Genomic DNA, 525,000 nt, shown 5'->3' with positions numbered 1-525,000 from the left:
TCCTGATGACAGCTGACGGGTAAGGGTGTGTAGCTGAAGAGCTTCTCTCTGGGTCCTGCCGAGCCCCAGCAGTCCGACAGCCCACTTGAAACATGGCTCGTGGCTTACCAGCATCTTCACATGCTGCTTGTCATAGCGGTGGCTGGCAGTGTCTTCTTCCGCCTTCCTGTTCTCTCAATTCTCCTCTCTGTTAGTACCGCCTATACTTCCTGTCTGGCCACTGGCCAATCAGTGTTTTATTTATTGACCAATCAGAGCAATTTGACACACAGACCATCCCACAGCACTTCCTCTTTTCTTTCTTTCTTTCTTTCTTTCTTTCTTTCTTTCTTTCTTTCTTTCTTTCTTTCTTTCTTTCTTTCTTTCTTTTTTAAAGAGGAAGGTTTTAACTTTTACACATCTCCAAAGCCAGCTTGGTATATTTAGGAATTTGGGCATAGCTTCTCTTACTACTTCCTGCTGGAGGGGGCCACTGTATCTTATGGGGACACAAAGAAAATTTTAGGATTATGGAGTAGTCCATGAGGGTGTATCATCTGAGCCAGCTGCCTTGAAATGGTTATGGATGTTGGATCATCTGGGCCTTGGTGTCATCAGAGACCTTTCAGGAGGTCTTGGCTGGTCAAACCTGATGTATGTTAATCTGGAATAAATCCATAGCCTCTAGCTTTCTGTGGAAACAAAAGCAGAGCCTCCTTTCCAAAGCAACATATCCTTGCATCCAAATTTTGAAGTCAAGGTACCTTTAAAATATACATATTAGTTTAACTCAACATCTTTTGTAATCAAATGTTTTTCTTCAGTTACAAATATCAAAGAGAACATATTCCAGATTCTCTGTGTGATAGCCATCTTTACGTGGCTTATTTTTTATATTACCTTGAGCCTATTGCTTTAAACTGCAGCATTCTAAGACTGAAACAGTTCTGTGGCTGCTGGCTCTGCCCACTTTAGCTTCCCAACATGGTGGTGGTACATTTTCCACCAGCTCTGGGAGCCACCAACTCTCAGAAATAGTGGGTCTATGCTTCTATCAAAGCAGTGTGTAGCCCAGAAACCTTTTTTTTTTTTTTTTTTTTTTTTTGTACTAGCAAAGGCTAAATCCACCACGCAGCTTAATGTGCCACTTGCAGAGGCCTCATTCCCGCCATACTGCAGATCGAGCGCACACGCCAGGAACCTGCCATAGTAGATAGTAGCTCAAACACACAGGCTGCCGCTAGCTTGAAAGAGACAACTAGGAACTGTTTTTAGCTCCGTTTTAGAATCTTTTTACTCAGGTTTTAGGTGGAAACTCTTGCCAGCACATTGGGCACCATTTGTAGCTGGAGAGCTTCTCTCTGGGTCCCGCCGAGCCCCAGCGGTCCAACAGCCCAGGCATCTTCACATGTCATGGAGGCGGCTGGCAGTGTCTCACTCCACCTTCCTGTTCTCTCAATTCTCCTCTCTGTTAGTACCACCTATACTTCCTGCCTGGCCACTGGCCAATCAGTGTTTTATTTATTGACCAATCAGAGCAATTTGACATACAGACCATCCCACAGCAAGAGTGTTGAAAGGTGACATGATGGTCAAGATCATTGGTGGTGCTGTGACGGCTCGGGAAGGGTATGAATAAAGGGAGCGATTGGCTCCGGGTGGGGTGTTGACTAAGTGGGGTCAGTTAAGCATGCAGTTTCCCACCCCCACCCCCACACACAGGAAAAACCAGATATTATCCACTATTTATAAAACATAAAACATAAAGCTTATATTTAATTTATATGCTTTCCCATATTATGATGAATAACTCATCCTCTGACTTAATTATATCTCATTAATCTTGTGCATAGTATACTCCTTATTTAACTTTTAAAGTAGTTTCAGATCTTGACCATGACATCTTAGATTCTACAGCAAAAAGAGAAGTACATAAGCATTGAATTATAGCTTTGTTTTCCATATATTGTTCAAATGCAGTTGTTTAAAAAAACTATGTTTCAGTAACTAAATATCTTAAGAATATTTTATTTTAAAAGAAAATTACACATTGTATCTAATTACATCCCTCATGAGTAGGAAGATTTGTTTGTTATTCATTCAACAAACATTTACTGATACCCTGTGAAGGTTGGGCAAACATCAAATTCAAATACATGCTCCATATTGCATTGTACATTAAGGGCATTCTGAGTATTACTCAGGGAGGCATCTGTGAGCAAAATGATCATTGTGTGATGCTGTTTATCCTGCCATATACATTTTCTCATATAACAGCATTTAATCCCAAACAAAACAGCCTGGCTATTCATTCTAGCAAGTACAAAGAAAGTATGCTCACACTACCAGCATCTAAGAATGGACAACAGGCTGCCACGCAGTTATGTACTCTCAAGTGGAGACACATCTTCGTGTAGAAAGAGTTGACATGAAAAGCAACTACCCTAGAACATTTTCATATGAAGTAGACTTCCTGGTTTGTCTACTACAACAGACATAGTCACATTATCAAATCATTTTATTTACATTTAGACACTTATTGAAAATGTTTCAGAAAAGTGTAACAGGATATGCTATAGTATGGCGGTCTCTAAGGCTAAAAAATGAACCTCAAGTTGAGTTGTATGATATAACAAAAATGGAACTTTTTCCCCAGAGACTAGGTCTCACTGTATAACTCTGGCTGTCCTGGAACTCACTATATAGGCCAGGTTGGCCTCAAACTAAATGTGGATTTTTTTTTTTAAATACTCTTATGTGGACCCTAGCTCCAGGATGCAGATTTATTTTTATTCTGTGTTGAGACTCAAGCAGCAGTGTTTGTGTGAGTGTGTGCACATGCACCCGTGTGTGTGTGTTTGTGTATGTGTGTGTGTGCATTTAAAGGCCAGAAGTCCATACATCTAGTGTCTTCCTCCATCACTGTCTGTCTTAGGTTTTCAGGCAGGATCTCATTAAACCTGGAGCTCATTGCTTTAGCTAGTCTGACTGGCCAGTGAGCTCCAGGGATCTCCCTGTTTTCCTAGCTCTGGTGTGACAACTGTGTGCACTTGTACCTGGTTTTTACACGGGGTCCAGGGGTCTGAACTTAGATCCTCATGTTGATGCAGCAGGCATTTTACCATCTGAGCCACATTTTCAGCTCGGAGTATCAGTCGTTTAAAAATACTTTTAGTGCCTCTAATGTGCCGCTAGCGTTGAATTCTACGATATGTAGATTATAATTTAACCGAGCTAAATTTATAACTCAAATTTGAAATACTGAAATAATAATAAAGTGGTATATTATAAAGGTCCTTCAAATCTGTTCCTTTCACAAATGTTCATCTGCTCTTTAGTCTTTGTGAGGTCTCCCTCCTGCAGCATTTAGTTTGCTTCCATTGAGTCAAAACCTGTGGTCTTACGTCCGCATCCCCAGGCACACGCAGGCAAGTTGGATTTATTAACGTGGCCTTCAGTTGTGCTGTCACGTGCACTCCGCAAGATTCTCTAGACTTTTACTCTCTGCCTTGTCTGTAAACAAAGATTCCACTCAAAAGAAAACCTGTTTTGTCACTTGGTGAATTTTAAGTATATGTTAACACAATTTCATAGCATCAAATCTTTAATATATATATGTGAGAGGCACCTACTCTGCTTTAGGCTCTATGGCAACATTCTACCGCTGAAACGGCCCCCACTCTTCTGTGGGAGGTAGATAAATAGATGAGCCATACACAGTTCTGTGTGTAATATACATAACCGAGTTAAATAAATAACGTTACTGTCGGAACATCAGGAAGTATTTCTCTGTGGAAATCACATCTGATAGTCCAAGCCAAGTGCTTGATAAAGAAAGGACTGTGTAGAAACTCTCCATAGCATAAGAGGCAGGACCCATGTGACAGTGAATCAAACCATCCAGCATGGGGTTAGCAGGGACCTGGGTGGGAGACCTTCATGCCTGTCCCTGTTTGCTGCCTCACAATAGGTCTTCTGAGACATTTTATTTCATTTTGTTCTGAAAACAAACAAAGCAAGTCCACTAAAAAACAGTCAGTGAGAGGCTTGTGCATTACCATGTTGTGACTGAATCAGTCTCGTCGCTCTTAGCACAAATCTAGTATATCCACTCGGAGCTACTGGCAATCTGTGGGAGGCCTCTTCTGCTTTGGCAAAGAGCCTGTGACAGCCATTGTACTCCTTGAAACAAGTTTTTATTACCTGTAAAGCAAAGCTCAGAAGTCTAGACAGCCGACTCCTTGTCCTTTAGTGTTTCAGCTGAGGGTTTACCTATTATGTCAAGAGTTTAATCTTCTAGTGTTCTCACAATGGCCAACTGGTACACTCAAAGCACTTTAAATGTAGGAATTAGAGGTATAAATTTGAGGCTTGATGGGCTTGAGGCAATATTTAAAGCTGTGGGGTTTCCTTTTTATACATGTCTTTCATTTTTAAACTGATACCATGTTACATATTTATGGTGGACAATGTGATGACTTGAGATGCATATACACTGTGAAAATAGCTAGATGAACAAATTAGCCCACCACCCCTTTATACACTTATCATTTGTGTGGGGGCGTGATGAGAATATCTAAATTCTAGAAAAATTCGAGTATACTGGGACTATGTAGCTCAGTTAATATGAGGCTTTCCTAGCATGCACAGGGCCCTGGCATGCACACAACCCCCAATACCTCTCAAACAAGCTATGCTGGGGCACACCTGGCATCCAGGCACTTGAGAGGTGAGGCTAGAAGGGCTGGAAGTACAAGGATGTCCTTGCATATAGCAAATGTGTGAGTTTGAGTTTGAGGCCGGCTTGGGGCACATGCCACTGTCTCAGAAAAATAATAGAGAAGAGAACATTTCAAGTGTACAGGGCACTGCAGTATTGGTGCCATGCCTTTCTTGAACTTCTTCCCCATTTGACTGACATCTTGTATTCTTTGAGAACCAGCCCACCCCTCCCTGCTTGCCTGGAGCCAGTCACTAGTAACCATGATTCTACTGTCTGTTTCTATGATTTGGACTTTCAAACAACTTCCCCGATTAGTGAATTCATATGATATTTGTCTCTCTGTGCCTGACTTTTGTTCATTTTGAAAATCACTGTGGTGTGTTTGGGGTATAATTGTCATGTTGCTCCATGCCGCACACATGACAAACATTTTGGAGGCCCTTCACTCCTAAAAACGAAGGTAATTTTTAATTACAACCATCAGTTATTCCAACTGATGCATATTGAGTCCTATCCTATTCCAAGGACTGTTCTCAGAGTTACTGTATTAATATTCATTACAATTTTATGAAACCCTGGTCTGTAGTTTTTCAACAAGGAAACTGAGGCATAGCTAGGCTGAAAGACTTGCTGAGGCCTTGCAGCTGAGTCTAGAACTGGAAGCCATGCAGCCAGATGAGAGCCTGGTCTCTCAACTTTTTATTCTGTATCAGGAATGAAATCACTGGATTTGGCCACTCTGGGGAGCACCGTAGAAGGCCAATAAGCAATAAACCATAACTGTAGACTGTGAATACTATAAAGATGACTAATTCTCTACTGCTGGCCCTCTAACCCCTGACAACACATGTCACATATAATGTATGTGGCCTACATTGTTTACAGCATCTTTCTGAGGGCTTTGCTTTTAACACATTGCATGTTTATTACTTCATTGTAAAGTTTTTCTGGAAACATCACTTAGTTCATTTTAGAGACATCTTGAAGACATTAGTTTGCTTTTTCAATATGACTAATTACTAACGCCGTTACTAAAGACTTCATTTTTCACATGGGAACTAGCAGTAATGAATCTTCTCTTGTCCAACGTTCCTGGAGTCATTGGGCATTTATCTTCAGAATGGACAAAGGAGTTATCACAAAAGAGAGTAGGTTTCCAAAATGCTCATGTGGATAAGATTGGGATGCTTGGGGTCTGATAGCTTGCTGCTGCTGTAGAGTGTGGCACCTCTGTGACTCTGTTCATGTTTTGTTTGATTTTATTTTTAACTTTGTAACTAATGATTTTGTCTTTCCAGACTATCACAGAAAAACACAAGCTGAATGTTCCTGAGACGATGACGGAGGTCCTTGATGTTTCTGATGAAGAGGGTAAGTCTTCCCTGTGGTCTGTTGTGACAGCTGCCAGGTTTCTACATTAGGGAACTAAAGTGTCCTTAGAGATAAAGGTGGTAGTTCTGATGACAGCCTCCTCACATTGAAAACCCAGTCACCAACCATAGTCTACTGTATTTATTCTTGCCAGTGAAGGAGTAGGCAAGTCTGGTCTACCTACTTTTTCCCATTATTATCTTTAATCTCTGATAACTAGTAAGACTAGGGAATGAGAAAGAAACTTGAAATTATCCATGTCCTAAAAGAGCTGTCAGATATAATAGTCATTACTAACACTTATACTAATTATACCAAAACATTTCATATTCAAATGCCGTGAAAGACTTTAAAATGTTCTTCATTAGCGGTATATTAAGAATTCTCTGCTGTCTGGTTAGTAGAAATGTACAGAATATTTATCAAACCCACTAGAAAAGATCCTTAGAAAAGGCATCAAAGAACCTCAGCACAAAATAGTACAGTCCCAACGTGAGTAAGTCATTCTTTATGCCAGGAAAGATCTGTACTTTCATGATGGCTTTACAGTTGATAAAAATTATCTAGATCAGTGGTCCTCAACCTTCCTAATTCTGTGACCCTTTAATATAGTGCCTCATGTTGTGGTGACCCTCAACCATAAAATTATTTCACTGCTATTTCATAGCTATGATTTTGGTACTCTTATGAATCATAATGTAAATATGTGATATGCAGGATATCTGATACATGATTTCCCAAGGAGTTGCAACCCAAGGGTTAGGAACTGCTGATCTAGACAGTGCATTTCAAAGTCATGATAAAGACTGCTTCTCTTAAATGTGTGCTAGGAACTTCTGGGGGCAGAGGTGAGACGCCATGCTTAAAACAGAGAGGTTCTTTTTTTTTTTTTTTTTTTAGCTCCCCAGTGACTTTTCTTTGTTCCAAAAATTTTAATTTCCCTGTATTGTTTCTTCCAAATTAAAAAAGTCTACTACCCTAAGATCACAGAATTACCACATAGAGTTTGCAAGCTTCAATAGCAAAACCAGCATATGAGATTTAAAAGCCTATTGCCATGTACGTGTACATGGAAAATTCATGTATGCCTTTGTAAAATCATTGCCACAAAGGCGGTGCTGGGCTTGATAGCAATAGACTCCATAGAAAATGTTAAATATGTTTTTAGGTTCCTTGGCACGAAATCTCAAGGCCAAGCTTTACATTCTTAAGTCTTATTTGGAACCGGTTTGTTTTGTTATTGGCAATCGGCGCTGAGCTGTGTCAGTTTGCATAAGAATTATGACGAGAGTGGACAAACGTTGGATCAATGTATTATGATGAGTAATTTTAAAAGTACTGCCAAAGGCTGTCATTCTGAGTGTTTATTATAAGTCTGAGCTGTGTTCTAGTATCTACCAGCTGAGTTTGAGCATCTGTATACGCACCCCATGTTTCGGTGGGATTTTCTTGCTCATTTTCATTCATATGTCGTTCAGCTCTTAAACAGTTTGGTGACCACTTTATTGATGGGGAAACGCTTAGTGATTCAGGTACCATTCAAGGGACGCAGAGTGATGGCTTTTCTTTGCTTTTAAGTTTTCTTAACCACATAGAAGCAACTTGTTAATTCTTAAGTCTTTGTGCTTGATACTAATGTTTCTTTTGAAACAGCTTGTATAATGTGGGTAGAATTGTGCATGTGTGCTTTTGATGTGTGCATTGGATTAACTTGTAAGTTTAAAGCTGTGATTTGCTTATTCTGGTAATAATTGAACAACTATTATGAAGACCAGCTAAACAAAATTACCTTTGGGGGCACATTATAAGACTGTTTCCCCAGAGGAGTATCTATTTTTTTTAGGGTAGAGACTTTTTTGGTTTTTTTTTTGTTGTTGTTGTTTTGTTTTTTTGTTTTTCGAGATAGGGTTTCTCTGTGTAGTTTTGGTGCCTGTCCTGGATCTTGCTCTGTAGATCAGGCTGGCCTCGAACTCACAGAGATCCACCTGGCTCTACCTCCCAAGTGCTGGGATTAAAGGCATGCACCACCACCACCCGGCTAGGATAGAGATTTTAAGGAAAAGTAATTCTTTGGTAACTTAATAATAAGGTTAGCATTGCATATTAGTTACTATCTATACTTTCAACTAAGATGACTTGAGGTGAATGCTCACGTTACTCTTCTTAGATGAGGCAAAAAATATATTAAATTACACGCCAGGTATGGTAGCATGTACCTGTGGTCATGGTTGCTCAGGAGGCACAGGCTGGATGATAACTTGAAGGCAGACATTAAAGTCAGCCTGGGCTGGGTATGGTGGTACACACCTTTAGTCCCAGTAATCAGGTGGCAGAGGCATGTAGTTCTCTGTGAGTTTGAGGCCAGCCTGGTCTATGTAGTGAGTTCCAGGACAGCCAGGGCTGTGCTATGTAGAGAGGATCTGTTTTTTTTTTTTTTTTTGTTGTTGTTGTTTGTTTTGTTTTGTTTTAAAGTCAGCTTTAGGAATGCAGTGGGACCCTCTTTTAAAAACAAATATGTAATTAGGAGTCATACTGTGATTGTTATTTAAAAGATAGTCAAGAGTAGAGGTAAGTCATTATGATAAAGAAGGATCTGTAAATATCATTCGGGGAGGGGAGGGCTAGTGGTGAGGAGATTGTCCAGTGTTTAAGTGCACTTGCTCTCTTAACAAAGGACCCAAGTATACCTAGCACTCATGTCAGACTGCTCAACCACGTGTAACTCCAGCTCCAGTGCATCTTATGCCTTCTTCTGATCTCCTTGCGCAACTATATATTCTTCTCACACACATACACACACACACACACACACACACACACACATGCACACACGCACAATAAATAAATAAATAAATAAATAAATAAATAAATAAATAAATAAATATTTTTAAAAGCCACTCAGTGTAAACTTGGCATTTAGGGGGAAAATGAATGGCATAAAATATTCTATGTGATATGCAGTTTCCAGAGATGATGTGGTATCACTTCATAGCAAGTTTATTACATGAAAACCCAGTGTATAAATTAGACACATTTGATTTCAAAACAGATCACTATTTTAAAAATAATTGGTAAAATGACTTAATACTTAATGCAATTAAAGTATTTACTGTGGAATTTCTAGAAACTTCATTTGTAAGACTCTCATATCTGCCCAATATATAAAATGAGATGTAGATATATAATTTTTAAAATTAAAACTGTTAAACAGTGACATTTGTTAGTGATAAAAACTCTTGATTTGAGAGGAATATTGATTAGTGAGCAAGAACATCTGTGATAAGAGAAATGTTTTATTTTTAGAAATAACCAAAAATGTAACAGCATTTTACTGCCAGCAGGGAGGGAATTCAAGTATCATAAATTTTATATAAATGATATATTTGAGTTGTGCAAAGTCACTTTTTATGCAAAGAGTCAGTATAACATTGGTTGACCTGCACTTCTAACTCTTTAACCTTTTGTGCTGTTAAATGTTTTCATGCACCTGCTGTCATCTCCATGGACACAGTGCAGCCACGTGTTTAGAAGGTGTTAGCTAATGCCCATTCTCTATAGCATCTACTGGTGGTAACAATATACAGACACCGAAGGGTATTTAAGATGAGTTTAGATGCCTGCTCCAGCTAACTTGGTATGTGGTAAAGCAGTGGGCATTATCCTCCTGTGAATCCAAACCACAGCTGATGAATATGATATTATGATGAGGAGAGCTCTATAGTTCCCATCATGGGGGAACCCAAGGCGAACACAGGGCCTGCATATCCGAAGAGTAATTCATGAAGAGCTACAGGAGAGGGCACAATGCCATCAGTTTTCATGCCTGCTTGATGACATCTAGAGCTGGGGCCACCCACATAATCTGATGCATTTGTCAAGAAGTGAGAGCTGAATCCGAGGGTGGCCCAGACTTTAAGGAGTAGAGAAAGATGAGTGTAGGGGTCTCGATGTAGGAAAAGTGCAGCAGAGTGCCAATGAGTGGGCAAATAATTCAGTCACTCCCTCTGTTGCACAGCTATGGGGTTAGTAGTTGTGCAGCATCTGAATTCTTATCTGATTCTAGAGAATTAGAATATCATAAAGATTTCAACTGATGATTCGAGAAATCTGCTGTTATAAATATTAATCTGGGAGTGGTCCACAGGAAGAGGATGCTGTATTGGGAACCGGAAGAAGTCAAGTGTCTGGGGGTAGAGGAAGAATTTACTGAGTATGATGGCAAGTGCAAATGGCTTACCCTTGAGATCCATCCAGCATTAGTGAGCAGCTCCTGTATACTTCTCCACAACTGCCCTGGATCCACATGATCCAGCAGACAGGAGAACTTGAGAATGGCAGAGGGTTGAGAGGAAAAACGGGGAAACCAGTTACATCTCTTACGTGCTCCCCTTCATGAACACTTAGCCCCCTTCCCATTTCAGCTTGCCCCATAGTTCAGTAGCAAGGGCAAGGACAGGGGTTCAATGACAGTCCAGAGAGTCTCTTTATCTGAGCATCACAGAGGTTATCAAGACAGGTGACCCACACCATTTAACCTTAATTTATCTCCATTTTTTTTTTTTTTTTTTTTTTTATATCTATGTTCCTGGCATGGCTGATGTACCAGTCACCCTCTGTGGAGTCTTGTAGCTTCCAGATAACCAAAACCAATCTTACTTTAAAAAAACAAAACAAAACAAAACAAAAACAACAACAACAAAAAAAACAAAAACAAACAAACAAACAAAAAAAACACTGCAGTATGAGCCTGGTGGTGGTGGCACATGCCTTTAATCCCAGCACTGGGGAGCCAGAGGCAGGTGAATCTCTGTGAGTTCAAGGCCTGCCTGATCTACAAAGTGAGTTCCAGGACAGCCAGGGCTGTTACAAAAAAAACCCTGTCTCAGGATGGGGTAGGGTGGGGGAGGGAGGAACAAAAAACAAAACCAAACAAAAAACTCCAACAACAACATAAAACAAAACTACGGTATGCTGATGCCTTACAATTAGTGGGAAGGAACTGCCCCAAAAGTGTCTGGAAAATCTGGAGAATACAACAAAAAAAGTGAACTCATTAACCCGAGAGTCATTATTTTATTAAATGAATAATCTATAATTTAGGAAGACATTGTTCCAAGCACATGAAACAACAAGGAAACTCTCATTGAGTTTGTTATCTGTTGCAGGAAAATAGTTGGGTTTGACCTTTCTATACCAGGTATATTAATAAAAGAAAGTACGTCAGTATACAATTATTCTGTAACAGCTAAGTTATGTGAAATAGACCTTCTGGAGATGGAGCAATGGCTCAGAAATTAAGAGCCCTTAACCATTTACAGAGGACCTGGGTTTGATTCCCAGTACCCACATGGTGGCTCACAAACATCCATAAACCCAGTTTCAATGGATCCAGCAGCTACACATGTACATATACACGCATGAAGACAAAACATTCATACCCATTAAATAAACAAACAAACAAATAAACACATAAATATTAAAAAAGACCTTCAACTCTCCCATCTGCCTGACTAAAAGTATGGAGACAGCTGTACTACTGGCTCATAGAGAGTTTGTAGAGAAGTTTGTTGACAGGGGATTAAGTAGATAAGATGTGTTCTGTTTTCTCACATGCTAAACGTGAGGGTCTTACAGAAAACTCAGGTGCATAATTCTTAGAGGAGATTGAAATATGGATGTGGAGTTTGACAAGGATCTGAGATGGTTCCAGTTGTATGGATCCATTATATGTAGTTTATGAGATCCTTGAATTTTTAATAATGTGTGGTAAATGGGACATAGCAGAGGGCATGTAGGAATAGCATTTCAGACAAGGGAGCCTGTGAAGAAAGACTCAAAGCAATAGGAAAAAGTCCTAAAGAGATTTCTGTTGGAGATATCATAGAAGATTGTTTTTCAAAGAAGTCACCTCTTGGTCACTGTTTAAGTACTAAAATCAATTAACAATAGCAAGGGTCTGTTTAATTAGTTTATTAGAAAAGGAAGAGGAGACCAAGCATGACGTAGAAAAGGGCTAACCTTGGCTAAAGGTTAGTGCTTTACTGTGGTGAGGGAGGGTCCTTCATGGGGTTGGTGGCAGAGGAGGGTGATTATAGATAAGTGTCTAGACCAGGTTTTCAAGAAGATGGGAAGCATAAGGCTCTAGAAATGGAGGTAGATAAACATTAAATTTCTCTACTTCTGGTACATACTTCTCCACCACTCAGTGCTGATAGGTAATACTGAACGATAGTATTTTTATGTCTAAATTTAACTTGGAGAGAAATTGTGAACAGCATCAAGAAGATTTGGCCCTCCTATTAACAGTATCAGATGGGATTGTAGACAGTGTCACTATCACTAGGGACTTGAATTCTTTTGGTCATAATCATGATATCATGATCTATTCCCAAGGTTTATCACAGGTATCTCCAAAACTCTGAAACCTTGATTTTAATAAACTGAGCATAGGAGCTACTGGAGGCAGACACCATCCTCACAAAAACATCAGAAGACAGAACTGGGGAGAATATTGAGGACAGCCACTGTCTCAGGAACTTAATATGATCAGAGGCTTTCAAATGGCGCCTTGGCTCATTACCAGAGTTTTTTAAAGGATGTATTTTATTTTAAATATAATATGCAGATGGCTTGCTCTCTATTGTAACACAATTCCATAATTCTAGGAGAGGAAGGTTAGGAATGTGTTCATTCCCAGGTTCTGCGAGATCCAGCTGTGTACCCTAGTGCCTTGCTCTGTTAGACTGGAATTCTCCAGCTAGACTCTGCCTTCCCCTCTTTATGAACCTTCTTCCCTCAATCAAGATGTGACAAGAAAGAGGTTGAATATGAAAACCTAAACTGTGGCCCCTGTTTTATTAAGAAGTATAGAGAAATTTGAAGGCACAAGTAATAGAAACTTATTTTGAGTTAACTTTGTTCCCTGTGACCACCTTGGCTGCTGGGCGATTGGGATCAGAACTGGAAACAGGAGAAACAGGTTGGCATCTGAGAACTAACTGACTCAGGGTGCCCTAGTTTGGGTGGTAGTAGGGACTTAAGCCAAATTCAGTTGTGTTAGATCCTCGGGGTGAGGTAAGGGAAGAGGGGTAAGAGGAAGCATACAAGCCAACTTTTGAGTTTTAGGTGATGTTGGACTTCTCGCTCAAGGGATATAGAAGATACAGCTTTTGTTACATGATAGATCTTGCATTTAACATCACCTTTTCACACATGAAAACAGGTCACAGACTGTCCTCCCCATGTTAATAAAATTCCCTCAGAGCATGCCTAGATTTTAGTAGTCCTGTTCTTAGAATTTATTTCTACGTTAGTGCTCTTTTGCTAGTGTGTATATTCAGTCTTATAAAATATTATTATCATATTTACAACCATCAATATGGTTTAGCAGATAAGTTGTTTGCTACTAAGCCTGACAAACTGAGTTAATCCCAGGTCCCACACAGTGGAAGGAGAGACCATATTTCTCTGACCTCCTTCATATGTGTCTATATACACAAAAACAGGGGCGTGCACACACACTCACACACATGCACACAGATACACACAGACACACAAACATGACACACCAACACACACATACACATTAAAGAAATAAGTCTCTCATTTATCATAGAACAATAGACATTTTTTTAGCATATTGCCAGTGGCATGAAGAAACTGTTAATACTAGATCATGCACAGAATTATTGAAGATACTTCAAGAATTCTAGTAGTCTCCACACAGGGCTAATCTTTAAGCTAACCTATTCATCGTGCTGACACATATAAGGAATAAAGCCTGTTGAAAGGTATTCAAAGGATTACAACTCAGAGAATTATTTTTTCTCGGTGCCCTTTAGGGAAGTGGATCAAATTCTCCCTCCATTCGCTTTAGCCCTTTGTAGACATTTGCATGGACTGTGTCTCTCTGCTTGGCAGTGTTTCGCTGTCGCCCAAGCTGTCGTGTGCACGCACTTCATAACTGTGGGCATACTTTGTGGCTGGTACTAAATTTAACAAGTAACTTCCCTCACTGTCCTCTGATGAAGGTGATGACACCATGACCGGGGACGGAGGAGAATACCTTAGGCCAGAAGATCTCAAAGAACTCGGCGATGACTCCCTGCCCAGCAGTCAGTTCCTGGATGGCATGAACTACCTTCGGTACAGCCTGGAGGGAGGGAGATCTGACAGGTATTCACCACACGTACATCGAATGTCAGACAGAAGTGCGCATGACACATTTTTAAGCACCCCCCCCCCCGCCCTCCCGCTTTTCTCTGGTTTTTAGAGATAAGGTCTTACTTACTGGGTAGCCCAGAATGGCATGGAACTTTATTGGTGATGGCTACCCACTACAGAACTTTCTTAGATGAGCCTCAAACTCCTGACCCTCCTGTCCTAGCTTCCTGAGTACTGGGCATGCATAGTAGGCATGAACCACTATGCCTGGCTGACCACTTCCTTTTTTTTTTTTATGGTGATAAAAAATGTAGACATGGTTATTGAGCCCTTAATGGGCAGTTCACTGTGTTTGTCAGGTAGCAGGTAAACTCATATTTAAGTAGGAACCATTTTGAAGGACAGGAAAATAGTACGGAGATACCAAATCATACAGCACAATCATTCAACTGCTATGAAGCAGAGCAAAGATAAGCAGGAGTCCCTGACTTTCAAAGTGATGTATTTAATCAGGCAAATTCTAAGGCAGATGTGCTCAGCGTCTCCACATACTTCTAATTCTAACTTAACTATTGATGCTGTAATTTTTGTGTGAACGAAATTATGTAGAATAATAGAAAACAAGCGCAAAGGGAAACTGCCCAAGAGTTTATGTTTTCATTAAAAAAAAAAAAAGAAGACATGATCTCTGAGGTGATCTGAGCCCATAAGGACCTGACTTTATAGGCAAATCTGAGGGCCTTCCTAACATTCTGAACTGTGAGATTTAATGTTGTGTTGGCTATTTTTAACACCTAGTGCTTGTTACTCTCAACAGCAAGATGATTAAGATTATTCTGGATACTTCTTCAGAAGTATGGCTGCTAGCCTGGGTCACACATATGCCTGTCTGTGTTACTGTCATGTCTACCCATCAACAGTCACATGCTCATAGTACACAGCCAACTCCGTTGTCAGCTACATTATGAATTTCCCATGTATTTACAGCTTAAGGAAAAACTGTCAATTCTACATTGATAATCTATAATGACAACGCATTTGGGGTTTTTTCCCTTTAGCACCAGACTCCACACCTCATTTTCCCCCCTCTTGCCATTTTTTCTCACATTTTTTTTCCTTTCTTTTTTACTGTGGTAAGTTCATTCTTGAGCTGGGCATTCTGATAAGTCCTGGAGGTACCAACCTGATTAAAGTATGTCCACTAAATTCATAGCCTCAGAGAGACCCTGGAAGGCCAGGGCAGAAGAGCTCAGAGTGCCTCTGCACACTGAAGCTCAAACTTCCTGGCAGACAGACATGGGTAGAATACCGAGCAAGCAGCGATTTTGGGAAAGGCAAGGGATAGTGATGCCTTAACTGTGGGGACAGCAAAGGCTTATGTTAGTGGTGGCACACTGGTGCAGTGGACTGGGGCGGGACTGTGGAGGGAGGGAGCCTCACCTGTATTTTGTAAGAATCCCCCTTCAGAGACACTGAGGAGCATGCTAGTGGAGAGTGGCCACTGGGCTAGACCACCAGCTGCACCGTGCTATTTACTGGGTGGCTATGACATGAGGAAACGCTAACACAGGGCCAGTTGTGGAAAGACGTCAGCAGTGACACTTTTGAAACATGGGTGGTGAGATTTGATGGCGAGTTTTATGGGGCAGTTGAAAAGGAAGGAGGGCGACTTCTTGGTATTGGTGACTTAGAGAGAGGCGGTCCCTTAGGGCCAGGGTAAGGAAGGAGGAGCCCTTGGGAGGTGTGGGGAAGAGGTGACTGAACCTGTGTTCCACATATGAAATTCTTGTCCACTGACAGGGTTAGATTATAATCTGAGATTCTTAAAAGACTACGTTTCAGCATAAGAAATTCTCTACAACTTTGTATGAATTCTCAGTATTCTACACTTGCTTACACTCGACCAAAGAACAATTCATTTTCATCAGTTACTAATTATTTTTTTAAATGCCTGATTCAGTCATATTTCCTTTTTCCAAACTAAGATTGAAGAATTACAGTGTCCTTTCTACAGAGTAAGTGGATGGATGGTTTGAAACTTACCGCACGTGGAGAGGGAGGCCGCAAACAGACACTGCACGCTCTGCTCTTCCTAGGTTCCCACCTGCATCTCACGACCACCACATGTACACACAAGCCCCAAACGAAGTGTGGGCAGCATCTCATTTCCATGTTTTATTAATTACTGTTTCAGTTTTGCTTGAGCAATTCGGCACGCCACTTTCTGGGTAACCATTCTCCTTTTCCATTATTTTTTTATTTGGCATGCTTTCAATAGTACCATTCCCAGGTAGGTATGACATGGCATGAAACCATGGCCTTCCTGTGCACATCCGCATTTCCCTGCTCACTGCTCACTGCTCACTGTGTGCTCGTGCAAGCACGCATATGTGTGTGTGTGTGTGTGTGTGTGTGTGTGTGTGTGTGTGTGTGTTGGCAAGAGCTGCTTACGTTCTAGAATTATGGATTCCCCACCCCCCTTTTTGCTAAATTCAGTAACTGCCAGCGGTAGAAGAGATGGTCTGTTACTGGAATGACCCGGCCTTCTGAACCAGGCCTGACTCTGACTCCTACAGTGCCACCTTGTGGCTGACAACACACAGGGATGGCTTTCCTCCAAACAGCTTAGTTTCCTCTAAGCAGCCTGTCCATATATACTCGGAGAAGATGAAGAAAGCATTCTGGTGCCCCAAAATAAGCACAGACACAGAAGGATGAAAACACATACTACGATTTAATGCACATTGAGCAAAAACATAGTCAAATCACAGTCAGTTGGATTTTAACACATTTATTATTATTATTGCTAACAACTTAAAAATACTGTCCAAATTCAAATAGAAAACTCCAAGTAACAGAAAAACCACAGAAGCTTCTTCAACACACTAAGCATTTTGTATATTTACTTGTTCAATAGGGATTCAAACTCCAAAAGTTGAGTGTCTAATAAATTTATAGCTTACTAAGCTTGTGACTATAGATACAAGGAAGGACTCGATTCATACTTCCCCCTTTCACACAACTGACTTACCCATGAAATGAATTGTGAATTGGGCCTTTTCTTATGTCTATAGCTGCTGATCCCCCAACTGAACCAATAAAATATCATTATAATAATACAATGCATATATTATTCTCGGTGTTTGAACTGAAGGAGTCCCCACTCCCAAAGTAATTTCTTTTTAAATGGTAACCCTGTTGTAAAATATTATAACTTTTCTGTAATGTTTCCCACCAAATGTGGGCAGTTTATGATCCAGTGATTCAAATTATTCCAAAAGTTTATTGTTCTTATTATTTTATCAGAGAAAATTACATCTCTGCTGTTAGAATATCCCAGGCATATTTACTTCATTTAAGCAGATTTTTTTTTTTTATGATAACACCAGGGAAGAAAGGAACAGCCAGGAAGCATAAAGCCTGATTCACTACCCAGTCAGCATTTTAGAAGGCAAGCACCAGGGAAAGCGTCATAGATCCTCGAAGAAAGGACCCCTCAGATAGTGGCCTTGCCCCTCCCCTCCCCTCCTCACTGTCTACACATCCTCATATCTGTGCTTCTCTTTTGTAATCACCTTCTGTGGCTAAAGTTTCTTTATTCCTTGTTAGGTTTTTAGGCAAGAAAAAAATTAATAAAACCACCAGACCTCTTCTAGATCAAACCAGTTGAGACAGACCCAGGAATCAGGAACATGGCAATCACAAACTCACCTTCATTACTGATGCTAACTGAGGAATGGATGTTACACTTAGGGCAGACAGACCTGACAATCAGTCATGGTCGCTAAGAACCAGTACATTCTGTCAAAGTTTAGGTACAATACAATCCTGATAGCTTTGTTGCAGGTTTTATATGGAATGCCTTTAGTTACTACTGTTTATTCCCATCAGTATAAATTTTCATTTTAAATCGGTGTTTCTTCTCTACTGAGGGTGTATCAAAAGATCAATTTTACCTAGCAAATGGGCTGGCCTTTTGAATCAAGTGTTCTTACTTGATTCACGTCTTTTGTGGTATTAATTTACATACAACTACCATTGTTATTAGGCAAAGTTATAGTCTAAATATTTAGAGTATAAAACCATGGCTAGAGATTACGTAACTAATAAATCTGGGCCCTGTAGAAGGCACTTGATAGGAAAAGAAGATGACTGAGCCCACAGACTCTATTATTTCCTGAGGTTGGCCCTCTGCATTTGGCCAAAGTCAAAACAACATAAAAAGTAGAATTTAAGCATACTGATGTGCTGCTGGGTACCAAACACACTCAAGTGTATCGCTGCTATCTTTCTGGTTTAAGAAAGGAAGGGCAACACATCCTTCTACCAGTGGAAATACACTTTTGCTAAATTAAAAGATTATTATCCTGATGATTGAATTTCTATCTCAGCCTAAATTCAAGATCTCAGAAAGACCAATTCCACAGCTACAAAGTCAGCTGTAATCTCAGTCGCTGCCTCTTCCTAGAGCTCAAACCTCAGCTGATTAATTGCCAAGGTATCCAGGCTGCCTGTGCCCTGTGTGGAAACTCTCACTCTATCCCAGAGGCCTATAGAACTGAAGACAGCTGAATTCAAATGATATTTTTATTTCATCTCATTATAAACGTATAGATTTATGTAGGAAAGAGTTCATACGGTCAAATATCAATTTCTTTTTGCCATATCACTTGCTCTCTAAAATGTGAGGTTCTAAAAACCTACTACTGACAAAACACAGAAAAATGTTATTATAAATAATCCTTCATGTGTTAATGTCTCCAAATAGTCGCTTATCATGGACACTTCACATGTATCAGAGCACATGGCTTACACAATTTGATGCATTTGCAACATTAAATTTTCTGTTTCTACTAATCTGCATGTTAATTTTCCATTTAATTACTTTCATGTTAGTTTTCCATTCAGTCCATAATTCTACAGTGCTTCATGGACCAATATCTACTAGGTAGAAAGTAAATGAAAGTTCGCTTCTACAATTTTATGAAAGCTTGCTTATCCTTTGTTTTACCCATTTGTGGTTTTTGGCTAAGAGTTTGAATGCAAACTGTTAATTCCTGGGCTATGTATAAAATCTATATATGATACACCATTTAAATTATCAGTCTACAAGCTAAGCACGGCAGCTCAGACCTATAACCTCAGCACTTGGGAGACTCAGACAGGGCAATTAAAAAGCCAGTCTGGGCTGCATAGTGAGCTCCAGAATAGCCCGAGTGACATAGTAAGACCCTGTCTCAGGAAAACAAAAAGGATAACACCAATATAATGTCATTTGATGGTACAGATTGATTAGAATGAATAAGTTATGCAAAGGACAATTTTTTTGTCCATTGCATTTGCATCTGTAATTCTGAATAACAAAATTCAGATTTATCAAAAATCTAAAGCATTGGATAGCAAGGCCGTAATTCCATTTTGAAGTGCAACATCACTTTTGGGCAGTGTCCTTTGGCGATTTGTCCTTGTGTTGGTGTGTGTCTGTTTGGGCTGGTGCTGAGTTCCTCCTGCTCTTGCCTCTCATCCCCATGGCAACCAGCACTCTTTAGGGCTTCCTGCACTACACACAGGGCATGCAAAGGGGACACTTTTCTCCTCTGAAATAACAGCATTGTTGGACTCTCCAGAGACAAACAAGAGGAACTCTGCTTCCACAGGAAGCACACGTCTGACCAGAGTTCATTTCACTCTGTACCTTCCAGGGGAGGACGCTGACATTCAGCCATTCACCATGTGGAGCGTAAGAGAAAGAGGCAGGGAAAGAGAATGGAAAATAAAGGGGGGGGGGACCCGAAACCTGACTTTTCGTTTTGCTTTTGCTCTCTGAGCTCTGTCTACCTTCCACCAAATATTTTCCCAAGGCTGCAGGGAGGCTATTTAACACAGATTTAAGAATTATTGCCTGTATAAATTTCTCCTACTGGCAAATAAGTGGCAGTCGCTGGTTTCAAACATTTCTGGAAAGAGAACGAATCAGATTAGGAGTATCAAATTTAACTTGCGGATTCCCTGGTGCCCTGCCTTTCAATGTTAAGCCCAGTCTGAGGATGTGTTTTAGCTGTTGGGCAGAGAGGTAGGGCCACTCTGAGACCTGTGTCCCCTGGAAGTTGCACTGTTAGCTAATAGCACGCTTTCTTCACTCTCCCGCTCGGCTTATTTCATCTTCCCAACCCTCCACCGCTGCTGTTGGTTTATGATCATGACCTCCTGCCAACCTACCAGCCTCCGATCCTTCAGTTCCGACAGGTCCCACACTCTGAGCCACGCCTCGTACCTGAGGGACAGTGCCATGATTGACGACACGGTTGTGATTCCCAGCCACCAGGTACTTGACTTTCTGCTTTTATGTCCGTTTTCTGGACAACTTTTTCAAAGGTCCTAATACCACAAATATCCCGAGGGAACCGGTTGGGGGTGGGGGAGTCTAGAGGGAGAGCGAGAAAGAGAGAATGTCTGAAAACAAAATTCATTCTTAGCAACAACAACAAAAAAAATTAGGGTAAGAGATTTGAGGGTGTCCTACAATGTGGCAAATATTTACCAGATTTTTTTTCCACTGAGCATTTTTCCCCCTGAAATAATATACTGCTTCTTTCTTTAGCCGCCCTGAATTCCTCTATGGAAATTTTATGTAAAAATTTGTGTTGTGTAAATACTATATCCATTATGAGAAAAAAAATGAAGCAGGACATGTTTATATGATGAATGGTGCCTTGTAAAATACATTTTGTTTGCAGTATCTAAAGTCGCTAAGAGAAAAGGCTTAAAGTTTATTTAGGAATCTTTTCACTTTAGGTATAGCTTCCTTGCTCTTGATGGATTGGATATAGAGAAATAGACAAACAGCCGCTCTCCTCAAAGTACTCTGCTATCGTACTATAAGTCAGAAGGGAATGCACTAGAAGAGATGATCTTATGTCCTTGAATCAAAATTGTCTGGCACAGCACCTCTTGTTTTGCGCTCTTTCGGAGTCTATTCTATTAGACTTGAGTTTTGAAGCCGTGTTTTGCATTAAATCTGACGTGCTTTGTATGTAGGTGTCGGCCCTAGCCAAGGAGGCAGAAAGGAATTCTTATCGTCTGAGCTGGGGCACTGAGAACTTAGACAACGTGGCTCTTTCTTCCAGTCCTATTCATTCAGGGTGAGTGAATCAATATTATGTATCCAGATCAAGAGGTAAAAAGAGAGGAGAAAAGTCACAGCTTTGTCCAGTGGCTTCAGGGGATGGTTAGCTTACCCAGGAGGTGACCTTTGTTTCAACTTGTGAATAACACTGCTTTTCCGTGGTTCCAGCTGCACCAATGAGACAGCAAAATGGGGCTGAATTCAGCATGGACAGCTAATGTTTTCAAATACTGTGTAGCAGCCGTTTGCTAACTGACTGGAATAGAATGGCCTCCTCGCTGACTGTGTGCAGTCCTTGGAGCCGTCTTTTAAAAAGAGGCTGGGCCAGCTGCTTGTTCGAAAGTTTCAGTCCCCTAAAATTGAATGACTGGCCTTTGAAATAAATACCTTCCATCCTATATTGATGCAGCTAAAATAATGGTCCCAGCCACACACATACACAGATGGATCTATACATTTTGTTAGGGATCTAAAGCAAAAGAGTTCACATCCCAGTAGTGATTTTTCTCGGCTGTCCTTCAATGCCCTTCAGACAGTACATACAACACGGTCTGCTTGGGTCACGCTCCGAAAAGCACTCCCCAGCATTCTTCAAGTTTTAGAGATTCCTTGGGGTGTAAGAATTCAATTAAATATAGTGCACATTTCTTAAAGAATTTTAAATATATTACTTTCTGAATTATTTTTACCCTCATGTTTTAGTAATATTATAATTACACATAAATCCTCATATTTTTTTATTTAAGTGAAATTTCTACCCATGTTTTATGTAACAAAATGGAATACTTTGGCTTAAATGTTTATTCCAAACTCCTTATGTATAATCCCTATAACTGTTTTGAGCATAGGCCCTTTCTTGTTCTTAGTATTTTAAAATAAACCTCCTTCCAGGAAAGTACTCTGTGACACTGTAAACATTTTGGAATTTTTAGTCTAATAGTCTACTAAATTCTATAGAATATAAAATTAGACAGGTATTGGAAATAAGCATTCTATTTTCCTTGTTAAGTAACTGACTAGTTCTTGGTCCAGCAATACTTGCTCAGAGGAATTAAAAAGGATTAAACTCAATTCAAGTTTAATTAAGTATTTTAAATGTAAAATGAAAAAATTAAAATCTCTATATAAATTGGTCAAAAAAAAAACACAAACAAACAATAGCATTACCTTCTACTACTGAGGTCCCCACATGAAGAATAAGGGAAAAAAGAGGTCTGGACCTCAATGATTGATGACAAAAGAGAATCCGGACTCCATATCACAAAATAAAGACACTATTTTAGGTAAAATGTAACTAACTACCAAAAGCTGAATTTTTTTTTTAAAAAAAAGTAAATGTTACAGTAATAGTTTGGTTTTCAAATTAATTATTAGACTTAAAAAAAGGAATTCTTAAGCTTTTTACTGAAGGCCAGAAAAGTATGTTAGTACATCAATATCCAATCTGTTTCAGCAAACTAAGTAACATGTATGAGTTATAATGACTAGATAACGGTTTCATCGTGGTTGATTACTGATATTGAAGCCTCAGCATCCAACAGCTAAATATTAATTAGTTAAGATATGTACCTTTTTAAAAAAGATATGCACCTATAAATATTGGTCTATAGCAAACCAACTTTTCTGCCATTTTCAAACATTTGTTATACTGATCTCAGCTACTCAACACTGGCTGTATATTGAAATCTCTGTGGGGTTTTAAAGGCATTGATGTCCAAGCCACATCTCAGACCGACTATGACTGCATTTTTGTTCTCAGTCTTCTTGCATTGGTGTTTATGTGAGTCAAGGTTTGGGGAAACTTTGCTCAGTAGAGCCTCTATTATCAGAGAGAGTAGTTAGTACACACCTGGTCCTCTGGAATGTTCCTTATTTCTTCCACCCACTTGTATCTTCATTTTCCACACATATGCCAAACTCTACAAAGCACTAGATTCCCTGTCAGCTGTCAAGAAAAGCAGATGAAGAAAACCTAGTACCACCCCTTCCAGGGACACTTCTAGGGAATGTTCTATGGAGTCAAAAGGCCATGTGGCCTAGAGAAATCTGATGGGTAACACTGTGCCTTGGCATCAGACTGCTCTGAACCCAGACCTTGATATTGACTCTCTCTATGTGGCAATTGGCACATTATGGAAAAAAATCTCTGAGTTTCTGTTTATTTCTCTATATAATGAGTGTTATAAATTTATTCCATTGGGGAGTTTTAAAGAGCAAATGCTTTTAATATCATCAGACTTTACTTAGAAACAATAAGTATTCAACAGAATATAGTTTTTACCATTTCTACATTCTCCCTAGACACATTCCACATTTCTCACAAACTCCAAATCAGTTAAACAAAACGTTCCCCAAGTCTTCCAGATGACAGTATAAGTGGATTCAGTCCACAATGCCAATATGGCCTTGTTTCTACCAGACAGCATCATCTATTGGTGTCTCCACTGTAGTGGTCACACAAACATGGGGCTACAGACGACTCTAGAGAGAGGTAAAATTACCCTTGAAAAGTTAGGATCCCAAGAGCTGTGATGTTTGAAAGTGACATTCATATTAATGTATATAAGTAATGTTCATCATATCTTATGACACTGATTTCTTATTAATCCACTCATCATATATCAGGTTCCTAAGTAGTAGCTATTAGGTATTTTTCAGGGGCCTGAATTTGAATACACTTAAAATGTAAGGAAAAAGTGACTTTTAGGTAAGGGGATAGTAAAGAGTTGGTGATTGTATCTACCTTAGACTGCATGAGGACAATGCTGTCATTAAATTCATAGTTGTCTTAACTTCAACATGCACCTTCTACCACTAATCAGTACTGGTTGTTCCCTTTCCCTCTACTTCATTTTTAAAAGATGTCCTTCCTTGGCTGAGAATGACTAAGTCAGTGATTAAACTCTGCTTCCTGCATAGGTAAATTCAGTATCTGGACAAATGAGAGGCTCGACTTATTATTATTTGAGTTGCCTGACTGACTCATAGCGAATCTAAGAAACAGTTATTCTTAGAGGCTCCCAATTAAGACCATAACAGTAAAGTTTGTGCAACAATGTGAACTTCATGATTCTTTATAATTACCTGTGTGGATAATGAATTGGCTGATGTAAGTCAGTTTCTGCCAATAGTTAGTTTTGTAACTCACTTTATACATTGTCACTCTGAAAGTCTTTGTAACGTTTTAATGACAGCCAAATGCTATTAATGAAATACCAACTCATGAGATGTTAGAATATGCCACAGTAAAATAAGGAGCTAAGAATGTGATATTTTAAAACAAGCTGAAGACAATTTTATTGTGAACCTTGTACTACACACACACACACACACACACACACACACACACACACACACACACACAAGCCATGAAAGATGTGTTCAAAACTGTTTGCTCAAATAGCAGAATGTTTGAGGCAGAAGGCAGCTAAGTATCTTTTGCATGGGACAACATATCTTAAACACTTATGGAAGCACTTCCAGTGTTTAATTTAGCTGTTCATGATTCTTGAAATACCATGGGTGTTTCTTTAGATCCACAAAGGCTAATTCTTTTAGATGAAGATGATTGTTTTATAAAGTAGCAAATCAAATGATCTGGAAGACTGGATTTCTGGTTCATTGAATAAAACATACTTACTTATGTCAGGAAACATTGGAACCTTAGGAAACCCTGAGGGGATGGTGTTAAGGAACACAGACACCATGGGTAAAAGTAGTGAAGAGTAGGGCTATAATGTGGGACTAGACATTAGGTATGGGGAGGAAGAGCACAATGCTCACAGCAGACAGTGATGTTGGGGAGAAGCACTAAGATCATGTTTGCAGAGTTCTTTATTACCCACTAGTCGGTGATCAATGTTACCTACTTTGCGGTAGACTTTATGCTCTATCTGTCATAGAAGCTATCATTTAAGTTGTTCCTTTCCTGTTTGTATTTCTTCTGCTATAGCCCAACAGGGAATTAATTATCTTACCTTAAAAAAGCATTAGAAGAATTACAAGTGGACAGCAGTTGAATCAAAGTTACATCTACAGAATCCAAGACTTTATATTTGTCATTGTAATATCACTTGGTGTTTTCTAGCTTCTTGGACACTTAGTCTTTACTAAGTGTCCCCACAAGCCAATGCTAACCAAGACTTCACTTCCATATCGAGTGATTATGTGACTTCCCCAGGTTCCTAACCTGGGAGGAGACACGAAGGCCCCAAAACATGTTCTTCTCTCAGTTCGTACAGATTGTCATTTCGGTTGTATTTGCATAGAGTGATATCTTATTTGTATTTCCATCTTTTTTTCAGTGAATACTATGTGGGTATATGAATTAAATATTTCAATCAAAGTCACATCTGATTTCATTCTTTATATTTCACTTATCCGCTCTTTCTCCATGCTAAAGTATCTATTCTGTTGCAGCCGCACCTCTCCATGTCTTGAGCGTGACAACAGCAGGTGAACCTCTGCGTAATTCCTTCTCTGAACATGTCCCTGTTCTCCTCTCCTTCACCATCTCCTTCTGCATATGCCCCACCTCAGGATGCTTTAGTGCTGATGATATCTAGTGAAACATATACAGAGGCTAATGTTCTCCAAATCAAAGCCAATGCTCACTTCCCCTGCAAAGGGAAAATGGGTATATTAAATACCAGTAGGGATTAGGTTAGCTGGATCAAAATTAAATGGACTCTTGTCTTGGTCATGGTCTCCACATCTCATCTTCTTTTGTGAGGAAAAGTGCTACATCCAATGTAGCACTTTAAATCCTATGCCCCCATGATTATGCTAATTGGAAGAGCTATTTTGAGTTTTTATTAAAGGTTGCATTTTTTAGTAGCACCCAGACCTTTTCTTCTTTATTTTGCTTTTATCTTGCTATATTCTAGGTGAGCCAATGGCTAAGGGCTTATTAATAGTATATATCCTTGCTACCTCTGTTTTAAGTCCAACCTTTTGATATTTTGGAATTGTGCTGTGGAATGACTTATCTTCATTCTAAATATAGCAATCATTCTGTATTATTTAGATGAAGTTATTTTTAAAGTTCCCTTTGGGCCACTGATTATAGTATTTTTATTCTTTGGCCATCCATTATGATAATATGGGTTATCTCTCTAAAATAAGACAATTCTATATTTTCATGTTTTAATGTTCTAAACATCCTTTTATGTCTTCTCAGTCACATCTTAAATGCTGTATTTCTATTCATGAACACAGTGATTGGTAAACAATTACTGAATGGTTTGAACAAATTTGATCCACCCTTTTCGGTGTCATTTTTTTTTTATCCGTGCTTTAGTTGGTGGGATTTGGAGAACTAGGAAGGGGCTGGGGGATGGCGGATAAGGAAGCTCCTGGTGTGGCTTCAAACAACACCAAGAGTCAGAGAGGATGTCGACACTCTGCTGTGTACCTGGCATCACTGAAGCACCCTGATGAATTTTTTCTCTTGTCTTTCACCCATTGACTAACTCCAAATGCTGCAGTCTCCTCCCTGTTCCCAGCCCATGGTCCTAGATGAATTAAATGGAAATTTTAAGTATCAATAACTTTGGGGGTGAACAGTACAGTCTTTTTAAAAGTCCAAATCCTTGTTTTCTACTGTCTCCTCTGAAGCATGTATCCGTTTAGCTAATCAAATTGCATACTTATCAACAAGTTCTTTGCCTAATAAAAGTGAATTGCGTTTGCTTTTATTCCTTTTTAAATTGTGAAAACATGGTATCTCACAATTTAGAAAACTTCAGAGTTTCTATTTGCATGACTGCTGTCATTTGAAGAGTCAGATGCATCAGAGCCAATGTCCCCTGGTTATCTGTCCACCCCTGTGTAGTCTCAAGTCAGTGTCTAATGCAGTATGCCTACACATTTTCAGCAAAGTATCGATCTAACCATGGGTCAAAAATTATATTTATTGGAGTAGTAACAGTTTGCTTTCCAATTAGGAATTCCTCCAGAGCATCTAAAAATAACATATTTAGATAGGTTGTCTAATCTAGTTAGCCATTAACTGCAACAAATTTGTAATACTGGGCAGTAACTTCAGAGTTTATTCACCTATATCTCTTAATCCATGCATAATAAAACGAAAGCTAATAGAGTTGTCAAGTTACTGGACTGTGGTTACAGAAATAATTCGAAGCGGACTTAGAAAGAACATGGCACCACAGCACCCTGTGCTGTAGAGTAACAGAATCCTCACATCCTATTGAAATAATCAGTTTCATAAGGCAATTATAACTCTCCAGATAATAGTAAACGCCTTAGCACAAATGTGAGCCCACTGAGAGTTCTTGATAAGTTTTTTCACTGTTTTAGGTGATGTATGGTATACATTTTAATGATCATGACGTTAAAAAGATAGAGACAGGAAAGAGAAGATAATGGAAGCAGCCATTTCGTGCATCTATATTCTCTACCCACACATGATCGATTTCACCCTTTATCTATAAATGGTGACAGGGTCAGCACCCAAGGACCAGGAAGCTTCCATGTAACACTGCAGACAGCAGAGCTGAACTTCAGTTCACATCCCAGAGCCTTTACACAGAGCTGCCTCCTTCCTTCGGCTTCCTTCAGTTCTCATTGTCTGTAACTGTTTGCAGGGCCCGCATTGTCTCAATGAGATGAGAATTAGATTCGTCCACTCCGCAGCAGCTGCTGCATTGCAGCGTTTCCCGAGTCACTCGTTCATCCTCTCTCCTTCCCCCGCAGTTCTTACAGTGAAAAGGCTCTTGTGGAGTTAGCAGCTGCTTTAAACACTGCAGAGCGACTGGCTCCCAGTTAGTTCCCTTTGCCATCCAGGTAGTGGCACCTTTGGTGTTCTTCCCTGCTTGATGGAAATCTTCAAATGCTTCCCCAGTTTTGTACTAGAAACTATTGGGATTCACTGGTTAGCTTGCTCACTCTACAAGTCGATGTCATTGGCACCTAGATATGAAGTCCAGACAGTTTCTCCTGCTCCTTCTACACAAAGGAGAGGCTCTGGGAGTAGACAGTGAAGGACAGTCTTAATTAGTCACTTGATAATTCCATGATGAGTCAAATTTGCCTGGAATATTTTACTGCTAGACTGAGCTTCATACTCTTTGTTCTTTCTGACTAGTGACAGGTGTTTCGTGTCTTCCAGCCCTTTCTTTCCCTTGGCATCTTGCCATTTTACTTTCTCTCTCTCTCTTTTCTCTCACTTCCTAAGGAAAATACCTTCACTGGAATTTGTAATTTTCAGGTAGCCTGTGTCCTGTCTTAAGTCACTTGGTAAAATACGGAGGTTTACCCTCTCCTGAAATTTGCCATTTTCCCATGAATAATGTACATTGGGCCCTTAATTCTCCCTATTTGCTTTGTATTTGATTCGGTACTTAGGACTGGTTTCCAGATCACTAATGATACAGGAATGGTTGCTGGGCAGTGTATCTATATGCTGCTTCAGTCCTTAAGTTCTGCTATTTTGATTTCTCCTTCTTCAGTCTTTCTTCATACAATCTTATCACTTTTAAAAATATTGTTTTGTTAGATTCAAAGTCTTGTGTTTTCACAATCTCCCATTTTCTACTAATCCTCTACCCAGGGAGATAAATACACCAGATCTCCCAGTTGAGCATCAATGTATGGGGTAGACCCTTTAAAATTAGACAGAGTATTATCCAGCAGCTTTGCTACATCCAAATGTAGGGATTTGAGTGACGCTTGGTTGTAGTAACTGGCAAGACATCAAAGAATTCCCTTGCCTCGTGCCTTGCTCTCTCTGATCTCTGTAAGTACGCATAACTCGTCATAGCCTGCCTTTCCACTCTTGGACTATTCAAAAATTAGTTTTGACTCCTTACTGTGTGCTGAATCCATACTGCACCGAGTGCTGGGGGGTGGAGACTGCATCCACTATCATTACAACAGCTCTTAGATGACAGGCCTTGGTTAGCTGACAGGCCGTATCTCATTGGCCAGGGAAGTTAGCAGGCCCAAGCAAGGAAGAAAGTGTAGATTGACATCTTGGCTTAGAGTGTGAGATTCTTGGCACAGCTCCTGACATTTATGGTAGGGTAGCAGATCACACAAAAGGATCATGGAAGCAGAAATCAGGAAGGAAGTAACACAAAAAAGAGGGATTCAGTGGTGCCATGCCAGGGAAAGCAATAGAATACATTAAGGACATAGCTGCTGATTCTCTGTTTTGAGGGTAGACCACCAGAGTCTCCTACATGTTCTTTTGGGTAGAGAATTGGAATAAAACCATGGAGATATAAGGGCTTGGGCCATGAGTGCAGGAATTTTGTTACTGTCTTCAAAAGACATAGAGACTATGAGGGTTCGAAACATTAAACAGACATGTTATAATAATCCCTCCTAGTTTTAGCACCTATTTTTTTTTTTTTTTTTTTTTTTTTTTTTTGCTCTTAGTAACCTAGACTTGCCGGGCGGTGGTGGTGCAAGCCTTTAATCCCAGCATTCGGGAGGCAGAGGCAGGCGGATCTCTGTGAGTTCGAGGCCAGCCTGGGCTACCAAGTGAGTTCCAGGAAAGGCACAAAGCTACACAAGAGAAACCCTGTCTCGAAAAACCAAAAAAAAAAAAAAAAAAAAAAAAAATTATGAAATTAAAGTAATCTAGACTTGAAAAATTCACTAGGTATGATGATACGTTTATAATCACAGAACTTCAGAGGTAAAGGCAGGAGGGCAAGAGTACAAAGTTAATTTCCTAAATGTAGAAAGTTTAAGGCTAGTCTGGACTACTTGAGATCCTATCTCAAAATATTGATGAGGGAGGAAAAGTCAAAGGAAATAGTAATGTTAACTATAAACAAGTTGAAAATATTACAGTGAGTCAGGAAACACTGCTAGTTGAAACAGCAGCATTTTCCTACTTTTAAGTGGAAATCAGTATAAATGTACTAAAATAAGAATAATAAAGGAACTCGGGAGGCAGATGCAGGCAGATCTCTGTGAGTTCGAGGCCAGCCTGGGCTACAGAGTGAGTTCCAGGAAAGGCACAAAGCTTCACAGAAAAAACCCTGTCTCAGAAAACAAAACAAAACAACAACAAAAAAAAAGATTAATAAAGGAGGATCTGGAAGTATTTACAGTTCTTCTTTGGAGTGAATGTGTAGATTTAAAAGTCAGAAAGAAAAAGAAAACATTTCAGAATTCATATTAAAGAAAAGCTACAGCCTTCTTCCCATTGTGTCTTGATAACATCCAGAACATCAACAGTTAATGAAGTATGAACTGTTGCTTGTATGTAGCAGCTATTGCCCCTCCTGAAAACTCGACAGCTAGGGGAGAATGGTAGGCCTAGCCTGGCTACTGCATGTGGGGGGACTGTGGCTCCTGTGGTCTCATGCCGCATGACGTGCTTCAGAGGGTACCCTGGGCTCCTCCGCACCCATTTCTCTTACTAGTAACAGGTTTTCTGTTTAATGGCATGTCTAATGCATTCTGTGTTCTGCCGCGAAGAGGATGCTATGATACTTCACTCGCCTAAAAATAACATAAGTGTATTGTGTTTCTATCCCACAACTTACTTTGATGGAATACCTTTCAAACATTTTCAGTGTTGTCATGGAAGCAATATCTAGGTGTGTTGATCCGGCTTGGTGCAGTTAGCAGCGGATCTATGAAACACCTATATGTTGCTTTTTTGACTTGTTGTGGAAAACCTTGCAAATGAAATGAAAATGGGAGAACATTGGAGTGACTGTGGAAGAACCTGCATACTGTTTATACATGTCCTTGTGTATGTGTCCAGGTCAGCTAGATTGTTGTGTTACTTAACTTTTGCTCCTGTAGGAGGTGCGTACCCAAGGGACTTTGGTGAGTCATGACTAATGAAGTCATAAGCGTTCTAGCTAAGCTGCTTCAGGATTTGGAAGAAATTCCAGAGTTTAGATACTTTCTCTTGGCATACTCAACAACCCTAGCCACTTGAGATTACCATTCTTTCCATCACGACTGATGAGCAATAAAGAAGCGAAAGTCACCAAGATGCTTTTGCAAATTTAAATGATTTTTTTTTCACCTCCAGTTCATTATAATGTGGGGAAAATCATGCAAGTACCTCTCTATCAGTATGAGCTCAGGCTTCCCATGCTGGACTTGCAGAGCAGAGGGGACTTGATTTATTTCGACTATTCACCCTCTGTTGCAGTTAGGATGGCTTAGTGCAGAGACCTCTTAAAAGTACAAATATCACTTTAACCAGAAAATCGGTTCTATTCCAGTTTTCCCATCTTGTAACCAGCTACAAATCTGCATACTGGAATGATGATTGGTGGGCAGGACACATTGGCACAGATCTGACCTTAACAAAAGGTCTTTAAGGATTGCTTTTCACTCATGAGATTATATTAAAATGAGCTAGACAGATGTAATCTTGAAAAGTTAAGTTGAATGAACTTAAAACATATGCCATTTGGTCTTTCCTGTGTGATCTAGCCTTATATTATTTGAACACGTGAGTGACATAGGACATATAAGGAGACAGAAGGCTTGCCCACAATCTTGCAATTTCATTCCAGTTACTAACAAAAATTGGAATTATTCTTCAGTAGCATATGAAGGTTATACAGTAAAACAAAATAAATAATACACATATACATACTAGTATAAAATTAAAAAATATTTTCCCACAAGGCATTTACATTTAAAAGAGTTGTTCTGAGAAGGAATAAACAGTATAGAAAAAAAAATTAACCTCACAGAATTTGTTTATCTGTTGTATTGCTTTGAAGCATGCCTAATCTTCTCTTCCAATTTTCAGTTTCCTGGTCAGTTTTATGGTGGATGCCCGTGGTGGTGCCATGCGAGGATGCAGACACAATGGGCTCAGAATCATTATCCCACCTCGGAAATGCACGGCGCCAACTCGAGTCACCTGCCGCCTAGTGAAGCGCCATCGACTGGCAACGATGCCACCAATGGTGGAAGGAGAAGGCCTGGCCAGCCGCCTGATTGAAGTGGGACCTTCTGGAGCTCAGTTCCTTGGGTAAGGGTTTCCCATAAGCCTCCTCCTTAGTCTCCGGTGGGCTTGTGCCCTCTACCCAAGACCAATGGGATGGAACGCCAAAGGTACGTCAAGCCGTTTTGAAAAAGGATAGGCTCCTGTGACATTTTTTTAAAATTGGAAATAGTGCCTTGATGCCTGACTTTACTTCCATGCTCCCATGATAAGGCATCAGTGAGTTAAACATGCAGGTTGCTAGTGGTTTTTCTTCTTGGATGTGGGAATAGCTGCCAGATTCCCAATGGGATAACCATGTTTTTTAGGCATTGGTAAGTATCTCTGTTTCTTGTCTGACACTAAAAGGCAAAGTATAAAGGAAAAAAAATGTGCTCTGTTTGAAACATAAATTTAACACCTTGTGTGGTTATGCATCCAATCGCCACCTTCCCTTCGGACCACAATGTTGCCTTCCTGGAATGTCTAAAATGCAGTCTAAATGATTTGTGGTTTTCCTGCTACCTCCAGCTTTTAAGCCACAGTGTAAGATGAAAATACTGAGATTAACCTTTGCCGTTCTTATTTTGGCAATATTGAGCAACAATTAGTATTTCTTCTTTCTTCTGTCTGTCTGTAAGGCTACTGTCATACTAAGTGGCACCTCAGTGTGTCAAGAGGTGAAAAGTTGCCACTGAATGGTAATGAAAGATGAGACTTTGGAAGGGGGATCAAGTTTCGAATCAGTTTGAAACAAATCAATTGTACTTAAGTCTTGGTGCTTAAAACTGAGAGAAAAATCTTCCTAGATAGGACTCCTTTCGACTGCTGTCGATGTCATACTGGGGAGAGGATTTCTTGCTTTAGAACTCTGAAAATGTTCTAAAGCCTGTAATTTGGGGCAAATTGTTAACAGGTTGCTCCAAATTAGAAAGGGATGTGTTCCCAGTTGTAGAAACCACCTCTCATACGTCTTATCAGACAGAGCTTTGGAAAGAGCCTGTGAAGTTCTGGGTTGCCTCAGAAAATGCCTCTATGGTTGGATTCTTTTGACGTTCTTGATGTTCAGTTCAGAGCCTAACTCCCTCCTGCTCAGGTAGCCGTAGGCTTTTTAATAACCTTCAAATCTGTTGAGGAATATCCATGAAAACGGCTGGCTGCTGTACAGAGTTTTTATTATATTCCCAACAGTTTTGTCTTTCCCAGAGAGCAGTTTTTCCCCTCCATTTTTTTGGCTAGTGCCCTGGCAGTGAACCTAAAACAGGAACAGACTTGCCAGCCATGTGCTCCCTGGCACACAAGCACCTCCATTGTACACTCTGGGTCTCAGTTCCTGGTTCCTTGCTCTTTGTGACCAATGGAGGGGGCAGAACCAAACGCAGTGTGAAACCAAACTTCACCCTGTGATGCTGGGGTTCTGTGGACATGGTACCTGAAGCTTACTTCTGTTCTTTCTTTCACTGCTGCTTTGGATGTGCTCAGTAAACTTCACCTGCCAACGGCTCCTCCCCCACTTAATGAGGGAGAAAGTTTGGTCAGCCGCATCCTTCAGCTGGGGCCTCCTGGAACCAAATTCCTTGGGTAGGAGCGACTTAAAACAAATTGATGGCTGCTGGCCCCCATTCTTCTCCTTCTTCTGCGATATGATTTCTCTTTTCGTCATTGTGCCCATGACATGTCCCTCTCTATGATTTAAACTCTGTATAACCTATCTTTAGTGGACCGTTTCTGACCCTTGTGGTATGTGACTTTTATTTTTGAGTGACGTTTTATATCTTCTCCTTTAAAGTGCTGTGACCTTCATTTTCGTTCAAGCATGAGATTTGCCTAGTTGTACTTTGTGCTAGTCATGATGTGGTTATGATGAGTTTGGAGTCTGTCTCAAAGCAACCTGGACTCAAAAATGGAAAGCCTCTTTCTATGTTGAGGATGAATGTGACCTAAAAATCATAGGACAGTGCATGTTCTGGATCCTGAACATAATAGGCATTGGACACTATTGGACTCTAGGCTAAGTGGCCCATTGGGGTCACACTGTGTGCACATGCCTATTGTTTTCTTGAATGAAGACAGGATGAGCAAAAGCCACAAGTGCATGGCTCATGAGCACAAGTAGTCTACCTTTTTGACATCTCATTTATAACACTTTGAATTATGCAATGTATGAGCCACATTCTTTCTTAACTCATGTTGTCATTTTGCACCTCTAGAACATGTCTTAGAAGATTGGCATACATCATAGGCATGCATGTACATTTCTTTTGGTTCAATGTGCCACACCTACATTTCTCAAAGGAGAAGTTCCAGAATGCCACATGCACTCACAGAGAAATATCATTTGGCTTAAGGTAGCAGCATGTACTTGAGGACCAGTGCCCCTGAGGTGGAGTGCCACTGTGTCACTATCTGTTTGTCCCTGGGCTCTAGAGGAAGGCCTACTGTGTCCCTGTCCCCAGAATGAGCAGAAATCCAGGTCACTTTGCAACAGACGGTGTTGAGGTGCTTGTCTCGGGATGGGTTATCCTGTCTACACTGAGTGTTCTGCATTGCTATGTCAGGCCCGTGATCGTGGAGATTCCTCACTTCGCTGCCCTGCGAGGGAAGGAGAGGGAGCTGGTGGTCCTGCGCAGTGAAAATGGGGACAGCTGGAAGGAGCACTTCTGTGAATATACTGAAGATGAACTGAACGAAATCCTTAATGGCATGGATGAAGGTACCTTCGGGTTAAGGGGTCTACAAGAAATCTCAGGTGGAGACATGACAGTTATGCATTGCTTTTAGATCCTTTAGCTGTCTGAGTACTTGTGTGCACATGTGTGCTTCTTGAGGTGTTTTACTCTAGCTCATTATCCGCTGTGTTCCAACCACATTAGGTTTCAATACACAATCCATCCATTTTCTTAACTGTGTTTATGTTAAATTCAGGAGAACAAAGCCCTTTAAGGTATTAAATATCTTACTTTAACAAGTATAGCCAGTACGATTCTATCTTTTACTGAAAACTAATTGAATCTAAAACCAACAGTAGAGTGGATATTGTTTCATAACAAATAATGCTGCACAAAATTTTTAATTTACTTTTAGACTTTCTATTACTAATAAGACAGGAGCATTAAGTTCATTCAGTTATTCATATGGAGATTCTGTCTAAGTTCCTGTATTTCTCTAAGTACCTACACTAGAGCAACTTGTTGAGTCCATGGTCCCACCCTCTGCTGTTAGGCAATGCATTTGGTAAGTCACTGGCATCAGAGGAATATTGAAACCCAGACGGAAATCACTGATGTTGATTACAGACACAAACCATGTCAGGAGACAGAATACATAAACAGAAACCTTACCCATTCACCCAGAGTTTATTACTGGACTGGTCCCCCAAAACCTAAAGAACCATATGATTTCTTAAGACCACAATAACTGTTCTTTGAGCTAACTTGAAAATTTGCAAAGAAAAGGAGTTTACATGCAGTTTCCTCTTCATCATATGAACCAAGAATAGCACATGTTCATGTCCACAACACGTTTGCCCTCAAACGTCCTCATGTACACAGCACTGCACAGGCACATCTGCCCCGAGATGCACTTCTTTTACGCTGCCCTAGAAGGGCCTGGTTTCCCCCGAAGCGTACCTGCAAACCGCTGACAGCTGATGAAAGACCCCAATATTTATTTATTTGGTGTCAGGATGGCCTTGTGTTTTAACATTAACTAAAGGGGAGCTTTGCTGCTTCCCCTGATTATTATTAACTGTGCCCGTGAGTCTGCTAGAATGTTCTCAGGAGTCACTGGCTTTAAGAGGATGGATCATTTCTTGTCTCAGTGCTGGACAGTCCCGAGGACCTGGAAAAGAAACGAATCTGCCGCATCATCACTCGAGACTTCCCACAGTACTTTGCGGTGGTGTCTCGCATCAAACAGGACAGCAACCTGATTGGTCCAGAGGGCGGAGTGCTGAGCAGCACTGTGGTGTCCCAGGTGCAGGCTGTCTTCCCTGAGGGCGCACTCACCAAGCGCATCCGTGTAGGCCTGCAGGTATGTCCGTGCAAGGTGCAGGTGATACTGTGGGGTTGCGTTGCCAGGGTTACAGTTAGGTTTCCAAATGAGAGTTGAAATATCAGCTGTGTGAGCAAAGGCTAACACGAGAGACTAAAGAGTCACAAAGTTTTGAGGGTGCGGCAGGTGAGATGACTCAGCTGGAGGGGGGGCTTGCTGCCAAGTCTGACTACGGAAGTTCAATTCTGGAAACCCGCGTGATGGAAGATAAGAAATGACTTCCTGGGGTTGTCTTCTGACCTGCATATGTATGCTGCAGCATGCTTCCAGACACACACACACACACACACACACACACACACACACACACACACACACACTTCTAACACACAATAAATAAAAAAATGTATAAGTAATAAATTCTTTATTTTTAATTGTGAATGCTTTATAGCACTATAAATTTAGAACTGCCACATTTGAAATCCATTAAACTCACTTGTGAAATAAAAACAAAAAACAAAAACAAACAAACAAAAAAACCAGTGTTTGTCTGGATATGACAGCTGACATTAAGTATGGGACTATATAGTTTCTTTCTTTCTTTTTTTTTTTTTTTTTGATTATTATTATCTTGAAAGGCTCAACCTATGCACAGCGAGTTGGTGAAGAAGATCCTAGGCAACAAAGCAACCTTCAGCCCTATAGTCACTTTGGAACCCAGGAGAAGAAAATTTCACAAGCCTATTACTATGACCATTCCTGTCCCCAAAGCTTCAAGTGACGTCATGCTGAATGGTTTTGGGGGAGACGCACCAACCTTAAGGTTACTATGTAGCATAACAGGTAAGTCATAGGTGACTGTAGCATAGAAAATTCTAGAAGATATTTAAATGAAGTAAAAAAATTAAGTTGCTTTTGCCATAAGTAGCCCTGGAAGCTGAAAATGTAGGTGATGTCTGTACGCCAGTGTTTAGAAGACTGAAGCAGGTGGATTGTGGGTTCAAGTGCTGTCTGGACAACATAACAAGACCCTGTATCAGAACGCTGTGGGGTTAGATACGTTAATTCACGAAAAAGCATTTTTTAATTAACTGGATGAACAAAAGGTAAAAGAATAAGTTACTTACTAAACAATGTTTGTATATCAAACTACTATATACTGTATATGCATAGTCATTTTTAAAATCAATGTTTCTTATTTTTTTTAACCCACTAAGTTATTAGTGCTGCCCCATAAGTGCATGGTATAGGGCCACCCACCAGCGGATGGACATGTGCAATCACATCTACCAGTGATTACCCCTCAAAGAAAAGTGACCCTTTCTTTCCCCCAGCAGACATCAACTGCCAATATCTCCTCATTTATGGGTGGTACCTCGACAGCTCCTTCCTATCTCTGCAGGAATTCTCCCTGGTGACCTTGTGTAGGTAACCCAGTTCTGTGAGCTGACTGATCCAACAGTCCGGGTCCAGGAGACAGCATTTCTGGTTCTCTGAGTCTCACGAAGGGGACAGGATGACACAGATGTCCCACCTATTGTTGAGCACACATAATTTCTTATTCTCAGCGCTTTGAGAGTTATGCATCTCTTCATTAACCACTACCTGCATCAACAAGGAGCTTCTCTGACCGAGATTGACATCTATGCATACAGACATAAATACTTAGAAGGCAGTTTGACAATATGACAATTTAGCAAAAACAACACTAGTTTTCCTCCTAGGGCTTAGGGCTTCCCTGTGACCATGTTTAGGGTGCTACACATGCATTTCCTCCAGTGGAACAGCCTTAAAGCCAACCAAGAGAGCAGTTGGTTCTCCATAAACAGTCTTGCCACAATTGTACTAGTGGGCACAACCTGGCTGGCAGATCAGTCTTCTGGCATGCGGGGTCCAGCACTGGATCAAACCATTGATTTTTTTTTTCCCCTCAGCAGCCTGTATAGCAGGCCAAGGACAGAGTATGTAGTAAACAGATATTCAAATAATTTCCCTTAAATTTAGTTGATCTTAAGGTGGTGTTTGCTTTTTGTTAAGTGTCATTTCTTAGTATGTAATTTTGACAGTTTGTACTCTCATTTTGATTTAATTTAAATTTACATTTTTTTTTTTTTTGCTTGTGGTGCTGGTGATTGGACCTAGAATGTTATTTGCTAGGCAAGCATGCACTTTACTCCTGAGCTACATATCCTTAACTCTGAAAGTTGTTTTGGTTTGCTTTCTTTTTTTCTTTTCTTCTTCTTCTTCTCCTTTTTTTTTTTTTGGACAATAAGGATTGAAAATGGGGCTGTGCACACACTAGACAAATGCTCTATCACTAATCCGTATCCCAGTCCATGTTATTCTCATTGTGCCCTTTCGTGGCATGAAGGATTACACAGTTGAATAGTCAGTTTATTTAAAAATCCGTGTCTAGAATTTTGCCCAATTATCTTCCACAATCATGCTGTTTCAGGTGGAACCACGCCTGCGCAGTGGGAAGACATCACAGGAACTACGCCACTAACATTTGTCAATGAATGTGTTTCCTTTACAACGAACGTGTCTGCCAGGTATGTGTATATAGCACAGAAAAGCCCATTCACTGTATTTCTTTCTTCCTCCCCAAAATGATAATTTCTTTTGTTGTTTGATGTTGTTTCTTAATTCTTTCAAGGGGATTTTGGTTGTTGTTTAGTATTAAGTAAGACCTACATTTTCTTTGACATGAATAGTAACAATACAATAACCAAGTTCTTGGCAGTCAGATTAGAATCTATGGAAAATAAGCATTTGTCTGCTCTGGCTGCATGATTATGATTCTAGCGTTGGCAGCCATTGCTGATGTTTCCAGTCCCCAAGGAATGAGAAATTTCCTGTTATCCAAGGAAACACATGAGGAGTTGCTTTTTCAATAGAACACCACACAGTTCAGTGTAGCTTGCTCAGTGGCTAAGGAGTTACAGGGTGTTATACACACCAACACATTTGCATGGTACACATCTTTAAGAGGATGGAGGTATCTTCTGTTATTTCTTTTTCATACACTACTGCATTCTAATATTAGTTCTCATTTGTATAGTCTTTAATGGGTATGTAAACATCTTCAAGTTTCTAGTTGGTCTGATTCAGTCTCAGTGGCTGGTGAGTCCACTGGAAGATGATGCAGTGAGAGAATGATGTTGAGAGCTTCAGAAGATTAAATGAACAGGAGAGGAATCAAGGAAAATAGGGACTCGCTCAAAGAAATCTACATCATAATATCTGATACTGAGCTTTTATTGCCAAAGACTCCAAAAGCAATCAATTTGATGTCAAGAGATTGGTTATAAAGAAGAGTTTTCAAGAAGAGAAACACAGCTAGAAACATTTAAGTCCAATCTTTTTGTTTTATTTTGCCTTGAGAAGCATATAATTTCTATTCGGATGTATTCATTATGCATGGTAGTGTGTTACATAATGGCTTTTTCTTCTAGGAAAAACTATTGTACATCGAGCATATTCCCTCTTCATCATAGTCAATCTTAAAAATCTGATATATTTCTCCTTCGTGGTCCCTCCAGACTGTCTCTCAATCCTGTTGATTTCCTTGCTGTTCCCATCTTTGAGTCTCTTTGATCTGGGTCCTCTTATCATCTCTATCTCTCACTTCCTTCTTTTTCAAGAAACATTTGATGACCATACTGATCATACTGAAGGAATTGATTTTTTTTTTTTTTTCAAATGGCATACTTTAAACTTTAGGTGACTGGTTTTCTTTCTTCTTTAGGTTCTGGCTGATAGACTGTCGACAGATTCAGGAGTCTGTTTCGTTTGCATCACAAGTGTATAGAGAAATTATCTGTGTACCATATATGGCCAAATTTGTAGTGTTTGCCAAATCCCATGACCCCATTGAAGCCAGGTTGCGGTGTTTCTGTATGACAGATGATAAAGTTGACAAGACACTTGAACAACAAGAAAACTTCTCTGAGGTGGCCAGGAGCAGGGATGTGGAGGTAAGAATATAGACATGCTGCATCCTGAGCCTTCACTACCACAGATGTAGGAAGATTTGCTTAACAAAAGAAAGGTCAGTCTATGTGTCCATCAGTTGAAGGTCAAGGTCCAAATCAGAGATTTTTTTTCTAACAGTTTGGACCATAAATTGATGGTCTTTATGTATATAGAAGGATTCCTGTAAAATTTATTTGAAGAAAAACTAAGTTATTGATAAACTTGGAGAATATATGTGATTGTGAGTTTGTGATAACTATAGCAGTTTTGATGATTTTATCTTCCTGGATTTTCTTTTAAAGTACTTTTTCTGTTTAAGTGTTAGGTCAGATAAATAATTTTCTACATTGATTTTTCCTTTTTTTTGTAAAGAATTTTTCATCATTGAAGAGGTTTTGATACTGAAGTCCTGTGTTCTTATTGTGATGTCAAAGCTATCCAGTTCAAAGTTTATATTTAGGTATTAGACATATATTGGTCTTTGTGGAATCATGATACAGCATCAAAAATAAGAAAATTCAATATTACCATGCAATTGAAGATACTCAGTAGCAAGAAAGAATGGTGGTACATGCTTTGTTGTGTATATGACAGATGTCAATCATCAGTGTGAATATTTTCATATGTATATTCTAAGAACTGAAGGTTCCAAGTACACCTACTACTTGTTTGTATAAATGACATAAAAGTGATTGTAGATATCTTAACTGATGTTGGTTTTCTGTCTTATCTTAGGTATTAGAAGGAAAACCTATTTATGTTGATTGTTTTGGCAACCTGGTACCGCTAACCAAGAGTGGCCAACATCATATATTCAGTTTTTTTGCCTTCAAAGAAAACAGACTTCCTCTCTTTGTCAAGGTAATGTATACACAAAAGTAAAAATCAGTTATGCATTTATTCAAATGCAAGGGTTGTTTCAATTACTTTCATAGTAAGAATATGTGCTTTTCAAACATTTCCAGTGATTTTACAAATGTTTACCAAAAAAATACATTGTTTTAAATTTTTTAGACCAAAGTATGACCAAGTTATTAAGTAGAAACATTAAATACTGTTTTCCAGATTTGATGACAAGTTTGTGCATATTCTCTCTCTCTCTCTCTCTCTCTCTCTCTCTCTCTCTCTCTCTCTCTCTGTGTGTGTGTGTGTGTGTGTGTGTGTGTCTGGGAATTAAACTTAGGGCCTCATGCCTAGTTATTAACAGGCAGTAACTATACTAGTGACTTACACTTCCAGCCCTCTTATTTCTTCACTGCTGTTACTTTTAGATATTCATACTTAGATTTTAAAATGTATGTGACTGTCACTAATGTAGAGACCCAAAGAGCATATATAACTTCTTTAAATAATATTTCAGAAGACCTAGAATCTCACAATACAACAAGAAATTATTTTAGTTAGTGCTATAGACTTGATATACTTTCATCAATTCAACATAATAGGAAGCTTGATATTGAATGGGTCTATTTAATAAGGAATATCTAGGGAAGTACAACTTATGAAGACAGAAAGTAAAAGGGTGGGTGTCAGAGAAAAGGGTGTGGGGAAAGGGGAATTATTGCTTAGTATATGGAGACTCAGTTTGGGAAGCAATTCTGAATGCAAATGAATGGTGCCGATAGCTAAACAACAAAGTGCATGTACTTGCACCATCAAATTACACACCTAAAATGGTAAAATACACTTAAAATGATGTTTCCTGTTACAAAAACCACAGTTAAAATTCAATGAAATTCTGATATTGCAATGAACATAAAAATATCACGCTAAGTCAATAAAACACAAGGAAAATGCTATGGGAGTCCACTTGACAAAGCAGGGACCTCCATGGAGACACAAGGTAGAGTGGAGATTGTCAGGGCCAAGGAATGGAAAATGAGTGTGTACCAGGCACAGTTACTGTCTGGGTGAATAGAAAGCTCTAGAACATGGTGGTGATTGTACAACTTCATGAGTGTGCTTCATGGCACTTAAAAATAGTAGAAATGTACAGTTTCATGGCAGATATATTTTACCACAGTTTTTAAAAAGGTAAATTAATTTCAGAAACCTAATGGACAGGAAGGTAACCACAAGTCACGATTATTTTATATTTGCAATTCGCTGTGAAATCTGAAGGGATCAAGTGTCCTCGCCTCAAACAATTGGAGAGTTTCATGTGAGGCAATGCCTGTGAATTAGCATGATGGTTAGCTTCATTTCATATCATGTGCATATCAAACCATCCTGTTACCTATATTAATATATTTATAATTTTTTCAATTGTGCTTCATAAAGCAACAATGCCTGAAAGACATTTCCAAAGTGTTCTTGTAAATGATGACGCCAAAGTAGAGAAGAGCTTTGTGTCTGTGGATCTCATGTCCCTCCTTGAAGTGTCTCCCTACTGAAATTTTTTCCCTCTTTTAAACCTCATTTGATGTCAAATGGAGATGAAGCACATCTGTCTTTCTTGTTCAAGGTGCGGGATACGACTCAGGAACCCTGCGGGCGACTATCATTTATGAAGGAACCAAAATCCACAAGAGGACTAGTGCACCAGGCCATTTGCAACTTAAACATCACCCTGCCGATCTATGCGAAGGTATTGTGAACACTGCAGTGTTCTCAGGAAGCACAGAATTTGAGTTTCAACTTCTTTATTATAGACATTGAACACAAGAACACGCACAAGTCATTTTTGGTATCCTGCCCAATTAAGTGATTTTTTTCATTTCAGTAAAGAAAAAGCAATTCCCACCTTCTTTGGCGTTTAATACTCTTTGATGGAAGCTTTTATTTTTATATATTAGATAATGGCAGAGAAAAAAATGAGTTTTAATTTTAATTCTTTTTTGAGCTAAATTGTAAAGAAAAAATAACTGGCATTGTCCCTGTTCTTGTTTCTGGATGTATTCCTGAGGCCATTTGGTGCATTGCCTCCCACCAGGATGTTAGTGTGTTAGCTTCTGCTCATTACCCAACTCAGAGCTGGGTCAGCTTATAGGTTCAGAGCACCCTACTAGAATTTTACCTTTTCCTGGAGTAATTACCTGTTTATCTTACAGCTTGTCCTGTTTTAGTGATTTAAGAATTTTAAACTAGCTTTTCAATTAGTTTAACATGATCAGTATAAAAATATCTTGTCCATAGGAGGACATCTGATGTACCACTAGAAGAGGTTTGTTAATTCCCAACACAAGTCTACCTAGCATTACTTTCTATCTAACTCATTCTCTATGACGTAATACTCTGACTATTATGAATGTATCAAAGAAGGCAACTGAGTCAGTTAAGTGATGCGGGAAATCTTATTCTGAAAGCATTATTTTTTTTTCTTTAAACTGATACAGTTTTAAAAGAGCCAGCTGCAGACGGTAGTGTGCGCATAGCAGCTACAGTGTTCAGTTTGCTCTGCACTTGGTGAAGGGGTGAATAGTGGATACTGGAGGGGAAGCCGGGAAATACCTAAAACTTTCAAGGCTGAGTCTGCGAAATCAAGTATCTTCTATGTTACTTTTACCCCAGCATAGTTGCCACAGTATGTATTGGTTTAAATACTCATTCTTGGAAACAGACATCAGTTATATAGAAGAAGGCTCCCAGCATATGTTTGATGTTCTTAGTTCTTAATAATTAAAAAAAAGAAATTGGGTATCTATTTCCATATATAATATGCATGATGTCCCAATGCAACTGGACTGTAGCAATAGATAGTTCAACCAAAAAATGTGATCCGATTGCAATCCCATGGCACAAATGCACTCTGGTGTTTGTTGTAGCTCTGGAGGCAGAGTGGCAGCTGAGACTCACAGGAGAGATGCACAGGCCACCTAGAGATAATAGTGTGACTGGGCTCTGACGGGTCTCTGAGCTCTCCATGTTCTGGGAAAGAAAGCATTTACTTTATTTTATATCTTTGGAGGCCAGATGTAGCACACAGAATTATTAATGCAGAGGTGGTTTTTTTTATTTAGTAATTCAAGATGAAAAGAATAAAATGCCAAACATTGCATATTTAAGATATACTGAGAATTTAGTAGCTTTGTATTATAATAAAACTTGTATAGTGCCTGAGTTTCGACATAAACAATGGCGTTTGACATTTTCAGTCAGGATCCATAGTAACTGGGATAGTGTCACTATCATTTCTATAAATCAGTTCTACCACACAAATTAAATATTAAGCTTTGAGGCTGCTGGTAACCTTGGGTCAGGCGTTAGTATATTTAACCCTTTTTTTTTTTGTCTCTTTGAATGTGTAACTTTGATCAATCTTCTTTAACTGTTTGTCTTCTATAAACTGTTTAAGAAAACAGCCTGAGTGTACTGTGCGCCTGCCTTCATGCTTGTAGAGGGATGTATTTCCTCTTTTCTTCTAAACATTTTCTTCCTTCTCCTTTTTTCCCCCATTGTGCATGGCATCTTGGGACATGAAGGAATCGGAGTCAGATCAAGAGCAGGAGGAAGAGGTAATTTTACAACAGTGTCACTTCTTCCTGGCCATGCCACTTCTGGAGCCCTTAATAAGAGCATGTGCTTGACCTTGATTTTAGAGAGTGGCAGCTATTCTTAGCAATTAGACCAGCAGAACTTTAGTCAGCCTCCCTGGGCCTGTGTTTTTTGTTTTTGTTTTTCTTTTTTATCTTGTGAATGGCATTCAGAGAACTGCAAAGTTTCCTTCTTTATTTTAGCCCTCTATGTAATAGTATGTATTTTCCTACCAACTACTAAAGGCGAGGCCATTGTCTCAGTGACACTCAGGGCTAGACTGAGGATGTCTGAAGGTAACAGTGGTCAGACACAATGGTTTGCTTTCTAGGTCTCATAGCCTCATTAGCAGCAACGTTTTTCTGAGGGTGTGCCTGTGATGACATCAGCACTCTGGCAATTACTAGGGTGTGTGTTGGTGTATTTGTGGGGTTCCTGAATCCTCTTATCTCTGATCTGCAGTGTGCAGATTTGTTTATGTGTAGCATATATAAGTGAAAGTTAGTAACTTTTAGGAGTATACTGTGTTCCTAATACCAAGTCTGAGAATCATTAAGACTAACCAGCTTTCAGGAACACAGAGTCCATTCATTAGACTCCCAGATTATGGTATAAACATATACTAATAATGAGCATTCCTCAGAAAGTATATTTGCAAATCTCAAGTGTTCCACACACCTCATCAGCATGGATTTCTCTCACCTATCTTCTGTATGAAGTTACATACAGATATAGAAAACAAATTATCTGAGTGATATCCACTTTAATTTTTAAGGCAAATATATGTTTGTATTCTTTTCAAAATTCTGTAAACACCCAATATTATAGTGGAAATAAAAGAAATAATTGGAAAAGTCCTTAAGTTATCTATGAATATAGCAACTCCTGCTTCCTTCCAGTGTTCAACTCTTTCCAAACTAGTTATCATCATTGCATACTTTTTTAATATACCATCATTTTAAAATGTTATGCTAATGCATCTGAAATGTAAAAATACAAAGAAAAACATAATAATGTTCTGTGCCCACCAACTTGAAATGCATGGCCTTAGTTCAGAGGATTTTTCCAAATCCCTTTTCTGTCATAGGAAGCTACAGAACAGATGTGGAGCGGCAGTCGCACACCACCAGGCGTGTGACTGGTCATTTCCTTGTGTGCGTCACTGACACACTCAATACCCTACTGTGCTCAGTGATCCCATCACCTTGGCTCTTCCAGTGTGACAGCTACATCCCATCCTTAAAGAGCATAAAAGTGATGAAACCAACTTTGCTGTGTTCACAGCGGAGCCATTTCCTTTAGACGCATTGTTTTCCCTGTGAAATACTTGGAGGGAGTTTCTGCTCTCCCTAAAAGGAATCCGTGAAAAGCTTTGAAGCAGTGGCTCACTGTGGTTATGAAATGCCTTCTGCAGAATTTATCACCCAGCCTGCCTTGCCGTTCTTTGTTTGCTCATAAATTGGTACTTACTGCTTGAGACGGACTTGACCTTTTTCATGGCCTTTCCCCTAATATGCATTTCTCACATCAAACACAGCCGGGCCATCCCTTCTCGGGGTAACATATTCCTCCTGTAGTATCTAGAAATGATATGTGAATAATATGTGTTTATTTATATATACAAAACTGTAGCTGATGCCTCTGACTTTCTTCTAGCCTGTTCTGTCACTCCTATGTGCATAATTGCAAATAGGATCTTACCATGCACATGAGGGATTCCGAGCCGAGAGCTGTTGGTAACCATTGAATTTGTGTCTGTTTTTTCTTTCAGATCGGTATGACATCAGAAAAAAGTAAGATTTTTAAATAAAATTGAGTTTGTTTGAAAGCTGGCTATAATGAAAAGAAGCATGAATTAAAATGCAAGCTAGTTGCCATTACTAACCACTATAATAATTCTATGTTTATATGATTCTTATTAATCATTAATAGCTATCTGTAAAAGCGGCTTGGCCAGTTAAATCGTAACTATCCCTGATTTGTGAGCTAATTAGCGATAACTGCGATGATGATTCATCTAAGCATTCACTTTCTTTTGACACCCTGTGGCCCCTGGCATCGCTGTCGAGCTTGTTTAGAAAGCTGCCCTGCTGTTTTGTCCATATGTCAGCATAACTTTGTCACCTCATGATTTTTTTAAGCACTGACATGACAGTATTACTTTTCACACAAGGCTACAGTGACCTCTGTAGAGGGCCTTGCCCTTGGAAGGATGCCTCCAAAAGCGATACTGTCTAATGGTTCTTAGCTGAAGCTCATGCCCTTCAACCCCCATTCCTGCCCTCCTTGCACTCTTACTGTGGTGAAGCATACCTAAGGCTTTAGGTGAGCTCTAACAGAATTCTGTGAAAATTTCCAAGGAAAGGAAACAAAAAGAAAAGAAATGCAAAAATTAAAGTATACTGGACACAATTGCTGATCACAGTGTGTCCTTGTGTGGCTGTGATTAAAGAATGATTCAAAATCTCCAACAAAATCTAGTACAGTGAGGAGACCTGCATTCACCTGAGGTTTGTAATAGTCTATTAACATTTCATCTTGTGAGCCTAGTCTCTGTGACCATCTGGCTTCTTGTGTAGAAGAAATCTAAGTGGAATTTTATAGCTCGATCTCCACCTTATGCCTTAAACACTTGAGAAAAATATTCTGACTTTTAATTTCATTAAGTATTAAGATTTATTTTGATTCATCATATCCCTGGGTGGCATTCCTGAAAGCAAAGACTACACAGCCTTGTGTCATGGTTATTTAGCCCTAATTGATTGTATTAGTCACTTTTCTGTTGTTGTGATAAAATACCATGACCAAAGCAACTTACCCAAGAAAGTGTTTTATTTTGGGCTTACAGTTCCTGAGGGTTAGAGTCCATGATGGCAGAGCAGAGGTAGTAGGAGGCAGGCTGTTGGAATCTGGAAATTACAAACAGGCAGAGAGAACACTCCGGAAACCTCAAAACCTGTCTGGCCCTAGTGATACTTCCCCCCAGCAAGGCCATACCTCCTAAGCCTCACAAAACAGTTGAACTAGGGACCAAGTACCCCAGACTAATGGCAGATCTTATTTAAAACACCACACTGGCGACCTATAGGCCTGTTCTTCTGAAGTCTTAGCACTTGTAATTTACTGCTGTCCTATTGGAATGGCTTTAATGGGAGGCTTATCCTTATGTTCATCCTTAATCAAGATGAAAATATCTGAGATTCTGATGTCTTCAATAATTTATATAACTAAACAAATCAGCATTACCACAAATTTATTTTAATATATTTTGTATTATGTGTATTCACATGTGTTAGCCTCTAAACAAATACAAATTCTCTCCAGAGAAGGCAGCTTTGTTTACGCCACACATTATTATTGCCTTCATTGATTTTTAAAAGTGTTTTTATTTTCTCTCCCTTTCTTCTTTAAGGCTATTGTATTGACTTAAATAGTTCCTTTCTTTACTCCTATGTACAAGCTATTTAGGAATTAAAAATTATTGGTCTGGGCCAGTTAAAAAAGGATACACATGTTCCCATGTTGCTATAATGCCATGGATTCTCTTGAATGATACCTCGATAATTTGATAATATCTTCCAGATTTCAAATGTAGATACATGTTCGGTTTTGTTTTAGCTTAAAGACAACCCTTACATCATTTTCATATAGTTATAAAATAACATCCAAAGACAGGCTCTCTCATAAGGCCTTTACTGAAGTCTCTATGTAAGCCACCCCTGGGGGTTTCTTGCATTTGCAGTGATTAAAATAACCCTCACCCCCTGTGACTCCAGTGTACTGCACAGACCACCTGATGCATGGACCAGCAGGGAGCTAAATGTGCTTCACCACAGTAACACTTTGCGTTTTTGTTCTACCTTCTTATCACCCTCCTGCCTGCCCTCTTCTGCAAAGCTGCCCCTGCCCAGCAGTTTTATTCCACCTTTGCTTTGCATGGAAATAACTTGGCTTACATCAACTGTGTGTGTGTCCTGTGTGACTGTCTCTAATTTGGGTTGCCATGCATCACGTTTTAACTCTGGACTCACGCTCACGTTCAGTCACAACTGTCGTTTCCATCGTGTGTCTTTCCTTTCCTTTATCCTCCTCCTTGGTCTGTCTATGACGTCTCTGAACAAGGAGGTTCCTCCTAGGAAAGGACCATGCCTCTCAGCACGAGATGTGTGTCATCGTTAGGTGTGGATTTCCCTCAGATGAAATGCCAGTCTGCAGCTGATTCTGATGTGTTTTCTGCCTTGGCCGGATGGTGGCCGGGCCATGTGGACCAAATTCCAGACCTGTGGGATTTAAAATTGTATGAACATAGTTGGGTGCGATTCTGAATTTGCTCCACCTGGCTTTCTCAGGGAGGAAATCGAGTTTCTGCAATTTCTAATGCTTTTTTTCTTATTGTTTTTCCCCATGGTTTTTTGTTATGTTTTATTTTCTGACATTGATCTGTAACATCTGGACAATCTTGAGATACCTCTGTGTAATTTCACTGCGCTCTTCCTTTTGATTTGTGACGTTTTTATGTATGTCTTGAGTATTTGTGATAGCTTTGTTGTATGTATGAATGTGCTACAAGTGAGAAAATTAAGCAAGTTATTTCCTGCTCATTTTCCTTTTCAGTTATTTTTTTTTCCGTTAGCCTTGCTTTGCTCTTGTTCCTTGAGACCTTGTGGATCCACCATCCCCATTCTGTTGCCCCCTCCACCACCAGGAAAAGACGCTGTGTTGTTTTGGTCCTGATTACATTTGCCAATATCTTTTTTGATTTCCATTTTACTTTCAATGTTTTTCATTCACATCGAAGATGATGGGACAGAGTCATCAGAAACATCTGTCCTGAAAAGCCACCTGGTTAATGAAGTTCCTGTCTTAGCAAGTCCGGACTTGCTCTCTGAAGTTTCTGAGATGAAACAAGACTTGATCAAAATGACTGCCATCTTGACCACAGATGTGTCTGATAAGGCAGGTTCTATCAAAGTGAAGGAGCTGGCCAAGGCCGCTGAAGAAGAACCAGGTGAACCGTTCGAAATTGTTGAGAGAGTTAAGGAGGACTTAGAGAAAGTGAATGCAATCCTGAGAAGTGGAACCTGCGTGAGAGACGAAGGCAGAGTACAGAGTTCTCAGTCTGAGCAGGAGCTAGAAGAGGAATGGGTCCTAGTCAGTGATGAGGAAATCGAAGAGGCCAAGCAACATGCACCTGTAGAAATCACTGAGCAGCCATGTATAGAAGTCAGAGTAGACAGGGAGACCAAGGTCAAATCAGCCAAGGACTCCACTGAGTTAGTGAACTACCTTACAGATGACCTCAATTCATACACTTCTCCTCACGAAAAGAAGCCACAAGCAGTTCGAGAGAAGTCAGGGGAGACAAGTCAGGCTTCAGCTGTTGGCAAGAGTTCTGAGAGCAATAAAGGGAAGGCTGTGTCAGCAGAGGAGAAGCAGAGTGCCCAGAAGCAGCCCAAACCCAGCCTGGTGATAAAAAAGCCAGTTCGGAGGAAACTCAAAGACAAGCAGAAACAGAAAGAGGAGAGTTCCCAAGGCAGCGAAGAAACAACTGAACTCAGGAAAGGTAGTTCAGAGGAGTCGGTGGATGAAGAGCGAGGCCTCGCCCCCGAACCCCTTCCCACGGCCAAGGCCACCTCTCCTCTGATAGAAGAAACTCCTATCGGTTCCATAAAGGACAAAGTAAAGGCTCTTCAGAAGCGAGTAGAAGACGAGCAGAAAGGTCGAAGCAAGCTGCCGGTCAGAGTCAAAGGCAAAGAGGATGTGCCTAAAAAGACCACGCCCAGGACACACCCGGCTGTGTCACCCTCTTCAAAGTCCTCTCCTTCCTCTAAAACTGAACGACACTCTACCCTTTCTTCCTCTGCAAAAACGGAAAGACACTCACCAGTGTCACCATCAAGCAAAACCGAGAAACACTCACCAGTGTCGCCCTCGGCAAAAACCGAACGACATTCGCCAGTATCATCAGGTAAAGCTGAGAAGCAGTCACCTGGATCCCCCTCAACAAAAAATGAAAGGCATTCCCCTGTGTCATCTCTAAAAACGGACCGACACACACCTGTGTCACCTGCAGGCAAAACAGACAAGCGTCCACCAGCACCATCATCTGGAAGGACAGAGAAACACCCTCCAGTGTCCCCTGGAAGGACGGAAAAACGCTTGCCAGTTTCACCTTCTGCGAGAACCTCAGAGAAGCAGGCACCTGTGTCGACTGCAGGGAAAAATGAGAAGCACCTGCCTGTGTCACCCGGGAAGGCAGAAAAGCAGCCCCCTGTCTCTCCCACCTCCAAAACAGAACGAATCGAGGAGACAATGTCTGTCCGGGAGCTGATGAAAGCTTTCCAGTCAGGCCAGGACCCATCTAAACACAAAACAGGACTCTTTGAGCACAAAGCAGCAAAGCAAAAACAGTCCCAAGACAAAAGTAAGACTCGAGTCGAGAAAGAAAAGGGGCACACAGTAACCCAGAGAGTAGAAAATCAGACAACCAAGCGTGGCCAGAGATTTCCAGTGGCAGCAGCCTCCGAATCCAGACGATTCCGTTCCTCCACCATCACTGTTGGGCTCAGGACAGAAGATCCGGTCAGAGAAAAGTTTGAGAAAGCCCCCATTATTAAAACCCCTGAGCCGGTTCCGTCCGTGGTAGCAGAAGAAAGCCGTCGGGGCAGTGAGACCCTTCAAGACAAGATGGCAGATGAGCAAGGAGACATGGACCTTCAGATCAGCCCCGACAGGAAAACCTCCACTGACTTTTCTGACATCATCAAGCAAGAGTTAGAAGACAATGACAAATACCAGGAATTCCGCCTCACTGAGGAGACAGAAAAGGCTCAGGTTCACTTAGACCAAGTCATCACGAGTCCTTTCAACACAACGTTCCCACTCGATTACATGAAAGATGAGTTCCTTCCAGCTCTGTCTTTGCAGAGCGGCGCTATGGGTGGCAGTTCTGAAAGCCTGAAACAGGAAGTGGTAGCAGGCTCGCCCTGTGGCAGCCTGATGGAAGGCACCCCCCAGATCAGTTCGGAAGAGAGCTACAAGCATGAGGGCCTAGCGGAAACGCCCGAGACAAGTCCAGAGAGTCTGTCTTTCTCACCAAAGAAAAGTGAGGAACAAATTGGAGAGATCAAGGAAGCCAAGGCAGAAACACCCGCCGAAATTCCTTCAGAAAAAGAGCTTCCTATCACGGAAGACATTGCCGATAGTTCTGAAACACAAGGTGCTGTGGTCACGGGGGGTTCAGAGCCTTCTACTGAGCATTTTCAGAAGGAGGTCACCCAAGACCCTTCCCAAGATGCATGCTCCAAACAAGATGGTTGCCCGAGCAGCCACAGTGTACCATTAGCAAATGAAACGTGCCAGGCATTTACTCAGAAAGGGTCCTGTGATGAAAGTCAGCTCCCCCTTGTTAGTTCAGGTTCTAGGCCAGAACCAGAGAGTGACACTCAGGAATCCACTACTCCCTCCGAGGTGACAAAGGCTTTCCCACCATCTGATGCTTCTGTGAAGACAGGTGAGGGCACAGAACCAAAGCCCCAGGGAGCCATTAGAAGTCCCCAAGGGTTAGAACTTCCACTCCCTAGCCGGGATAGTGAGGTCCTCAGCCCAGTGGCTGATGAATCATTAGCAGTGAGCCACAAAGACTCTTTAGAAGCCAGCCCTGTGCTGGAAGATAACTCCTCACATAAAACTCCCGATTCTCTCGAACCAAGTCCTCTAAAAGAGTCTCCTTGCAGGGACTCCCTTGAAAGCAGCCCAGTTGAGCCTAAAATGAAAGCAGGAATTCTCCCAAGTCACTTTCCTCTCCCTGCAGCTATTGCCAAAACAGATCTTGTTGCTGAAGTGGCTTCCATGCGTTCTCGGCTGCTCCGAGACCCTGATGGCAGTGCTGAGGATGATAGTCTTGAACAGACATCACTCATGGAGAGCTCAGGGAAAAGCCCCCTCTCCCCTGACACTCCCAGCTCTGAAGAAGTTAGCTATGAGGTCACACCCAAGGCTTCAGATTCAAGTACACCCAAACCAGCTGTGATTCATGAATGTGCAGAGGAGGAGGACTCTGAAAATGGGGAGAAAAAGAGGTTCACACCAGAAGAGGAAATGTTCAAAATGGTAACCAAAATTAAAACATTTGATGAACTTGAGCAAGAAGCAAAGCAGAAAAGGGATTACAAAAAAGAACCCAGGCAAGATGGATCCTCTTCGGCCTCGGATCCTGATGCTGACTGTTCGGTAGAAATGGATGAACAGAAACAGACGGAGAGCATGGATGATGAGAGTGCAGTCCCTGTTGTGGTGACTTCGGAGAGCAGAAAAGCGTCTTCCTCCTCTGAAAGTGAACCTGAGCTGACCCAGCTGAGTAAAGGTGCTGACTCAGGACTTCTGACAGAGCCAGTTATTCGAGTGCAACCTCCATCTCCCCTCCCATCCAGCATAGACTCTAATTCCAGCCCCGAAGAATCACAGTTCCAGCCTATAGTTTCCAAACAGTACACTTTCAAGATGAATGAGGAGACTCAAGAAGAGCCGGGTAACTCAGAAGAAGACAAAGATTGCGAATCTCATTTAGCTGAAGACAGTCAGGCTCGTTCTACTGATGGTGTTGATAGGTCTTCTGATGATCTGGACAGAGAGACTCATCAGTCAGATACCTGTGATGGCCACGGTTGTGAGGCTGTGAGTCCTAGCAACTCAGCCCCCCTTGCCTCCCTAGGGGTTCAGAGCCCAACATCTAATGATGCTGATGAGCAGCTGGCCATGGATAAAGGGTCACTGGCTCCCCAGGATACTTGTGAAAATGACCCAAAAGGAAGAGAGCTTGATCCTTCTGGGGTAGAATCTACAGGAGCAGATCTTCCCAGTGGAAGCTCTTCCTTGTCTTCTTTGTCTCATTGTGTAGTATCTGAAAGAAAGGAATCAGCTGAAGAAATACCCTCTCCATCTTCCACTGGAAAAGTAGAGGTCGCAATAACTGATCAGACTTGGGAGAGCAGGTCAAACGACTATCCCGCTCAAGACTCATCTACCACAACTCAGACAGATAGGTTTGCCATGGACGTTCCAATGTCTGATTTAGCTGAGACTGATGAAAATTCTGATCCTCAGATAACCAGCCCCTATGAAAATGTTCCTTCCTCATCGTTTTTCTCTGGGGAGGACAGCAAAATACAAACGGATACATGTCGTACCACAGTTGTTTGTTCACCTGAAATGTATTCTGTTGTCATCAGGTCCTCTGCTGAGGATGTTGTAAGGGCAGCCTCCTCTAGCAGAACCGTCTCCAGCCAAGAATCGAATTTTGAGAGCCATGACCTGGAAACTGAACCCGAGCAAAACAGTACCTTGTGGGGCATGCAGCAGTCAAATGGTCCTTCCTCCTCGGGAGCCCCCACTACACCAAATGCACCAGCCGTCATTGGCGAGCACGTGAGCAAAGTCATCATCACGAAAACTGACGTGGATTCTGACTCCTGGAGTGAAATCCGTGAAGATGACGAAGCCTTTGAAGCTCGGGTGAAAGAGGAAGAGCAGAAGATATTTGGCTTGATGGTAGACAGACAGTCACAGGGCACCACTCCCGATACCACTCCAGCTAGGACTCCCACCGAGGAGGGGACCCCAACAAGTGAACAGAACCCATTCCTCTTTCAGGAAGGAAAGTTGTTTGAGATGACCCGAAGCGGTGCCATCGACATGACCAAACGGTCCTATGCGGATGAAAGTTTGCACTTTTTCCAGATTGGTCAAGATTCCAATGAAGAGACTCTCTCCGAAGGGGCCACAGGGGCTGAGCTGCCACAGCTGGAAAACACAAACGAGTCACTGGAACTTTCAGAATCCAAAGAAGCCATGGATGATGAGGGAGAATTACTTCCTGATGATGTGAGTGAGGAAATAGAGGAGACAGCTGCCTCAGATCATAACTTTGACTCTCAAGTGATGGTTTCAGCTTCCTCGGAAATGCCCACAAGAGAGGCTGTATCCACAGCAGTCGAGGACCTCCCTACCATGCAGTTGAGTGACATGTCTTCTCTTAGCACTGTGAAGCAGAAGCCTTGCCCTGCCTCCCCTCAACCTGTTGTTCAGTTGGACTTGAACACAGTCACTAGGTCTGTTCATTCAGATCGGGATGATGAGACCCCAGACTCTTCTCCAGAGGAACAGAAGTCTGTGATTGAGATCCCTACTGCACCCATGGAAAATGTGCCTTCTGCTGAAAGCAAACCTCCAATTCCTGTAAGGACTCTCCCTACTTCAGGCCTAATCCCTCCATCGGTGGAGGATGAGAGCGCATTTTCTGATGAGTTCCCATCTGGTATAGATGAGGAAAGTAAGGACGATGAAGCAAAACCAAAGTCCAAAATCCCCATCAAAGCACCCACCCAAAGACCTGAGTGGCAGCTCTCCTATCCAGACACATCTCTCCAGAAGACAGCTGTTCCCCAGGGACAGGGCACACTAAGCAGAGCACCAGATGGTAGAAGCAAATCTGAATCAGATGCTAGTCCTTTGGATGCTAAGATGAAATGCCCAGTAAAAGCCAGAAGTTACATTGAGACAGAAACAGAGAGCAGGGAGAGGGCAGAAGGGTTTGACTCAGAATCCGAAGAGGGGGCCACAAAACCAAAGCTGTTTGCATCCCGATTGCCAGTTAAGAGCAGAAGCACCCCGCCTTCCAGCAGGACAGGCATGAGCCCCACAAAAGAGAGTAGGGAGCATTTCTTTGACCTTTATAGAAACTCCATAGAGTTCTTTGAGGAGATTAGTGATGAGGCTTCCAAATTAGTGGACAGGCTCACACAGTCCGAAAGGGAGCAGGAGCCACCTTCAGATGACGAAAGTAGTAGTGCCCTAGAAGTGTCAGTCATTGAGAATCTGCCACCTGTTGAGACTGAGCATTCAGTTCCTGAGGACATCTTTGACACAAGGCCCATTTGGGATGAGTCCATTGAGACTATGATTGAACGCATCCCTGATGAAAATGGCCATGACCGAGCTGAAGGTATTTGCCAGCCACTGGGATTCCCTGTGCTACGCATGTCATAAATTTGATAGAGATTCTTTTTTTGTAACGTTTGTTTTATTTTGTGATTTGTGTCTCATTTTCTTTAAGCTTTCTGTAGTGGTTAATGTGTTTGTGTAAGCCCTTTGTGTTTCGTGCTTTTTCTGTATACTCTTGTCTGTGAAACAATCTCAAGATTGAGTAATGAGAATGCTTATCAAAAACATAAACATAACCAAGCAACGGGGGACTTTGCCTCTCTTTAGCTGCTGCACGTAAAGCCATACAAGCTTTGAGTTTTGTTGTTCTGAAGTCCCAGGCTTAGCCTCAAGTTAAATACTCTTTGCTTTTACGCATGAGCATCTGAGGTTCATAGCACACGGACTCGGTGCTTTGATTTCTTATCTTTGTGAACTTTAAATAATTGGTGCATTCAATTCTGTCATGATCAGGGAGCCCTTTGCTCAAAAAGATTGCTCACATCCTAAAATTCTAAATATTGTGGCTCTGTTTTGTTAATTCAGAGAGGTTGCCTTTCAGATACCATGGTAACCAAATTAAGCAAACAAACCGAAGGTAAAAATCTACTTTCGATGTGTGAAGTAGATGGATGATGAAAGTGTTCAGACGAGATGCAGCAGACAACAAAATCTCAAACTTTGCACGATGTGAGGGAATGATGGCTCCTGGAATTGTATTTAAAAAAAAAAAAAGGAAACCATGGGTGGCTTTGAGAGGTAACCTGCAGGCTTCCACCATCTCTAAATGAAGACTTATTCCTAAAGGTGTGAGATATAGAATTTCCTGTAGCCGCCCATCAATCTACAGTAGTTAAAAGGGAATAGGATGAATTCTAGTTTGTGAGAGTGAGAACTGGTATGTCTTTACTTAGCAACAGGCCACCAGAAACTTCGCCTCAGAAGCAAATATCACACCAGCATGACATACAAAGTTCAAACGCCTTTATCTTGCCTTCTTCCAAGGTCATTAGAACAGTGTTGTTCCTGGCCGTGCTGGTCAGTCCGACCATGACTAAGATAATTCTCAGTGCTTTCTTTCAGACAGGACCTGGTGGTGATTGACACCTCCACAGGCATGAATAGTAGAGCCCACCCAGTTACCCTACTTTTATATCTCCTTTGTGTGATTTTTCTGGTGTTTCATGTGCAAAATGAGTATGCTCTCGTGCGCAGCTTTTTCAAAAAGGTAAAAGGAAAGCCCTGAGATGACTAGACGTTCTGTTCGGTGATTAGTCTTCATTAAAGGGATGTGGAAGCAGGTGGTTTTCATGAGTCACCACATGGGATTCATTCCCCATTCTACCCTCAGAAATCAGAAAACACACCACTTCATATGACCTGAACCATGATAGCTAATTTGCGCAACTATCAGATATTTGGTCAAGTGACTTCCTTTCTTGGATGATCAGTACTGTGGTTCCCTTACTGTCCCAGATACTCTTTGGCCATTCTGTTTTTGACCTTCTGTAGATCCCCAAGATGAGCAGGAACGGATTGAAGAAAGGCTAGCTTACATTGCTGATCATCTTGGCTTCAGCTGGACAGGTAATTAGTTTTCTACAATAACAGTCCTTTAAAAAGATTGTTTTTCCTGAGGAAGACTATAAGGAATAGTGTGAGGAAAAAAATCTATGAGTTGAAAAATCTGACTGCAATAGCTAATGGTACAGCCTGAACTTGGGGTTCTCGGCAGTTCTGGAATTTAGAACTTTAGATTTGAAGATGTTGAGAATAAGCCCATTTTTCCATCCTCTTACAGTCAGCTAAGCTGTGGGAAGATGCCCAGGTTTCACATAATTTTATGTTCAATTTTTATAATCTTTTGTTTTTGTTTTCCTGAGACAGGTTCCAGACCAACCTGGAACTCACTATATACCTTAAGCTGGCCTAAACTAATGGTAATACCCCTGCCCCAGTGCTGGGAATACAGCTGTGAGCTACCATGCCTGGCAGTTTTTATAATATTTGAGATGTCACCAGGGCTGTTTATTTTTGATGTTGGATGTTAGGTGTCTTCATAGTAAAAACATGTGCTTTGGGTGAGTGTTAAAACACACATGAATGACATGTTGAATCAATTTTTTTTGAAGTAGGGGCATTGAAACATAGAGTGTATGTTCAGTAATTTTTTAACAGAAAGCAAATTCTACTATCCATACTGTTATTTACAAATCATGATTTATAATTTTAAAATTTATTTTCATCTGCCTGTGAACTTAATATTAGGCAATGTTAGAGCCTAGCTTGCTTTCATATTTATTATTTTTAACTCTGATTAACTTTCTTAAGTATCACTTGGATATGCTTCACTGAGACAAACAGTGCAAAGTTATTATTCTTCTATCAGTTTCTTAAAGGTTGGGAAGAGAATAAGAACCCATCTATTCTCAAAGATGATTGATCATTTTGAATAAATGACTGTAAGCAGTAGGAAAAGCCATTTTCTCACATTTGGTAATTTTAGAATAATATTGAAAGACAAGATACAAGGATTTAGAGGAGAGAATGATACCAAAATATCCCTGGTTGGCATATTAGATATGTATTACTTTCCTTGAATATGTATGTATCCACACATACTATGTGTTAATTATAAAGCTGGCAAAAATGTAAACCTTATAACCAACCAGAATAAGAGCAAAGGAAAAGGAGCTACATCTCTAAAACAGAATTACTATGTCAAGGATATTTTTAATATTGAAAGATAACCAGGTAGACAGTAGAAGTCATTGCTTTTACACATAAATACATACCTATGCATTACAATAACATGCATAAGCATCAAATATTCATATAGAATGTTAATAGTAGAATAAAGAAACTTTTCGTAGGAGGTACATTTGAGGCAGGGTTTCTCTTTGTAGCTCTGACCATCCTGGAACTCACTATGTAGGCTAGACTGGCCTCAAACTCACAGAGATCCACCTGCCTCTGCCTCCTAAGTGCTGGGATTCAGGGTGTGCACCACTATGCCCAGCTTAAAATAAAATCCTTTTGACTTCTGCCCTACACCAGTTTAATGTTTCACAGACCTTTCCTTCATGGACATCAAATTAAGAAAGGAACATACTTGATCACTATAAATTAACTACAAATGTTTGTACACGTTTCCAGAAATGGGATTTGTAGAAGTTAAAAATCTATAAAAGTGTGAAATGCTCTGTTTCTCCTGTTCAGTCATTTATTTTTCATTATCTTGATTAAAAATCTAAACAAGTGATAATAATCTGATCTCCATTTACATTTTATCATCATTCTTTCACCTTTTTTATTTCTACAAGGCAGTAATGAATTCTATATCCAATTTTAAGGGGAAGAGATTGCTAGTCTTAATATATCAAAGGTGAGTATGAGTCACTTTTAATCCAGATGCTCTTAGCAGCACAAGACCATGTTATTTACACATAATGAAGCAAGGTGTGGAGACTCAAACCTGAAGTCAGTGTGTTGACAATGAAGCATTTTGTTGTTGTTATTTTAGAATTAGCAAGAGAACTGGATTTCACTGAGGAGCAAATTCACCAAATTCGAATTGAGAATCCCAACTCCCTTCAAGACCAGAGCCATGCCCTGCTGAAGTACTGGCTGGAGAGGGATGGGAAGCATGCCACAGGTAGGTGGGAAAATGCTAAGGTTGAGATGTTGGACTGAGGTGGAAGTGGACTACCCAATGATCCCATTCTTACACAATCGGTAAGGTAAATTGTCAAAAGCCATCAATTTTAAGAACCGCTGTCAGTGGAGGCGAACAAGCTGCCGTCCTTTTAAAGAATAATCTTGTCCCATGAGAAATCCTGCATGGTATGTTTGTGAACAGTGCCAAGCGTTTGGAAATGATACCAGTACCAGCTGCCAATGGAAGGTTCACCGAGACCTAACAGTTTCTAAGTATTGGTTAATGAGCACAGTTGTGTGGTTGTAACTGTTTATGGGTCGTGTACTGCCTGCAGTTCATGTTCCCATTCCTCTCTAGGAATGGAGAAAGGGAACCAAGTAGATACTCTATATGATGACTGATATGATTATTACCCTGTGGAATAAAATGGGAAATGAGAAGGACCATGGCCACCACACAGCGTCAGCCCTTCCTTTCGTGTCTCTGTGAAGCTCTGCCTTCCTATCTCTTACTGTTTGTTTTTCCCACATCTGTTTTTAGCAGCATTGACAGACTTAGCCAATAAAAACAGGAGGGTACTCGATTGAACTTAAATACAAATATCTTTTAATATAAACATATTCCACACAGTATTTGAGATATAGTTCAAGTCTTTGTTTTGACCTCGAATCCAGATTGGGCTGTGCCCTGTGTCTTACCTGGCAACTCTGCCTTCAGGGTTTGTAGTATGGATGGTCCATGCATTGCCATTTGCCTCTATTTACAAAGGACCTAGTTAGGCTTCGTCAGGTTCTGGTATAAGTACCAAGAACTTAGTAAGGCAACCGAATGAAGGAGATCCTAGAATGAGTACCTCTCACATGTAAGGATTGCTTTTGTCTAATGTCTCAGATGCTATCCTCATTGAATGCCTCACCAAGATCAACAGGATGGATATTGTACATCTCCTGGAGACCAACACAGAACCCCTCCAGGAGCGCTTGGGCCACAGCTATGCGGAAATGGAGCAGACCATTGTACTGGACAACAGTGAAGGTCAAGCAATGTTTCTTGGGGGTAGGGGATGATGGAGGAGCTGGGCCTACTGCCTAAATTTTTTAAGGCAACAGACTGTAGCCTTTGTTGATGATGTATTTACTTCCATGCCATGTGAGCTTCTCTCCTTATCCACTTGGTACTGCCTCTGCTCATTCTCCGTTGTCTTCCTACCATGGATGGCCCCTCCAGTTCCTTTTTCCTCAGTTCTTTGAAGAACACTTCTGTTATTTATATTTTTTTTTGATCTACTTTAACCACTGACTTTTATGTTTTGCAACAAGACATTATTACCAGTAGCTATATGGTTCCTAAGCACTATGGTACTTAGACATCCCAGTTCCTTCTTTATTTCTGAACTGATAATTCTTCAGACCCACTGGAGCCTTTGGCCACTGGTTCTATGACCTTCAAATGTTCATTTCTACTGAGTTCATTATCACTTGTTTTCAGTTCATCTCTCCTCCCCCATTCTTTCCCAACTCTGACTTCTACCCCTCCCCTCTGATTCCTACTTTCACTTCTTCCTTCGAATCTTCCTCAACATTTCTCTTCCCCCTATTTTTTCCTACTTGATGAGCATACTTCAGATTTCCTAGAAACATAGGATTATAAGTAAATCTCTACACCTTTTCAGCATAAAATCTACCAAAATGTGATGTCTGAGCATACATACACACTCTGCCTTTCTTCCTGCCACAATACACTAAATTCCCTCATTTGCATCTTCTTTCGTGCTGAATTTCATCCTCTATCTAATCAAGGGCTTCACTCCTACAAATAACCATTTGACTTTTATAGTTGGAACCATGGCCAATGCCATTACATTTTAAGATCCCTGTCCTTGAGAGAACAAGAAACTGAATAGCTCTTCTGAGCTGGGTAGCCCCCTCCCTGTGTCTGCTTTGTTTTTCTGTCCATTCTGTAGGAAGCCTCTTCAAGAGAGAGGCTAGAATGTCCTGCTTCTTCTTCCCTCCTCTTCTCTTGAGACCTCTGTATGCTACTCCAGTCCATCTTGTAAAATGCAGTAATTCTTTCCTCGTCACCAATTTCTCTGTGTTTAAATCCCTTCACACCTTAGTAGCATATGATGAAAATAATTCATCTTTTTTTCCCCAAACTCAATTCAGATATTTTCTTCATCTCCTTTCCATATCCTGGCTCCACTAGGTCTCTCAGTGACTCACCATTGCTCTGGACGTAGTAAAATTCCTTAGCCCCACGTAAACGCTTCCACCTAAAAGGAGTCCTGAACACAAGGTGTTACAGATTCTTCTTTCCACTTAAACTCTATGAGTTGACTGTCACAGGAGATGCCTGCTTATCCTTAGGGCTCCTTCACACACATTAGCACTAAGGAGGCATAGTTCACCAACAGGCACCTGTGGCCCCGTCACCACGTGTCTTCCCTGGTCTCATCTCAGTGGTCAGCACTAAGTCCGGCATAGCAACGTGTTCATCTCTCTAGCAAACGCTCCTACAGCAGCGTGTGGAATACCGCAGTCCTTACCAAACAGACCCCTCGTGTAAGGGAGGTTCCTAAACATGTTCAATTGTTCTTCCCTTCAGGCTTTTCAGTACTTCAGGAGGAGCTCTGTGCTGCCCGGCACAGGCAGAAAGAGGGGCAGGTGGCTTCCAAAGAAAGCGAGTCCAGCGACCACCCACCCATGGTCTCGGAAGAAGACATTTCTGTCGGTTATTCCACATTTCAGGACTGCACCCCCAAAACCGAGGGGGACAGCCCAGCAGCAGCACTCTCTCCCCAAACGCACCAGGAACCAGTTCCACAAGATTTCTCAGGGAAAATGCAAGACCAGCAGGAATACTAGTGAGTTTCAGAAGAAAGTCTGTGAAATGCAGCGACAAAGAAATGCTACTGTGACTGGGAGAGTGGTCTGACATGGGAAAGTAACAATAATCTCACAGTGACTCATGTGTCACTCACTATAAGCTGGGCTATAGAAAAACCGGAACAGTCAAGATACATAATTGTGATGGTATTGTATGGCACCATCCTACCTGGACCAGCTTCCAGTTCTGTGACCTTGAACAATTCCAAAGTGCTCCAAGTCTTCATCTCCACATCTAGATACCATAAACATTACACACATGTTACTTATTTAATAGGGTCAGGGGCCAACGATAAGACAGTGAATCACCTTTGCGGCATACTCCTTGCGAGCCATAGTCACTACTTGTAGGATTCTTGTAACTCACTGGAATGCTTCCACATGGTGCCATGGCTGCCTTGGCGTTTGACCAGTGATGGTGCAGGAATGGCAGCCTATGAGTACTTCAGCAAAGCTATGTAGTATCTAAGTATGAAAACATCAGTGTGGTATCACTCATGCAAACAGAATGCAATACCATTAGTTTGAGACAGAGTGGAGGTAGAGTAAGGATAGGGAGGGATTGCCTGCTTGAAAGAAGCCCTAGAGAGTCATTTAGCTCAGAACTTTACCAGGTAAAGGAGAGAGCTGCCTGAGTGACATGAGCTATCCAGGAAAGGAAAACAGCTCAGAAGAAGCAACCTTAGTGTGTCAAGAGCTGACAGACCAGTACTTCCATTGACATTGAGTTTCGTTCTCTTGTTCACTAGCACATGAGAAGAAAGAGATATGAAATAATTTCTTCTTCGCAGGCACCTTCTTCCTTTACCTGCCCATAGGGTCCGAGGGAGAGCATACAGAAATATAAAGAGAAGAAAGATGGAGAGAGTAAAATGTGGGAAGACCAGGACTATCAGAGAGGCATTCAGGGCATTTGTTTTCAGCGGCAGGACAGACAACTGCTGGATACAGAGCAAGGAATGGAAAAGGGAAAGGATGTTCTTATTTCCAATCTGAGGTTTTGAAAGGCTGCACAGGAGTTACTGCACACTGCCAGAAAGTGCCAGTGTCAACAGGTCCTTCCATCAAATAATAGACATACAACTATGTTCACTTATGCTTGTAATTACACTAACTACATCAACACAGGTTTATTTCATTCTGCTAAATTTTCTTGCTTTCTTCAAAAGCATTATCTATAAATATTTGTTATGTAAAACTTACTTTTTTTCACATTTATTGTGTATGTGCAGCTCTCTCTGTGTGCATGCTTGAGTACATATGGTCTTGGCTAGCACGAAGAGAAATTTCATTTTCCCTTCCAATGCTCTTGAGTTGCAAATGGACTTTTCTCTGTTCCAGCGTGACAACACCAGGAACAGAAGCAGCAGAGACTCAAAAGGCCACAGCAGTTCCTGGCTCTCTCTGTAAGACTCCTGAGGACATCAGTTCCCCTCCTGAGGAAGCAAAGACTTGTCTCCAGACCCCAGTGACCAGTGAGCGTTCTTCTCCCATTGTGCAAGAACCCGAGGAGGCTCCTGAGCCCAAAGAGGAGAGTTCTCCAAGGAAGACCAGCCTGGTGATAGTGGAGTCAGCAGATGACCAGCCACAGGTCTTGGAAAGACGCGATGATGATGATGACGTGGCCTTTCAAAAGGTCTGGCTTTTCTTCCTTGCTGTGTCCTTCCTCCCCTGTGCCGAAGTTCCAGAGCTTTCTGGCTTCTGTTTCTGTTGATGGTTCTTTTTATTTTTCTATTTTTACTTTGAAACTAAAAAGGCTTATCAGATAAGTTAAACTGGGACATGGGAAACTCCTAAGCTTTGACAGTCTGAGAACTTGGAAATCTAGAGGAACTAGTCCACAGTTCCAGTGTTATCTGTTGGACTGTAAGTCCTGATTTCATCTTGGAAAATCCTTCTGCTAAGAAAAATGACCCGTAGTAAGACAACAGTGGGGCAGAGCTTTGAGAAACTAGTAGAGTTATGTGTGATGGTGCTGATGAGCAAATCTACTGAAAGTCTGCCAATGTGATGCTGGACCAGCAGGATGTGTGCATCATCAGGAGATGAGATCTCTCTCTGGCATATCTGGGGTGGTTATGCTCACAGCCCAAACTTCCCGCAGTGCAAAACATATAACTTTCTTTAAAAAAAAATTAGTGTGTGGGGAGGAGTTGAGTTTGTGTGTGTATATACATTGTACACACCACAGTGCAAGTGTGGAAGTCAAAGCTGGTCCTTTCCTGCTCCCTTATGGAGTGTGGTGACCCAGTTCATCAGGTCTCCACAAAAGCACCTCTGCCGAATGAGCCATTATGCCAGTGTAATTTTCAAATTAAGGTTCCTCAGATTTTTTTTAAGGAATAACTTAGTAAAACAACTTTGTGCCTGAACGTGTTGACATCTTTTGTTGTCCAAATGCCTGCCTGTGGCAAGAGAGTGCATTAGAGAGTATCTTTTGTCGTAAAGTGAAGTTTGAAGGTTGTGAGCAGAGGTACAAGGCCGACTGAAGAGATGCTTTTAAACCATGGATTCTCAAAACACAGTCTAGATTGCCCATAGACCTCAGCCCCAACCTAGCTCCTCACAGCTCCCCTCTCTGAAGAAGCCAGAAGAATGGAGTGTAAGCAAATGCCTGCATTTTAACTCTCCTTCTAGCTCACTGTCATCCACAAAGGTGTGAGAGTGCTTGCCTTAAACCTAATGTGGTTTTCATTAAATTAGAAATTATTTTTCTTTTGAAAAGTAAGAGTTTCAGAAATATTTTATGTTCTAAAATGTCTTTTAAAACATTATTGTGCTGGGCGGTGGTGGTGCATGCCTTTAAACCCAGCACTTGGGAGGCAGAGTGAGTTCTAGGCCAGCCTGGTCTACAGAGTGAGATCCAGGACAGGCACCAAAACTACATGGAGAAACCCTGCCTCAAAAAAAAAAGAAAAAAAAAAAAAAAAAGAAAAAAAAAGAAATTATTGTAAAGCTTATTAGTAACTTTGTTATAGAAAAGACTTGAATTTGGAAGGAAGTAGTGCAGCATACTTTGGTCTTAAGATCTCCATCAAAAAGAATCTGAGGGTGACATCTGAGATCAGGTTTTATCTAAAACCACGCCTAAAATAAGGAGAGATCTGGGTGGGCGGGCATTGGCTCCTGGCATTTATCTTAAAGAATGCAGCCGTTCAGTGAGTGAAGTTTTATTCCATGCTTGTCTTTGCACAAAACTCTCATCTCCAGCTCTTGGCCTAATTGAATACTAGAAAAAGGCTTTGTGTATCTGTCAGGCTAAAAGTTACCAAAGTTAACTGGAAAAAAATCCATAGACATTGTGGAATACAGACTTGAAGGTCTTCTGAAGTTTCATATAATCTGGATTGTGCAGACGTGTTTTGGGGTGAGCCACTGTGCATCCTAGGTGTGCGCAGCCTCTTCTTAGCTCAGTGAATTTCTAATTGTCCCTCATATGCTTCATTAGTGAACCCCAAACATGTCATTTTAGTTACTTTTCTTGCTGACCACATTGCTAGCAGTAGGTTCCTGATTGTATAATTAATGTATAATTTGGTTTTTCATTTATATCCTTTTCTTTAGAAAAGAAGATTGTAGAGCTACATCTTGGGTGTTTTGAGACATTAAGCCTATAGGGTGTGCTCTTTCCCTTAAAAAAAAAAAAAAAGTCACGCCAAGCTGAGCATACCTGTCATCCCAGTAACTGTGAAGGCATCAATGCAGGAGGATCATAAGTTTAAAACCTGTGTGGGATACAGCATGGCTTGATTTTGTCAAAAATTAGAAGGGAAGAAGGGAGGGGAGGGGAGAAAAGTGGAATGGAGGAAGGAAATCATGTTCCATTAGGAAAAATTGACTCTGTTTATGACTCCTAAGGCTTATTTTCTGATCTAAAATTATGTTCCTAGCCTCATCTCTGGCTTTTGGTCAGACTCATAAATGAGAGTATTCTCTCAGCGTCTCTGAAAAATGAGTCTAATATTATTCAAAGTTACAATGTTTGATGCCAGGAAAATGTACTACTAACTAATAGCTACAGGAAATTTGACTTATGAGCTGTCCTGTGGATAGGAAAAGGATTCCTTGCCTCGTTGCCTAGTCTAGGCTGGTCCATGGACCACAAGTGTTTAGTGTGCTGCTTCGGTCCTGTGTTTTCACTCGGCTTTTCTTAAACGTTGTAAGTGCAGGACTCAGGTGAGAAAAGCTGTCTCTTCGGGACCAGTTTTGACAGGTGGCTCCTCCAACCACTCTCAGACCGCAGAATTTCATTATGATTCTGGTAACAAAAAGACTACCTTTTTATTGAGGCTTGAGACCACAACACATGTATTTTTTCCCCTGATGATTTTCTACCAACATTTCCCTACATAAAAATTCAGAATATAATATGGACAAATAAAGAAACAGTGGTAAAGTCACTCAACAGCAAATTAGACAAAGCGATTCAGCTAGGTGCGATGACGCACATCTGTAAGCCCAGCACTCAGGAGTTTGGGAAAGGATGATTGCAAGCTCAAGCCAGGGTGGTCTACCAAGTGAGATCCTATCTCCAAGAAAAAATTTTTGAAGTTGTTGGTGGTAGCACACGCCTTTAATTCCAGCACTTGGGAGGCAGAGGCAGGCAGATCTCTGTGAGCTTGAGGCCAGCCTGGGCTACAAAATGAGTTCCAGGACAGCGAGGGCTGTTACACAGAGAAACCCTGTCTCGAAAAGCCAAATAAAATTTTTTTTGATTAAATTTTTTAAATTAAAAATAAAGCCCAAAACAATGATTCTTACATGCTTCCACCAGGAGCTAACAGAGGAATTAGGGGAGCTGGAGGCCAGCTCTGATGAGGAGGCCATGGTAACTACCAGGGTTGTCCGGCGGAGAGTGATTATTCAGGTACCCACTTGTTAAGTTGCTGCACGTTGGGACAGTTCTGTCCTTCGCTCAGAGACACCTGGAACAACAGGCTGAGCATGCTCCGTAGGTAGTGCATGTGTGGAAAGCAGCTCCCATCCTCCTGTCTCATTTGTAAGGCAATGTAGAGCCAAGGATGTTTGCAGCCCTCCTCCAAGAGCCAGCACGCAGAAGAAAGATTTGGCTTCTAGGGTTCCACCTGCCTCTCTTCTTGCTTCTTCATTTTTGTTGTTTGATTAAATTTGACCTAACTTTGGTGAGATTCTCCTGAGCATGCTTTTTTTTTAAATATACCTGCTTAATTTTTTTTTTAATTAATCAAACTGACAGGATTTTGCATCTCAGCAATACTTCGCAACATGACCTCTGGTTTTCTAACATTCCTCACATCAAAAGCACTTGGACTTAGTTCCTCAGGACAGTGCCAGACACCTAAGTAACACTTTTCTCGCACTGTTTAGGGAGATGATATGCCTGACATACCCCCAGAAACCGTCACAGAAGAAGAATATGTTGATGAGAATGGACACACCGTGGTGAAGAAGGTACTGGCCCCTGGCTCTTGACAGGGCTGTCTTCACACTTCCTGTTAAAATGCTATCACTAGTGTGGTACCGTAACTCAAAACTCAGACACACCAATGTGTTTCAGGTTACCCGGAAAATCATCAGGCGGTACGTATCCTCTGACGGCATGGAGAAGGAGGAGATAACGATGCAGGGAACCCCACAGGAGCCAGTCAGCATCGAGGATGGGGACAGCTATTCCAAAGTGATAAAGCGTGTGGTATTGAAGAGTGACACCCAGCAGTCAGAGGTGAGGCCACCCAAAGTTCACTGTGTAGAGAAAGACAGAACATAGGCAAAAAAGTGTCGGTTCCCGCTGAATCTCAGTTTCATGTGGTCATTGTATGTTGTCTTTCTTTGGTTCTTTTCATTTCTGTGTTGGATTTCATTCAAAGATGATGACAATAGGAATCCGAAGTCAGACTGTAAGAGAAAATATCTATTTTCTGGCCAGGCATGTGTCATGGAAAGACTGTGTCCAAATGTACTGTAGTGCTTGGGCCTCATTGGCACACCAGCCTTCCAAGGGGCACTTAGATATGTGTCTGAAACTTCTGCACTCAGGGTCCTTAAAATTACAATCTGGAACTCTGTGCTTTACACAGTTTATCACTGTTTTATTTTCCTGTTTGAAGGCAAGAAACCACCACACACATTGGTTCTCTTATACAATATATAATTTGAAATCATTACTGTTCTGCATTTATTGATATCTTCAAAATCATATTATTGTAGGCACAAAGCCATCTAGTCATCTAGTTTGATTTCTCATAGCTTTTCAAGCTCTCCCTTCAAGGGCTGACTTTATCTTCATGTTGCAATGGAAATAAAATTAGCTGTGGGAAAGAGATCAAGCCCTGGTTGCTGATCTACATTGTACCTGTCAGCCTTTTAGAAATGTGACTGGTAAGGTTTTATTCAAATGTCCCATTAACTGGTTCAGTGCTGTGGTGATATACCCTTCAATAGATCAATTGATGAGAAATGTTCTGAGTTACCATTTTGTTTGTTTGTTTTGTTTTTTGGAGGGTAACATTACAACCATTTTATTTCACAGACATGTCATCATTTGTTCCGTTTTGGCCATTGGGAATTGTCTGTTGTATGTCCTTCATTCATTAGGTGACCTTGTCTGAACCCAGCATTTTGTCCAGTACCTCGCAGTTTCAGGCTGAACCAGTAGAAGGCCGTAGAGTCAGCAAAGTTGTTAAAACAACAGTGGTACATGGAGAAAGGATGGAGAAAAGCCTGGGAGACTCTAGCTTAGCCACTGACCTTCCTTCAGCCAAAGATGACTTTGAAGAGGTATAGAAGCATTTTGTGTTTGTTTTCCTTTGACGTGCATTTCATGGTTACTTTGTGTTTGAAGAGAAAAGTGTTTGTCACCGTGTCATTTCATACACAGGTTCATGGAAGGTCTTAGGATAATTCAAAAGACCAGATTTTCCTCTCGAACAATTTGTGTGGTGAAGTAATATTTCTTCAGCCCAGTGGTATTCATTCATGTCACCCAAAGGGCTCCTTAAAATGCAGGTTACTAAGATTCAATCCTGCTGGGCCAGAATCTGAGTCTCCAGAGTTGGGGCATGATTTTCTATATGTCTGTTAAAATTACAAAGCCAGGTATGGTGGCTTAGGTTTGTAACACTGGTACTGAGGTGGCTAAGGCAGAATGCCACAAGTTCAAAGCTAGCTAATGCTAAAAAATGAGTTCAGGCCAGCCCGGACTTCTTTGTGGCATCCTGTCTCAAAAAAAAAAAAAAAAAAAAAGTGTAGATAATAGTTGCAGAATTATCTTAAATGCTTAAAGTAAAATGCTATAATTTTTGCCCTCTACTGCACTTACATTAGACCTGGGGATACAGCTATAGTTTAGGGTGCCTGTGTGGCTCACGCAAAACACTGGGTTTGATTCCCCAGGTAGTAGAACAACAGCAAAACAACAACAATTATAGTATTATCAACTGTAGTTAAGCAGCATATTAATGTATCTGCATATTAAAAGAAAACTTTCTTTTAATACTTTGAGTACCGCACATTTGACTTTTGGGATGTTCAAAAGTGAATTGTCTAAGTTGTACACTGAACCCTATTTCCGGTTTGTCTTTGATCATCTCATTGTCATTCAAATCTCCACAATCAGGAGGAGTATGGCAAAACAACAACAACAAAAACAAACAAACAAAAAAAAAAGGGGGGAAAATTTAAAGTCCGTAAGCATAGATGTTAGTTTTAAGCTTTCGACAATGAGTATAAAAATATCTGGGCACAAATGGAATTTTAAAGACTTGTTAAATGAAACTCAATACCCATATGAGCTCATAGGAGTTATGTGCCCCATCGGAGACCTCTTTCTGTACCACTGGAGTTAGTAAAGCAGTAGACTAAACAGTAAAGCAGCAGATTAAACTAGTACTGCTTTACTTGAAAGTCTGTGGTCTGTGAGTCAAGTCTTCTTTTCTCTTTTTCTTACTTCAGGCTTTGGGTTACACAGGGAGCCACATGAAAGTCCATTTCCCCAGTTTAGTAGAGAATGAAATCCTGAAGGAGGATGGATCAATAATTAAGAGGTTTGGGTTAGCACTGGGTGATGATGCTTGGCCAACTAACATGATACAAGTAGTTTCTAATGCTAGAAAGGAAGGGTAGAGCCCTTCTGAGCTGCTGGCTGCCCTGTATGAGAATGCATGGGTCAGGCATGGGTGTGTCAGTGTGTTGTCCATAGTGTGTCCACTGATGCTTTGGAATTAATACTGAGACACAGTGAGGGTGAGACATTTGTTTGTGCAATTTGACTTTCTGGGTTCAATCAAATTGCCAATATAGTTGGAGCTAAGTAGGTGGGAAATACCACTGTGTCGATAGATTTGCAGACCATATGAAGAGAAATCTAATCAATGGCACAATGATTAACTTGGCAACTAACTATATCCAGCTCATTCTTGCTCTCTGTGGCTTTGGATAGTACCTGCTTTTCACTGTTAACAAGTGCCACGATGCTGCGTGGGAGTGGCAAGAAACAAGAGTCTGAGTTGGAGGTCGAGGTCCTGAATGTACCGAGTGTTGCCGAAAGCAGCACTAGTAATAGCATGTGCAAGCAGGAAGCAGCCTTTTCCTTGTGTCTCAGAGGATGTCTGCTGCAAGGCACGGTGAGCTGCCTGCCCCATAGCAAAAGTGATGTCTGAACTAGGCATTGCCTCTGTCCTCTCTCTCTGCCTTTGGTTCCCTAGCACCATGTCAGCATCAGTACTCCCACAGACCTGGTCCCCTAGTAACATTGTAGACATCAGTACTCCCACAGACCTGGTCCTCTAGCATCATTGTAGACATCAGTACTCCCTCAGACCCGGGTCCTCTAGCATCATTGTAGACATCAGTACTCCCACAGACCTGGTCCTCTGGTACCATTGTAGACATCAGTACTCCCTCAGACCCAGGTCCTCTGGTACCATTGTAGACATCAGTACTCCCTCAGACCCGGGTCCTCTAGCACCATTGTAGACACCAGTACTCCCACAGACCTGGTCCTCTAGTACCATTGTAGACATCAGTACTCCCACAGACCTGGTCCTCTGGTACCATTGTAGACATCAGTACTCCCACAGACCTGGTCCTCTAGCACCAGTGTAGACACCAGTACTCCCACAGACCTGGTCCTCTGGTACCATTGTAGACATCAGTACTCCCACAGACCTTTCAGCTCCTCAGTGAAAGATGCAATGGGAACCCAAGTTATTGTTGTGCCTCTCATCTCATTGAAAATGGGAGAAAGATGGTCATGTACAGTACTCCACCAGGCTATTTTAGGTTTCTGGAACATAATAATTAAAAGAGTAAAATTAAAGCTTCTACCACCATCCCGCCTTCTGCTCAAATGTAAAAAACAGCAGCAGCTATGAATTTAGAAGAACATAATTGGTCACCTAGAGCTTTTAAATGCCATGGGAATTGAAGATAAAACGCTTCTTCTGTTCTGAGCATTGAACTCTTTTGTCTGCTCATTCGGATGGAACTATACAGCCTCTGTAAACCTTGGCATCCTGGGATCATTGAACTAGAACAGACCTGGAGAGCAGTCTGACTCCCTGTCTCCTTGCAGTGGTGAACACCAAGCTGGAGATAGTGACAGAAACCTTGCCGTCACACTGCCAGTCAGTGTGGGACTCAGTGGTGCACAGCCTTGAGTTCATACACTACTGAAGTCATTGTATCATATACATGCATAGGCACGAACATCTGCAGAAAAATTTTAAAAAATGTCCCAGCCTGTAGGCCTGCCCCCTGACACCAGCATGATGGAACCTTCTCCTGATTCCTAATGGAAAGAGACAGATATTTGCCTACTATGGAGTAAACAAGCAGAAATGACTGGGAGCAGCCAGAAATACACAAACTGATCACAACCACAACGATCAAATTTGGACATTCCCTCAAGAGGAACAAATTTAGACACACCATCAAATGAAAACATAACTCATGTAGTATCTAAGAGAGCGAGAGACTCAGAGAAAGAGGTAGGAAGCAAGGAATCCAGAGGAAAGCTGGAATTATTTTGGCCGAAGTAAAGTTTTAGAAATTAGTGTCAGATTAAAAAGACCATGGTTAGAACTTCTGGCTTCGAAACACTGGGAATTCATGAGAAAAATGCCTGATCGTCCTCCATGTTGTTAGATTTGAAGATCCATGGCTCCCTGGTTATGGACCCAGACTCAGGAATCTTGGACCCTTAGCTAATGTTTAAAAAAAAAATTATGTGGGGGTGTCATTTAAATTCTCTAAGCTCAATTTTTCTTATTTGTTATAACTATACATAGTACATAAAATGCACTCAACACGTATTTGCAGAATGAAGCCTTATTCTCACAAGTAGACAGGATAGAGAAAGAGCAAACTGCAATATCATCTTCAAGTGGGGACTCTAAGGAAATACTAGCCTGAACTAAACTAGCAGGTTACAGCATCTTTTCTCAAGGCGCCCCAGGGGTGAGGAGGCTGTGAAGGAAGCAGCCTGCTGCCGACTGGCGCGCTGGGATGCGCAGGCGGAGTTGAGCACCTGGCGGTCCTGAGGATACACAGAAGGTGTTGGTTCTCTCCCGGGAGGCATTCTCATTTCCTTTTCCTCCCTGGCTGACTCTCAAGGAAGCTTCCGAGGCCTTCCTGTTGGAAGTCCCTTTCTCATCTATTGGTAGACTATTTCCATTGTTAAAGATCTGAGTCTCATGAAAATGTTCCAGGAAAACAAAACTGGGGCAAAATTCGGGCTGGGAAAGTGAGTGAATTTTAAGTGATTTCCTGAACTTGTCAATGGTGCTTTTGGAATCATTGTTGCAGAGTAAACAAGGATCTTTGGATCAATGCAACTTTACCAAAATCTGAGCCATGGCCTGGCTTCTCTTTGAGAAAAATGTATAAAGGCCTAGTGTCCTTTATTTGAAGTATTTCTGAAGGATTAAAAAAAAATGAGTGTCTTGTTCCAAAATATACTTTTTAAAGCTTTCTGAGTCATCTCTGACAAGAGAGCCTCCTTTATGAGAAATGTGAGAAACATACCTGTCTACCTGTGGTCATCAAGCTAATAGGAATAGAGGCAAGGGTAAGACAGGAAGTGAATGGGTATGCAGGCAAAGGCTTTAATGATCTCATCTGCTCCCTATAGGACAACAATGAATAAAGCCAGGACACAGAAGAGGGCTGTGGTGAAGGACCAGCAGGGGAAACACATCAACTTGGAGCACCTGGAGGATGTTCCCGGAGCACTAGACCAAGACGACCTCCAGAGAGATCTCCAGCAACTCCTTCGGCACTTCTGCAAGGAGAGCACAAAGCAAGAGGCCAAATGAGGAGCTGCCCAGTTCTCACCAGAAACCACACACCCACTCAATATGCAACTTCCCATTTCCTCACAGGAGTGACCTAAGTGGCCTAATTACTGGGATCCCGAGACGTTTCCACTCTCGGCAAATACACGGCATTTTCTTTTGCTTCCTTCTCCCCTTACCCTCTCTAACTATAAGCTAATTTGTGACCAAAGATAGCATCCTTTATTCTGGATGCTGTAGCCACTATTTTGAGCATCCGTGCTAACCTGGGAACTGGCACCTCCATTGTTCTTTGCTTCTGCACAAGCTCCACGAAAATCCACGAATCAGGAGAACTTCACCTGCAGACTTCTTCAAGTGACAAGAGGGGAATCCTCCCGAGGATCTCCGTGCATAATGTATATAGCTGAAATTCTCAGACGAACAGCAGAGTAAAGTTTAAACCACTGCCTGTCATAATCACACTGGGCATCAGGAGATAAAAGCCTCTCGAGATTGCTGAACAATGGTCAATTAAGACATTGCTAACACAGTTGAAGGGCAATATCATTCTACGGAAGAGACACTTCAGACCTAGACATGTCCTTAGCGCTTCCAGAGTAGCCACCGCTCCTCAAGGCAGGATCACAACCTCGAAGACTGATCCCAAGGAGCTGTCTCTAGTACTGGTCAGCCATTGCCGATGGCTCTCCGACTGCCACCCTGAGGGAGGGGAAGAAGGGCGCACAGGCGAGCAGGTGGAAACAATGAGGTATTCTGGTGCTAGAAGCCGCATGGGTGGCGTTCTAGTGCTTTCAGGTGTTTTCGATTTTGGACACGTTGGCAGGGTATTTGAAAAGCTATAACTACTGTAGTTTTCCAGTGTTCATTGCTGCTTTAGCAAACCACGCTGTCTTACTGGTGGTACGTTCTTCTGGCCACTGCACTGTAGATAATTCATGGAAACAAGATTTCTGCGCCACACACAATGTTAAATGCTGTCACCATGTTGGAGTGGTTTCTTTTTTTTTTTTTTTTTTTTAACCCCACCTCCAGATGTATCTCTTAATACCTGCATGTGGCATTAAACACACACACACACACACACACACACAGCCCTTCTTATCACACTAATGGTTTTCACTCTGGGCTTTCATTTTCTAGCTACGTCTGCTTTTCAGTTTGCAGACGAGATTGAGAAATCTTTGGAAAATTTGGTTTTGATTAATTTTTTTTTATTTATTTATTTGAGACCCAGACACCCTTGGAAACTGAAGTGCATTTGTGTAACGTTCTGTTTGTTTCAGAGAAGGGACAATGACAGTCTGAGTGATCCCCGTGCCCGACGTCTAATCCCTCTAGTGGTTGAAGCTGTGTAGCATTTTAACATATATATATATATATTCACAAATATATTCATATAAACAGTATACGTTTTGAATCAGTTATTTGTTAAAGAAAAGTATATTCAATGAAGATAAAATTTAAAAAGAAAGAAAGAAAGAAAACAGTGTACTCTCCTGAGACTGAACTTTTTCCGATCCTATCTGGCCTTTTCCTGCGTGCAGAACTGACTCATTGCTCGGAATGTCCAACACAAACAAGACAAACAATGGCACTTCATCCTTTAAAGTAGCATTGCCAAGAGAGGAATTTTCTTGGGAGAGAGGCTTCCCATCAGCCAAATCTTCCGAGCCCCCAACATTAGCACTTTCTGGAGGGGGGAGGGGTGTTGAGTAGAGACAAAGTATTCTTTGGCACCCAGAACAAGAGAGGCAGGTGGCAGCCCTTTTGGAGATAGGCCATGGCCATCTTGTCAGACCTTCACCGGAGCTCATGAAAAGCCTTTCTGTTGTGTTCTTTGCAGTGCAGAAGATGTCTGTGTAGCAACATAATGGTTATTCACCTTTTTTTCGATTTTGATTTTTTTTTTTTTGCTGTGTTATAAAAAAAAAAAACTTGAATACTGTGAGAAGAAGTGAATTTTCAGTTGATGAATCAGCATCTTGTTCCCATGGTGATAACACTAATTGAATATATCTATGAGGGCATGTATTAGTTAATGGAAAACAATACAACACTAACAATACATAGCTGCAATGTTGTACAATGGCTGATTTAACTAAATAAAATGTACAAGTGTTAAATGTGGCCGCAGTGCGCTGTCATCCTTTGTCCCCGGTCTGATTTTAGGAGAATCAGAGGCTACTAAATGAAGTAGCTGAGAAGCCACCAGAAACACACCAACTGCCTTTTCTCCTTAGTGTTTTTATTTAGTAATAAATATGCTGGGAGCCCAGATGGTGGCGTGCACTGGATTAGCGTGTCACAGTCCCAAGGAACTTTTATTCTTATTGTTACTCAATGGGGAAAGAAAAGGATATATATATATATATATATATATATATATATATATATACACACACACACACACACATATATATATATATATATATATATATATATATATATATATATATTGAGGCTATCTGATAAATGAAAGGTGGGAGCTTTTGAGGACTTGGGGGACAGGAGAACTGGAGAATTGTTGACTAGTCAACAGCACTTGTGGCAAGGCCACAGGAATTTGGTTCACTTTTGTAAAGTGATAGCGTGTGAGATAGAGACTTTGGGAACAGCAGTTAGCCCTGGGGTTTTCTTTCTTTTTTGGCAGCCAGAGAACAGGAAATTAACTGAATATATTTATATGAAGACAAGGCAGGAATATGCCAAACTGAAATCCTTCGGAGTGTTTGAGTTTAAAAAGAATAAGAAAAACAAAAAACCCCTGCTTCATCATTCATATTCTCTCTCTCTCTCTCTCTCTCTCTCTCTCTCTCTCTCTCTCTCTCTCTCTCTGTGTGTGTGTTGTGTGTGTGTATGTGTGTGTATGTGTGTGTATCTTGTGTATATGTACAGTGAAAGCAAGTGTTTAAAATTGAATGGGTTTGTTTAAGTCTTACTACAACATTAACAGGCCAATTAGATCTGTGGTATTTCTGGTTCATTGACAAGATCTTCTGGAACTAACATAACAGTTCTACCTGACAGCTTTTTTCCCCTAAGAAAACAGAGTATTGAAGTTTGCTTTTCTCTCTCTGTTTGAAAGTAGCAGTAAAGACATCCCTGTCATGTGCTTACTGTGCCGTGTTTCCTCCTTCCTGCCACACTGGGCTTGGCTTGCCTGGCGCTTGATGGAGAACATTCAGAGCAAGAGAAACACACTACTGTATTTCCTCCAGATTAATTATCTTCTGTGCAAACCCCGATGTAAAAAATGAACGCCAGTGACTCACATGGCCTTTTACTGAAATATATTTAGCAGTGGGGTGGAGAGAACCTCTAATCTGAGGGAGGATGATGCAGAGCTTGTAAATGACCAGCATTAGTCAGACAGAGGTGCGAATCACACGCAAGTGCTCAGATGCCAGCATCTATTGGAAACGAAGCTGCTTGTGGGAGTCATTCAGTTTATGTCGGCATGGAGAGAGTCCGCTCGTGGGTAAATACCAGGCATGAGCATAGGTCAGATGAAGGGAAACTACACAAATATTTAATCAAAACCCAAACCACTACCAGGTCTTCTTGAGTAATGCAATAAAGATAATCTGGCTGCTTTCGTTAGTATAAAAGCAAATCAAAGCTCTTTGTCAACTTCATCCCTGTTGAAAAGCTGTACATTCTTCCCTTCGGGTGAGCTGCTCTTTCTGTGTCTTGTCTAATCAAAACAGAACCCAGCTACACTCTTGCAATTAACCACATGACTAAATATGTAATACGACTTCATTTCAGTGTAAAAACAACACTTAAGAGAATCTTTTAAAAACCTAAGGAAGAAAGTAGACCTGCCTTCCAGTTTCTGTACACAGATTAAAGTAAAAGTTCCCTGTCACTTTTTGTTAGTGCCACAGGATGGAGCAAATAGTATATTAAGGTATACTTGTGATATAAAGGTGTACTTCAGATACAGTGGGTCTGTATGGTATACATGCACATTGGGAGTGAAGTTTCTCCTAATAGAGTGGACAGATTCAGGCATTCTGGGATATTGAATTCAGTGAGTACTTGAAAGTTCTAAGAGGCAACATGAAAAAAATAGTTAAATGTGTTGTTTTATGGTTAAATGTTGGGTTTTTATGGTTAAATGTGTGGCTTTGAGTAAGGCCTGGGTTGGAATCCAGTCAGCGATGTTGGCACTGATTGACCTTTGTGAAAGTTACCTCTTAGAAGATGATTTCCTCAGCAGGAAGAGAAGATAATTCTTGCCCCAGGGGCATCATCCTACAATGCAGGCAAGAGCTACAAGCTATGACCAGATACCACAGAAGCCAGTGTGCCACAGAATCTGTCTGTCTTTACCTGTCCACACTTGGGATGGAGCAAGCCCACAGCAAGTGTTGAAGACCTTAACACATTTGCTCTAGGTGAGAATGCTAAACCACTTCCCGACAGAATCACTGGTCCACTGTCACCCTCCTGCTACTCAGGGAGGGATTCCAAGAGTTCTCTTTCAAGCTGCACAAGAGCTCTTGTTTCTATTCCCTTTTCAAGCTGTACCCACACTCAAATTTTTATTTATGTTTTTGTCTGTCTGAAAACTGACTACAGAATTGGACCACATCCCTGCCTGAGTGGCTATGCTTTGTAAGCAATAAGCCCGGCAAAGCGGTCCCAGGGAGGAGCTGCAGGTCAGGCTAGCTGAAGGTGGATATACACTCAACAGTCCTTACAGTTATGCAGATACAACTGAAGCACAACATCAGTGCAAAATGTACCCTGTGCCCCCTTTCCCTGGGGTGTATGAAGATTCCAGACCTCATCTAGGTTGGGAGAGAGAGACAGAGACGGAGAGCATATATGTCTCTGATGTGTACGTGTAGCTGGAGTATTCCTGTGTCCACCTGGCCCTGCAGCTGCTCAGACCCAATTAAACACACAGAGACTTATATTACTTATAAACTGTATGGCCATGGCAGGCTTCTTGCTATCTAGTTCCTATATCTTAAATTAACCCATACGTTGCCATGTGTTCTGTGGCTTTACATGTTGCTCCCTGGACAGCAGATGGCATCTCCTCACTCAGCCTTCCACTTCCCAGCATTCTCTTCTCTGCTTGTCCTACCCATCCTATACTTCCTGCCTGGCTACTGGCCAATCAGCATTTTATTTATCAATCAATCAGAACAACACATTCACAGCATCACCAACATGTATGCATGTTGATACATGTGTGGTACCTTGCATGTTGTCTTTGATTGATTTCTATTTTATTTACTTAGGCTTTCTTGCTGAAGCCGGGGCGAGCTGGTTGGGTAATCTACTTTCATAGCTTAGCCTGAGGATTTCATCTTACTCTCTGGAGGCCTGGGTTTACAGGTGGGCCACCCCATCCATACAGCTTGTATACATGGGTTCGGTCGGGAGTTTGCAACTCTAGCCCTCACGATTGCAAAGCAACAGCTTTGTTCACTGAGCCACCTTCCCAGACCTTTCAGGATGGAGTTTCACATAGTGCTGTAGACCCACAACTGCTGGATAAGAAGGCTTTTATATGACCTTTTTAAGTGACTTGCAAATAGGTGGATCCTTCAAGAACCGACCCTCACGCCCCTCCCCCAGCCCAAGACAGGGGACAATTAGAGGATATGCACTTCTAACAAGACAGTTTAGACAGGGTTACCATTGCGGTTTTCATATATGTCTGAAATATGTCTATAATTAAAGTGAAGGTGTGGGTAAGATTGGGTTCCTCTGCAGCCTCCCCATGACTCGCAGCTGGCTGCCACACTGTGTCCTCTCATGCTCTTTCTTCTGTGTGCTCCCATCCCAGTGTCTCTGGTATCCAACTGACTCTTTTTTGAGGCCTCCAGGGATACTGGGTTAGGGCCTGCCTAATGCCTCATGGTTTCGTCTTAGTATTTATTTCTTTTCCAAGAAAGAAAGCCCATTTTAATATGTATCACTTCTCATATAGAAATTATACCCATAAGCACCTACTTTTCAGGCATGAAATAAAGTAAGTTTTCATACAAATTCTCTACTTATGATAATATTTTATATATTCTTTGTCACTTTAACAGATACTCAAGTTGACTACAAGGACTATAGGTCATTTCTAATGAATTGTTACATCCCATATTGCAAAAACATATCTTAAAGTAATTAGCATCTAATCATCTATAACTGCATAGATTTTAATTTTAAAGTATTATTTTGTAAAATTAATGTCTTATTTTAGTATGTACATTTTAAAAACAGCAAATAATTCAGTATTTTTTGTTAACATTGGTGATGTTTGTATTTTTACATTCCTTGAGGTAATGATTTTAAAGCAAAGACCTGTAAGAGCCACAAACAACAAAGAAATTACTAATCATCAAAATAAAATTTCTGTCATTGTAAATGACAGAAAACTTTCAGGGGTATAATTCAATTAATAACAACAATAATAAACAATGAACAATCACTAGCAATGATTTGCATTACTTCATACAAAAAATATTTAAATACAATTATGAACAAATTTGAGTTTCACCAAAGTGATAGTACTTAGAGATTTGGCATTTAATGTGTAATTAAATTTAAATTAGTCATAGTAGAGATATTGATTTTATAAGACTGGGTACTGTATAGGAAAAGGAAGAGACACCATGGTTCTAGGAAGTGTGTGTACAGAGAAAAGACTATGTGAAGATACCTGATTTGAGAGGACAGCCGCTCATTAGGGAAGGCCTGGTCTCTAAATGCTGTCACATTGTGGGGCCGTGGCTATTTGGCCTTCAATAAATGGGTGGGAGTGAATGATTCAGCCTCTAACTATTGGGATTTGCCCAAAATATAGAAGTGTCTAGCCATTTTAAGCCAGAAGGATTTAATCATGGAATTTTAAGCTTGCATAAAATGTTAGAAAATCCCGAAAAGTAAATTCAGTGAAGCTGCTCTGAGAAAGTGTACACAAGCTGCACACAGGAGTCCAGGCTGCTAGGAGGAGCAGCAGCAATGTGTGTGTGTGTGTGTGTGTGTGTGTGTGTGTGTGTGTGTGTGTCTTCAGGGAATGCCCAGTCGTGCCTTTGAAAACACTCCGTGAGTCTTCTGCCGAGGACACATGATTCCAGCTGCCTCTGAATGGTTTTTGTTTTTGTTTTTGTTTTTGTTTTTGTTTTTGTTTTTTCTTCTCTTCCCTTTTGAATCTTTGGCAAATGAAGTATCTTCCACTGGCAGAAGTGAATTCACACCAGCACTGGAAAGGAGTTCCAAACAGTTGACCTTTTGAACTGCTCAAGATTTTCCCATGGCATACAAGCGGCGGAAGGGGGGGGGCTTGAATGGAATCGCCTGGTTGGGTGGGCAGCAATTAAACAGGAACTGAGAGGGAACCACTGTGTTCCTCTCTTTAGTGATTCATGGATCTTCCTGGCCCCACCCATTGTTTTGAGTGCTCAGGTACGCAGGAACCAGGATCCTCATGGTGAGTCATACTTACTGCAAGCTTGCTACTGGAAAGTGGCCTGGAAACAGCTATTGTCACCACCACAATCTTATCAGGCAGCTACAGATGAGACGCAGGGGGCAAAGGAGTTGAATAATTTGTGTAAGATCATGGTCTATTGCTGTGAAGAAGCTCTATGACCACAACAACTCTTATAAAGGAAATCATTTCATTGAGGTGATGGCTTATAGTTTCAGAGTTTCAGTCCATTATTATCGTGGTGGGGAGCCTGGCAGCACACAGGTGCTGAGAGGTAGCTGAGTGGTCTACATCTTGTGCTGGCAACAGGAAGTGGTCTGAGACACAGTGTCTTGAGCATATATGAGACCCGAAAGTCCACCTCCACAGTGACGCTCTTCCTGCAACAGGACCATACCTACTCCAATAAGGCCACATCTCCTAATAGTGCCACTCCCTTTAGAGGCCACTATTTCAAACCACCACAGTCATGTAGCTAGAAAATGACAAAGCTGGACCAGGTACCTAGTCTTTATCTCCAACAGCACCCTCTGTCCCTGAAAGATACAGGCCCCATCTCTTCCATTTGTAATGCTGCCAAAGAATATAGCAAAGCAATCATTTCACAAATAATGAAAAGAAACTTTTCTTTAGAGGAAATAGCTTTTGTACAAGAAAACGGGCCCAGTTTAGTAGCTCTAAATTCTCTTCCGAAAAACAAAAAACAAAACAAAAACCCAGAAAAGCCAAGTAAGCCCTTTCTTGTTCTCAAACTGCCCTCCTAATTCTTGACTGCAGCATTGTCTCATTTTGCTTTTCTGTGATAAAACATTGATCAAAAACAGCTTAGGGAGAAAAGACTTCTGTCACCTCACAGTTGAGTCATCATCAAGGGACGCTGGGGCAGGAGCTGATGCAGAGGCCGGGAAGAAGCTGCTTACTGGCTTCCTCTCCATGGCTTGCTCAGCCTTTTTTTTCTTATACAACCCAGGACCAGCCCAGGGTGCCATTGACCACAGTGGGATGGGCCTTCCCTTCTCAGTCACTAATCAAGAATACACTTCACAGACTTGCCCTCAGGCAGTCTGATAGAGGCACTTTCTCAGTTGATGTTCCCTGTCCCAGATGACTCTAGATCATGCCCCACTGATGATAAGGACAAAATAAAACAACAACTAAGCAGCAGGCTCATGCTTCCAGAAGTCCTTGACTTTGTTTTATATAAAAGTAAATGTCAATGGCCATTAATTAATTCAAAGAAACAGAACCAATAAGTATATATAGTGATAAAGATATCAAGAGGATTGTTGGTTTTCTTGTTTGGGTAAAGAATTGGCTCACATGATTGTGGAGGCTGAGAAACCTCCATAATCCACAGTTAGCAAACTGGAGATCCAGGAGATCTGTTCTACCCCAAAACTGTGTTAGTGAGTGCAACAGGGAAAGCCAAAGACCATAAGGTAGGGAGAGTCTCTCTCAGTCTTTGTGTCCTATTTTGGCCCCTACTGATTGCATGGGGATGAGTCACAGTAGGGAGAGCATTTCGCCTTTCTCCTTGGACTCATTCAGTGATGAGAGCCAGGGAAATAGTCCTCCCCTATGCAACATGTACATGCATGTAACAGCAATTAATGAAAAAAGAGGCCATGTATTTGAAAGAGAACAAGGAGGGGTGCATGGAAGGGTTGGAGGGAGGAAAATGAAACAGGAGAAGTGATGGGATTATATTTTAATCTCAAAAAAATGAAAAGAATTTTGTTGGAAGAAATTTGTATTGATTTATTATTTTGAATACCCCAACTTCCCAGATTAATGAGATATTAATTGTGTTTATATTTCTGAATAAGAACAGGCGCATTAGAGAATAACAAATGCAAAAACCCTAAAAACAATAAAATGGTTTAAAATATGGGTGTGGGGGAGGGCAGTGAGAGAGGCATTCAGTTGAGAACAGGGTATAATAACAAATACGTATGGAAGTGCTGTGATAAAGCCCACTACTTTGTGTGCTTCCTATAAAGTTAATTTTAAAATATTATTAAGACTAAAAGGGAGAGGATGGGAATGTGGCTCGGCTGTTCAAGTGCTGGTTGCATAAGCATGGGGACCTGAGTTTGGATCCCCAGCACCGACATCAAAGCTGGGTAGAGCAGCTGTAACGCCAGCCCTGGGAGCTGTGAGGGGCTGGGGACAGGACGAGCCCTGGCAAGCTCAACTGGTGGTTCCAGATTCACAGAGAAATCTTCTCCCAAGAGGCAAAGAATAAAAGACAGATGGGGGCCCATCCATAAACAAGTCACTGATCCCACCCCCTCCATGGTGCAGAAAACACTGTGGAAGAGAGGGCCGGACGTATGTGAGTACCAGAAGATAGGGTGAAGGGCTGAACTCAGTATAGCCTCTAGACTCAATAGATCCACGGCAATCACTAACACACAACTGTTACTACCTTTACTCGGCCCAAACTGGTCATATTAACAATCAATCAAGAAAGCCAGGCAGGGGAAACAGCTAAGGAGGTTCTACACTTCTTTGAATTATTGGCTACTGATGGAATCTAGGGAGGTAGGATCACTGTCTTCAGTACTGTACCCACTGCTGAGCCCTCCAGCATCCAATGGCTAGCTCCAAATCTGGGGTTACACAGATGGCCTTGGTTATCTCTGTGGGTCATATAACAAAATGAATAGACATGAAGGTGACAAAGAGATTTGCGGGAAGGGTGGGCAGGGGTAGTAGAGAGACAGAGGGAGTGAAAATGGTTAGTTTGTATGTATGAAATTGTAGAAATAAAATGATGAATTATAGCAATTAAAAACAAGGAGGTAAGCAATAGAGGAAGACAGTTGATATCTACCTTTGGTCTCTAAGTCCATCCACATACACAGAAGTGAAACAAAAGAAATCATGTGAATTCATCAAGAAGACTCTGCACACTTCAAATAAAGGATGCTGTTGTCCAACCTGGCTATCATACTGGAAAATAAATGCATTTTAAGTCACTCCTTTTAAAATAGTTTAGAGTGCGGTTGCCATAGATAGCAGAGCATAAGAAAATAGAATGGGAATCCAGAAAGAGAAACTGATCAAAATCAATCGAAATTTGGTATATGGCACATATATCATCTCAATCAGAAAGAGTAGACCACTTTATAAAGCATTAGATAAAAACGGTGGATTATTTGCACAGGAAATAAAGCCAATTCGCCATTTGCTCCCCTTCACCAAAGTCATTCTAGATAACTGAATTTTAGAAACTGCTGACGTACCAAAAAAAGCTGGAACAAACTGTTATAATCTCTATCATGAAAGACTTTTGTAGACAAGAAAAAGAAAACAAAACAAAACCCTAGAAGACTGGGTAGGAGTACAATCGTTTGTTTGACCATTAAGTATTTAAATTTCTATACAGAAAAGCAATTACAAGACACATGGAAAAGTATAGATTTCCTGGCTATGTAAAAAGATCTCAAACATTAGCAACTTAAATTGAAAACAGAAGATGCACATGTCTTGTTTCCCTGGGAAAATGGGCACATTCCATCTGTAACTAAAGAAAACCTACATTAAAATGATAAGGTCATCTTCAACCTGTCAATTTGGAAATAATTATAATTTTCCTAAGTGCCAGTATGGGAGAATGGGGTGCTCCAGGGCCTTTGGGGGCACAATACAAAAACAGTGCCCTGTATATTTAAATACATATAAAACCCTTTGATTCAACAATTCCACCCTAAGAAATTCACTGATATCTACATATGAAATATACTGAAGTATTTTTAAGACCTAATAGTGTAAGAGCCCTTATGATAGTTTATAAATTTAATAGGAGGTATAATAGCTTGCAGCTTTGACTACCAAGATGTGTATTAATTAGTAAGAGCAAGAGGAGGAGGTAAACCATATCTACATCGTTTTAAAATGTAATTTACTGAGGAACTGCCAACTGGATCAGGCCCTCTGGATAGGTGAAACAGTTGACTAGCTTGAACTGTTTGGGAGGCACCCAGGCAGTGGGACCGGGTCCTGTCCTCAGTGCATGAACTGGCTGTTTGGAACCTGGGGCTTATGCAGGGACACTTGGCTCAGCCTGGGAGGAGGGGACTGGACCTTCCTGGACTGAGTCTACCAGGTTAATCTCAGTCCTCAGGGGAGGCTTTGCCTTGGAGGAGATGGGAATGGGGGGTGGTCTGGGGGGGAAGGCTGGGGGGGTGGTACGGGAGCGGGGAGGACAGGGGAATCTGGGGCTGATATATAAAATTAAATTAAATTATAAAATAATAAAAAATATTTAAAAAATGTAATTTATACTTGTAGCTAGAGTTTCCTGCCTTGCCCACAGTCAGGACAAATCTTTGTCTCCCACCAGTCCCACAGCCACTCAGACCCAACCAAGTAAACACAGAGACTTATATTTCTTACAAACTGTATCGCCGTGGCAGGCTTCTTACTAACTGTTCTTATAGCTTAAATTAATCCATTTCTACAAATCTATACCCTGCCACTCGGCTCGTGGCTTACCGGTATCTTTACATCTTCCTTGTCCTGGTGGCGGCTCCAGGCAGTGACTCCTTCTGCCTTCCTGTTCTTTTATTTCTCCTCTCTGTTAGTCCCGCCTATACTTCCTGCCTAGCCATGGCCAATCAGGTTTTATTTATTGACCAATCAGAGCAACTTGACATACAGACCATCCCCCAGCACAGCCAAGTGCAGACCATCTCAGACACCTGCACTCAGGCCCGTGGTCCTAATCATCCTCTATGCGGACCTGCTGGGTAAAGCCACGAGGAACCCGAGAACGGGCTCCCACAGGACATACAGAACATCCCACAGCATACACTTGTCACTGTGATTGGTAAATCTGCTTTCCCTTGTTCCCCATGTCTCTATGGAAAGGGGACACTCCAGGTCATGTGTATGTAACTCCTTCCTTCCTTCCTTCCTTCCTTCCTTCCTTCCTTCCTTCCTTCCTTCCTTCCTTCCTTCCTTCCTTCCTCCTCCCTCCCTCCCTCCCTCCCTCCCTCCCTCCCTCCTTCTTGTCACTTTCTCCCTCCTCCTGTTCATTCCTATCACATGCTGCATGATGGGGGAGTATATTCCAGTTACTAAATAGATGAGCAAGCCTAAGCAGATAAATACTGTTGATAAGATATTACTCATAACTAATGTTTTAGTTTTAGACCCATGTGGAGATGAGTTAAATACAGGAAAACTTTGTAAACACAAATACATGCTATATGATTTCTATGAAAAGAATGTTGGCTAATATGAATATGGATAGCTAGGAGTTATAACTTAGTTATGCAGTCTATGGAGACCACCATGACTGATGATGATGTTCCTCTGACAATGATTTTCACTGTGTAGATGAACTTATCTCTAACTCTACCACTAGAGGACAGCAGGCGACCAGGCATCTGTAGAAGGTGCGCAGTCCACACAGACTTGTGAAATGGGGCTGGACTTTTCTAGTCCACAGTTCTATCTGTGAAATGTGGAGTGGGTTGTAGATCTAGAAATTCTAATGTCTTTGCCTACCAGCTGTATTTTTAACACACGATAAACTCACATATTGACTATTAAAGTTTAACCACTGAACCAACAAAAGTTACTTTAGCTCAAAACTGTTGGGATGAGCTAGTCTCTCTTTTTAATAATAATTTAAGGGGTTGTGCGCACGCTTTAAACAGAAGAGAGCGGATCTCTGTGAGTTGAGCAGTGGGTACAAGTGATAGAAAGCGCAAAAACAAAAACCAAAAAAAAAAAAAAAAAAAAAAAAAAAAAAAAATAATAATTTAAAAAAGACTCCATTGAGATGAAGAGGGGTTAAGTAAGATTAATTGCTGCCAACTCTGACAACTGGAGTCCCATCCCCAGACCCCACTTGATGGGAGGAGGGATCCGAACTCCTCTGACCTCCACATACAACAGACACACACCAAACACACACCAAAGACACACACACACAACACACACACACACACAACACACATACAGGCACTACACACACATGCACCACACATGCACACCACATACACACACCACACATATACATACATACCAAATACACACATACCACAAACACCAAACACACATACATACACACACATACCACACACACCACACCACACATACAGGCACTATACACACATGCACCACACACACTAAACACACACATGTACTACACATACACACACAATACACACATACACACACACACCATACACACATACACACACCACATCACACCACATATACACCACACACACACACACTCACATACCACACACACACACACACACACACACACACACAAACACACATACATATACACACACCACACAACATAGTCAGGCCTGGGGGTGTCCCCGACATTCCCCTTCCCCAAGCCTTGCTTCCTCATGTCTCAGCGCAGTTCACAGGCGAGTTGCTCTGGGACATACCTCTTCTCCAGTGTCACTGTTTACAGCATCCTGATTTAATGTTGGCAGCTCAACTCATTGCTTGACTCTTAACAATATTCTGTTAGTTATCATTCCATTCATTTCTGTCCTGATCTTTTTAAATTCTTTTCACATACTGCTTTAGGTTTGGCTTGTTCTTGTTTTCTAAGAGTTCAAGTTGTGTGATTAAATTTTCTACTGGAGATCTTTAATATTTTAGTGTCAAAGATCAGAATTATAAACTTTCTACTTGGGGTTGGTTTAGTTGTGCCTCAGGGTTCTGACAAATTGTGTTTAACATTAATTAATTTTATTCCTTTTATTATTTCTTTAATGACTCACTAGTTATTCAAGAGTGTTATTTTGTTTAATCTCAAGTATTTACGTAGTTTCCATAGTTTTTTATTTCTAGTTTTAGCCAACTATGATCAAATAAGATACAAACAATTCTTTAAATTTCTCTTTGTGTTCCTTAAGGCTTGCTATGTGACCTAGAATGTGGTCTGCATTAAAGAAGGTTAGCTGGGCTGCTGAGAAGACTCTGTATTCCATATCTGCTAACTGAATGGAATATTCTATGTAAGCCTGTTAAATACACTTGACCTGTTAGGGACTCGGAAGTCTCTCTATTAACTTTTAGTTTGGAGGACTGTATAAAGATGAGTAGACCATGAAGTCACACTCTTTTTACTGTTTCCAGGACCTGTAAGACCATTTTTGTCCATTAGTGTTTATTTTATGAAAGCAGGTACCCAAGAATTCAGCAATACACCTTTACAATTCTTATATCTACTTAATGAATTGTTACTTTAATATAAATGTAGTGGCCTTCTTTCTTACTTTGACAAATTTGGGTTTGAAGTCTACTTTGTCATCTATCAGAATAGATATATCAGTTCTATTTTATTTTATTTTTACAGCTTCCATTCACTCCATAGATTGCTTCCTTCCTTTGACCCAGTCTGTGGGTATATTTGCCAGTGAGTGAATTTCTTGGAGACAAGAGATAGTTGAATCTAGTTTTTAAACCAGTCTGTATCTCTCTATTGGTGAACTGAGGCAATTCACACCTAAGGTATCACTGAGAAACATACACCAGTTCCTCTAATTTTGTTGATTGTTCACATAGATGGTTGGATGATTGCCCTTTACTTTCTCTCCAATTGGCTTTAGGAATGTGCCAGTTTACTGCGTTGGACACGATGGATTTCTAGCTTTCCCTTATCCATGTATGTTTCTCTTATTTATTCTTTATGTATTTTTCCTGTGGTTTTACGTTGAGACTCTCTCTCCTCCTCAGTGCATAGCATTCCTTTAAGTCTCTTGTCCATGCTGGCTTCATGACCATGAACTGCCTTATGCTGTGTTTGTCTTGAAACATCTGTATTTCTCCGTCTGTTTTCAGATAGCTGGGCTGGATGCAGCCATTTGACTAGCAATTATTTCCTTTCAAAGCTTGAAGGGTATCATTGAATGCTTGCCTGGGTTTTAGGGTTGCTGACTGGGGATTTGGAGTTAAGCTGGAGTGTTTGCCTTTGTAGAAGAGTAGGTGCTCTTCCCTTATAGCTCTTACTGTTTTTTCCCCTGGCTTTGTGTTTTTGTCATCCTGACTACAGTGTCATTGAGAAGTTTCTCTGGCAAGTGCCCATCATTTGTTGTGTGCCTGTCCTCTCCCTTGGGAAATCTTCTATTATAAGCTCACTGGATGGATTTTCCATGACTTTCGATTTTATCTTTTACCCCCTTGATCTTGATGACTTGGTTGCATTCAAGAGGTATTGGGTGTTGTGGTCCTACTTCCTTATTCATTTTTGTTAATGTTTACATCAGTGCTTCCTCAGCATCAGCCTCTATTCCAGATATTCTCTTATATGGTTGGTTTAGTCTCTTGGTGATGCTTTCTACTGCGTTTTTTGTTTGACTCATTGAGAGTTTTCTTTCTAATGTTTCTGTCCCCACCCCACCCCCACATCTCATTTTTATTGCTAAAATTTATTTCCAAGTTGGTTGTTTTTTCAGTCACTTGGCTAACCTTTCCTTTTAGGTTCTTAGCTTTCCTCTCGGGTCCTATATTGCAACCAGATGTTTATGATTTCTCTAAGGTTATTGATCTTTTTTACTAATAAACTTTTAAAGTCTTCATCTGCCATTTTCTAGCTTTACCTTAGGTGGCTGATGAGTTGTGGATTTTTGGAGGGATCAAGTTGCTGTGCCTCTTTGTATTGGTTTGTAGTTCTAGTTTTTGTGGGTTTTGTTGCTTTTGTTTTTGTTTCTAAACAAGGACTGAAAATTGTTTTGTGGACCAGGCTAGTCATGAAATACAGCATTTTTTTTCTGGGATTATGAATTGTACACCATCATATCTAGCTGTCTTGAGTTTCTGTATTATGATTTGCACATCTCTTTTTTAAAAGTCTTATTAGTTCTTTGAAAATTTCAAACAATGTGTTTTTATCATATTTACTCCTCCACAACTCCTTTCAGATACATACCCCCTTCCCTACCCACCCAACTTTGTGTCTCTTTTTTGTTTTTTATTTGCGTTTGTTTTTATGCCCATCAAGACCAATTTATGCTTTCTATACATTCTTGAATGTCTTGCCATCTATGAGAGTGTGGTTGACCTACAAGGGTCTACACTCTTCAAGAAAACTAATTCCCTTTCCAGCAACTATCACTTGCTCGTAGCTCCTCAGCTCAAGGTGGGAATTTTTGTCCATCATTTCCCCCATGTTGGGGTTTGGTCTGTCTTGAGCTTACACAGGTCTTATGCATGTTGTCTGTTACAACCGCTGTCATCTCCTATGTGCAGCTGCTCTGTAGTCTGGACGATGCTGTTTCCTTGTAGTCATTGACCCTGTTTGGCTCTTACATTCTTTTTGTCCCCTTTTCTTTGATGCTCCCTGAGCCTTCTGAGGAGGGAGTGCAGTAAATATGTTTCATTTACGGATAGGCATTCTATGGTCTCTTATTCTCTGCACTTTGACCAGTTGTGAGATTCTGTGTTAATCACCATCTACTGAAAATAGAAGCTTTTCTTATGAGGATTGAGAGATTCATTAATCTCTACATATAACAATAAGTCATTATGAGTTAGTTTAATACAATGTTCATTTACTAGAATAATAGTAGTAAGTTTTCCCTTAGGGCCAATGACCCATATAGATATAGCTTCTTGCCCAGATAATGGTGCCAGGTATGGGTTTCATCTTGTGGAGTAGGTCATACATACAATCAGAAAGTGATTGGTTACTCCCACGATGTTAGTACCACTATTGTACCAGAAGGAGATAATAGTTTCTCTTTGTCATTTTAAGTATTGTTCTCAGATATCAGTGAATACTGCCTACTTTATAAAAAAAAATCTCTAAGTACAACAAACAATTCTGGGAAACAGAATTATAACTTAGTTGCAGGGGTGCAGTTCTTCCTTACCATTTTCTGAACAAATGACTGATGTTAGAGTCTCCTAACACATTGTCTACTTGAATAGCTATTGGATTGGAAATATCCACTAATGCTATGACCAGATTGTTTGTCCTCATACAGTCTAAGAAGTCTGAACAGTGTGATGTCTGGGTGCTGGTTATTTAACAGCTTCTTTGGGTTTACTCTGCCAGCTTTTGTTGGTATAAAGACCAGTTGTTGGATCTTCCTGCAACTTTGGTGTTCTGTTGTGAAACATCATTTCCTAAAATCAATATCATCATCCAAGATACATGGACTTGATGCTCACACAAAGTACTTCAACCCAAATTTTCTTACTTTAAGAAATCTCTCCTGGTTTTCTGTTTTTAAACAGTAAGTTATCCTAACTCCCCTTTCTCTTTTCATCTTTCTGTAGCATGAATCTGTCTCTCTGTGACTATAAAGATATTTACATTTTTCCACACCTAAATTGACACAGTCTTGAGAAGAACCTACTAGCTCCATAAAATGTTTCCTTTTTCTCTACATTCATGTCAGAATTTCCAGCTAACATTTGTACATAATCAGGAAGAGCCTGGAGCAGTGAGAAATCATAGAAATAAAACCTAGAAGAGTGATCACTTTCCCTGGTGGGGAAAGTTAACTTAGCAGTATGATACACACAAATATGGACATATTTTTAAATTAAATAATGAGAATTATTTTTCTTATTTACTTTTTTGTTCTGTATGTTTGAATGATGTGTATTGTGTGAATCTCTCTCTCTCTCTCTCTCTCTCTCTCTCTCTCTCTCTCTCTCTGTGTGTGTGTGTGTGTGTATGTGTGTGTATGTATGTATGTTTTAGGTACATGTGTGTATGATTGTATGCACTTGTGAGAAGGCCAAAAGAAGATATCAGGTGTTTTGTGCAATTACTCTCCACTTTATTCCTTTGCTGCAGAGTATCTCACTGAAACTATAGGTAAGATTGAAGCCAGCAAGACCCAAGGATCCCCCTGTCTCTGTCCCCTATATTGATGGGATCATATGCTCCTGCATGGCCATGCTCAGCTTTTTATATGGGTGGTGGGGATTTGAATTAAGATCTTTGTGCTTTCCAGATGCAGACATCCACAGACAAGCACCAGGCCAAGCTCCAGGAATCCAGCTGAAGAGATGGAAGAGGGATTCTATGAGCAAGGAGCATCAAAATCATGATGGGGAAACCTACAGAGACAACCAAACCAAACTAGTGGGAACTCATGAACTTTAGACCAACAACTGTGGAGCCTCCATGGGACTGGATTAGGCCCTCTGCATAATCGAGACCATTGTGTAGCTTGATCTGCTGAAGGGACCCCCGATCTATCCCTGGTTCATGAGCTGGCTTTTTTGGAGCCCACTACCTATGGTGGGACACCTTACATTGTCTTGATTTTGGGGGAGGGGCTTGGACCTGCCTCTACTGAATGTACCAGGCTCTGCTGACTTCCCATAGGAGGCCATACCTTGTTGGAGGAAGGAATGGGAAGGGGGGGGGAGGTTGAAGGCATGGGAGGAGGGAAGAGAGGGGGATCTGTGGTTGGTATGTAAAATGAATAAAAAATTCCTTAATAAAATAAAGACAATAAAAAAAATCTTTGTGTTTGTACAGCAAGCACTCTTTCTGGCTAAGCCATCAACTCCCCAGGTCCCAAATCATTTGAAATCTTGAATGGTAAGCTACAGAGTTTGTATGTGATTGTCCATGTGTGTGCAGAAACCTGCTCAGCAAAGGGAGTTGAGGGGTCCAGGTAGAAATAGGAAGCTGTACTGCAGTCTAGCAGTTGATCCTCACAGACACTAGGATGAGCCAAGGCACAGAGCTGTAATTTCAGTTGCTTGGGGACTAAAGCAAGAAGATCATGAGTTAATGTCTAGCCTGGTTTTGTTGTGGTATGTTTTCATTTTCATTTAGTACAGGACACTTTGAATTGTTTTTCTTGATTTACTCTTTGACCCATTCATCATTCAGTAATGAGTTGTTTACTCTCCATGAGTTTATATATCCACTAGAAATTTGCTGGCTGTATGTTATAAGTTTTATTGCATTACTATCAGATAAGATACACATACACGGAGTTATTTCAAGCTTTCTGAGTTTGTAAAGATTTGTTTTGGGTTCCAGGATATGGTTTATTTTAGGGACTGGATGATCTCAAAAATGTGCTATTGAGTAGAATGCATATTCTTTGCTGTTAAGTGGAATATTATATATATATATATATATATATATATATATATATATATATATAATAAAGTTTCCTTCTTTATCTCTCTGAATAGTTTTCTTTTGAAGCCTATTTTGTCAGATATTAGGGTGGCAATGCCTGATTGCGGCTTTCCTAGTCCCCTAGTATTTGATTGAAGTACTTTTGTCCATCCTTTCACCCTAAGGTAGTTCCTGTCTTTAGAGTTAAGATGTGTTTCTCATATACAAACCACAGATAGTCTTTGTTTCTCGATCCATTCAGCTAGCCTGTGTCCATTGATTGGAAAGCTGAGGCCATTGATATATAAAGTTCTTAATGAAATGTGTGTAGATTGTGTGGTTGAATTTTGGCGGTGATGTTTGTGTTCTACAATCTCTTAGCAATGCTCCTTCCTCTCTTTACACCATAATATTACTTCCTGTGTCTTCTTTAAGCTTCACTTGTTGGATATAATTTGTTTAGATTATGGGAAGCTTTCCTTTCTCTTTCATCTAGACTTGGCATGCATTGACCCAAGACCTTTTGGCTTTCAAAGTTTCCATTGAGAAATCAGCTATTATTCTTTACCTGTGACTTGGAATTTTTTTTCTCTTGAAACTTTCAGTACCCTTGCTTCTTTAAACTTAGTATCATGACTATGATATGCTGTGGGAGTTTTCTTTTCTGGTTTTGTCTATTTGGTGTTCTTTGTGCTTCTTGTACTTGTGAAGTTATATCTTTCCTTAGTTTGGACAAGCTTTCTCTCATGATCTTGTTGACGATCTGGTTTATGCCATTGACCTGGGATTCTCTTCCCCATGTATACCTATGATTTGAACATTTTATCATTTCACAGTGTTCAATATTTTCTGTGTATTCCTGTCTTATGTGATTTTTAAATATTTCATATTCTTTGCTTATTTTATTTAGATCCTCTACATTATTTTCAAGTCCTGATATTCTATATTCTGCTTGATTCATTACAGTTGAGTTATCTAATTGGATTACTGGGTTTTTCAATTCCAACTTTATTTCAGCTTAAGTCCTCTTCAATGTCTCTATTTCTTTTTTTGAATACTGGAGTGTTTTGTTTGTTTCTATTGATCTTATGCTTGTGTTTTCTTGGGCATCACTCGGGCATTTGTTCTCTTTAAGTTCTTTATAAGTCCATGGAGCTATTTCTTTGTGTTTTCCTTAAATTATTTTAATTCCTTAATGAAGTTTATAATTAGTTGTTCTTCTAAATTCTGTGTTCTGGAGTTCATCTAGGTCATTCTCATTGTCAAACATTTATACAAGACTGGTAGGTCTTGTAGATGGGATAATAGCCTAATCTTTAATATTATTTCTATTTTTTTGTGATGAAATCTGGGCATGTGGACTTCTTTTATTTGTTTTGTATCAGATGTGGATAGAGTAGGTTGGGCCAGAAGAGAGGATGTGTGGGTCAATTTGGGCCTAGGGGCTGGATATGGCTTAGATGGAATGAAGTCAGATAGACACAAGGGACTAGGATGGTGTGCAGGATGTGCATTGTAGGAGACCAGCTCTGACCTGTCAAAGGGTTCTTGGGGGAGGGGAGAGGAATGAGGAAGTATTAGATAGAAATATAGGCTCAGAAGGAGAGAAAGATAGAGACACAGGATAACTTCAGGGGGGTCCTGGGTCAAAACCCAGTTGCCTTGACTTTATTTATAATGGGCTTTAGTGGTATTTGCTCCACTCATGACCTTGGGCTATACAGCCCAAAGGAAGTGGTGCTTCCTGCCATTGTACACAACCTCTTATAAGGAGTTGGGGAAGAGTCACATGTGCCTGGTCCCTGCTCCTGCCTGCGAGGTGGATTCACTCCTGGTCAGAACAGAGGACGACTTCTGCTGTCTATTCTGTTCTGTAATCGTGAGTGTATTTCCTCAATTTATATCTTAATAAATTCTGTTACCCATTTAATAGACTCACATGGATTGATCCTAATAATGGGCCTTTTATCCATCAGCAAGGGTAGGGGCAAATGACCTCCCCTTCCAAGGTCGAGGTATAAAGTACCAACAAATATAGACCCTTCAAAAAACCTGGTAACCATGCCATTTGCCAAATTATCCTATTATGTGGTCCTGCTGGGTAAAGCAAGTTCAGACTTTCTAACCTTGAGTAAGGTCTTACTAGGTAGCCTCTGTGGGCCCCCATAGTATATCTTGGTACAAATCTGGAATTTGGGGATATTTGGTGGGTTATTGACTGTACATGGAGAGTAGGATCAGGCAGACTCACTGAGGCAGACACTTGAGAAAGATGTGCAAGATCTTGCTGTCTTGGAAGGTTGGATGTGGTGTGGTCAGAGCCTGTGGGCCAGTGACAGGCATGGAAGCTCATGGTAGAAGCCTAGAAGTTGGTTGTGGCACTGACAGAGATGACCATGCTAGGCCAGGACACTAGATGTGGAACCCAGGCTAGATCTAGGGGCCATGAGCATGTGTGGAGCAGGGATCTGAAGAATTCACCCAGCTAGACCTTGGAGAAATATTTTGGGAATCTGTCTGAGTGGCCAATTTCAATGTCTCATGCTTAATTTTAAACAAATATTCCTGGGATATAAAATAAACATTCTTTTGCCAAAAATGGCAGTGGGAAAAGTGTCATTGAGCATTACACACAATGCAGATGCACACATGGAAGAATGGATGGGAGTCAATCCTTTGAACACAAGAATTAATTCTTTATGTCTTTCTGTGCTTTCTAAAAATTTTCCCTTTAAAATATGTTGCTTTTGTTTGAATCCCTGCCCCTTGCTGTCTGCTGCAGAGGAAGAGCTGGTGCCACCTGTCACCACAGGCACAGGAAAGTTAATCCAGATGTCCTGAATATAGGAGAGCTGGCTATGTCCCTCACCTAACAGGGAGCGGTCCCAGTGGCCCAGACTGATCAACTCAGCTACCACTCAGGCCCACATCCAGTGCTTTGAGTTGGCCCACTCCAACATTTACCCTATCTATGTATAACCTGCTGGAGCATGTGAAAGGATTGGTCCTGTGGAATCAGAGCTGCAGGATCTTCGTGCCTGGGACAACAGCAGGATACTCGAGTTCAGTATTGGTGGTGTACCAAAAGCCAGAGATCTTGAAACAGACCAACAATTCACTACAATGCACAATTATAGTAATATTGTGTTCCCCAATATATTGTGCACCCTAATAAACTTATCTGGGGTCATAGAACAGTACAGCCACTAAATAGACATAGAGGCCAGAAAATGGTGGCACACACACCTTTAATCCTAGCATTCTGGAGGCAGAGATTCATCCAGATCTCTGTGAGTTCAAAGCCACACTGGAAACATCCAGGCATGGTGACACATGCCTTTAATCCCAGGAAGTGATGGCAGGAAGCAGAAAGGTATTTAAGGCATGAGGACCAGGAACTAGGGCCTTTTTAAGCTTTTAGATTTTTAGCAGCAGTTCAGCTGAGATCCATTTGGGTGAGGACTCAGAAGCTTTCAGTTTGAGGAGACAAGATCAGCTGAGAAATTGGAGAGGTGAGGTTGGTTGTGGCTTGTTCTGTTTCTCTGATCCTTCATTGTTCACTCCAATACCTAGATCCAGGTTTGTTTTTATTAATAAGACCTTTTAACAATTTGTGCTACAAACAATTGCAGGTAAAGCTGTTTGAACAAAAGGGTATATTGTGTGACACACTGCAGCTCCCAATGCCACTAAGATGAATAAACATGTAATGGAGAGGTAGGAAGGATGGAGGAATGATATATATATATATATAATATATATATATATATAATATACACATATACACGTATATGCATATACATACACACACACACACACACACACACACACACACACACACACATATATATGGGATGCTGCAAGGGTGAAGGGCAGGTATGGAGGGACTGGGAAATGAGTAGGATTGGGGTGCATGATGTGAAATTCCCAAAGAATCAATAAAAAATGTGATGCTTTTATATAGAACACAGTAAGAAATATTATAAAATAAGCTGTGAGAAAAGTAAGCTGTGTATACCTCATGTTGAAATCTAATAAAACTTCTCAGAATAAGTGTATTTCCTCTTTAAATGGCCCATTAGGCTCCCTCTTAGTTATGATTTATAGTTTTAGTCTTTACCTTGTGTAAATACCATTTATATATTAAAGTCAGTGTATCTTCAAAATGATACCATGCAAGGATGTGATTTACTTTTGTTTGAAGTTCAGTTTGGAGCAATATACTGCATTCAAGGTGGTTTGGATTCATACATATTTATTTAGAAATCTGATTATTACTGAATGTTTTTCTTTTCTCTCTGAATAACCACAAAATACATTTAGAATCACAAATATATCAATAAAATATGTGACTCACACATCAACAAAATCTCCCCATCATAAGACTTGGGCTCTGGATTTAATCTTATTTGGGCCTGAGGTGTCAGCCATCTACTCTGTCACTGTGTGCAAACTACAGATGTGATCCTGAATTTGAAGAACAACAAATTCAATAGGACATTCTAAAGGATTACTGGAGTTTCTATATTCAAAATTAACTCTTCAAAGGAGATATCTTGAGGCATGGTTTCCCTTTGTAGTCTAGCCTCTAGCTCTCAAACCTTTTGCCTTGGCTTTTTGAGTGCCAGAATTAAGTCAAGTCCCACCATGCCTAGCTCAAAACATATAAACTAAATCTAAACCTGAATGTATGTATAAGGATGTTGCTATTCCTCTGCCAGCTGTATTTTTAACTTCTTATAAATGTGTGGTCTGAAGATGATGTGTGGTCTGAAGATGATCATAAATATATCCTATCCTGTGAGTTCTGATTATGTGAGCCATCTAGGGGAAAATTTTAACAGAAAAATGTTCTGAGCCAAATTTTAGTAGATATCATATTCATTGCGGTAAACAAGGCTAAGAACAGGCTTACAGGTGGATTAGGAGATAAGGCTGAATATTCTTCTACTATGTTATCCTAATCATAACAAGAGCGATCTATCTGAAAATGTGAAGATGGTAACTCTTTTAGTTACAGATTTATTGCTGGAAAGAGACACCATGACCAAGGGAAATCTCATAAAATGAAATCATTTAATTGGTGGCATGCTTTCAGTTTCAGAGTGTCCATTATCATCATAGTGGGGAGCATGACAGCAGGACAGGCAGGCATGGTGCTAGAGAGGTGGCAGAGAGCTTTACATCCCGATCTATAGGAGGCAGGCATAAAGTGACACTGGGCATGATGTGGGCTTTTGAAACCTCAAAGCTACCCCCGGTGACATAGTTCCTCCAGCAAGGCCACACCTCCTAACCCTTCTAAACCTTCTCAAACAGTTACACTCCCTAATGTCTAAGCATTCAAACATATGATCCTACGTGGACCATTTTCATTCAAACTACCACAGTAGTAAATGTCATGCTTACTGATAAGTATCCCTTACTTACTCTATAAATAAAATGAGATGGTTTGTGAGTCATGTCTCTCATGATCTGGTGGTTCTTTTGTTTTTATTTTTTAGAGACATCTTTTCACTATTCAGTCCAATGTATTCAGTCCATGTATTCCTTCTCCCCCAGCTCCCCAAGTGCCTGGATTACAGGCCTGTACCACCATGTCTGTTTGATGATGATTCTTTTAATAATACTTTACAAAAGAATTAATGTTTTCTTGATTTGGATTGAAAGGGTGCAATTAATAAGCACCAACATGAAAGGAAGAGGTCATGAGGGTTTTAAAAATAAAGACTGATTCAAAAAGCCAGCACAAATGTGTCTATTGTTCTTCCTGTTTGGCTCAGGAATTGATGAATGAAACAGACCCTTATGGTGTCATCTGTTTCCCTATTGGAGGAAGATTTGACAGCTGAGCTACCCTTGAATGAGATAAACGTTAATCCTGCAGTACAGAGACATGGATGTATAGTGACATTGTGTCTGGACTGCAATTCTCAGTAATTGTCCAAGCTTTTGTGTTGAGAGCCAGGTTTTGCTGCTTACCAAGGGTTTTCCATGAGAAGACAAGAATCTTGTCTTGAATCAAGGCCAAAGAGCTTTGGCTTTTTTGGCAAAAAGCAGATGGCTTGTCACTAATAACCTACTCCCCAAAAAATGGGAGGAGAAAAGGGCTCCTCCATTCTACCTCTCAAAAGTATTCATAGTCGCATTCATCCCTGGCTCCTGCAATAATAGAAGTCTTTCCTGTCCTTCTGAACTTGAATTTCCCTGAGTATGGTCAATCTTGATGAAGTATATGGAGACACAGTTCTTCATTTCAAGGGAAAAACAAAGAATGAAAAATAATTACTGGGAATATCTGTAGTTGGAAGTTTTCCCGTGTGCTGCCCAGTCCTGCAGCTGCCCAGTCCCAAATAAACAATTAGTCATCTATGATAATCAAACTTATAGTCATGTTAGTTAAGTTTTCAAGGTATACATAGATATATTTCAGTTAGGTAGGTAATCTTCAAACACTTCAAAAGTCTACAGAATATGACATTTAAAATGTTTTTTAAAAAAGACTTTTGCGGACAGTGAGACATGTCTGCTTCTGGCAGCACTGATTTACTTCAAAGAGGAAGATGGGCATCAAAGACACTCCCTATGGAGTTTATCTTCTTGGCAAAACTGGCCATTTGGGTAAGAAACTGCTCTTGCCTATACTGCTTGACAGTATGTTGTTTTATAGACTGGACATGCAGGACTCATGGGAAATTGACCACTGAACTTTGCAAAAACAAGGCAAGGTGGTCCTCCAGGTTCCTGCTTCATAGAAAATACTGCCAGACATTCTGCAGGACACAGAAGAAAGCAACTGACAAACTTTGCCAATAGGTGAGACAATCCGTCAAATTCCCTGCTTCACAAAAGTCTGCCAGAGACTCTAGGCCTGTAGGCTGGAGATGGATGCCCCAACATTGCAGAGGAACTTTGGGTGACTGTCCAGGCAACCAGATGTCTCTCATTATTTCTAGAATTTTAGAATTTGCTCACAGTGCACTTCTTGTTTACTTAGGTAATATTACATCCTTCTGGGGTCTTTGATGGAGTTGAAGACTAGATAATTATAGTTTTCATTAGTTATGATAAAAGGTAAATTAGATATAAAACTTCAGACTCACAAATATGGGATAGATGATAGAATATTTTCTTTAATTTTACCAAATACACAGACTAAATATTGTAACTGTAATTCTTGCTTGATAACTGTTTTGTTATATATAATTTTGCTATGTTAAAGTTAAAACCTTCATTTTTGATTAGACAGAAAAGGGGAAGTGCTGTGGAATGTCTTTCTGTATGTTGTGAATATGTGTTGCTCTCATTGGTTGATAAATAAAGCTGTTTGGCCAATGATGAAGCAGAATAAGGTTAGGTAGTACATTCAAACTGAAGACAGAGGAAGAAGTGTGGAGTCAGGCAGACACTGGAAGCTGCCACCAGGAGATTCAAGATGTGAAAGAACAGGTAATGCCACGAAGCCACGTGGCAAAACATAGAATAATAGGAATGGGTTGAGTTATGATATAAGAGATAGCTAGCAAGAAGCCTGAGCCATAGGTCGTACAGTTTGTAATTAAAATAAGCCTTTGTGTGTTTATAAGGAACCGAGTGGTGGTAGGACCAGGCGAGACACCAGAAAACTTCCCACTAAAAATACCCAGTATCTATTTTACAGATGGCAATTAACACATGCTGCCCTACTAAATTGTCTTAAAAAATAGTTGTTTGATTCTGGGGAAAAACAAACAACTGAACATGAGAATGAGTTTTGAGATTCCATCTGGACCCAGTCAAGAAGAAATGATAACAAATGTTGACATGGATATGGGGAAAGCAAAACCCTTCCACTGGGGATGGCAATGTAAGCTGTGGAAAATAGAATGTAACTTCCTCAAAAACCTAAAACCAAATTATAGGATTTCACTATATTACCCCAGAGTGTACAAGTGGAGGGAGGATTCTATGTGAGTATCCCAGAGATACTTGCATATTGCTGTACCTTTCACAATAGCCAAGAAAAGGAACTAGACAAGATATCCATCAACAGATGAACAAGAAAACACTGGGAATCCTGAGGTCTGAAAAGCAACCAAGAATACTGATCTCTCATTGTGCCTGGAATTCTCTACAAACATTTACTATGCTAAATGGAATGGAACTAAGTGATGGCCAACAATAATGCAACTAACTGGCTGGTTAATTCTGAAATGCAGCCATCTTCACACAAGGAACAATAGAGGTCATTAAACAGAATACTAACTAAAGCCAAGCCAAGCAAAAACAAAAACAAAAAAGCATTAGAAGTGTGTACTCCAGGCAGTGGCTTTAACTTAAATTTCATCACTGGAGCATGAATAAAGAGCACTGTAGAATATAAATATAGCTCTTAATGAACTTTTCAAAATGAGAATGAACATATAACCAGTATATAGTCAAGAAACAGAACCACACAGTCTCTCCCCTTCCTTACTCTCCTATGAGAGGAATGAGAGGAGCTGCCCCTCGATTGCTAACCCATAGTTTGCTGCCTGTTTGCTCGGGTAGATTTTTACGTGTGGATCTGTCTATCTTTTTTTTTGAGACATGGTTTGTCTATGCAACAACCCTAATTATCCCGGAAATTGCTTTGTACAGAAGGCTGGTTTCAAACTCATAGAGATCCACTTGCCTCTGCCTCCCAAGTGCTGGATTAAAGATGTATTCCATCCCTGCCTGGCCTTATCTATCTTCTTATCTCTCTGTCTGCATGGGATTTCATCATTGTGTGCTATTCCATCATGTTTGCCTATCCATGTACTACTGCATATGGATATTTGGGTTCCAGCTTCAGACTATTACGATCAGGGCTGCTGTGAGTATTCTTGTTTGAATCTCCTAGTGAAAACATGAACCTGTGTACCTTTTTGTCAGGTATTCAAAAGTGAAATTGTTAGCTGGGCAGTGGTGATACTCACCTTTAATCCCAGTACTCCAGAGGCAAAGACAGGTGAATATCAGAGTCTAAAGCCAACCTGGTCACAGAGCGAGTTCTAGGACAGCCAGAGCTATATGGAGAAACTCTGGCTTGAAAAACCATAATAACCATAACAACAATAATATAAAAATTTTAAAAAGAGAAAGAAATTGTGGGGTCATAGAGATGCACATGGTTATCTGATTTGAATAAACACTGGCCTACTTTTTCATGTTTCTTTGTATTTATGCCACAGCAATGCAAGGCTGGGCTTGATCATGGGACTTCTTAGGCCAATGGGACAGTAGAAAAGCAAGTATAAACAGTGTTTATACAAACACTTGCTAGGTTTGCTATCTTTCTTCCTTCTCTTTAAAAATATACCTAGCTAGGTATAAAAATATACCTGATGATTCACCCTCATCTTGGGTGAATCATCCTACTCCAATTCCAGGTAGGATGAACTATACCTAGAACACATTAGCAGAGCTGCCTTCCTGCCACATAGGCTGGCATTTTGTCACTAATTTTAGCTTGTTACACAGCAACAGCTAACTGCTACACTGTCATGCAGATTTATAAAGGGTAATGCCAACTGACACTCTACTAATTGTGTCTGAATTTCTTAGGTTCTGCATCCTTTTTGATATTTGTCATAGGCTAAAGTATATGAAACACATATGCACAAAGAAAATGTAAATATGCACATTAGATTTTTACAAAATTATGGCATTTGCATAACACTGAAAGGAACTGGAAATCGTTTTAAGTTAACCAAAATTAACTAGATTCTGAAGGATGAAAGTCACATTTTTCTTTCTTAAGTGGGATCTAGATTTAAGTGTGTGTAGAAAGTGAAAATAGAAAGGGAGGATATAGGAGGAAGAAGTTTAGTGGGGGGAGGAAAGGGGGCAATGGAAAATATGTGTCATAAAAGCTGAATGGGGGCTTTTTTTTTTTTTTTTTTTTTTTTTTTTTTGGTTTTTCAAGACAGGGTTTCTCTGTGTAGCTTTGCGCCTTTCCTGGAACTCACTTGGTAGCCCAGGCTGGCCTTGAACTCACAGAGATCCGCCTGGCTCTGCCTCCCGAGTGCTGGGATTAAAGGCGTGCACCACCACCGCCCAGCTTGAATGGGGGCTTTTTAAAGGGAGGAAAATATCCAGCAAGAGGGAGGAGAGCAACGGAGCAGTTTAAATAAGAACAAAGCATAATCTCGTAGAGTACGCAAAAGTCAAAATGGAACCCATTTGGAACTCTGTATCCTAGCCAAAAAACTTAATTTTGAAAAAGAAAAAACTTCATGGTAAACTGTATTGTAGACCAATTTCTAAATGGTCTTATTAAATAAAAAACATGGAGCCAGATATAAGGGTGAAAACCTGAGAGATCAGGGAAATAGGGAAAGCCACAGCTAACATCACTTCACCAACTCCTCAGTTTTCAAAGAGACCTACTCCTGTATACCCACACCTATATGCCTTTCTGTTCTGTTCTCTTTTTTGCTCTCTCAGCCCAGCTACATCACTTCCTCTTCCTGTCCAGCTCTGTCACTTCCTGTCTGTCTATACAGACCTCCAGACCTCTTTTGTTGGTGTTGGGATTAAAGGTGAGTATCACCATGCCTGCCTTTATTCCCCAGTGTGGCCTTGAACTCACAGAGATCCAGACAAATCCCTGCCTGCCAAGTAATAGGATTAAAGGCATGTGCTACCATAGCCTGACTTCTGCTTAATATAACGGCTAGCTTTTTCCTCTGATCTCCAGGCAAATTTTGTTGGGAGACACAGTATATTGGGGGACACAATACATCACCACACTATATCTTGGGACTACCACAGGTGCTGGACTGCTACACACAGTGAATGCAAAGCAAATCTAAGTCATGCAAGACTGGACCATGCTGCAGGACTGACCATCATACAGTGATCCAAAGCCTTTCCTTTGGGCAAGATCAGCTGGAATCCTGGTGTTTCCCTTCCAATTTTTTTCTTTTCCCTTAACAAGTGCACTGCTGACCAGCACTTGGAGCAGAAGGAGATGAAGAGGGAGATGTAGGAAAGTACACAAACTTGTTTCTGCTTTTTAGGGGATGATGAGGGGAGAGTTGCTCAGTTACACTGAAGAGGAGTTGAGACTGTGTAACCATCTATTTTTTTCTATCACATTAAAAAAAACTTTAATGCATTTTTATCAGTGTAGTGTATCTTAAGATGTAATATATTTTAAATGAAACTTTCCCACCTGGACTGACAATGCTTTTCAATAAAACCCCCGAATCAAGCTTAAGAACCCTTCTTTTGAGTTGTTTGTCAGAGCTGTCCAAGAGACTCCCAAAATATTTTGGGCTATTGCTATTGCCGTGGTTGCCCCCCAGAGGTGGAAGGTAAGTCCTTGTTGCTGGAGACACTGTACAGTTCGGACACAGGGCCCAGAGTCCTAGAACTGGATCTGACCAGAGTGCCTTCTCCCTGAGGACCAGCTTTCATGGTACCAGAAGGCACAGCGCAAGCTTCTAAAGGAAGGAAATAACCAACTATGATGCCTTTGAGCCCCAACAATGACCAGCATGGCATGATAACCTTAAGGATGCAGTAGTGGCACACAGCTTTGGTGGTAACCAACAGCTCTGTAACTGGGATTAAGACAACAAGAGAGAAATAATGTCTGCTGCTGGAAAAGCCTTGCTAACTTCCCAGGGCTTGTGAAGCCATGGATATTGGCTTAAAGAGAACTTACAACTGCCACTTTACATAGCCATCATAACCCATAACTACATTCTAAATATTTACCTTTATGCCTAGATAATTGTAGTTCTTACCTCTCATCCATTGAAACTTCTCTTTGCAATAGACTGAGACCATTACAGAAAATCACACTCAAAATACAGAGTTGTGGATCCCAGTCCTAACAGGTACATCTACAATAAAAGCCCTACACCTAAGACTCAGGCATCATTGCAGAAGACAGGTTGGGAAGACTGTAAGAGCCAGAGAAACAGGAAGTGTGCTGTGAGATTGTGTCTCCTAGAAATGTCAGAAGCTATACCCATGAAGTCTCACCAACATGGCTGCCTAAAAATGATTTGAACAAAGATGTCACCAATAGACATGATAACATGGAAAGAGAAAAATTCTCAGGACCTCAAGTACAGACAAAGAACTACAGACCACAAAGGAATGCTGAGATTGGGAGAAACAGTCTTCTCCAGAAAACAGCACACCAATTCAATACCAAATGGTCATCCCTGGAAACATACATACAAGTAACATTATTTGGAGTGAGTAACTGTATTTACTTATATATAAATACACACATATATAAATGTATATATGTATTTAAAGAAAAACAAATTGAAAGAGAAAGAGGAATATCTATGAGGGTCTGGAGGAAAGAAAGGGGGAAATGATGTAATTATATTATGAGTTCAAAATCATTTTTATAGAAGTAATTATAATTGTGAATGCATTTGTGTGGTGCATGGTATTTAAGCCTTCATGTACTTAGTTTAATTTAATCCTCACTACAACCTTCAGTAGTAAATGCTTTATCATTCTGCAATCTGGCCTTGGAATTTACTAACTCACTCACACACATATGCCTTATATGTGACTAAGGCAGTGTTCAGGGCAGAGCTGAGTGAGTCCAGAGTCTACGAGGTGGCATTCTGTTATTCAAATATCTCCTTCCATTAAGAAAAGTATGCCACATCAATGGCCATACCATCCCAAATGCCCTGGATCCCTCCTAGGAGCTATGCCAGATTCCTTTTTCTGTTTTGGTCTTTTCTGTAGATCTCCTTTACCTCTGTTTACCCTAGGCTAGGATTACAGGTATACCCTGTAGCACTTGCCTGACATACTCAAATTTTAAAGAAAGCAGAGTAGTCTTCATTTGAAAAAGTGGTGATTTTTGACATTCTTTTTCCCTCCATAGGATCAGAATGCAGTGAAATATCTAACTGGAAAGGGATCCCACTAGCATTCTATGTGGATCATTCAGCCATTGAAGCAACACACACTGCATAACCATCATCAAATACACAGACAATAAAATGTCATGGGATTTAGACACCCATAAGTCCTGGCGTATTACAAAAGGAGGAGAAATCTAAGAACAAAGGAAAGTGGAGCAGGGTAAGGGGCCATGTTCTTTCTCCACCCATCACCCTCAGTACAGAAGAGAGGTCACATGTTCCCTTGGTGACTTAGTGTGTGAGAGAAATGTCCTGAAGGGTACAACAACTGCCATCACACACTGTAATAAATCCTGCTGGTCTTCTGCAGCTCAGTTGGTCAAGGAGCACACACCAGGTTGTCATTTCACCCAGAAACACAGCCAGTTGTGCCTAAGGACAGTGTTAGAAAGCTCCATTAGGCTCCTGAATGTTCCTCTGAGCAAGTCCCGATGATATGGACTCATGACAGGAAGTACTTTACATGGTTCTTGCCACACCTCCCTTTAAGGAACCTGAAACTCTTGGTGATGGTGCCCCTCAGCTCATCAAGGGCATCTTTATTCTGTTTTCAGTTCTCAAGGCTTGGCCACTTCTGTCCTTACCAATGAAGGGACTGAAAACCCAGTCAGGAGCATGCAACACTTACTTAAAACAGTTCAAGAGTCACACACTGTATGAGGGTATAGTGTCTGATGCTGTCAGGCACGTTGAACATTGTGTCCCTCCAGAGAATTTCTGTCTTTGCCCCAGGGAATGCTTTATCCTGTTTTGTTTCCTAATGTACCGAACACATTCACAGTCACTATTCATTTTAGTACATTTGATTTCTCCTGAAGAGGTCTTTAATGATGTATTTTCCCAGAGATAAACTTAATTCCATTCAAATGAAGGGTTTTCAGAGATGGCTGCAAAGGAAACTGTGGGATATAATTCTTCCTACTTTATTCAGCAAGACTCTGTTTACCACTTAGCCTCTGCTTGGCACTTACAAATTATACAGATACAACAAAAAGAAACAACGAGTCCTTCTTCGTGGAGAGACCTTCATAAATACAATGAAGTTATACTTATAGAACAGCATATGAGACAAAGGTTCTATTCGGATGGGTTCTATTCGGGGAGCCCATAGGACCCTGAACTCGTAGGTTAAGATGCTGTTTTACACAGAGAGTGTGTAGGGCTTGGGGAGTCGGGAGCGATGTCTGGGGAGACAATTTGAGCAGATTTAGTGCTAGTGTGGTGATGCACAAGCCAGCTGATTCTGGTTCATCCTTGTGTTGTACACACTAGTTACCTAGTGACTACTCATCTTTATGATGAAAACCTGGACATTTAACTATGGTAACTGGTTTTGCAGAATGATGTATTGTGAAGACCTCTCAGGAGCTTTTGTCTGAATGGCTTTGTTTGTGTAAACAGATTTTTTTTTTTTTTTTTTTTTGCAAAGCATTGTTGCTTTGAGATAAAATCAACCCCCAAAATAGTACATTTTAACAACTACCTGATTTAATTGCATGCCATTTACGAGTCCTTATTTTTGTTGTCAGAGGAACGATACTGTGTGCAGAGAAATGTAAAGACGTGAATCTCTCAGTCAGCAAAGTATTTGGGCAAAAGTCTTTTGTCAATGGCAAATAGATACAGCTTTTTGTTTACCTCACTTTTGTTTATCAAGCTAATCAAATCTAACAATTCAAAAGAATTTCATTTTGCAACTCTGAAATGATTCATCTTTTTGATCCCTCTATTAATAAGATAATACTCTGAGTGAGTTTTAGTGTGAATAAGGAAAACTAGTCAACCCGTACTAGCTCAAAAATTCCCATGAGAAATCCCGTATAATCAGCCCCTATAGAATCATTATCCTGTTCTCAGATGAGGTAAAAGGCAGGAAGGGAACGAACTGTAATGGTAGTGCTTGTTTTCATTCACTGGTAACACTCCTCATAGCCCAGAAAGAAAAATAGTGTCCCTTGGATTTATCATAGGTCTTCCAAGTACTCTGACTTATTTGGGTTCGCCCTGGGAACGTCACACCCACAAGTCTTTTGAAAATCAGTTCATGTTCTGTATTCAGCAAGAGTTCAAGAAACTCTTTGATATAGACACAGTGATTTAATTACTTTGAACTCAAGAGTTGGCTCAATGATGTTAAGTGGACAACACAAAGAAAGCCTTGGCAATGCACAGAAAGTTCCAGATCAAACAGAGCACTTGACTCTGTATGGACCACGGAGGCTCAGCATCGACCACTCGACCACGGAGGCTCTGCATCGACCACAGCAGGGTGGGGGTGGGGGGCTCTGCTCCTGCTGGAGGAAGCATCATCCATTGAAAGCTATGGTGTCCAGAGCCACCAGACACTTTCAAACTCTCTTTGACACTGCCAAGTTCTAGCTAAGAGCTCATATTCTCTCCATCCCCCATCTAACACATTTAGCGCATGTTACTATTTGAGCAAGAGCATGGAAACAGCCTCCCTTCTTTGTAGAAACTTCATGAATCTGTCAGGATTTAAGACAGAGTTCACGCTCTTCAGCAGTGACTTCAAGATCTGGCTGTTACTGTGTTTACTTTTAATCTAAACCACACCACGTGACTTGTCGCTAATTGGGTGAGCACTGTCTAGTGTGTCCTTTAGAATTCCCTGCAGTCTCCTTTCTTTTTCTCACTCCCTGATCAACAGAGGCTGTAACAGCACAATGCTAAACAAATGAGCTTCTATTTCCAAGGGGCCATTCCTGACGCCGTTAGATTACTCTCATATTATATGAGATTGCTGCCTGGGAAGGTTTTACTTTCTGTAACAATCTCTTTGCAGTGCCTTGATTTCATAGATGATAAACCAAAATAAGCAGTTTGGGATTTTGGATAGAAAAAAGTGTTATTGAAATCCCTAGTTACCTGGCACATAATTTCCTTCCACTGTGAAGCATAGAAGAGTCTTTTGATGGGATTAATCACGGGTGCTTTAACATGAAAATTATACTAAAGAGAGCTTTATTTTGTATTCGTATTTTGTTTTTATAAATGAGTGGAATGCCATATCCTAGGGACCATTTCCACTCATTAGGTGAGCTGACAATAATATGATTTCAGCTTGCTGAAAATAATTTGACAACCCTGTTTATTTGCCTGAAAAAAAAAAACCCAAAAATGCACGGTGAATTTTAGCCAACACAGAGATATTTGGTTAGACCCTATACAATACATTTGCAGGTTAAAAATGAAGGAATACAAGCAGTTTCATGAAGTTTGACTCAAAATGGAAAACTGAAGATATTAGAGAAAATAAAAAAGAATAATAAAGCAATGGCCTAAATTACTACAAGACCTGGGCAAGCAGAAAGGAAGGGTTCTGTAAAAATAAGGTGGGAGTCAGAAAGCAGCATGGCCCAATGACACAGGCCTGATTCAATTTCTGGAGCCCACATCAAAACTGGGTGTGCTGATGCACACCTGGACCCCAGCACCCTTGTAGTGAGACGGGAGGCAGAGACAGGAGAATCACCAGGAAGCTCAGGGCCCAGCCAGCCTGGGGTGAACATCACAGCAGCAGAAACAGCAGGGGAGACTCAGGCTCTGGGTGAAAGGTGAGCACTGGCTCCTCAAAGTTGTCTTCTGTCCTCTGTGCAACTGTGCACACATGTGCACACACATACACAGACACATATCACACACACACACACACACATATACACCATGCACAAATAGCACACACACATGTCTCACACACTCACACACACAAACCACATACACATAAAAACACACATATCACACACACACACCATACATAAACACGACACAAAAACACATACTCACTGACAAACACCACACACACACACGCACGCACGCACGCACGCACGCACGCACAGAGAAATAAAATAGGAAAATGGGCATCCAGAAGCCTTGTCTATTCTGGGTCTTTTGCATTTGTTAAAATGTAATGGTATCTGACTTTGTGCAATGTTTTCAATGAACACTGTACAGACAATCTCTCTAAACAGCCTCTTGGTCTGTGTTTGTCATCTAGGGATATATGGTTCTTGCTGGCACAATCTGAGAGATATTTTCATCTGTAAGGTATTTTAATCTACATTGTCCTAAGTAAGAAAACTAAAGTTCCAAGAGCTGACTAGTTTTGTCTGACCCTAGAGGCTCTCCTTAGAATCATCAAGCCCTTTCTCAACACCGTGTATGAGAAAACCTAGCTGCTGGGGAGCGTATGGATGCTCTGGTCTGTGCTAACATCAAGAGGGACTCTATAATGACGAACACACTTCAGAAATTTTCTAAATTCTCCCAGGTTGTGCCTGTTCTTTTCCCCTTTCTGAACTAGAGCTTTAAACCACCAGGTGTCAGAGTCAGATTGGAAGAGTAATCATTTTATTTCCTGCTGTACCTATACTATTCTATTTATAGCCTCATCTTTTTTTTTTTTAACCTACCAAGTATGTATCAAAGGTATAAACTAGCTCAACTACCACAGTCATCACGTACAGGAATGGTGCATGAAGATGCTGTGGTAGTAATGTCCCCTTTGCTGCTGAAGATGGGGGCTGTAAATGTGTCCTTCAAGTGTGATGGTGCATTAAACAACTCTATGACTTGAGCATAGACGATCCAGTCCCAAGTAGTCAGCCCTAATCACATATACATGAGTAACACTAAATGAAGCCAGCAGGTTGTATTTTAATTTTTTCGTGTGTGTGTGTGTGTGTGTGTGTGTGTGTGTGTGTGTGTGTGTGTGTGTGTGTGTGTAGCAATATTAATTAAATAAGAGGTCATGCATTTTAGGAGTACAGAAGAAATAATAGGTAGGAGGAAGAATGATACAAATATGGTGCTTACGTACAAAATTCAAACAAATAGATTAAAGACTGTATCTCTTTCAACTAATTTCTCACTTCAAATCTGGTAAGGCAGATGCAATGTAGGCTGAACTACGGAGGCTACCTAGCTTTTGGATGCAGCCTTGTGTGGCTCTAATGTCATCATATGTACAAGGAGCTTCCTCAGAAGCTTGTAGGAGAGAAGAACTGGACTCTTCCAAGAGGGTTAGTTTATTGATATGTCTATTAGAATATTATTTTTTCATTGCTCATTCATGTTAAGCATTTTGCCAGGAGCAATGGAGATATGTATTGTTTGAATGAGCCCTCAGGAGAATGATGGGATCCTGACAAGTGTCAGTGACACAGTGCTCTATAGATCTATGGGGTGAATTGAATGAAAATGATCCCCATAGGTTCAGAGGGAGTGGCATTATTTAAAAGGATTAGAACATGTGGCCTTGTTTGAGTAGGTGTGGCCTTGTTGGTGGAAGTGTGTCATCGGGGGTGAGCTTTGGGATTTCAAATGCTCAAATCAGACCTAGGTTTTGTTTTTCCCTCTTCTATATGCCTGCATGCTGCCATGCTTCTTACCATGACGATAATGGATTAAACATTTGAACCTGTAAATCAGCCCCAGTTAAACGCTTTCCTTTATAAGATGTGCCATGGCCATGGTGTCTCTTCACAGCAATAGCATGCTGACTAAGACAATCTGTGACCTAGACAAAAGGAGCATAGTAGATAGCGTGCTACACCATGGAATCAGAGAAAGTCTCTGTTCACACTAGAATCTTCACTCTAGTAGGCTAGCATTCTTCAGTACACCTCGCTTCAGGGTGAATATCTACTTACCTCTGGTCCAAATGGATCAGATGTGTGTGCTGTGATTGATGAAGTAAGTGTGTCCTCAACTGACATGAAACGAACATGAAGAGAGATGACAGGCAACAGAGAGGAAGAAAGGAGTCCATCTTTATGAGTATAACCACTTCCTCATTTATATGCTGCTAATCATGGAGAAAACAGCCTTTGTTTGAAACAGACCTCTTGAAATGAGGGGGCTGAGTGCACTGAGGGAAGAGGGAGCTTCAGCAGATTGGAGAACTGATGGTCAACTACACTGCATGGGAGAGTGTCCATAGTCCTTGACACTGTTTCTCAGGGCCTAATGAACTTTATGCAACTTAAACTCAGTTTCTGTACAGCAAGAAGGGCATAAGGGGTACTTAGTATGAAATTATCAGCAGCAGCAGCAGCAGCTAATTTTTACTAAAATGGGACCATATCCATGAATAGTACACAAGTCACGTCAGTGGGAATTAGTCTGCATTCTCGTAGTTTAGTTCTTAAGTCTAGGATCAGCTGCATCAGAAGCACAGAGAGTACTTGGCACAAAGACAGCTCCTTAGGACCTGTCCAGATCTACTGATTTAGAATGTCTGTGGGGAGAGCCCTTGACTGTTCATAAAGAAAATAATAATAATAAGTGTCTCAGTGATTTCCACACCTACCCTTCTGGGAAGCACTGCTAGAGAATTTTGGTGTTGGAAAGCAGTGTGAACTGGCATGCTGACTCATGTGCACAATCTCATCACTCAGGAGGTTGAGGCAGGAGGAATTCTGTGAATTCAAAGCCTGTCTGGTCTATATGATGAGTTCCAGAACACTCTGGGCTACCCTGTAGAAAAGAAAGAAAGAGAGAGAGAGAGGGAGGGAGGAGGGAGGAGGGAGAGAGGGAGGGAGGGAGGAAGGAAGGAAGGAAGGGAAGGAGGGAGAGAAAGATTCTTGAAATAGGCAGAATATGAGGGGGCAGGAATTTAATTCATGTTCAGAATGTGAATAACAGCCCTGATATTTCTTCTTTTTTTTAATTTTTTTATTTGGGTGCTGGGAATTGAACTCAAGTTTTCTGGAAGAGCAGCCAGTGCTCTTAACCACTGAGCCATCTCTCCTGTCCCCGGCCCTAATATTTCTATTTTGAAACTCAGCTAGACTGTCCCTTGCTAAAAATCACCAACTGCAACCAACTGCAGAAATGCTAACCAATCTGGCATTTAGAAATTTTATGTAGATTGTCTTCTTCTCCCCTTGCCTCCTTTCTTCTTTCCTCTCCCTTATTAGTAGGTGGTGCTATGATTTGAATATAAAATGCCCTCTGCTGGCCCTTGTGTTAAAGTTTGGCTGGAAATGAGGAAGAGATCCTAAGGGCTCTGACCTCATCCGAGTGTTGCTCCATTGATGGAGTCATAAGTTGTTGACATTACTGGGAGAAGGGGAGGAGGGTCACTAGATGAAGGCCTTTGAAGAGTGTATCTTTTTCCTGTCCTTTGCCCTCGCCATCCCTGCTTACTGACTTCCACATTCCCACCATTACTGGATTCTTCACACACTCTAAAATGTAAATCAAAATAAACCTTTCCTTACCATAAACTGTTTTTCTGAGGCATTGTCTCAATGACAAAAATCTAAATAGTACAAGTGGTAATGGGGATGTGACTTAAAATCATGAAAATAGCATTAAAATATTTTCTGATGGGGAATATAGGGGAAGTTGGAGGGGGTGTGCTCAGCAGGTAGGATATTTCATTGTATACATATATGAGTTTCTCAAAAATTAAGAAAAATGTAAAAGAGTCTTTCAATATCTTCAACTGGATGGCTATTTTATACAACAATAGGGAGTTTTCAATGCCTTCAAGGAGGAGAATGCCCCATTTAGTGAGGTCTCCATGTTTGGGAAGATCTGTTGGATGTGGACGCAGGATACAATGGTCTCCTAATATGGATAGGAGCTTTGTATCAGAACAGAAGATCAGTGCTCACTAACTGTGCTACCACACAAATGGAATGCTTTATTTTTTATTTTTAATTTGGAAAGCTAAAACTGCCAAATGTGACCCTGACTTGGCTTACTTTTTAGGAACTGTGATATAAGAAATATGGTTTTGGGTTGGCCATCCCATTAACAAGATGAAAGGTGGGACGTGAGAGGGGAGCTGATTTAATGCAGGGCAGTAAATGTGGGCAGTAAAAGGGACAAGCATTTCTTCCTGGAGAATCGCTGGTTTGGGTACAGAAGAAAACAGCATTCTCTAGTAACTGCACATGTAAGCCCATGCAGTTGGGTCAAGGCTCTGTGTCTGGGTCAACTGGTAAGTTTCATAGTCTCTAGCAATAATTTGAAACTTCTTTTAATTAGGAAGCAGTTTTGGATTTAGAGAAGCTCTGTGAAGGATGTATAGACAGCCTGTCCACATGCAAGTTCCCCCGATTTATATTATATTATATCATGTTATATCATATCATATCATATCATATTATATTATATTATATTATATGGTTGTGTTTATTACAGTTGGTTCCACAATGTCACCAACATGGTGTTAGCTAAAATTCAGACATCATTAAGAATTTCTTCACTACCTAACGACCAGCACTGTCCCAGGATATCATATTAAATTTAGCTGCATATCTGCTCAGCCTCTTCTTGGCACTTTCTCAGACTTGACAGTGTTGAGGAGCACCACTTACATAATTTTCTTGAATTAGGATTTGTCTCATGATACTTTTTTTTCCTGATTATACTATAATATTTGCTTGGGGGACACTCCATAGGGAATGTGCTATGCCTAATCACATTGTGTTTAAGGTGCTTTGTATCACAATGGCATTATTACTGAGATGAAGTCTCCAGCCACTGCTTAAGGAAGTAAGTGACAGGTTTCTCCACTAAGTGACTTTCTCTGCCATTTATGTGGATTTTAAAAAAGGCAACCAGCACAGAGCACATGTAAGGAATAGAGAACAATGCTCTACTCCTTTGAAGGAGAGAGCTGCTTGCATTGTATGGAATTTGTGTGTATTTGTCTATTTTTCTCAGTTATCCATATCAGCATACAATCAGTAATTCTTATTTTATACCTTAGGTTATTATCCAATATGACTACTGATTTTGGCAATTAAGCTCTTCTAGCTTTGTCCCCTGAACAGTTTTCCATTTGGTTCCAGTAAACCTTTGACATTATTGTGTGTATTTTTTGGTCTTTGTTTTAAATATTTCCTTGACTTTTCAACTTGTTTATTTCCTGCCCCAATTCTGAATAATCTAATGCTCCAAGGACCCCAATTGCTTTTATTAGATGATAATACAAAAGGTAAGAGTATTGGGTTTAGTGTTTGTGTATGTGTGTGTGTACAGATATATATGGGGCTCCAGAGATGGAGTGAAAAAATGTGATGCTATTAATCTATAGGGGTCAATAGTGCCGACTTGGCAAACTCAATAAATCAACAATATCTCAGAAGACTGATGCAAACATGTGCAAATGGATAGCAGGTAGTTGAAAAGGCAGTTATACTATGGATTAGAGTTGGAGACAACAATATGAATTTATGTGTAGCTTGAATCTGATTTGGTACTAATAATAAAGACCCAGAGCCAGATATCGGGGTGAATGCTGAAAGATCAGACACAAAAGAGCAAGCCATAGCCACCTCTTACCTTGTCAACTCCTCAGCTGAATAGGGGGCCGAGCTCCTGTCTCTGCCCACCTTATATTCCTATCTCTGCCAACCTTATATTCTTATCTCTGCCCAGGCATATTACTTCCTGTTTCCTCCTCTCTAGTGCTGAGATTAAAGGCATGTGCCCCCAAGTCCTGGGATCAGAGGCATAAGATACCAGGTGCTAGGATTAAAGGTGTGTGCCACCACTGCCTGGCCTCTATGGCTAACTAGTAGCTAGCTCTGCATTCTGATCTCCAGACAAGCTTGATTTGTTAGAGCATAAACAAAATATCACCACATTTATATTTATCCTAATATAGATACACATGATCCCATGCAACACTATACATACATATACGTGTATCATAATCCATATATATATTTATACATATATATGTACAAACACACCTATTTAACAATTCCTCCCAAAGGCTCTGGAAATCATTTTTAATACCATAAATAGAATTTTATATTATGTAATAAAAAGTTGCCATGTAGAACATATACCTTCGATGACTCAATTTTTTTCCCTCAAATCACTCTATATATGTACCATAGTTTGTCTCTCCATTCCCCTTTGAATTTTATAAGTTGCTTCCAGTTGGAGAGGATTGTGAACAAAGCTACTATAAATATTTACATTTTGTAGTCTGGAGGCCAAGGCAGGAGGATTGTGAGTTGAAACTAGCCTAGGCTAAACAGTGAGTTTTAGGACAGCCTGAGCTACGTTGCAAGACCTTGCCTTGAAAATAAAGAAATAAAAACACAATTCAGACAATAAAGTTATTAAGCAAGTTTGTAATTAGAAAGAAATATTGTGTCCCAGTTCTGATACCATTAACTCTGTAGTTTTAGGCAAATTATTCAGTTCTTTTTAGAACTATCAGATATTCTGTTATATATCAAATGGGAATAACAATAGTGGATTGTAGAATGAGACAGTGAATGAGAGAAAGTTTAAATAAGTGCCCTGTACAAATGCCTAATGAATATTAATGATAATAATGATATTGACAATGGTAATGGTGATTAGCTAAGCATATTCAGAGTGGAATAGGAAATGCCATTTCCTATCTTACTTTAATGCTAGCTTTTAAAGAACCATTTCATATGCCACAAACTTGCCCCACTTTGAGTGTATAATTCAATGATTTTTATCATATCTGGCGTTAGGTGTCATCACTCCTTTAGAGTGTGTTCGCATCCCTCACAATAACGCCAAATCCACTAGCAGTAACTTGCTCTGGCACTGCAACCCCAGGCCCAGGAAACTGCCAGTCTGTTCTCTGCCTCCCTAGACATGTCTTGGATTAATGGCATCTTCTAGTGCAAGGTCTTTTACATAATCTCTTCAAGGTCACCAATGCTCCTCTATCAGGACTTCATTTTATCTCCAAATGTTCTTTCAGGGTGCAGACACAGAATATTTTATTTATCCACCCATCAGATAAGGGGCATTTGAGTTGGCCTCAATTAGTGACTGTAATGAACACTGCTTTAAATATTTACATACAAGCTTTTTTTGTGAACACATGAGTAGGAACCATATTTAAGATGAAGAGGGGGATGATGGGAGACAGAGACTGATGAATAATTTTCTGTATTCATTTCCTAGGCAAAGCATATTTTCCAAAGAAATCAGAGAAAGGTTAGCCAGCAATCTTTAGCACACACAATGAAAGGGATAATTAGTAGATCTTCAGCATCATATACTTTTAAAGACACTTTTATAGGCCCTAGAGGTTTTGACATCAATCTCACATTGTTTCTATGAGCTATGTTAACAACAGTTGGCATGCTCCTTTAGGTGAAAAATCATGTATCCATCTAAGCCAGGAAAACAAAGTTGTATTAGGGAGTGTGAAATTCAATTGACTAGTACATTTCAGACCAAGTGTGCTCACTGGCTCTTTATTTCCGGAACTTGTTTAGTATACAATTCGCAATTGAGTGTCTTTCCTTAGCAACCTGATTTGGTTAGAGGCTCTCTGGAGCCCAAAACTATTTTGTTTACTCTATTGGATTTCTTCCAGTGCTTTGTTCTGAGGAGCTAAGATGGCTATTGCTCAGAGAAACCCAGGACTCACTGATGGTCATTCATCTACAGTGCACCTATGCAGCAGCCTGAGTTGACCTCCAATTGCAAGTGCAGTTATGCCTTTCAGCTTTTGGTTCTGTCGTGGATGAAACTCTTTCCTTCAGTATTGCTATTTTATTAACAAATTGCTGTTTCTTATTTTTTTTTTACAAGACAATCATATTCATGGAAGGTATTCTTAACTCTAATAATGCCTTTTATGTGTGTGTTGTATGTTTATGTGTGCTCAAATATGCATGTGTCTAAGAGCCTTTTGTGTGTGCACTGTCTTGCTCTATAGTTCTTTAGCTTTAATTAAAACAAAACAAAACAGTGTTTCCCACTGTACCTGGAGCTCACAACAAGCATCCAGAATCAGTTTGCCTCCCTCCTTCTCCGGTGCAGCAGTTACAGAGGTGGTCACTGTATGCCCATATGTACTGGGGGTCCAACTTAGGTCCTCATGTTTAAACAGCAAGCACTTTACCAACTGAGCCATTTCCCTGGCCACAGCTCCTCAGAATTCCTAGTGACAGGTTGTTAGCCTTGCCTTCCATGCTGCTGAAGAAACATAGTGCTATCAATGCACCATATTCCAAATAGACTCTTTGGAATGAGGATTCATCAAGACTCTTCACATAAGACTGTCAGCAGACTTGCTATCTAAAGATTATGAAATTGTAGCATGTTGCTTAAAAAATGATGCTTCAAGTATTTGTACTAAAGGCCATCCATACCGGTGGGGGTTGGTGGGGGTAATCAGTTTGGAGGCTGTATGTTTCTGTTTTCTCTTTCTCTGTCTCTGTCTCTGTCTGTGTCTCTCTATCTCTGTCTCTGTCTCTCTTTCTCTCTCTCTGTATTGACTATGGGAAAATCTGATCCTGAATTCTTATTTTGACAGTCAAATGTTAGTCTTAGCATCCAGCTTAATCTCTTTGTCTTCTAGGAAAACATGTTTACAGTTTCAAAAGCCACATCGTTGCTTCAGAAGGTCCCCAAGTATTTAATTTGCTCTTTTCCACACAAAAGTAGGCACTGGGTTTTCTCCTTCTTGTCCACTCAGCCCTCTGTTTCAGCGGTGAGAGGACACATCCTCTTCTCTGGCTCCAAGGCCCTTTGAAGAGGCCACATAAAATCATCAGGAGTTTCTTTGTCCTGGAAACCCTGTCAGTTCTTTAGGACTAAGTGAAATTCTTTGTGAGTTTCTGTGCACTGCACCCTGGTGTTACCTTTCCATACCTAGAGAGTTCTGGGCTCTTAGAAAATACGTGCACATTTAAAGGGTTTAGTGTTACTTTCACTAGCTTTTTGTGGCATTTCTTACTGGGATCTTTGCTGCTTGACTGCATTATTTTAATCATCAGGTTAAATGGCTTTTGTTAGCAGACTGAAGGGCTACAGCATGTTAACGAGGCTAAAGCATTGACTCATCTGGTGTCTGGGAAAGCTGATTTTACTCTTATGGGACTGAGAGCAGAAACCTGTTTAATAACGACATCAGCCTTGTTGCCATGGTTACAGAAAGCATGTTTGCACAGGTAGTCAGAGCTGGTGGCACTTCAGCTTTCCTCTAGGGAAAGACACCACCGCCTGCATTGCCATGCTGTTCCCAAGTGGTTTCAGGAGCCAATTTTTACCCTAATTAGACAGTTCTTAATTATGAATCACAGCATTAGGTCAGTCATGTCTGGGAAGCTGCTGTTACAGCCTACACACTTAACTTGCTTTAGAAAGTTTATAATGATGCAACAGTATCATTTTTTTCTAAAAACTGACATTAATAAAAACTTCTGCTTTCATGACATTCTCAATCCAAGGAAACTAAAGGCTAATACAGTATATTAGAGTTCTGTTATTATTATTTTAATGAGTTAGTAGTTTTTATTTCATTTATTTATTGGTGATGAGAAAGCACATGTCTTAGTCACTGTTCTATTGTTGTGAAGAAGCACCATGACCAAGCCTTCTTATAAATGAATCATTTAGTTGGGGACTTGCTTACAGTTTCAGAGGGTAAGTTCATGATCATCATGGTGGTGGGGGGTTGATGGCAGGCAAACAGGCATGCTGCTAGAACAGAAGCTGAAAGCTCACATCTGATCCACAAGTTAGAGAGAGAGAGGGAGAGAGGGAGGAAAGAGAGAGACAGAGACAGAGAGACAGAGCGAGACACAGAGACACAGACACAGAGGGAGAGAGGGAGAGAGAGAGAGGGAGAGGGAGAGGGGACAGGGAGAGGGAGAGGGAGAGGAGAGAGGGAGAGGGAGAGGGAGAGGGAGAGGGAGAGACTGGGCTTGGCATGGGCTTTTGAAACCTCAAAGCCCACCCTTCCATTGACATAGTTCTTCTAACAAGGCCATACTCTCAATCCTTCCCAAACAGTTCTACTAACTAGGAACCAATCATTCAAATATATGGGCTTATGGGGGCCATTCACATTTAAACCACAACTAGACACAAATGCTATGGTGTTCCTGTAGAGGTAAAGGGACAACCTGTAGGAGTTAGTTCTCTCTTTCCACCAAGGAATGAACTCAGATATTTAGGCCTGGTTGCAAGGGCCCTTACTTGCTGAGCCATCTTGCTGGCCCTGTTATCATCATCATCATCAGCAGCAGCAGCAGCAACAGCAGCATCCTCATCCTCATTCTCATCCTTATCATCATTAAATGTGACATATCCCTTTGATCTTCTTCAGTTGTCTTATTGCCCTAGCTAAGATTTCAAATACTATGTCGAATAGATATGGAAAGAGTGGAAATTCTTTCTTGTTCCTGATTTTAGTGGAAATGCTTTGAGTTTTTCTCAAAAAATTGAGGATGATGTTGGGCTTGTTGTAAATTGTTTTTGTTATGTTGAGGTACATCCCATGTATCTCCAGTCTCTCCTGAACTTTCACCATAAAGGGATGTTGGATTTTGTCAAAGTCCTTTTCTCCATCTAATGAGGTGATCATATATTTTTTTTTTTACCTTTCAGTCTGTTTATATGATGGATTATATTTATTCCTTTATATATGTTGAACCACTCTTGTATCTCTGTGTTAAAGCCAACTTGATTATTATGGGTAATCTTCTTCATGTGTTCTTGAATTCTGTTTCTAAGTATTGAGAATGTTGCACCTATGCTCATAAGGGATATATTTCCATAATTTTCTTTTTGTGTGTGTGGGCTTCTTGTTAGGGTAGTAGTGGCTTTGTAAAAGTAACTAGGAAATATTCCTTCAGTTTCTATTTTGTGGAATAATTTGAGGACTATTGGCCTTAGTTCTTCTTTGAAGGTATGGTAGAACTCTGCATTGAATCCATCTGGTCCTGAGGTTTTTTTGGTTAGATTTTTTTCATTATTGTTTCTGTTTCATCAGAGTTAGAGGTATGTTTAAATTGTTTATTTCTTCCTGATTTAACTTTGGTAGGTCATATATGTCAAGAAATCTGTCTCTTAGGTTTTCTAGTTTGGTGGAATACTGACTTTTAAAGTGGGTCCTTAGGATGTTCTTCATTTATTTAGTGTTATATTATCTCTATTTTCATCCCTGATTTTATTAATTTTGATTTTCTTTCTCAATCTTTTTGCTAATTTGGCTAAAGTCTTGTCAATCTTGTTGATTTTTCTCAAAGAACTAACTCTTCATTTTATTGATTCTTTGTAATTTTTTCCTATTTTATTAATCTCAGCCCTGACTTTATTTTTTCCCATTTACTCCTTTTGTGTAATATTATTTCATGTTTTTCTAGAACTTTCAGGTGTGCTGTTAAGTTATTAATATGAGGTCTTTTCAGTTTTTTTATGTTGATACTTACTTAGTGCTATGAACTCACCTATGATGTGTTTTTATTTTCATTCATTAAAAAATTTTAATTTCTTTCTTGATTCCTATCTTGATCCATTTTTCAATCAGTGGTATTGTTCAGCTCTCATGACTTTTTCTATTTTCTGCCATTTCTGTTATCGTTTGTACCCAGCTTTAAATTATATCGTCAGATAGGATTCAGGGTATTATTTAAATTATTTTGTATCTGTTGAGACTTGCTTTGTGTGATCAGTTTTGGAGAAATTTCCATAGGCTGCTGAGAAAAAAGTCTATTCTTTAGTGTTTGGGTGGAACGTTTTCCAGACACCTACTTGGTCTGTTTGAGTTGTGATGTTATTTAACTCCAGCGTTTCTCTGTTTAGTTGCTGTCTGGATAGCGTGTCTGTTGGTGAGGGTGGGGTGTTAGAGTCACCCATCATCACTGTGTGAAGGTCAGTTTGTGACTTTTGCTGTATTAGTGTTTCTTTTATGAACTTGGATGCCCTTGTGTTTGGTACATAAAGTTTTAGAATTATAATATTCTCTTGGTGGGTTTTTCCTTTTATGAGTATGTGTTATCCTTCCTTATCTCTTCTGATTGTTTTTTTTTATTTTGAAGCCTTGTTTTGTCAGATATTAAAAATCTATTTTCTTGGAATATCTTTTTCTTTCCTTTTACCCTAATGTGATGTCTATCCTTGGTGGTGAGATGTATTTCTTGGATGAAACAGGTTTACAGATACTGTTTTCCAATCCTATCTCTTAGTCTATGCCTTTTTATTGGGGAATTGAGACCACTAATATTAAGTTATTAATGAGCAGTGTTTATTAATTTCTACTATATTGTTGTTATTGTATGATTTTTCTTCCCCTTTTAATTAACTGTTTTGGGATTACTTGTTCCGTGTGTCCCCTTGGGTATAGTTAAACTTCTTTTCAGACTGATGTTTTCATTCTAATACTGTTCTGTGGAATGGGATTCGTGGACAGAAATTGCTTAAATCTTGTTTTGTCCTGAATGTTTGTCTTTCTCTGTTGATTGTGGTTGATAGTTTTGCTGGTTATAGTAGTCTGGGCTGGCTTCTGTGGTCTCCTATAGCTTGTACAACATTCCTCCAGGCACTTCTGGCCTTCGAAGTTTCCAATGAAAAGTCAGGTGTTATTCCAATGGGCCTGACTTTATATGTGACTTGATCCTTTACCCTTGAAGCTTTTAATATCTTTACTTTATTCTATACATTTAGTGTTTTGGTTATTATGTTTCATGGAAGTTTCTTTTCTGGCCCTGTCTATTTGGTGCTCTGTATGTTTCTTTTACCTTTCTAAGCATCTCTTTCTTTAGAGTGAGGAAATTTTCTATGATTTTGTTAAAAATATTTTTTTGTGCCTTTGACCTTCTTCTATACCTACTATTCATAGGTTTGGCCATTTCATACTGTCCCAGATTTCCTGAATGTTTTGTTCCTGAATTTCTTTAGATTTAACATTTTCTTTGGCTGAGTTATCCACTTCTTCCACCTTTTGTTCAAATCTGAAATTCTCTTTTTCATGTTTTTTAATCCGAGGCTTACTTACTTTGCTTGACATACACAGTTTTTCATTTCAATTTTATTTCATTTTGGATTTTCCTTAGTGATTCCATTTCTTTGGTAAATTATGCTTTCATTTATTGATTTTTTTCAATATTCATTCAACTGTTTATGTTTTATGGTCTTCATTAAGGCATTTATTCATATCCTCTTCAATGTTCTTGAACATATTCATAATTGATATTTTGAAGTATTTGTCTTGTAGGTTAGTTAATTCCTAGAGTATGATATTTGAAGTGTTTCTTGGTATAGATATCTGGTATCATCCTTGTTGGGTGGATGTTCCATTCTTTGGCTGCTCTTGCCCATTCTGGGTCCTAGCCAAGTGTGTTGGTTGTGGCAGCCCTGAGTCCTAGCCAATTGTGGTGACTGTGGTGTCCCTGGTAGAAACTGTTTCTGCATTCTAGCCAAGTCTGGTGGTTATGGGGTTCCTGGTAGAGAACTGCTCTGCAGATCATCTAGGAGTCACAAAGGAATGAAAATGAGCTAAAAGGAAAGACTGAATGGGGCCTCCAGGAAGAACTAGGGGGATGGTGGGTCTGTACCAAGAGGCTGAATCCCTAGGAATTGCAGGTGGGCTGGACTACATATTCTTTATTACTCCCGTTTATATGTTTTTCTTATCAAAAATAGTGTGACTCTGTAATGTCTTTATATTGCATTTTCAGTTAATACATCAACTCTCAGCTTATATGACTAAGATATATATATATACACAGATATACATATATATTCTACTTTTCATGATATTTATCACAATAAATATAAATTTCTGCCAAGTCTCAGTGAGTTAGGCCAATAAAGATGGAATAACCAGTGTGGGTCACTGTAGTCTGTGAACCTTCACACATGGAGATGCAGGTTTTGTCCACTTGTGGTTTTGCCTTCCCTTAGAGTTACAAAATCCTCTGCTTCTCATGCTAAATTGAGAAAGCAAAAACAGAAAAATCACATCTGCTTTACAGATTCAAGGTTTAAAAGTGACCCACATTCCTTCTGTGCATATTGCTGGGAACTGTTCACAAGACTCTGCCGGCTCATGTGGGGAGTTGGGAAATGTGGTCTGCTTCTGGGAAGCTAGTCCCAGTAATAATTCTGTATAACAGAAGGGAAGCACACAGGTTGGTTATTAAATGTTTTGCTTCACAATCCATCCAACAGGGCAGTCAAGACCATGTATAAAGTACACAGAAAATATTTGCTTCCCTGTCCCTACTTCTTAGACTCTTCAGTCCTGCCCTGCGATGATGAGCACAGCTCTATCAGACATGCCAACATAGGGTTACAAAGCATCCCAACACCCACAGGAGGGAAGAGCCACACAGGGTAGTGAGAGACGAGACTGTATATGTCAAAATGACTTAGAGGAATACTGTGGACCACAAGTGTTGCTCATTTGGAAAAAACGTTTGACCAGGAAATATTTATAAGACTTGATTTACAAAGTTGTAAATCAAGAAATAATTTGTTGGCTTCCCTCGGGGAATTTCCACAGGTCACTGTTTTCATTCCCTGACAGTCTGTTCACCTGTGGAAGTAACTCACCTGCCAGTGGTGGCTCATCCACAGAGGCTTTGCATAGAAGAATACTAAACGATTCTATAATCCATTACCTATTATATCGCATACTTTGCTCTGCACAAACACTTTTCTGGCTTGAATGGCTTCATTGGAGACACTGAAACTTGGTCAACAGTCCACTTATGACCTTTTTTTTTTTTTTTGAGGCATGCTAGCTTGCATTAAGGTCATACTCTCTTTCATTGTAGTGTATCCTAAACCTTTTCATTTGAAAGTTTGGTGGCATCACCCTTGATGCGAAGAGAAAGCAGCTTTCTGATTCGAATTCTACCATTATTCTCTTGATCTTGGCTCCATGCCCTGGAGACTCTTCCTTGCCAAGTGGCTATCTCTGGAATGGCTTTGAGGGACATCCCTCAATTCTTCTGTGAGGGTTATGTGAACCTATGGAAGATGTGTTTTCAGACACTTTTGTTCAGTTTTACCAAAGTAAGTAAAGTATTGCAGAAGAGTCTGGCTTGCTTTGGGTTACCTTTATAGCCCTGATCTCCACTCGGGTGTCTGCTACTCATCCACTTTTATTTTTTCACTGAAATGCAGATTTATCAATTAACAGTGTAACCCTGGTCATTTTTTTTAATTCCCTGATTGAAGTGCTGCATGAATTTTTCTGTGACTTGAGTTTTGTGATTGTGTGGATTCTTTCCCGTACTAGTTCCCCACCATCATTTACACCTCATATTTGACCCTAATTCTTACTCTCACTTAAAGAAAGTTCTTAGGTAATCTTCCACAGAAAGATATCAGAAAGATATCAGATGAAACTTTAGACATTGTGGCCTAAAATTGGTGATGAAGAAAATGTTCTCAGTGAGAGATGGTCCAGACCTCAAACTAAAGAGGACTCTCTTAGAATATTAGACATACAATTCCCCTTTGTTGTATCATTTCAAGTAGTTTTTTTCTATTCATGGTGAAAATTCTGAATGGAGTACTGGAAAGCAAACCCAGGTTCTCTTGAAGATCAACCAGCACTCTTAACCAACGAGCTATGTCTCCAGCCCATGTTTCCAGTACTTTTATTTTATTTTATATTTGAGATAGGATCTCACTATGTAACTGTGGCTTGCCTGGAATTTGTTATGTGCACCAGACTTGCCTCAAACTCATAGAAATCTGCCTTCCTCTTCCTCCTGAGTGCTGAGATTAAAGTCATGGGCCACCATACCTGGCTGGTTTTAGATTACATTCAAATATCATAAAATTACTAATGTAAGCATTACAGCAATGTACAATCTATTAATTACTCTGGAACACTTCTAGCATCAGCTAAGAAACCTTCTATCTCCCAAATTCCTATCACATGTGAACAATGTTTTCAATGCTTTTGAGTAAATTGCCCCTCTACCACTATTACTGTCCTCTGTAGCCCACTCTCTCTCTATGGATTCGCCTAGTCTAGATATTTTATATAAACAAACTCATAGAGAATATGGTTTTTTGCCGCTGGCTTATTTTACTTAGTGTAATGTTTTCAAGGTTCATCCATAGTTTAGCACTGCCCCTGGCTAGGTTTTTGTCAACTTGACACTTGGTAAGAGTTATCTAGGAAGATAAACCTCAACTGAGGAAATGTTTCCATCAGATTGCCTACAGACAAGTTTGTGGCATTCTCTTAATTAGTGCCTGATGTAGGAGAGTACAGCCCACTGTGGATGGTGCCACCCAGGGCACACAGTCCTGGGGTTTATAAGAAAACAGGCTGAGCAAGCTATGAGGTACAAGCCAGTAAGTGGCTCTTCTCCATGGCCTCTGCTTTATTTCCTGCCTCCAGGTTCTGCCCTGATTTCCTTCCTTGACTTTGCTTCATTACAGACTACAGGCTGTTTTTAGTCATGGTGTTTTATTACAGTAATAGAAACTCTAACTAAGACAAGAGCATATTTATTCTTTTAAAACATTTTTGTGCAATTATTTTTCATTAAAATATTCCATCACTTGCCCCTTCCCTTTCCTCCTGCCACCTCCTCCCTTGTCTTCCTTGCTCCCAAGAAAATGAAGGCCCATTTTCTTTGGTCATTATTATTACATATTGTTGTATGATGAAACTTTTTCTGGGGAGACACTTCATACATGTCTGTTCACCCCAGATCAAGAGCACACAACAGCTACTAAAGTATAGGTATCACCAAAGTCCAACTTGGTGAACCAATGAGTTTTATTGAGGTGACTTACAGGAATATGAATGAGAGGCTACTCACTCAAAGACAGCTGCATCACCAATGCCCACCCCAATGTGGGTAACAGCACACAAAAGCTGGAATCTGGAGCACACTGCACAGCCTGAAGGCAGCTCAAAAGGTTGGAGAATGCCCTTACCAAGTGCCTCAGTTGGTCCAATTCTCTTCTAGGCAAGTGGGCTGGTTTCTGCTTTTTTCTAGCCAGTTGGTCTGGTCTCAGGTCTTGCTTGTCTGAGAGTGACTCTCAGCAATCTTTGTTGTTTGCTTTTGGGTGTGTGTTGCCTAGTGAATCTGGTCAGTTTCAGGGACTTCCTGAAATTATTTTGAGTTTTAACCTCTGTTTTAAAGAACTTCCCTTTCAAGATGGAATGTTTCAATCTCTGTGGAAGTTGTTGTAACACACACACACACACACACACACACACACACACACACACACACAAATTTATGAATATAACCTGCTGAATTTGTTTTTCTTGCCTGTGTGTACATGTTTCTCAGAGCTGACCACTTTGTATTGGAGAATCAACTAGGATACTTGTCCGTGAGGAAGCTAATTCTCCCTTTCTCTGGAATCAATTGCCTATAGCTATTTTGTCTAGGAATGGGACCCCATGACAATTCCCCCTTCCGTGCTAGCATGTCTATTGATATTGTCGTTGTTTAGGTGGCCATATTGTTGATGTATCATGGGCCTGGCCCCGCTGTCATTTCTAGGAAACACAATCTCACATCAGACTTCTTGGTCCTGTGGCTTTTAAAATCTCTGGTGGTTTGAATGAGACTGGCCCCTATGCCCACATATTTGAATGCTTGGTCCCAAGTTATTGGAACTGTTTGGGAAGGATTAAGAAATGTGGCCTTGTTTGAGGAGCTATGTCACTGTGGGTGAGTTTTGAGGTTTCAGAAGTCCATGCCATTCTGAAATTAGCTTTGTTTCTACTTCCTCCTTGTGAATTGGATGTAAGCTCTCAGCTGCTGCTCCAGTGCCATGTTTGCTGGCCTGCCTGCTGCCATGCTCCCCGCCATGATGGTTATAGACTCACCCTCTGAAACTGTAATTCCTGAATAAACTTTCTTCTATGAGTTGCCATGTTCATGGTGTCTCTTCACAGCAATAGTAAATGCATTCTTTCTTAAGGCTGAATAATATGTCTTTAGTTGATTGTGCTACACTTTGTGCAGTTGTTCATGATGTCAGATTCTATACTTTGTCTTCTAAAAATATCACTATTGAACAGTGATTGTAATATCACTATTATCACTTGTATATATTTTTATATGTATATATATTTTCAGTGCTTGGGGATAAATAGTTGGGTATGGAATGACTGGATAGTCTAGTCATAAAACCCCATCTTATGATTTTGAGGACCTGTAAGATTATCTTTCCTAATGGCTGGATCATTTTACATCCCCATAGTGATGCAGAGGGATTTTTCATTTCTTTGTATCCCTACAATACCTGTGACTCTCTGATAGCTTATCTGTTTGACATGTATTTCCCTAAAGATACCTTCTCATGGGCTCACTGGTCATTCAGATCTCTTCTTTGAAGCAACATACATTCAAGTTCTTTGCCACATTTAAAACTGAGTTTTTTGGTTGAGTTGTGAGAGAATATGTGTGCAGATACAAGAAAAGTCTGTGTCCTACACCTTCATAAAATTGAAAATGTTTTCTTCCACGTTATGCTTTGCCTTTTTACTTTCTTCATGTGTCCCTTTGACTAACACATTTACTACTCTTCATAAAGTCTAATTTATCTTTTTTTCTTGCTTTTACTTTTGTGTCATATGTAAGCAGCATTTATTCTTAATTTCTCCTGAATACTTCCACCCAAATCAATATTTCAGTCTCTTTTGACTCCCTCTGACTGTGTTATGCTATCTAAGCTAGCTTAACCAAAACACAGAAATTATCCATAAGGAGTTAGGTAAACTTTTGTTCCCCAAAGTAAAAGATGAAGTCAACAAAGTTTTATCACTTTCCACCCTTATGGAAGGGGTGCCTGTCAGGATGAAGTAGAGGAAAAGAAATGGCATCTCCCAGCCCTGGGAACAGAAAACTCCACATCTCAGAACAGTGTTTCTGCTCAGGCAGAGAAAGCACCACTTGTCTCTTGGCTTTGGGAGCCCCAGGGAATATATTTTCCTTTCATCTGTTTTGATTGTTTTGCCAAGGTTCCCTCATCAGCTCTCAGCCAAAGACTCAAGGAGGCCCTTGTGAAAGAGTTCCTCTCCCCCTAGAGGGGTCACAACCTACAGGTTGAGAACAGATGCCCTAGTACCTTGTCCTGTTTTACCTCCAACTGCACCTTTCCAAAGATCAATGCCTGGAGTTTGTTCCTTTTCCCATGTGACAGAAGTAAGGCTCTCTTCTGACAGTTTCCAGGGCCCTCCAGAATCTGCTTTGCCTCTCAGTGAGCGCACGCCAAGGACATGTGACATACAGTCTCTGACACCCACGACTTCAAATGTTTTATCTGCTTCTTAAATTTTTCTAGGCAAAAACGTTCAGCCCAGCCTCTGGTCCTCCACCTTGGGAACCTTCAAATGAACTTGTCTCCTTTCTTCCATCTTCTGAATGTCAAGCTCATGCAATCAATTACTGTGTTTTCCTCCCTGTTTCTTTCCAAATCTATTTTAATCCTGCTCACTGTTGGTGGCCTGTACTTTGTTCTCCTCTTACATTTAATTATCTATTTAATATCAAGTCACTATTTACAGTCTCTCATTCTGAATGTTGGGGAGGAAGGTGGAGTGCTCTTAGTCTGCCGGTTGTCAAGCCTTCACCAACACTCCGCTGGCTGTGTACCACACTTCTTCCTGACAACATCTCTCTAAGAAGGTCTTCAAATGTGACCTAAGAACATCCTGAGGGTCCCTGAAATGTAGCCAAGGGTTATGTGAAGCAAAACTCACTGTCATAACGACACTTCCACCAGTCAAGTTCTCATCATCATTATTTATTAAAAATCTGAGAAAATTAGAGAGAAATGCTTTAAATACTCACAGCTTTCAGGTTCAAGTCCTCAAGCTTTGGGCCTGTGGCATGGTGGGAGCGTGTGCTAAAGCAAAACCCTTCACCTCACTCAGAAAGCAACAAGGAGGAAGAGGCTGAGGTCCCACAGTTCCCTTTCTGGGACACATCCACAGTGTCCTAAGGAACGCTCATAACGCCTCTTCTAAATGATCCAGCTTCTCTCAATAGGAACACCCAGGGGACCAAGCCTTACCACAGAGACTGGGGGTGGGGATGGGAGGAGGGCAGCACCGAAAATGGAAAAGCAGGGCTTTTGGTGTTCTCCTGACCCCCCTTTATTTTGTCTGGATCCGTGGGGAGTTTCCCCTCTCAGTTATTCCTCTCTGAAAATGAACTCAGACATACCTAGAGGTGAGCTTCCGGTTGGCTCTTTGTTTTGTTTTGTTTCATGAGACAAGATCTCACTAGGTAGCCATGGCTAGTCTGGAACTTGCCATGTAGACCATGCTGGTTGTCATAGAGACCTGCCCGCCTCTGCCTCTTGAGTCCCCGGATTAAAGGTGTGAGTCTCCCCTTCCTGTTCTCCTGGTTGATTCTTAACCCAGTTAGCAATGAAGACTAACCATTGGAATTCCCTCAAAGTGGTCCTTGAGCTTGTGACCATGTCAAGCACGTGGCTTAAAGTGGCTATTAATGACCCAACTGTGGAGAAGACAGTGGACACAGGGCTTGAGAACACTTTGGAAACCAAGGTTTGAGATAAAGATTTACTACTGAGTGAGCTGGGGTACATAATCTAATACTTGATTAATTTCTGCTTGATAACAACTGTTTAGAGAGGCTAAACCTACAAGGATCCCTCAGTGTTTTCTCCTCTGGTAGTTTCCCCAAGGAACTAATCATGGGCCTGTGCAAAAAAACAGAGAGAATATTCATTGTACAAAGAAAACAAGAAAACATAAATGATCTTTAACAGGCAATTGAGAGCTAGACATGTGGTATACCTGTAATGCCAGCTACTCAGGAGGAGGCCTGTTTGGACTAAATAGTGAGTTCAAGGTTACCCTATGGAATTCAGCAAGAGTCTGTGTCCATATGAAAGTTGAAAAGAGGGAATGTAGCTCAGAGTTGGAGTACTTGCCATGCATGCTCAAGGTCCCAAATTCCATGTCCAGCATCACCCAAAACCAAAACCAAGATGCTAAATCCCAAAGCCAAACAAAAGAACTCCAAAAAAATAAAAATACAAACGAACACTGAATAAATGAAATATGTATATCATCTAGAAATATAGGTTAGTGTGGGAACACTGATCTTACAGAAGCAAAATTTCTTTGAACTGAAATTTATTATATAGTTGGTGAAAAAGAAAAATCCCAAAATATATGAGAATGCACATAGTATGACCTTGTGAGAGAATGCATAGAGTGATCTTGTTTTTATTACTGTTGTATACCATGAAGAGTAGAATAGTTCTCTGTCCTTTTTGATGAGGAGGAATCATACCCTAAATGATAAAATTTCTTCTGGAAAGTAAATAATAAAAGTCATATCCCAAATGTGGTTTTCTGGTAAGCTTGGAGGGAAGCAGGAAAGAATCCAGACGCACGGCAATGGGAGCAGAGCCTGGGGTTACGAGGAGCCAGAACAGTGCTTCTTCCTGTCAGCTGAAAGTGTTCAGATTTGCTCTCAGGAGGACGTGCATAGCCTTTCTTATAACAGATAATGAAATTTTGTTAGGACCTCAATGATGAGATTAATCTGATGGAGACACACTGTGGTTTCTTTCCCATGAACCTGGGGCTTTGGACCTCAATTTCTGGTTCCTCTTCTCAGTCCCTTTGCCCACTTCCTCCACAGGGAATCATGGCATCAGCAGAGCACTCATGCTATGTGAGGCTATGGATATCTCTCCCTCAACCCTTGGAATATCTCTTGCGAATGAGTAATGAATGGGTCGTGTGGTAGAGTTTGACTTCCCCTGAAGCCACTTCTTTTGGTTGAGTTTGACTCCTTAGCAGAATTTATCTACCTGTTGAGCTCTTAATGAATTCATGGCAGAAGCATGACTCTCTCTTGGACAGGACAGGACAGGCATGAGCCCATAGTAGACATTTTTGCTATAATACCTGTCAGAGAGGCTCCATCAGTGCCTCCTGTTTTGGGTCCCTACCACAAGAGACGTTTTGTTTTATGTTATCTTTCCTACTCATCATCTCTAAGTGTCAGCCAGATGCCTGTGCAGCATCCCCAAACACCCAGTTTCCCGTGGTTCCATTTCAGATTGTGTACGGCTGTATTATCAAGTTATCCTTTAGTAGCATGGATAGGTTAGCAGCGAGGGAATGCAGGAGAGTAAACTTATTGTCAGTTTTGGAGATCAGTCTTCTAAGCCTGTGCCCCACGGGGAGTTTTTGGCACAGTTTAAACAGTAGCGTGGCTGATCCTTTGTGGGAGTGGGGGAAGGGTTGGCAGGGAGGTAAAAGGCTGCTATTAGTAAGACTGAAGGGACACACGAAAGCAGAAAGTCAATTATGAGAGTGACGGTTGCTTTTCCCAGACTGTGGTGACTAAGCAACTCCTGGAGGAGCCTCTGAGTCACCTGGGATGAGCAGTGACAGTGCACAGGAAGCATTGCACAGACACCACCTCACACGCCGCTCCCTCACCGCAGCAAGCTTCTTCAGGGGTGGGGGACAGCTCTGCGGAAGAACCAAGTGTCAGCTCTTTGTGGGTTTTGAGTCTGTGGAAACAGTAGGTGGACAGTAAATGAGATCCTTGTGTTAATTGTCAATCCCCTACCTCCCACAAAAACAAAACAAACAAACAACAAACAAAAAACTCATTTGATTTAAAAAAAAAAAGAAGGAAAAAAAAGAGTAGAAAAGCAGAAGTGAAGAACATCCATCACGGAGTGTTAGTTTCAGGCACGAAATGGTCTTTGTTAAACACTTCCCTTGAAGTGACTGGAGAACACAGACACAGCAAAGGGACACAGTGTGATTAGAGACCACAGACTCTGCTTGGGATGGGAGCTGGGAATAGCTTCGAACTGAGTCAAATGCCTCAAATTCTTAGAGCAAAGTCTGTGAGATGAGTGCATTTCCTAGCAAAGGCCAGGAGAGTGGCCCAAAGCAGCAAGAAGGACACACACATCAGGGAAGGAGAGTCTGAGTTAATGATTTATTCACTCAACTTTAATTGTTTTTATAATGAAAATGGGCAATAAAAATCAGTGCTTTTTCTGACTTTTCCTATGTGCCTGTGATCATTTTCTTTCTTCTTTGCTCCTTTCTCTCTCTCTCTCTCTCTCTCTCTCTCTCTCTCTCTCTCTCTCTGGTCAACTTGATATAAATTGGAGCTATTTGGTAAGAGGAACTTTAGGTGAGAAACTAATTCCATCAGATTGCCTGGAGGCCAGTCAGTAGGGCACTTTCTTGATTATTAATTGATGTGGGAATGCCTAGCCCCTTGAGGGTGGTGCCACCCTTGGGCAGGTGATCCTATGTGGTGTAAGAAATCAGGCTGAGCAAGTCATGAGGAGCATGTAAGCCAGTAAGCAGTATTCCTTCCTGGTCTCTGCCTCAGTCCCTGCCTTGGTTTTCTTTAATGTCACTGTGACTCAGGACATAGAAGCTCAGTAAACATTTTCCTCCTCAAATTAATTTTGGCCATGGCCTTTACCACAGCAATAGAAAGAAAACTAAGTCAGCACCTAGTATAATAGATACTAGACTGTTCCTGGGTGCCTATTCTACTAGACTGTTCCTATGTACCTATTCTACTAGACTGTTCCTTGTACCTATTATTCTAGACTGTTCCTATGTACCTATTATTCTAGATTGTTCCTATGTGCCTATTCTACTAGACTGTTCTTATGTGCCTATTATACTAGACTGTTCTTATGTGCCTATCATACTAGGCTGTTTCTATGTGCCTATTCTACTAGACTGTTTCTATGTGCCTATTATACTATATTGTTTCTATGTACCTATCATAATAGACTGTTCCTATGTGCCTATTCTACTCTTCTTAACAAGGAGAAGTACACCCAGTATCTGACTATGTGACTCCTTTCCCCTATTTCTTGATCCCTGGCCCAGGGGTAGTAGCCCAGCTAGTTCATGGGAGGTCTTTATTAGTCCAAGACAAATAGGGCACAGCTTGCAACCCTGCTCTGGGCCACTGGGCTGTGAAAAACGTTTCCTCCCTCAAGGAGAAGTATGTGGAAGAAGAGCAAGAAGGCCTCTTGTAGGGCTGAGTCCTATCTGGATAAGACACTAAGAACCACGTGATCCATTCTAGACCCATGGGGATTCTTTACCTGAGGGAGAGAATTCACACTCTCTGGAAAAACGGAAACAGGTGGTGAGGTGTGCACACCTGAATCTCTGAAGGTTGAAGCAGGGATATTGCTGGGAGTTACGATGAGCATGTAATACACAGGAACCATTCCCTGCCTCAGAGAGAGGAAAACCCAAGTCCTTTTTATGTTACTGAGTCACTGAATCTCTCCTCTGGAATAATACATTCTACCTATGACTTATGATATTTCCAGGTTAGTTTTCTGTTTTTGCAGTGTTCTACATTTGCACAATAAGAGCTTCTTTCCCCCATTTATCCCAATTAACTGTGATGTAAGCAATCTGCAATCTTGATGTTACTGTGAGATAATACATATGTGCTGTGAGTCTTAGCATTTAGTATAAGACGGGGTGGGGGAGGGAGGCAAGTACTTCATCATTAAGACACATCTGTTGATCACCTCTTATATTTCAGGTATTTCTAGGAACTGAGAATGCCTGTCCTCAGTGTTGGGCGTATTTTACCCGAGAAGACACATGATAAATAAGACAAATGAGAAAATCAATATGAAAAATAGTAAATGCTCAGGAGAAAATTTTCAGGGAAAGAGGATGTGAAGTGTCCAAGGGGAGGGAGTTTGGCATCTCAGAATCATCAGTGGTACTGCCAAGAAGGTACGTTTAGTATGTAAAGGGATGAAGGAGCTACCTGCTTTGATCTCTGAGAAAGAGTATTCCATGTGCGGGGAAACTGCTGAGACTTCTGGAATGTTCATGGAAGAATGTGGTGAGATGGACAACAAGGATCCATGCCAGGTAGGGACTACTCTAAGGGATTTACTTTGAGTGAGAATGTAAACCATCATGTGGGTTTGCACGGAGCAGGAACGGGCTTTGACTTCTATTAATTAGGCCACTCTAGCTGCTGCATTGGGAATGGGGAAACTGTAAGAGCCAAAGCTGAGAGACCAGTGGGGATGATGTTCCAGGAATATAAACAAGATGATGGTGATTTGATTCTGGGATAGCAGACAGCAGATGTTAGTGCTCATATTCTGTTTATATTTGAAAGGCAATGTATTTTAAATGGAAATGATTGCAAGGTTTCTGGTCCGTTCAATAAGAACTAAGTTGCCAATTCTTGAGATAAAGAATGAGCAGTAAGAGAGGGTTTGAGCAGAATGATGGGGCTAAGTAGTAGACATGCTGAATTGAGATGTCTATTGGATCTATAATGTAGATTTCATATATGTATACGTTTGGAGTTGGGGAGATGTGATCTAAGTGAGAAGAATATGTTTGAGAATCATTAAAGTAACTTACATTCATGAAAATTAGGTGCAATTATTCTGGGAATAAGTGAAGAAATTTAAAAAAAAAAAAGAATTTTAAGAAAAAGGGCTAACCAAAGAGTGAGAAGCAGTGTCTCCATAGGCTGGTGGGAGCATCAGGCAAGTGTCATCTCCACAGGCTGGTGGAGCATCAGGTGTAAAACAGCGTGTGTCTCACAATGGAGACTGGGAGCCACTGGGTGGGATGCTGCTGAGATAGTAAATAAAAGGAGGATCAAAAATTTATCCTTGTTTTAACAACATAATGGTCACTGTGTTACTATGACTAAAAAAAGAAAAAGTGTGAGGTGGGAAGTTGGAATGTTTAAGAGAGAAAGAGTCGGGGGAGACCTGGGTGTGGGAGCTCAGGCTTATAATCCCAGCGACTGCCAGGCACAGGCAGGAAGTTTGTCACACATTTGAGGGCAGCCTGAGCTAGGCGGGACATTAGGTGTGGTCTGGACAAGCACAGGCTTTCAAGAAGTGTGGCTGACTGTGACATGTTCCGTGTTGGGAGATTTATACCGACACCGTGGGGAAAATTGCTGACTCTGTGAACTGGATGTGAGATGTGGAGGCTTCCTGAACGGAGAGAGACTGGCTGGAGGACTGACTCAGTCATAGCGAGCACTTCCTGCTCCTGCAGAGGACCTGGGTTCAGTTCCAGGCACTCAGACGGAGGCTCACTGCCACCTGTAACTCTAGTTCCAGGAGACCTGATGTCCTCTTCTGGAATTCACAGGTACCAGGCTCTCACTCGTGGTGTACAAACATACATGCAGACACTCACATATACATATGAAGTAAGTAAATCTTAAAGTCAGGTGTGGCAGCATAAGCTTGTAATACCAGTAAGAAGGGGCAGAGACACACATATCCCTGGGGCTTGCTAGCTAGCTAGCCTAGCCTGGTTGGCTGGCTCTAAGCCAGTAAAAGAGAGAGATAGAGATAGAGATAGAGATAGAGATAGAGATGAGAGAGAGAGAGAGAGAGAGAGAGAGAGAGAGAGAGAGAGAGAGAAAGAGAGAAAGGAAGAAAGAAAGAAAAGAAAGGAAAAGAAAAAAGGAAAAAAGTTGGATTGGACAAAGGGCTGTTAGTAAGGTTCTTGCTGTGCAAACATGAAAACTCGAGTTTGGGTCCCTAGCACCCATGTAAAAAGTCTGGTGTGGTGGCACAGGCTTGTGGTACTAATGCTGGGGAGGTGGAGATTGGCAAGTCCTTGGAGTTCAGCGGTCAGACAGTCTAGGTGAAGCAGCAAGTCCCAAGTGTCAGTGAGAGACTCTCTCCCCAAAAGGAAGGAAAGCAGCTCTTGAGGAACTACACCAGAGACTGACCACTAATCTCCAGGTACACATGTGTATGTGCACACATTCACATTCACTCCCCTTCCCGTGAACATGCACACACAAAGCTGACAGTTCCCAGTTCCTAAGGAACTGTCCCCGGGTCTCTACTTGCATGCACATTCAAGTGGGAGTGCGTTGCCCCGCCCCCCCCCCAACACAAAGTCAAATGCTTCCAAGCATTTAACTGCTGAGGGCTAACAGGAATCATCCAGACAAGATCTGTGGTTTGAGGATGCTTAGCAATGCCTCCTAAAACTAATCTGTCCATACCTGTTGCTGGAGCCTGAAGTGCCAACAGGAGCCAACAGGATTTTAAGAAAAGGGTTGAACCTTCCAGTGCTCAAGGAGCTGGTGGAGAGGGCCAAGAGGTGCAACAGCTGTGTGAGCGTGGGTGGGGCCGACCTTTCACTGGAACATCAGCTTCTGTGAGGATGCTAGAGCGAGCACTGATCAGTGAGCCCGAACTTTGAGACTTTTGAAATTAATTAAGGACCAAATCATGACTTCTGTATGGTATGTCCAATTTTAAAATGTTGGCAGCTCATTTACAAAAGGTTAAAAATGAGCCGGGAAACAGCTCAGTGGAGGAAGTGCTAGCTAGGTGCACAATAATGAGGACCTGTGTTCGGATCCCTAGCACGTCTGTAAAAGCCATGTACGACAGCAGGCAACTGTAACCCCAGCACTAACAAGGAGGGGCCAGAAGGATCCCTGGGGCTTGGTGACCAGTCAGTCTAGCTAAAACGGTAAGCCCCATCTTCATTGAGAGATCCTGTCTCACAAGACAAAAAAAAAAAAAAAAAAAAAAAAAAAGCAGAGATCAATAAAGAAAGCTATTAGACATTGACAGGTGAATACACACACACACACACACACACACACACACACATACACACACACACACAAACCCCCCAAAACAAAAATTCAAGTAAAATTATCATTTAAAAAAATCTAACAAAGGAGGCCACGGAAGACATGAGAAGTTCTAAGTCGGGATTTTATTTAATGAAATAACTCAAAAGTTGTGTTTTCTACATTTATCCTCACATTATATAGAATTCTTTTATTTACACAGAAATTCAAAATTGTAGCTACTCAAAGTTAACATTCTTGAAAACCACCCCAGAATGTTCCAATCAGCTCCATTTCCTCTTTCTCTCCTTCAGATAGACGGCTACCTCCCTCCATGGCTCTCATCTTCTTGCCGAGACACTGGAATACAAGTATGCCCTGTTCTACTGTTATTGTAACAACAGTAACCCTAAATTAAGAGAGCAGCCCATGGCAAGGCAAGAGTTACACCCACCTGACCGGGAACAAGGAATGCTAACAGGAGTAGGAGTGTTTAGTGAGTAGCAGGGGTTTATATGCATGCTTTGTTGAGACAGGGCCTTTCCATGTAGCCCACACTGGCCTGGCAATCTAAATCCCCCTGTCTCAGCTTTCAAAAGTGCTGAAATTACAACCATATACCACCATGCCCAATGATGTCCATTTAATACACACCAAATGGTATTTTAGGAATTTTGTATTTACTATTTCTAATCCTCAGGATATTGTATTTTAACTTTTATAATTATACTCATTTTATAATTATGGAAACTGAAGTTCAGAGGGAAGAAGCAACTTGCCTAGAATATCAAGATAATGATGACAGAGCCCAGCATCCCACCCTGGGCTGTCTGACCTCCCCTTGAGGTTGCCACCTACAGTGTGCCTCAGTTCAATGACTATTTATTAACAGGCCATCCCGTCCTTGCCCTGGTTTGGCTGGAGGGGTTCAACGATGAATGCACAGTTCCATACAGGCTTTTCTACTCCAGTGAAGACAAGGAAAAGATATGCTGTCAAAGCAATGTGGCTAGGAGGAACGGTGAATGCTGGCTACCACGCAAGTCACGACAGAGCAAACAAGAACCTAGAAGCTGCCAAGGAGATTCACTGGAGGAGGCGCAAATCTATTCTGAACCTCAGTGAGTGAGTCAGGCTCGGGTTAATTGAACAGAGGAAGAGTATTGTAGGGAAGAAAGTAAATCCCATGAGTGGATGTGAGAAATGGTATGTGGAACTTTAATGGTGCTTTTGCACGCTGCAGTTGTGAAGTGCTAGTGCCGTATGCTGGAGCTGACTGTCAGACGTGCGTTAACAGAGGGAGACATTCTCCAGTCTACTAAGAGGCAGATGGAACAGTGCTCATACAGAAGCTTTTAGGATACCAACTCCTTTCCTTTCAGCTAACAGTGCAAAGAACACACAGCTTGCCATTGTCATGGCAAGTTGTTTACAAAAGGAGACCAGGGCAGGACAGAATGTCCTCAGTAGTGGCGCACCACGCATGCATAGAGTATTTCTAAGAAATAAAGATGGACACATTTGTCAGCAGAAATCACAAATTTATTAACTCTTAAATATATCAATCGGTCATTTACCATTATGGCAAGAAATATATACAGTGTCCCATGGTAAACTGCAGTGTTTTCAAAACAATGGAAGATGATGAATGTGTGATTCCACTGTGCTGGAGAGAACAATTCACAATTTCCTCACATCTTAGTGCAGAAGACAAACTGGATCTATGGTAATACTTCAACACCACATGCTAAGTTGAAAGTGTAAAAAAAGAAAAGAAAAGAAAAAGCATTCTACCACTATTTGTGTTTTTAAATACATGTATGCCACAGAGAGCTGCTTCACAGAAATATAAAAGAAATAAAAAGGGAAAAAGTGAGGCCATTACGTTTTTCACAGATCTCATTGGCAGGTTAACACGGCTCAATACATTGACTGTATATATTCATTTTAAATATATATTGTTTTAAATCATGTAGTTATCAGAAAAGCTTCAACCCATCTACCATACATTCACTAGCAACAATATCTAAAGTGATTAGCAATCAACACCGAGAGGTGAAATGAGAAAAGAGAGGGGAGGGCGTGTCTTATTTTTGCTTTTTGCTTCTGCTTTAAAAATAGGCTTCTGAGGACTGTGAGTAGCTATGGCTGAAGTAACGCTGATGGAGAGAGAGTCCATGCACCACAGAGCATTTCAGCGCGGAGAAACAGCCTCACAGGGACTGAATCAACAAAGAAGAACTGAGAACCGCAAAGAAAACTGGGGCATTTCCTTTTCCCTCTTTGTTTGAATCCAGAAAATCCCTAGCTCCTGGCAGGGAGATGACCTTGTGACTCCGGAGAGAAGCAGAGCTGCATACTTCACACAGATCAAGTTCAAACACTGTGAGGGTGGAGAACATCCCTCACGTGACTAGCTAGTGAGAGTGAGGCAGGAAAGGCCCTCACATGCCACAAGGTCCAAACAAGTGCTGTGCATGCCACCCTGGTCAACCTCCACTTGGTCTTTAGGCAATTTCGCTACTCGGTAAAGAACCAGGACACTGTTGTAGTCTCTTCCTCCTGTTAGCACAAGTCTCAAGCAATGCAATGCTTTCAACATAGCTAGGACACCTATGCACAAGTGCTAGTCTACACTGAGTTAAAAACCTTTATTTAAAATCTTTAACAACTCCACGGGCCCTGAAGAGACAGGAAGTACTAGTTTTAGCTTCCACCAAATGACCTTGATTTTTATTTTTACCTCCATATGCAAATTTTACTGTTGTTTTTATGAACTACCAGCTACAGAAAGAAAGACAGACCAACAGAGAGAGAGAGAGACAGAGAGAGACAGAGAGAGACAGACAGAGAAGAATGGGAAAAATGAAAAGCAAACATTTAGTATAAAATGAAAACAGAACACAGATTTGAGAAGGAAAAGACAAAAATCAGTGTCAAGCGTTCACCAGAACTGTGCCTATCTGAAAGCAATCGAACTTGTAAATGATGTAAACTTTTCCAGTATACAGTTTGACCCAAATCAACATGGCTTTGATGGTAGGACACCAACTGGTTCCTGCTCCTACAATCACACAGGACTTTGCCCACATAACCATTCCACTTACACAACACCAACACTTTCAGAGAAAAGTCATCCATTTCTACAGGATCATACCAGGAACTGAAGATATAGATATATATAATTTGTCTTAAAAACAACAACAACAACAACAACAACAAAATCAAGCCCAAAATCCCAACAAAAAGCCCAAAAAGATTAATGGCAGCATCCTAAAAAGATTTACTTTTCTCTCACAAACTGTCATTCGGAGAACAATAATTTTAATTAAATCTTCTAAATCTTGGCATAAACAGAGAAACCTGATGGATCAGCTGAACTTGGAATATTGTGGAATTTTCTTGTCTGACCTCCCGCTATAGTTTGCCAACAGTAACTTAAGTTTGCATGGAGCATCCCATCCAGTAGCTGGAGTGTAAACAATGTATAGGAAGGAATATATGGTAAGATGATGCGTCACGTATGCATTACATGTAGAACCTTCACAACTCCATGCACTCAGAAACATGCATGAAGAGGAGGAGAGGACGTCCCAGGATTACCCTCCAGGTGCCTTGAGAACAGAATGCAGAAGTGGCACTGTTGACAATTAGCTGAAAAGGAGGAAGAAATAAATTATATTGTTTCCAGACTTTTTGCCATAGATGTTACTAGGGTACAATTTTATAACTTAGCTAAAGTTCAGATGGAAATACTTTGTATGAGATCTTTGCCTGTGATCCTTGAAAGATAAAATACATGTTTAACAAAGACTATTCTAGGCAATCCATAGTATCTATTTGTTCAAATAAAGCTAAGCTAAAAAAAAAAAAACTAGAAGGGGTCACAGGCCTCAATCACATTATTAAATATAAATATGTGTTTTAAGTATTCATATTTGCTGGACAAATTTAATAAATTCATATTAGTATTTGGTTGAAACAGAATCAAAATTCAACTTGACCCTGTGCTTTTTGCTCATTATGTTTAAATTCCTTGGGAAATCAAAATTAAAAGTCAGTTCAACAAGGAATACAGCCTAAAAAGTAGAGAAACAATGATTATTCTTACTCAGTTCTTTTCTTTAAAGCAATAGCTGAGAGCACCATTTGTTTTAATCAATAGCCAAGAGCATCGTTTCTTGAAGGCTCTGTTCCATCTTGGCTTGGAGAAAATATAAACAGTGGCACCCACTCATGTCTGTGCCCTACTCCCAGTTTAAGACACACATCTTTAGAAACGTGACTTTAACTGCGGTCAGCTGTCCGTTATTTGAACGACCTCCTTTGTATTTGTTTCAAGTTCAGCTTGACTTTCTATTGGGGCCAGCCTCCACCCCACCCCCTCCCCCAGGCTAGCACCATTACATTCAGTCAGACACAGTGAGCTCATGTACATATTAACCCCAGCCAAGAGACATGGCAACTTCCAAAAGACAGCAAGGCACCAAAAGATTTCAAAGCTTAATAGAAGTTGCTCTGGATAATTGAGAGTTGTCCGCATTAACCCGGATATAACTGGCTTTTGGTGTGAGAGCCCCAGGATGCGAAAGTGATGTGATCCAGCTGTTGGAAAAAGGTTCTTCTTGGTGTCTGTTACCTTTCAAACGGTGGTGACATTGCTAGAAAATGCACACTAGAACTAAGGACTCATGCAAAGCCACAATGGATTTTCCAAGACCTCATACAAGTTTCACTGAACGGACTGCTGAGCGAGTGTCCACAAGGGGAAGAACACCAGGCACACAGCTTTTCCAGCATTAGGCCCCATCGCACAGAACTGTGGGGCAGGATGCTACTTACAAGACCCAAATGTGAATGGTTTTCAGATGTTTTGCCACAAAGAGGTGCCTCCCGAGAAGTTTTCTTTCCCATTTGGAATACAGGGTGGCCTATTAAGAGAAGCCCCATTTCAGCCACCTGGCATAAAAGGAAGTTTCTTAAATAGGCTCTATCCCTTAACACTTCAGAGAACTGCAGAGAAAACTAGTCCCTGGCCTAATACAAATGTATCCATCCTATCTAGATTAGCTGGCAATTTGTGGTGTACCTCTTTGGGGTAAAAACCACAGAAACATGAACCATGAACAAACTTTATTTTTCTCTATTCCTTCCGTGTTCCTTTTGGTTACATAGCTATGATTTTTGGAATGTATTTTAACCTATTTTTTTCTAGTTATTGGGATTTATTTTTGTCTTTATTGATCCTTTTTATTTCTTTTTGTATATCCAACAGTGCTAGATAGCGACTAAAATGACAGAGAAGACCTTTGGAAATCACTGTGATTGATAATCTACCACCAAACTGAGAAGTCCAAATGACTTTGCTGGAATGTGTTGAGTGGCTGTTTGTGAGAACTAGGCTCCACACCCTACACCTTCAAAAATAGTAACAGGGCACCCTGGAAAGAGATGATCAGTGGGCCAGGCTTCACCCCATTTACTCTTCTTGCTTTTGGCTCATCCCATTTTACTGATACAAATGATTTCCCATCATTCCCCCTTACTCCAGTGAACCAGCCTATAGTGGTCTGCCTTTTTTCTAATGATTCTAAAGTTTCAACATTGTAACTTCAGGGCATTTCTCTGGTTTGGACTTTCTCTCTTGTGTGACTTTCTCCCATTTCTGTATCTCCAAATTCTATTCCTTGGGTAAGCTTTTGCTCAGAATTCAGTATCTCATACAGAGCATGGATGTTTCAGTGCATTGGCTGTTCATTGCATCCAACTTTAAAGTCAAGTAGGTAGTTTAGTTTTTCCACGGTCTCAGTGATTAATTGCCTTCCAAATCAGATTTTTATGGTTTCTATGGAAAATGCCTTTTCACCTCTCCCTGCATCTAGCACAGGAGAGGCACCTCCAAGATGTGTTGTGAGTTATCTATCTGATTATTATTATTATTATCATCATTATCTGTCTATTGGAAATTAAACATGACATCTGAGGAAGAATACTGATCTGAAAACATGCTACAACATCTGACATTTTCTTTTTAAATGTTGCTTTCTAAATTGCCTACAACCATGGGCATACTAAACAACTCTGACAGCCTGGAGATATTTACTTGATGGGTACTGTTGGTGACCCCGAACGATGAAAGTGAACGTTCTGCCACTTCCCATCACGGCGGTGCCACACGCGCGTCTCTTCTGATTGCATTGTCTTTGGCATGCCGCTGCCGTCCATGTACTGTGTGAGCCGAATGTACGCGATGCAGGCTGCATCCTCCCCCACCAGGTGCACGTGAGGGTTCAGGATGATAGTGTGGATTGGTTTGTTGCTTTTGGACAAAGCTGAAAGAGAACAATATAAAAAGAACATACATTAAGGTCTTATGCATAGTAAACTGAAATCAAGATTAACTTCAGTCGGGATAAATGAGGAATGGTATTCATTCCTGCCTTAATTCATTAACCTATTTGCACCAATTGAGTGCTGGGTGTTGCATAAAGTATAAACAATGAAACAGAAGTAGATAATCTTTATTTTCTTTGATTTCCTTGAGAGGCAGTCTGTGCTACTTTAAATATTTTGACGACTAGGCAGAAAAGCTACACAGATGCACTTATTACGCAAGGGCTAGAAACAGAAGCCACCCTACAGAGAGAGGCGGAGAAACCCTGGCCCAGGTCCACGGAGCAACTCTTGTCTTTCCGGGAAGGGCCCACTGGGGCAGTTGATGGGGTGACTTGTGGTGGTGTTTCTGTAGTCAGTATGTGGGATGAGGGAAACATCGCAAGCGACAATTTTAAAATCACTGTTTCTCTGCATGGATATGTTTCTGCATCACATCCCCGACACTTCAGTTTGGTCAGAATGTATCTGTGATCAGCTAGTCAAAATTCACAATCCATTGCTTGATCACACAACTGGTTATTAACCGATGCTCCTCACCAGGCTCTAATCTCTGGTGTTTGGATAATAGCTATTGCCATTCTAATCACGTGATCAAGAGATTTGTGGAATTTGAGCACAATTCCTATTGATGGTGCCATATGGATTAGAATAGGCCGAGTTATTCTTGCTGCTACCCAAACACGCTTCTCATTCTTAGACAATGCCTATTTAAATTGCTCGGAAAGTTAGTGACATAAAAACAATATCCTATTATGGAGAGTGCACACTTAGGGAAAATAGTAGTGCATAGTGTAGTGCTGAAATATTAATGGATTAATAAACTACTTTACTTGAAATAAAATGGTGTTGATTGACAGATTAAAGAGATAATATGAGATGCCTCCATCAAAATGCTAAACTATACAGGATATGAGACTATTTAGCCAAGCTTTATTAACACAAATTAATTTACCATTACCTATTATTGCTTGTTTGTTTACAAACAGCTAACATACAAAAAAAAAAGAGAAACATGCTAAAATCACATGCCAAGGCAGACTTGTCAAGGCTTATAATCACTAGACACAAACCCAATTACCCTAATTATCATACAATTCCTCCTTAATTCAACGGGACCTCATGGCAAAAAGACTGAATTTCTTTCACATACCATGGAAATATAACAGCAAAATTTGAGGCTGTGAGGACTAAATAAAATGCTGGACCTTTGGCTTGGGTTTCTCTGTATTGGTTTATTCTGATTTGCAGACACTGTCCGGTAAATGTGAATGTTTTCTGAAAGACGTATGTTTCCTCTGAGCCACTAAGACATTAAGACCTTTGCAATCTGAGTGGAAACACTTACTGGTTGCTCATCTTTGTTCGTATCATAATCTGAAAGGGACCACTACACTTGTCCACAGTGCTCGGCCACGGTATCATGGCTGTGGCTACTATTCCCCATATTAACCACTTTACAAAAACAAAGTAAGGTATGTTCATAACATTAGAGAGCTTATATTGTCCATTCGCCTGGTCTTAATGGGTGTTTCCATATTTTTCAAAACATAAAGGACTTTTAGGTGTGAAGTGCATATATTTCAGTTCCCAAAAAGAACAGTTTCCATAGTGGACATACTGTTGATAAAAACTCCCATTGCAGGAAAGAGCCAAAGAGTCTGGGAGGTTGGGAGAAGTTCAAGGAGAAGGTGGTAAGGAACGTAGAATAGTTACCATTTTCAAAGTAGAATCTGTGAAAGTCCATCCCTTCCACCAAGTTGCCCAAAGCTTCAGGCTCAAAGGCAGTGAGGCCTGGATCACAGATTTTCCTGCAGCAAGAAAAACAATTTATGAGTAAATGTGCTGACAGTCTTGTGATTTCATGTTAAGCATTCTTCTTTATGGTCAGTGAGGGAAAGAGATTCTAAAAACCACCTCAATAGGAAATTTCTCCCATGGACCTTAACAAGGTAATCAAAAAGCAGACTCCAAAATATCATTTTGTAGAGAACTCACAGAGGCACAAAACCAAGTTAACTGGTCCAAGCACAATCATCTCTTGCTTTCTAACTCCACAAGTTAGTTCTTTAGTTTTCTAAATTTTGACTTAAATTTCTAATGTTTGAAGTTTTCTCAAAGTCGAAGACATATTCTAAATCCTTTCAAACCATCTTTGGCTTGGGAAATAATTTTTAGAACGATGTTTAAGGGAGCTATTTTCTCCATCCTCTGTAACCATCCATATTGAAACTGACTTGAAGAGGAGGATTCAATCTGGATTTCCTGGTAATGTCCATAAGATTACACTAAGCATGTGTTTAAACCTTATTTTACTTAAAAGAAAATTAACAGGTGCTTCAAATGGGCATAGTAGTTTCCTTTTTAATCCTAAAAGCAGAATTCAGCAAAGGGGTACGCAACTCTAAAGTATTCACAAGAAATCAATGGGATTTCTTTGGAGAAATTTACTTATAAATCAAAGGACTTTGGGCTGTTTATTAATTTGCCCCAAAGGAGAAACGCAGTGGGTGGGAACCCATTTAATTCCAAATGGACGTGCTCAATACTGGAGAAAAACTTTCTTAACTGTTCCTCAGGAAAACAAATTTGCAAACCTAACTCGCTATGGTTCTTCCAAGCATGGTACAGTTCATGGAACACGGTGCTGGCAAACCAGGCATGCTGGTGCGCACGTGTTATTCAGCAGGAGTCCCAAGCCAGCCTGGGCAACATGAGTCCCCACTTCCAAAAACCTAAACTGAACACAAAGGAATGCAGAGCTGGTGGTCTGGAAGAAAGAACACCACAGCAATTACCCTTTGTGATGAAAGCAGTGGTGGGGGGGAATGGTGAACTTTGCCTCAGACTGCCTGCTGGGCATGCATTTTTAAGCTCAAGTCAAATATATATAATTTCTTCCTAAGGAGTGAAGTGGGAAGAATAGTGTTCCTATGGCAACAGAAATTTATTCTGCCAGGTGCTATTATTTCCTCTATAAAATATGGTTTAGTTGTCAGTTTGTGAACCCAAACTTCATACTACCTCACATTGGATCTGAGGTATATAATGTAATGTAATGTAATATAATATAATATAATATTAGAGTGAAGCTTTTTAACCCACCTTGCAAAGAATCAATATTGAAAGTGTTATTCTCTTTTCCTTTCTCTTCTCTATCATTCATTATCACCTATCTGTCTATCTATCTGTCTATCTATCTATCTATCTATCTATCTATCTATCTATCTATGTCTGTCTTTATCATCTATCTATCTTCTATCTACCCACCTATCTATCATCTACAGCTATCATTTGTACGCCCAGATATCTATTGTCCATTCTCTTGCCACAGGCTTTCGATCAATAAAGACTGACAGTATTCTATTCTATACTGGTTGGGGTGGTGCTGTGAGCAAAGCTCCGGGCCAGCTGCCAGCCTCACCAATACATTCTTCAACTTCAAAAGCTTTAGAAGGAAGTAATACAGGATTATCCTGGGGCCTGGAACTACAAATCCAGACCAAATGACAGGTCTCTCTAGGCAAAGATGAGGTAATGTGCTCTCAAGACACTGAGTTATTTAAATATCCTACCTAAAATTGTGTGGAAACAGGAAATACCTCATATCTACTGGCTACAATTACACCCTGTCAGTGAAACAAAAACAAGACACTACTTTTGTCTTCCACAGGAGATGGCTATCACAAAAGGAGCTTTTTAAGACTCTTCCTATTCTTTAGAAACTCACAGAGGTCTAACAAGGTTATAATGGTAAAAAGAATAAAAAAGAGCAATTTCTACAGCATGAAGTTATTATCAGCTGCAGTTTAAAGGAAAACTGTTGTCCGTGACAACAGGGATCCAAGCCCAACCCTTAGTGTTTCTTTGATCAAGTGTACATTTTTAGGCAATAGTGAAGAGCTGATGCCACACATAATGTTCAGGTATATGCTTATGTTTGTATGCATATATTCATACCTCTATAAGGATATATATATGCACCTACAAGATATTAGCTTAGTCTCCACATTTAGTGACGCTCTTACATATTTTACATTGCCTATTATGTGTGTGTTTGGATCATGAACATGCCTCTCTTACTAACTTTTGCCACAATTTCAGGAGGGAGGTGGAGATTTATTTGGGCTCATGTTTTTTGAGCGCTTCAGTTCATCACAGGCTTTGCTTGTGCACACACTTAGGTAAGGGGCATGAATATGCCTTATTCATTTTTTTTTTTGACTAATGTTCAGTTCAGATCCTTTTCCACTTTTTTTTCTTTCCAATCTGATCCACTCAGCATAAAAACTAACATTTGACACATTTTGTAAACACTTTTCTAAGTTGATGTTCTGTTTTGTTTTTGACTTTTAAAATTAGTGGTGTATACCAATTTTATCAGTTGGGAAATTAGTTTAGCTTCTCATTTATGGCCATTTTCCTGCTTTTAAACCTAGAAATATTTTTCTAACTAGAGATTAGAATCAATCCTTTTCTTTCCTTCTGTCTTTCTTTCTTTTTATTTATTTATTGATTTGTTTTAGCACTTAATACTTTCACACAGTGGGATTATGTAGTAAGGAAAAAACATGGATTTACATCCCCAAATAGCTTCACAATGATCCTTTTCATGTCTTATTTAAATAAAATATTTCATTTTTCTCAAGCAAATGATTTCCTTTACATAAAATATAATCCAGAAGTCTATAACTATTTAAGCATAAAATCCTCTTCTTGAGTCAAAACTCCTCTTAATATAAAAACACACTCAACAGATGCAGATAACGTTGAACTTCATTAATAGACAAGGGGGAGGAACGCCTGACATCATTTATTATGCTCTTCTGTCCCAATCCCTGGCAGAACTACAAAGGAACAAATTTCTTAACCCACTTCTCTGCTTTCTTTCTTTTTAAATCCTTGCCTGCATGGATTTCTCTGATGCCCTACTTTCACTGAGAACTGTGGGTGATTGCAAAGAAATATCATTCACAAAGCCATTCCCAGCTGATCAGAAGATGAGTCATCTCTCTGAAATCTCTGGAGTGCCCATTGTCATTTATATGACACAAAGCTGTTGTCAGCATGTTAAAGCAGGGGTTAAATAAACGTGCAAGACTTCAGACACCGGAGCAATACAATGGCGGAGAAAATGCACTCAAGAGCTAGAAAGCAAAGCCGGTGAGGATGAGGCTGTCTCTACTCACGTGTAAGCTTCGAAGTCCCCATTGTTGATAGCTTCAATCAGCTGCTCAGTGACTTTGATGATCTCCTGCTTTCGAGCTAAAAGCAAAGATAGAGTCGGATGAGAACCAAGGACAAAGGCTACGCAAGGTATTGGTCAACAATACAGCTACTTTGCTCAGTGAAGGCATCATGTGAACCATCTCTCCCGGAGAGAGATGGCTGTTCCTTTTGCAGTTGTTAGCTCATAATGGGAGGTCGGCAACACCTATGTCTTCTAGCAGCGCTTAGAAGCACAGATATCCAGGTCACACCCCAGACCAGAAGAATCAGAATCTGAATTCTTTTTTTTTTTTTTGAAAAAGTGTTTCTCTGTGCAGTTGTGGTGCCTGTCCTGGATCTTGCTCTGTAGCCCAGGCTGACCTCGAACTCACAGAGATCCGCCTGGCTCTGTCTCCCGAGTGCTGGGATTAAAGGCGTGTGCCACCACTGGCCGACTCAGAATCTGCATTTTAACAGGGCTCTCAGATCATAGATCTCAGTTGTCTTGGAGACACTGCGAGATCGCATTTGATCACTAACAACAGATACATGGAAGGTTGAATTCATCTTTGCTACCGTTATCACCTTGACTCTATTAAAAAATGTGTCACCAAAAAAGCTAGGTTATAAAAATACCAAAGAACAAACATCCAGCTTAAGAGTGAAGATTGGTATGTTGTTCCAAGACATACAACATTAGGTGACTACTAATTTCTTACCCTTCAGGTCAACCTGCCTGGCCCTTTCAGAAGAGGGCATCAGCACTGTGACAGGCCATTGCATTTAGGTAAATGGCCATTAGTAAACTCTCTAAATTGAGACAGAGACACACGAATAATGCAAATGTGGGCAATAAGCATATGGAAGTCCCTTGCAAAACTATCAAAGCCAACAAACATGAAACACCATTAGTGTCTTTTCCTACCCGGGATTGGTAAAATTATTAATGGTTGGTCTGGCTCAGACATCATCCTTTCAGCAAATTCCTTTCCAGTTTCACCTGGTTCAAGTGTGCCTACCTTCTTCTCGAGTACCCCTAGTTCCTGAGCCGTCCCCTCGGTATCCCTGACACCTCCTTAGGTTAGAGCCCATGGCTTGTTTGGTTGTTATTAAGCTCTGTTCACTGTGCCAGCTGTGCTCTCCTATTTAAATAGAAAGTACCTTGTGAGCAAAGACTATGCTCTTTCTTTGTGTTGCCTAAGAAACTTTTGTTCAGTAAAATAGATGTTAAATATATTTGTGAATTTGATCAAAACTACTGATAGCATTTTCTTAATTCCAGAATGTTGCTTTTTTTCACTCATGAAATTATATTTAAACATTAATATTTATTATGTTTAAATATAAATTATGTTAAAAATATTAAGTTGACTAGATTCTGTTTTAGGATCATTGTACATCACTAGAATCAAACTGGGAGCCACAAAGTTATTTTCTTTCTTTCTTTTTTATATAATTTTTTATTAAATTTTTTTTCTTTTCTTTTACAGACCAACCCCTGTCCCTCCTCCCTCCTCCTGCTCCCCCACCAACCCTATCGCTTCCTCATAGAGGGTAAGGCCTCCCTTGGATAGTCAACACAGGCTGTCATACCATGTTGGGGACAGACCTAGTCCCTCCCCATCCCCCTGCATCAAGGCTGAGTAAGGCATCACAACATAGGAAATGGGGTCTAAAAAGCCAGCTCATGTACCTGGGGTAGGTCCTGGTCTCATTCCCAGGGGCCCCACAAACATTAAGCCATGCAACTGCAACTTTCACCCACATTCAGAGGCCTAGTTCAATCCCATGTAGGCTCCCCAGCTGTCAGTCCAGAGTCCATGAGTTCCCATTAGCTTGGGTCAGCTATTTCTGTGGTTTTGATTCTGACCTTCCCTTGCTATTACAATCCTTTCTTCCTCTCTTCAACTGAACTCCAGGGTCTTGGCCAAGTGCTTGGCTGTGGGTCTCTGCATCTGCTTCCATCAGTAGGTTCTATGATGTCAATTAGGGTAGACACCCATCTGAGTGCAGGGGAAGGCTAGTTCAAGCACCCTCTCCACTGTTGCTGTGAGTCTTAGCTGGGGACAGCCTTGTGAATTCCTGGGGTTTTCCCTAGCTACAGCTTTCTCCCCATCCCCTTAATGGTACACTCTGTCAAGATACCTCTTTCGTTGCTCTCCCTCCCCATCTCTCCCTCATGTTCCCAACTCCCATCCTCTCCTATCCCCTCCCCTCTATTCCTCTCTCTCAGTTTACCCAGGAGTGGGAAGAGATCTTACCAACCAAGAAACTAGACAGCAAAATATCAAATAATCCAATTATAAAATGGGTTACAGGGCTAAACAGAGAATTCTGGACAGAAGAATCTCAAATGGCCGAAAGACATTTAAAGAAATGTTCAACATCCTTAGCCATCAGGGAAATGCAAATCAAAACAACTCTGAGATATCATCTTACACCTGTCAGAATGGCTAAGATCAAATACACAGATGACAGCTTATGTTGGAGAGGATGTGGAGAAAGGGAAACACCCCTTCACTGCTGTGGGAGTGCAATCTTGTATTGCCACTCTGGAAATCAGCATGGCAGTATCACAAAGTGATTTTCAATTTTTCTGTGTGAGGTATTATGACATTATCATTCATCATGAAGATGCTAACCTTTGCTTTTAATTATTTATTGATTACAGCACCATTTTTTTTAATGAATCTGATCTTTATGTTTTAACACAAACTTTAAGTGTGTATTCACTTTCAAAATCCAAGTTAACTAGGTGAAAGTGTTTCTTATTAAAGAATACATTTGTAAAAATTATTTTGACTCTATTAAGACTGTATGATACTATCTCATAACAAATATAGTAGTCAGGTATCTTAAAATGATTATTAGATTTGCCCCTATAATGGCTACTAACAATGTAAATGTTTATAAAAGCATCACTGTTAGATGCTTCACAGTAGTTTTTAACTTCTCTCTTGTATGTAAGAGCAGAACCTGGGCATTCCTCCTCCTCTGCACACTTACACTATTTGGTTTTTCTTTTCATTCGACTGATCCACGCGAATAACATAGCTGTCCTCAGGACATTGGATGGAGTGGTAACAGCCGAGAGTTCTGTAGCAGGAATGTTGCCAGTGGCACATTCCGTTTAGTTAGGCAACAAGTGATTCATCTGTCTGTGGCCTTGGCAGTGTGAAGCTCTGCAGAGGCTCATGACGGCTAACTTGATTCTGGAGTAGGAAGGGCATCTGTGAAGAGCTGCTCAGAATGGGAGAGTGTAAGGATGTGGCTGCCAAAACTTCCTCCTCACACAGGACCCTCATTTAAAACTAACAACCTTTTCAGTAAGTTATATGGCTGGTTGGAAAACTATAATTTGAAAACAACACCAATCCTTTAAAACTAACAGAGAAGGAAAAGATAAAGGTCCATGTGAAGTGCTGATTGTGTGCCTTCAGTAAGCTGGGCAGTTCAGAGTGTGCAAACTTCTGGAACAGTTCCCGAGGTCCTGAAAACCCCACATCCTCTCACAAGCACACGATGGAATCAGGCGCAGCAACAGTGAGCAGCCAACTTTCACCCAGAACCACTGTTGCCCAAACCCTCCCAAGCTTTCTGAAGTTTTGCGAACAGTGGCTTAAGTTTGCTTCTGCATTGTCGGAGCCAAATGGTCTTGATCGGAGCCAAACCAACTGTCTTCGATCTTAGCTCTCATTCTCGGAAACACTGGTATTCGAGCTGGCCTGGCTGAGCAACACAGGGAGAGGGCTGAAAGCAGAAGGCTTCTGTGCTGTATCACTCTGGAGGCAGCAAGAGCCTTGGCTTAGGAGGGGCCTGGACTCAGGAATCTCTGAAGTGTTCCTTTCCTCCAGGCAAAGGCGTGTGAGTGAGTCACAGTTGGGTCTGGCATATGACAGCTGACTCTTGGAAGGAAAACAGAAGGCTGGGAAATGAATCACTTGTGTACAGTGCTCTGAGGTTAGAAGTTAGAGCTGTTGCCACAAGCGCAACATCTGACCTAGGGTGTGAGGGTGGGGCAGGTGCCAGCTAGCTCTCCCCCAACAGCAGCGAGCCTAGGTCCCTGGCTAGCTGTTTTCTATGATGAGGGTCTGCTCTGCTCTCCCTTTTTCCTTAAGAAGTGGCGGTCCGAGAGGCAAAGTGAGGAATGTCACCAAGGAGGAGGAGGAGGAGGAGGAGGAGGAGGAGGAGGAGGAGGAGGAGGAGAAAGAGGAGGAGGGGGGGAGGAGGAGGAGAAGAAGGAGGAGAAGAAGGAGGAGGAGGAGAGTGCATTATGGCATTCCCTGCCTGTAAGATGCCACCAATTTAATCTCAGAGAGCAGACTGTCAGTCAGCAGGACCTAAAGTAGGTTTTGAGGGTTTCCAGCTTGGGAAAAGAGTAGAGAGGAAAGCAAGCCAGAAAGATGGTCCACATCCTCAGTGTTCTTCCATGCAGGCATACAAACACGTTGAGCATGTTACCCTACCCAAACTCACAGTTCCTTTGACATTTTTATTGATCTAGAGATCAAAAAATCTTCCACCCCTAGACTGAAGAAAGTTGATACAAGGAGTAGACTGAACACTTCAAAGTTACTTTCTTGTCTGGTGAGGACAAAGAGACTATTGGAAAAAAAGACAAAGAGATTGGTAAGCATCAGGTTACTTCAGGGTTACTTCTGTGCAAGAACGACAGCAGAGCAAATTTCATTACTGTTTGATAAAGAACCTACAGCCTGAAGGTACTGATGCTGATGCTCTAAGAGGCCAGGTACAGCAGCCTGTGAGAAATCAGGCCAGGCCCCGGGGCCATGCATATGGCCCCTAAAAAATCCCGATAGCCCTGACCGTGAGGGCTAGAGCACACCGATTCAGCGGAGGAGGACAAACCAAACCCACTCCATTGCAACTAGAGGGTAAGTCTGTGGTCCTCCAGCACCCAGCTTCCTGTCTGTGTCTCTTAGCATTCGAATCAGGTGGGGTGGAACTTTCTCTACCCCACCCAGGGAAAACCTACAGGGGTAAGGAGTTCTTTTGTTCTCTTGGTTTTCTGAGGGGAAACTGTAGTGTCTATGTCTCTTTTCTGGAGCTCAGTTGTGCTGTACCTGGGGGCTGTCTCTCCTATTCCTCTACTCTTAAGGGTTTTTTTTTTTTTTTTTTTTTTTTTTTTTTTTTAAGGGAAGGCCTTTTCTCCCCACGTTGCCTCTGGTACAATGCAATGTCTCTCCCAATGCTCCCTTAAAGATCTTGTACCCACCCCAGCGGTTGAAAGGCTGTCCTGAGTAAGAGACTTCACTCTTCTTTTGAGCTCTGTCTGTTAGGGTCTAGTGCAGAACCTCGGTCATCATCACAGGTGCACTTCCAATACTGTGATTTCTTTCACAGTTCTTTCCTTTGGCACCATAAAGCCTATTTTAAAAGCCTCACTTGAATATTTCATGCACTTCAAATCCAGCTACCTAAACTAAGCTTGTCAAGTTCCACCACCACCAATGAGAGGAGACAGGCAGGATGGACAGAGAGGCTGGTGTGTTTTTATATTATGACACCACATGTGTACTTCATATTGTGGAAAGAAACCTGTATATGCACAGAGTAAATACCTTAGCACCTACACACTGCTAATGGATTGTTTCAGTCTGAGTTACCCTCTACCCTGATGGTGCCTTTGGACAGAATGCAAGGTCTCCAGAGAGAGCGCAAACCCAAGTACACAGAGCCGCTGGTGAGGGAAAGCACATGATGGACCATGCAGGAGATATGAGATAGATGCTCCCATCCTGGGAATCTCAGAAACAAGGCCGGTCACCTGACCAGAGGAACAAGCTAGCGGTGAGCCTCTTCCTCGTTTCTCAGCTCTTCCTTCCCTGTGGAATCTGCTGGTTGGAGACGGTGGCGGGTATAGCTGTCACTGCGATACTGATCTGCTGCCTGCTCAGGCCACTGACACTGAAGAAAGCATACCTTACAGATTCCATTCTTGCCTGCTCATTGGCTTTCTGGTGGCGTGCAATAGGGCCACCATATTCTGGTTACACAGAACTAATTGGTTTTCCATGGATCTCTGTCCAAACGTATAAACAGGAAAGAGCCTGAGAACCAGAGGGAACATCCTAGCCTTCGATCAAGTCTATCAAATTCTGTTGCTTTCATCTTTTAATGTTCCACATTGGTCCACGCCTGCACCACTCTGAATCCAAGCACCCTTCCCTGCCCAGGTTCCCTAACAAGCTTCCTCACTGAGTTTCTGTGAACAATTCCGATCTTCACCTTTCTCCTTATGAGACAGTCAGATGTTTACATATGCTTATCTCTTCAGATAATGTTCCCTTTGAAGTCTTCTATCATCTTTTCATTGTGGTTAGCATTCAAAATGAGATTGAAACCTTCCACAGCCTGGATCCGGCTCATCTCACCAGACCTAGCCAAAGGCTGCTTTAATCTCATGATGCTCGCAGAAAGATTCAAAATGCCCACACTGCCTCCTACCCCAGCCCTGCACATGTGCTGTCCTGTCTTCTTAGGGAACTGTTTCCACATCCGTGTTTCTACATTTGTTTTTTTTTTTTTAAAAATATCTCAACTAGTTTTCCTTTAAAAAGACCTAAACAGCACCGACAGACACAGTAACACAGAAGGGAGAATCTCATTAGGGTCTTACCTTTAAACAAAAAAATCACAAACAACTAAGAATTGATGACAGGAAGAGAAACAGTCATCTCTAGGGATGAGTCCCCTAACTGGTTATCATATACCAAGTCGTCAGCCCTGAAATCATGCACATACAAGTAATACTAAATGAATGGAGCAGGTTGAATTGACATATTTAACTTTGTGTGTGTGTGTGTGTGTGTGTGTGTGTGTGTGTGTGTGTATACAAAACAGTAGTGAAGAGGAAAGAGCCTGAATTCGAGAGGAATCAAGGTGTGGATGTGGAAGGAGGACATGGAAAAAGGGAAACGATAAAATCATATTTTGAGTAAAAACAACAACAACAACAACAACAACACACTCCTTGGCCTTCATTTTAAGCCAGGTTCGAAGGGTATTATAAAGCTACACATGCCTTATACTTGATTTTAAAGATCAGTTGGTGCCCGGGTCTTTACAGGCTCATTCAGTTAGTCAGTTTTCCAGCTCTCTGTACAAGGTAGGCATGAACCATTGCAATGCTGGCATCTAACCTAGCTCCTGGCTTAGAGGACTGTCCAATAAGTATTTGAATAAGGAACCCAGCTTATAATTACCAGTCCACTGGTCTTCCCAATACACAATATTGCTTTATTTGGTGTTGGATAGAGCCCTGAAGCAATATAAAGTGGGATCTGAGGATGTAGCTCAGTAATGGAGCATGTGCTTAGCATGCAGGGAGGCCCCAGGTTCAATCCTCAGCACTAAAATAAATCCCCAGTATAAGAACCTAATAAAAATGAGTTCGGATGAAAGCAACCTGTTTTGTGCAATGAAAGAAGAGAATTTCCCTTCTGACTCATATGGAATGATTATGAAACCCCTTGACTTTTCCGTAGTTTCTCCTTTTTACTAATAGAACCACGATTTACCAAGACTCCCAGGTGCTTACTTCTGCAGTCTGCTGTTCCTTTGTCCTCATACACAATCATCCATGAGTCATTACTTTGCTTTGGTACTTGTGATATTTCCCAGGGCACATTCTCAACCTTCATATTTCGTGGCAATATAAAGTGAATTTTATTCACTTCTCCGGTTTTAACCACATGCTGAGGATTTCCCAATCTCCACCACTGAGTCCTCATCTTTCCAGTTTCTATGTTCCTGTTTCTTACAGCTCTCCATATTATAAATAATTCATTTATTTTTTATTCTATGCATATTGGTGTTTTGCCTACATGTATATCTGTGTGAGGGTGCCGGATCCCCTGGAACAGTTGTGAGCTGCCATGTGGGGGCTGGGAATTGAACCCAGATCCTCTGGAAAGAGCAGCTAGTACTCTTAATCTCCAAGCCATCTCTCCAGCCAACTTGTGATATTCTAAATATCCCTAGGTGTAGGGCATTTCAGACTCACTTCCCTTTCTGGCTGAACCTGCTGTCTCTGTACCTTTCACCTTGACCAGCGGCAACACAGTCTACCGAGTTGCTTCAGTCAGAAACCTTGGTGCCTCCCTTTGGATCACGAGGGTCTCCTCAAGGCTGAATCTTTCTGACGGTCCTTTCTCTCAGGGCCTTCTGTCATTCATCTGATCAAGGCTCTCACAAGTTCCCACCTCCAGGGTCTTCTGCTACATTGGCCCATTCTGCCCCTCACTACAGCAGAACTATCTGTCCCCACTCCCTTTAGGTTTTTAGGGCCTTTACTGCTCATATCAAAGATCAACCTTCTCTGTGTACTTTAGTACTTTTCCCACTTTCTGACCTACTAAGCACCCATTCTTCAGGCACCCCAGGGTCTCTGTTCTTTACAGAGTCCTTAATATCTGATGACACTGTGTCTTCTCCTTCTGCCATAAGTTCGGCCTGGATATCTTCTCCCATCCTCCGCTCATAGGTTACCTCTACATGGCTGATGTTCCTGAGAGCTGCACACCTGGCTATTTTTTTTTTTTATCTCGCTGTGAGCATACTGCATTCCCCAATGAGTATGTGACCACTTTGTGTTCGGAACACTTGGAACCCAGTCAATGTTTTTAAATGCATGTGTATTTGAAGACATACCCAGACAGTCTATATAAAATAGAGTGTGCGTTTCAAAATCATTACATAAATGTCAGATACCTGGAAGGTGCCCAGCTGCTGCTCTGACAGTAATCTGGATGTCAGAGTCAGCAGAAGGACCAAAGATCAGGCTGCAGGGTTTACATGACAGAGCCAGAGAAGACACAAGACATACAGGCACAGCAGGGAAAGCTAGGGGTTTTCCAGGCAATGTTGAAAGATGCTGCTTCATTTCAAGAAAAGAAAGAGTGTAAAGAAAACATTCCAACCATATGAGTTTGAGATTTGTATTTGTTTACATTTGTGATTAATCAGCTGATTGAGGGAATGGACCCAGGCATTTAACTGCCTGCAATGTGGCTTTTCACCCCTGGATGCTTGCAGACTGTTACATGCTGAAATGCTTTATGGGGCTGTGTCTAAAGATTAATCAGTCATCAAAAGCTGCATAGTAGGAACAGTGGTCTGATTTGTCTGGAGCTGTCTTTGTTCTTCTAGGACACTGTGCGGTTCTACTCAGTCTTTCCCATGCACATACTACAGTTTAGTGTAACTCCTGCCTCCATTTCTCAGAGGGAATTCACTCGGCCCCCAGACACTGGGAGGACAGGGAGATGGAATGACTTGCTAAGCCACCCAGCCAATTCAGGCTAGGCCAGAACTTGAGTTTTATGTGGCTCAACCCCCCTGCACCCCGCTTGCTATTCAAATCACTAACCTCTGTTTCTTTATAGCCCATGGTGCTTAATTCAATATTTTGAAATCATAAACCTAAATGAGCCACCCAAATGCCTTTGAACCTACTCTGACAAGGTGACTGACTACTTAATTACTGGGCCAGGTTTGCAATTAATTACTGTGCCAGGTTCACACATCTGGGAGCCCCATGGCTTTATTGTCTTTTTCCATGCTGCCATTAACAAAAATAACCCTTGGGAACAGTTACATTAGGCAAATATACAAATTAGGATCATTTTCACGCTGTTGGTAGTTTTATAGAAAAGGTGCCTATAAGCCCAGCTATGCTTAGCATCCTCTGTGCAATTAACAACTTGTTTCTTAGTGACTTTATTCTTACTTCAGCAATTTTGTGTTAGTTAACACTGGAGAGAATAGCTTCTACTATTTTATCACTTAAAATAACACCTATCAAAGAGCAGGGCTGGTTGGTTTAGTCATCAGCAAGATTTTATTCAAATATAAGAATAACACTCAATCACTAAATTTATATATAGGAATGTTTCCAGAAGTTACTATGCAGTTTCTACTTATAGAAGGCATGTATTTTAAAATACCCACTTCTCAGGGCTAGAGAGATGGCTCAGTGGTTAAGAGTAGTGAATGCTCTTCCAGAGGACCCAGGTTTGATTCCTAGTACTTATGCGGCAGCTCATAACCTTCTGTAACTCCAGTTTCAGGGCATCTGATACTTTTTTCTGGCCTCTGAGGGTACCAGGCATACACATGGTATATAGACATATATGTAGGCAAAATACCCATATACATTAAAAATGACGATGATGATAAATTTTAAAATTTCCTAGTGTTTCAATCGCTCTAGCCTCCCAATAATAATAAATACTCAAAATATCCTTGTATTTTTTTCTAGAATACACAGTAGTTTCAAAGGTTAGATGTTAGTTAACTAGGGAGCAAATATCAGTAGCTTATCATTCCTGTTAGCTTTTTATGGTCTAACAATCAACAAATTGCACACGTAGGAGAAGAAAGACCCAGCACTGAGATTATTTAGTGTATATGCTCACAGGCCTAGATTTTTTTAAAGTTATTGTCAAGGTAAAAATGAAATGAAATATATACTATTTTAAAAGTTAAGGGATGTGTAGCCAGGTCTGGTGGTACACACCTTTAATCCCAGCACTTGGGAAGAAGAGGCAGGTGAGTTCAAGGCCAGCCTGTTCCACACAGCAAATTCCAGGTTAGCAAAGACTACATGGTGAGACCTTATCTTGGGGAAAAACAAAGGAAAGGGGTGTATAAAATAGTGATAGAGATTCTCACAGGGAAAAAAAAAGACTTAAGTGTTTCATGGTATAAAGAAACTGTGTGGTTATTCAGAACATTCACTTATATAACAGAATTAACATGAATCACATAAAAGCAACTGGCTAACTGCTCAGCTACCTTGAGCTGACTTCAAGATCTGGGAAACAGCCTAACATTGCGTGTACCATCAAGTGCGTAGAGTATTAGGATGCTCCATGAATCAATTAGATGTAGTACCACTTTCTCTTAAGAGTTGAAGACACAGAAGGAGGAGGAGGAAGGAAGGAAGGAAGGAAGGAAGGAAGGAAGGAAGGAAGGAAGGAAGGAAGGAAGGAAAGACTCATAACATCTGCCTGGATTTAAGATGACAAATTCTAGTTTAGAACCAGATCCCTGTATAGTCAGACCTGGTTGCTTAAAGCCTTGCTCAGAGATGTTTTTGGCTTCCCGTTGGTCTCCGTCAATGGAGAGCAGCCTAACTGCTCAACATAAGAGACTGTGTGCTTAGTCCTAAAGGAGACAACTATATTTGCCACCAGGGAAGATCCTGGAAGAAGAGGTGAAAAGGATTTAAGAGCCAGAGATGGGGAGTGGTACTGTGGAATCCTACAACCCCGCCCTTCTGCTTTTCCCATTTCATAGAGGGACACATCCTACTGTCGCTCTCTAGAGCTCCTTCCCTGCCTCCCTGGTCCCCTTTTACTTTCCTTTCTGTGGTTACTCTGGTTTTATACTCACAAACAAAGATTTGGAGCTAGGAGCACAGATAAGCACAAATAATCTGCATTTGTCTTCCTGGGTGATCTCTCTCAGTATAACATTTCGAGTTGCATTCATTCACTTGCAAATTTCATTTTTCTTCACAGCTTTTTAAAAAATAAGGGGTTGGGGATTTAGCTCAGTGGTAGAGCGCTTGCCTAGCAAGCGCAAGGCCCTGGGTTCGGTCCTCAGCAAATAATTTAGGCTTACTATAGTAGGAGAACTGGAAAATGTTATTGCTTGAGATTTCTCAAGTTCCTTCTGATGTTTTTGAAGCTTTTCTTCCCATTTCCAGGTTAGCAGAAGTTCTCGGTCCTATTTCAGCATTTCTCACACCAGTACTGCCTTGATGAGGGTCAAGTCAAAGAGTCTTCACATCTAACTTTGGGTGGTTATTTCAATTTTAGGAATGTATTTGTTTAAAAGTTTTATGTAAATTGTACAACATGTGGAAATCATATGGGTTTTCAGAAAATTAGGAAAACTAAAAGCATACATTGATATAAAAAAGCTGATAATAATAAAAACATTATTATGTTCATAGCAATATTGTAATAGAAACTGAAAAGAATATCAACGAAGAAATGAAAAAATGTGGTATATACACAATAGTATAGCAAGAAAAAAATGAAATTTGCAGGCAATGGATGAACTAGAAAAATCATCCTGATGAGGTAACCCAAGACAGTTATGGTATGTACTCACTCATTGGTGGATTCTAGATATAAAATGAACAATCAGACCACAACCCATAGAACCATAAAGGCTATATATATATATAGCATGGAGGTCCTAGGACGACTGTGGCATATAATAAATTTCAGTTTTACTCAATTATTGAAAAAAATAGCCAAATGAATAGAAACACATGAACTATGAACCAAAGGCTGAGGGGCTCCCAGCTGGATCAGGCCCTCTGAATAGGTGAGACAGTTGATTGGCTTGATCAGTTTGGGAGGCATCTAGGCAGTGGGACCAAGTCCTGTGCTCAATGCATGAATTGGCTGTTTGAAACCAGGAACTTATGCAGGGACACTTGGCTTAGTCTGGGAGGAAGGGACTGGACCTCCCTGGACTGAGTCTACCAAGTTGATCACAGTCCTCGGGGAGGACTTGTCCTGGAGGAGGTGGGAATGGAGGGTGGGCTGGGGGTAAGGGAGGGCGTGGGAGGGGGGAGAATAGGGGAACCCATGGCTGATATGTAGAATGATGTATTGTAAAATAAAAAATATATATCACAAAAAAAAAAAAGTGTTTAACATTTGTTTATCCCATTTTGACATGATCTCTTGTAAGACGGTGCCAAGGTAACATAGTGGGGTGATATTATGACCAGAGAACACGTGTTGGTGTCTCCTGTCGTTCCAATTCATATTTTCTAGCTAATTCTTTGATGATGATGATGATGATGATGATGATGAAGAAGATGGTGATGATAATGATGCATTGTGCACATGCCATGGAACATATGAAGGGTTGAGAGGACAACTTAGCAGAGTCAATTCTTTCTTCACAACTTACTGTGAGTGCTGGGGGTCACACTCAGTTCTCCAGGCATGCATGGCAGTGCTTTTACCTGCCGACTCACATCATTCACTCCTTTAGTTAATTCTTATGTTTAGCAACCACGAGAACAGTGGCTTATGATTCCACACAAACTCCTTCCTTATCCTGTGTATAGCTCCCAAAGTCCACAAAGGAGAATCTGTGAGGGCAAATCAGGCCAAGTGAAGAGGAAGCAGCAAGGCTGATTCACAGAACAGGAGGTAGAACCCATCCTCTCCCCCACCGCACACTGTGTGAAATACTGGAGCAACTGCTCTCAACAATTAGAGGGGAGCTAGTGGAAAGGTTCATAGGACAAATAAGATGATGAAGGAATACGCTTTTAGGCTGTAAACTGATGAAGACATTATGGACCTTTTTGACAAGATAGTAGCATATGTCCATGGTACTGTGATCAATGGACAGGACTCAATGTGGTTAGTTCATGGGTTTATGCATCAACATTGATATTATCGGAGTTAACTGGATTAAGCAGATAAAGCAGCAATCAGCCTGAACAAAACTTAGAGTGGTCTGTCACAACTTCTAAGACTTAGGTTTAGAGGGAAATTATCTGTGTTTTTGATGTTCACTACAGGCACACCCTTACACAGACATGTGAGTTTCTATAGCTCTATGTCTCTATGCATATGAAAAACAGCAACAATAAGACTCCTTCAGACAAAAACAATTTCTTTGACTAGCTACTATAATTTTCAAAGCTTGGTTCGGAAACATGAAACTGCCCTATCAGATCCAAACGTTTTATTAACACAGTACCCACAGTGGCACAGCTTCACCAATTTAGCAGTGGGACATTTTGTTCTAAATTCAGCTTAGAAAATTAATTTACAAGTACTTATTGAAAGTGGGGCTGTTCTGCAGGCATACAATCTCAGTTACTTGGGAGACTGTAATGAGACAGGCCAGGTTGGGTTACCAAGTTCAAAGCTAGCATGGGAAACTTAGTGAGACTCTGGTCCAAACAACAGCAACAAAGCAACCAATGTAAAAAGAAGGCTGGGGATGTAGCTCAGGGGTAGAGTACTTACCTAGCACGTGTGATGCCCATGTTTAACTCTTAGTAACATATACACATTTGTAAAAATATTTATTGGAATATCTTGGCCAAATTTCACAGGCTCAATAAAGGCATTATTAGTTTAACTAATGTGACTACAATCAAAATTAAATTTGTTAATTGTGCTTCAGAGTCAACAACAGTGTGCTTATTCCCACATACTCCATGCATTATGCCCATTTTCATAACTTGTTAAAGTTCCAGAAAATGTAACATGATGGATGTATATTTGTCATTTTCCCTTTTTTTTTGTTGAATTCAGACGATGAATACAAGGGCTGGGAAGAGGGCTCAGCTGGTCAAGTTCCTTGTCACCCACCTTGCTGACCTGACCTGACCTGTGGATCCCATGTGGTAAAAGAGGAGAAGGGACTCTTGCAAATTGTCCTCTGACCTCTACGTGAGACCAGGGCGTCTGTGCCCCTCCACACTAAATGAATGAATAAGCAAATAAATGCAATAAATTAAAAAAAAAAAAAACAAATAGAATTTAAAAGGATGAGCATTCGTCAGACACCACTGCCGTTGTCTGGCAAATGGGTAAGATTCCACACAGGAAATTCCTGTCCACCTTACGCTAACTGAGAGTAAGGTAATAATAAATGACTGGACTCCCCCACGGAAAAGAACTTTGGGACAGCATACTTATTTGGAGTTTCTGACGCCTCATTCCTGCCATACTGCCGGACAAACGCACACGCCAGGAACCCGCCAGTGTTAAAACCCGCGTTTTGCGGCGTCTAGCTGCCCGTATGAGGCAAGAAGCAGGACATAGCACACTCACAACAGACACCAAAGCATATGCTTTCTTCCAAAGCAAAAGATCTTCAACTTATTATTTAAAACTGTATTTTCTAGTTTTTGCTCTTTTGGTGCATATGCTGAGATGGAACTCCGAGACTTAAGCATGCTAAGCAGGTACTCCGCCCCTGAGCTTCCTCTCAGCACTCGTTTTGTGTTTTAGCTCTAAGATTATGAGGGGTAGTGCCATGTGTACAAAAACCTATGTAAGTAAATGTTGTTAGGTGTGTTTGACAGTTTCGAAGTTCTGGATATTTTAATGGCTGCTAGGACATGATTTAATTGGTATGCAATATGCTTCCCTCCTTTATCAGTTGAGTAACTATTCTTGCTACCATCCAACACTACTCAGGTTATATAAGAACAAACAAACATCCGCTCTAAGGAAACTTACATTCTAGTATGGGGAAGAGAGACAGTAAGCCAACAATTAACCCGGTATATCTGATAATCATGCATCTTAGGAGAAAGAACAAGGGAGAAGGGGAACAGGAAGGCTGGGTTTTGGAGGGATGCACTTGTAAGCAGAGTTTCTGTGGAAGATCTCACACCCAGGGCAGCATCTGATGAGAGACTAGAAAGGGAATGTGTATCAGGACACACCAGGAAGCAAGAGCAAGTGCAAAGGGCCTAGGGCAGAAGCTTGCTTCATACACCACGAAGAGTGTCCTTGAGGCACATGGCATAGAGTAGAGGTCAGGTGGGAAGGGAGGGCTGCTGGGGTGAAGCTCTTAATGGATTCTAATGGATTGGTAAAGCACTGGAGAATTCTAAGCAGAACACAGATGTATTTTAAAAGCAGCTCTCCGAATACTGTGTCAAGAATAGACTACCGACAGAAAATGCAGAGGGGAAGCTGTGTCAATGAGCAGGCAAAAGATGCTGTTACTTTGGGCCAGAGTGATGGAGGAGGAGTCAGCAAATAAAAGCCAATTCAAGCTAACAAAACGAAAACACCACAGTATGTGTCCTGAAGGAGGAACCAGAGGTTCAGCTGAGAGACTGGATGTGGGGTATCAGCAAGACTGATGACTCAGGTATATTAAAGGACCTAGACTGTGACACAGTTATGTCAAATTTGATTTATATTTTATAGATGCATTTGGACACAGATATAGAAAAAGAGGTTGGAGACTTAGTATCTTAGAGTAATGCAATATGATCAAAGCCCTATAGAGTGCAATGAAAGCTCATAGAATGAGTGTTTTGTGGGGGTATCAATGTGTGCTGACACTTTAAAAATGTGTTATGTATGCTGTATGTGGTGTCAAATGCATCCACACAGACTATTTACTTATGTATCTACGAAAATAGTGAGAAGGCCAGGTGGTGGTGGCGGCGGCGGTGCACACCTTTAATACCGGCACTCAGGAGGCAGAGACAGGTGATCTCTGTGTTAGAGGACAGCCTGCTCTACAGAGCTAGTTCTAGGACAGCCAGGGCTACATAGAGAAACCCTGTCTTGGAAAAAGGAGAAATAAAGGGAGGGAGCGAGAGAGGGAGGAAGGAAAGAAGGAAGGAAGGAAGGAAGGAAGGAAGGAAGGAAGGAAGGAAGGAAGGAAGGAAGACAGAAAAAGAAAATAATATTGAGAACTTCGGGAATGGTCAAATTTCAGTATTGTTTTAAAAGTTTCTGATCTAATCAAAAGAGATCAAACTAGCCATTCTAAGGAACTTGCCTGTTGCTAACAGTGTCTTTTGGGTGCTACTGTAATCACATGCAGGTGATCAGAGGGACAATACAGCTCTGGCAGTGGTGTTCTTTCTACCACAGCCAAGTGACTCACAACACTCATCACTAAACCAGTCAGTCCTTCTGTGGCAGTCACAGCCAGCACCCCGCCCCCCCCATAAAACAGACCAGCAAATACTGCCCGACAATGGCTAACAGAGTATACCACATGTCACAAGAAATGAAGATGCACTGCATAACACACAAATTTTAGGAAGAAAACATTCATCTGTGCACCAGGGTGAACAGTGAATCCTTAACACTGACTAAAATATTAATGCAGAACAACATCAACAACAAGTCATTCATGAGGAACTGCAGGGCACACTGGGTGTCATCCCAGGGCAGGGCTAACCAAACAGCTCGGGCTCCTGCCTCTGCCTGCCTCTCCATTTCCCACACGTGGGGTTTCAGTAATTGAAAAAAAAAAAATGAATGAATTCAAATAGTTTAAATATAGAACCCTCTGTGGGAATTACATGTTATAAGTATCTAGAATTTTCACACATAATGGTAGCTATGTCCTTATGTGACCTTTCTTTTTCTTTTTCTTTCTTTCTTTTTTTTTCTTTTTGGCTTTTTGACACGAGACAGTTTTTATGTGTCTTCAAGATTAGCTTCCAACTCCCAATTGTCTTGTTTCTGTTTCTACATTCTGTGATTTTAGGGCTCACCACTACACCTGACTGCTTATGTTAAACTTTCAACACCTGTATCATTCCTTGTTTTAGAATTATCTCAGTATTATCCAGAAACCAAGAACTAGAAAGCAAAAGACAATCTGTAGCTATTTAAAGGGAAATTTCAGTCTGTCCCATCCCAGGATGCATCACTTTCAGAAATGAGAGAAGACCAAAGATAGTTAAGGGCAGTTATATCTTCCATGACTCTGAGCTCTAATATTAGGTTGGGTTCTTCAAGGCTAAACTTAGAAGGCAAACAGCAAAATGTCAAAACCCAAGGCAGAAATACACTAGGGAACCAAGAGAAGCAAAATTCCATAGGATTTCAAATGTCTTCTGAGAAGCTCACATCCTTTGGCATCTTGAAACACGACGGTGTGAGGTTTTCCAATCATGGAGTTCTTACTGGAGCAGGTAAGTCCTGGACCTGTGCACACGTTCTGCTCAAGCATCCCTCCTCTCCCACTCCAACCTGGAGTTAGGGTTCTAATGCAGCATTCATAAGTTGCTTCCTCCACCAGCCACAGGGTAATAAACCTGGCAGAGTTCTAATAGATAGTTTAGTATCTACACCCCAGTTCTGTTATAGACTACTCTACCAGGAATAGTTTTAATGTCTCTTTCTACCTTTAAAACTTAGATTCCTAAAGCTTGCTAGAAAACCTACCAGACACATATCTTTGCCACCATTTTCATGCAAGAGTTTCATGTATTATTCCAAATACACAGCATTATATTGGGCTCGGGGAACCTAGAAGTTCAGAACCATGAGGTTCAGGGCAGTGGCTGACAGTGTGACTGCAGCTCCGTGGCTGTGTAACTTCCCTAAGCTCCAAGGTGTCCTTCTGAAAAACTGCATCAATAAGATTTACTTTCTAGTGGCATTTTCACCAAGATAATGTCAGGTAAAGTCACTAGACACTCAGCGGTCATCTTTATGACAAGAGTGTGTTTGAGAAAAACCAATGAACCATCTTCATTTTATTTATTCCTCCCTCATAAAGGATAATCTTCATACAAGTGCAGCTCCTACTCATATTCACTTTGGAATATAGTACCTCCTTCTTTTAACAGGCTTGGCCTCAAGAACCCTTCAATACACACTTGCTGAAAGATGAGCTGAGTGAAAAACTCAAGAGAGAACAGGAAGGGCTCTCATTCTGCCTGTCTGCTCTCACCAGCCTACAAGTATGATGCAGCCTCCCTCATCCTGCAAACAAAACACGCCAGCTCTGTCTTGACTGTGTGTGCCTTTCTTCCCTTCCAACTTCTCCTCCTCCTACACATGCTGCACAGCTCCATAGTGTTCCCCCTATGGACACCAGACTACACCACTCACCCGAGGGGACCTCCCCGACAGGTCCCAGGTGCTTGGTACGTTTTCATGGGGTGTCACCTGTATTCCTTAGCATGGCCCAGTGTTCTTGTGATTACATCTTCCCTCCTCTCCAGTTCCATCTGCTATGGTTTGGGTTTGAAATTCACTCCCTGGTAATATCCTCAGCATCCCTAGTAGTTTGGACATATGGTACTCTTTTTCTATGGCTTCTGCATGGAATGTATTTCTCTCCACTTCCCTCCTCTACTGGTTAATACAATTCCTTACCCCTTAAAACTAAGCCCAGGACTCAGATCCTTAAGGAGCTCATTCAGGAAGACTGCAGTCTGAATGAGAGTTTGGGTTCTGTGTTTATATAGTACAAAGGTACTGACGGTAAGAGTATATGTCATTGGCCCCTTGTGAAGACCTTGAACATAGTGGCACTACTGCATCCAGATCTGTTCACTTGGAAACTGCTAACATAGAACCTCATGCTCAGAACTGATGCTAACTCTTCAAAATGCTGTGGTGGGCTTGTCGCTGTGAAAAAACCCTTAGATGAAGAAGACTGAGTTTTAAAGATTTCTTTTGGATATTTGTTTTTAATTCAGGTGTACAAATATTTTGCTAGCATGTATGGATGCCCATCACATGTGCTGGGTTAAAAGATAGAAAGTATATCAGATGCCCTGGAACTGGAGTTAGAGATAGCTGTACATGTCCATGCTGGTGCTGAGAACCAACCCCGGGTCCTCTTCAAGAGTAGCAAGTGCTTTTCATCTAATTCTCATCACCTTAAAATAATGCCACTGTCTCCTTTGTCAGATGGAAATTGAGCTTCGGTGAATTTAATTCTGCTCAAGTTCTTGTAGGTGATGGGGCCAAGATTAAAACTGGTAACATTTCACCAGGTCTCAGTTACTATAAACAAATGAGGAGTGAGCAATTATGAATGCCCTCAAAGGACAGTGGTTTTCTACAGACTCAATTTTCCAAAGAAAACCACACACACACACACACACACACACCACACACACACACACACACACACACACACACACACACACACACGAATCTAAGCAGTTCCTCCTTTGACTGATTCTTATCTCAGTAATACTCTTATGAAAACCTTGCATTTTAGTAACAGACTAGAAAACTCTGCAAAGGAAAACTCAAAGCCAAATAAACACAAAATCTTTGCTTCTAAAGTCATGACATCTATGTGTAAGTCACCATACCAATTTCATCCATGTACAGGAATCTTGAGACTGGATGCACACCACCTTTCACTTCTCCTCATGGACAACTTGTGCTTCCCACTACTTAACTCACTACCAAAGAATGCTCTAAAGCTTGGAGGTGTTTCGGAAAGTTGCCTTCTCTTCTAACTGCACACAACTCCATAGCCTAATTAAGTGCTTCCAATCATAACCCACTCTCCGTTGACTGACGCTAGACTATAGTCTCCAGAACTCATTCCAAATTAGCCCATTCCATTTGTAAACCTAGCCAGCCACGCGTGGATCTTAGAGGAAAAACTACCATCGCTTTCCTAAACAGTGTACTTCCTTACTGCATGCAGGTTACTAATCTTTTTTCTTTTTTTGGTATTTCGAGACAGGGTTTCTCTGTGTTTCAGCTCTGGCTGTCCTGGAACTCACTTTGTAGACCAGGCTGGCCTGGAACTCATCAAGATCCACCTGCCTCTGCCTCCCAGATTCTGGGATTAAATTACACCACCCCCACCTGGCTGGAATTATTTATCTTTATACAGTTCAGAAGTCAGATTTTCAAGGAGCTTCCTCAGAGTTAAGTGTAGCTCCCACTGCTCAGGAAAGGAGCTGGTTTTGCACTTAAGCAATGGTAAGAAGGTAAGAACACACTATGAAATGATAGAGAAGACAGAATATGATAAAACAGTCTATAATTTATACAACATTTAAATTTAGCCTCTATTAAATTGGACCATGTTTTAAATTAGGTAGTGGGAAAAACGTAACTGAATACAACTATGAAGGTTTTGCTTTTTGCAGCAGCAGGAGACCATAACTTAAAGGTACCACGAAGTAAAAATGCAGAGAACAACCAACTCAAAGTGGGCACCAAAACAAACTGAAATATCAAACAACACAACTCTGGTACCAAAGGCTCCGTGAACATCTTAGAAGAGAGGGGTGAGAGACTGAAATATCCAGAGGATCGTGAAGTCTGCAGTAAGAGTGTGTCTTTAGCTATAGCAGGGAAGAGACACTCATGACATCTTAACAACATGGCTGCCTAAACCAGACCTGAATATTCCCAATACCAGTTGACACCCTAAAATGGTTAGGGAAAGTCTTGCAGGGCTCCAAATTCTAAATGAAGAGCTACAAGCATTTAACAACTCCCAAGATTAGGAGAATTAGTCTTCCCCAGGAATGAATTTCCTGATGGGTTACCTAATACTGAGTAGTCAGCCCTAGAAACATTTACATGCTGGCAACACTGAACAGACGTGGCAGGTTGTATGTATATGTTCACTCCTTTATAAGTATGTGTAACAGCAATGGTTAAAGAAGAGAAGATTGGATTTGAAAGGGAAGTAAGGAGGCAGAAGGGATGAGTGGTGGTGGGGGAGGGAACTATGTGATTATTTTTAACTAAATTGAAAAAAAAAAGAATATTCCAGAAATTCATAGTAGTCAATATATTGGGGCTATATTACTTATAAGAAGAATCACAATATAATCATATAGTTTCACAGAACTTTCAGATATATTTATTAGCAGAACACAGTACAAACTCAGAAGGAGATGGCATTTTAAGTAACTACTTCATTATGGCAAGTAACTTAAGAATTATACAAAATTCACAGTAAGAAAATGTAAATAACTGAGATTTAATTTCTACATAAATGAATGAATTCAACTAGTGATTTTAGATAATACATTTTTAAAAAGTTGTTTTATTTATATGTTGGGTATGTGAGGTCAAAGGATGACCTCAGGCTTTGGTCCTCACTGCTCTCACTGCTCTCTTGCTTGAGACTGGTCCTCTGTGTTGTTCTTTAGCTATGTACACCAGGCTGGCTGGCCCAAGAGCTTCTGGGGATTCGCCTATCTCCAACTCCCATCTCCCCATTAATTATAGATGTTCATACTGTGTGCTTGCTTTCATGTGGGTTCTGGGAATTCAAACTTACCTTCTCACATTTATGCAATAAGCACTTTTACCCAGTAATCCAAATCTCTAGCCTTTAGATATTGCTGTCATAATTTTGCAAGGTGATAATTTTAGAAAATGAAATATGCCCCTATAAGAGTTTGTACTAGAATGTATCTAAACTACTCACTTTATAGTGCAACTGATGACATCTGTATATATGTGAGTGGGAGTTTTCTTCCAATTATAAACATATTCTGTACAATTGCATTCATTTATTGCAATCGTTTTGTGCTTTGCAGCTCAGCATTACACTTATTTCTATTATCATTTTGGGTAGCTTACATAACTAACATCTATAATATTTTATTTTATGTCTATATATCTATGATCTATTTATGATCTATCTATCCTCTCCCTCTCTTCCTCCCTCCCTCCCTCCCTCCCTTTCTCCCTCCCTCCCTCCCTCCATCAATAGGATTTTTTTTTAGACAGGTTTTCTCTGTAGTCCTGGCTGTCCTAGAACTCCCTCTGTAGACCAGGCTGGCCTCAAACTCAGAAATTCACCTGCCTCTGTCTCCTGAGTTCTGGGATTAAAAGCATGTGCCACCATAGATCTTACAACAATCTGAAAACAGTATTATTTCACAGACTTGTGGTGGAAAGGTTAAAAGCCTGTATTAGTGATTTCAGTATCTAAAAAGCCAACTGGAATTACAGAGAAGCTAAGTGACCCACTCTAAGCAAGTTTATTTAAAGGATGGCATTAGAAGGAGGCTGCAGACTCCTGATTCCAGCCAGGTTACTAATGACCTTTTATATTTCACATCACTAAAAACAGGGATAAGAATACAATATATGAACTGATGGAGGAGCCAGAATGTGATGAAGTTATAATTTATATATATAATGTAAATTTAGCTTCTATTAAACTGAACCATTTTAAAAATTAGGTAGTGAGAAAAACAAATAGGCAAATAGAACCAAAAAGTGTACTAACAACTCCAAACATCTGGAGGGCGAACTACTTGTAGTCAGGCGAACCACAGAGATTCGCCTCTTGTAAGCTGGGTAAATGCTCAAGTAACTCTTATACAACTATATTATAATTAGCTGGCTAGCTATAGAATGTTTGGTGCTATGAATTGTGAGTCTGTCCAGTTATTTATTTCTTAATAGACTGGCTCTCCTTTTGTAGCCCACAGTAGCTGAGACCTGCCTATGTGGATCAGGATGACTAGGAACTTGGTACTCTCCCACCTCTGCCTCCAGAGGGCTGGGATACAGGTGTGTGCCACGACATCTGGCATCTTTCTAAAACTCAGATAGAATACTACCCATTAATAATAAATGCCAGATTTTAAAGATTTTGAATTATTAAAATGAGTTCAAGTTCATAAGTCATAACCTAATCAAAGTTTAGGAACTGGTAGATGGAATCTTAAAACACATCTAGAGAATTCCCAGACTTCTGCAGACAATAAAATCTAAGGAGGCTCAAGGCCTCCATACAACACAGGGTAGTTTTAAATGCAACTTACCTGTACCTACAATGTACTATAAGTCCCCTCCAGATTACTTAGAATACCTAACATGATGTAAACACTTGTCCAGTTTGAGCAATTCTCCAATTCTCAACTTGTGGTTTACAATCTCTTTGGCAAACCTTTACCTCCAAAAATATTTACATTACAATTTATAATAGTAGCAAAATTATAGTTATGAAGTAGCAACAAAATAATTTTATGGTTGTGGGTCACCACATCATGAAGAACCGTGTTGGAGGGTCACAGCATTAGGAAGGTTGAAAACTACTGGTAGAGGATGATGACATCGTGCATATTCACCATGGTTTTGTCTGATTTTTCTCATCACCTTTTATTTTGGGATGGAGTCCTCCCAGCCCCAGAAATTTTGTATCATTAGTTGAATTTTTAGATAAGAACCATGTGGGTGTGGTGTCTGACCATGTATATGTTTAGAATTAATGGATCATTTTATAAAATAGTGCTATTTTATATATATATATATATATATATATATATATATATATATAATATATATATAATATATTTCTCCCAGTACTGGGGGTTGTACCTAAAGTCCCACACAGGCTAGACAAGTGCTCTACCATTGAATTAAGACCTCAGCCCCTCTACAGTTACTTTTAAAATAATTTTTATAAAATTGCAAACAAAAGCTATTTCTAGAACCTCTAAGCCCACAGTTTGATAAAATACAGAGTGGGTTTGTTTTTCTAGTATAGAAACGTAGCTCTCCCTGCCCCTCTCTTTGTCCTCACTGGGCCGGCAACAGTTGTCAGAAGGGCTGCTTCATCAAGCATGAGGTGGTCAGTTACTCATAGACTCAAGATACGAGCTTGATAGGCGGCAGCTGGTACCGAGAAAAACAGTGAGTCAACACTGTTTTAGGCAAAGCAGAAATGCGTTAAAGAAGAAAGGGCTGGAGAAAAGGAGATGCTTATCCACTGCAGGTTAGAGCCAAGTTCTACATGGATCCTAGGGTTCTGATCCTTTTTAAGAATCTAAAGATTAGCATAAACGCAGACAAATTATTTTCTTTTAAGAACATTAAAAATCAAGTTGTGGGTTAGAAATCTGAAAGAAATTATTGTGTATACCACAAGCTGTCTAAGACAGTTTTAGGCTGATAGAATGGTTCCATTACCCCGACTCCTTGAACAAGGTGTTTCCTGATTCATATGTCTTCTGGAAGTGGAAGGTTCAAGCAAGAGAAGTCCTGAGGGACAAGCAGCATGCAGGTCTGAAGAAGAGCAGCATTTGATCGTCTACCCCAATAATTCCCACACAGAAAGGAGTGTTTTCCTCAAGGCAACAGTCCACGTGGGTAGCTGAGTCTAAGTACTTGGTGATCACACTGTACACTAATACACAGATTTAGAAGACACGTACACAAAGCTCACTCCCCAAGAGATTGTTAGATTAGCTCAGGAGCCAACAAAGGGGTGTTATCAGACACCAGATCCCATGCAGGTGATAAGGGTCCAGCATCTTTGTCTTTCACAGGGCCTTCTGGAAGCATCCCATACAGCGTCTTTACCATCACCCCAGGCAACAGAGAAAGGGTTGAGCAAGGATGTAGCCCCGGCCAGTTGACCCCAGAACTAGCGACTTCTGCTTGTTGTGTTGATCTGCACTGGGCTAGACCTGCAAGGCGGATGGCATGCAGCCAGGGATCCCAGTGAGTGGCTGTGGAGTGATGAGGCGAAGTGACATGCTGGAAGCAAGATGAGTGACAGATGACAAGGATAGACAGAAGCCCAACTTCCACAGGTGACACACAACTCTGGCATGCTGGGGAAGAGCATCAGGTGGAGCAAACAGACGGGTGCTGATCAGGAAGGAGCTGGCGTTGAGCAATGATGTTGGGTGGGTTAGGAGGTGGAGAGGCATTGTGGCATACAGCGACAGGCCCTGCAAACTGTGGCCACAGCCACAAACCAAAGGACAGTCTTCACAGGCAGACAGTGTGGAAGTGCACCCTCATACCTATAGAAAGGAGCACTGTTAGATGTGCCAGCACAGCCACTAGAGAAAGGTTAATAGTGACACCGGCTGACCAAACTAGAAGTTAACATAAAGTTAGAAATGTATTCAAAATGCAAACAGCTAGTTCAACAGTCTTGGCCTAATAGTTTACATTTTGAAAACAGTTAGTTTTAGCAGGAGAAATTTTGTTTTGTATCATGGCCATGACCACTTCATGTCATGTAAGGCAATAACTGTCCTTTGTTATGAAGTCATTACCTTTCCAACTACGACTAACTCTCTATGACAGTGAAAAGCTGCTGAGCTTCCCAACACAGCATCAAAAATAATACCTGGCTTCCAAACATGAGACAATATTAATATTAGAAGGTTGTGCAAAATGTCGGCACTAGGATGTGAGCACTCTGCCTTTGGAAAGAGAGAAAAGGACCTCTGGGAGATTTTTTAAGATCACTACACAAGGGATGTCCTTGGGATGACTGCATGCTTGGGAAGGAACGGGTGGCTATAACGTAATATTTTTTGTTCAGTTTTGTGACAGGCTCTTTCTACATAGCTGAGGTTGGCCTCCAACTAGCAATCCTACAACTTCAGCCTCCTGAGTGTTTGGATTATAGGAAGATGTCACCAAACTCAGATTCTTAACTCTAGTTAATTGAAACAAAACAAAAACAAAACCTGGACAAAACAAACAAACAAAAGATTTTTGGCTCAATGACAGGGAGATCTTGAGTCTCACTTTCTCCTTGTTCCCTTACTATTTATTGAGTTGGGAGAAATGGGCCTACCTTCCAGAAAAAGAGCTTCATGTACAACATACATGAGGTTTTGGCTCTGAATCTGTGAAATCTCTTGACTATGACTAGTTTAGAGGGAGCTCAAGTGAAAAGTAGGCTGAATGAATGAAGAGACCCAGATAACTGACCCTAGGCAGTTCAAAAGTAACGTGTAGATGGGAGCCTGGAAGAACGCAAACCACTAAGGGAAACTAGCAAGCAGACCTAAATGAAAACAATCTTCTCCCAGTCCTGGTTCCCGGGGTAATTCCATATTCTCTGCCTAGAAAGCTCCATTCATCTGGTTGCTACTTCTGCTAGCTTTCTTATGGGAACAGCTGATCTGGTGTTTTATATTCCAGCTACCCGAGACCCCAGGAGGAGGAACCGTGCTATTGATGTACTTAATTTCTTTCTTTGATTAGGCCACTTTATGTGTGACCCACCCATGCTCTCTGCAGTAGAGAGAAGAGAGAAACTTTCATTTCTAAGGTAGCTGGTGAGGACCAGGCACTGGTATGGGAAGCTTGTGATATGGTAGCAAGGGGCACGTGCCACTATGAAGAAGCATACATGGAGGTGCTGCTGCCGGATGTGCTTCAGGAGAGAACAGGTGTGAGCACAGTGGACTGTGCTCTAGAAATATCTAGAGGCCAAGTGTGGGGTTTCACCTGAGTAATGTTGTATACAACCTTGCTCAGACAGCATGGACAGTAGAAGGAAGTAAAGGAATGTTCTAGATGTGATATGGTCATGCATAAAGGACATAGGGTTTGTCAAGTTATATAATGGTCTTCATAAATTCCTACATGGAAAATATCTATGTAACTTTGTCTTCTAGCAGAGCAAAACAATAAACATACTTCCCACTAAACCGCACAGAGCATGGCAAATCCTGGGGTGAACAGAGCAAAATTATCCACATGAATTAGGTATATCAGGTCTTTCTTGGCCTGATATTATTCAGTGACTTGAGAGAGGGAGAGATTCCTGCAGAAGCAGATCACCAACAAAACAAACACATTAGAAATGACGTCCAGTCTTTTATCTTCTACCTCCCTTACATCTGGAATGATGCCTGAGTGATCTTCCAAAGCACCTTCTAGTCCTAAAGGTTTCCAGAATTTGTCAACATTAAAAGGACTAGCTATCAAATGGCTGCACATGTTTTAAAGAGAAGATAGTGTGGCCTAATGGGCATATCTATGAGTCTGGCCAGCTCTACACTAGTACAATCAAGCAGAAATGTAATTTATTCATTAGGATCCAGAATATAAATGAAATCCTATGTTTAATTATCAACTAGGCATTTCTTTTAATCTTACATTATTCTTTTTAATCTTAATGTTATACTTAATTTCTTTAATATTTGGTGTGTGTGAATTCATTATAACTAAAACAATAGTGCTTCAGTTTTTGAAATCCCTGAGGGAACCTTTGGTTTGTTTGTTTTTGACTTGTTTCTTTGAGACAGGTATCACTATGTCTACTGGGGCTGGTCTAGAACTTGTTTTATATGGACATTTGGCCTTGAACTCTGTATTCTTTTGTCTCAGTCTCTTAAGCGCTGGAATTACAGATGTGTGCTACCATGCCCAACTGAGAGACTCATATTAGACATTGATATTTATATAAATCACAGTAAGTTATCCTGAGCAAGCATTTAATAGCTGCAGTCAAATTCAGATGAGAAACATTACAAGTTAAAGCCATTCTCATAATTATCAAGGTATGAAAATGTCCTAGACGGATGAACTACATATACTGAGTTGTTGGCATTCCCCTTATTATACTCAGTTATTTAAAGATTCAGTTCCTCTGGTGGATAATGGATAGGTTTTCAGACACTTGATTAAAAATTGAGGCCAAAGAGTGGGTTGGAGACTAAGATCTAGTAGGCCTCAGCAAAGGCTGAAAATGAACGTATGAGAAAAACTGCCTAGCAAAGAGGATGGCTGGAGAATACCCCTAGCTGAGTCCACCAGAACCCTGACACTGAACAGGCACACAACACTACAGAGTGTTTAAAGTGGCCTGTGGTTCGTTATAATATTAAAACACCCCTCCTCAAGTGCAGATTTTAGACACTAGCGAAACATGGAATACATGGAGTTGGATGTAGAACTGCATGCAACAGAGCATGTGTGAAACAGACCAGGCTACACAAATGAGCCAGAAAGCTCACACTATGTGACATACAAACCCCCATCTTCTGTGAAACAGGGCTATTTGAGCTCTGAGCTCTCTCTCCTTTGGTTTCCTTCCTTCAAAGTATGTTGGAAGTATACTTTCTTCTTCTTTTTTTTTTCTTCATAAACTGTTTCTACTTCAGCTGCAGCAACTTTTGCTCAATTCTTTGTTCTGGTACATAATAGCTTAGAGTCTCTCCAGGAGTCCCACCAAACACTTATATAAGCAGGTACCAAAATCATATAAAACATTTCATTTAGTTGAAGAGCTAATGAGTCTAAAACATTCACAAAAGCTAAATGGCACATCTGTTTACTTGGCTAACAAAAATGTCTTTAGCATATTCATAAGATTACTTCTGTTCAAATTTTAGGTCAGGGGCAAAAGTGGGATGAATAGACTTGATAATCTTCTTGACATTGCTATCCACTGTTGCACTCTAAGAAACAATGAGGGGCTCCTTGAGGTGGGGAAGTGCACTAGTAATATAAAGACTAAATGTTAATAATGATGTCAGTTGTTCCACAAAACCAAGAAAAAAAAAAAAGAGAGAGAGGACTGTCAACTGTAGTCTGAAGCCACTTTTATTTCCTAAACTGTCCATATTTCTCTTTGACTTGATATTTCCTGGTTCTTCATCCTACAGCACAAGCACTTTATTGTATTACTGCCACCTTAAAAATTGCAGCGTTTAGTGACATTCATAGGTAAGGTATTTCCAAGCTAAGATTTAGATGATTGATGAATCCTATCTTTCAAGTCCTCAAAATATTGCTTACCCTTTAAAAGTTCATTTTAAACATCTTTATCATTACAGTCCCTTTTCAGAATACTTTATAGTCAAGCAGACTCACTGAAAGTGAGGCTGCAAATATTGAGCTACGACAAGGACACAAAACTGCACAGGAAACTGTAACAAAAATGAACACTTTAAAACCATGCATGTGGTCAAAAGAAGTAGAGTAACTCCAAGTGCAGAGTGAGTACGTTTATTGCAGAGATTTCAATAGCTAGAAAGCTTTGGCAAACAGAACGAAACAGACGCCAAGAATCTATTAAGAAAGTCTGTGAAACCCAGGCCAGAATGCTTCCAAACATAAAGATCCACTGGCATTCCATGGAATGCCTTTCAATCAAAAGCTTAAAAAATTACTGGCATATTTCCATACCACCTCCTTTGAATGTAATCTTGAGCACAGTCTTTTATACAAATTTTAATGATATACCTAAAATGTGTTGTGTATTTTATGCTACTTTTGACTGATGTGTTTAAAATCAGTCATCCCTAGCTGTGTGTGATGTCAACAATATGCTTGCACAGATCACATGTTTAAATTTAAAACACATAAAATGTGAAAAACATCGACATATTCACAGTGGTTCATTAATTGGAATAATGTACTCATAGAACAAAAATGAAATTCTTTTGCGATAAAGTCTTCTTTGTAATCTAAGCGTTTTGGCTACTTGGAGCAAGCTTTGCTGTGTTGGACGTGGCGCTCTAAGGGCTTTCCCAGTTTGGGGCTCAAGCCTACCTTTCACATCTTCGTCCTCAATCGTGGTGTTTGAGCTCTCGGTCGACTCCTGCTCAGAAGAAAAGACAATTTTAGGCTTCCCACAACAAGGAGCTGACTCTTCTGACAAACTTGGCTGGTGGTACATACACATCATGCAAGTTTCTCCCACAGGCTGTGTGCATATGCTGACATGCAAATGGACAAATACATCAGGTGACTGTCGACAGAAACAAGATGTCATATGCTGCAAACACTTCAAAGGGAGTACTCTGGCCACCTAGTCACTGATGCAGGATAAATCCAGGTGACTTGTACAAGTAGATGAAGTGTGTAGTGTATTTAAGAATTGAGTAAGACGAGCTCATATTACAGTGCCTCACACAGTGTTTTTAGGAGGAAAAAATGGAATATTTTAGTGGAATAGACTTGAAACTTAGGATACATGGTTTTATCCCTAACAAACTAATCAGCAAAGAGTATCTTCTTCGTGCTGGGTACTGTGTCAAGCAGAGAATTTGCGGCTCTGTGTCTACCCTCCCCCTTTGTAGAGAAAAGGCATTTCCTCCATCACTGACTCAGAAGCTGGGGCTATCAAGCTGAGCTAGGCTGTGATAGCTGTCAAAACTGTTTCAGGTCTATGATTAGGACACTGGAATCATAATGAATAATTTATTTTCAAGGTCAGTTAGACACTTTTTGTCCTTTCTAACTAACTCAGAAACAGCCAGTCACTCAAAGAGAAATCTCTCCCCACAATGGAAAGACAAAGTTCTTTGTCAAACTACAAACTAAGGCAGAGTGGTAAGTACACGTGAAAGTGCACGGCTGCTGGTATAAGATACATTTCTTAGAGGAGTTTCATTAAAGTGTGCCAGTGAAATACTTCCTAGCAAAGACATGTTGCATATTCATAAGGATTCATTTTCCACTTGGAATGATTAAACGCCAGAGCTGAAAGTAATTGGGATCAAAATTCTAGTCAATAGCTCTATGTTCAGTGAAGGAAAACAGGTTTTGGAAGGTAATAATAATAATAATAATAATAATAATAATAATAATACCCATATCAGTGTTCATTTATAGATTTGGTATTTTTGGAAAGCCATCTATCTATATAAATACCATATGTAGTATTTAAACCAAAGAGATAAACTAGCTAATGTCCAGAGTCTCCACACATACAGAACCAAAGAAAAATATTCATGCACTTCTTTAATGTGATGTGGCATTCAGAGTTAAACTCAAAATGAAGGTTAAACCCATGCACTTAAAAACAAATGGATTCATGTAAGCAATAAATACCATGCAGCAACTCTTACAAATGACAGAGCTAGAATTACGGCAGTGTCCGCCCCAGCTGCCATGCCTGGCTTTTCATTTGATAGTGCCATTAATGGGATTGTTCTCATATGTGCGGGCCCTGACTACCTCAAATCTTTTTGGGGACCTAGAACATTTCCAATCTCATGACACCACTGAACATCTCAGATTAAGACACACAACACTTTGTTTTCAATAGGGGTTGACAAAATATTGAACCAGAGGTGAAATGTATTTCCCGAGCCTTCAACATTGCTGACTACAGGAAGGAAAAGACCTGTCTCTATATTCAGTACCTAAGAAAAGTCATACATTTTGCCCTCCCCTTAAATATGATAGTGTATAACAAGTTATAAGTGGACATAGACTACATTTAGAAAACATCTCCTTTAATCTCTCAGACATGTATACAAGTGGTGGTATGAACATGATATACACATAAGTTATAGTAGGTGGAACACATTAGTCTTTATTTAGCATAATACTTTAATATCTATTACTATAATTCATATAGAGGGACAACAAACACATTTAACAAGAAACAGAACTCCCAATCCTCTTCAAATTCATGGCAAACAGTAACACCACCAGTAATACCATCAATAACAGGGAATGAGAAACAAGCCAACAACAACAGCAACAACAAAACCACTGTGACAACAGAGCAGAAGACTGAAAAGCTCAAAAGCAACATTAAGTTTAAAGAAAAATAAAGCCATTATAGTTGAAGACAATGAAATGATAGCAAGAAATTCTGGAATTTCATGCTGCATGTGGTTATCACACAATGGGCAAACAGGCACAGAGAAACACAAAGACCACATGGAATTGCCTAAGACACCGTCATCTCAACAGAAAGACTTGGTTAATGTTTAACCTGACCCTTATATTTTTATTCACTACGGGATCACTGATTTCGTTCTCAGGCTGGCATCCATTTTGATGTGAAAGAAGTCTATGTATAATTCTAGACTAATTAGGCCCCCAAGAACACATGATGAAAAGAGGGCCAATTCTTTCTTTCCCATTTGAGATAATGGATTGGTTTTATACAGGGCTTTTGATGAGATGTGTAATCTTATCAAAGCAAATGGTGTTGATTCTTTCTGAATACCTTGTTTCCGTCAGGGTTGTGGATTACAGTAGTTTGGGGCTCCTGAGTGGGAACAAAATAGAGAAAGAAACAGTTCGTATTGGTAAGTATGTTCTTGCTAGTCTAGGGGACAGAGCAGAGAGAGCCAACAGACAAGGTAAACAGTGACAAGAGCTGAAGCCATGTCAAGGGCTGTCAACATCTGACAGGGTCTCTGGGGAGGCCTCCCTGGGGAGCCCATGGGATCACACACCTCCCTACCCAGAAGCAGCATGCAAGAGACCTTATTCCTGATAGATGAATGAACAGGCAGGGCTTTGCAGTTCGGAGACCTAAAGAGGCACCTGCTGCTTCACCAGGCTCTACGTCAGGCAGAGCTGTCCCTTCTTCTCTACTGAATACTCTTGCTATCCGTCTCACAAAAATTGGACAAGAACACCATAGATAGAAAGATTTGAGAAGACATGAAATTCTTTGTGAAGGTTTTTTTCAGCTATATTATCTTGGGAACTGACTCTTGATGTCATTATTATCAACACACAGTTGAATACCCTTGGAGAATCCTGAAATACTGGACCACACTTAAGAAAAAAACAAAAAACAAAGAAACAAAAAACCCTACAAAACTGTCCAAAAGAATACATTTCAAAGCTCACAAAAATTCTAAAGAGTATTTTAAAAGTTTATTTAAATGTTTTAGAACTAATCATAAAGCACTATCATTAGAAACACTGTTGATCCATCCTATACTAATCACATGGAAAGTACAATTTCTGCTTTATGAACTTCATATACAGAATAGTAAGTGTTGGGTAATATTTTTTCCATGAAGAAACTATTATTTCCACATAGCTCACATAGCTTTCTATGAGAAAATTCTTAAGTGGAAAATAGTATTCAAATACTGATGTAAAAGAAATATTGAGTGTTCACACAGCGACAGTGTGCTTGCTGCATCCATGAATGGGTACTTTAGCACCCGTGAGGAGCTGTGACCATGGCCAGCCTTCTCCACAGGAATGTTCCCGAGGGAAAGCCTGCACTGTGTACTGAGAAAAACACAACTGTCGCTTCCTTTCCTCCCTCCTGTGGCTTGGGCTGTAACGCTGGCTTTATTAGTCATAACCTGTTATCCTTTTGGCCCTTTTCTTACTCGTTTTTTTTAATTTTTAATTTTTAATTTTTCATTAATTATTTTTCCCAGCCCTATCAGTCCCCCCCCTTCAAATCCCTCCTTTCAACATTCCTTCTTCCACCCCATCTGCTCTCCTCCTTTCTCTTCAGAAAAGGGCAGGCCTCCCATGTATATCAGCCAGCCATGGCATACCAAGTTTCGTTCTTACCCATTTTTAAGAAAACATTTTTGTTTCATTATAGGGCTAAGGATTGAACCCCAGGGTTTCTTCTATGTTAAGAAAATGTTCTCCCACTAAGCTATGCTCTCAGCCCTGATAATACTCTATCTGATATGTCTTTTCCTTCAAATGTTTTTTAAATTGAATCTATTATTGGTTAACCCAAGTGACATAATGCCTAACATTTTTAAGTCAATGACAACACCAGTCTGGGGACAGCAATGAGTAAAAATAATTTTGGGAATCGTAAGTCAAATCCTGAAAACATTTGAAGAAAACCTTATCCATTCTTATGTACTAAATGACAGTATTCAGATTTTGAATTTTAACATAATACTATTCCAATGTGTAGAACTAACTGACTTAGTTGTTAATTATTTATATTTGATTGAAATGGACAAAACTGTCACTGACAGTTTATGCTTTTGTGTAATACACCCTCATTCTGGGGAAGAAAGTAAACTAGTGACAATTTAATTGGAAACACAATAAACAAAAAGCTTTGACTTATGCAGTGCCTCTTTAACTCAGAAAGTGAAGTCTTGCAAAGCCATGTTGTCTTTCAATAAGAGAAGAATGGGAACTCTGAATAAGGTCTACTTTTTATGTCATCTTGCAAGAATCCTGTTAGCTCTCCTTGATGTCAACACGGTCTTGGCAGAAAGAGAAACCATTGTTCGCACAATCAGTAGCAACCATCACCAGAAGAGCTAAGAGTAACCGAAGTGCATTCTACTGCGTTTCCAAGCCAGCATGCAAGGATTCCAACTGCGGAGAAAAGCATGATGTTCCACAATGAAATGAGAAGTCTCATGTTAGAAACACACTGCTTGGCACCTATCTCAAGAAAAGGAAAGCAAACCAAGTAAAACTGTCTTCTATTTTTGAAAAGAAAACAACAACAACACAAAACAACCTAACAACAAATTAAGCATTGATACACAGATATTGATTTAGTGGAAGCAAATGAAGGAAAGAATAGCAAACAGTGCAGAACTTAAGAAGGGTACAAGAGTCCAGGTATACCAGCGCCGGGGTAGGAATATTTTCTTTGGGGCTGGTTACCACGTTGGCTTTGTTGTTTATCTGTGGATATTCAGAAAACAGAAACATGCCTTAATCTTCTTGGTAGCTGATGTCTATAAGCAGCATGTCTACATGGAAATACAGACATGAGAATAAAAAGCCACTGGAGATGGGTGGGAAAGGCTGTACTGACTGATATGAATGGAAGAGCACCTTCAGTCTCTGAAGGTCCCTCACAGCCTGGGACCCTGTGTTGCAAGAATGAGGTCAGCTGTGGCTGATCTGGGTGTGCTGACTCATCTGAGTGGCTTCAGTGAGCTTAAACCAAGCTGCAGAGTATGAGGAGGCTGTAGCCATTTTCATACCCTTCAAGTGAGATCCTGTTTCCAAGTTTCCAATTATTCACTGCTATGAACACATTTCTTTATTATCTTTTTTTTTCTTCTCATTTTATTCTTGAGCCTGAAATCACACACAGACCATCTTTCCCTGGGGAGCTATCATTATTTTGTTTACTAGATATCCAATTAAAATCCTGGCTCTTCCGACAAAATGCAGTCATTAAAGTGTTTTATTGAAAATGGTAAGTTTGGGTCTCCTGTAGGAATACATCTTCTTTGATAAGTGGGAGAAATCAAATGCATTCTGTAGAATGAGTGTGAAAGGACTTTCCTGTTCAAAGGCCTGAGGGACAGCTCAGCAGCTTGTGATTGCTCCATTATTCTTGCCTAGTGCATCCAGTGGGACCAAACCCTTGCATCAACACAGTTGAGTTTATCCTTAAAGGAGACATGGTTACTACCATGGGAGACGTGTTTTGAAAGAAGCTCATGGAGCCAATAAATATGGCAATGGCCACAGAGCAACCTCTGTGTAGACATGCGGGAACTTGGAATTCCACTGTGTTTGGGAGTAAAGAATAAAATACTGAGAGGTAATAATCCACATTATTTGAAACCCATGCATAACATATTACATTATGGTTATCAAACAGAAACTTTCATTTTTGCATATCAATTTACATAGGCATTTGTATTGTATATTATCTTCTAAAGGGATACATCCATAGTTTTAATATGAATGTAAATATACCTATGGACTTAAAGAGGACTCCATATCAAATGGTTATTTACAAGTGATTACACAGTCATTATTTGGGCTTACTGGATAGTTTAGCCTTATGCCTACAGGCTGTTTTGGGGCTGTCACTGAGAGGAAGACAGAAAGGAACAGAAATTAACTCAGGTATATAATGTTTGGTTTTCTTTCATTCACCTTCATGTGGTTCAGTATGAGCACTATTTAATGCACTACAACACAGTGCTCTGTGATTTTCAGGGAGAGAGAAAGTGTTGAAAATTCCCTTTAAATAGATAACTTTTATAAGATTAGGATACCAACCTGCATTTTAAAAATAGTTTTGGAAATTTTTTTTCTTTAAATCAATAGAACACAAAATGTGTGCAACAGCCAAAAAGAGATGGAAGGTAATGATGTAAGGGGCCTGCTACAGAGGGATCAGAATGTGCTCCAGTTGTTACAAGCTGCACTGGACATTAGAAGGATGCTCACAGATAGTTCTTATTCAGCAGGAGTAGCTTGATGAAGCATTGTCAATTTTTGTCCAGTCAAGAGAACACTTGTGATTCAAGTGCCACATGTACTTAATGTGCTTAGGGGTTATCAGTAGATGTAAATGAGAGAGAAATTCTCTGGAATACTCTTCTTCCTGTTCTGAGAGGAGAGAGACGTTTTCCCCAGGATATAGTTGCTAAGAACTGCCGTATTTCAGTGAAAATGGGACTCATTTGTATCTAAATGCACACAAACTTATCAGCCAAAATGCATGACTACTCCCACCGCTGTCCACATTCACACATGAACAACACACACACTACCGTGTTTTGGAGATATAGATAATATTATTCTAAAATAGTGAGTTAACTTTTAAGTAAAAGCCAGAAGAATTAGCTTTCAAAGAGTCTGTTATCAAGCACCATGTTCAACCAGAGTTGTCTTTTAAATGTGCATGTGAGTTTATGTACTTCATGTTATGGAAGCAATGTATTCTTGTTTGAAACCTGAACACAATCTAATGTTTACATGACACAGTATCCCTCTCAAGAGGCACGAACGAGGTGTTGTATTTATTCCGTGAAGTTAACACATACTCCTTTCAGAGAAGCTTAGCTGTAATGGGCCCATGCTGAGACCACTTTCACATTACTCATGGCAAGTATAGTATGTTATGTCTGAATTAATTTATCAAATATGATTATCAATTAAAAAAATAACCCTACAGCATTTCTTCCTATACAAGCAAATATCCATTGTGTCCTGGCTTCTTTATTTTCAAGGAGAAAATCGGGCTCCCTTCTCAGAGATGAGGAAACTCATTACCAGTATATGGATAAGGGTTCAAGTTCTTATCCACCTGAAGAATTCTATCAGAGAAGAACAGTGTAATGTGAAAGCGGAGCAGCATGGTATGAGTGCCGATTAGCGCTGACCCATGGTGCTCTTACACTTTTTTTCACTTCCATTAACTCAGGTAAATGGGACTGTTTCATTTCTAAGTGTGTGTTTTTCCCGGTAGGAAAATCTGGCAGACACAGATCCTCACCATCATCTGAACACTCGAACTGGACTTCCTTTTCTGAATTGACCAGTCAAAGAGAAAGGAAGAGAAAACAAAAAAAAACGTGACCAAAGCATGGAATACATAATAATTCTGTTGCTGAAGAGGTGCTATAAATCGGCAGGAGGGAAACTGTTCTCAAAGTGGTTTTTTTTTTCTTTATCATGGCAGTGGTGAGAATAACTGTTGATTTGACCTGTGAGCTCTCCAGCACTGAGCAGTATAGAAAACCAAGAAGGAAACATTTGGAAATTTAAAAACACCCATTATCATCAGTGTCGCACTGTGGAAAAGACAGACATCCACTGTCATTATTGGAATCTGAAATGAGTGAAACACTCAGAAGAAAGATACAGTTAGCTTAAAGAATGGGATATGGCAACGTAGCAAGACAGGGCACAGTGACCTCAGAGCTGGGAATTCTCAAGTCACACACAAACAGGTTGTGAGGAAATGACTCCATATGAATTCAGGAACCAACTGACACATGATTTTCTATGTTACATTTTTCAATATGAACAGACCACCTGACTGGGTCTAGTTCAATGATTAGAATATTAATTAATTCCCAAGAGTGTTGACCTGTGGAGGAATGTATGCATCTGCCATTGGAAAAGAAAGAAAATGATTAACAAGACATTTAGGTGATATTCTGGAATGATAACAAAGATTATTATGCAAATAGGAGGTTATACTCTATTAAGATATCAGTGATTGGCCGGGCGGTGGTGGTGCATGCCTTTAATCCCAGCACTCGGGAGGCAGAGGCAGGTGGATCTCTGTGAGTTCGAGGCCAGCCTGGGCTACCAAGTGAGTTCCAGGAAAGGCGCAAAGCTACACAAGAGAAACCCTGTCTCGGAAAAAAAAAAAAAAAAAAAGATATCAGTGATAAGTAAGTTGTATCATATTGGTTAGAAATGCAAGAATGTAAAAATATTTTTGATATCTTTCTTGGAAGGTTTCCCTAGTATCTGTAATTTTTTTTTTTTTTTTTTTTTTTTTGATTTTTCAAGACAGAGTTTCTCCGTGTAGCTTTGCGCCTTTCCTGGATCTTGCTCTGTAGACCAGGCTGGCCTTGAACTCACAAAGATCCGCCTGCCTCTGCTTCCCAAGTGCTGGGATTAAAAGCGTGTGCCACCACTGCCTGACTACATCTCTAATTCATATGACTGAAACACAAGCAAGTTATGAGCTTTATATAAACGCCCAAATAGGGGTGCTTAATCATGATGCCTTGATTTCTCAGACCAACTGAGTTTGTTCCCAGATCCTGGTAGGCCTCAAGTGCGCATCACAATTATTTAATTATTTGGAAAAGGATTTAGTTTTTGCAGATTCTTAGGTCACCAGAGTGGCCTGGAACTGTGGAGAAGTAGAAGGGTCTTAGACATTCAGTTTCTATAGTAGGTATACCAAAAGTAATTGCTTTCCATAGCTAATATATAATCTAGTGAAAGGATTGAACATTTTTTTAACGTAAATGATAATCATGTTTGTGCATTAAGCTATCGTGCGCTTCAGCCTGCACCCTACAGAAGCTCTACAGACTTGGGATCTGCAGGTAACATTTAAACTCTGCAGTATCTGAAAGTCAGAAACCGTTTCGGACAGCCGCTTAACTTACCTTTACTCCGTCCGGTTTCTTCAACAAACTCTTGGCTGCTGTAAAATGAGAGGAAAATCGGTTCAGTGAGGTATCCCCACACCCACAGTGAGATGACAAATCAAGTCTCCTGTCAACTCTGCTGAGCTATGGCCAACATACACCAAACCACCAAGACCACACTGACGAGCAAGAGGACACTTACAGGACACTGAAAGACAGTATCACTTTTCTGGTTTTTGCCACAGCAAATTTAGAAATGAATTCTTACATAGTTCATGGCATGAAATTGAACACATTGCCACCTGTGCATTGAACTTTATGTCACTGTTGATCCCGAAAAGGATACTGGAACTTTCACTGGACCATCCTTCAGAATCCAGAAAGTTGGTTTCAGTCTCTAGACACCAGCCGACAGACCAATTACATGTTCACACCATGTCTGGTGACCATGTCAGTTCTGCCTCTGAAGCCCCTCTTTCCAGAGGTTGAAATCTCATTCACAAAAATTTGCTCTGGCTAAACAATGTCTTCCCTATATTTTTGAAATCAGACAACTTCAGTTGGATTGAAAATACAATTATCTATATCAAATCAAATGGTACCTTATTGACCAGGAGCAAATTTTTTAAATGCTTATGTAGCATATGGTAATTAAAAATGCATTCCATGTTCTTTTATACTTCAAAATTGGAATACAAAGGCTTCCTAAACAAAGGTATTTGAATTGAAAAATTAAAAAGCATTAACACCTGAAACAGGATCTAGAATTAAATGAAATCTTTAGGGTGTAGGTTTTCATAGGGAACTTCCTTTTTCCAGGGTGCTTAAGCAATTGCCTGTATGATTACCAGATTTCTTTAGTCTATTAAAACTAGAAAGCATCATTTTAAAAATGTGTACATACACAGTGAATAGCCAGTATAATGATAATTAGTACACCGGTATAGAACACTCACAGATATGGAGGACAGAGTACAAAGTTCCATTCAATGTTAATATACATTGTCATTTAAGCACACAGAGTATGATGTTTGAAATTATTCACCTAGCTGTAATGAAACTACATGGAACATTTCACTTGTTGATATTCCTTTGGTTTGTGATGCTATTTCAGTTTTCAATTTGGCAACATTTTAAATTTACTTAAAAGACAAAAAAAATATTCATTTTATCTGTTTTTTTTTTAGCAACAAAACTATTAATTTTTATCGATGGAGATTGTTATTCAATAGTTGCCTTAGTTATGGTACTGTTTGCCTGTAGTTAAAAAGAAACACTAATGAACTCTTGTGGCAGTTAATAGGCTAGAAAGCAAACAGAATAATTTGAATTGCAAGAGCAAGCAAAAAGAAGACAATGATTTCGGATAAGAAGCGGTCTGGCTTGGGAGATGCAGAGCCACCCTTTGTGAGACTACTACCTTACCTCACAAGAAATACATTCCACATTCAGGGAGAAAAGAAGAAATAAAAACAACTTTATAACCACATACTCATGGACAGGTTACTTTAAAGAGTATATTTTGGCAATGAATAGAATGAATGAAACACTCAAAACTAAAACGCAACTACAAGACTATAACTAGAAGATGTAACTGAGTCTCGTGCCATCGGTTGATTTAGAAGTCATGGGTAAAAAAAAGTCTGTTTTTCATGCAAAAACATTCAGAGACATTGCAAAATCCACATATTAGTCACCGCTTTTAGTTTACAGAATGGTGAAGAGAAACACATGAGGTAAACTATAGCATCTATAAAGGGGTATAAACATTATTAACAAAGACCCAATTTACACTTAACTTCAGCAGCATATATTATTTCATTAACAATATCTGCTATATAAATCCCTATTCCTAGAGACTCACTGAGTACTGGGCCACAGTGAAATACCTAGTTTAAGGTCATATATATTGGTTAATGCTTAATGAACTGGTATTGAGCTCACCATGTAAATGTCAATCACATTAACCAGGTAGTTACAAAACAAGTAACTTGACAGAGGCAGCAGTAGCATGGCTTATCAGACCAAACACACTGGACAGAACACACAACAGCTGGGCAGCACGGCCCCCGATGGTGTAGCACCGTGCTGGCATGGTGTGATAGGTGCTTACCAGCCTATCCCCTCAGAGGGCTGACCTGTTAACACGGGTCTAACAATAACTAGGAATTGCTGAAGAATGTTTGGCACTCATGTGATCATGGCTGCCTGATTATCACTTTCACGTCCTGGCTAGGCAAACTGAAGTCAGAACAAGTCACTGAATGCTGCACATCACTACCGAAAGGCAGAAATAGTGTTATTTTTGACAACTGTTCTACGACGAAACATACAAACTATAAGGTTGTTTTGCTGTTGTTGTTGGTTTTTGTTTGTTTGTTTGTTTTTCAAGACAGGGTTTCTCCCTGTAGTTTTGGTGCCTGTCCTGGATCTCACTTTGTAGACCAGGCTGGCCTCGAACTCACAGAGATCCGCCTGGCTCTGCCTCCCAAGTGCTAGGATTAAAGGCATGTGCCACCACCACCTGGCTTTTTTTTTTTTTTTTTTTTAAACAGGGTATTACTATGTACCCTGGTTGGCCTAGAACTCTCTATGTAGAGTAGGCTAGCCTTGAACTCACAGAGTTCCACCTTCCTCTGCCTCCTGAGTGCTGGGATTAATGAGATGCACCACCAGGTGACCTATCCCCAAATTACAAATTTATCAAATGTAGCTTAGTTGCTGTTTCATTCCATTCCATATATATCTGGCTAGCACTTACCAATACTTGACTTTTGAATGGCTACTGCTTTTAGATAATCTATCAAAGAAGGCTCCGAAATTTAAAAATAATTTTCTGGAAGTAACACACACTTTGACTCCATTCTGGAGAGTTCCTTTTAAGAAAAGAAACATCTTGGCTGAATTTAGTTCATATGTAAGTTTTTCTTCTTTTTTTCCTACTATTTTCCCCCATGAGATCATTTTGAGGAGTATTATTATTGGGTGATAGCCCCATGCGCTCATGTGGTCAGTTCTCTGTAATTTCTCATTAGACAGCTTTAGTCCTTGTAATGAGTCTTAAAGAATGTGAAGACACTACTTTAGTTCCACAAAATGCCTCATTTTAAAAGTCTTTCTTATTGCAGTTCCTTGTGGTAATCAGAAAATAAAGCATCCTTGTGGTTATTTATGAAGCATCAATCAATAATAAATTCCAGGTTTGAAATGTTCAGCTTTAAAATGAAATATACATATCATACTTGCGATCCCAGCACTTGACAAGTGGGTGTTAAGTCTGGGTGGAGTCCTACAGACAGCCACAGGAGTATAAGGTCTCTCTCTCTCTCTCTCTCTCTCTCTCTCTCTCTCTCTCTCTCTCTCTCTCTCTCTCTCTCTCTCTCCATATATATATGATGTGTGTGATAACTATTTGTAGTTACTAGACTTTCTAAATCCCCTTAAAGACACAATCACACAAAGACTAGAGAAAAGCAGAGAACAAAGAGCAGAGTTCAGATGTGTATACCTGAAAAATTTCTCGTAGCCAACATAGTTGTCAAGATGGCACCCTATCAAAGAAATAAGAGAGCAAGATCATAATTGCCTCTACACATCACTGACAAATAAGAGAACAAGATCACAATTGCCTCTACACATCTCTGACCTAAAAATCTGTAGCAGGGACTAACAAATCTCCCGGTTTTATTTTCCGATAGAGGACTTCAGATAGTTTGTCCCCGCCCCCGCCTCTTTTTTTGCTTTCCTGGGAGCCCTGGCCTGTGGCTCTCAGGATGTTGGGACAGCTCTCCCTGTCTGAGGCAGATTTAGCTCATCAAACAGCACAGCTGCTTCCTCAGAGGAGAGAAGCCACAGCACACACTGCCACATCTAGCCCTGCTTCTCATCCGGGGCTTGAGGGGGGAGCACCCTCTGTTTCCCTCAGATCCAGGAGGACTGACTATTGAGATCCCCAATAGTAAAAGCTCTGGTAAAACTTCCCCTTACAGTACTTCTCACCTCCCCAAATCAACCCCCCAGCCCCACTCCCTACAACAATGTCAAATTTCTTACCTTCAGTTTCCGTCTAGCATTAAATTTCTTCAAGCAGTCTACAGTCTCCTGCCTGTGCATCATGGAGGCAACAGTAGAGCGTTGCTAGAAGAAGAGGACAAAGAGTGACTTGAGGGTGCTTAAGGCATACCAAGGACAATAAAGAGTCTCATCCAATCTTTACTAATGGCGCCTGCATGCATAGCGTCAACTTGCAAGCATCCAACTGCCAAAGTTACCTACCAAAACCCTGACTTTCATAAAGACTATTAGTGACTGAGATCAAACACTCATGAGTGGAAGGCACAGAAAAGAAGATCATCAACTGCTCAGATCATCATTTTAGTAAGCGTTCCATCGCATTACCATGAGAATACCTCCCATTGACTTAGTATTATATCATTACCTAAACATTTGACTCTTAGTCCTAGGAATTCACAGGAGTTTTCAGATCCCCTTACAATTTCCTGTTTTTCCTTGTGGCTTCTACAAGACATCCAGACTACCGCGGCTTAAAACTACCTCTAGCTTCTAAACCTCACATGTTTCTAAAGCTGCTTGATGATAAATAATTGGACTCTGTAAAAATTTTCCTTCTAGGATGCAGTAAGCCTTGGTGTCATCTTCTTAATCCCTGTTCATGAGTTTTATCAATAATTGGCATGGGAATTACTCGGTCCTGTTACTGCAGACAATACTTATTTAGCTATTTGTACTATTTTGAGTTTGCTATTGGCAATGGCAGCTTTCAGTATTATAAAATTCATTTCTTAAATACTTTGAGTAAAAAGTGCATTAAGTTTTATCTTTTTTTTTTCAAGATTATTTGAAATCTATGAAAAGTGACTAAAAGTTTTTTGTTTCTTTTCAGTTTGGCTTCTGGGGCGTATAAGAAAGTGACTTACACAGATCCATGGGTGTTTCAGAGCCTCAGAGGCTGTGATGCGTTTGGCAGGATTGATGGTAAGCATTTTGTTGATGAGGTCTTTGGCTTCAGGAGTCACTGTGTCCCATTCTGGTGATGGAAACTTAAAAGATAGAAATTAGTAAAAAGTTTGTAAAAATAGACACGCAAACCAAGCATGTTGGTATACGTCTATAATCCCAACACTGGGGAGGTAGAGGCAGAGGGTAAGCCTCAGCTATACAGCAAGCTCAAGGATAGCCTGGTATATATGAGATCCTATCTGAAAAAACAACAGTGCGCGCGCGCGCGCGCACACACACACACACACACACACACACACACACACACACACAGTCAAACAGAGAAGAGCCAAATATATTCCTCATTTCTGTAAGCAGTGCATTGCTTCATGAAATTTTTCATTATATAAAAAATAGATTAATTCATACCAATGGCAAATGCTACAAAAAGAATAAGTGACAAGATAAAGCTGGTCATGTCTATTTTCAATTTGGCCCACTGGCTTTGACATGAGCCTGTCTGAAATATTAATGTGTAAATTTCTAAAACACTTAACTAGCAATAATGCTTGCAAGATAGCCATGACCCTAATTGGGTGCCCCATGAGCTGACTGGAGAAAGGGATTGTCTTGAGCTGTTACCATCTCTCATTCTACCCAACAGGAAACCATCTCTTATCATATGGTGATCTGAAGAAAGGTAGATTGTACATGACAACTGGCTGAAGAGTGGCTGTACTGAAAAGCAGATTCAAACATTTCCCAAAGCCAAAGGTGTACCCCAAAAAAGGCTATGGTCACTGTTTGGTCATCTAATGCTAATCAGATCCACCACAGCTTCTGGTATCCCAGGAAACCATTGCATCTGAGAAGTGTGCTCAGAAAACTGATGAGATACACCCAAAACAGCGGTGCCTACAGCTGCCAGATTCTTTATGACAACCCCCCACCACAGCACAATGTTTCAAAAGTTGAGTGAATCGGGCTATGTTTCAGGCACCTGGCCTCTCCCCAACCAACCACACAGCTTCAATCATCTAAAAAACACTTCTACAACCAACAGGATGCAGAAAATGCTTTCCAAAAATTTACTGACTCCTGAAACATGAATTTTTACACAACAGAAATAAACTTATTTCTCACTGTCAAAAATATTGATTGTGATAGCTCCTATTTTGATTAATAAAGATGGATTTGAGTTTTAGTGATAATGACTTGGAATTCATGGTCTGAAACTATAAATCTTTTATACCAACCAAATGCTTATCATAACTATTTTTGAAAATTAAACTTCCTTGCACATAAGTATATAATATTCTTCACACATTAAGAGATATTTACCTCACATTAGTTGCCAAATGACAGAACATAAAATTATTATTAAAAAAATAAGAACAATAATCCTTGTCCTTGGCAGTAAACCAACCAACCCCTATCCAAAGCCATATGAATACTTATTACATACATCATAAGCTCCAGCCTTGATTTGCTGATACAGTCTATGTTGGTCTTCATCCCAGAAGGGTGGGTACCCCACCAGCAAGATGTAGAGGATGACACCTGAAGAGATCATAACAGACAATAAGTCAAATGTGACTGACCAATATGGTATTAAGACAGATGGAAGTGTACTCGGTATGACTTCAAAGAGACACACTGTGACCTGTCCTGAGGCTTACCCCCCACTCTATATGATCACTTACTCCCTCCCATGTGTTCCACTCTGACACCTGTCAGTCCACCCCATGGAACAAAGTATTATAAAGAGGCAGGCAAGGTAACACCTGAAGATGGAATATTCTTGTCATTTTTGGAGGACCTATTTTTTTGCCTCCATGAATTCTTTTCCATATAGATTCTATATGGAATTGATGCTTAGCTTTCTATTGTCTATTCCTTATTGCCTGACATTGAGGACCTTTGCTGAATGTGCTGTCCTGGTTACAAATTCATGTGCTAAATAACCGGTGCCCCTTGGAATGCAGATAATTATAATTAATATAATATAATATAATATAATATAATATAATATAATATAATATAATATATAATGTAATATAAAGCCATCTTCTCTTCAACAATTTGAGTTTTCAATACTAAAAGACTTTTTTCTATCAAATAGCCAGACCTCACCAAAGATACATGTATTATAGGAAAGTGAAAGGGAAGAGGAGGGTGAAATTGCATGCAAAAATCCAAGGTCATAAGCAAAAGTTGTAATACAATTTGGGATTTACTGCAAAAATATGTAATTAAAGGCACTGTTGGTACACAGAGAGTACTGGTTTCAGGATTACCCCCACAGATACCAAAGTCTATGCATGCTCAGGCCCATTTAATAGAATTGTGGAAGTCACTAATCTGTGCAAGTCTGTGCATTTGAAGTAATCTATAGGTTGCTTAACCTAAAAAAGCCATACAACTAATCTGTGCAATTCTGTGCATTTGAAGTAATCTATAGGTTGCTTAACCTAAAATAGCCATACAAATGCTCTAAAAGAGTTATTGTGCTATACTGTTTAGAGTCGAGGAACACATCTGTGCACATTCAGTGATGCAATTGCATTTTCCCCCTCAAATATTTTATGTATGCTTGGTTGAGTCTGTAGATGCATAACCCACCTAATGAAGGGTAACTCACTAATTGTTAGTCAATATGTGATTCAACTTTTAAATTAAAAATATACTCATAGACTGAATTTTTCCTGAAGCCATATATGTATATAATTCTCCTAAAAACAGAACTATGGTCCCATTTACCTTTGAACATCCTTCAGTTATTTTTCACATACTCCTAACCTGCTAAGCTCTTTGTTTCTTTTGCAGCAGACTTTCTAGAGGAAGGTCTGAGGTTACTCTGCCTCACCTGTGAGCTCCACCCTGTTGCTTCCATAAACCTGGGAAGCCCAAGGGAGAAGAGTAGGGCAGGTGACCTCTGCCCAGATGCCTTCTGACATTCCTCACCTTGGGGGCTGTGGTCCCTTGGTTTCCAGAGCTCTTGCTTGGGGAAGTCTAACCCTGCTCTTGTCAATTAGACTGGAATTATTTGTACAAAAGTCACCACTGAATTAAAATGGCTTTGAAGAAACTGTTTAATCTCCTTGGACTTTCAAAGCCTTTTTCAGGAATACAGTTTGAATAGATTTTTAGTGTCTAGACTGTGGCCAGAGAATAATTCAGTGGTACAGTTATTGCCTAGCATGGTTGAATCACTGGCTGGGTCTGATCCTCAGAACTGCAAAATAAGCAAACAAAAAACCAAATCCACTCACGAAAAACTAACCAAACAACAACTCCCTACAGAGTCACATGGCAGGATGATAGTCTTTGTCTTGAAAGTCCCCAGGGGCCTGCATGTTAGAGTACTGGTCCCTGAGGAGCTATTATGAAGAGGTAAGGTGTGCAGAGATCTCCAAGTGATTGGGGTATATTGGATTCCGATTGCTTCTTCCTCTTTGGCTTTCAGGTCATTAGGTAAGTGGTTTGTTCTGCCATGTACTTTAGCTATGAGCTCACCATGTGTTTACCACAGGCAGGCCCAAATGCTTTAAGAGGCTCATGTATCAAGGACTGCAACTTGCAAAAGTTCAAGCCAAAATAAATCTGTCATCCTTATAAGCTGATTATCTGTGGCAATTTGTCTTAGTAATGGGAAGGTGACTAACACGGAATGAAATATTTTAAATAATATTCATGGTAAAAAAACTACCATGGCTTATATACCAAGACTGAAAATTTATTTTATAAATTGTACTGTTATAGACTTCATATGCATTAATTTAATTTTCATATTATTTTTATCATCTGATGGAACTGGTGACTGAACAATGATGATGGTCCCAGTGATGACCAATAACTGTACTTATTTCTCTAGGATGAGTTGAAAAGAAACCCATTTTAAGTAGTTTTGGTTCTCACCTATGGTTCAAAAAGTAAAGAAAAACATTTGCTTTGTAATGTCAACACTGTCTAGTTATCTGGGCATTTTCCTTATAAACATGGTGTTAGGTCATTATAAAATAATTAAACAGTCTCACAGCTGAGGCATTTTGCCCTCTGACTCAGGCTTTTCTTTCTGGGGACTTTTTGTATGTAACTGAGATATGACATTACTGCTCTGGGTAGTGGAAACTCAGAGAGGCCTTTTGCCCCAAGGAGAGCTGCCAATGCTTACTAGACACACACTGCGCAGAAAATTCCTCAAGACTGAAATACTCCACATTGCATGGAGGCTTGCTAAGGCTCAAGAAGTTCTATATCAAAACTTTCCATCCCAGAAAGAGGCTCTTTAAGACTCAGAAAGAAAGCAACTCACAAATCTTATCTGAGGAAGTCCCTAAAGCTTAACAGATTTCCAAGGTCCCTCTTTTGCCAAAGTTACATAAGCAGTGAGCACTGCTGTGGAGAGGACTCTCCCATTGGTCAAGCTGCCTTCACATGGTGCAGAGATCCAGGTTTGCAGCTTTTGTGAACTGGGTGGGATTTTAATGATTCAGATGCCTTTGGGCCATCCATACCCATGTCAGTATACCAGTAAACTCACTGGTTAACCAACTTGGATTTTGGTGTAATCATTTCTTTTATCTGTCACTGGTACCATATTTGGGGTGAGTAGAAATCTCCCCAGAAAACATCACACAACATCTCATGATTTAGTCATCTGATAAATGATAAAGGGTTTTCTACAGAAAGTATACTTTTGATATGGTAGTATAAATATTAGAAATAAAAAATGCTTTAGACTTGAAGGCGTTGAAAAGGAAAGAAAGTATTACTGACTAACTGAGGTAAAGTTGTTAATGCTTCCTTAAAGTATTCTGCAAGCTTCTTTGGATTTGCTCATTAGAGTCCAAGAGCTACTAAATTATGCTTCCTTATAGTTTTGTTCTCTGAAAATAAAGGAGAGCTAGCAGAGTTGTAGTGTAATGATAATGATGTATCATAAAGTTTCTTCATAAGAATTGTTTGTTACATGTGCTTAATGCATTACTCCATTTAATTCCATATAGTGGTAGATATGTTACTAATAGCAAGGAGATTAAGAGGTTGAGTTATTAGCAGGCTTATCAATAGGTAACACTTTCAAAATCCCCTACAGCTACTTTTCCTCCTTGGTAGGTCTTCCCACCTCAATTAACCTAATCAAGCTAATCCCCGACAGACATGGCTGGAGGCTTGTCTTCCAGGTGATCCCAGATATTGTCAAGTTGTCAGCATGAACCATCACCATGAAGATTTCAGGGGTGCTCATATCATCTCCAAATACCAGGTATCTCTCACAACCTAAGTGGCCTTTGCTAATCACTGCCTGGGTGTTTCACTAGTGGTATTCTAATTCTATCTCCTCTTTTTAAAATAGGAAAATCCTTTCTAATTATTACTCAGTTACCCTAAGGTACAGTCCATTTAGGAAAGGCTGCATAATGGCTCATTTCTTTTGATTTACATTAACCTGTTTTGAAATCACTCATTTACTCTTAAGTGTCACCCAAATTTCAGAACGTCTTTTAGATTTTACCAACAGAAACAAATAGATTTAAGTTTTGGGTGTGCGTATTTTAATCCAGTGTAATATTTTTCTTACCTAATCTATATTATTCCATCTCTGACAGGAGGAAATAGCTTGGCTCCAGAGTCTTGTGAACACAAACCCAGTAGCTTTTTCTTTCCTTCAGGAATGACAAGATACTCCTCTACTCTCCCTGACAAGATGTGGAATCAGCTAGTACTACAAGTGATAGGAGGGCCAACAATATACTAAGAGTAAGGGGGGCCACTTATGTGTGTTCTGTGGAGACACAAATACGTTGAAAATGAGTGGAGAGAGATACAGTGGTGGAACCTACATATCAAAAGAGATCGAAGAGGCTAAAGATAAATTAATAACAAACTTGTGAAACAGAAAATGTGAAGATAGTTATACTAGCCATTACTATGAAATTTTAGTAAGTTGCATTATTGTCACACTTACAAATGCATTCCTTTTTTTGTACAGATATATTGGCATGGCTTTTAGATTTGGAATAAAACAATCTCAGATGGGGGAATAATTGGGGGTAAGACGAAGTAACCTTAGCCATCTGTTCATTGCGCTACTCCCTCCTTTTGTATATTCGAATGTTCTTGAAATCAACAGCGGAAGAACTGTTTTAGGCACAATTGGTTCCATATAACATTGTTAGATAATGCTGCCTAGTTTTCTTTGGCTTGTGTGTTAATTTGTGCTTGGAAGATATGAGAAATGCTTGATTAATTAAAGTTTTGGGAAGCACTGATTACTGATTAGGCAGAAAGCCTACATTATCAAGAACATTCAAAACTTATTTTAATGAAAGCTAATGTTAGAAAAAATGATTAAGCCTATAATCACACAAATGATCAAACATTCTAAAGACTGCTGCTGTGGAAGAAGAAATGATGAAAAGCTGAGAAGCTGGGGAAAGTTAAGGGAAAAGTCATCCAAGATATCTACTTTGCCGTGGTAAGTGGCACACACTACACCATGCACCTACAGGAGGATCTGGAAATACAAATTAGCTAGAAGGACATTCACCCATATCTTGTGATGCTCTTAACAACAACATTGCTGTGTTGTGTACCAATCCTAAAATCCGATGCCGGAGAGGAGACTCTGGCTGGCTCGGACATGGTGTGCATCGGAATCATGTGGCAAGCTTGGAAAACGCAAGATCCTGAGATTTACCCGACAGACCCTTTCTATCACAGTTTTTTTTTTTTTTTTAAGGAAAGCATTATATTTAAAAACCGAACACTGAGTAGTAAATGAACTAGATGCACGGTTTTCAAGGGCGCAGTTCAGTGGTGTCAAGTAGAAGAGCAGCTTTCTAGGACTTTGTGAATTAGACTGCTTCAGATACTTCACCTGAACAGAATCACGCAGGGGTTGACTTTTTATGTTGTTCTTTTATTTTACTAATGCAATTCCCTTGGCATTCATCTGTATGCGCCTGTGAGAATATTTTCTTTCTTTTTAAGGTTACATACTATATTATTGTGTATGACCTTGTGCTTCATTGATAGACTTCTCAATAGACATCATCACCCTCTTGTGAAGATGTAATGTTGCTAAGAACACAGGCAGACACCGTTTCTTCAGGACTCTATTTTCAAGTCTTTTGAATGTACACCCAGGAGTGGGACTGCAGGATCATAGAACCTCAGAGAGTTCTATCCAATACTTCCAGGGCATGTCCCAGAAAGCTGAAGTATTGATAAGACTTCAAGTCATACTGAAGCATAATATGGTTCACAATTTGAAAGGCACCAAATTTGGGAAGTTACATGTACTTAATTAAGAGAGGTTTAAGAAAGCATCGTGTGTTCTGAGCAGGAGGGCACTGGTAAAGATTCTACTTGAGACCAAGGCCCCCTGGGTGGTGACTGCAGAAGATTGTGATAAACAGCTGGGTAGCCAACCTCTCCAGTGGTGGCCCAGGGTCAGGCAGCTACTGAACTACAGAACTACCAGTAGCCTGACAGTAGCAGCATACTGTCAACTGGGCTGGGATTTCAGACTAACAAAGCGCCTAGTGTTGACTTACTCCAAATAAAGCATGACAAGGCTCTGTCCCTGGAATTATGTGGCTGCAGAAACACTGTTCACTATGCAAGAGAAGGAGAAATGCCGGGCGGTGGTGGCGCACGCCTTTAATCCCAGCACTCGGGAGGCAGAGCCAGGCGGATCTCTGTGAGTTCGAGGTCAGCCTGGGCTACCAAGTGAGTTCCAGGAAAGACGCAAAGCCACACAGAGAAACCCTGTCTCGAAAAACCAAAAAAAAAAAAAAAAAAAAAAAAAAAAAAAAAAAAAAAAAAAAAAAAAGAGAGAGAGAGAGAGAGAGAGAGAGAGAGAGAGAGAGAGAGAGAGAGAGAGAGAGAGAAGGAGAAACATATTCCATAATAGTCCAAAGGTTTGGCTAAAGTCATGGTACATTCTGTGACGGTCAGTGATATACTGTTACTCATGACCATTCAGAGTGACATCTAATAAGACAGATAAAGTTGTAAGAAGCATAAATATATTCTGGGAGGCCAGCCTCTGTTTACTGGTTTGCCCTCTTCCCTCTCTCCTTTTTTTTTTTTTTTTTTTTTTTTTTTTTTCGAAATTTTTTGTGCTTTGCGCTTTCCTGGCTCACTTGGTAGCCAGCTGCTCGACTCACAGAGATCCGCTGCTCTGCCTCCGAGTGCTGGATAAGCGTCGCCACCACGCCGGCTTCTCCTTTATTTTTAAGGAACTTTTCTAGAAGGAGGTCTATTAAAAGCCAGCAATTCAGTGATATCTATAAACATTTGCTCATCCCAGTAGGGAATTACAGAAGCCACTCTATATACAAGGAAACCATTAAAACCAATTTACTATTGGTAATGGCAGAACATAGGGTTATATTCTAGCTTCCTTCATGTCTATTATTTACATTTCACTAATGGACTGGTTGCTTTCAAAGACCAGGTATCAGTCAGGCCATACTCTGAGATCTTAAAAGAAAGATAATAGTGGTGTTTGAGAATTCCCAAGTGCAGATAAGTGCACATTTCTAATATTGTACAGCCATCCTTTAGTCCCTATGCCCACATTGTGCTACACTCTGTTCTGTGTCAATAGCTAGTATGACAAAGACCCTGTTATAGCAAATGCTTATCCCTTAGTTCACATAAAATAATAGCTTAGTCTCTGGAATTGCTTTTTTTTTTTAATTGACTAGCATTATTTCTTACTACACAATGCAGTATCTATTTTTGAAAAGAAAGAATTGGCAAGAGAGAAAGAGCTGATGAATGAAACATTTACCCTCCAGTTAAGCCATAAGCTGAAAAAAAAGATAAGCAAGGAGAAAACAGCATTTTATAACTAAAGTAAATTTAATATGCCTTCATGTCACCTGAGTGAGAGGGCAATAAAATGGTGAAGCAGTGATTTGAAACCAGGAACAATGACTGAGAAATGTAGTAATAATAATAATAATAATAATAATAATAATAATAATAAATAATACTTATGCTATGCACAGTGGTGGTCATTTCCCTAAATATGTGTTATGAAAGTATCTAATTGAATTTCTAGACTAATTTCCAACTAAAGGTTGTCCATTGTCTCTTAAGAAAATGGGAGTTGACTACAGATCCATGCTTGAGCTGGAGCATTTCTTTTTGCAAAGGGATCCTGCTGTTTGCAAAACACCAGGTGAAAAAAGCAAAGGACAGCACAGAGCAGAGCAGAAGGGGACTCTGGGCACAGAAAATTAGATGTTGACACCTGTGAGATGACAAAGAGAGAAGAGAGGAGAAAAAGAAGGGGAGGAGAGGAGAGACACACAGAAATGGATATCCAGAAAATCATGAGGGTGTTATCATATTCAATCGATTATCATAATTGTTTGTAATGTTGAATTAACTACTACAATTTGTTCTTAAAATAAGGCTACATAAGTTATCTAGAAAGTTCACCTAAAAACAAAAAACAAAAGAAAAACCCAAAATAACTCCCTAGGAACAACATTACTAGTAACTAACACACACTAAGTGCGTCTTCTCACATCCTCTTGGCAGTGCTATGAGTCAAGTCCTATGTTGTCTCCATTTTTAAGAGGAGGCTGAGACAAAGAGACCAAACAGTTTATACCATCTTACAGCAAAGCAAACTGAGGAGATGGGAGTCTTCTTTTAACCATGGCACATGATACCAAATGGACAAAAGGGAAGGAGAACAAAAAAGGGAGAGATTAGAGGAAAACCAGGATGGAAGAATGCCATGGCAAGCTGGAGATGAGTGTCTACTGAAACGGGAAAAAATGCTTGATACACCTGTGCCAGCCACTGGCTGTTTTTCCTACATATCACCCACCCCTCCTTCTCTGGGCACATAAGATAAAGGAAAGCAGGATAGAAGCATCTCTTCCCTTCTGTTTTATCTATATTCTGTGCTTTGGGTCAGAGTCCTGTTTAACTCCTCATAGGCATGTTAATCATTCAAGGACTATCTATCTAAAAACCTGTAACACTCAACCCAGCTGTTCCTCATCAAGGTCAAAGACACATAAGTAAGAATCATTGTCATAAACCTCCAGATACCTTGGATTTCAGTTACAGCAAAGTCCAGTAGGACAGACCACCCCTAAAGTGAGGCAATTACATGTGAAGGTCAGGCTGCCTCCTGGAGCAGTTCATGAGAACCAGCTTGTTCCCCTAAGAATAAGAGGTCTGCAACCACTGCTGAACCAGGACTGAGACAGTAAACAAGACACACTTTGACCAAGGGTTCTTAATCGTGCATGCCTCTTGCTCCCTGCTGCTGTTCTGCTGTTTAAACTGAAGTTCATGCCAACACCCCAAGTAGACCTGGGGTCACAGACCATCTTTACTCACATTTGATTAAATCTGCTTTCTCTGCTTTTCTGTCTAGTAGTCTCTAACTAGCATTTAGAGTGGGTGGCCAAGTCTAGCTTTTTAGAACTCCTAGAACTGGGACACTGGCCCTAATACTTCAGTAACTCTCCTTTTGTTCTGGACCAGTAACTGACTACACAATCCCCACAGAGTTTAAGATCCGAGTATCATGTTCCATCTACACAACACTGTACTTCACAAAAATTGACTCTATTATATTTTAAAATATTTCAAGAATATGACTATACTCCATAAGACCTGTCATTGTCAGTCAGCCTGAGTCTTGATCCAATCTGCTGCCTGAAGGCTCATCAGCAGAAACAGATCTGGGCTCAGAGCTAATTTAGTATAAGGGAAATATCTGAGCTATTGACCTTGTTAGAATTCAGACTGGGACACGAACGGTTTGCACTAGCTCTCGCTCATAGGCACTCTGGAGTTCACTTTAGAAAACAGCTCTAGGAAGGCAGGGGAATAGAGTGCTTGGGATCTATCTAAGACCTTAGCCTTTGACTAAGTGTCACTTCTAAATCTTAAGAATGATGATGGTTGTTTTCATTTCACACTGCTTTATACACTATAAAATATCTTCCCTTAATATGTGCCTTGTCTGACCTCCCACAGCTCTGTGAGGGTATAATAGTCTTATTTTACATGGAAAAGGAAAACAAAAAGCTCAGATATTAGAGCCAGTGCAAACCAAAGACTGGCAGATAGGCATGGCAAAAATCCAGCTCCGCATAGCTGCCTTTTGGGGCACGGAGGGAACTCGGAACACACAGGATTCCATCAGTTTGCATTCATATCAAGTTGTTGTTAGTGATATAAAGCTGACAAGGAATGGAGTATGGGATAGTTTGCCATTCCAACATAGATACTTCTATTAAACTAAAACTGAACTTAAGAAGTTATTCCCAGAACCTATAAATCAATTTTTAATCAACATCTTCTGGGTTTGCCGGCAAACACGGCACTGAAACATGCCTTCAGCCCCCCACCATAGACAAACTGTAGCAGTTCACATCTGCTTTTAGACAGCAGAAAGGGGACTGTGGAACACAGAACACTAGGTTTTGTTGAGAGTCTTGGTAGAAAAACATTTCAGAATGACTGACAGCATTCCCTTATTTCAGTCTTCCATCTATTTGAAGAATATGTCAACACATAGAGATTTTATTGTTAGAAATGATGCTGTGGTTCTCCCCAGTGTGTGCTGGGTCTGCCCAGGATTTTTTTTTTTAAATTAGAGTTGGCATATTGGGGCTGGAATCAGACTTCATTCACTCATTGTTTTCAAGATTTACTCTTGTAATTCTTGCCAAGCAAATCCTAGGCAGATAGTTTCTGTTAGAAGGACTGGTTGGCTCAGGAGAGCAAGCGTGTAACATTATAAGGCTCTCTATATCTTTGTTCTCAGAGTTCCGAGATAAAGCACTGGTGTCACCAGAGAAGTTTTAGTCTGCCCACTCCAGACCTAACTAAAAACACGGAGCTCTGTTCTTTACCCACTTCTCCACAAACCTTTCAGTAGACTAAAGTTCGAGACGTTTTGAGTTCAAGTCTCACAACACTGCTTGCTACAGAGCATTTGTGCCTTCTCCTAACTTACAGGCTAAAGTCCTTGGTGCTACTGTGATGAAGTTAATAGTGAAGCCTTTGGTAGAGAAAAGGCCTCATGACTCAGATTCATGCTCTTACAAGAAAGACTCTTTTACCATGTGTGGCTTCAAAAAGAAAATGGGTATCTATGAATCCAGAAGTACACCCTCACTAGACAGCAGACCTATAGGCACCATGACCAGAGGCTATCCAGCTTCATTACAAATACTTTTTAGTTGTTTAAGCCATTAAGCCTCTGGTGTTTTACTATTGCATCCCAAACTGACAGAGACACTGCTCTATTACAAAATTTGCCTTGAAAATGTAATTTCTTACCACATGCCCACATATCCACTGGTTTTCCATAAGGATCTTTACGCAGGACTTCTGGAGAGAGATAACCAGGTGTGCCGGCAAAACCTAGGGAAAACAGATGCTCATGAGTCATGGTTGTAGTGATGACATGGAAGGAAATGGCCAACTAAGAAAAATGCTTTAGGGGGCTTCTTTAACTGAAGATGAGGTCTGTCTATCCAACCTTGTAGATTATTTGAAACACACACACACACACACACACACACACACACACACACACACACACTGGAGGTGTGGAGGTTAATCTACTATGATATTTTGACACAGGGCTACTTTTGTTCAGATGTTTTAACATCACTTATATGGAAGTTCAAGCTAAAGCTATAAAGAAATAATTAGAAAACTGAGAGCAGATTAATTATTTGCAAAAGATGATCCCTAAATGCCTCTGACAATCAGTCACCTACAAAAGAGGGGGACAGAACACCTACATTCTAAGGACAAATCCAAAGCAAACTTTCCAAAAATATTTTTTAGAACAGATATCCTTTGGGTACAGGGCCATGAGAGTGGATAGCGCTACCAGTAACTGAAAGACTCATTCTGAGAAGAAATAAGCCCAGAAAAATATCAGTTCAATGTGTACTAATAAATAACCAGGACGTATTCATAACTGGCAAGTGAAAGGAGTCTTAGGGACACTTGGATGAATCACCACTGAACACCGACCAAAGAGACCTCCAACTTGAGAAGACACAGTGAAGGGGTGATGGCAAAGGAAGCCTTGGATTATATAAACAGAGTAGAATTCGATAAGGAATGCTTAAGCAACAATAACATCTGTTACCAGACTCCAGTGGAAATATTTTCTACTCCTGAAAATGAGTTTTTCAAGTAAAGAACACTTTAAAAAATAACAAAGGTAACCATTTTCATTTGAAAGCATTCTTTTAAAAGGCAACAAATGGAAAAATGGAAAGTCTCTCTAAAAGAACACACAATCAGATGTTCCTCCAACCATAAACTAATGCCAAGTCACAGTCTTTATTTAACAGGAGGCAAAGTATCCAAGAAATGAATTATTCCTCATTTCTGCAAAGAAATTATACTTACTACATTAAAAAAGAAATATAAGAGAGAAGATATTGGATGAGTTGCTTCTTCAGCAAAATTAAATATAAGCCAAATGATTTTAATTCACCCGATATCCCTGGTCTCTTTAAATATTGGACAAAACTATGAGAATTAACATCCTATGTGGCAGATTTGATAAAAATGTAAAAAAATGAAATATCCACATACATCCTATTTCTCCTAAGGAACTGGATGCAAAAGAAATAATACTCTACAGTGACTTCATGAATACAGCATGTTGGAGCACAGTAAATAAGGTCTTCTTCATCAGGGGATTTAACTTCTAAGAATGTAAGATTGTTATGATATATGCTATCAAGGTTAATAAGAACTTGTTCTCTCCAGAGATAACATGGGTTTTACTTCAAAGAACTAATAGGGGTATCAAAACAGATAAAGGAAGAAACAGAAATATGAACTGCTGGAAATATATCTATTAGAAAATCTTCTCATTAAAAAAAAAAAAATAATCATAAGTAACATAGTTGATAATCAAAATTCGATAGAATAACATTGATTGCTTATCTAGTTAAAATTCTTGCTCATCATGTAATAAACAATGATCATAATCTACTTAATATTGTCAAAATTTTGTTAAGAATGATAGAGATATAAAACAATATTAATGAGAGCAACTAAGTAAAGTAATTCTTCCACAATGCAAGATCCTGGTAGACCCTCTGTTGCCGTAGCAACAATAAGACATTAAAAGCATATTGCAGATATCTTTTGTATCCAGTTCCTTAGGATAAATGAGATGTATGTGGATATTTTATTTTTTACAGTTTTATCAAATGTTCTACATAGGATGTTAATTCTCATAGTTTAGGCCAATATTTAAAGAGACCAGGTTATAGGGTGAAAAGTGGATAAAAGGAACAAAGTATGTAGAATTAAAATGAGAATTAAAATAAAATAAAATAGTTTTATGTTTTACATTACGTACTAGTATGTGTGTGCCAAAAACAACCTCAAGTGTAGTTGTTCAAGTACCACCAACTTGTTCGCTGAGACAGGGTCTCTCAATGGTCTGGAGCTTGCCAAGCAGGCTAGGGTGACCAGCCATTGAGTCCTAGGGATCTACTGTTTGTCTCTTTTTCCCTAGTGTGGGGCGTGTGTGTGTGTGTGTGTGTGTGTGTGTGTGTGTGTGTGTGTGTGTTATAAACATCTACCATCTCTAGATTAAGTTCTTAAAATACTATTTATTATTTCTGTGAAGAGAGTGTGCATATATCCACAACACATGTGTGAAGGTCACATTGTATATTGAAAACCTCCTATTAACTCTTAGAACAGAATCCATTTTACCACAAACTTTCTTAAAAAGGTGTATATGAACTTGTTTTGTCAATATTTTTCTCTTATTTTCTGATTATAGACCCATTTAACATCAAGTTCAATGTCTTACAATTAGTGTAGATGCTGCTAGATGACCATTGCTACCACGCTGTGGCTAGAAAGTGGTGTTAGGAACCAGGAGAACCAGGAGTTCTGGGCTGGGAGAGCACAGTCACATTAAGGAGAGTAGCCCTACTCACCAAACCACGCCTGCTGGTCGCCTTGAACTTCTATGGCTAAGCCGAAGTCTGCCAGTTTCACAGCTGCTCCTTTGGATTTGCTAGCTAAAAGCAAATTCTCAGGCTTTATTTAGAAAGAAAGAGGAGGGAGGGAAGGAGAGAGAGGAGAGAGAGAGAGAGAGAGAGAGAGAGAGAGAGAGAGAGAGAGAGAGAGAGAGAGAGAGAGAGAGAGAGAGAGAGAGACTAAAGTGAGAATCTATTTTAAGTGACTACTTAAAATGACCAACATTTGTACAAGATTAAACAGGGAGGGAGTGGTTGGGAAACAAACTCATGCACTGTTGTCTCTCCTGGAGATTTCCATTCCTAAATCCCAGGGAAGGTAGGGTTAGAAACTATAGAGGACAACCATGGGTGCAGGCTTCAGACAGATGCATTGGGCACTGCAGAGGCAACGGGGAAGGATGCAGTTAGTCGAGTTGCTGGCTTCACCTGCTCGCATGCCTCCAAGGACCACTCAAGGTGCACACTTGGCCACTGACACGGACTTAGAAGCCTAACAGAGCACAGACATTTTCAGCAGGAGGAAATCTGGCAAAATGATAACCAGAGTTGGACCAACCTACAGACATTTGGCAAATGAAACTGCAAATTAAATCCCACTTGATTTTTAAGAGTTTGGACTCAAACACAGTGATTTTGATTCCTCAATGTTTCCAAACAATTTCTGCACAAATTTTAGAGACTTACTCTGAATTATGTATTAAAATGGCTGTCTTTAAGGATCTGTTTATTCTTAAAGGCAGAAAGAGTATACTGTTTGCCAAATGTTATAGTTAGCTTTAAACAAAAATTTATAAGCCACTTTTTACTGTGTAATTTACATTCTTTTAAAGTGTGACTAAAATATTATGCAGATACTTATTCTCCCACCTAAAATCCCATGAGAAAGACACATTTGTCTTTGGTATTGATCCTTCCTCAAGGACTGACAAAGCCGTCTTGGAATGAGGCTGTGTCTACACCATTGTTTCCCAACCACACTGGAATTTATTGAGACAGAGCCTTCAGTTTCCCTGGATAGCCTCATGGAGATACTAAGAGACAGATTGGGGATATGGTTAGGAAAAGAGTGTTGAGTATTATGTACAGTGAAGCCTAGCCCACCCAGACATCTGGATTGGCATACACATGGGAAAATGGTCCAAGGTCTTCTTGCTTTGGATAAGAACCCATGAATTTGGAACTTATGTCTCCACCAAAACGGTTGGGAAACAATAGCCCTTCCAAGTACCAAAACTGTTCTCTGAACATTTGAAAACGTTATCAGCCAAATGATTTTGTTTATGTGTTGACAAATAAGAAATTTCATCGTTTTCATCAATTTGAGTACTCTCTCTTTGTTGGATTTGTCAGTTTTGTGGGTTGTTTTGGACTTGAGTAAACACAGCCTAAACCAGTATTTATAAATCAAGCCAGCCATGCAAAACAGCAAAACCCACAAGCAGAGCTTAGGAGAAATTAGGTTAAATCCATGAGAAATTAGAGAGTGAGCAAGCAAGTTTCAGTTAAATACCAGACTTCTTCAGGCGGTTGCTGCTCACTGCCATCAGATCCACTACTATCATGACCACTGGAAATGTGAAGGGACCTTGGGAGCTTTTCGGGGTTGAAGTATGGTTTTGAACTACCTCAACATCAAAGACATTTAATTTGGAGTTTGAGATTAACATGTTTCAAGAATATGAAAGCACTTAGGTTGATGTAACTTATATTATGACTTACTGTTTGAAACTGGAACCCTGGGTATTTATCAGTGTGCTAATACATTTAATCGGGCTAAGTTATTCACTTTTGACATTTTAATTTCACAACTAAAATTTATGGTCAACTAACTACCTATACATTTTCTAATTAAATCAATATAATTTTCTACGACTTGTTTATGGAATAAGTAACTTAGACCAATCACACTGAACTGTACGCAACAGCTGATTCTTCTTCTTTGAAAATTTCACATTCCAAAAGACTGAGATTTCAGAAATGCCTGCTAATATACATCCAATCTAATTTGCCAACCACAGACTCATTCAAGGAAAGAGCTCCAATCACTTTAAGTCTAATGGTATAGAAGTCACTTGAGCAAATGCAAGTGTCATTAGTGAGTAAACACTTTTAAAATTTAATGTGCTTTTACTCTTACTACTACACTGAAAAGCTTCTAGGCAGGCCTCTATGCACAATGCCCCGAAAAACCAAGTCTCTGATTGGGGCAGATGACCTAGAAGGCCTCACTCTAGGACCTGTGAGTTATCCAAGAATATAGGAATATATTTGTATGTGACTTTCACCTGAAATCCATAAGACTGTTCAGCAGCAGCTATGTACAGGAGAAAGCAGGCCTATTTCCAAGGGATGGGATTCATTTTAAAACTGAAATCACCAAGATGGCTTTGCATTATGTATATCATTTAGGAAAAGCTAGCATAGAGAATATGGAATGGAAGTTGAAAAGTTAGAAGAGTTTTTTATTTTAATAAAGGAATCTGCTTTTTAATATTTCACTTGAAAATTGCTTTAAGTGGCTTTAATAAAAACCTTTAATATATCACATGCATTTTACTTCCATAGAGTTTCTTTCTACTTTTTAGAAAGGCCAGCTAGAATAATTTTTCTATCATGGTCTGTGGGAGTGCAGAAGGCTGACTCTCTAATAATTTCTAAAGACACTTTTAGTGGGAACTGGCATATTTGTTTTGGGTTTTCTTGAATCACTCTTAACATTTAATTTGAAACTATGTTGTACTATAAAAGTCCATTGCTGAGAGTTCAAACTCTGAATGCTTAAGAAAGGAATACATCTGTTACCAGGTTACACCGAGGCAGAACAATTAGAATGTCGGTGAGTGGATGGCTGCCTCCTTAGGAAGGATTTCCACCACATTCCAGTTGTTACTAGCTCATTGTTTTGACTTCCTAGGATGAACATGACAGGCAGGATCAAAAGCAGAGACCTTCCAACACACCTGCACATGAACACTGACTCAGCAACATGAGGGAATTGGGCATAATGATGATTTAGAAAAAAAAAAAAGTGAATTCAAGATTCATGTCCTCTCACTCCAATGCTGCAGACTTGAGCAACCCATGAAGCCCTGTCATTGACTGATCACTTCCTTCATCTCTCAAATGGTATTATGAGGCTACTGAATTGTATCTCATGACAATATCTAGTGGATGTGGAACATAAGAACACCATATTTTGTAGGGACAATATACACGCTGGTGATCAAGTACTACATTCCCCATGGCAGGCCATTTCAATGTGCAGAAACAATTTCAATCTGTAATGCATGTTTAAAATTGAAGAAATGTTCATATGAATCCCTATGTTAGCATGTATAATTTGCCATGATCTCTACATGCTTACAAAATGATCACTTTTTAGGTTGGTTTTTAAATAGAGTCTCCTGACATTCTCATACATAGGTTCCTTCCCCACCCCATTGCTTCCTAATGGTGCAGAATTTTCCACGACATCTGGTCTCAGTGTCAACAACCATTTATAGCATATCAGCTGCAATGAGCAGCAACTGTGTAGAAGTTTTGTTCTGTGTTTCCATATGGATATGAAAGCAATAGCTTTCAGGAGGATGTAAAGACTTATTAAAATTATTCAAATACCTTAAAGTACTTAAGCAAGTTGTGGAACCACCTTTAGAACTAATGGAGACTTGGAAGAGAAAATAAATCTCAAGCCTCTCAGTTTATGAAGGTAGAGATGTCCAAAAAGAAGAGTCTGAGACTTGGTGCTAGATATCTTAATTGCTCCACTCTTTGGAGCACAAAAATATGTGTGTGTTGGGAGGTGGGTAATATGTGTGCATGTACCTGTGCACAAAGAGGCCAATATGAAGTATTTTGCTCTATCGTGCCCCACTTTACTTTTTGAGACAGGGTCTTTCATTGAACGTGGAATTTAGTGAGCGTCTAGGCTGGCTGGCCAGTGAGCTCCTGGGATCCTGCTATCTATGCCTCCTGGAGCTGGGACCATAGAGGTTTGGTACCAGGCTTTTATATGAGTGTTAGGGATCTGGAATCAGTTCCTCATGCTTAGGCAGCAAGCACTTTACCTACTGAGAAATCTCTTCAGCCCCATAATTATTCTTTTATAGATTTGGTACTTGTAAGTGGTTTGAATGAGAATGGCTTCCATAGGCTCATAGATTTGAATACCAGGGAGAGGCACTATTTGAAAGCATTAGAAGGTGTGGCCTTGTTGACAGAGTGTGGGCTTTGAGGTCTCAAAAAGCCCATTCCAAGCCCAGAGCCTCTCTGTTCTTGTTGCCTATTGATCTCGATGTATAACTCTCAGCTACTTCTTTGACTTCTCTACTTCTCTGACACTATGTCTGCCTGCATGCAGCCATGCTCCCCTCCATGATGATAATGAACTAAACCTCTAAACTGTAAGCAAGTCTTTGTATGAATTGCTGTAGTCACGCTGTCACTTCCCAGCAATAGAACACAGACTAAGATAGTATTGATATTCCATTCTGATGTTATAAAAATGGTTTGTTTTCATAAGATAGTCTATTTGTTAGGTATTTTGAAGTAATCAAAAATAATTGCCACCTACATCTAAATAAAATAAGGGAAAACTTTGGAAACATAAGACATGATCTTAATCTTGAGTCTTTAATTAGCAATGTCATTATTAAGGAGTTAATCTGGAGAAGGCAATGATCACATGAACATTGGTAACAGGGTTTATCTGGCATGTATATGATCATTGCCTAAATAATAAGATTCAATCATTAGAAACATACATCTCAAATAAGTGATTTACTTTTAACATTTTTATTTTTATTATAAAAATATCAAATGATTTTATTGTGACATATTGATTGTCGAATTTCCCTAGATATTATTTGTAATGAATTTTAAAAGGTATTTTAAAATTCCTTTCCTTTATTTTAAAATCTCAATACTCTAAAGAGAAGTTAACTATTCTCTGCTTTGATATGTTTTCAGTCACTCTTTCTTTTGCCAGAAAAGGTATGAGCAAAGCTCCCAGAAATCAACTAAATGGAATTTTGCCCAAGCTGAAAAGCTTGAATGCCATCTACACTTGTTTCATTTGTGCACTGGTACAGATGGTTTTAACTTTCATTTAATTTTTTTTTACAGGAGTGAATTCCTGATTTCATGTATTGAGAACAGAGGGCCTCTGGCTGATGAATGCACTTGAGTTTTCAATCAGGATGCCATACTTCTGATATCATATACAGGCAGGCAGATTCACTGGAACTATTCTGCTTCCCATTCCTGTCTCTTGGTTTACTTCTATACTCTACGTAAACCTTGCTGAATTGACTGAACGAAGCAGAGTGGACTTTCATGACTACCCGGCAGTCACTGGTTTTCTATGACCTCACACACCCTAGACACACAAAAAATGACAGAATGACCCCTTAATGTATTAGATTTTCACATACATTCCTTTTTAGATAGCTAGACAAATGCTATGTGGAAATGATTTTCCTTTAAGCTTTTATCTAAAGACAGTTCTGAGAAAAACAGAATACTCGATTTTCTAACTATTCCAAATTTAGAATTCACAATATGATCTATCTACTATCACAGATAACAAAGATTTACTGAATGCTTTGAGTTACTTCTGCTCTCTAGAAACTAATTTCTTTCTAATTCAATCATAAATATCTATAAGGTAGTTATAAACATCTCCAGAATTAAAGTTATCTATCTATCTATCTATCTATCTATCTATCTATCTATCTATCTATCTACCTATCTATCTTTCTATCTATCTATTATCTATCAATCCATCTGTCCATTTATCCTTCTATCCATCTGTTTACCTACTTACATGATGATTCTTCCATTATATGCTACTAAAAAAAATGTGGCCAATAGAAGAGCAGCACCCTCTGCTGAGGGATACACAGAGGTTCCTTTTGTGGCTAATACCTTCAGTTGTTCCCCGAAGCTTCCTACTTATCCAACAACACTATAATCATTACTGCTAGAACTTCTAATCCTACCTAGATATGAATCAATGGTTCCATTACTGGGGACATAAATACTGGGGTTCACGTGTCCACTGAAAATAGCCTGGTGGTGACTGATTTCCTCCCTCAATCTTTGAACCATCTCCTGTTTCTTTTCCTCAATTTGCCTGCTGTGCCTTAGTCTTGGTTCTGGATGCCAATAAATTTGTATCTCATAGATTCCAGAGGTTGGCAGTTAATTAAATATTCAAAATAGTGAGCGTTGTTATTTTAAGATATAATTATCCTATTTATGGATAATCTGTTATGATTGTTCTTTTAAGTGTGTGTTTATATACATTTATTCTTTTGTTTGCATTTTATCTGTTCCTGAATTGAAGAAGTATGTTGCAAGCATGTTAGGGTCCTTTGCTAGGCACTGCGGTGTCACATAGGTGTTGGTCTACCTTAAAGTGTACAACAGCCACAAGTATCTTTGATAATGATAATAAACACAGCACTGTCTATGTTTGTCCTCAATGTGATTTAGATGAACTAAACCACATGCATTCAGTATCTGAATAATTTGATGTGAACTAACATAAAAATCAGGATAAAGAAATAAAGACAGGGGGTGTAGGAACCATGAGGAAAACTTGGTTTAAAGCCTGGTGATGAATGCCTTTACACTTGACTACATTGGTAAACATGGTACTTCCAGTAGCGTATTCATCACATAGAATGTATTCATTTGGTAAAAAAGGCACAAAATGAAGTCAGGGGTTTAACACACTTACATGTACATACGATGCCTTTATTGCACAAGTTTTTAACTCTATTAGCATGACAGGAAGTGGTCTACTGACAAGCACTGGGAAGCAGACTCTGTAGGAGTCTATCCAAGTCATCAATTCGGCAAAACTAGGTCATCAGCAATTATAGAAATTACAGAAAGTGCTCTCAAAAGTGCATCTCCATCCTCTCTGAAGATCAGAGAAGCACGATGGAGAAGCCAGGGCACAAAGTGCACTACTTCTTTTGGTGATAAGCCTTGCTAGAAAGCACTTGCCCGGATTTTTGATCACCGAGTTTAGATCTTATATCAGAAAACTGTTTCTTTCACGGCCAATGTCCCAGACCCACTGCCACCACCTTTGATTCAAGTTCCAGTGTTTGAAGGTCTTGGTTGAGTCTGGAGATATAACAGCAAATCCATATCTTGATCCCATAAAACATACCATACAATTGAGGGAAGAGAATTCCTACTTTTCTATGTTTGGCTTTAGAATATACATTTGCTCACATAAATGCAGTAAAGTATTCCAAGTGGGTCTCAGAGATCTGATAAAACATCACACATAGTGTGTATATCCACATATGTCCAGTGGGAAAAAGTAAGGTCCCGTGGGTCTTGACAGCTAACACAAAGGGGTTCTGACTGCTCCCTTGGCCACTAATGAATTTTTGACACGATTGCCCAAGATAGGATTTTTCAAAGGAACATATTTTTTTTTCTTTTTCCTGATACATATATGTGGTGTTAGAAATGTGCAATATTATATTCTGACTTTTTCAAAGAAAATACCCTCTACCATAGCTTAGTTTTTTAGTTAAAATTCTCAGAATCAACTGAAGTTGAAAAAGAGTCCAGAAAACAAAGTCAATGTTTTGGTACAAATCCTACCTTTGAACATTTAGTGAAATTCATAGTTTCTTATAGACCCAGAAGTGTGTGTATGAGAATGTCCAGGTCCTTCTGCTGAACACTACATTGCCTCTGTAGTGAAGCCTGGAAATGCTGGGATTGCCAACAGACTTGAAACCATAATAAACCATGAAGCACACTGGCTACCCTTCCCCCAACTTGATGGCTTTATTTCATTTGCTATTGTAAGTTTCTCTGTTTCTCAGAAATACAAGTGAAGCTAGAATGATGACAGATGGGAATCAGAAAATTAATGGAAGAGTCCCCTAAACTATCTCATTCCAAATGATCTAAAAATTCCTTGTTCTGGGTGGTAACAGGAACTGAGTAAACTCTTACAACTATTAGTGGATCCCCATAGAAAATATATTTTTTTCTTATGCTTGATATGATATAATCTTTTTCATAGATCATAACATCTGGGCCCCTAGAAATACAAATAAAAGAAGCAAGAAGCCTACAGCCCTAGAATTCCAAGAATTACTGGTAGGGGAAAGAGTTTAGAGTGCAAAATGGCACTGAATTGCTGGAGATAAGCCTATGTTTATAATTCTGAAAATTATTTATATAATATTAGGTATATAGTATAAATGTAAAATATCATGTTTCATCAACATCTACAGAATTAGTTTACAGCAAAGGAAAAATCATAAATTTTAAAGTCATCTTAAACTATATGCTCATTCCTTGGAGTATGCAAGTTATTTATTGTTAATGTCAGCAAACTATTTCTCTCTGAAAGATAGGGATTTGTCTGTCTCAAGTATATGTTAGGAGATGAAATGAGAGGCTGTGATTAGGGGAAGCACATGGATACATGTGTTGGAATGAGTCCACATAGCTGTATTACTTGAATTTTTGCCTTTCCTGGTATAACTGCAGCTGAACAGTCTTTAGGAACTGTGTGGTTCTTCCTTCATCTTCTCCAACAGCATTACTCACCTTCAGGTCCCGATGGACTACGCCCATCTGATGGCAGTGTAGCACAGCCTCCAGGATCTGCTGAATGCAATGACTGCATGCAAACACCAGGGGGCGTGTGTTAGTTCCAAGCTTACACTCACTGTCTGTATACCCTCAGAGAGACCGGGTTAAAGAGCAAAGGGAGAGGACAACTAGTCTTGAATTTATCTCCTTCAGCCATAGTAACACATTGCCCAAGAAGAGTGACTACTACCACGGAACAATCAGGATATTGCCAGCTGTGAGCCAAGATGTGTATTAACTTGTTCTAAAAAGATCCATTTGGACAATATCTCATTTTGTTCTGGAGCTCATTTCCTGGTTATAAATTCTTCCAGGAAATGAACTGGAACACAAATATAATCTTGTAGTTGTTGTGTTCTGCTTCTATTCCACACACACACACACACAAACTCTTTCCCATTTTTACAATATTGTTCTAAAAGTTGTCCTGTTAGCACACAAGACACCATTAGGTTTAAATGAGGACACACAATGAATTTTTGACAATCGCGGCGTCTTGTGCTGAAGACTAGCTGGCAATTCTTACCCCTTGCCTAGGGTTCATCAGGCTCAAATGAGCAATGTGTGGCCAGTTGTCCTGCTTCAGCAACCCATGGTCTCAGAACAGAAGTGGTGTGTAAATCTACAGGCAGACATACATCACAGGCCAAGTTCATTCCAGGTCAATGGTGGACAGTTCAGGAAAGCCTGCCCTCAAACCAACTCTGATAATTTATTGCTTGGAAACATAGCAGGTTGTATTGGCGCTGCTCTTCCCTTCCTGCTATGATGTATATTTAGCCTGTAGATGAGCAGACTGAAGAGGCATCATGCATTGTCATCTCATTATTCGTGTCAAGAAAAAGTCGGGAAAGGCACCGGAGACACCATGTTCAATACCCCCCCACCTCTGCCCTTTCCCCGGAAAAACAAAACAGAATAAAACCAAAGAAACTTCTTTGATTCAGATTTACGGACTCCATATACTGACCTTCAGGTCCCTGTGAACTATGCCATTTAGGTGACAATGATTTACACTCTCTAGAATCTGTTGTATACAATGACTGCAAAGATACAAGGGTAGAATGGAAGGGAGAACATTTTAAAGGCACATAATCACATTGGATACAAAATAAAATGAAGGTTCAAACGAAACAAAACAAACAAATGAAATTATATTTATTCACACTTTTCTTAGCTTTACGCAGGGATTAAATAATGTTGAATAAAGCTAATTCTGATTTTTGGTAAAATGACATCCAACATATAATTTGTGACATATTCAGACAAAACAATTTAAGCTGTGTTTCTTCTTGCTAGTCTACAAATTAAGTCATCTGTTATAGATGTCAGGATCTCCATAGTCAGGAAGAAAATTTGATGTTTAGTTCCCAAAATGTCCTGGGAAGATTATCCAGAGACATAAAATTTCCATGTGTTTGTCATACACAATCTAAACTGTTTAAGATCTGAGGTCACAATTAAACATGTTGAAACAAGAGGGTAAACACAGATGAAGTGGTAGGTGAAACAGGGACTTTTCAAAAAAGGGAAGGACACATGTACCAGTGATTTAGAAGGGGTGTCTCCTGTATAACACAGGAATAAGAAAATGAATTCAAGCTCCAAGAGGGCAGGGGGATCCAGAGAAGACCCACGACATAAAATAAACCTCTTTCACCATGAGAAGGGCTAAGGAGTTTGCAAATAGGGTTAAGATCCCCTGGAGCCTGGTAATTATTAAATCTATTTCTATACCCTTTAGTGAAGGAAGCTTTACTTATTGCCATGTTAAAATGCACCATTGATGCTATCCTTATTAGAAGCTTACTGATATCAAATCAATTAAATCAGACATAAGAAATTTTTTGACTGAGAGCTGCAAGACCCCAAGAAGGTGCCACCTGGCACCCAATAACGCAGAACACACCTTCACTGAGCAGGTCAAACTCGAGCACAAACAAAAGGGCATTTGCTTAGTCAAGGAAAAAGTGCACGACCTGATTAGAACATTTTCAGTCACTTGGTGTGTAACATAATGATACTCTACAGGAACTGAAAAAAACCAAGCACTGTCTAATTTTTAACAATACATATATCAAAACACCCATGATCATTGTGATTTTTTTGGTACCAAATCTAATGATACGGCCACTAGGACAGACTCAAACTGGAGGTGCCAACTACGTGGATTGCTTGATAATTACTCCTAAGTTTTTAACTGTGTGGTTCTTTTATCACAATGTGAATTCCACAGTCTTTTGGAACATTTCTGTTTTATCTAACCACAAAAAATAGCTTATTTGGTTTATGGCCAAAATTAAGAAGCAATGATTCATGCTAAATTAATTTCACTACTCTTTATTATTAAGGATGGATTTCATGCCTGAGCTCTTGAGGGCTAGTGAGAAAGTTTAAAAATGTGAGGAGACAGATTCTTGATGCTTATTTTATATATAGGAATAGAATTATTCTTGATTTCTTGTGGGATCTCTATCCTAAAACTATTCTACAATTAATTTCCCCAACTAATGCAGGCACACATATGAAATGGCCCAACCTGTGGGTTTTGTCCTGTTAATCTGTTACTGCTTGCCAACAGTTAAAATAGTCTCGAGTACCGCACTTCAACCACAAATTTTCAAACAGAACATGTTTATCATAACTTAGAAAGGCAAAGTAGGTAAAATTTCCTTTAACAGTCTTTTCACTTTTTAGATTTACTTATTTTATGTGTATAAGTGTTTATCTGCATGTGCACATGTGTGCTTGGTGCCCATAGATGTAAGAAGAAAGCATCGAATCTCTGTAAGTGGAGTTCGGGGTGTTTGTGGGCCACTATGTGGGTTCTGGGAACAAAACCAGGGACAGACTTCTGCAAGAGCAACAGGTGCTCTTAACTGTTAAACTGTCTCTTCAGCCCCAAACTCCCTTTCTTAATTGAGATTATTGGTCCTGCTTGGCAAATAGCTATTCTAGAACTGCTCTAGGTCCATTTTCTGGTGACAAATGTGAGTTTTTGAATACACTGAGCAGCTAAGGATTTACTCGATGTAGCAAAGATCAAACAGAACTTTCTATTGACTTTGACAGCAAAACATACACTACAAATTAAAAGTATAGTCATGTACAGTCCAGAATACCATAAAAATTAGTATTAAGACAAGAAAATGTGGTGGTATAAAACCAAGAAAAATCAGAAATTGAAAGCTGAGATTTTTGAAAAATAATGTATTTATTTCTATTTTTTTTAAGGCAGTGCCTCAACTATATAGCACAGGAATATAGCTGGACTGGAATTCTTGACCTTCTGGCCTCCATCTGCAAAGGGCTGGGGTTACAGGCAGGCACCACAACTTACGTAAAAGGTGAGCTTTTACATATCATGTGCTACTTTGGAGGTATGAGGAATCTCAACATCAGCTGAGTGTCACTGAGGGTCCCTATACTGCTACAACTTTGGGAAACCTGGAAAGCAGTCCAGATGGGATAGATGGCCAATTATTTAACTTTCATCGCATCAATTATGTTATGATGAGTTAATTGCTCTTCATCAGTTTTTTCAATGTAAGTAAAAGCTATAGTATACAGAAGGAAAATTAACATCATCAAGTCTAAACAGGTCTACGGAAGTAGATTAATGCAATTTTACTCCCCAAAATGTCTTTGAGTAGTGTAGGAACTTAAAATGGGATAAAATGCTGGCCCTTTATAAAATTTCCATGAAAAATTTTGCTAATTAATAAAATCAGGAAGCTACTTGCGAACTCTCAGAAATAGAAAAATAAATGCTTTTCACATCAGCATTTCAAAGGCTTTAATGCAATGTCCAAAGTGTTACATGCTAATATTAACACTCTAGAGGGGCCACTGAGGCCTTCTGCAGTCTGTTTCCCTTTGCTGACTAGAAGTGTGTTGTACTATGGAACTTCTTGTGGTAACAGAAACACTTTGTCTTACTAGCACTCACCAGCCACTGTGGCTATCAGGCCTTCACAATATGGAAGCTCAAGGGGAGGCTGATTAAAAATAAGATTTAAAACAGACCTATACTTTTTCCTTTTTCTAAAAGTCATCCCAGAAATCTTCAGAGGAGAGAAACTTCTGTGATAAAGGTCTCATCATAAAGAGAATCCAGGGTGGTAATACGAGATTCTCATAATGGCTGGTCATGATATACTCAAATCTTTATGTACAATATAGAACAAGTGTCAGAGATGGGATGGTGAGTCTTTATCTTGCTCAGGGCAAGCCACTTACCTGGCATCAGCTTCACTATAATATTCTCTCGCCACTATGTCTTCAAACAGTTCCCCTCCAGTAACTCTGTGGAAACAAGAGAAACACATTTAAAAAAAAATAGGAAGAAAAGAATTAGGCATCAGTAAGTTTATAATGTTCATACCGATTTCTTTTCCTTGTATTATTTTTCAATAATAAGTTAAACCCAACTATTTTAAAACATTATGCCATTTAGTATCTAAGCACTCAAATTTGTGTTATCAATGGATCCTGAGGTCACACATTTTCTGTAGATATATACAGCAAAATCTTCTACATAAAATGGTTTCTAAGAAAGTCTTCATTTTAGTTTTATAGATATTGACTGAGGTCTGACAAAAATGCATGGCATACTTTAGCAACATTTTATGAACAAAAAGATATATACATGAATGCTAACTAAGTAGTTTAAAAGAAACTCTGAAGGCTGTAACTGTGTATCTCATTAGTTTTTTTTGTGTGTGTTTATCATTAACATGTATTTTTTTTCCTTTGGAAAGATACACAAAGAAATAATTTTCTAATATTTATTTCCAATATTCTAATATTTATCATATAACATTGATAAATAATTTATCATATTATGTTAAATCAGGGGCATTTATTGATATTGGAAAGAGTTTCCCTTGTTTAATACAACAAATATTATTACATTTGTGTATGTGTGCACATACATATTTGCATGTTGTAGGTTAATTCTAGAAGAAAAATTCTTACCAGTAAAAATTTTCAGGTCAAAGAGCATCCATTTAAATTGTGGGGAGAAGACAAGGCAAACTGCCTTCCAAAATGGTTTACTCCCAAATTGGGAAGATGCCCACAGGTTAAATCATTCCTAGTACTTGTTACAATTAGTGAAAACATCTAACTAGTAAAAACTGTTATATCACATCAATATGAATTCCTTTACTATTGGTGAAGTGGGTCTTCGAACTCACAGAGATCCACCTGCCTCTGCCTCCCGAGTGCTGGGATTAAAGGCGTGCGCCACCAACTGCCCGGCAGTGTTTGGGTTTTAAGAGACCGTTTCAGCTTTGGGGGTCCTTGTCATAACTAATATCTGCTGAGCTAGTGTCTTTATATAGTGTATCACTCGGTGTAAAAAGCCTTAGGCTACCTTATAAAGCTTCACAATTGAGGTAGTCAGGTTTATCCTTGATAAAATAGAAGCCAGTGACTACAGAGCATCCAGCACAGACCAGATCACATACTGCATAGCAAAGCTCTCAGCCACTGCCCAGCATAGTCTTTCCAGTAGACACTGCCAATCATAGGCCTACAACCTTTGGAAAGGCATCACCTGATGGCATAAAGTCTTGTGCATGATCTTAGACCCTAATACTCCCTTCCTTTTGTTCTCTCCATTGCCTGCTTGGCTTCTCATGTTCCAGGACATCACAGAAGGACTGTACCCTCCAGATAGCAGCACTCATACTCTACAGACTGGGCAGTAAATCTGTATGTATATCTGAACACTTGTGCAACTTTCTTTCCTTTCCACTGAATTCTGAATTCTTCAAGGTCCTGCAGTGTGAGTGCCATTTTTTCCAATCACTATTTTCACATAAAAGTATACTGAAAATGATTATGTAAATTTCTAGGTAGCTTTTTTTTCTCCTTGAGAACCATGGTACATGTAATATAATTCATTAACATACTTATTTTTCTGTCTACTAGAATGTGTAATAATGCAGTTATAAATGTGCCCTAGATAAAATTAATATAAAATGATAGGACACAAAAGCATTTCTTTTTTTTTTTCCCACAAAAGCACTTCTTGCAAATCTTTTACTATTGTAAATTAAAGCTTTGGTGAGATTTCTTCCTGCATTATGATCAAGGGTGATAGAATTATGCTTTTATTTATATATTATTTATGTCTATGCTTACAACTTGATTGTTAAAGTTGCAACAATCAACAATCTAAACACTCATTAGAAAATCTAGGAGCTGGTATTATAGCTCAGTGGTAAGACACATGCTCAGCATGTGTGGAGCCCTGGGTTCAAAAAGAAAAAGATGAAAGACAAAAAGCACAAACAAATTAAAAAGCTTGTTTCTGTTAATAAAATCTAGCCAGTATTTGTTACATTAGTACCCCGCCCCCGCCCGCGCATGGACACAAAATACCTGCTTACTTAATAACTGAACAATAGCCAAATTAACTAACTGAGATTACACTCTGTGTGCCATTTACTCTAAGTCAGGCCATTTACTCTAAGTCAGTCCTTTACATGGGCTTAGGAAATGGGGTGTGGCATCATCATACACTAAAGGTTGTCTATTTTCTGCAATGGATTTTATTTATTAAGGGATCTGTACTTAAAGGGGAATATTAAAGAGTCAGAGGAACTTACACTCTGGTCATCTTTGGTGAACTATAACAGCTTTAAGCAGTTATAGCTTTCTTAAGAACTGAAGAATGTTTTTGAGGGGTGTTGGGATACAAACTCAGTACCCTGCACATGCTACGTATGCATTCCACTATTATTCCATCCTCTGCCAGATGGTGTGCTTTTCATGTTGAGTTTAGCTTGTAGAGTTAGCTTGTCTCTGATAGCATTCTTTTTCATCTTTCCACGCTCATTCTTTATACTACTTTATAAAATAGTTTCCTGTAAATGAAACCACATCATCCTTTCAACATCATGTATGACAAATGTCTACAAAAGTAAAAAAAAGGAAGTTACAGCAAAATATACTGTCCTAACGAGAAACTGTTGTCATACTCACATTATTGTTCAATGGAGCACAAAATTAAGCTATTGCAGTTTTGAAAAATTTTAGAGAGACATGTAAAATTTCATAATGCCACAAATTAATTCTGTTTCATGAATAAACTGTTAGATTAATTAACCAATTAAACTTTTGTGAATAAAATAGTGCCAGAGTTCTGCTATGATCTGAAGCATATCAATTGTAGGTTTGAAGCATTAATTACTGTTTATAAATCTTAAAAATATTAAGACTTACAGGGAAAAAGGATAATTTACTACTCAAAACAGGAGGTTCTGAGTATAAAGTAGATAAATATTTGCTATTTTTATTATTTATAGTGATTTTGGTTCATGCTGTATTACTCTTCAGAATTAATTTTTCTTTTGCTTCTAGTCTATATATTTACCTAGAAATGATCAAAAGAGATTTCATCTTGAATGAAATATTTATAAAATTTCATGAATAATATAGCTCTGACAACGAGGTTAGACAGCTGGAGCAGTTCAAGATGGGGGTTCCACAAGATAAAGTAATGCCACAGTGACCCAAAGGGCAGACTTGGAGATCAGAACTGGTTCCCAGTGTGGTAGAGGGAAAGCCAGGAGTCTTGGGCTGGAGTTGGAAAACAGGAAGCAACATCAGGGCCCAGCTATGCACAGGGAAGAGGCACCATGTTAAAGCAAGACCAGAATCCTCACCAAGCATAAGAAGTTGTCACATTAAGTGCAAAGCTGAAGGGTGAACCCCTTGAATTTCGGCCAACAAACCTGAAATTCAAGACTGCAAACATGAATTCTCTGGGAGACAAACAATTACCACACATCAGCTTTGTTTATTGGTGTGTTTATTCCCCTTGCACTTCGGTGTCTGGTGTTGTTTCATCTAAGTGACTACTGCAGAAGTGTGAGCGTGGCAGCTGTGACTGTGACACATTCATCTGTCTGCATGACACCCAGCATACTGCTTTTCACACTGTTGAACAGTAAACGCCGACAGTCACTGGTACTTCCCTGTGCGCAGTGGATTCAATATCTTTTCCCTTGTGTATGGAGAAATCCAAATCCCTTATGTGACCACATTCATGCGTTCAGAAGGTCACCAGGGTAGAATGCTTTAAAAGGTGTTACAGAGCTCTCTCCCTCTCCCTCCTCAGCCTAAGAAGATGTAATAAGAAGTCAATCACATGCGAGATGAAAAGAGCTGGGGTCACAGTCTGTTCAGGTTAGCCCCTGATCTCATACTTTCTGTCCGCAGAAACAGCTGAGGGAAATGTTTGTTGTTCAAGCCACCCAGATACCTGGACAAAGTGCTGCCTCCGTCTCTCCAAACGGCAAAACGACTCTGTGAGGTAGGTATGAGACTGCTTATACTTCAAAAAATGAAAAAAACAAGTAATGAAGAGAAAGGCCTTTTCCAAAAACACTGCTAAAAGGGGGACTTGTTTTCTTTTGTTTGTTTCTCCCTTGGGTGGAACTTGGAGAGGAGGCTATCTCTGGAAGTGCACAGGATCCTTTGAAAGACTTGGTAGAATCTTTATGTTAAGAAGAGTACTCAATGACCTTTAACCTTCTGATTGAGGACAGCTCATTGGACTGTGAGTGAAAGTTGGAGAACAGTCACTGGTCAGACTAAGCTGATGAGAATTTATTTCATGCATTTGTCCCTAACATGGCAAAACTGTCAGCCCATTCCCCACGCCGAGTGCCAACAGTACTACAGTATCATGTGTTACATAAGTAACCAATGTGTTAATCCCACCTAATCCCAGTTACCTCAATGGGCCCCCCAGAGACTTCCAAAGAACCACTGAGCAAAGGGAGCACAGTCTATGGAGATTCAATGGGAAAGGTAAGATCTAAGATGTTGACTAAATCCAGCCAACCACTGGAATAAGAATCTTTTAGGCAGAGCATGGAAAGGAGACATTGTATGTTCAGCATTGTACATAGTGTCTGGCTAGCCTTCAGAGGTAAGTTAATAAACATTTACTGAAAGTTGCAGAATATAAAAAAAATGGACAGAAATCAGTACTTGTCTGTATCCCAAAAATGAATATGGTGAGAATGAAATCAGGAAAACATCCCATTCATGATAGCCTTACTCTCTGAAAAGAGGATTAAATCAGCAATCAACAACAAACATTCCAAACTTATCTAGAAATAAACCTAACCAAAGAGATGGAAAATTTCTATACTGAAAACTACTAAGCACTTAAGAAAGCCATTGAAGATGACACTAGAAGATGAAAAGACATCCCATGTTCGTGGGTTGGAGGAATTAACATTGTGAAAATAGTTACCTTACCCAAAGTTATCTATATATTAAATTCAATCCCCATTAGAATTTCAATAAAACTCTTCACAGCAGGAGATAAAACAATCCTAACATTCACAAGGAACCACCGAAGACCTCAAATAGAAAAAAAAATAACTGTGAGAAATATCATAATACCAGACTTCAAATTATACTACAAAGCCATAGTTACAAAACATCAGGGTACTAGCACAAATAAAAGCACGTAGTAGATCATTTGATGAAATAGAGTGCTCAGAAATAAGCCCACACAGCTGCTGTGTTCTAACTGTTGATGAAAGCACCAAGCCACACATTAGAGAAGAGAAAGCCTCTTTAGTAGATTGGAAAGGTGAAATCTTTACCTCTTAACCAGCATAAAAATCAGCTCAGACAAAATGGATCAAAGACCTTAATGTTAGACCTGAAATTTTGAATCTAGTAGGAAAAACATTTTCATATATATGAATAGGCAACAACTTTCAGAATAAGAGGTGAAAGCTCAGATAATAACAGCGAGAGTTGACAAATGAGATGGTTATCAAAATAAAAATCTTCCACACAGAAAAGAAAACAAACACTAGAGTGAACAGGTAGCCCACCAGATGGGAAAAAAACTTGTGCCAACTATTTATTTGACCAGGGATCAATATCCAGGATATGTAAAATTAAACACCTAAAACACAAGTAATCCAATCAATGAATGAACAAATGAACTGAACAGGGAGTTCTTAAAGGAAGGACAAATGGCCAATAAATGCATTAAAGAAATGCTTAATACTTTTAGTCATGAAGGAAATGCAAATAATGTTACAGGGAGGACTGGGAAGCTGGCTCAGTGGCTCAGATGATGTGGTGTTTGTCTTGCAAATGTGTGGAAAAGATTTCCATCCTAGGAACCCACTTGTGCTCTCAGAGCTTAGGAGGCAGAGACAGGTCAGTGAGAGACACTGGCCTATTTGTTGATCTCTAGGCCACCTGAGTTTGTCTTCTGGCCTCTACAATCATATAGGTCTTCATTTGAACATGGGCAAACATACACATACACACTTAGATTGAAATTTCTTCTCATTCTAGTCAGAATGGCTATCATTAAAAAAAAAAAAAAAAACATTGTATGTGGCTTCAAACCAGTTTCTACTTGAAGGCAGTTGTCACATGTCTCATGTATTATACTTTCCAAATATGCTTTTCAAAAAAAGTTTTGAAATGGAAAAAAATTTAAATTGGTCTAGCTACTGTGTTAATCAATATGGAAGTTCCTTAGAAAATGAAAAACAGAACTACCATATAATCCAGCTAGATCATTCTTGGATATCTGCTCAAAAGAGTAAAAATCACAGAGACACATCTGTGTTTAATGCTACAATATTCATAATAGATAAGACATGGAATCAGCTTAGATGTCTTTCAAGAGATGAATAATGGAGAAACATGAACACAGGCGTGTGCACATGCATACATGCGTACACACACAAATATTATTCAGACATAAATAAAAATAGAATTATGTGATTTGCAGGAAAAATGGATAGGACTGGAGATCACCTAGAGCAAAATAATCTAGGGTCAGACAAGTATTTCATATTTTCTCTCAAAGTTCATCTATGAATGTCATGTCTGACTGTAAATGCAGAATTTTTTTTATATTCAATATAGGATACATGTTTAGATTAGAGATTAAGTTGAGAAAAACATGTTCTATGATGCTGGGGGAAAATTAGCTGCTTATATTTCATTTTTTGATGAACCCATGTCTCTTGTAATATAACTCAATACAGAGAGCAAGAACTTTTATTTTCAATGACTCTTTGAAACATGGCCTATTTCGTATGTTTAGAGAATTTCAATGTTCTCAGTCAACAATCAGAATTTTCACATCTATCGAGCAATGTCACTGGCCAAGGTCAGAATCAGGTGTGCCTGCCTGTACTATACCAGCTGCAGTAGCAGGTGTGGTAGTCCCACACAAGCCAAATGGGAAGGTATTGAACACACAGGTCTAGCTTCACCACCAATACCTTTCCCAGTCAAGATCAGCTCTGTATGGAAGATATTTAATAACTGAATCCCTAGCATTCTATGATACCTCAGAATTAGTAGGTAACCTGAGGGTGTCCAGATAAGCTGCTCATCATGGATGTTAAGTATGGTGATGGAAATCAAAAGGGCCACAGAGACAAAGTGGAGACATGGCTCAGAGGTTAAGAGCACATACTACTCCAGCAGAGGACCTCAGTTCAGTTCCCAGAGCCTATGTGGCTCAATGAGTCTATGTTGGTCATTGCATGGCCAGGCCTCTGAGGGCACCTGCATTCATGTATACATGCCCCTACACAGACATACATATACATAACTAAAACTAATAAAATACACCTTTTTTTTAAAGGCCACAGGTTTTCTTTAATAGTCCAATGCCTTTTTAACTGATCTTTGTATGGGGCAATGTGCTGAGTCGTACTAAGGATTACAGTGGACATGATCTAACTAGGACACAGGCCATTGGAGTTGTTCTGTACAGTCCTGTACAAACATTCAGCTTAGACCAGGAGAGAGGTAACAAGGTGAAGGGATAGGTTGTGTGAAATTAAAATTGAAACTATATGTATGGGCATATACATATAACCCTCTTGAGGCTGCTGAATAGAGAAGTAAAGTAAAATGACAAGGGCACCTAGTACTGCTTTCTTGCCTGGTACTTGACTCTTGGACATGTACCTCTCAGCCCTGGCTGACCCGGAACTCAAGGATTCTTCTGTCACTGCTTCCCAAGTGCTGCAATCACAGGCATGCACAGCCATACCCAACCCATCCTTGTTCATTTCATTCTAATATATTTCTGATTACTTTTGTATCTTCCTTCAGTTCTAAAACCCACCCCAACTCTTAATTCTTATCTCAGCTCTTTCTTAAATGTGTAAGACCACTACCCAAGAGTTCACTTTTTTAAATTTTTTTTTCTGACTTTGTCCAATACAGAGCACAGAAGAAAAATGTGACTATTTACCACAATTAAGAGTATATGGATTAAAGCAAAAGAAAAGAGAAGAAATGTGTTACTTTTTCTATTAGTAAGACTAAGCTTTTAAGAAAGGTTTATGCAGTTGGAAGATTTCCTGTGTCCCAGCCTGGCCCGTTGTTGGGACAAATCTCTCACCCACAGTTCCACAGCCTTTTATAAAATAATCACACAGAGTCTTAATATTAATTATCACTGCTTGGCCATTTGCTTAGACTTATTACTGACTAGCTCTTATACTTAAATTAACCCATAATTCTTATCTATGTTTAGCCATGTGGCTTGGTACCTTTTCTCAGTTCTGCCTTCACATCTTGCTTCCTCTGTGTCTAACTGGCAACTCCTGACTCTGCTCTCCTCTTCCCAGAATTCTCCTTGTGTGCTTATCCCACCTATATTTCCTACCTGGCTACTGGCAAATCAGCGTTTTATTTATCAAACAATCAGAGCAACACACATATTCAGAGCATACAGAATGACATCCCCAGTTTATTTTTACTAGCTTATTTATTATGTCCATGAATCTCTGTGTGTACATGCATGTGCATGCAGGTGCTCATACCACAAAAATAAAGAGGAAGAGAGGAAGGCAGAGATGATGACTTCACTAGTTTTTAATATAGATAATCCATTAAGACAAATTTAACATTTATAGTCACAACTTCCTACTTCATCTATCCAAACTAACTGCACATACTATTCAGTTTGCTATTCTTTACATATTTATAACATGTTGTTGTACAATATACATATTTATAATATATTGTTATATATCAACATTTTTCTAATTTACTATCAAACATATACACACATACCCAAATCTTACTTGTAAAGTAGTAATTTTTACACTAATTCTATTACTGTCGAAGCTGCTAGACAGTATCTGTAAATGGGAGCTTGGTGATGCTAATGGATGAGCACCAAGAACTGAGTTATGAATTCTATTAGGAAACCTAGGGAGGCTGAGAAAAATAACAAATGCAAATGTTTCTTAGGGACATAATTTAAAGCAAAGGTCTGTTTCTGAAGTCAGAATACTTAAGGCCTAGCAAATTCCAAATTAGACATTCATCCTGCTTTTGAGGAAGTATACATAACTATAAGCAAATGTATCTCATCTAATACTCATCCTTTTAGTGCGATGAATACAGAAAATGAATACCCATGGCTCTCTCTGCATGGACAGGCTGAGGAACAACTGGTACACTGTCCTGAGGACAAGCCAGCCAGCCAGCAAGGCCCCAATTCCTGTCCCTCTTGGTCACTTACTACAGACTAGTCAGAATCCTTGTTATTCCCACCATTTTGAATGTCTCACAGAGGGTTCTAGAACATCACTTTCTCAAAGTCATACTGTACATGGAATAATCAAAAACAAACAAAAGAAACAGAGCAAAACAAACAACCTAGGGGGTGTGATAAATTCACAAAGACTAAGAGAAGAACTGAGAAACAAGGAATTATTCCATGGGTGTCTGAGTCTCTTTCAAGGAGAAAGTGTGACCCTGTTCCAGGGTGACCCACCCTGCAGACACGAAGAGCTGGCTTCACAGAAACAGCTCGGGGAGGACATGGGCAAAAGGGAACAAAATGATTGTAAATTGGAGTCTCTGAGGTCTTCCTACTAAAGAGCATTCGAGAAACTGCATTCTCCCAAATGCTTCCAGCTTCCTACTTTCTACCAACAATTTTTCTGGCATGTGCAAGTAGAAAGTTCATTTTCAGTATCATGTTTCCTCTTTGTTGTGAATAAAAGCTTAAATCGATCAAGACATTGACAGATTAATTTTCACATAGAAGTACAGAGACAATGCTTCCTGAAGGGATGCCTGGGGAGCAATTTCATTTTTAAATATCAATCAAGAGGAGCACTTGTTTTATTTCCAAGCTTTTGATTTACTCAATAACAAATTAGTGACTTAGTAGCTATTTCTAGGGTTGCCATTAATATATGTCCACATATTTCCCGTGCTGCAGCCTGAGTGTGCTCAGAAAATGGATTTGTTGTTTTCAAAGACATTTTAGTTATCTGTCTGGAAAACTACTAAATCGCATGGTCTATTGCATAGGCATTTGCACACACATTCACATGTAAGCGCGCACACACATACCTTCTTAATAAGGGTAAAAAGTCATATTTTCACAGGTAATTTCATGACTTTTACTGGTTACAGAAGGTGCAATAAACTTCAAAATAAAAAAAATAAGTATTGCAATAATGTTACATTATTTCGAAGCTAATTAGAAAAGAGAAGGTTGGTCTGAAATACGGATTTCTCTAAGATAATGGAGCATTACTTCCTTTAAATAAAGGTAATAGAGAGCTTTGTCTTCTTCAGAAATTAAAAGTTCTACCAGAGTTCCATTAAGAAATAGTTGAGTATCAGCCTGCCACATTCAAAGTCTTTCTAATTATTATCATTTGAAGAATTATTGGGTTTGCTTGTTGGCTTGGTTGGAAGGAGGGATGGAGGCAGGGAGGGAGAAGGTGGGGAGAGGGAGAGAGAGAACATTAATCTCAGTGGGTAGAGAGGTGAGGAGAATCTGGAAGGAATTGGGGGAGGGGAAACATGATACAAAATATATTGTATGAAATTTTTTTTTCAATTATAAAATTGTATGTTCCCTATAAGGGATCAGAAGTAGCTTATTATCTTAAAATTATCCAATTTTCTCAACTGAACTCCCTACACATTTGTGTGCGTGGTGTATGTGTGTGTCTGTGTATGTATTTTCTGTAGGGTATTTGTGTGTGCATGTGGAGGCCAGAGTTTGAACCAGGGTATCTTCCTCAAGCACTCTCCCCATTATTTTCTGACTCAGGGTCTGTTATTGATGCCAGAGTGGCTGGACAGAGAGCCCCAGGATCCTCTTTTCTCTGTCTGATCATGCTCATATAAACGCACTACTGTGCCCAGCTTTTTATACTCACTGGACTAAGGAACCGTCTTCCCAGGCCTCCAAGCAGATGTTCTCTTACAGTAATGAAAAAAGTAACAGATTTTATTGCTCCATTGCTACTTACGAAGATCTATGTGGCTGTAGATTTCTCTAAATTTTTATAGTTATAAAGATGTAAATGTGCTTGATTTTAACAATTAACTTGTTCATAGGTGTTTGTGTGTGTGTGTGAAAATGATTGCTGCTTACATACAAGCTTCTCTATTAGGAAATAAACGTTTTATAAAATAGACTATGTTCTTCACTTATTACACAATTTCTTCATTCACTCCGCACAGAATTAGTGGTTTTGTCACTACTCAACCATTAAAAAATAACCTTCAGCAATGAGTTCAAACATGAAATGCATTCACACTTACACAGCAAGCATAGTATTTTAGTCATCGTTACTGACAGCAGCTAATCCCTGGAATGCAGACGTTAAGTTACTACAGATCAAATCAGACGGCATGATAACAAATGGCAGTGTGAGCCCCGCATCAGTATATGCATGCTGAAGGGCCCCTGTGTGGGGTTTCACTTTGCTAAGGGCTGTTATATTCTGTCTCGCTCCTGGCTCTTCCTGTATCATTCTTTCCCTCTTCCCATGTCCAACACTATAGGGACAGGATGTAACTGAGCCTTATAAAGCAAAGCTCAGAATGTTTCAGTTCTTTGTCACATTCCACATTTAAGATGGTGAGCTGACAGATGCACAGATGATGATGGCCATCCCATACACCTTTAGTATTGGATAAGGAAAGATGAACCTATAAAGTGGGGAGGTGGCAGAACCCTACGCCACCTGATAACCTACAAGATGTGTGTGTGCAGCTGCTTTGTTCAAGTCTGGATAGAGTGTGTCTGTAGTCATCTACCATTCTATGAGGCACAATGAGAACAAACAACTCAGGCACAGTATCACGTCCACAGGAACAAGAATCATGCTCTTCATCAGGAAATTCCAACAATAGTACTTCTTGAGAAAAAAGGGGGGTGAGTTGAAAATAGTACCGATTATGACACTATTGGAGGACCCTAACATCACATCTAACAATTCCCTCAAGAATCTGTGGAACAGGATTAAATGGGACCTCACAAAGCTAAAATGCTTCTGTAGAGGACATCGTGATCCGAGCAAAGGGGCAGCCGACAGTATAGGAAAACAATCTTCATCTAATAGAGGAAGAACAGAAGTAAGCTAAACGCTCATCATTGCAAACTGATTTAGTGATTATGATACAGCACAACGAGACATTATGCTGACACTAACATGATTATGAGGATCATTTAGAACCATGAAATATGTGTTTACAATAGAAGTACAAGTATTAAAATACAAGCTAGTACATATATATCATATATGTACATCTATCCATCTATCTGTCTGTCTGTCTGTCTGTCTGTCTATCTATCTGATTGGAAATGTGAATAAGTATGAATTTTCTCATTTGTAAAACACTTTTCTCCATCCATGTCTATGCCGTTTGCCATGTTACTATTGCTAAAAGGCAAACTGACCATGCCATGATCCTGCTTAAAACATTTACATGGATACTCATTCCTAAGTCAGAGATAGTATAAGGCGTATTTGCATCTATGTGCCTCATGTGGAATTTAAAGGTATCAGTGCCTTCACCTTCAAAAGCATAAGACTTTCCTACAGTACAAATTTTACTGCAACATAATACATCTTCATGATCTAACTCATTTGCTCATCTGTTTAGACAGGGGCTGGTTTCGTTGACCAAGCTGTTCGGGAAATTGAAGCAGAACGCACATGTCAGTCACGTGCCACCATGCCCAGCCTCATGTATTTCTTTGTAATGCAATTCCCTGCTAACCATCCCGAAGCAACCTTATTATTATAAAGGATGTTATTGCACATCCTTTAAGGAAGAGCCTGGGCTATCTCCAGAAAGCCTACTTTCTTTCCCAGGTGCTCACAACCTTGTGTGTTTCTGCGACTTACACTTCACAGGACATTGAGATCATGCATGTATATACCTTTTGCCACATTTCATCTTCTAGATCAGAATAGGCCAGGGACTCATCATTTGTATCCTCCAAGGCAAACTGCCTGAGACACAGTTGCTGCTCAGTAAGCATTGGTTGAATTGAAGTGTGAAGTTCAGATGCAAATACAAAAGGAGTTAAAAGGGGAAGTGAAACTACGGGGACTTTTCAGTATTAATATTTTCCTTTAGGAGGGGATTTTAACCTTTGTGCTTATTCACAACTTTATTCTTTCAACACTCATATAGCATGACCCCTATGTTACATGAGGATGTGACAGTTTCTAACTTTAGAAATGACTAGAAAAAAACACAGTGAAATTGGATATTATAAAAAGAATATCCATTCATGTATCAAAAGATAAAGATTTACCTATTAGCTCCTGCTTTCTTCTGGTGTAGTGTGTGTGTGTGTTTCCCTTCTTTGGGATTTGCTGCTGTGGGGTCATCTGTTGCCTGTGTTTTCGGTGGTGCATCTAACTTCCTTAGGTTGCAATTTTCCTTCTAGTGCTTTCTGTAGGGTTGGATTTGTGGAGAGGTATTGTTTAAATCTGGTTTTGTCTTAGAATGTCTTGTGCAGTTTGTCTATGGTGATTGAAAGTTTTGCTGGGTGTAGTAGTCTGGGTTGGCATCCTTGGTCTCTTAGTGTCTGCATTACGTCTCTCCAGGACCTTCTGGCTTTCAGAGTCTCCATTAATAAGTCGGGTGTTATTCTGATGGGTCTGCCTTTATAAGTCACTTGGCCTTTTCCCTTTGCTGCTCTTAATATTCTGTCTTTATTCTGTATGTTCAGTGGTTTGATTGACAGTGGGAATAGGATCTATCCCTGGTGCATGAACTGGCTTTTTGGAGCCCATTACCTATGGTGGGGCACCTTGAACAGCCTTGACACAGGGGGAAGGGCTCGGACCTGCCTCAGCTGAATGTGCCAGGCTTTGCTGTATCCTTATGGGATGCCATACCTTTTCGGAGGAGGGGATGGGGGAAGGCAGGGAGCGGAAGGAGGGATGAGGGAGGGATCTATGGTTAGTATGTAGAATGAATTAAAAAATTCTTAATTAAAAAAAGATTTAGCTATTAGACAAAGGTCAGTTGAAACATCTTAAGGATAATTCAAGAATCTTCCAAGGCAGGATTAGAGGTGGCTCGTGGGTTAAGAGCACTGGTTATCTTTCCACAGGTCCAGAGTAGGATTCCCAGCACCCACATAGCCACTCACAATCTTCTGTAACTCTAATTCCAGGGCATCTGATGCCCTCTTTGGGTCTCCACAGGCACCAGGCAGACACAAGGTACACAAACACACATAATGCATATAAAATAAAATCAAAAGAGCAAAAAACAAAAGAAAAGTCTTCAAAAGCCTTACTTTTACACAGAGAATGTGGTGAATCTTCACTCAGACAGCAAGTGTGTTGCCATGAGCTCACTGCCTAGAAATAGGCTTGGCCCGCACCAGAGTGTACAGGTTTGCGAGAGTAAGCACACTGAGTACGGGATTGGAGAATGAAATCGGATTGCCGCCATTCTATAAATGTATCACAAATTTTAAAAATGCTCATTTAAAATGCTGTGCCATGCCTTTATTTTATGTTGGTCAAAATTAGGAGTGTTTTTTACTCAGAAGTTATGCCATAAAATGAATGAAGGTAAGCAGGACAAGGATGCTGGAGGATAAGAGAACCACCTTACTTCCTGGGAGTATGAGAAGACAGGGAAGAGACAAGATAGCTTCCCTGAACTCAAGAAAAGATTTTTTTTTAAGTGTCTTTTCTGAGTGCCTTCCAGCAGAATGGTGACCAGTTCATCGGAGGCTCCAAGGGGACTTTAGGAAATGTGTGTGTGTGTATCTGACACTGAAAAACCCATCAGAAATTCAACTTGTTTTTCTCACTGTCAAATATGTTTTAATTTCTCTTTGTTATTCAGAGAAGGTGTGATGTTTTTCCTTCCCATGTTATCATTAGTTCCCACCCAGAAGAGATTCAAGCTGAAGAGGGGTGGCTGATACAGCACAGGAAAGATTCAGCCTTGTTTTTTTATTTTTTCCCTTTGAGGTTTGGAAAAGTAGCTGACATTGCCCTCACTAGGGTCAGCTCTGGTAATTCTGCTCCGGGAGTGGGAAAGCCTGTTTTAAGTCCTTCTTTTCTGCCAAAGTTCTGGGTGTACAACATCCGCAGTGTCTATGTTATTCACATAGAGTTCGGGCATTTTTCTTTTAAGTCTGGTTTATATCTTTAAGCTAAAAACTAAAGTTTTGACCTTTTCTTCTCCTCTTTTCCTGTCTGAATTGCATTCATTTTTTGTTTTGTTTTGTTTTTGACTTTGGCAGTACACCGCCCCGCCCCCAACAACTCTATTTGGGGCTCCTGTAATCCCTCTGCCACACCACCACAAGAAAGCTTTGCAAAATGAAATCGGATTATTTCCTTTCCCATTTTAAAAGCCTGCCATGGCTTCCTGCAGCACACAGGATGACCTTAAACTGGCTTTCCTGGCTTCGGAGGCCTTTTGCGCTCCGGCCCACGGGCCCACGCCTACTTCACATAGTTCTATATCTTGGCTCCCGACCCCAGCCTTTCTTCTGATCCTCACTGAGCCTGTTGCTCTCCCTGGTGGAATCTTGATGGACAGATCTCAGTACTAAGGCCTGTACTCCTGATACCCCGTGGTGACCAACTCCTGGCACCCCTTTAACTCAGCCTTCGGCATCCCCTTAGCCCCTGAAACTCGCAGGTGTATTAGTCATGGTATACCCAAAACGATTTCTGTGGAATCACTTGGTTATTTTCTTATTCTTGATCCATTCTCCCTGGGCTGGGACACAGTTCCAGCCTCTCCAGCGTGGTGTATTACCGGGGCTTGCAGAGTTTCAACATTAGCAGCATCAGTGTGTGTCTCCTAGCTGATAGTGCACAACCAGAAGTACTTACATTCAAACTACGAAGAAGACAGATGAAAGCCGAGACACACATGTGAGATTGCTAGGTCTCACATCGACTATCCTGTTAGAGAGGGAAACATCTCAGATGCCCACCGAAGAGTTGCACCTGGTAACTTTATCATTCTCATAACACTTTAAAAATAGTCAATGTTTTTTTTTTTTATATGTCTGAAAACAAACTCTGAGTAAAATTTGAAATTGGTTAAAACCGGGCCAATCAGGCTCAGTGGGTAAAGGTGCTTACCATCAAACCTCAGGAGCTAAGCCCCATGCCCGGAACCCACATGGTGAAAGGAGAGAGAACTGAGTCAAATAAGTTGTCCTCTGACTGCCACGCTTATTTTGTCCCCCGACACACTCTAATGTTTTTAATGTAACCTGTGAAATGGATTAGAATGGTAATTTAAGACTAACCCACTTGGATCAGAAGAGCGGCCCTGTCACTTAACGATGTAGTGTGACTTAGGAGAATAAATGTGCCTCCCTGAGCTTCCGTGTCCACTCCTATAATGTGGCCAAAAGACAGCAAATACTGCTGATGGGAGATTCAAGTCAAAGTGGAACATAGACAGCACCAGGTCCACAACAGGTGCTCAGTGACTGTTAGTTACAGTCATCATAACCCAATGTAACAAATTGGCTTTAGTTGATAGACTCCAGCCATATAACTTGACATCATTACATGGAGGATCAGGCTTGTGCATTTCAGAAATAAAAAGGACCTATAACCACTGTTTACTTGGACATATGATTACAAGTAGAGTACATTCCATGTGAAAACAGAGCTGAAGGAAAACAGCTTGGATTTCTGTAAGAGTCTGTTCTTTACATTTCCAGAGCTTTGTAGTTGAGAGAGAGAGAGAGAGAGAGAGAGAGAGAGAGAGAGAGAGAGAGAGAGAGAGAGAGAGAGAGAGGAGGGAGGGAAGGGAGAGGGGAATGGAGTGGGGAGGGAGGGGGAGGAGGAGTGGGAGGGAGGGGAGGAAGTGGGGAGGGAGGGAGGGGGAAATAGGGGGAGGAGGGGGAAAGAGAGAGACCCTTCATAGTTTTGGGCATTTGATTACTTGGTCCCTGGTTGATGGTGCTGTTTGGGAGATTTCAGAAGTATGCCCTTGCTGGGGCAAGTACATCACTGGAGGTGGACAGAGAGTTTAAAGACTCCTGACAGTTTGTGTTAGATCTGTTTGTTTGTGGTTCAAGAAGTGAGCTCCCAGCTTGCTCCTCTAGCAGCCAGCCTTTGTGCTGCCAAGTTTCCTGCCTTGATGAGGATGGACCCCATCCCTTTGGAGTCCTGAGGGACTATATAAGCTCTCTTGGTTATGGTGTTTTACAGCTTGGTTTGTTTCACAGCAACAGAAAAGTAACTAATGCAGCGAACAAATTTTGATTAAAAACATCCAATGCCAATTTTTCCTTTAGAAATTAACTTTTAGAAAAAATGTAAAAAAATATTTTCTTCTGCACCTTACATGAAAACTAGTACACACACCAGCTATAAAAAGTAGCAAAAGAGGGTTCACAAGGGCAAGTCAGAGAATTCAGTTCCAAGTTTAGCTCAGGTTCTGAGAATCTGGGAAGTAATGAGAGCACACCGCTCCCTTCCTTTTACAAGAAAATGCAAAGCTTTGCTCAGCTGCCCAGAAGATCTGGTCCCAGGTCCTCCCTTCCTTATGGTTTCTTCCCCTTTCTGTAGCTTCCATTTCAGCCATGATGGGCACAGATACATTTTTTTTTCTCTGTTCCTAAGTCTATAAGTTCTTGGAGCGTTAGTCTGTGTCTTAATTCTAATTCAGACTGGCCAGGTAGCTGTCCCCATTTGATCCAATAAACTGTGTCGAGAGGTTGGAATCATGTGACATTCAGAGCCGCCCATTCTGTAGTGTGAATGAGATTCATTCTCCATAGTTATAGCATGAGGGTAGGAAGATGGTTTGTTGAGAAATCATAAAGTAAACAAAAGCATTTAAACCAAAGACACATGCTTCAGTCTCACATCGATTTTTCTTTAGCACATCCATCTTTTCGCCTTCATTTATTGAGGCACAATTTGCATGGTCTTCTCATGGTACATCCCTATGAATTTTGAAAAACATGTAGTTGAGCGTTCATCACAGGTGATCAAGTCAGAAAATTTGTCACTACATGTTTTTAAAGTCACATATTTTAAATATCTGTCCTTGTACTTTTAAGACAGAAACCAGTACCATCTTTAGTACATTTCCTTAAAAACAACAACAAAAATCTGGTCTGGCAAGATGGCACACCCAGGAAAGGTGCTTGCCACTAAGCATGACAATCTCAGTTCCACACCCCAACCCTGGACAACATGGTAAAGGGAAAGAAATGACTCCCACAACTTGTCCTCTGACATCCACATAGACGCACTAGTCTACTTTCAATCACCCATAAGAACCGAGGTAAATAAATAAAATGGTTCAAAATAAAAATCTTCCTTTAAGAGGCAGCATAAATATTATACACTTGAGTGATTATAAGAAACTAGATTATGTTTCTACTCATTGCCACCTTGACACTGTCATTGAAATAAATACTGAAGGGACTAGTTTAGGCAAGGACTTCATGAAACAAGTAATGTTTAAGAGGTCACTGGTGTGTGGGAATCACGATTTCTCTTACTCTTACCTCTCAGGCAACAGTCTCTTTTACTATATGTACAGTACATGCATTAGATAGTGTTATAAGCTCAGACAGTGTCTGAATTCAGACCCAACTTCTGGATTAAATGTGCACTATTTCATGGCACTCTGCCAGTGGAAATGCTTGGGTGATAATCAGAGGTCAGGGCTTTATTTAACTCCATCACACACCGAATAGGAAGAGAGGGAGAGAGAGAGGGGGGAGGAGGGAGGAAGGAGAGGGGGGGAGAGAGAGGGAGGAGGGAAAGAGAGAGAGAGAGAGAGAGAGAGAGAGAGAGAGAGAGAGAGAGAGAGAGAGAGAGAGAGATTGATATTCCTTCTGGGGCAAAGACGGAGTGTCCTCCCGTGATAGTCAGCCAGCCACTGGAGTCAGATCTTGCCTTTAAAAGGTGGGGCTCACCAAGTGGCTTCAAACAGGGCTCATCTTTCATCAAGGGCTTCTAATTTTAAATTGCAGCATGCTAAATTTTCTCTGAGGTGTCACCCTGAAGCTCCGCCCACTTTGTTCAGATGTACCCCTGGTTTTAAATAATTTCTCAGGGGCTGTAATTTCCAGTGTACACTCTGTGATATGCAGTCCACACGGGGCACAAAGCAATAAAATAAATTTATCATCTGAATAAATGCTTCCATTATCAAATTTTGATATATGTCATGTGAGAAATTAACCTAAAATATTCTAACGTAAATAATACCATTCTCTACGACAAAAACAGTACTCATTAAAAGGAAATTAAAAACAAAACCAATTATTTCTGGAATAACAAGCTAGAATTCTTCTTTAAGCACCACTGAGAACTGTACTGTAGTGGCATTATGATGGGACATGTCCACAAAAATGGGTGATCTCACATACTGTGAAATTCAACTCTTTTACAGGGCGAGGCAATAGGATTCTTCCAGATAACTTTGCCCAGATTCAACATTCTCTAGTAACTCGGCCAACAGGGAAACCCAATCTATTAATTGCTGTTTTAAGCACTTGTGTTTTGAAATGGGAACACTTGGGATAAAGAATGCAATTTTCATTTTACTTGCTACAGTTAACTTTAAATAAAACAAGCGTACAGGTAAAATATACCAACAAAAGCAGTTATTTAACTTGTTCGTAACTCCTTACTATTTTTTAGTGCACTGTGGAATTCAAAATGAAGATTCACGTCATCTTGTCAGGTCTTTTATTCCCTCCGTGGACTAACATACTAGTTGCTTCCATGTACACTAGGCAGACTGAAGTGTCTGAATCAGTCACCACCATTCTAACAGCATATGCTATACACATTTTTATAGACCTGCATATCTGAAACAAGTTTTCCCCTAAAGTGTAATCTCAGCTCTTCCCCACACTCCCTCCGCTGGCAGCAGAAGTGTGTTGTTATCTACAGAATGTGGCTCAGGAGCTTCTGTAGCTTCTCACAGCTTGGTGGAATGCACCTTCTAGATCTCATGCTTTAAGCAGTCAAGTGTTTGAAACCCGGTGGAGAACAGAATGTGAGAGAAGGTTCCTGGAGTGACTGTCACTAAAGATGGACATTTGGAAGTGAGTTCAGAGGACTCAGACATGGAGGCTGTGTGAGTTGGCCAATGAAAGCCCATAGACATTGTTCCTGGGCATCTTCCTGAGGAATGGTGATCGGGACAGAAGATTCAGTAGATACGTGTGCTTCTTTGTCAAGCCTCCTGATTCTGATGAAGAGGGAAAAGGATGTATAGCCAAAAAGGCTAGATATTCTCCAAAGAGTGCAGAGGCCGACTCTCACTGTTGAGCTGTTCATAAAAATTCCCGTATATTTCAAGACCAGTCGTGGGCCCAGCACTTTACCATGCAACGGTTGGGAAGGACTTTCCTTCTTCCAGACTCCTTGAATTCATTTAGCTTACCTCCAGTTGCTTTGTCAGATGCAACTGCATGGGCTACCAACACTTCTTCTCTGAACCACAACACTTCTTCTCTGAACCAATAGGGTATGAACGAAGTGGATACTATTCAAAACTTTCAAGTTTGTTTGTTTCCATAGAACTCAGAATTCTTAAACTGAAGTAAACACCTATTCAAGGCTTATTCCCTGTCAAATAGTTCTTTGGCAAATTTTACATCAATAGAGTTAATTTTTCTAGACAACATATATGGTATTGCTATTTTGATTAAGCAATCAACAAAACTGAGGTTCTAGGAGGTTTTGAGGAGACTGCTCAAAACTAAAATAGAAGTAATTGGCAGAAGAGGAGGGGAAATCCACACAAGTGTGCAGGCCTGTGATTCTTGCTCAACCACTACCCCCATTGATTTGATATGAACAACAATGTTAGAGGTAAAAGTCACATAAGCACAGAAAAAGAAAACAAAACAAAAGTGATAATTACCAGTGACCACACCGCCTGAGGCCTCCCCACCCTTCCTGTTGCCCTCTTAATGTTTCCTTTCCATCCTCCTCTTTTTTTTGCTTTTGCGTCTGTTTCAACTAGGAATTTGTAGCCAAAGGGAGCACGTCTGATTTAGGGAGGAAAGGAAGGAGATTCTTGACAAGGTACTGTGTGTCTCAGAGACACACACAACACAGGGAAGCTTTCTGGTCTAGGGGCAGCACAGGTGTCTCTCTCCGGGAACGCTATCATGAGTGCACTAGACACAATTTCCAGTCTCTTAGTTACTGGGCTCAGTTGCCAGGGAAGAGTATGGGGGAGCACCTCAGTTAGGTCATGTGACAACAAGGGAGGACAAGACACATATGGGGCAGAACCCCAAGCTATATACAATGGGGATAGATAGCGACTCCTAGTTAAATTGTGGTTATTTTCAGAATAGCAGAACAGAAGCTGAGCAAGAACAAAAGGTATCCATGATGCCTACTTCTATTTCTAAAAAAAGGAAAGTCCTCTAGTTCCTCATTCCTTTTGTCTAATAGTCCCCAACACCATGATGGCTTAGTGACTCTACAGAGCCCGAGGCTGGACTCAGGTGAGTCACTCTCCCTCCTGCTGTTAATCCAGGCTCCAGAGCAGATCCCTGTCCTTTCTCATCATCTCACCTCGGCCAGTTGTATAGCTAAGGTACCTCACAGCTTATTTCGAGTAACTCCTAGTTCAACATGGTATATTCAATTACGAATCAACCTGACAATTTTCCATTCAAAGGCAAAATAAAACTAAATAGTTTACTTTTTTGTTATCTACAGATAAAATAATTCCAGAACTGCTCAAATTTTAAAAATTAAAAATTGAGTGTTATATGGACATTTAATTAAAAATATTTTTATTAATTTGTTTAATTATATATTTTTTAATAAAATATATATAATTAAACAAGTGATTTTTTAGGCTTGAAGACGAACCTCTAAAGTGATTTTTTTCCTTAAACATCACTCTGTCCCACTCAGGCCTTATGCATATTCATTTGTACAAATATAATAAAATATAAAAATCACTTGTTTAATTATATATTAATAAAATATATATAATTAAACAAGTGATTTTTAGGCTTGAAGATGAACCTCTAAAGTGATTTTTTTTCCTTAAACATCACTCTGTCCCACTCAGGCCTTATGCATATTCATTTGTACAAACACACATTTACAAGCATATGCATGTTACAAAGGTACACATACATAAATGTCTATATAGACTTTGTATATGACAAAACACACACTAGTATTAATAGGGAAATTCATAAATGTTATTTAACTTCATAAATTTTTTTTATATTACTGCATGCATCTGTGGTGGTTTGCATAACAATGCCTCCAATACGCTCACATATTTGAATGCTTAGTCAGTAGGAAGTGGCACTACTTGAGAGGGACTAGGAGGTGTGGCCTTATTGGAGGAAGTGTGTCTCTGGGGGGTGGGGGCTTTGGAGTTTCAGAAGCTCAAGTCAGGCCCAGTGTTTCTCTCCTCTTCATACTGCCTGTGAGTCTGATATGGAACTCTCAATTTCTCTAGTACCATGTCTGTCTATGTGCCACCATGCTCCCCATCATGATGATAATGGACTAAACCTCTGAAGCTGTAAGCAAGCCCCAGTTACATGTTTTCCTTTATAAGAGTTGCCACAAGCTTGGTGTCTTGGACCCACACAGTAGAAGGAGAGAACCAACTCCCCCAAACAGTTCTCTAACCAGCATATGTAAGCACTTCCTCACACGCAAATAAAGAAATAAACATAATAACTTTAAGAACAACATGGAGAGGAGAATCCATGCAGCAGAAATCCATGGAATTATTTGAGTTCCTATGATAATGACTGAACTAAATATGCAAGGTTTGGCTTTGTAATATACTTGAGCATAAAGACCCTCACCCGTGAGAAGTAAAAACAATTTAAAAAAAATGGTTGTTTGGTAGCAATAACTTTTAAATATTGCTTCTTGTATTAGAACTGAAATAATTATGTTTCAAATAGGCCTGTAAGCCAATATGCACCATTCCTTGCTCTGATTCTCCAGTTTGGCAATTCCATTTTCTTTCCTTAAAGGCAGGTTTGCTCTCTGCTTGCTTCCTGGCAGCGTCTCATCTTCTGTACTGGATTCGGGCTCCTGAGTTAACTGCTCCCCATTTCCTCACAGCAAGGCCCCCCAGCCCACAGTTCTTAACATGTGTGGCCCATCCTGCTTAAGTAGCACACTTTTAGCTCCATGGGCTGATGGTTAATTCCTCTGGTCAGATTAATTGGTTCAAAGATGGGAAATGCAAGTCAGCTTTAATGACGTTTGGCACTCACTGGACACAGATTCTCTTTGCAGTGGGACTTGCTACTGTGGGTGGGGAGGATCTGGGAGGAATTGAGGGAGGGGAAACCATGATCAGAGTATAATGTATGAAAAAATGTATTTTAAAAAAGTTCTAATCACTGAACTGCTGGGGGTATGTGATTGTGAGGCTTTGCCTGTTGATAAATTAAGAAAAGCACACAAGGCCAGCCTGAACTTCAGTAGCCTTTGTCTATAGGCTACAATAGAGAACAAATATAGTTATGTATATTTCAGTTATTAGATAATAAGTTAGTTTTGCTTGAAACAATTTTGGATGACTACCTCTTGTGCTATAACCAATCCTGGAAAAGTCACCAACTTGGACTTCTCTTTGATGATAACTTTCCATCAAAACATTCCCCAAGTCCATCCACCAGGTCATTCCAAATCCCAAAGGTTTCCCGTATCTCAACAACGCAGCACAGAGTGTGAGGTTCTGCTCTCTTTGACCCAAATACCCGATTAGGGAGCGTCATTTGGATTTGTTTGAATAACCTAGTGTTTTTGTCTTCAATCAGTTATGAAACTTTCTCCAAACTAGTGACTGAGGGTCTGTAACATCCAGAAGTTAGAGAAAACTTCTTTGAACATTTGCTTGTTAAAGAAACAAAATAAGGAAACTGAAAAGAACTTCTGTTAGCTCCATTTCAGGTACATGGATCGAAGGAAGGCACATGGAGTGAGGCAGGGATATGAAAAGTGGAAAGAATTTAAAAATAATGGGTTTCAGAAAGTCACCCTGTTCACCTTTGGACCAAAAAGAAATAAAAAACCATAAAAATAAAGTCAGTTAAACTAAATGCAAGTATACAATACTGCCCATCTAAATCTTAGTCAGGAATAAACAAAAAGTAGTACTTCAATGGTCCACAGCACTATCTTTCATGTTAGGCAAACCCAATTATATCTAACCACTTGGTCTGTGACCTCAGGCATATTAAGTCACCTCTTCTGCCCCAATTGCTCCACCAGAGAAAAGAAGTACACCAACATTATGTTACAGAGTTACTATAAATAACAAAATTGGCAGTTTGCTTATAACAGTTTGGGAAAGGGTATTCTCATGGTTAGCTATTCAACAAATGTTAACTTCTGTTAAGGCCAGAAATGTTTTACAAAAACTAAATTAATTTCCAACAATACAATGTATTGATAGGGGCTGTTCAATAGCATTCACTTACACTTTCCTGTGAGCAAACATAATTTAATCCTGAGGCATCATTTGCATAGTTTAGGCTTGCAATTATCAGAGGCCAACCCTATATTACAATCCTTAAAATTCTCTTTTGCAGGTAATATTGAAAAGGCATGAACCTTTTTAAGATGTGAGGATTAGTGAAGGAAATTGGGTCACCGGCATGACACTTTGAAGGGGTCATTGGCCTCCTAGCCTCTTGCCATCTTTTTCTGTACTTCCTGATGAACTTGCAAACTGGCCTCCTACTGTGCTACCATATTATCACCCATTTCTTTCATAAATGAACTCCATCAAGTACAAAAATAGAGCAGTGGTTCTCAACCCTTTGGTGTTTAAACAACCCTTTCACACGGGTCGTCTAAGACCATTGGAAAACACAGATATTTACATTACAATTCATAACAGTAACAGAATGACAGTTATGAAGTAGCAATGAAAATAATTTTATGGTTGGGGGGTTACCACAACATGAGGAACTGTATTAAAGGGCCGCCGCATTAGGAAGGTTGAGAACCATGGCAATAGAGTCAGTTGTCCAAGGATTTGAAACCGATGAAACTCTGAGCCCAGATGCCCTTTCCTCCTTGATTATCTCCATTGGGTATGTTGTCACAGCAGCAGCAGGCTGGCTGATACACATGGCATGAGTTTAAGGGTCTGAATGATACATAGTTCCGGTACTGTATTTTCTAGTCATCACTCTACTTCTTTTATAGTTCCTATGGGTCTTATGACTGGAAAGGAGGCTCAGAAGAAGCCTATATCACAAGTAATTAAATATCAAATGTTAAAGCAGGAACCAAGCACTGATAGTAATGTTCATAACTTCTCTTTCAAGCAAGAGAAGGCAAAATACTTCCTATTGACCATGAAATGAAAATGATTCATTTGTGCCAACATTGCTGGAGAAACTTGAATAGGTTCCAAATTCCAAAATAAAAGGCTGCCAAAAATAGACAGACAAACAAACAAACAAAAACCCTTAAATGCCCTTCTTTCCATGTTTTCCAATTATAAATGCAACCAAAGAGGAAAACATACCAGGCCTCGTTCACACTGTGTGTTTCAAATATCCTGGTACTCGGTGGGGCTGACAATCAGAACAGCAAATTGCATTGCTTAAATAATTAAAGTCACCAATATCGGGCTCTCAGGGTAATTGAATATCTTGTTTAGCTTGCTCACTAAACACAGGTAATTAAAATACAGAAAAAATTCAAAATGCTTAAGCATCTTAACAATCAAGAAAAATCAATATTTGAATTTAAAGACATCATTTAATTTGTTATGAAGGAAGCATCACGCTAACTGATATAAAAATATTATGCATAAGTGAAAATGGGATGTCCTTTAGGGAAAAGATAGGTTTCTTCTTAAGTATCATTTGTTAAGATCTGATTTTCCACCTTTCCATTTAACAAGATAAAATAAACTTTATATTTCACAGTATAAAAAAATTGTGAAAACCAATAAAGGATCATGATCCAATAGAAAATCTACAGTATGGCATATGTGTGTGTGTGTGCACGTGCATGTGCATGTGCGTGTGTGTTGTGTGATGCACATATGCAGGGGACAGAATTCAGGCCATTGAGCATATTAACCAAGTGTTCTACTATTGTGCCATGCATCTCAGCCCACTAAATCTACGTCACATACAACTTTACATGAACACAGTGTTATGCTAAAATGAAACAGAAGCAAAGTTATGGTTTTTCATTAAAATTCTAGATTGAGAGCACTATTTCATTGTTCATTATTAAGTGTATAAAGTATTAGATTTCACTGTGACAGTTCGTACATGTACTTTACTTTTATAACATACTTGGATCACATTCACCTGTCATTACTTGGTCTTGTCCCACTCCCCACTCCCCGAAAGCTTTGCTTTTGAAGGCCTAGTGAAAGTCCTAAATAATGGTAGGTATCTTATTAATGGAGAATTCAAAATTTATGAAGTTCAAAACATCTATGAAAAATCAAATTAATATTTCTCTTTCTTCTTTGAAAGAAAAAGAAATATTTTAAAATAACTGATCATGCAATTGAAACATTAAACTTTAAGAATACAAACACATACCATACAGACCCATAATAGTCTCAGTCTCTCTCTCTCTCTCTCTCTCTCTCTCTCTCTCTCCCTCCCTCCCTCCCTCCCTCCCCCCTCCCTCCCTCTCTCTCTCTCTCCTCTCTCTCTCCTCTCTCTCTCTCTCTCTCTCTCTCTCTCTCTCTCTCTCTCTCACACACACACACACACACACACACACACACACACACACGGCTTGGTCTACAGCTAGAGAGACTGGTAATCAACCAAGTAAGCAAGTAGACTAAAAGACGGATACAAGTTGTTTTCTTTCAAGCATATGAAAAGGACCTAAAGGCATAAATACCATCTCATACTTACATTTTATTATTTACCAGCACTCACCACTTAGGTATTTCTGAACCAGCAGGAACCACTTTTCTTCTTTTACATATTTTGGTTCTATCTTTACACTCAAACAAACTAACAACGGTATTATTCTGATAAGTTTTGGATAGGCTACCGGGGGAAAAAACTCTGCTCAGTTAGATAGTGGGCATATCGGCATCTCACAGAATTGTCACCCATCACACTATGAGAATGCATGTGATGTAAGATATGTCTGCATTGCCGATTAATGCATACGATTTCTTAGGAAGAATTCTTTGTAACTGATTTTCTATTTTCTGACTTTTTTAAACTGTTGACTTATTTATCCGGTAGATCCTACCAAAAGCTAGGTGTGCTTTAGTGCACTTTACATTCTTGCTCTTACTGGAGTCTGACTGTTAGGAGGCACATATTTCCCTGAGATCTGTTGTCATCATCTTCTTTAAATGTGATGCTTTACTTATTATATCCACATGCACACGATTCCAAAAACACCGCTAAACCTGTTCTCAATCACAAATCCATAAATGAGTTGGTCAAAGTTCTATGACAGATAATATGTCCTTTTCTCCCATCAGAACTTTGTAACTACTTTAAGAATCGAAGGTTCTCAAGAGACAGAAGTCTTCAACGATAGAATTGGTGCCTCTGCACTTACCTGTTTCCTGTGCCTTTTCTTGGGCTTTTTTCCTTCTTTTTGTTTTGTTCTGTTCTGATTTGTTCATTCTTATTTTATCTTATTATATTTTATTATTAGCCCTTAGATGCCTGGGTTGTTTGTTTGTTTGGTTGGTTTGGTTGTTTTTGTTTTTTGGATACAGTGCTTCTCTATGTAGTCCTGGCTGTCCTGGAACTCACTCCATAGACCAGGATGGTCTTGAACTTAGAAACTTGCCTGCCTTTGCCTCCTAAGTGCTGGTATTAAAGGCCTGTGCTACTACCACCCTGTTGCCTGTTTGTTTTTTAAGGAGGGAAAGAATGGGGGGTAGATCCAGACAGGAGAGGAGGAACTAGAAGGAGCAATGGGAGGAGTAATGATTAGGATATACTGTATTAAAAAAATCTGTTTTCAATAAAAGAAAAAGAATGAATTTTAGCCCCAATTAATCATTAAATCTATTTTCTCCTACCTTACTAAAAAAAAGTTCTGTTTGCCTTCCTTCTTCTTTCATATTTTGACCTCATAATCTAGAAACTTGCATCAGATTGACAAGATCTTCCCTCACTGGAAAGTAGAATTTTTTTCCTACATATATTGCATTATTACCTTCAATTTTTTTTAAAGTCAGGATGAAATTTAGTGCAAGAAGAGGTAAATCTGATAGGAGCATTGGGAACTGGTTATAGCCTGCTTCCCCTTGAGTCTCAAAGTCTTATTGGTGCTCTCTCCTTCTACCTTCAAACTTAATGGTTTATCCACCATGACCAATTCGTTTCCAGAATCTTCCAGTCTTCTTTGGTCCTTTCCAAATGCTGCTGTTCTTAGCAGCTGTGCTGCCATGTGCTGCCCATGCATTCACCTTGCTTGGTGCTCACCACAACCTATAGCCTCCCCTTCTGGTTAGATGTAAGCTCCTCTTAGGCAGGGCTATGTCTTATTCACTGGTTTTATCTGTAGTATTTAGCAAAGTGTTTCACATGCAATTAGCACTCAGTCAGTATTCACTGAATGAATGTATTATAATATCAAATCTATTTGTGGAGAATGGCTAAAGTACCCAAGTATGAGGCTGGGGTGGGGGAGGGGGCTTAATCATGAGCCAAGAACAGAACCTGCCAAGTTTGAGTGGCTTGAGAAGAAGTGAAAAGTGCAGAGATCAGGTGGGAGCTGGGCTTCCTGCCACAGAGTCCGGGCTGAGACATGAAATGGATGAGCACATAGCAGAAAATATCCCACACTGAAGAAGCTGTCTGCTAAACTTAGTCCAACATCTTTGAAATTGTAACTTTTCCAGATCCTCTACATAGCAGCATATCACTGACAGTCCCCAGACACTGTCCTCAAAAAATGACAACTATACCCACAATAGCAATTCCACCCTATTTCAAGGTGAAACTTTGGATTTAGGAGCTGCAGTGAAATTATTTAATAAGACAGAATTAATAACCACCCATGATTTTATATTTAATTAACTTTTTGAGAACAGTGCACTTTCAAAATCTGGTTCAACCAAAGAAGGAGTAAACCTCTTTATTAAATCCGGGCTTCAAATTTCAGTGTGGGTGTGTTTTCAAATATGATTAGTTTCTGTTATTTGCCTAGAAATACAAAAGGTACCTATATACATACATACATACATACATACATACATACATATATACATACATACATATATATCAGTACTGGCTACTTTTAGTGTATGAGAAACATATAGGCTAGGCTTCTTTATCTTAAGATTTGCTGTAAAAATTCAAATTCCTGGTTTTAGTTTCTTTTTTTTTTTTTTTTTTTTTTTTTTTTTTTTTTTTTTTTTTTGGTTTTTCAAGACAGGGTTTCTCTGTGTAGCTTTGCGCCTTTTCCTGGAACTCACTTGGTAGTCCAGGCTGGCCTCGAACTCACAGAGATCCGCCTGGCTCTGCCTCCCGAGTGCTGGGATTAAAGGCGTGCGCCACCACCGCCCGGCCTGGTTTTAGTTTCTTATCTCTAGCTAGTACGTTTCATGCATTTTTGACTCAAAACAATTTATAAATTTAAAAAATATATAAAATAGAAGATTTAACTAATTACAACACTGTGAAACCTTCCACTTTCTCAGCCAGGTGTGAAGAGCTTAAAAACCATCGCTTTGCAATAACAAGCAAAGAGCTCAGCGCACTGGGAAATGAACAACTCTTTCTGTAGACATACCAAAAAGGTGAAACTACAATGTAAACCCATATTCTCTGTATGGGAAGTAAGGCAAATGGCTATTGCACATCATAGTTTTCCAGAGCAGAAGTTGACCGCAGAGCCCTTCTCAAATCTAGTGTGAATTAGGAAATCATAAGTTTTGATGAATTAGTAAAGCTTATGGTAGACAATATTAGTAGATTAAAAATTCCATGGGAACATAATCTTTAGAGTCTCTCAAACTTTGATTAGTTTAACCTTTTCCTGATCTGTTTTTCATTATCATAACAAAATTGTTGAATCTGGGTAACTTTAGAAAGGCATTCATTCATCTCACAGTTCTGTAGGTTCAGAGGCCACCTACAACAATGAGATCTAATCATAGGCCAAAGATGCTTCCTCTCCTCACACTTTTTCTTGACATCATTATATGCCTCTTTGCCACAGGTCCTTTAACCCAGCACATATGTCCCTTTCAAAATGACTGTAAGAAAACTAAAGCAAAAACCCAAACCACAGGCATGTTGGGAATGTTGGAATTGTCAGGCCAGGAGTTAAAAAAAAAAAGACAAAAAGGAAGGAAGGAAGAATGAATGAATGCATGCATGCATGAATGAATGAATGAAAGCTTTTGTAGAAAATGGACACCATGCAAGGACAATAAGTGTTATAAACAGAGAGCTGAAAATTCCAAGAAGGCAGAAAAGGAAATGGTAGCACTCATGGGCCTTGAGAGGCCACCATGAAGAGCACCCTGCACAGGCTCCTTGGGAGACCAGCCACAGCTGAGACTGATGGAGTTTGGGGATATGACAACTGCAGTTCACAAAAACTAAAGAGAGAAAACAACAGAGAAGTCAGGACACAATATCCAATAAACACAGTACAGCCAAGAAATGGATAATGACCAGATAGGGAGGAAGCAGAGGAGAGAAAAGAATGGGGCAATATTCAAAGCAACAAGGACTGAGGAGTTCCCAAAACAGCTTGTCAAACATGGCGGCTTACAAAAAAAAGAAAAGTGCCTGAAGGAAGTCCTCCCCATCCCCACCACGGTGGGCACCTTGGCTGATTGGCACAAAGGTTAAGAAGTACTCTAAGGTCTAAACAAAGCCAGAGAAGAGAATGCAAGGACGAAGTGAAAACATAAACATAAGATGCTAGAGTTCTGCACCCTGCTAGGTTAATAATGAAGAAATAATGAAGTCTTTCTAGGACAGATGAAAAGTGGGGCAGGTGTGTGTGTGTTGGGGGGGCTGGGAGTGGGGTGCAGCAGGGTCTGATAAGCTGTTGAGGATAATTCTTCAGGAAGAAAGACAAGGTACCAGCCTGAAACACAGACAGGCATAGGAAAAGGAACGGAGCCATCAGAGGGGATAGGGAAGGGTGAGAAGTGAAGATTTTCACAGTTGATCTAAAATAACAGTTTGTTCAAAATAGCAGAAAGAATTTGTCCAACTGTGTGTGCACATGTGTACATGGGTGAATGAGGTGTGGCAATCACCAAAAGCGGGGGTGGGAAGGCGCAGGGATACGTCACTGGAAAGATATTTGGTTTTCAGAGTGTAGGTAAAGGTGAGAAATTGGTTCGACTTGAAACTAGTGATTCTCAACCTGTGGGTCATGACCTCTAAACCACCGAAAACATAGATATTTACATTATGATTCATAACAGCAGCAAAGTTACGGTTATGAAGTAGCAACAAAATAATTTTATGGTTGGGCGTTACCACAACATGAGGACCTGTATTAAAGGGTCACAGCATTTGGAAGGTTGAGAACCACTGCTTTAAATAATCCATAACATAGGAAGCATAAGTAACATAAATCTTACTTGAAAGTGACCATGAATTAAATGGAAATGTATTGTTACAAACTATAAGAAACCCTTTTCAGCAAGTACAATTGATATGCTAAGAGAGTAAAAATAAAATCACATGAATTGTTCCATTAAGATAAAAAAAAAACAGTATCAAAAAGAACAATAAAGCATGGCAGATACAGGAACAAAAAGAAGACACAAACAGAATGTAGTTATGGGGCTATCCAAATTAATAACCATTTATATGCCAATGAGAGTTTTATTAAAATAAAAAATTGTCAGAGTAGACATTAAAAAAAATCTATGCATTCACATTCAATAAAATGTAACAAGAATTGCCCCCTCTTCACCATGAATATCTAACAACATGGAGCTAGGGATCTGTTAAGCCCATGTCTCCGTGTGCTTTGTGAATATTTCAGCATGATGGTCAGGTGATAAGGCAGTATAGTTCCTGAAATTGCAGAGGTGTAAGGGGGGTGAAGTTGCAGGAAAGAACCTTTAAAAAACATAGCACTCAATTCCCTTCAGCCACTTATGTACAATGCTTTGCACAAGAGATGCTTAGAACATGTTTGTTGAATGAAGAAATGTTCCCAAGGACACAAGTGTTTTCACCTCAGTGTCAGCTCCTTCCGTTGTTCTGTAACAACTCAGACTGCCTGAATGGTGGCTCTCATTCCCAGACATTCATTAAGCCTGTGCTATGGGTTTTTAAGAGTCACCTAACTGCTTTCAGAACACCATACATGCAATCTGAAAAACATGATATTTAACTAATCTTATTTTTGATATCACCAATAAAAGTATCTGTTCCATAGCTCAAGGAGTGTGACTCAAAAATTATTTTTATTATTAAAAATGAAAAGAAACATATTTTCCTAATAACTAGAAACCACACAAGATTTTTTTCTTTGGATGGCAAAAAATAAAACGGACAAGAGAGAAGCAATATATCACAGCCTCTTAAAAATTTTCCTTTCTGAAATTTTGAAAATTGAGCTTTTATTACAGATGTCCCAGGAAGGCTAAGGCATTTAATAGGCTGCCATTACATAGTGAGGAACATTTCTTATCTGGGTACACCAATAGAAACACTTTAAAACAGAGAAATAAAGAGGACTTTATGTTCCTAGAGGTGTTTTTGCCAGGGGGAAAGTGACCTTTTGTACATTAGATGTAATAACAGCACTTTCTCTAATAGTCCAGAAACTTAAGAAATGTTCTTATATTTATAAATGACACCAGGAGTCCCATTAATTGTACCACAAGCCTTAAATAATGAAACTAGCTTCCCAGCCTCCTAAATTAAAAAGGACTTGAGAGATGTCTCAAGATTCTCATTGAATCCCACCAGCACATGTTATATAAAACAGAAGGGGCTTAGAGGAACAGCAATGCTAAATGGTTCGCCATGGGCGTCTCTAAGAATGAAAATTAAAGTTTTCATTCTCGACTCTTTTTCATAAACCTATTCAATTCCCTCTCTTATTTTCTTAATTGCAAATATCTAATCCAAGTGCTATTCTCTTATACATCTACTTATGGCTTACAGTGCTTTGAGAAATCTGTATTCCAATCTATACATAGTGTATCCTTGTATGTACAACACATGTGTCTCCTGGCAGTTCCTGGTGCACATATGTCTCAAATGAAGAAGAGCAAAATATAACACCCAACACATGCCACTCTGTCATAACATTTTTTTAATTTAAAACTTTCTGAGAATTTCGTACATGTGTATGGTATCTACATCATTTCTACCCCTCCCTTCCACTCTCCTATTCCTCCTGTATTCCAATACTCCCTCTTACATTCATGACCTCTTCTTCAATTATTACTGTTACATATAGATATGTATGTGTATATACACATACAAATGCACATGCAACCTTCTAAGTCCCTTTAATGCTGCTCACATTTAGATGTTCTTTAGGCTGACCATTTGGAATCTGATAACCTAGCAGGTAACTTGTCCCTAAAGAAGACCGATTCTCCTTCTCCCAGCAGCCACTGATTGCCTATAGCTCTTCATCGAGGGGTGTGACCTGGTGAAACATCCCTCATGTACTTTAGCATATCAGTTGGTGTTATCATTATGCAGGTGTTGTTTAGGCAACCATGCTGTCGAGGTGTCATGGGTACAGATTCTCTATCATGTCTAGAAGACACTGTCTAGCGGCGGATCCTTTGGTTCTTACAACCTTCCTACCCCCTCTTCCACCATTTTCTCTGAGCCTTAGATGTAAGGCTTGGTTACAGATGTTATCAATTGGAGCTTGGTCAACATTCACTTATTCTCTATATTTTGACCATTTGTGTATATGGTGATATTTTATTTGTGCTGAAATGTGATTTTAATTGTATGTTAATAAACAAAGTTGCCTGGAGATCAGAAGTCAAAGCCAGCCATAAGCAGAGTCAGGCAGTGGTAGCACATACCCTTAATCTGATCACATGGCAGGCAGAGTCTCTGTGTAGTCAAGGACAGACAAGGGTGGTGACATGAACCTTTAATCCCAGTACCAACCATAGATACCTGGAGGTCTGTATAGACAGGTAGTGACAAGGAAGCCATGTGGTTGGGTTTAGAGCCAATGAGAAGGTAGAACAGAAAGGCAATAAAAAGACAAGTCAGACAGGAAGAAGAAGAAGCTCTTTCTCTCTGGGGAAGCTACTTCTGGTGGTAAGCTAAAGTTAGTTGTGGCTGTTGCTCTGATCTCTTTGGCTGTTTACCTCTGTATTTGGCTCTATGTTTCTTATTTACTAAGACTGTTTAGAATTACATCTACATGTGTATATCTGTCATAGTCTCAATCAGTTGCCAAGAGAAACTTCTGATGAACTTGAAATTAAGATTCTGCTGCTGAAAACACCATACACTTTAGACACAGGACTTGGAAGAATTGAGCTAGAACTGACTTGGAAGCCTCTTTCCCCAAGACTAGCTCTTATAGTATCTGAAGATGCTATGCAAGCCGCTGAAAGAGAAGAGCATTCAATAGTCCTACCTAACTGTAAAGCCTGTGGACCACATAATGATCGGCCTGACAAGACCCCAGTGATGAGGTAGTGACCTTTTTACCTTAGGGTAATCAACGGCTGTCAAATTGGACTTGAGGCTAGATCCATAAGAAAGAATTATGCCTGATATGTAAACTTAGCTAAATACCCATAGCACGAGAAGTCCTAGACCCCAAAGAACTTACTACTGCCACTTTCCTAAACAAATAGCATTTCTAACTGTATTCTAAATACTGACAATAATTCCTTTGAATTGAAGGCAACTGAGAAGAAATGTCTCTGCCTTCCCGTTGGCCTAGGAGCAGGACATAAATTTGTAAAGCTGTCCTCCTTGACGTCTCCCCCAATAACACAAGGGTTACTCCATCAGTCTCATCAGTTTGCACTCTATACATGAATAATCTACTTAACAGACCTTACTAGACTGTCCTTTATGTGCCATTAGCTCCCCAACATCTAACTTCTATAATTTGCTGCCCCTGGAAATGTTTTGTCCCTCTGTTGTGACTTCCTAAAATGTGATTATCTTGTTAAGATGTTGTATAAAACCAAACTGTATAATATAGTGTTGAGATGCTGAACAAGCCTGTTTTGGAAGAAAAGTTTACAGTTTAAGTTATTCATCCCTGAGCATGTGATATACATGTCCACAAAATTCTTTTTGCTTTTTTTCTGTCTTTAAAGTGTACGCTGTCAGTAGAATTTACAGGCCCTAACTAATGAATTAATTATGTAATTTATTATATTAATCTACCTAAATTATGTAGAGGGAAAAGAGTTCTTCCATGCCATTATGCACGTTCAGGTAGTCAAGTGGCCTCAAAAAGTGGATCAAAAGAGATGCATAAGGCATACTCCCTTTTCAGAATTTTTTTTTTTTTTTTAATGTTGGAAGCAACTGCCCAAATGGTTTCCAAAATCCCACAGGAGTTCTTGTACCTTTAAGACTATACTTTCCTTAACTACATTTAATGACAAGCATTGTTTCACGTTAGGTGTAGAAATGGAAGAACCCACCTTCTCTATCAAAGGCCATCATCTCTGCCTGCGGGTCTCTTTCTTGGGAACTCTCTTCTAGATCCATTTCTCTACTTTCTTTTCTTCCTTTAGCTGTCAGATAAATCCATGTCTATCAAGTTGGCCCTTTCTGCCTTCAGAGTTGCTAACATGTTCCTGGAACATTATGGTTGATATAGGGGTATCAAGCATGATGAAGGACAACTTTTGAAAGTCGGGGCAGATCAACAGAGCTGTGAAGTTACACTAGCTTTCAGGTTTGGGAGGGCTTTGTCGCTGATTACCTAGTCTATGTGTAAAAGAGACTACTAATGCTTTGCAGATAGAAATGTTGGTAAGATCCCTGGATTTAAAATAGCTGGAACAAAACTCCTTCCAACATTTGCCTTTTATAATGTGAGATCTTTCATTAAAAATATGAACCCACAAAGCCAGAAGTCCCTCTTAGAATCTGGAGTCTGTCATTCTAAGGAAAGCATTCACAGGAATCATACTGTCCAAACAGCACCAGAAGCTGGAAAGGAACACAAGACACATTCCTTCAATGTGAGTTCAAGAATTTATTTTATCCTGTAACTGACCATGTGTCCTCAAATTTCCCCACTGTATTTCACTAGTGAATTTAAGGTCATACTTTTCTACTATGTTGAAAATGTATACTGTTCTAAAGGTGTTCCTTTTTGCTTCTTTGCTGATTTCTATAATGACATAATTTGAAGCCATTTCATATTTTTATTTGGTTATGTTTTCTTTCTATCCAATTGAGGAATATCTATACTTTTCTACCATTCTTTTTCAGATCTCTAATACTGGGTATTTGATTGGGCTGTATTCAGATTCACTCACTAATCCTATTTACTGACAAAACATTTTGATGAAAGCTAGTGATAATTCACATCATACACTTTAATTACTAAGGAATGGTTTTAATGCAGTTGTGCTCAGAGGTTCAGTGCTCAGAGCTCAGCACGTTTCAAACTCTCATGCTCCGGACCTAAGTGACCACCCTCAAGTCTCTTCACTTTGACTTGAGGCAGCGACAACCCAGGCAAACATCTCTGCTATGAAACCAATAGTTCCCAGCCAATGAACTAAATTATACAAATGGAAAAAGGCTTCTCATGACAACAGGTAGCTGTAAATTATGTTTTCTTTTGAAGAACTGTTTTTTTATATGTTCTTTGTCAGTTATTCTTCTGAATTCTGAAAACAAATTATAAGATAATAGATTCTTATCACCTCTTTAATAAGGAAATGTGAAAGCCTATAAAATATATAGTACAGATATCAGTAACTGTATGAGTACAAAAAACCACTATGCTGTGTCTTTTATAACCAAGTTTATTGACGAATGAAGTCATCAAGAAATAGCAATACGTTTCATACTGAGGGAAGAAAAAAGAAAAATAAATGGTTTTCTCCCATTAAATACAGCCCCACCCCTGTTCCCATGCTACTGTGGCACAATCCCTGCCCAACAGCAAAGAACTAAGTCATAGGGCATCAGTGGAGGCTCAGCAGGGATCTGTAGCTGCCCACCGTTGTCAAACCCTCTTCACATTCCTGCTGGTCTGGTATTGGAGGAGGACTACTAAAAAGAATTAACTCAATACAGTTTGGTAAAAATAGGACAAAATGGGAACATAATCTCCAATTTCTCATCCTAACAAGAATCGGAAAAGCTCAGTTTGATTCAGAAAGCATCACTAGATAGCAACACCAAGACTGTGATGCTGGCAATGACAAGAGAGGAATCGTCCATCTGCCAAATAAAAGCGCTTTAGTGGCCCATCAAGAACATGCCCGGGACAAATAAGAGCATCAAGAGGCTGGAGAAAAACAAAGCGTGTGCAGAAAACCCCAAAACAAGTCATAGAACTAAAGAATAACTGCAGTTTTAAAAGACTCAATTGATAAGCTCAGCAACAGAAGAAAGGAAAACCAAACTGACAGAATGAAGATGTGGAAAATCCACACCAAATCTGACGACAGAACACAACCAATTACTCAAGTGTATGAACAGACTGAAAATAAAGCTGGCACAGGACAGAGCCTCAGAAACCAACGGGAGTATGAGAACAACCACCAAAATCCAACCATTACGCCATTGGTGCTTCAGAGCAAAGGAGAAAGGAAGCGAGATTGAGAAGTACTCAAAGAAACAATATCTGAAAATGTGCAAATCTGGCAGGTATAAACCTACATTTTCAAAAGATGAAATCAACCAGAAAGAAAAACTAAGAAACACAAGCTGAAACACATTGCAATCACATTTCTGAAAAACAAGATAAAAGGAAAATCGTGAAAACAACCAGGGAGAAATAACACTACCCTTGGGGAAATGATTATTAGAATGATGGGATTTCTCCTTAGTAATGTATAGAGTAGGAAATGGCATATCAGTGAAGAAACATGGCTGCCTAGCACAGGTGAAGTACTACACTTAATTCACAGCATAGAAGAGAGGAGGGGGGAGAAGGAATGAACGACAATCATAGAAGAAGAAACAAAGGAGAGATTGGAAAAAGAAAACTAAGAACTTCTCGCTAGCATGCTGCTCTCCAGAAGTACTGAAGGAGAAGGTGTTCTGGCCCATCTCTGTAAACCAACACTCAGGAGGCATCTCATCGAAATCAAGCAAAGAATGACTAAAGAAAATTCAGAAAGAAAACCATAAATAAGGGCTTCAGGTACACGAGGAAGCAGGGAGCCAGAAGGAAGAATTGAAAGGGCAAGAATGAAAGCTCTGAGAAGAGGCAGAGGATAAAGGACACCAAGGACGGGCTATGCCTGTGAGGACAAGCCTGCATTCTAGAGCTGTGTCTAAGCAGGCTTTGGCTACTGTTTTCTCAGATACACAGCGATCACAGTAAGACAGATGGACTTGCATGGCTGCCATCCATACTCAAGTCTTCCCTTTTATCTCGATAATAATGAATTGTGTTTCTGTGCTAGCCTATCCCATAAGATCTGGGGGGAAAGGTTAGTTCAATGGATAAAATACTTCCCACTGCATCCCTCTTCCCTTCACTTCCTTTGGAAGTCAGTCTGACAACTGACAATAAAGCAATCAGTTCTGGAGGACAGATAGAGCTTAAGATGAAGACAGACCCACAAGTCACAGAAGCCAGCCAGAAGGATGGTTTCATGATACTGCTAAAATCCAACTTAATTAAACCTATTACTAAGCTACTTTTAGATTAATATGAAATCTTTGCTGTTGTTGTGACCAACATTCATTAAATGAGTATACTATAATTGTACAGTTCTTTTTTCATGGTTGGGTCTTTAAGTTGTTCCCTCTCCTACACGCCTATAAGCATGATACTGTGAATATCTCTGGAAATAAAATTGTACTTGGATTTAGGATATAGTTTCAGTGGACTTTTTCCCAGAAGTCAAATTATCGTCAAAAGATGTAGCTATTTTTTAATCTTTTAAATAATTAGTATCAAGGTGATTACAAGTAAGTGGGGTCCTTATTCATCTCCTGCCAGTCATGCCTGTGGACTGTTTTGCTAAATGCCTGCCATGAGTCAATATTTCTCTGGATTTCTCTCTTTATAGATGATACATTTTAGAAGCTCTTAGAAAATTCAATAGAAAACCTTGTACACGTCAGCTATTTTTGTAAAACAGTCCCATGGACAGTGCAAAGCAGAACACACTCAAAACATTTCAAAAGGTGAACAATATACTGTTGTGCAGATTTCTCTCTTTTTATAAAATTAGAGTGGAAAATCACTCAAAAACATCTAAAATATTGTAGTAGTCCTTAATTTGGACTATGCAATGAGAAAAAATCATGTTGGAATCAAAATAATTTTCAATTATATGGCAAAAATGAATGAACATGGAGCATGTACTTACAAGTCAAACACCAAGTAATGGAAGCCCTCTTCCGATATACTGTCATGAAGTCTCACTGAAGAAAAGAAAGAGAAGAAAGTTTGTGTTAATCTTATTGCAATTACCTACAGAAAGCCAATCCTATGATAAGAGCTGCCCCTTATTTTAAACTTGTGATATATCAGTATCATATACAGCAAGGCATGGGTGAAGAAAGACCCAAGATCTGGGCTTTGGTTCTGATCAATATTAACTATCTGAGTTTAAGAAAATGACTTAAGTTGTAATGACATTAATATATGCACTAAAATGCTGGAGTTTAAATGAGAAAATAAAAGAAAAATAATCCATATATTGCCAGGTAAATGCTATAGAAATGTTACTGGTGATTATAAAATACATCCAACGTTTCTAGGTTCAGGAAATTTTTACACCTCCCTGTCTTCCCTCTTGATGTTGCCCTACTCCTAATCTTCATCAACCCATGCCTTGATCACCACACCAGGGACAGCAAGATGGACACTGTAAGTCTAGAAAAAGGTCTCCCTGCCTCTATCTTCCCTTTGTCCCTGAGTTCCTACATGACACTGTCTGGCCAGCCTGCCTTCTTTACTTAAGTCACCAAAGGTAGCTACAAGAGTCTCCTGGACAAATTACTGGGAAACTAATAAACTGGCTCCTTCAGTCCATGAAGATTTCCAATGGGATAGGCTTATGGGTGAAACTAGCTGAAACTAACATACGAATCCTATGAATGAATTTAAAGCACTATTTATACCAAACCACACATGTAAACTTACTGTTTTATCTATTTTTTCAAAGTCTTCCCTCTTTTCTCCACTCATCTCTCATTGGTGGTAATTCTTTCTGTTTGACTTTTATTGAGGGCAAAAGGGGACAGAGAACAACCACTGTGAAGGACACAACTGATTTTACAAAAGTTATGAGAGAAGATAAAGGTTTCTACCTTCATCCATTCACAATGGGCTGATTGATTTTTGCCACCTTGAGACACAAGCATAGATATGCCTAGGAAGAGGAAATTTTAATTGAGAATGTCTCTCTCTATAAGACTGGCCTGTAGGCAAATCTGTGGGGTATGACTTGACTAATGTCTGATATGGGAGGGCTCAGCTCACTATGGATGGTGCCACCACTAGGCAGGAGGTCCTGGATGCAATAAGAAAGCAGGCTGGGGAAGCCATTAGGAGTAATCAGTAAGCAGCATTCCTCCATGGCTTCTGCTTCAGTGCCTGCCTCCAGGTTACTGCCTTGAGTTCCTGTCCTTACTTTCCTCAGCAATGGAGTATAACTTGGTAGTATAAGTGGTAATAAACTCATTCCTCCCCAATTTGCTTTTGGTTATGGTATTTTATCACAGCAGTAGAATCCCTAACTAAGAGACTTAGCACAGGTCTTATTGACGATGGTGGCCACATGGAAAATGTACACCCAGAAGTGTTCTTAAGTAGGCTCAAACTACAACCATCTAAATACAGAGTGTATACTATGGGTGTAACTCCTAACTCACATACTTACTACAATGGCTACTCCTCTTTAGGTCTCAATGTACAACCACTGTAGCTTTCTAAAGCCCTCTCTAGAAAGCCTTGGAGGTAGAGACAGAGGAACTTGGTTTTTTCAACATTAAATTACAGATAATTACTTATAAAAATGTGGATTTTCCATAGTCATTAACATGACGATGAAGCCTAAAATGGAGGCAACAGATTTAGCTTAGGAACTCAGGGTCAGACCTCAACACGTTTCACCCTCCAGTACGTGGAAAGCTAATGGACACACTGCGGCTTCTCCCCGTCTTAGCAGTTTGTCATCACTCTTGAATTCTGGGATGCAGCTAAATCAAAGCCCATTTCCTTCTTCAGAATATAGACCCTCCTTCTCATCAGTATTACGAAGTAGGAAGCATATTCCTAAATCCCTACATCTCACCTAGAAACCCAGCATACAGTTCCCTGTCTTTCAAAAAGTTGTATCAGAATTTGGGAGGAAAAATTGCCACCAAATCTCAATGTACCTATCTGTCTAAAATAACAGGTATCAAAGTGTTAGTCCTGTGATTTTAATTGTGTGAAGAGTGTTCTATTTTCCAGCATCAAAGATGCCTGGCACCATTGTTTACATGTTCCCGGATGAAGAAAATGAAGAGATTGATTTGATACTGCATGTTCTGTTCATGACTACTGACCACAATGAAAGAGGACAGACCATGGCCAAAGACTGTGTTTTCTTAAAAGACAAAGTACCAGAGATACCTTTGAAAATGCAATAGCATTTCAGTGACTCAAAACTTGCATATGAGTAGACCACCACTATTTTCTCCCATTGTTTCAGGGAAAAGTTTCAAGTGGAGGTAAGCTCTTCAATGTTCAGATGATTGAAAGACTATTCAGAGAGTATTATTTCCAGTGTAATTTGAGAAACAATACTAGTGTCTGATCACATCAGGAAAAACATTTTCATAATATGATCCACTACTATCTTAATGGTAATCTAATTATTGTAAACGATCCTTATTCAGAAGTGACTGGTTCACACAAGTAGCTCAAAGCCTTATTATAAAATCTATGATAACAAAGCATTTAGCCAGCAAACATGATGGTGGATCAAGACAAACCATCCAAATGCAGTGTTTAGCATCACACATGTCCAAAGTACCTAGCCATTTGATATTTGGAGCTTAATGCTGATAAATGACCTTACTTTTATGGCAGGCAAATCAGCATTGTCTTTTCCTGGGATTAACTTGTGCATACAGTCCTCCTTACTTTTTTATGCCCTTCCCAATCTCCTTCCATTCTCTGTTTTTAAAATAAGAAACTAGAAAGACAGAATCATATAGATTCGTCGTAATTTTCCCTTCTAAACAGAACTCCATGATTGTTCTCACAGGTATGTTCACATGTTTACAATTATAAGGATGGGTCAGGTTTCTTCTCTAATTTTTAATTCTTGGGTTTCATGGTAGAGTTGCTCTGTCTCCACAGTCTGCAGCATGATTTTACAGTCAGACATAAACTGGTTCTCCTCAAGCTTTTGCTGTCAGCAGAGAGTATTCCTCATCTTCTATACTTAAAGGAAGAAACTTAACAGAGTCCCAAAGACTGAAAATGTGTTTACCCATATAAAATGTGACATTAATTATTCCCTATAAATAACAGTTAATTCCTTCTCAAACTAAAGGAATTACACGGCATTCTGTTCCCACAGCTGTTCGCCTGACAAGGCGGGCTCTCAAAGCAGGGTGGCGGCTGTGTGCTGAACCAGATTGTGCCACATTCTTGCCTCAACTGCTCGGTAGCTGCCATACGGGGCACATATGGGTGCACACAATTACATTAATTGCATGTTTTTAGGAGGGAAATTTTAAAGATGAGAAAAGCATTTGAGAAAACAGATTAAAATACAACACTACTTTTTGACATTTTCTCAAATGTAACATCAAGTGTAAGAATAAATAGATGAGCTTTCACAAAGCAAAACAGTATTATGATTGCCGGAAATAAAAATTTAAGCTCTGTAACATTAAGTATGGGGCTTGAGGAAAATGCTACTGCAGCTAAAATACTTTTCATGGCCTAATTTTCATTTTCCCCTCACTGCATAAAGTTGATGGTTTGCATTCAGAGTGGCATTATTCTTTCCTCTTTCTGCCCTATGTTGTTGTATAATTTCAGTACAATTCCAGCTGAGCAATAGAAGGGACCATATCAGTCCACAGCCTTGTATGAGCTGAAAAGAAAGAAATTTTAATATGATTGACATTTTTTCTACTGATTTTAATATTTAATTTTATTTAAGGAATAAAAGATAAAATATAATTATCGTTCTTACTGTATCAGGCACAATTCAAATGGTTTTCTTAAGAATTATTCTACTTAGTGTACACAAGGATCATGACTATATATGTGATGGATTTTTATAATGAATGTACACACTATTAGAAACCTTAAGGAAATATCCATTTATGGTTAGCATGTGGCCAAGCTAGGCCCAAACTCAGTATACTGTGTGGACTTCCTCAAATATACACTGATATTATAATAGAATGAGAAACGATGTGTGTAGGGGTAGAATGTGGTGTGTGTGTGTGTGTGTGTGTGTGTGTGTGTGTGTGTGTGTGTGTATGTCTGTATATATGTGGGGTGTGTGTATGCATGCACATGTATGTATATATGTATATTGCTTTCATATGTGTTTGTATATGTTAGTGTGTATGCATGTATTTTTATGTATGTGGATTATGTGTATGCATGCATTTGTGTGTACATGTATTATATACTGTGTGTACATGCATGTATTTATGTGTACATGTGCATACCTATATGTATTTAGACACGTTTTATGTATATATTAATGTGTATGTGTTTATGTCCAAAATGTATTACATTTATGTGCATATATGTGTGTGTGTATGTGTGTGTGTGTGTGTGTGTGTGTGTGTGTGTGTGTGTGCAGATGCGTGTGTTTATGTATCAGGAAACTCCTCACTATGTTGCAGCAAATTAATAGGTCAGTGTGCAATGCCATTTAAAAGAGCAGCAAAGAAGAAGAAGAAGAAGAAGAAGAAGAAGAAGAAAGAAGAAGAAGAAGAAGAAGAAGAAGAAGAAGAAGAAGAAGAAGATTTTCCACAAAAAGAGAAAGTCGAGCCGGGCGGTGGTGGCGCACGCCTTTAATCCCAGCACTTGGAAGGCAGAGCCAGGCGGATCTCTGTGAGTTCGAGCAGCTGGCTACAAGTGAGTTCCAGAAAGCGCAAAGCAACAAGAGAAACCCTGTCTCGAAAACAAAAAAAAAAAAAAAAAAAAAAAAAAAGAGAAAGTCATTTTGAGCAGTTGAAGATTTAGAGAAGACAGGTAAGACACAGGTCCAGTGCAGCTACATTTGCTTTTTGTGTATCACTCCATAATCCTTAAAACAGTGTTACTTTTATACTTCGGATTATTCCACGACTCAGATATTTTTTCTGGTAGAGAGAAAGTGGGAGAATTAAACTCTAGTCTAAACAGAAAGCATACCAAGGTTCCTTGTTAGCCACATTGTGCTAAAACACATATTTAATAGTTTTGCCAGAAGAAAGTGAACAGTAGCTTGGCAAGATGCTCAATGGCATAAACATACTGAGCATGTGCGACACTCTCGGTCGAGTCTCCTTCACTAAACCCACAAAAACACGCTACTATATTATCTTATGGAGATGCATTTTCTTTACTAAAACCTTGACAGAGTAGAAAGTCCTTTGTTAACATTTAACTGCTACTTCCTTACGCCTTCATTTCACATCCTCTATCAGATGAAATCAAGGTCATTCATTATTATGATTTTGTGAAATTACTCACGCAAGATGCTCTGGTTCAAGTTATAATGACTACAACTTATTATTATACCTCTTCTGCACAACACAAATTCCCCACTAACGTTAATTTTAGGAAATGAGCAGTCAATCACACTGGTGGACTGCCCTGAACTCAGTGTTTGTGTCTTGTGAAGAGTATCCCACACCCCTCTGAGCTCTAAATGATTAGCATGTGTGAAGCAAGCCAAGCTTTCCTAAGCTCTATATATGGCAGCTGACCTCTTGGAAACCACCTGCTGTGCTAAAAGAAAGGTGTGGTTAGACTACTGAAAGACAAGAGGCCAAGGGGAGAGATACCCTGGAGAAAGAGAGGTCACCCTGACATTCCATCCCTAGCAGAGCTCAGAGCTAAATGTAACCGCATGAGTGACCTCACCTCCAACTGAGCAGAAAAACCATCTGATGAAGCAGTCAGCTCACAGAACCATGGCAAATAGCAAGCGGATACTATTTCATACCACTGAGTCTGGGGTGCAGATGGTTAAGTAGCGACAGACAAACGCATAGGAAATATTTCATCTAAAATGTAAAACTGTCCTAAAATGATTTCTCCATATCACAAGCAATTTTGTAGTGAAAAATAATTAAGTTTGGCCTGAAAAAACAAGCATGAATTCGTACAATTTTCTGAAGTTCAGCATGGTAAGGGAGACATGCTGCCAATGTTACCACAATACTAATGAAGTATTTCCTAGCGAACAGATTGTATTGCATTCTCATAAGCACTGTTTTGTCAGCCCTGAGTCACAGTTCTGATTATAAACGAGGCCGATTTTCATTTTCAGCCTTGTTGCCGGTGCGAGCATGGAGGTAGTTGGATTCGGTTCACATACTGAGATATAAAAATGGCAGCTTGTAAGTCAAGGCCTCCTTATATCCCCCTCAGTAGTTAATTATAATTCACAGCTAGAGGCAGTCCCAGCCAAGTTAGGTCATGCAACATGCCAAGCCTTCCCCAGAAGAGCGATGCCAACACCGCGTTCATTTGTGAATTTTTAAAATTATGCTAGTACTCTAGAGGAACTGCAGCTCAGTCATTCCCACCAGATCTTCTAACAAAGCTGTTCAGTTTAGAAGAAGACTATTGAAATAGAAAACAGAAACACTGAAAAAATTTAAAGTCTAACACTTGTCAAAAAAAAAAAAAACCCTGAAAGTAGATCTGCAAATGTATCTTGTTTCACTTAATCTCTATTTTTCTATAATACAAGCAATATAAATTAACAAAATGGAATGGCGTTTTTTATATTTTTAACTAACATATTTTAATTAAATACATTTGAAAATATACATAATCTTTGACATATGGGTCCAAGGAAATGGCTTATTTTATTTTCAGTAAGTAAAATATAGCTAAGATGTAGGTGCACACACACATACACACTCACACACAAATGTTCACTGCTTTGTTCGGGCTGTGGCTTAAGGCAATAGCATCTGTACTTTGATTTCCTTTATTTCTCTTAATATCACATTTACAATTTTTTGACTGCATTGGTAAAGGTTAGGCATAAAACCCATAGTCTATGCTAAATTTGGATATCTAAACACATGAATTTCTTATTTCTTCTTCAACTTAAATTTTTTTCTTGCTTACGTGTTTTTGAGACAAGGTCTAATTATATACCCCAGGTTAGCCTAGGACTCACTATTAGGCGTCTCTTGTCTCAGTATCCAAAGTGTTGAAATTATGGATATGCATCCTCACACACAACACAAGAACACACATATTTCTAAAGCTACAAAAAATTAGCAATTTTGACAAGATATCTTGTATTATGTTATTAATAAATGCCAATAAACCATTACTCAAGAATTAAAATTACTTCTACCTCCAAAATAAAAAATATTTAATAAAATTTCATTATTCTTGTAGTAACAGGAAAAGCATATAATTGCAACTTAATATTAACCAATATTCAATTATATTTAAAAGCAATTTGGTACCTTAAGAACAAAGACTGAAAAATAATTGAGCACTTTTTGAAGTAATCAATTCAATTATTACATGAAAACTTGGTGGGAAATTTAATTCACATTAACTTACAAACTATTCTAGAAGTGTACAAAAAGGGAGGAGTTTAACATGAGTCCTGGAGGGGCCTTGTTGGGGGCTAGAGGTCCTTATATTGACAGAGAAGCACTAAGAGAACTAGGAATGCTAATTACACAAGGGTGTTTCCTCAATGGAGGAGATACAAATCAAATACCTGCATTGCATCCAGAAAGCCAAGAATGGATTCTGTTAATGACCTGGTGGCCTTTTGCTATCTGTGCAGGCAGACCTCACCCACCTTTTATTATAGAGGCAAACCTCACCCCAATTCCCCGGAATGTTTATCCCTGACTCTTCCCTCCCTAGACCATTGCCCATTCTTAGGGGAGGTGTCACATGTGCTTTATGGCCTGCTGACCTCTATGCTATCAGTAAGAGACAACACTAGATTCTAGGTCCTTTGGCTATAGAACTCACCTTCATGATCACATGTACTTTGTAAAAGACTTTCTATGTAGTCACACCTTAAGCTTTATTGTGCACCTGCAACTGGACTGATTGTTGCCTGGAAACTTTTCACAAATTGTACTGTATTTTAAATATGCTGACAATGAATCAATGGGCATTAGACTGCCTGAAGTCTGATCCAGGTTGATGAAGTCGGTCTACACAGGGCTTTCATTCTTACCTCTTCCTGTGGTTCACTTCTCTGCCTTGACAACTGCAGGACCCTCCTCAGCGCCTAACATCAACTTCTCTAAATATAGCCTTTTTTTTAGTTCCAATTTTCTACCCCATTCTTGATTCAAAGTTAATAGCCAAGTTAGACTAGCATTAGTATCAGGGATAGGTTAGTACCCTTCAGAACCAACTAGGAGCAACAGTGATGCCTTCTCATCACTCAGGTACAGACCTGATTAGTCCCTAGGACTTCTAGATGGTCAAAATATCTGTTACTAGGGAGAATTTCAAGCCAAGAAGAGGGTGGGCAGAACAGAAAGGTCATCAGTGGCTGTCTACTAAATGATTATAAGAAGACACAAATGGCCTCATATAGATTCTCAAAGATGGTTGAGGAAATAGAGTAAATAGCTAAATTATTTTAAACTTTGTTCTGCTCATTTGAAATGAATTATTAATATATATGTGTAAGAATAAATTATACACTATGTAACATCTGAAAATGCCCATTTTCTTTGAGAAATAATTTCATAGCCTTCCTGTATATTTTTATTGAGTAAATCCATTCTATTTAATATGTTTAGTTTTTGTCAACTTCATTTCTTGAAAGAAATTAGTACAAATTTCAAGATTTCTTTCTTTTTAAAAAAATGTTATCTATTCTAATTAGTAGCTCCCATTTCTCCCCTTCATTTTTTCCCTCGTCTTTTGGAGATATCATCCATTTGTACTAAGCTCATTACTAAGGGTATCCTTGGTGATAAGGGAGATTCACAGGAAGGAGACAGGCAGCTAGCCTGCTGGAGAGGCATCTCAGCTCTAAAGCACTTCCCTTGCCTGTGTGGGGCGCTGGGTATTGTCCCCACCACCAAAGCCAGCAAGACAGACACTTCCTGACCATACAAAGCGGAATACAGCCCTCAAGTGTGAGGCCTTTCTCTTCTTAACATCTCACCAGTTTTAAAACATACCTCACTTGATTTGGAGTTGCTTTTAATGACTAACTAGAGATAAAACTTACATTTATCTTGCCTGGACCTTCACCACACTAACTGAGCAGATAGAGGAGTGACATTTCTGAGGGCAGTCCCTGGTGGGCAGAGAATGGAGAAGGCATTAGCTCACTCACCCTTTCCCTGCAACTGACACTCAGGACTGCAATTCCCTGGTAATTTCAACAGACCAAGTCTTCTCATTTGTCATTTTTTTTTCTGAAATTCATTCTTCACATAAAATATTGTGTCCAAACTAGATTTTGTCTATGAATCAGAAATATGTGAATTTGAAATTCTGCTAAAATAGTAAGTGCAAAGTAAATCTGTAGCAAGTAACCATGGTATACTAAATTTTAATATATTTTTACTATGCTAACACTTTTCTCTCTATAAATATTTTTATGCCAAAAACTATTTGCAGGGTTTGGGGGTCTGTGCTTGTCCTGTCAACAAGAGGACCAGAGTTTGATCCCTAGAAACCAGGTGAAGTAAATGCTTGGAGCAGTGGCATGTGGTGGTAACCCCAGGCTGAGCAGTAAGAGCAAGTGAGGTTAGTGTGGGAGGCAGGCAAATGAGCCCAGTCAAATCGGTAAGCACCAGGTCAATCACAGAGCCTCTCTCAAAGACGATGGGCAGTTTTTCTAAAGATGATACCTAAGCCACCACATGTGTGCATAACCACACATACACACATACACATACAAATGTATACACACATACATTAACATTTTTTTGAAAAGTTAGTAATAAATTATGAATAATATACAAAAATGAAGCATACTAAAAACTTCTATAATCATAGGTTGTGGAATGAAGAAAACCATCAATGTTATTTATAAATTTACTTTTTAATTCAATGCCAATGGAGTGATAAAATCTATTGATAAACTTACATGTATGCACTGTTATACCAGTTTGCATCTACCAGAAATTTGCTAGTTAGTTATGTCCAGTCCGTGATTTTTTTCAAGTAAAAAAAAATAGTTGTACATTTATCGAGAAGCTAAACTATAATAAATATCTGGCATTCCAAACACTCTCACATTTCCTTATTTCATGGGCATCTTGAACACACAAGAATTTGTGATCTTTCCACTAAAATCTGTTCTATCCATGCTAAGTTTACATCTAATCAAAAAATAAAAAATAAATCCTCTACAAATGTTGCCTCCTTCCTGTGAAGCAATATCCAAAATCAAAGATAATCCTTCAAAATATACAGATAAAAATATTTGCAATGACTATATACATACCATGGATATGCATGTGTGTGTGTACTGTATGATACACACACACACACACACACACACACACACACACACACACACACACACATCACCTCTCTCTTCCGCTGTTGCTAGCCCAATCACTTTTCACCTCCTGTGCTGCGAGCAGCCTGGTCTTTGACATATTTCAGGAGCCTCTGATCTCATTTCTGATTTTCATCCTGTCCTCTCTTTCTCTGATTCAGAAGCCAAACAATCCTTAAGTCTGATTATTGTCTATCAGCTCAGAACCCTGCAGTGATTCCCCCTTTGTATAACAGCCCAAATCCACTCACCGACTGAACCACTGTGTCCATCTCTTACCATTTCTGCTCTGCCTACTGCTCTCCCCTCGACCAGTATGTGCGTGGTCTCCTGGGTGTCTCTGGCAAACTCCAGGGAGGCACTGGCTTCACTTCTAAACGTTCTGCTCCCTTCTGTAAATTCCTTCTTCCTGATATTTTCCCACGCTTTCTGTCTCATCTCCTTCCAGCCCACAACAAGCTTTTTAGAAGACCTACTTTGTACAGCTTCACTGGAACACTGCTGTGTCCATTTGTGTATGTTTTACATATGACTTCTTTCAAGTTAGGAGCACAATATTTGGTCTAGGCAACAAAGATGTACTTCCAGCAAGCAATCCGCTAATTATCTGACCCTTTGCATAGGAGTGTGTTGACCCCTGAAGAGAGGACAAGAACAAGACAGAGGAAGCTTGCGAGAGGCTATGGGGAGGCATGATCATCTGGGTGGCTACTTCTAACCCTAAGGATGGATGGTAGGGAGGCAGGAGAGAGTGGGGTCGCATCTCGCAATGGTTAGCACACTGACCGAGAGACAGAAGACAGGAGGTAGGAGTAGACAGTTACTATGCCATGACACAGTGAAGGGGACTTCCCCAGAGAACAGTGGGAAACTGCTATCGTAAGAAGTGTGGAGGGTGATAAACGAGTGAATGTGCCTCGAGGATGGATGTGAAGGAGGCTGAGGGAGGAGTTGCTGACAGTTACTTTCCAAAAGCAATGAAGTGCAAGGAAACAGCCGCCCACCCCTGGATGTAGGGTGGAGCTCACAGAGAAGACAGTGTCCATTGCTTAGCAATGCAGAAACAGCAGCCAGGTCAAGGCAAAAGCAATCCCAGTTAGAGGGACTGGGGAAGGGACATTCAGGGAGTCTGTAAATGTGTCCCCGAAATGTATTGCCACTTAACCTTAGTGCAACACTGGGAATGGGGGGCTAATGAGAGATGAGAAGGCCGTGAAGGTGGGGAGGATGGATTGATGCTAGTATTGTAGACAATCATTCTGCCTTTGCACATGGAGTTAAATGCCCCTGCTCTCCCACACTGTCCCTCTGCCTTTCTGTCATGTGATACTTGGACTTCCCAACAGCCATCCTTATGACCTAGTAAATTTCTGACCAATAGAAATCTCTCATATTCGTGTGTTTTATGATATCAGCACAAACGGCCTAAGTCTGAGCCTACCTTTTTATTGTATTTTGAATGTGAAGTGCACCCCAAAGGCTCATGTGTTTGAATGCTTGGTTCACAGCTGGTACTACCACTGGGGGAGGCCATGGAACTGAGAAGTAGGCTAACTGATGTAATTCATTAGAGGCAGACCTCAAAGGCTACAACCTGCCGCCCTCCCCTGGACCCAGACACTCTACTTCACATTCACCACTGGGATGTGACAGTTGCCACAGAACAGAACAAGTCTGTCCCAGCCACTGTGACTTCTTCCTGTTGGAATATACCTTCAGCTGAGGGCCAAAAGATGCCTCCTCCCTCAAGGTACTTCTGTTAGCTATTTTGCCACAGCAATAAGTAACTACTACAGTTATTAATCCAGGTTCAGTATTTCAAAAATTAAAGGGAGGTGAGAGTCGCTAAAACTTGGCAATTTCCTCAGAGTCTAGAAAAATTGCTGAAGTTTCTTTCCTAGTCCATAAACTTTCAAAATTATTTCTACTCTATAGAAGATTCACTATTAAACAAATATGTTCACTTTTAACCATCAAATCTGAATACTATGATGTTCTGTTACTTGATTACTGCAATGGCCTGAGGGATTCTAAGTCTTACTAAAGGGTTATTATGAGTTTTAAACAGTTGAGCACACATCCAGCATTCATAACACCAAATTCCTCACACAATATTCACTCAGCTTTTTCATTCTTGTTATAAAGATCCTAATGTCTTGATAATTTCTGAATGCTCATTTTAATTAGTTTTTTTTTTTTTCTGGTTCCTATTTGCCAGGAAGGAATGCATTTTCATTTGTTCTCAATAAAATACTAATATGATATTAATTCTTTCTTAGTAGATGGAAATTTGCTTTGCTTCTGGACATGGTGGCACATGCATATACTACCAGCACTCAAAGGGAGGGTCCCTGGGATAAACAGGGAAACTCTGCCCTAAAACAACAACAACAAAAGAAATTTCCATCTTTATCCTTAAAGCAAAATATTTTGTCAGTGATCCTAAAGAAACACCATTAATAAGAATATGAAACATTGTGGGCAATTATTTTACCTCTGTAGTCTTGAGAAGATTCTCCACTCAGCATCCCCAAGGCTATGAGATAAATTGTATAAGGAGCTGGACGAGTGACCATAGCTAAGATTTTAAAGAGGAAACAGTGTAGTATCCATTGGAAACAAAATTCTTGGGTGACACATTGTTTCAGTCATTCAGAAGATTTTCTTGAGGATTATGTTGTGGTATGTAATTGCCAACAAGTGAGTAGGGTCCAGCCCCGTCAGCCCCTGGGACAGACTCCCTTGATAATTTTGATTCTGTATTCTAGATTATTAGATTAGCAGCTAAATCATTTTCTAACAATTTCATTTTTTTTAAATCTTCCTAGAGCACCAGCACTGGATAGTGAGCAGTCTAAAAATGATGCAAGCTCTAACTGAATGAACTAGAAAAACCTCTTCACCTGTAGCTTCTATATCAAAAACCTTTACACAAAGATAAAGACTTTTTAACCAAATGATTTCACAGCTTTTCAATATTGTTGTGTCTGAACTAGCCTGCCGTTTAGAAAAGTTAATAAATTGCTTAATCTGAAAGACAATGGTAAGCAGGCATTTAGTGTCCTCAGTGACGTGCCTCAAATTCAGTGCATGCGGAGTAGCTGCAGTCCTCTTGAAACACGAACTGGATTCTTCACTTGCAGGTCTCACAACTCTTTCTTAGTTCCTACTGACTTAAGGCAGGGAATGAACTCCTTAACATGGCCCAGTTATGCTACAATTTATCACCCAAACTGGGACACCATGAGCGTGAAAGAGAATGACTAATTTTACCTCAGTAAAGCAGGACGGTCCCTGGGGGAGTGGCTACAGTGTCACCCAACCATGCCTGTTTCCCTCTTGTCTCAACTCATCCACTCAAGTTCCCTCCAACATCAGGCCCTCTGCACACAGGTTCTCTCAGTCGGCTTGGTCCAAAGCCACATCTCCATATCCAGTTCTCTGGCTTGGTCATCTGTCTTCTACTCAGGCTAACCTATCTATCCTTTAGACCTTGTTTTCCATGTACTGCTGATTTGGGAAAGTCTCTCTGTTCCCCTGAACCAACTCCATTGCCCTGACACCTGTCTTTTATAGAACTGGACACACTGACATCCTTTTGATCCTGTGGCCATTTAATTAACACTGTCTTCCTCACTTAACTGATTGCCTTGACAAAACTCAGGCAACCCTAGTGAATATTTTTAGACACCTCTGTTAGGAAAAAAAAATGAGGACATAATAAAATATAAATATGTAATATATTTTTTTAAATCTGTAGCAGAAGAAACATATGTTTTCAGAATGACAGAGAAACACTGTCTGACTAGATCACCCAAGGATTATTTAATTCTCTACACCAGTGGTTTCCAACTTTCCCAATGCTGCGACACTTCAATATAGTTCCTCATGTTGTGTGACCCCCAACCATAAAATTATTTTCATCTCTACTTCATCACTGTAATTTTGCTAATGTTATGAATCGTAATGGAAATATCTGATATACAACCCCTGTGGGATCTCAAACCACAGGTTGAGAAAGACTGCTCTAAAGAATCTGGTTTTAGCTGTAGTTTCACAATATGTCATCAACTAAGCTCTAATCAGGAGTCTATAACTAAGGCCTATATCCTTAGCAGCCCACTTTTGTACAACTCATGATCATAACATTTTTTTTTCATATTTAGGGAGCTGTTAAAAAAATCAGAAAACACCAGGTGGTGGTGGTGGTGGCGGCGGCGGCGGCGGCGGCGGTGGCAGAGGAGGAGGCGCACACCTTTAATCTCAGCACTCCAGAGGCAGAGACAGGCAGATCTCTGTGAGTTCGAGGCCAGCCTGGTCTACAGAGCTAGTTCCAGGACAGCTAGAGCTGTTACATAGAGAAGCCCTGTCTCGAAAAGACAAAACAAAACAAAATAAAAAATCAGGAAAAAAAGCAAAAAATAAAGGCTATACAACTGAGCTATCCATGGCCTACAAAGCCTAAAATATTTACCCTTTAAAAGAAATATCTGGATTATGATATTTTACAATTGGGAAATTAATGATAAAGCAAACAGACAATTCCCCAGGATTATAGCTCTATTGTGCATAAAGCCATGATCAGTTTAGTTTTTAGCAATCTTGCTCTAGCCTTCTTCTGGTAGAGACTGTAAACATTTCGATTCTCCTATAATTTTAAAAATAGATTTAAAATCCAGCAGCTTCCCTCAATAATCAGTTAAGTAAGTCTTATATAATAGGTAACTGTGCATCTCATATATCTCTATATCGACCTATATGCAGTTCTAGTTGAACATATTACATTAAGGATTACTATGTCATTAGCATCGCTATAAGAATTAAATGTTTAGTGCTGAGGATTCAACAGAGGACCTTGCTCATGTTACTGGCACATGTTAATTGCACAAACTATCACTGAGTTACACCCCAGACTGTTTTAGGCCTAAAATGCCTCTCTAGAACTCTACTGTTCCAGTTTGCTTTCTGTTGCTATGGCAAAACACCATGAGGAAAATAAACTTGGGGAGAAAAGGGTTTATTTTGTTTAGACACCCTGATCACAGTCCATCATGAAGGAAGTCAAGTTAAGAACTGAAGTGGTAACCTGGAGGCAGAAACTGAAGCTGAGACCCTGGAAAAATACTGCTCACTAGCTTGCTCTCCATGGCTTTCTCAGGGAACTCCTGCCCAAGGGTGGTACTCACAGTTGCCTGTGACTCCAATAATAATTGTTAATCAAGAAATGCCCCCAGAGGCTTGTCTATAGGCCATGATGGAGTCATTTTCTCAATAGAGGTTCCTCTTCCAAGATTACCCTAGCTGTGTCGAGTTCACAAAACCAATCAGCCAGCCACCTTCCTGAGACTCAATAGCCATCCCATCAAGGATCCATGGGGAGGTCTTCCCTTGTTCACTACTGTCCATCAGGCCTCTATTCAGACAAAATGAAGGAAGGAGAGTATAAAAGTTATTAAATGAAGTAAAACCATGAAATCCTGAGCACATTTAATCATCTTGTAGGTAACAAATCCTGCTGGCCTACTACATAACCAGGTTTTAAAAAATCAGAAAATGGCTACTCATGGTGGCACAAGCCTTTACTTCTAAAACTCAGGAGGCAAAGGCAGGAAGATCTCTGTGGGTTTGAGGACAGCCTGGTTTACAAAGGGAGTTCTAGGTCAGGCAGGGCTAAATGAAAGCCTATCTGAAGGGAAAAGAAAGAAAGAAAGAAAGAAAGAAAGAAAGAAAGAAAGAAAGAAAAAAAGAAAGAAAGAAAGAAAGTCAGGAAGGAAGGAAGGGAAAAACAAAAAAGAAAGAAAATTAGAAACATCAAATCCCAATTAAAAAGTACCATTAGAGTAATGAGTTGAATATTAAAATATAAACAAACAAAAAACTATAGTTGATTTTGTACATTATATATATATATATATATATATATATATATATTATAACACCCCCAAATACACAAAAGTAAACCAACAAAAAAAAAAGGAAAATAAGAATTCATTCATTTTTGTTCTTATGTGTTTTAAACAGTAAAAATGAACATTTTTGTTCACTTGGTAACAAAAAAAGCTGGCCACCTTTCCTTACTCTTATTTTTATATATAAATACACTAAGCATCTTTCTATTCTTCATTGGCCTGGTACACACAAGAGAACTCACTGAGCAATCAAGATGGTGGCACCCAAAGTCACTGAGCCCCTAAAACCTGGTACTGTTAATTCTAGTATCAATATTCTCAGTGAATAGCATATATTGACATATATAACCATTTAGGTGAATGCACCATGAAGGAAAATACTGATCTGGTATTGGTCCATTGGTGGCTTTGTTCTAGGTATCCCTTACCAAATTTTATATTGGTACAGAATCAGCTCATGCTTCTGTAGTTTCAAAACAAATGAAAACTCAACCCTGGGCCTGAAATGGTCATCACATGGGCAAGCTAAGAATTCCTGAGAAAGCATCCAAGTTCTTATAAACATTATTAATATCCTACTATCTACTGAAGTATTTCATTAAACCTTGCCTTATCTAGAAGTTTTATGTTTGCCCTTGACAGAAGCAAAGTCCTCCCTCCTGGCCAAGCAGATGGGAAAACAAGGAAGGGGACAGCTGCATGGCTTGCCAGATGTCCAGTGATCAATGAGGCAGACACAAGAGACTGTAGCAAGATCAGCCTTATCTTCTAATTCTTTGAACATATCTTCTAGAATATGGAATAAATAGTCTGGAATAATGAAGACAGTGGGCAGGAACTCAGTAATGAGCTATTGAAGATGAACTCATTAATTCTTGCAGAAAGTATTTACTGAGTCCATACATTGCGTAAAATACTATACACTGTGGGAAGCAAAATACTGTTTGACACCCTCAAGCTGATATTCAAATGGGGGAAGACCGACTAAAGTAAATATGAAGGCAGGAGCGGAAATTGCTCTGGACATCAATAACACAAGAGAAAAGAGTATGGAGAGGAGACAGACAGAAGCATTTGAAAAATACATCATTGCCAAGGTGACTTCTAAGGGGAGACAGAAGAAACTGCAGAGAACCAGCTTTGGGATAGCTCTGAGAAGACAAGACATAAACCAGATGGAAGGCACACAGAGAGGTGCAACACAAAACTGTGTATGACCCGACGGAGAAAGCGCTCTGCAGTAGAGCCACAGCAGCAGATGAGGGCAGAGGTATGCTTGCGTGAAAGGGGGTCCACAGGGCTTTTGGGGGCGGTATTATTAAGGGTTTTAGTTTCTCCCTGGAATAAATGGGAATTCAGTGTAGAGCTCTGAGGAGGAGATGATGTATTTTGCTTCTTTCAAAACAGCAACAAGAACAATAACACGACTGAGGTGTGGAAGGTTCGGAGCAGAGCCATCTGTAATTTTCAGATGAGGGTGACAGTTTTAAGAAGAGGAGTAACACTGAGTGTGGTGTCCATGTACCTTAGACCTGACCAAGTGGGTGGGGAGAGGGAATGAAGAAAGACAAACACAGACAGGAACACCTGGGGCCAGGTGGTCTGGGCTCTCAATTGGAGAAACCACAGCACCCCAGAAGTTCAGCACATTTACTACACAGAGTTGAGCAGAGAGGTGAGGTTATTGTAGACAGCTAGATAAAGAGGCAGGGTTATTACATACAGACAAATACGGAGGTATTTGTGCCCGAGAAGGCCAGAAGAGGACTCTCGACTCTTTGGAAGCGAGGTTTCAGGCCTTTGTGAGCTATCGTGTGGGTGCTGGGAACCACACCAGGTGCTCTGCCCAAAGAGCACCTGTTCGCATCTGAGCCTTTGCTCCACACTGCCATTAGTTTTCTGTCGTGGTGTCGTTTTGTTGTTTTGTTGTTTTTCTTTGGTTGTTTGTTTGTTTTGTTCTCAGAACTTTATTAGGTGGAGTTAGAAAACCCCAAAGCAGTTGCCTGCCTGGTCAGGACAACTGGTATAGACAGAGGAGCCTTTGTTTGGAGACAGGCTTTCACTGAGACAGAAGCAGACCTTTGATTTCTTTACACGGGAGCTGACTGGCTGAACATCTCTGAGACCCAGTTCAGATTCCTTTTTTAAATGGTTGGTCAAAGGCCAGCCCCTGGAGCAGGAGCGGACCAGAAGCAGAAGGTTTCGCTGTGCAGGCAGACAGGTGTGTGCTGGATAGGGTCATCTCTCCTTTTCCCAGATTCAGATTTGTTGGAAGGGGGACCATGACAAATGACTAGAGGATCAGTTTTGCAAAACCAAGTATGAAATAATTGCAGAGGAAAGAAAAAGTAATTCATGGCTCACACAAACACAAAACATAAAACATGGTTCCCAGGGAATGAGATAAAAGAAAAGTCCTGATCCTTCATTGGTACCGGACCCCAAACCCAAACCAACAGTCCTTCAATGGCACACCTAGCAGCCCGCTCAGCTGGGAGCCACGTGCAAGACCTGAGGGCAGAAGGGCTGGGGGTGGGGCTTGCTTACTGTGGCTACAGTGAGGGTGTCCAGTTTTTGTTAATCACCAGTTGTCTTTTGATATTCACTTTAAAAATAAAGGAGGTTCAGAAAAACCTTTCAAAACAATTGTGTTACTAATGAATACCTACACATTTCTATACAGAAATGTATTCACTTGAGTTCTGGGATAGGGGGCTTGCCCAGCATGCCGGAGACTCTGGCCTCTATTCCAGCAAAACACACACACACACACACAGAGAGAGAGAGAGAGAGAGAGAGAGAGAGAGAGAGAGAGAGAGAGAGAGAGAGAGAGAGGAGGGTAAGGAGAGAGAGAGAGAGAGAGAGAGAGAGAGAGAGAGAGAGAGAGAGAGAGAGAGCGCATTAGGTGGCGGGAGAAAGAAAAAAGGACTATTTCCACGAAAGTGAAGGTAAATTTGCTACTTTGGTTCAAATCCTTATTTTTCCATCACATTTAACTACAACAAATTTCAGATAGTTTAATGACTCTTCGTGCATTCAGTTGCTGTGTACAGAAATTCTACATAGTCAGTGTGAACACTGAATTAGCAATGGTAACCTACTGCTTCCTGGAAAAATATATGGTTAGCACCCTACAAGCCTGGAATCATAATTTTTTTCAACTAATCAATATATTGACTTGTTTTATTTGTGTTTCTGTACAAACACAGCTCATTTGGTACAAATTATTGACACTCTAACATTGAGCCCTGGGCCAAGAGCACCATAAGTCACACATGTGAAACTTAGCTGTCATATCTATTTTCTCCATAAGGCACTTTGAAGCCTTCTTGAACTTAGAAACATTATGGATGGAGGCCCCTTCAAATCGAAAGATACTAACAGAAATGTGTTGCATTCCACAGCTAGTGAAGAGAATATGTGTTTAAAATTTAAAGCTAAAACAAGGCAGAGGGTAAGATCTCAGTGGGAAAGAACAGACATGGATACTTAGGCACTTCATGGCTCCTGTCTGCGAATGCCCATGAGTACCTATCAAAATCCTTCACATAGTAACAGAGCTGTCGATAAGTTCAAGGCAGGTGAACCTGCAGATGTCAAATCCATAAACAGCAAGGATCAACTGTATTTTCTGATCAACTGCACATGATTATTGTTTTTAGCTCCTCATATTTCTCTGGTTTTGAACACAATGATCAACATACTATTAATTAATAAATACAGATACTTAGTTGTAGATGAGGAAATTAAACAGTTAAGTATTTGCTAATTAAAATTTTATAAATCAACTATTACATAACCTATATACTTTGTAAACTTACATTTTTATATTCAAATTTCTAAATATTTAATATTTCATGCATAATCATAAACACTATTAAAAGACTAATTTGTTAGTAAATTAAACTACAGTTTAAAAACCTACTGTAAGAGTAGTTTCTGTACAGGAAAGGGCACATAAAAATAGAATACAACATATCCTTGATAATATTAGACGGTCATCTTGAATATGAATATGAACTATCTTTAACATTCATGTGGAAATTATGTTTAAAAATGAGCAGAAAAATCTAAGGTTCAGGTGACCTTCCTTTTGGATTCCTGCCTCACATCAGTGAGGTCCAACATGGGTTTGGTAACTGTCACCCCCTCTGATCCTCTCAGAGGACTTATCTTCCCTGCTACAAAGACTCTGCATGTTCAAATCATTCGTCATCTAGTGACAGATTTAGGACTCCCTGGAAAAAGCACCTCTCCACAGATGATGCATGTAAAGACAGCAGTGGAAAAAAAAGATCCATCACATAATGAGAATGAAGGCCATGCCCTTTCCAGCAAAGGTGAATTTCTCTTTTCTCTCTTCTTTTTCTTTTTAAAGGATAATACAATCTTAGAAAATGAAATGTTAGTCCAGCACCATTTTGGGAAAAAAAATCCATTCAAAATATCTCCTAAGCAGCAAAGCTTCTGAAATAATGTGTGGCAGTCTGAGAACTTGGGTCCAGTTGCTGGGCTGGGCTTCCCCTCCAAGTTACCCTTAGTGTAGCACAATCAGTTGGAATGGCTTCCACCAGCCTAAAATGTCTTCATCTCTGCAACTGGATAAAACATATAAACAGTGAAAGAATATTTATAACCATTAAAGACCAAGGTTTTTTATGTGGAGCACGGTATTCCCCAATAGTATTGTTCGTTTTATACACACACACACACACACACACACACACACAGAGAGAGAGAGAGAGAGAGAGAGAGAGAGAGAGAGAGAGAGAGAGAGAGAGAGAGAAACAGAGACAAAGCGACAGAGACAGAGAGTGGAGAGATACACACACGATGAGTCAGAGACTGCAAGTATCAGAATGAACAGTGACACTCAATGACAAAGCCTCTGACAAACACATCAGACTCATCTGAATAAATACATTTATATCAGAAAATCCTAGAACAATTTTAAAGTAACCATTTGAGCCATATACAATTTGAAAAATAAAAGAAAATTACAACAAAAAAAAAAACAAACTCCAAACACGTTCAATAATTTAATGTTTAAAGCAAAGATGGTGGTACCTTAACAAAAGTACTTTTCAGTCATCTAACTCATACTTGCTAACTTAATTTTTTTCAATAAAAAAATGATATTAGGTTGGAAAGAAAGTTTATGGAGTATATTGATTGTTGTACAAGCATGAGAACCTGAGTCCACATAATTCTCATAAAGACAGGATCAGTAGTGTGTGTCTGTAATCTCTGGCTCCTGTGGCAAGATGGGAAGCAGAGATGGGAAATATCATCGGTGCTCCCAGGCCACCCGAGTGAACAACAAAGAATAGAAAATGAGGATAGATGCCTAAGGTTGTCATTTGACCTACACATGTGCATTTGTGGCGCCTGCACTTGAACTCATACACACACAAGGCTGTTTTTTTAAAATGACTTTCAGCACAACATATATTCTACATAATCAGTCAAAGTTTGGGCCCTCAGTCCTAGCATTATTGAATTGACTCAATAATGGAAAAAAAAAGTTATGTCTCTTAAGTTTATTAGATGACATTCATGTCAAACAAATTCTCTCTTGTCAAATAGATTATGTTCTTTTTTGAGACAGGGTTTCTCTGTGTAGTTTTGGTGCCTGTAGATCAGGCTGGCCTCGAACTTAAAGAGATGCGCCTGGCTCCGCCTCCTGAGTGCTGGAATTAAAGGTGTGCACCCGGCTAGATTATATTCTTAAAACAAACAAACAAAATGATTCAAGAGAGAGAGCAAAAAACAAATTCTCCATGCTTCCATTTTATTTTCATAGCTCTCAAACTCAGCTTTGCTCTGGAAGACTTACACTCAGGAGATGATGCGTATTTCACATCTAAAAAGCTCTTCAATAGACATTACAATGTTGACTAGTGGGAGGGACTTAATTTAGCATCATTATGAATCAGTTCTAAATTACCCAAAAGCCAGACAATGAAGACATATAATCAACACTACCATCTTCCTTCCTTGTCACATAATTTAATTACTACACTAAGTATTCATTTTGTAGGTAGCAAAATATGGTTGTTTAGTTATTTTCAGTGAAAATTCTATATGCCGTTTGGCTATAGGAAGATGGAAGACAAAGTATAAATAGAAGGTTTTAAACAGCCTTGAGAAATGAATATTTTACAACTCTATCAATAAGAGGCTCCACAAACTTATTATCCAATGTGACTTTCTAATCTGTCATTAGTTCATTCTAATTAAAATTAACAATATGCAATTTTAGAGAAAATGACTTACTTAGACATTTGTTTAGTTAGGTCTCCAGGTAACTATATTGAAAGCAAACATTTGATAATAACTCCAGCTAGTCTAACAAATTCCCTAAATTACTATCAAATATCTTCCTGCATCATTGGGCCAGCTCAGCACTAAAAGGTCCAGGAAAACTGATGAGAACATAGCTACTGGTCAACCACCATTAATACCAGTGATGAGCCCGACTACCAGTGTCACCAGAATAAATGCTACCAATGAATCCAGAGTGAGAGCTTAGAGCTCTGATGTCTCAAACCAGCTTTGTATCATCGCACTCATTGGCAGAAAAGACAATCTATGTGAAATCTTTTCCTGACACTAACTATGACTCAGATGGAATAAGGCAACTGTTAGACTGGACAGGACTTCAGACTGAAGACTTCATGCCCAACTCAGGAAAACTGATTTCTGATGCCTACCATAATAGAACAGGAGTTGCAATGCTCTACTTTAATAAATTTAGAAAGCCTACTCAGAATATAATGGGATGTGGCAATTTCCTACCACACTGGTACTTTGTGCATCATATCATAAGCACAACATATTTTCTTTTTAAAAAATCAAAAAGAAAATGTCTCAGCAAATAAAATTTGACAGGAAACTTACAAAAGAATTATAACTCATCTCTTTGCTAGATAAATGGAGTTGAGGGGAGTTGTTTATTAATTTAAACCCAAAGAATAAGTTGATGTATTCTTTTTCTTTTTTTTAATTTTAGAGTGGGGACTTTATTTATTGTGTGTGGTTGAGTGGGTATATGTACACACAGGTATGTGTACATATACAGGTACAATGAGTGCATGCACACGTGGAAGCAGAGCTGCCCTTCATGAGACATTTACCTTATTTACTGGCACAGATTCTCTCACTGGAACATAGGCCTCCCTGGCTAGGCTGACTGGCCAGTGATTCCAAGGAATCTTCATGCCTTGCTCTCCCCTCTCCCTGGTATTGGGATTAGATGCTCATGCCACCATTCCCAACTTTTGATATGGGTGCTAGGGATCAAACTTGGATCCTCATGCTTGTTCAGGAAGCACTTTGCGAACACAGATCTCTCTCCAGCATAAGTTGATATTGTAAAGCAGGTAATATCTTTATTGGGTTAGTAAAACATGAGGTTTATCATCTCCTATCACTAGTATTATTTATCATCAGAGAATAGTTCAACTGAAAAAGTACAGAACTATATCAATGGTTGTATATTTGAGGTGTGTGTGTGTGTGTGTGTGTGTGTGTGTGTGTGTGTGTGTGTGTGTGTGTACAGTATAGGGAATTATCATGAGAATCTTGCATATGCCTGGTAAGAATCTCTGAGCTATATTTCTGGCCATTTGATGATTTTAAATAGTTTCCAGAATCACTGCAGCCAATACATCCATCTGTAACTAATATTTTCTCCCCTCTGAAAATCTAGCTCTCAATTTTGTACACCATCTGTAAGTTAGCAAGCTTCTGGAATACATCTACTTATCTCTACCAACCCAAATACACAAGAATAAGCTGAATGTCCAAGAAGGATGTCTAGGCCAAAATCAATGTCCACTGAGTAAATGCTGCCTTTGCTTTTCCTTGGAGCCACATTGTCAGAGATGAGTTGTACACAGAGGGCAGTGTGAAAGTGTGGACCATGGACTTGGTGGCAGTGACCAAGAATCTGAAGAACAATTTGCAAGAGAGCTAGCAATCCCTCAACACTGAATGAGAGAACAAGCATCCTGGATGGAAGCAAGCTTTTCTATGATGATGCTGAAAACAAATTATCTTTAGAGTTCAATTTTATTTGGGTATTTTGAAGAAGAAGACAAAAGAACAAGGACCCCCATGATGGACTTGCAGACACACCACTACTTGTATGGCTGAAATAGTATTACTTGGAGTTCAGAGTGTAATCAGCAGGCCTGTTCGTAGTTTTCTGTCTGGAGCTTTGACTCATAGAAGGATTCAAAGAACAGTATTTTTTACAGAATAATAGTGATCAACCTTTTCTTTTTTTTTCCTCCACTCAGAGTTTAAATGGTGTTTTTGGCTTGTCAAGCTCAAAGGCATCCTCATCATGGGTACCACGGTGACTTAGTTCTCTTCAGAAGGCTACTTTTAAAGTCTATGATTCAAACAGTATGATACAAAAACATTGCTGATTCAGGGAGGCCAAAATCAGCAACACAGAGTACATCAATGAGCACCAAGTCCAACACAGCAGCCATGGATCCAAGCCCAATACAGCAGCCATGGATGCAAGCCCAATACAGCAGCCATATTCCAAGTCCAATACGACAGCCATGGCTCCAAGTAATGTCATTTGTAAATCAATTAAAGGCAGCATCCAGACATACCACACACTCATTCAGTTAACCAAACATAATCACATTACACTTCCAGGGGGAATTAATGTCACAGTATATTTGGCCATTACTGTAATTGTCATTTCTAATAGGACAAACAAAACAATCTCAGATTTCCTCAGCTGTCACTGAAAGCCATATTCCAAGAGTACAGAAATGAGTGTGGCTCTGACAGCAGAATGCCTGGCCTGGAATTCTTGCTTGTCTGTGTGTGGAGTACTTGAAGGCAAAGTGCTCAGTACCTCTGCCGGTTTTTTTTGTTTGTTTGTTTTTGTACCTGTACAGATGCACAACATAGAAAGTACCTGCTCAGATGGTTGTTCAGATAAGAAAAACGAAAGAAAGAATCCTATGGAGCACTCAGCATTGGCTTCATTACATTACATACATACATACATACATATGCACTCTAAACATTTTTAGAACTTGTTATTAAGTTAAAAAATTTAGGATAACAAAAACTGGAAAGAATTACTAGGCAAATGACATTAAAGGTATTGGGGGGGGGCAGGAGAAAAGGCCAATATATGTTTCAGTTTGCTTTCTATTGCTGTAGCAAAACACCGACCAAAACCAACTTGAGAGTGAAATGTTTATTTCAGCTACACTTTACAGTCTATCACTGAGGGAGGTCACAGTAGAAACTCAGGACAGGAACTGAAGCAGAGACCACAGGGGGATGCTGCTTGCAGAGTTCCTGGGGCTTGTTCCCCGACTCTCTTATACAGCCCAGGACTGCCTGCCCAGAGGTGGCACTACTCACAATGGGTTTGGCCCTTCCACCTCATTAATCAAGGAAATGCCCTACTGACTTGTCTATAGGAAATTTTATGGAGGCATTTTGTCAAATAGAGATTCTCTTCCCAAAGGACTCTAGCTTGTGTCAAGTTGACAAAAACAACAACAAAATTAAACAATTAAAAAAATCAAATTAGTCACGACAGTTGGTAAAGGTGCTTCTTTCCAAGCCTGACCACCTGAACTCGATCCCCATAACCTAAATGGTAGGAGAGAACTGACTCCTTAAGTTGTTCTCTGACCTTTGTCCTTAGGTACATGCATACCCAAGTGCAAGTCCATGCATGAGTGTATGTACACACATGTATGTACAGAGGGGGGGGGAGGAGAATATTTTTGGAGAAAAATCTTCATTATTTTATTTTATTTTATGTGTATGGGTACTTTGCCTGCATGTTTGTCTGTGTACCACATGTCTATTTGGTACCCTTAGAAGAAGAAAGTGTTGGATACCTTAGAACTGGAGTTACAAAAAGTTTGTGAGTCATCATATGGGTGCAGTAAGTAGAACCCACGTCCTCTGGAAGAGCCATCTCTCAGGCCCCGTTCACTCACTTCTAAGAAATAGGAAAATGGAAAGCACAGTCCCAGTTCTATTATTAAAGTTTGAAAGAACATTGACAGCCATTCTTCAGCTTTCCACAGTGCCATTCAGAAAAAAAGCAGGTTTCAATTTTTCAAAACTGCCTTTCCTTCTTTGAGTCTCTATGGCCGCCCACATTTTTATTGCATGCCTTTGAGAACGAAGTTTGGACTAGGGGCTCCATCCACTTCTACCTCCTGACAAATTCATTCAAGTTTGTCTGGAAAATTAAGGTCAATGCCTGTAAACAGTGACGGAGACACCTCAGAGGAAAGAACTCTTTCAAAGAAATGTGAGGTGGACAATTAGTATTGACTCATTGAAAACTAGAGAGCATGGTTTCTTCTACATTCATTTGATGTGGGGCAAAGTCGATAAGTAAAATCCATAATTTTAACAAGGAGAAAAAACGAAGAGCTATATTGAACGCAAAAGGACACCAAAACCAATAGTGTCTGTCACAGCTTCAAGGGATGTCATTTGTAAATCAATCAAGAGTGCATTCACAGAAATGAGATGGTCATGTGGTGTCTGTTTCCTGTAAAAATCTATTGACACTGTTGTATAATTAGAACCATAGTGCTTTGTTTCCATGCATCAGTTCAATGAGTGTCCTGAACATTTTCCCAGCACTATATGCTGGGAAATTTTCTAGTATGAGGGGAATAAACAGAAAGCAGAACAGCCTCGGAATAAAACCTGCTAGGATTTTATTCCCATTTACCAGGGAAGTAAGCAACCTAGGCCTTCTCCATTCTATCCAGAATGAAGAGGCATCAGTTCCCAAGAGCACCAGACCTTAAGAAGGTAGTCAAGGTTCTCCTTGCCCCAGCACACACATTTATAAAGTTTTACATAGTAATTACTTATAACCTTTACTTGTAATTATCCTCACATAACGGTACATAGGCTGGGTAATAGAAAATCATAGAAAAGAGATGGAATCTTTGTTTTGTAGGAGCATGTCAATAAAGGAGAGGGGTGTCACTCACTTGGAGAAAGTGTAGAGGGCAAGTTATAAAAAACATGTAACTGATACATCACAATAGCATGAGAAAACTCTTTTTGCTGAATTTTTCAATATGAGTTTTAAGTGAGGGTACACAAATCATCCTTTTCCTTGGTAATTACTTATGCTTCTCAGTAAATAAAAATGGACATGTGTGAAAGTTTAAGTCCAAACATGTCTGTCTGCGTACACACAGGCTGGAGTCTGAATCCAACAGACAATGTTGGATGGTGTAAGACAAGCTTTGTTTGTTTTCCTACCATTTTGTTGTTGTTTGTTTTAGTTTTTACACTGTTAGGATTGAACCCTGGGCTTCATGGATGCTAGACAAATGCTTTACCACTGAGCTACTAAACCATACCTCAGCTCTGGAATAGTTACTATTAAAAATGCAAGATGAATACCACTTTAAGCTCAAAAAGCATATGATTCAGGAAGGAGATTATTCACAGTTAGTAGGCACTTTGGTAAATCCTTTATATGTGAAACTTCGAATTCTCCTAACAATGTGAGCTAGGGTTTATACTATCTATACAGACTTGGTTGGCAAACCTAGAGAAGAAAAAGAACTTATTTCTATAAAAACAAGTAGGAAATAGAAGGCTCGGGACTCAAAGTTCTGATGATGAACTTGAAAGCTAGCAATTACAAACTGGTTCTTGGTTTTAAAAATATAAAACATTGTGTTTGAACTCTAACTAAAAACAGAACGTGAGCATAATCAGAAAGTAGAGAAAAATAATGACATGGACATAAATGTCCGCACCTCTTACCCCCTTTAAGTGAGGAATTTGCATTTGGGGTTTGGACTCCATGTGTGTAGTCTATCTGTAAGCACTGAGAGGAGACAAGTAAGAACAAAGTCCTCAGCCAATGCCAGCACGTGCTGGGCCAGTACTGCACCTACAGCGAGCTGTCCTGCCACGCCTCTTGGCAAGGTTGGCATTTGTTCTGACGAATTCACACTCAGACCCCACCATTTGTTCAGTATTTTAAGTAGCATTTCTGTCTGCACATTGCCGACTTCTGCTTTTGTATTTCCAGCTGTGCCCTTCATGAAGCTCGGACTCGGATCCAGTGCTGTTGGCATCTCAACCGGGCGGTTTGACAGTGTTTAGAGACTAAAGGACCAGTAACTAATCCTCTTCTCTCCTTCACAACCTCCCCTGGGGAAATTCCATTCTTCCAGTTTCTCGAACCTTCTCCCTGACTTCCCAGCACACACCCCACATCTGAGGACAGAGACATCTCCACTGCTGCCACTTCTGCCGGAGTCACTAACTACAGCAGATGCCTTCTGAGTCGATTTCCAGCCTCTGCTCTGGCCCTTGTCATCTCCTTATACCACGGTAGTTAGAGTCCCCTCAACCAAGAGACCAGAGCAGCTTCCTTCTCTCTTCACGATATTCAAAGCCTTCCTGGCTGTAGAAATCGGTGTGGGCAGCTGGAGAAGAGCCTGGTGGTTTAAACACCTCACACTTAGTTCTCCCACTGTCTGAAGCTGGGAAGTCTAAGGCTTGAAGGAAAGGCATCCTTCCTGGCAGGCTGCCGGTGGTTCTTGTGTCCTCGATGGAAGAAAAGGCACCCTGGTCTTTTCTTTAATCTTAGCAGGACAGCCCCACCTATGATCGCCTCATTTAGGTTCAGTCACCTGTAGGTCAGACCTCTAAAGACCATCACATTTTGAGGAGAGAGGGCTTCAACATATGAGCAGGGGTAAATATTCACTCCGTATACTATCTCATGCAGACAGAAAGGCAAGATTCTCTCCCAGAGTGCAGAGCCTCTGGCCCCTTTCTGGTACCATTACTATGCCATCTGGTCTCCTTACTCCACATCATGCCATCTGGCCAGGCTGTGTCTGCCCTCATCCAGGCCAGTGAGGCTGAACCACACCTGTCCTCCAGGGCCTGCAAAGCCTCTCCCATCCCTTCCTCAGAATATGGCTCATTATCGCAATATAACCAAGGACCGATTTTATCGTCTGTTTATTGTCAGTTTGGTTCACTGTTGTACTGAAGGTATCTGGAGGAGAGAGTTTTAAAAAGGACAAATGCATGAACAAATGAATGAATCTAATTTTGCAAGGTGACTAGAATTCTAAATCTGCAATGATTTGTCTACATTCCCATAAGCAGCGCTCTATATCCAAAACAAAGCATGGCCCCATGTTTTATTTTACTTTATAAAGTAAAAACAACAAATAATGCTTTTCATGACAGGATGTGTCCCTTTAATCTCAGCACTATGGAGGCAGAGGCAGATAGGTCTTTGTGATTAGGAGGCCAGCCTGGTCTATATAGTGAGACCCTGTCTTCACAAAAAACAAACAAACAAACAAACAAACAAACAGGTATCAAGTGAAGGTAAGAAAGTTGAGAGAGAGTAAAGTCCCAGGGAGTTATTTAAAGCACAGTTAGCTACTTTGATAAACTCGTAGGCCCTTATCTTTCTTCCCTTGGTTTCATCTGTGCTTGGTTTCACCAGTCCTCACTGAGGAAGCTAAATGCACTCTTTTGTTTCAATTTGGGCACACAATCAACAATGTCAGCAGCAAGCACATAATAATCCGACTATTCAGGAGATTGAAATCCATCATCTCGAGATTTACGAAGTCATGAACTTGGATGCCAACAAAATACCCCCTAAGGAAGAAGCCAGCTCAATCTTCCTTCACAAAACACATAAAAGCATAAGAATTGCTGGGTTTTGTTCTCTGGGTTTTGTTCCGGAGACTTTACTGAATCGGCTGTGAGAGGCTGCCTAGGCAAACCAGAGTTCAGTGCTTCTGAAGCAGCAATCAACGCTCCAATCTTGTCACAAGGACTCAAGCAGAACTGGTGTCCCAGGGCTACATGGCTAGTGTAGAGCTAGGGAAAGGATGACTAGCCTATCCTTGTCATCCACACAACCCAGACACAGTGCTGCCCTCTCCCCCTACTCCTCCTGTCTGGCACTGGTTAGTTCTGTTTTCCTTATTGTTTCCATAAAAAGAACAGTGGTGTGCATTCTCTTCTGCCATCCCCCCGCTGCACAGTTCCAGTGCCCGCCCCACTTGATACACCGAGTCTGCTGAGCAGCAGCTATGTGCAGTAATTTACACATTTGTCCAAATCTGATATGGAAAAAAAAAAAAAACAAGTGTAGATAAGAAAGGAGATGCCTGATTGGGCAGATCATGTGGAAAATTATGGATTTTGAATGAAAACACAGAAAAAGTTCTGCCTAGAACAAAAGTTCCAGTGGTGTGTGTGCGTGCGCGTGTGCCTGCATGTTTGGGGGTGGTGAGAGAATGACGGTGTGTAAGAGGGGGAATGAGCAAGGTATTTGGACCATGTGAACATGTGAATAATGAGAACCAGGCAGGAAGTTCACTGTTGTCTTTTCTGAGGTGTGACTCCCACAGAGGGGAACGCCCAAGGAGGAAGGTTAGGTGCTTACAAGATACAGAATGTGCTCTTGCTGCTGCCAGCTGCACTTTCGGGAAAACAGCTTGGAGTCAGCGGTCAAAGGCAATGGGGCTAGTGTGTGACATTTGCAAAGTGAGGTTTAGGAAAAGAGGAAGAGAATTCCACCTCGGTGAGCACTTAGCGCTTTTAGCAAGCACCCATGGAGGTTTTGTTCCTATTCTGATTTTGTGCAAGAAATTCTAAAGGAAGTACTACCCAAATGCCCTCCAAATCTGTCCCTTCTTAACTCTCTCCACCAAAAAAAAAAAATAACTTAAATATGGAGACGGAGACATTCCAAGGATACGAAACGGTGTTATGGGCTAAAGAGTGGGGAGGGCAGAACTTCCCAAGTGACTTAAAGGGCACAATTTTAATCTATCCTTTCCCCCAGACTTCTTAATGACACTCAGACATAGTGTCTGATTTGGGGCTATATTGTTGTTTCTTCCCTCCCTGTCCTTAAAGACAGACAAGTGTATAGAAAACATTCCAGACTGACACAACCCTTTACTCTTAATATTCCTAATGTAGGCACTTCCTTTACATGCTCCCACGAACTGTCCTAGCTGCCCTCACAAGAAGGAACCTCATGACATGGTTGGTACCATATTTCAGTACTTCATGCAAATGAAAAGTAATGCTGTTACATCGAGAGCTGTAAGGGGACTTGTACAGATGAGGAAGTAAACAACGGAAGGTTTGTCAGGTCGAAATGTGAACTTTGGAATCAAACAAATGTATTTGAATCTTAGTTCCACCCTCTGTAAACTAAGCAAGCTCAACCAAATTTAATTAATGTCTTTGAGACTCATAGAGTCCCCATTTATATAGGCACACAATCAGTTGCCAATGGTTAACTGAGTAAAAACAACAACAACAAACCAAGAAATAAAAATAAATAAATAAAAACAAACAAAACACACCCGAGATTCAGTCTACTAAGACTTGAAGAATTATTGGGAAAATAGCAAGATAATTATAACAAATGTTTAGAATTGCATAAGCTTCAGGATATTAGTATCTAAAAATATCCCTATCTTACTTAAAACTTTCAACTTCCAAACAGAATAAAGAACTGGAAGTTTGGAATTCTACGGAATTATATTTAAAAAGATTATCAAGAAAATAAAATACTACCCAAAACTCTAATAATTAGAATAAGGCTATAAAATAAGATGACCACTTACTGAAAATGCTACACAATCTGCCCTGGGGTAAACCATGAGCCACTCACAGTGGTCATTAAATTTTTTGGTTTGCAAAATGAACACTAGGCTCAGACTAAGATAGACCCATGAAAAAAAAGCAATACACTCCACTTTAAAATTAAGAACAAAGACAGGAGAATACCTGGACAGAACTGTAAAATAATTTAAGGCAGATTTCTCATAAAGAGAATATAGGGTATTTCTCATAAAGGGTATGTCTATGCAATATAACTCAAAGATGAGAAGCAATCCAAATGCCGAGAAATCCAGAGAAATAGAAAACATTACTTGGACATCAGTTACACTGTGTTTCTTCCATCTACATTCATCCCAGTTAGTAGTAAAAAATGTGACATTTCAACAGGAAGGGATGAATTCTGTCTTCTAGGATGTGAGACAAACAAGGCAGAAAAGTCCAGGAAGGGCAGAGGACAAAGGAACAGGGTCAGAGGTAGTTGTCACAGATCCAGGTCATCCACAGGGCTGTTCCTGGAGTCATGCTTGGAGGCTCAGGAGCCCAGCCTGCCAGTGTATGGAGTAAATTGTCTGCAGCCTCAGAAGTACACCTCCAGTATGAGCTGAGACAGCAATATCAATCACTAACAGTATGAGAGAGTCTGGAGCAGTGACAGCCTATGAGGCACAGGGACTCTGCTGCACTGCCGACACAAAGCAAGGATTGTTCCTCTTCTGGCAGCTCACTGTTCCTATCTATGCCTAAGCCAGCGAATATGAGTCAGAGTCTCTCACGCTTTGCAGGGACACCATCAGCCTTTCCTTCCACTGACCATCTTGATAACCTGCTGGCTCTGGCTCTGTGCCTTGATATGATTTGCTTATTTCCTTCATTTGGAAAATTTGTTTATACCTGGTAAGAGTGAACACATTCAGAGCTGTCTGCCTCCCATCTCTGTCTCTGTGTTTCTGTCTTTGTCTCTCTTTCTGTCTCCCTGTCTATTTGTCTCTCTGTCACTGTCTCTCTTTCTTTCTCTCTGTCTCTCTCTCTCTGTATCTCTTTCGGTCTCTCTGCAACCATACAACACGTCCTGATTAAACTGCAATGAGTTTTTAAACTGATTAAAGTCAACTTCACAAATAAAAAAAAATAGGTTGAAAGGATAATAGGAATTGATTCTTAAGAAATTTGCAAATGAAGATGAGTATGTTTTCTTCTGTACTCTCCTAGGCAGGGCTTTTATTATGTCAAGTTATTTCATTCTGGTTTATATCCATCGCTGTCGGATGGACTTCTATTACAGAAAAAGGCAAGCTCTCAACAGGGTCCATTCTGGATCAGTTCCATAAGAGGAACAACTGGAGAACTCAGCGAATTTGGGGAAAGGTGGGAAAGGATAGATTCTAAAAGAAAAAAGGAAGAGACAAGACATCATCAACAACACAATCGAAAGAAATGGGAAAATAAATAACTAAGGAAGCATCTTCTCAGTTTCTTGGCTGAGATGGGAGTGATTTCTCAAAGGGGAGACAAAGCTGGCCTCCGTTATATACAGGCCAGATGTTTAAAAATATGAGAAAAAGTCCAGAGTCAAAATGATCCTAGTGATATCATGTATGTATAAATGCAAAGATCATCCGAATCAAATCGTCGACTTACAAGAAACAAAAAGAGAGGGCTGAGCATGGTGGTATTTGCATTTAATACCCATACTTGGGAGGCAGGGGCAAGTGACCTCTGTGAGTTCAAGGTCAGCCTGGTCTACAAAGCAAGTTCCAGGACAGCTAGGGACACAGACTGAGACCCTGTCTCAAACAACAACAATAAAACATTAGCAGAGGTAAGCCTGGAGTGGTCTTAACTTAGGCTCCAAACTAAGTCCCAAAGCTATAGGTGACCCAGGTGGGTAGTTGAGTAGTGATGCTTAAGGAGATGGAAGACAGACATCAACAACTTCATCCTGGGACAGAAAAAGTAGTGTAAGGGTACCCGGAAACACAGGTAAGTGCCAATCAACCGGAAGGCACAACTAAAACTGAACAATTGAGGAAAAGCCTTTCATGTCACATGAGACCTAGACTCTGCAGCAGAACTAATGTACAAACTGGAGCCATCTTCCAGAATAGGAAGAATTTTGAATTATAAAGCTAGATAGGTTACCACTGTAACTTCTCAGAATAAGTAAAGTGGCCCAGTGCTACAGAGCTGTTTTCCAGAGTCAGGAAGGAGTCAAGAGAATTCAGCTCATAGCCCAGTTTCAAGTAACCCACACAGCAAAGTCTTCTAGACTCTGAAGCAGGGATTAGGCAATCCCAGTCCACCATCTATGCTTATGTATGTGGCCTAGCAATGATCCCATTTTTTTTCTTTTTCTTTTTTTTCTTTTTTTTTTTTTTTTTTTTTTTTTTTTTTTTGTTTTTCAAGACAGGGTTTCTCCAGTTTTGGTGCCTGTCCTGGATCTCACTCTGTAGACCAGGCTGGCCTCGAACTCATAGAGATCCTCCTGGCTCTGCCTCCTGAGTCCTGAGATTAAAGGTGTGTACCACTGCTGCCTGGTGGATCTCATATTACTGATTGTGTAAAATAAATCAAAGAATAATATTTCTAAAGATTTATTTGTTTTTATAAATATGTGTGTAGGCCTTCAAAAGTTTATATGTTCCATGTGCATGCAAGTTCCTAAGGAGCCAGAAAAGGATGTTAGAGCCCCTGGAACTGGAGTTACAGGCCACTGTATGTCACCTGGGTATTGGGAACTGAACTCAGGTTCTCTGTAAGAACAATGACTGTTCTTCATCGCTGAGCCATCTCTTCAGTCCCTGAAGAATAATATTTTATGATGTATAAAAATTAAATTCAGCTTTCAATGTCCATCAATAATTCTGCCAGGACACCATAGCTCATGCCTTCCTTTATGAAATGGTATGATTGCTTTTGAACAATAATAGTCAAGTACGTGAGACTGGAGAGCCCAGGCACCTAAGCTTGGAGTATTTAGTAAGAGTGTGCTTCCTTGGCAAACTAAGCAATCCTCATTTCACAGCAGGACTCCCAACCTCCATTAAAGGAATCACAGGCAGCAGAGCAAGCTGGTGATAACAGCAGCGAGACACACCAACACCTCTTTCTAGTGACGGGTTTTGCAATTTCATCTGGAATAGGCTTTAGCTTTAAATAACAGGGCAGTCTATTTAAGTGCTAAGCGTTTAAGAAATGTTCATCCATGCATGGTGGCACAGGCTCTAATCCCAAAAAACTGGAGGCTGGGTTCAAGGACAGTCTGGAAAGGGGGGAAAAACCATCCATAACTTTAATTTATGGTTATGCTTTCTGAGAGATCTTCTAATCATTTCCCCCGGAGGATGAGAAGGTAGCTAGAAGCTTTAGCTGTCCATCAGGTAAAAGAGACAAGGAACCACTTACTCTCCTGACAAAAGGACTCAAGTTCTCTACAGAGTGAGGGAAAAGGAAAAAGCACAAGAACCTGGCCAAGAAAGCAGCACCGAGGAATGTGAGGGTAAGTGACGGGAGGCTGTTGATGAAGGGCAGATTCATGAAAGAGGCATGCTGACAACCACCCCACGCACCCTTTCTCAAGGGCCCAACCAGATGGAGCCCAAAGCTTTGCTCTCAGGCTACAATCTTCCAGTAGGCAGGGCTCAGCCTTAGGCCACTGGCATTCACTGTAGCCAGAAGAAAGCCAGTAGGCTTTCTTGTGATTGCATGAAACAGTCATGTCATAAATCCATGCTTATGTGACTTCTTAAATTGTACTAATAGAACTGGTTATCTAGATTTGAACCTAGCAAAAATAGACACGCCTGTGAAGTGACTCTCCACCAGGGGCGCTGGAGATGATACTACACAGGCCAATTCCTCCCTCGTGGGGTTTCTGTGCTACTGGGAGGAAACCAATCAAGAAATAACTATAAGTTTCCTGGTTCAGTGTGACAGAGAAGAAGAACGGAAGCCAGACAAGTTAGTGAGGGATGCTCCGCTAGGCTAGGAGGCAAGCTGCTACTCCATGGCGAGCTAGCAGAGGCAGCTTTCCCTTCTTCACTTGAGGGTGGGTTAGCCCAGGCCTGAGGGTAAGGGGGTGATGCTGAGGTTCTGGATGAAAGTGATCTGCTCAGGAAGAGGTTCAGGCACTGCCCTACCACTGTCCTACCACAGTTATAGCTAAGGAAACACAAGTTGTTCACAGGGACTAGGGCAGAGGACCGGAGGGAAACTGGAGATGGGGAGACCAGGATGGGAAGAGGGAAGGGCAGCCATTCACTGGACTTGGCCGAGCCAGCCCTTGAGGACTCGGGCTTGTTTTGAGGGCCTTGGGAAGCTGCAAGTGAGTTTCTGAACAGAGGAGATAGTGGTTACACTTTCAGCAGCCAGGGCAATCTTTTAAAATTAAATTGGACATTGTCATTTCCCTCTACAAACTAAAATCTCTCCAAAGGAAAAGGAAGTAACTGCATTCAATTACTCTGCCTATTGGCTGTCTCAAAAAAAAATAATATTTTTTGTTTTATAGAAAAAAAATCACATAGAGACTGTGATATCTTCCTTTTTGTTTTTCTTCTTTCCTAGGCTAGCTGTTCCGCTCAGTTACATCCCAGCGGCACGCCACTGACTCAGATTAATTGAGGGGAAGGCATGTCAAAATTAGGCAGAAGTTTGAATTATTCTACTTTATTTAAATAAATGTTGTTACCCCTTGGTATGCGGCAGTGGGAATCAGGCTTGATATGGCTGTGTAAGAAGACAGTTTTGCAAAGACAGAGTTAGACTGTGTCAGCTCCTGGCTGTGCTTCCTCGGCTTCTGCTTCCACTGGACTTTCTATGCCTCAATTTAATTGGTGAATGTAAATTATTCCAAACCAGTTCACCCTCCTCACTAGACGTGCCCTTTACTTGAAAGAGATCTACGGACTGATTCTCCAGGTATGTAAGGAGGATGTATGATCCTGGAGATACACCAGTAAGACTGTCTATTTGTTGTTTTTCTCTTACTGCCGCAGTCCTTTTGAAATCCAGGTTGCACAGCCTTGGACCTGATAATTAATGATTATAATATGCTGTTCTGTGCAGTGAAGGATGCCCTACAGCATGTTCCAAAGATGCCGGCAGGGTACTCCCAGTTGTGATGCTAAAAAACACTTCCACACATTGCCAAATATCTCCAGGAGAAGGAGAAAGTGAAGGGACCAGAGTCCCTGAAGGCTGAAAAACAAACATATTTATCTAAAATTTAAAAAAAATTAGCTGCCTTAAAGTTTCCTTTAAGCATATCCAGAATGAAAAATAATCTAAGAAAAGTATTGTTATTGCTTTTTATAAAACTTCCTGTTCAATAACTAATCTTCTCATGTGACTACAGTATCTACTATAACATAATTATACTACAAGGCTGGTGGGCTCACCCACATTCACTGTCTGCGGTATGCAACGGGGATCATGAAATATAGATTCATACTCTCCATATTTCCATGCAATTTTGCCTCATAGAAATGAAACACAAATATGCAAACATACACATTTAAACAACTGAACCAGTCTGAGACACACAATCAGCAAAGGCATGGGAGAGCAGAGAGACCATTCTAAGTCACAACTGGGAGGTACTGCCTATGCATTCATTATCGACGCTGAAAATCTGACTTGACTTTCACTGACTAGCTTTCACTTTTGGCCCAGGAGGGGCAATCATAGTTATTGCCACCCATTTCGATTCTGAAGAGGAGAGCACAAAAGGTGAAAAGTTCACAGATTCTGCCAAGAGGCCAAAGATCAGAAGTTTGAACAGTATTTGGTGTGTGTGTGTGTGTGTGTGTGTGTGTGTGTGTGTGTGTGTGTGTAGTGTGTTTTCTTTTTCTTCCATGGTCCATTAAGAAGGGTATTTTTCCAGTCCTTAATAATAATAATAATAATAATAGTAATAATAATAATACAATCATGTTCTCACTCATCTAAATTTCTACTATTTCACAACTTTGTTTCTCTCCTTTGTTCTCCATTAGCAGATGAAGGGATCAGTGTCTGTAATCACCCCAATTAGAAACCTCAGGGTAACCTCCCTTCCCATATGCCACAACTTAACCACTGCCCAAGCACTCCTGAAGTTACACCTCTAAAAATACAGTGACATCTCTAGTACTTTTCCCTGGTCATCTAGCTGCCATGCTATGGTTCAGGATCCACCATGCCCCGACACCTAGGATAAATTCCAAAGGCTCTCAAATGCTCTCTCTATACCAGTTTCTCCTGATGCCAAGCACCTTTGCCTTTTACTACCAATACATTCTTCTGAGAAACTGATAATCCTTAAATCTTTAATAAATTATCTAGTTTCTACAGATTAAAGACCAAATCCCTTCCCTTCGGAGGCAGAATTTCTCTACAATTACTTCCAGTCAGTCTCCATGGCTGACAATAAAATCATTCCAATTCTCTGTACTCAGGAATGATAAGGACTTTTACAACTCATAACTTTAATATTCTTAGACTGTATTTCACGCTTCGGCGGCTCCTAATTAACAGCTTCATTACAGAATGTAACTGTGCCACACTATAGCTGCATAAGTAACTCTTGGCTCTGGGCTTGGGATCTAGGATTATGCCTCGGTCATCTTCGTGGTCTTTCAGTGCTTGAGCTGTAATAGTTAGTGATTTGGCTAACTGCCAGACTCATCAAACCTCTATTCACTGGAAACAGTTGAGAGCTTCTAAAACTATTTTTACACCGTTATTGACTGGCTTTTTGTTGCATTTGTACCATTACTCACACAGGTATCATTTTCTTTAATTCCCAAATCAAATATGTATATAAAACCCATTTAATGATATTTAATAAATTATAAACAAAATGACAAGTGTGGAAAATTGTATTTTTAAAAGCATTTAAGAGCTAATCAAAATACAATGTTGTTTCACCAGTTCAAAGTATATAAAAATAGATAAGATAAAAGCTGTTTTTTTTAAATAAAAATGCATGTAAATGGAAAAATACTGATGTTTCAAAGATAATAATTTTGGATGTGCTTACAAAGCAAATATTTATAGAACGTAAGAGTCCTCTTAGATAATTGCAAAATAAAATAACAACAAAAGGCCCATTTATTTTCTCAGAATAACAGATGAAAGACAAATACTTCAAAATAATATGCTCACAAAACTTCCATATTCTTTGGTTATTCAAGCTATTGAAAATTCCTTACTATTTTAAAAATATTTAGTGAATAAACTCAATACTAAAATCTAAAGTTTGAAAAATGAATTATAAAAAAATTTAAATGTCATTAGTATAAGCAAACCAAATATTTTTTTCTGTCAATTCACGGGAAATAAATTAAATTACTACTTAAGTAAAATACATGAAAGAATATTTCAAGAGAGGAACAGAAGTCATTCCTCTGAATTTTTCCATTTCCTTCAATGCAGGCTATTGGTCTTAAAACTAAACGCTAAAGGTAATATTATGCCAAATGAGACCCATAAGTTCATGGTAAGTTAATTCAACCTGAATCTGATTTTGTTACATGATGCACTATAAATCAAACTCAGAGGCAAAACTGTCTACCCATGGGCACTTCTAAAGAAATAAAATCTCATATTTAAATTTATTAGTAATAAATATTTAGAGCTACTTTTCCCAATGCAGAAACTTTTCTACCATAATAAATGACAGCTAACAAAATGCCCCAAAACAAATGCTATAATCACATGTTAAAGTACACTGTCTGAAACTATCTCAACACTCTAACACATCTGTAACCTCAGTACTCAGGAGATGGGTGGTCCAGGCCAATCTGAACACACAGAAAGACTTTGTAAAAGGATTTTTTAAAAATTACTAACACCTTTAAGTTAGTACATCATTATTCCTGTTGCGTTAAGTAAGTTTATTTTAAAGACATTCATCATGTGCTTGCATGATTCACGATACCACTAGTCATCACTCAGTATTCAGCATCGCATAGCAACTTAATCCTGACTTCTCCCCACACACAGTTTTTGCAATAAGTTTTTAAAATATTATACAATATCACTTCGGTTACTATTCTGTTGTTTCTTTAGCTTTCACTGCTTTCTGATAAATATTTGGTTCACTTTTTCTAATCAATGAGAAAAAGGTAAAAGACTATCTTGTACAACATATAAAATACAGAATTTATTGCAAGTCAGTTGTGGTCATCTAAATGACAGGGCAAGTTTGTCACCAAAATACTAACCTGCGTCACTGAAGAGGATTTGGTACTATAGAAATTGTTTTAATCATTAGCATTTAAATAATCTAGTGCTGATGTTTCCCTCCGGCAAAAGGGTCTAAGGATAAAGACCCAAATGAGGAATTTCTCTAGGTAAGAGAACTGGTCCAAGCAATCTTCATAAAATCTTAAGATTCTTTTCTGTACATTTGAAAGAACAGGGTGACTAACCCAGACTGCTACAGTGGGTAGCAGCAACATGGAGTATAGAAGATCTGGGTTGTGATGCTAGAATACAGATGTGGATTCCAACCCACCGTACTGGACACCAAGCAATCTCTATGGGCTTTCATTCCTATTCCTTGTCTATAACATGGAGAAAATAATGGCATGTGTTTGCTATAGAAACTAAAAGGTGGAACACACAAGAAGATTGCCCTTAGACCAGTGCCCAATAACACAATTTTATTATTAATTCTAGAGGCAAAGTTCTTTGGAATTCCAACACAACACTATTTATTTATTTTCAAATCTTAATGTGATAGCTTGTGATAGAAAAGTTTCTAATAACTGTCAATAATGCAAAAAATGTTGGTGGGGCAATGGCACAATAATATTAATATGAATAAATGATATTCAGGTTGCTTTCTACTAAAAAGTCTACATAAAAATGATGAATTTCACTTTCATTCAGGTATTATAAAGGGTATAACACTGTCATAATACCATGTGAACAAGGAGGGTGGGAGGGAGGAGAGAAGGAAGTAGGAAGGAAGAAACTAAGGGGTGGAATGAAGGAAGGAGAAAGAAGAAAGGGAGAGAGAGAGGAGGTGAAGGAGGGGAGGAAGAAGGGAAGGAGATGGAGAGGTTGGGATCCAGGCAGGATGGGCAGAGAAAGAGTGCAGATAAAAATAAATTTTGAAAAAGAATGTGTTTGTAAGGGGAAAAGTCTCCTCCTGCTGTTTTTCACATCTACTGGAAAAGACAATCAACTCTTCAGACAGTAATATATTATAGGAAATTTAGCCTTCACATCAAGTAATCAAGATAAAGAGGTGAGATTTAATCAAATAAAAGTTAACCATAAAACAAGAACGCTTTGCTTTTTATACTAAACAATATGTGTCCTTATTTTCCTGTCAGAAAGTCACTAGAGAAAGTAGCTCAGCAGTAAAAATTATTTCCCCTGTGTAAATAAAATGCTGTGAATATAAGAATAATCAATAACAGAGGAAGAATTCATATGGAAAAACTGAGAAGTGTTACTGTGGGGGATGCTGAATTTCCATCATCCAAATTTTCAGTCCTGCCTCATACGACCAGTAAGGTTTTAGCATTTTTATTCCTTTTCTTAGAGACTAATCAGTATTTACTCAAGCCTGCCTGCCTTCTCTGTGTTACTTTCTTTCAAAGGGTTCAAAGCTAGAAACACCACAGTGATGGTTATTTATTCATTTGTTGAGTGATGACAGCATTATTTCGGCTTGACAGTCACGGTGCCTGGCTGCACTAGTTCTCCACGGGACCTGAGGATGCTGGAGACAAGTGCTGGCAGAGTAGAATGGAAAACAACGGAATTTACAGGTTGGATGAAGTGATCTGCTAAAAGAGCAGAAAGACACGCGCGCGCGCGCGTGTGCACACACACACACACACACACACACACACACACATCATTGCTAATATTGTCCCGTGGGAATTTGAGGGATGGTATGTTTCGAAGACCGGGAAGGTCTAGGATGGCGGTCACAGTGTCAGTTTGCTGTGTAACCCTCACACCCACAGAGGCAGGGGAGGGAGGGAAGAACAGCACCTCTTGAGAGCCTGTGTGATGATGACCTTTGCATACGCTTTGCTACTGGGACCTTCGGTCTCTTATCTGCAGATTCTAAAGTAGGCTTAGATCATTCATTCCTAAGGAAACTCCGAGGCTTAGAGTTTAGGAAAATAAACTTATGTAGATCCTAAATATACTTAGCAATCATAGGCCTGAAAAACTTCTTCGTACGAAGCGGAGCATCTCTATGTGAGGTCAACACTTGTCAGCAAATGCAACGTCATGTGCTGTTACACGTGTCATATAATAAAACCTGGGCAGACAGAACATGTTCTGAAACAGCTCTATATTAAGATGTGTTTTTCAGTATTTGACCGATTTTACTTTATTTTATCGAGACAGTGTGTCATGTATTCCAGAAGGGCATTAAATGCACTCTATAGCTAAAGATGGACTTGAACTCCTGGTCCTCCTGCCTCAATCTTCTAAGTCCTGGGGTTACAGATGTGTTCCACCAGGCCAGCCTAGTGATTGAACTTTATCATTTACTGCCCATCCCATACATCAGAGGAACTTGGGTGAGCCAAACAACCTCAGTTTTGTTGTTGTTAAAAACAGAACAAAATTGCCTACACCTTTGCAATCATCAAGTTAGCATCTCTAAACACCAGTGCCTCTTTATCAAGGCAATTAAAGAGGTATGGTCATCAAGAATTCAGTCATTTAAGGATTATGATCTGCAGTATTATGTCAGAGATTCAAACAATATTTCCTCAATTATTAAAACAAAACATGTAGTGTATGCTACATAACCTGTGGCCTGTTATTGGAATGCTAGAGTTGTGACACACTGAACACTACTCTCTCTGACTGTGTGCACTGCACTTGGCTATAATCCGCTTTGCACACAGAAGGCAAAGCCAATCTGGCTAAAATCCTCCTACTGTCCGACTGGCCTCCCATTGCACTTAGAAGGAGAGCCAAACTCCCTCACCCAGCAAATGCAGCCCTATGGGACGAGACACCCACCCTGCCGGCTCAGTCATTCTTTCCACTCTGGCTGCTCTCTTTACTCTTCCTGACAAGGGCCCTCCAGCCTGAACTGCTCTCCTCCTGAGGGTGCTCATGAATCTTCCACAGTTGTTTACATGTCAGTTTAAATGTGACCCCCCCTGCCCCCGCCACAGTCATATTTTGCGGAACAAGCCATTTTAACGTAGTGACATACAGGCCCAACTTTGGACTCTGCTCATGACCTTCCTAGGACAGTCTGTGACTAAAGAATCCTGTCAGTCATGCTAGTATGTGACTGACAGTGCTGCTCACTTCTTTCCCATAGTGCAGTAGTCAGGGTAAAATCTGTCTTCATAGCTAACTAGCATCTGACTCTGCTTTTTTTTTTTTTTTTTTTAAACAGGAGCCACTCAGTCTCCACATATCCAATTACCCTACATCAATTACAAGCATCAGGAATCTCTATGACATTATCTGGTGGTTGGCTTGTTTACACACTCCAATGCAAGGTTTGACTTGCTGCTTCCCTGTCTTTGTGACAGCCCAGCACATCGCTAACCTAGCACTCTATTCTCCATGGTAGGTTGAGTGGGACAGTTCTTACAAAATGTGTAACACAGTAAGAAGGTACACACCGAAGAATGCTGAAAGTTAGCCATGCATAAGTTTCATTTTTAAAAAGTCAGAAACATATAAAACAAACATTACAAACTGTTTCCTCTGGTTTCTTATTTAACCATCATTATATTTTTCTGAAGTTATTTCTAAGTGTATATATTGCTTTTTCTATCAGAAAAACATGTTTTAAAAAGCACTGAAGAAAAGTTGTTTAATAAATTGTCACTTTGGGGTCCTTTAAAATGTTTCTCTTTAGGGGAAAAAAAAAACCTTTTTATTTACTGTAAGTTCTCAAGACTTGACTCTTTGGTGGTATATGCCTTTAATCCTAAAACCAAGAGGCAATAGGAGGTAGATCTCTGTAACTTCCGGGCCAGCCTGGTCTACATAGTGAGTTTCAGACCATGCAGTGAGACCCTGTCTAAGAAGAAAAAAAATGAGGAAAAGAAATGAAAAAAGGAGAATTTCACAAGGGAGAAACTGTCAAACATAGTGTCTGTTTTCTTCAAGTTTTAAAATGTAACAGATTTTTAAATGATAGATAAACAAGGCAGTAAAAAAGAGCAAATAATAAAATAGAGGTTAGGAACCTCAGCTGCTGGGCCATCCAGGCCGCTCCCGGCTTCCCTGTGCAGTCCAGGGCAGCAGTGAACATCAGCTACAGGAAGCCCTGCTCCACAGCACCGCCCTTCTGCTCTCTGCAGGGAGCTCAGGCGCTCTTTCATATTTAGTTATGTGTTGTTTTGAGGCAAGGTCTCACTATGCAGCCTGAGCTGGTCTGGAACTCAGAGAACTTCACCTGCCTCTGACTCCTGAGGGTTGGGACTAAAGGTGTGCTGGGCCATGATGCCTCTTTCAAGCTGAAGCATCCCTTGTTGGTTGGCAGCTGATTAATCCCCTGAGGATAGCTGCTAGTGCTGTTTCTAAATCGCTATTCTCCACATAAGTAAGTACAGGAGAGGGAGATTAGGTAATTTAGGGACCCAGCAATTAAAACAGTTAAGATAAAGCAAAAAACTCAAACGCTCCTATTTCCTCCAACTAGAAAACAAGCGCTGGTGGAATTCACTGGGCAAGGCTCTGCCTTGGGGTCCCCTTAGCTGCTGACTCTCTCTGTTTAGAATGACTATCTTCTAGCTCCAGCAGGCCACGTGACCAGCTCCTTCTCATGGAGTCATCTCAAGAGGAGTCTTTACTCCAATTCTCCACGCAGAATGACATGGTCCTGACCATCTCTCTGGACTGGAATCCCTCAATGGGGCAGGATAAGTCAAAGGCAACCGAGGAGATGATGGGCTGGTTCTCTCCATCACGAGCAGCCGCTGAACAATTCTTAATTACACTCACACGCAGATTCCAAATATTACCATACGTTGATTGTGTGTTTTTTTCTTTTTTCCCAATTTTTAGCTCCTTAATGGTCTTATATGAGTATACATATGTGGGGTTTTTGTTTGTTTGTTTGTTTTGTTTACTTTTATATTGTTTGTCTATGAGGAATTGCTACTTCTTGAAAAACTATAGCTACAAATTTTAACAAGTAATGCCTGTTTTTACAACTCCTTTCCTAACTGGGTAAGAGGTCATTTTTTTTTTTTTAATTTTTTTATTTCAGAAGTGTTCAGAGGAAAACTATGAGCTAACACAGCGGACTCCAAAACATGTTAAAATCAGGTGAATAAAGCATAGTCAGATGTTACTTAATTCTAAATTATTCTCAGCATGCTCATCGGCTAATGTGCAATCAATTTTCAGTACAACAGGCAATAGACAACATTTATTTCATTGTTATATTCATTTCTACGAAAGAAGGTAAAGCTAATTAATTGAAATATTTTTTTTAAATTTTCAGTCTTGCTTCACAAATTATATTAAAAGGGATGATGTAATAAAATATATATAAAAACTTATGAAAGATCAAATGTAACCATGATCAAGAGATTACAATCTATTTGTTAGTAGCTGTAAATACTCTGATTATTGAAATTAAAACTTTTACTGTAGTTTCATATAGCACATAACATATATCATTTAAGATTCGTTGAAAATATTTCCTCACCAATATTGGGGTGCTTCAAAAGACGGCAGATTCTAGCTTCCCTTTCCAGTTTCTGGTGATCTGTTGAAAAATAATAGAGAAATAAATTACAAAAAGGCCAAAAATAGTAAGTCATAATAGGCAGTATACAGATGGCATAAAGCTTATTTGTTCTTATTTATCTTTTGATTCCTTAAAAAAAAAAAAAAAAAAAAAAAAAACAGTGATCATTTGAAGTTGTATTTAGGTGAAAAGTACCTAATGCAGCAACCTGGTTTTCTGTAGTTTGGATTGTCTTGGTGTTGTATGAAGTTACAGAACACAGCAGAATTCACACTTGGAATGTTGACAGGATAAGGGCTGGCACATAACAATAATGCTCCTGTCTTTGCATTTTGTTTCTCATTTATTTTTATCGGGGGAGTTTGGAGTTGGCTGGTTTTGTGGGTGGTTGGTTCTGTACTCCAGGCTGAGTTAAAGCTCACAATCCTCCTGCCTCAGCTTTTCATGTGCTGGGATTGCCAGCATTCATGACACCTGAAATCACTCAAAATAAGCAAATTCATATAGGATGTGTATCTGGAAACGTGAATCCAAATGTCACCAGTGCTGATGAGGTCACCCTGGGAGCAAAGGGCTTCCTGTGTGGTCAAATTGTTCTCCATACAGTTGTTGGGCTAAATCACTATGTGGGTGCTGTTCCTGAGAGCAAGACTTCCAGAAATCCGTGTTGCTGCTCAGCTCCACCTTCCTCTGCCTGCCTACCATACTTTTCCGGGTACATACACTCCATTTTCTCAGGTAAATAAAATAATAATGAAAAGAGAGAATCCATTTTACATTTTTGTGAGTCCCTTCAATTCCTGTCCAACAATAAAGATCATATAGTCATGTTAGCTTTGATATTCAGTCTGCCATGCAATTTGGTTGGTGTTTTAGTGTATGAATAGCATCTGACCTTACAAGAATATACAGGACATAATTTAATGGGCTTTTCGGATAACTATGGATACTGTTCTTTAATGTTATACCCAAACTCAGCATATGGTAGTTGGTTTGGTTGTTTTTTTTTTTTTTTTTTAAAGCTTAGGTGCCATGTGAAATTTGAAACCTTACAAATCAAATTTATGATCCCTATCAAATGAGGTTATAAATGTTAATGTTTAAATCAAATGGACTTTCAACATTATATATTGTCTAATACACTTAAACTTTACTCCATCATATTAAAACCTTATTTTACACTTAGAAAGAAGTATACAATTTTATCACATGATACCATTGTCATTGGGAAATAGTGGTTCAGTAGATAATGTAGTTCTTCCTAATGCTGGCATATTTCATTATAGGCCTTCATAAAAGTACAGTCTGTTAATATCACCACGAATCACATCAGAACAACCTTTAGCTTGGGTTATCAGTCAGCTCTTGTGGGTAGATCCAATTTGCCCTAAATTCTAATTGTTTTTCTTTAAAGCTTATGATATCAGCAATAAATACTGCCTGCTGCAGTTGCTTCCCTTGAAATGAGATGCTCCCTGTTCATGTCTGTCCACATAAGTCTGAATGACCCCAGCTAACTTTTCGGTTGTTTCTTTTTTTTTTTTTTCCCCAATACCAATGATGCTGGTGAAGGGACAGCTGGTGGGGCGTCCGTTCAGGCCACCACACGGGTTCTTTGCCTGAGCAAACACCAAATGTGGGGACAGAGCAAAGGCGTTCCCTCATGCAGTGCAACCGTCATGCAGAATGTTACAAATGCATCAGCAACAGTTAAAGCTTCACAGCTTTGATTTCTTCATCACAGACAACATTAAATGAAATCAACTCCTCTTCTATTTCCCCTAGTGGGACAACAGTGCTAAAAGGACTGGTATTATGGTTTAGCACTACTTCCTTGAGACATGCAAATTCCAGCAATGCTACTGGCCGTTTTTTTTTTTTTTTTTTTTTTGCATTCATGACAACACACACACACACACACACACACAAAACTGTTAACAGCTGCTTTGCAAAAGGCAAATAAGGTCTTCGTTTCATTTAAAAATACATTTGACCTTACAAATCCACTGAGAGAAGTCCAGAATTTTCCCAGATCCATATTTTGAGAACTGTCAATCACAGCTGCACATATAAACTGTCTTCTGGAGTTTCGAAAAATAATGTGGGCACACACATGTGTCTGAGTGTGTGCATGCACACGCACACTGTGAGAAAAGCAATGTTTTCATGAAGTAGCCACACTGCATGGAGAGACCCTAAAACCACTGTCTACACTACCTAAAGCAGTGTATCTTTCAATGGAAATTCTTCAAACTGTGATGCCTTGAACAACTCCTAATTCTTAACTATACGTAAACATTATTATTTAAAAATATACAAGTAAGCACAAAAGGTTACACCAAATTTTGAAAATATACTCATTACCATTATCTTAAACAAGTAAAGTATTTGATGTGGAAGATACATGCTTACAAGAGCTATAACTTCATTATGGAGATAAGGATATATGCAAATATATGCTAATCATGTGACATATACAAATGTAAAATATGAAATATATGTAATTATATTATATAAATAAAGGAAAACAAAGAAGCAAAAACCTTTATAGACATAAGTTTTACATTGTTTTAGCTATAGAGCTGAAAATAATTACAGATTTACTTTTACTTATTTTTTTTTTTTTAATTTTTTTGGTTTTTGTTTCTATGGCTGGCTTGAACGTTGCTATGTGGAACTGGCTGACCATGGACTTCCAGTTGACCCTGGACTTCCAACAAGCCTCCTGCTTCTACCTCCTGCACACACGCGCCACTGCCCTGGTTTTTATAAAGCTGACTGTGTTGGCAGAGCTGCCGCCTTACAAATACCATAGGCTGAAGTCCGAAGCCCCAGACCTACACATGTGACTGTAGCTGTGGGTGGAATGTTTTAAACGGTAATTAAGACAAGGTCAGCGTGTGGGCTCTAATTCAATATGGCTGGCATCTGTGCAAAAGGAAGAAACCAGGACATTGACACATGTGCAAGAAAAACTGTGGAGAGGGACAAGGTTACTATCTATATACCAAGAGAGAGGTCACAGGAAAAACATGCCTCTGACACACTGGTTATAGACATCCAACTTGCAGAACCACGAGAAGAAGTAAATTCTGTCTGTTTGTTTGTTATGGTGGCCTACGCAAACTACTATACCCGTGTACTAGCTTTCTATTACTGTGTGTCAAACATCACAAGTGTAGAATCAGAACACACATGTACTTAGTATTATAGTTTTTGTGAGTCAGGATCCTGGAATTAACTATACCCTCCAATCAAGGGACCAGCCATGGCTGAGAACTCATATGCTTCCAAGTTTACAGACTGGTTGCCGCCGATCAGTTGTGCAAAAGACCACTAAGCTGTGGGCCTCAGTTCTTAGCTTGGCTGGAGCCAGCCCTCAGTTTCTGGCATGTATCACTAGATCACAACCACCACAGGATAGTCGGGGAAGCAAAGGTGACAGCCATTCTCCTATTTAGCCTGAGCATGGAAGACATGGTCCATGTCTGTCACCTGTTGGTGGGAAGTGAGGAACTGGACTGGCCCGATTGTGATACATGAGGGCACAGACAGCAGGAGGTAAGGGCGACAGGACTCTGCTCTGCTCTGTCTGTCCACCACGCTCCCTTCCCACTTTCACACCTTTCACTCTTCCAGCAGCTTCACCGACTTTTTGCTCCCACCCAGCCATCAAGCTCTAGATCTCCTGTGAATCATCAGGTATTCTGCACTCTCCCATTAGGGTGTGTTTTGACATTCCAAAAAAAATGATGATCTATCTAAATCCTAGTTTTCATTAAAATGAGAATTTTATAATAATGGATATGCATACCTCCTGGTGTGATTCAAATTCAACATCAAATTCACAATTTTACTTTTAAAAGGAGTAGGTAATTGAGGAGGAGGGATTAAGTGCCTATTCCTTCAAAAGCACGTCTGTATTTATCCTGCTGAGGAGATAAATTCATTATACACTTGAGGTTTCCTTTTCTTTTAATCCAGTCATCAACGGAACTCCTACATCCTGCCTCATTTTTTTTCCCAGCACTCACAACTACAACAGCAAGAGACAAAGATGGTTATACAAGACAGGAGACCCATGACATTGTTTAGCATTATTTGAAGAATTTGGGGGGGGGGTGTTTTGTTGTTTTTTGAGACAATGCCTCATGTAGTCCATGCTGATCTTAAATTCGCTATAAAGCTGAGGTTGATCTTGAACTTCTGATCCTCATAGCACTTCCCAATTACAGGAGTTACAAGCATGTGTAACTACATGCAGCTCACGTGGTCCTAGGGGTGGAACTCAAGGCTTTGTACATAAGAGGCAAGCACTATATGAACTGAGCTACATCCGCTGAAGCTGTTATAGCCACAGCCCTGAAGCTAATATAGAACCACCTTTCCTTGTCATTTAGTATTTATTAAAGCACACTAGCTATAACAGTTGGGCTCAGGAACTGTCATAAACAATGCTATAAAGAAAACATATTTTGATCCAGTTTTGACACGGAGTCAGTGGGGAACAGCATCACCAAGAACAGCCCTCTGGGTCGTGAAACAGTTTATGAGAATCTAGGTATATTCACCTTTTCTGGCTTAAGATGCCATAATAAGCCGGGGCGGTGGTGGCGCACCCCTTTAATCCCAGCACTCGGGAGGCAGAGCCAGGCGAATCTCTGTGAGTTCGAGGCCAGCCTGGGCTACCAAGTGAGTTCCAGGAAAGGCGCAAAGCTACACAGAGAAACCCTGTCTCGAAAAACCAAAAAAAAAAAAAAAAAAAAAAAAAAAAGATGCCATAATAAGGTAACTTATTTCAAACAAAATGAAAACTTAAAATTCAGACACAGTGAAGTAGTGACTCCTTTACATGTTCAAGAATAAAATTTTAGTATGCATGCAAAACATCTGACCATACACGTGAGTGCTAGCCCTCAATCACTTTCCCACAGCAATAGGGGCGCCGTGAAAACTATAGAAAGCAACAACCTGCTGATCTGCACTAGGAAGGGAGTTGTCATCGACGTCTTCGATTGCTAAGTGACATCATTGTAACCAACACTATCAGTTGGTTCTCATCCAGCACAGCCCCTGGGAATCCCAGGTGTGACAAGCCACAGCTTTGTCCAGTGGAGCATCTTAGCACAATGTTGAGGGACAGCCAGACGGAGGAAGAGTTTGGCCTTCTGTTGCGATCATCAGTTACTATCCATTTTTACCAGCACACGCACATACTTACATGACATAAACTATGAGCTTACATGAATGTACAGCCTCAAAAAAGGCTTGGTTTTTACCATGTCCAAAAGGGTTTAACTGCCCCAGCTTCCCCTTCACACAAAGAGAAGCACACTCTTAAATAACTGATACCAAATCTATGAAACTGTGGATGTCACACCCATCAGGTCCATGACAACAAAGAGATGAACATCTCCTCCATTCCCATTTTCTATCCACTGGCTTTTCACGGGGCAGCCCTAAGGTCTGCCTTCCTTTTGCTTGCTGCCTAGGTCCTCACCTCCTGAGGCCCTATGCTCCAGTCTGGGATATATCTCTTGAGTCTGTCAGTTTTGAGCTCAGGTTATCCATGCTCCTCTGGCTTCTGCACTTCAATGAGCCCAACTCCGATTTCATGTCACATTTGTTCAGTCTCCAAGCAATCACAGGCACAATTAAGAGGAGACACCCCTAACTCCTGTGAACTAAATGTGGCAAGTGAGTCATTCCCAGAAGAGGGGAAATTAAATGATGTGGCCTTAAACTACTTGAAATGTTGTGCTGTTGCAGGTGTTCACTGCATATCTTCCTACTTTTAAAGTTTTGCTATTTCACAGAGACCACTGCAGAAAACCACCATGAATCAAAATGCAGAGTTGTCAAGAGCCCAGTCTCAACAGATACATCTGCAAAACAACTCCTAAACCTAAGGCTAAAGGAACATTTAGGGAGAGAAATGAGAAAGAAATGTAAGAGCCAGAGGATCAAGAAATTTCCTAGGAGACTGGGTCTCCAAGTGAAAGACACTACACCCATGAAGTCTTACCAATGTGACTATGTGGACGAGATCATCAGGGACAATATAGACATGATAAAATGGAAGTGGGAGTCCATGAGGCCTCACCAAATTGTCAGCCCTGAAAACATACACAGAAGTAACATTATACACATGGGGCAAATTGCACGTGGGAATATACGCATTGAGTGTGTGTGTGTGTGTGTGTGTGTGTGTGTGTGTGTGTGTGTAGCAACAATTAATGAAAAAAAAGAGACCATGAATTTGAGAGAAAGGAGAGGTATATTGAATGGTTAGGAGGGAAGGGAAAAAAGTGAAGTGATGTAACAATAATAAAAAAGAAATAATTAAAAGTGAGTTTTGTTGTCACTCTAATTGCTGTAAATATCTTAAACATATAAGACAGTTTGAGATACATAAAATAGGCATTAAATAAATATTAGAAAATTAAAAAGAAAAAAGAAAGAAAGGAAGGAAGAGATGCTCCACTCTTGATTGGTAACTTCTGTGAGCTAAAACCAAGACAAACAAGGTTATGAAAATATAAACCTGTTAGTGGAGAAACCTGGAGAGAAGCTGTCTTAGAAACAGTTCCATCCTACAGGTCCTTACTCCTGGAGGCTCCAGAATTACATTCTGAATGTGCTTTCCTTGTTAAAAAAAAAATCTCACTAATTAAGGTAGTCCTTTGGAAAGAATATAAATGTTGCCCATTTAAATAGGTCACATTAAAAAACACATCATTGAATATGGATTTAAAGTCATCATATTCATTTAATTAAAGGTTTTAAAATCCATTAATGTTTCTCATTTTATTCTTCTATTGTGAATGTATTACAACACAAATTTAAACTTTTAACCATCTGAGCTAGATTCTTTCTGACATTAGATATCAGCAAACCCTCATTATTTCTGCTGACACCCTGACCATGTCAGAGACACTTCACAACGATAGGCATGATATTCTTCCAGCACTGAATGTTCATTTCTCCTAATTTAGGACTGAAATCTTCCTAAGGGTTTTCTCTGTGCAGGAAGCTCATGGAAACATTAAATTATGAGTTATGATGTCAATCCAGGAGCAATTCCATAGAAACTAAATAGATGTTGTTGTTCTCTTGTAGAGATGTCTCCCTTTCATTTACTTTATAATACTCGTTTCATTAAAAGAGGAAGAGGCAGCGGCATTTGTTTGATTACACCTTATTTCTGCATGTTTACCTCTGGAGGAAGGTGGGCTGACTCTAGATAAATCTAGGCCCATAGTGACCCTGATGCTGTAGAACCTTATACAGGTGGTAAACAAGGAACCCAAAGAGATGGGAAGATGGCTTCGGGCAGAGAAGACAAGAGTTGGTACCCGGTCCTAGCACTGACTGACAGCTGGATACCTCAATTACTTGTCCTAAGTTTCCACAATAGTTCTAATAGGCCTTGGTCATTTAACATATCACATGACTTACAGACTAATGAATTGTAGGATATCTCGTTTACACAAGATGATTAACTTCCAATGCTGTAAGACACAACACAACTCTAGTTGACTACAGTTTATAGAATATTCAAAATCATGAGCAGAGAAAGTTTTTAATGTTCTCAATACAGAGAAATAATAAATCTCTGAGATGACAAAAATGCAAAGCATTTTGATCTGATGATTACACATTAGATACATTATCGAAATATCACACCCAAATCTGTAAGCATGTGTTAATTAAAAATAAATAAAAGTATATTTTAAAAAAAACTTCACCTTTAAAATTGACATGACATATGTAGAACCAGGTACTGCATGCACATAGGTCAAAGCAGATTCTCTATGAACTACAGAATCATCATAAACAAGACTAAAACCCTGGGCTAGAGTTTAAAATAGACTCTTAAAAGTTGCAACTAAAATTATATTCATTCTATCAGAGATAACAAAGATTGTTCATTTTACAGTAATCCTAATCCATTATGGAAATAAAATTTCACATAACTTATACGATTATGCTACTTAAAACATTGCTACTAGAGATAGAGATAGATAGATACACTGTTATCTCCAAACAAAAAGAGGTCGAATTTCAGGCCACCCTTTAGGAGAGTGGAGTCAAACCAAAGATGGGTTAGCCAGGTGGTTGTGGTGGCGGCAGCAGCGCATGCCTTTTATCCCAGGATGAGGCAGAGACAGGAGAATTTCTGAGTTCAAGGCCAGCCTGGACTACATAGTGAGTTCCATGACAGCTAGAGCTTCACAGGGAAACCCTATCTCAAAACAACAATAAAAACAAACAAATAAGAAAAAAAACAATGACGATTCAGTGAGAGCAGGACACCCACCCCCATTAACTTTGGTGGCTTAGATATGTATAACCTCATCTCAGGGCCAGGGGGATGGACTTGAATATTCCCTGAATTTCTTTGTCCTCTTCCCAATGTGGTCACATTGAGTAAATTACCCTTTTCTGTTTTTCACTATTAAAACAAGAGAGAGAAAAAAATCAAAACATTAAAAAAATTATTCACATTTAAAGTATATTTCACCTTTTAAACAAACCCAAAACTAGGGAAATATTTAGTCTGCATGTGTTGCTTTTTAAACAAATTAAATTGACCCATGTGATATATAAGCTTGTTATGTAATTTTTATGGTTTTATTTAGCTGAAGTGGTCACATAGAATCTTATTCTGTACCCTAGGCTGGCCTTGATCAGGATGATCACCCTGCCTCAGCCTCCTCACATGCATGCCACTGTGCCTGGCTCAATCTTCTGTCGCTCATCCACATTACAGATTCAAACTGAACCAGCTCTGATCATCTGTTATATAAGATTGATAATTACTGGATAATGTCGTAGTTTATTTCTTAAGACAGTAAAGGGATAAATAAATTTGATAGCAACATCCTTATATGGTCTTCTAAGAGAATATTTTCCTTCTCCCACCATGGCAATGGTATATACTCTGGCAGACAATGTTAAAAGTCATGAAACAATGCTCTCCACAAAATTACACGAATGTAAAGCAAAATCTGTATCTCGTAAGGATCTTATTCAGTTGTGGTTCAATTGACACAGTATGTCTTAGGCTTTTTAATGTTCTAAGTACAGTGTACATTCATTTATAAGACATTTTATGACCAATTATTTAATGTCTGACTATATAGAATATAGGCACATCTATATATGAAGATGGAGATACCTGCCAGGACCTCACAAGCTTAGGAGAGCCTCCACGGAAGCCTGTCACTACTAGGTGATGGACTCTAGGTCTGAAGGAAGTTTGATCCACTAAGAACAAAGTGGAAAAACTGTCTTACAGTTAAATGCAGACACTAGGGTCCAAAGGACATTGATACTAGACTGTAGATTGCTTTATAACCAAGAGAGTGTGTGGGTGGTGTGTGTTGCTCACAGCTTGTAGCCCTGCCTGAGGTTAGCCACCCCTGCTCCTGGCCCCTTGAATGGTTTTGCGACCGTCCCTCAGTGGCTTTCTCTGTCTTCTGCTAACATGGATGCACCTCTGGCAGTTTCACCGCAGAGCACTGATTGATTAAAGTTGTCACAGACTCTGATGGGAGGAGCAAGGTGTCCTGGACAGACCCAGAGCAGGACATGGCCCTATAGGGTAAAGGGAACCAATGGAATGAAGGTCAAATCAAGGTCTGTTCAAGGTGGTGGGGGATGAAGGGTGGGGGTGGGGAATTCACCTGGACAGCATTTATGGTACAAGGTGTTCATTAGCGTGTTTACCCAGAAGACTGTATATGAAAACTATCATCTCAAGTAGTAGTCAGTATCATTTAAAAACAGGTCCTTATAAACAAGGACAGGAAGAAATGATTGGGAGCCTATTAAGATTAAAGTGGTTTCTATTTGTGTAAATATTTTAACTATGTCAACAATGTAATTCTATAAATAGTTATGCAATGAATCCTGTGTAATACTCTACCTTGCTTCCACATTTGCCATCTCCCAGAATCCCCCAGTGTAGTGTTACCGATGAGGCTGGAGGGATTTTAAGATACAACTCCATTTCCATGTTAGGCACAATGGAACTGAGCCATTTGACATAATTTGTATGAAAATCCTTTAAACTTTGACTGCCTAGAGATTAAAGGGGCCCAGAATGGACACAATACATACTAAATATAAATACGATCTATACTTTTCCATTCTTTACAGCAGCCTAGCAATTTTTACAGGCAGTTGATTAGTAACACAACAGTCTAATTCTTTGTGGAATGTGTGTGTGTGTGTGTGTGTGTGTGTGTGTGTTAAAATAAATGCATTTTGCTTTTATTAAGAATTAAATATACACAACTTATTCTAAAGGTGAAAAGCATGGGCTGTCTTTTACAGATTTCTAAGGGACAATTTTTATTGTAGTTTAATATTAACACCTTAAAATTGAGATAAGAGAATGATTTTGAATAATAATAGAGAAGAATAAAGAACTGTAAGCAATGTGAATATTTATGGTGCTTGAAGCGCCTGGAGTTATTCACTCCAGTAGTCGGTTCCCCTCAGAATAGACAGGATTGGAGGAAGCTACAGTTTCAGGGTCTCTCCTGTGCAGGGGCTCCCATAATGGCTTATGCAGTGATTTCATAGACTGGCATGCTTCCATAAAAGCTACAGCACAAGGTGTTTTACCAGCAATTAATCTTTCCCCCTTGTTCCTCTTCCCTTCCCAACACACTGAAGTTTGTGTCTATTGGCACCGGTGTGGTTGTAAAGGTCTTTGAAAGCCAAGCAAGGAGAAGCTGAGCTGAAGATCTATTTAGTAAGTAAATTTCAAAATAAATGGACCTGACTTGCAGGTCACATCTGTGCAGAGTTCTTGTAGGAATGCTTCCAGCACCATCCAGCCCCTAGCCTTCAGCAGGAGGCTGTGACATCCCGTGGGCCATCGGAGCCATCGTGGTCATGAGCCTGTGTTACAGGTTGCTCCACATGTATGGGGAGAGAGATAAAAACATCTAGTTTCACTATTTTGGGGGTGGAGGGATTTTATATATTTCATATTTGTCAGATCATTAAAACTCAGCTGAGCATAGTGGTGCATGAGGATGTAGGAGGATCAGGAGTTCAAGGTCACCCTTGGACACATGTTTGAGGCCTGCCTAGGCTACAGAGAGACCTTGTCTCAAACAACAAAAAGGGAAAATAATAAACTAAAACATGGGACTTCCTGTGCCTATTTTCATTATAATATATATTTATTTTGAATTTACTTTGTAAGCCAATGTTTGCTTACTTTTTAAAGACTCTTATAAATCACATTGGCTTCCAGCCCACCCAAACCTCGGGCTCAGGGTTTGCTACATCTATGATGGAAGGTACAAAACTACTTAAAAGATGAGATTTGCCCATTATGATATTTCACAAAAGTTATACATCTGCTTTCCTCTTTAAGTGAATAAAGTTACTTATTTTGTCAAACCAGTCACCACAAGCCTATTCATGCATTGTATCAGTCATGAGTGACCAACCACGTAGAAAAGACAGGAAAGTGAAAACTCAGAGGAAAAATGGATTCTAGCAAGGCTCTCCCAGCAATAACAGCAAAAGACAGGAAAGCTATGGATTCAAAAGAATGAAACCAAAGCCTTGTATTTATTCCTCTACATCTCATTAATATATTATCAAATTTGAGGTAACATCACTTCATTATCAATGGGGAAATAATTTCTGTCATGCATAGTACCTAAACATATTCACAACCAGTAGTTTTTGTAACCATATTATCAAACAGACCAAGGATATTGTGATGGTTAATCTTGACTTGATGAGCTTAAAATTGCAGTGAAAACCAAGCTCTGGACCTCTTTGTGAGGGACTACCTAGATTAAGATAAATAGGGCGAGAAGACACTGCCCCTCAAGTGCGGGTCTTTTGTCACAGCAACAAGACAAGTTACTAACACAGACTGATAGCTGTTTTGGAAAAATGTCTACACACTTACAAACTAGTAATAAAACCAGAAGGTAATAGTTTAAATAAAGAAGACTTGTAAGACCAGTATAAGATCACAAGCCTATAATCACAACAGTAGTCACTCTGAAGGAAGAAGATCACCGAGTGGTAAGACATCCTGGACTATGTTGCAAAGTGACACCTCATCTTAGTCATCCCCATGACACACAGACAGACACATAAACACACAGGGTGGGGGAGGGGCCTTCAGAGGAAAGTGAAATTATCACTTCTCAGACTGCATTTATTACCCATGTTCAAGCGAGAAAATTGAACTCTCACCTGTTTTATGAGCTGCAAATCTAATCAACTCATAAATGGATCAAAGGTGTTAATAAGTCCCTGAAATTCTGAAGCTATTAGGAGAAAACATCGACAAAGCACCGTAAGACGAGGCTTGGTTATAATCTCAAAAAACAAAAGAAAAAAAAAAAACACAATACACAAAATACTGTCTGGCATTCTCTAGATTATTCCCTATAGGTTATTTGGCTTTGAAAATTTTAAAGTAAAATCCTTTCTCGTGCATTAAAAAAGTAAATAAATTTAAAAAAAGATACAGTCTTAAGTAATGAAAGGGACAGGCAGGGGAAACGGAGGAGAAGGAGAGATGGGGATAAATAAAAAAAGAGTATAATGGCATACGCTTATAAAAATGGCGTGGTGAAACCCACCACTTTCTATACCTACATAAGACCATACTTGAAAAAAATGTTTACTTTCATTACTCATTGTTAGTCATACTCTATGAGTGCTTTCATTTCCTACTTGTACGAATAAAGGAAGGCTAATGCAGCCACTTAAATGTAAAAATTCCTACTGAGACAAGATATTAAAGTGAAACAATATCCATTTTAGCGGAAACCCTGAAGGGTAAAAATTAAATGGTTGTCTGGTATAGCGCACCAAAATCATGCATTCGGAACGACCAACGGGTGGTTCAAATCATCTTGCAGTCAGGAACCCCCTGCTCACTTCCAGTTCCACAAGGGTGGGTAAAGAGCCCATCAGCTGGCACCGCTCTGGAAAGAATGGTCAGGACTTCCTGCCACCCCTCCTGCTCCTGGGGGGTGGGAGTTTATTTGAGGTACAAAACTGGTGGGAAGGCATGGCTCTGAGGAGAGAGCAATTGAAAGGATGCAACAGTGTAACTCCTGCTGTTTGAGAAAAGCAAGGATAATGACTTTACCCCTGACTAACAGGCATGAAATTAAGGTAGGCTGGCTGTCTTGACACTGTAAGGCCAGGAGCCACTGCCAGGACTGAGCTATGCTTCCAGCAACAGCAAGAACAAAGTGGGTCTTTCTTAGGAAGGGGTTTCTTCTAATGAACAATGCCCAAGGACAGCCACTTTAGAAGCAAAGTAATCCTGTACTGAGTGGAATGCCAGAAACCCAGGAGCTGCATAAGCAGATAAAACTGTAAGTCAGAAGAAGTATGCCTCTGGAAATACTGTCACCAGAAGACCCTCAAAGGAATCAGTGAAAAGAATCACCAAAATGTCCCACAAGAGAGTCAGAAACCATGTATCCATCAAAGGGTCTTGTACAAATTAAATTGCATCACTGAAGTCAGATGTCCCCGGCTCCCTAGAGCTCTGGCCCGAGAGCGTGGTAAGCACCTGTTGGAGAGGAAGTGTGGGGTGTCACACCGAGCTCTGGGCCACTGAAGTTCTCAAGTCTGAAAGAGGCCTGACTTGAAAAGGAAGTCTTTGAGGTTATGGCACTGATAGAGACTTTTAAATTTATGAAGTGGGATTGTTCTTGTGATTATAATAAACTGCAAAATTCAGAGACCTATCTAATGTTTCATAGGGAATCGACCTATAAGATGGGCTTCAGGGAGCTGAGCAGTACAGTGAAAGGATTCTCCCACTGCACTACAGTAAAACCAAATAGTTATAACAGTCATGGACGATAATGTTCTCGTAACAAAGCTATAGCCATCTAGACTTTCGATTGAGTCAACTCCAGAACGTAGATCCTTCTGTAATCGATTTTCTTCGTATCTCATCACCCTGATTTCACAGTCCCACATCCACCTCCCTTTGGAAGCAGAACTACAAAGAAGAGTGGTCTAAACAGACGAGAGTGTGGCTTTCATTAGATATGCTTGTGTGCACTCTGGGCTCCTTACCTTTTTCTGTTGAATTCACACCTACAAGTGCGTCATCTTATTCTTTCTGATACTGAAGCCATGGCAGCTCTGAAAGTCAAGGTAAATTCTCCAGACTCAAAGAAACGGCATGTTTTCCTTAGATTTACTTTACTTGGTGTAAATGTGTGTTTTGCCCATGTGCATGTATACCACATGCATGTGTAGTGCCCACAGGGGTCAGAGGTGGGGTACCAGATCCCCTGGAACTATAATTACAGATGGTTGTGAACCATCTGTATCTTTGTGGGTGCTGGAAACTGAACCCAGAACCTCTGCAAGAGCAGCTATTCCTCTTAATCAATGATATGTGTTTCAGACCCCAAGAAAGTGGCATCTTCATCACTGTTCCATATATACAATACTTTACCTGACTCACTGGAGATGATGAATGAGCCATTTTTTGCCTAGGGTGCTGTGTCTCAAGTAAGTGCTGCATCAATTAGAACATGTATTTGGCATTTGTGTGGCATTACGACTGGGCCAGCTCTAAATCAAGAGCTTTTTGCAACCCTGCCTAGCTCAAGACTGCAGTTTATAAGGAGGCATAGTCAATGCCAACAAAACTGACTCTGCTTCCTTCTGTGGGATAAACCTCCAAAGAAGCAAGCATAAATCCATCCAAGAACTAGGAATCACTCCATAGAAAAGTAACAGATCCACTCTCTGCCTGCAAAGTGCATAATGACAACAAACGTGGTTCCTAATTCATGTTGATCCACACATATCATCTGAGTGCAAACAGCTTCCTCGGCATCTAGGTGGAGTCGGGGAAGACAGGCCTTCCCTGGGTTTTGTGAATCAGTCCTATTACTAGCTGACTCTGAGGAACAGAAGAAGGGAGGTGTAAGGGCGTTTGTTCCTTAGATCATGAGTCTAAAAATTCTGCCAGGTGACTTGGAAACACAAGGCTGTGACAGAAGCCACTGTGGTACATCCTGCATAAGCCTCCTGCAGTACAACCCTTACCTGCACAGCCTACCTTCCACAGCCCACCTGCCTCCCACCTGCATAGTCCATCTGCCTTCCACCTGCACAGCCCACCTTCCACAGTCAGCCTGCCTCCCACCTGCACAGTCCACCTGCCTCCCACCTGCACAGCCCACCTTCCACAGTCAGCCTGCCTTCCCACAAGATAAATCTTTTTCCTCCCTTTTCAGAGCTCAGTTCCCGAGTTTTGTCCCCATGCTGGTTGGCTGCCCCTATTATTTCTTTGAGAAGTTTGACACTTAAATAATACACTTTCATAGAAAATATGAATGCATTTCAACTAAATGAAAAAGAAATTCTCCCAAAGCTTTACTTTCTAAATAGACGGCTGTTGACAGCTTCAATGTGTACCCCGCCAGCGTCTTCCTATGCACACATACCACACTACATAGGCTTTAGTTTGTGTTTGTAAACTGTCTATATCCCCCTTGGATGATTTCTTGGTACAGAAGTCTGTAGGCTGGCCTGATGAATGAAGGAACAATTAGAAGGCAGATGAACCAAAATTGGGGCTGGGAGGAGGCAAACATATCATAACAAATCACTGCTTGCTTCCAAAGTGTAACTCCATTTACAGAATCTAATCGGCTCTGTAAAACTGGAAAACCTGGAGAGGAATCAGAATTAATTATTCTGACTAAAAGGAATATTTTTTGAAAGGAATCATAAGAAATTACTATGTTAATAATGTATAGGGGGAGGGCTCCTGTAGTGGCAGAAATAAAATTCCAGGTAAGTTTCTGAAATTTTGTTGACGTGAGCAAAAATAAAAACAATGTCATCATCTTCTCTTAAAAATAACCACACTGCTTGCTTCCTTCATAATTTATCACTATGCTACAGTCATCAGTGCCTACTGCTTGGGCAAGGCAACAAGATCTAACCTAGCGATGAAGATACAGTAACTGTCATCTTGTAATATACGAGCAAGATTGAGCGGCTCCCAGGATTCAGATTCTGATCAATCGAAATAAGAGCCCCAAAATGATGAAAAGGGGAGAAACAATACCCCTGAAAACCCAGAAGTTGTGCTGTGCGAGCCATCTGAGGCCCGGGGACTGCTTGTCTGGCACACTGAGTGGTTCTCCAGCCCCCACGGCTCACGGCTCCGTCCACTTCGGTTGTTAAAGGCCTGGCATGCAGCCAGCACTGCACTTCCCTGAAAGCGTGCTAACACCCGTGCTACTTCCACAAACACAGAACCAGCCCCACACGCGGCCGGCCTCTGGGTTCCTTGACCTCCCTGTCTCTAGTGATCTACGTTCCCACTCGGTCTCAGTCATCACTCTCGCTTCCCCTCCAGAACTAGGAAGTCAAAATTCCCAGTCTCTGGCCACCAACTGTTCACTTTCCAAATGGCTAGCAGACCCCATCTCCCTTAGGCGTGGGTGCAAATTGGTGAACTCAGCTCGATGTTAAACCATAAACTTACTTAAAACTTTAAGGAGTTTTGTTTTTGCTTTTGTTTTTGTTTTGCTGTGTGTGTGTGTGTGTGTGTGTGTGTGTGTGTTATGTGGTGTGTGAGCTTTTTACATGACAACACTGTGTTGCAGTGTCAAAAGGCCTGACTGTGTCTTTTCTCAACAAATTCATTCCTCCACTGTCCACTTCCTTAAATTCTTTTCCATGCTTAATTTCAAATTTAAATATACAATGAATATTTAAAATATATATTAGACTGAGGAAATTCCATTGGGCTAACTGTTGAAGAATCATCGAGCCAAGATTGAATCATAGACATGAGAACGATATTAATTGAGCACACTGTGGCCAGATGAGAAACAGATCCCTAATGTATCATAAGGTATCATAATAGTTGCAAAAGCACTGGGGGGGGGGGGACGGGACGGGACGACAGTCGCAAGATCATTATGATCTCCATACAGTTTCTTTAAAAAATTTGTTATTTGTGTGTGTGTGTGTGTGTGTGTGTGTGTGTGTGTGTGTGTGTGTGTAGTTAGGGGTGGGGGGAACACCCATGGAAGCCAGAAAAGGGTATCAGATCCAGTGGGACTGGAGTAGCAGATTAAGTTGGGTCCTCTGGAAGACTCGGAGGTAGTGAGCCTGTGAAGATGAATGCAGATGTGAAGACGCCATCCCTCCCGCAGCAAAAGCAACATTCATCATCTATCACTGAAGGTCAAGGACTAGCTAAAACCACTCCTGTTTGAAAGCTTCACCACAGAATCTGGAGGCTTCTTCCTAATTTACTATTCTTTGTCCAATTCAGCACCCAGGTGTGATTGACTTCTTGGACTCTTAGGGTTTTCATTTCTTTACGGGGCACTGGCACTGCGTCAGACATATCGTAAAGACGTATGTGTGCTTTCCCCACCCCCTTGTTTTTCATGTCAAGCCAACTGTCAGGCCCAGCTTAAAGAAGAAATCTAATCTAATGAACAGGAGGTGAAACTCTGCCTCGATCCTGGCACCACGAAGCAGATGTCCGCGGACCTTTGCACAGTCCCTGTTACGGGTCTGCTTCTACCTACATTAGTTCTTTCAAGACGGCATTCTTAGTGATTGTTATTCCCAATTATGAATCGCACTCACTGCCCAAATTCGACTCCTTTACAGTATTTGCTAAATATGTGACTTATTTTAATTCAAAATGGTTTCTTTTTTAAGTTTTTCTTTGTGACAGCCTCAAGGATAACCGGATATATCTTGGGTTTTTTACCTAATGTTTTGTAATCAGCATATAATTATGGGACATAGCAAATATTCAATAAATATGGACTAAACGGATTAAAAACAAATAAGGAAAAGGTGGTACAAATAAGAACATTTAAGCAAACAGTAGAAGTCACTCATGGTAGAGCTTAGATAACTCCCTTCTCCAAGGGCCACAGAAGCAAGAGCATAATCTGGCCTGTTGACCTAGAAGAGTGGTTCTCAACCTGTGGGTTGTGACCCCTTTGGAGTTGAAGAGCAGATATTTACATTACGGTTCATAACAGTAGCAAAATGGCACTCATGAAGTAATGAAATAATTTTGTAGTTGGGGCTCACCACATGAGGAACTGTATTAGGAAGGTTGAAAACCACTGCTCTAGAAGCTACTTTAAGAGTCTCTTGCCACAAGGTCATTTGATAAGAACCTTAAACCGTGAAAAAGAACAAACAAGCCTTGGCCTTGGAAAAGAACTAAGCAGGCTCTAGACCATGCAGTGGTCATAGACAAAGATGAAATACACATTCTTATACATACACCTTCTAACCAAGACCTGAACAATAACAACAATACCAGTTGACATGCCAACGTAGATGGAAGAAATCACACAAGGCCTCACCTCTAGATGACACCACAGCAGTTACTGGCTGCTGAGAGAGCAGACTCAGTCTTCTCCATGGACAACCCTCATAATTGGTTATTCAATACTAATATATCACATACATATATAAGTAACAATAATAGTTAAGGAACAAAGAAGTCATGAATTTGAGAGGCGGTGTTGGAAGGGATCAGGGGCTAAACTGGAAGGAGGAGAGGAAAGGTTGTGTAATGATATAAATACTCATATGAAATTCTTAAAAACAGTTAAGAGAGCCGGGCGGTGGTGGCGCCCGCCTTTAATCCCAGCACTCGGGAGGCAGAGCCAGGAGGATCGCTGTGAGTCCGAGGCCAGCCTGGGCTACCAAGTGAGCTCCAGGAAAGGCGCAAAACTACACAGAGAAACCCTGTGTCAAAAAAACAAAAAAAAAAAAAAAAAAACCAAAAAAAAAAAAAACAGTTAAGAATACAAAGTCTCAGTTATAGTTCTTGAATTAAAAAGATAAATCAGTCAAGATAAAAATACCCCCCCACACACACACACAGGGGAGAAAGGCTTTCGGTGGCAGCAGAGCACATGTGAACCCAGAAGCGATGTCACAGTGCTGGCACCTGGCACTCAGGAGGAGGAGGCAGGAAGAAGGCGAGTTGGAGGCCAGCCAGAGTTACATAGTGAGATCCTATCTCAAACAACAGCAAGAAGTCAGTTTTTATTTTCAATTATCTGTACAGTAATAGCTACTCATGAGAATAATTGTCACAACAGGAACAGTTTCAAGGGTTATAGTAACCACCCAAATAAGGACTATTCCACAGTTTCTTAGTTCTGGTCAACTGAAAAGGGGTTATCCCAAGGTTCAGCATCTGAGTTGCCATTATAAATCTTCAGAAGCTATGCTCAAGCAGACCCTTTCGGTGATGAGTAATTTTGTGCAAGCACTGCTCATGAGGCAGGCAGAGCCACCCAGCAGGGGCCTTGTATGTTGAGACAGGGGGATCAGGGAGCTCTTTAGCGGACCATGGGAACATGGGCCATCTACTAAACCTCTGCAACTATCCATTTGTTTAGCTGTACAACACGAAATCACAGTACCACAGTGTATCTGCTAGACTCCAAAGCCTTCAGATACCTGTTCCTCTTCAAGACACTGGAGGACTCAAGACTTTTAGCAGTTGTGCGATTCAATACTTGGTTTTGTGATTCTTAAATTGCATTTAGTTCAAGGATATTTCCCAAGTGTGGTATACTTTTAAAATATTTATTTAACACATGCCTATAATTCCAACACATAGAAAGCTGAGGCAAGATGACCATGAGTTTAAGGCCAGCCTGAGCTGCATAGCAAGTTGTAGTCTCAAAAAATCCAAGGGCAGAAGACTAAGCTCAACAGCAGAATGCTGGCTGAGCATATGCAGAGCTCTGGGTTTGATTGAAATCATTTCACACACACATAAATGCAAAAGACTGTGTGTGTGTGTGTGTGTGTGTGTGTGTGTGTGTGTGTGTAGATAGAGGGGGGAATAGAAAATTGCATATGAACTATGTATAGCGCACACTTATCTTTTACAAAACTAACATACACTCATGCAACCAATACCCAGATCAAGAAACACTGTGCACCTCAAAAGCTCCCAGCCCCACCTTCTACACCACAGCGCCCACTACTTTGAGTACTCATGGCAGAGGTGGAGCTTGTTATTGTTCTTCATGTGAAAATAATAACACAATCTGCAATCAGTCTTAGAATATGTTGGAGGTCATTTATAGCAATACCAGAAAAGAGCTACAAAATCCAAAGATGGATGGACAGAAGGAAAAAACACAGTATGAATAGCCACTAATGCTGAAGTGATAAGGCTTTGAAAGCCATGGTATAAGAAACATAATTTACTGTCTGGTCATAGACGAGAAGAATGGAGGGGGAGGTCAAAAGAATCTTAGGTTTACCACTCCTGAACACTTGTCAGAATTTAGTCTCTTCTTCTCTAATACAACTTGTTAAGAATAAACAATAAATAAATGAAAACACAGCAAAGGAAACAGAAAACAGTTAAGACATACCATTGAACCCCTGGAAATGGAAAAAGCAAATTTTTATAAAGTTATGTAACTTTATGCAGTAAAGTGCAGTAAATCTCATCTCAAAACAAAACAAAAACATGCCAAATCTTTAAATGGGAAAAAATACCAGCAAGGAAACACCAACCTTCCATTCCAATGCAAGAACTGAATCTCTTACATTCCTCATTGAATTTTCTTTATAGGTTCAACTTCATAGCATCTGTCAAACAACTTTTTCTTTTTAGGAGAAAGACAACCAAATCCAAACCATTTATAACAAAAGACATGGGCAGTGCAGAGGGAGAAAGCATCATCTAAGCTGCAATGAATGATCTGAAAAAGAACCCACATCTCTAACCCAAAGATATCTGGTGATGGTGAATGGATGATGCTTCTTTCCTTAGACTGACAAAATTCTACGAAACAAAAAGGTAAAAGATGGATTTAGGGAATAAGAAGGTGAGGAAAGGCTTAAAATCAACACTAACAGGACTAACAACCCCAACTGCCAGAGGGGTTGTGTCCTATCACACGCCCAATAGTGACTGGACTTTTCCTTGTTAAGCCTGTTTTGTTTAGTTTGGAAATACAGTTTTCAAATGAATAAGACACAAGACTTCAAAAACAATCCTCTATACTAAGGATTTACCCTCGGCTAGTTCTCTTACATTCTGTTCAAGTTCTTGTCTCCAGGTCAGATTCTGTGGAAACAGATGCTAAGATGCCATGTGTGGTGCAAGATATTTTTAGGGGAAAAAAAAAAACTCTCTAAAATTATAATGCTAGAGCTGGAGAAAGAGAGAACATAAGCCAAGCCATATAAGAAGCAAACTGAAAGCAAACCCAACAAGGCTTTGGTTTAGCAGGGAGGTTTAGAGTCGGTTTCCATCAGTGTGGCCCACAGTTGGGACCAACGTTCCCATTGCGGTCATCAGATGTGAAATGCTACAGAAAGGATATGATCTCTTGAGAACCAGTTCTTTGCAACTGCAGCTGACCCTGACCTAGAATCTGTACTAGCTACGATGGGATCTTCCTCAGAAAGGGATCTGTCTATCTGTCACAGCACTTTCCTAGGGCATGGCTTTGAAAAATTCCTTAGCAGTAGTTTAGTGGGTGGGACAGGAGAATCAAAAGGACATAGATTACATAGTGTCTGGAATAAGTTCCTCTTAATGATTACCTAGCCATGGACTGCTGCTTTTGACAGATGAGGACACTAAGGCACACAATGGGGAAATGAGCCTTGTCATATCCAACTAGAACAAATGTCCCGTCGTGGCAAGAAAATCTGCCTTTAGCCTGATGTGGGTGGCTCCCCTAGAATGTTCTAAGGGGAACATTGAATGAAGGCCCCATCTCACAAGGCCTGGAGGTAGGGTGACTTCTTAATGAATGGTCTGACATACCTTTTCCGGGTGCTAGCATGTGGCTGTCACCAGCTAATTAATCTTCACTTTTTCCTCATGAGATAGGTAGTCCCCAAAGAGCATTACCCTAACTTACAGTCAGAGATCCTCAACAATAAAAATGGTCGCATTTTTCCTACAGCCATTCATTGATTAAAGAATACTACAAGACTCAGGAATTTTCAGCTCTCTGTTGACCACTGAAGCAAATGCTCACTTTACTACTAGTGACCCATGAATTTAAGCCCCTTCTCTCCTCTGCCTTCTTTCCTGTCATGTATGATACTATAGTATACAAGGTGAAAAAATGAGGAACTGTATATTCTTTGTTTTCAGTCCAAATGCAATGAATGACATGGCCAGTCCCAAGAGAACATTCACTAACCACAGGAAAATGCAGGCTCATGACAAGGTACACATCTCATCTCAAATTATACCCTGAGTTCATTTCATGTAATAAATGGTCATAAATTGAATGGCAAAAACCATGGCTAAAGACACAGTTAAACTACCATTTAATTAAGTGATCTATTGAAATTTAAATAATTGACATGTGGATTAATATTTTACTTAATTTAAAAGGAATAAAAAACAGCTTTCTTGAATTTCACTTTATTAATTGGTCGGCTTTATAATTTCAGTATAAAAGTTACCTTAATTTAAGAAATAGCTATACTCAGAACCACAGCTCTCACTGAGTATGATGATACATACATTTAATCCCAGCACTCTGAGGCAGAAGCAGGAGGATCTCTGTGAGCATATGAGGCTGGTCTACATAGTAGTGAGTCTCGGGTCAGTGAGGGTTATATAGCAAGACCCTATCTTCAAAAAAGAAAAAAGAAAAAAAAAGATACAGGGGCACATGAATTGCATCTACCCTTTCTTTTCCTTGTTTACATGACAAAAGAAGATGTTTTACAGGATACTATGGTTTGGATATGGTTCACACTCCAAAAGGTTTCTATGCTTGGACTACAATAATAACACTAAGAGGTGTGGAATCTTTAAAAGATGGGGTCCAGCGAGAGATAATTAGTCATTTGAGAGAATGTGAAATCTCAAAGGAATGGATGGGTTACCACAAGATCAAGTGGTTATAAAGTGTGCTGAGCTCTCCCTATTGGTCTTTCTGCTTTTTCCTATGTAAGGGACTCCATTAATTGATGCTAAGCAATACCGTGTTCTTAAGCCCATAGAAATCATAATAAATATGGAACAGGAGCACACAGAGAGAGAACGTGTGTGTTTGTGTGTGTGTGTGTGTGTGTGAGAGAGAGAGAGAGAGAGAGAGACAGAGACAGAGACAGAGACAGAGACAGAGACAGAGAGACAGAGAGAGGGAGGAGAGAGAACTTTGTGCCACAGTAAACAAGCCTAAGGTTTCAGCTGCTTGGGGTTATGAGGATAAACAATATTTTGTTTCAGTGCATTTACTTTTTAAAACAATTTCTAAATAGTAGTCTAAAAAGCAAGGTATATGGGCAAAACACTATTCAAATTTTTTGAATTGATTTAAAAAGTTACATTGACTTTTTTCTAAGCTGCAAATGTTACATTTACTATTCCTATACATAGTCACAATCTGTTAAGTCTTTCAGTTCCCCAGTTTCTTTCAGGGTCCTGCAGACTTGCCCTTTTAGTCAAGAAAACCTTAGTGCAGTGAAGAACAGGCCAACTTTGCCTGCATTCCAGTCTCTCTACTCCAGCCAAGTGTCCAGCTGTCTCAAAGAATCTCGTTCTTCGCTGAAATCGCGCAAAGACCTTGATTTGGCGTCTGTTTTATTTGAAATTAGGAATCCTACCATCTTGCCCTAGTTCAGCCAACACAACTGTTCCTGTACTACTCTCATTGCGAATCAAGTTTTCATTCAAACGTCCTGCCAACCATGCTAAAGTGAGTCACCAGAGCTGCTGGATCAAAGCAGGGTTAAGAGCATGACAGTAACAAACATGACTGGATTCACTGTTTTCCTTGGAGACATAATGGCTCCCAGCTTCACCATGTCCAGTCATCTGCCAGTTGCCCTAAATACACATGAGTCAGATGATCAATAAACCCAGAAAACAGTGAATTAGTCAGCGTTCATCCAACATCCGAAAACAGCCTTTCTAAATGAGAGGAGGAGAAGTCAGAGAAAATATTCTAAGTGCAAGCAGTACTTATTTTTTTTTTTTTGCCCCATTCATGACATTTAATTGGTGATCTCAGCTCCAAGTAATTGGCTCTGTGAACTCATTTTTCCTACCCACCTCTTATCACACAGATGAGAGAAACTGTTTCAAGTGGGTGTAATGGCTTCATTTCAAGCATTTCAAAATCCTCCGCCACCTGCACAGGAAACTCTGACTGAAAACCAGACAGGTTCCTGTGAAGCGGCAGGGATGAGGGGGGCGGGCAGTGAGGCCAGGGTTATCACACAGTAGAAGGAAATCAACAAGTGGGACAGGCGATTCCTAGTGGGAGATACAGGACATGGTTACCCGGGCCCTTGCTATCTAAGGCACAGGCTGATTCACTGCTGACTATATTGGATGTGCTGTGTGAGCCAGGCAGGGGCTACAATGCTACCAGGCAGACCCTGCCTCATAGAAGCCCCAGTCGGCAGAGTGCAAGCCACAGTGAGTCAACAACAGCACATCATGTAAGTAACACCCGGCAAGGAACACACTTAACCACTGTGGGGACAAGAGAGCAAGAATAAAAGCAAGGAATAGGTGAAGGATTTAGACAGCGTGTCTGCACACACACCTAACACACACACACACACACACACACACACACACACACACACACACCCCACATTAGTAGTAAAGAGATAAATAAATTTAAAAGAAAAATTTTGACTATCATTTTACTTTAGAAAAAGGGTTGATTGTGGAGTACCCAGCAAAGGGAAAAGGAGTATAGGGAAAGACTTCAATTAGAATGCTACTGGACAAATTATACATGACAAAATTAAGTGGATTTGAGTACATTTCTCTGTATAGATAGCCATATTCATTCACCGTGTTTCATACAATTAACACAAAATCTAAAATGCATACATAAATTACTATGGATGCATTCCAGCTTTGTCCATGTATCTATAGGTCCTGTGTACCAGATAGGTCAGCTCACAAATGAAACACACGTGTTTCTTAGACATAGTCTAGAAAGCACCACGTGTATGGTGGTTTAAAATGTAGTAAGTTGTAATGAAATGACTTAAATGATGATTTTTTTTTCTTCTTTGTCTAGCAGGAAACTCTCAGGATAAGGGGCAGGGTGATGGTGTGCCCACTAAGAGACAGCATGAGTCACAGTGCCTGAAGCAGCGGCCAGCAGGAACAGGGGACACTGCTGGCGTCTCAGCTCTCCTTGCTGCTCAAGAAGTCTCAATTACTGGAAAAACTTCAGAAATCTTTACCAAAAAGCCCATTTAAAATCCTGAAGTTCTACTTCTCAACAATAAAATAAAATGAAATGACATTACTCTCCAGTCTAGAAATAACACCCAAGCCTCAAAGTGCTACACTGTCATTACTTCTAAAAATAAGCTGAACGAATCAAAGTCTTGAGGTCAGTTTCGAGTAATGTGCTGTGGCAGCCACAGGGGCAGAGGCCCCACTCTGTCCCGCTGTGGGCAGACGACTCCCTAGGACAATCTGCTTTCCCTCACTTCAGACACCATCTGCCGAGGGCCAGCTGCCTTCTCCACACAGGCCTCTGCATCGAGGCTCAAATTCCCTAGTACTCTGCCTTCTCTGCACTAAGAGGGCAACGCAGAGAGAAGTCTCCCAAACCCAGCAGTTTTTCCAGAAACTGCTCAGCGTCTCTCCCAAGACCTGCCATCTGCGGAAAGCTGAAACCACCACCATGCGCATGAATGCCACCTGATCAGATCACTGACTAGATCCATCCAGCTTATCAAATAGCAAAATAGAGAGTCAATGGAGGATAGTAAATTCCTTTAGCCAACTACCAAAACTCAGACAAAGCAATCAAAATTAGGAAACTGCAAAAAGAAACCGAGTAACCGTCGGTGAAGCAGCCCCCCGAGTCACCATTCCCTCTACTAGAGCACAGTAACCGGAATGCACCATTGTCCACGAGCTTGGGATTAACACAAGATCCCAAAGCAGGCAGCGACAAAGCGTGCTTCAGTCCAGACTGAGTTTCTATTGTGGCTGAACACGGAAACTTTTCAGTCTCTTCACTGGCATCTGCTTTATGAGAATCGAGAAGCTCAAGAATTCTTCGGCTGGCCCTGTGCCAGAGGGTATGGGCAACTTCCGACTGCTCCTGTCAGTCACAGTGGAGCAGCCAAAACCACACAGGAAGTGTCCATCCCTCCTTTGCCCCAAGACGGAAAGTTAGATCGCCAGGCTCTGCTTCCTTTGCCTGTTCTTGTTTCACTCAACATGGAGACAAGTCATTATCAGATGGTTCTGTTACAGGACCATGCACGATAGATAGGTCCAAATAATGGTGACGTTGATAAAATGAAGAACCACACTGGTGGGGGAAAGGAGCCTAATCAAATAAAACAACCATTCATCAGTCTAGGCAAAGAAGAAAATAGTTAATCTCTTGAAGGCTTAATACTGACTGAGTTCTTAACAGTGGTCTAATCTCAAACGTCTTCTAGAAGATTCTACATCTTAAGGTAGTCAAAACTACATGTGCTACAACGCTGTCTAAAAGCTCTTGTGGTGTGAAAGCAACACAAGGCAAAATAAGTGAATCTGGCCATTACATTCTGTGTGTCCTTCCCCAGCAGGGCCGAAAGTTCACAGAATTCCAACTGGGAAACAAACTCTTTCAAAGTGCAAGGCCCTGGGGATTGGGAGGGAGCGTCTTCCCTCTGACTGTGCTCATACTTAGATGGGAGTAAGATAGCTCTCTGCTGCTTTCCAATTAAATTCCAACTTGACATCACATATAACACAGTAAATTTCAAGTATTTACTCAGTTGTTATTGTTGCACATTTTTAAAATTCTGTCTGTAGCCTGACTTCTGTTCTAATTCCTGATAAACCTCATCAACCATGGCCCTGCCTTCACACAGCAGGCCTTAGGAATATCTTCAATGAACAGGATTCATCCCCTTCTGGTTTCTGAGACCAGTAAGCTTTCCTCCCCTCTTTAACCTCATGCTCCCTTCATTCATCAGCCTCCTGACCCTTTACCTTCTGTCCTTCAGCCTTTCCCACTGAAGAGAAACAACTTTCTATTAATAGTTAACACTCGGTATCCCACATCCTTCCTTTAGAAACACAAAGATATACATGAGAAAACTTCATACACACGTATAGTAATGTGTGTGTGTATATAGCATGATCTATTGTCACTTCCATTATTTATCAAATATTTAAAGATAACGTTCAGAAAAGCAAGCTGAGTCCTCCTTGTTGACCTCTTTCCAGCAGTGTGATGGATGCTGAGCTTCATCCATCCTCCCGGCCATAGAACCCATCCCCCAACTGTGGGAACAGCTGGCTCTCAGCTGAGCCTTTCCCTGGGAAGCCTCTGGGCCAGAAAGACCTGCCCCAGCAGAAGAGAACACTTTCAAGGAAGGTCACACTTGCATTTAACAGTAGTTTCTATGCCTCCATAAAGACATGTCGGTGTCCCCTTGTCTAAAAGAAGGACAATGTGGAAGGGCCACCCTAACTTTGAGTCCCTTGTAGGACAGGCCGAGGCCTGTTTTTGGACACATTACAGATTCAGGCCCTCTCTGTGTCTAGTTGTTCATATTCATTCCCTCATGATATTGATCTAGGGCGAATCTCCCCGGTAACATTTCTCTCACAAACCTCCAGCTCTGGCTCTGGTGCATGGGAAACCCAATCTAAGATAAGATTCCTACATAAGCTGGCTCTTTTCAACGTTTCTGACCTCACTGTGGTCGTCTCTTTCTCTCATGAATAGTTAAACTAGACGTGGCAGTATCCTTCCTTTTGCCCCATTCTACCCTCCTTATTCTTGTGTCTGGTCAGTACACATCTTCCTTTCTCTCCGGCTTACATGTGTCCCCTTGGCTTTTCCCATGTGTCGGCTAAGCATTCAAGACTGAACTGCTAGCAACTGTCCCTCACTGTTTGTTCTCAGGCAGCTCCAGGACCATCCTGCTAATCTGGATCATATCATCTCGGTTTCCATCAGAGCACTTCTCATGGTCTGAAATGATGACACTAATTTGACTAGTTGGGTAGAAGAAACCTGCTGCCACCTCCAACATTCTTATACTCCCACTAAAGTATGAACTACTGGATGACAGGGAACAACATGGTGTCTTGTGTGCCCGTCTTTCTCCAAAGGCTAATATAGTGCCAAGGCACATGATAGGTGCCCAATAAGCACTGGTCCAAGAATGAGGAACTTATTACAAAGGCATTAAGGGAGGAGGTCACATGGAGAAAGAGCAATCTGAGAATGACAAAATGAGGCTGAACCAAGAATAAAAACCTGAAGCAGGGGAACTTTAAAAAAAGGGGGGGGGCTGGACTTTGAAATTTTCAAATTATGATGACCAAGGAAAGCACCAGAAGATGATTGTGCAACTCGGCATGATTTATGATTCATCTCCTTTGCAGCTTTACCCCCATTCCCGAGGTCATGCTGGTGAAGGTGATGAGAAAACTATGGCAGAACAGAAGACTACAGGTCTAGAGCCCTGCCATCCTGGCCAGTGATACATCTCACCTGTTGTTCAATGGCTCTGGCAAGGAGTCTATGGGGAAAAGGTCCTGGATGTTTTAAATGGACAACCTGTGAAATAATGAAAAGGGGTCTCTAAAGTAGCAGTAGAAGGCCTGCTGGGAAGATCTACACCTAGACTGAACTGTCATCTCCTGCTCCCAAACAAGCTCACCTCAGAGAAACCATTTAATTGAAAACGCTACTATTTTATAACCAAAGTTCTATTTCTCAAAGTATTCATTCAATCCTTTTCATATTGTTAGGAATTTCCCAACACCCAACTTATCTTTTTCCCATCTACAATGGTGCAGTTTCTCCCTCCATTTAAAACAGTGGCTATTTCCTTACTCACAGTGAACAATTTCTGTTAAGTCTTAGGCAGTCTTTAATTTACATGATTTATTCAATGCTTCTTCACTTATTTCAGAGTGACCTACAAGTTGCTTGGAAACTCATTGAAGCACTGCCATTCTACATATGGATGTGAATTCCCTCAGTCTTCAACCTGTTGCCTCCTCTTTCTGAACACTTCCCTACTGGTTCTAGTCATCGACTGCCCAGGAAATATGAAAGGAGTGTAGTAAATGCCAAGAGACCCAAAACCCCTAGGCAGAAACCAGGGTTAGATCAATTTGTGGACTGAAGAACTTATTACATCAGACAGTAAGAATCACAACAGCTTCGCATTTTTAATCAGGAAGATTATGTGCTAAGGCCATCTATACTAACAACCACCCAGATGTTTTTTAAAAATTCACCATCATCACTCGCACACACAAAATGCAACTAAACAAAAAAGGCTAAAACTGAAACCGGAAGATTGAATTCCAGCATAGGTTCTTAGGTTTACATCCACACGGGGTCTACATGGCTGGTAATGAAGGGACACACTTTGTAAGGTTAAGCTGACGGTGAGACGTCGCAGTGGGTGAAGACTTCGCCCTGCAAGCTCTACAACTTAAGTGCAGTCTTGGAAAACCATGCTGGAAGGGAAGAAGTGACTCTCTTGATGTGCATGAGACACAGCTAACCCCCACCACACACACGAATACACACACACACACACACACACACACACACACACACAAACACATACACACGAACACACGAACACGAACACACATACACACAAATATACTTTAAAAACAAAACAAACACTTTTGGGGTCAGAAAGATAGCTTAGCGGATTACGACACTTGCCTCTATGATTGGAGACCTGTACTCAATTCCCAAAACCAACGTGATAGAAAAGGAGAACTAAGTCATGAAAGCTGTTCTCTGATTTCCACCCAGGGAATACACACACATACAATGCACCCACACACACCTAAACACATACACACATACATCACCCACATACACATGCACCACACACACCGTAACACACATACACACACATATACACTCCCTCCACACACATATGTACCCCCCTCCACACATACACACACACATATACAAATAAATAAGTGTTTTTTTTTTTTAAAAAAAAAAAAGAGGTTAAAGGTAACTATGCTTTGTCCAAGTTGGAAAACTATGCAGGAAGTCATCCACAGACTAACAGAAAAAAATAGGCAATGCCTTGAGGCTAAGCAGAGTTTCATGAGCTGTGCCTACATTACAAAAGATTAATAATAAATGTTCCCGGGTGACTGGGGAAGTCCCAATTATATTTGCCACACTTCTTAAATGGGTGACAAGGCAAATGCCAAATTATGTGATCCATCTTCCTGAAGCTGGGCAATAAATATAATTCTGTGCTGCGCCTTGATACCAATTTCTTCATATTCTTGAATGAAATTTTCTTCATGTTCTTGAGGAAAGACAAAGGAAAACAGCAGTGCATGAGATGAATAAAGTCAACCATGAAACAATCTCATAGACAGGAAATAAAATCCTTGTAGGAAAACCACTGGATCATTTGAGAGTTCTCTTGTGGTGTCTCAATCTTCAATCTCCTGTTCTCTAAGAAAAGATTATGCCTTGCCCTCAGGGTCCTTTCATCAAATCCTGGTGTCTTGATTCAGTTTAGAATCTTCTGTTGATCATATTTATTCCACTCAGACATTAAAACACCAATCCAACTTTATCCATTAGGGAGGAAAACAGGCATCTTTAGACCTCTTTAAATATGCAGTTCAAATATGTAACGTCAACTGGATAACATCACTACACAGAAATGTCTATAGTCTTCAGTGTTTGTGAACATTTGAATAATTGACATTTTCATGATTTACATTTACAGATTGTTAAATTTTTTGCTCTAGATATTCACAACAAACATGTACACATAAATTTGGAACTCTATATAGGTATACTGAATACAAGTCTATAAAGTTTACACTGTTATTTTTAATATTTTCTGCTTTATGAGATAGCATCTCATTATGTTCATGTTGCTTTTGAACTTGGAGATCTTCCTGCCTCATCCTTAAATGCCAGCATTACAGGAGAATGCCTCTGTGCCTGGCCAAGTGTTTCCTTAATTGCCAAACATCTAAAGTAAAGCTTTTGAAGTTCCATTTCTATAATTCACAGGACTTCTCACAACAGTTTTCAGAAAGCCACGAAGTTCACGGCAGCTTTACTTCCTTACTTAGACTAGAACCTTGAACTTACTAAAAGCAGCCTGCAGCAGCTGTCTAGATGCTGGCACTAAGCTAACTTTGAAGATAGGCATGATCCACCACACAGAGAAGTAAGAGGTTCTGAGAGAGGGGACGGGGTAAAGGAGCCAATCCTATACAAACCAAGCAGCAGCAGCAATCCTGCCCCATACAATTCCATGACCCTGGTAAACACAAGTGAGGGGTCTGGCTCAGTGGGCACATGTGCTGGCTGTCCAAATCACCAGCAGTAGCCTGTGTCCATAATCCCAGTGTTCCTACAGAGTGATGGGAGGTGGAGACAAGACAAATACTCTTGCAGTTCTCAGGCCTGCTGAGCCTAGATCATGGAGCTTTGAACAATTAAGAAATCCTGTCTCAAACAAGGTGGAAAATGAGGGCAGATACATGAGGCTGTCCTCTGACTTCCACACTATGTCACACCACAAGTGCACTCCTCCCCATACATACACAGAGAGAGAGAGAGAGAGACAGAGACAGAGACAGAGACAGAGACAGAGAGAGACTGCACTCACAAAAGATTTAAAAGAAAAAAGGTAATGAGTTTTAGAGTACTCTCTCTCACTCTCCTGGGTCCATCCCTTACCGATGCTGGAGGAACATTATCAACTAAGAGCCAGAACTCTCTCTGCTCTATGTAGACCTCTCCTATTGTTGGCCTTTAAAACCCTTGTAGGAAAATAAAAATGGACATTCATGCTCCACCAGCTGCCGAGTGCCTGTGGGAGCCAGGGGACACATCAGGAGTGTCTGCCCTGGTGTCCAGAGAATGGAAGTGCTATGTGATACCAACTGACCTCAAACTGGGAGTTTCCTGACCTCTAGACCAATGAGAATGGAGACACACTAAAAGACTTCACAAAAGGAAGATCTAATTTCTAGCCTGCGCTGAGTTATTCATGAAGCATTAATACTAACCTCCACTAATGCCTTCAGCCCTCAAAATGAAGCTGCCCTACAAGTGTGTGGGCATGCTTGTTTTGACAGTTAATAGTCAAGAAAAACATGCCTTCAGACCACTAAAATGCATTTAATTTCAAGAAAAGATGGGAATTTTTATGAATGAAACAGCCATCATCAGGGCTCCCAAAGGCTCTAACTCTGACAATGTAGGTCACACGTTTGTTAACTTCAGAGCGGCAGAGGAAGCAGGTTTGACTTCAGTGCTTCCCCATAGTGCCACACAGACCTGTGGGTACAGGACAAACAGGAAGGGCAGGTCTCCTCTGCTGCATGCTCTACCTCTTACCTATATATTGAAAATTCATCAGAGTATTGTCAAAGACACCATAAGGTTTTCCCCACATACCAAGAGACCTGAGGCACACTCCTGCAGCACCTAACATTATGCTCTGGTTGATTTAAATATGCATGGTAAGGCTCTGAACTAACCCTATCCCAGCCTGCAAATTCCTTCTGTGTAGGTTTATAGACAAAATGGTGGGAGTGGTATCATTGATGCAAAAGGAAATAATGCCCACAAAAGGAACACAGAAGTAAGTTTGCACCTTTCAATTCAGAATATAATCTAATCACAGCTTCTCCTCTACCAAGATTCTTCATTAAGAAGAAAGCATCTCAAGGGGAGGAACCAAATGATTACACCTCAAGGTGAGGCAAATGGACTGTTTCTCTACACTCCCAAGTTAGAGGATAATGGCACTGCAACTTGTCACTTTGGGATCATGGGAATGCAAGGGTGGAAAATAAAGAAAAATAAAATAGACGAACCAAGGGGGCAATGGTGTCACAAAGTTGCGAGCTTCCAAATCACTCTTTTTAATCTTGGAGTTTGAAGTGCTATGTATAAAAAGCTTGAAAACCCAAACTTTTATATCCAGTCTTCACTTACTCCTGTGTTCCAGGATGCTCCTCACTCAAGAACTTTCTGACCTCTGGTTTGGGAAGCTTTTCTCCCAGATGAACCTGTGGCTTCTCCTTTACCTCCTGCAGGACCTCTCAGGTAAACAGTATTAAGTGAAGTGTTTCCTAGCCATCTGTCTTTAAGATCGTAATCTACTACCCATTAGATACACACAGAGCCCTGAGTCCCATTTCATTGCTTCATTCTTCACAAACCTACTACCTCACATACTTACATGTTTCCTAGTATTTAAATCAAAACACGATGAGGAAATATATCATCTTTGTTTTTAACCTCTACGGTATCATTAGGTCCTAGAAATGGTGGATAACACATATCAAACAATGATTAACATTTTGATCACTTAGTGGACTCACTGAGAAGCAGGAGAGAATTGAAGTGTACAGGCTGGTATTACCCAGTGGTAGAGTCCGTAAATGGGTACAAGGTCCTGAGTTTGATTCCCAGGGTCAAATAAGTGAATTCATAAACAAGACACATGAATAAATAATAAAGCCTTCACCAGCACTTGTGGTGAATCTTTAGTCTCCCCAATTCCTCCTCAAAGCTGGAATTCACTTTACAAACTGTTCACAATAGCTATTAAGTGAATGCAATTGTAGAGGATGAAAGCACCCCTGGCATTCCCCACAAAGGAAACACAATGCACACAAATGCAACCTAGCCCATGGGCATGCTTACAAAACACCAGGCACTGTTCGAAGTGCTGTAAAAGATTATTCAATCCTCACAATAATTCTGCCATGCAAGTTCCTATTTCATTCTTCTGAAGAAAATACTGAGGTACAGGCTTAAAGAAGCATTCACAAGTTGCAATTTGAAACTGGCCCATCTTCCAGAAGCTACACTATTCTCTCCAGATGGAAAGATAATCAGAGGGTCGGAGGGTCCAGGGAAGATGATGCATTCATGTTTGGGGTAATATCAGAAGCAATACCACATGAAACAACACACAAATATTCCTAGCTATAACATCATTTTAATGTCAAAGAGGCACCAATAGAACCAACTCTCATACTGGAATTAAACTAAAAAAGGTTGTGCACAATCTGCTTTTATTCTGCTTATGTCAAGTCCTATTCTTTTTGGATACTTATAATGCCACCTCTGAAGCTGAACTGCCTCGACTCTGCCATTCCAGATGATGCTCTCCAGAAAGGCACTGACATGCTTGAGGACTGTGTAATCCTTTTACTATGATATCATGGAACAATCTGAAGACATGTGGTTCTTTTTGTTTTAACTGAGAGATTAAAGCAAATATGTTGTTCAAAAATAGGCACAAGAATGCAGCATTAAATCCCAATACTTGGAATGCAGAAGAAGATGAACCTCTTTTAGTTCCAGGACAGCCTGGTCAATATAGTGTGTTCCAGGATGTCCAGGACTACACAGTGGGACCCTGACTCACAAACAAAGAGAGTGCATGACAAACTTCTTATAGAAACATATTACTATACCTTACCCATGAAGACATTTCCTCACAAAGAGATCCATTTGAACTGCCACTATAATTTATTTACAATAATCAAAAACCGCAGAGAAATCAAATATCCACTGTCTAGTGGACTGATAAATTGTAGCACAACCACACAAAGGAATACTACTCAGCAATAAAAAGAGAACAACTCCTGACACATGCAGCAATACTGAATTTTTACAAAGCATTATTTTAGCCAAGAGACTCCATAAAAAGATAATACTGTATGGTTGCATTTATGTGAAATCTCAGAAACAGCAAAGTGGTAGTAACATCATCAGCATGCTATAGGCCAGGAAGTAGGAGAAAGGAACTGATTGCAAATGGGAACAAAGGAAATTTGGAGGTTATTAGAAATGTTTAGGATCATGATGGTGATGATTATAGAGCTGAGCGCATTACAAAACCCCCAAATTGCATGCTTAAAATGTGAACTTTACTGTATAAAATTTCTGTCATAACAAAGCTAATTTTAAAAATTAAAGAATTCACTTCTCTTGTTTTCATTCATCATATATATTATATAAAGTTTCATTCATCATGTATATAACATGTATTCATTTATATATATATCTATGTCATATATTATATATCTAAAGTATATATTATATCTTGATAAACCAAAAGCACCAACCTTTAGAAACAAGATTTATGAACAAGTGGCAGTCACTGATTCAGAAAATGACTGGGCACATTTATAATGCAAATATTCCCCAGGAAATATGATTCATATTAAAAAATCAAGTGGACTATTTGTTTATTTAATTTCAACTGCGTATGTACTGAAACCTCCTACATTTCTGCTTGCCTCTAATATCACCATCTTCCTGAATATCAATTCTTATTTTTTCATTTTGATATGGAAACAGAACCTGTAACATCCAACAGACAACTGAAACTGAATTTACCTCAGTTACTGACTAAAGCCATGGAAGGCAAGGCTACTTTTTAAAATTCTGCCTGTTATAAATAAGAAATCATTCAATTGCCTTCTAAGGTTCATTTTAATAAGCTTAAAATTTTACATTGCCTATCTTCACTTTTGTCAATGAAATTTATGTAAATTATGTTCTACCAATTTGTAATAAATGTCAAAGGAGGAAAAAGTCCTTTTATTTGAGAAAATTGGCATAAGCATGCACAGATAAAAAAATACATTCCTTTTTTCTCCTCCCCATTCTGGAGTCTGATACCCAAGTAGGGGAGGAGGTTATGTAAATTCTGTTTGCTTCTAAACCCCAGTCTTAAGCCTCATTTCCCAGCCCTGGGAACAACGGATTCTTGTTAGCTCTAAAAAGCAGTTTAATACAAGCCATTCCTTCTTCAATCCTTCAGAATAAACAATAAAATATATAACCTTGTCCCTCCAAAGCAGCTAGAACGGTGCAAATCCAGGAAGGAAATGGAGCCCCAGGTGAACTCCTACATCTGCCATGGTTCTGCTTCTCACTACGCTCCAAGATGTGGGCTACCGTTTGCCTTGTAGAAGAGGGTAACAAAGCAGTTACAGAAAACACACAAGAGTAGGTTGAGCTAAAATGTGTATAACCAGGAGTGAGTGGATGCAAGGTGGCCCTGTGGATTATCCAGAAGGCCACCGTTATTATACACTTTAGGAACAGACTACATACAGGGAACCCAAGCCAGCCTTCAGGGAAGATTCCCAAGTCCATTCCCAGAATAATCCCAAAGTCTAAAATCCCAGCTCATAGTCTTCTAGTCAAGCACTACGCTCAACCATCATTGGCTGATGATGCAGACTTAATGATACAGGTTTAAGGAAAAGGCGGAGAAACAGGCACATTCTTTAACAATTTGTTTCCTACACACATACTACAATATTCTGCCCAAGAGGTTCACCTCTTTTCCTAGGAGAAAGCTTTTTGGCAGTCTTATGGCCTATCATTCCAAAAAGAAACACTGATGGCCAGGTAATCAATCTCACTAATCCCCAACAGAGCTGTTCCTTATTCCTCCTGTCCCTCGTTTGCTTAATTCTCAAGGGGTGAGATACTGTTCACCTACGGCAGCTTGCAGTCTCCGGGCAGCTGACTCTGTGAAGGTGAAAAGTCACTCTTTACATAGCAGATGCTGCACCAGCAGGTGTCCGAAGGGGCCCATCATTCTTCTCCACAACCCGGACCATCCTTTCTGGGCCCCCTCTACCCTGCTTCTCCTTATGCCATATCTGAACAGATTCAAAATACTATCACCTCATCAAGCTACTTTAAAAAGGTTGCTTCCCTTCAGCTCTGTGCTGCTGGAGGGTAGAAACCATGAGTTCTACCCTCAAAACTTCAGAAGACGAGAAAGCAACGGTCACATAGTAAGGACCAGCCAAGAACCACAGAAGTCCTGTATAGCACATGAGGTCACTGTTGCTCATCCTTTTAAAAACAACCCTTTGGAAATGTAAAAACACTGCTTAGCTTGTTGGTCAATTAAAAACTGGCCAGAGACAGCCTATGCTTCATCATTTGTCAGTTTTTGCTAAGGATAGCACAGTCCAAAGAAAATACTGTATAAGTCACAGATGCAAACCACAGATTCAATTTTAAATTGTTTAGTAGCCATATGTTTAAAAAAACCTGAAATATAAGGAATCAATTTAATAATAATATATATAATATATATATACATATAATTTGGTTTTTCGAGACAGGGTTTCTCTGTGTAGCTTTGCGCCTTTCCTGGAGCTCACTCTAGCCCAGGCTGGCCTCGAACTCACAGCGATCCACCTGGCTCTGCCTCCCGAGTGCTGGGATTAAAGGCGTGCGCCACCACCGCCCGGCTAATAAAAAATATTTTAAAACTCACCTTTCAACATGGATTCAATATAAAAATTGACATATATATATATATGTTATATTACACTCTAAATCTTCACAACCTGAGTGTGTATTTTATATTTAAATCAAATCTCAACTCAAAATAGATACATTTTAAGTGCTACTTGGCTCCATGGGCAGCGGTTGCCATGCTGGACAGGAAGAACACAGGGATGGTGCTTTCCACACATATGAATGTGTTCTCTTCAAGGACACTCACTGGTTACTAGCTACCAAGAATACAAACTCATTTCAGCTAAATATGAGACAATAGATCCATCGCATTCAATTTTTTCTGTAGTCAACAGTATTCAAAGTGAGTACACATATATATCTAGTAACATGAGTTATTAGTGACCCACAGAAAGTGTTACACATGTTAAAAGGGTAAGCGGTCTTGAAGGGCCACTGTGATAGTTAATTAGCACTGTCAATTTAATTTTGAATCCCCTAGGAGTGTGTCTGTGTAGGTGGGAAGAAGGAATTGGCTGGAGCAGAGAATAAATGGAAGAGAAAAAGGGGGACCAGATAAGACCAGCATGACTCACTTTCTGGTTCCTGGTCCACCCAGCTGTGATCAAGCAACTGCCTCCTGCTCCTACCACCACTATGCCTTGTCTACCACAATGGGCTGTATTTCCTCAAACCGTGAGCCAAAACAAACATCTCCTCCCTTGGGTTGTGTCTTATCAGGCACTTTACCACACTGAAGAAAAAAGTAAGCAATGCAATCACTGAACTTGCGAGAACATATCCAGTAAACAGTTGACTTCTCTTCAAGATTGATGTAGGGAACAATAAGAATGAGAGAACCAACTCCTATGAGTTGTCCTCTGACTTCCACATTTACACACAAACATACACACACAAACACACACACACACAAATAAGGGAGTTAATTAACTTAAAAAACATTTAAAAGATTGAAGTAGTGCTAAAAAAATATGGTTGAATGTCCAAAAAGATAAATTATTGTGATCCAGACAGTTGTTTCTTTTATTTCTCTTATGTACTAATGAGAACGTGAGAGGCTTGCCATCTATTACATTGTGTATTTTACTGAGGAAATGTTAAATAGTACTAAGTATGATGACAAGTTTCAACCACATGCCCACACTCCAGAACACACCTCTTCCTGGGGTAGCCTCCATTTCCCACTTCTCAACCTTTTCAGTTCTAAATTCACACTGCATCTTAGAACCTTCTTCCATTTCACTTTCTCTACTTTATGTCAATAATTTCCAACATGAGATTAGAATATCAGAAAGCCTATATATAAATAACAAAATGATGGAGACAACTGTACTACCGACTGTTTAGACACAAATGGAGTTCTTTGAGGTCTCAGCATATGTGGACAACAAAGCACTTGTAACATGACTACTTTAATGGATTAAAATATTACAAAGGTTTTCATTCATCAAAATGTTTACCATACTGATTTGGCTCTTTTCTGTTCATTCTTCAAAAATGTTTCACAGTCTAACATAAAGCAAACACAGGTGAGGGCTGGATATGGGCAATAAATGTAATCTAGTAGGGAAAATACCTTGAACCAAAACAGAAGTGGATGAAATATGATAGCAGGTGACCATTCTTGGATTGGAAGGTGCAGAGGTCCTTGGAATCAACACACCTGGCATGTAATACAGTAGCCTTGTGACAGTCAAAATAAGGCTGTTACTTGTGGACACCAAGCGAGAAGCAGGAGAGGGGGACGGGAAGCACATTCCTGGGCTCATAAACATTGAACTCCTTTAGAAACGGAGCTCAGCTGCTTATTTTACTCTTCATTGCTTGGTGTATGTTAGAAACCCATGCCTAATGATCATCTTGACATCTGAAGGGGAAGGCAGAGAAATGAGAAGGGAAGCATCACAGAGGATGAGGGGGTTGCAAAAGAAGATCGGTCAAAAGGTCAGGCTGTGAAGGAAAAGCTGAGACTGTCTTTTCATGTTCCAGAATTATGTGGAGCATTTTAGTGGGAATGCTAACCAGCTATTCTCATGTCTACTTAGGACGAACTGGAAGGAGATGACTTCAACTGAAGTGATGGCAAATTTAGGTCTTAAGGGAAACTGGGGAATCTTCAAAAGTCATTTAAAACTGGTTAGACATGCAATTTATCTGTGGTGGTTACAGTACAGGGGTGAGAACTACATCACAGGGTCTTTCAAATGCTAATATCTCTATAGTTTTTATCATGATGAACATTAAAATGCATCAAGAGGCATTAGGTATTACTGAACAGAACTGACTTTTCTGAATTAAAGGAGACAGTGGAAAGAAAATTGCTTTAGACCATAATATGAGACACTAAGTAAGATCTTTAACCTCAGAGCTCTATTTTTTTTTTTAAGTTCCCTTCCATTCCCTGATGGAGCTAATGCAGAAGGATTGAAATGTTCCCTAAGCAACAGATTTATACCACAAACCTTCCTTGTATCTTCACTAACAGTATTCACAGGACTGAAAAATAGCAAGGTGCACATGTATCAATCCTCAAAAAAGTCCTCTCTCCAGTTTGAGCTCACATTTATTCCATCGCTCTCCCCTTTCCCTGTCATACTTTCTGCCTGGTGTTCACAGACAACAGCCTGACTCTGATCGTCACAAAGTTCCTGTACTACAGAGTGCAGTACTCCAGAGGGGCTCTGCATTTTCCATTACTGGGGGGTCACGGCTCACGTTTTAGGTGGTCCAAAGATTAATGCTGTAATAACCCAAAGGCTTCCCTGGTATTCTAACAGTCAGCAGACAAACTTTGGGAATGAATTCTTCCAGAATCATCTCACACTATAAATAGCTCCCAGGTCATGGCCTGCATTGCTGGAACGTCTCTTTACTCAAAGGAAAAGATGAAAGAGCAGACAACTTTTGGTGCAGGTCCAGATTTTTAGTCTATTTGTTGCCTGGGCTTAGCTCTGTCACCTAACCACCTCCCAGAGCTACAGTATTATTCCATCACATACATCATCCAGTAACTTTCACATAAAGAATAGGAGGACATTTTCTTCACAACCACATGAAGAAAATTTTGAAACTCTGCTAGCAGTCTACATCTGAATCTGCAATGTGCTCTCAAACTGAATTTGTTTTATTCCCTTCAAACTCAAACTGTTTTTCTCTCTTTCTAATGGAGTCAAACCATGTAAAACTTGAAGGACAGAATAATGTTACTATAATAAGCTCATCTGGGAATAAAAACAGAAAAGTGTTTTTCTTTCTATTTAGTTTAATAAATCCCCAGTCATATATGTAACGAACCATATTGTCTCAAAACATTATTTCTCTGAGTATTTATACCTTAGGGTTCATTTCAGAGAAATCTTAACATGAAATAAAAGAGAAATGTTATCTCAATTCATGAGAAGTTGAGATCAGCGGTCTCTGTGTTCGTGTGTTTTATGCTGTTGCAAGTGGGCTTGTGCGTTCACATGCTTGTGTATGGGTGGGGGCGGGGAGCGTACTTAAAGGAACAAACACTCTTTGTCTCACAGTCTCAGAGGTCTCAGGCTATGAATGGCTGTGGCTTTTAGTCTGTGATGAGGTAGAAACATCACAGCAGAAGGGCATAGTTACAGGTAGTGACCACATGGCAAGGAAGAAAGGAGGGTATAAGAGAAAGAGAAGTGGGGGAAAAGAGAAGAGGAAAGGGTGGATAAGAGGAAACACAGAGGGAAATGACAAGATATACTCTTAAAAGTCATGTAGACCCTCTGTGACACATTTCTTCCAACTACACCCCACTTTTTTTGCTTTAGAATTTTTTAAAGAAATTTTTTCATTCATTCATTTTACACACCAATCAAAGATCCCCCTCTTCCCTCCTCCCAACCCCCAGCCTCCCCTCCCAACCCACCCCCCACACGGCCCAACGAGAAGGCAAGGCCTCCCATGGGGAGCCACATCCAGCAGAGGCAAGTCCAAGCCCTTCCTCCTGCCTCAAGGCTGCACGAGGTGTCCCATCATAGGTAGTGGGCTCCAAAAAGCCACCTCATGCACCAGGGATTGCTCAGCATCCTTAGTCATCAGGGAGATGCAAACCAAAATGACTCTGAGATACCATCTTACATCTGGTAGAATGGCTAAGATCAAAAGCACTGCAGACAGCTTATGTTGGAGAGGATGTGGAGCAAAGGGAACACTCCTCCACTGTTGGTGGGAGTGCAAACTTGTACAGCCACTTTGGAAATCAGTGTGGTGGTTTCTCAGAAAATTGGGAATCAATCTTCCTCAAGACCCAGCTATCCCACTCTTGGGCATATACCCAAGGAATGCTTAATCATACCACAAGGATGCATGCTCAACTATGTTCATAGCAGCATTGTTTGTAAATACCCCACTTTCTAATAGCCCATTCAGCTCAACAGATTAACCCCTGATGATGTCAGCGGCCCCATGATCCATTCACCTGTCAATAATGCCACTAGCTGGGGCCAAGGAACCAAACATCCAACACAAGAGCCCTTTGAATTAAATTAACATTTCATAGCCAAATTTTAACAATTTTTTTATTTTTCATTTTTTTGTAATTACATTTACTTAGAATCTATTCCTTTGTAATTTGAGATATAAACTTTGGCTTATATATTTAAATACTTTGTGGATTATCTCAGATTCAGAGTTGAAGAAAGCAGAGAAAGTATCGGAAAATGAATGATTCTCTTGACATGTAATTATAGACACTTAGGAAGGGGAAGGTGGAGGTAGAATGATGGAGACATTTTATGGGATAATTTTTATGAATCTGGTGAGTACTGCAGCCTCTACTCCAAACACCACAGACATCTGGTTTCAAAGTATCGAACACCATAGAATAGCTACACAGACAAAGAGCAGTTCCATCTGGCCATCCTTCAAGAGGGCTTTTATACATGGAATGAAAAGTGAGAGCTATGAGACACAAGAACATAGAAAAGAGCTTTAGAATATTAAATATGCAGAAAGGAAACAAAAGTCACCCAGGTAAAAGCTCTGCTCATTTATGAGCAAGGCTGTGTGTGGTGGTGGGGCGGGAGCTGGGTAAAATGAACATTCATCCTTAATTTTGTTTCCACAGATTAACTTTAATATGAGAACTAAGCTATGAGAAGGAGTTAGTATATCTGTAAGGAAACCATCTAAAGCATCTGTCTTTTGAACCCACCAAGTCTCAGATTAAAGAGTTTACGACGGCTGTACTGCAATATATTTATAAACTAGGATACCTTTGACAAGCTTTATTCATATGTTTTTGATTAAACAAACAACAAAGGTGGTCATGGCATGACTCAAATGGGTTGCTCTTATTTACTGTAAAGCAAGATAGAAGCTGGTAAGCCATCACTGGCTGGGACGGCTGTGGAGCTCAGGGCACACATACCACATCTGGCAGACGCTGAGGTGGGGAAGTGTTCTCTGGGGCTGGAAGACCGACACCGAGGAACTGAAATTATAGATGCAAAGACATTCTATGTTCCTAGATGCCCTGCATTCCTGCCCCTTGAAGACAACAAACTTCGCTTTTTAGTCACCTAACTGGTTACTGTTACACACACACACACACCACCACCACCACCACCACCACCACCACCATCATCATCATCATCACCATCACCATCATCAGTAACAAATGACAATATTTCCTTGCCCCATTTATTCAAGAAAGAGTGAAGGTGAAGGACTAGGGCTAAAAGGTAAGGAAACATGGCTAGAGTGCACCGAGCAGACTTGTCTGTTGAGCCTTGGACAGTTCCAGTCTAGGAACCTCTGACAGGCTGCTGCTGTCTCCAGTGTTGCTGCCACTACAGCTTCAGCTGTGAGGCAAAGCAAGCAGAAGTAGAAGGGTAAGAATGTGCTGTTTCCAGAGAAAATACAGACTCAAAGGCTGATGACTTCAGATGATACCAAGTGGATTAAAAAAAAAATCCTGGAAAACGTCTTAATAAGCACTGAGGGAATCGATCAAGTGCTCCACTTGTGTGGTAAAAGATTGATCACTTGTCTGGTACATGCCATCTTTGCACGAACTCTGGAATGTGTTGGACATAATAAGTGCATCTAGCTCACACTCCTTCTTAACATTCGAATCCTATGGAACTACAAAGTTTTGTTACAGTCCTTTTAAGCTCTAACACCTACTTGAAATTTTACATGTCAATGAATCTACAGAAAAGGTAAGTATATGAATCACAATTGTAATCTATAAAGTTTCATTATACTACCGTTTTAGCATAGATATTTAAAGTTGAGTATCTATATGTATGCATTTAATACACTCTAAAATGCCTCAACATACCCTTCTCAGAACATCTAATAGATGTGGAAATTATCTCTGTTTTTATACAAACTGCCCCAAAGGAAACTAGAGTAAGCTTAAAAAGAAAGTATTCAACACAGGGATAAATCCAAAATCCATCTACTTAGCATAAGTATGAGCATATTTTTACTAAAAGGGTGTACTTGTTTGAACTAAAAAAAAAAATGTAAACAAAATTCTGACCTCAAAGCAAGAACAAAATGAAATTGAAATATATGATAGTATAGGTTTATAATGAAATGGCCATTCACCAAAGATGCAGAACAGCACAAAAAGAGCCTTCGTGTCTTTCCATGAGAATAACTGATCTAGCAACTGCCTTATACTTATCACTGCACCGAAACAGACCTCACAATAAACTTAGCAGAGTTTATCATGGGGTCCCCAAGTATTCATCACAGTACCCTCCCCTCTCACAATGCTTCATCCGGGGCACAAAGAATGTCTGAACATTAAACATGCTCAAGGCAATGGATGTGTGTGGTTTCTAACTTATCGCCAATCTGTAATTTTAAAAGGTAACTATCACTCCCACTGCATTGACTTCCCCCTTCACTTATTCTGTGAGGTAGGAAGTGCTCATTTGTCTTGAGGCAACAGATTTGTGAGGTCTTGAAGGTCCTTGTCATAACTAGCCGAAGCCTTAACTTCTGGTTTTAGAAATTCATTATTTTAATTCAAGTCCTTGAAAATTCTTAAGTTGTAAGCATCATTTGGAGATGAAAATAATCATCTATGCTCAGGCATTTATACCTTTCTGTATAAATTTTTACAGTGGATGTAGGTAGTGACCAATGCCTAGGAGACATGAATACCCAATGGTGCCCCCACTCGCTCACCACCCACACATGAAACTGATTTCTTTAAGTATGTGTCATATGTGTGTGAGCATGTGCACCTGGGAATGCAGTGACCCATGGAACCCAGAAGAGGACATCAGATCCCTTGGGAGCTGGGATTAGTAGGGGTGGTGTGCCACCTGATATGGGTGCCAGGAATGGAACTCAAATCCCCTTGCAAACAGCAGCGTGTGCTCTTAATCCATGAGCATCCCTTCAGTCACTCACCACACACACAACATTAATAGACAACTTTTGGAGAACCTCATTCATCAATTTTAATAGCATGCTTATGACTAAATTCTCAAAAAAATAAAAAAAAAAAAAGTAAGGATTTGGTGCTGCCTGAAACTGGAGTTACAGAGCTGTACTGCAACTGACCTTGTATCCTGTGACAAGCAAAAGAAAATTAAATCTTCACCTCCTAATTGAGTACTGAGGTAAAATCAAAGTCTTTTCCTAAACACTTTAAATGACTGCATTAAATCTCTACATTCTAGTTTTAAATTAGTTAGAGATGAGGAGTATGGCGTCTGTCTTCGCCAAACTTGTATTATTGGCTAAGAAACTGCTCATATGCTTAAAACTATGTTTTATTTCCTTCTTAAACAACTGGTTCTATTTAACTAATTAAACCTTTATTCTGTGGTTATGTAACTATGATAATACAGCTATGTGAAAGTGGTATTTGACGACCAGGTAAGAGTATAGTAAACCACATCACATTTACTTATACATGTGCCATATTACAGCAAGCTCCCGAGTGCATGTTAACATTTCAAAGCAAAGTTGAAAAAAGATTTAATTAGAAGATGATTCACAGTTTAAAGCACATCTAGCAGAATTGTTTGTCAAGCAAAACAGAATCAAAAGATGGATATAAACACAATGTTCGGCAAAATCCTAGTGTAAAATAGAATTACTTCTTTTTTAAGATAGTAAACAATAGTGTTAAGGACCAAGAAAAGCCAAAGGAGGTCTACATTCAAAATAAAAAAGGAACAGGTAACCATTTGAGAAAGTGATATGTCAACACTTAGCCTGAAACAAGAAATGGACTGACAGAAAAATACAGGCTATTCAAACTCAAACTGCTTCTGAACAATTAAAATGATTACACAAACTTTCACATCTGTCATCATAGAATTTCAATGCAAACTTTGCGCATTGCTTTTGTTAAGTGAAATTTGTGGGAGGCCATTGCTTTGGACTGAGTCCTACACACTAGCTCCCGACAAAACAAACTGCATCCAATGCAATTACTAATGCTAAAACCCCATGTCATGAAACAAAAACCAAGTTATTATCCAATCTTCCAAGAATCAGGAAAGGGAAATTAACAAACTCCTAAACAAGTCGGGGTCCCCAGCATGGCAGGAAAACACTTCTGCTTTAACCTTCACAAGAAAACCACCTGATGTCAACCAGTCTGTGTTCTGTATCATGCTGCTGCTTCCTTTGTCCTGCTCAATCTATCCTCTAAAAATTGGTTGTAGTTGGCTCAGTGGATAAAAGAAATGAAGCAGGTGTGGGGAGGGGGCATGTGTGTGTGTTGAGGAGGGACAGAGGGAGGGAGAGGAAAGGGGGAGGCAGCGAGAGGACAAGCACACAATGGAGTTTTATTCAGTTATAAATAAGAATGAAATTGTGCTGTTTGTAGGAAAAATGGAACTGAAGATCACCATGTTAAGTACACTAAGCCAGTTTCAAAATAAGTTTCATGTGTTTTTCTCTCACTTGAACTGAAAGTGGGGAAAAGGATGCAGAAGTAAAGGGGGATAGGGGGATATGGAAAGAAAAAAGAGGTGGAAGTTATAAGAAAGGGAAACAGAGGGGTAAATATGATCAAAGTATATTATATGCAAGCATATAACTGTCATAATGAAACTCAATACTTTATACATCTAATATATACCAACAAATAAAAATGGAAAAGGATAGTTATCCCACTACCTTAAGAACATCTCTAAATTCTTAGATGAGAGTTTGACAGCTGTACTAATGGCTAACAAAAGTTTAGATCTTTAAAGTGAATTTATTGTCTCTTGACAATCCTGGAAGCAGTGCTTTGAAACAGGACAGGAAGCAACTTAACTGGAGGCTGACTAGTTAAATCCATGGCTCACAAAGTTTAACACACAGAGTGAACATTTAAGGCCCCCTTGGGGTGATGTAAAAGAAAGAATTCTAGACAGCAGGTCATAGAAACTACCGTCACTTTAAACACAAATGTGTAACTGTCTGAAAGGATTCATTTAGTTTTCTGTGGAATAAGAGTTATAAACAAAAACAAAGAACAATAATTTGGACAATAAAAAATCAAGTTTCATCATCAACATTTTATTATTATTTCAAGCACACGCAAATAATTTCAGTAATTATGCTGACTTCAAAATATATTGTATTTTCACTATGAATTTGAAGGAGAAATGATCACATTTGTCTGACTCTCTTTCAATCAGATATAGCACCCAATTTTATTATAGGTCTGTATCTTATTGAATACAATTTATTGCATCATATTAAATATAAATGAATATTTTCATTTGCTGATTGCAAAGCAAATGTTAAGATGTATGTGCGGTTTGGATTGAAATATAAATATCCACTGAGAAATACTTTAAAGCTGCTGATGGGCTCAGTTCCTTGCTAGAAATCAAGTCCAACGCTCAGATCCATGAACCTGGACCTGGTATGATGCACAGCACACTAAGCTAGATCAGGATGAGCAGAAGCAAAAAGAATCCTAGCTATATACAGCAACTCAGTGTACCCAGCTATCAGTTGTGTAAAACCCACTAAAAAAAAAGAAGAAGAAGAAGAAGTGATATACATGCTTACTAGTGAGTCGAGCAAGATACACAGCTTGCAACTAAAGAGCTTATCAGGGATCTACTTACAAGCGTTGTCTACACCCTCTGTATCACCTCTTAATTAGTAACTGAATAGTGTTGGCCTCACTGTTACTAACCGTATGCTCTACCACCAATGAAGATGTCAGCCCACAATGCGTTCAAAGAACAGAAAATGGCACTGTTCATCAGCACATTGTGTTTATGCCGCTAACTCAGCTTGTAAGTATCCCAAGTGGCATTCGGACAGCACAGAAAAAAAATGGGGAAGAACCCTGCAGGATGCTACATTCACAGGGCTGAACAAGGTTACAGCTCTTTTTAAAATCCTACTTTTGTTTCATGACATTTTTCTTTATGAGACAAAGGACTGATTATTATTGATTGCTTTTTCTACAGCCATCTTTACTAGAATGAGGGACATATGTATTAAATTCCCACTACTGAATCAGGTTTGCACTCCTTAGATTAACCCCACTCATGTGTCCATTTGCTTGCATTCTTATATACTTTTTCATGTGGAAAATTCACATTTTAGGAGACTTCTTTTATAAAGTGAAATAGAAATTTTCTTCATTTCTAAGTCTTGAATTACTTACATAGATCTGTGGGCTTCAATGGCAAAATCAAAACACAACAGTTTATTACTGAATTCTTCAAACTATTTTCTTCCACTGATTATTAGTATATTCAATTTTACTAGCTCCTGTGTCATTTTTTACTCTGGAAATTATGGTTGTAATTAAGATATTCACATATGAATACATACTACTTTCTGTCATTACTGTTATATTCTCTTTTCACTTCCATTTCTAAATTCTATTGAAAATGAGAATATAAGAAATAATTAGCCAGGCAGGCAATGCATTCCCATAGGCAGGAGAATAAGAAGTTCCAAACCGGCTGGACTACATGAGCCCTTGTCTCAAGAGACAAGAAGAATTAAAATAAAGCAAAGCAAAATGCAACCAAATAGTAACAGGAGAAAGAATCACGCATCAGCAAGGACTTACAAGGCATGGACTGATTACCAGGCACTGCATGACTCAGGGCAGAAAGCACAGATAATGTGGAAATAAATACCCCTGCTGGCTGGTGTTTCTCCACTCTTCCTCATTCACTATCAATCAGCCAGCTTTGGGGCTGACCTGGGACTACCCCTGGAATTTCTTCTGTGACCTGCCTTTGTATTAAAATTTTCCTCTAGCTCTCCTTGTTTGATTCCTGTGCTATAAAGCCTTACCGTAGAGTAAGAAAATACTGCAATATCCCTTTGGGTTAGTTAGAACCAATATTTTTAAGATTATGAGAGCTTCTCTTTTTACAACAGCTTTGTGTGTTTGTGACTCGGGTAGGACCTCAATGTACAACAGGTTTGGTCAGTGTGTTCTTTTGTAACTGATTTTTGTCTTAAATGTATTTATTTAACCAATATACTGCCCAAAGAACTCTGCTGGTAGCTGAGGTCACAGTCAGTCTGAGCTACATGAAACGCTGTCTCAAGAACAAACAAAACAAATATGGGAATAAACTACACCACACCAAAAAGAACACTGAGAATTCTGAAGCTAAAAAAAAAGGGGGGGGAGATTTCAGATTGAGAAACAAAACCTCACAGACATCTAATTACCTGTATGAATTTTAGAGATTAATAGTGAAGCAATAAATGCCCACCACAATTCTGGAAGGAGATGCATGTCACTCTTAACAGAAACAAAGAAAGCCACCTTTGCAAAGTGAAAGAGTCTGGGGAAGAGTAATTACTTTTAAATTGTTGATCTTCACATGAATATGTAAACATCGAGTATATACATTAAATATGTACACCTGTTACATGTCATGTACATTTCAATAAAGCCAATTTTAAAAAACACCTTTTTTCACTTTAACACTATGGAGTTTTATTCATGGAAGGTAAATTGTTCATAATAATAAAAATGCATTTTAAAATGTGAATTCTCCTCTAATTCAAATTCACGTTGCCTGAAAAAGACCATATCCTCTCCCTGTCCCTCTCTAAGTCAACAAGGTGAAACAAAGCTCTCTTGCCTTAAATAGTTTACAAGTAGCTTCTAAAAGCTATTAATGGTGTTAATCTGCTTAGAAGGAGTCACTGTTAAATGTATCACAAACAAATACTTTGAGAATGCCTACAGAATGCTGGATATAGTTTTTGGCACTTGTCTAGCTGGTAATTTAATTTTTTATAATGCATTTATAGATACTAATGTCTTCTCACTATAGAGAAGATATTTCAAAATAAGATTTTGATAATATAAAGAGTTTGGATCCAGTGAGATCCAAGGCCAGGCACCAGGCTGAGCTCCGGGAATCCAACTGATGAGAGAGAGGAGAGATTCTGCGGGGGAGGGACGTTGAGATCATGATGGGAGGACGTGCAGAGATGACCGGCCACACTAGTGGAAGCCCATGAACTGTGGACTGGTGGCTGTGGAGCCCCCATGGGACTGGACTAGGCCCTCTGGATACATAAGACGGTTATTTGGCTCGAACTGTTTGGGGGGCACCCAGGCAGGGGGATCAGGATCTGTCCCTGGTCTATGGGCAGGCTTCTGGAATCCAGTGCCTGTGGTGTGACACCTTGCACAGCCTTGGTGCAGTGGGAAGGGGCTTGGACTTTCCTAGGCTCAGTGTGCTGGGCTCTGCTGACTCCCCATGGGAGACCTCGATTTGGGGGATGTGGGGATGGGATGCGGGGTGGCTTGGGAAAGAGGGCTGGGGGATGGGAGAAAGGAGGAGGGAGAATCTGTGGATAGTATGTGGAGCAAGTAGAAAATGTCTTAATAAAGAAAAATGAAAAAAAAAAAGAGTTTGAATGGTTGTAGCATCAACTCTTTCCCTTTCTTCACTAAAGAATCCAGTGCCTTCTCTTCTCAAAATTTATCAAAATCCAACATTTCTCTCTCCAGAACACCTCTCTATCTCATAGCAAATCACCATTATCTCTTCTCTGGATTATTTTAATACCTTCCTTAGTCCACCTGGTAACTGCTTTCTCTGTGTGGCATTATGTATCCTCACAGCCATCAGAGTGGACAGAGATGGTAACCGTGCAGGCAGAGGAGGGGACACGTGGGAACGTTCAACCATCCCTGCTGTTTTTTACACATTTTCTTTGAACTGAAACTGCTCTACAACTCATCTGTCAATCAATGTGTATTCCACTTATAAGCACACAGAGACACTAAACCAAAAGCATTATACCTCTTTGTCCACAGCATTATATGCTGTGTTCTCGAAAGTCACAGAATTTTCTCGTTTATATTAACAAAGTGAATCTAAATGCTCTAAAGAAAACTTTAAACAACTCAGTCCTCTGAGCTGTTTTCATGGACACTGTTGATAGGAACAGTACACCTTAGATCTCCAAAGCCTTCCCCTGTTACATTTACCAAATAAAAATCAAGTAAAAATATGGACAAAACAATAAAAACTCAATGTTCCTTAAGCACTAAAGGAGTTCATAAAATGTACTTTATTTCAAATGAATGTTAACAAAGAATTTACAGGAACACAATGTGTACACAACGTATACACAGACATGCTGCTCCTCCCCCTCACACAAATACAGTAGTATCCTTTTTCTTTTTCTTTCCCAGTATAGCTTTAGTTAATCTCTAAGCTCAACACTCAGTTTTATTTGGGAAAATGTTGACAATCGTCTAGCACAGTGATTCTCAACCTGTAACTTGTGACATCCTTCAAGGTTGAATGACAATTTCTTTCACAGGGGTCGAATATCAGATATCCTGCATATCAGATATTTACATTGCAATTCACAACAGTAGCAAAACTACAATTACGAAGTAGCAACAAAATAATTTTATGGCTGGGGGTCACCACAGGAGTAATTGCATTAAAGGGTCACAGCATTAGGAAGGCTGAGAACCAAACACTGGTCTAAGGAGAACTCTTGACTTTATAAAAACAAGTTGTGATAAGGTGAAAGCTATCGCTGATTACTGTTGAAAGGCAGTGCCTCCGAGGCCAGATCACAGCGAGGACAAGGAGCAGCCAGTCTTTTCAAATCCTCCACCAGATACAGTAGTAGTGAATCATATCTGCCTTTCACATGCACCCTCCCGTGTCTCTTGTTTTGGGTAGTGTGATGAATATGCCTAGACTGATGATTTTTCCTAAAACCTCTTTATCATTAAAATAATATAAAAACATTGAAATTAAACTATTAGCAGAAAACACAAACCTCAAGAATTAGAAACAAAGAACCCATAAAACAGGCTAAGTGAGTTCCTTAAGGCTGGGTGATATCTTGAATATCTCAATGGGCTGATAAGGAGATCTGAAAACATTTGTTTAAAAGGTGGGTTTGCTGCTGGAATTACATCTTCCTCCCCCACACCCCCATACCCAGTAAAGCTTTGGAAATGATCAACCCTTCCCCTATCACTGGCTCCCTGACCTAGATGGGACACACTACACCATCTGGCACCCTGAAAGCTCCTTGGAAAAGACGGTGTGGGTCTCTGCAATGCTGGTTAAAAACATTTTAACCATGAAAATAAAATTCCAAAACCAAACAGATTCAATTTAGAACTTGTGGCACAAATATCATCAGAATTTAGAGAAACATAATATTTTCTGGGTCCTGTCACATAATTATAAAAAAAGCAAAACTAAGCCTAATCTCAATATTATCAAAATTTGTATGAACATGTTTTAAACATGGAGCTGGATTCACATACATTCATATCCTAGGCACAGAAAAGTTTAATTCCATTAATAATGCATAATTTTATCAAAGTGTTTGGAATTAATATTTAAAGAGAACTGTCACTCCAGCAATCACTTATTGCTTAAACAAAAGACAAAATGCCCTTAAATTCCATTCCCATGCATTCCTCCCTTCTTTGCCATATTTTGTTCCCATTTCTAATTTATACCAATAGGTGATATCTATATTGAAGGTCGCTTACATTATGAATGAGTAATAATTCTTATCAATTAGCCACACATTGCAAATAATACATAGAATTGATATGACAAATTACTTCATAAGGTGGATATGCTAAAACCTAGCTCTAGTGTAGGAATTAGAAATTAAAACAATACATATTTTATATTCAAGTAATATCAAATGCCCTGGGTCCAAAATCATTCATCTCTGCCACAGAATTCTTTTTTTGTGTGGAGCTCCATTCTGCTAAGTTAACAGTAGTTTCAAGTCTAGTAAAAGGAGAAACCAGTCCTTTGTGTAAAATGGACATTGATGTCATGAGATGCACCCAGGAGTCTACATGCATGCATACACAGTACGGTACTCTTTTCTTGGTAAGAAGGTAGGAATCAAAGTGGAAGCAGCATCTGAGAAACGCAGCCCCGCTGCAGATCCCTTAAACATGATGCTGTGCAAGAGCATGTGAAATCAGAGCACAGATGGACAGGGAGGAGCGAGTGCGGCAGAACTCACTCCGGGTCTGGATGGATGGAGACCGCGTATTGAGCTCTCACCTCACGCCAAGCCCTGTGCTCAGCACACCTGACCCAGGTCCTGACAGCATCCTGCGAGGCCCACCTGTCACACCTCCAAAGTGGACTACTCCAAGACAACGGTTCTGGATCAGTATTGCCACTGAAAAGCTCACACCCTGAAAGGCGTTGTTTTCATTAGCTCTCTTGTGCACTTCCCCGATCATCAAAGAATGCAGCCACGCTCACCACTTAAGCCAAAAGTCTTTCTGACTACATTCACCTAAGTCAGTTCATTTGATATCTGGTGATTTATAATATTAATCACCACAAAGTGATATCTACTTAGCCGAATTAAACTACGAGAAGTCACGCATTATTAGAAAAATACATAATATTAGTCAAAGGACTGTACATTTTTTTAAAGCATTTGTATCTATTTCTTTAGACAGAAATGTTGTGTTGAAGGTCTACCTGGTCCTACTAATGTGTGGAGGCAGAGTTCACCCACTTCCCAGTGGCAACAGCCTTTCCAACATCACATTATGTTTTTTGAGAATCAGTGTTTCAATAGACAGATCTGAAGAGACCAATTCCCATACCTGAGGGAGGTAACTGATAATATAGTCTAGGCTATTGAACCATACAGACGAAACTACATCTATACATCAGAATGCCCAGTAAAAGACCACAAAAAATCTGCCTGTGTTATTCCAACAAAGAATGTAACCGGTAAAATTTTAGAGATATTTATAATCTGTTGTTAAAAGTTCAATGAAAACACAAGAAGCTAGGACAGATCACACTGGCTTTAAAAAAAAAAAAAAGTGAAATTAGACAAAACACTGCCTGATGAAGCCACAGCAGAAAAGGAGGTGAGGCCATAAAGATGGACAAGTGACTGAGTCGTGTCCAGGAGCTGAACAGCTGGCCTGACAGGCAGCCCAACATCCCAATGGTGAAAAGAAAGCATCAGCATAAACCACAGAAGAAGTGGATAACCAAGGAAGGAAGACATCCTTGCCCTTTACCTCCTTTCACACACGGAAATGAATTCTAAATGAATCGAAGGTGCAAATACAAAGCTCAAGTGACTCTTCAAGGAAAACACGAGTGAAATATCTGTGATTCTGAGGTAGACCCAGGGCCCCTGAAATCTGTAGCTGTGAAGACAAGGCACAGCAGGCAAGCTAGACTTGCACTCATGTGAAACACTTCTGCTCTTCAAAGCCCCCCCCCCCACTAAGGCAAAGAAAAGGCAAAGCAGGCTGAGGACACAGTGACCCTAACAAGAAGCAGCACCGACAATGCGTGAGGAATAGCTAACAAAAAAATCAAAGAATCCACAAAAACTAAAGGCAAACTTGAACACCACACACACACACACACACACACAGAGAGAGAGAGAGAGAGAGAGAGAGAGAGAGAGAGAGAGAGAGAAGAGAGAAGAGAGAGAGAGAAAGAGAGAGAGACAGAGACAGAGACAAAGAGACATTGATACACTAATGGCCAATAAACACATTGAAAGGTACCTAAAATCTGTCTCTTGGGAAATGGATATAAAAACACAGTGAGATATTATTTCACATCCAACAAGAATGGCTAAAATAAAGTGTCCCTAGCCAGTGTTAGTATGGGTGTGAGCATCTGTGACACACCACACTGCTGATGAGGAAATGAGATGGCGTGGTACTTACAGAGCCGCTGGAAACACACACAGCTGGCCTCATGCTCCAGTAATTCTGCTCCCAAATATTAGCCCGATAGAAATGGAGCACATCCTTGGACACAAATGCTCATAACAAACTCCACTCATAAAATATCTAGGGTTCGGATGTATCTAAACGTTGAGACATGACGAACATTAACAGATTGAAATACTATGTATGAGCAACAAAAAGCAAGCAACACATTTATTTCCAATTTTTGTTGTTTTTTTTTATCCCATTCACATGAAACCCAAGAGAGAAAAAAAACCAACAAATGGTGACATAAATTAAAAGTTGTCTATGGGGTAGAAGGAATTGGGGGAGGACTCATAGGAAATGACTCCCAAGAATATTCTCCTGTGGCAGAATCAGTCTCTATTTAGTTTGGGGAGGTAGCTAACAGGGATGTACAAATGCCAAAATTCATCAGATTATAGATTTAACATCTGTGCATTTTTATATTTAAATTATATCTCAATAAAGATACTCTATGGGGATTTTTCTTAGCATTCTGTGATATCAGAAAGTACAACTTCCGATTGCATAATTTCTTTTTGTGTCCTTGGAAGGTTCCTTCACTTCTCTGGAACAGCCATATGCGACAGTATTGTAGTGACTAAGATAAAGGGAAGAGAACACTTCAGTACACGGAACAGAGTCTGCTAAAGTATTTTCACTATAATTATTAATTCATTACTAATCAAAGCTTTCCAAAGAACTTGCCTAACACAATCACACCTAAGTACACATACAATTCTTCATCTAAAACTAATTTTTTGCCACAGTAAGTTACAACAAAAAGCCTCTTATGATCCTATAGTTGTGATTTTTAAAACAGTAATTACTGTAAAATTGCTTTTCAATGGACAATGGAAAAATAAAGGATTTCATTTGGAAGCCACAGTAATTTTAGATTACTTTTTTTTTTTAAAAAGCTGAACAACACTCAGCTAAGTCAGGGTTGTCATGTATTCCTTGTAGCATTTCAGAATTTTGCCAAGTTTAGCTTTTCCTGATCTACTGTCCTAGAGAGCCAGGGCTTGCTGCATAAACATGATTTAAGCACGCTGAGCCCTGCTTAAATTATTTCAATGCCAAATACTATTTTTTGCCTTTTATTTTCTCAGACAGGGTCTCATTATGTAGCTCTAGCTACCCTGGAACTCACTACATAGACCAGGCTGACCTTGAACTCATGTGGAGATCTGCCTGCCTCTTCCTTCTGAGTGCTGGGATTAAAAGTGTGAGCCACCACACCTGGTTCCAAATACTGTTCAGAAAATACAATCCAGACTTCCTACCATGACCCCCAAGGCCCTGCCTCGGTGGCTTCTATATGTCTGCTACTTCAGTGGGGCTCTTCCTACCAGACAGACAGCACCTGCACTAAACTGGCCCTTCTTGTGTTTCAGATGGTAAATTCTGTCCTGTTTCCTGAACTTTGACCTCGACACTTGTTCCATGTGATTTTGCTGTCTTCTCTGCACTGAACGTTTATGTTTCCTCAAAGTCTGGAGGTTTTTGAATCCTGACGGCCAGAGGGGTAATGTTTGGTGCAGAGCACTTGACAGTTGAGTAGGTCACAAGCACCTGACTTTTAAGAATGGGATCATTGCTTTTAGAAAAAGAGCTCCTGTGAGCCCCCTTCCCCTTTCTACTGCAAGAGAGGACAGTGGACACAGAAAGCTGGCTGTGAAACAGAAAGTTGGCTCACTAGGCACCAAATCTATGAAACTTGATGTTGAACTTCCTAGTATCTAAAGCTATGAGAAAGAAAGTATACTGTTTATTAGACACCTCGTGTGGTATTCTGTGATGATAGCCCACGGATACGTTTTTAAAGCCTCTACACATTTACATTTGCTTGCTCTCACCAATAGCTTATGGTTTCATGGACCATTTCTCTTATTCATTTATAGCATTCAATGTAAGGACAGTAATGTTCATATGAATGTTATATACTAAGCACATATACTATAAGAGAAAGGAAGAAAGGAAGGAAGAAAACTAGCTTTAGCACATACTTTTGTCAACTCTTTTTCTCGAATATGTGTTTTCTGGCTCTATTTACTTCTCATGCTCATCATCATTTGATTTGGTTAGGGAGGAGTTTCTTCTAAAGCTGTAAGGAATTAAAAAGACGATTTTGACAGTAACTAAAAGTCTTCTGCCGGGTGGTGGTAGCGCACGCCTTTAATCCCAGCACTTGGGAGGCAGAGCCATGCGGATCTCTGTGAGTTCGAGGCCAGCCTGGGCTATCAAGTGAGTTCCAGGAAAGGTGCAAAGCTACACAGAGAAACCCAGTCTCAAAAAAAAAAAAACCAAAAAAACAAACAAAAAATTAAAAAAAAAAAGTCTTCTAAGATGAAAGGATCTCACATAAATGGCAGCAGGTCGTCTCAACATTTTAAAGATATTTGCTGTCAAACTCACAAGTGGCTGGGGCAAGCTAGGAGAGTTAAAGCTACTCTGGTCAGCAAACTCTCCACTTGTGCAAGGCCTCTGCAAGTTAACTACTCCTGGCGGCCTTCAGTTCATACTAATAAACTATGTGGATTACTCTGTAACTGATACCACTGTGAACTAATACACGTACGATTCATTAAAAAGTTTTTACTGAATCCAAACAAGTCAACCGGTAACACTGGAAATGCCAGGGTAAGACCCCAGCTGGGAGGATTCTGACAGTAAAAGGAGGAGGATGCAGCTCCTAGGAGTCTAGACACTACTGCTGGGAGACAGACCAGAGAGGAAGAGTGACCCAGCCCTTGTCACTCAGAGGGTCAGAGGTAAGGAGCAGGGAACCAGACTCTCATCATTTTCCCGTGTTATGGAAGGGATCTTGGGTCTCTGATGTCTTTTCCATAAGCACTCTTCCTTTAGTTGGTATTTAAATGTCTAGTCACAAATACCACAAAGGAAACATCAAGGAGGAACTAGATGCTGGCTCAACGAAGAATTTAAAAACCCATTCTCAGCGAATACAAACCCCTTTTCATCGCTAACTTGTCCTTTTCCCACTTCTTTCAGCTATGTATGTTTTCTATGTGATAACATTTGTCAAATGAAAACAAAATGCAAAGTATCAGACACGTGCACGAACCTAAACAATACATCAATGCTTAAACTATTGGAAATGGATTTGCACTTCATCTGTTGAAAGTTCAGATACAATTCTAAAAGCAGAACCACAGGGGTGAGAAATAGTGCTTGATAGGTTCTCACATGAAGAGAAAAGGCCACTTCCTTTTTGTAAATATAGAAAAATAAACCCTGCTCAAACACATGGCTTTTCCAGTATGGAATTCTATCAGTGGCATTTCCTCCATGAGCGAACTGCAAGGCATGCTCTGATTAAAGTGGGTCTCTTCATGAAGTGATTGTTTTTACACAAACTCAATCTGTTCACGTCTCAACCACTAGTCTAGGATCCTGTACTGACGGCAGGAGAGTGAGAAGTCCAGCTGCTAAGACTGAAGCAGCTTCCCATCTTAAGAACCAACTGCAGTCCCAAAGGTTGGGCATTAAAACCACCTTCATAATCAACACTATAAAACAAACCTGAAAAAACTGATGGGGAATACATTCTAAGATGATCATGTTTCTTTACATGAAACCCATGGGTTCACTTAGTACTAAAGAAAAATAAAGGTGGGAAAAAGAGATAATACAACCCCTCTTCAAAGTTAACATTTCCAAATGTCTCAAAAGGATTGTTTGACCCGGTTTTGTTCATAACAGATTTAGAAAAGTGAAAAAAAAGGGACATGGTCATTCACAGCAACATTCTAAGTTACAATTTATAAAAGCCAAATTAATAAATTGGATCTCAAAACTTATCTAGACTATGGAAGTGCTAAACCACAGGTATAAAATGAAACTGCAGTGCCCACTGAGTGTATCCCAGAAGGTGCAGTGCCACTGATGGCAAGAAATGAGGAATGCAATGGGTAAATTCTGCCTTCAAAAGAACGTGTGTTCTGGCACACAAATCTATACAATTTACAAACTAATTGACACCAATTTCATAAGAAATAGTCAAGAAATATTTATATTTTCCAAATACAGGTAAAATGAAAGGAAAGGTAAAGAGACAAGACTGGGAAGCTAGGAGCCCAATGGCGCTAGAGAAAGTGCATTACATGCATTTTGTCATCTTTGAATGGCAGCCCTATGGCACAGAGGCAGCGGAGCTGTGATGTGATCCCTCCAACATATAAAGACCTAAAAACACACAAACGAAAACTAAAACAACATACAAACATCACCTTAAGGGCTTCTCAAATCTCCTTCCCCATTCAAATTGTAATCTAACTCTGAAACCTTGGCATCAAATGAGATCTTCACAGACAACTTATTCCAGCCCAGCCTTTAAATGCTATTCTTTAATGCTTATTTACTGTAAACAGTTTTACTGTATTAGTGTTAAACAGTAAGGACATAAGGAAACTTGTTTAACCCTAAATGATTCCTCAAAAGTAAGACTACTAGATACAACTAACATTTAAAGGCCATATATTTAGAAAAATAATTTACTGAAAAAAATTCATCAGCTGGATTCAAGCAAAATTTATTTTATTCCTTTTAAAACAAAGGAATAAAAGGTAATGGAATCCCATGTAGTCTATATGAATGTTTTAAATATTGTATCTGAAAACATTTTAATAAAGTTTCAGAACTCCTTCAAGTCTGAGACATTGATAGCATTTCCTACCACAGACCGATGCTGCTTCCATAGCAGTACATCATGTTTTAGATTTGACAATATAACAAACATGACTGGTCTTCATGCACATTAAAACTGAAATGATAAAACCAGTTAAAGTAAAAAGCGATTATGAAAACCATGAGGACAAAAGAAAAAAATACAAATAGGGCAGGAAGTAAAGTGTTTTACAAAAAGGGCAAAGGATCTCTCTGGCTTCTCCAGACGTACTGAACCACATCACCATATACTAAGAAGTCAAAACGAAAATGAGAATTTAGAGCTGGCAAACCCCAGCAGATCATCAAATATGCACATTAGGGGCAATCCCATCTTCCCTTGCAGGGAAACAAGACACGTCATGGTGACTACTACAATCCCCCCTCCCACGGGATAGAACACTCAAGGGAGGCAGTGTACAATGATGAGAATCTGAGGGTAAAATGACCTAATACTTTCCTGTGTCCAAGAAATCAAAACCATACAGTATGTAATTTATATTCCTTCCTGCTTGTTTCCCTTATTTCTTTCAACTACAACGTTTAATTCAATAATCATGTGGTTTTTAAGACAGAGCTTTTAAAATTCTTTACTATTAACAAGTGCAAGAACATGGAAGAAACCACTGCCTGCCACCAACAATCCACTAACAACAGCTTAGTGAGCAAAGAGCGCGAGGCAGAGACATTAGGTACTTCACTGGCCAGTTACGGAAAGTGAGAGAAGTCCTGACATGTGCTATCATCACATGGAGGAACCTTGAAAATATCTTACTAACTAAGTCACAAACAAGAAAATGTTGTTATGATCCCACCTACACAAGGTATCAAGAGGTGTCAAATTAAGAGAGAGAAAGGCAAATGGTGGTTACTAGGGACTGAAGGAAAGAAGAACAGAGGTTAACAGCTAACGGCTGGGGAGGGGGAGCGTTATGAGAGGAAGATGATTACCCTTTGTAAGAACAACTGTCCGACAAGGTGAGTGTACTTAATGCCACTGAACCACACACCTACAAATGGCCAAATGGTAGGTTTGATAAGGTATTTACACAGACACACACACACACACACACACACACACACACATACACACACCTTTATTAATTCTATCTATTCTTCACTCTCATTTACATTTTAGTTACAGCATTTTCCCCGTGGATTAACAAATATTTCACAATATATAATTCTGCTTTCAAAGGGTAATATTCATTATAATAAATTTGGAAAGAGATCAAAAACATGATATGAAAGCCTCTAATAAATGAGAATATGTAATAGGAAACCCTGCAGGGATGATTTCACACAGGACAGTGAATTTGGGTGGAGTCTAGTATACACTCTCAGTACATCTCTCCACCTGGGACGCCAGTCACAGGAAATATACACACTGAAGACAACATGCCTACCAGCCTCCTCACTGTTTTCCACAACCACAAATGAGATCTTTTTATGATTTTTAACAGTAGCATATAGAGCAATAGACTTCATTATAGCACTCTCATATAGATGAGCCATTCTACTGCATTCAAACTCATCTCCTTTCCTCACAGCCCAATCGTGCACCATAAAAATTTCTGTTTTTATCTCATGTGTATTCCATTAAACTAGCTTTCTTCAAGTAGCAGTAACTTAAGCAAATTACCTAAGATTTTTGCTGATGTTAGAAATCAAAGTTTCCAATCTTTTAGGAAAAAAATAACAAATCACAGCTTTTACTCATCACAAGAATGAGTAAAGTATCAAAGTATTTCCTTTGAAAAATCACTACTGTGAGGAGAAAAATGAAGCTACATGAAACAGTAAGTTAAAGAACTGTCCATAAAATCATCAAGCTAGTTGTTGAATAGTTTTCCCTAAATTAGACAATACTATTATTCAAGATGTTCTATGAATGCTCTCTTCCAGTCTGTCCTCCACAAATAATAGTTTTAGTGGCTTTTTTGTTTGTTTGTTTGGTTGGTTTTTTGAGACAGGGTTTCTCTGTGTAGCTTTGCGCCTTTCTTGGGACTCACTTGGTAGCCCAGGCTGGCCTCGAACTCACAAAAATCCACCTGGCTCTGCCTCCCGAGTACTGGGATTAAAGGCGTGCGGGTGGCTTTTTAAAGATACCCATAGAAAAATCTACAGGGGAAAAAGAATATGGGAAAGTTAGCCAGCCTCAGATTTCCAGTTGATTTTTTTTTAATGAAAATGGGGTATTCTACAAGAAACAAACACACACAAAATATTTTTAACATGTTGTCATACTTTTTAGTGGATTCTGGCAAAAAGCAGTTGATCCAAGTTATGAACTGCTTTCCTATTTAGAAATCTTGTGAGTATGCATATGGATATACTGGCTTTACATCATCTTGACAAAAACTAAAGTCATTATGGAAAAGAGAATCTCAGTTGAAAAAGAAAAAAAAATGCCTCCACCATATATATAGGCCTGATGTTGTGATATCCCAGTTCCCTGTGGGTAGTGCCAACCCTGGGCTAATGGTCCTGGATGGTATAACAAAGAAAAATAAGCAAGCCATGGAGAGCAAGCAAGTAAGCAACACGCCTCTGTGGCCTCTGCATCAGTTTCTGCCTTGCGTTCCTGCCTGATTTCCCTACATGATAGACTACAAGCTGTAAAATGAAATGAACCCTTTCCTTCCCAAGTCACATTGGTCATGGCATTTTATCACAGCAATAGAAATGCCAGATAAGACAGAAATTGGTCCCAGGTAATGGGATATTGCTGTGATAGACCAGAATATGTGTTCTGGGAGGACTGTGGAAGCATTTGAACTTCTGGCTAGAAAAGCTCTTGAGTGTTCAGAGCTTATGGCCATGTTCTCTAGGAACTTAGACGATAATGCTAAGAGAAGTGCAGACAATGGAGTATCAGAGGGAAGTTTTGAAAGTCTCTCATAGACTCTATCAGGGCCATTCATGTGTTGTTGTTGTTGTTGTTGTTGTTGTTGTTTAAGGAACCACTAAAGTAAAACCTTGCTTTGGTGGGACAAATGATACTGGCCAGCTGAAGCTAGCGAATCAGCTGTGATTAAGAAGAGACCAGCATCATTTTTGAAGTGAAATATTCTGGGAAATGCTTCCTACGGGGTCAGCACATAGAAGCTGTGGTCCAAAGGGCACCATGGCTTTAGCTTACACTGGCAGCTAAACTTGGTGTGTACAAGTATTTCCCAGGTGGTACTGGTTTTTAAGACATGAAGGCATCATAGAGAACACCTAAAGCTTGGCACCATGAGGGGACGGAAGAAGTCATTGGTGAATGTGCAACCTCAATTGAAATAGAAGCTCCAGGACTGAAGGTGTCATGTGTGCATGTGTGTGTGTGTTTGTGTGTGTGTTTGTGTGTGTGTGTGTACGCGCACTGTGATATGGTCTCCTCACACATGCTAGCTAAATGCGGTGCCACCGAGCTGTATCCACAGTCCCTACTATTTCATAATGGCAGACTTTTCCATGTGAATGTCTCTGTGTCACCAATAATTATTTAGAAGAATTAATTCTGAAAAGTTTTCAAGATCTATTAAAACAAAATACTCTCTATGACTAATTAAAGAATCTCCTGAAAGATATAACATGAGGAACCATACTTATTATTTTTCTTTGAAAATGTGCATATAATTGTATATATACAATATACGACCCATTCCAAAAATATCCTGCCAACAGCACTGAGTTTTCAATTTTATAACCAACACTAGCTATGAATTAAAATATCTACTCCCAACTGTGTTTTTCTGTCTTCAAGCTGCTCATGGCAATCAGATATTTCACAGATGTGTTAATCTCACACTCTCATGCCAGCCATGAAAAGACAATGCTGCAAAATAACTGAAATTCATCAAGAACAAAACAGCAGTGTCCTGCATTATCCGGCCTCCAAGAAATCCTAAAGTCACCCTTCAATTCAAAAGATTAAAATGGAAACTTCTTTTTTTTTTTTTTTTTTTTCTTTCTTTTTTTTTTTTTTTTACCAATTTTCATACAAACCCACGGTTTTAGAGAATGAAACTTCAACACTCTCAGCCACTGCCACATCACGCCCCCAAACAGCTTCTTAGTGCAGAGGCAAAAGCCTAGCAAATTTTATGCTAGTGTCAACATATTATGAACCTCTGCTAGAGCCAGCAGGCAATGTGCAGAGGCACACACTTCTCCAGCACAATTAAAAAAAAAAGGAGGGATCAGTCATCAGTCTAGAATGAGACTCTCAGAAAACTTCCCATTCTTTTTAAAGAAAAGTAGGCGTCTGCATCAATACTCTAACAAAAACCCGGGGCACAAAGGGGCTGTGCCGAACTCTTTCTAGTGTGAGCTGTCAGGAAAAGAAGAGTCGCTACAGTGATGGATTAGATTGATGCACCCTTGACACTTGCTCTTCCACCTCTGGGCAGAGTTAATTTTAAATGATGGTTAAGTAAAGTCCTTCCTGAAGGATGGACTCCCTCCCAGGGGCACAGCCACACTTCATTTTCTCACTCTCGGACTCATTTCTCTTTCACATATCAAGCTATCTGAACTGCAAACTTTAACTGAATGTGCACACTGAATCAGAGGCATGCTCACTAACCCCTACAGTGTCTTGTAAGATGCATTCTAGTATAAACCTGACTTAGATTTGTGTTGCTTTTCAGTTAGCTTTTTTGCTTTGCGTTGTTGTTTTGAGGTATGCTCTAGCTGCATAGCCAGCCCCAGGTGGCCTGAAACTCACTATACTGATCAGACTGACCTCTGATTTGCAGAGATCCTCCTGCTTCTGACTCCTGAAAACTGGGATGACAGGAGGGTGCCACCATGCCTTACTTTTGAATGTCAGTATCTAGGTAGATAACACAAGAGAAATAAAAACCCATGTCCACAAGTGCACACAAAATGCTCATGGCAGCATTCTACAAATGGGGAGGAGTGGGGGGAATCAATTCAACTACCAAGAAACTAATGGATAAATGCATGGCACAGAACAGAACATTGTTTAACAATAAAGGATGCTACCTCTGAGCCTTGAAAGAACTGTAATAAGAGAAAGAAGAAAGCCAACTCCAAAAGACTATGTAACACATAGTTCTTCTTTTAAAAGTCAGGGAAAAGATTAGCAATTCCCAGATTTGAGAGTGGAGAGGTACCAGTGTGAAATCACTCTTTGGGGGAAGATGAAGCTCCCATTTAGCATGCCAAAACCTAAATTCCTGGCTGCCCGTCTCAACCCAATTCTCCTCTTCTCTCCATGTCAGTTACAGACTGTGATAGTTATTTTAGCTGTGAATCCTCAGCCTCCTCATTAAGTCTTGTGTTTCCTTTCCAACAGCAGGTCCCTGTTTTCTTCCTCCAAAACTTACCCTCTCTTTCCCCTTGTACCCCCACGTCTCCCACAGACTACAGAGTAAGAGACTCTAGCCAGCCTGTCCTCTGCCCACTATCCAACACATCCTGCCTTTTCCTCCTTCCTCATCACACTCCAGCCATGTTCACTTTCTTTCTACCCTATGCAGGTTTTGTGTCCCCTTCTTCCTCTGGCCCAGAAGGAACTTCCCTCCTATTTTCTCAGGATTTATTTCCTCTCATTATTAATGCTTCAGTTTAAAAGCTACATCCTTGGAGGGGCCAACCGAAATTACCTTCATATGCGTTACTATGGAACTTAATATACCTGCTTATTTTCTTCATAGCATCAAACAGCACTTTCCTGCCCAAATGACTCACTGCTCTCTCCCACACAACTCCTTCACTGCTGTATCCCTACAATCAAGAACTCTACCCGCATCTATCGTGTGCTCAACAGAAAGCTACTAAATTATAATTAGTAACACAATGGGAATAAGATAAAGCTCAAATCTCTTGGGAAATGAGAAGACGAAATCTAGTTCCACCGTAAGAAACAATCAAGTTCTATGTAGAAGCTGTAACATGGGATCCAAGGAAAGTATAAAGATGCTGTGATCTTTTCTAGAACGAACAGTCTAAATTCAAGGTGCTGTTTTGTTCATGAGAAATGGGTTGTTACATGGAGCAAAATGTCGGCACAATTAGAGGAGAAACATCAATAAACAGCAATAGGGTAAAGAATGGGGGTAGAACGAGAGCATTTTTAAATATTTTAGGTAGAAAAATACCTAAAGAAAAATATCAAACATATTCCAATCATAGCTACATTAATAAGAATCCTTGTTTGTACCTTTTAACATAAGCCTTTGTTAGAGAACTTCGAAAAGCCAAGTGAAAATGAATACAGTTTTTAAGAAGACCCTGAAGATACTAAGATGGTTAGTAAAACTTCCTGAATCAAAGGTTGGCATCATCACATTTATGGAACCAGAGGATTAATTTAGGAAGAAAGGCAAAGAGGGTCCAGGAGATAGCCAGTATGAATGAACAGCATATATGAATAATGAGCCTTATGTAACTATAGCAACAGATCCGGGATCAACCAGCTTTTGTCTTTACAGTAGTTAAATATTATTCCTGAAGTACAGTAATTTTCCTCCACAAACAGTGCTTTCCTGCTGATAAAATTATGCACAACCCTGGCCTATCAAAACCTGCCTGCAGGGTCTTTGCTGTAGAGAGAAACTGAGCAAACTGTGGGAACTAGCTCATTTGGATAATGAATCACAGATCTCCCAGGCTTTGTTTTCAGGTAGAAGCAACAACTGTTTTTGTTCTTGTTCTCGTTTTAAATCCAAAATGTCATCATTTACTCTCAGGAAATAATATTTTTTTTAACTAGAGTTCTGCTTTTGATTTCATATTTCTTGTTATTTCAACTGTCTTGCTAAAAGCATCCTGGAAATAATATAAGAGAGCATCCATGTGTCAGGGTGTGCAGCTTTTCTGTTACCTGGCTTCCACTTCATTTCCAGCTATTTTTTCTCACTGGTCATCCCAATTAAGGAAAATAAAGTAAGATTGAAAAAGTAAGATTTTCAAAAAAAAAAAAAAAAAAGCCAGGCTCCTTGTAGTTACCAAGTCCTAGATACCAAGAGTCTCCGGGAGAACTCAGGTGCAAATTCTACTACCTTAGCCTTACCTGCTATCGTTCAGGCTGTGGTCACCACTGTGGTTTCTGGTAGATTTCTTCTACAGTCTCATGAGGCCACCTCAAGACTGTTCCCTCCAAACTCTCAACTTGGCTTGCTTCAAATTCTCACAGCAGCCTCCTCCAGGATTCTGTGCCTTGAATTTTCTCCTCTTTCTTGTATAACATTTCTCATTCTCACTCTTTTTCCTCTTCCTACAAACAAACTTTAGCTTTATTTATCCCTGAAGTTCTTTCCTTTGGCTTAGGAAATCACTGCTATTCAGGCTCCACACCCCTGGCCACCATTTTCATAATGCTTTTTACAGGCTATCACTTCATTCCTTAATTTCAAAAAAAAAAGTTATTTCTTTATTGAACTGGCAAATGTTTATTTTTTTCATGCCATGTACTAGGTTGTGAGAACGAGAAGATGGCACAAAGGTCCTGTGGTGGTTTGAAAGAAAATGGCGTGGCACTACTAGGGGGTGTGGCTTTGTGGAGTAGGCGTGGCCTTGTTGGAGGAAGTGTGTCACTGTGGAGGTGGGCTTTGTGGTTTCCTAAGCTCAAGCTAAACCTAGCGTGGAACACGGTTCACTCCCTGTTCCCTGCAGATGAAGACGTAGAACCCCCAGCTCCTTCTCCAGCACCATGTCTACCTACATGCCACCATGCTTTTCACCATAAGGATATTGGACTAAATCTCCGAAACTGTAAGCTAGCCTCAATTAATACGTTTCCTTTATTAGAGTTGCTGTGGTCCTGGTGTCTCTTCACAGCAATAGAAACCCTAACTAAGACAGGCCCAGTCCACGTGAACTTGTCCACAGAACTACTTTAGTTCTGCTACTGCAAAGCCTTTTCTTGGTCTTCTCTGTAGATGGGCCCTTCTCCGTCAATTAGCAGGCAAGAAAATGCCTCATGGATTCGCCAGTCTGGTGGACACAATTCCTTGATTGAGGCTTCTGCTTCCCAGGTGTCTCTAGTTTGCAACAAGTTGACAGAAACTAACCAGCACTGCTGGTGGCCACCTCAGAGGAGCAGCAGGGGGGCAATTGAAGTTCAGTTTGACCATCAGGATGCAAAGTTCTGATAGGTGAATCTCATATAGGCAAGGCCCTGAGGGCTGCAGACCCAGAATGTCTCTTGCTACTTCTGTGCCTTTACATGTTTACCACTGTCTTTTTCTCTGGTATCTGGCATGGTGTGAATGGGTGTAGGGAGATTCCCCACTGCCTTTAATGTAGTATGACTATCTCAAGGAAATATCCCATTCTTTTCAGTATTTTGTACCTGTGGATTATTATGAAGATGATTTCCTCTTAAGCTGTTCTGTTTAGCTGAAGCAATGACTTTGTACAATAACAGAGTTAGCTTAAATTGAATTTTGATGACTGAGGGTCTTTAATAAATATAATAAGGAATTACTGATAGTGGTTAGTTTAGTGAGAAAACTAATATACATAACAGTAAGATATGATGTTGCCCCCATCCCTGATAAACCAGGGGAGGCAGAGGATAGAAAATAAGAACAAGGAAATGTCATACAGCTAATTTCTCTTGAAGAGCCATATAGACTATGGCTTAGGTTAATGATTAAGAAAAACAACTGTGTCTCAGAAGCTAAAGTTAGGTCAAATTATTTTAATCTTAATATTGAGAGATAAATTCATGGGTTTCACTCTGCATCATATTTAAAATAAAGCCTTAAATATGAATTAAGATTAGGTTAAGATGTTTTTGTTAATGGTTTTGGGGTAGAAAACTTGGAAAACAATTTAAAGTTTAGAAAGGCATACTTTAATAGCTGAGTGAGGTACTCATTGAGGTCAGGGAGCAGGAACAACCGTAACCTGGCTACTGCTAGTTGATGTGCCTTTCTTGCTAGGATGGGTTGGTGACCAAACGTGATGATTAATTCCTTGTACCCATTTCTGCCCTGATATGGTTTAATAAAAACTGTTGATAAATGGGTATATACCATAAAGATGTAAAATAGAGATGACTGATTGTTTTTCATATATAAAGTTTAGGTTTGTGATTCTTTTAAGATTCCTTGTAAGATTACCTTTTGTAGTAAGCAATAAAGTGATTGATTCTTTCTCTGTAATCACAAAATGCAGCCTACCAGTAAAAAGAACTCGGTGAGAAAAATACCTTGCTTGCTTACACTGTTAGTCTATAACAAGTTGCTTGGATATGAATGTATGTGGATTCTTGGAATAATTTGTTTTTTATCTATAATATGTAGGATGTTTAATCATGTAAGGGAAATGGAAAACATGTTTTTTTTACTTGTATTCATTATAATCATCCACTTAAAAAATAGAAAGTAACCACATTATAATTTTTATACTGTTTGAAAGATTTTGCCGGGATATATAAGCTGTAAGGGAAAAAATAAAGTTATTTAGAAGGAAGACATCAAGAGAGACAGAAGTAAGAAAAGAAATAAAGAACAGAAAGAAAAGTTAGAGAGACCCTAAAGGGGTGTGTGTGTGTGTTTTTCGTTGGCCCCAGAGAGTTAAGTTTTACTCCCTCAGATAAAAAAAAAAAAAAAAAAAAAAAAAAAGCAAGTCGAGTGATTAGTTCCCCCACTCAGTGGGTCCCCCTCAATTCCTGAACTGCTGAAGGCTGGTCCTCACAGCAGCAGAGGACAGCACACTTACTAGCCTTTGCAAAAACTCCCTCCCTCGGAATGTGAAGTTCATTTTTCCCTTTTTTTCCTACCTTTCTAACACATTCTTTCTCTCCTCTAACCAGTCCCGCTTCTTCATTCCATCCACTAAACACGGTATTGCTCCATAGTCCTATCCAGCCACGCACATCATAAATGACAGCAGCTGAAGTACCCACTCAAGTTCCATAGAGAAGACCAAGGCTTGAGGAGGTTATGACGTTTCCCCAAAGTCACAAGGAAGATGAGGCAGTCTTCAATCTTGGTGACCGGATTTCAGAGCCAATGTTGTTAACCTGTTAAGTGCACTGCACTGCCTCCAAAGGTCTTTTCCCAAGGGCCACACCCAGTTTCCAATGCTCTTTTAGGTACTTTATCCTAAATCTAGTGTTTGTATCTCCAACCCAAGTGGTCTTCCCTCACCAAGATCCGCTGATGCCTCTCAGCTTGTTATATGAAAATTACGGTCTCCACAGGAGTCTTGGACTTGAAATCTCACTCATCATGTTATGCTCATCCCTTGTTACCCCTTACTAAGTTGAGCAATCCGGGTCTCAGTGTCCGTCATTGTCTGTGTCAATCTACCCTACGACTCTCTCCTGCTAATTAATGTCTTAGATGTCCCCTTTAATGTGTCTTCCAGAAAATTAAAACAGTTGATTTGGGGAAGATGAAGTAGGATATCAATTATCTCCAAGATACAATTGTTGTTGTTTTTCTTTTTTTTTGTTTTGTTTTGTTTGAAATACGATTACTGGTCTGAAGACTGAGGAGATCCCAAGCAAGATAATCACTTTTGCTCCCATAATCCCTCTGCTGTTTCAGCAGGTACCTACGTCATCTGCTCCTAGTCACTGAAAGGAATGTGGTGTGTTATGGTGTGTTAGGATATAGCTGCAACAAGTCACTGAAGGGAGGCAGGCAAATAGCACTGGACATAGGAATTCCCTAAGTGTTCCTCAGCCCTGTCCCAAAAGAACCGTGGCTCTCAACTAGAGGAAGTCTTAAGATCCTTGAATGAAAGGTGCTAAATAAGCATTAGTATGGGCTGTAAGGATTTCTCAGACTCGTTTCTCACTTCCTCCCTCCTTTTTCCCCTAAGCTTATTATAGACAATCTGAATAAATCATTTACATGCAGGGGAGAAAAGAAAGTACACTCTCAAAGCTGTGTGTTATTTTTAAAACTGACCCTGTGTGTGGCTACGGAATATTTCTAACATGCTATTTCTAAATTGGTGGTTATTTGATTTGGATTATTTCAAAACATACTTTAAAACCTCCCATCTGTAATACAACAAATATCAGTTCCAGTTTTTAAAGTCGTTATCATTTAAGACATAAAGATCTCTGTTCCATGAGGCAGCCTTACTCATGCTATGGTGACATCTCTATTTGCCATTGGAGAATTACAGGCATTAGGATTATCACAGTGAGCAGAAGGAACAGGCAGTCCAGGAACTAGTTGTTGGCCAGTGTAAAGCATTACAAATGTTTTTCTTTCAAAGAGAATTAAATAAGATTAATTTAAATTTCACTTTGCTTTTTCCTGATCATACAACAGAAACTTAGAGAACAATGGTCAAAGTTAAACAAAAAAGCTCTTTCCAAAACTTGAGAGGAAAGTGGGTCTTGATCCTACTTAAGTTCAGAGGACAGTGTTGGCCGTTGACAACCAAATGCTACTTGTAGAAATAGAATTTCCCAAATCTTGCCAATGGACTACATAGATCTTGAGTCACTGCCCTTTAAGTCAATAGACAGCTTTCTGCTCTATACCCAAAGCTCCTACTTCAATTTTTAAAAAAAGTTGAATTATTATGAATTACATATTTGCATTGGATAAAACAAAGATCTTTCTTCCCCCTTTAACTAGAACCACGAAAACCTTAATGGGAAGAAAACTCAGAACTCTTCCATATTGTTTTTTTTTTTTTAATTTTTTATTTTTCAAAACAGGAACATTGACATGGCTGAGCCAGCCTAGGGAGGTTAAATGTTTAAACTGAAGTTGCCTAAGTCAATGAATGAATTTTTTTTCATTATTCAAGCAATGGAAATAAGGAATAAAAAGCTCCTATTTTCCAACCAGTTTGCTAAATTCAAAAGTATGGAATGAAATTGCTGTCACTGTGTAGCCCTCAGCTGAGAGAGAGAAAAAGGAGGAGACGAGGAAGAAGGAGGAGGAGGCATTTGGATATAGCACATACAAAGCTAAAAGCGCTGGGTCTGTAAACATGTACTAGCAAGACTACAAGAGAGCAGACCTTACTCCTCCATCTGATCAGTACAGACCAGTGAGAGGCCTTCTTCCAAACACAAGCACTCTAATGGCAAATACCTACAAATAACACAATTTTAGATGGCTTAGCCACCTTTGGCTTTAAGCAGACTCCTCCAACTGTTCTCATAACAGTCACAGAATACACTTGCAACTGCAGACTAGTTTTTCAGGTTTATAAATACAAACAGAATTTTCTCTTGGGTACTAATATGATGCTTGATTAAAAAAAAAAATCTAATTATTTTCAGTCCTCTGATTTCTACTTAGTTGATCTTACTGCTTTTGTATTTTGCCCCAAGGCTAAATAAAACAGAATGAGAGGCTGATAAGAAGTTGGTGGTGGCTCTCTTATCAGCTGTTCATTCCTAAGGGCTCAGGGCTATAAAATCTCACATCCACCTCCTTCATCCTTCCCAGGGAGCTTGCCACTTCGGGATTCAAGGAAGGTGAAAAGAATTCCCCTTCCTTTCATTGGTTTCTGCATGCTTTCTGGAAAGTTAAATCCTTCGCTGGGACTTTCTGATTGGATTGTTTCTCACAAATATTTTCTCATAATGCCCCACCTGCTTGTTTTCCTAGCTATTGGAAACTGATTCCTTTCAAAACCCAGTGCCGATACCAGCTCCTCAAAGAAGTCTCTGTGACCTTTCATCAGCCCAACAGTTATCTCCATAGAGCCCAGAACCCAGAAGACACCTTCCCCGATAATTATCAGTCCCACTGGTGACTTGGTTCACTCTGTATCTGTTCACCTTGAGAGGACTTTGCTCCTTTATTTATCTTATACCTAGCAGAGGGAGTGGGACTTGGCAAGAACTTATTTTTTTTTTTTTTCATTAAGGTGAAATTGAAATTTAGAATAGAATTCTTCAAAGTCCAATTTAGGTAGCACACTGTAATTAAATGTCCTCAATGAAAACAGACCAAGTCTCCAGGAAGCAGTATGACAAAATTATGAAGATTTCTGAAACACTTAGAAATTATGAGATTTCTGCCTCACTTCTCCTCTGTGAATCCTCCCTCAAAAGCCGAAGGATGAAAAATGTGCAAAACCATGGCTTAAGATGCATCCCGTCTATCACAGTGAAGAGCACAAGTTACAGGGAAAGAGAAAACAATGATATAAAAAAATGAACTGCGGCTCACTCACTTGGTGAAGCATACTTCAGTTATCAAGAATTCAAAGGAACTGCCACAGCACAGGGACACGTTGTAATTTTAAGTAAAAATGCAGACCAAAATGTCTAGTTTCAAAGAAAAGAAAAGGGAGGGGGGAGGGAGGAGGGAAGAGGGAGGAGGAAGGAGGGAGGAGGAGGGAGGAATGAAGGAAGGAGGTAGCTAGGTTAGGGAAGGAAGGTAAGGGACGGCTGAGATGGCTCAGCGGATTAATGAACTTTCCCTCAAGCCTGATGACCTGAGTTCAGTCCTCAGCCAGGATCGCTGTAAGCTGTTCTCTAAGCTCCACATACGGAAATGTCATTCACACACACACACGCAACACAAAACACATAAATGTAATTAAAAATTCTTAAATAAAAAAATACCAACTTTGAAAGGAAATAAAGAACAAAATGTTATCAGTGCTTGTTTGGAAAGACAGAAACATGTCCCTTTTCAGTTTTTTGAAATTTTTCTAAATTCTACATTAGGATACGTATTTTATGCCATAGTTAACTTTAAATGTATTTATAAAAAATAATAATTTCTTTCAGAAGTACTCCCAAAGTTTATAATTATCTTTTTAACAAATATTAATATATACTTAATATAAGAATGTATCATTTGATTAAAATAATAAAGGATTCAGCCTAGATAGTATCTAAGAAATGCTTAAAACATTTGTTCACCTTAACTGATTTCTGAGATTTCCCCGTGATGGTAGTCATTAAGTCACCATCTAAAATCACCACGGAAACGTTTCTGTGAGAGGAATTTTTATTCTATATGATATACAACAGGATATAACATATAATTTATATCAGAACATATTAGACTTGTAAATCTAGTAATTTTTCATACATAAAACAGGAGACTCTCAAGTGCCTTGCAACATGTATGGAAGACAAATGCTAGCCAGCACACAGCTGTTTCCAGAGCCCTTGACATGGAAAAAAGTTCACTGTCCGTTTACCACATTTCTGAAGTGACAGACAGTTCATTCTATCAGCTGGCCTCTAACTGCCATTACCAAATTTTTTTAAAAAAAAATTTAAAATTTAAAATGAAAAAACAAAAAAATCTTTATGAAAACAGCATCCAGGATTTGTATATACCAAGTTCTATGAAGAACAACAAAATGTTTTCAAAATGAGCTTCATGAATAAACAGAAAGGTAAGTAATCACTTGCCTTTGTAGAATGGATCAAAAATTGACAAGCTCATACATTCTAAAGTAATGTGATGGTGACATGAGTCTGGCAGCGTTGGGATGAGGCTGACGGGCATTAAAATGCTACCACACTCTCAATGAACAAACATTTTACAATAGAACAAGAGGGAAATACCAATGAGAAATTTAAGGAGTTTACTCAAAAAAAATTACATGATTAGACAAAACTGTCCAACAAGTGGGATTTGTGACGAGAGAACTGAGGAAATAATTCGTGAATCAGCAGTGAATTTTTGAAATTATTGGGTTTCATGTGACAGGAAGCAGCAACTCCATTGTCTCTTGCCTGTCATCTCCCTGAGGTCTACTCTAAGAGGAGCATGTTAGTGATGCGTTCCCTCTCACATTTTTCCACTCATTCAACAGGGGCAAGTACTTGCAATCCTATAATCTCTATAGCGAGTAGATTCTAAGGTAAATAAAGAAATCTCCACAAGGTACCTCAAAACCGCAACATTTATAATTGCAATAAAAAGAAATGCACCACAAGCAATTCAAAACCCAAAGGACTGAAAGTGGGTGAAAGGCACTTCTGGCTAGAGCTAGGGAGGAAGGGGAGGGAGTGAGAGGTGATGCCCTAGAGGAGCCAGCACCTGAGCTATTTGGAATGCTCACATTCCAACCATAGGGTGGGACTGATCTTCTTGTTCCTCTATACAGACTTCCTTAGCCTGTATGGCTATCTCTTCCTCGTCTTAACTCAAAACACAACTTCCCCAACGGCCTTACCTCATAACAGCCCGCTCACAATGCTCTATTCTCCAGGTTGACATTCACCCCAATAGATCAGGAGATACTAGAGGACAGAAACTCTCTGCTCTGTACTGGCAAGAACTTATCAAGATGCCCAGAGCAAAGTCACTGCTGAAAGGTCTAAGGATGAACTAACAGTGTATGTGTTAAAAACCTGTTTGGGAAGCTAATGAAAAGGACTATAGGAAGAGGAAGCTAAGCTCCAGTTGGAATGAATCCCTATAAACACCAAAGTGACAGAAAATGTGTTGAGATGGGGTAAGGGAAAGACAACTGCATGTGCTTGGGATGCTGGGGGAAATTCAGACACCATTCACAGAAAAGGGAAAGATGACCCGTCACAGTTTGAGGCTGAAAGAGTACTGAAGCACAGTCCTCCCAATGCCACACATTGTTTAGTTCCCCCATCCAAACTTAAAATTTTAACTAAAATACAAAATAGCATAACACAGCATAACTCAACCTTCCACAGACTTTACAGGACAGAATGGTATTTTGATAAATTTGCTCTCACTGTATTACTTCTTAAAAAAGATTTAATTTTTATTCCTGTGTATGTGTGTGTGTGCATCTGTGCATGTGGGTACCATGGAATCTAGAAGACAGCCTCAAATCCCCTGAAACTAAAGTTACAGGCAGGTGGTAGCCAACCATCGTGAACACTGGAACCTGACCTCCAGCCCTCTGCAAGGGCAGTGAGTACTCTTAACTGCTGAGACGTCTCCCCAGCCCTAATTTTTAACAAGCCCATTTCATCTAAATTACTCTTAATTTTTCAATGTGCATTCATCATGTTAATAAAATTTCTGCAAAAAATATAGGAAAAAAACAATTGACTATTAAAATTTCCAAATATTTTGTATCTTTTGAAGACCTTCATGGAAAAGGTAAAATGGTATTTTATTATTATTATACATATATGTGAGAGTGTGTGTGAAGGTCAGAGGACAACTTTGTGCAGTTGTCTTTTTTATGAATGAATGTCTCTTCATTCATCTTTTTCACATGGAGTCAAGGGATCAGATCAAACATAAGTTTCCAGACTTGTAGGATGAGCACCCTTACCCACCGAGGCATCTTGCCAGGCCAAAATGGTACATTAGTACATTAAAAAAATAAAAATGCCTTTTATTCTATGAGTCTATATTATACAACACAAAATAAAATACAATTAACCTATGTAATGAGTATGTAAGTTTTCCATTACTGAAGATCTTCCAGTTAATTAAAAATCAGCTGGAAGGCTGGCAAGGGTCTCACTCCTAAAATCATTAGGAATAGTAACTGACTTTTGGACAGAGAAGGGATAAAGATGAGCAAGAAGCATGCGGACAGCTTCAGAGGAACAGGCACAGCCTAATCAGAGTCAGCTGGAGGATTACTGAGCATTTGATTGTTGTTTCAAAATTCAATATATATAACCGGATATGCCAAAATTTATGGACCAAAACATTTAAATCCCTGTGTGATCTGAAAACAGTTGGGCACCTTCGGGAGAAGATTAACTGTTAACCAGTATTATCATCACGTGTCCTCTGTAAACCTGTGCTGCTCCTGCTACACCTATTTTTACAATGGACATGGAACACAACGTTTTATTTCCTTTTAACTGCTCATTCTTTTTGTGAGTCTGACACACTCAATGCTACCGCCGAAGAAGAAACTGCAAACTAACAAAATGTCCTCCTTTCCTCAATGGTTAAACAAAACACCAGAAAACTAGAATGGCTTTCCAAGTACATGTCTCTTAGTCCTCCTTTGTCCAAATGGCTGTTTTTCTCTGCAGTAAAAAGTGCATCATTCAGAAGTAATCCTAAGGACTCATGGTTGAGCCTCACAACCTCTTCTGTAATCACTTTCCTAGCATTTTGATAACATTTTCCACTGTATTATTTTTCCTTCTAGAAAGTACCACACAGTCATCTGAAACTTCAACTTGATCTTACGTTACCATAGCGATTAAAATGCTATCTTTTTTTCTCACAAGTTGGAATTCTAAATGTATTTTCCAAACAATATGACTCAGGGCCCTCACTTAGATGGAACTATAAAAAGGTGTAAGACATGGTGCTCTGTATGGCGCTAAGCACATACAAGCAAATACAGAAGACTTCTGTTCTGGGTACCAGCAGTCCATGGGTAGGACAATGGGAAGAGTCGGCCTCCAGAGCATGAGAAACTGGGTTGAGATTCTCACTCTACCACTAACTATTTTTTTTTAAGACAAGATCCCACCCATATAGCCCAGGCTGACCTCACACTCATTATAGAGACAAGTCAGCTGGAGGATGGCCTTGAACTTTGGATCCTTCTTTCCCATCTCTCAAGTTCTGGGGTTACAGGCCTACACTATTATGTCTGGCTTATCCCAGGGCTTCCTGGATGTTAGGCAAGCAGTGTACCAAATGAGCTACAGCCCCAACTTACTAACTTCGAGGCCGTATGCAAAAGGTTCAGCTTCCGATTAAAAAAAAAAAAAACCTGAGATAATAGATTGCTTCTAGGAGGCTGAAATATAGACTGGACAAAATGAAACCACGCATCTTATGGATGTGCACCTGTGTCACCTACAAGGCACTCTTTAAATCAGTCAAGAGAATTTCATTTTTCTAAATCATTATTGATGAAGATGGCATTATTGTTTGGGAGAGCAAGAGAGTATCAGAATAGCGAGGGCTGTAACTGAATACAAAAACTGACGAGGTTCTCTGCATTTGCGTACAATTACAGAAAACATCTGAATTGGAATCAGAGCAGTTCTGCTAGCTAAAAACTGTCCTGCTTGACTTAAAATAATTTCATCCCAAAGGGCTGAGTTACTGCTCAGTGGTAGAGCTCTTCCGGCTGAGTGTGTGCAAGGCCCTGGTTCAATCCCCAGCAGCACAATAAAATACATAAAATAGCTGGATGTGGTGGCCCATATTTGTGTTCCCCGCACTGAGAGGATTGCCAAAAGGTTGAAGCTACCCTGAGCAATGCAATGAGTTCCAATTCAGGCTGGACTACAGAGTGAAATCCTGCCTCAAAATCCCCCAAATGCAAAAAAATAAAATAAAATAAAAAGAGATTGTATTTAAAAAAAACTCTCTATGTACAGACAATTGCAATAAATCTACTGCAAGTAATACAATGCCATTTTCTTTCTAATCAGATATTTCATCCATTCTGAACAACTTTCTCAAATTGCAGAACTGGGCTTGGGGGTGGGGCAGCATGATTTTAAGCCTCTTTAAATTTACACTAGGAGAAACAGTTTCCCTGATCTTCCCAGGAAGAAATCATCTCTTCTTTTAAAAACGGGTGTTGTGTTATTCATGCTAGATTGGAACACATTATATCATGTATGACGTCTGTTTGTGTAATCTTCAGTTTCCTAGTACTCTGATGCTGTAATCATGTTCAAAACTTACCTAACCCCTACTTCAATAAATCATGTGAACATGTTTAATAACCTGTAAAAGGAAGTGAACTATAAGTTGTCAACAGACAGACAGGTGCTTAGAATTAAAAGCCTGCTAATACTCCATTTGGTGTGTTTCAGGGCATTTCACTAAATGGATTGTAGCAAAGTGTTTAACACAGATCCCTAAGTAAACAACCATTAACTAATTGCCAACGAAATAGAAAAAGAAATTGTAAAATATGCTATTACACTAATAAAATGGAGAGGAAGGGGAAAGGCTGAAAAAAATTCAGTCCAACATCTAGGACACTATGAATTGCTCAAGGATAAGATATAGGGAAAATCCCAGTATATGATTGTTATATATTGCTAGTATATAATGATCAACATAAAAAGGATTCAGAAGAGATTATTTATAAGCCAGAAAAATGGCTTGGGTAAGGGTGTTTGCCACCAAGCCTGATGACCAGAGTTCAAAACTTAGAAGTACATGGTAGAAAGAGAGAACCCACTCCCCAATGTTTAATCCACACATGCGTCCCCATGCTTAGAGATGAATTCTCTCTCTCTCTACTTGTGGATGACCCCCCCTTGCACACATAATAAATAAAAATAACTTTTTAAAGGTAACTTTACAAAAAAACAATTTATTACTAAATTTTCACATTGATTTTATTTAATATTTCAATGAAAATGAAAGTGTTCACCTAAATGTATAAACAAAGGTGTTTTTGTGGGTAGGTAATCTCATATAGTCAGGGAGACACTGACCATATCTTTAATACCACAGAGAGGTACCTGACATCACACTGTTTAAGTCTCTCTTGTTGGAAAGCAGAGAACATTATTTCCTGGATATAGATTAAAATTTAACTAGTTTGACTATCAACAATAATCTAATTCACTTACTGAAGAAAATAAAAGTCCAACATTAAGGCCTACAGAACAATATACAGATGACTCTAAGGAAGTGGCGTTCTCCACACAACAGGAATGGCACACACATGAACTCACAGAGACTGGCAGCATGCACAGGGCCTACACGGGTTCAAGCCACACGGGGTCCCAGCACTGTGAGGGGTGCGTGGACACAGGCTCCCACCCCAACCAAGAAGCTACCTGCAACTGACATCTGCTTGAAAACAAAAAGTTAGTTTTCTTCAGTGGAGTCTCACTGGGTACATTAACCATACTTACAGGCAGGTGCCATGCCCAGCAGGATGGCCAATGCAAAATGAACTCAATGATATTTTTATAGACTTTTTTTTTTTCACATGGCTTTTGTTTGGGCATTGTTTGTCTTGTTAGGTTTTGCTTGTATATTATGGTTTCCAATTTTGCTGTTTTTATGGGTTTTGGTTGGAGGAGGGTTGTGTGTTTGTTTGGTTCTTGTGTGTGTGTGTGTGTGTGTGTGTGTGTGTGTGTGTGTGTGTGTGTGTTTCTTATTCTGTTCTAGTTTGTTTACAGGTTTTGAATTTGGGGGGTGCTGTTTGTTTTCTGAAGAAAGAAAAGGGAGTTGGATGGGTGAGAAGGTGGAGGATCTGGGAGGTGTTGGAGAAGGGAAAGCATGATCAGAACATACTGTATTAAAAAAATTCAATTAAAAAAAAAAGGATATGGGGCTGGAGCAGTGGGTTAACAGGTAAGACCACCTGGTGCTCTAGCAGAGGACCTGGGTTCAGTTCCCGGCACCCACACAGTGGCTCACAACCATCTCAAACTCCAAGGAAATGTGAAGGCCCCTTGCATGAGATGTGAACACGGTTTACATACACACACACACACACACACACACACACACACACACACACACGTTTAAAAAAACCTTTTAAGACAAAGTAGGTATGACTTAAGCATAATATCAAGACATGCTACTTTCAGGCCCACATACAGAAGAAAAACTTTTAGTTTTTTTCTTAAAATGTTATTTTTGATTTTTGTTGTTATTGTTCAATTGGTTCCAAACTGACAAATCGACAAGGCAGATTGGGAATTTCAGTCTATCTACCCAATCCTGCTTCCGACTCAAGCAAGTAGGCACAAAGTTGAGAGACTGAGACAATTTATTAACTGTCAAAAACAAAAGTAGCAAGCCTCAGTTTTTTATACCTTTCTTAAAACAAAACAAAAAATATTACTTGGGGGTATAGATACAACATTGAATTCACATACATGGTCAGCTAGTTTCCTAGGGTCCTGACCTGTATTCTACTAATATTATGAAATTGGGAACTAATGGAGTTAGGATAATAAAATTAAAATGATTTACATTACAGAAATACAACTTGTTAATTTTACCAATGGAGTAAATGTTAAAAAAAATATTTCTATGTCGTATGTTACTTCAAGCTTATAGTTAAATTTTCTTTTATAAGAACAACAACTATGGTATGCCTGGTTGTGTAGTAGTAAGGACTTCCTAAGGATGAAAACACACATTAGAAAATGGACATCAAGAAGTCATAGCTACTACTAAAGCATTTTAAAAGGCATCGTCTACTACGTGAACGGTTTCTGAAGGTTCTTGCAGTCAGAGCCACCAGCCTAGTGGGGCTGAAAGTACTGTCTTCGCATCACCCAGGAACAGCTCACAGCTCCAAACCTGCCCAGATGAGAGACAAAACATCTGCACCGGAACAAGTTAGCATTTGATGGGTACTAACCGAATTGCTTGGGTCAAAATGACTAAATTCCTACGAAGAAAATATAAGACAAATTCTGCTGTCACTGCTCACTACTTACTAGCCATGCCTAATTAAAACAACTTTTCAGAATTTGTAAACCACATATAAGATATCAAATGTTGGCCATGCTTAGGAGCTTTAAAAAAAAAAAAAAAGCTTCAAAAGTGGCAAATAAGATATACAGAGCCCACTGACCTACATGCTCAGTAACACTAACACCAAATGTCCTGTGTACATATGCAGATGAAAACACAAAGAAGTTCTTCAACAGACTTTGAGTCTCCCAAATATGGTGTGCGTGACTAACAGTGAGCGAAAACGCAACTAAAACTGTCTGCTGAAAACCCTTTACAGTCTAGGCACAGCAAAGGCCTGAGTGGCAGCAGAGAGGGATGTGCGAATTTGTGCAGGAATCCGGCCAAATGTTTGGCAATTTCCCTCATAGCCTTGGATTTATTGACAAATGGCACTTTCTCCTTTTGTCTGTTTCAGCTAAAGAACACCAGCTGAGGGCAGATAACACAGTTCAATGGTAGTGTGTTTGCCCAGCATGTGTGAGGGCCTAGGTTAAATTCCCAGCACAAAAGGGATTTAAAAACAATTAGTTGAGTGGTAGAAATTTCCTTGTCTTCAAAATTCATAGCCTTAAGGTTTAGCTTTACAAAGGCATGTTATATCAAATAACATAAACAAAAAGTTGCACAAAAATTGTCCATTTCAGAAATGTGTCTAATGGAGCTCCCAAAAATTATTTTCTTGGAAAAAATTAAGCATACTATATTGCACTGAATTCTATATTTTACTTTGAATGTTTCTCACTATAAAAATTTCCCACAAAAAAACTTATACTAGATTATTATAAAAGGAGTGTTATTAAAAGAAAACTTAGATTGTGTATTTTTAATATTTGTGTGGATGTTTTGTCTGCATGTAAGTCTGTGCACCACATGTATGCAGTGCTCGCAGAGATCAGAAGAGGCCTCGGATCTTCTGGAACTAGAATTACAGGCTACCATGTGGGCACTGGGAATCAAACCCTAGGTCCTCTGCAAGAACAGCAAGTGCTCTAACTGCTGAGCCATCTCTCCAGCTTCCAAAATTTACATTTTAAAACACAGTCTCTGAATATACTTTACAGATCTCAGTGTTCCCTTGTTCTCAGCGATGAACAAAGTACTTAACTGCTTTACAAATAATGTAATAGACACACTTTGGTCTAGTTACTCTGTCCTGAAGCCCTTCAGTGTCCTCGATGCTGTCTACCTGAATGTTATGTCAAAGGTGAAGGCATGGTATATTTTCCTTCAAAAGATTTGTAATTCGATATAGGTACAACTGAAACAAACATACACACTGCAAAATAAAACTATTCTATAACCACCCTTAATTGTGTGTTGATATAAAATAAAGTTGCAGAACATTTTGTAAGAAATGACTATATTCTTTACATAGAAGCGTAGTAAGTTAAATTGGCAAGGCACTTTTCAAGTTAAGATATGGCTCTCACAAAATTCACTAAGTACCGGAAACACCCCATGAGCGCATTGTGTAAGTTTTACCATTTTACTGATGAATAATCTGAGATCTTAGAAAAGTGCATGACTGGATCAAATTTACACACTAAGCAACTGAGCTGCTCGCTTTTTGAATTGGGCCACATCACAACTGTCACTAGATCGGCAATTCTCAAGTGCTTTCACATTAAGAAAGACCTTTCAAACAAGTTATGAGATTTCATCATGACTCCATTCCCATCGTGTAATGGTAGCAGCTGAAATTCACTAAGAGCATGCCATGTGAAAGGCACCACTCCACACTCTACACCAAGCCAATCCGATCAATCAAAACCCTGTAAGAAAGGGCTCTCTCTCACCCATTTTGCAGATGAAAAGACTGAGGCTCAGAATAAAATGGGTAAACTGCCTAAGATCACATGGCTAGCAGCTCCAGGAATCAGGACTGAAGCCCAGAGCCTATCATTCCAGGACAGACAATGTTCTTGGAGGGAAAGAAAAAAAAATGCAGAGGAAAAGGTTGGAGAGATGGCTCCGCAGATAAAGGATCTTCCTGATCCTGCAGGGAGCAGGAGTTGAGTTCCTAATACCCACACTTGAGGGTTCATAACTATGGGGATCAGATAGATGTCTCTGGCCTCCAGAGCACTTACACTCACATGTGTGCACACACACACACACACAACTAAAAACAATAAAAGTAAGTAACTAAAAAATAGCAAAGGAAGGTAGGAAGAATGCCTTCTGAGTCAGGCAGGAGATTGTAGAAGCCCAGCATGAGCAGCTGAGGGGCCCTGGTAGAAGGGCAGGAGCCCATCAGTCTGGAGCACTTTTCTCCCATAGAGGAGAAGGAAGTGAGCCAGGCAGGTCCGCTGCCAGTCTGATGTAGGGAGTCTGAGCTGAAGAGGATAAAAAGTGTTGACTCTAATTCATAAAGTCTCATTTGCCTGAGAGGAAATTTAAAGTCACTAAAAGACTCAGAACAGACATGGTAACACCCCCCAAAATTGATAGCCCACCACTGCCAAAGTACCTATCACACCAGAAGAAATAACAATCACTGAAAAAAGTCTGACTGGCTCTTTTCAGCCTTCTTCTTCTTTCCCTTAAACTGGCATTTATATTTCTGCATTGCCTTGTCATCCTTAAAAAACCTCCCAATGGAGTGGAGACTAGAAGGGGAAATGTAATTAGCATAGCTGCTTTCTCATTAGTTTTCATACCAGGACTCCATGGTGCTAGTGGTTAGTTTAGCATATAGCTCTTTCTCAGAACGATGGCAAGTCAGATGAAGAAAATCACAACAGAATTCCATTCTACAGCACATCTTAAAAGTGGAATTTGTAAATCCATTTACCACATCAAAGGACAAAAGCAATGATATCCAGGCATCCTTAAGTGGCATGTCTTAAAAGATATATTCATCGAGGAAAACTAACTCTAATGGAATTTCCTCTCATTACTTAAAATAAACCAGGTCACTGAGATGGGATGCGGTATGGTATTTTGTTCATTTTGATTTCAGTTTAATTTCATCAAATCATAAATTCCCATGAAAATACCTTAGGCATATGCCTGCAGTCACTGTAACGCCCAGCGTTTCAGTATATGTGCTTTTGCATGATTTTAAACAAAATAATAATCGCTTCTCAGCCTTTTGGCTAAGATCAAGTGTAAACAAAATAATAAAAAAAAAAAATTGTGAGCATATTGCTCCAAGTTGATTTTTTAAAAAAAACTTATGTCAATAGCTTTAAGTATGAATTATCTCCGTGGCTATAAACTGCAGGTATAAAATATATTGTATGATCTGATGGGAAATTTAACTCGGAAGACTAAGTTAAAGGCCTAACCTACGCACATCAAAATTAAGCTAACTTCCTAGATTACAGCAATGATCTTTTTTTCCTTCCCAAAACCACTGAAGTTAAATATACCTCGATGTATTAAGTTCAGCTGTAACTACAACTGTAATATACGTTCCACTGAACCGTGACCTGTTTTCTCGTCTCAAAAGTGAAAGGGGAATTATGACAGTTATGAGACTTACATTTTTTCCATTCTGGGATCCTTCTGAAAGTTTATTTCACACTAGAGCTAAAAGCAAAATGCACTTCATGACATTTATTTGCTTTGCAAAAATATTTATTTATGTTACTTACGGCTCATAAGACAGCATTTCAATAAGTCACTGGTAACAATTATATTTTTCATTTGCTTTCAAAGTATACAGACCAAGAGACAATTGGCAAGGAAAAATATCAGTATGAAACATGATGCCTAAGTTTAAAATTCAATTATAACTACATGCTATATTTACTTACAAGACAACACCAATCCACACAAGTACAAAATTAACATATATAAATAAATGTGGTTTAAAATACCCACCCCTAGCAGAGAGCTTTTTGGTGTTGATAATTTTGGCAGCATACTCTTGTCCAGTAGGGATTTTCATACATCTTCTCACCACTGAGAATGCCCCCCTGGAAACCAATAATTAGCAAGTCAGCAGTATAATCAGATCTAGTATCCACTTAGAAACTTACACGAGCATATTTATGGGTCTTTAGCAGTCTGTCAAATAGCAATATAATAAGAGCACTATCTAGAAATTCTTGCTGGCAAACCCAGATCCTTCTTAAATGCTGATAAATAAAAATAATTTTTGACTGGAAACACATTATTAATCAACAAAATAAATGGAAATGCCAATTATGACCACTCTTGTTTGCACATGAAATTTGAAAACATTTCATAATTCACACTCACAAAACACCAAATGCTCATAGCAAACCCTGCAAAGAGCAGAGATGAGGAACAGGGAGAAAAAAAAAATCTGCTGCCTGCTTATTTCGGTAGGGAAAATAATTAACATGGCTCCAAGTAAGTAAATATGGCGATTGTTTTCATTAAAACATAAATCTGGGGCTCACTGGTGTGCTTTACCAGATCCCGGGGTAAGGTGATTTCTCTCTGCCTGGTTTGGGCTGGGGGAGGGGAGAGATTTGAATTAAGCTGCTCTTCCGACATGTCTCCATGTTTCAACAGCAGATCATCTATAAAGATATCATTTTCATTCCATTTAAAATGCTTACACTTCCTTTTATGCAAGTGTAGGAACGTACAGCACACACACACACAAATGCATCTTTTCCCTAGTAGTTGAAATTAGCGACAGAGGAACCGGTTTGGTGTTGGATGCTTGGTAAATCAGCATTCCTGGCTGGGTCTCTGGTCGCCCCTGTACAGATCTTCTGTCGGTAGGTACTGTGCCGTGTCCCTCCTTAACATCTACAAGAAGTTCTGGCACTTAAGCGGAGGAGGTCATTTTACACAACCACAACGCTAGGCTACCCTTGGGAAGCGCTTTCCTGAGCTCCAGAGGGCTTTTCCGCTGCCTAGATAAATAAATCTTCTCAGGAAAGATGTACACGTACTTAAAAGAATGATGGGGAGCCAGTCATTTTAGTGCAAAGGGTAGCGGATATGGGGCAGGGGCGTGGGTGCTGTTGGGTGGCCCTTTTCCTGGACAGAACAACTACTTGGATGCCGAACCAGACTCTCCACCAAGCCAAGTTGAACTTTCGGCATCGATAAATATGGCACCATCTCTGAGAGCCAGTGCTCATCAGCTCATCGGAACCTGGGTCGGACGGCAGACACACCGACCCCGGGCTGAGCAGGATGACACCTATTTACCAATGTTGCATTTTGCGTGCATCTCCTTTCCTCTCAGAACACACACACACACACACACACACACACACACACACACACACACACACACACACTCGCGTGCGCTCACACTTCTCAGGATGACAGCTACAACTGCAGAGATCGTAAATTCTCTAAGTCTCCCGTGGAGAGGTGGAGGACCTGAGGAGGGTGGGCTGGGGTATCGGGGCACCCGCCACAGCGGGGCAGAGGTTTCCTCCCCTCTCTGCCCCACCCGCGTCAAGCCAGGGGTCCGTCACCCCGTCTCGGCCTGCGGGGTCCCTCTCCCCACTCCCCACGAGGAAAACGGGGGGGGAGGGGGTCGCGGGAGGAGATGCCAGGCAGGGACGCTTACTTTCCGAGCTCCTCGAAGAGCTGATACTCGTCGGTGAAGCGGGTGCAGGTGGTGGTCGAAGCCATGGCCGGGTCTGGACAGTGCGCCGCTGGGAGCGAGCGCGACGGACGACACGCGAACAGACGCGGCTTCCCGGGACTGGCGCCGCCGCGCTGTCACCCGGGGCCGCCCTCACTTTCCTTGTCCGAAAGTAGCTCGCCCGCGAGGGAGTGCGCGCAGGGGCGGGGCGCGGGGCGAGGTGGCCAGACCAGCCCGCGCCGCGATCCCTCCTCCTTCTCCTCCTCCTCCTCCCGCCGCGGCCGCGGAGCACTGCGCTCCCGAAGGGGTCGGGGGACCGGCCGGAGGGGGTGGCTGCTGACACCGGGGCCGCAGAGTGACAGCCGGGCCGCAGAGCGAGCTCAGCGCAGCGCCCGGGGAGACGGGTGGCGGTCGAAGAGTGAACAGCCGGCCGGCTGCTCCTGCGGGCGGGCGGAGGTGGCGCGGGTGGCCCGGGCTCCCCACGGGGCCGCCAAGGCTGGGAACCCGTGCGGCGACAGAGTGCGCTCGGCTCGGGCGGGCGAAGCTGGCGGCCACAGCTCCTCCCCGGCGCCTCCTCCCGCCTCTCCCCGCCCCGCGAAGCCCCCTCCTCGCCGGCCCTACACCTCCCTCTAGCGACTCCAGCCGAGTCCCTCCGGGCTGCTCTCCCGCAGCCGTCTAGGGAGACCGGAGGGAGGGGACGCGCGGAGCAGCGGGGAGCGCACGTTAGGGGACGGGACCAGCATTGTCGCAGTGACCCACGAGGGGTCGGGAAGAGGAGGGATGACTCGCAGCTCCCACACCGGGGCACATCTCTACCCGGGCCGGCCACTCAGCCACCCAGTGCCGGGGAAGCCGAGAGCGAGGGATGCAGCCGCTGCATCTGGGCGCGGCTCGCGTTTACTGCTCCCCGACCCGGGTCCCATGCCTCGCCCCCTCCCCGCACCCCCGGCTCGCAGCGACGGCCGGGGGCTGCCAGTCGAGGCCACCTCTGCTGCACCCCGCTGTCCCTCGGCTAGGGGCGAGGATAGCTGGGGCGCCACGTTTCATTTGAGGTTTTACGGTCACCTCTTCGCCCTCCTCTCCGGTGGTTTTCCAGACTAGGGCAGTCCCCCCCCCATAAGCCTTTGCTTGGCCATAAATCCTAACATAATGAAAGCAAAAAAAAGTGCAGCAGCGCTGCCACACCTTCCTTCCCCTCCAGAGTAACTCCCCTGTAACCTCGGCAAGTTCTGATAGTAAGACAGGCCTCTCGCGAGATGTCCCACTCGGGTGGCGAGGGGGTGGGGCCGTAGGAAGGTTGGCTGCGGGTCACGCGACCCGGGTGGGGGGGGCTGACGTCATTGGCGTCACGTGAGCATGCCGAGCCCGTTCCGCTGTGCCCAGGGAGAAGGGGGAAAAAAAAAAAGGAGAGGGAGATCGTGAGTTCTCCTCGGCTTCACGTTCTCAGAGAGCAGGCCAGGTAGGGGTCCAGGAATGCGCTCCTGTCCGTGGCTGTCCGGAAAACCGCTGTAAAGTTCGAGAATAGTCCTGCCACGGTTGCTTAAAAATTAGCAGGGAGGAAAAAAAAAAAAATTAGCATGTAAGATAGGTAAGTTGTCACTGGTTGCTAAGATAATTTCCGGGCCTTCTCTCCAGTTCTGGGTCTTTAATAAACGTGGCGGTTGCAGGTTTAGAGGCCGACGGAAGACAGAAGCATCGTGAACGGATTTTTTTTGCTGCTTTTTGTTCTACGGGGTACCGTAAAATCCTAATTTGCTCGTGCTTAGAATTACATCATGCACTTAAAATTTTACAACAGAAAGATGGTAACTTTCGGCTATGGAGACGGCTTAGGCTTTGTCGCCTGTTCTGAGAGGCTCCTTGCTCACTGTCACACGTGTTCCTCCTAATTCTTTCCTGTTTTAAAGAATGCTATTCCACCTATGAGTGGCCCTTGAACTCAAGTATTCAAGCTAGTCATAAAAATTTTAAATGCCATTCTGCTATAGGTTTTGCAAATATTGCTCATACTTCTAATAGACCTCTCCCACTCAATGCCACAAGAAAATATTTTTAGTCGTCATTCAATGTCTGCATTGTTCTGCCCACAAAAATGTCATTTACTGGCCTGTTTTACTACAATTTCCCCCTCAGTTTTACTTATGTCTTTTGCTATTCTTCCCATGCATTAGATTCCTACTGCAGATTTTTGACATTGCCAAGCACATGGGACCGCCACATGTTCCATGTGTTCTTGTCTATTTCCTACCTGGAGACCTCTACTGTTCCGTTGTCAATGGGGCACCCTTGGAGGCTGGGTTTTATGTAGCGTTGACTCCTTTTTTGTTTTGTTTTAAACAAATCTTGTCTTTTATGTCTTTAACTTTGAACACCTATTTGTTTGGGACAGGGTCTCACTATGTCTCCTCAGATGGCCTGGAACTCACTATGTAGACCAGACTGGACTTAGAACTCAGGGGTCCCCCTGCTGCTGCCTCCCCAGTCTGGCTAAATTTGAACATTTTAAATAAGAATAAAATGTGTTTGGGTCTTAAATTCTGGCCATAAAAGTCAAGGATCACCTATAGCAATATAGAAAAAAGATGATACAATAAATTAAATAAATAAATAAATAATAGTGTTTAAGTATTAATAATTGAGTTAAAAATTGAAAGGGAAAAATAATTTGGTCTTGGCTAAACACTTTGAATATATAACTTAAATATACGGCTCTAGGTTATAATGAAATAATCTAACAATCTTCCCTGAATCTAAAAGTGCCAAGTCTCAGCTTCTTTTCATGACTCTTTCAGTCTTTAGCCTTCATCTGCTGTTGAGGCTGCATTTCCACCAATGGCCTCTCCTGGTCTCCCACAGTGCCGAGCCTTAGCTGCTCTCCATGATGCTTCGTTCCTTCTAAACCAGAAAGACTTGGGTGATGCTTACTCTTACCAAGTGCCGCTGCCAACATGAGCTACAATGGAGGCCTATGGGAAATAGCTTCTCTGTGCTCTCAGGAAACACTTCCTAGAAGATTTCAGCTCAGTGGTGCTAGTCTCTTCTTAATCACTGGTAATTTCTTAGCTCCAGCTAACCAGCATCAAATATCCCAGTAATGTACAGGTTGCACTTTAGAAGTTCTGGTATCCTGTTAATCACTGCTAATTCTTCAGCCCCACCTAACCAGAACCTTAATTCAAAATAACAAATGGTTTTAATAGAGTCTTTAAACTTCCCTCTGAAACTTCACAAGCCAGGCCTCCATCCTTTTCACTGCTCTCAACATTCTTGTCTTCCAAGTTCCCACAGAACATCCCGCAGAGCTCTTAACACTCAATGGTTCTTCTAGCCCAAAGTTCCAAAGTCCTTCCAAAATCCTCCTCAAAATGCAGTCACATCTGTCACAGCAATACCCCACAGCATTAAAATGGTAAGACATATTTAATTCAAACTGGACCATGGTGTAACCTAATCCCTCAACTCTGATTCTAAAGAGAACAAGCAGAAATGTACAGCCAAGGAACCTGGTGGAGACCAGTAAATGTAAATACTGAGCATTTTCTTCCTCTCCTCTCATTTTGCTACTCAGAATTAAACACTGCAATACTTCAGTACTTAGAATGGACAAGTGTTGAATGAACTTAGTATGCTAAGGCTTGGCATTCATTAATTATTCTTCATACAAACCTTCTAAGAAGCACAGCTCCTACCTCAAAGAGTTTATGCTAGAACCAAATATGGGTGACCATTGCCCAGGAACACTGGTTACCCAAATTCCATATTCCAATCTAGTTAGAAGTTTAGTTTAGTTTTATGGTAAAAGAACAAATAAATGATAAGTCAAGACACTTTCCAAGAATGTTGACAGAAACATCAAGTAGGTAGACAATAGAAACGCTGCAGATCCCTGTTCTAGGCCTCAGACACTGCCTGGTGTCATTCTCGGGCTTTTGATGGACAAAAACTAAGGTTCTGTTTCTACATCCCCAAAGACCTATCCAGTAGTCACAAAGATAATAGGTCACATACAGAGGTGGGTGATAAATGGCTACTGAGGGCTAAGATAGCCCAAGATGATGTGTAATTAGGGCCTGGACCTTCACCAATCCAACCTCTCCACAATCACTGAAGGTCTAATCAGATACTAGCTGGGCAAACAGAGGTGAGACAACATGCTGGGTTTGTCTTTCTGAGCCTGGGTCACCTCAATATATTTTACTAGTTTAGAGTTCCATCCATTTTCCTGAGAATTTTGGTTTTTTTTTTAATATTTTTATGCTTTGAGAATTTTACACATTGTATTTTGATCATATTCACCGCCTCCAACTACTCCCTTCCATCATTCCATACCCCCTAGTTTTGTGACCTCATTTTTTAAAGACCTATTAAGTTCAATTAGTGCTATTTACTTTGGGGTGTGTGGCCATCCACTGGAGTGTTGTAGATCTCCAGGGAACATACCGTTAAAGAAAATGAACCCCCACCCACTCACAGAAGCTATCAACTAGCAATATCTCCTCACCTAGGGGTGAGACTTCATGACTACCTCTCCCCTCCATGCTAGGATTTTTTTTGACGTGAGCTTGTACAAGTGTAGCGCATACTGTCGCAATCGTAGTAAGTTCATATGGGCAACTTCCGTGCTGTATCCAGAAAATAGTATCCTTTATCTACTGCTTCTCACTCTTATAGTCTTTCTGCCCCCTCTTCTTCCATGATACTTAGCCCTTGGGAGGAGCAGGAGTGATGTAGGTGTCCCATTTATGGCTGAGCACTCCATGATCACTTATTCTCTGCACCTTGATCAGTTTTGAGTCTTGGTGTTAATTGCCATCTACTGTAAAAAAGAAATTTCTCTGGTGAGTTGAGAGATGCAGTAACTTGTAGGTATTACAATAATAAGTCATTAGGATTCACTGTAATACTGTGTCCCTTCTTCAGAGAAACAGCAGTGGATTCTCCACTAGGGCCTGTGATTGTCTAGTCATAGATGTTTGGCCCCAGTAATAGTGCCAGGTATAGGCTCCATATTGTGAACAGGGCCATAAGCCCAATCAGACAGCGGTTGGCTGCTGTGCTGGTTGTTTTTTGTCAACTTGACACAAACTAGAATCACCTGAAAGAGGGAACCTCAACTGAGGAAATACATCCATTAGGTTGGCCCACAGGTATATCTGTTGACCATCTTCTTTTTTTATTTTTATTCTTTTATAAATACGTTTTTTATTAAGAGATTTTCTATTCATTTTACATACCAACCACAGATTGCCCTGTCCTCCTTCCTCCCTTCACCCACCAAGCCACCCCCCATTCCCACCTCCTCCAAGGCAAGGTCTCCCATGGGGAGTGAGCAGAGCCTGGTACATTCAATTGAGGCAGGTCCAAGCCCCTCCTTCCTGCACCAAGGCTGCACAAAGTCTGACCATCTTCTTGATTAACAGTTGGTGTTGAGAGTCCAACCTACTGTGGGTGGTGCCACCCCACCCCTGGACACCCATTCCTGAGTTGCATAAGAAAGCAAGCTGAGCAATCCACATAAGCAGCATTCTTCCATGGTCTCTGCTTCAGTTCCTGCCTTCCTGTTCCTGCTTTGACGTCCCTCAGCGGTGGACTGTGATATGGAAACATAAACCTATTCTCTCAAGTATCCTCTGTGTAGCCGACTGAGTGGTTATGAATTCCTTAAGCCTATCTTTATCATGGAATTCTTTCCTCTTTCCTTCACTTAGGACAGATACCTTGACTGGGAGCAGTAATCTTTGTTTGCAGTTGTTGTCTCTCAAACTTGAAAATCATCATCCCAAGACCTCTTGGCTTCTAGTTTCTTTTGAGAAATCTGCTAGTATTCTGATGGACCTGATGGACCTGCCTTAATGCATAATGATGCTTCTCTCTGTTCTCCATATGCTTTCTTTGTCCATTTAGCAGTTTAATTATGATCTGACAAGGGTCCGTTTCTGTTCTTTTCTAATGTATTTTGATTGATATTTCTTCCCTAATTTAGAGACACTTTCTACTATGATTTCATTGAAGATCTTAGCATTTAGAATTGAATTCTTTCCCTTATTTTTATGCTTAGATCTGTACATTTTTGAGGTGGATCCTGCAGGTTTTCTTGGCAGGGAAGTGAACCACAAGAGGAAAGAATGAAAACTCAGTTCAGACTGACTTCAGCAACCTGGATCAAGATTTCAAGGAGTCTGAACTCAGGTGGTTTATTCTCAACAGATTCAAACACAGTATAACTTGGAAGAAAATTTTCAGTTGTAATATAATTACATTGAAAACTGACACAGGATAAATGTCATTTCTTCCAAGAAGATGGGTTTTAGAGATAGGCTACCAGTACTAGCTTACAGGCCTAGGAAGGAACTGATCTAGGTCATGTAGATAGCATAGAGTTCATTTGGGCTATTAGCCACCTCTGGTTTTGGGAGCTTGGAGGAGCCTTTGCTATGAGGGGCATTTATGCTATTAGATATCTCTAGTCCTGATTGTCGGAGCTTGGCGAGCCCCTGGCTGTAAGGGTCATTTAGATTACTAGCTACCTCCAGTCCTGGTTGTAGGAGATTGATACAGCCTGGCCCAACAAATAGCACAAATCACCAGGCTATTAATCACTTCCAATTCCCAGCTTTCTAGATGAAAGAACAGTGTTTTTATATATTTCCTACTGGAAAGACAATCCTGTATGCTTAACATTCCTGTTTCTCTGGAGATCTGTGGAAACAAGGACCTCGTTCTGTGCTCCAAACACTTTATAGTACCCTAAATACCATGAAAGTACTGCTTATTCTTTCTTATCTGGTCATCATATTGTCAGAATGTTTCAACTCTTCCACCTTGTGTTGAAGCTTGGATCCTCTGTCCACACCTTGATCCATTATGCTGATGAGGCCTTCCATGGAGTTTTTGGTTGACCTAACACGTTCATTTCTAGTCTTTCACTTTGATTATTCCTCCCATTCCCCCACCTCTCCCCCAAATGTATATATATGGGTATTTTCCCTGAATGTATGTTGTCTATGCATGACATGTGTGCAGTGCCCATGGAGGCCAGAAGAGGTTATGTCTCCTAGAACTGAAGTTACAGATGTTTGTGAGTTTGTGTGTGTGTGTGTGTGTGTGTGTGTGTGTGTGTGTGTGTGTGTAAGTGTGTAACTGAACTAAGATCTTCGGGAAGAGCAGCCAGTGCCCTTAACTGCTGAGCCATCTCTGCAGCTCCCAGTTTTTCTCTTTATAGAATTCCTCTTCCCTGTTTTGTACCAACTCCCTTATTTTGCTTAGCTGTTAGTGTTCTCTTCAGATTCACTCAGGAGTTTATTTTCTTTCTTGATTTCTTTGAACAGACTCACACTTTCTCCTTGGAATTCATTTAATAAAATTTCACTGGAGGCCATTACTTTGGAATTAGTACTTTTTGAGGAGTTATGTTGCCTTGGCTTTTCATGTTACTTTGGTTTTCCATTGGTCCTCAGTACTTGGAGCTAGATTGTTGCTTGCACTCACTTAAGTCTTTAATCTCTATTTACTTTTATTACTTTTCATCTTTCGGTGTTTTCACTATTCAAGAGGGACTAGGTTGTTATTAGCCAGTGTTTCTCAGGCTTCCTAATGTTGTGACCTTTAATACAGTTCCTTGTGTTGTGGTGACCCCTCCCAACCATAACATTATTTTCATTGCTACTTCATAACTGTAATTTTGCTGCTGTTATGAATAGTAACATAAGTATCTGATATGCAGGATATCTGATATGAGACCCCTGTGAAAGGGTCATTCGACCCTCCCAATGGGTCATGACCCACAACTTGAGAACAACTTTTATAAGTTTTCTGTGTTGCTCCCCTCTGCTAGGCTAGATTTTGCCATCCTGGAATCCAATTGTTTCCTTTGTCACTAACACCAGGCTGGGCTCACAAGGGCAAGAGTCATGTTAAAGGAGAACATTTAACTTAATGACACTCGCTACAGCACAGGAAGACAGACATTACCACAATGAATTACTGCAGTGGGGGAGAGTGACCCATTCCCAATTGAAAAACAAAAAAGCAGAAACTTGTGTCTGGCGGAGAGTATGAGAGGAAATGGCTAGGAAGAAACATCAGGGTAAGCAAGTATGCTGGTGGTGCTCTGACCTCAGAGATGCTTGTGGGAGAAGGCTGGGCACGGAAGATGGATACAGAAGTCTAAAGTCAGGGGCAGAGAAGAAGGTTGGAAGGAAACCAAATAAAATTCAAAGAGAGACCGTAAGCAAAGCAGCCCAGGAAACCGCATAGAAATGGAACAGCTCTTCAGAGCTTCAAGTGCTGTCAAGCAATGAGCCAGCGTCCGCCTAGTCTTAAGGACACTGAGGAAAATGAAACATACCTCGTGCTATTTCTTGGGATCCAAGGGACTCCAGTCCTTGGTCACCAGCTCTGGGGAAGTGAAGAAGGCTATTTCTTGGGATCCAAGGGACTCCAGTCCTTGGTCACCAGCTCTGGAGAAGTGAAGAAGGTGAGTGTAAACTGTCACAAAGTCGGGGGTAGACCCTCATTTTGTCTTGACTGAGCAGCTGCAGTAGCTTCGGGATATGCTACCAAGGATAGAATCAAAGCCTCTAGAATTCGGATGTGAACACACGATAGGGGTGTGAGCCCAGATTGGTATGTGGTCCTAGAACTCTGTTCTGGAGAGTGGAGAGGGCAGCAGCAACAGAGCGGCAGACAGCCACGTGCCAGTGGCTCTGAAGTAGATACCTCCTCTCCACTCCCATGTTTCCCTCAGCTCCAAGTCTTGTGTTCACTTCCTGCTGGAAGTTTCCTCCTGGATATCCCTCCTCTGGTAAAACATCCCAAACAGACAAACATGCCGTACTTCCTCATTAACTCCGTGAAATCTGAGAGGCACTGTCTCCCACATTCCCACAATTTCTCACAAGGGGACACTGAAATTCAGATATGAGGAAGTCAATCTTATCCCAGCAGTTTTCACTAAGGAAACCTAATGCGCCCCCATCTCAGTATAGGAACCATTGTTGACTCCGTTAGGAACATAATCTAACATTTTTAGTACATCCAGCCAGGCATTTCCAGGTCTGAGCCCTTCTTAATTTCATACTCATCTCATGTCTCCACCCCATCCCTGATTCCCAAAGATTTCTAGATTATGTAAGTACTCCTCTCCATTTCTCTGCCTACCCAGTTTGTGGAAACAGCCTCTGAGCTACACTAATTCTTGTGCATTTTTCCAGTTCCTGCACACAACTGAGAGTCTTGTCTTTTGAAATATTGAAGTATTTCACTCATTTCTTTGATTATCTTAACATGGAAACTAGAATCTTTCATGTTTCAAAAAGCTTTATGTGATCTGTCTCCATAACTTACATTAAGAAGCCATTCCAAATTCCAAAGCCATAAAGACATTTTCCTTTAACATTAGATTGACTGTGGTTACTATTCAAATCTGAATGCATGTGTGTGTGTGTGTGTGTGTGTGTGTGTGTGTGTGTGTGTGTGTGTGTGTGAATGATGTGAGGTAAGGATCTACTTTCCTTTTTCCCTTAAATGGTTAAGACTCTGGGCAGGTTTGGTTGGCTTCTGGGTCTGTGAAAGGAAACCCTGTGCTTGCTAGGAGTGTTAAATAGGTTTAACTTCCTTCCTCCCTCCCTCCCTCCCTCCCTCCCTCCCTCCCTCCCTCCCTCTCTCTCTCTCTCTCTCTCTCTCTCTCTCTCTCTCTCTCTCTGCCTCCTCCCTGCCTCCCTCCCTGCCTCCCTCCCTCCCCACCCTCTCTCCTTTCCTTTTCCTTCCTTTTTTTTTTTTTTTCTTGGTTAGGGTCTCACTGTGTAGTCCTGGCTGGCCTGCAACTTGCTGTATAGACCAGGCTGGCCTCAAACTCACAGAGATCTTGCTTGTGAGTGTCAGGATTAAAGGCATACCCTTCCATACCCAGTGCAGGTCTCACTTAGAGCACTCTGGGCTGGGAATGAAGACTTTAACATGTGAGATTCATTGTCATTCAAGAAACAAGTGATAACAAACAGCTTCACAGTATCACCAATATGTTAAGCAAGTAATCCATCATTACTACTTACTGGAAAGACCCTTTCAAGAAATTGTGCATTCATTTATGCCCAAGACTGCTTCATTGCTCAATGATGGTCTATTTGTTTACTTGTATACTTTTGTGACAATTTCTTACAAGTTTTCAGAGAGTGAGTCTTCATGTTTAAAAAATAACGTTAAAATAAATTACTTAAAATTTAATATTTCATGAAAAGGTGATTGTTTGGGGCCTGGACAAATGGTTCAATGTTAAGAACACTTGCTGCTCTTCTTAGAGGATTCCATACCCACATGGTGGCTGGTGGCTCACAACCAACTGTAACTCCTTCTTCAGGGTATCTAACTCCTTCTGGCCTGCATAAGCACCAGGCACACGTGTGGGTGTGGTACACAGACATATAGGCAGGCAAAACACCTATATACATAAAATAAGTAAACCCAAAAAGAATAATTAAAAGTTGAGATTTTATTTTGCATCATGCCAATGCCCAGAATAGGCTTGATGTTGTGCTTCAAGTAGCTAATTCAAATGGTATCCAGAATAGACTTTAGGATTTGTGCTAGTTAGCTTTGACTGTCAGCTTGACACAACCTTCAGCTATCTGAAAAGGAAATCTCAAGCGATTGCCTGGAACAGATTGGCCTGTGGGCATGACTGTGGGGGATTGTCTTGTTAAAGTAAGAGGGCCCATGTAACTGTGGGCAGTACCATTTTCTAGGCAGGTGGTACTGGGCTCTATAAGTAAGGAAGTCAGGCATGGACCTACTCAAGCCCTCTTGAAGCTTGATTTCATGGTTTCTGCTGATCTTCCTTGGCTGTGTGTTCCCTGGTCAGAAGCAATTTTGCATGGAATAGAGGGCAGGACTGCCTCTTAAGTTCCTGCTTGAGTTTCTGCTTGACCACCCCTAGTGGTGGACTATTGCCTGGAAAAGTAAGTCAAATAAACCCCTCCTTCCTCTAAGCTATTTAGGTCATGGTATTTGTCATAGCCACATAATGAAACTAAAACAAGACCTATTTCTTAATCTGTTCTTACCAAGCCTATATAATTATGGCAAACTTATTCCATTTGCATATTGAGAAATCCAACTAACTTACGACTATTCAGATTCTACATATTACTTTCCTAGATCATCCAGGTGCTAGTGTTTCTTGGGTTTTGGGGGTTTCCAACATTGGTTATATAATTATATTTTCATTCCTTCAAAAACCAGAAAGAGATTTCAAAATCTGTTTGCCTCATCACACAACACATGTTGCTAAACCATTCACCAAGATGTGCTCCATCCCACTACAGAAATAGGTTTGGAGTTTCATACATAGCTATAATATATATATAGCAGACATCCCTGACTTGAGGATGTATTTTTGGCAAAGGTATGAGAACAGAAGTAATCCTGCACTTCCAGACCTGGCCCATGGAAACATCCCATTCATGGTTTTGTTGTTCCTGATGGATTCTCAATCACTGGTATGGTAAACCCAAAGGTACTCTTATAAGAAGCCCATTGAGGATGGAAAAATGGATTCCAGTCTGGGCAAAGACTTCAGAGAGCAAAGCTGCTAATGCAGAAGCCCTGCTCTGTGCCAAAGTCATAAAGTTGTTCTTTAAGGGATTGAAACTTGAGTGTCCTAGATGATTTGAGGTTACTAAATCTAAAATAGGTGGGGGTTTATATCAAAAGCCTGGACAAATGTGTTACCATTTTAACTCAAAATTTAGGGATAAAATTACAGCTAATATCTGAAAAGATATATGTGTTTGGATTACATCCATGTTACATGTTTTTCATACTATGCCTGTTTCCTTTGGCATGCTGTTTGAGAGCTGGCTGTTCTGTTGGAGAATGACCCAACTCCAGTCAGAACAAATCTGCATGCAGCTCAAGTTAAATGAAGAACCATTTTACATTTCTCACTGTCTATGCTTTCCATGCATGGTTTCCATGCAGCACAGGAATAACGGGTACTTAGAGGGTCTACGTTTATGGCAATATCCTTGAAAAGGGCCAAGCATGTTAACTTTAAATCAGATTCATTTGTAATGATGTTCTGCTTCCTTTATTATATCTGCAAGAAAGTGAGAGTGCTCAATTAGTAGCTCTTTGTGAACAACATCTCTCTTCCCCACTGTCTGACAGAATGAGGAAGGTGTGCTCTCAACTTAGTGTGAAAAAGTGGTTTTGAGTAGGAAGGCAAGTAACCTGGGTTGGTGAGTCGTCAAGGAATACAGTGGTGGAAAATAAACCAAAGTACCCTGGAGCTGAAATGTGGAGAAGGAGATCATTAATTTTGCAGTTGTTTTCTGTGGTTTGTGTGTGTGTGTGCATGTGCGTGGGTTTTTAGGCTGAGCACTATGGTATACAGAAAGGAAGATAAGTCAGTTTTACAGGATTTGCTTTCAAGTTGGCCAAATAGTCATTAAATTGTTTTTAATACAATGAATGTAAGTAATATAGGGAGGAACCTAAGCACTATAAGAATGTATGGGCTGGAGGCATGACTAGACATTTAAACAGAGGAAAGCTTACAGATCTTCTAAAGAATTCAGTTTCCAGCACCCATGGCAGATGGCTTACCACTGCCTGTAATTCTAGCTCCAGGAGATCTGATGTCCTCTTCTAGTCCGTATGGATGGGCACCTGCACACATGTGGCAGATACATATGCATGTGCTTGTGTGCATGCATGCACACACACACACACACAAACACACATGCAAACAGATATAAATCTTTAAAAATATGCACAGCATTTTCTAGTGAAACAGGCACAGAAGGTTATTCTGAGAAGAGATGAACAAAATTAGATCTAGAGACAGAGTAAGAACTAACTAGGTGAGGTGTAAAAAAAATATCCTTCTAGGAGATGCAATATGCCAATTCACAAATTCAGAGTGGCTGAGGTACAAAGAGCAGAATGAGTCAGTGGAGTGGGCCCAAGAGGATCTTAGAGGGCCCTTTAAATAGGACATGCAATGGTGTGGAGACACTGGACGTGATATTTCTGAATCATATTCATTATGGTTGTTCTGAATTTTACTGTGTGGTGATTGACTTGAAAATAAGGGAAGAATATATAGCTTGAATTCAGGTGATGGTGGCAAAAATAAAGATAAATATATAAAAAAATAAGGTAAATATGCTTGAAGAGGAACGTCGATATTATAAATTACCTGATAATTGAAATTGTTTGTAATAACAGAAGTTAGATAAACTATATTCATCACCTATGTAAGCATGACTTAAATTTTGTTTTCTACATGTTACTTAGGAAACACAAGGCTGCAAAGCAATAAATATCATTTTGCTCATAACAACATTGCCATCTGGCAAAATAGCTTGCTTATCAGTTTAGTTATCAAAAGTTGTTTCATATGTCCCCCACTTTTAAACCATTACATCATGAATTTTTTTCTTACTTTCATTCAGTCCACTTTCTTGAAAGACTTTGTTAAGCTGCTGAGGCCAGAGTCCAAATCTGACTTCAGGCTCCTTCTAGAAAACTAAGATTGTCCCGATGGGACTTTTGCATTGTTGGGGCAAGCAGTGCAGTATAAGTGTGATAAGAATGTGCAATATCAGCAGGTCAACTGAAGACATTTCGAATAGTTCAATAATGGGAATGCCTGATTTTATTTCACAAACACTGATATAACCATATAGTGAAGTAATAGAAGTGTTTGAGTGTTACTACATTCAATTCTATGATGATCAATCTTGACTGTCAACTTGACTAGATGGAGAAATGCCTAGGAAACTAATAAAGCACATCTTTGGGTTGTCTATGGTGGCACTTTCAGAGAGGGTTAACCGAGGGGACAGTTCTGCCCTGAATGTGGGCAGAACCAACCTGCTGGCTAGAAGCCCAGATGGAATAAATACTATAGGAGTGCCCTTTCCTGCTTCACCCTGACACTGTCATGGACTCGATCCTCTGAAAGCAGGGGCCAAATAAATCTTTCCTCCCTCAAGTTGATTTTCTCAGATATTTAGTAACAGAAATGGAAGACTAACATGAATTCCTCTGCAAATACTTTCATGCAGGGATCACATGATCCCTTAAGGGATCACAGCCTGAAAGGTTGAGTCCAAAAGGTGTGCATGCGTGTGTGCACATGTGTGTGTGTGCGCGTGCATGTGCATGTGCGTGTGCGTGTGTGTGTGTGTGTGTGTGTGTGTGTGTGTGTGTGTGTGCAGACTGGAGAACAACTTCAGATGTTGGTCTCAGGTGGCACCATTTTGTTTTTGAGACAAGGTTTCATTGGCTTGGAACTCACTGAGGAGACCAAGTCGGTTGAATCAAGCACCAGAGATCTAGCTACCTCTGCCTCTCCAGTGGTGAGGTTACAAGTCCAGCACCCCATGCTGAGCTATTTTTACATGGCACTGAGGTTCTCCTGCTTGTAGAGCAAGCACATTACAAATTAAGTATCTTTCCAGCCCCTAGAACCTGTATTTTCCATCACTCTGTTATCTTCCATATTCTATTCATATATCTATGCTGTCTTAGTTTGTTTTCTATTACATGATGAGACAACATCTTGGACAGGAAAGGGCTTATTTGACTTATAGATTATAGTCCATAATTAAGGGGGAAGCCAAGGCAGGAATTCAGGGCAGGAGCTTGTAGGCATGAATGGAAGCAGATATCACGGGGGAATGGTGCTTACTGTATTGTTCCTATGACTTTCTCACTGTGCTGTTTTCTACAGCCCAGGACCATCTACAGAGGTGACACAGCCTCCGGTGGGCTGGGGCCTCTGGCATTAACTGTTAATTAAGAAGATGCCCTGCAGACTTGTCTACAGGCCAACCTGATGGAGGCATTTTCTCAATTAAGGTTCTCCCTTCCCAGATGATCCACCTTGTGTCAAGTTGTAAAAAAAACTAACCCAGAACATATGCCAAAGCTTGATAATCACAAACACACTCTACTTTTCAGATGTGTAATACTGAAAATACTTAGCTATTCAGGGTGAGCTGCTCTTTGAGGGAGGAGCAATTTGAAGTGAGCAAATACACTCCTGAAGTATAATAATTTGTCTCCAGGGGAGAATTCAACTATATTTCCTTCCTCATTAATGAGCAACCCTACTCCCTCAGTATCAAATAATATTACCCAGTCAACAATTATTCTTCCAGAGATATTGGATGTGTTTTCTGAACAGAATGCATCTGCAGCGATCACTGCTTGTTCCGTTGATTTACCAGAGCACATCTTCCTTCTGCCTCCCAGGCTTCAAATTCTGTATGTTACTTTTTACTGGGTCTAGTATCTCTATCCCTCAAATTCATTTCTGGTTTTACCTCAGGCTAATCTAAGATAGAGTCTGCAAGTTTAGATTAAGTAGTCTAAGGGAGAGAGGTCATAGACTCTTAAGTCCTCACTAGATGTTCCAGTGATATGGGCAAATCTATTTCTTTGGTGTTCTTAGCCTACTTCATTCTTTGGTTCTACTTCCTGATGTTTAATCGAGGTTCTTCTATTCAGTTAGCAAAGCTAAAATCAAAGTGTCCCTCAGGTAAAGGTAATGAACAACTTACATCTCTGTGGGTCTCATCAGTGTTGACTATTGTGCTATGGTTACGTCTGGGTAACTCGACTTTCAGTTTCCTACCACTGTTGTGATCATTCTAATGACCAGGCATGCCAAATGACCAAATCCAGACAGCTGACATGTGCCTCATCCTTGTGGGAATATGCAAGTCTACATAAGCAGTTACTACTGATTGTTTTTATGTAACTCAGTTCAGTTTCGATTTTAACCAAAGTTAGCACAGACTCCCTAGGTCAAGGGTCATTTCCATATGATTGCCAGCACTTCAGACATCAATCAGTCACAAGTCCTCAGGTGATGTCTGTACTTATGGTCAACAAGGTTTCCCACAACTCCTTCTACTTTGTTAAGCTGGCTTCCAGGAGTTGGAGCTTCTCACACTTCACCTCAAGAGCGAACAGCCAAACGGAGAGGTTGAGAAGGGTCCCAAAGCACCTACTGTTCCGTGGAATTGGTGTTACAACCTTGCGGCCACAGACTGTGTACCAAGAAGTCAAATTTGATCACCTGTTCTTAAGAAGCCAATTAAAACACCAAATTAATAATAAACAGCAGAAAAGGAAGATTTGTTCAATGTGACTACATTGAGAAGGGAGACAGCAAGATCCCACTGATCTCCACACACTCCTGCCTCCATTATTCCCATCCCACCAGTACCATACATAGATGGCTCGGATTACACAGTAAGCAGTCCCAGTCAACTGTGGCTCTGCTCACTACTGACCTCTCACTGTCCATCTCATCTAAGAAGCTGGTCTCACAAATTATTAGAACCATGTGAAATCTCTGAGTAGACAAGTTCTCCGTCTGGCTAGTGCCTTTTCCTTTTCCCAGAATGAGATTTCTGGGAGCATTCCCACTCCTTTGGGGTCTGTTATTTCACTGATGTAATAATGGATTGAGAGAAATAAGTACCTCTTCTGAACATCCTTATTTCTTCAAGGCCAGTTACATTAAGTGCACCACTTTCCAGCATGTGGGTGTAGTCACTAAATGGAAAGTCACCCAAAGCTGTCATTTAGAGTTTTAGTTTTTCAATGTGAAGGTTTTATTATTAGCCCTGAATGATTAAATCATGACTGTGTATGGTGGATCCTCTCCCATCTCCAGAGGTTGGGGAGTACCATCACTTATCTGATTATGGATGTCTGGGTTTTGCTGGTGACAGGCACTCAACATGAAGTCACCAGGAGGCTCTCAGCTCCCAGGGACCTGCAATTTCATTCATTCTGACCTTTCTAATCCCTCACTCTTCATTTTTTGGCTGTGCCCTTTTTCTCTTTTACTTACAGTTAGAGCTTTCCCACGATTTCAGGTACAGAGCAAAAATCCCTTGTCAATTGCTCTTATGTAGACTATTTCCACATCGTGATCTCCCTCTTGACTTGGTCACTCTTTAGAATTCTATTTACCATTTCTGGTTTGGATGACTGACAGCCTACCTTCTTTCGAGACACTCTACCTCTGTTAATTCTATAATTTCTTTATTGATCCCAATATGACCTTTGAAGGAATATTTCAGGGACTTTCCTTGTATTTCTCATTTCCAACAATTACCAAGTCTTATAGATTCTGTATCAAAAACCTTTCTTTCATCTTCAAGTTAAGGTCTATATATGCCTTCCTGCTTGCATACTGTCACCACAATCTATCCTGGCTTGTTTTCTGTCCACTTGACATAACCTAGAGTCATTTAGGGAGCAAATCTCAATCGAGAAAATGCTTCCATTTTCTGTGGGTAAGTATGCAGTATATTTTATCAATTAGTAATTGAAATAGTGTGGTAGTTTGAATATAATTGGCCCCCATAAGATCATAGGGAGTGGCACTATTAGGAGGCGTGGCTTGTTGGAGTAGGTATGTTTTGTTTTTATCTAAATTGTTTTATTTCCAATAAAGACTTGGGAGTCAGATATTGGAGGAAAATCCTGATAGATTAAAGAAGCAGAGGAGGAAGCGTGACCAGCTGACAATCCCTTTTTTACTGGAGTCCCAGAAAGTGCCTCTCTCTCCACACGTTCCAGATGGAAGAGACATGAAATTTCTAAGTTCCCACTTCTTTCTGTGCAGCTTCTTTATCTGCATTCTTGGCTTCTCCATGCCTAATTCTGGTCAACTAGTCACTGGCTTTAGCCCTTCATTCAAGGTTAACTTTACTAGAACAGTCTTGGTGTCACAGTGTAATCAAATATCTCACAACAGGTACAGCCTTGTTGAAGGAAGCATGTCACTGTCGGAGTAGGCTTTGAGGTCTCATACATGCTCAAGCCACTCCCAGTGCCCCAGACCACTTCCTGTTGCCTACAAGATATAGGACTCTCAGCTACAGCTACAGCACCATGTCTGCCTGCACTCTACCATGTCCCACCATGAAGATAATGGACTGAACCTCTGAACTGTAAAAGGACCACCCCAATTAAATGTTTTCCTTTATAAGAGTTGCTATGGTCATGGTGTCTCTTCACAGGAATAGAAACCCTAACTAAGACAGAAATTGGTACCAGAAGTGGGGTATTACTGTGATAGGCTAGGCCATGTTTTTGTTTGGAAGAATTTGGACTTTGGTTCTTTGGGTTATGAAAGCAGTAGAATGCTTTAAGCACTGCTTAATGGGCCATATTACTAGAAACATGGAAGACAGTGGTGCTGAGTGTGATTTTATGAACCATGGGGGTCTTACTCAAGAGGTTACAAAGAAGAATTAATTATTAATATTAATACAAGGCCTAGAAATTGTTCTTGTGATATTTTGGTATAGAAAGTGGCTGCTTTTTGCCTTTGTCCAAAAAATTTGCCTGAGGCAAAGGGAAGAGTTTTGGATTAATTCCCTTGGCAGAGGAAATCTCAAAACACCCTAGTACAGACTCTGTCATGTGGTGTTTAGTGTTAACGCTGATGAAGATTTATAATGAAAAAGAACAAGCTGAGCAAATTAAAATACAAATTGAGAAAAGGGGGACAAGGAAATGAAACAGAGTTAAATCTTGTGTTCTAGGAGGTAAACAGATTAAGAAATGGAATAAAGAGATTTGATGGCCTCAGGGCAAGATCCCATCAGCTAAGTTTCCAACTTGTAAAAATGAATTAAAGAAAAACTTAGAGCAGGGTGTGGTGCTGCACACCTTTAGTCCCAGCATTCGGAAGCCAGAGGGTGGCAGATCTTTGAATTTGAGGCCAGCCTGGTCTACAGAGCAAGTTTCAGGACAGTCAAGCTTAGGCAGTGAAAGACAGACAGCTGGTGAAGATATAATTGAAAGAGGGGACCATATTCCAGCCCCAGTAAGCAGCAGAACTTGGCAGTTTCAGCCACATGGAGTTAAGAACAGAAGAAAGGGGCTAAGGAATTTGCCCCATGACTAAGGAAAGCTGCTGAGGCCAGGCATGTGTCAGGGGTGTCCCTGAATGGAGGCCTAGTAGAGAAGCCATTGTGTGAAGCTGTGAAGTTGAAGCCTGGATTGCCTTGGAGACTCAAAGATGCTGGAGATGCCAGAGCTGTGGGATGCCTGTGGAGGAGAGCTGCTAACACGGAGTGGAACCAGCCCAAGAGAAGGAAGTGTGTTGTAGTCAAAAAAGCTGAAAGGAGTTGGAGATCTGAAGAGCTCTTTGACATCAGATATGGAGATGCAGAGTTTGGAGCTTTCCCAGTTGGTTTTCAGTCTTGCTTTGGTTCAGTATTTCCTCATTATACTCTCTTCCCAGGGATTTGGAATGGTAATATATATCCTGTGCCATTATATGTTGGAAGTATGTGATCTTTTTTTTATTTTAATTTTTATAGGTGATTACAGTTAAGAGATTGCATGAATCTCAGAAGAGACCTTGAACTTTGGACTTTAAAACATTGTTGAGACTGTGGTAGTCTATGGGTATGTTTGAAGTTGAACTAAATGCACTTTGCATTATGATATTGTTACAGGCTTATAGGGACCAGGAAATAGTATATGGTAGTTTGAATGTAATTGTCCTGCATAAGGCCATAGGGAGTGGCACTATTAGGAGGTGTGGCTTTGTTAGAATAGATATGGTCTTGCTGGAGGAAGTATGTCACTGTGGGGGTGGGCATAGAAGTCTCATATATGCCCAAGCCATGTCAATGCCTCAGACTGCTTCCTGTTGCCTACAAGATGTAGGACTGACTCTCAACTACAGCAATGTGTCTGCTTGCACTCTACCATGTCCCCCCATGATGATAATGGACTGAACCTCTAAACTGTAAGAGAAACACTTCAATTAAATGTTTTCCTTTATAAGAGTTGCTGTGGTCATGGTGTCTCTTCACAGCAGTAGAAACCCTAACAAAGACAAGTGGGAAGGCCCAGCCCATTGTGGGTAGTGCCATCTCTGGGCAGGTAGTCTGGGGAGGTATAAGAAAGCAGGTTGAGCAAGCCATGGTGAGAAAGCCAGTAAGCAGCACCCCTCCATAACCTCCAGCTCCTGGCTCCAGGTTCCTCCCTGTTTGAGTGCCTGTGCTGACTTCTTTCAGTGATCGACTATGATGCGAAGTGTAAACTGAAACAAACCCTTTCCTCCCCACGTTGCTTTGGGTCATCATGTTTTATCACAGCAACAGAAGCCTGAAGAGGAGAGTACTACCTTGATGCTCAGTGGCTACGTTTTCTCCATTGTGTTCCATTTCCTGAGTCCCCTCCTTCAAGACACCAGCCCAGTTCTCGAGCGGCCTACAAACCGTATTAGTTGCTTTCCACGGTGAAAGTGAGATCACATTAGGAAATGAAGCTAGGTATAGCTCATTCATAGTGACTAACTGTTTAACATTTGTTAAACATGTCCTAGCAATATTCACATTAATCTCTCTGGTTTTTTTTTTTAATTCATAAATAATCTTTTTTCCTGATTGCCTTGAGAAGTAAAGCTTATTTTTTCCCAATTATATAGTTGAGCAAACTGGCTTTTTAGTGGTATTTTTGCTTTCATGTAATCATACTAGAATGTTGCCAGCCATCATTTGATGAAGTCTCTTAATTCAAAGTATATACATATACATATATAATCTCAGAAACACATGTAAGACAATTGTTATTTAATTAAATAAATTAAATTATATATGTATTTATACATTTATAAAAAATCTCAGAAACACATGTCAAACAATTATTATCTAATAAAAGGAAATTATTTGTTTTTATGCTACTATATTAGAAAAACATAGAAACGCAATCTGAGATGGTTGAGGTCATCCAGATGTGGGATAGAATAATCAGATACTGGCAAAGAGCCCTATAGGGATCACAGACCCAGGGCATACATGCAGCCCCCATGCCCCATTAAAGATATAACAGTTACACAGCTAACAAGCATCCTACTAATGTTAGGCTTCAAAGAAACCCAGGATAAATGGCTAACTGAGGTGCCATTAACATATGAAAGCTGAGCTGGCTGCCAAGCTTCCCCAGCAGGTTTTTGTTCCAGAAGGCTCTTCTCAGCACCTCCCACTGCCCCCTCACCCCCACCCCCTTAAACCTCTCCAGACCTTCCTTCTCCCCAACTTCTGATTCCTATATAACTCAGTCATTTTGGCCATGTACTCTTTTGGCATTCTCCTGACTTCCGGGTTCTCTGCCATGTACTCTTTTGGCATTCTCCTGACTTCCGGGTTCTCTTGCCCTCTTGACTCCCTCTTTGCTCCTGGTCCCCTCTCTTACCCCTGTCTCTTCTCTTGTTGTCTTGCTCCCCCTCCCTCCATGACCCGGTCTATTCTGCTGGCCATGTTCAGTCTGGACTCTTCCAGATGCCTCTGGCTCTTTTCTCCCTCACAGCTATAATAAAAACCTTCTCCTCAACTATGCCTTGGAGCGGTCATGTCCTCATTTTCACTCAGCTGACACATGTTTAAACAGAGTCAGCCTCCCCCAAGCCTGTCTTACTCCAGAAGCCAAGATGAACTGCCCACCATTAAGCTCAGTCATTGACCTACTGGACCCAGCACATTATGTAAGCTTGAATCTGCATTTGTGTAGAGGACCTGACGATGGCCATTGGGGCTAGGTTCTCTTTGCAAATTTGAACTCCTTGATTGCATACGGAGCAAGATGGAAACTTTGGTTGAGAGTCTTTCCTGCATCACTCTCCTCTCTGCCCTGGCTTGGGAGACTGCCCGCCTGACCTGCTCAAGGTCTGAGCTGCATCTCCTGTCTCTAGCTGATTGTCTACCATCTGGACCTTAAGAAAGCAGCTCTTGGAACAAAAGTAATGAGACTAGGAAATTCACTCTATTGGGATTTTTCTTGCTAGAGGATGGAATTAAATGTTAATACATGAATATGGGTGTTGATTCTCTAGTCCAGTCTAAATCTATTAGCTCAGATCCAAGAAATGGTCATTTCTAGGCTACCCAAGTGTTTAGATGCAAATGTGATGACAACGGTAAGAAAGGAAATCGTCTTGACACACTGCACACAGTGGCAGGGGCAGTCTCTGGAAGTTGAATGGATACATGTAAACACATGATTACAAAAGACATCTCTAATGAACTATGTACTCAAGTAAGTTTGCCTTTTGTGCACAGTGATAAAGAAAATACGAGACAACTCACTATTCCTCCAGCTGGAAGAAAAGTAAATATGTACACAAAGATGGCTCTTCAAATACCCAGGATACCACAGATTATGAAAAAGTAAAGCTTTCCCCATAACCATAGAAGTAAAATAAAATACAACAAAACAAAACAAACTTCAGAAATTAAAAACACAAAGGCCCAAACCATTGACCAGGCAGGGATTTTCAACATTAAATCATGCTATCATAAATGCTTGTCTACCCCTTAGCCTCCAGCTTTGCTTCTCCATGTTAGGCTGTGTTGTTCTGGAAGCTTCTTGTCCATTCTTTTCACACCACCTCTTCAATTCTACATTTCCAAAGTGTTCCAAAGACAGAAAGCATGTTTTCTACTAAACAACGTGGCTTATTGTCCACCTTAGGAACCCACTATGCACAAAGAGTGGATGAAAGTTAAATTTATTCTGTGTGCAGTAGAAGAAAATTCTTTGTGTTCAATGTCTTCCAGAGAGATTTGTCAGTTACTGAAACCCTGAAAGACCTAGAACCTGAAAGAAGATTTCAGAAGCCTAATATAGAAGCAGAAGAACGGCACTTTGGTGCATGCAAATGTCAATTCAATATATATGTTATTACTGGAATCTTACCAGGCTTTGCCAGTGATGCCTAAGACATTACTTTAAAGTCAGTTTTTACATAATTACAACCATTTTTTTTCTTCCAAGTGACAGGAATATGCTAAAACTACCTTCAGCAAAACCAAAGAATTTTCGATAAGTATTCAACATTGCTTGACAGAAATAAACATTAGGAGTAATAACTTTTGTCCCGATGAGGTTTCTAATTGGGAACTGGAAGAGCATTGACGATCTAAGACTTTTGCAGCATGTCTCATACTTGCACTTCTTTCTAAGCTTGACTTTTTATTTTGCATGGCATCAAACAGCAAGCTGTCCCTTAAGGTTATACAGGTGGCTCACTCACTACCAAAGGGTGTCCAGCTGAGGGAGTTAAACTTAATCCTGCTTCTGCCAGCCAAGCTCTGAACCCTCGAGGCTGAGCTGACCTAGAAAGGGCACTTCTCCTAGATTCTAAAAGGAAGCATATGGTCAAATAGGGTTCCCATCAAAATGTCATGGATTTGTATGTTTTAAGTCTGAATCATGCCCTCACCTTCAGGTGAATAAGGTTCAAAATTTAACCCTTTTAAGAGAGTTGGTTTGAACGTGCAATTCCTTCTGCTTAGCTGTGGTTCAGAAGGTGTGGGCATATGAGTGTGTTGGGTTTGGGTTGTAAATGGTATAGATTTTGAAGGAAAGGTTAGTTATTCAGAGAAATTTCAGGCTGTTCTCTAACATGGAACATTTCTAGCAGTCAATTACTTGTGCTGTTTATGTCAGAATGGGAAATATGCCAAAAGCTGTGGAAATGATCAAGGTCTGGAGCAGTGCTAGTTTTTTTTTCCTCTGTGCAGAAAATTCTTTATAGATTAGCCATGCATTTTTGAGGGACTCCAAGAGCTATCTATTTTTCGATTAATCAGAGTGTGATTGGTTAAAAATATTTGTTTTAGAGTTCTCTTCAAAATAATTCTAAAATTCTTTATGAAGTTATTAAATTTATGAAATAAAAATTGAGGGCTCCCAGCTTAATTTGAGTTTCATGTAAATAATGAGTATTATTTAGTGCAAGAGTGTACCTGTGATATATTGCATGGAACACATTTGAATATATAGTTACCTATTGTCTGAAATTTGCATGTTACTAGGGATCTTTCATTTTATCTGACAGCCTTACTGGCTTTTTAAAAATATGTATATAAGTTGAAACCTATACAATTACTATAGGTTACCAGAGTATGTAGCCCTAAAGTAAGAATTGTGCATAGATGTGGGGATGCTCTCTGTTCTTTAATTTGCCCTAAAGGACATACCTTTATAATCTAAAAGTCTTAGACCCTTATATATGGAACTGGTACCAACAGGGGCTACACTAAGTAGTTTTACTAACTTGCTTTAACCGGCCATTTCCTTGCTTATGCCTAGGTTGCTGTCCATAGTCTTGAAGTCCTTTTCCTTTGCCTTCTTATGTCTCCAAAAATATACTGTTTTTTTTTGGGGGGGGGGGGTGTTGCTGAAAAGATGGCTGGCTCAATGAGTAAGAACACTTACTGCTCTCCCAGAAGACAGGAGTTAGCTTCTCAGCACCCATGTTGGACAACTAACAACCACCTATAGCTCCAAGGTACCTCATGCCTTCTCTGGTCTCTGAGGGCACTCCCACACAGGTGGCATGCATACAGATATAAATATAAAAAGAAAAAACAAAATGTTAAAAAGATATAATGATGATTCTTCTTTTGTTATGATATAAACTGGAAATTCAAACCATCTTTCTGAGATACTCATTCTCTGGGTGTCTGCCATGCACATATGAAGTAGACACGTTAAGTTTTTGATTATTTTTCTCTAGTTAACCTGTCCTTAGTTTCAGGGGTCCAATCTAATTAAGAATCCATGGATGAGAAAGAACATGCTCTGGTTCTCTTTGAAACACTTCCATATTCAACTTGAGCTGGAAGATGTAGTCAAGAAAATAAAGACAACACATAAAAGTCATTAATTGGTGACTTGACCTAAAATATGATATGGAGTTATTCCATATGAGTAAAAAGGGTCTATAGGTTTTCTTTCTTTAAATAAAATGTGTAGCATGAATTGTTAGAAGGTCTTATTAATAAAAACAAGCCCAGAGCCAGATATTGGGGTGAACACTGAAAGATCAGAGAGACAAAACAAGCCACATCCAACCTTGCCTCGACAACTTCTCAGCTGATCCTGTTTCCTCAGACTGGAAACCTCTGAGTCTGTATCCAAATGGATCTCAGCTGAACTGCTGCTAAAAGCCTAAAAGCTTAACCAGGCTCTAGTTCCTGATCTTCACTCCTTATATACCTTTCTGCTTCCTGCCATCACTTCCTGGGATTAAAGGCATGTGTCACCAGCCTGGCTGTTTCGAGTGTGGCTTTGAACTCACAGAGATCCAGATGGATTTCTGCCTTCGGAATGCTAGGGTAAAAGGTGTGTGTGCCACAATTTTCTGGCTTCTATATCTAGTGGCTGTCTTGTTCTCTGACTTCAAATAAATTTATTAGGGTGCAATATATTGGGGAATACAATATCACCACAAAAACAAGTGAAAAATGACAAGTTATTTTGTTTTCATAGTACTTTATGTAGTTTTAATAGTAATGAAAAAATAATGTTTTATTTTTAAATATGATTAAATAATGCAAGCAACTTCCTTTTCATAGTGGAAAGAAATCACATAGCTATCCATTAATATCTTTATACTGTTTCATACTGTTATTTATATCAAATATTTTAATGCTATTAAAATAACTATATAGAATCACTATAATTATTTATAGATAGTCATTTAAAAATAATCTGGTTGTAGTAGTATTTTCTCATTGGTACCACCAGCTCACAAATAATGACACCCAGACTTCTTACTAATTATGAAAGCTTGGCCATTATCTTACGCTTGTCCCGGTAGCTATTATAACTTAAATGAATCTGCTTTTATTAATCTATGTTCTACCACATGGCTCAGTTACCTGTATGTCCAACCTCAGTGTCTTCCTGCATCTCTCAGCCTCTCTTCTTTCCAAAGTTCTCCCTCCCCAGAAATCCCATCTATTTTCTCCTGTCTAGCTATTGGCCATTCAGCTTTTTATTAACCCAATGACAGTGACACACTGTAGAAAAAATTATCCCACAATATTTCCCCCTTTTTGTCTAAATAAAAAGGAAAACTTAACTCTAACACAGTAAAACTATATACAATAAGGACAATTATCAGGTAAGAATTATGCTCACAATGTCCAGTCCATTTGTATTTGGCAAAATTCAGAGAAAGTACTGTATTTATCTATCATATCTTAGTGAGTTCAAAATTTTATACCTAAACCATTTTCTATTGTAACTTGTATAGCCATCCTAAAAATATCTTTTTAGACCTTAAAACATTTTCTTAGATGAATAATTTAAGCTTTTATGTCTTTTAACCTTTATAAACTTTACATCTCATTTCTAAGTTTCATTTTTGAATTTGGTAACAAAGAAAACAGTTTAACTATCTAGTCGTCAACCCCCATCAGAGACCCAAGAAGGATAAAATATTACCTGAGTAAACAGGAAGTACAGAGCAAACAACTTCCAAAACTATGGAAATGACAGACAGTTGACTGCCTAGACAGTTACCCTCTGCAACATTGGGGCATCCATCTTTGGCCTACCAGCCTAGAAGATCTGACAGACATTTTTGTGAAGGAAGAATTTTGAAGGACTGTCTTACCTTGTCTTGGCAAAGTTTGTCAGTCACCTTCTTTTGTGTCCTACTCATCCAGTTTGGACAGCATACTGTCAGCAGTCGAGGGAAAGGCAATTTCTTACCAAGTAGCTAACTTTGCCAGAGTGAAGGCAAACTCCATATAGGGGTTCTTCAAAGCCCATCATCCTTTTTTGAAATAAATTGGTGCTGCCAGTAGTAGACATGCCTCACTGTCATGAAAAGTCTGTTATTAAAACACCTTAAATGCCATATTCTGTAGATCTCTGAAGTGTTTGAATACCATCTGTTTATCTAAAATATATCTGTTTAACCTTGAAAACATACCTAACATGCCCACAAATTTGATTGTTAGATGACTAGCTAGTAACCTGTATTTTTTTAATTATCCTAAATGGTTTATAATAATAACTTTCAAAGACTAGAAATTTACTCTATATTTTAAAATGAGGTGCATAGGTGCAATACCTTAAATAACAGCAGAAACATATATACAGTATCTTAAAACAAAAATGCTGTGGGATAATGCTTTTGTACACTGGTTTAATAAAACACTGATTGGCCAGTAGCCAGGCAGGAAGTATAGGTGGGATAAGAGGACAAGGAGAATTCTGGGAAGAGGAAGGCTGAGTCAGGAGACACCAGCCCACTGTCCAGGGAGCAGCATGTAATAGCATACAGGCAAAGCCATGGAACACGTGGTGACATACATGAACAGAAATGGGCTGAGTTTAAGTGTAAGAGCTAGTCAGTAGTTAGCCTGAGCTAATGGCCAAGCAGTTTTAAATAATACAAGCCTCTGTGTGTTTACTTGGGTCCAAGCGTCTGCAGGACTAGCAGGTGAGAGAGACTTGTCCTGAGCGAGGACTGAACAAGACACAGAAAAACTATAGCTACACAAAAATAATCTTAAATTTGTGTCAATATACAGAAATCCATGTCAGCATAAAATATTTGAGACTAGTAGTTGCTTTTTAGTCTAAAAGTAGATTTGGTAGTCTACCCTTTCCTATATGCCCCTTTTTTCTTTTCAGAAAGAGATCCTTTAATCCAACCTTCTTTGTTTATTTTTTTCTGACTGTGACCAGTAACAGTGTACAACTCTAAACAATGGAACCCCCTCCTAAACAATGAAAGGCATCTACTGAAAGACCAAAATCCACCCACCCCACCTCTTGGGAATGTGGTTGTTGTGTTCCCTAGACTGCTTCCTGTTGTCTGGGGGTTGGAGGAATCTTTAGGGGATTCTGAGGAAATTGAGATAATGGTCAAGTCTGGGAGAGCTAACTGTATTATTTTTTGTTTAGTCTCTGTGTGATGGGTAAGTGTAGAGCTTATCTGAAGTCCTGGCAGGAGTAGTCTGTGAGCTGTACCATCTCAGCTAGCAGCTTTCAAGCTATTCTGGATATAGATTTTTGAAGAAACTGCAACAGAGGCATTCGTCTTGTCTTTATTGGTGTCTGGTCCTATTGTTCTGAAAACACACAAAATTTTAAAGGTAACATATATATCAACATTAACACAAGTATAGAATGTGTGGTGTGCACAAGTCAGCTAAAGATGATTTTCTGTCTTATGTCTGAGCAGGTAAAAGGCAACTGTCAACTTTCTAAATATGTCTGGACTGTATACTCATACTGTAATATAAATCTTCATCCATGCCATATAAAGGGTTGGCATGTAATTATAAATCATGAGGTGCTGGGGGATGTCTTTCTGAATGTTGTGAATATATATTGTTCCCATTGGTTAATAAATAAGCTGCTTTGGCCTATGGCAAGGTAGCTTAGAGGCAGGTGGGAAATCCAGGAAAGAGACAGGAAGAAGAAAGGCAGAGGCAGAGGGATGCCATCCATAGAGCAGCATGTAATAATACACAGGTAAAGCCACGGAACATGTAACGACATATGGATTAATAGAAATGGGTTGAGTTTAGTTATAAGAGCTAGCTAGCAAGAAAATTGAGCCATAGGCCATGGCCATACAGTTTGTAATTAATATAAGTCTCATGTGATTATTTTATAAACAGCTGCAGGACTGCAGATGAGAGATGTATCCTGACTGTGGGCCAGGTGGGACACAAGAAATCTTTTGACTACAATGAGGACTCTGTAGCCAACAAGATTTATCACATTTCATCCGGTCTCAGAGCTGTTCCCATGTTGAGGGACTCATCATATATGTCACCTGTCCTGCAGTCTTTCCCCCCTCATGTCTGTAGCCAAGATTCTAAAGAGGTTTCCCCTGGGTCACATCTGATCTTTATTGTTTTGTAGAAGTCCATAGCTTTTTGTTTCCTGTGGAAACAAAGGTATAACCTCTTCCCCAATGCAACATATTTTCTGATTTCCATTTTGAAGTTAAGACATCCTCAAAGTACATAGGCTGGTTTAGTTTAGTAGATTTTATAATCCAATGCCTCTCAGCAGATATTGTTTTTGTACATTAGCATTTAAAAAATTCCAAGTCAACAAAGCACCATACAGGATCCAGACATCCTGTGTATTTCCCATCTGTATGTGGCTTATTTTTTTTATTTTATATTACTTTACTATTTCATTAAAGACTTTATTATTTTTAAACAATTTTTATGACTGTCTATCTATATTTTTCTTTTTAGCATTTAAGCACATTTTAAAGCATTCTGTACCTTTTAGAGGTTTTTTTTTTCCCAGTCTAAAACTGGCTTTATTAAGTGCCTGCAGTATTCTCGGACTGTGTGAGCCAAAGCTTAAACTGATAGGTGGCAGTAGCTAGGCCCTCTGCCTTGTGGCTCTTGTGGCTGGCTCTGTCTCTCTTGGTTCACTCAGTACCTAGCATTATGCTGGCAGGAAGCACATTTACCACCCCAGCTCTGGGAAGTTGCTGAGCCCACTTTCTGGAGTCCTCATGAGGGAGCGACAGCTGACTATTGTGAGTGCTTGTGGAGAGGCCCAAGCAGTGACTGTGGCAATGCCAGCTAGCATGACTTCTCTGTCCATGTCGTCATGCCATAAGTTGGAGCATCAAGTGTAGCAAGCTTTCTTGTTGGACTGTCTTTTGATCAGCAACCCCCAAGTAAAGACATGGAGACTTCTTATTAATTATGAAAGCTTGGCCATTAGCTTAGGCTTGTTCTATTAGCTTCTATAACTTAAATTAATCTGCTTTTATTAATCTATATTCTGTCATGTAGCTCAGTTACCTCTGGATCATACGTCTGACCTCTTCAGTGTCTCCCTGCCTCTTCTCTTCCTGAGTTCCTTCTCTTCCTGGAAATCCCACCATGCTTTCCTGCATAGCTATTGGCTGTTCAGCTTTTTATTAAATCAGTTACAGCAACACATCTTCACAATGTACAAAAAGATTATCCCAACAATTGGTTTTGCCTGCTGTCATCAAAACTAAGGAAGGTGAATGGCCTTTTGTTTTTGAAAATTGCACTGTTGTGTTTAACTTAAAAAGTTGAAGAATATGTATCTTATACAGTGGTTTGCAACTTAAAAGTTGTTATATAACAACTTAAGTACACGAGGACTCAGAATTAGTCATATACTTCCAGTAATAATTAATCTTTGTAATATGTTAAATAAATGTCTTATTTTTGTTTATTACTCAAAACTAAAGCCACCATGATTACTTTGTACAGTCAGTAAGACTTACTTGATTGCTTAATGGAGTATATTAGTCCAGATACATATCTTAGTTATTTTTAGTTGGGTGTGGTGGTACATGCCTTTAATCCCAGCACTTGGGAGGCATATGCAGGTGGATCTCTGTGAATTTGAAGACTACCTGGTTTACAGAGTGAGTTCTGGGACAGGCAGGGCTGTTAACATAGAAAATCCCTGTCTTAAAAACCACCACCACCACCACAACAACAAAATTAGTTCTTTTTTTTTTTTTTTTTTTTTTATATAGTTCCTAGCAGGCCATGTTATGACTGAGGTTCTCGAGCAGGGCAGAACTGAGCAAATAGAATTAAGATGTATTAAAGGGAGATGTATTAGATTAGCTTACACCACATGGTCTAGGTGACTAAACACAGTAGGGCCTGGGAACTGGTACCTGCCCAGGCCAAGACTGACTCAGCAGTCCCAATCTACCCAAAGGCCTGGAGGACCTAGAGAGTCGCTGATGGTCAGTCTGTGTTGGAAGGCTGAAGAAGGTGGGTCCTGATACCAGAGAAGGATAAACAGCCGCTGTGGTGGCAACAACAGCAGATGACCTCACCAGAAGACCTGAAGGCAAGTGGCAAAAAGCAAAAGCTTGCCGGGTGGTGGTGGTGGCGGCGGCGGCGGCGCCTTTAATCCCAGCACTCGGAGCAGAGGCAGGCAGATCTCTGTGAGTTCGAGGCAGCTGGCTACCAAGTGAGTCCAAGGGAAGGCGCAAAGCTACACAGAGAAACCCTGTCGAAAAAAAAAAAAAAAAGCAAAAGCTTTTCCTTGGGACTTTTTATATATCTGGGAAGTCACTGGATGTTATTGCTCACATTAAGGGTGGGTTTTCCCACTTCAGTTAACCTAATCCACAAAATTCCATACCAGTATGCCCAGAAGCTTGTTTCTTGGCAAATTCCAAATCCAGTCAAGTTGATTACTAGGACTGACTTCACCATCATCTAAATCAAAACACTGTTAGAAATGGGGCTTAGAGGTTTTTATTATTTCCTCTGAGTAACATACATGAGGGGATTACAGGTGGTCTTAAAGTCTATGTGATAATCAATAATCAAAAATAACTTTACTCCTTTTCTAAATAATTTGGCCCACCTTCAAGACAGGAAGGACTGATAGCATCATGGTTTTGTGATTCTCTTCTTTACTCAAAATAAGCATCAATTTTAAGAATTAACTGGAATTAGAAACCAGCATTGTTTTTGGTGCAATAGATAATTCACCATCAACTGTGATACAGTGCATAATAGGTTGTAGAAAATGTCCCCTTACCTTTGGGTAGAAATACTTTTTGTCACTAATAATAATTTTTCACTTTCTTTGAAGAGAACTCAACCTTGGAGAATGCACAGCAGTGTCCATCACTAGAGGGTTAGCGAAGCATGTGATTCCTTTTAGTATTTGGGAGTCCTTACTGCCCTCTCATTGGGGTCTTTGGTGAATTTTGAAAAGAGAAATCAGGTGCACCGATTCCATGGCTATTATCTGTTAAAAAATGTTGTAACTAAATTGGTTTAAAATAAAACAGTTAATGATGCTAAAGAATCCTACCAATCAGGGTAGGTTTTTCCAATTATCATTTGATGAATTTCTCAGAACATCATAGGGAATGTGGAAGATAATGCAATTGAAGTGACATTTGAAGATAAACAATGGAGAACTTTAGAGTACTTGTGCATACAAGTAGCCAGCAGAAGACTGGAAGAGATTTGTTGGAAGAGAAACTATGATAATGGAAAAAAAAAAAAGAATCAGTAACAACACATTCAGTATTCTTTTCTTGGGGGGGTAGACAATGCTTGGTAATGTGAAGCCGGGAACTGAGAGTGTGCTAAATGATAATTGTTATAGACATGACCTTTGGAGGATGTTTAATACATTCTGGGACTTTGCAAGCACAACTATGCAATTTGTAACATCACAAAAGCTTTTTGATAAAGCAGGTAGTTTCTTCAAAGAATTGGAATTTGGAATTTACTGGCATTAAAAATCTGGAAATAGTGAAAGTTGCAGAGGCAGTCGCATTATTCATAGGTTCTGGCACAACTGAGATTGGCGTAATCGACATCTAATAGAAAATTAAATACCACTTGATAACATCTGACCGTTGGGAAGAGAAGGGATAAACATCCGTGAAATCAAGTTCCTTGAGAAACTCTGGTTTCTGATGGTGTTGCCTGGTATTGGAAGCACCATGCATTTTGGTTTGGAAATCACATCACATTCCTGTTCAGTGGTATAGTATAGTTGATCTTGCCTGCAACTGGAGCTAGAGTGGTGGGGAGGGGGTGGTCTTGTCCCTGAGATGTTAGAGCAAGGGATATGTGGAAATACTTCAGTGTTAATGGCTAGAGAATGATTGTTATCCAGTGACCTTGACCTTTGCTTTCTCTCAGAGGTCTTTTCAGTGACTCTGGTAACTGGAAAATCTCTCACAGAACCTTTAAACCCAAAGTCCCTTGCTCTATGACCCCTCTGCAGATCTGTACACTCCATGGACAGTCCCTCTACAATTCAAAGCTTTGTGCATACACAGCTCTCAACTTGGGATGGCGTTTAAATGCAATTATTATTTATCTGGCTTTTCCATTACACATTGACCCACTCAATCCAAGAATGTGGCTTGTGGCACAGAGTGGGTTGTGCCCATGAACTGGGTCACAGACTCAGGACCTACTATGTAGTTACTAGTTTTTGAAGAGTGACTGAACAAAGACCACATATTATTACTATTGCTTGTTTTTTGAGAGTTTCCTCTGAGTAAGCATTGTGGTAGGTGCTGTAGCTGTGTAAAACTGGCTGCATAGGTGCTATCTTAATTCTGCTCATGTTTGCATTCTAAAAGACATGAGTGTCGTTGAAATTGTGGAGTAAATGAAGAAAATTAATGTAAGATGTTAATTCAATTGTATTTATTTATCTACTTCTATTTTATGTGTATGGTACTTTTCCTGCATGGATACTTGTGCATCAGGTGCATACAGTGCCTGCAGATGCCAGAAAAGGGTTTTAGATGCCCAGGAATTGGAGTTATGGTTGGTTGTGAGTCACTGTGTGAGTGCTGGGAATTGAACCTGGTTCTCTAGAAGAGCAACAAGTGCACTTAACCACTGAGCCATCTCTCCTTATTAAAGTAACTATTAAAACAAAGATGTCTTTCTAGAATTAAAGAGAAAATTGGCTTAGATATGAGCCAATTTTATTTTGGTTGTAGACAAAATGTAGAAAATACACTGTTTTATTATAAACTTGTTTATGAATAGGCAAAGAACCTTCAAAAGCTAATTCCAAAGAAATATGAAAATGCCTTTAAGTGTCATGAACTTTACAAAAAGTTTGCAATAAGTAGTAAAATTAGAAGGTCTACTCTGCATTTAAGTCCTTAAAATTGTAACACTTTTTCAATGAGGCCAACTAGCTTCACATGCTTTTAAGTTTGCAACACTGTCCTACCCTAAGGAAAATGCCATGGAGTGGCCAGGATCCATGCTGAATTAGCCTGAAGCAGAATCCTACAGGGTCACTGATGTGACTCATCTTTTCTCATTTGCAGAAGGAATCATAGCAAGTCCTTTCTCTGGTAGCAGCAGCAGCTTGCCAATAAGAGATCTGAGAAGAGAGCTCTTTGACCTTCTGGAGGGAGGAAAAAGTTGAGCAAATCTTCAAATCTTAGAAACAATGAAGAATCCTATTTTTTTAATCTTCCAGAGCATTGACAGAAGTATCACATACAGTTTGGACAAACCACAGTATCCCAAATAGTGCTGAAAACACTGATTGGTGTCAGTTGTGTGACAATATGGTGACTGTCCCTGGGGTGCCAGTAGAAATAACATCAACAGAAAGTATGTTTGTGGAATTAAAAATGTTTTTAGGTTTTAGATTAAATAAATAATAGAAAATATATTATTTATTTAATTAACTCAATTGAAATGGACAGCTAAACCTAATGATTCAAGGCAATGACTAAAGCCCATAAAAGCCCAGATTCTCAATTACATAGCTTGGTGGCCAGCATTTGGATAGTCAGAAAATTGGTAGCTTTTCACTCCATTTGTTACTGTATAAGCATCTCAGGGTTTAGAGGAAAGCAGGGCAGTGGTAGGTTGATTATAAATTAAGTGACTCTCAGAGAGGCCAGGCTGATCAAATCAGTATTTAACTAACGTGTGGTTAGGAATGTTCTGCAAGAAAAATACTCACTGCTCATTGCCTGATCTGCTAGACACTCACCCTTCAGACGTACTTAGCTTCACTGTTTGAATAGTCCATAATTGCAGTATACAACAAAGCAGACGAGGCAAACATGCAACAGAACACAGCTAGACACATCTCAGTAGAATTCACTGTTCTGAGTGTCAGAGGTTTGCACAGAAAACAAGAAAAGGAGAGATAGGTTATTCACAAGCTATTAATCTTATCCATGATAATCTCAGAAGCCCTTTGTTTACATGCATTTTAGTGGTGGAATCTATTCACCAGAGCTTTAGATCACTTCCTAAAATCAGCTATCCCTCTGAGATGGTTCCTGAATGTACAGGGTGAGTAGGAATAGAATGAAATTTGAGTTGACTGGGTAGGGTTGAAACTAGATAATAAGTTAATGGAAATGCAAGCTGTTGTATGTAGGGGGTCAGCTTTGAATCAGAAGGATAGCACAAAATCGTAAGTGCTTAGAATGTTCAGATGGTAGGACCAATACATCAGACTGAGATGTTGAAGACAAAACAGTGAGATCTAGGAGGAATGAGAATGTAGAGGAGTCAGGTACTTCAGCTCACATGTAGTAGGTGCCAGAGTCTAAAATGCAGCCTAAATAGTTATAGATCATTATCATTAGTGGCAGTTACTTGTAGATGTTTTATTACCTTTTAATTAAGATGTATAAGCCAGAGGAGGTATGGAGTAATATGTTGGGTAGAGAGTGTCTTAGTTACTGTTCTATTGCTGTGAAGAAACACTGTGACCAAGGGAACTTACAGCAAATATTTAATTGGGGCTTCCTTACAGTTTTCAGAGGGGTAGTGCATGACCACCATGGTGGAAAGCAGGACAGCGGGCAGGCAGACAGTAGCTGAGAGATAACATCTTAATCTGCAGACAGAGAGAGGAGAGACCTGGCATGGGCTTTTGAAACCTCAAGGTCCATCCCCAGAAACACACCTCTGGCAAGAAGGTCACACCTCCCAATCCTTCCCAAGCATTTCTACCAGCTGAGAACCAAACATTCAAATACATGAGCCTATTGGGTCCCTTCTCATTCAAACCACCACAGAGAGTCAGACAGTTTCCCTCCCATAGAATTCCCAAAGGGGTTTCTGATCTGGGTGTTGTTGCACTTCAGAGGGGGGATCAGGAAGATAGAGTTCAAGACCAACTTCTTCAGCTACATAGTAAGAATTGGAGGCCAGCCTGGGTTACATGAGAACCCATCATGAAGAAAAAAAAAAAGGAGGGGGCATAGCTTGGATTGGCAGCTGGTCCTGGGGTGTGGCCTAACACCAGGGTCAGGGTGTAGCGTGTCCCCAGCTTGCAGCATAATTCTAGACACTCTTTATGTATCTTTTTTGTCACTAAACTTTCTAGAGATTCTGTAGCATGAATCTTAAATGGTCTTATTAGTAAAAACAAACCTGGAGCTAGGTATTGGGGTGAATGCTGGAAGATCAGAGAAGCAGAACAAGCCACAGCCACCTCACCTTGCCAATTCCTCAACTGGTCTTGTTTCCTAAGACTGGAAGCCTCTGTGTCTTTATCCAAATGGATCTCAGCTGAACTGCTTCTTGAAAACCTGAAAGCTTAACCAGCCAAATGCTTCTAGTTTCTGTTCTTCACACCTTATATACCTTTCTGCTTTCTGCCATCACTCCCTGGGATTAAAGGCACACTTTCTGGGATTAAAGGCATGACTCACCATGCTTGGCTGTATCCTTGAACACACAGATCCAGGTAGATCTCTGCCTCTGGAATGCTAGGATTAAAGGCATGAGTGCCACCATTTTCTAGCCTCTGTATCTAGTGGCTGTTCTGTTCCCTGACCCCAGATGAGTTTATTAGGGTACACAATATTTTGGGGAACACAATACCACCACAGAGATTCTGTCAGCAATCAATACCCTTAAAAGATCAAATCTAACTGACAATAGAACCAAAGGGATGGAATTTAAATACATGACTGCTCAAGGTGCTCAGAATGTACATTTCCATTCCTTCACATTTTACCATGATGGTGGTAATAGCAAAGGGCATTTGCAGGGAGGAGAAAGACTTTATAATGATACATAATGTGAGGTAAAATTTACTAATGCTCTAACAACAGTAACAAGGACAACAAATAGCCACAGTCAGGAGAAAGAGAGAGGGGAGAAATATTAGCATGCTCTTAGAAATTTGAGTTTGATAGGTAGGAGTTACACACTGCTGATCAGGAGGAAGGGACTCAAGGGGAAGCATCCAGAGTAACTGGTTACATGGGCAGGTCTCGGTCCTCACCACAGTTGTATACTACTCCAGAACATACCTGCTTCTACTTACAAAAGCACTATGCCCCTCTCACGGCACCGCATTTCGCTCTCTTGGACTGTTTGAACTATGTTTGATGCTATCACTTGCCTTAACAGACCTCACCCTCTTTTCACATCTCTTCCATATTTTACTCCATTCTAAGCAACATTCAGGGAGAAGTTGTCTATTCTCATCTTCTCTGGAATCTACTCCCCAAGTTTTCCTTCACCATTCCACCAAAGAATCTTCTGAAGGCTGTCTGATGGACTGTTCATCATTTCGACAGTCACTTTTTAGTCCTCCAGTGGCTTGATGTGTATAATCAGAATTAGCACTAATTAGCTTCTCTCATCTGAGCTCCCTTTCTTCAACATTAAAACTCCTCTTTTCTATCTCATTCAGCATTTGTTATTCCCCATCTCACATAGGCTCTTCTTCATTTTTTCAGGCTCTTGATTTGAAATTTCCTGAACCTCAACCCTGGCAAAAGTTCTCTTCTCTAACTACACTCACTTCAATATAATTTTGTGTTTTAAATGATACAGATTCTAAACCTCAAAATTCCATCTTAAATCTCCCCTTTAAACTTTAGTCTAAACGTCCAGCTATCTGCCTGATACCTACATTTGTACATGAGACAGGCTTCTCAAACTTTGCATTTCAACAGATCCCTGACCCCATCCTTACCATTACCTCCAGATTTTCCTCTAGTCCTCTTCACGGGTCACCACATTGTGAATGAAAAGCCTCATCGTCTCAGTTGTTCTTAGCAAAATTCCAAACTCATTCTTCCTTCCTTGCTCCCTGACCTCCAATCTCCATCAGCAAATTTTATCAATTGTATATCATCTCCATTGCTTTCATTTTCCATCAAGACCTCATCAACTCCTGGCTTACTGCAAGGCTCTTTCTCCAGTCTACCTGCATCTGCCCTGAACTCTCACACACAGCAGAGTGAATCTTTCAGTACATTCAGATCACTCCCCCGCCCCATGCCCGGCAAAGTCACAAGTCTGCTCTCTTGTCCTTCAAGTCTTCTCTGCTCCTGAACCTCTCTGAGCTCATGTGCTCCCACTTTCCATCCCCCTCTCTACTTCAGCGTTGCTGGCTTTTGCCGTCTGCTTCTTACCAAGTGGTTACCTAATTACACTTACCATTTCCTCTCCCTAGAATATAGATGGCTAGGGCATGACTTTCTTCTCCATTTCCTCCTTGTTTCTATTTAAATGTCACTTTATTGAGAAGCATTTGTGTCCTTCCTAGATCTGTGTATCTGAGAAACTCTCTAAGGGACTGGATTGTGGTGACTTCTGGCTTACTGGCTTAGGGCCCAGGCCTCAGAAGCTGGTCCAGTGCCTATGTTGACTTCCATGTCTTTCCTGACTCCAGATAACATCTTTGGCTGGATGCCAGCCATCGATTTGATCCAGCTTGACTTATATTATAATTAAACCATCTGGAACAGTCCCTTGCACACATTGCTCAGTTCTCTGGCCCATTTCCTCAGGTTGTTCTGGCTGTTGCAGTCCTGTTGGATGTTGATGATGAAACAGAAGTCTGTTGAGGCTGTAGGACAGACATATGAGCAGTTTTCCTGGCTGAACGGGCTTCACTTCATAACATCCCTGGACAGAGTCTAGTTGCCTAGAATTTCTTTGGCAATTCAAATGAATTATGCTGTGCCCAACAAATAAATTCTTTAATTTGGCAAAATTCAAATAATATAATTGTATTTTTTTGTAAGCGTGACTGAGAATCTATCATGCCAGGAGTCAGCTACAAAGAAAAGACTGATGTCAGGGAGAAGAGAATTATATCAGTTTCAATAGACACTAAGTATTCTCAGATTAGGTAGACTTAGATGTAGCACAGACAGATATATAAAAAGTGTTGAAGGAGAGGAGAATCTATAGATGTTCATAATTATTTTGAGTTTAAACACAGGTGACACATGGAAACTCAAAATAATGCTTGTTTAACAAAATGTATAGGTTGTTGGTTAGGAAGAGAGATTTTCAGAAATTAGATGAAAAAATCAGATGTATTTCCACCTAAAATATCATTACCATTGCCATTTGAATATTTGTTTCAATGGCTGTCTTAGTCAGTGTTCTATTGCTGTGAAGAGACACCATAACCATGGCAACACTTACAAAGGAAAACATGTAGCCAAGGCTGGTTTACAGTTTCAGAGGTCTAGTCCATACTTATGGCAAGGAGCATGGTAGCCTGTAGGCAGACATGGTGCTGGAGAAGGAGCTGAGAGTTCTACATCTTGATCTGCAGACAACAGGAAGAAAACGATGCTGGGCTTGGAATGGGCTTTTTGAAATCTCAAAGCCCACCCCCAGTGATATATGTTCTTGAAAAAGCCCACACCTCTTAATCCTTTCAAATGGTGCCACTCCCTGGTGACCAAATATTCAAATCTGTGAGTCCACAGGGGCCGGTCCCATTCATATCACCACAGTGATCTTTTTTGTTGTCCTTATTTTTCTCTTTTCTTCCTGTTTATAGTAGCAAATTTTTGAAACATGCTACTTACTGCCTTTTTGAAAAAATATGTATTGCTCTCTAGACCCTAAAGAACCAAGTCCAACAGCAGGAAAGCTGGTTCTTTTTAAGATTCACTCCAGTCAACATATGTAAAATAGAGGCTCCGCACTGAACCAGGTCTTGCTCCTCCAGGCCTTTGGCTCTGTTATTTTTCTATCCCGCAATTCCTTTCTTGGCAGATGGAATAGTACATGTTCTTTAAGGCCTGCTCAAAAGTAACTGCCTTTGAAAGGCAGTTATTTTCACTCAAGCAAGACTTTAAAAACCTCTGTCCAGGGAATAAAGATAGTCATACATACAGGCTAATAACTGCAACGTAAAGGTAAATGGAAACATGGTCTCATTAGAGTTTCTCAACCTGAACATTTGAGTCAAGTAGTAAATGTAAGGAATAAATTATCTGTGTTCCAAGCAAGTGCTGAGGTTTGAATGTTTGTCCTTTTCAACACGGTGAAATTTATCTAACATTGTAACCATATTAGGAAGTGAGACCTTTAAGAAGTGATTGTCTTAGGGAGATTAACACCATTGTGAAAAGGCCAGTTCAGACCTTTCTTGCAAACTGTTTCCACTTTCACCTTCCACCAAGTGATGGAGACTAGTTCTCATTTCTTTGGCAATAAGGGCAGGGCCCACAGTAGATTACTTGCTAGTCACAAATGCTATGTGACCACTCCCCTAAATGGATGAGTAACTCTGGTTGGAGATGGAACTGAAGGGGCATGCCTAAGGTGCTTGCACGGCTTACTGGACCAGCTGTGATGCACTACTCACAGTAGTCCCACCTTGAGACAGCTCAGTGGAAGAATGGTTGACTAGCTTATACAAGGCCCTGGGTTCAATCCCAAATACTACCATAACAAACAAAAAAAGGACAATCCCAGTACAGCTGATCTTAGTCTCCATGTAGTTCCTACCCTACATCCCACAGAAGACCACTGCACAAGGCAGCACATCAGTATCTCTTAGAACCTGCTCCAGTCTCAGGACTCTTGCGTCTTCCCTAGACAAATCTATGATCCCTCTGATTACTTCTTGTTCCTTATTCATCCTGAGTGTGAGACGATCAACTTGGAAACCACTCTCTCTGGGTGGCTTTGGTGACCATGTCTATCTATTCCGCACCTTAACTCTCAGGTTAAGTTTACCAAGAGTAGAGAAAGGCTCTGTAGCCCTCAAATAACCCACAGCACGACATAGTCAGCATGGCATCATGAGACACTAGCCTCAAGAGGTGTGACCCACCCAACATGTTTCTCTTCACCGTGAATACTCAGTCTGCAGTATTGCTATTTCAACACAAAATAGATTAAGAAAGAAGGAAAGTAAGAAATTAAGTGTGATGATATTGAGGCAGGGTGGAAAGACAGGGAAGATTATAGGAGTTAGGTCCAAAACAGGCCTCCCCAATGCCAGTGCTGCTGACAATGCCCTAAGATGATGCCTAACCCAGGGTAAATAGAAGGATTGTTATTAGGTAAACAGAACATTAAATTCAGCATTCCTCAGGGATTTCGTCGTTGTTATGCCCAGATCTTGAGGACCCCCCCAAAACCACCAAGAAGCCTGAATCCCATATGTAAAAGCAAAGAGCCTTTATTTTCAAGCTCTGACCTTGGTCTCTCTGCCTGTCTGTCACAGCAGTGTGAGCAGAGAGCCCCGAACCCAGGCAGGGTAGGGTTTTTATCATAGCAGAGGTTGAGGAGAGGTTCAGGACCCTGATTGTCTAGGGGTATAGGTAAAAGGAAAATAAGTGTGTGCTGGGCTCAGGGACATTTAATCTTATCTAATGGTTGGAATATTTGGGATGTCAGGTACTTCCCCTTGGATGCTGGCCCACCCCTGGGTGGGTCCCTGGGTGGTGTCAGCTTATGGCTTTTCCTGGATCCAGGTGTTTCTGTCAGTAAGCCTGTCACAGTAGCTGTGTCTAGGTCTCTAAGTCTGTCATGGCAACTGTGTGGTCAAACTCTTTTGGGCCCTCCACACTTGTAAGGTAGGTTTCTGCTTCCTAGAAAAGTCACTACTTCCCCTTATTTGCCCACAATTATCAACTTCTTTGGGTAAGGGCATCTAGATTCTGATTAATGAAAAAAGCCTACAAACAGACCCAAGTATCCATTTTATCAGGTTGTTCTTGCCCACATGCCTCCCCCTTGTTACTTATCAAGCAGCGCAATGATTTTCATCAAGCGGTGCTGTTTACCATTTGAGAGAAGCCACGAGGTACAACCAAGCCCACTATAAGAGTTTATTAAGGGAAGGGGACAGAAGGGGGTGCCTTAGGCCTATGAAAAGATCGTGCAGGAAGAAAAGAGAGGGAAAGATGGAACCCACATTTATAGGTCCCCCTTGCACATGTGCATATGGGCTTACATAGCTATGCCACATATGTGCATAGATTGCATGATCATGCTGCTCACAAATTATGTGATCATGCAGTGCACAGATGTAAGGCCCTGGGATGACTAGCCCCCTTGCTTGGCTACTGGACAGCACATGTGCGGTCATGTAGCTGGGAGCATGGCTAGGAATTCTAACACCCCTGCCACCGATACCTTCCCAGTAAAACTGGCAAGGCCTCTGTTCTCTACTCTCTGGGACAGCTGGGCACTTTCTTCCCAAATAAACTTTTCTTTCTACCCACAGAGTGGTCTAGTCAGGAGATTTCACTTCACCCTTGCTTACAAGGGGACATGGGATTAGAAATGGGTCTGAGGTCTCAGGAAAATGACCCCACACTTGGAAGTATTTTTGCAAGGCAGTAAGTTTTACTTCCATAGAAAGGTGCAGTTGTGAACAATTCAGGCAAGCAAGCACACCTAGCAGAACATCTGCTGGAATTTTATAACTAATGCAAGAGCCCCATGCTTCATGTAAGTGGCTAGAGCTCAGCCTTACATTTTTGCACCATGAGCTAGTACAGAGTAATACAGTGTCTGTGAAAAGATAAAACCTGAGCACATATGTTGATTTGAGAAACTGCTGACTCAGTGGGGACTTTTACCAAATGGTCCTTTTAAAACATTGGAGATTCTCTTGTCTTATTTAACCCTTTGTTAGACAAGACAATAATACATTTTTATTTTTATTTCTCACCATTGGGAGGAGCAGAGCCTTTCACCGTGGTATAAGGCAGTTAGTTAGACAGGCACTATCAGGTTCAGAGGCCATTGAGGAAGGACAAATACCCTCGAGATTTTCTTTGGATCTCATCTCCCACTTAACCGTAGAAAGGTCTGGTCCTACCTAGGTAGAAAAATGACATTCTGACCTACCCCAAGATTAGAATATTGTATACTACTGTCCCCTTCCTTAATAGTTAATACAACTGGGCCAGGGCAATCATCTGGCTAATGAGACCATTCCCCAGGAAAACAGATTCATCTGAAGATGAGCTAAGGAGACTGGAGGAATAATTGTTTCCTAAAGAGATAATGTGTGTGTTCATCTCAGAACCCTCCCTAGAGGCAGTTGTTTGCAGATCTTCACTGCTAAGCCTGCCTACTTTTCTGAACTCAAATTTGAAAATGTCACTTTTTCTTTTCTATTTCTTCTCTGAATGCTAATCAAAATCCTAAGCATGTTGGCCCTGAAACTGTGGGCTTTTCTTAAGAATCTGGTTTCTTGCAGACCTCTATGGCTGACCCAAACTCAAAAGGCATGACTTTCTTTCTTCCTAATTCCATATTCCTCATGGCTTGCTGGCTCTGTGTGTGTGTTTTTTTTTTTCTTTTTCTAAAACTAATTGGCCATTAAGCTTTGAGTCTGTTTTTAAACTCTTCTACCAAGGAGACAAAGAACCTGTGAAAGATAACCACAGTTCCTTGGTAACAGGCCTTGCTTTCAAGACACAAAGAGCCTAATATCTCATCATGAGACATCCTACTACCCCTTTGGTAACACTCTGAGGAGCCAGAATTTTGCAACCCAGTTCACATTTGCTATGAAGGTTACTGACACAGTTTCTTTTTCAGACAGACATTTATTTGTAATAGCAATGACCCAGGCTTAGATATAAATGACCTTGTGTATGACCTTAATCCTTTCCCCAGATCTACTCTGGGAGTTCCCAAACAAGATTGTTAACTGTTACAGTAAGATCTCTTACCTTCTAGCAGCCATGTGATCCAGACTTTGACCTTATAAATTATAATCCTGTCAGGTGCCCCCTCAGGAATTATACTGTGATATTATCTATGTTCCTGAACTACCCTTCGAAGAGAATAGCTCCAAATCCATCAATAGTTTATATATGACTTTTCTAAAGAAAATGAAATGTTGGACTCCCAGTGAAGCTCACGCCCACTCTCAGCCCTTGTACTTAACTCCCATGCTTAAAATTTGTATTAAAAATGTCTTTCAAGGCTGGGTGATGGTGGCACATAACTTTAATTCCAGCATTTGGGAGGCTGAGGCAGGTGGATCCCTGTGAGCTTGAGGCCAGCCTTGTATACAGAGCAAGTTCCAGGACAGGCTCCAAAGCTACACAGAGAAACCTTGTATGGGGCGGGGGTGGGGGTGGGGTGGGGGAGTCTTTCAATAAGCCCTAACTGGGATGCCCTGAAATTATTTTGGCAACAAAGCTGTGGATCCCAGTTGTACTGAGTTGAAACGTTTCCTAAAAGGGGAACTTCTCAGGCTGCTGTAGGAGACAGAACAGTGTGGTGCTCCCTGCCTCTGTCAGTCTAGACATCAAGACCAAAAACAGCTGCAGCTCCTAGGAATGCATTATTCATATCTGGAGATTTGCAAGGGCCAGAAAAGAACTAAGGCACTAAAGGCATCTCTTGCTGTTGGAAAGGTTCACAGACATTGGAAAGATGTATTTAATTATTGACAGTTATTTTTTTAAGTGAGCTCAGGTAGCTATTTTTTTTGAAAGTATCATATTGCTAAGACTCATTGTTAGAAATGGGAAGTTATATTTCACCTTGCCTTTAAAGCTGGCTGTTGTTGGCCTGATCAGACATGAGGAAGCCAGGTAATTTCTGGAGCAGCTGGGTAATAAATCTGGTAGCCAACATATTTTTTTCAATGTTTTGAGGATGCTTCCTTTTTGACAGTGAGTATAATGGCTAGCCAAACTCCCTGACAATCTGCCTGCTTTTGGCAAGCACTGTTAGATTGACTGGCTAGCAGACTGACTTTCTGATAACACTGAGTCCTCTTGTTCTAAAAAAGGAAAATATTGATTGCTGGCTCACAGGTCTTAATTCAGAAAGTTTCATAGTCGTGGTGGTTGTGCTTAGAGCCATCTAATTAAAAACTGCTTTTTGAGAAGGCTCCAAAATAAAATATATATTTTTGTGACATTTGTTACCATGGACATACCACTTGTTAAATATCTGCACTTTTCTTGCTCATAGGAAAAACTCATTAGCTCAAATCATGTCAAAGAAAAGGAAATTCTTATATGAATTTATGAACATTTTGGGAGTTTTCATTTCACATGGTATTTTTTCTAATAATTATGAAAAATGTAAGGAAATATATAGAGCTTTAGGGAAGATTATCTTCATTAAAGTTATGTTTTATTATTTGGAATATGTGTGTTAGATAGCTACCAAGCTCTAAAGTCAAGACTGGACCTCTCATTCATAATAAGCTTTGGACCCTGACTCCCAAGTCTCTTGTAACACACCAAATTTAAGCATGAGGCAATATCATTGTCCTTTAGACTTGTGGCAGGGCTTTGTTGACCCATAAAGGCCAAGCTACCTCCTCCTTGCAAACTACAGCTTTGTTTGGTTGGTTGGTTTTATTTTTGTGGCCAGAGTCTTGCTGCCATAGCCCTGATCATCCTAGAACTTAGTGTGTAGCCTGAGATAGTTCCAAATTTGTGATAATTTTCCTGCCTCTGACTCTTGAGTGCCAAGATTATTGGCATGAACAACCCTGTCTGTCATAGATCTTTTCGTTGTTGTTGTTGTTGTTGTGTGTGTGTGTGTGTGTGTGTGTGTGTGTGTTCAGATGTTTGTGTGCATGTGGGTGATTGCATATGTGCAGGCAAGGACAGAGCACAATCTCAAGTGTCTTTAACTCGGGTACCATCCACCATCTTTTTGAGATAAGATCTCTCCTTGACCAGAACTGCCAGTGAGCAGTGAACCCAGGGATGCACCTGTCTCTGCCTTCCCAGAGACAGGTGCATCCCAGATGGCAAGTGTGAATCACCACTCCTGGCTTTTTTTCCTTCTTTTTTTCATGGCGTCTAGGGGTGGAATTCAGGTTTTCATTATTGTACAGTAAGCACTTTCTTAATTGAGCTATCTCCTGAGCCCCTTGCATGACTATTTCATATATTTTAAATTGTGTTTCCTTTTTTTAAAAAATTCTTTTTTGTTTGTTTGTTTGATATAAGGTCTCACTGTGTAGCCCTGGATGGCTTGGAACTCACTATGTAGATCGGGCTTATCTCGACCTCAGAGAGCTCTGCCTGCCTCTTATTCCCAAGCGCTGTAATTAAAGATGGACACGTTGTGGCTGTCTGTGGTCTATTCTGCCACTGCAGGCTGTGTGGATGTTTGTGGCCTGTGCTGCTGCTGAGGGCCATTATGGTGTCTGTGGTCCATGCTGTCGCTGAGGGCCATGTAGATGTTTGTAGTTTGTGCTGCTACTGGATGCAGTATTGAGATCTGTGGTCTGTGCTTCCACTAGAGACCATGTGGATTCCCGTGGACTTTGTTACCACTGAAGACCATGTAGACGTCCATGGTGTGTGCTGTCGCCTGAAGTCATGATGGTGTCCATGGTTTGTGCTGAAGCCAGAAGCCATGTGGATATCTGTGGTCTGTGCTGTTGCCAGAAACTATGTAGAAGTCAATGAACTGTGCTGCTGCTGACTGAAAAGGGCAAGGAAGCTTCTTTTGCAGTGGTACTGATGACCACAGACTTACAGTTGAGAATAAGAGACATAGAAGGTTTCTGTGACACCCCACCCCCCAACCACCAAAAGAAACAGTCTAGACAGGAAGCCATTGAAGAAAACTCTTAAAAATTATGATAGGGGTTGAGCAGTGGGAAGGAGCTTGGACCTGCCTAGGCTCAGTGAGCTGGGCTCTCCTGACACCCTATGGGAGACCTCGATTTGGGGGATGTGGGGATGCGGGGTGACTCAGAAAAGAGGGCTGGGGGGAGGGGGAGGAAGTAGGATGGGATCTGTGGATGGAATGTAGAGTGAGTAGAAAATTTCTTAATAAAGAAAAAAATTTAAAAAAAAATTAGGATAGGGATCCGGAAGTGCAGCTCTTCACAGTTAGTGAGTTCTGGCAGGGGTGGGGATTGAAATGGACTCAGTTTTCTTTAAGGAGCTGGCCACTGGGAATTTGACCATGCTCCAGTGAATCTGTGGGCCATGCAAATTGGACTTTGTTTTTCTTCTATTTTTTTTTGGGGGGGAGGGGGCGATTCACAAGAATTAGGGGCTGGAGCTGGGAAGAGTGGAAAGTGAATGTGATTGAGGTGCATTGTGTGAAACTCCCAAATAACCATAAAATATTCTGTTGGGAAAAAGAAGTTGTATATCACCAACTCCAGCTTTTAAAATTCTTTTAAGTCTATTCTTTTTTGCATGAGTTTTGGTCAGAAGAATGGGATCTGTCATACAGCTGGCCCTGGATAGAATATACAGCAGTTTTAACTGTCCGAAAAGATCACAGATTGCCATTCATTTAGCATAGAATTTCTGGCAAACAAATAAACAATCAATCAATCAAACAAAAAAACAAACATTAAAGACATATTCAGTGGCATGAGGTGTATGCCAGAGACATAGCTTTATATTGCTGTACAAAGCAGCCTCAAGAGTGAAGCCAAGAATCCCAGCTTTGCCTGCATGGAGCTGGTTAGGGTAAGCCCTGAGTCATCAGAAGTTAAAACAAAAGTGTATGGTCTTGTGACATTCTCAGACAATGTAAGGTTTGTATTTTGAAAAGGAGTAAAATCATGTTTGCTGAGGTCTTAAGCATGGCTCTTGGCTATTTCAACACACTCATTTGAAAATAGGCCCATATAAATAAAACATTACTATCTCTATGAAGGCAACCTTCACTAGAATTTTTTTTAATTCTGCTAGAATTCTTAACTCTCAGGTGGTGAGAGCCTTCAACCAGATGCAGGAGTGAAGAGCTTCTCTCTTCCCACATCTTCTCTATTTTCCATTTTTATACCCTGCCTCAATACTGCACTCCCTTAAGAGTTAACCCGATTGGTTGTCAATGACGTAAATGGGAAAACTGCCCCTTAAGAGAGAAATCTGCTTCAGAAACTTTAAGAAACATTGTAAAGTCTACATCAACAAGGAGGCTGGCACATGGTTCCTTTGGTCACTGTCTACTCTCCCTCAGGGAGAGAGCTTATCTCTGCTCCTTTATTGTCCACTCACGAGAGTGTTTTCCTCTGCAATGGCCCCTTGCACTAGTTTCCATTATCAGAATTGAGAGTGTTTTCCATTATCTGTAATAAACTATGTCTGTTGTGGAACACTGTCTTCCCCTGTGATATGGCTGTTGCCCTTTGGAAGTCATAGCAGACGTAATAACTGACAGGAGCTACACAAGATTGGGTCCTTTGACATTCAGTGATGAAGGAGGGGGGGGACTCCTGAGGATATATGGGCAGCTGCAATAAAATACCTGGATAAAAAACAACTTAAAGGAGAAAGGCTTGCAGTTTAAGGTACAGTTCATCATGCTTTGTAGACAAAACAGCAGGAGCTTGAAGCACATGGTCATAGGGCCTGCAGTCAGGAAGAAGGGTGCAACGAATGTTGGTGCTCAACTAGCTTTCACATTTTTACACAGTTCAGAACCCAAGCCTAGGGAATGGTACTGCCTACTCTTACAATGGATCTTCCCACTTCAATTAACCTAATTAACCTAATTTCTCAAAAGCATGCCCAGAGGATAAATAACTCACTGGAATGTCTGGGGGTTTATGTCCTAGATGGTTCCAGATCCTGTCAGGTTGACAATACTAATCATCTTCCATAGTTTAGTCACCCATTAGTTTCTCATGCTCCTCTGCATATCTCCTTACCCATGCTCTTGTCAATAACCACAATAAAACTTATTGAATCACCAAGATACAATTTGATGGAATAGTTTCTTTGTTTCTGTCATTGGTATTTTGTTGTTTTATATAGTCCAGAAAATGATCCATGATAATCATACTTCTATTTTTGAATGAGTGAATTTATTAAGTACATAGTAAGCCAAACAAAAATAATAAACAGCAAGTAATGGAGAAGGAAGGATGGATGAATAGATAGCCAGATAATAGTAAATGTCATCAAATTGGGTTCTCAAAGCATCCAGAAGAATCAATGAGGGAAGTCTCTCTAAGGCAGCCAACTGTTTTTTGAGGCTTTCAAGTAAAAGAAAAGATAGAGATGACATCCTCAAATTGAGTTCAGGAAGTTGAGGCAGTCTGGTGGAATTCCTGGTTGAGATTTCTGCCAGTAGCTGAGCTTCTCATGGTTGACCTGGCTCTCTTTCCACTACAGGCAGTTTCTATTATGGAATGGGCAACAGTAACCTCTGTTGTTGGGTCCCATCACACAGCTCCCCAATAAATACATGGAGTCTTACTTATGAATGCCTGGCCCTAGTTTGGCTTGTTTCTAGCCAGCTTTTCTAACTTAAATTATCCTGTTTCTCTCTTTTTTTTTTAATTTTTAATTTAATTTAATTTTCTTTTCTTTCTTTCTTTTTTTTTTTTTTTTAGCTGAAGATCGAACCCAGTCTATAGGATTTTGTTTTGTTTTGTTTTTTTGAGACAGGGTTTCTCTGTGTAGCTTTGTGCCTTTCCTGGATCTCACTCTGTAGACCAGGCTGGCCTTGAACTCACAGAGATCTGCCTGGCTCTGCCTCCTGAGTGCTGGGATTAAAGGCGTGTGCCACCACCACCCTCTTGTTTCTCTTTATCTACATTTTTCCTCCTGGCTTTTTACCTTTCTTTATTCTATATATCTTTCTTGTCTTCTTACTCTGTGGCTGGCTGTGTGGCTGGGTGGCTTGCCCCTGGTGCCCTCCTCTCCTCATTTTCTCATTCCTCCCCTTTTCTTCTCCTAAGCCTTGATTTCTTCTATTCATTCTCTCTGTTCACCAGCCTCACCTATTTCTCCTTTCTGCCTAGCTGTTGGCCATTCAGATCTTTATCAGACTAGTCAGGTGTTTTAGACAGGCAAAGCAACACAGCTTTACAGAGTTAAACAAATGTAACATAAAAGACTGCAGCACATCTTTGCATCATTAAACTAATATTATACAACAAACCTCTGTTGGAAGTGATTCACCCTCCAGCTGTTCTCAGGGACAGAGTGTTTTATTCTTTGGCTGGTTTAATATTCTCTTCTCCCTCCATCCTAGCATTAGTGAGACTAGGTCCCCATCCTCCCAGAAAAGGGGCCTAAAAGATACTTGAAGGCAGACATGCTTGGGTCTGAAATGGGAGGGGCAACCCCCTGTCCGGAGATAGTTTCTCTGTAAGGTCAAACAACACAAGATAATTTACCCATATTACATCCATTCCACCTGTCTGTGGTGAGTAGCTGTTTGCTATTGTTGCCTCAAAAAAAAAATCCCATGACACTGTCTTCTGCACTATATTCTGAATCTGTTCTGAATTCATTTGACAGAGAACGAAGACCTGAGAACCAAGGGGAGGCCAGACTGAGATCCTGGTCTTATATGAATCTTAACCACTGCAATAAATATTAGTAAGAACATGGAGTATAATTTATTTTTCATTACCAGTTTCATTCATCATCCTGATATTCTTAGGAATTATGTGCAATTATTAATAGTCAAAGGAATCTCATATACCCTACGTAGTTTAAATACTACCATGTATCAATGTTATTCTAGAACTATAATTAAAATAATAGTTTAATAATCAATAATTCAATAATCTATGAAAGTGTGTATTTAGGCATTATAATAGTTTAAGCTTTGTTCTCTTATGAATATTGTTTAAAGAAGGCAAAACATATATAAAAACATGAAAAGACCAAAGTGCTTTGGGGCAGATATGATAGAAAGAAGCCTCAATTTGTATGCAATAAATGAAGTTAATATTAAATCCCAATAGTTAATAACTTGATGGAAAAATAAGTATAGCATGTATATGCATAGCCTAAAGGATCAATAAGTTTCTATCTTTATGATGACTATCAATCAGGCTTTATAGTGGACTCATGGAGCATTTAGCTTCTGCAATTGATTTGTGCAGTGCAATTCAAAGATCAATCCCTTTGCAGCTTAATCTTAGGAGGAATTATTTTTCCTAGGGGTAATTCTGTTAAAGTACAACCACCAAATGGGTTCAAGTGGTGAGATTATTAGGGTTGTCATCTGTAGCTGACATAGTAGCTTGCTACCTTACAATTAATACACTTTCCTTTATCTTAGTGTTCCAGTTTAATTTCTATTGCTGTGATAAATACCACGAACAAAACCAACTTGATGAGGGAAGAGTTTATTTTATTGTACACTTTCACACCACAGTCCATCATTTAGGGAAGTCATGACAGGAACTCAAGCAGAAAACTGCCCAGGAACTGAAGTAGAGACCATTCGAGGAGTGCTGCTTACTCTCCATGGCTTATTCAGTTCACGTTTCCTTTACGTGACCCAAGATCACTTTCCCAGACACCATCCAAAATGAACTCGGCCCTTCCATGTCAATCATTAATCAAGAAAATACCTATAGGCTTGCTTACAGGCCAATTTGAAGGAGCCGTTTTTTTCACTTGCGTTTCCCGTTCCCCAGATGACTCTAGCTGTGTCAATTTGATAAAAGACTAACCAGGGCACCCAGTATTTCTAGTTCTTCTAGTGTGTGAATATGTAAACATAGGAAACTCAACATTCCTGGGGGTTAGATGTATCCATCAAGTATGTGAAGCATCTGTACTGGAATCTACATGAGTAGGACTTGTTACTGATTAAAAAAAAAGCTAGAAATATGGACTACTTGTGGAAGATAATATTGCCTGTAGTAGATATATCTATATATTGGTTATCTATTATGTATGTACTGGACTGATGAATTGGAAGACTGTGTATTATAAATAAGCTAATTATTTTCTAATTGTTTCGAAGATTAAGTGCTTTCCAAATCTCGAGCCCAATGCTTTGTGATTTTGTGCATATGCAAGTTGATCAACTGCAGTAAAACTTTAAAGAGTTCCAGAATGTCCAAGATAACCACAAAGAAGGAGAAAATATTGGGGGGGGTGTGTGTTTATATATAATATCAACTTCTGAAGCTATGATGGGGCATTGGTGAATTAAAAGAATAAGTCCAAAAAGCAGAACATTGTCAACTGATTTTTAATAATGGTAACATTTCAGAGCAATGGATGAAGGACTATATTTTAGAAAAGATTAATTTGAAACATGTATAGAGCAAAATAATACTACATACAAACATCAATTTGTATATCTACCTATAAGCACCAAATTTTTATCTAGATAAAGGCATAGAAAACTATCTTAATGAATTTGCATGAGGCAACAGTTTATTTCAAGGGATACCAAAGCATCATAAAAGGAGTATTTCCATGTTAGACAGTGATAAAATAAAATTATCTCTTAACTAAGACACCATTAAGAAATGAGGAATGACAAAGGCATTCACTGTTTTGCAACTGACAAAAGCCTTGTGTCCTGAATCTACAATGAACTACCTAAGAATAAATAAGGGAACAAAAAACATCAATTAAAAAATCATGCAGGAGAATTGAACTTAACTTCACAAGTCAATACCTTCATGGTGTGTGGTGATGTATTGTGTACCCTAATAAAATTTGCCTGAAGATTAGAGAGATAAAGGAACAAGCCACATCTTACTTCTAGGACTCTTCAGCCTGAAAAGCCTCTAGTTCCTGTCTCCTCATGCCATATATACCTTTCTCCACCCAGCCATCACTTTCTGGGAATTAAGGCGTGTGTGCTTCCCAAGCAAAGGCATGAAATCTCAAGTTCTGGGATTAAAGGTGTGTGCCACCACTGCCTGTCTCTGTTTTTTTCCTAGACCGAGTCAATCTCATGTAGTCCAGGGTGGCTTTGAATTCACAGAGATCCAGACTGATCTCTGCCTCACAAGTGTTAAGATTAAAAGGTATGTGCCACTACTGCCTGGCTTCTATGTTTAATCTAGTGGCTTGTTTTGTTCTCTGATCTTCAGGCAAATTTTATTAGGGTACACAATTTGTCACCACAGTGGTGGCTAGAGATATAAAGGAGATTAGCCTAATTAGTAGTCAGAAAAGGCAAAATAGAATTATGATGTCACAAAAGCACACATTGATAGAATGCTTAAATTTAACAAAATCAAGATGGTAATCTAAAGCACCGGCAATTAGTAAGATGAAGTAATGACATTATAATTTAGTAAATCACTTTTAAAATGCTTAGACATTACTTATTAACCATAAACATATTATTCAGTGACTCAGAACCCCTATGAAATGGATTGAAATAAATTAAAATAAATACTGAAGGATATTCATGTTGGTATAACCTTAGTGCTTGAAACTGGAAACAATCTATGCCTACCAATAGCAGCATGGGCAAAACACACAATTTGGTAAAAATATGGCAACAACAACAAAATAATAAACTATGGCAGAGAAATTTTAAAAGCTGGAGGATCAGGAAGTTTGCTGTGAGATTGTCTCCTGATAATATTGGAGATTGCATTCATGGAGTCTCATCAACATGAATGCCCAGAAAGTGATCTGAACGAGGACAACAACAGTGCACATCTGCAGTGGACTGGGGATGGAGTAGGGGACCCATGGGTCCTGCTTTGGGAACTGCAGGCAACTGAGGAATGCTGACTGTCTTCCCTTGGGAAGAGCATACAAACTGGTTTTCTAATACAAAATTGTCAGCCCTGAAAACATAAAGGTAGCATTATATAAGGTGAGCAAGTTTTATTTAGGTATATATACATGTGTATATGCATGTAATAATAATTAATGAATTGCATTTCCCTGATGATTAGGGATGTTGAGCAATTCCTTAAATGTCTTTCAGCCATTTGAGTTTCCTCTGTTGATAATTCTCTGTTTAGTTCTATAGCCCATTTCTTAATTGGACTGTTGGGCATTTTGATGTCTAATTTCTTGAGTTCCTTATATATTCTGGATATCAGTCCTCTGTCAGATGTGGGGTTGGTGAAAACAACTCTGAGATACCACTTTATGCCTGTCAGAATGGCTAAGATCAAAAACACTGAAGACACCTTATGCTGGAGAGGATGTGGAGCTAGAGGAACTCTCCTCCACTGCTGGTGGGAATGCAAGCTTGTACAACCACTTTGGAAATCAATATGGCGCTTTCTTAGAAAATTGGGAATTAATCTCCTCCAAGATCCAGCTATACCACTCTTGGGCATATACCCAAGGAATGCTCAATCATACCACAAGATCACTTGCTCAGCTATGTTCATAGCATTGTTTGTAATAGCCAAAACCTGGAAACAACCTAGATGCCCTTCAACTGAAGAATGGATAAATAAATTGTGGCACATATACACAATGGAATACTACTCAGCAGAGAAAAACAATGACATCATGAGGTTTGCAGGCAAATGGATGGATCTAGAAAAATATCATCCTGAGTGAGGTAACCCAGACTCAGAAAGACAAACATGGTATGTACTCACTCATAGGAGGATACTAGATGCGGAACAAGGAATAATTGACTGCTACATCACCAGTGAGGCTACCTGGAAAACAGGACCCCAAGAAAGACACAGGGATTGCCCAATGACGGAGAAATGGATGATATCTACATGAACAGCCTGGACATGAGTGGGGGTAATGAAGGGTGAGGGTCGAGGGAAAGAGAGCCTGTGGGAGTGGGAGTTTCCAGCTGGATCAAGAACAGAGAGGGAAAACAAGGAATAGGAGACCATGGTAAATGAAGACCACATGAGAATAGGAAGAAGCAAAGTGCTAGAGAGGCCCACAGAAATCCACAAAGATACCCCCACAATAGACTGCTTGCAATGGTCAAGAGATAGCCCTAACTAACCTACTCTGATGATGGGATGGCCACACACCCTAATTGTCATGCTAGAAACCCCATCCAACGACCAAGGGATCTGGATGCAGAGATCCACAGCTAGATCCCAGGTGGAGCTCTGGGAGTCTAATTAGTGAGAAAGAGGAGGGTTTATATGAGTGAGAATTGTTGAAACCAAGGTTGGATAAAGCACAGGGACAAATAGCCAAACGAATGGAAACACGTGAACTATGAACCAATGGCTGAGGGGCCCCCAACTGGATCAGGCCCTCTGAATGGGTGAGACAGTTGATTGGCTTGATCTGTTTGGGAGGCATCCAGGCAGTGGGACTGGGTCCTGTGCTCATTGCATGAGTTAGCTGTTTGAAACCTGGGGCTTATGCAGGGTCACTAGGCTCAGCCTGGGAGGAGGGGAATGGACCTGCCTGGACTGAGTCTACCAGGCTGATATCAGGGAGGCTTTGCCCTGGAGGAGGTGGGAATGGGGGGTGGGCTGGGGGGAAGGGGAGGGTGGCAGGAGAGGGGAGAACAAGGGAATCTGTGGCTGATATGTAGAACTGAATTGTATTGTAAAATAAAACAAAACAAAACAAAACAAAACAAAAAAACCAAACCAAAACAAAAACAAAAAACAAAAAATATCAATGAAAAAAGAGGCTAGGGATTTGAAACAGCAAGGAAGAACACATGGGAGGGTTTAGAGGGAAGAAAGGGAAGGGTAAAAATAAGGTAATTGTATTATAATCTCAAAAATAAAAGAAAAAAAGTCCAAAAACTGAATAAGCTATGGGTACTCAAAATAATAGCTGATAACTACAAACATAATATTGAGTGACAGATGTGAAGCATAAGTAGAATATTGTATTTGGCTTCCCAAGGTTCAAAAAGGAGGTTAACAATACATCTCTGGTTTTAGATGTCAGAATAGTGAAAATCTGTGGAGGAGGAGGTACCAGTGGGCTTCTAGATCTTTTGAGATGGTCTACTTTTTGTTCTTGATGTTTTTATGGTTATATTTACACAGTGATAATTCATTCAGGCGAATGTTTAAGACCCGTTGCTAATGTGCTGGAACACACAGACAGGGATTTGCTGGATCTATTCCTTTGGTTTAGGACATTAGCTGAATGGATGGCAACATGGTACCTGTTTCTCTAATAAGTTCCTATATGATAGTCTTATTGGTGTCCTAAAGCCAATAACTGAATAACCTCCAGCTGCAGTCTACATAGGGGTAAAAGAAAATTGACTTCTCTTGGGATAGGAGTTAGAAGACAGGACTATATGGGACACGCAGGAACAGTAGATGGAGTTATTCCAGAAGAGAGGATTATGGCTGAGAGAGCATTTGCTGAGGAAGGGTGGTCAGCCCAGCTGCAAGTCTGAATGCTGCTATGAATGTGCAATGGGACTTGAAGAAGAAAGTGCTCATAATTTATTAAAACCCTAAGAATAAAGATGCTAAACCTGCATAGCAGCTGTGATGGCTGGCTGAAGGGTTTTAACTCTAAGCCTGCACATAGTTCAGAATTTAGATGGAATTATTTCTTACTGTAATTATCCTATGCTTTACCACTGTCTTACCATTTTTGACAATATTTTCCACATTTATATCAGCTCATTACATAAGAAACTGCACATGTATGCACAAATTCCTAGGACATTATCTGTCTTCAAAACATCCTTTTTTTTATTAAAAAATATTAGATTTTAATTAATTTGTGTGTGTGTGTGTGTGTGTGTGTGTGTGTGTGTGTTGTGGAACAATCTTTTTGTACACTATGAAGATGTGTTATTCTCATTGGTTTAATAAAGAGCTAAATAGCCAACAGCTAGGCAGGAAGAGGTTAGGCAGGACTTGGGGACAGGAAGAGAGCACCCTGGGATGAAGAAGGGCTGGACACTAGGAGATGTGGAGAGAAGCAAGATGAACTTGCCATGCTGAAAAAAGGTGCTAAGCCATGTTGAAGTACATAGATTAAAGAAGATGGGTTAATTTAAGTTGTAAGAGCTAGTTAGTAACAAGCCTGAGCTGTTGTAGAATATTATTTCAAGGTGTGTTAGTTTTGTTTATGCTCTGGAACGTTTGTTTAATGATGCAAAGATGTGTTAGATAAATAAAATTCACCTGAGGTCAGGAGGCTGAGTCAGCAACTAACTGACAGGAAGTGGTAGGGAGGAGCCAGGTGAAAAGGGTTTATAAGGAGAGGTGAGGAGAAGCACAGGGGCTTTTTGGAGGATTCAAGCAAGCAGAAGAGGTGAGCTATTTGCTATTCAGCCTCTCTGAAGAGCAGAATTCCACATCAACCTTTGAATCTTGAGTTCTTTAGAGGAACAGAGATTTGGTTAAATTTGCTTCGTAGCTTTGCAAGAGTTGGAGCCAGAGGGATCAGATTTCCCTCCAGCTATGCCCTTGTGGCCTGACCACTGCTGGTAGTGCCTGAGTTGCAGTTGCCGATTCAGACAGCTGTGACTCAAAAGGCAGCAACCATTTAAAAAAGAACAACACTAAGCTATTGGCCAAACATTTATATTAAGTCTCTGTGTGGTTATTTAGGAAATGGGTGATGGGACAGAAAATTCTGCCTCTCTGTGTGTGTGTGTGTGTGTGTGTGTGTGTGTGTGTGTGTGTGTGTGTGAATGTACATGACACAGTGCATATATGGAGGTCAGAGGATAAATTGTATGAATTTGTTCTCTTCTACCATGTAGATCCCAGGGTGCTCTCAGGTCATCGGTTGGTGGTAAGCATCTTTACCACTGAGACAACTCACAGGCCCAATCTTTTCCAATGGAATATATTAATTTTGAAGATGTATAAAATAACTAGAGCTAAAGGAACATGATATTTTTTTAAAAATTCATGCATTTTAGTGATTTCTCATACTGAAGGGACATTTCAAGTGTAGCTTAAGTGGACAATGGTTTTTTTTTCATAATTTTATCAGATCTAATGGACACATGTGCTTCGAGCATCCATTTCCTTTTGAAATCAGGATAAATAAAACCTATGATAGTGTTTAAGGGTGACAGAAAACACCAGTCCAAAATATGCTGCTTTGGCATGGGGAGGATAATGAGTTAACAGCACACAGAAAAGAACAGCAGGCCAGACAAAGGCATTCAGACCTTCAGGGTTTTCTGAAAGCGGAAGATAAAGTGCCTTATGGAAGATGCTGTTTCATTACTGGGAGGAAAGTTGTGTTGTTATCACCAGGGAATGGGAGGTGAGGCTGAGAAAATCAGCATAAACATGCCTTATAAGACTAATCTCGAAACACCACACACAGTTACTGGATGAAGGGCTCTATGATGACAGTTAGGGCAGTCATCAATTTGGCTGCCAGTGTACCAGAAGCACCCTCTCCACTATTGCTAATAGTCTAAGCTAAGGTCATCCTTGTGGATTCCTGGGAATTTCCCTAGCACCAATTTTCTCTCTTACCCCATAATGTTTCCCTCTATCAAGACATCTCTTTCATTGCTCTCCTACTTCATCCCTCCCCCGACTCAACATCCCGTTCCCTTCCCTCATGTTCTCACCCCCTCATCCCTTACCCTCTATTGCCCCCCTTACCCCCAGTTTACTCATGGAGATCTGCTCTTTTTCTCCTTCCCAAGGTGTTCCATGGATCCCTCTTAGGATCCTCCTTGTTTTCTAGCTTCTCTGGAAGCTGTGGTTTGTAGTCTGGTTATTCTTTGCTTTACATCTAGTATCCACTTATGGGTGAGTACAAACAATGTTTGTCTTTCTGAGTCTGGGTTACCTCACTCAGGATGATATTTTCTAGTTCCATCCATTTGCCTGCAAATTTCACGATGTCATTGGTTTTTACAGCTGAGTAGTACTCCATTGTGTATATGTACCACATTTTTTTTTTTAAAATCCACTCTTTGGTTGAGGGACATCTAGGTTGTTTGCAGGTTCTGGCTATTACAAATAATGCTCCTATGAACATAGTTGAGCAAGTGTCCTTGTGGTATGATTGAGCATTCCTTAGGTATATGCCCAAGAATGGTATAGCTGGATCTTGGGGTAGATTGATCCCCAATTTTCTGAGAAACTGCCATACTGATTTCCAAAGTGGCTGTACAAGTTTGTATTCCCACCAGCAGTGGAGGAGTGTTCCTCTTCCTCCACATCCTCTACAACATAAGCTGTCATCAGCGTTTTTGATCTTAGCCATTCTGAGAAGTATAAGATGGTATCTCAAAGTTGTTTTGATTTGCATTTCCCTCATTACCAAGAATGTTGAGTAATTCCTTAAATGTTTTTCAGCTATTTGAGATTCTTCTGTTGACAATTTTCTGCTTACCTTTGTAGCCCATTTTTTAATTGGGTTGTTTGGTATTTTGATGTCTAATTGTGAGATGAATTGCTAAACGGTCTTATTAGTAAAAACCTGTAACCAGATATTGGAGTGGAAACTGAGAATCAGAGGAACAGGACAAGCCACAGCCAACCTCACCTCACAAACTCCTCAGCCTCCAGAGAGACCTACTTCCTGTATACCCATGCCTGTATGCTTTTCTGCCCCTGCCATCTCACTTCCTCTCTCTGTCCAGATACATTATGTTCTCTTTCTGCCCAGCTCTGTCACTTTCTGTCTGTCTGTACATTCCTCCAGACCTCCATGATTAGTGCTGGGAATAACCAGATAGATCCCTGCCTCCTGAATGCTAGGACTAAAGGTGTGTGCTACCACTGCCTGACCTCTATGTTTTATATAGTGGCTGGCTTTTTCTTCTGATCTCCAGATAAGCTTTATTAGGGTGCACAATATATTGGGGGGCACAATATATCACCACATCTAATTTCTTTCTTTCTTTTTTGTTTTTTGAGACAGGGTTTCTCTATGTAGCTCTGCGCCTTTCCTGGAACTCACTTGGTAGCCCAGGCTGGCCTCCAACTCACAGAGATCCGCCTGCCTCTGCCTCCCAAGTGCTGGGATTAAAGGCGTGCGCCACCACCGCCTGGCTCCACATCTAATTTCTTGAGTTCTTTATATATTTTGGAGATCAGCCCTCTGTCAGATGTGGGCTTGGTGAAGTCCTTTTCCTATTATGTAGGCTAACATTTTGTCTTGAGCTCTGTGAGTCCAGTCAAAGAGAGGGAAGAGGGATTATATGAGTAAGGGGGGGTCAAGACCATGATGGAGAAATCTACAGAGACAGCTGAACTAAGCTCATAGGAACTCACGAACTTTAGACTGACAACTGTGGAACCTGCATGGGACCAGACTAGACCCTGTGCACGTGGGAGACAGTTGTGTAGATGGGTCTATCTGATGGGCCCCTGGCAGTGGGATCAGGATCTATCTCTGGTGTATGAGCCAGTTTTCTAGAGCCCATTACCTATGGTCAGACACCTTGCTCACCCTTGATGTAGAGGGGGAGGGGCTTGGTCCTGTCTCAAATGAATGTACCAGGCTTCGTTGACTTCCCATGGGAGGCCTTACCTTTTTGGAGGAGGGGAGGGAGGGTGCGTTGTGGGGAGAGGTTGGAGGGGGAGTGGGAGGAGGGATGAGAGGGGCATCTTTAGTTGGTACGTAAAATATAAAAATATTATAAATAAAAAAACACCACACACATACACACATACATGCACACATACATACACATACATGTACACACACATATGCACACACACATACACACACACACACACACACACACACACACACACATCTGAAGTTAGAGAGATGGATCTGAAGTTAAGCACTGGCTGCTCTTTCAGAGGACCTGTTTTCAATTCCTAGCACCGCATAGCAGCTGATCATCATCTGTAACTTCAGTTCCAGGTGACTGAATAACCTCTTCTGTCTACTCCAGGCATTCATGAGGTGCACACACACACATCCACTCACACACACACACACACACACACACACACACACACACACACAATCACATATATATTCTGAATATTCTGAATATATATATTCTGACAAAACACTCATGTACACAAAATTGAAATAAATAAATATTTTAAAAGTTCCAATTTCATCTTCCTAGTTGCGTTTACCACAGTAAGTAGCCTGATGTAAGACTCTTTCTTTTGTCATAGTTTTACAATTTGCTACTTTGTGTAGCTGAGTATTCAAGCATCCAGTTTCACCTATTTTTGGGGTATTGACTTCTTTTCTTTAACCTTTAAAAATACGTATATGAGTATTTTGTCTGTATGTATAAGTGCACCACATTCACACAGTGTCTGTGCAAGCCACAAAAGGATTTCAGATCCCTTGTGACTGAAGTTATAGATGATTATAAATGACCATGTAGGTTCTAGGAATCAAACTAGGATCCCCTGGAAAGAGCAGCCAGTGCTCTTAACTTCTGAACCATTTCTCCAGCCCTGAGTCATTTATTTATGGAGGGTCCCTGCTGTGGAACAATCTTTTTCTACACTATGAATTTGTATTACACTCATTGGTTAATAAAAAGCTGATAGGCCAGTAGCTGGGCAGGGAGTTAGGTGGGAAAACCAAACTGAGAATGCTGGGAAGGAGAAGAGCAGAGTCAGGAGCTGCAAGCCAGATGCAGAGGAAGCAAGATGAGAATGCAGTGTTGAGAAAAGGTACCAAGCCATGTGGCTAAGCATAGATAAAAATTATGGGTTAATTTAAGTGTAAGAGCTAGTTAGTAATAAGCCTGAGCTACTGGCCACACATTTATAAGTAATATTAAGCCTCTGTGTGGTAATTTGGGAAGCAGCTTCCAGGTATTTGGGAGTTGCTGGAGGAACAAAGACTTCTGTTTACAGCTCCTATCACATAAAACCAGGAAAACATATTTTATATCTGTTTCCTTTCTAATGTCTTACGTTAATTTTGTTCTCAGTCCTAGACAAAAACCCTAAAGAGACAGATAAAATTTTGTCTTCCTTGCACCACTTCCCCTTGTAGAATAGCTGTATTTGAAAACAAAAACGTAAACACCAAATGAGCAAACAAACAAACAATCAAGTACAAAACCTATCCACTGTGTTACTAAGATGGTGGTGTTTATTATGATTGAGAGGAAAGCTAAATAACTTCAACCAAGAAGCTAAAGAAAATGCTTTTCTCAAAGCTACTAGCTGTGGAGTATTTCTTTACATCATGGGAATATGGGTCACTGTGATTGGATTAATAAAAAAGGTAAACAGCAGGATTTTGGGGCCAGAAAGAATGCTGGCAAGAAGGGTGGAGTCTGGGAGTCATCTTCCAGACACAGAAGCAGCAGCATAGAAATGCATAGATGAGGTAAACGAGCCTCAGAGCAGCACATAAATAAATTTAAGTTATAAAAGCTAGCTGATAGAAGGCCTGGGCTATTGGCTGAGCTTTTGTGATTGATAGTGGGTTTCTATGTGGCTCTTTGGGAGCTGGTGTTCCCAATGAAAGAATGCACCTACAGATGGTGCCCCACAAAAGACTCCACCTACAACTATCTACCAACTATGGCAATATTTTCCTCCCTTCAAGTGATGCCATTTATAATGCAACTCTAAATAAGCCTTAGCAGAAGGAAGAAAGGTCCCTGCTATAGACTGTGACCTTGGGCATCCCCCACTCTTCCCTACTCAGGATCACATATCATGGCAGGCTTACAGCGGTGCATCCTATTGCCAGAGTGTCTGCTCATGCACAGTTCTCTTCCTAGTTTTACATGCTGTAAAGCTTTCCTGGTTCCCAAACCAAGTACTTCTAAGCAGTTACTGGTGAGCATCTCATTTGCTATCTTAAGTATGAGGCTGCAGTTCCGGCTACCCACAATCCCCAGGGTGGCCCTTTGAGAGGAGCTAGTAGTTTTTCCAACAATCATGGTATGTCAAGAACTATTTTTTCACTTGATTTTTTTTTTTTTAATCTTAAAGTACTCCTGGGCCCATTATTGTTTGTTAAATTGAGGATGGGGTTGACATGGGACAGAGAAGGAAAGAACTGGCTAGAATTGTGTGTATGGCCCCAGCCTCAAACCAGTGGCCAAGTTTGTACTGTTAGCGATTTCATTTTATAACTCACAAATGAGTCAGTGTCAAGAACTATAGTGTCAGGGAAAGTTAAATCTGAAAAGACCAAGGACAACTGTCCAGCCAACTCCATCACTCAAAGTCTTGGTTACATTCTCAAGATAATCATGCAAGGGTAAAGACAAGATTGTGACAGACTGGCTCCCATTAACTGTTCCTCCCATCATTAAATGCTGCTGCTGTTCAACAAAAATAACATCTTAAGGTGGACGATGGGTATTAAAGTCCCTTAGAATAAATTGTAATGTAAATCCAAACTCAATACAGTGTCTGGACTGCTATTACAATATTGTTGTTATAGAAACCAAAGTTTAAAATAAATTCTAATCTATCTTCAAATTTTTTGATAGAATTTTTTATGTCTTATTATGTTTTTCAAAAAGGAAAAAAAGACCTTTTTTGGCCTTTTTTGTAGAGTAATGAATGTATAACAAAAAAATTCTCATAATTTTGAATAATGGAAAGCATAAAATCCAAATTACTGCAGGTCTTATTATAATGGCACTAAAGAATCACCTCATTAGTGGTGATTATCTGGGTATTAATAGAAGTTCCTGACCCCTCGGATTCCTTTTGCAAGTGTTCAGTATGATTTGTAGCATTATGCTGCGGTAGGGAAAGATACATTTAAAAATACTCATCTTATTTTTAAATAACTGAAGGAGCAAGTTGCACGGAGATTTATGACATATTGAATGATGAAAATATGTAATTTATTGATTTCCAGAGATCTTATTTCCAGGATTCACTGCACCTTTCCTTCAGGAGTCATCAATTTCTACTGCAAATAAGTTTGTGTGTGTGTGTGTGTGTGTGTGTGTGTGTGTGTGTGTGTGTGTATGCATGTATGCAGCTTTTCATTTATTTTCCATGCTGTTTTATTATTGTACAGTGAAGTGGATTGCATCCTGAAGATGAATACTAAGTGAATACTAATTTTGGACAAACCACTGGCTTTTGATGCTGAGAGAATCTGCATGACCAAAGGCAATTGTAATGGTATTAAGAAAGAGTGTTCTCTGTAAGGTAAAGGCAGCGCTACCACCACAGGTTCACCATGTTCAAGCGAGGGGCTGTGGATCAAAGAACAGAGACAAGACAGGGGGTCATTCGTCTCAGCAGAATGCCGAATACTGTTTATTGAAGAAGGGAGGAGACCTTAAACACATGCAGGCTTACAGCATAGTGGGAGGACCCTTTACATTCTTGCATCCTAGCTGTTAACACCCAATATGCAGGATACACAAACAAAGAACCTCCCATAAGCATTCAGGAGGGAGGAAACCCCACAGGGTATTAGCATAGGGAGGACACCAAGGCCAAGGTTGGCAAGCAAGGCAACAGCTGCTACTCCAGAAACAGGGGCCAGGGCCCAACAGTTCTCATATCTGAAAATTTTTAATTGATCAAATACCGAAAGTTCAAATGTCTTTTCCTCCCATTTTCTTTGCTCTTACACTTGATTGTAGCTAAGAGGCTGGGAAATGGTAACTCTTGTTTTTCAAGAACCCCCACTTTATGTGGTCCCACCTCTCATCAATGAAACTTTTTTTTTCAGCAGAAAGATCATTACAGAAAACTATAACCAATCAGAATGCAGAGTGTTGTGCCCAGATCATAACCCCCAGAGAGACCACCAAGGACGAGCATACCAGAATGCAAAAGCAAGGTTTATCTGTTACAAGTCATGACAGGGAACTCAACTCAAGCCATCTCAAGTGAGGCAGAGAAGAGTTACTCTTTCTTGGGGAAGTTAGTTTTTATAGGCAAAACCCATAAAATTTCTTAGAGGGGAGGCGGTTAGTACAGGTCCATCCTTGATTGGTCCAGTTTTTCCGGGGTCTGGACTTTATCTTATTCTAGCTTATCTGTTTGCCCTGTCAGGAGTTTTACAACTCATCTCTGGGGTCTGGTCATGTTATCTCTGGAGAGGGGCATCACGTGGTTAATTGGTTACCATCAGACATCCTGACTCTGTTCTTTTGTTCCTGGGGCTGGCGCCATCATTTCTGGGGACTTGAAACTGGCCTGGGTCTATCTATATTAAGATATCTTTGTCTAAGGCCCCCTTTTTGAGACAAAAGAGTGAGGGTCTTGTTGTGCCTAGATCATGTCCCCAAAGCCTCCACTGGAGACTTTAGGTACAGAATACAAAAGTAAGGTGTTTTCTAAGTTTACAAGCCTCCAGGGAGGCTCTTCCAAATCTCTCACTCACAGCAGGGAGGTTGGAAGAAGTGCTCCCCTTTCTTTGTGAGGCTAGTTCTTAAAGGCATAGACCATATAATTTATTTTAACCTGCCTCCCTTTTTAGTCTTTTGGTCGAATATCCTGACTATGTTTTCCAAAGTCCCTGTAGCAGATACAGCCACCTGGGGAAAAGGGGTCTAAGTTCTTATCTACACTTACGAATCCTGGTTTAAGCTTCTCTTTGTCTGTAGGGGATAGAGTGGGGGGTTTTACTGAGGTATCACACAGAGTTGTGGAGCCCAGTCTCAATGTATACACCTACAATGCAACTCCAACATCCACACCTAGTCCTAAGGATGCAGAAGAGGGAGCAGAAAGATTGTAAGAGCCAGAGGATCAGAGTGTTTGCTGTAAGATTGTGTCTTCTAGGAATGTCAGAAACTTTCACCAAGTCTCACCAACACGACTGTCTAGACATGAGTTGATCATGAACAACAACAAAACTACATATTGATCTGTATGACAGTTTTACATATGATAACAACAATACATGTGCTAAGACAAATAGAGGCCTTAATCTTACACCAAGAACTATAGGCAACTAAGGAATGCTGAGTGGGAGAAACAGTCTTCTCCATGGTTATCCAATGCCAAATGGTCAGTCCTGAAAACATACATACAATTGACATTACACAGACTGAGCAGTCTGTACTTACATATTTAGGAATGTGTATGTATATACGTATGTGGATGTAATGATAATTAATGAAAAAAGTGGCCATGAATTGGAAAGAGAACAAGGAGAGGTGTATGGGAGGCTTTTGAAGGAGGAAAGGCAAGGGGGAATGTAGTGATTATATTATAATCTCAATAAATAAGAAAAATAAAGAACCCTCACTTCAGTAATCCAGACTTTTGACTATTGCCTTGTTAGGAATAATTTGGAGAAGAACCAACATTTTCTGTATTAAATGTATTTCCCATCTTGGCAAACACTCAATTTTTCAAAATATGGTATTCAGTTTAACTCAATACTTCAAAGAATAATTTAAAGAAACCAAAGGTACTGTTAAAGGATATGGCCCCATGGTAGAGTGCTAGACCAGCCTGTGAGGTCCCAGGTTCAATCCCCAAATAATCAAATGCAAAGGTAAATGTGAAACAGCACTCACTAGAAGCCAACACAAGTATTGCTCGATTTCCTACTTTCTGCTCAGAAAACATGGCCCCTTTGCCTTGCCCTGCAACTGTATATGTTCCTTTATTATGCTGTTATTTTTAGAAAGAATTTAGCAAGCAATTCACAAGAAGAACCCCCCAGAGCTTTAGATGTTGAATTGCCACGTTTCTGGCGTGTTTTAAGCAAGCTGTTTGCTAGAAATGAAAGTCACGAATCAAATCCTTATTCTTTGAAAGCTTCTCAAAGAAGGGGTGAGTCAAATTGGTGCTTTGGAAGGAAGCCTGGGATGATGACCTCATACCTGTACTGCAGAGCCATCCCAGAATTAGCTGACATGAGGACTTATTGTGCAGAAAGGATTTTGGAACTAAATTGTCAGGGAAATGCTTCAGGGAGAGAGAGCTGGCAAAGGCATTTAGCATCATATAATCAGGATTTCTTAAATGTATTTTTATTCAACCAAGTATATCATATAAAATCTAAAATTGTCTTTTTGTTGAAACAATTCAATATATTTCTCCTTGTACTTCCTTTGGATCTGAGATGATAAGACTATCAAGACTGTCCCAAATGTCTGGCAGCACATCTCAGAATCAGCCCTTGATGTGGCTTCCCTGAAGATGGGGTAGTATTTTATCTGCTCTAGAAGTTAAGCCAGCTTGGGAATGACCTTCTAGCAAGCAGTCTTTATATGCGATGGCAGAGGCTTTCTCTGAGTTTCCCTCTCATATTTTCTGCTTTGTAGTTTCTGGTGGCATTTCTTGGAGGAAAATTTGGCAAGAATAAAGTTCAACATAAGCAATCTCCACGATGAATGTGTGAGAGTCTGTTAGGAATGGACCAACACTCCCTTCTGGAGGAAGACTTTTCCCCTGTTGTTTGTCAACAACATGTCACGAGCTGGTTTCCTTCGTCCCGAGAGTGATTGAAGAATGAAGAGATTCTGGTAGCATTTCAGGAATGGTTTGCACACACCAAGCTGTTTACATGCTTTGTTTAAGCAAGAAAGGAGTTTCAGTGACAGGGAGAGGTGAAAGCAGAGGGGAGTCAATAACGGCAAATGTTTCTCTATAAAATGGTATTTCACAAACTGCTTGTAAAGAACACCGAGTCCTGTCTGTTAGGCCCGCTTTTAAGTCAGGTTGAATCACGGTCCTTTTGATGAGGACATTTTGCCAGCATTTAAGAATTAAGACATTTCACACATCAGTAATAAAGACACAAGTTGTACCCTCTGAAGTGGAAAGTTACAGCATCTGATCATTGATTTTTCTGTCTCTCCTTGGGACCCAGGGGCACTGCACTTAAACACCTGTTCTTACAATGCCCCTTTAGTTTCTGCAAAGGGTGAGCATGTTTTATTCCAGGCTTTTTTATATTACCTAGATATTGTAGATTAAGGATAAACTTGTGCTCAGGTATTCATCTTGGGATGGCGGATTGGGTGGAAGCAACACAGTGTGTCAGTATTCTCCGGAAGGAGAGAGGGACAAACAGAGGAGCGCCTGCCTTGAGTGGTTGGTGGGAGACAGGCTATGGTTATCTGGCCTTCCTCACTTGTTCTAACTCTCTCTCACTTTCTCTCTCTCTCTCTCTCTCTCTCTCTCTCTCTCTCTCTCTCTGTGTGTGTGTGTTTCAGAAACACACTTGAATAAACACAAAGAATCACCACAGAAGCATACAACCTCAAACTCTGCTTAACCCTCACTGTTTCTTAGCTCAGTATTTTATTCTCAGCAATGAGAGTTCTATCAAACACACTTCCTTTGTGGGGCAAACTTCTAAGTGAGCATTGAGGCAAAGGAAGCGGTGTTGTCTTTACTGTGATCTTTGGCATGTTTCATAAGACTCTGATGTTCCTTGGGAGTATAACAATAGCTCACAGATCTACATGAGTGGATTTGGTGTGGCGGGGTGGCAGAGGGCGAGGAGTGGGGGATGAGAACATAGGGAAATGGGAGGGTCAAGCTGGAACAGGAACAGAGTGGGAGGGCAGGGAGGAAGATACCATGATAGATGAGGACATCATGGGAATAGGAAGAGGTTGGGTGCTGGGGAGGCTCTCAGGAATCCATAAGGATGACCCCACCTTAGTCTGCTGGCAGTGGTCCAGAGGGTGCCTGGACTGGTCTACTCTGGTGACCGGTCTAGCAAATAACCTAGCTGTCCAATAATAGCCTTTGTCCAGTGACTGATGGAGGCAGATGCAGAGATCCACGCCCAGGCACCAGGCTAAATTCTAGGAATCCAACTGATGAGAGAGAGGAGGGATTCTGCAGGTGAGGGATGTGGAGATCATGATGGGAGGATGTGCAGAGATGACGGGCCACACTAGTGGAAACTCATGAACTATGGAGTGGTGGCTGTGGAGCCCCCATGGGACTGGACTAAGCCCTCGGGATTCAGAAGATGGTTGTTTGGCTCGAACTGTTTGGGGGGCACCCAGGCAGGGGGATCAGAATCTGTCCCTGTTGCATGCACAGGCTTCTGGAAATCCAGTGCCTGTGGTATGACGCCTTGCACAGCCTTGGTGCAGTGAGAAGGGACTGGTTTGGACCTGCCTAGGCTCAGTGTGCTGGGCTCTGATGACTCCCCATGGGAGACCTTGATTTGGGGGATGTGGGGAGGCGAGGGAGGAGGGGGATGTGTGGGTGGTATGTGAAGTGAGTAGGAAATTTCTTTTTTATTATTATTTTATTTTACAATACCATTCAGTTCTACATAACAGCCACAGATTCCCTTGTTCTCCCCCTTCCTGCCCCCTCCCCTTCCCCCCAGCCTACCCTCCATTCCCACCTCCTCCAGGGCAAAGCATCCCCCAAGGACTGAGATTGACCTGATAGACTCAGTCCAGGTAGGTCCAGTCCCCTCCTCCCAGATTGAGCCAAGGGTCCCTGCATAAGTCCCAGGTTTCAAACAGCCAACTCATGCAATGAGCCCAGGACCTGATACCACTGCCTAGATGCCTCCCAAACAGATCAAGCCAATCAACTGTCTCACCTATTCAGAGGGCCTGATCCAGTTGGGGGCCCCTCAGCCAAGTAGAAAATTTCTTAATAAAGAAAGATGAAAAAGAAAGAATAGCTCAGAGAAAAATTAATGTCTTGATCCCTAGATTTTAAATTTATATATTTTTGTGTGTTGCTAAGTATGTTGCTATAATTTAAGAGTATTTACACTTTAAAAATAAAAAAAACATTTGATAAGAGAAGCAAAACTTAAATATGACTTATCATTTCTTTCACTTTACTTATAGGGGAGAATGAGTTATCTCTAGATGTTCATTCTTTTTAAGAGAAGTTTTAAGTATTCATGTCCTAAGACTCAGAATACTTACTGAAGAAAACAAAAACAAAATCCCAACCTTCTATCTACTCACCCACCCAACCTGCCAATGGACCAGTCAACTAAAGCTAGATGAATGACCAAAACATAGAAAGTCTCTTTGTGAAGACTGCAAAATGCATATGTATTGGCTGTGTGAATATTATATAAAAGAATTTTACCCCCAAGGCCACAGATTCTTTACTCCTGAAGAATGAAAGCAATTGACAGACTCTGTCTCGTTGGGTCACTGAAAGGCTTAAATGAGATAAAGTTTGGCTGAAGTCATGCAGACTTATACATTAGAGGCTGAAAGTTTGTGCTCCTTAAAAATCATAGGTTGGGATCCTAATCCTGAAATGATGGCTTTGGGAGATTAGACCTCTGGGAGATGATTACTGACACAGTGTCTTGAAGGCGGGGCTGCCTGGTGGGATCAGTGCTCTCCAAGGAAAGACACCAGATAGCTTGGTATTTCTCTCTGCACCTTTGAACACACAGAGAAATGGCTGCTACCTACCAAGAGAAGATGTAGAATAAAGCTCAAAATTGCTGGCAACGTAGTCTTAATGGATGCTAAAATTATACTTGAATATGCAATTATGCGAACTGACTACCTTTCTTGAGGGCTTCCTTTGTCAGCTACCCACAGCCGTGGTCTATTTATATTGTGCTGTTATCGGAGCCATACTTCCTTACGGGTTCTGTGCTAATTTTTACATCAATTTTTATTGGAAACATGTTTGTATACCTTACTTTCTTATGTGTGAGTATGTGCAAAGAATTTTAACCTATTTGTTTGGAAACAAAAACCAAAACCAAAATTCAGGTATCTGCTCTTTTGTGGGGGAGCAATGTGAGGAGCTGCAGCCATCTAGATGGGAGCCGATGCACTGTCACATGCAGGCCCTGGCTGAGGAGTTGTTTATTATTTCCATGATTTCAATCTATCCACATAGCTGATTAAATTTAAATAATTGAAGAACAAATATTCTAAATATTTTATTAACTTCTAGGTATGCAAAATGCAGAAATGTAAAAAGTTTGACCTACCTACAGTGTAGGTCTGGCAGTAGCAATAAAAAAAAAATAAATGATTTAAAAAGTGCTATTTTACATAAGAGCTGGTGTGCCTACAAATAACTCTCACAGTAGACCACGAAGAATACTGTTTTTATATCAAACCTAATTATTGCTGAAGTCAATGCCTCATTTCTTCTGTTCTTCCTTTTTTAGTTTCTAACATCTGCTGAGTCCAACAAAATTCTTGGTTAAGAAATAACATTCCAGAATGGACCCAGCCTGAATTCTCACTTATGGATACCTCTGTATGAAGACCTTATTGGCAATGTTAATAATCACAATTGAAAAGATGATCTTCATTACATCTTTTTTTTGTGAGCAAAGCAGAAAAGTTTAAGGCAAGAAATTTATTTTCCATAGCATTTCAATGATATCATCCTCAGTTACACACAGAGTTGTGTGAGGGGTAGGGAGTTGAGTTCCTCACTCAACTGAGATTGTTCAAATTGTAAATGAACTTCAAACTGGTCTGTGTAGCACACATTCTGCATGTTTACAAGCCCTACCTACAAAGAGCAATATGGCTGAGAGATGGTGGTAAACTATGCACATGCCTCCAGAGGGGTTCACTTATGAGTGTCTCAGATGCTGAGAATAATCACTACCAGGCTTGGCCAACCCTCAGGCTGCAGCCATTTCAGGGTAGCAATGAATGCTCAGGGGTTCCCTGAGCTCCACCTTATGTTTGTCTGTGAGTCTCTGCATTTGCTCCCATCAGCTGCCAGAGGAAGCCTCTCTGATGATGCCTGGATAAGGCACTGATTTACGAGAAAAGCAGAATATCACTAGGAATTATTTCATTGACTATTTTTTTTCCTTTTGGCTAGCCATGTTTGACTCTACCCTGGGTCTCTTGGATATCCATCTTCTGGTTCCTGGCCATCTAGGCAGTGTCAGGGCCCATTGCAGCTTATTAAAAATGTTCTGATAATTCTTTTCCTCATCACATGAGTCTAGGTCATGGACTTTGTAGAAAGAGAAAATGACACCATATCACAATGTTAAAAGGTTGGAAAGGTCTCATGGACTAGGAATACTGGAGTGGACAGCAGCATTTATGTGTATCCGTGCTTTGTGTATATGTACATATGTATGTATACATGTATGTATGTATGTGTGCATGTATGCACGTATGTGTGTGTACCACATGCATATCATGTACTCACAGAAACCAGAAGAGGCTGTCAGATGCCCTGAAACTGAAGTTACAGATGGTTGTAGTCTGTCATGTGAGTGCCAGGAACTGAACGTGAGTCCTCTACAAGAGCATCAATGTCATACCATCTCTTTGGTCCCTCCCTTTCCTCTTTCTCAGGGTGCATAACATGGTCAAAAAGAGAATATTTACTTAGTAATTTCTGGGATTTTATGTAAAAATTATGCCTCTTATGGAAGTCTCCGTGTGCAGAGGAATAAAAATAGTGATTAAGAACATGATGTGTGAGAAGTCAGTCAGCTACGAATTAGCCTTGAAACCTTATGCAAGTTGTTTAGCCTCTATAGGTATCAGTGTTCTAATCTATAATATGGGTATAGCAGCTGTATAGAGTTCTTTCAGAATTAAATGAGGCGATAATATTTGTAAAGCTCTTGGCACAGTGCTCAACAGGTCATTAACATTAAGTTATACTTTTGTTTTCCATATACGATATAGGTAAAAGGGTCTTTTTGAATTTAGTTCTTCTTCATAATTTATCAGAAAACATAACAGATACTCTGCTTTTGAGTTCTAGAATGAATATTAGTGACTTCACTCTTCATTTTTATGCCATTTAAAAAATAGAGGGAACATAGGTTTATTAAAGAAAAATTGAAAGGAAATGAGTGGAAGGTACTGAAAGTGGTGAGTTCCCAAATCTCGTTTCTTTTTCTAGTTGCTATCGGTTTCCTGTCTTCCTGTTTGCCACTGACCTATCCTCTCTCTCTCTTCCTTAGGGAAAAACAACCCAGCAACAATAACAACAAAAACTCTCTTTCCTCCTGCTCTGTTTCCCAAACTCCCAATTCACAAGCCTGCTCACCTTCCTTCATCCATCCCCTCAGACTCCCAGCACTTACATCCTGCTAAGGAACAAAGGCCCATGGGAAGTTCATTAAAGTGCTGAGGAAGGCAAATGTTTACAGGTGGAAACTGTGAGCTCAAGGCAACAGATATGAGCAAAGGTGAAGAGAAGAGCCTTCTGGGAAACGGAAACAGCCTAAGTAATCGCACAGTAATCGCCTTGACTCATGACAATCTGTGGAACCTTGGCTAGGAAACCAAGGGAAATTCCTAGGCTGTTGTGGTCTACTTGTCTTCTAAATGCATGGAGAGGTGATGTGTTATTCTATAATAGTTGTACAAATTCTTATCATATTAGCCTAGGACAGTTTCAACCCTGACATCAGATAAAGAGACAGACATAGATTTACTATGAATGTTAGTTATCACTGCTAAGGGCTATGCTATAAATGACTGATATTTCACCTTCTCACTGCTAAAGATCTCATGTAGCATATCATTTTTTATTTACATAAGCCTATGAAAAAAGGTATCATAAATACTATTTTTTTTTTCCGGTCATAATGAAGAAGTAGAAAGCTATTGAGTTAATTGATGGCCACAAGTGGAAGGTTTCCATTGTAAATTCGGGAATTCAGACTTTGGTCTCATGCTTCTGTAACTGCTCCAGACAGAGCAGCTGTGGGGAGAACTTGGTGTCTTGCCACCTGGACTCACTGAGTGTGTGTGGAACCCTGTAATCCTCAGATGCTCTACTAGCTGTGGGGGCTGGGGCAGGGACCAGACAGAAAGAGAGAAAATGATAAGACGAAGCAAACTAATAGAGAGGATGCTTATAGATTATGGCATTATCTGTGAAGGTGAAAACTAGATATAATGTCATGAGACTCCTGGAGTTATTTGTTCTATCAGTTAAGAGGAGACTGTGTCACTATGTAAAAGGCAAATGCGAACTCTGGGCAGGAGAGAAACTAGAAAGGCTTGCATAGTGAAAGAAACTGTTGCTATTGGTGGACAAGATAGTGTAATATTGTGATTGGAAATTAGAAAGGAAGCCAGGAGACATCATGAAGTATGTACAATGGGAACATCTTGGAGAGCCAGCCAAGCTCACAAAGGACATTCTTAACTGAATACCAGACACCTAAATCACAAGGGTATACTCCCAGCAGCCATATTTGAACATAAACATACTTCCACAGTTTTCATGGGACAAGAATGTACTGAAACCCAGCATGTGCACTGTGCAATAAATAACAGAACACACGAAGATGCTGATCTTGTGGAGTCTCACAGTTCCATGGGAGTGTGCTCGGGTCACTGTGTAACCGGCTGGAACTCCTGATGTAGGCGTGTCAGATATGGAATTAGAGAAGGATCCAGCTGCTACCCGACCAGAATCAGAACAGATAAAGTCAGAGCTGTTGACATCTAAATTCTCTCCTACTGATTAGAGGTCCTGGGAAACTGGCTTGCAAAGGAACAAGAGAGAAGCACACAAAGGTAGTATTCTTATGATTCCCGATTGCTTAATGTTTCTGCTTTCTAGTATTACTGAAATCTGGGCTCTGTTCTGTCTTGTTCATCAAGAGACTCTTATAACATTATTATTTTCCTCTGTTCTATGCTATTTTTCTATAGCTGTTTTCAAAAATTAAACTGAATTTATATTCTCAGCTTGCTACTGCAGGACGAGCTTGGGTAAAAATAATGTCTCAGACCTAAGCATGGCTGAGAGCTGATAGCAAGACAACTTAAAATTTTAGAGGGAGAAGGATATCTTTACAAGATTAATGAAAACTCAGGGCATTGGTCAGAGGGAAACAATATTATGAGACCTGGAAGAAGCAGTCCATAGATGATGTTTGCATAGGTGGTGAGGAAATGCCATGCAATGAGACTCTTCCATCTGCCAGACAGGAAGAAACATACTGTCCCCACTGAAGCATCTTTCAGACTACAGATATCTTCTTATTTTTATATATAAACACAGGAACAATGTGGGAATTTTTAAGAGCCAAATTTTAAAAACCCATCTTCTATACTCACGCTTGATGAGATTATTCATTTTTTTCCCTTGTGGTTGTTTTATTTTGTTTTTAAGACAGGGTCTCACTATATAACCCTGGCTGGCCTGAAACTCTCTTCATATATCAGTCTGGCCTTAAACTCATATCAATCCTCGTGCCTCTTCCTTTTAAGTGCTGGCTTTCTGGATACGTGCCATTATAGCCAGCAAGATTATCCATTCACAGAGAGAATGATAGGTCATATTTTATTGTTTGGCTAGAATTATTCCTAAATGGATCCATGGATAGCCCTATTACTGAGCATCAATCACACAGAAGGGGAAACAGTCATCGCTTCTGCCTTCCTGGGGCTTTGGATTGGATGGGATGGGTGCCTGATCTAGGTACTCTGTTTAATTCTTCAGTCTAGAGTCTCTAATGGCCATCACACCTGTTCAAAGTCAGCATTATTATTCTTGTTTTACAGAGCCCATACCTGACCACATGAGGGAGTTAAGTTGCTAATGACTAGGATGGAAATAAAAGGCAAAGGTAGAAGGTCATTCTAATTCTAGACTTTCCTTAAGTCCCTGCCTTTTCCAGTTACATCATTCATGCCTCTCAAGGAGGAAACACTTAGCTGCCCAGTAGTGACCAACTGCTTCTGAAGCCAGAATAAGTGACTGAATGGCTCCATGCAGAGCAGGACCTGCCAAAACCAGCCTAGGTACCACTCAAGTCTGTGCCCTTGGGTTCTTCTGCAAAACATTCAACATCTGCATAAGAACTTTTGCAAGCAACAGCAAGCCACGGAACCTATAAACCACCTCCTCCTTGCGTCTTCCTTCTAAACTGTACAAGGGCATCTTATTGTCAGTATCTGTTTTGTCCTACCTGCCAAGGAATCTGAGGAAATGTATTCTCAGGTTTCCAACCTCTGAATGATACCCACCAGGAGGATCGAATAAATTCTTGGCCATCCAGCTGTTAGTATGTACTGTTTCATTTGCCTTTTGCACTTGAAGCCTGAATATTTGCTTAGCCATATGATTCTTCATACTGATAAATCTGAACATGAACAGTTTGGAGTTACTGAGATTTTTCTGGGGTTTGCCCTACATTAAATCACACAGGCAACTGTGTGTACTAATTAAAAGTGAAGCATCCTTAACAAACAGATACATAAGCAGAGCTGAGAAAGGATGAACTATTTAAGAGTCAGAAACCTGAAGTTTGTGTGCATTAAAAAAAAAATCCCCTCTAGGCTCTAAATAACTGCATGTCACCTTCAGCAAGATAGCTAACCTCTCTGGGTTCTTCAGTGTTTTCTCCCCTGTAACAAGAATAATGGTGCTCGTCATTTCCCTGCCTCTAGGGATATTGTCAGAATTAATGAGACGCCAGGGTGAAAGGCTTTGCACTCTTCTCCCTCTGAGAATGCTGGAATACAAACAAAGTAATGTCTCTATGTGGTGAACTCTCCTTCTGCGTGGCTTGGTAGCACTCAGAAAAGAGCTCACAGAGTTTTTGAAGCAGCGGCAATTATCGTAGGTGTTACATATTATAAGGCAAACTGTATCTGCCAGAAAAAACAAAGAGGAAACAAAAACTCCAGTCAGAGAAGTTCTGCTTACTCTCTAAGGCAATCAGTGGGAGGCCTGGGATAATTGCAAGTAAAATATTACTGAGCACAGAGTCGATGAAGGTAGGAGGTGAAACTACCTAATTAAAGTTGCCATCCTGAAGGAAGAGAGGGAAGTGAAGCATTGGCTGCTGACACATTGCTCAAATGTTCTTAGACATGCTGGAGAGAGAAGCTAGAAGTTGGAGGTCAAATGTTTGTGCCTTTGCAGGGAAGCTGCTCAAAGCGGTTAGAAGTATACAACTGATGATTAGAATGAACTGAAAGTTGAACCTTGACAGGTTAAAACTGTGCTTAGTGATTCCTTTAATTAACAGATGAATTGTCTATTAATCAAGGCAAAAGGTATTTTTGATGGTTCTCTCACCTCAATGGAAATACAATCCTCCTGATGTTAACGGGTAGAAATACTATAAAATACCCACCTAGAATTAGAGATGTAGTCCACCAGAATGCATCTCTATTGTGCACAATGCAAACACCAGCTGTGTGTGTGTGTGTGTGTGTGTGTGTGTGTGTGTGTGTGTGTGATATGTATTATACATTATATGTTATACACATATAATCTCAATAAGTTTTATTTTTGTCATCATTAGATCATTAGATGAGGATTAATTTCTAAATAAAAGTATTCTCAGGGATGGAGAACATGATCATCTTCTCTGGTGATTGTAACAGTAGCACTGTCCATATATACAAATATATATATAACACAAATAACTACCTTTGGACAAACTACTTCATTTCAGGGTGCTGGCTGCTGAGAGAATACCATGGAGGGACATTAATGTTCTGACAGACAAACAACAGCTGCCAGTGTCAAAGAGCAGATTAAAAACAGATCAAGAATTCTGTGTCTTCATCCACAAGCCACCTGTGAGAACACACTACCAGTCACTGGTTCTTTCAATGTATCCTTATGATATTTTGTTCACAAAAGTACTTAATTCCACTTTAGAATATGTATTTTCCATAGCTGACTTACTCGTTCATTGAGTGAAGTGCCTATGAGTTGTTTCTTGCTTCTGAAGCTTGTGAGTAAAGCTATTATTTGTGTGTGTGTGTGTGTGTGTGTGTGTGTGTGTGTGTGTGTGCCTGCATGCATGTGTGCTCACTAATGTACATGCCAATGATTATAATAATTAGGGGTGTTTACTGGAGCATGGATTAGGGATTATTTACCTGAGCACTGGCAATTTAGCTTCTGTGAAATTCCAAGAGATCTCTGCCAGTCCTGAACCTTTGCTGAGGAGGAGAACAATCTAGTGCTCTGGTTCATGTGGTTTCAAGGTCAAAATAGTGCCCTCAGCTGCCTCATGGGGAGTTCAGGCACTCAATCCTTCTCAAATTAGCCCATTCTAAGAAACTGTATATAATCAGCTAATTAAGTGCTTCAATAAAAAATTGGAGTGGAATCAACTCTTACATTTTGAGTGTTCTATTACCGTGAACATTCAAATTTGCTGCAGAAAAGACAAAAGAAAAATTATTGAGATGATTTTTTTTCCAGCTTGGAGCAGAATCTAGGGGTGCTAGTTTGGAGCACCCACATTGAATGACTGTTGCTTATTACATAACACTTGGCTTGTCCAAGCCAGAGATAGTCTATGTTTAGACACCATGTGTGCCGTTATTCTTGCCAGGACCCAGTGCTCTGGCTGTCTGTTGACTCCTATGTTGGTGGTCTCCAAGAAGTACAATGTTTTTATCGACTTCAAAGGTCTTTCTTGTGTGTCTGTTTTGTTCCATTTTTGACTTACAATGTCTACAAAGATTATTTAGTCAAGGACTGTAAAATACTGTTAACTGTAAAATGACTAGTTAAGAAAAACACAAACACTGTTATTGTAAACTATATACTAGTATTTCCAATAGTTAAGAATGCATAGATAATACCAGGCATGGTGGCACTTGCCTGTAATCCAGCTTGTGAAGGTCAAGCCAGGAGGACCAAGAATTCAAGGTAATCCTTGGCTACATACTAAGTCATAATTTTCCTGGGATACCTGAGATCCTACCTCATTAAGCAACAGCAGAAAGAGTGAATAAAGTAACCTAATTACTTATTCTTGACTACTTTATACTGTCTCTTACAGGAGCATTATTTATTTTCATCTTTCATTCATTGATAAAACCTTTATTGTATGATTACTAAATGCTATACAGTAGTCTAGATATCTGGACACAGAGTACATAGTTCTTATATGATGTTAGTCTGAGGTGGACATACACTAATCAAATAAGTATAGACAAATGTAAAAACCACAGTTCTTCAAGTAGGCCCCAGCAAACATTCATGAATAGGCTTTTCCAAGTTCTGGACATGACTCCCTGATGGTGACTATGGGTCCCCTGTGATGCTAAGAGCCAAGAGTCCTCTTGATGAGAGTTTCCTCCTGCTCAGTGTTGACCCATTTCATCCCCACAACTGTTTGACAGATCTCATCTACTCCTTGGAAGCTTCTATTTCATCACCTCTTTCTCCCTACTCTGAGATGCCTATTGTTCTAGTTTGGTTTCTGTTGCTGTGATAAACACCATAACCAAATGCACCTTGGTGAGGAAGGAGTGTATTTCATCTTACACTTTAACAGTACATCATCCAGCAAAGCCGGGGCAGAAGCTCAAGGCAGGAACTGAAGAAGCAACCATGGAGGAATGCTGCTTACTGGCTTGCTAATGAATAGGATGGAGTTTGAAGTGGCCCATCTGAGATGACCCAGGTTTGGGTCATGAAAAAATGAGGACAGTAACAAAATGGATCTATGACTACGTTAATGAAGCTTGGTGAGTGGTTTCACATGCAAGGAACACATAGCATGTTAGTTGCCCCTTACCATCCTTTTCTATTATTTGTGGCAGGGGTAGCATTATATCATCTTATCTCACAAAGAGGCAGGGTGAGTGCAGGACAATGCTGAGATACCACAACCAACTACTATAATTGTCTGCAGTTTAAAGCATCCACTGTGGATTAGGACTTTCCTCTATGGTCATATTTGTAGATCTGTTTACACAGAGTAGATTGAAGCCTAAACCCCCAGAGAAGACTCATCAAGCTCATACAATAGCAGGTACTGAATATAATTATATCCTTTGGACTAAAAGTAAGCCTGTATCATCTTACACTTTCTGTCTGGACGAGGGCAGATGTGATAATTTTTAATTCTTTAAGTCATTAAATAGACATTCTATTAAGCAGCCTCAGGTCTTTAGTCTAAAATACTGGGCAGAATTTTGTCAAAGAATTTTCTGGCAGTGGCTTCTGTGGTGGTTTGAAACAAAATGGCCCTAAAGGGAGTGGCACTATTAGGAGGTGTGACCTTGGAGTTGGTATGGTCTTGTTAAAGGAAGAGTGTCACTGTGGGGGTGGGCTTTGAGGGCTTTTTCTCAAACTTCACTCAGTGTGACAGTCAGTCAACTTCCTGTTGCCTCTGAGTCAAGATGTAAGGACTGTCAGCTCTAGCCCACATCTGGCTGCATGCTGTCATGCTCCCTGCCATGATGATAATAGACTGAACTTCTGAAACTGTGAGTGAGCCACCCCAATTAAACGTGTCATTTATAAGAGTTACTGTGGTCATGGTGTCTCTTCACAGCCATGAAAAATCTAACTAAGACAGGTTCTATATGAAAATAGAATTGATTACCTTGTGAGGTACCATGTGCGGAAATGCAATGGAAACTTTTTGGCCTTCTGTTATGCATGAATAGAAACTCATGCATCAGCCACAAGCTTGAAATGACCTCTTAACTTGCCTCCCACTTCATCTCTCAAAGAATTTCTGAACACTCCCAACCAATGTCTTAGGATTCTATCTGCTTATTTTTTTTTTCATATAAAATAACTGGTCTAATAAACACAGCCATAAAATATTTAAGTGGCATACAATAGGCTCATCCTTGTTTTTAGTTGTGATGGACTTCTCAGGTTTTAGGTTGAGAATGTGTGAGGCCATCAGAATGACTCAGCAGATACAAGGGATTGCCTCTAAGCCTGAGGATTTAGATTGAATCCTGGAACCAACATGGTAGAAGAAGACAACAGGATCCCACAAATTGTCTCCTGACCTTGACATGGGTGCTGTGGCCCACATCCCCCACCCCATAAATGAGCAAACATAACAAAAATTACATTGAACAGGTTGGTATGTCTCAGAAACAGTGTTGAGGGACTGAATAAAAAAGTAGACAGTCATTTATTTTTAACATTTTAGCATTTCCAAATGCTATTTTTGTGTGTTGGAATTCATAGTGGTTTAGTTCTCAACTGCATTATAAGCCAACTAATTCAGTTTGTCATTTTGCACAAAATAGCCATCATGCTTTTTACATTTTTTTCCTTTGCTTTTGGCATGTAGCATAGTTGTATTAGGTAATGTAGAAAGACTTGGAAATAGTCGCTTCCCTTTCTTTCCAATGTTGACTGTTAGAGAGCCAAACTTTAATTAAGACAAGATCTCTAAAACAATGTCCCTTCTGCCTGAGATGTAGCTTCTGGAAGGTAAATAGTTGGATGTAGTTGCTGATGACTAATATATACTGTGATGTGTGGCATAGTACACACTGGGCACGCAGAACCGTCAACTTCATAAATTGTTTGCTTCTGTGATTTCTGTGGCACCTTTTTGAAGATATGCTTCAAGTGTGAGTTCCTTTTTTCATTTACACAAGTAGCATTGCGTGTGGGCAAAACATTGTTAGGACTCTGGAAAATGCAACAATATAGAAACCAAACTTTTCCTACATAATGACTGGAGTACTAGAATACCAAATGAGGTAACTACAGAGGGTCCGAATGCAATGGCACATTTCATAAGCACATTAAAAGGAGTACAAATAAAAAAGTCGTGAAATCAGAGAAGTGGGCTTTATTGGGAAGAGCCTGTTGGGCTTCGTAGTGGAAATAGCTTTGACTAGAGTTGTAGCTAATGGGAGGGATCTCATTGTAGAGTGGGGTGTTGCAGTTTACTTTTAATTGCATTTTGAAATAGTGCCTTGGTATGTAGCCCATACTGGCCTTGAACTCACATCTTCCTGCTATTGTCTCCCATGTGCTGGAGTTACAGGTGTTTGAGTAATACAACATGGTATGTTGTTAGATGTTTATACAGTGAAAAAGGGCAGAAGCAAGAAAGGACTACTCTGTTAGGATTACATGTGCTCAGCTGAGTTTCTGACAGAGGACTCTGTGCATCAAGTCTGCTGGCAGATCAAGCACATAGCAGTGTAGGGGCCAGGACTTGAATATGTAGAAGAGGATGATGGAAATGTCCTGAGAATTGTATCCAGAGGGAGAGACATGAGACATGGGAAACTATAGGGAGGATACTGGTGCTAGATAAGCATGGGGATCAGCATCCCAGGCATGGAATGAGGTAAAGGATAGTAGAAAGACTGGGTCAGGACAGATGGGGTGGGAGTAGGTAGGGGACTGTGAAAAAGGAGAAGATAGGGAGTTTGTAAGCAAAGCAATAGATACAGAATCAACAAGTTAGTGAGTAGCTTTCCTATGTGTTGATAGCGAACATGCCAGAGAAGAAATTAGGAGCATTCCGTTCATGATAGTTTCAAAAACAAAGCAAACACCCTGGAATGACTATGGAAGTAAAGGACCTCTATGACAAAATTTTATAATTTTCCTTTATTTTATTCTGTCTGTTTGTGTGCCTGTGCATGTGAACAAAAGAGATAAAGAGCAAATGAGAGAGACAAGAAGAGAGAGAGAGAGAGAGAGAGAGAGAGAGAGAGAGAGAGAGAGAGAGAGAGAGAGAGAGATTTTGAGCCGGGGTCCCGTTTGCTGCTGTTGGTGTGCTACGTATTGCATGCTAGATGGCCAGCAAGCTTCTAGGTGACTCTCTTGTCTCTGCTGCTCACCTTCTTGCAGGAGTGATAGGATGTTAAAATCAGCTTTTTACTGGCTTCCAGGCATCAAAGGTGAGTTATCAGGCATTTTAACTTCTGAGCCATCTTCCCAGACCTACCATGAAAATGTTAATACAGTGAGGAAAATAATTGACGTTAAAGGTTGAAAATTCCTCCCAGGCCTTGGGTTAGCAGAATTATTCAGCACAATTCCCATCAAAATTCCAACATTACTCACAAACAGAGGGGAAAAAAATTCTAAAATTAAAAAAAAGTAAAAAGACCACTAGTAGCTAAACATTCTTAAGCAAAAAGAATAAGAGTCCAAGTATCATAACATCCAATCTCAAACTGTACGACAGAGCAGCCAAACCAGCTTAGTACCAGAATAACAGCAGGAGTGTAGACCGACAGGGTAGAATACAGGACCCTGACATAAAGCCACGAGTCTACAGCCCCCTAAGTTTTGACAAATATGATAAAAACAGACATTGTAGAAGAGACATCCTCTCCTATAAACAGTGCTGAGAAAACTGAATTTTATCTACATCTAGAAGAGTGAAACGAGACCCTTATTTCTTACCCTATACAAAAGTCAGTCTAAAAAGGACTGAAGGCCTTAATAGAAGACCTGAAATGCTGAAGCTGTCAGAGGAAAGCAAACAGAAAATATTTTGAGATGCAAGCATAGGTCAAGACATTCTGAAAAGGGCTCCAAGATAACTCAGAAAATAACACTAAGAATTGCCAAATGAACTGCGTGAAATGCAGACTTTCCTGGTGAGAAAGGTAGCAGTTCTTTGAGGAGAGGACCAGCCTTGCCAACTCGAGGAAGTTTTGCCAGCTCTACATTCTGATGGAGGATTACCATCTAGAATGTATAAAGAACCTTAAAAACTAAATAAAAAATGCTGATTAATGCAATCAATAACTGCACCAATAAGATGAGCAGACAGCTTTTAAAGGATGAGTGCAAATGGCAATTAAACATGTCATCAGGGAAAGGCTAATTAAGATGACATTGAGGATCCATCGTCCTCCAGTCAGAATAGCTATTTGTTATTTATTTATTTATTTATTTTTATTTTATTTTACAATACCATTCAGTTCTACATATTAGCCATGGGTTCCCCTATTCTCCCCCCTCCCACTCCCTCCCCTTTCTCCCAGCCCACCCCCATTCCCACCTCCTCCAGGGCAAACAGTTGTTTGGCTTTATCAGTTTGGGAGGCAACTAGGCAGTGTGACCAAGTCCTGTGCTCATTGCATGAGTTGGCTGTTTGAAACCTGGAGCTTATGCAGGGACACTTGGCTCAGTCTGGGAGGAAGGGACTGGACCTGCCTGGACTGAGTCTACCAGTTGATCGCAGAACAGCTATTTGTAAGAAAACAAAACCCAACAAATGATGGTGAGGATGTGGATAGACATATCAATTAGTTCAGCCATTGTGGAAATCACTATGGAGGTTCCTCAGAAAACTTAGCACAATCACCTCATGACCCAGCTATTCTGCTCTGGGTTTATAGCTGAAGGACTCTAAGTCAGTGTGTATTGGGAGCATATCACGAAAGTCCTTGAGTTCAAAGGTCTCCAGAGAAACCAGGAATGTTAAGCATACAGGATTGTCTCTCCAATGGGAAAGATGAAAAACCTGTTCTTCCATCCAGAAAGCTGAGAATCTGAAGTGATTAACAGACTGGTGATCTGTGTTATCTGTTAGGCCAGGCCATACCAAGTTCCTACAATCAGGAATGGACCTGGTTAGTAATCTAAATGACTCTGATAGCCAGAGGCTCACCCAGTCTCCCACAACCAGGACCAGAGGTGGTTTACAGCCCAAATGACCTCTATGCTATTTGTATGACAGAGACCAGGCCAGATCTTTAGGCCCTTAAGCTAGTACAGGTAGCCTATCTCCCTAAGTACCCTGACATGTACCCTGATTTGAGCTTCAATGTAATTATGCTTCTATAGTGGAAATTAATGAGGCAATTCCACATAGTTTATCTGATAGTCAAAAGAAGTTTATTTTGCATAAACGTACAGCAAGCAGAGGAGTTGGTTAAGGGATCCAGGAGAGGTGAGGCACAGTCTAACACGGTTCTCTGGAGAACTCTGACTTGGTCTGCAGTCCAGCATCCAGCATCCAGTATCATGAGGTAGCCAAAAGAGTGAGCACATACGCATCTCAGGTCGTAAGGGGTCCCTGCCTTGGCTATGCCCTGGGTGGGGGCAGGTACCTAGCAATTATCTACTGCCTACTAGGGGCGGTGCTTCAGGGGTGAAACACAGACAACCACCCCTACATCTTCCCCTTTTGTCTAAGGAAGAAAGTTCTAACCTAACACAAAACTATATACAATAGAAAGAATTATCAAGGAGAAATAAAGGGTAATGACATTAAAAAATGGAACTATAACCAACAAGAGCAACATCAAACAAGAGACACATACTAAAATCCAGAGAAGTCTGGAGCATAGGTAAATGGTATGTACAGAGATCATTCCAAAAGGTGTCCTATCCTGGAGAATCTAAATCTAATATTAATATGTTCTAGCTAAAATACAAGAAAATTGTAACTATAATTGTTAGTCTTCAATCCATCAAAGACCTGAGAAGGAATATAATAATACCTGAGAAATGGGGGAAGGATGCAAGCAACTTTTGGGAGTCTTGTGAGAGTAGACAGAGACAGCTGGCAGCCTGGACTGTCACCTAAAGTTTCTCAGCATCATTGGTGCATTCAAATTGGCTACAGGCCTTGAGTATCTGACAGACCATTTTCAGAAGCAGGAATTTTGAAAGACTATCTTATCCTGCCTTGGCAGAGTTCAGTAGTCGCTTTTCCTTGTGTCCTGCTCATTCCAAAGGGACAGCATTCATACTGTCAGCAGTCAAGGCAAGGTTAGTTCTTTTCCCAGAAGGCCATTTTGTACCAAGAAGAAGACAAACTTCCAAATGGAAATGTCTTAGAAATCTAACACTCTCTTGGGATCAAATCATGCTGCCAGGAGCAATCATGTCTCACATCAACAGATTTCTAAGTTATTGAAATGCCATATTCTCTAGGTCTATGAAGTGTTTGGAGATTACTTGTTCATCTGATCCATATATCTGTAAAATTGGACAACCTAACTAACATAACTATAGAGATGACAAGCATAGGTGACTATAAATCTGTAAGCCTTATCTACCTTATCTACCTAAATAACTTAAAAACTAAGACTTTATGTAAACAAGGTAAACAGTCTGTAAGCTGTTTACAGTAAGTACAGTAGAAGGACAATGACCTCAAAATTGTGACAATGCACAAAATAGATAAAGCAGAGGTAGGAATGCATGGTGCAACATGCAATATGACAATAATATTAAATATATATCAATATATAAAATATCCTAAACAGAGGTAGAACATATATACAGTATGACAAACATAATTTTACATTTGTATCAATATACAAACATTTCAAATAATAGTAGAAATATATGTATATTACAACAAATACAGTTCTGTATTTGTATCAATATACAAATTATCTTAAATAAGAATATAAAAATAGTTTACATTTGTATCAATATACAAGACTTTATAACAGTGCAATTTATCTAAGGCTGATATTTTACTAAATTAGTTACTACTATATACAGTAATTTATCTTAATATCCTATACCTATCCATCCTTAGACTAAAGGGGGAGATGCACAGACAACTATCCCTACATGCTTCCTTGTGCACTGGGGGTTGTATTACACCAGAAAACTTTTTTCCAAACTATACTGGACTTAAATACATTGGGAGTAAACTTCATGCTATTAGACTCCTGACAGTCTGATCCAGGTTGATGAAGTAAATCTGCACTGGGATTTCATTCTTGTCTGTTCAAGTGGTTTGCTTCTCTGTATGATACCTTCAGGAATGCCCTCAAGTGTACAACAGAGGTACTTGCACATTCATGTTTATTACAGCACAATTTACAACAGCAAGTTTTAGAATCAGCCTAGATGTCTGTCAACAGATTAGTGGATAAAGAAAATGTGATGTGTTATGTACAGTGGAGTTTGGTCAACCATAAGGAAGAATGAAATTATGCAATTTTCATGAAAATTATGCAATGGTCATCACATTGAGTGAATTGAGCCTTTTCTCTCATATATTGATCCTAGATTTTATATATACACACATATATATAAGTATATATATACATATAAGTACACACAAACACACACACACACACACACACACACACACACACATATACTTATATATATGTCAGGAAAGCAGGAGAGAGAAGGGATTATCTAGGAGAAGAAGCGATGAATAAGAAGGGGAGAAAAGGGAGTGGGTAGGTAGGTGTTGAGTATGATCAAACTATGTGATTTGAGAAGACAAGGTAAACATCTTTATGAAACCCATCCTTACATACAATGAATATATGGCAGTAAAAATAAAGTTTAGGTCGATTAGTAAAAAACATGAACAGAAATGGGGCAAACATTTTGCTTTAGATGTTTGATTTAAGTGTCTTGATTTTGAGATGCTACCAGTGATTCAGGAAAAAAAATCAGAAAAGGAGAAATATTACGTATAGGCACAAGGAGACTCAGGCTTGGCTGCTCCCTGCCACACATTTGGGAAATTTCCCCATCTTCCTAGCCCTAGGGTACCTATCTGCAGACTGGAGATAGCTGTGTTACTGAAATGTAATTATTTGTATGGATTAAATGAAGTCCTGTGGACAAAGCTCCCTCAGAGTGCTGCGGCTCATTGGCAGCCAGCTATTTTTGTTTTTAATAGTATTGCTAGTGAGCAGGGAGAAATCCAAGTTTGGAACTTGCAAAAGAAGGTAAGAGCCTCCGTACGGTTTTGCCTGGTATTCTTGAAGCAAGGCTGGTTCAAGCCATTGAACTTCATTTCCATGCGTTGAACTTCATGAAAGTTTGCACATTTAGGACACAGCAAAAAAGATCCTTTAAAGGTGTTGGAGAATGAGGAGCAGGAGCCACGGGAGGAAATATGTTGGAACTAATGACTTAACATCATGTGTTCTAACGTTGCTAACAGAGTAAACTGATAAAGTTCTTAGCTCCAAATATGCTAAATACTTGAAGAGAAGGGTGTTGCTTAGCTTGATCTAGTCACTGCCCATTGCATTCTAAAATGCACCACCGTGTTTCCTGTAATAAAGCAAACATAATTAATAAGAGTAAAGGCATATGAATTATCCCCATTAGGGCTATTATTGCTGTGATGACACAATCTGACCAAAAACAACTTGGGGAGGAAAGGGTTTATTTGGCTCTTTCTTCCATGTGACTGTTTATCACTCAAGGAAGTCAGGACAGGAACTCAAACAGGCAGGAACCCAGAGGCAGGAGCTGATGCAGAGGCCAGTGAGGAGTGCTGATTACTGGCTTGCTCCTCATGGCTTGTTCAGTCTGCTTTCTTATAGAATCCAGGACCACCAGCACAGGGATGGCACCATCCACAGTGGGCTGAGCCCTCCCACATCAATTACTAACTAAGAAAATGCTCTACAGGGCTTGTCTCCAGCCAGATCTTATGGAAGCATTTTCTGAATCAAGGTTCCCTTCTCTAAGATGACTACAGCTTATTTCAAGTTAACATAAAACTAGCCAACACATGAAGGGTGGCTTATTTGGTAGAAATTACCTTGCAAACTTGGTAGTGTTTACTCTGTATCTGTCATTAAATTTTCTTTTCAGAAAAAATTAAATCAGTAAATACTACACAGTACATTTCCAAAAGAACCAGGAAAGAGGGGCCATCACATTTTGCTAAATTTTTGAGGAAGAGATGGTGCCAGAAGATATTGAGGTCGCAGATACTGTTGGAAGGCATTTCTGTCAGATGAGCATTTCTGAAATTTTGCCTTTGGCAAGACTTCCCTGAAAGTGCTTAATTGGTGACATTCCCTTCCCCTGTATCACTTGTACTCATTGTTCTTCACCTTGTACCTAGAAATCTCAAGCATTCAAGATAAATTGTACTATAGGTTGGGGATTTCTAGAACTTTCTACAAATCTTCAAGATTTATCAGAGACCCTTGACAGCAGCCATTCTCCCTCTCTTTAAGGCAGATGTAATGCTAATGCTTTGAAATGGAATGGCACCTTTTACTTTAATTCAGGTTTACATGGTTAATTTATTAACCTAGCTATTTTATCCTTGCAACTATCTTAGTATGGAGATGCATTGTAGCATCCTGTGGTATACAAAAATGTGAAACTTTTACAATATTAAAAAGTGAGTAAGTGAGAAGTCTAGGAGCTTGAATTTAACACTTCTTCCAGAATTCGCATCCAAATATTCATCAGTCCATATACATCTTTACTTGTCATCTTTCCTTTTTGAAAAATCTCATTTTCTGGAAATCTTTTCTTTCTTCCTTATACTTCTTAATTTTAAGTCAGAGAAGTGAGTCCAAGTTACATCATTTATGTTAGGTTAAAAGGACAATAAACTCTGTATGCAATTCTGATTTTGTCTCTAATAAAGAAAAGACAGACATGGAGAGACAGAAGAACAGAAAGGAGGGAGGGAAGAGAGAGAGAGAGAGAGAGAGAGAGAGAGAGAGAGAGAGAGAGAGAGAGAGAGAGAGAGAGAGAGGATCCCTAACTGTGATTAGAGGTTTAGCAGAACCACCAGATAGTCTTGGTTTCCATGGAGACCACTAAACCACTGCTTTACATGCAGACAATGTGCAGCAGGATAGGTAAGATTAGATACAGATGTTGCTCAGTATGGTAAAAAGGTAGCACTAAAGAGAAACTGGCCTTGTGAGGAAGAAATGGGTAATACCATGGACCCTGAGGTTGAGGTGAGGGGTTGGGCTTGAAAGTCCAGTCTTGCGATGTCGTTGTGTGACAATCTTTATTTCTGTTTACCAGTTATTTCTAGGGGCTGGGGCTATAACATAGTGCTTGCCAAGCATGCATGATGTCCTGGGTTTGATCCTTAGTACTGCAACAAACAAACAAACAAACAAACAAACAAAAAACCCAAACCCCAAACAAATCCAAGTCTTTCCAGATCCCTTCATGTTAAGTACATGATGAGACTAATGATTCTGGTGCTTTTTTTGGGGGGCGGGGGGAGAATTACCTGCTTAGTTTTGATAGATGAACTGTCATGTATCATTTCCAGGTCTAGCAAGTAACTACTGGTGCAAGACTTCACAGAATTCTATTACCTATTATCTCAATGATTGGCAGTACCAATTAGCTGGGTCCTTGATTAACCAGAATGAGGCGAGCCTTCCCGTTGACCCACCATGCACATGCAGTATAAGTCATCTTTAAACAATCTGAGATATAATCTTTTGTTATCTAGACAAATGGAGTGGTTTTATTAAAATCAGCGAGACTGCTGGTTTCATCCTCGGCTACCTAGGCTGTTCTGAGCAGCACATTTAATAAACAATAAAGGTAAACCTGTCATGGCATATATAAAATCTTCTCCCAGTTACCTGTAAAATGAAGATTTAGCAGCATGAATGATGCCTCTAGTGTGCTTGTGTCTTCGGTGGGCCAGCGATTCTGAAGTGCAAGGTGGGAGTGGCTGATCTGCCTTACAGAGGAGGCAACTCCAAAATCCCACCAGTCACAGCCCTGTCAGTTGTCTTCACACACCTCACTCTTGAGAATACCTGGAAAGCAGGCTCAGCCGCAGCTATCCTTCCGAGGACCTCCCTGTGATCGCTCCACACGGTTTTGGCTTTTCACAGCATGGTGGCCAAAATTCCAGAGAAAGCAACCTGGCAGAAACTATTCCAAAAATTCACCAGAAATTCTAAAGATCGATTATCCATGATATCAGATGTGAGAATAATAGGAGGCCAAAGATTCTGGTACTGGGGGCAGGGAGAAGAGAGGACAGAGGGGTCAGAATTAGACTTCATTTCTCCATAAGACATGTCAAAAAGTTTGCAGCTAATTGTTTCAAAGACATCATTAGAATATGATATTTTATACACTTGTGGAGCACATTATTATACGACATGGCCAAAACACAGTTCATTTTATAACAAGAGTCATTCTTTGTTGATTTCTGGAGCTCTCATTATTTATCTTTACTTGCCTTATTTTATGTGACTCCCCCTAACAATCTCATGATGAAATGCAAAACAGTTGCTGTTATTTCTGGAATACAAAGGAAGGAGAGGAATGCTGAGGAGCCTGAACTAATTGAACACTACACCACTTGATACATAGGCGAGCTTTTAAATTTCTCTTTTTCATATTTCAATTTGACAACCTATACTTTGGTATGGACTGAACAAATATCAGATGCTCAAATGTCATTGATATACAAGGCCTACTTAAATATCTCTGTAATGTATTGGTTAAGGCATATGTATAAGCAGGAAGCAGAAAAAAAAAAGAGGTACAAGGACCCAGTGACAAGGATGTGTGGAGAAAAAGATGCTTAGTTCAGATGTGGAGCAAACAGATTTTTGTTTGTTTGTTTTTCGAGACAGGGTTTCTCTGTGTAGCTTTGTGCCTTTCCTGGAGCTCACTTGGTAGCCCAGGCTGGCCTCGAACTCACAGAGATCCGCCTGGCTCTGCCTCCCGAGTGCTGGGATTAAAGGTGTGCGCCACCACCGCCCGGCGCAAACAGATTTTAAACAGAGCTTCAAAGAATAAGAGCTGCTCAGGTTGGTGGAGAAGAGGCCCAGGCCTGTTCAGCATAATCAAATGTTTATTCTGATCAAAGAAGCAAGTGTGACTGGATATAAGGCTACAAGGGGCTGCAAAGAGATAATGGGCAAGGTAGAGAAATAGAGATAGATCAATAACAATAGACAAAAGGTAGAGACAGTCAATGGATAGATGATAGAGAGAGACAGACAAATGATGGACAGCAGAGAACTGATGCTGTGTCTTTGTTCACTTCAAATCATCTCAAGCCTACCCATTAGGTCATTATTTTGAAAGCTTTATAGCAAAACATTAAATATTTTTCATATGGGAACAGTTTCCCATTTTTGTAGTCTCCCCACTGCTACCAATCTTTCCAGGATCCTATTCGATTCTTCTTCAAAGTGATCTCAGCTAATGGCTTCTTTACTCTCACTGCTGCTCATAACATGCTTGTTGTGGCAGATCTTTATTAGTTAGACACCTCCACTAGTTTAGTATACCAGAATTAATAATACTGTACGTGATCTTGAAATTTAAAAGCATTTTGAAGGAAAGAATTATTAAAGGAACTGTTGTGGGATATTTGTAAACTGTGTGAAGATGAATTGCTGCAACTGATGTAATATAAAGCTGAATGGCCAATAGCTAGGCAGGAGGTGTAGGCAGGATTTCTGGGGAGAGAAAGGAAGAGGAGGAAGAATCTAGGCACGTAGGAGATGCCAGGGAGACATGAAGAGGAACACAGGAGGTACAAGAAGGAAGAGAAGCAGTACCACATGATAGAACATAGATTATCATAAATGGGTTAATTTAAGTGATAAGAGCTAGTTAGGAAGAAGCCTAAAATATAGGCCAAGCTTTCATAATGAGTAATAACTCTCCAGGTCATTATTTGGGAGTTGTCTGGTGGGACAGAAAAAGACTCTTTACAAGGAACAAGTATAGAAGTGTTAGCTGACTGTATAGGACGTTTCTTATAGATGTAACTCTGAAGTAAATTTAAAAGTAAAACACACACACACACACACACACACACACACACACACACACACAAATCCTTTCTAGTCTGGTTTAGAAAGATTCCTTTTTGGTTCAACTCTAACTCCTTTCTCTAAAGTAACCATTAGTAACCCTTCTTTCCCGGCTTCTCCTAGTCCCTCCTCTCTTAAATTCCTCAAAATCCATTGCTTGTTTGTTTCCTGCCAATTGCCATCACACATTCCCTGGTTTCAGCAGCAGGGATTAAGAGCTTTACACTTAACATTAAAACATTTATCTCACTGGGATTATGTCATGTAACATTTCCTGACCACAAGGAGAAAGTGAACACGAAATGATTCAACAGAAATGTCTTTGAACTATTGTTGCCGGGAGTGTGTAACATATAGTGCATTGCGAGTCTAATAGCATCCAGCATATGGATCTGATTTCATTTTATGCTCTGAACAGGAAATCATTTTTTTGCCTAGAGGGGTTTAAACTTTTGTGAAGTTCCACAACATGGGAAAGAAAAATGGTCCTGCAGAGAGGAAGAGATGATTTAACGGATGCCAGACTATGGTGGAAACAAGACCTCACAGCATATGGCTTGCTGGTTAGGGCTCATCAAGAGAGCAATTAACCTGTTGAACCCAGCTAACTCTGAGGATATAGGTGCATAGAATATTTGAGGCATGGCAAGGTTTTCATAAATATCTGTTAAAGAAAGACCAATATTACTTGCATGTTTTTATGTTTACATGTATTCACATATTTGTATAGGTGCATGGGCCAGGGATCAACATTAGAGACAGGACTCTTACTGACTAGGGATCACATAGACTAACTGTCCAGCAAACCCTAGACATCCTCCCAGTGCTGGGATGCACACACCATTTCACTCATCTTTTTACAATGTTGACAAGAGTATGAATTCAGGTTTTCATGCTTGCATGGCAAGCACATTACTAATTGAGTCTTCTCCCAGCTTGCCCCTCAAAATTATAATTCAATAAAGAAAAACAGCCTAACAACAGCCTATTAATTAGAAGACTCTGGAAGAAGAAACCAGATGCATTAGATTTAATCTAGTTGGTTAGTGAACCACAGCAAAAGTATAGAAATATAAAACTCTTAGTGAAAATATTGGCAAACCCTTCAGGGAATGTACCGATATTTCCTCCATGGACAGTATATGAATGGTTATACAGAAAGGTTAGTATATTTTTCATTACAGAACGTGGGCACAATTTAAATTTTTTTTTTTTTACATTTTCATGTAATTCCTAGTGAAATGAGACAGTGATTATGGAGGTTTGAATGAAAATGGCCCCCATCAGCTCATGGCATTATTGGGAGGTGTGGCTTTGTTGGAGTAGGTTTGGGCTTGGTGGAGGAAGTGTGTCACTGGCAGTGGGTTTTGAGGTCTCAGAAGCTCCAACCAGCCCTAGTGGCTCACTTCCTGCTGCCTGCAGATACAGATGTAGAGCTCTCAGTTACCTCTCCAACACCATGTCTGCCTGCCTGCTGCCATCCTGCCCGCCATGATGATAAGGAACTAAACCTCTGAAACTGTAAGCCAGCCCCAATTAAAAGTTTTTCTTTGTAAGAGTTGCCATGGTCATGGTATCTCTTCACATCACTAAAACCCTAAGACAGAAATCCTGTTAGATAGAAAATTTTACATGAAATGACACACATCTTATAGTTAAGATTCTGGTACTTTGGCAAAAACCAAAGGAGAGGTAGAGGTAACAGAATTATGAAACAGCTGGCACATTTCTTATGTACTTCTGATAGTCTGGAGACTAAAAGGGCCCAAGCAGTTGACCAATGAAGGCTATAGAAGAAGTAAGAAGAACCAGTATTTAGGTATAGTATTACCTGGCTGTAAAGACCAGGCTCTGTCCATGATTCACTGTTGCTGAAGCCTACGTGACACTTTATGCCTTATACTTGAGTCTGTTCAAGTTGGAAGTTACCTACCTGTGTGTGACACTATTTCTGGAGAGATGTGAACAAATGTTTACTCACCTTATATAGCGAATCAACAAGAAACAGAAGTACAGATACTACCAAAGTCCAACTTGCTGAGCCAATGAGTTTTATTGGGGTTACTTACAGGAACACAGCTGAAGAATATCTTGAGGAAAGAAATGATTCAAAGACAGCTGCATCATCAAATCCCAACCAAGCATGGATGACAGCTCAAGAAAGCTGGAAACAGAGCACAGTGTATAGCCTGCAGACAGCTCACCAGTTTGGAGAGTGTCCTTTTCAGGCAGCTCATTTGGTCTGGGTATCTTTCAGGCAGTTTGGCTGATTCCTCTTTCAGGGAGTTCAATTTGTCTGAGAGTGTCTCTCAGGAATCCTCGCAGCTTATATACCCTAGGAAGGAAGGATCCTAGTGAATCTTGTCAGTTACAGGGACTTCCTGAAATGATTTTGAGTTGGTTACTTCTAGAGCTTGCCTGCAAGATGGACTGCTCCACTCCCCCTTAAAAACATCCTGTGGTTTCACCTGCCTATAAATATCCTGTATTTTAATGAGCTTCCTCCTTAGATGGAAGGTTTTAATCTCAGAAGAAACTGTTATATGGCACAATCACTCACAATAACTACTGGGGCAGATAGGGTTTACTCTCTGAGTAGTTTCACTCTAGACAGTGAAACCCTGTGACATTTAATTCTAATGTAAATGTCATGGTGTCTTGGTTAACTTTTATTGTCAACTTGACTAGGACTAGAGTCACCTGAGAAGAGGGAACTTCAGCTGAAGGATAGCTTAGATTGGCCTTTGGGCATGCCTGTGGGGCATGGTCTCCATGGCTAATTGATGTAGGTGTGGCTAGCCCACTATGTAGTGCATCATCCCCGAGCAGATGATCCTGAAGTATATCAGCTAGCTAGCTGAGAATAAGGCAGTAAATAAGCCAGAAATCAATGCTCCTCCACGGTTTGTGCTTCAAGCTCCTGCCTCAACTTCCCTCAATAATAGATTATGACCTAGAAGGGCAAGCAAAACAAACAAACAAACAAATAAACAAAAAACCCCTTTCCTCCTCTAAGTCGTTGTTTTGTTGGTTTTACCATAGCAATGGAAAGCAAACTAGAACATACACAGTGTTAGTTTTCCTCACTTATATTTTCAACAGTGAGACTTAGATACAGATGACGTTGCTAAAAATCACAGTTCTTCATTTTAATGTGAAAGTGTGCACTTGGTATCTATCAGAAATCTTTGAACTTTTCTGTCTGTTTAAGTTAAAAGCCTTTTGATGAATGTATGACTGAAAAATGATATTCGGGGTTAGTATTGGTGGTTGTCTTGGTGTTTCTATCGCTGTGAAGAGACACTATGACCATGGCAACTCTGATAAAGGAAAGAATTTAATTGGGGTTGGCTTATGGTTTCTGAGGTTTAGTCTATTGTCATCACAGTGAGAAGCATGGAGGTGTGCAGGCAGACATGGCGCTGGAGGAGGAGCTGAGAGCTCTATGTTCAGATAAGCAGATAGCAGGAAGAGAGTGGCATACTGGGCGTGGCTTCACCTTCTGAGACTCTGAGACATCAAAGCCCACCCCCAGTGATACACTTCCTCCAACAAGGCCACACTCACTAATAGTGCTGCTCCCTATGGGCCAAGCATTCAAACACATTAGCCTACGGGGCGGGGGGGGGGGGGGGGGGGCATTCCTATTCAAACCACCACAGTGGTGAAGCACGCTAGTCAGTGCGATCCACCTCTGAAAGCTCATTCTGGTTCAGAGGTGACAGTATTGGCAAATGATTGCGTAACTACGCCGAAGTGTATCTGCAAGGGTCAATAGGTAACTCTTGCTTCACCTTGGCTGTGGTGACTGTAAAATGTGTGACTCAGGGTCTCTCATATTCCTGAGAACTGTGGATGCTAATGTTGTCTAGTTGGAATGCCATTTTGAACAGTTAGCCCTTTCAGAACTGGCATTAGCCTAAGTGTTTACTCTGCCCATACCAAAGTTATTTACACATTGGAAGCTTAAAGGAATGATTTTTTTCTTCTTCTTTGTTACTGGATTACTTTGCTCAATTCCATATAGTTATCTCAAAATACAATGCCTTAAAAATTCCCAGGTAAAAACTGGAGAGAAAGCCCAGCAGGTAAGAGCCTGTGCTACTCATGCAGAGGACTGAAGCTCAGTTTCCAGCACCCATGTCAGGTTGCTCAGAACTCCAAGGGATCTTACATTCTCTTCGGTACTCCACCAGCATGGCACTCCTGCAAATATGTATATGCAGATGCACACATATACACACAATTTCAAATAAAATAAAGTAAAATATCAAAGAATTCCAAACATTAAACAATGCAGATGGGCCACACCCACAGGCCTAGGAATATATTATTTAAACAGGTAAATACATAAAACAGAAGAAAGCATTAAGACATTATGATGAGGATAATAAATAAAATTTAATACTCAATGTAGTGCATGTACATGTTTGTAGAACTAAATGCATTTTATTAGATTCCTTTATTAAAATGTATAAGACAAAACTATAATTCATTTATCTAAGAGCATATAACATGAAAACCTGTAGATACATCTGATAAATAATAACATACTATTTTTAACTAAAAAAAATTCTAGATCTACTTGGATGCATCAATAATGAAACTGACACTAGTTTTACAGAATAATGAACAGGAGAAAGGAAACTGGGACAAATCAAAGGAAATTGATGTGGGGTAGCTGCCTCTTTTCCCCTCTCCCTTCTGACTCAGTAGGAGTAGCTGGCTTCACAACAGGAGGTATGGCCAGCACTCAACACTTGTCTTCAGCAGTGGTTCTCAACCTTCCTAATGCTGTGACCATTTAATACAGTTCCTCATGTTGTGGTGACCCCCCAACCATAAAATTATTTTCATTGCTACTTCATAGCTGTAATTTTACTACTGTTATGAATCATAATATAAATATCTGATAGGCAGGTTGGAAATCACGGGTTTACACGGTGACGAGTGGAGCTGGTGAGGCAAAGCAGAAGAGGTTTGCAGGAGTTGCTACAGGCAGGATAGGGCAGTGGGTGGGGTCGAGAGCCAGCTGGTCTTTCCCTAAGTCAGGAGTCTAGAGAAGAAGATGCAGCCCCTAAGAACTGAGTCAGCACCTCCATGTTGTAGTCTAAACAGGCAATATTACTCCTGACTGCTAATTGTAAAACTGAGGTTCAGATTTGGGCATCAGTTAGATTTGGGTTATAACCTGGCTTTGCTATGGTCTCCTCATTTTCAGTGACTTCTTTATGCTTAACTCCCTAAACCTCAGTTTTTCACTGGTCCTTACTGGAGCTAAAGATACCTCAAAATTTTTTGTGTGCCTTAAATGAAACACTGTAGAACTAAGAGGTCACACATGAGACTCCTTGGGTGTAGATGCTAGTTTGTGACTTTAAGTCATTCTAATTACCATTTTTTTGCCTCAGTTTTTTTCATCTTTATGCAAGGAATGTTAAATTAGCCCACCTTTTTATTTTTTTATTTTTATTTTTAATTTTTTTTAGCAATGACTGCTACATAACTGTAGCCAACAGACATAATTTTCACCTGTAATAGTATATAAACATACAAGGGATTTTGATTATGTTATTATTTGCTGCATCCTTGCTTGGGTCCCAAAACCTTAACCAGGGGTTGTGAGGAAATGAAGAAAGGAAAGACAGATATTCAGAAAAAAAAGCTGGGATTGGGTGGACTAGGCTCTTGGGTGGAGAAACAACAGCAGCTCAGAAAGTCAGCTTGTTTATTATGTTTTGTTGACCAGGAAGATTGGGTTATACAGATGAACACAGAGATGGGATATTACACAGAGGTGGGATAGTACACACAGATGAACAAGGAAATAGGTTTGGTTGATTTTGGTTGGAGCTATGTCTATAAGAGAGAAGTTTTCAGACCATTCTTCTAGAAAGAAAGCTTTGGTGGACATTTTATACATACACTATCAATATTCACTTGTGGTGGTATTCTAATTGTACTGAAATGTGATTTTGATTGTATGTTAATAAATAAAGTTGCTCGGGGGTCAGAGCTATTAGAGCCATAGACAGAGTGTGGCAGTGGTGGCGCACGCCTTTAATCCCATAGATCTCTGTGTGTTCAGGGATACAGCAGCATTGGAGACATATGCCTTTAAGACCTGGGGGGCTGTACATACAGACAGTGACGAGGCAGCCATGTGTTTGGGTTTACAACCAATGAGAAGGCAGAATGACTATGAAAGGACTTACACACAGGGAAATAGCTCTCTTTCGGGAAGCTGGAACCACCGCAGGAGGAAGGGTGAGATTTTAGCTCTGAGTTCTGACCTCTTGGCTTTCTCTTTTACATTGGTTCTGTGTTTCTTATTTAATAAGATGGTTAGTTACATCTACATTCACTCTTGGGTCTGAGGAAGGTTTTGCCATCCCTCTGAGCCTCACCCAGGGAAGGCTTTGTCACTCCATGGGACTGAGACACTGGGGTTGTTGGTGTGTGTTTACCCATGTCAACAACACACATTCACTTAGGACTTCCTCCACTTTCTATGATTAGTTTTGTTAATTAGACAGTTGCACAGACAGGCTAATCATGATGATTAGCAACTGTGATGATCAGGAAGCAAGGCATGTGTAGGCTTTATTAGAGAAGTTGGTGGAATCTGCCCTGGTAGTAGGAGGTTGCTATTACCAAGCATGACTCATCACTGAGCTGTTAGGGCCATGCTAAATGAGAGAGCTAACTAAGGCTTGAGCAAACTAAGAAAACACAAGCATACAATGTAATCAACATAATATGATTAAAGACAAAAAACAGATGTTTCTGCTAAGAATTTTTTATGACTTCCTTAGAGTCATTATATTACCTCTGCCTTGTTCTGCTCTGCTACAAGGTTAGTGACATTTCAGAAAAAAATCGTTCCTCATTGGGACCATACCATTAATTGTATTGTTTTGTATTTACATTAAAAATGTTTACTGGACAGTAGACTTCTCAATGTCTCTGTTTCCTTAGGTAAACAACAAATGGATTGAATGATGAGCTCTATAATAATCTTTAATTTATATATCATATGATTCTATGATGGGGTTGGCTTTCTTTAGAATGCCACATCAGAGATGAAATCTGTGACAGTTTTAATCACATTTTAATAAAACCTTTGGATTGGATAAAGGTGCTAAACAAAATTGTGGGCTTTTGTGAACAGTGCTTCTATTCAGTAGAGATTGTTATTTATAACACTGGTGTATTAAATATAGTAATTTATAATGCACCAAAGCTCTGGAGAGCACCATTTTTCAATGTGTTTTTTCTTACCATTTAGTAGTAGGGCTAGAATTACCTATAAAGGAAGTTGTATGGGAATATACATTTTGATTCATATTGGAAGCTTCTCCTTTACCCTACTGAAGTTAAAACGTATTGCTGTTCTGAGTTCTGTGTCAGGTGAATGCTCAGTGCTCTTGGCTTTAGCAATATCATATTCCTCAGTAACTATAATTGTTTCTTTGAGAGAACTCTGCTTCTTTCTCCTGGGATGAACGATGTGACACTAACAGCTGACACATCCTGGTTGTCAAATGTGAAAAACTCGTTCTCATTGTGCTTCCTGCACTACCCAATTTCATCTCCCCAGGAAGCCTGAGAGGCAGGTGCTATCACCCCTTGCATACCACAGAGGAGCAAGACACGACTTTGACAGCTTTACAAGCAGTAGAATTCGGGCTTTGAATGCCAATCACACACTTTTAATTGCTCACTTTCTAGATGACACAAAGGGAAGAAGTGACGATGAGGATGGGAAAACTTTTCTGAATTTAAATAAATCACCTTCACTAATGGGAACCTTCCTCCTGGGGCAGGAAAGCTGTTTCTGCAGTTAAGAGTGCTTACTGCTCCATCGGAGTTGGAATTCCAGCATCCTTGTTAGGTGGTTCACAAATGTGTGTAACTCCACTTCCAAGACATCAGACATCCCCTTTAGGCCCCTGTGAGTATCCACACATACATGTGTGCAAGCAAAAACACAGACACAAGCATAAATAAAATAGATTAAAAAAGAAAAAAAAAAACTTCTGGTTTTCAAGTGCATTTAATGTAGCCATTTCAAATGTTTTTAAGAACTTAATAATTTTTTTGTTATGGTAAGTATTTTACTTTCTAGAAGTATATCCACTGTATTTTTTTTCAAATGGACAAATCTATTAGCATTTTTATCAAGACTAATAATATCTGTGCTTTCAGAAAGTTTGGCAATTATTTCATTTTGGCAATAGCTGTTAAAATTTCCCTAGATTGTCCTTAATTTTTTATGGTCTTGAAAAAAGTAAATTATCTTGAGTTCTGTTTGTATTTAAAGAGGTGTTATTACTTTATCTTTAGTGCCATAAGTAGACCAAGGGGTAAGAGGCTTTAATTGCTATGGTTTATTAAAATTTTCATAACTAAAATTTTAAGATGCATTTCCTACTTCATATAACCTGGCTATTGCATGTGTATATATTTGATCTCTTTAAAGATAACATTACTAAGTATAAAAAAGTGTTATTTCTTATAAATAAAATGCATGCTTTGGCTTTGGTGTATGGCAGGAGATAAGAAGAGGGCACATGGTAGAGATAATTTTACCACAGAATACACCCTATTGATTAACTTTTTAAACCAGTAATTGAGGCACAGCTAAGGCATTGAGTTTGTAGAAATTCCTCATTTATAAAAGACATAGTAACCTGTGGGGTGTTGTGCTCAAGCTATGAACAGCTGTAGTTTTCAGCTGAAGATTATTTTCTGCATCTTGCTCTAAAGGTGCCTGTCCAGGAAAACAGTCTTACAGGGGTGGGTTTTCCTCTTCATCCTTCTGTATGAAGAGTTCTGCTAGATCATAGCATTCTTTTCTGGGAATGGTATTCAGCCTCCATTTCTATTGGTATGCTACTGAAATGGCTGAAAGGAAACATGATGTTTAGATTAAGGAGATGAGCACAGGACTAGAGATATATCTTATTTCAGTTAGGGTTTGTATTGCTGTGAAGAGACACTGTGATCATGACAATTCTTATAAAGGAAAACATTTAATTGGGGCTGGTTTAGTTTCAGAGGTTTAGTCCATATCATTATGGTGGAAATCTTGGTGCCACATAAGGCAGATATGATGCTAGAGATGGAACTGAGAGTTCTACATGATTCACAGACAACAGGAAGTGAACTGTGTGTCCCACACTGGGCATAGCTTTTAGCATATAAGACCTCAAAGTCCACCTTCACAATGAAATACTTCCTCCAACAAGGCCACTCCTCCTAATAGTGCCACTCCCTCTGGGCATTCAAACACATGAGTCTATGGGGGCCATATTCATTCAAATTACCACATAGCTCAATAGTAGGGTGCTTGTCTGGAGTCTACCAGACCCAGTGTTTGATCTCCAATAACAGAAAAGTGAGTGAATGAATGAATAAAAATTAATGGTATTAAACTATTTTGTTTTTCAAAGTCTACGAATGTGTTTGGAATCTAATCATTTGTATGACATTGAACAAACTCTGTCTTCACACTCTGGACTCCAGTGTTCCTCCCTTGAAAACTACAGGTAGGAATAATGGCTGTGCTATGGAAGGCACAGATGTATTAATAGATGAAAAGTGCTTTGAAACAGCAAGTTCACCTCGGGGATTATATTACATAGGTATAAATGTGCTAGGAAACAAAAATCTGCATTTAAGGATATTCAATGTAGTATCATGATGGTGCAAACATAAAATTAGTATATAAACATCTGATCAACTGTGTATGGTTAAACAAATATGATATATGGAATGTTATGAACATGATTGCTTTAGACATCTTTTGGGCATCATCTCACATCCTCTCAGTCCATATTGTACTCTAGCTGTTGCTATAGCAACGAGCTGCATGTAGGTATAATTGACAATACTTTTCTTCAGCTTCATTGCACCTTTCATTGTGCAGAGAGATACTCAGTCAACTTGTGACATGTGTAGGAGGGACCCAGCTATTCCAGTATACACTGGAATCTGAAATTGAAAAGGGTTCAAGGATGCCCTGATGACCAGGGAGTAGAGGTCATATAGGAATAAGATCTCCTTTGTCTCCATTTGGACAATTTGGAACTGTTCTAGTCCATTCCTTAAAAGCCCCTCTACTTGTTTTATGGTCATCTTGACAGTCACCATTGGGTGACCTTCTGCCTCTCCTGCCTCGCTAGTCTCTGCCCTCCACTTCTTGGCCTTGGGCTTACTTTCCAAAACAAACTGACCATGGAAGGCCCTTGGCTCAGGAACTCAGGATAAAACACTAGCTATTTGTGTGTGTGTGTGTGTGTGTGTGTGTGTGTGTTAAGCTATATGTTTTTTATAAATGTTAATGAGTAAGCTTTGGTGGTGTTGTTATGTCAATCATAAAAAAGAATAAAATACCTGTGTGCATATTAAGAAAGGTAAATGATGACATCAACTGTATATATCCTCAAGAAGCATGGAATGATTAGTTTTCTAAATATTTTTTGTGTCACTAGAACATATAAAAAAAAAAAAAAAAAAAAAAAAAAAAAAAAAAAAAAAAAAAAAAAAAAAAAAAAAAAAAAGAAAAAATGCTAAGTATTAATCAACTAAGAAAATAATTTGTCTTAGCATACAATTCTAATAGGTATGTCTGCTAGAATCTCAGATCTTGCAGGAAATAAATGCAATATGAAAAAAATGAATTCCTCTCCAGAATGCAAATTAGTCTCATTACAGTGACTTTCACCAAAGAGCCCAGTGGAAATAGAAAGATCTCCCAGAAGAAAGCTCAGCAGAGTCAGCATCATCTGCAGTAAGAACCTCTCTGCCTGTGCACAGAGGCAGACAGTAATATTCCATGTGAGACATCATGAAGTGTTGAACTCGAATCTGAATGAATGTCCATTTGTTTGCATCCTCTCGTGGGTTCATTATGAATTACTTCAAGGGGAAGAACATTGGTTATCTGGATGTGTTTTAAGTAGATGCTTTCGAAGTCTCCCCAGAAAGCTGTACTTCAAGGTTAGCAACCACTAGATAAATAAGCATGGAGTGAGAAAAATAATGCTTTAAAATAACAAGAGACAGAAGAATGAAGGGACATTCTAAAAGACACACACAGTTAAGAAACATGATTTGTAGTATTAAATCAGGAGAACTCTGTGATACAATGGCCTAAGTAATTCACCAGAGTGACTGTTAATTTTATGTTACTTTGATTGAGCTAAAGAACACAAATATTTGGTCAAGGAGCGTGCAAATAGTCAGTGAGTAGTACACCACCAGTAGGGGAGAATTTCCAAGCCCTGACCAAAATAACAGACCCCATGTTCATTAACATGCCTAATGTTTCGGAAGACAGCAAGGCAGGCAGTTATTAGGCAGACAGTGAAATGGGCATGTTGTAGACTGTGTGTTTGGTTCCAGATTAGGGCCATCTCTAAAAACAAAGTAATTCAACTTGGTGGAACAGATGTTAAGTGGCAATTTCTGGAAATCTTTGAATAAGGACAGCTGATGTTCTCTTTGTGACCTTGGTATTAAGATGAACTTCAAGTAGAAGAAAGGTCATTTGCAACTTAGAACAAAAATAATCACAACATGGATATCCCTTATGGGATGGAGATGAACAAGCTAGAGATATTCTAGTCCATTCAATACACTCAGGACTGTATTTGATCCCTGGGATATTCACACTGTAAGGACAAATATCTCATGGATAACATGAAACTTCTTTCTTTGATAAAAGAAACCAAATTATTAGGTCTTTTGCTTAGAGTCTCAGGTTTGACTAGGTTGAATTTCTTACTTGAAGAATTAGGGACAATAGCTTCCAAAACCACCCAGGTTATTGGCTGTGTTGCCTGTCTTCTGTTTGCAGGTCTAGTGTCTGCAAAAAAAAAAAAATGATTGGCTGTCCATTTTCCATCCTTGAACTGCATACATTTTTTTGTTTGTGTGTTCCTTGCAGCCCTGTTCAGTAAAGTTAGGCTGACTCTCATAGTCTCTATCACTTCTCTTTTTCCCAAATGTCTCTGATTCTACCAGAGAAAGCTCTCTACTTTTAAGAATTTGTATCATGAGAGATTGGGTTAACCTGTATAATTCATGATAACTCTGGTATTGAAATGTTCCTTTTCCTATGTAGTGTAGCACTCTAATCCAAGGATCGTAGTAAGGATCTCTTTGTGCGTCCATCTCCTTATCACATATGTGACTATAGGATGAAGAGAATGTTAAGGATAACTCTGAGGAAGCGGACGGCAGTGCTGTCTGGAGTAAGGTAGCGCGGAGAGAAGTTTCATCAAAGAAATAACTTGACTTGTTAAACACAAATTGTGTTTCTAAGGAGGAATGCGATTGCACCAGACAGGGTGGGTGTAGAAAGGTTATTTTAGGCAAGTACAAAGTCAGGAAGACATGAAAACACTTGGCTATGTTTGGGACTGGCAAATGGTTTAGTGCATTAAATATGTCTGGATTTAAATGAAAGCTATGCTGTATTACTAGCTGTGTCTTCTTGGATGGATCCTTTAGTCTGTTAGCACTGATTTCTTCCTCTGTCACTTTAGGATAATAACAATACCATTTTATAGAACACAGGGATTATATGGGCTAAATATCAAGGCATACAACATGTCCTTTACACTGTCATTGAAAAAGCCACTGAGCTATTATTATTACTGTCTTCCTTTTGATAACACAAGGATAATGAGCACAGGGTAAGAGGAGAGAGAACCATGAGTAAGTGAAACTGAGCAAGTGCCTGGGGCTGAGTGTATACTGGAGTGGGTGTTAGTCACTGTCCTGGAGAATGATTTTCCTCTTTTGACTTCTTTGACATTCTATACCTGTGGGGTTCATCTTCATTTTCTTCAGCGGGTTATATTTGCTCTCCCCCCTCCCCCCCCCCCAGAGGGTTTCTCTGTGTAGTTTTGGTGTCTGTTATGGATCTCGCTCTGTAGACCAGGCTGGTCTTGAACTCACAGAGATCTGCCTGGATCTGCCTCCTGAGTCCTGGGATTAAAGGTATGTGACCACCTCTGCCAGATACTTGCTCTTATGTTACTGCTTTAAAGGACTTAGCCAACTTCAGTTTAATGGTAGTATCATTGTTTTTCTTTCTTTTCTTTCTTTCTTTCTTTCTTTCTTTCTTTCTTTCTTTCTTTCTTTCTTTCTTTCTTTCTTTCTTTCTTTCCTTTCTCTCTCTCTCTCTCTCTCTCTCTCTCTCTCTCTCTCTCTCTCTCTCTCTCTCTCTCTCTTTCTTATTTTTGAGACAGGGTTTCTCTGTGTAGCTTTGTGCCTTTCCTAGAACTCACTCTGTAGACCAGGCTGGCCTCGAACTCACAGAGATTCTCCTGCCTCTGCCTCCCAGTATCATTGTTCCTTACTCTCCTTTTCTCCTGTGAACTGAGACATGCCCTCAGACATGTCAGCATAGACATCATCGCTCTCTCTGACCCATTGTTCTTCTTTCTTCACTAGTCCCTGTTTGAGGATCTTGGTTCCTAACACCACACCCAAGAGTGATTAGCATTCCATTGTTTACTGACTCAAATGCTGGTGTAAATATGCTCAACTAGAAAGGAATTGCAACAATTAGTTTCTGGAATTCTTTTTTAATCTTATTCACTCTCCTTTTCCATTCCTTTTCTTTGGCATACTCACCTGAAGCTTAGCTCTATTTCCCTTTTGAAGTCTCCAACACAAGTGATAGTGCCCTGTTCTGTTATCTCTGTAAACTGGGCATAGTCTTTTGGCTATAGATATTCCACTGTATTGTAAATGGCTGCTGATGGCTTTGATTCTTCTAATCAGTACAATGTGATCCTCACAACAGTCCATGATTTGCTACTTCATATTTACCAAACTTAATAGACTCTGTGTAATATGTACTCAAACAGGTGGCTGTTAAACTGACTTTAAGTTTTTCCAATATGGAGTCCATAAAGATAGTTTTTAAGTAAGTCAATGACATTCTCAAATATGTTCCAATATGATAATTCTGGCAGCTATGCTGAGCAGGTTGGAGAAGAATGAGAGATGGGTGGAAGAAAATGTATTTAAGAGGTTTCTTTCTAATCCAATGAGACATGATAAAAGTCCAGGACTGACTATAGGGATTTAAAGACAATGCAGTTGAGAAATTCTTAGAGACAGAATTTTCCAGGATTTATTGAGCAATTGGATAATGGATATTGGACAATAAAAAATGCAACAAGTTTTGGGTTGCCTGACAAGGTGATATGGAGGTTGAGGCAGCATTCTTAGAAATATGTTCATGGGAGAAATACTAGCTTTGTTTTGGATGTGTTGAGATGGAGGTTCTGATGGACATAATGCTAGAGATTTCTAGTAAGTTATTGGAGACAGAGATTATGTGTATGTTTTCAAGCATCAATATTTGTATTGCCACATGAGCTCTTAAATTTATGAAGCATTTCTTATCATTTACTTTCAAACACAGTAATCTCTTTCTCCTACAACATTTTACTAGCTAGCTTTTTTTTTTGTCACAATAATAAACTTCTAGAAGCAGCCAACTAATAAAGGCATGTGATTTCCTGAGTTTTGGAGGTTCAAGGGTTGTTGCATTGGTGGCTTCTGGTAAGGAGCTTCTCAGGAGTGTCACATCATGATGAGTAATAGTGGCACAAGGATCTGGTATCAACTAGGAAACAATAGACAGACTGAAGCCGACTCGGATTTTAAAAAAACTTAAAGGTGCCATGAATATGCTAATTGCTTCCAAGGGTATGCTGCCTCAATGATCTAAGGACACCCTTAGGAGGCTTTATCTTTTCAAAGTTCCAAAACACCTCCTGGAGACAGTTTCAATATGTGGACACTCTGGGAATAAAAGACTTGAAAAATCACCATTATTTAATTAACTACAGTATAGTCCGCACTGCATAGTAAGGATCCGGAATAAGAAATTTAAGTTCATACGTTCCTTGTCCCTCTTTGCGCAACTCTCATCATTGAGGAGGATTAATCACAGCCCTCAAGGACAGAAGCAACAGGGACACAGAGGCAAAGAATGGAAATTTGCTCAAGGTATAATTGGGAATTCACAGTGGGACTGAAGTACACGTACTGATTTCCCACATTTCTATGTATAGCTTGTGGCTCTCCAAAGATGTTGAAGAATGTACCACTGCACTCTCATCCAGGGTATAAGAGGATGTGTTACTGACACTGTTTCCAGAGAATATTATGATATCAATTCTTTAGTTTATCTAGATGCTAATGATTCTAGTTGAGACATTTAGAGCCACATGTCATTTGTGAATTTGAATTAATTAGAGGAGAGAATAGTGATACATGTTTTCCCAAGAATGGGGGGATTATGAAGTATATGGCAGGAGGAGTCATCTCCTTTAAGAATGTGATTGAACCATGCAAGTTCTGTGCCTGCTTTGTATGACGGCATGCTCACAGTTACCAAGGATGCAAGAGTAAGCAACAGTTTTCTTACCAGTAAAGCATATTATCTACCTAGCACTTTCTGGATCCATAAAAATCAGAAAAGAAATCTCTCCTTTTTGCAAGGCTTCTTAAAACACAGGAAACAGAGCCCTATAGATTACAAACAGTTCTAAACTATTTCCTGAGAGATTTCTCTTTAATTTCTGTGCCAAAATGTAATTTATTTTGAGTTCTGTAGAGTTTCTCAGGACTTTAATGAGCTTAATGGATTGTTTGGCTGTCTTTTTGCACATCAGTATGTCTATTTTGAATAGCCAAGAGCTTTGAGCTTTTGGGGGACGGTAGTTCTTTATTCCAGTCCACTACACCAACTTTCCCTCTGACTAGAAGTTGGACACTGCATATTTTAAAACCTCATTCTAAATGTTATAAAATACAATAGTGTCTTAGTTAGGGTTTCTATTGCTATGAAGAGAGACACCATGACCACTGCAACTCTTATAAAGGAAGCTCTTATAACTGGGGCTGGCTTATAGTTCAGAGGTTTAATCTGTTGTCACAATAGCAGAAAGCATGGTGGCATGAAGGCAGACATGGCACCGGAGAAGGACCTGGGAGTTCTATATCTTGGTAGGCATCCAGAAGGGAGAGAGACAGTGTCTGGCTTGAGCTTCTGAAACCCCCAAACCCACCCCCACTGACACACTTCCTCCAACAAAGCCACACCTACTCCAACAAGGCCACACCTCCCCATAGTGCCACTCCATATGTACCTATGGGGACCATTTTCATTCAAGCCCCCACAAGCAGTAAAATAATGCTTAATATAGTATGTTGCAATCTGGTTATCAGATTTAAAAAATAACTTAATCTACCATCTTCCTTAATCTGATCTCTTCAGAGAGGAGGGACACAGATGCCTGTGAAGACCACTGTGGACAAGTCATGGGAGCACCCAAAGTGGTCAGACGCATATGCAGTGGAATACAATGGAATATAATGTAGGGTAAAGCACCCTCCAGATTATGGGAGCTAGAGGCTAAGATTTTATGGGATGAATGAGAAATTATAAATTGTGGAGACTGTGTCAATTCATTTGTCATCGGTGATGAAGGATTTGAGCTGAGTGTATATTAATCTGGCGAGCTGGGTGGAGGCAGCTCTCTGGGAAGGAAAGGAGCTTGAGACTCCAGAGACCACCTTGGCTGAGAGCCAGGGGGAAGAGTAGCAGAGAGAGGACAGATGGCCTTTAAAGCTTCTAGTATTGTCTGACATGGGCTAAGAGAGAGGACAGAGGTTTGAGGCAAAGCCTTGTCTAATAAGGAGTGATGCACACTGGCTTGGGGCGTTGCAGGAACTTGTTCAGCTGAGAAGAGAGACATGCTGTCCTCCTATTAGAGGGCCCAAAGATAGATCAACAACAGCATAAAATCCTCTGTACAAAATGCAAAAATGGAAAAACAGAGTTATTTGCCCAAAAGATAATTATATGTCAAACCCGAGTGTTTGAATTAGATATTCTTAGTTTTTAAAGGCAGTTATGAAGTTTGTTGTGTTATGTTGACAAAAACAACCTATTCAGCTTAGGATTCTTCAGAACTATTTGGTTTCCACCTGACTGCTTAAAGAGAATTGCTCGGCTGCTATAGCAACTGTGTCCCTGGATATATGGTAGTTGACAAAAACACTCTTTATGTGCGGATTTTTATGCTTAGAAATGTAGGCTGGGCTGGTGGGATGGGGGAATGAATAAGCAGGATGATAAAAGTGACTGGAAGACAGCATTATAACACTTCTTTAATTCACCCCTTCCCTCTCTTGTCTCTGTCACTAACAAATCCTACCGACTCCGTTGTTCTTCCCATGGCTAATATCACTACCAAGTCGCACATTGACCTTTTAACAACCTCCACATCACTCTTCTCTCCCACGTGTCTTTCCTCTGTTATAGAGAGTTCTGAAACAGCTGTTCATAGTAGTTTTTTTTTTTTTAATATAGCTCAGGTTACCTTATTCATTTGATTGAAACTCTCCTGTGGTATGCCAGTCAGCTCTCACTTCAGTAATTATGCCTAACACATCATCCTAACCTTCAGAGGTTTATTTATTTATGCATATAGTAATAATTGAGAGCTGGCTCTGGTTTGGGTTTTCCCATGGATCTGCTGTGCTCCATGGGTCTGACTCTGAGCCTTGGCTGACGAGGCAGTGAGTATCTGAAGTTTAATCTCTAGTGGTCACCAGGCTAATATCTCCAGAAGCCTAGACAACTAAAGTGAGCATATTTAAGGTCTTTGTGTTACATTTGATGATATTCTTTTCACCTAAGCAAATCACATTCATTGAAGATGGGAAGAGTCTATTCTAAGCCAATGGAAGGACACTGTAAAAAAAATGTAGTCAAAGAGTTTAAGTGTATAATTGTACTACATACAAGTGAAAGTCTCCATAAAATGTCTTCCTCTGGCATGTAAGGAAAAAAGTGATCACAACTTACTACAGCTTACAAAAAGATAATTTTCAAGTAATTTCCTACCAGCTTTCAACTTTCACTCTTCATGGCATGTCCTGTTTCTCTTTGTATGGTGCTTGAATCTGTTAGGCACATTTTTGGGGGGCATATTGGATTGCCCTTTCCTCCGCCAGAGTGTCTTTTCATAAGTCCATAGAGCTTTGCCTCACTTTGGCCACATCCAGTGTTATCTCCTAAGTAAGATATTCCTAGGCTAGGGATGCAGCTCTGGTGTTGGAGTGCTCGCCTGGCATGCACGGAGTCTTGTGTTTGAACACGAGCACCCCATAACACCTAATGAAGTGATGCACCCTTGTAGTCCCAGTAGATCAGGAGTTCAGCATCTCTTTGGCTTTGTGAATTTGAGGTCAGCTGATCTACACAAGGCCCCGCCTCAAAAACAAACAAGAAGACGGAAAGAGAAAAAAGAAAGAAAAAGGCAGACACCCCCTCCCATGTACAATGTATAATACACTAGCATGTGTGACATTCTTTTCCATCTGCTTTACTTATTTTCTTTCCCTTACCACTTAACACAACTTATCATGTGTTCTAAACTTAGTTATATGCCTTTTGTCTATCTTCTCCATGACATAAGCTGTGGGAAGGTAGAGACCTTGATGTTCCCAGTGCATAGTGAGAGCTTAAAATATAACTTCTGTGAAAGAACAAACTGCCTTACTTTCAGGTTCTATTCGTTCTCTGCTGGTCTCTTGAGTCTAGGGAATAGACCAACTATGGAAGGAGATAAACACCAGCCCCAGGGCCAGGTTTTCCACTTCACTCTCTGTCTTCTGTAGATGAAAAATACTGATTTCAGAGTTTTTTTTTTCTTGTGTTTTCCCTTCTATGAAGGTCTTGCCAGGTTTTGAAATTGAAGAACGAAGGCCCAAGGATTTTGCTATGAGCCTCTATCAATTACTGATGGAGTCAATGTTCTGGATTGTTTGTGTATTTGAGTATAACAAAGTCTGGAAAACATTTAGTGTTGGGTGGTGCCAAGTTTCCAAATCCTGTTCTTTTTTTTTTCCCCCATTAAATATTTTCTGAGGTGAACAGGTTCACTATCCTGAATGAGGTATGTGCCTGTTTGAATGTGTGATTGTTCTTGCTCTCCAGGTCAGTCAGTGATTTGGATAGAGAGTAAATGACCTGGCATCCGAGAGGGTTATTGAATTGATCTGGGCACTTACAGAAACAGGATCTCTGTGATGAATAGTGCTTGGGAAGGCCTGGAGATGGTCAGACGGCCAGTTTCTACAACATGGGGGCCACTGGTGGAGAAGCTCAACTAGCTGCAGCGATGCCAGGGCAGCAATGTCTCCTGGGCCAGTCTTGATGAAATATCAGCCACAAGGAAAACAGCACATGCTGATGAAGGGCTGGGCCCGTTTACACAGAAGCACTCTTTGTTGGTTAATACTTTCAAATGAAGTTAGGAGGAAGAGGTAGGGTTCCAAATCCCATGATGAAGGCCAAAGCCCGGAACTGGGAGGGCAGCCAAACAATGTCAGGCTGGGAAATAAGAGAGCCAAGAAGCAGGAGAGCAGTGAGGGCCTGGGGACCATTCTGTACTCATCACCCCAGTGTACATGGGAACTATGTATTGCTCTCAGGCACAGACATGCTAATAGCTTCATATGGGTTGCATTTTAATTCATTGATTTATTTAAAAATTGCTGTAGAGATGTAACAGTCTTATTAAATAAGAAACACAGAGGCAAATGCAGAGTTAAAAGCCCAAGAGGTCAGAGCAGTAGCTAAGATCTGATACTAAAAACCCTTTCTTACCCTTTGCTGCTGCTGTCATCCTTCCCCTGTGAAAGAGACCTACTTCCTGTGTGTCTGTCTTTTTATTGACTTTATGTTCTGACTTCTCATTGGTTATAAATCTCCTTGTCACTGCCTGTCTATACAGACCTTCAGGTCTTCTATGGTTGTTATTAAGATTAAAGGTGTGCGTCTCCATGCTGGCTGTATCCTTGAACACAGAGATCTGCCTGTCATTTGATCGGGATTAAAGGTGTGTGCCAACACTGCCTGGCTTCTGCTATGGTTTGCTATTAGCTCTGACCCCCAGGCAACTTTATTTATTAACATACAAATAAAATCACATTCCAGTACAAATAAAGTATCACCATAAATTGCTATTGTTGTTCAAGTAGAAAGTAAGTAGAGATGGCCAGGTTTCATATTAGAAGCAACCTGAGCCACATAGGCATGCAAATGTGCTAACGATGAATGTCCTGCTAAATCGTTAATTGGGAGAGAAAATGATTCAAATTCATGATATATGTATATGAGCCTGTTAAAGAACAAAAATAAATTTTGAAAATTCTACTATCTCAAAGTTTTTGCCACATGAAGGTTAGGTCCAAATAAAAAGTCCCCTTCCCCCAATAGTGTTCGAGAGTTCCCTTCCTGCTTACCCTTTTCAATGCTTTTCTTCTGTCCTTTTGTAAACAAACATTTAATGAATGTGGAGTGAGAGCCCATGTGGTTCAGTTTGTGTTCAATGATGGTTAATCGTGATGAACATACTCTCATATACCTATCAGCTATTTGTCTTCTTTTGAGAAACATCTATTTAGATATTTGGTACATTTTTGAATCAGGCTATTTGTCTTTTTTTTTTAACCATTGAGCTAAATTTGATCTCTATTTAGACCCCCTTATCAGATGTGTTACATACTTATATGTCTAATATATTTTCAAATATTCTCCCATTCCTTAGGTTGCCTCTTTAATCTGTTATTTGTAGCCTTGGTTGTGCAGAAACATTTTGGTTTGATACTATTCTATTTGTCTATTTTGGGGATTTTTGTCTATGTTTCTACAACATTGCCACCAGAATTTCCTTTGTCCTGTATGTCTTCTGGTGGAAGTAAATTTCTAGATCCTGCATTTATGTCTTTAACCCATTTTTGTAGACTTATTTTTTTTTCTGTAAAGTGAGGAGTATAATTCCACCCTTCTATGCCTGGATATCTAGTTTTCCAAGTAATATTTATCAGAGAGAGTTTCTTTTTTTCATGGTGTATTCTTGGCAACTTGGTCTCAAACCAGATGACTTTAACTGTGTGAGTCCATTTCTGGATTTCTATTCTGTTTCCTTGGGTGATGTGTCTGATTTTATGCCACTACCATGGTGCTCTGATTATGATATCTTTGTGTGGATTTTGAAATTAGTGTGACACTTGGTTTTATTCTTTTAGCTTCAAGATTGATTTGGCTATTTAGAATCATTTTTGGTTCCATGGAAATTGTAAGATTTATTTTTCTATTTTTATGGAAAATGGCACTAGAGGGTCTGGAGAGATGGCTCAGCAGTTAAGAGCACTCTCCAGTCCCAAATCATCTAATGGCCCTTCTGGCTTTGGAGAGTACTGTACGTGTGGGGCACAGACATACATTCTGTCAAAACATCAATACACACAAAACAATAATAAAAATATCATTGGAATATTGATGGATACCCACAGGAGCTGTAGATAACTTTTAGTAGTATGGACATTCTGACAACAATTTTTTTTTAGTCCTTTAACTCAAGCTATCTTTTTATATCCATTATCTTTTAAGCAAGGTCTACATGATGGGCATTTTTCCTAAGGAGCTTAAGGGATTAAAAAATACTGAGCAAATGGCTGGAGAGATAGCTCAAAGGTTATGAGCACTGGTTGCTCTTTCAGAGGACTCAGTCTTGATTTCCAGGTACACAGGTGGTGCACAGGCACATAAAATATACACATAAAATAAAGTAATAAATTAAAAAATTATACCAAGCAACACATAATCACTGGCATTACACGATGAGAATAATATCCACTTGCCTATGTTATTTGTTTATTTATTTATTTTTTAAAGACTTACTTACTTACTTTTTACTTAGGTGTATGCATGTAAGCCTGAATGAGAATATGTGCACCCCATGTACATAGGATCCCAAGAAGTGGTAAAGCCCCTTTAAACTTAAAAAGTGATTAAATGCTTCCACTGTACAATGACACTGAGTAAGTATTCCTATTCAAAAAGGAAATAGTGAGAAGACTAAGAACTGGAGCAAAATTGAATCTTGAAGGACAAACACTAAATCCTGTAGCTCAATGTCTGTGCTCTAGAGCATGCGGCACACAATGTAAGTTCCCAAGGATTGGGAAGCCCCACTTGATGGCTGCATCCTGTATAGTGCTCTATTGATCTGGTCCTTCCAGTTGCCTACAGCCTTTCTAGTGTATGTCCCAGATTTCTGTCACTTCTGCCTCTTAGATTGTCCACTGAGTCTAGGACTTCACCCTCAGAACTCCGCACATTATCGTCTCAGGAATCTCCTGTAGGAACCTGAAGCCATCACACATTGTGATACTACCTCTCACATTTCCCTCTAAAATTTTAGTATAAGTCTCTATCACTCCATAACTACATTTCAGTATGGCTGCAAAACTGACATCAGTGTTAGATATCAAAGTCTGTGGACACCTCCAATGGGAGCTGTGCTACTTTGGACCATGGCTGTTTTTGATGACAAGAGTTTTGAGGAAAAAGCTTTTGAATGAGGTCAGGCTAATTCCTGTGATGCCGTCAAAGCATCTCTCCTATTGTAATAACACAAAGAACTTGGTTGCTTTGTGCCAGTATAAATCGTTTTAGAAACTATGCCTTCCATAACCTCAGTTTTACACTAGCTTTTATGACCACACTACACATTTTAGTTTTTTTCTCTGCTTAAAAAGCTTCTCACTTTGATTGTAAGTGAGCCAGCCTTACAATAGCTAGCAAAACATATCGTAGCTTGAAAGTCTTGGAATTTCTTTTGCTGAATTAGTTATCCACCTTCAAATCCAGCCTTCCTCGGTGTTTCAGGACTTTGATACAATGTTTTTTTGCTAGAATATAAAATGAAGGATCTCTTGTCCAGGTACGTATAGAGTCCTTGTTCCCATTTGAAATCTCATGAACTTCACCTCACTGCCTGTATTTCCATCAGCATTCTGATCTTTTGTGCTCACACCAGTATCATCTGTCAAGCTGTGTTACACCTAACCAAAGCTATCTAACCCATGTCTCCAAAGCTGTGTCAGAGGCATCTGGACAAAGTGGTCAAGTTGTCATAGCAATAACTCATTTTTCTGGTAACAATTTTCTGTATTAGTCAGGTTTTGCATTCCTGTGAGAAAACAGTGCACATAAACCACTTGAGGGGAGAGGGATTTTGGATTATAATCCATGGTTGCTTGGTCTTATGCACTTAGGCCGAATATTATATGGCTATGGGAGTGTGTGGTGGAAGAAGTTTTTAAGTAAGCACGGACAGAAGTGGGGAAAAAGGGAGGGAGAGAGAGACAGACACACAGAGAGACAGAGACAGGGGGAGACATAGATAGACAGAGAAAATTAGGAGCATATGTTTCAGTTAATGCTCTATTGCTGTGAAGAAAAACCATGACCATGGCAACACTTATAAAAGGAAAGCATTTAATTGGGGATGGCTTACATTTCAGAGATTTAGTCCATTATCATGATGGCTGGAAGCATGGCGGTACACAGGCAGACATGGTGCTGGAGAAGGAGCCAAGAGTCTCACATCTGGATCAGCTCACAGCAGGAATTGAGAGAGGCACTTGGCCTGGCTTGAGCAATAAAAACTCCAAAGCCCAACTCCAGCATCACACTTCCCCCAACAAGAGCCACACCTTCTAATAGTGCCACTTCCTGGTGACCAAGCATTCAAGTCTGCTAGCCTATGTGGGCCATTTCTATTCAAATCGCCACACTATGTGTAGTCCTCTAAGACTCAAAATCTACTTCCTCAAGCTAGTCCTCACTTCCTGAAGTTTCTAACACTTTTCAAATCCTGCCATTAATGAGGACCAAACATTCAGGACATTACCCTGTTGGGGAAATTTCATATTCAAACCATAATAATCTTCATATTAAATGCCTAAAACAAATCAATGTGCTGTTAAGTGTGGCTGAAACAGAATTTAATCCTTTCATCATTTATGCTTTATTGCTTTTATTTCTTTTTTTACTCATCTTATTTGTCCAATTTCCCCTCATCAAAAGATATTGGCCCCCAGAAGGAAGAGAAATGAACTTAAAAAAATAAGAGAGTGTAAGTTTTAAGATTTTCTAAGATACTTCTTTCTTGAGGCTATTCACATCCTGTTTATGCACTGGAATCAGAACATGCTATTAGGTAGTTTCAGTTAAATGGAACTCTTCACATAATGAATATATGAGAATGTAGCAACTGTTAAACGCAGCTTACATACTTGTGTTGCATATGGCTTGAAATGATAATATCTCTAGTTTAACATTAAATTTTTTAAAATGCCATTTTCTCTGGAGATTAAGAAATGGTATCCTAAGTCCAAGGGGAAATTACTTTATAGAAGCTGTATAATTTAATTGAATTTATTTTTTATAATGTGCAACACAAGAAAGTTAATATTAAGAACTGAATTCCTTGGAGAATTCACTAACAATTAGTTTTACTTTATAAATTTTCTTGTCATACTGTGTTCTTGCCCAGGAGCTACTTAGAGCTGAAATTCAAACATAAAATAAGAATGATAAGAAATAATATCACTTATAATACAGAATAAAATATCTGTGTTTAAATGTTATTGGGACATAAATGAAACCATTATTTTGTGTAATTTCATGTGTCTTCTATTTTGAATACATTTCCTAATTTTCAGAAAATTTTCAAGTTTTTAGTGCACTGAAGCCCACACTCAAATTTTAAAGTGTTACTGAAACCCTTGACAACTCAGTCTCCTTTGACATGAAGACGTGCAGCTAAAAGAAAGATTTGATGGAGATCATCTCACAACAATGACATTAATGACTATTTACTCTTCAAGCAAAGCATGTTAGCTCATTCTGTTGGTTATAGAAAGAAGTAAAACTCCTCCAAGGGTGTTTTTTGGTTTTTCCAAGCAAAGAGGTGAGGATTCAAAATATTATATGGTATTTGGAAACAAAGTAGAAGTCAACTTCAAAGGACAGGAGATCTTAATGTTGATGAATTTTATGTGTGGGTGTTTCACAGGAATCGATATAGGAAAAAAGGTTGGGCATAGAAGGAGAGGGGCTGAATCCAGAAAGATGGCCATGTGAATAAGTGAAGAATGTCCAAGTGGATGCACAAATTCACATTAGGATCCAAAATTCCTGTTAAAGGTAGGAAAAAAAAAAGATCAACTTCGTAGGCTAGACAGCACATGTTGCTTAAACAACACCTTTCTCTCTAAATTGCTCGGTTTACTTTTAAACATGTCACAGACAAAACTAACAAAAACATACAGGCAGGCACACATGCAGATGTGTGTGCAGGCAAGTGCGCATGCAGACGTGTGTGCAGGCAAGTGTGAGTGCAGATGTGTGTGTGTGTGTGTGTGTGTGTGTGTGTGTGTGTGTGTGTACAGGCAAGCGCACATGCAGACATGTGCTCTGCTGTTCAGACTTTTAGGAGCTAATAACTCAACAGATGTAGCAAGCTTTCTTGTCAGACTATCTTTGGATTGCCAGCCCTCAAATAATGTTATGAAGACTTATTATTAACTATAAACACTTGGCCTTAGCTTAGGCTTGTTCCTAACAAGTTTTTATAACTTAAATCAACACATATTTTTTAATCTATATTATTCCATGAGGATTGTAACCTCATCTCCGTACCTATCCTGCTTCCTCGGTGTCTCTCTGCTGACCCACCTTTCTTCTTTCCAGAGTTCTCTCTCTGTCTGGAAGTCCAGCCTATACTCTCCTACCTAGCTATTGACCGTTCAGCTTTTTATAACACCAATCACAGCAATATGTCTTCACACAGTGTACAAATGTCCCCCAACAAATAGATAACAATGTTTTTGTTTAGACAGCTTAATTAGTCACTTAACTCCCTCACCTGCTTAGAAATTAAAATTTCCAGGTGTGGTGGTGGATGCTTATAAGCTTGTAATTTCAGCAACCGGAAGGTTGTGGTGGGAGGGTTGCCTCAATTTAGAGATCAGCCTGGACTACATAGTGAATTCCAGGCCAGCTATGCTTGCATACAAAGACACTGTCTCAAAAAGAAAAGCAAAATCCAACAAGGAAACTAAAACAAAAAACCTGGAACAAGCAGCATAAAATGATAACGACTCTGTGTGTGTGTGTGTGTGTGTGTGTGTACTGAAATACACTTTTTAAGTAGTTAGGAGTATGATGTTGATACTAGACTGCCTACATTTAAATCCTTCTGGTCCATCACTACTATGTGTGTGAATTTAGTCATATTATCGAACTTTTCTGTCCTTCAGTTTCCTGTATAATAAAGTGGGTATAACAATAATATTTATAAATAACATGCAGAAATGTTTCAAGAATTTGTTTATATATATATATATATATATATATATATATATATATATATATGGTATGAAAATGGTTTTGGCACACAGTATTATAAGTGTGTAACCTATTTATACAATTATATATATGCATTTACATATTTAAAATTGTGAAATAAGCATGTGAGTATGTAGGAATTAATACCTTTTATGTATGTATTTTCACTCTCTGTATACATGCATTATATAAAGAGTACTATCAACTACTAAGTTGTAACTCTCTAATAATTATAGTCAATACTTTTTTAGTCATAGGATGATGAGTACTCAGGGCAAATGACTATGGTATGTGGATGAGTGTGTAAATGTGCTCAGACCCATACAAACACAGATGAAACACACACACACACACACACACACACACACACAAAAGGAAAACTTAATACTGAAAATTATTTTGAAATACTTTCCTTTTGGGGCTTGAAAACCACCCAACAGCTTACATATCTTCTCACATTTCTAGAATTTCTGAAAGTCAGTTCCAAGTCACTGAGAAGACTGAATTCCAGATAACCTCAGGAGGTAGCATCAACTGAGGTGATGCCAGGCTTCCTTCTCTGAGAGATGCTTTAGACTTCACTGGTGTCTGTGAGCTTTGCCATCTTTTGGAAGTTCTTTCTCTCCAGCTTGTGTTAGTTTCAATTAAACTAGGCTATAGACTTTTAAAATAGCAAGTACCTACTTCCTATCAGGCCTGGATTCATTCTGCAGAGTGAAAACTAATTTAGGCATTCACTGTACATGCATTCGCTATGAATGTGTGAAGCAGAGGTTTCATATTTTATTTATAATTTGTTAGGATGAAAGGCCTGATTCAAAATATAAATATAGCTACAGAAACATTGTTCACAAATGATATCTGATTTCTTATGACATTTTGTTTCTATGAAAGCGTGCTGGTGTCATTTAGAAAATGTTATATGTATTTTTAGAACAAAACCCAGAGAACAAGCTATTTAGTTTCCTGGTCAACTTTAGATATTATTTATATTGTTCTTGACTGTCTAGGCTCCCTCTGGTGGGTAATATAGAATTAGAAAATTCTTAATTTAGCCCTCACTTTTTTTTCTAATCCTATATATGCATGCCTAACTAATTCAAAATCCTACACCTGAGTGATCTACTCCTTGATGTTCTGTTTATTATCTAACACTGTATCAGTGTAGAATTTCCCTCATACTAATTTTTGAAACACTAATACTAACACAAAGTAGCATCTATATGTTAATCATTTATATGTAACAAAATAATGAGATTTCCTTGCCTCTGAAACCATTCCCATGTCACAGACAGATACTTCTGAATTTTCCCATAGTAGGCTTTTCATTGCTGTGGGGAAAGAGTCTGATACAACTGAAGAAAGGAAGGAAGGAAGGGAGGGAGGGAGGGAGGGAGGGAGGGAGGAAGAAAGGAATCAATTCTAATGAGGTGCAGAGGTTCCAATATATCATCTCAGTAGCTGTGCCATGTGAAACAGCTCACACGATGGCGGCAGGGACACAGAGCAGAGACATAGCAGGAACCGCTCTAGGGAACAAGGACTCCAGTTACTGACCTCCTTCACTCAGGCCACATCCATTCCGTCTACCCCCACATCCCCACAATATTCTGTTCAAAATCTGAATCAACATCAGCGTCAACTATTGTTAGGCAAGAGCCCCATGTAGCTGTCTAGGGAAGGCATCACAGATACACACTGAGCGCTTTTTTTCTAGTATCTTTGGCATTTCTTGGTCCTATCAAGCTTACAGTGGCTATTAGGCACCAGATTTTTCTTCATGAGTACCTTGCACACTTGTTTTCTATTTTAAAGAACAAAATGATACAATTTGGCTTTATTAATTTATGGCATGCCCAGAAGCACTCTGGCAATTATGTAACATTTATCTCCTAGTACTTGACTATTCAATGTTTTCATTTTTAAAAGTTTGAAATGGATCAGATTTGAACAAAGGAAGAAAAAGGCAGTATTAGATCTGAGCTCCTAAGGTAGCCAGATCCTGTAATTTCTTAGGGAACACCACTGATTTTTAGGACCTGTGGTTTCCTCTTGCTCTGACTTATCTTTCTAAGTGCCCCTGAGCAAAGAGGCCAACACTCTCCAGGTTACAGTTGGAACAGAGTAAGCTTTGGAAACAGGCAATCCAAGAGTTCTCATCCAGAGGAAATCCAGAGGAAACTTCTTACCTTCAAAAGTGGCCTTGAGCAATAAACAGATATGACAACGAAACTGCTGAACATTTTACTAAACAAACATACACTTTTACTCTACGTAGAGAGGTCTTTGATTGCAAACTGCATCATTCATCTATCTACTTCTAAAACAGCTCATGAATGCAAAGGTTTTGAAGCTTTGTAGCTGTTAGGATCATAAGGACAAAAATACTACCACCAACACACAGAAGAGAAAGGCAGAGGGAGGAAGAGAGCAAGGGAGGATTGGAAGGGATTTCCTCATTAAAAAAAAAAAATCTAAGAAACATAATTTAAAAAATGAGATGTCAAATCCTTTTAAAGTTTTAAAATCAAAAAATTACCTGACTCTAATACAGACTGGAAGCTGGAAATTAGCCATTGTGTGAACAATGAAATCACAGGACAGTGTTTTGGGATTCATGTTAGCATATAAGATGTTAGATAGAAAAAAATAAAGTTTTTTTTGTAACAAATAAGCCAAAAATATTTGCATGTTATCAATATGATATATATTAAGAGTTCTCAAGAAAATGAGTAGAAAACATAATATTAACAAAATAGTATGGTAAACGTGTCAGTCATGTAATAATGGAAATATCAATAGCTTCCAGGCATAATTAACTCTTAGTGTATGAGTTATTTCATCCCCAATACTGTAAGAGGAAAATGCAAAGAATAAATAATATACTCTCCATTAAGAAAATTATGATACTTTACTTTAAAAAATAAGAAAGAACAAAGAAAAAATAAGAGAAAGAAAGAAGGGAAAAAGGAAGGAAGAAAGGTAGGAGGAAAGAAAGATCCCCATGTCTTATATTTACAGACATGAAATATTTCTTAAGAGTGTACAGGTATAGTTCAGAGGTTTATTGTCTAGTGTTATGTGGAAGTCCTGGGTACAATTCCCAGCATACACATACCAAAACATTTCTTGTGAAAAATGAATCGCCTTGTTTACTTGGAAACACATATGCTATGACATAGAATATAAATAAAAAATATCAATATCCTTCAAAATTAAAAGAAAAAAAACAAACTTTTTATCTCAAATAAACATAAAAACAAATTAAAGAAAACATTAAAAACTGGAAAAATACTGTAAATTACAGGCAACAAGAAAATGTGCTTATCATATGAAGACCTAATGAGCAATGAAAGAAATGTTATAGCTTCTACAGAAAAGCTAATGGCTATGTCAATGGTTTATTTAGTTGACATATTTATATATACAGATGGCCAATTTTTTATAGAATATTAAGTTCACAAACCATAAAAATGGTAGTGAAAATATTATAATAAGGGTCCAAAATGCAGATGTTGTCAGTTTGCTGAGGAAGTGATTGGGTAGACTGTTTTATACACTTCTGGTCAAAGTTTAAATGTAAGTATTTGTTCTTGAAAAACAGAATTCTAAGAACATAATTATAGATATTTGCTAATCTTTGTATGGTTTAATGGAAAAATAATCAATAACTTAAATATCAATGATAAAGAACTACATAAACCGCTTTCGTCGACTCTAGGAAATGCAGCTAGTCAAAATTGAGCTTTTATATTTGTGCATTTACTATTTTCTGATACATAAACATTATTGTGAAAAATAAGGAAATGTTAAAAATCTCTTGAAAGCCCAATAAATGAAAACTGTCTCCTCTAGCCAAAAGAATGGAATCCACCTCCATGTAGAGACAGGCCATTGTCACCCCTCTGAAGAGTCAATCCAGTCGAGCAGGTCAATCACCTCACCAAAATGATTCCACTCCTGGAAAGACATGTGGTACTTAATCTGTGGTAAAAAGATGGGAATAATAGTTATTTCTATAATGAGAAAATATATTTTTCCTTCCCAGAATTCCTGCCTACTATTGTAGTAGTTCACAGAGTGGCAATCTGCCCTGTAGATGAATTTCTAAACAGTCTTATTAAATAAGAAACAGAGCCAAATACAGGGGTAATACCTGAAGAGATCAGAGAAATAGTGAAGAGCCACTGACAAACCTTAACTTACCACCACACTGTAGCTGCCCAAGAGAGAGCTACTCCCTATCTAACTTGCACTTTTTTCACTTCCGCATCAGGGGCTGTCTATACAGACCTCCAGTTCTCTATGTTTGGTACGGGGATTGAAGGCATGTGTCACCATGCTTGGCTGTATCCTTGAATACAAAGAGACTCGACCTGCCATGTGACTGGATTAAGGGCATGTGCTACCACTGCCTGACTTCTATTTATAGCTTGCTATGTGACCTCTGATCTCCAGGCAAACTTTATTTATTAAAATACAAATAAAATATCACATTTCAGCACTAATAAAATATCACCACATACCCCCTTTTCTTTTTTATTAGATCTTTAATAATTTTATGCAATATATTTAAAGACCAACCTCATTTTCCTACCCAACCAATGGATTTAAAACTGGGTAAGAATAATGATTATTTTCTCCTCAGATATCCTGCAGAGCACCCTTTAGTACCATTAAAGCTATGCAGCAGAGATTAAGATTACAGGTTAGTTCCAGCTTGATATTTTCATGTTTTATGATGCAAGTATGTGGTTTCTTCAGCAATAGGGTTCTGTCTTCAAGTTCTGGAGAGTAACCCAAAGCATTTGGCAATAGCCAGTAGTAATGTTTGGGGGTCTATACGACTGGCCAACAGCTCCAAAGGAGGTAACCCACTCCTGGCACTGGGTTTTATGGTGGTTTGAAAGAAAATGGCCCCCCAAAGTGTGCTTTTGTTGGAGGAATTATGCCACTGTGGAGGTGGGCTTTGAGGTCTCATATGTGCTCAAGCCTTCCCCAGGGAGACAGACCACTTCTTGTGGCCTACAGGTCAAAGTGTAGGACACTCAGCTACTTCTCCAGGACCATCTCTGCCCTCATGCCACCATGTCACGCCATGATGATAAATGAACCAGACCTCTGAAAATGTAGACCACCCCACTTAAATGTTTTTACTTTATAACAGTTGCTGTGGTCACGGTATCTCTTCATAGAAATAAAAACCCTAAGTAAGACAGAAGTTGGTACCAGAGACTGGGGTACTCCTGTGACAAGACTGACCATGTTTTTGTTTGGAGGAATTTGGACTTTGGTACTTTGGGTTAGGAAAGCAGTGGAATGCTTTAAGCACTGCTTAATGGACCATATGAGTAGAAGCATGGAAGATAATGATGCGGAGAGTGATTTGAACTGTCAGGGGATGGCTCAAGAAGTTTCAGAGGAAAAGAATTTTAGTATGTTGCCTAGAAATCATTCCTGTGGTATTTTGGTGTAGAATATGGCTGCTTTTTGCCCTTGTCTAAAGAGTGTGCCTAAGGCTAAAGTGAAGAGTTTTAAATTAATTCCCTTGGCAAAGAAAATCTCAAAACAGTCTAGTATAGACTCTGTCATGTGATATTAGTGTTAATTCTGATGAAAATATATAATGAAAAGGAGCAAGCTGAGCAAAGAAAAATATTTGAGGAAAAAAGGAGCACCAGTTACTGGAATGGAGATAAGCCCTGTATTCAAACAGATAAATAGATTAAGAAATGGAATAAAAGGAGGAGTTGCTTCATAGCAAGATCTCACCCAGCTAAGTTTCCAAGTTATGCAAAGGAATTAAAGAAAAGCTTAGAGCTACTTGTGGTGGGGAATGCCTTTAATCCTAGCACTCCAATGACAAAGGCTGGCAGATCTCAGAGTCTGAGGCCATCTTGGTCTATAGACAAAGCACCAGAACATCCAAGCTTAGGCAGTGAAAGAAGTCATTGAAAACAGAAAGGTGGTGCAGATATAATTGAATGATCTCTGAGCTCAAGGCTAGCCTAGTCTAACAGCAAGTTTCAGGACAGCCAAGCTTAGGTAGTGAAGGAAACTGTTAGTTATTATGCAGCACTGTGTTATTCATTAAGCGGTACTGTTTACCATGCAAGAAAAGCCACGAGGCACAATAAGAGTTTATTAGGGAAAGAGAGCAGAAGGGAGTGCTTAGGCCTATGAGAAATGGTAGTGCAGGGAGAGAGAGGGGAGAGGTCTATGACCTGCTTTTTATGGATTCCCCTGCACATGCACATATGGGCTCACTTTGCTATGCCATGCATGTGCATAGATTATGTGATCATGTTACGTGCAAATTATGTGACCACACAGCTCATAGATTACATAGGACGTAAGGCTCCTAGAATGACTAAGCATCTCACCAGTGCATGCAGGTTGTGGGGGAGTGGCTAGAAATTCCAACAGAAACTACTGAAAACAGAAATCTGATGAAGATGTAAATTTAGCGAGGAGACCATGTTCCAGCCCCAGTAAGCAGCAGAGTGTGGCAGCTTTGGCCATGTGGTTCTGGCTTCAAAGATAGAACAAAGGCATTATGGAACCTTCCTCCATGACTAAGGAAAGCTGCTGAGGCCAGGCATATGTCAGGGATGTCCCTGAATGGAGAACTATAGATGGAATTTTGTGAAGCTTTGAAGGTGAAGCCTGGATTGCCTTGGAGACCACAAGATGTTAGAGATGCCTGAGCCATGGGATACCTGCTAACAGGGCATGGAACCAGCCCAAGAGAAAGAAATGTGTTACAGTCAACAAAGCTGAAAAGAGTTGGAGATCTGAAGAGTGCTTTGACATCAGACATAAAGATGCAAAGTTTATAGTTTGCCCAGCAGGCTTTCAGTCTTGTTTTGGTCCAATATTTCCTCATTATGTTCCCTTCCCTATGTTTTGGAATGGTAAAGCATAGCCTGTGCCACTATATGTTGGAAATAAGTAATCTGCTTTTTGATTTTTATATTACATGGTGATTACAGTTAAAAGATTGCATGAATCTTAGAAGAGACTTTGAACTTTTAAACATTGTTGAGACTGTAATGGATTATGGGGACTTTGAAGTTGGACTGAATGCATTTTTCTGTTACGATATGGCTACAAGCCTTTGGAGGACAGGGAGTAGAATATGATGGTTTGAAGAAAATGACTACTAAAGGGAGTGGCACTATTAGGAGATGTGGCCTTGTTGGACTAGGTATGGTCTTGTTGGAGGAAGTGTGTCACTGTTGAGGTGGGCTTGGAGGTCTCATATAAGTTCAAACCATGCTCAGTGAGACAGACCACTTCCTGTTGTTGCCTGCAAGTCAAGATTTAGGATACTCGGCTACTTCTCCAGCATCATCTCTCTGTACACCATATTGCACCATAATGGACCAAACCTCTGAAAATGTATGCTAACACAACTAAATGTTTTTCCTTTATAAGAGTTGCTGTGGTCATGGTGTCTCTTCACAGCAATAGAAACCCTATCTAAGACAGGCCTTTTATTTTTCAGGCATCATTGCTCACTTTTCTGGGTGGAAAAGTACACCCTTTCATTTTCTTCTGTGTCTTTTCTCAGTATGCTTTCTCCAGCACATTGGGCTTTGTTACTGGTTCTCTCCAGCTCTTCTCCCTACCATGTGGTTGCTCGCCTACCTGCTTTACTCAACAGCATGATTTTTTCTTTTTATCCCCATTCTTCTTCTCTTGGCAGCTGCTGATACTTACAGCTTGTTTGCCCCAGGGTTTTTCCTCTCAGTCTCCAATAAAATTGTCCTTGAGCATCCATTTTAGTTTGCTTCCAAGTTCTTTTCCAAGTGAAACTAAGACCCTTAGGAGGGGATCTCAATTTTCTGTTATCATTGTAAGCCTCTACACAGAGAAAACTTTTTCCTGTGTGTGATTTGTTCTCTTATTCTTAAAGTTAAAAATAAATTGTACACTTGATATTAAATTTTTTAAACTGACTTTATCTTAGTAAAGTGAAGCACCAGATGAAGCTATTTCTTACATTGTTGTGTCATTAAACAAAAGATTCAGGAGTCAGATATTGAGGTAAAAACCTGATAGATTCAAGGAGTTATTGAGGAATGATTAGCTGATCCTGTCTCTCTACACGTCTAGATCGAAAAAGCTCATAAATCATTCTAAGCTCCTTCCTATTTCTTACTGTGTCTCTATATCTTAATTTAGGTCTGCCAAAATCTCTGTGGTTAATTCTGGCCAGCTGAATGTTGATTCTGCCCTCTGATTTAAGGTTTAACTTTATTGGTAGTCTTGGGAGTGTCAGAATTTGATCAAAATATCCCACAACAGTAAAGATGGCTATTGTGAGTTGGGTGGTGGTGGCACATGCCTTTAATCCCAGGCAAAGACAGATGAATCTCTGAGAGTTGAAGCCCAGTCTGGTCTATAGAGAGAGTTCCAGGACAGGCTGGGCTACACAGAGAAATCCTGTGTCAAAAGACCAAAACAAACAAACAAACAAACAAAAAAGATGGCCATTATGGAGTTCCACCCTTGTACATGTATGCTCCTTCTTGATTTGAAGGTGAAATCTCTTTCTTTTGACCTTAAATCCTTTCATTTTTTTGCTGAACTTATAGAACTTGAGTATGCAAATGAAACATTCTTATCTCACTTGTCTAAACAGACAACTGGTCCATGGGTGAAGCAAAGAAGTACTACATTTAAAGGTCAATATGGAACAAAAAAGAACATGATAACAGTATCTAATATTCTGAAATACAATCAAGATGTCGAACCTAAAATAGCACAATGGCTAAGATAAACACTGAAGGCATAAAAAATATATGTAGCAAAATTATGGCAGAAATTTCCCAAATCTAGAGAAAGAAGTAGACGTTCAAACACAAGAGGCATCTAGAACTCTAAATAGACATAAACAGGAATAAAGTTCTCCATATACATTATAGTTAAAATGTCATAGAACACAAAGCAAAAGAAAATAATACCAAAAGCTCTAAGGGAAAAAGGCCTAATCACAAAACAAATACAAAAGCCCAAACAAACAAATTCCCCAGGATAACATGATCTCTCTCATGAGCAAGGCTAAAAGCCAAGAAAAAGCATGTAATGATATCTTTCAAGTCCTGAAGGTAAATCCTTGCCAACCAAGACTGACATATCTCCAGGAAAGCTTTTAAAATTGACAGAAAAATATGGACATTTCAAGACAATCAAAAACAAAGACGGTTAGCAACCACAAAGCTGTCACTGCAGAAGACATTTAAAGAAATACTCTATCCAGAGAAGGAAGAAGGGCAGTTTAAATTCTGAGAAGACAAAATAGAGTACATTCCAGGAAGGAATGGTTGAACAAAGGAAAGCCAGGAGGGAATCTATCATTTACAATAAATTTACAGTAAATCATCTGACTCCTAATCGTTTTTTTTAGCATTTATTTTTTATTTTGTAATTTAATTTATTTTTACATATCAGCCACGGATTCCCCTGTCCTCCCTCTTCCTGCCCCCATCTTCTCCCCAATCCACCCCCCATTCCCATCTCCTCCAGGGCAAGGACTCCCCTGGGGATTCAGCTCAGCCTGGTAGATTCAGTCAAGGCAGGTCCAGTTTCCTCCTCCCTTCACCCAGGCTGAGCAAAGTGTCCCAGCATAGGCCCCAGGTTCCAAACAGCCAACTCTGACTCCTAATCTTAAGAGTAGAAAAAGAAAAGACAAACAATACCCCAAGCAGAGAAAAAAACAATAAGAAAACAACACCAATGATCCTCAATCTGTTTCTCAAATCAGGAAAGAAAGACTATCGAACCCATTCTCTAAAGCCAATATTACCCTGACTTCACAGTCAAATAAAGACTCAAAACCAAAAGAAAGTGAAATATTTTCAATAAAATCACTGAACAGCAAACTAATGAATGCAATAAGAAAGCCATCCACTATCACCAAGTTAGTTTCATTCCACAGAGGCTAGTTTGGCTTGACATGTACAAATCAAAAGTTGTAACAGTGCACATGAATAATCAAGTGGACAAAAATCATATGATCAACTCAATTGATGAAGAAAAGACCTTTAACAAAATTCAGCATCATTTTATGATGAAAGCCTTGAAGATGCCAGGACCAGAAGGAACACAACTCACCATAATACATACTATGTGTGAAAAATCTATGGCCAACTTTGTGGTTATAGAAAAACCAGTATTCCCATAAAATTTGCAGTGATGCAGGTGCCTATGGTCTCTACTTTTATTCAACATAGTGTTCAAAGTATCAGCATGGGAAAGAAAGAAAAAACTGGGATTCAACTGCACAAGGAAGAAGTCAAATCCGTATGGAGTTCATGATCCTGTGCTAAAAGACCTCAAGACCAGAAAACTCTGAGAACTGATGAGCACATTTGGAAAATGAGCAGGATATGGAATCAGCTTACAAAAACTAGTAGCTGTTCTATATATCAATAATAAACTTGCTAAGATGGAAATGAGGTAAAAAAAAAAATTCCTACTGACCATGTCTTTAAGAAAATGGCTAAGAATATACCTAACTGAAGAGATGAAAGTCTTATGTAGTAAAACCTTTCAGATACTAAAGAAAGAAATTGAAGATAATTAGGTGATGGATAGATATCTTATGCTTATGATTATTGACATATTGTGCAAATGACTATATTACCAAGAGCAATCAATAGAGTCAATGCATTTCCCATTGACATTCTCATGATGTTCTCTAAAAGAAAAAAAAAGTCCATGAAAGAGAGAAAAACTTCAGATGGTGATAATTTATAAGGAGAACAAGATAAGATCAGCCAGTCATCTATTGTGGGTGACAGATTTGTGGGGGCAGCTGTTTTGTTTCCTCTAGTGCCCACTTTGCTGCTTCAGCTAGCATGGTGTAGACTAGAGACTAGTCTTTCCCTGGTGACACCTACGCAGATGCAGAATTGGGTCATTTTTTTGTTGTCCAGTGTTGGAGTGCTTTAGTTTGCAGTGGCAGGTAGCAGAATACTATGTGAGCCAGATGTGGCTAATAGTGTTGGGAGGGGGGGTGGTCTTCTGAGGGTTAGAGGCTGTAGGCATGCCCTGTTATCATTTGCCCCCTTCTTTTACTCCTTCCTAAAATCTGATGGCAAGAAATGCAACAGGATGATAAAGACCTGTATATTAAGGATGGTAGAAAAGAAAGATGGCCAGGTTGCTGCTCAGAGTTTTCAAAATAATGCCTACTCTCTGTTGCTTACCCCTGCAATTCTTCTAATGGAACTTATTCTTTGCTTGTGTGTGTGTGTGTGTGTGTGTGTGTGTGTGTGTGTGTGTGTGTGTTAAAATCATTTGTGAAGGATGCTCTATCTCCTAGCTGAACACAATTCAGAGCAAGCCAGCAGGATTTTAAATACTTGTTGCATGTAGCAGAATCAGGTTTCAACTGTAATGTTACTAATAACGAGGAAAGCATCTATCTCTATTGTCTATGCTTTTATACATGCCACAAATGAACAGGTAAATAAAATTGTGATGTAGTCCCAATTTTGTCGTTACCAGTTCTATTCAGTAAATCACATAACAAACCCTCACTGAGCCTTGTTCTCTTTAGCTATAAAATAGGGTTAAGCAGTGTAACTGTCTTGTTCTCTTGCTGGGAAGCATGAGGCAAGCTGTGGTGGTTTCAGTGAGATTGGCCCTCATAAGCTCCCGTGTTTGAATGCTTGGTCTCGAGTTACTGAAACTGACTGGGAAGGATTAGAAGGTGTGGCTTTGTTGGAGGTAATGTGTCACTGGGGGTGGACTTATAGGTTTCAAAAACCTATGCCAGGCCCAGTTTCTTTCTCTCTCTGTTTGTCTGTCTTTCATTCTCTGTCTGTCCATCCTTTCTCTCTCTCTCTCTCTCTCTCTCTCTCTCTCTCTCTCTCTCTCTCTCTTTCTCTCATTCTCTCTCTGTCTCTGTTGCTCTTTTTCTCCCCCTCTTCCTATACCTTAAGGATCAGATGTTAGCTCTCAGCTACCGCTAAGCACCATGCCTGCCTGCCTGACCCATTGATCCCCATCATGATACACATGGACTCACCCTCTGAAACTGGGAGCAAACCCCCAGTTAAATGATCTATTTCATAAGTTGCCTTGGCCACAGTGTCTCCTCACAGCAATAAAACAGTAACTAAGCCACAAGTGCTCACTGGGAGCTATCTTTGTGTACATGAAGTAAATTCTTAATAAATGTTATTTATAATTACTTCTCAATATTGAATTTTGATTTTCACTTTCTTTTCTGTTCTTCACATTCCTTCCATTTTTTATAACCTTATTTGCAACAGTTTTCCACAGAATTAAAGCTTTGTACTATGCATATGTTTGTTGCTTTTTCTATAAGTTTAAATTAATATTTTCTCTTTAGGGTAAGTTCTTTTTTACTGAATTCTTTTACTAAAAAGACTTTTCTGTTCATTTTTTGTGTCACATTTGGACTCACATATGTCTTTGTCTCTATGTACTGACTTGGTTTTCCTGGGAGAATTCTTGCCCTGTCCACTGCTGATTCTTCGGTATGTCTACCTGAAGAGGACAGCTTTGCCCCAGTGATTCTGAACCTCCCACAAAAACATGCTGATGCTCCTTGCCAGCTCCGCTGATATTAACTCAAAATGTAAGTGGTAGCATGTAATTGTGACACAATTATTAAAACAATTTTATTTGAAAATTTTATAATTGGTTGAGGATTGCCTGAAAGGAATGAAGTCCTTCTAAGACTTTCTAGGGACCTCAGAGTCCTTGGCTTCAGTCAGACCATCAGCCAGCCCCTGCTTGAAGGACTGTGGTCTGCTCCCATACATAAGTTCTTTCAAGGCTCTCTTTTGATAAAATAAGAAACTTCCCTAGGAAAAGCATTAATGCATTTGCTGTGGAGAAGATAGTCACAATGCAATTTTCCTGGAGTTGTTACATCATATTGGTTTTGCACCTACTGATAAGGTCACTTTTAGTTTAGTGACCTTCTGAATCATGTGATCCATTTTCCCTTACTCTTGCTGGTTAATAGAGAATACAAAGTCAATTCATGGCCCAATTCCAACATGCACACAGTAGCTCTTGGCAAGCAAGTTATGAGTCCCATGTTTATTTTCTTTTTCTCATTTCAACATGTCGTCTTTGCATGATTTCCCTAGTTACATATATTGTCTGGGCAAAACATACACATTATGATTTTCCATCTGAATGAATTTTTAAACAAGAGCTATACTGAAAGAAATACAAAGAGAAAGTTAACAGTGATGTTAATTTACACTTACAAGGAGGAGGACAGTGGAATGATGATAGGCAGCTGGTTGGTAGCAGACCTGGAACTTAACAGTCACCAGTGGGGTATGAAAAGGCTCCAATTCCAGAACTCTGTAGCCATAAGTCTATGTTGCTATGTTATCATTGCCAGCTTTCCATCAACACCAGGATCAACCAGCAGTCAAAAATAGTCAAATTTCTTGTGCTGTTTCTGTACTTTATTTTGAGTAATATTAAAGTTCCATGAATACACCAGCCTAAGCAAAGCTAGCAAGGACAAGCAAGCATCAGCTCTCACTTCTCTGCCATATGCTCAGAAAAATCTCCTTGTTCAACTGGATGTTTCCTCAGATAAAACACTGCTGCATTCACTGGTGGGTGTAGGACCAGCTTCAAATTCCCAAGAATGGTCGGGGATATCTGAACAATCATAAAATAAGACCCATTTCATTATTGAAGTCCATTTTTCTGAATCATATTAAGGTTTCAAAGGACACGATGCAATGTTTTAGGAAGTGGGCTGAATTATTCTGACAGACACCATTTCTAAGCCACAAAATAGTTTGAAAATCAGACTCTGTTCCACGGTATTTTGTATTTATTTTAGAACTCTGTTCTGTGTTTGTATTATTGGAGAGTTTCCTACAAGATTCCTTTTGCTATGTTTCGTTTTCTAGATAGAAAAGTAACTTTGTGTTCTAAAAAAAATGGAAGGAATATAAAGAACAGAAAAGAAAGTGAAAATCAAAATTCAATATTGAGAAGTAATTATAATTAACATTTATTAAGAACTTACTTCATGTACACAAATCCAGTTTAACTTGGAAACATAAAATTTACTAAGATGATTTTCTGAATGTGCTTAGTTCAATTAAATGAAAGAAATAAAATGAAATCTGATCTGTGGTACAACTTGGAATAGTTATGTTCCTGAGCATTCCTTTTTACAATGACAAAGCAGTATTACTGTCTTATGTGCATTTAAAAGTAAATAAATTAATATAGCATTTAAATTGCATGTGATATTCTATCAACTGCACATCTTACTTCCATATACAACTTATGAATTATCATCGTTCATGTCTGCTGTTTGCCTTGTCTTTCTGGTTGGTTTTAATATGTTTTCTTGCTGCTCACTTAGGGTATATTGCATATTCAGAAAAATAACACTTGAGGTGTCTTTATTATAAAGTAACTGGTCTAGACTACATGGATTGTATGTACACCAAGAAATATTTACATCTCATAAGAACTAGCTTCCATTTTGAAAAGGAAGCAGACACTTTCATATTTTAAGTTAAACTTCTGACTAGAGCATATAAAACTGTAGCAGATTTAAAATTTCATACAGAAAATAAAAGTATCTGAGCAGAGACTCAACTCCCTGTACTGAATGTCTGAATATGGATTAGCCTTTAAAATCCTTTTAAAAATTATAGTTAAAATAGCATGAGTTAAGGAAAACCATAAACATTTCTGAGGTGTAGGGAGGGTATAGTTGATAGGAAAACCTAAATGCAGAAAACAATGAGGCTAGTTGGAGATGCTTCCATGGAATCCAGCTCCTTGGCAGGCCCAACACTCATTCTGTTTACTCTTTAAAAGAATTTTTTTAAATATTATTTTTTATGTCTTTATATGTGCCCCTAACTGTGTATATGTGTACTATACATTTGCAGGTGCCCATAAAGGCCAGAAGAGGGCACTAGATGCCTGGAATTGGAGTTAGGCATACTTGTGAACTGGCTGATGCACATGCTAAGTGCTGAGCCACATATCCAGCTCCTTGATCCTGGTTCTTTTGCTATTTGTGTCTGAGCTGGCTGGAGACCAACCAGGGATTCCGATCCACAGAAACTAGATCAGAGGTATTACTGGGCTCATCCTCTATATCCCGGAGTTCAGTTGCGATCCCCAGAAATCAAAGTGAGTTGAGAATTCTGTGTTTGTAAAGTATTGAGAACACTTGTTTACTATTACATATTAATTATGCTTTTGAAAGATTGTATGGATCCTTCTCATTTTGAGACCTTAAAGATCCTGGAGAGACTCCAAGAGGCCAAAATTACTACAGACAGTGAACACTTTGCAAGTGGGCATGCTTTTAAGATATAAGCCGATGATCTTGACTTCTCACACAGCCTCCTTTTAACTCATACAACCCCCACCCCCAGCAGTTTCCCTGATCTAAATTACTGCAAGAGCTAGGAATCAGACAATCAAGGCCATCCTGATGGGCTAGAGAGACTTTTAAGTTCTTCAACCATATACTGACTCAGTTTACCTACCTTTCATCTCTCATTCCTTCCTGAAAAAAAAAAAAACACAAAAGAAGGATCTAACCTGTGCCTGCCTTGTGCCTGATGCCTCCCGACTGACCCTGGCTCTTCCCCAAATGGCTTTGCATGGTGTAGCATACGATTGACAACAGGATCTATAGTTCTGTAGGAAATAATATGGGCATGTCTATAGGATTACTTAGAGATTAGGTTAATTGAAGAGGAAA

General features: G+C 40.0%; 2 protein-coding genes across 72 annotated transcripts in view; one reads left to right on the top strand and one right to left on the bottom strand.

Annotated features, from left to right (window-relative positions):
• The window catches only part of Ank2 (ankyrin 2), a 596,100-nt gene extending 520,441 nt beyond the window's left edge, over positions 1 to 75,659 (top strand). For 8 of the 50 annotated variants that reach the window (XM_037207067.1, XM_037207070.1, XM_037207065.1 and 5 more), the window contains 30 exons: positions 6,001 to 6,073; positions 7,552 to 7,605; positions 14,104 to 14,248; positions 16,515 to 16,526; positions 20,459 to 20,561; positions 21,275 to 21,378; positions 25,782 to 25,817; positions 32,119 to 32,343; positions 33,778 to 33,876; positions 34,854 to 35,008; positions 36,116 to 36,327; positions 36,927 to 37,131; positions 38,744 to 38,840; positions 40,037 to 40,265; positions 40,999 to 41,124; positions 42,728 to 42,850; positions 44,685 to 44,717; positions 46,508 to 46,529; positions 49,535 to 55,738; positions 57,229 to 57,303; positions 59,240 to 59,371; positions 60,266 to 60,409; positions 61,979 to 62,237; positions 63,601 to 63,895; positions 67,034 to 67,126; positions 67,606 to 67,689; positions 67,796 to 67,960; positions 68,833 to 69,015; positions 70,189 to 70,280; positions 73,367 to 75,659. In XM_037207067.1, the coding sequence (XP_037062962.1) occupies positions 6,001 to 6,073; positions 7,552 to 7,605; positions 14,104 to 14,248; positions 16,515 to 16,526; positions 20,459 to 20,561; positions 21,275 to 21,378; positions 25,782 to 25,817; positions 32,119 to 32,343; positions 33,778 to 33,876; positions 34,854 to 35,008; positions 36,116 to 36,327; positions 36,927 to 37,131; positions 38,744 to 38,840; positions 40,037 to 40,265; positions 40,999 to 41,124; positions 42,728 to 42,850; positions 44,685 to 44,717; positions 46,508 to 46,529; positions 49,535 to 55,738; positions 57,229 to 57,303; positions 59,240 to 59,371; positions 60,266 to 60,409; positions 61,979 to 62,237; positions 63,601 to 63,895; positions 67,034 to 67,126; positions 67,606 to 67,689; positions 67,796 to 67,960; positions 68,833 to 69,015; positions 70,189 to 70,280; positions 73,367 to 73,550 (9,963 nt within the window). In that variant the 3' untranslated portion in view covers positions 73,551 to 75,659. The remainder of the gene's footprint in view (positions 1 to 6,000; positions 6,074 to 7,551; positions 7,606 to 14,103; positions 14,249 to 16,514; positions 16,527 to 20,458; positions 20,562 to 21,274; positions 21,379 to 25,781; positions 25,818 to 32,118; positions 32,344 to 33,777; positions 33,877 to 34,853; positions 35,009 to 36,115; positions 36,328 to 36,926; positions 37,132 to 38,743; positions 38,841 to 40,036; positions 40,266 to 40,998; positions 41,125 to 42,727; positions 42,851 to 44,684; positions 44,718 to 46,507; positions 46,530 to 49,534; positions 55,739 to 57,228; positions 57,304 to 59,239; positions 59,372 to 60,265; positions 60,410 to 61,978; positions 62,238 to 63,600; positions 63,896 to 67,033; positions 67,127 to 67,605; positions 67,690 to 67,795; positions 67,961 to 68,832; positions 69,016 to 70,188; positions 70,281 to 73,366) is intronic. The other 42 variants (XM_028856441.2, XM_028856424.2, XM_037207080.1 and 39 more) reach the window with 35 other exon arrangements.
• Positions 75,660 to 138,850: 63,191 nt separating this feature from the next.
• On the bottom strand, positions 138,851 to 392,305 carry Camk2d (calcium/calmodulin dependent protein kinase II delta). 22 transcript variants are annotated; one of them, XM_028856030.2, is made up of 22 exons: positions 391,713 to 391,870; positions 390,032 to 390,126; positions 305,679 to 305,738; positions 260,121 to 260,175; positions 220,593 to 220,658; positions 217,324 to 217,396; positions 207,672 to 207,774; positions 205,021 to 205,104; positions 194,150 to 194,244; positions 192,663 to 192,785; positions 191,779 to 191,862; positions 191,234 to 191,276; positions 187,744 to 187,781; positions 186,105 to 186,137; positions 183,482 to 183,541; positions 181,122 to 181,163; positions 178,706 to 178,754; positions 148,913 to 148,988; positions 145,440 to 145,534; positions 143,434 to 143,662; positions 142,173 to 142,261; positions 140,638 to 140,984 (listed from the first exon to the last, which is right to left on the bottom strand). In XM_028856030.2, exons 1-21 carry the CDS (start codon positions 391,775 to 391,777, stop codon positions 142,195 to 142,197), a joined length of 1,635 nt encoding a protein of 544 aa, XP_028711863.1. In that variant the 5' UTR covers positions 391,778 to 391,870; the 3' UTR covers positions 140,638 to 140,984; positions 142,173 to 142,194. The 22 variants fall into 22 exon arrangements, with proteins under 22 accessions (XP_028711883.1, XP_028711938.1, XP_028711972.1 ...); XM_028856041.2 differs by having other exon boundaries at positions 187,744 to 187,778; XM_028856154.2 differs by lacking the exon at positions 217,324 to 217,396 and adding an exon at positions 216,309 to 216,381.
• Positions 392,306 to 525,000: the final 132,695 nt, after the last annotated feature.

This window comes from Peromyscus leucopus, chromosome 6, assembly GCF_004664715.2.
Source record: "Peromyscus leucopus breed LL Stock chromosome 6, UCI_PerLeu_2.1, whole genome shotgun sequence".
Classification (NCBI taxonomy): domain Eukaryota; kingdom Metazoa; phylum Chordata; class Mammalia; order Rodentia; family Cricetidae; genus Peromyscus; species Peromyscus leucopus.
Note: the sequence above shows the minus strand (reverse complement) of the source record. Positions and strands in the feature narration are given on the sequence as shown.

Excerpts from the sequence above, each read along its gene's own strand:
- Camk2d (XM_028856030.2), bottom strand. The coding sequence starts at position 391,777 with ATGGCTTCGACCACCACCTGCACCCGCTTCACCGACGAGTATCAGCTC. Across the intron at positions 205,105-207,671 it reads CGACCAGCAGGCGTGGTTTG|GTTTTGCCGGCACACCTGGT; the intron begins GTGAGTAGGGCT and ends TGTTTTCCCTAG. Across the intron at positions 181,164-183,481 it reads ATATTCCTACCCCGGCGCTG|GAGCCCCAAACTACTGTAAT; the intron begins GTATACCTGGAC and ends GTTCCCACTCAG.